General features: G+C 42.4%; 11 protein-coding genes, 5 non-coding genes and 14 pseudogenes across 32 annotated transcripts; 15 read left to right on the top strand and 15 right to left on the bottom strand.

Moving 5' to 3' along the window:
• Nucleotides 1-2,222: 2,222 nt before the first annotated feature.
• Nucleotides 2,223-2,341, top strand: LOC118610204 (annotated as a pseudogene).
• Nucleotides 2,342-3,981: 1,640 nt separating this feature from the next.
• On the top strand, nt 3,982-32,228 carry BPIFB1 (BPI fold containing family B member 1). Its single transcript, XM_016162207.2, has 16 exons — nt 3,982-4,079; nt 12,134-12,290; nt 14,821-14,962; nt 15,619-15,726; nt 16,663-16,812; nt 17,590-17,671; nt 21,098-21,161; nt 22,274-22,359; nt 23,382-23,561; nt 24,673-24,726; nt 25,225-25,383; nt 26,686-26,753; nt 27,608-27,653; nt 28,556-28,619; nt 29,543-29,619; nt 31,850-32,228. The coding sequence occupies exons 2-16, from the start codon at nt 12,176-12,178 to the stop codon at nt 31,880-31,882; spliced, it is 1,428 nt and encodes a 475-aa protein (XP_016017693.2). The 5' UTR covers nt 3,982-4,079; nt 12,134-12,175; the 3' UTR covers nt 31,883-32,228.
• Nucleotides 9,181-9,299, bottom strand: LOC118610281 (annotated as a pseudogene).
• A 37,956-nt stretch (nt 32,229-70,184) lies between the features above and the next one.
• Nucleotides 70,185-110,736, bottom strand: CDK5RAP1 (CDK5 regulatory subunit associated protein 1). Of its 2 annotated transcripts, none has more exons than XM_016162254.2 (14): nt 110,624-110,736; nt 97,632-97,962; nt 95,928-96,031; nt 95,413-95,447; nt 94,254-94,354; nt 92,161-92,371; nt 90,593-90,713; nt 86,564-86,797; nt 86,230-86,327; nt 85,474-85,529; nt 84,249-84,379; nt 81,774-81,923; nt 74,138-74,278; nt 70,185-70,466 (listed from the first exon to the last, which is right to left on the bottom strand). In XM_016162254.2, the coding sequence occupies exons 2-14, from the start codon at nt 97,939-97,941 to the stop codon at nt 70,386-70,388; spliced, it is 1,773 nt and encodes a 590-aa protein (XP_016017740.2). In that variant the 5' UTR covers nt 97,942-97,962; nt 110,624-110,736; the 3' UTR covers nt 70,185-70,385. The 2 variants fall into 2 exon arrangements, with proteins under 2 accessions (XP_016017740.2, XP_016017739.2); XM_016162253.2 differs by lacking the exon at nt 110,624-110,736 and adding an exon at nt 100,508-100,671.
• Nucleotides 106,601-130,601, bottom strand: SNTA1 (syntrophin alpha 1). Its single transcript, XM_016162255.2, has 8 exons — nt 130,156-130,601; nt 127,102-127,287; nt 114,068-114,272; nt 110,902-111,109; nt 110,624-110,754; nt 108,248-108,444; nt 107,333-107,520; nt 106,601-107,233 (listed from the first exon to the last, which is right to left on the bottom strand). Exons 1-8 carry the CDS (start codon nt 130,463-130,465, stop codon nt 107,141-107,143), a joined length of 1,518 nt encoding a protein of 505 aa, XP_016017741.2. The 5' UTR covers nt 130,466-130,601; the 3' UTR covers nt 106,601-107,140.
• LOC118610208 lies at nt 108,994-109,112 on the bottom strand. Its single transcript, XR_004953850.1, has one exon. It is a non-coding gene; the product is annotated as a 5S ribosomal RNA (ribosomal RNA).
• LOC118610309 lies at nt 125,904-126,022 on the bottom strand (annotated as a pseudogene).
• A 12,886-nt stretch (nt 130,602-143,487) lies between the features above and the next one.
• On the bottom strand, nt 143,488-143,612 carry LOC118610640 (annotated as a pseudogene).
• Nucleotides 143,613-146,655: 3,043 nt separating this feature from the next.
• LOC118610194 lies at nt 146,656-146,759 on the bottom strand. Its single transcript, XR_004953846.1, has one exon. It is a non-coding gene; the product is annotated as a small nucleolar RNA U13 (small nucleolar RNA).
• Nucleotides 146,760-160,380: 13,621 nt separating this feature from the next.
• LOC118609942 lies at nt 160,381-160,855 on the bottom strand (annotated as a pseudogene).
• A 5,203-nt stretch (nt 160,856-166,058) lies between these two features.
• On the top strand, nt 166,059-290,528 carry CBFA2T2 (CBFA2/RUNX1 partner transcriptional co-repressor 2). 6 transcript variants are annotated; one of them, XM_016162237.2, is made up of 11 exons: nt 166,059-166,230; nt 252,591-252,734; nt 255,409-255,650; nt 263,102-263,191; nt 266,735-266,916; nt 267,854-268,107; nt 268,361-268,446; nt 269,857-270,052; nt 278,441-278,509; nt 281,278-281,465; nt 285,769-290,528. In XM_016162237.2, exons 1-11 carry the CDS (start codon nt 166,197-166,199, stop codon nt 286,066-286,068), a joined length of 1,785 nt encoding a protein of 594 aa, XP_016017723.1. In that variant the 5' UTR covers nt 166,059-166,196; the 3' UTR covers nt 286,069-290,528. The 6 variants fall into 6 exon arrangements, with proteins under 6 accessions (XP_016017723.1, XP_016017722.1, XP_016017726.1 ...); XM_016162236.2 differs by having other exon boundaries at nt 281,275-281,465; XM_036229517.1 differs by lacking the exon at nt 166,059-166,230 and adding an exon at nt 176,256-184,999 and having other exon boundaries at nt 281,275-281,465.
• Nucleotides 176,153-176,272, bottom strand: LOC118610297. Its single transcript, XR_004953859.1, has one exon. It is a non-coding gene; the product is annotated as a 5S ribosomal RNA (ribosomal RNA).
• On the bottom strand, nt 194,809-194,927 carry LOC118610287 (annotated as a pseudogene).
• LOC107519468 lies at nt 199,350-204,221 on the top strand (annotated as a pseudogene).
• Nucleotides 251,802-251,920, bottom strand: LOC118610312 (annotated as a pseudogene).
• Nucleotides 256,082-256,199, top strand: LOC118610578 (annotated as a pseudogene).
• On the top strand, nt 277,580-277,698 carry LOC118610636 (annotated as a pseudogene).
• Nucleotides 290,529-295,677: 5,149 nt separating the features above from the next.
• NECAB3 (N-terminal EF-hand calcium binding protein 3) lies at nt 295,678-311,747 on the bottom strand. 4 transcript variants are annotated; one of them, XM_016162247.2, is made up of 13 exons: nt 311,503-311,745; nt 309,538-309,562; nt 308,182-308,290; nt 307,117-307,142; nt 306,804-306,901; nt 298,826-298,962; nt 298,417-298,535; nt 298,183-298,262; nt 298,025-298,078; nt 297,431-297,543; nt 297,180-297,257; nt 296,582-296,673; nt 295,678-296,486 (listed from the first exon to the last, which is right to left on the bottom strand). In XM_016162247.2, the coding sequence occupies exons 1-13, from the start codon at nt 311,602-311,604 to the stop codon at nt 296,458-296,460; spliced, it is 1,062 nt and encodes a 353-aa protein (XP_016017733.1). In that variant the 5' UTR covers nt 311,605-311,745; the 3' UTR covers nt 295,678-296,457. The 4 variants fall into 4 exon arrangements, with proteins under 4 accessions (XP_016017733.1, XP_036085413.1, XP_016017732.1 ...); XM_036229520.1 differs by lacking the exon at nt 307,117-307,142 and having other exon boundaries at nt 311,503-311,746; XM_016162246.2 differs by lacking the exon at nt 295,678-296,486 and having other exon boundaries at nt 296,508-296,673; nt 311,503-311,747.
• Nucleotides 300,223-301,631, top strand: CUNH20orf144 (chromosome unknown C20orf144 homolog). The gene is made up of 2 exons (XM_016162208.2): nt 300,223-300,499; nt 301,230-301,631. The coding sequence occupies exons 1-2, from the start codon at nt 300,374-300,376 to the stop codon at nt 301,629-301,631; spliced, it is 528 nt and encodes a 175-aa protein (XP_016017694.2). The 5' UTR covers nt 300,223-300,373.
• ACTL10 (actin like 10) lies at nt 304,349-305,539 on the top strand. Its single transcript, XM_036229519.1, has one exon. It carries the CDS (start codon nt 304,349-304,351, stop codon nt 305,537-305,539), a length of 1,191 nt encoding a protein of 396 aa, XP_036085412.1.
• A 1,212-nt stretch (nt 311,748-312,959) lies between the features above and the next one.
• Nucleotides 312,960-322,399, bottom strand: E2F1 (E2F transcription factor 1). The gene is made up of 7 exons (XM_016162244.2): nt 321,992-322,399; nt 317,393-317,483; nt 316,835-317,054; nt 315,599-315,751; nt 314,729-314,843; nt 314,412-314,634; nt 312,960-314,285 (listed from the first exon to the last, which is right to left on the bottom strand). Exons 1-7 carry the CDS (start codon nt 322,250-322,252, stop codon nt 314,038-314,040), a joined length of 1,311 nt encoding a protein of 436 aa, XP_016017730.2. The 5' UTR covers nt 322,253-322,399; the 3' UTR covers nt 312,960-314,037.
• Nucleotides 317,393-346,876, bottom strand: PXMP4 (peroxisomal membrane protein 4). 3 transcript variants are annotated; one of them, XR_004953626.1, is made up of 6 exons: nt 346,671-346,876; nt 342,640-342,702; nt 339,240-339,438; nt 337,487-337,762; nt 322,915-323,138; nt 317,393-317,483 (listed from the first exon to the last, which is right to left on the bottom strand). XR_004953626.1 is itself a non-coding variant. In XM_016162250.2 (5 exons), the coding sequence occupies exons 1-4, from the start codon at nt 346,781-346,783 to the stop codon at nt 337,499-337,501; spliced, it is 639 nt and encodes a 212-aa protein (XP_016017736.2). In that variant the 5' UTR covers nt 346,784-346,876; the 3' UTR covers nt 332,183-334,922; nt 337,487-337,498. The 3 variants fall into 3 exon arrangements, 2 of the variants coding, with proteins under 2 accessions (XP_016017736.2, XP_016017734.2); XM_016162250.2 differs by lacking the exons at nt 317,393-317,483; nt 322,915-323,138 and adding an exon at nt 332,183-334,922; XM_016162248.2 differs by lacking the exons at nt 317,393-317,483; nt 322,915-323,138 and having other exon boundaries at nt 332,183-337,762.
• A 6,715-nt stretch (nt 346,877-353,591) lies between these two features.
• ZNF341 (zinc finger protein 341) lies at nt 353,592-392,303 on the top strand. 6 transcript variants are annotated; one of them, XM_036229515.1, is made up of 15 exons: nt 353,592-353,696; nt 358,346-358,456; nt 360,330-360,526; nt 362,920-363,069; nt 365,474-365,725; nt 368,679-368,853; nt 370,160-370,250; nt 372,187-372,380; nt 373,843-374,033; nt 377,891-378,099; nt 382,754-382,850; nt 384,413-384,545; nt 387,275-387,386; nt 387,648-387,718; nt 389,522-392,303. In XM_036229515.1, exons 1-15 carry the CDS (start codon nt 353,666-353,668, stop codon nt 390,049-390,051), a joined length of 2,544 nt encoding a protein of 847 aa, XP_036085408.1. In that variant the 5' UTR covers nt 353,592-353,665; the 3' UTR covers nt 390,052-392,303. The 6 variants fall into 6 exon arrangements, with proteins under 6 accessions (XP_036085408.1, XP_016017743.1, XP_036085407.1 ...); XM_016162257.2 differs by having other exon boundaries at nt 353,609-353,696; nt 368,679-368,874; XM_036229514.1 differs by lacking the exon at nt 353,592-353,696 and adding an exon at nt 354,044-355,191.
• Nucleotides 358,854-358,972, top strand: LOC118610443 (annotated as a pseudogene).
• Nucleotides 391,060-391,166, top strand: LOC118610137. Its single transcript, XR_004953796.1, has one exon. It is a non-coding gene; the product is annotated as a U6 spliceosomal RNA (small nuclear RNA).
• Nucleotides 392,304-401,066: 8,763 nt separating the features above from the next.
• Nucleotides 401,067-442,063, top strand: CHMP4B (charged multivesicular body protein 4B). The gene is made up of 5 exons (XM_016162252.2): nt 401,067-401,365; nt 436,646-436,823; nt 438,489-438,603; nt 439,640-439,766; nt 441,191-442,063. Exons 1-5 carry the CDS (start codon nt 401,176-401,178, stop codon nt 441,253-441,255), a joined length of 675 nt encoding a protein of 224 aa, XP_016017738.1. The 5' UTR covers nt 401,067-401,175; the 3' UTR covers nt 441,256-442,063.
• Nucleotides 420,887-421,657, bottom strand: LOC107519471 (annotated as a pseudogene).
• Nucleotides 440,449-440,567, top strand: LOC118610544 (annotated as a pseudogene).
• Nucleotides 442,064-474,576: 32,513 nt separating the features above from the next.
• On the top strand, nt 474,577-474,649 carry TRNAI-UAU. Its single transcript has one exon. It is a non-coding gene; the product is annotated as a tRNA-Ile (tRNA).
• Nucleotides 474,650-486,037: 11,388 nt separating this feature from the next.
• Nucleotides 486,038-486,156, top strand: LOC118610274 (annotated as a pseudogene).
• Nucleotides 486,157-511,767: the final 25,611 nt, after the last annotated feature.

Here is a 511,767-nt window from a genome sequence, read left to right as displayed (position 1 = left end):
TTATGAGTACATCAGTTTGCTACGGCTGCCATAACAAAATACTATAGACTGGGTGCCTTAAACTACAGAACTCTATTTTCTCATGGTTCTGGAGTCTGGAACTCTAAAATCAAGGAACTGGCAGGATCGATTTCCTCTGATGCCTCTCCTGACGGCTTGTGGATGGCTACCCTCTTGAGGCCTCCTCAAGTGGTTGTTCCTCAGTGCATACATGCCCTGGAAGTCTCTCTGGGTATCCTAATCACCTCTCCTTATAAGAGTACTAGTCAGATTGGATTAAGGCCCACTCTAACAGCCCTCTTTGAATTTAATCACCTAAAAGCCCTATCTCCAAATATGGTTACATTCTGAAGTCCTATGGGTTAAGGCTTTAACATGAATTTATGGGGACACAATTCAGTGCATAGCAGTGACCAACCAGAATCCTTGAGCAGCTGTGCCTTGATAGAATGACCTTACCGTGAAAAACAAATTAGTTCCAACAGCACGCGGTGTAGACTGCAGACACTGGCATCGCACCCCCAGGACCCCTTACTGGGCACTAACCCCCAGAAGCTGTCAGCATTGGCCACTAACAAAGCACAGCCTCCTTCTGCCTTCTCTAGAGAATTGCTTTCAACTGATAGCAGCCTCTATTATTAGAGACAAGGGGAAAAGTCATGCTATTATATATCCTGTGAAATGAAATACTAATATAATACTATATAATACTATCATATACAGAATAAAATGCACAAACCTTTAAGTGTATCTATATTTCATTTTTATACCTGAATTTCTTAAACTTTTTAAAAAAGACTGTGTATACTGGCATCCATTGCTCCACTTTTGACCAGCACTTACTGAGCCCCTGATGCATGCCACGCAGTGTGGTGGCGTGCTAGAGTAACACCACCACGTAATGTGACAAAGTTACAGTTCTCATGAGCTCGCGGTTGGGGGTGGGGTGCAGATGATAAGCACATAAACAAATTATAAAAAAAGATCTGTTGCTGGCTGTGATGAGGGTTATAAAGGTCAAAAAGTGGGGGGATGTAATGACGACTATATGGCCGAAGGCAGGGAGTACAGGAAGAAAATGTAAGACGGCCTCTCCAAGGAGGGGACATTTGAGCAGAAGCTTGACTAGTAAGAAGATGCCTGCACACCTTCCAGCTTTGATAAGTGCTGGCTGTTTCCTGAAACAAGCCTCTTCACCTCTCTGAGCCTCAGTTTCCTTATTTGTGTTGCAGCGATGGTGACAGCTCTGCCTCATAGGGTTGTGGTGAGGATTAAATGAGGGAGTTGATGGGCTTCACACATGTGAGCATGCAGCAAACGTCAGCAGCTATTCTAATTGCCGTTGCTACCACTGGCGATGCTGTTAAATGCAGCCAGAGGTCCTACTATGTGCAGACCCCGTGCTGGGTGCCGAGGACACATGGGTGGAACAGATGGGTGTCTTCCCTCATGGAGTTCACAGTCTAGATAGAGGGTGAGACAGTTACAGAACAGGGTGATCACAGCTGCAGGAGAAATAGCTGGAAAGTACCCTCAGGACACTAAGAAGAGAATGACTTCCTATCAGATGTCCAGGAAGGCTTCCTGGAGGAGATGACACCTTTGATGGGCCTAAAAAGACAATTGGGATGTCATCAGATAAGTGAGAGCAGAAGCACATTCCATACTGAAAAACTATCCCAAGAAAAAGCAGAGAAAAATGAAATATTCTGTTGTATGCAGGAAAAAAAAAAACTTGCATTAATAGAGTAGAAAAACTAAATAGGAAATGGAGAAGGAAAAGCTTAGACAGAGAAGGGCTGGACCTTGGAGGGCTCAGAGCTAAGGCTGAGAGCTGGACTTTCTCCTGAGCTGTAGGGAGCCAGGGACTTGCATTATACAAAAGATGGCCCTGACACACCCACCAGAAGAGCTAAAATTAAAAAGAGTGACCATACCACGTGTTGGTGCGGGAGCGGAACAGACAGACGCTAGCACGCTGCTGGCGGGAATGTTAAATGGTACAACTGCTCTAGGGAAAGTTCTGGCAGGTTCCTATAAGATAGTCATACCCTACCCTGTGACCCAGCAACTGCACTCCAAGAAAAATGAAAGCATTTATTCCCAAAAAGATTCGTTTAAAAATGTTTGCTAGAAACTGTATTCATAATAACCCCTAATAGGAAATAGCTTGTGTGTCCATCAACAGGAGGAAGAATAAATAAATACATTGTGATTTAGTGGTCTATGGCCATACCACCCTGAACACGCCCAATCTCGTCTGATCTCAGAAGCTAAGCAGGGTCGGGCCTAGTTAGTACTTGAATGGAAGACCATCTAAGAAGACCTGGTGCTATAGGCTTAAAAAAAAAACTTGTGATTTACTCATAAATAGAATACTGTGCATCCATAAAAAGAAAGGACCTACCAATAGCAGCAACAACATGGATGAATACCAAAAACATTAGGCTGAGTGAAAAAAGCCAGGCACAATAGAGTATATACTGTATGTTCCATTCACATGAAGACCAAGAACAGACAAAACTAATTTATGGTGGGAATGAATGAATGAATGAATGAATGAATGAAATAAGAACTCACCCTCATGGAGATTAGAGGACCACTGGCTAGAAAGGGGCATAAGAGAACTTTTTGGGGTGATGTTGAAATTATATATCTTGATAGGGGTTTGGTTTACACTGGTATATGTATTTGTTAAATCTCAGCAAATGGGCACTTAAGATCTGTGCTTTCCAGAATATATTTTGAAATGTTTTCCTTTGCAGCCTAGAGTATGGACAGTCTCCAGGATCACTCTAAAGGTTCCAGGGAGTTGTCTGGTTAAGGATTGGTGCCACATCTGCCAGGCCATGTTGACGATCTTATAAAAAGTAATATTTTTACTATACTTAATGTTTTTCTGCTTCTTTCTGTTCTGCGTGGTTCCTTGAGGGCTCTTTTGGGCAAAAGCAAAAGGTACCCCTGCGTCCGGGCCTGTCTGTTCTGAATGGTCAGTTCCATAGTAATCCCCGGATGCCTCCAGTCCCCAGTTGCCTTGGTGATATCACCAACCTTTTCTGAAGACAGACCTTGGGGGCCAGGGCAGATGTGGCACCCACTGCCCCACAGCACACAAGTTTGATCTCATTGGGTTTAAACTTTTGGCATCATGGAGGAGACCACTGGCATTGGATGAACCCAGATGCTGGAGAACCAGAGAAAGGTACACCTTAGCTTCCTCCAAGCCAACAGACCAACTCCAAACAAATGTTGAACCCCAGGTAATGATATGCGTGCTTAAGTCCATAGTGGGAAGGGTACTGACATCTACAACTTAGTTTGAGATCAAATCAATAAGATGGATGTGCAGAATTTAGGTGGTGGATAGACAATGTTATCTGCAAAACTAACTTTGCTCAGCGTTTGAAAACTTTGCTAAGAAAGTATTAAGAGGAGATGCCTCTGGCTGCAGCGCACAGAGGGCATCTGAGGGGGCCCTCCGAGGGACCGCTGCAACCACCCAGTCAGTAAATGGCAAGGCCTGAAGTGAGGCCAGGCAGTGGGGGTTGAGATGGGGGAGGCTGGAGACTCCGTTTGTGGAGACACTCGGGAAGAAGTAAGGAGGAGGTGAGGAATGAGTGGGAACAGGCCAGGAGTCAAGTTCTCTGTGCAAGGACACCCTAGAATGGCCTCTCACAGGAGCAGCAGAGAAGCAGAGTGAGGTGGGGTGGGGGGTAGGGATGCATCCTGAATGTCTCTGTCCAATGCAAAGGAAGACATTTAAAAAAATTCCTGTGATGTCCCTACTTCAGATGGGTCTTCTGGTTTACCCACTAAATACCTTTCTCCTCTCCTGGAGGACTGTGTGACTAAGTGAGTAAATGTTAGCACAAGAATCTAATTCCGTGTGGGTGACTTTGAGGGAGGTGCCCAATGGGTCCCCCTCCTCCCCTCTCTGGCCCCCAGGAACCCTATTAAGCAAAGAGCAAGACATTTACAGTCCACAGAGGTGGCGAGTCCAGTAACAGTGCGAAGAGTTTCGAGAACTCACTTCGTTCAGTTTTTGGAGACTCCACTGGTGCTAGAGGGTACGCACGCAGGTAAGAGATTTGCTGTCTGGCTCACACACACGCAGAAAGAGCTCCACAACATTTCTTGGTAGATAACTTGGTGCCAAGTCTTCCAGAAGCAGGGCTGCCTCCCAGACATTAGCAGGAGTGAGAACGTGATTGGCCTTCCTAGTCTTCCTCAGCCCTTCCTGTATGAAGGGCTGGCGGAACGCAAGTGTCTTCAACACCTCTCCAACCACTGGCCACGCTCTCCAGGCACTTCGAGCAGGCAGCATGGCTAGCCAGAACAACGTGTTTCTGCTCGTTTTCACTGTGACTAGAAAAAGGATTTCACCTCTCTGAAGGGTGCTCATCCAAACCTCATCCCTGAAATGAGGGTGAAACAGTGTCCACCTCCAGGCATCAGTGTGGGGTTAAGTGGGGTTCAATGGATTAACACGAGGAAGAGTGTAGACGTTATTGTCATCACTGTCGTCATGTTGTCACCTCTTATTTATGGGAAGCAATGTTGTTTTTTCACTTTTGGTAGGGTTGTACAATTTCTTGTTAGAAATAGAAAATGAAGTTTATTTAAATTTTCAAACGTAGTTTCATTTACCAAAATGCATGTTGAGTAAGCAGTAATCCGGGGTTAGCAGATATTGCAGAACATGAAATTAAATGTCACCAGCAGGTGAAGGCACGGCGCAGGCAACAGGTGTTTGGAACACGATGGCTGAGAGATTGAGAACACAAGTTTCACAGTCAGAGGAACCAGAGTTCAAGTCCTGGTCTCTTGTCCCAGTAGCTGTGTGACCTTGAGCAGATCACCTGGCCTTCTGCACCTCCATTTTCTGATCTGTACAATGAGGGGTAATAGCTGTGAACTTGGATGCTGCAGGCTTAGCCTGACAGGTAGTGAGCACTCAGAAATGGTAAGGCTGTTCCTATTCTTCACTTCAGGCAGCCTTTCCTTTCATTCATAATTAGCCCCCAAAATTGTGTTCCCAAAGTCAAACACATAAAATGTGAGATGTTATGCAGGGTATGTGTGTGTGTGTGTGTGTGTGTGTGTGCGCGCGCGCGAGACATTGGGTGAAGGCATCCAGTTTCGAGAGGGCTAAAGCCACTTAAACCCTCGTGATGCTTTGATGGTAGCGCTCCATCCAGCTTTCCACATGTGCTATTTATTTTTGTTCTCCGTCCCCACAACTGAAACAATTGAGCTCTGTGTTTGCATATTCCTTTGTCCATTTCTGGCTCTCTCTCCATCTCCCTAAGAAAATGTGAGTCCCGGGAGGACAGGGGGGGTTTGTTTGCTCCCTGCTATGTCCAAGGCACCTTTACTAGGTCCATTAGCTGACCATCCAACTGACCTGCTGGCTGACTGTGTCTATCTGTCCCTCCAGTCCTGAGTTACTGAGGAGAATGAGGGAACACATACCACTCTGTCTGGGTTTCCCTTTCCTAGAGCACTTACCAATGCCCAGCTGACCTCCACCTGAACATGCTGCCTGGATGGGAATGACAGCACTTAGCCCTCTGCCTACACTGACCCTGATCATGACTCAATGCCTGTCCTTTCTGTCCCTGTATGACACCCACCCTTGACTGTGAACCCTACAGGGGCGGGGAAGAGCTAAGAGTCTGGTTTAACCAGGGTTTGTTTGCCTTGAATCTTATCTATTCCTGGGCCACAAAAGAGGGATTATGCCCACGAGTTTCCAATTCCCATTTCTGTCTTTCTTTCTCAGTGGTTCCGGGTACTAGTGTGACTGGGCTTTTGTTACAGCAATAAGCCATGTCATCACAGTGCTTCCCTGGAATCCCGACTCCGTGGGTAAGCTCTGGGAAAGAGCTCCACTCCTTTGTCCTCTGCCCAACCTTTATTTGCTTATTTTCAAGCTATTTCATGGGGTTATTTGCTGACAAAAAAAAAAAAAAATGCCTTCAATGTAAATTTTATTTTTAATTCTCCTGCAAGGTCTATGCCAGACCCATGGGAAAACACATGTATAAGCTTTGACCTTGTATAGAGGGAGCAAAGAGCAACAATTTTCCACCCACAGAAGCCACTCTTCCCACCATGACTTTACTCCATCGGCCAGTTTCTCTCAGGCAAGAGATAGAATCCAGTATATTCCATGTCCCAACTCCAGGGGGCATACCCCTCGAGTTCCTAAATGGTCCTAGGAAAGGCCCCTCCCTCTAGGCCTACACTTGGGGCAGATACCCATGCTCTCCTCACTGGAAGAGTGGGAGGAGAAATCACTACTGTTTCCTAAGAAATATCATCACAGATCTGCCTCCTTTGCCCTTTTTACCGTTTTGTCACCTCAATCTGAATCAGGAGCCTCCACATGAGGCACCCAAGACTATGCAGCCAGTCCTTGGCCATCTGCTTGTACTGTGGTCTGGCCCCTCTCCTTGGTATGCAGCATGCGTGAATTGTGGTGCCCTGGATGACACTTGAGTTTTCAGATGTGAGTGAGGGCTGGTGAAGACATACATCAGTGAGCAGTGAGAGAGAAGAGCCCTACTTCAGACAGAGTGGCCAGGAAAGGGCTTTCCAAGAAAGACACACTGAAGCTGAAATTTGGTGAATAAGAAGGAATCAGCCAAGGGAAAGGCTAGGAGAAGAGCAATCCTGGGAGAAGGCTCAACAGGTGCAAAGGTCCCGAGGCAGAAACGAGAGGAGATAGGGACAAAGTGATGACAGATGAAGGCTGAGAGGCGGACAGTAGCCAACCACGTGGGGCCTTGTAGAGCTCAGATTTTCAGGTAAGAGCTGCAGAGGCCTTTGGAGGGTTTTAATACGTAGGTGAGTAACAAGGTCTAAGTAATATTTTAAAAAATTAACTCAGGTTGTTGGGCAGAAATTGGACATTGAAAAAGAGACTGGAATAAGTAAATGAATGGAGGGATAGATGGATGGATGGATGGATGGATGGATGGATGGATGGATGGATGGATGGATGGATGGATGGATGGATGGATGGATGGATGGATGGATGAGTGGATGGATGGATGGATGGATGAGTGGATGGATGGATGGATGGAAGGAAGGATAAAATGGACATTTCTCAAGGCAGGGGCAGATCCAGTCCTCAAGAAAGTAAGTAGTTAGTACCTGGGGGGCTCCCAGGAAGGTAGGAAGACATCAGATCTAGGTGAGGATGAGGTTAGGCAGCTTTAAGTAGAATCTGCTTTCTGAGTTGAGCTTTGAAAGTCAGTGATGTTAACATTTTAATAATAATAACAATAATAATAGCACTTGCCATTTACCGAATTCTTTGACATTCCAAGCATGTCACATCGTTTTATGTGACCCTCAAAACAGTCCCATTTCAGAACTGAGGAAACAGGTTCAGTGAGAAGTAACTTTCCCTGCACAGCTGACCAGCCCAGGAGAATCCCAGTGAATGAACCATGTCTATTGGACTTCCCCTGTTCTGAGGTCCACGCAGGGCAAGACAGAGTTGTCAGAGGGTGGACAAGGAACTCCAGGAAGAGGACACAGCACAATCAAAGGCCTGGGAGCTGGGAAAGGGTGATGCCGAGACGAAGAGGCCCTCAGCGGTCTGAGGGGGACTGAGCAGTATTGAGGGCAAGGCCATGCCACCCGCAGGTTCCGAGGTGTGCCAGGCCGATAGGCACAGTTGTGCTTGCTGATCACAGTGAGGGTGTGAGGGCCAGGAGGAAGGAAGCAGGAGCCGATGTGGGCCTAGGCCCTGGCACTGGGCTCAGGCCTCCCACAGAGAGGCATTGTCCATGGGCGGCAGGCGTGGTGGGCTGGGGAGCCCAGAAGAGGGTGTTTGCCTCTGGAGATTTGCTCAATGGACAGGCAAGGTCCCTCCCAGGAGGCCTCACCTTTAGGAGTTCAGGGCCTTTGGTGCATCTCCAAATATGGCGGATGGCAAATATGGCAGGATGGCAAACACGCTTGCCTTATTCCTCTTGACAACTCCAGGAAGATGAGGCCAGCCAGGCCCCAGCCACATGCTGTATGGTACCAGGGCACTCTCTGCCCCTCTCTCATCCACCTGCACATGGACATAGGATTCAGCTCTGAACCACAGTCTGGCTTCTAGACTGAAATTGGGCATCAGGATGGTTTCCCAGATTATGCCAAAAGGCTGTCTGCCTCTCTCCCCACAACGTTAACCTGAAGTTGCTGGAGGACAACATGGTTGAGTTCAAGTTCCAGCTCTGGCACCCCTGGCGGTGACCTGAAGCAAGTCACTCATCGCTTAGCCTCAGATGCCCTTGGTAAACCCAGGGCTACTGAGCCCCACCTCTGAGTTGACTGAGCCCCTTAAGTGAGCCAATGCCTTCCCCTGAGCAATGGGAGAAGGGGGGTCCTGCAGGGCTGTTCATTTGTCCTCGTAGTTCATAGTCATGCTTCATTATTCATTCACTCCACAAATACTTGTTGAGATTCTGGAAGGCACAGACAAAGCAAAGAGGGTGTTAAACTGCTGCAGGAAAAAAAAAATGAGTAAAAGTACATGCTAAGTGCTGTGTGAGCATGCACCTCAGTTCAGTTCATTTTTCTCAGCATCCTTGAGGGAGGTGCCACTACTATCCCCATTTTACAGATGAAGACATTGAGGCTCAGAGAGGTTAAGTAACTTGCACAGGGTCACATGGCAAAAAAGTAGCAAAAAAGAAATTCAAACCTATTCTCTTGAGTGAATTAATTAATGGAGATGTATATTCCTAAATCCTTGGGTGCATTAGGAATAAGGGATGGGCAAGGCTATTACTTCCTTCCTCCAAGTTCGTTATCTAAACTAAACTATGATCATAGCCTCTCTACAAAGGCTTACCCCACTACAAGTAATTATAGCAACAGCAACATTTAGTGAGCATTAATTCTGTGCCAGGACCTATGCTCTAAGCCATATTCACCATGTTCCTCTTGGCACCCTATGAGGTAGGTGCTATCATTATTCCCATTTCATAGATTAAAAAAAAAAAAAAAACGAGACTCAGAGAGGTTAAAGAATGTGCTTCAAGTTACACAGCATGGAAATGATGGAGCCAGGACTCAAACCCAGTCTGTCCTCAGGACACTTCTGTATCCACCAAGCTGGGGAGACATCCCCTAGATGAGTTTTTTTGTGTTGTTTTGTTTTGTTTTGTTTTTTTATGCCTACAGCACCCAGTCTTCCTAGGTGGTCTCTCATCCAAGTACTAACCAGCCCTGACCCTGCTTAGCTTCCGAGATCAGATAGGATCGGGCGTGTTCAGGGTTGCATGGCTGTAGACAACATAGGTGGGTTTTGAAGTCAGAGTTCTAGTTCAAATCCTGACTCTGTCACTTGCTGACTATGTGAGGCTGTTTCTTCTGTGGTAAAGTTGGGCTAATGATGCTGGCTCTGGCGGGGATGACACTGCACTGACAACCAATATAAAGCCCGGGGTGGCATTTGCCATGTTGTAGGAATTTCATATATCATCACTGCTACTGTCCTCATCATTATCCCCACGGGAGTGACTGCCCAGGAGGCAGGAAACCCTGTGCACAGGCCAAAACGTGGCTGGTCCAGCTGCCTACCACGTGCCCCAGTGCCCCGCCCACCCTTCATGCCAACCTGAGATCTCCTTTCTTCAAACCTCAGGAAGCTGGGATTCTAAGGCTTCCTCCAGACAAGGAGATGGTTCAACAGAAGCAATAACTATTTTCCTTGAAGACATTGACCCAGTCTCAGGCCTTGGCCCAAATGCAAAGAGTGACAGCCTAGCCCAGGGTATACAGGATGTAAGGCTGGGTTTCCAGACCCACTGCACAGTTGAGAAGAGGAGTAGGCTGAGGTTATTATGAGTCCAGGTAAAAGTGTAGGGAAGGGGCTGAGAGCCTAGGGCACCAGGAAGGTTTTTAGCTGCAGTCAAGTCAGGAGCCAAGAGGGAGACTTAGCCTTGAGGTAAGGTCCCTCAGTCCACTAGGACCCTCTGAGGGTCAGGACCAGGGAGTAGAGAGCTCCCTAGCTCTTCATCGAGAAAACCAAAGAGGAGTGATGAGGAATCAGACTGGCCATGTCTTTCCCTGACCTCATCCCAATGACATAAACCCACTCTGCACACAGCAATTGCTCTGTGCCCAGCCCTGTGCTGGGATGATTATGGAGATGAGAAGCATCAGACAGTCCTGGTCCTTCAGGGAACTCCCAGTATGAGCCAGTGAGGTACATTCTGTGCTCAAGGAAAGCCAAGGCACATGGTAGTGGAGGGCAGTCGAGGAAGGCTTCTTGGAAGAGGTGATATGTCAGTTGAGAAACCAAGTAGAAGTTGGCTAGTCAAAGGAGGAAAGAAAGCCATTCTATGGGAGGAGAACAGCATAAGCAAAGGCCAGGAGGCAAGATACAGCATTGTGAATATGTGTACAGTACTGGGATTTGGGGAGGGGACGCTTTTCCACAGAAGTGGTTGCTACCAACCTCTTGGTTCCCTGAGCACCTCCGATCAGAGCAGGACAGAGTGACATGCAAAGAGAATGGAAAGAAAAAGGACCAAAGTGCTTTAAAGAAAAAATTTATAGTGGGCTGGGGGACTTCCTGGTCAAAAGAGCAGGATGCAGAGTGTCATCTCTGTCTTCTGGCTTTTGACTACAAGGTGATTCTTTCTGACCCCAGTATTAGTAATAATAATTGTCATAATCATAATAGCAGCTAAAATTCATTGAGCTCTTGTGGCATTCCAGACCACAAATAGATTGTCCTATTTAATCCTCCCAACGACTTGGGTCTGCCTGACTTCAAGGCGCATGATATTTCTCCTCTACCCTCAAGCCTCCCAACACACGGGGATGGGGGTTCTGTGATTTAAAAAGGGTCTCCATGGCCTAGACCTTTTCGGTTTAGCAGATTCAGATTCCCCATTCTTCCAGACCTCCCAGAGACCATTCATTCATTCAGCAACCATTTATTTATTAAGCACCCACTGTGTGCCAGGCACTATGCTGGATAGTAGGGACACAGGGGGAGCAAGTAGAATCAATGCTCCTGCCCAGAGCTCATGGCCTGGTCAGGGAGGCAGATATCGAATCACTATTGCAAGTGTCTCTAAGAGCTCACCCTGTTCTAGTTCATAGAAGACACACATCATCCAGATGCCACATTTGTCTTTGGCAACAAGGAAACCACATGCCGAGCCAAGCAAGAGCTCGGGTCTCTGGATCAGCATCCTTCCTCCCTCCAAGCGGAACAGTCCACAGGAGGCAGAAGCTTCCATGGGGGGTTGGAGGCTGAGCCAGAATGCAAGCTGGGGAACTCAGAACCAGGTTACAGGCAGTAATGTTCCACCTCATGGAGAAGACAGAGCAGCCAAGGGACCAGAATACCCCCAGCTCCTCTCCCAGGAAACACCTGCAGGCCTCTCCTTCTCTCTCTCTCTCTCTCTGCCTTTCTCCTTCTGGCTCCAAGCAGCCATCTATTCCTTCCTCAGGCCCCTTAGAATTGTGGATTAAGCAAACAGCTTTCTTGCCACTTTGAGTCCTACCTGCATTCTCATGTACCTCCTGCTTCCAAACTGCCTGTCCTGGGCACATAGGACAATATTTCTCCAAGTGTGGTCCAGGATCTCTTGATGTAGAAGAGGGAAAGCTTTACAGAGGAAAGGGACATGTGAGCGAAGTTTTAAAGGATGAATAGGAATCCATAGGAAGTGGAAAAGTATCACAGGAAGAAGGAAGAGCAAGGGAAAAGGCACAGACACAGGAGACAACAGGGTATGTTCCGGGACCTTCGAGCAGCTTCAGGTGACTGGAACTTTATAGAGCAAAAAGGGAATGAGCAGGAGGTGGAGTTGGCTGAGGTTGGACTATTGAGGGTTTTAAGTGCCAAACGCTATGAAGTAGGGCACTGCTTCATTTGCTAGATGAGAAAACTGAGGCACAGAGAGGTTAAGTTGACTATATAGACCACACAACTAGTACCTGGCGGCAGAGGCAGGACACAGACCCGAACGGTCAGGCTCCAGAGCCCTCTCTTTTAACCACTTCACAAAACGGCCTCTCCCGGACTTCATGCCCCAAGTCACCAGGTGTGGTGGGCCTGCCCTTGGCCCCTCCTCCTGGCTAACAGGGCCCTTTGTGCTCACCCCAGGTTCTGACGCCTGCCACCTGCTGCTCACCGACCCCCAAGAAGATGGCTGGCTCAAGGACCTTCACTCTCCTCTGCGGTTTGCTGGCAGCCACCTTGGTCAGAGCCACCCTCAGCCCCCCTGCGGTTCTGAGCCTCGGCCCAGAAGTCATCAGAGAAAGTAAGTCTCAGCCACCCAGGCCTCAGCACCATAAGGCAAGGTGGCATGTGGAGCAGCTCTCCAAAGGAGGGAAGGAATTCCCCATCACTGGGGATGTGCAAGGCACAACTGGGACCCCAGGTCTAAAGTGAGATGCAAGTGGGCAAGTTCTAATGGTTGGGAGTGTCTAAGATTCCCAAAAGCCCATGATTCCAAGATCGCCGCCTTCTTAAATTCCATAATTCCGAAGACCCACTACTCTTAGTCCCACAGCCTGCAGAAGGGGCATGTAGCGCGGCGTGTGATGATATACCTGCCTCTCCTATTTCTCATGCCTAAATCTCCATTGGAGTTAGAGTCAGTATGCAACCAGTCCCCAGAGCAAAGACCCTCGGCTGGGAGTATGGCGGCCTGGGCCCCAGGCACAGCTTTATCACCCTGTAGCTCTGAGGCCCTGGGAAACTACCTGAACCTCGGTTTCCACCTCTGGAAACAAATGAGAGAGACTGCCATGTGAGGTTGCTGGGACTATCCAATAGGACAGGAAGTGACAAGAGCTTGATGAACTCCATGGTCAGGCTTCTCAACCCCAGCACTTCTGACCTTGTGAACCAAATAACTGTTTGTTGTGGGGGGCTGTCCTGTGCATTCTAGGATGTTTAGCAGCATCCTCAGCTCAATTGTGATAGTGCCAAATGTCTCCTAGGGGACAGAATTTCCCTAGTTTAGAACCACTGCTCTCAAGTGTCCCCTAAGAGGATGAAAATCAGTCGGCTCTGGAGGTCCATCTAAAGACCAGCCCTCTGCATGCCCAGGGCTGGGTGGGCAGGTGTGGTCCTGAAGGGCTACACAGGCACTGTAGCCAGAGGAAGGATCCCCAAGTAGAGACAGGGAACAGAGAGTTCTAGGTGCTATGGGGAGAAGCAGAGGTGCCCTGGGCCCATACTGTGAATTGCAAGCATATGGAATTTCAGCCAGAAGGAGCTTGGAGATGAGCGACCATCTTTAGGTTCCCAACCAGGAGAATCTTGAGTTGAGTTGTGTGCAAGTGGTCGGTTTTAGAAGTGATCCCAGAAAACACCTTCAGGAGAGTGGGAAGCATGTCAGGCAAGGGCAGGCAGTTACCACTGCGAGTTGGATCTCAGTCCTACCAGACAACTATGTTAGTTAGGGCCAGTCAAGAGGCAGAAACCACACAGTAAGCCCAACAGGTGAGTTCGTATAAAGAATAATGAGCAGGGGTTTGGAGTCATGCAGAATTGGCTAAGAAGGAAAAAAAAAAAAAAAAAAGAACTCCAAAGAATACCCTGGGGATTGGGGAGAGAGGAAGGCTAATCCACAGAGAGAACAAACTTGGAGGGAAAGAATCCTCCCCAGGAGAAGTGTGGTTGAAGCCCACTGGATGGTAGAGAAATCGCCAAGTTGTCCATGTCAGAGCTGGTCCACAGCTGGCAAGCTGAGGCCAGAGAACTGCCTGCAGGGAGTCAATGGAATTTTCTGGAAAGCTGCTCCTGAGGAAGGGGGTAGCTGTTGACTCACCAGGAAGCTGTCTCCTGGAAACTGCCAGAAGGCAAGCTGAGGTACCCACAGTACTCACTAGCTGCCCTCAAGAGTGCTGCTGAACTCACAACCCTGGACAGTGATACCACAGGAGCCTGGCAGGAGAAGGCCAGGGCCAGAAGGGGGAGCCCCTTCCTCCGCCATGTCCCTCCAGAGCCTCTACTGACAGGACTTAATGTGGCACCAGCAGGCAAAGGAGGAATATTTACAGGGCGCATCTTTGTTATCGCAGGCAAAAAGGGTGGTTTTTCTGTTGAGAGGCAATAACACAGAGGGACTGAGGACATGGTGAGGCGCACCCACCTGAGTCATCCTGCCCGAGGGCTGAGGGACGTGGGGTGTTCATACACCAGTTCCCATAGGTCACTGGCCCAGGGCTGCCGCCCAAGCATCATTTCTCCAGAACTTCTGACCTGCTCTGCACACAAACCGAACAGGCTCTGGCTGCAGGTAGGGAACAGAACCCAGGGTTAGTTTCACAGAACCCAGGGTTAGTTTCACAGGCCCTTAATCTTGCCTCCTCCTTTCTCTGCTAATCACCTGAGGCTCTTTGGACAATAGGCCCATAGGATGTGGTTGCCACAGAATTGTTAGCAAGTATGTTTTGGCAGCAAAACAGTCCTAAGCAGGGCCTTGTGGGTTCTCTGTCTCTTGACTCCAGAAGTGTTTGCCACTGGCTGGTGGGAGGAATGTGGGTCCATGTGCCAAGAATCCTGGCCAATGCTCTCAGCAGAGACTGGCAATGCTCAGGGGTGTGAATGGTCCCAGTTATGCCCCAGCCTCAGTCTTCGTGTGAAAATGACCCATCTGCGTCTCTGTCCTCAAGGCTACATCTACATGGTGGAGATGGTTAGGAGGGGGCAATCCATAGCCTCACCTTGTGCCCAGATCCAAGTAGCCCTGAGTGATGTCTCATCCCAGCCTGGAGCCCCCAATAAGCCATCCTTCTTGACCCTCCTGCTACACTCTAATCCCTGGGATCTGCCTTCAGGGCTGACACAGGAGCTGAAGGACCATGATGTTATCAACATCCTCCGGCAGCTACCTCTGCTCAGCTCCATACGGCAGCAGCCGGCGGGGGGCATTCCCATACTGGGCAACCTGGTGAACTCTGTCCTGAACTATATTATCTGGTAAGTCAAGAAGACTAAATTGGGAGCTCCTTCCCTACACTCCTGCCCAGGACACACTACGCACACTCAATCAACCAGTTAACAGGCATCAATTGATGCCGACTCTGTGCCTGACTAGAAAGAATGTTAACAAATGAAGTTTCTTTTTCAGAAGCTCCTAGAGGAGTTAATAATAACTACAAGAGAGTCACACAGGAGCCCTAATAGGGCAACCCCAGAGGAAGGTCACCTGGGGTGAGAGGGTAAAGAGATAAGGCCTTCTCAGTAGAGGTGACAGGTGAGCCAATGATTTCATAAGAAAAATGGCAGTAGAGGTAGAGGGCCAGCCTGGGCAAAGGTAGAGAGGGATGAGAGTCAGTCAGAATGGCTAATGCTCAAACCCCAAGGTGACAACTGGGAGGTCAGAAGAGCCAGGTCAAAGAGAGTCTTACAAGTCAGCCCAAGGAGCTGGGATTCATCTCCTAAGTTAAGGGGAAGCTGTGGGAGCGCTGTGAGCAGGAGTGGGGGGAGGAATGAGGCAAGACCATGCTGGGGAGGAGTCAGTGGACAGGGCTTGGGTCCAGCTGCTGGCTGGGCATCAGGGGGGACAGGAAAGACGGAGATCAAGTTTGGAGATGATGCTCAGATGAATCTCACCTCTCCTTCCTCCCATTCAGGCTGAGAGTCACCTCAGCCAACATCCTCCAGCTGCAGGTGCACCCCTCAGCTGATGGTCAAGAGCTAGTGGTCCAAGTCCCACTGGACATGGTGGCCGGACTCAACACGTGAGTATCCCCTCAGTCAGGCACAGCAACCCTGACAGATTCGCCCACTCATTCCCCCTTTCCTCCATGCAGGTATCTGGAAAAGAGAGTTCCAAGTAGAAGGAAGAGCCAGGGCAAAGGGCCTGAGGCAAGAGTGCACTGGCTTTGTTCAATGAATGGCAAAGAGAGGGGGGAGAGAGAGTGAAAATGGTGGGAGGTGAGGCCAGCAGGAAGCTGAGACCAGATCGTAAGGGCCTTGTGGACCAAGGTGAGGACTTGGCTTTTACCAAGTGAGATGGGAGCCATGTAGCATTCTGAGCAGAGGAGGGACATGACATGGTTTAACGTTCTGAACAGTCCTTCTGGCTACTGTGTGTAGGGGCCAGAATGGAGGCAGTGAGGTTATCCAGAAACTACCGAAGCTTGGAGGAGGGTTTGGGGGCAGGAAGGTAGTGAGCGGTGGTCAGATGCTAGATATGTTTGGGAGGTAGGCAGAGACAACAAGACTCAATCTTGATGATTGAACGTGGGTAGAGAGAGGGAGATTGAGGAGTCAAGGCTGACTCCAAGGTTTTTGCTTGTGTAACTGGCAGGATTGAGTGGCCAGAAACCAAGACCAAGGGGAAGATCATGAAAGGAGCAGGTTTGGGAAGGATCCACAGTTTGTTTTGTACATGTTAAGTTTAAAGTGCCTGTAAGACACCTGGGTATGAAGTTGAGTATAAATTTGTTGTCACATGCAGGGGATTTAAACCAGGAGAGGAATCAAAAAACTGAGCCTGAGACATGCTGGGGTAAAAAAAAAAAAAAAAAAAAAAAAAATGGGGGAGATGAGGAGTACCCAGAAATGGGGTCTGAGAAGGGAGGTGAGAGAGCCAGAAGACAAAGAGGGACAAGAGGTTTGCTCCATCCTGGGGCTGGGGTGGTGCTCACAGCATCGGGCACCACCGATCCCAGGCCCCTGATAAAGAGCATCGTGGAGATACACATGGAGACAGAGGCCCAAGCCATCATCAGAGTGGAGACCAGGAGGACGGGTCGCCCCAAACTCGTCCTTGAAGACTGCTCCAACAACCACGGGAGCCTGCGAATCAGCATGTTGCGAAAGTAAGTGTGGCCACCTCGGGCTAGGCTACCGCCATGCCTGGGAGGGCAGCTGGGTGGTGGCCCTGCCCCATTTTACAGATGGGAAACACTGATGCTCAGATAAAGAGAGGGACTGTCCTTCCTGACTATTGATATGGGGCTTCTTTCAGGGAATATGTAATGCCAAAAAAGTTTAAGACATCAACGATGGAAGCCATAATGGTAGGATTTCAAGCATCATGCCAGAAAGTGGGCAAACATTTAAAGGTGCAGAGGAGCTACCTTCTTAGGGCCCCTTAAACCACCCCAAGGCAGGCTTTAGTGGAGCCATGGGTAAAAACATGCTTTGGAGTCAGGCAAATGCATCTCCTTGTTTACTGTCTGGGCGATGCTGGGCAAGTCACCTCCCTGCACTCCATCTTCCAAGCTACCGTGAGAGGATTAGCTCAGGCCACAGCCATAAGTAAACACTCAGCAGAGTGCATCACACACAGCAGGGACTCAAGAACGTGTTGCTTCCCTCCACTTCTCCTTATTAGGAGAATGGGGAGAAATGCCAATTGCCATCGTCCTAGTGTCCAGCACAGATTTCTGTGACAACCTCCAGCCCCTGCTCCCTGAGAACTCTCTGCCACCATCTACACGTGGCTCAGGGTCTACTCCCAGCCCTGTCTCTAACAGGCCATGTAACCTTAGGCAAGTTCCTTCCCCCCTTGGACTCAGTGTCCCCTTCTGCAAAACAGGGGAGGAGTGATCATCTCTGACCTTTCCTAATCTCTCTCCCCTTGTCTCTGGAAGACTCTCCATCCTGGTCAGCCCTTTCGCCAACAAAATCAGGAACCTCCTGGTGCCAACCCTTCCCAAACTAGTGAAAAGCCAGGTGAGTGGAATTAGGACCTTCTCGCTGGCCTGCAAAGACTGCTTCCCCTGTGGGGCTGGGGTGGAAATGCAAGCTGGTGCTAAGGGACCTGAGTGGGAAACCTTGGGCCCCACATAATTCTTTCAGCAATGGATCACTGAGGTCAAGGTAATAAAAATGCCAAAAGTCAGAGCTGTGCTGATAAACTGTTAACAACGGACTCTGGAGCAGCCGAGCGGAGGAAGCTCAGATTTACAGCATTTGCTTATTTCTAGTGTAAATACTCCCTCCAAGGCCAACTTCAAGCGACTAATGTGATGTCACTGAGCAAAACTGGGAAGAACTACAAAGCAGCACACTCTTGTATGGTATTTCCACCACACAGATATGGCAGACGTAAATAACCTCAAGAGCAAGAAATAACAGTAAGACATAGCAAACTAATTAGGAAGTAATGAGTTTTGAGATTTCATTAACTTTGTTTTAGTATAATTTATTTAATTGTAAGTTAATATCATTTAACTTTTAATAATGTCTAGTTTTAGTACCCAGCTCAGAAATTGCTGGAAATTTAACAACTGTCCCTCACAAACTGGTACAAGCTGCCTCTAGCACACCAGTGTCTCATACCAACTTGTGGTCTTCAGGGATCTGTCACCACCAGGTCCTGTTGGATTTATTTTTCTGAGTTAGTAAACACGAGTCTATCTCATTTTATATGCCCCTTATACACCACAGGTAAGTTAAAACTCTATAAGATGGATTCACCCACCTTGGCCATTGATTTCGACAGTAAGTTCCAAGATGTGTTCATAAAGGGCCTCCTACGGCTGAAAACAGCTTGTCATATAACCAATATATTTTTTATAATAAAACTTTTTCGAAATGAAATCATAATAGAACTAAACAACTTTGGGGAAAAAACACCCATAATCCTTCTACCTTAACTTGGTAGCTGTTTTCTCTGTTGCATATTGCCTTCCAATCTCCATCCACGTGCACTTGTAGTTTTTATGTGACTGCACTCAGTGTCGATCAGATGATATTCTTTAAGTTATATCTATTTTCTATGCCATTGTACAATATTCATAATTATTGTAAAAGCTGCATCATATCTAATACTTTACTAAACCATTCTAGAGAGCCTTCTTAAAGAAATCTGAAAGTGAATAATTTTGTAAAATTTAGCTTTTCTTACATGAGATATTTTTTCTTTTAAGGATTTTTTTTTCTATTTAAAAGTGGAAGTTTATTAAAGTAGGGCCCAGGTGGAAACTTATTCCAAGCCTCTAGCAAAACCACACTTTAGCTATCATCATACTTTAATAGCTAAAAATGTGGTTTTTTACATTTACTACACTTTAACTTACTAGAAAAGAAATTTTTTGCTAAAACTTGGAATTACAAAATGTTTTTTGTATAATATCTGTGTTTAAGAGTGAAAAGCCACGTATAGTGAAGCATATGAGAGAACCGGCCTTCTGTTAATCATCACAGTTTCCCATTGAGACTCACCGGGTTTGATATGATGGTCATATGAATATTTTACTAGATGTGAAGGGAAAAGGTGCAGCACATTGAAACCAATAGGAGCCCATCTAGAAAATGCTGAAGCCCCATCAGTATAAATACATGGGTCCCAACTTCAGTTGCACATCAGAACCCTCTGAGAAGATTTTTTTAAAACACAGTAGTCCCCCACTTATCTGCGGTTTCGCTTTCCAACGTTTCAGTTACCCGTGGTCAACTACAGTCCAAAATATTAAATGGACAATTAAAGAAATAAATATTCATGAGTTTTAAATTATGCGCTGTTCTGAGTAGCATGATGAAATCTTGAACCGTCCTGCTCCATCCCGCCTGGGATGTGAATCACCCCTTTGCCCAGCATCTCCACGCTGTATATGCTCCCCACCTGTTAGCCACTTAGTAGGCATCCTGGTTATCAGAGTGTCATGGTATCGCATTACTTGTATTCAAAAAACACCCTTATTTTAGTTAATAATTGCCCCAAAGCACAAGAGTAGGGATGCTGACAATTTGGATACACCAAAGAGAAGCCATAAAATGCTTCTTTTAAGTACAAGATATATACAGAGAGTGAAATAGCATAGTATATGTAGGGTTTAGTGCTATCCGTGGGGCATGCACTGGGGGTGTGGGAACATATCACCTGAGGATAATTGGGACTTCTATACTGATATCTGGGCTCTACCTCAGAGATTCAGATTTATTTAGTCCGGGCAGAGCTTTAGTATCCCAAAGGATTCTAGCTTGTCTGCTGGAGGATTCTAAAATGTAGTCAGGGTTGAGACCCACTGGTGAAATTAAAGAAAGTCACAATCTGGGAGAAGGTACAAAGGTTACCTGGGACACCTTTCCCATGAGGAACAGGCAGTCCCTTGGCAGTGAATGCTGCCAAATCCTTCATCCTCTCTGAGTCCTGGGTTGGCAAAGCAGCTAGGAGCAGGGAATGGGTTTTTCACAGAAAAAAGTTAACATTTCTCAAAGTACAATGTCCTTTCTTGAGAGTGGCAATGGGTAGTCAACCAGAAGGTTCTTCTACTGGAGAAGTTGTATCTAAGACAAAAATGACAAAAATCTGAGAGTACTGACCTGGAAAATGGACTGCCTAGAGCAGAGAACAAGGTTTTTGGGTCCCACAGGCAAGTCAATGTTTAACCTCCTCCTTAGCAGAACAGGCAAGGCCAGGATTAGGTTAGGCCAGGGTTTCTTGCCCTTGGCACTATTGACATTTGGACCAGATAATTCTTTGTAGTGGGGATGTCCTGTGCACTGCAGGCTATTAAGTAGCATCCCTGGCCTCTGTCCACTAAATGCTAGTAAATTACTGCCCACGTTATGACAACGAAAATGTCTCCAGAAATGTCCAACATTTCAGTTACCGTGATCAACTACAGTCCAAAACTGCTGATAAAAATTAATGGCAATTGGGAGTGAAGAGAGTTCAGTGGGCAAAAGGGATGTGCTGCGGCTAGACACCCACAAAGGAAAGAAAGAGATTGTTCGCAAGTCTGGTTGGGTCTGTCTTGCCAGCCTGTGTTCTAGAGTCTGACATGCTGAAGGAACTCAGTAATGACATGTCAAATGAATAACTGAATGAAGGAATGACTTCTCCATCTCCCTTTCATGGAAAACATGGGCTCTTGAGAGCAAGATGAGTAGTCTGATAGGGAGGGCACCTGGCTCACCAGGTGCACCCTGGGCATAGGACAAAGGACAAATCATTGAAAAAGACTCCAGGTGACACGAGGGGCTGGAGTGGGTTCTGAGCAGTAGAGATGGCTGGGAGAGTAGAGTTTTCAATGCCATGGATGAAAATCTGGCTGGCCGTGAGCACCATGCTGGGACTCAGGGGCATGGGTAACTGTAGGGCTTTGTCCAGGCTCCCTCACTGATGAAGCCCCTGCATTTGTGCTATTACAGCTGTGTCCTATAATGAAGGCGTCTTTTGAGGACATGTATGCAGACCTCCTGCATCTGGTGAGGGGTAAGTGCACTGCTCCTTTCCACTCTTTTCCTTTACTGCTGGGCCCTGGCTCTGCCCAGGGGATGCCTTACCAGTCAGGCCTGAGTAGCAACCTGGACCAGGAGCAGGTGGGAGGAGCATCAGTTGATCTTTGCCTGGGATGAACAGGCAGAAATTGAACACAACTTCCAGTGCTCACTATATGTAAGTTTCCATGTGAGCCAGTGGATACCCCACATAAATCCAAGTTCAAATCCCAGCTCCTCATCTGTAAAAGGGGCTCACACATCCCTACCTCACGGAATTGCTAGCAAGGATTAAAAATTTACAGAAAGTTTCCAGGCACATAGTAGGTGCTCTATCTGACACAGAAAAGTGTTTCAAACATATGCTAAATGGATAAATGAATGATACAGCAACCACTGAGGGCTATTAGGGAAGAGATAACAAAGGAAGAGATGAGATGCATGCTCAGGAGGAAGCCATTTCTCCCTCACTGAGAGCAGCAGAGATGGGCGGACACAGGCTTCTGCCCCACACCACTTCTGCTGTGCTCACACCCCTCAGAGTGGGAATTGCCAGGAAGAAGAAAATGCTACCATCTACCGTCCTGGGATCTGAAGCGCCACTGCCCCCTGGTGGCCAAGTGGGGAATCCCCAGGTGAACACACATGATCCAGCGGACAGATCCAGGGGACAGATCCAGACCCTGCCTGAGTGCAAACTGCAGTCTGATGGGGAGCTGAAAAGTTACAAGCAACGGGTCGGTTTTGTTCCAAACCAGAACGATGGCACAGGACCAACTGGGTTCAAATGAGCAATCATTTCACTTTTCTGAACCTTGGTTTCCCCATCTGCAAAATGGGTGTAAAAATCGGACCTACCTCGTGAGGTTATTTGTGAAGTTTAAATGAGCTAACACATGTAAAGTTTTAGCACAGCACCTGGCACTTGATATACGCTCAGTAAATGTCATTTTCGTCATTGTCATTACCAACATCATCATTACTACTGCTCCTCCATACTTAACCTCCCCACTGCAATAATGCAGTTCCAGCCAAAAGCAGCCCCCAAACCACCCCATCCAATACTTCCCTCCACCCTCACGGAACTTTCTTCTTGTCCCTGAGCAGTGCCCGTTTCCCTCAGCTCTGACCACCTGGAGTTTGATCTTCTGTCTCCCATCATCAGGAGTAATGCCATCCAGCTCAACCTTGCGGTGAGTGTCATGGGAACTTGAGAGTAAGTTGGGGACACCACTGCCCTTTTCTGACCGCCAAGGATCAGACACCATGGGTCTGTTTCAGGAGAGAAAACACTGGTCATGGTTAGGACACACAGGTGATGTAGAAAAATCTCAACAAGCTGAACATGTCCCATGTAAACCATTCTGAGGGAGAAAAAATAGCAGGTAGAGTCTAAGGGCCACACATAGAGCGCTGATCCTAGTGATCTGCCTTCCAATGCTGATTTCCCCAGTCAGGGGCCAGAGTGTGTGTACCGGGGCTCTCGGCCTGTCTCTCAGGCAAGCCCTTGCCAATCCCCAAATATCTGGTTACCTTGAAAGAAGAGACCAGGAACAAAACATGTCATTGAGGATCACACAGACCTACGTTTCTCTCCTAGCTCCACAACTCTTTGACTGTGTGACTTTGGGCAAGTTTCTCCATCTCTCTGAACCTCAGTGTCTTCATCTGTAAAATATAGATAATAATAGTCACCAAAAAGAGGACTTTAAATGAGACTGCACAAGGTCTGGCATGCAGGAGGAAGCCAATAACTGTCAGTTCTCTCTAAAATGTGGAGCTACACATTCACACTGGGGCTGGACTCCCTAAGGGACCAGGCCAACCTGGGCAGCTTGAATCCCAGATCAGTTTTCATGGATCCCTTAGAAAACTGCAGCATCAAACATTTCCATCCATTTTGTTGCAATTTTGGATTTTTCCTTCATCCAAAGGGTTTGCAAGGTAGCTGAGAAGTTGAAACCTAAATATCAAATAAGACATCTAAGGTTTTAAAAAATCAGAGAATATCTAAGGGGGTGCAGGTGGAATAGATGTTGCTAGGCCCCTGAGATAACGCATCGCCTATGGCAAGGCACTGAATTCCAGGCTAAGCTTCCTGGAAGCAAGTGCAAAAAGGGAAACAGGCTGAGTGGCGGTGTTTCCTTCTAGGTGGTTATTAGGTACACTGTGGAGTTAAAGTTCCCAGCCACCTCTCTGCTTTGTGTCTCTTTAGGCCAAGTTGTTGGACTCACAAGGAAATGTGACCAACTGGTTTAATAAGTCTGCAGTTTCCCTGACAATTCCCACCCTGGACGGAGCCCCTTTCAGCCTCACCGTGAGGCAGGATGTGGTGAATGCTGTAATAGTTGCCTTGCTCCCTCCGGAAGAATTCATGGTCCTGTTGGACTATGTGGTAAGCCTTGGCATGGGAGAGAGGATGGAGGCACCTCTACTGTATCATAAGAATTTCCTGAAACAAAGGAGGTGCAAGGACCCCCTATACCAGAGGTCTCCAACTTTTTTGGCACCAAGAACCGTACTCTATGAGAATCTAACGCCTAATGATCTGAAGTGGGGCTGGGGACTGGCTGCAAATACAAATGAAGATTCACTCACTCGCCCGCCATTCACCCCCTGCTGTGCAGCCCAGTTCCATGGCTGGGGGGTGGGGGTGGTTTGGAAGCCCCTGCCCTAAGCCCCTGATCATGAATCCTCTGTCAAGCTCAGTTTAAACCCCTCTAGTAATGCAGAGCCCCCTCCTTCCCCTAACAGTCTTCGCCTCTGATACATAGCTCTAAAGCTGTAACTTTCCTTGTAACATCCAGCTCCAGTCCTAGGTCTGCCCTCTGGAACCTGATACACCTGCTTCTTCTACCAAATAACAGTCCTATCTAGCCAAAAGGCATCTTAGATACTGAGTAGTCCAGGAATGGCAGTCGTGCTGCTGCTGTCCATTATGGGACCCATAGCATCACTAATCGATCAGGGCCCTTCCTATTGAGCCTAGAGGCCAACACAGCCTTGGCCTCTAGGCTCATTATCAGTGCCACCTCCTCCAGGTTGACTGATAGGGAAACTGAGGCCCACAGGAGGGAAAGTTTGGCCCAAAGTTATAGGAGAGTATCAAGACTTCAAGTCAGCTGACGGCCAGCAGACAATCAAGCTCTTGAGGATTAGAACTCGGAGTAAGGGGCTAAGATGTCAAGAAAAGAGGAGTGGTCACTAGCAACCACATTCATGACTATAGTAAGAACTGGATCATTTCTCTGTGTCCTCCAGGAGCAGGGACCTGCCCACAGGTCCACCACCACCACTGACCCACAGTAAAAATCCAGGCCAGCAGGGACCCCATACCCCACAGCAGCTGACATAGTGCTGTGTTCCACCAGTAATGAACATGCAGCCTGGACCACCAGGCCTACCCGGCTTTTCCAGGGTTCTGGAGATCCCAGTAGTGGGGCTGCTGGAGGTGCATCTCCCCGCTCCTGTACAGCTGACCTGCTCTGGCTTCCTCTCATCCTCAGCTTCCTGAACTGGCCCGGCGGCTGAAGTCCAACATTAAGATGATTAGTGAAAAGGTTAGTCCTTTGGCCATCTGCAGCTTGATGGGTGTTTGCTATGGTCTGCCCACTGGCCTCTGTGGAGGAAAACACCTATAGGACCACTCTCCCTCCTTCCAGCACTGGTGACTTTTATAGACTGGTTCCTGTCCTCATGGGGATTTCAGTCTAACAGGACAGGTTGACCTGAATTAAATAATTACACAGATAATATTTCGGTAACAAAGGACCAATTCTAGGGGTTATGAGAGCATTACTGGGGCACCTGATGGAGTCCGGGAAACTTGGGGGGGCTTCCCTGGAAGGAAGGGTATTCCAGACAGAGGGAAAAGCAAAACCAAAGGCTGTGAGGTGGGGAGAACAACAATCCATTCTAGGATCTGAGAGAGGGACAGTGTGGCTGGAGCACAGTCCAGAAAGTTGGGCAAGGGCCAGGACACGTGGAGTCACATGGGACCTATGGGCGGCCGTGGTGGGACACTTGGGAGGCCACATGCAGGTCTGACGTCCTTCCAGGCTGCAAATCAGCTGCAGCGCACACAGATTGTGAAGATCCTAACCCAGAAGACCCCAGAGCTCCTTCTGGACTATGGCAGTGCCAAGGTGGCCCAACAGATCGTGCTGGAAGTATTCGCCACCAGTGAAGTTCGCCGCCCCTTCTTCACCCTGGGCATTGTGAGTTCAATTGCCTGTGACATTGGCAGCATTCTCAGGGACCCTGCCATTCACCGTTCCTGTTCACCCCTCTTGCCTTGCTAAATGTTTCCACCACTCTTGTTACCCAGCAGGGTTGGAGTGGGGGCATCTCAAAACTAAGAATCAGGAGCTTTGGGGGCCCAACTCTAACCCTGGAACTTTTTTTGTCAGTCAGGCCTTTTACACCCCGTTGTTAGTCAGTTACCGGCCACTAACCATCCCCAGGAGTAGGAGGGACATAATCTCCCAGGAAGGCAATCTGTTCGAACAAGGGCATTTCTCCAGAGAAGGGGCAGCTGTGGACTCTTAGCTGCAGAGGGGTGGATGCCCTGCCCTGTGGAGAGGATCTGAGTGGGGCACCAACCACACCCACTAAAGAGGGTAAAGAGAAGAGAGACAACACAGGCTTCATGGTTGGGCACTAGAATCCTGCTTAACCAAGGAGCCTGGAGAGTACCTGAATGTCAGTAGGAGGCTAATGTTGACATTATCCTTACAGCAGAGTCGCTGCATACAGTTGTGGTTATCCACATGCAATTTCAGGGGTGCCATTCACAAAGCACAGTGTCCTGGCTTCCTGTATTCTGATCCTCTGATCAGCAGTGGAAAAGAACTGCCCAGGCCAGCCTCACTCCCTGATGATCTAGCCCCTCCATGGCCAATGGCAGGCACTTTTCAGAAGGCCACCAAGACCAGGCCTGCAGGACAAGTTTACTCTCTTGGTGCAGCTGAACTAGAGCTGGAGCCTAGCACTCTGCCCTCAGGCTCACTCCAGCCCACAGGTCAAATCGCTATATATATTTAGCACCTGTATATTTGACACCCGGCTTCGCTTCTGACCTTTTCATCCATAATAATGGTTAACATTACTGGGGGTTACTGATCTTTGTCCCTCAGTTTCCTCACCTCTACAATAGAAAAATAATAGGAGCCACTTTATAGGGTTGTGAGGCTCAAAGGAGGCAAAGGAGGCAATCATATAAACTTCTTTAAACACTGCCTGACACATAGTGAGGGCTCCATGCATATTGGCTGCTGTCCTCATCATTCCTCACAACAATCCTATGTGGTAATCTCTTCAGTGGGGAGTGGGTATAAGTACTATCCCATTTAATAGATGAGGAAAGTGAGGCCCAGAGAGGTCAAACTCTTTCCCAAGGTCACAGAGCCAGTAGCTGAGAATCAAGTTTCAGCTTGACCCCGAGCCTCCTTTCATAACCCCACACCCCACCGTTGACACATCCTCTAAAAGAAATGGGGCCTGGGCTTCTCTTGTTGCAGGAAGCCAACTCAGAAGCTCAGTTTTACACCAAAGATGACCAACTTATGCTCAACTTGAATGAAATCAGGTAACATGTAAATCATTGTGAAGATTCTGGTGATGAAAATGAGCCCTGCCTGGTGACCATTGGGTTTCTTTAAACACCTAGTGTTTTGAATCTTTGGGGTGTGAGTATACAGTGAAGGTTACTTCAGGACAGGCAGAAAGGCTACCTTACCTGGACTGTCCCACTGTCAAGGACTGAGTGAGAGAGACAGAGAAGGAAAAGGAAGTGGCTTTGCGGCAACCATGGGGCAGGCTGACCCTGGCCATGGGAACAGCCTGCCCAGCACCATTGGGCGGCTCATTCTGGACACCTCAAGATAGTAGCAGTGACGGTCATGCCCAGAAGCTAGGCCCTCATACAGCCCAGCCCAGAAGCACAGGGCTCCTGCTGCCTTCTGCGCCTGTTCCCTGCCCCCCATCCCACCACCCTCCTCTACCCCAGAGGGAGCTCAAAGGCTACAAATTAGAGCCTCTTAGGACAACTCGAGCCTGCCGATGTGTTTTGATTGGCTCACATAGGGTTTGGATTTTTAATATAAATGAGTCACCAACATATAAAACTCAGAATATCTCACTGCTGTGGGCCTGCGTGCCTACATGACAGCAAAGAGTTGAGCTGGGAATCAGGTACCCCCATTAGAAGAAGACCAAGCTCCCCAGTTTACCGCAGTCCTCACTTCTGAGGATGACTTTTCTATTCTTTGGGCAGCTATTTGTTTTCTGCATCCCCACCTCCAATTATAATGGAAGGATTTGATTTGGTTCACTACTATATTTCCAGAGCCTGTACTGTACATAGTAGGTGCGCAATAAATAGGTGTTGGTTGAAAGAATGAGATTCCAAGGGACCACTCTCACGGGCATCTTCTGTTGCAGTTCTCATCGGATCCACCTGATGAACTCTGGCATTGGCCTGTTCAACGTGAGTATTATTAGCAGATTGTCTCTGCAGACACGGGATAGCCCAGGATGATCCATTTCGAAAGGAGACACTGCCCAGACTGTGCTTCAGACAAGGCCCCAGAGGCAGCCCTATGGTGGACTGGCTGGTTTCCACATTATTAGCCACAAAGTTCAACCTCCTGGTTCAGGCATTTCGTATGTGCCTACTGTATACCGAACACAGCTGAGACCACATACATATACTCACAGACACACGGATACGCTCGCTTTCCTTCTGTGAAGTTTTGACACAAAATTAGAAAACAAATATCTTCTATTCACAATCTCATTTTGTGCATGTAGACTCATCTCAGTGATGAGTCATCACAGCCCCCTCTGGTCCTCAGTTCCCCCATCTGAGTCAGACTAAACAGAGATCTCAAGGTGACTGAATGCTGTCTTCTGCCAAGGAGTGGTTGTTTTTTGGTTTGTTTGTTTTGTTTGTTTGTTTTATTCTTATATTTTTGTCTTGTTTTGTCATATGTGTGTGTATACTTTTTTTTTTTACTAATATTTTTAAATAAGGAGGTTTAATGAAAATCAGGACTTCTGGCTTCCCTTGAAAAGTTAAAATCTCAGGAAACAGAGGGCAAAATTCCTTCAGGGCATGTGCTGATGGAACAGACCAGTAGAGTTGGGGTAGGGGACAGGAAATGTATTCTTCTAACACACCCCAATCTCCCCATCTGCTGGGCCCCAGGGCCAGCTGGGTTTGTGCCACTCTCAGGAGCCTTGCAGCTTTGACTGGCAGGGGACTTGGGACTCCAGCATCTCTACCAGCCCAGCTGTCCTCACCATGTGGGTGGGCTGTGCCTATCCTAGGAGTGGCTGGAAGGACTTCGGATTCTCAGCCAAAGTAACAATGTCCCTTCTTTCTCACAGCCTGGACTGCTGAAAGACATCACCAGTGAGATCCTCACCTCTGTCCTGATACCAAATGAGAATGGTGTGTCCCTTTGTCATCCATCTCCCCACTCCCCAGGACTATGAGGATGGGTACTTTACCCGAGTTTCCATTTTGGGCCCCCTTTCATTCATTTCCCACCCATCCTCAGAGCCTAGTTCAAATTCCACCTCCTCCAGGAAGACTTCCTGGTCACCCAGCTGGAAATGAGCTCCCCCATCTCCAACTGGTGCCAGAACCTAGGCACACAAAGATGAACCAGACAATGTCCAGCCTCACAGGGCTGACACCAGGAGAGAAACAGAGGTGTAAACAGACAAGAGCACCCTCGATGTACTTCAGATGGACCTGGGTTCAAGTCCTGATTCCCCTTCTTGCTGACTGCCTGGTCTTAGATAAGATGCCTTATCATCCCGAGCCTCAGTTTCTCCATCTATAAAATGGGGAAGTAAGAGCAACTTCCTCAGAAGCATAAAAGAGATGATGTTTGTAAAGGGCAGAAAGTGGGTTCCTGGCATGGTCGGTGCTCAACATTTCTTAGCCATTGCTGTTGTTGGTGTTGTTATTTGTATTAGTAGTGAAAAAGGCTGAGAGAAAAGGTGGAATTATTCTAATTAAGATCCAGGTCATGGGAGTGCCAGCCCCACCTTTTTCATTTCTTTATTTTATTAGAAGAGAAATCTCAAAGTACAGATGCTTCTGCTGTGGATGATGGTTCTTGAGCAGGAGTGTAAGAGGATGTGAGGGGTGCCCTTTGGAGCAGCCAGAAACCTGTGCTGGAGGCAAAGGTTGGGGAGATGAAGCTGGGTGGGTGCTCAGCCAGAGAACAGATAGCAGAGGCAAAATGGATAGTCTGAATTGGGTGTGCAAGGTCTTACGTTCTCCTCTGGGAACTAAGAGCCTGCCCACAGCTGCCCAGCCCCACCCCAGGCCCACCCAGTCTCTGACCACATTTGTTATTCCAGGCAAATTGAGATCCGGGATCCCAATGTCAATGATAAAGGCCTTGGGATTTGAAGCAGCTTCATGGTCTCTGACCAAGGTAAGTGGGGTTAAACATCCTGCCCCAGGGAGGGCACAGTCACGTGGAGAGCTCTGGGCTAGGAGGTGGGGATTGTGTTCCCATCCTGGCCCCTCTGGTCACTCATGGGGGACCTTGGGGCAAGTCCTTTCTTCTCTCAGGGTATTGGTTTCTCAGGTGTAAGTGAGAGAGTGCAACTGTCCTTGCCTGGTGTCATTACACCTCCAGTTTTTCCCCCTACCTGTCATTCATTCATTCATTCATTCATTCTTTTATTCTTTCCTTCGGTAAAGCTGAGCATATAGTAAATGCTCAATAAATGCTATTGAGCAAATGACTTTTCTTCATAACTTCTGGGGAGGGGAGCTATAGCAGAATCACCCCCATTTGCAAATATAATCATTAATAATATTTAACAACCTATAATCATTTAGGCACTGGGGTATAAGTAACATCTTTCTCATTCTTCGCACCCATCCTGTATGGTTAATTCTGTTGTAATCCCCATTTTACAGATGGGGAAACTAAAGTTCAAAGATTGCAAGTCCATTTCCAAGATCACACGACCAGTAGGTGGTACAGTCAGTCAAGATTTGGTCTCAGTACCTGCCCTGATAACCCCCTACTTTGGGCCCCAATCTCTACATGAGCCAATGACAGTGAGGTGGTTCCATCTCAGTCAGCTGGCCAGCAAGCACTTACTAAGCACCTGCTGTGTGCCAGACACTGGTCACAACAGTGAACAAAACAGAACCCTAGTGGAATTTCCAGTCCACTAGAAACTAGAGTCTCTAGAGTGGGAGAGACATTAAAAAAGCAGAATTATTAATAATTAGAAAATCCACAGGTAACTGCCCACTCTTCCATGGCCAGGGTGTCCAACTGAAGGCCAGAGAGACACTTTGGACCAAACCTGTAACTCTTATTAGTCCTGATTTGCCCAAAGCTATAGACTGATGTCACTGAATTCCCAAGCTGTTTAGTTCCAGAGAAATCCCCATAGGAAAAGAAGTCTCAAAAATGCCCCCCACCACCACCTATGGTCGAACCTGGGAGAAGGGTAAGAGGCTTTGTTAACTGGCTTCAAAGACAAGTTGACATGTGACTTATTATCAGCTGCCCCGCTCAAAAACTGTGTCTACCCTTCAGCTGCGTTCGATGGAGAAAAATGAGAACATACTATGGATGGTACCAAAAGAGGCTGAGAGTCTAGACTCAGGGAGCAGAGAACTGTTTCAAATCCCAGCTCTGGCTCTCTAGCCATGGGACCTCTGGCCTCTCTGAACCCAGAATCCTCATTCTTAAAATCCAGCAGATGTCTTAATACACAGGTCATGCACTAATGAACTACATTACAATGATCCAATTATAACATAAGCAGTTTAAGACACATACTGCACTTGATTCTTATTAGGTGGACAACTGGTGTCAATATGACTAGATGGCTGCAGCTTAGTTTATTTCCTGTATCTCTTATTAGAGGGTATTTAGCAACTGTCTTCTTCTACTTTTTTAAAAAATCAGTTTGTACCACATAATCCATCATTTACAGTTTGGGTTGGAAAGGTATCATTTCATTCTTTGGATCTGTTTCCAAACTTCCTGTTTTGCTTTATTCACTGGTTTGGGACTAGCAGGACATTAATTTCCTTCCCGTAGCTTTATAATATAATATGTTTTAAAATCTAGTTGAAGAAATGAATAAGTAGATAGATATGAGATAAAGCAAGTATGATTTAAAAAAATTAATGGTAGAATCTACGTCATACGTGTATAAGTGCTCGCTATAAAATTCTTTCAAATTTGCTGTATGTTTGAAAATAATCATAATAAAATGTTGGGACAAGTTTATTAGGTTAAGTTCCTCATATCACACTTAATTGAAAAAAAAAAAAAAAGGCCAGAACCTTGTTAAAAATTTAGCTGCCTTCAACCTAATTTATACAGCCAGGAACCTGCACTTGATAAAACCTTTTTTGGGGGGGGGGGGGTGATTAATTGGGATTGCGGACAACAATCCTACACAATCCAACACTCCATACGCAGATACTTCACTAGCGCCCCAGACCCCTGCATGGTGTCGCTATTCACACACAGACCCTGGTCCTCTGACCCTTTCAAGAATTCTGTATGAGTGAGTTCAGGGTCATGACCCCCAATGCCAGTGGTCACCTTAAAGAGGACAAACCAGCATAAAGAACAGCAAAGCAGGAGGTAATAATCCTGTTTGACTTTTCTTCTCCAATTCCAGGATGCTCTTGTGATCACCCCAGCCTCCTCGTAGAACTCCAGACCTCTCTCCTCTCCCAGTGAGGACTTGGACAGTGGCCATCCACGTCATGCTGGGTCCCAGTGAGAGTGTAGGAGCCAGCTCTGTAGGTGTCCCTCTCTGCAATAAATACTTGTCTGTGACTTCTGCAGTCTGGAGTGTATCTTTGTCCCAACTCAGGAGTCATTGCATCCCTGGCAGGCTTGGGGGCTGGACATCCAAGCCACATCTGGGTCATGTTCAGGCCCTTATGAGCCATTCTGGGCCAAGTCCAAACTATGTTTGGGCCACAGCAGACCACACATGGAGAATGTCCACGGTCTTGGCCGCCTCCTTGGGCTTCGGGAATAAAAAAGCCAATTGTGCCCCCCTGCTTTCTGTGTTGTTCTTAAGACTCCCACTTATGGTAGGACAACCTCTGTGGCTGGGGACTCACGTTTTGCTGATCTTGGCAGTGTGGTGGGTGAAGGGATCTCTGAACGGTGTGCACTGGAGGCAGCCTTTGATTTCTGGCCTGTCCCCACTCAATGGTTGTTAGACCCTGGGATGTGGCTTCCCCTCAGTGGGCCTCATTTTCCTTCTCTATAAAATGGGGAGAATCACAGTTCCCACCTTGGTGGGCTGTAGTGAAGATGAAATGAGAGAGAATGTTTCTTGACACAGTGTCACCTGTGGGTGAAGTCATCGTCATCATTATTACCTGGCCTCCAGGATGTTGGGCCTTATCACTGAAAGCCCTTCCTGCTTGGACAGCACCATGGCTGCCATTGTTTCCCTGGCCTCCCTGATGCCAGCAGGTTCAGAACAAACCATAAGGCCCATGTTCTCCAGACTCTAGATCTAGCCCAGCACATAGAACCCTTCAGTTACACAAGGGGTATTGCAGGAAGGGACAGCTGGGCATTTCGGTGAAAGGGCCTAAACAGGCATAAGAACAGCTCACAGCCTAGAAAGGCGGCCTGGAAGCAGCTTCTATCTACAAGACTTAGGCTAGGCCAAGAGGGACACAGAGGGGCCAGAACAAGACCCGGCACAAGGCCCTTACACCAGGGTCCGCTAACACTTACTGGGCAGTTGCTGAGGTCTAGGCCCTGTGCTGCGGCTCCCCTGACTCCCAGCTACATTTGGTGGTCTGCAACCCCACACATCACATTGCATTATTTTCCTAGATCATATTAAATCTGGGTGTGAACTCCTACTCACAAGAGAGACAAGAAAGCTTATCTCCATCTCATCTGGGGTAGGTGTCTTCTGGCTCCCTAGGGTGTTATAAGGATCTGTTGGAAGGTTTCTGAGGAGCTTGGAAGGTGAGGCAGAGCCTGTGGTTTGGGTCCCATCTGGTGCTGATCAAGGGATCTCTGTCCCAGCCCACATGATCCTGTCAGAAATGAGTGGCTCCTACACCCGGCCGAGTTGGAACACTTCTCCCAAATAGCCATGGCCATGGCCCCCAGATTTCAACTACCCACAACCGTTGGGGCTTCCTGGAGGTTAACAGATAAATAATCGCTCTTCCGTACACCATGGAGGCAGGGAAACAACTCCACAATGGCTCCCACAACACCCCTGTGAGACTGAGCCTCAGGTGCCCCCAAGGTCACTTGCTTGATAACACACCTGTACTGACTGTCACCTTCCCTCACTTTCCCCCTCCCTCACCCGTGTCTCCTGGGATCACCTCCCAAAACAGCTACCTGCACTCAAATCCTTCTGGGGAACCCAAATCAAGATAAGCACTCGCTCTGCAGGTACCGTGCTCCGGGTCTCATCTAGCCTTCCCCACAGCCTATGGCATCCCCACTTGACAAATGAGGAAACTGAGGCTCTGACAACACAATGACCAAGTAGCCCCTAACCATTACCCTACATTGCCTTCTACCACTCTCTGCAACTTCATCGTGCCCCCCTTGGGTCTCCACCTCCCATGACAGAGAGGGTGTCTTCTGTGCCAGCATCTTTCCATTTGAGCCCTGAAACACAACTTCCATTTATGCACCCCTGAACCAGGAGCCTCCCCCCAACCTAGAACTCCCAGACCCCACCACATTCCTGGGCTTCTCTCTGAGTCTCAGCAGTCGCAGCAAATAAAAAACACCAAATGATATCTCAGTAACCCACCTTGCCTGTCAGGAATTGCTATTGTCTTTATCTTACAGATGACAGATCAAGTGACACACAGCTGGTGAAATGATGGGAACACAAGCCTCACCCACTTGCCCCAGCTTCCCACCTGAATCCACAGCAGGACAATGACCCAGTTTTCCTATTCCTCAAAATAACAGTGAGAACGAACAGCTGCTCTTCCCTGAGGGCTACTCATTTCCCAGCACAGTGCTATGCACTGTGGGATTAATGTTCCCATTTCACAGAAAAACTAAACTGAGGCTCAGAGAGAGGCAGTACCAGGTCTTGTACTTATCTCTGTGTCCTTCCCAGGGCTTCTCTTTCATCGAAGAGACTCCCTGGGAAATCTCTCAGCAGGGATTATTAGTCAATGAGGCAAACAGATGAAATCCATTGGGCTCCAGCCAAATTCTTCCTTCCTGTCCCATTTAGAGAGACAAGAGTTGGGAAGGAAAGGGAGATCTCTGAGCTTCCATCAACATCCCCACCAGTCCCTAATGACTCATATGTGGAAATTAGTCCCAGAGCCTTTCTCTGCCCCTGACAGAAGGAGGATAACATTTGGCAGTAATATTGGGCCCAACCAACAGAAATGAGAGGGATCCGCCAACTTTTAAAGCATCTTCCAACCAAAAATGACTGAGATTCTATCTAGAATAAGTACATCCCATCCAAAATATGCTGCTGAATCATACTTACATCAGCCATTTGCTTTTGACATTAGCCCAAAACTTCAGAACCAGCTAACATTGACCTTACATTTCCCACCCACATGATCCTGTCAGAAGCGAGCTGAACGCACTCTTCCACTATCAGCCGCTTTGCCTAGTGTGCCCCGCTGAGGAATAGAATTTAAAACCTACCCTAACTACAACTCTGAGTTGTGAAAGGGAAAGGAATGAATTTTGGGGAGAATCCTGTGGAAAATCTAAAAGCCACCTAGAGACGAAGACGCTTGCCATCAGAATAACCACACTGGATTGTTAGCAAAGGAGCCCATGCTGATACAGCCAGCTGTGCTCACTCACAGTGGTGGTGCCAGGATTCTCACGCAACAGGACCTTTGCACAGCAGTTTGGACTGAGGACTCGGGATTTGTAGCTGTGTTGCACAGTAACACTGAACTTCCCTTTCACGCAGTAGCCAGTCAGTTCCCTCTCTGGGCACTGATTTCAAATCCAGTTTTGCTCCGGACATGCTGTGTGATCTTGAGCAAATCACTTGACCTCTCTGAGTCTCAGTTTCCACGTCTGTAACATGAAAATTAAAATAAGTAGCTTCTTTTGAATGCTTCCTATGTGTCAGGCCCTGTGCTGATATCAACGCAAGTTACCTCAATGATCTTCACAATGTCCAAAAGATATATGTAGATTTATTATTCTCATTTTGCAGACAGGAAAATTGAGGCTCAGAAGGGAAAGTAACTTGCCCACAGTTACACAGTTACTGAGTGATGGTGGAGATTTGAACCCAGGCCTGTCTGGCTACAGAGGCACGGCATGGATGATATATATGGAAAAGGCACAGGGAATGACCACAAGGTGGTCACCAGACTCCATCCAGCCCTGCCTCTATCTCTCACCTGCTCTCCCCATCACACACCCTTATTCCCTGGGTTTCTATGAGTGGCACATCCTGTTTTAGGAGCCTCCTCAGCCCCCTCCCAAGAGCTGGAGGCCCTGCCTCTGTAGCTCTGAAGTTGTTCCTAAAGGAAAAGGCCCACCGCTAAAACTGAAGTGGTCCCCCACTTCCTCCTTGGGGTATGTTGGCCTGGGCCCAGAGCCTGCCCCATGGAGCCTCAGCGACAGGTCCTATCAGTTTTGGCCAGAAGCCCCTGTGCCAAGAGGACCCTCCCTCCATTGACAAGATCCTCTGAGCATAGGCCCCGGCCAAGAAGGACTTCTTGCCATGTACCCTCCCACCTGGGCAACAGAGCTCAGGTTACGAAAGTTGTGTGATTCTTAGAAGCCCTATTCTAAGACAGGTAAAGACAAGGAGGCTAACAAGGGCATCTCCCAAATGTTTTTTGAGTGCCTACAATGATACAGTGAAGTGGTGCATAGATTCTTAGTGCCAGGCCAATCTGGGTTCAAATCCAGGCTCTGCTACCTACTACCTGTATGACTTTGGGCAATCCATTTCTCTTCTCTGAGCTTCATCTGTAAAATGGGCCTGCTATCAGTGATCTTAGACCACTATGGTGAGAACTTAACAATGTGGTAAAGCTTATAAAGCTCTTGGCATGGTGTCTGCCACATAGCAAGGACTCAAGTAGAAGTCAGAGCTGGTGTGGATGATTTGAGACAAGAGATGGAGAGGATGGGAAGACAGTGTGAAGGACTAAGGGCAGGAAGGAAGGAGAGACCTGACTTAGGTGAACTGATTGAGAAATGTGCCTGATACAGGGACTGACTCAACACTGGTTGGATGAATGGCGGATGAATTTTAAATCGGCCTGGAAATAAAATACAAATAGCTAATGCCATGAGTACAAATTTCCCAGTCCAAAATCTGCATATGTAAACACAACTTTTTTTTTTTTTTTACCAGTTTAATCACTGTTTTGAGTTCCAGTGCCACCAAGCAGCAAAACAACTGAATGTTGCTGATTCAGGCAATGCCAGGATTTTCTCTGGCACTCCAGAGTAGGCTGAGCCACTTTGGGGGTCTCCTGTCCTTGCTCAGAGGAAGCATTTACTATCTTGGCAGTGGCGGGCCCTCAGTGGGCCCTGCTCACACTAGCATCTACCTTGGAGATGTCTGTATCCCAGTTGGTCTCTGCCTTGCAGTTACAGAGGTTGTGAAAAGTTGGTGGTGCACTTTTCCCCACCCAAAGAGCTCCCCACCTATAGCTCTAGGATCCTGACTGCATTCTTTTGGTCACCTGGGCAAGGCTGGAGTTCAGTTGGTAGGAACCAATACATACGTACTAGTTGAAATATTGAAATATTTCCCTAATAATTGACAAAGAGCCATGGCTTCAAGTCCCCCAAGACCTAGCCTGGCCACTATGGTGCCTCCCCCAGGACCCTCCATCCTCAAGATCCCAGAAACCTCCATGGTTAAAGGGGAGCACTATATCTTTAAACATAGCCCGGCCACATTAACAGCTATTAGGGTCATTGCTTGCTAAGTGCTTTGTGCATATTGTTGAATGTATTCCTCACAACAACTATGACTATCCCCATTTTACAGATAAGACATCGGAAGCCAGAAAGGTCAAGTAACTTGCTCAGGGTCACACAGGAAGTGGCAGAGCCCAGATGTGAAGCCAGCCTATACGAGGAGGAAGGACACTCCAAAAGCATGAATGTGATGCAGTGGGAAGTGCAAGCTACATTCAAGGACTAGCGGATCTGGGGCTAGAGGGAGACGTGAGGGGAGGAAAGCTGGAAAGATGGTTCCAGGAGAGGCAGAAATGGAAGGCACTAGACGATGGGTCCCTCGCAAGGACATAGAGTTGGCCACTGGGATTCCAGCTTTGTGTCCACAGGTCCTGGCCAGAGGATGCTACTGTTCTGGGGGTCACTGCTATGCTGGGGACTGCTGCCCCAGGCCCAAGGAGAGGCCCAGCACCTGCTCTTTCTGCAGATAAGCAAGGAGCAGCTGAGAACAGGTAAAAGGGGTGGATCAGGGTGGGGAGGGACAGAAATTCAGGGAAAGGCAAGGGTGGAGGATGGCATCACCTCCCTGCTCAGAGTTTCTCTTCTGGCCTCCCCATCACCAGCAGCAGAATTTGCCTTCCTTCACCCGGACCTGGCCCCCACTACCCTAAGGAGAACCTCCAGGTTCTTCATCCTGGCATTCAAGGCCCTATATCTCAAGCCTCTTCTACCACCACCTGCCTTGACCACCCCCGTAGACTTTCCAGCCTCTTTCCTTTGCTTGTGCTCTTCCTTCTGCCTACCGCGCTCTCTCCCTTCTTCTCAACATGGTGAATTCTGACTCATTCTTTCAGGCAAAGCTCTAATGGTCCCTCTGATGGGAATCTCTCTCAATTTCCCCAGGGAAACGGAGTCCTTCCTCTGGACTCCCACAGCCCTTTGGTGAAGGCTTGTCTATGGCCTTATCCAAGTGTATTATACTTTTCCTGTCTATTTGTCTGTCTTTCTCCCTAATGTTTGGCTGTGAGTTCCTTTTTGTCTCCCATGCACCATTGATCTGTTTCATAAACTCACCAGGTTCATTAACCACCTCGGAGCCTTTGCACGTGCTGTTTCTTCTGCCTATACTGCTATCTCCTCAGATCCTGCAATAGTGGGTTTCTTCACTTGATTCAGGTCTCAACTCAAATCCCTCCTTCCTAGAGAGGCTCTCCCTGACCACCCCATCTAAACTAAACCTTCATCTAGTCATGCTCCAACTCAACTCCCATTTTATTCACTTTCAAAAAATGTCTGTGCTTCCTTATCTGAGTGCTTAATTGTTGTCTGTCTCCCCCATTAGAATGTACACATTTCTCCCATTTCCTGAGCTCAGAAGAAAGTAAACACTTAATAAGTACTTGTTGCTAAATGACCGTCCAACTCGCTGACTCAGAGCAGGTGCTAGTAGACATTTGTTGAATGATTGATTGAAGGGTGAGCCCCACACCAAGGAGGAGATCGTGTCCTCAGACATTACCGACTTGTTCTCTAAACAACACGTTCCGGACCACGTAGCCAGGACACCTGTGACAAGCACCGCAAGTGAGGGTGTCGCCATCCTGGACCACCTGCCCTTCGTAAGAAAAGGCCTCTCCAAGAAGAGCAGTGGGCTTCACCTGTTGCTTGTCAGGGACCTGCCCTCAGGGAGGAGCCTTCCACTGCAAAGGGAGCTGCGCCAGGCAGGCGGGTGAGTTGGAGGTAGAGGCTGCCTCTGGTCTTTAACCCTCAGGCACAATGTTCTCACCCATCAAGTGGGGCACTAGGTGGATGGGAATGCACTTAAGGTTCTCTATAGCCTGGAAAATACTTAGCAAGTGCATTTTTATTTTTTTTTTAAACCTCTCCAAGACACTTAAAATCTTCCAAGGAATGAAGAAAGGTCTAAATCTGGGATCTCAGCCTGGTAGCCCTCCAGCTCTCCACATTCAGCCTGCACCTGGGTATCGCAAACTTATGTAGTGTTTTTAAAAATATTTTAGTGAATTGCCAACTTTTAAAAATCAAGAGGGTTTTAATCCAAATCTAGGCTTTCTGATTGTATTAGTTTGCTAGGACTGCCGTAACAAAGTACCACAAACTGGGTGGCTTAAACAGAAATGTATTGTGTCACACTTCTGGAGACTAGAAGTCAGAGGTCAAGGTGTCCACAGGGTTGCTTCCTTCAAAGGACCATGAGCAAGAATCTTTTCCAGGCCTCTCCCCTAGCTTCTGCAGGTTTGCTGGCGATCTTTGGTGTTCCTCTGCCTGTAGAAACATCATCCCGACTTCTATCTTCATCTTTACTGTAGAAACATCATCCCGATTTCTACCTTCATCTTTACATGACCTCCTCCCTGGGTATGTGTCTGTCTCACTGTCCAATTTCCCTTTTTCATAAGAACACCAGAGATTTGGTTTAGGGGTCCACCTTACTCCAGTATGACCTCGACTGTATCTGCAATGACCATATTTCCATACAAGGTCACATTCTAAGGTATTGAGGGTTAGAAATTCAACAATTGGGGAGGAGGGAACCACAATTCAATTCATAACACCAATTCTCTCTAAAACAAAAATCTGGCCACACCTGGCCTGACCTCTTACCTGGCAATCATTGTTATAAGGTCTGTAGTCCCTAGGTCTGTCCCTAGCCACCCCCTCCATTCCCTTACATTGCCTGCTCAGCCTTGAAGGCAACTGAGTTGCAGACTCCTGGGAAAATAAGTACCAACATAAATGAATATTAAGATTGGGGCAGGGGCTCCTACAAAGACAAACTATGTAGCCACAGAATCTATCCTCCGGCAGGAACAGGGAAAGCCAGACGGGTCCTAACGTATAGGGGTAAAATAAAATGAAAACCTGGGACATTTGGGTGGGTGGGGGCACTGCCCAGAGAGGCTTGGGAGGAGGGTGCTGGGTCCACCCCACCCGAGCCCAGGCCAAGGCCTAGGACTGGCCACCACTCACCCTCATCTGTGAATTCACACCACCTCTGCTCACCCATCCTGGCACAGGGCATCAGTTTGCAGAGAGAAGGTGCCATAGGAAAACCCCACATGGTCCAAGTCACTCCTTTTTTTAATCCAATTAAATGTATTGGGGTGACATTGGTTAATACATTATATAAGCTTCAAGTGTACAATTCTATAATACATCATCTGTATATTGCATTGTGTGCTCACCACTCAAAGTCTAGTTTCCTTCCATCACCATATATTTGCCCCCCTTTACTATACGATAAACATATCATTGCCCTTGTAATGATGTACAATGAAAATGCAACTTGATCCTTGGCCTGGTGGGACTGTAGCAAACTGGAGAGCATGTGGCCCCTCTCAAGGTCACCCTCAGCCCCACCCTGTGAGGACACTGGCTTGATGTTGTCAGATCTTTCGGGTTTCCAAAGTATAAATTTCATACTTTTAATGAACGATTCCAGTTTTCCATTTGAGCCCTCCAGGCAACTGCAGGCCACTTCTGGCCTCAACCTTGGGCTGTGGCTTGGAAGCTGCCTAGACATGCTGCCCCGACAGAAACCTGAGGCTCCAAGTCATTCGCAAAAACAGAACTTCCTGCAAGCACAGCCTGAGGGTGAGAGAATTGGTAGAGAAGAGACTCACAAAAGCCTATGCTGCAGACAGGGTTATCTGCTCCCAACACAGAGAAAGAATTGAAATGAGGGGGGTACAGAGGCTGGAAGCCTGGAGGCTGGTAACGAGGCCTCTGCAAGATTAGAGGACAGTTCCTCAAAAATTCAAAACAGAACCACCATACAACCCAGAAATTTCACTTCTGGGTATTTATCCAAAGAAAACAAAAACACTAATCTGGAAATACATACGTACCCCCGCATTCACTGCAGCATTATTAGCCAAGATACAACCTAGGTGTCCATCAGTAGACAAATGGATAAAGAAGATACAGCGCGCGCGCACACACACACTCACACAGACACACACACGCGCGCGCGCGTGCGCACATGCGCGTGCGGAATATTACTCATTCATAAAAAAGAATGAAATATTGCCATTTGCATCAACATGGATGGACCCAAACGGCTATGCTAAGTGAAATAAGTCAGATACAGAAAGACAAATACCAGATGATTTCATTTGTACATGGAATATTACAAAAAAACAAAACAGAAACAGACTTATAGATACAGAGAACAAACTGGTGGATGCCAGAGGGGCTGGGGTAGAGGGATATGGGGAAAAGGCGAAGGGGGTTCAGAGGTACAAACTTCCAGTTATAAAATAAATAATTCACAGGTAGTAAGCTATAGCATAGGAAATATGGTCAATATTTTCATACAGTAACAGATGGTTACTGAACTTATCATGGTGATCACTTTATAAAGTATATAATGTCAAATCACTGCGTGTACTTTACTAATTATATAGCAACTATGTTTTGATTTTTAAAAAGGTCAGAGGTCAGGTGGAAGACCTGGGCCAAATACCACATTAGACCAACAAGGAGGTATCAGACCCTCCCCTGAGCCCAGAGTGATGATAGATGGATGGGGTGGGGTGAGGGCTGGTCAGTGTAGAGGACAGGCAGAAGACGCCCAGGTCAGGCCCTCAAGATCAAATCTCAGAAGCTCAGTTCGCCAAAAATCAACCATCCTAGTAGTTAATTCACTGAAACTCAGTTTGCAAAATGACCAACTCTTCAAGTTTACCACAGTTACAAATTTACCAAAAACATTTTAAGGACTATTTTTCATACACTTGATAACTGAGTACATTCATGAACATTTTCCTTCTTTGTTATACTCAATGAATAGTGTCTTATTAATATAACCAAATTTCTAGTGTTTTAAAGTTAATTTATTCAGACTGGTAGCCAGGGAAGTAAGCAACTTTCTAATCCCTTTCTGAGACATTTTCTGTTTCTGCCAAGATTTTAGCATTTCCAGGCATATACAGCATTTTTAGCCATTTTCCTCTAACGATAAAATTCAGTAATACATTCATAAGAAGACTTCGACACAGTGAACATTGCTTCAAATGGTTTCAAGAAGAGTATCTTTTAAGAAGGTGTTCATTGTTACTGAATGTATTTGAGAAGAAATCCCCTGAATATAGGTTTTTAATAAAAGAGTGGACATTTGTAGAGACGTGGCTTTCTGGAGTGGGAGTGCCTGATGGGGGATGGAGACATCGCTCCCTGAGGAAGGGAAGTGGAGGACCCACCCAGTCCCTTGCCTATTCTGGGCAGTGGAGCAGCCAGGGGTCAGGTGGCCTGGCCCCATACTGCCCCTGCCCTGCACCCACAGACACCTCTGCCCACCAGGACACTGAGCTCCCCTGTCCAACCCTCTCACAGAGCTGCTCAGAGAACAAGACCTCTGGCTGCCCAATGTCAAGGGCATCTCCTTCAACCAGGCCCCAATGGAGCCCTCTGAGGTAAATGCTAGGAAAAGACGTTTTGGAGACTCAGGTGGGAGGTCAGAGCTAAGACAGCCTTAGAACCCTAGAGATGCCTTATACCCATTCTGCTGAGGCAGAGGCTGAGGCCTGGGTGGAGAAGGCACTCCGTGTGGCAAGCCCTTCACCTCCCTTATCTCATCATCTCCTCACAGCCATCCTGGGTGTGATGCTCCATTTACAGATGAGATAACTGAGGCTCCAAGGAGGGGCTACCTAAATCTCTCAGGGAGCCAGACGCTAGGCTCACTGAGAGCTTCAATGCTTTACACAGCCAATTTTCACAATTAGTTCCATGAAGTTGAGGCTAGTATTTTTCCCATTTTACAGACAAGGGAACAAAGGCTAAGAGAGGCAGAGAAACTTGCCCAGGGCAGCAGAGTTGGGATTCCAACTGGGGTTCGTCTGATTGGGGTTGCCTCTAACACCTGCTATCTGTGAACAGCCAGAGGGTGGGAATCACAGCCAGTGCTGGGCTGTATAAATGCCAGGGAAGTAAGATGCAACCAGAGACAAGAGGGAAAAGGAAACCAGCAGAGGAAGCACGAAGTGCTGCAGGGGGTTGCCGGCTCTGAATCTGCCCCTGGAGCCGCCCTGCCCCCTTGGCCCTCTTCCCTACCTTCTGCTGGGCGACCCTGAGAAGAGGCTGATGGGGGATCGGTGGGAAGGGAAGAGCTTAGGGATGCCCTTCATTTCTTTGCTTCCCACCTTAAAAAGATTCCACTCTTAAAAAGCAGCTCAGGAAGAGACTTCAGGGCAAGGCAGAGAGACTCAGACAGAACCTCCTGGCTGTCTCACCTCCGGCAAGCCACTGCCCTTCCCACAGCCTGTTGTCTCTGTCTATAAAATGGTTATAAAGATAGTTTTCTCCCCAAGAGCTGGAAGCGAGCGTTCCCCTCATAAACACAAGAAACTGTTCAGACCACTGACTTCACCCAGCCCCACTCCTACAGATGACATAGGGGCTGGAGCTGCTGAAGAAATGATAACACTAGTCGTGGCAAGATGGGCCCAGGGAAGGCAGAGGGCCCTCAATAACTCTGAATGCCAAAAATAATCAAAGTCAGGGCACAGCCCCAGCAGCTGTCTCACAACCAGACCGGTAGAGGCGAAGGGAAAGAGAGTGGGTGGGCTCATGGGCTCACTCAGTGATTCACTCTAGGCTGGCTCGAACTGCTGTGCAGGTTTTATATCACACAGCTCCAGAGTATACCGCTCATACAGTCGTGGACATGAATGACACCACCTGAAGTTGGGCAGCGCACAATCTGCACATCCTTACATGGCTGCCTGATCACTCGCTCACTCACTCATGCGCTACCACTCATCCATTCAGTCAATATATGTCACTGACTGCTTTGCACCTGGCCCTGTGCTGGGCGATGCTGGGACAGAGATGACCAGGTCCCTGAACACTCTAGAAATTCCCATTCTGGTGGGAAAGAAGGTGCAGGAGCATATGGATTCCGGCAGAGGTTTGAGCATTGTGGATGGGAGCATATGGATGGCTCTAGCTAGGTGAGAGGCACACCTCAAGGTGACCCATGCAAGATGAACCCCAATGTATCAGAAATGTTGGAGGCCCGTTGATATGTAGGCTATCAGGAAGAACCCCAAAGACTGGTTTGTTCTTTCCCTCAGAAACACTTCTGCTCTATCCCCTCCACTCTATCCCCTTGTCCAGTCTATCCCTGACTGCTTTTCTGCCACCAGGGGATGGTGTGTCCTTAGGACTCACATGGCCCCTCTTGGCAGCAGCAAGAGCAGCCTCAAGGAGAGCCAGCTTTATAGGCCAAAAGGATGAATAGGAGGCGTCTCTCTGCTTCTATCTACAGGATTACATGCTGCTGCCCACGGCAGAGGAAAAGGTTCTTACCAAGTGTCCCTCCTCTCAGCCACAAGTGCCTCAGACCCTTGAAAGTCCAAGAATACCTACAGTCACAATGGGAAATCTCAGCTGCAATAAAGATGACTTTTGCTTGAGAAAATATGGTTTGGGTTTGCTAAAGGGTTGTGGGAGGTGGTAAGGCCATCTTAAAATGTTCAAAGGAGGGGTTTTTCTCCCCGACAGTTCCTGTTTTCTCCTGGCCCCTCAGAGAAGTATTCTGAATTCAGTGTTCAGTGTCTCAGAGAAGGGAGGTTTCTCAGAAAATGGAGAAACACCTGAGTTTCAAAAGTCCAGGCCCTGAGAGAATGGGGTATAGAAAGGACACATGGAAAATCTGCACACACAGGAAAGATTCCCTGATGAAGAGGAAGAAAAGAAGCAGAAAAGAGAAGTGTTAGAGTTCCTAAGAAAGGGGAGACCACAGAGTCCAGAGATATTTGGGAGGCCCTGAGCATAAAGGACAGTGGCCAAGGGAAGCAGCCAAGCCCCCAAGAGAAGAGCTGGGTCTAGGTAGGTGATGGTGATACAGACGCACCTCAGAGTTCTCCTGGCCTGAAAGGTGTGAAAGACAGCAGAGTGATTTTCATGTGCCCCTGAGCAGTAGTGCCTTCGAGGGAGAGAGCCAGGAGCATCCTAACCCACCAATGTCCCAGTCCCATGTGGCCTGGGCAGGGCAGAGAGCAGAGAAAGGCCAGGCACCAGAGGGCTTTGTTGTCAGAAATGGAAATAGTTCCATGGCTGCCAAACACGGAGAGATGTCAAAGCAGACAGATGCCCCCTCCCACACCAGGGCACCTGCCAAATCTCACAGCAAGTTAGGCCTGGCCCCAGAAAAAGCCAATGAAGAGAAACTTTGGATTGCCAAAGTTCCTGGATTGCCCACCACAAGCGGAATGGAGGCTTGTGAGGGTCTTTGTCTTGGGAGTAAACTCCGGTTGGTTCCCCGAGTAACCCCAGCTGGACTCTGGAAACCAGAGTTGTGCACAAGGCCTGTCTGGAGGCCAGTTCTCCACCGTGCAGCCCAAACCACGGAGGGACCCTCAGGCTCTGATGCATAGTCCCTGTTTGTAGTAGGAACTTGGAGCCCAGAGCAAACCACGCTGTGGGTTCTTTATTTGACTCCCAACCTGTTTTACAAATATGAACCACAAGCCCAGCCTTGAAAAAATGCTCCCAACAGGCAGCCCTGCAGAGGTCTCAGGCTGGAGGGCAGGACTGGCCTGCACTTTGGCCCTGCAAAGTCTCCTGACCCTTGGTGTGTATATGAGACACAACTAAGATAAGGTGGAAGGTGGGAGACACTTTCCCAGAGGTGAACTGAATCCTACCCCATGCCCAGATTTTTCCCACATGTGTGTGAGCACAGTACCTGGCGCAGGGGAGATACTGAGGAAAAAATGACTAAATACAGTCTTCCTCAGGACTTTGGCTTACTCCTCAGACCTGTCCAGATGTGAGAGAGCCTCTCTCTCCAGCCATGACAGCCCCTCATTCCTGTCCCATGGATTTTACAGGTGCAATTCACTTTACCCTCTGCAGGCACTCACATTTATTATCCCAGTAGATCCTTGCAGTAACATTGGGTGGTGACTGATAGGGTGTGTGATTACTCCCGTTTGCCAAATTGGGTAACCCACACCGTTTCTGATGCTGGGAATCAGGACCCTGGCTCTAAAGACCACCCTCCTCTTCCCTCTACCCCACAGGGCCTCTCTGGCACCCCACTCTCACCCATAGGCCTATAAGTTCAGCTGGGGAGCAAACAGCACAAAATACCTGTCCCACTTACCTGTTCTAGTGACCTAAAGTCTTCCCTACTGGCATCGCTCTTAAAAGATGTCTTAAGGAAATACACCTTTTAAGAAGTGGTTTTCAAATTTTTCAAGGCCAACTATCCACTTCTTCAAGTAAAAGCTTACAAACAAACCTGATACTTAAAACGGATGACAAGAAAGCTGCTCTGGTTAGAATGAGGCTGAGGCCTGGAGTTTGGCCGCTCCTGGCTCCACCTTCTAACCCCAAAGCAAGCACCTCTGAGGAAGCTCTGTGCTCCATGGAGTTAAAGCATCGAGACCCGCAGTGTGTGAGCCATCAAGAATCAAGGAGCAGAGTGCAGAGGGAAGTGAACACAGGACAGATGCGTTTTGACAGCTGGGATGATAACCTAAAGAAAGGGGAAGAATTCATTAGAAGAAAGAGAGAGGCCTACAAGAGAGAACATAAACAGCTCTCATTCTTCTGCATCCACAAAAAGGCACCACCACCCCCTAGTGGTCCAGGCCAAAAATATGGGAGGTCTCTGATTCCTCCACACCTAGTCCAATGCCTAGACTGCTCCTGTCATCCTACATTCTAAATCGCTCTCAGATTCATCAGCAAGTCTTTTTGTTTCCACTCTGCCTCTCCAATCTAAACTCTACACAGTAGCCAGAATGGCCTTTTCAAAACTTAAACCAAATCATCACTTACTGGTTAAAGCTTTCCAACCAACTTAGAAGAAAATCCACTGTCTTTACCATGGCCCACAAGGCTCTACCTAACCTGGCCCAGACTACTCTCCCTTCCACCCTCACCCCTGCTCTCTCCTCCCCCTCCCTGCTCAATCACAGTGGCCTGCTGAGTTGCTCACACCACAGTTCTTCCCTACTGCAGGCAGCAGGCATGAACAAGCCTTTCCCTCTCCCTCTTCCCCTGACCCCACATGGAGAGTTTCCTCTCATCCTTAAGTAAACTTAGAAATCACCTTGTCTAAGAGGTCCTCCACTACTCACATCTCAACCCTTCATTTCTCTCAACGCACCTAGCGCAGCTTATTATTTTATTGAATAGATGGTTTACTCACCTGACCTTCTCTCTGACTACAAGTTAAGAAGGAAGAGATCATGGCTTCCCAACGACATTCCTGGTGCCTAGTGGTATATAGATAGTACACTTAACAGGGTATTTATTATCTGAGGAATACATAAATAAATGGATGGGTGGAAGGAAGGAAGGAAGGAAGGAAGGAAGGAAGGAAGGAAGGAAGGAAGGAAAAGTAATGGATGATCAAACTCATTCATCACCACTATTCCAGGCCCAATTGACATCTGAGGACACAACATTGCTAGAAACAAGAAGAGAGGCAGGGGCCGAGGACTTCAGATTTTCCATCTGCATAAAGATATAGTCTAGGAGAAATAACCCTTATCTGTTTATTAGAGTAGAGCGTTCTTCTATGTAATGCCTTAAAACAAACAAAACCTACTTTGAGATGTTGCATGGAGTCAAACTGCTCTTCTTTCCAGAGTAAATTTATAATTCAGATATTTCTCTAATTGACACTCACTTTCCGCTACCAGAGCTCCAAATGCTTGAGGTTGGAAAGAACAAGCCAGATCTCACATGGATCATGAATCTTGAAATATTCATATTCTTTGAAAATGTATATAATGAATTACCATTTCTGAGAATTTCCTAAGAAGTAATCAGACATGAAGACAAAGATGTAAGGGCAAGACTGGTTACCACATTATTGGTTATATGGTAAAAATTTGGGAGCAACTGAAATGTCCAACAATAGAGGATTTTTTTTAACAACAAATTCTTAATGAGAAATATCACACAGCCATTAAAATCACATTTTAAAAGAGCATTTGGTGTTATAGGCAAATTCATATTATAAGATTATTTAGAATATGATCCCAGACTTGAATATTACATAAAATAAATTAACTCAAAATGCTGGCTATAATTGTCAAATCACAGATATAGGATTGCAGATGATATGATTTTTATTTTCTTAATATCTTTTCCAAACTTTTTATGGTGAACATGGTTGACTCTTATCATTAGGAGTAAATGTTCTCATTTATTCAATAAACATATATCTAGCACATACTCTGTACCATATGAGCAAACACAAAGCTGAACACAAAGAATGGATTCTGCCCTCAATGAAGCTTATGAGGGAGATGACATTAAACAAATCAACGAACAAAAGGACACACAACTACAATTCCAAGGAAGCCCCTGCCCAACCCCCCGCCCCTCTCCCACCGCCCCCCCCCCACCCTGCCAAAGAAACCTACCTGGAGGTCCCTAGATAATAGACTAACACCGCCTGAGTTAGATGAGGTGCCAGGGAAGGCTCTCAGGGGTGATATTGGAGCTGAGACCTGCAGGATGAGTGAGTTAGGCAAAATGTAGAGGAAAAGAACCCAGGCAGTAAGAACAGAATGTGCAAAGGTCCTGAGAGTGGAACAAGGTAAATATATCCAAGATACTGAAAGAAAGTCAGTGCAGCTAAAGAGATTAGCAAGAAGTATTGGGGAACGAGGATAGGGAGACAGGGAGGAATCTAATCAATCACAAAGGGGCCTCCAGAGCCAGGGCAAAAAATAAATGTTTTATTCTCAGTACAATGGTGAATCATTGGTGAATGTTAAGAGAGTGATGTGATGTGAATTATATCATACATTATTAAGAGAAAAGAGATTATGCCAGAGCTACAAAGCTACAGACCCCCATAGCTTGGGTAGGGGTGGAGGAAATCCAATGTCTGTTTATCTTGGGAAGTCAGGGGATTAATCCAAAGGTGTCCAAACCGACTGCCCCGAGGGAGCCCATGTCACTGCCCGATACCATTTTCAAAATGGTTGGAAATCAGAACTGAAGATGGAGAAAACTCCCTGCCTTACGTATGGCTGTCTGTTACTTCACACCCTCAGAGCCACTGTCTTATCTGATTCTCATAACCTCCATGTAGGAGAAGCAGGCAAAGAGCTGTTAGCTTATCTGACAAAGAGAGAAACAGATTCAGAGAAGCTGGCCCATTCATTCACGCATTCATTCACTTGTACAACATTTATGGCACACTGGGTGGAGACAAAGATGTACATGCCCGAGCCCTTGAGAATCTCAGGGGAAAAGAAGGTAAATGGCATGTCCAGTCAAGGCTCTAGTTTCAGGCACATCTGGGCTAGAATCCAAGCCCTGTCACGTTTATAGAGGAGCAACCTAACCACTCTGAGCCACAGTTTCTTCATCTCCAAATGGGGGTGCAGGTAATGCTGGTGAACTGCTGCTGATGACAATGATGATGGGTTGTTGTAAGGGTGAAAAGCATTTTCTGAGTGCTCATAAGCGGGGGCGGGGGGGCGGGGGGGCGGGGCTGGTAGTCATGGCCACAGCCTTATGACTCAACTTTCAATGTGAATTCGTTGACATGACCCTTCTCTCCATCTCAGGCAAAACAAGATCTCCTCCATGTGACTCTCAGTCTGGCTGAATCAAAATGCTACCATAGTCACACCTGCAGACAGATATGGAGCCAATCTGTTGCACTTGCAGAAGGGGATGCCCAATAGCAGTAGTGTATAATCGGTAGACGGCAAAGTAGCAGAAGGTGCTAAGAGGGAAAGCAGCAAAAACAAAATGCCCATCAGCTACTTTCCCTCTGGGAATGAATGAAAGCTCCTCTTGGTAAAGATGTACTCCACTTTGATGTATAGAGGCCATAAGCCTAACACTGGACATTGACATCTGTGGGGAAATTGGGTGGGAAAGGAACAGAGCCAAAACAGAGACATCTGCAAACATGTCTTAAAGTAAAACCTCTGTTGAAACCTCTTATGCATTTATGACAAGGTATAACACATGTATAGTTGTAGTAGAATGTGTCAACGAAACTCTATTCCAGTCTCTGGTCACACTACCCTGAACAAGCCTGATCCCATCTGATCTCGAAAGCTAAGAAGGGTCGGGCCTCATTAGTACTTGGATGAGAGACCACCTAGGGAGACCAGGTGTTGTAGGAATAAAAAATTAAAAAGTAAGGGATTGTAAGCTGATAAGATCCTTACAATCTGTGAGGTCAACCAAGGGTTGGCTCACCTAAAACAAAAACAAAAACAACTCTATTCCAGTGAAAATAAAAACTTCCCAGTGAGGTTAAAATGTCCCCATACTTGCCTTCGTTCTGCTAAAAGCATTAAAGAGGATCCATTTTCGGGGGTTTGGAGGTTTGTTTGTTTGTTTTTGGTAAAGAAACAACAGAAAATCTGTATTTTCTTGTTGTAAACAAGGTGTAAATAGTTGCCAAAATCTAGGTACACAATATTGATAGTGAAATGGTATAAAATCTGAGGAAGGTGGAAAACAGCTGAAAACACCTCATGCGAAAGTAATGATGATGATGACGATGATGATGATGATGATGATGATGATGATGATGATAGTAAATTATAGAATACTCACATATGTCAAGCACATATGCTAATTGCTTAACATATTTCATCTCGTTTAATTGTCATGGCAACCCTAGGATAGGCATCTTATGAATCAGGAAACTAAGCCATGAAAAAATTGGGTAATGTCCCAAGACCACACACTGAACCAGGATTCACAGCCAGGTCTGTTTGGCCCCAAAGCCTGTGCTCAGAAACTATTCCTCCTACTAAAATACTGATTCTTCACCTTCGATAAAACACAAGGCTCATTGAAAACCTTATGAAAGATATGGACCCTAAGAAATAAAAAACCCAAATTTTACATGTAACATCAGAGTATTTGGGGACACAAAGTCCCTGCAGGAGGACTCTCTGAACTGCCATTACTGACAAAGATTGATTACACAAGGAAAGGCAACTCAGGCAAGAGTGCTGGACATGACTACTGAGCTGCAAGAAACTAGACAGACACAGACAAGCATATACACAAGATAAAATTATAAATGTGTACTCACACATGTGTACATCACTCAAGAAACACCTATGAAAGGTCAAAATCCTGATGCCCCTATCACCAGGATAACCACGGTTCAGGTGCACCTATTGTGACACCTTCATACAGAGGCCATTAAAAACTGGTGTCTGCCTTATCACCTAAAACTGTGATCCTAGCCAAGCCTTGGCCAGCCTTCAAAGGGCCCTCTTTTTCAAGAGCCAGCAGGTCAAATCACTTAGGGCTTGAAAACAAATGAGCCCTAGTGCTCAGCCTGCTAAACCACCCTCTTCTCAACTACTTCAAGTGGATCCTGGATTAACAGAATTCAATGGCTGCCCCACCTCCTAAGGCTGAAGGAAAGACAGATACAAAGAACCCGGAAGGCCCAAAGGGCCATCAAAGGTTATATCCCGGATGCGCCCCTTCCCTACTTCTGGAGTTAGGTTCATTCTTTGGGTCCAGAGAAACCATTAGCGGCACTGAAGTCAAGGGCCACACCCACTAATGGGTGTCACAAATTTTGCCTAAATGGTGACTCAATTTTCCTCAAATGTCCAAGAAAAATAAGACCCAAGATAGTTGGGTTCTGTCTTCTACTTATCATCATGTGTAAAACTCTTGGTTCTTCCCTCTGAGAAAAGGTCACTGGTCATTTGTTCTATGCATCTGACATTTCAGCAAAGCCAAAAATGGGGCCTTTGGCAACAAGAACTATACTTGAGGTTCACAGTATGAGAATCACAGTGGGGTTGGAGAGGGCCAGACAGTAAACATGCTGAGCCTGCTTCAAGGCAGAAACCCAGCCCAATCCTCCCCACTTGAAGTGAACGGAAAGAGACATGAACCATATTCTCAGTCAAAATCATCTCCCCCTCCCAGACTCTTGGTTTGTAAAGCTATGATAACATCATACAGCAAGATCATAACAGGATGTACAAAATCATAAAACTTCAAGAGGTAAGAACTGAACAGATGACTTGGGGACAGCCCTCTTCTTAAGCAGGGCAAAGCCTGAGGCCCTGAGAATAGGCTCTAGAATTTGGGGAACCATTAAATAAGTAACAGGTGAGAGGAAGCCTGGCCTAGAGAATGAAATTTCTAAAATACAAATGAAAAGGACAGCAGACATCTGAAATGATTCAAGTCTCATTCCAGAGGCAATCCGGAAATGGAATGGGGTCTGAGCAAACTATGTAGCAACCAAGCTTAAAATTCCCCAGGCCTGCATTCATTCTCTCACCCGTTTTAAACATTTTGTACTTTCCAATCCACCTGCATCCATCACTTGACTCCCAAATCTTTCCATGTTTAGATACTTCATATCACACACATCTGATATAAAATGTCACTTGACATAGAGGCCATTCCTAAATACTCTGTCCAAAGGAAACACATGCCCTCTCCCTCAGATCCCCAAACTAGTGTTGGCCACTCGTTGCTAAGTGCCAACTGTGGCACAGCACTGGCACCTTACAGGGCTCTCAAAGGGTTGGCACCTGCAGACTTACAGACCCCTCTGCTCTGCCATTCACCCAGCACCCATACGGCTCAAAGATAACAGGGCCGTAAAGGTTTAAAATATGGAAGGGACAGATACCTGGCTTGTCTTCCCGCCTCTGGAAAAGTCCCAAGAACCCTGAATATCTCTCAGAAAGACACTGACAAATGTCATACCCATTAGCGGGTGCTGATCTTGGAAATCAGCCTATACCGAGCCACCCTTATCAGCACACTTGAATTACATCCCTTCATGTCTGATGACTTTCCCGGGAGACACTGGTCTATAAAAGTGGGATGCAGCTTTCCCTCTGACAGTTCCGAGGCAAGAGCAAGAGGAGAGGCAGTTTCTGAAAACCTTCACCCATCAACACCGACTGATCTACAAGGTGCAAGGTAAGAACTCTCTGAATCAAATTCACGAAAGACTAGGTCGAATTTCAGAGGTAGTAACGAGCATAGGACAGTTCATCAAAAGACAGATAACTAGGGTTTTGTATTTAGAATCTCTTTAGCCATGGCCCTTCCCTGCTGAAACACACAGCACTCTGCCTGTAACACAGTAGGCAATACAGATGCCTGTTATTCAAATGCTTTCAGAAAATGGGGATCTGTTACTGGGATTATCAAAGGGTCTCGCTCAAGACAATGTCCAACAATATTGCCATCAACTCCGTCATGGGCACAGAAGTTTATTATTTTTTCCTCACAGGACACTTAATGTCACCTGAGACACTAAATGCCAGTTTCTCACAAATGAGGGTAAAATGTGATTTTTTGTTTTTCATAACGTCTAATTCATACAATATGAAGGACTGTCATTGGCTTCTGATTATATCCTTCAAAACATTTCTGCAATAGTGGTTCTTCTGATGGTGTTGGTAAATGGCAGGCACCTTAATCTGGGCAATTCGCACCTACCCACAGTGAAAACAAAGGTAGACAAGCATGATTTTACAAAATCTGTCTGAATAAGCAATCCAGAGAGGAACTCCAGAGTCTACTTGCTTCACTGAGGGAAAATGCCCTAAGACGCAAGCCTCCATGTTACCCAAACCTAATATTAGAGACAGAAAGCCTTAAAGAATCATAGTAAGGGAGGAATCTGACAGCTGGAAAAAGGAAGTGATCTCCACTGAGTCACACAGCTGAGCTCAGAGTCAAATGGGGTTTTCCTGCCTGGGTGTGAACCCAGCTCTCTGCCCCCTTGCTGGGACTGAGGCTCCTCAGCTGGAAAGAGGGCTAATGATACTATCTAGTGCCTGGTTTTGCTCGCTGGAAAGATTATATAAGGTGGTGCAGATGTCAGCACACTAACTAGTACGAACATTGACCAGTACTCAATAAGTAGCTATGCATGGACATATCCCAACCCACAGAACTAGAGTTGAGACTTATACAATCTACACAATCACATCAGCTATAGTGTTGAGCACAACCCCAACCAAGAGGAAGAGTCCATATGACTTGTGGTCAGGAGGACCACCCAGTGCCTTGCACACAGAAGGGGCCACAGAAGGTGGATGACCTGGATAACTCAATCATTCACTCCACATACAGGAAGCTCGCTTTGTGCTGAATACTAATACAATAGTGTAAACTGACCATTGCCACCATCGGACCATGCCAGTGCTCTCCCAGAACCTGAGAACGGGCCTTAAAAGGACAAAGTAGCCCTGAGATGGTCATACTCACAGGGAGGCCTCTGCACACTGAGTTTACATGACAGGACAGCCCAATGATCAAAGAGATGGAGGATGCCAACCCTGAGACTGGCTGACTGGGTGGTTTAGTCCTGACCAGGCAAAACTACCAGCTGGGGGCTGATGAATGGGTACAGATGAGCATAACTGCCCGCTCTGTACCACAAGTTTCACCATCTGAACAATGAGGACACAGGTCTTTCCTCTCAGAGTTGTGCAGAGTTTAAAGCAACTGATATACATTTATACACCACAAAGGGACTGGCTCATGGTAAACTCACACCAACAAGGACATGAAAGCAGTGAGCCCTTGACCAATGTAGAAAAAACATTTATAGCTGGATCACTTCAAAATTCAAATTCCCCAGATGGTGACTCAGGCCACTCCAAGGATGTTTGGGTCAGAGAGATGGGCAGGAGGATGAGACCCTATAGGTAAGGCTTACGATAAGGGCTTGGCCTGTACTCAAAGAGTGCCACCAGCCCACAGACATTTTGATGCAAAGGTGAAAAAGAAGTGAAACAAGAGGCCCTTCCTCAAGACATTGACTGCCATGTGCTGCAATGTTGTTCCATGAATATACTATGCAGACCAGAATATGTACGATGTGAATGGCACCCTCCTACAAGAGCTACAACCTTGTTTGTACACTCAATATGAACATATTGGTCCATTCGGAATGTAGTGTCTGACGAAGCTTCCCTTTGCAGATATCGGCCACCAAGATGCTAAACCTCTGGGCCCTAGCCATCATATTGGCTGTTCAGGCAGAAGCACTTGACCTGCTGTCTCCTCCAACATCACTTGGAAGATGTCCTGTTGAACTACCCTCTTTACCATCCACAGGGGTTTTCAGACGTGCCCCAGTTCAAAAATACTCTCTACTTTCAAAACGTCTAGTGGTGACTCCTCCCATTGAGGAGAACCTCGCATCTAACAGCAAAGTCAATGACTGTAAGTAAGAATTGTTTTGCCTGCACATGCTTGACTTTCCACTCCCTCACACATGCTTCTCATTTCCCAGTCCAAAGGCTGGTTATGCCTTCTGAACTAGTGGCTCTCAAGGAGGAGGTGATATTAGAATCACTTCAAGAACTTGTTAACAAAACAGCTGCCTGGGCCCCACTCCCAGGTATTCTGGTACAGCAGCACTGCAGTGGGCTTGAGAACCTGGTTTCCTAATAAGAGCCAAGATGATGCTGAGCCTGCTTGTCCACAGTCCATACACTGGGTAGGACTAGTCAAAGCAACCCTGGAGAAGAGAGCTCTTGGATCCAACAATCTCTCTGGTTACATGCCTTTTATGTGATTCTTTTCACCTGGACACTATGCCAGAGGCTCTCACAGCTTCTCACTGCTAAATCCCTAAGCTAATCCCAGACACCCACGGGTGCTTAAAGCAACCTGGTGGACCAGAAATTTAAAAATCTGGGTCCACCTCCAAACCACTCCTTGACCAGATTCACGTTCCCCAAGCTCCTTTTTCATTGCCTCTGAGTCTCAGCTTCCTCCTCAAGGAGATATGGAATTCTGTACTCCACCAATTTCCCAGAGCCTGAGGGCAGAGGAGTCAGGAATTACAAGACCTGGCAAAGAATTGACTCCTTTTGGGGAGCAAAAGGGAATTGGACTCATCAGCAAACAAAGGCCAGCAGTAAAGTCCTCAGAGCCACAGCCTAGGTCGGCCTCCCAGGATGACCGGACAAGATGGTAGAGGGTGACAGAGGGGAATCCACTGCCTGCCTAGTGACTACAGTTCCTAGGCCCACAGCTCATCCACTGTTGCTTTACCTCTAAAGGAGCATGTGCTCCATTCTTCTAACCATCCTATCTCATTACAAAAATACTTCCAATATACAGAAAAGGTCAGACAGTGGTACAAAGAACAGCTATGTACCCATCAATCAGTGATTTGGTGATGGTTATGGTGGCGGTGAATTTCACTGTTAGACAAAAACTGAAACTGAAAAGATATATAGAACAAAAACCTTTGTACCCAACATGTAAATTAAAAAATAATACCAGCTACAGGGCTGGAGACCCCGTGCCTCCTACAGGGCTACGTATCCCTCCCTCTTCCTCCCTCTCTCCCCTCCAGAGGGCCTCAGGCCTGATTATTTTTCCCTTACCATTCTTTATATTTTATGATATGTGGTTCTCAATATAAAAATTTGTACTACACGCTATAAAATTCCCCGAAAGGTGGCCTGCTAATGTTGTTTCTCATCTCATACTTATGTTTCATCCATGTTGTATTGAGAAACTTTCGTCCATTCATTTTCACTGCAATATTCTACCTGATGAATCCGCCATGATTTGCACATCTATCCATTTTATTTTTGCCCAATTGCGTGCTATTCCGAGTAATGCTGACTAAACACTCTTGTGCAGGTCTCCAGCTTCACATGTGCAGGAGATTCTCTGGGGCATAAACTGGGGGTGAGGGTACATCCACATCACCCTACACAGGCAATGGCTCTCCAGAGTGCAGAGCCCTAGGCACAGGAAGCAGCAGCAAGGCTCAAAAAGCCATGGCCCAGCAGCTCGACAGGGGCTGCTGGTACTAGTGGGCTCCTTCCTCCCACTACTCTACTGGGCCAGGAATATTGTCCCTCAGTCCCAGTCGCTTCTTGCTGAGGCAGCCAAGGTTGACCACCATCCACATGTGATAGCTCTTCACCTGAGTTCCCTCCTCAGGCCATCAAGAGCAACATGATACAGAGAGGATCCTGTGACTTCATATCTCTGCTACTTGGCTCTTGACTCTCCTTTCCTTCCCTGCCATCTCCTGGGATTCTGCTTCTCCCTGACTTGCTTCTCTCCAGAGTGGAGGCAAAGCCATGGTTAGCACCTCCTCCACCCTGATAATAACAATGCTGCAGGAGCATGAGGGCTGATGCAATTCTAATAGAGGCAGTTTATCAAAGGTAGCAAGACCTACCAATGACCTGCAAGGGGGAAAATGAGGCCCAGAGAGAGGAAGGGACTTGCACAGAATCACACAGATGGAGAACAGGGAAGTCTAGATCTACCAGCTCCACCACTTCCCCCAGCTGCCTCCTTGCCCTACTCATCACTTAAAACGGCAATCATTCATTTTGTCCTCCATCCAATGTTCCATGCTGCAGGTTCTATCATGCATTCCCGGACGAGTGCTAAGACTAAGATTCAGCCTTCAAGGGGCAGAGACTAGACTATATTATATTCTGGGCTTTTGGGTTCAAAAGCTAAACAAGGTCCTTTTATTCCATGTCCAAGTCACACTAGAGTAACATATCAAAATCAGGCTGGCCTCAGGGAGGTGCTAATAAACATTAACTCTTAACAGGAAACAGGTATACTTCTGTAACACTAGGCTATTCTCGGAGTAGACAGAAGTAGGGATCGGCATTTCGGGGAAGCACAATATATACAGCTGGCTCTCCAGCTGGGAAAGTTCCTCTGCCTGGACCAGCTGGGCAGCTAACAGTAGGAATATGTCTCTTGTTCCTTTTCAGATCTGAACGCCAACCTGCCTCCGCAGATCAAGAAGATGCTGATGTGTGAGGAACTGGATCTGGCTGGTGTGCTTGGGACAGTATTGGATACAGTGTCCAACTTGGACGTGCTGTCTCTATTAAGCGACACTTCCCCACTCGGTATCCTCAGCGGTGTTGGCCTTGGTGAAGTCCTGGGCAAGGGGAGTAGCAGCAAGTCCTCAAACCTCCCGTTGCCATTGCTCTCAGGAGCCAGTGATGTTACTAACCTGCTACCCGTGGGCCAAGGGATCCTGGGCAGTATACTACCCATCTCTCCACAGGCCAATCCTGTCTCAAATCTCCTCCAGCCCTTGAGTGGTGTGGTCAACAAAGAATCCACCACAGGCTTACTAAAGAGTGCACTACCAACTGACACTGTGGATGCGCTCCTTGGTGGGCTGGGAAATATTAAGGTGAAAGATCTCTTGATAGGGTAAGTGATTCCTTGACCCTAACGCATGGAATAAGAGAAAGCTGCTGTTTGGGGATGCTGAAGTTCAACCTACCACAATTCCATGGATAGGAATGACCATGTTTTCACAAAGCAATATGCCAGCTCTGTGCTGAAATTCTACCCTTTGGGGGAAACAGGAACAAGATTTCTCGAGCTTAAAATACTGGGCGGGTAAAGGAACTGGGGAGTCCAAAGAATGGATGGTTTGGTAGGTTGTTAACTGGCTACTTCAAAGGCATTGCTCCTGCTGCACAACCTGATTCCTTGAGCCCAGGACTGACCCTAAATGTCACTTTACAGATTAGAGGTTCAAAATGCAACTGTGGAGAACCTGATGTTGACCATGGCAGATCCTCAGAAGATCCTCGTCAAAGCCTCAACTACTGCCTTAATAGGTGGAAAAGGGTGAGCCTGTCTCCATATCAGTTAACTGAGCTGGCCTGAACCAGGCCATTAATATCCAGTGTCCAAGAGCCAGGCAGTGACAACACAGAGTAAGGAAGAATGTCTGAAGATGGGGCAAATTAGGCACCAGGCACAGCTTCCCCTCTCCTCCAGCCCAGATGAGCAAGGCAGGACAATGACTCCATAGAGCTCTGTCCTCAAATAGTGTAAAGCCAGAAATCCAGATTTCCATATGAAATATGCACATTTATACAGATGGCCAATAGAGAGAGAAACTGTACAGAATGCATCTGGTACTGACAGCACCGGTATTACAGGAAATGTACTTTCCAAATAATCTGGACTCTCCAAAAAGAATCAGCTCACTCCTTATCTGCCCTAAGCAGTTGGGGGAGATTACTAACTGCCCTCAGGAAGCTACAAATTTAAGCATGCATGCATGCATTCATTCATTCATCCACCTAACAAGTAGTTAATAAACACTGCTCTGTACCAGACGCCGTGCTGGACACAGAGTGAGGACTAATGGTGGCCCCTGCCCTCAGTGAAAGTCAACACGTCAGGGAGGAACAGGTCAGCTGTAAAGACCCAGGGCACACAGGAAGACATGAGAGGGGCAGGAATCTGTACTGGGGAGAAGACTTCTTGAACTAACACACACAGTACTTATATCTCTCTCTCACCGACCAAGCTCCACCCAGTCACTTAACTGAGGCGATCTGAATTCCCTGAAGCCTCTTGACAACACCATCAGGAAAGCAGTCTTTTCTCAAGACTAGGAAACCAGTTGAGACTAGAGAAACAGTCATAAACGTTGCTCAGAGTTACACAGCTGAAATATGACAGTGATAGGATTTGAACCCAGGCATTCTGCCTCCATACTCCATGTTTGTGACCACTACAATTAGCAGCATCCAAAAGATCCAGTCTTCTCCAGACCATCCGATGTTAACAAGACCAGCCTCTAGTAAACAGTGGTTTTTCCTTATGCTGTCACCCACACAACAGACAGCTGGCAGTGCTGGATACAAAAGTGAACCTGTAATGGGCATCTAGTTACAAGTCGGCCTGGTGCCACCAACAAAAGACTTTCTGAGGCCTGGTCAGGAGAGTGATTTTTTAATGTTTATGGAATGCCTCCCATAAGCCAGACTCTGAATCTTGTGGACAGTGGACAGCCAACCTGCATACAGGGGCCAGCTCATTAGAAAGCACCAAACTTTCCCTGTCTCCAGTAACCTGGACAAACGTATGAGGCTGACTCTCAAAATGCCTTTGGCTTTGGTTGAGCAATATCTTACGGCCAGATCTGGTTTCACCTGTATTTTACTCTCAGCCTGGTAGGACCTGTAATCTCCCTACTGGGATTTCAAGTGAAGGCGGATGTGACTCTGGTCGTTGGAATTTCCACAAATGACACCCAATGCACCAACCTCCAAGTCCAGGACAAGGACATCAAGGTCAAGGAAGTGAAACTCCGCTTGGAAAAGATGTATGTGAGATCATTTTTCTCATTTTCTGGATCAACTGGCCGAGGTGTCAGAATGTCCCCAATGATACACAAAAGGGTACCCTCAGAGATAAGCTCAGTCAACCCAGTGGTTTGAAAGATCAGTAAACAGAGGACCGGAGACGCGTCTCTGCTTGGGAACTGCCAGCTATGTTTGAAAACAGCCTTCCCTCACTCTGCCTGCATTCTACCTGCTAAGCAAACTTTTGTACTTGGTTTTACTTATTTATGTATGTTTTTGCATAAGCAACACATTCACCTGGATCAAAATTTAAAAGATATGAAAAGCCATATAGTGAGTCTCTCTTCTGCCCATGTACACCAGCTGGCTAATTATTCTCCCTGGAAGTAACCAATGAATCCAGTCCCTTTTGTTGGCTTTCAGATATTATTTGCAAATACAACAAATTTGCATGTATATAAAGAAATCGAGTGGATATTATATACACCTGTCTCTACTCCAATTGTTTCACATAAAAAATAGTCAGGAATCTGTTGCATCTGCATATAGCTTCTTCTTAGTTTAAATCTGCCTAGTACTCCATTATGATGATGCACTATCACTTATTTAACCAATCCCTTGTCAAAGAATACTCATTTTTTCCAATTACCTTTTGTAATCAACTCCAATTAATAAGGTTCCAGACAAGTCTTATCACCAGAGTGCATGGTATCTGAAGGATAAATCCCTCCATATGGAATTGTTGGGTCAGGTGTCTGGCTTTGGTAATTTTCCCAGGTATCTTTGCATCTTTCTTAATGACTAAAACTTAAGGTGAAAGGGCTCAGGTTGTTGCACAATTTAAGCAGCAGGACATCATTGCAGCTATATCATCAACAGATGGGTTATCTCCAATGTTTGAGCAAAATCCAGAAATGCAAGAATAACATGGCTCTCCACACGTATCTTTCCCAGGCTCACAGGATCTTTGCCTCTCCCTGTCCCTCTGCCTTTGGATGCCGTCATTCCTAAACTGCTCACAGTTAACATGCAGAATAATGTAAGTCATAGGAAGGGGGAGGACACTACCCAGAAGTCTATGTCATTGGGGGTAAGATAGGAAGAAGCCTTTTCCTCAGATATGGCCTAATGCTGGAGGAGACCTGGGATAGAGACAACATTGGCCTTCAGAAGATATCAGTCTTCAGGAGTCCAGAAACTAGGGGAAGCAACAGCCCTTCTGGCCCCAAAAGCCCAGCAGCAGGATAGGACAATGACTCAGGCAGCAGGGAGGGAGAAGGATGAGTTCTGCCAAAAAGAAGTCCAGCAAATAGGACGGGAAGAAGGGAAAGAGGACAGGGGAGGAGAAGAGGAGGTAAGGAGACGGGTGGGCCTGCTACATCTCCTCTGCAAAGCTAACCGGTGTTTAATTCACAGATGAAAAAGTCCAAATCATGTGACGTTGATCTCAGCGATTTCACCGAATGCCAGAACTGTGAGTACAAATATTCAACCACCCTGGGGCTGCCCAGGTCAATGGAAGGAGATAGTCAAGACTCATTTGGGATCCAGTTGGGTGACAGACAGAAAAGGGCGGGGCTGTGAACTGTAACACCATACGAAATATGCACCCCCAGCACCCAACAAACTCTCCTCATCATACTCAGGGCAGAAAAGGTAGCAACTTATCCGCTTCTCCATATCACTATGACTCATCATGCAGGCCATCACAGGACAAAGAGCCCCTTAGGAGTCTCAGTGGTTTCTCCCCAGTCCCAACTGTTTTGCAAAGTCCTATCATTCCTCTCTTCTTCATGGGATTGGGAGCTGCCAAGGCAGCCAAAGCAGGAAATTAGTGACATTTCCCAATCCCAGAGTAGAGGAAACCCGGGGCCTGGCCAGCAAGACTTTTCCTACCCCTGGAGGTCTGGATTCCTGAAATATCATTAAAAGAATGGGATTTTTATTTAAATTTGTCACCATGGAAACACTAAATGATAAGGTTAGAACTAGGAAGAGTAAAGAAGCTTAAAATCTCTATCACCTGTAGCTGTTTCATTCTTGATAAACATGCTTAATGAGTACGATATCTGGCCAGGAGAATATCGGCTTCTTTCAAGTTGACTCAAACTTCAGTAGTTGTACATTCCCATCTTACTTAACCCCTAAATATCCCCGTATCGATTACCAGGGTGGAGAGCATGATAAAATCAGCATTTGATTCAGTGCTGGTTTTCTACCTCCTGCCCTTATGCTCCATAACTCTGAGTGGGCTTGGATACATCACTTAGCCTCCCCAAGTCAGCCTTGAATCAAGAAATTGGATCAGATGAATGCGAACTGTCTTTCAGCTACAAGTGAGAAAAAGCACAACAAACTGGTTTAAGCAACAACAATAAAATTGGAGGTATTCAACATCCAGAGATGGTGTTAGCTTCAGCAGTGGCTTGATTCAGGGCCCAAACGATGATACCAGAATCCATCTCTTAGCTCTACCACTTCTGGGTGGGCTCTACTTTGGCTCTACATGGAGGTCTCCTACCCACCAAGAGCTTCAATATCCATTTCTTTCTGGAATAGTTCAAATGACAATCACCCGAAACTAAACTCTGGGGCTCCCACTGGCCTGACCTGTTCCATATCCCCATCCTTGAAGCAAGCACTGTATTCAGGGAAACACGGCTTGTGCCTGGAGCCAGCTTGTGTATTTAAGAGTGTAATTAGTTGACTCTTCCTGTAAGCGCCTAAGGTAACCTCTAAAAATAGATTGCTATTCACTTGACCCAGAAAACCCCACAAAATCATGCAAATCAAAAGGTTCAAATTTTTGTGTTCACTTCAAGAACACCTGTGAAACTCCCTAGGCCATCAAGGGTATGCATATCTGAAAAGCCACCAAATATATGAAAGATGTCACTTTACAGAAGCAATGTATGCCATTCCATCATTACAATGATGGAGTTGGTAGGTGTTGGTGGTCCAAAGAGAGTGCAGAATATTTTTTGCACATGCTTAAAAATGCAGAGAGTAATGCTCAACTTAAAGGTTTAGCTGTAGACTCTCTGGTCACTGAGCACGTCCAAGTGAACAAAGCTCCCCAGATGCAGAGATGCAGTGCAGAGCTGACAGAGCTCATGAGCAGGTTGACCCATTCCTGAGCTCTCCCAGCCACACTAAGATGATCCTTACTGAAAAGAGCAGATTGTTCCTGAACCAGAAAGGGGGTTGCACATGTGAAAAAGAGGAAACTAAAGAAACAAAAACTTATGGTCCAGGAGTAAATTCAGCATAAAATAAATGCTAATAAATGTAAAAGCAGAAAGGACAAAAACAGATTTAATTAGTTGTGTTTTATCTTCCCACAGAATGACCTTCACGCTGCAACTTAAACCCAGCACACGTGATACCAGAGAATTTCCTAGAATGAAAGTACTCCGAAACTTCTCTTCAGAAATTTTGAGCCAAGGACATCCTTATGATCAAGGAGTCAAGTAGAATAGTGTTCTAAACTTGTCAACTATTCTTGGAATTTTCCCTTGAATTAACAGGGCAAGAAAAGCAAGAATAGGGATTTTGGCATTTTGTAATCATCTCTTTAATAATTAACCTGTTTTTATGCAGAATATGACTCACTTGTCTTCAATTTCTACAAACAAAAATTTGCACACTTATGACTAGTAAAAGCACTATATACTAAGAATATAAAAATTAATAATATGAATGATGAGGTGACAAAACCCAGGATTAATTTATCTAATGCGCTAAGGGACAGTCATGACGATGATTAAGACTTTATTTCCTATATCTCTGCCCTCCCCTCTCCAACTCCAAATGATTTCTTCTCCCATTAGTCCAACGTGAAAATCACACAGAAGCTAGAATCAACATCCCCTTCATCACATGTTAAACATCGAGAAGCAAAAACCAAACGCTGAAAGCTGAATGGAAGAGTAGGGAAGGGTCTGGTGATATCATGAACACTGTGCCCAGTATCTCGAGAAGATTATGCTCAGTGAATGAAGCAATACACAAAACATCACATATTGTACAATTCAATTTATATGCAATATTCAGAATAGGTAAATCCATAGAAAAAGAATACAAAGTTGTGGTTCCCAGAAGGGCAAGGAGGGGCAGGCAAGGAGGAATAACTAAATAGGCATGGAGTGTTATTTTGGAGTGATGGAAATGTTTTGGAACCAAATAGAGGTGGTGGTTGCACAACATTCTGAATGTAATATAAATGCCAGTAAGTTGTTCCCTTGACAATTATTAATTTTATGTTATGTGAATTTTACCTGTTTAAAAAAACAAAACACCTTCCAACCCACAATAGAGACAAGCATACCTAGCACCCAGATGTTGGGTTTTGATACTATTCTTCATAAAAGCAATCAGGACTCCTTGGAGAAATGACTAATTCTAAGACTGGAGAGGAAATATATAAGATGGCCCAAGAGCTTCTTATAGTTACTGAAAATGAGAAAGTGCTCACACACACACCAAAAAAAAAAAAAAAAAAAAAAAAACCCACAATGATGGAGGTATGTCAAAGGAATATAGGGCCAACTGAAAGAGTTGCCAAGCCTGAAATAATCTGATAAACTAAATAAGTAAAGTAGTATTAAATTATAACCGAAAGTGTAAATATCCAGCAGTCTTTATTGATAAAATAAATGACTCAATAAATAAATGAGAACAGGCAACTCTCCCTTACAGAAGAATCCTAAATGATTTGCACAGCTACTCCACCCTTATGGAGGTAGAGCTAACTTCTTACTCCTTAAGTTTTGGCTGCACATAGGGACTTTCCTCCAGAGAGCGTAGTACGGAAGGGGAGAAAAAAGGAGCAACTTTACAGGAAAGAAATCTGACAAACAATACCTCAAGCCAGGTGATCAAGGTCAACATTAATAGTGATAAAACACATAGAGTATATACCCTTACAATGTGATAAGAATGGCACTTTACCTCTGTGCTCTTCCTCCTAAAAACATATAACCCCAATCTAATAATGAGAAAAACATGTGACAAATCCCAACTAAGGGAACACTGTACAAAATACTGACCGGTTATCCTCAAAACTGTCAAGGTCATCAAAAACAAGGAAAGTGAGAAAGGGTCACAACCAAGAAGAGACTAAAGAGACACGATGACTAAAGGTACTGTGTTATCCTAGATGGGATTCTGGAACAATAAAAACAGATTAGGAGAAAACCGAGGATATCTGAATAAAGTATAGGCTTTAGTAAATAACATATTACCATTGATTTATTACTTGTAACAAGTAAACCACATTAAATTAAGATTTTATAATAGCGGAAAATGGGTGTGGGGTATAGAGGAACTCCCTGTACTGTCTTTGAAATAATTTTGTAAAACTAAATCCATTCTAAAATTAAAAGCTTATAAACAAACAAAACATTAATAAAAAGAAAGAAAAAGAAAAGGACACAAGAACCAACCTGAAAGAGTTTCCAATTCCAAAATTGGGATTGATTTGAGTGACAGAATAAACATCATAGTGTAAACCAAAATACGAAGTAAACATCCATGAGGTCATGCTGACATAAATAAATGATACAATAAACAGGAGAAAAGAGGCAAGTTTTCCTGATAGAAAAATTCCAAATAATGTGTGTAAACACTCCCCCTTTGGGAGGTGGAGCTTAATCCCCATCATCTTTCTGGGTAGATGGGACTTAGTGACTCACTTCCCAAGAATAAGAGTATAGAAAAGCAAAAGCAGCAACTTTACAGTGAAGAGACATGGCAAACAGCACCTTAAGCAGGGGACGAAGCAGGAATGTTTACATCATGTTCTCTCTGATATGATTTGATGAAGAGGGTACTAATCACAAGAAGACATCAAAAAGTCCAAATTGAAGAACACTCTACAGAATACCTCACCAGTACTCTTCAAAAGTATCAGAGCCATGTAAAACAAAGAAAGACTGAGGAACTTGCACAGATCAGAAGAGAATAAGGAGACATAACTGAATGTAATGTGGTATCTTGGACTGGATCCTAAAACAGAAAAGGTACAGTCATTAGTGAAAAACCTGGTGAAATCTAAATAAAGTTTGTATTTAGTTAATAGTAACATGACGGTATTAATTTCTTAGTTTTGACAAATGTATACTATAGCTATATAAAATGTTCACATCAGGGCAGCTGTGTGAAGGATTTAGGGGAACTCTTTAAACTAACTTTGCAACTTTTCTGGGTATCTAAAATATTCCAAAATTAAAAAAATAATAAATTAAATTAAAAAAAAAACAAAACTACCCAATGCCTGCCCACTGTATTTAAATAAAATCCATCAGGCCTCAAAAGTCATGGACGACATGCCCAAAGCCAACCTTTCCGATCCTATCTCACATCAGTCTCTTCCGCCCTCGCAATGTTCCATCTACAGTAACCTAAACCCTCAGTGTCTTCAACCTACCAACTCACCAAGCTTATTCTCCTACCATGAGATCTATGATACATTATATTTCCAGAGATGGCACCAATAATATCTATCATCCCACATGCTCTTGTAGAACCCAGCCACTTCCATCAAGAGAAAGAACCTAATTTCCCTTTTTTTTTTAATCTGATAGCAAAGGTGAGTTGCTTGTAATTCATAGTAGCTCCTCTTTTTTACCCTATATGATTTAAAAGAAAATTACATAAAACGAGAATTACAAATCTATGTTAAAAGGCACAAGATACATAAAGATGTATTTTAGAACAATAACAGCATAAAGGGGTGAGATGTAACTCTATAGGAGCAATGTTTTTGAATACTTTTGAAACTAAGCACCAGCTTAGGCACTTATAAATTAAGATTTTAATTATCATCCTCAAAGCAAATAAGAAAATAACTATATATGTATATATGTATACACATATATTGAAAAAAAATAAAAGAGAATCAACATAGTCAACTAGAAAATATCTAACACAAAAAAAGGTCATAATGGAGGAGTCAAGGAACAAAAAGGCTATAAGATATATAGCATACAAAGAGCAATTCAACTGAAGTCACTCCTTATCAATAATTACAACGGATGTAAAAAGATTAATGTCTCAACTTAAAAGGCACAGACTGGCTAAATGGATTAAAAACAACATATAATGCAAATATATGCTGTCTACAGGAAACTTACTTCAGAACCAAGGACATAAATAATTTGAAAAAGATATTTCATTCCAATGCTAACCAAAAGAGAACTGAAGAAGCTATACTAATATTATACAAAATAAACTTTAAACAAAATTGTTACAAGACACAAAGGATATTATATAAAAATAAAGGGCAATTCACACCAAAATGATATAACAATTATAAACATATATGTAGCTAACAAAAGAGCCCCAACATTTATGGAGCAAACTGACAGAATAAAGTAAGAAACAGTTCAATAATAATATTGGAGACTACAACATACTACTTTCAACAGTGGAAAGAACAACTAGACAAAAGATAAACAAGAAAATAGAAGATTTGGACAACACTATAAAACAACTAGATATAGCAACTAGATATAGTGCACTTGGAACATTCTCTAGGATAGACTATATGCCAGATGAAAAAGTGATTCTCCATCATTTAAAAGGATTGAAATCATACAAGATAACTTCACTGACCACAATGGAATGAAACTTAAAATCTACAACAGACAGAAATTTGGAAAATTCAAAAATATGTGGAAAATTAAACAAATAAACTCTTAAACCAGAAATGGGTCAAAGAAATCAAAAGGAAAAATTAGAAAACACTTCAATATGAATGAAAACAAAAACACAACATACCAACACATAAGGGATACAGTAAAAACAGTGCTCAGGGTAAATTTATAGCTGCAAACACCTACATTAAAAGAAAGAAAGAAAAAAAAAAGGAAGGGAGGGAGGGAGGGAGAAAGAAAGCGATTTCAAAGAAATCTCAAGAAAACTTTTTAAATATTTTAACTTAAAAATAAAAACAAAACAAAAGCACTGTTTAGAGGGAAGTTTATGGTATTAAATGCATATACTAAGCCAGATGAAAGACGTAGAATCAATAATCTAAGCTTCCTTTGGAAACTTTTAGAAAAAGAAGAGCAAATTAGCTCAAAGTAATCAATACTTCTTTTCTTTTCCAAAATGAAAAGAATAAGAATTAGAGCAGAAATCAATAAAATTGAAAACGGGAAATAAAGAAAAGTAATGAAACCAAAACCTTAAAAAGATGAATAAAATTTAAAAGGTCAATAGCACTGATAAGCTTGTAGGTAGGCTAATTAAAAAAAAAGAGAGAGAGAGAGAAGGCACAAGTTACTAAAATTGAAAATAAAACAGGGATACCACTACAGAACACTAAAAAAATAAAAAATATTATGAACAACTCTATGTCCACAAATGTGATAATCTAAATGAAAGGGACCAATTCCTTGAAAGACATCTGGTCAAAACTCACACAAGAAGAATACACAATTTGGATAGGCCTATATCTATTAAAGAAATTGGATCAATCAATAATTAATAACCTTCCAAAATAGAAAGCAGAAGATCCAATGACTTCACTAGTTAATTTTAATAAACATTTAAGGAAGAAATTATACTAATTCACTACAATCTCTTCCATAAGATAGAAGCAGAGGGACCTGCTTCCTAACTCACTCTGATGCAAACATTACACTAATACCAAAGCCAGACAAAGACAACACAAAGAACCTACAGACTAATATCTCTAGTAAACATAGATGCAAAAATCCTCAACACATTAACAGCAAATCAAATCCAACTATATAAAAAGAATTATAAATCACAACTATGTGGTAATACATTATTTACTAAAGTCCATATTTTTAAAAATAATTATGGATTGTCTGTTGTCCCTTTGCAGTTCTATCATGTTTTGCTTCATGTATTTTGAAGCTCTCTTAATAGGCGAATAAACATTTAGAATTTTTATGTTCCCTAGATTAACTGACCCCTTTATCATTACGAAATGACCTTCTTTAAACCTGGTAATATTTTTTGCTTTGAAATTGTCTACTACTACTATATTAGACATATACTATATTACTGATACCCTCCCTCTTTATTGAGATTAAAATTCATATAGCATTAATTTCATACATTATAGATACCTGTTATATTGTTCTAATTATTTATGTATTTTTTTTTCATAAAAAGTAAAATAAAATGTTGAAACTTGTTTTAAAATGCCTTTTGAATTAAGAACTGAGGTGAGGAGCCATAACAAATGTTTTCCTCAGTAGAAGATGGACCTTGAGAGCAGAAACCAATCTTCCTGGGCCAAACCGGCACCTAAGGAAGAGGTTCTCAGCCTGGAGTTCCCAAATGTGGTCTTGCAGGTGAGTGTAAAGGGTCTAAAGGAGATCAAGGGCAGACACACGATAAAGCCTCAGAACATCCTAATATGCACTGTCTGTTTTAGAAGCAAAATCAATGATTGCTCCCATTTGATAAGAACTTACCATTTTCCATAGATACGGCTAAACTCTTTAAAAGTATAATCTCATTGAACTCCATATGAGATAAGCATTTTATTATTATCCCCATGTCTCATGAGAAAACCCAGGCACAGAAGAATAAAGTTACTACTCAAGTTCACGAAAGTCCTCCTGACTCCAAGTATTCTATGGATTTTTTTTCATGATACCCGCAAAATGACATAATCTTGGTAGTGACAGCCTAAAAAAGAGGTGCAAAGCACCCCAAAAGGGACCTGATGGAGATAACAGACCAGCGGAGGGAAATCCTCAGGTAAAATATGAGGATAGCTGAGTCAATGTCATCAAACCAAAATGTAATCTAGAGCAGTTTTTCCCAAGCAAATGTTTCTCTCCGCCCTCCCTTCCCCTTCGTTAATTCCTGGGATCCAGGAGAGAATACCAGAGAGGTTAGCAGTGTCAATAGCAGAAACTGGGTTGGGAAACACTTAACACGGACACTCTAGGGAAAATTCCAGAAACACTAACAAAGGCAAAAATGAAGTAAAAGTAGAGAGACAGGGACCACTTTAGTTTAGGTAAATTTATTAATTATAAAGGCTGTTCATGTAGCAGCAAAGAGATGCATTTTCCATTTGACATAAAGTTATTTCACCACTTATGGCTTTGTCTTCAAAGCTTTATTACCTCTTTCATTAGTGACCAGTCATATCTCCCTTCCTGTTGGGAAGGACTGCCCACATCAACTCTGAGGCCATAACTCAGGTCAACAATATGTTGAAGAGTCCTTCAAAGTAGTCCTGCAGAGAACATGTCCTTTAAGTGTCTGAGAGCTGGCAGAGGTGATCTGAAAGAAAACCAGTCAGGAGAAGGCAAAGTAAATAAAACTGTTTTACAGGGACTTAATATGGAGCCTCCAGAGGAGAGGCCACCAGAAGGGACCTGATGGAGATGATAGCCCAGCAGAGACTGCATGGTTCCTGTATGCCCCCAATCTTGGAAGAGACGTCTAATGCAATGGTAATAAATACAATTTAAGAAGTCCAAGAATAGGTCCCAAACAGCTACTTCTTTTCTCTTAGGAGGTAGCTCCTCCCCAGCACCAACCATAAAGTTCAGGTGTGAGCTGGCCATCACAGACCCTGCCCTCCTAACCCTACGGGTAAGCTGTGATGCAGGCTGGACCAGTTAGATCCTTCCTTAGGCTACTTATGGTGAAAAGGTTCTCTTTCCTCTTTGGGAGCTAAAAGCCTGTGACCACAAAGTTACTAGTGGTCTCATTTCTTACCATAAGAACAAATCAGTCCATTAGTAAATATTTATTGAGTGCTTATTATGTTCTAGGAATAGTCCTAAGTGCTAAAGATACTGAGATGAACAAAACAGTTATTTACTCTAACTTCAAAGGAGCTTCCAGGAGAAAACAGACAATAAATATGTAAAGAAATAAACAAGGATGATTTCAGGCACTGAAAAGTGCTATAAATAAAAAATGGGCTGATGTGATAAATAGTGACAAGGACAAGGTGGAGGGAAGCTGCTTTAGCACTACAGTGACCAGAGAAAGACTCTCAAGGAGGTGACATTTGAGAGGAAACCTGAAGGTTTTGAAGAAGGCAGCCAGGAAAAGATGAAAAGCCTCCCAAGCAACACAGCACATGCAAAGTCTCTGACACTAGACTAGGTGTGAGGGACAAAAAGGGGGCCAACAAGGCTGGAGGAGAGAGAATAAGAAGAGTGAAGAGGACATGAAGTTGGAAAGGTAGCTAGGACAATTCATATAAGGCCTTGGACACCTTGCATTTCATGCTGGCTCCAATTAGAGGAAGGCTTAAGCAGAGGAGTGATGTGATTTAGAAAGATCACACTGCCTGCTGTGGGGTAGAAAGACTAGACGAAGGCAAGAATGGAAGGAGGAAATATGAAGCCTCTGGAATTCTCATGCATAGCTAGTGGGAGTGTAAAATGGTACAATTATTTTGACTATTTCTATTATACAAACCCTATTACCCAGCAATTCCAAGCCAATAGAAATACATACATAAGTGTACTAAAACACCTGTGCAGAAATATTCATAGCAAATCTACGTATAATAGCTCCAAACTGGAAACAACCAAAATGGCCAACAACAGTACAATGCATAAATAGTGGTATATATATTCATATAATATGTGAGTAAGCTGGTAGAAATAATGATGAGACAATGAGGTTTCATCTAACTTTATCAATGAAATATAAGGCAGACATCTGCTGAAACTAGAGTTTGAATAGGCAGATGAAGATTTAAGAAGAAAGAGAGGGAAAGTCGATTTATTAGAGAAATTTCCTAGGATCAGGATTTCAGAAGCATGCTCAGTGCTCATTTGGGATTTATGGTCATGAATTTGAACTGAGTGCAGTTGGTTTTTGTGGAAGAGACTGTTACTTATCTCCTAATATTTCTCCCCTTCTTCCTCAGTAATATAACTCCCAATTTTTAACTGGGCACATGGTCATTCAGAATGAAGACTACACTTCTCAGATTCTTTGCAGCCTGGTGTGGTGTGTTACTATAGTAGAAATAGTGCGTAGAACTTCTGCAAAGTGTCCTGAAATGAAGAAGGCATGCCCTTTCCTTCCCTTCTACCTGATACCTAGAATACAGACAAGGTAGCTGAAGCAGCCACCTTGGATCACAATGCAACCTTCAGAATGGTGGCCATACACAGAGAACAAAAACGGAAGGAGCCTGGACCCTTGATGATCATGGAGCCATCACAATCACCAGTCCTTGATCTTCCACATCTAGATATTTATGAGAAAGAGAACTCCTACTTTATTTAAACCACTGTATTTTGAGTTTTCAATCATCATCATCTGACCTAATCTACATAATACAGATTAACTGTGTGCTTTTTCCCAGCAATGTTCAGCCGATAGGGTGCAGATGCAGAGGAAGCAGATAACCATTTTTACCAGGGTTGGGGTTTAGCCAAATAAGCACCATAGAAAAAAGAGAAACAAGACAATGAAATTTATGAGAGTGGCCCTAGCACAGCCCAGAGACTCTTAAGTGGAGAGAAATGAAGTAGTACAGACAGGCAACAGAGAGAAAGAGCCAATAGATCCCTGGTTCCACAGCCCCTCCTTCATTCTGATGCTTGCACTAAATCTTACTTGGGGGGGTCTATGTTAGTTGGGAACAAAAGAGAGTAACCTCGTAATACAGTATGATGTTTCCAACTTTCTTAACAACTAGAATTTTTCCATTTTATAAAAGAATATCATACTAACCCTACAGCCTACCACCAACCTCATTCCTTTTTTCAAGTAACCCTTAGCTACAGTGGAAAGAGTAGGAGGAGGTATTAGAAAGCAACTAAAAATTAAAGAAACAAATATTCAGAAGAGAGAAATAAGGTAGTATCAAAAAAAAAATGGACAATCCTATGAGAGAGTGTTTCCAGATCAACCACATTACTGCCTGGTAGAAATTACTCTTTACTTAGGAAATTCCTAGGTAACATTTAAGTAAGAAAATTCCCAGTCAGGACAAGGACAGAAGTAAATGGGATCATAAAGTCTCCCACAAGCAAACTGATTGTGTTGTAAGTTTTTGTCAGATGACAGAAAAGAAAAATTCTAAGTGTGGGCAAATTTTCAGGCCAATCTAAAGAGGTTATGTGCAAGGAGAATGAGTCTCCCTCAGCTGCAAGCCATGGACCATGACTCCCATGACTCATGATGGAGATGACAGTAAAAGCAAGTAAAGAAGGCAGAGTAGAGGGCAAGGCACTAAGAAATAGGTAAGAAGACAAAACACTGATCATCATCAGCAGAAAAACAATTAGCCTCTCTACATCTCTCTCTATTGCAGATGCTCCAGAGCTCAGTGTTGGAGAAGCAGCTTTGTTCCTCCCCACCTCATTGGTATGTGTCCTGCCAGCCTCTAGCTCTGTGACAAGTGGACATGAGGACCAGGAGGAAAGAAAGATGGCAGTAGCAGGCCTACGGTAGCATAAGAAGAAAAAGAGGAAGGAAGAAAATAAAGGAAAAAGGGAAGAAAGGAAGACTATCTCCAGTGAAAGTGGGAAAAGAAGGGGAAATCTCACAGCCAATCACTTAGATCTGCTAATCCAGGGAAGGAGCCCAGGAAACTGAAACGTATGTAAGTTAGCAATGTCTAAAGCATCAGAGACCTTGAAGGGCATGGTGATCTGACAGAGAGAACTATCAACTCACTCAAAATCACGTATACTTCCTGGCCTTTCTAGTGCAGAAAACTACATGCTATGATGTACTCCGACCTCACCGAATTCCCCAAAACAACCCTTCTGGGGCAGGAGAAAAGAGAACCAAAAAGGCATTAGCTAGAAACAATCCAATATTCAATTCAAGGTGCCCTTCCACATTTCAGGTTGAGAAGAGATTTTTACTTTAATAAAGATTTTCCCCAGAAAAAAATTTCATTCCTCTAAATTATCATATCTAACAGCCATTTCACAGTGCAAACCAAAAGCCCAAAAAGGACACCTTACCTTAACCAGCACATAGTCCCCAGGCTGAGCTCTGACCCTGAGCCCAGAGTTAGTGACATCCTCCATCTCTACATCAGGGAATATCACCTTAAGATTTCCATCATTCCGGCCGCTCAGGTCAGTGGCAGAGCGTTTACTGAGCTGCAGAAAGAATAGAGACTTTATGAATCTGTCACAGTCATCAGTTCTTGGAAAGGAGAAATTATGCCTTCTCTGTCTCAGTTCCCCAAGGGTCTTGCTCACAGAGCATTCCTTAACCAAGGAATCACTGAAGAAGACTAAGTGTTTACCACTGCTCCATCAACAATAGCAGTGCATGGTACACAAAAGAAACTCAGTAAAGTTTTGCTGACTCTACATTAATGAATTACTCAATCAATGAGTCTTTGATTGCAGAATGACCTTAAGCAGGAATGGACCTCCAACAAGCCTAAAGCCAAAGATATAGGGGTAATACACTTGAAAAATCAACTTTCACTTTATCCAGTCTCAAAGTAATCACTCGGGAATGTCCTGGGGTTGTTTGGCTGAGTTACTTGCCCCTAATGAATAGGCAGACTCGAAGCCAGAGTCTCCATCGCAACATGCAGAAGAAAGGGCCAAGAGAATAATAAAACCAGAATGGAATTAACTTCTGGAATATACATAAGTATTTCTCTTCTAGTTGTGATGAAGTGACAAGAACTAAATTTATCCTCCAGCCTTAAAACACTAGGAAACTGGACAGAATGTGTGAAACAACTACTTTCAGATATTGGACAATAGAGATAAGATCAAGACTGTGATCTCCAAGAAAAGGAAAACAAATGAAGCCCTCCAATCCCTGTGCATTGTGCTAGAAGGCACACAGCAGACAACAAAGCAAAGTAAGGAGGGAGATCTCAAAGTAAGGAGGGTGATTCTCTCTGGAATAAGGAAAGAAGGATCGGAGTTCAGGGAGTCTGCAATAGCTAGAAATTGTGGAACAAGTTCTAGACAGGAGACCGCTAAGCAGGAAAAGAGCTATACAAATGTGCAAAAGGATCCACTGAGTCTCTGCTGAATACTACTGCATGCTTCCATAGAGTGAAACTCTGTGAAGTCAGGCAAAAAAAGTAAACTGGAAACTGTCAACTGATGAGCTCCCAGAGGTCACATGGGGCTGGGAATCATTTAATCAAATAATTAACCAAACAGTCCTCACTGACTCCCTGGGACATGTAGTAGTGACTCCAGAAGAGCCACACCTTAGTAATGAGACTAAACTATCCCTAGAATAAAGAAGTTTTACTAATGAAGCTTAAAAACAAGTCTTGAAAGAATCAAACTGAACTGTAATAACGTCACTATCTATGAGAACAAAGACCATCACAAAATCCATACTTAAAAATGTACATTGTAATACCCATCATCCAATCAAAAATCACTAGATATGCCCAAAACAGAAAAATGTGACCCATAATCAGGAAAAAAATCAGTCAATAGAAACAGACCAAAGCAGTCCCAGTCCAGATGGCAGAGTAGATAAATGCTATGCTTGCCTCCTCCAATGACCTGCTAAATTACAGAACAATGACCCTTAAGAACCATCTGAAGTCTAGCTGAAAAGAACTCCTATAACAAAAGATATAAAGAAGAAACCACATCAAAACCCGTAGGAGGGGTGGAGATGCAAAATGGGCTGGTCCCACACCCATGTATGGCGGTTAAGATTTAGGAGGGATATCTCAGCTTCAGAGGTTCCCCCGAGGAACAAAAGGTCCCAGCCTCATACCAAGCTCCCCATTCCAGAGCATCAGTGCCGAGAATAGTCCCCACAACATCTGTCTGTGATAATCAGCAGGGATTCCACCCACAGGAGACGAAGGGCTGCTATAGAACCAAACATCCTCTTAAAGGGCCCATGCACAGACTCACTTGCTCACAAACACTTGCCCTAAGCTCCAGCAAAGGGATAGCAGCTAAAAAGCACCAAGGACATATGGGAGAAATTGATTTGTGGACTTCAGTGCAAGGGCTGGAAAGACAGTTTTCTCCCAGACAGAAGCGCTTATAGACCATTGTTCCCTTATTAAGCCCTTCCCCACACAACCTGCAGGCAGAAGTAGGCACTAAGTCTGAGTCTTCATCAACCTGGCTAACACGACTCACTCCACCCTGATGACTCCCTGAGACCCTGACCCACTTAAGCTGCGCACCAGCCGAATCTCTTTCAGCAGCTGTTCCTCACAAGCAGCCAGCCTCAGGCCATGCTGCAGACTTTACTAAAATCTCTGAAAAGTCCACAAACCCCAAACAAGCAGTTGCTGGCCTTAATATGCCCTGTACCTCTTGCTGAGCAGATCCTAATGCAAAACTAATGACATCTGGTCTCAGTTCGCGGCATATCTTCTCCCAGGAGTCTTTAAACCCATCACAAGCAGCTACAAACCACAGAACACTTTGTAGCTCCTACAAGATGACCCCGGGGCCAGCCACAGGCAGCCACTGACCTTGGCCTGCACCAAAGCCCCTCCCAAAAGGCCCCAAAACCAACACACCCAGTGGTGAGCTTCAGACCACATCATAGCACCATCCAATTAGCTCTACAAATGATACACCCAAAGAGTAGACTCGGAAGGCACCAGAACCCTGCTAAAGCGAATCCTGCTCAATAAGGTCAGCCCCTGCACAACAATTCATCTGCTATAGTCACATTCAATCTTCACAGCCCATCAACCTGATGGTCAATCCCACCCACTGACATCCCTAACGCAATCAAGGTCAACTACAACAGGAGAGCACACACAGCCCACACAAGGGACACTTCTAGACCACCCAGCTCAGATGGCCAAGGAGACTGTAGCACTGGGCCCCATGGGACACCTACTACATAAGGCCACCCTGCCAAGACCAGGAGATGTAATGTAGCAGCCTGACCCGGGCTGACTATTTCTTGCTCGAATGAGTTAGTTCCTAATTGCACCACATCCCCATCCCAGGACTCTCCAGCTGACGCAGCAGTCCGAAATCCTGCTTAAATAATTAAGCCAGTTTCCTTATAGTTTGGCAGCCAATCAATGTTCTCCTTATGCTCTCCTTCCTTATATGGAATATCTATAGCTGTGTAGGAATGCAAAAGTACAAGATTGTATAAAACTGCCTGCCATGTTACAATCAGGGCTCAGCCTTTGGATAAGAATCTACTGAGCTGGTGCCAGCATTAATAAACACTGCTTCCTGCTTATAGCCTTGGTGTCCTGTTTCTCTGTTCGAGAATCCTGCAACAGTAGCAGATCTACCTAACAAATAAAAACAAACACAGAGAGGCAGCCAAATGAAGAGACAAGGAAACATATCTCAAATGAAAGAATAGGACCAAACTCCAGAAAAAGAACTAAATAAAATGAAGGCAAGCAAACTACTAGATACAGAGTTCAAATCACTGGTTATAAGGATGCTCAAAGAACTTACGGGAAAACTAGATTAACTCAGTGAAAATTTACATGGAGAGATAAAAACCATAAAAAAAGAACCAGTCAGAAATGAAGAATACAATAACTGAAATAAAGAATACATTAGATGGAATCAACAGCACATTAGATGAAGCAGAGGATCCAATTAGTGATTTGGAAGACAAGATGGTAGAAAACATCTAATTAGAACAGTAAAAAGAAAAAAGAATTTTTAAAAAATGAGGACAGTTGAAGGGACCTCTGGGACAACATAAAGTATAACAATAATCACATCATATGGGTATCAGAAGGAGAGAGAGAATAAGAGACTGAAAATCTATTTGAAGAAATAATGACTGAAAACTTCCCTAACCTAGCAAAGGAAATAGACATAGATTCCAAGAAGCACAAAGTACCAAATAGGATAAATCCAGAGGCCCAGGAAAAGACACATCATAATTAAAATGCCAAAGGTTAACAACAAAGATAGAATCTTAAAAGAAGCAAAAGGAAAGCAGTTAGTTACGTACAAGGGTACCCCATAAGGCTGTCGGCTGATTTCTCAACAGAAACTTTGCAGGCCAGAAGGGACTGGCACAAAATAGTTAAAGCAAGAACCTACAACAAAGATTACTCAACCCATCAAGGCTATCATTTAGAATTGAAGGAGAGATAAAGAGCTTCCCAGACAAGAAAAAGCTAAAGGAGTTCATCACCACCAAACCAATATTACAAGAAATGTTAAAAGGAATTCTTTAAGAAAAAAAAAGATCAAAAACATAAATAATAAAATAGCAATCACTAAATACCTCCCAATAATTACCTTAAATGTAAAATGATTAAATACTCCAATCAAAAGACACAGGGTGGCTGAATGAATAAAAAAATAAGACCCATACATGTGCTGCCTATAAGAGACCACTGGAGATTAAAAGACAAGCACAGACTGAAAGTAAAGGGATAGAAAAGATATTTCATGCAAATGGAAACAAAAATAAAAAAGCTGAGTAGCATTCTTAAATCGGACCAAACAGACTTTAAAACAAAGGCTATAGGAGAGACAAAGAAGGACATTTCATAACGATAAAGGGATCAACCTAACAATAGGCTATAACCCCTGTAAACATTTATGTGCCCAACACAGGATCACCGGAATATATAAAGCAAATATTGACAGGCATGAAGGGACAGGTTCAGCAATACAATAATAGTAGGGTCCTATAACGCCCCACTAATATCAACGAATAGACCTTCCAGACAAAAAAAATCAACAAGGAAAGAGAGACCTTAAGTGACACATTAGATTAGATGGGTTTAACTGATAGTTTTAGAGAATTTCCTCAAAAGCAACAGAATATACATTCTTTTCAAGTGCACATGAAACATTTTCCAAGACAGACTATATTAGGCCACAAAACAAATCTCAATAAATTTAAGATTGAAACCATATCAAGAGTCTTCTACTACAATGGTATAAAAATAGAAATCAATTACAAGAAAAAAACTAAAAAATACACAAACACATGAGGCTAAATAATGTTACTAAACATGAATGGGTTAGCAAAGAGATCAAGGCAGAAATTAAAAGATACCTAGTGACAAATGAAAATGAAAGCACAATGACCCAAAATCTATGGACACAGTGGAAGCAGTCCTAAGAGGGAAATTCACAGCAATACAGGTATACTTCATGAAACAGAAAAATCTCAAATAAACGACCAAACCTCACACCAAAAGGAACTAGAAAAATACAGCAAAGAAATCCCAAACTGAGTAGATGGAAGGAAATAATAAATATCAGAGCAGAAAAAAATTCTAAATAGTGTCTAAAAAAATAAATAAATAAAGGTCAGTAAAACCAAGAGCTGATTCTTTGAAAAGATAAATAAAATTGATAAACCTTTAATCGGACTCAGAGAAATAAAAGAGACGTGACAACTGACACCAAAGAAATACAAAGGATTATAAAAAAAATACTAAGAACAATTATATGCCAACAAACTGTGCGATCTGGAAGAAATGGATAAATTCCTAGTAACATACAATCTTCCAAGACTGAGTCAAGAGGAAACAGAAAATCTGAACAGACCGGTAACTATTAATGAAATCAAATCAGTAATCAAAAACTTCCCAACAAACAAAAGTCCTGGACCAGATGGCTTCACAAGTGAATTTTATCAAACACACAAAGAAGAATTAACACCCACCTTTCTCAAACTATTCCAAAAAACTGAAAAGAGGGCAGGTTCCCAAGTTCATTTTACGAGGCCAACATGACCCTGATTCCAAAACCAAAAACAGTACAAAAAAACTATAGGCCAATATCCCTGATGAACATAGATACAAACTCAACAAAATATTGGCAAACCGAATTCAGCAAAACATTAAAAAGGTCATACACCATGATCAGATGGGATGATGGGATTTATTCCTGGGATGCAAGGTTGGTTCAATATCCACAAATCAATTGACATGATATACCACATAAACAAAATGAAGGATAAAAATCATATAATCACATCAATAAATGCAAAAAAAAGCATTTGACAAAATCCAGTATCCATTTATGATAAAAACTAAGTGAAAATAGGGGGAAATAGAGGGAACATACCTCAACTAATAAAGGTTTTATATGACAAAGCCACAGCTAACCTCATACTTAACAGTGAAAAGCTAAAAGCAATTTCCTTACGATGAGGAACAAGACAAGGACGTCTACTTTCTCCACTTTTATTCAACAAAGTATTGAAGTCCTAGCCACAGCAGTCAGAGAAAAGACATATACAGATCTCCAGAATCACAGCTGATACCCTAAATTACAAAGCACTTAGTGAGGCAAACACCTTTTGGAGTATATTACCAGCTCAGCATCACCGTCCATTGGCCACTGCTAGACCAGATCACAGCAAGAATGCATACTGATCAGATTCCCTCTCCTAGAAATTTGAATTGGGTCTAAGAGACAAAACTTTGATCTATGAATAGCCGGAACTATAACATGTAAATTTAAGAATTATAGGATCGCTCTATTCTGTCACACAGATGAAGAAGCAGGAAAAGTTGGTCTGAGGAGGAAGAGACAAGAAAGTCTGAGCCTCAACAGCTTCTTCAACAGCTGAGCAGAGTCCCTTCCAAACACCTGGCAGTATTCCTGCCCTTGGGCTCCATAAGATACCACTTAAATTTTGTACAAAAAAACCCACAAAACTCGTTTTGACTTAGGTTGAATGGCTTGAACAAATTTCTCATTGTTACTCACTCACTACTAGGGAGACCTAACAAACACAAATACCAGCTAAATGGTGGCTTTGATGCTGCCATATCCTACCACATGGAAGGGGACTCTCCTTTCCTAAACCAGGACTAGGAAGGAGTTACAGAAAGGGCCCTGTCTCTCTCCTTCCCCTCCTCTCCACTGACTGCAGCATGCAGCTTCACGAAAGATTAGGTTCCCAAAATCACCCCTTATTCAATCTACTTAGTGCTCTCTCTAAATGATGGTTAAGTTCCCAGGCTTGACTACAGAAGCCTAGAGGAACCACAAACTTAATGAAACGCAGTATATTTCTAAGAAAGTGTGATTTTAAAAAAGGATTAAAGACAGATAGTGAAATTGATCCTAAAAATATACATGTGATACTGCTTCCAGAAAGATGGAGCAGACATGTTTTTCCCTAATCCTTTCACTAAATACAAAAATACCCTTCAGGAATAAACGGGAAAATCAAGACATTCTAAGATGACGGAAAACAAAGAGAATCTGCTGCCAGATTGTCTAGAGAAAGTTCTCTAAACAGAAAAGAAACAACAAAAGAAAGAACCCTGGAACATAAGAAAGGGAAAAAAACACACACACAATGATATGATTATCTATATAGAAAATTCCGAGGAAACTGTCAAAAAAAATAAAACTCCTAGAACTATTAAGTGAATTCAGCAGTGTCAAAGGATACAAGATGAACATAAAAAATTCAATTATTCCTACATAACAGCAATGAACATATGGACACGTGAAATTAAAATCACAATAGCAATTACATTAGAACAGCCAAAAAAAAAAAAAAATCATTCAGAATACTTAGGTGTAACTCTAACAAACATGTACTAAATCTGTATGCTGAAAACTACAAAAACAAAAACAAAGAGATCTAAATAAAGGGATAAATACTGTGTTCTAAAAAACAAAAAATGAACAAAATATATGTATATACATAAGATCTCACCCCCTCCACCAGCACTAGCTGGGTGCAACCCACAGATGTCTTGTTGGCTTTTGTTGCTTCTTCTCGGAAGACAGTGATAAGTTCCTCCAAACGCCTTAATTTTACCTCTTCTGGGACATCATCCTTCAGCCTGTGATATGCCCGTGTCTTCTATTAAAAAAAAAGAGTGGGAGATGGAAGTCACCAAGGCCCTGTAAAATCCATTCTTGAGACACAGAGGGGACCATGTTCATTCCACCTGCAAGTTACAGACATATGTACAGAAAACCCAAGCTATGCCATGAGGGTTCTTTAGCTCTGGGAGCCTTCTAAAAAAAAAAAAAGGTAACTATGCAGTAAAGTCACTGTTTTTGTAAGACTTAAATTTGAAATTTAGCACAAGAAAATCATAGACTCAAAATTATTCTTGATATTTTTATAGGATACAAATGCAACCTTTATCCTTATCCTTAAGCTATCCTAAGGATAAAAATTACGTTTATACATATACTAAATAACTCATGTAGTAGGTTACTCAGCCATACAGTTTATAAAGTCACAAGATGCAAAAGCAGCCTAAATGTTTTGTAACTAGGTAACTAGTAAACAAATTATGATTTATTTACTTAACAGAGTATTACACAGCTGTTAAAAGGAATGAGATAGCTTTATATATACTGATATGATAGCTCTCCAAAATATACTCTTAACAGAAATAAGCAAGGTACAGGTGAACATGTACAATAACTTTGGTGTAGAAAGAATATAAATATGTTTATAAATACATGAAATATCTCTGGAAGGTTGCAGAAGAAATTGCTAAGAGTGGTTGCCTTCAGGGAAAGAGGTAAAAAACTAGGCATCCTGGGAAGAAGGAAGAGCTACTTCTCACTGCATGATTTTGACCTTTTAAATTTTATACCATTAGCATGTATTACCTAGTCCCACCCCTCAAAAAGAAAACTTTATCCTTGAAAAGCCTTTACGTCATCCAAAACCACAGTGTACATATATGTTTATACATTAAATATATCTTTACCTTATATACATGAGCCCATAATACAGTTTGAGAACCACTGAGCCAGACAAAAGCATGGAATGAGAAATCAGTAGACCAAAGTCTAGACATTCAAATCAATCCATCTTTGAGGGAACTACCAAATCCACAGAGGAAAATAGAGAATGAGTAGAAAATCATAAAACAGAATTCTCTTAGTGGGTTTACGCTAGTGTTTTATTACTAACAACTTACCTCTATTGGACACTTTACAAAGCACTGTTCTATGTGCTTTATACATCTTATTTAATCCCCAAAACAACCTGAAGTTGATACTAATGTTATCCCCAATTCACATGAAGAAATAAAGGACCCTTCCCAAGGTCACACAGTTAATTAAGTGAGAGAGGAGCAATTTAAGTGCTTGCCCTCATCTACTAGGCTACTTGATTAAGTCTCTAAAACCTTAACTCTAACCTAGGAATTAAATTCCAATTATGAACACTCATATTCAATGCCCACAGGATATGCTTCCACAATACAATGAAAACCCATTTCCCAAATCTAACATTATAAAGAATTCCTCTTGCATGTTTATGATGTCCATGGAAAAGAAGGAAAATGGAACCCAACAGCTCCTCTGAAGCTTCATCCCTAAAATAATTCTGTAAGAGATATAAATATACAAATGGCCCACTCACACTGCCTATAGAACACTAGGCAGTGGGCTTTAAAAGGCATAAATTAGCTTGATTGATGGCAGCTGAGTTGACAGTAGATAAGGTCATAGACTCATTCATTCATCGGTTAGCTTTCCTGAATCCATGGCCACAGAGGATCCTCAGCCTCCAATCCAAACACAAGGCAAGCTGGCCCCAAGGTGACTGCAGAAATGAGATGTGACCCTGGCAACAGATCCCTACCACCAAAAAATGGCAGCAGACCAAGACTATCCCCTCTCTGCAAGAAAGATCCATTACTCTCCGTTTCCTTCCATGTCTCCTTTCATACTGTTTACCTGGAAATCTGTGTTATAGGGGACTCTCTAAAGTGAATATCAGTGAGTTCACTTGGCCTAGAAAAATGGAAACTAAAATAGCTGAAGATGGCTGGGAGGATGACAAAGAGCCTCTGTAAAACAAATCACATCTGTAGGCCAAAAGAGTTCTGAATGCTTAGAAATAATTTTAGGTTTGTTATAAAGTGAAAAATGTCCCTCCCTCCACATTCAAATTATAAACAACCTAATTTAAAACATTCTAATAAAAAGAAATATTGGTACAGGTAATTATATTTTATCTCAAATTGCTGAATTATGTAAAACAGTAGACAGGTTAATCAGAAAAAATAAAGAAATAAATGATAAGATCCTGTGGTTTCTCAAGGACTACCTTTCTGCCACTTTCTTTTCTTCCCAGTTATCTGTGGTCAGCCCCAAGCTGGTCAAGAATGATGTCATTCCAACATAGAAGTAGCTCCTCCCCCATACCAGAGCTCACCTGTCTCATGCTGTAGGCAAATAGGAAGCCCATGTTGTACTGAACTTCCTGAAGTAAAGATACTGTCTGGAGGTGATCTTCCTCTGTCTCACCACAGAAGCCAGCAATGAAATCACTGCTGAGGCTCACACCTGCAACACACAATGAAGGACAGCATACCTCTGCTGCTTATCTTCAAAAGAGGCCTTCGGCACTCATAGGCTACAGGGGGAGGAACAGCAACTGTAAGGTCTTTCCTGGAACTATTCAGCTCATGTATAGGTATAACATAACAGTCACTGTAAAACAAGGGGCAGGGGGTGGGGAGGGGGCAGACAGATTTTCTTATCTACAGTGTTCCCATGCCAGAGCCGGGCTTCTCAGTCTACATTCCCCTCAGCACTAAAAAAGGTATTTTTACTTCAACTGTAGGATTTAGAGATACAGTAGGAATCCACATTTTCAAAATGGTCCTGCTTTTACTGGTGAAAATATTGCAGTGCCCCATACAAATATACTTTTGAAGTTAGTTTTAAACAATGTTCATTTAAGATAGTAACAATGACTAGGTACTGTATATTTACTAAGTGCTACACTTTACTATTTAACTCAACTTATTTAATTATCCCAATAATCTAATGAGGTGAGTACTACTAACTGCATATCATAGATGAGGAAACTGAAGCCCAGAGAACCTCCACACTATCATGCCTCATCAAAAATGAAAGTATTTGTGCTTAATACAAGTTACAATAATTAGAAATTTGGGAAGGAAATGTAGACATTGTCAACAAAATCTAAAAAGCCTAGAGAGTAATTTTATTAGGAGGAAAGGACAAGGGAAAAAGGAGTATAAGTTAAGATAAATAGGAAAGGAATTACCTCTAAGTACACATTTTTAAAGGTATCAATTGCCCCCAAATCAGAACTATTTTAGACTATACATAACTTTGCCAACTAATGAAAAAATACAACATCTCTCCCATATGTTCAGAAACACAAAAACTATAGAAATCTCCTTAGCCTTGAGGCCTCAAGCAGATCTAAACCTCTGAGTATTTCTAGCAAGACCAAGACATTAAAAAATCAGAAAGAAGTAAAGAGAGAAAGAGATAGAAATGAAGAGAAGCAAAACAAGTGTAAAAGGTGTTATGAGGTATTGCCACAGGTGTTGCTTGTATCTGACCAAGAAGACTGTGGTCCCTGGTAGAGTAACATGCTTAGCAGAATACATTCTTAAACGTACCTGGAATAGATTCTCTGATATGATGAATTAACTCCACATAAGCTTCTCTAGAATAGCTGCAATAAAGAACAAAAAGAAAAGGCTTAGATGAACCAATCTTCTTTTAATAAATGCTATAAAAAGATAACACTATGAATTATGGCATGTAATCACTTCTCACCCACAGAGGACAGTACAAAACTAGGTTAAAGTTTCCAAAAGACCCATTATGACCCAAATCCTGAACTGTAACCTAATGTAGGGCCTATGAATTTTTAGTTCAAGAACATAAACTACTTTAAATAGCCTTTTGCATTTAACTAATACGTGAGGACAGATTAAACGCTCAAGAGGATCTCTAACTCTTTGCCAATGTCAAAAACAAGGCAAAACACTAGTTCCATACGGCTTCCTATCTGTCACATTCTCCTTTCAGTCTTATCTCTGCAATATTTGTTTCCAAAGTAAGTGAACACACAGAGCTACACTTAAATTCCAATACCTAAAAACTTTAATGTTAACAGCTAAAAGATCAAAATCTTATAGTGTGCCACACAGTAGGTGCTTAATTAAAATAGGCTAAACAAATGAATGATCCAGTCCTTAGTCTATACTTACAGAGTGAACGAGAGCTAATTACAATGTCCATGGGTTTACTCACATAATATTTATTTAGGAGGTACTACATGGCCACATACTACAATAGGTTCTTAGACACTGTCTACCTTAAGGAAACATGGAAAGGTACAGGATACCCCCTCCCAATGCAAGTCTAACCCCCTTCGCATGGCATCCAATACACGGCTGCTTCCACTCTGGGCTGGTAGGTGGATCTGTTTACAGATATTGTCTCTCTCATGAATCAGCTGCAGAACCTGATCAAATAAAACACATTAAAGGTCATCAAAGTCTCCTCAAAAAATCTTGCAGAAAGGAATACCACCTTTACTATTCTCCAAGGTTAATTTCCAAATAATTAAGAAGCTGATTAAACCAAAAACATGAATTACCCAAATCCTTTACTTTTGTTCAAACTATGTTCTGTCTGTACCAGACAGAGATGCTTAAGGATACTGATTCCAGTTTGACACAGTTAACTATAGACACTCACCTCATCAGGAAAGTCCTTGGGGTGGGGAGAGGTGAAACGGATCCTCATTTCAGGATCTATTCTGGAGACTTGATCCAGAAGGTGAGCAAAACGAAGGCCCCCTTGCTTGATTTTATAGTTGGCTGAGAAGCCACGGCTGAGGTTGGTGGACACTGCTGCGCTGTTGAACTGGACCTCTGAATTGTCCCGAAAACTATTAACATTCTGACCAAGTAGTGTCACCTCTTTCAGCCCCTGAAAAGAGGAAAAAGATGTATATTGGAAGCAATTTAAAAACTAGTGTGGTAGTTTTATGTCAAATCACTAATTAAAATTAGCTTAACCCAAAAAATTAAATTAGATTAAATCCTATAAAATAAAATAAAATAAAATATAAAATAAAATTAGCTGAACCTACCAAGAGCCATCCATAAACATGTTCTGTCTTTACCCAATAATTTCATACCTGGGCATCTTGTGTGAAAAACTGAACTTCGGTATAAAACCTTATGTAAACATTAATCTTCATAACACTTTTTAGAGTAGCAAGAAACTGGATACAAACTCAATGTTCACTAATGGTTAATTTATAACACCATAAATCAAATTAGGATACCATTTTGTCAGGTGACTATTATATAATTATCGTCTATTCTTACCAAAAATATTTAGCCTAATAGAATCAAGCCTTTACATCTAACTTCCAGTTTACCAGAATTCAAGGGAATAGTTTAAATGAGAAAGCAATCAAACAAATCCAGCAGTATCTGATCTCTTCAAAAAAATTAATGCATTATTTAAAGCAAACAACAGAAAAGGGAATGGGCTGTTTAATCTAACGTAGAAATTGAAGAAATATAACCAAATGAAACTACACAAATCTTGACTGGATCGCAGTTTGAAAATCAAACAGCAATAAGATAACTAAGGACAATTTATTAATTGTCCTTAGTTATCTTATTGCTGTTTGATTTTCAAACTGCGATAAGATAACTAAGGACAATTAATAAATTTTGAATATGGATTGCATATTAGATAATATTAGTTTATTATTAAATTTCCTACATGTGATTATGTACAGTGTATTATGGTTAAGGAGAGAAAATTTCTTCTGAGAAAATGCATACTAAAGTATCCAGGATGAAGTAGCCTGGTTTCTACAACTTATATTCAAAAGGTTCAGAAAAATTATATTTAAACATCTATAGATATAGGCATATAACGTAACCATGACAGAATATTAATAAACATATTTATTGTACTAGTCTTTCAATCTGTCTTGTGTTTGAAAATTTACAACACAAAATTTCAGAAAAATGATAACTGCTATAAGAAGTTATTTTTTGTAACTTATTTTGACATCAGAAAAATTATAGTAATGCAAAGAACTCCCATACACCCTTTGCTCAGAGTCACTGACCATTATTATGTCCCATTTATTTACCACTTACATTCACACACTTATATATGTACACTCTCTATACACGTGTAAACACACATTATGAGCCATCTAGGATAAGTTGCAAACATCATACACTTTTATCCCTAAATGTGTCAGTATATATTTCCTAAAAATAAGAACAATTTCCTACATAATCACAGGACAATTATCAAAATCAGAAATACTGATACAATGCTATTATCTAATCCAATATTCCATAAAATCAAATTTTTACCAATTGTCCAAGTAAAGTCTTTTATATCTTTTATCTTTTTCAGTAACAGGGAATGTCTAGGAATTTATCTTATAACCATCAACATGGACAAAAATTAATGAATAGAGATGTACATCTACACGGCATTGTTTTAACAGGAAGAATTGAAAGCAATTTGAAAGCTGTTGTCCTATAAGTAAATTACAGTCCATCCATAGCAAGGAAAGCTACAAAAATAAAGTTAAAAGCTGTTAATGACATGGGAAAATGCTCACACTATCCTATCAATGACAGGATATAAAATTGCTTAGACACTGAGATCAAAACTACATAAAAAACTTTTTTCTTTAACTTTTTTTTTTCTCCTGATCAGAATCCAACTCCACGACAATGCTATGCATTTAATTGTCATGACTCTAGTCTCAAAAAAGAGTATTTTTACAACTTGTAACATAATGTTAGTTTAAAAAAACAGGATATACTAAATGCAATGTAGATCCTGGATTGGATCTTAAAAAGACAAGACATTAGTGGTGAATCTGGCAAAATCAGAATAAAGTCTGAAGTTAGTTAATAGTAATGTACCAATGTTAATCTTTTAGTTTTGATAAATGTACCAAAGTTAAGCAAGATGTTAACATTTAGAGGTAACTATCTTTGCAACTTTTATGTAAATTTAAATATTAAAAAAAAGCAGGATACAAAAGTAAGTAAAATACACACATATAACAAGACATAACCAAATGCAAAAAGAGTTACTGGACAATTGGGAAAATCTAAACATGGGTGATCTGCGATTGAGATATTTAGCAATTTTTGTTAATTTTATTAGAAGAATTGATGGTATTGAAAATATCCTTATTTTTTAGAAATGCATAATTAGTTAAGGATAAAATATCATGCTACACTTTGAAATACTTTATCAACAAAAAAGTAAATAAAGCAAATATAGCAAAACATAACAATTATTAAATTTAAGTGATTATTACCTGGGGAAGAGGAGTCACAATACTATTCTCTCTTTTCCATGTATTTAAATTTTTTCATATAAAAAATAATGAGGCTTTTTAAAAGGCTGCTTTCTTAAAAAACTTCCCATCAATAACCATTGTTTGAATGAATAAACATTCTGTTAAAGGAACAATATTCTCTGCAACTGTAGTCTAAAAATCTAAATGAAAGAAATAACTTTTAAAAAGTTACTTGAAGGAAAAAAAAATTAAGTGACTAACAGATACTTTAAAACACAATGCAGAATCTTAACTTTTCACAAGTCGATGACTTTGAATTCACTAATGATTAGCTTTAATGTTATCAAGTTCCTTCTTTTATATGCAAATACCTTAGAAAGGTTAGGGAGTTTTTGTCATCACCTGAATCTACCTAATGTCTCTATAGAATGGCTCTATCCTAAAGGAATGAGTTTTGGTATTATAGGGGAGATGGAAGAGAAGAAGGAGACAACTTTAGACAGGGAAGCACTTGGAGAGGTAGGACATGGGGAACAGAATACCTCACAGTACCTGTGAACAGTCAGGGACCAAATCAGGAAACAAGAATCTGGGGTTGGGGGAAGAGAAGAAGCACTGTCAGAGTGTAGGAACAAAGGCAAATGGCTGACTTAGAACTAGATCAAGGGCTAGCTTCCCATGGTTCCTGAGCCAAAGCAAGATAACAGACAGACTCTACTGGGAGAAAAGCTCCATATTCCCACTTATTGTCCTATTCTGCATGGCTGGAAGATTTGGGAGAGGGTTGGGGAGAGACCTCCTCAAGAGTTGAGGGACCAGCTCCCAACAGGAAGAAGACAACAGATAGATATATCTCTTCTGGCCTCTGATCTGATTCACTACCCTCATATTCTCTGTCCCCCAACTAGTGAGCTGGCCCAGTGGTAAAATGAACAAGCGATGTAGGAGGTTTCCCTAGAATAGACATAGAGATTAATAAATCAATCTCTGAAAAATTACTATGTGCCAAATAGTTGAAAAACATTTAAACTACCATATCCTTCCAATAACAATCCTTCCAATAATCTAGCAAGGCAGTTAATATTTCATTCCTCTTTCATAAGTAAAGAAGCTATATTTCAAAGAAGGCAGTTAAATGACCAGTGCCAGGGAACCAAGCCAGAGAATGGTGGAGCCACAATTCATACTCTGTCATCTGATTCTAAACTCATGCTCCTCCATTCTACTGTGCTGCCTCCTAAGCAAATGTCACAGATCTGCCTATAATTCATAAGCAGCAAATCAAAGATGTACACCCAGGCATTTCTTTCTGGCCAGGTACGGTTCTAAACTTGTACAGTTAAAGACAGCACAGGCTGCAAAACTAGAAAGTTGTCTCCATCCTCTCAAAAACATTGTCTCAGTAAGAAAGTCGGAACTTTTACCTGCTCAGAAAGCTTCCTCACTTCCTCTAATATGGAGGCAACAGGCCGACTCCTCTCTCGGCCACGCGTGAAAGGGACAATGCAGTAGCTGCACATGTTGTCACAGCCTCGCATAATAGACCTGGGGAGAAAAGCACCAGAACTTAGTAATGGCAGCAGAATGTCTTGGTCTAAACCAAGGAGCAGGCCACAGCTCTGTTAGCATTATCCTTTGACTATGAATTCTCTTGACAGCCTGCTCACACTGGACCAATCTAAGATCTAAGAAATGCTAAGACAGACATTTTTTATCTTTAAAAACAGTATCTAATAACAGTATCTTTAAAAACTAGTATCTAATCCCAGGATATAAATCAAACATTAAATGGTGGATATAGTGGTTACCCTGAGGGACCACAGTGGTAAAGGAATGGGGTACAGACATACCACACCTGGCTTTCTACTATTTATATTTATATATTGTTTGAACTTTTTACATCCAGACTCCAAAAATATAAAGTGTACATAAGGAGCAGAGATCTTGGATTTAAAACACACTTACTTCTGGTCCAAATGCTAGGTATGTATGTTAAATCATTTTCTTTCATTTGCATCCTATATATGAAAGCCTCAATTTATCTTAAGGAGATAATTATTGATAGACACGTATCAAAGATGTTCACTGAAAAATTGTTAAATGTTAGCTATATTAAATAAATAATTAAGCATTCTAACAACAGAGTATTGGATAGCCATTAAAATGACAGAGATGGGCAACTTTTTCTGTAAAATACTACAATAAAGATTTTAGATTTTGTAGACCATATAATCTCTGTCACAACTACTCAATTCTGCTACTATAGTGGTGAAAGCAGCCACGAATGTAAATAAATGGGCATGGCTCTATTTCGATTAAACCTTATTTACTAAAACAGGCCAATTTGCCCATCTTTGTTACAAAACAAATTTAATAAAATAAGAAACATTCATTTTAAATGAGAAAAAGATTATAAAATTAAGTACACCAAAAGCCAATTTTTACAAACACACACAAAAAGCATACACACATAAGTATAAAGAAAAGGACAGCAATGATATACACCAAAATGATAATAGTCTGTCATTAGTTGGCAGGGGTATAGGTAATTCTTACTTCCTTCTTTATGTTTTCATATCTTTTCCACATATTCTTCAATAAATGTGAACTATTTTGTCACCAGATCTTTACTTCTTTTTTTAACTTAAAATATCGGAGGAGGGAAAAAAAGAATCCGTAAAGCCCAAAGTGTATTTTCTTAAGTGAAAAAATAAGAGTATAGAAGGGAGGGTAGGAAAGACTTCACTTTATGCATATGAATGCATATGCAAAAAAAAAAAAAAAAACTTCTCAAAAGATTATACAAGAAACTACTAACACGGCTGCCTCTGAGAGGTAGCCTAGGAGATGGGATGACAGGTGTGAGAGAGTCTTATATATCATTTTTTGTCTTTTGTACTATGTGCATGTATTATTTTTTTAATGTAACGGAATTAACATGTTATTTTAAAAGTGAGAAAGTTTACTCCCTGTCTCTTGGTCAGTGACTCACACAAAGGCAGATGTAGCACTGGGGCTAGTCTGGACTGGCATGACATCGGCATAGGTCTCATCCAAAGAGAGCAGCACGTTGGCAGCTTGCTGGCCTGACTCGGCAATAGCCAACAGCCGAGGAAGGTCCCGATAGGCATCTGGACCAGCCAAAATATCTACCATTTTTTCTTTTTTGAGGATCTCCTCCTTCAATCTCTCAGCCATACAACCTGAGAGGGAAACAAAATAAGCATCTGTTTTCAAATTCATCAGGTCTCATAGCTTCTCAGTACACAGTATCTCCAGCTGGATCAGAGACCAGGGCACATAAACCTCTCTAATAATTTAACATCATCCCTTAAATTAGCCCAATGCTTCCAAAGCACTGGAACCTGCATCTTCCTATACAAGAAAACCAATAGAAAAGGACTCAAGAGCAATTCAATTAAATGCCCAGAAAAAAATTAAACCACCATCCAAAACCCTTTTTAGGTATGAACCTCTTTTCTTAATTGAAAATTACTTGCCACAAAAATAATAATAATACACACACACACACACACACACACACACACGTGTGTGTATATATGTATATATTTTGCATCAGGAACTTATTTTTAAAAATAAAACTTACTTATACACAACTGTACTTATACTCTTTATCCCTCTTCTTGCCCAAAATACTTACTAAAACCTGTAAGAAATGAATTAACCATCCATATCTTAAAAAAATATTGTTATTAGTAAAGCTATCAAATTAACAAAAAGTCCATTTTATTACAAACACCCTTTGAAAACATGTGTTTAAGAACTATTATTGGTTATACATACACGTTCACAGCAGCATTATTCACAACAGCCAAAAAGTGAAGCAACCTAAGTGTCCATCAATGGATGTGGAATACACATACAATGGAATATTATTCAGCCTTAAAAGGGAAAGAAATTCTGACACATTCTACAATATAGATGAACCTTAAAGACACTATTCTAAGTAAAATAAGCCAGTCACAAAGGATAAATATTGTATGATTCCACTTATATGAAGTACCTAGAGTAGTCAAATTCATAGAGACAAAAAGTAGAATGGTGGTTGCCAAAGGCTAAGGTGAGGGGGGAAATGGGAAATTATGTTTAATAGATAGAGATTCAGCTTAGGAAGATGAAAAAGTTCTGAAAACGGATGGTGGCCATGGTTGCACAACAATGTGAATGTACTTAATGGCACTGAACTGTACATTTTAAAAGGGTTAAAATGAGAGGAAGGGGGTTAAAATGGTAAATTTTATGTTACATATTTTACCATTAAAAAAACTATTTTTGAGATTTCTCAAATTCCCAACCAACATACACCTAGGGAAGTCTACAACGAAAGAACTGAAATGTAACATTTCAGCTAATCTTTCCATCTTCCTGTATCACTTAGTACATTAATCTATGTAATAGGATATGCTCCAACTGTGTTTTCACCCATCACAAGAGGAATTAATTTAACTATTCTAAAATGGACACAGTCTGTTTTAAAGTTAAAAATATTAACTACATTCTGGAAACAAAAGGGTATGAAATTATTTTTGAAATATGCTTCCCAGCTATCTAGATCGGAGCTGTTCAATGAAACTTTCTAAGATGATGGAAATGTTCGTAATCTGTACTGTTCACACTGGAAGCCACTAATCGAGAGTGGCTACTGAGCAGTCGCTACATGGCAGTGAGATTGAAGAAGTAAATTTTTAATATTATCTAAGCTTAATTAAACAAATAACCACATGTGGCTACTAGCTACCATACTGGTCAGTGCAGATCTAAATCTTCACTTGGGCATGCTTCAGGAATCAGATTCCAAACTCATCCCTATCCATAACTCTGTGCCACCATGAGCCACATTAGACTCCTGGAAGGACAGACCACTTTTTGAGTATCTATTACTTCAAGGCACTATGAAAAGCCTTTTTATGAGTTTTATCTCATTTAATTCTATAGCTTCTGACATAAAGTACAAGATAAAGATTTCTTCACAGACTGGGAATCCAGCTTCTAAAGAATACCCTAGCACATATAGCTACATGGAGCCCAGGTTTCGAAACACAAAATCTGCAAATTACCGGATACCTAGAATCCCAATCCTCAGAGGGACTTGGGAGCGGAGCCGTTTTGTCTTCAGGACTTTAAGCTGATGTAAACGATTCCAGATGGTCTGTTCAGCCTTCTCCCTATAGAGAGCAAAAGAGATAGACCTGAACCTGCAAATAAACTACAGAGCAATCTAAAAGAGTAAGACAATGGAAAGAAAATAAAAATAACCTTCAACCCTTTAAATGACTATCTACCCTTCTGGCTTAGGGAAGGTAGGTAGGGAGGTAACAGAAGAAGCGCCACCTGTTATAATTCACCATTCCTAGAATGACGCCCTTCCTGTACATCTCCAAGTCCTGACAATCCTTTAAGCCAAACTCAAAAGCAAAGTCTTCCCAACTCTACTCTGTTGGAGAGTTTATGCTCTTTCCTTTGAACTACGTTATCGCTTCATATTTTTCCCTGTATTTAACAATTTATCCTTTTTATTGTTTGATCTTTTTTTTTTTTTACCTAGTGCTTTCCACCAAATGTTAGAGCTATTTGTCTGTCTTAGTTCCCATATCCACCTAAGCCCCTTAAAGCCAGGCTCTGTAAAAGGTTCATTTCTGAATCTCCTAAAGCATCTATTTCAGTATCTTGTAGCAGAGACCCTCAGAAGAAAATGTTGAATTAATTAATTGGTAGTATAGCCATCTGAGGAAACACTAACATTAGCATATCTTGTACACAGAAACTAAGTAAGAAACAGGGTATGTTCACCTGTGATAAATGCCACCAATTTCTGTTCAAAAGAACTTGTCCCTCGGCCACTGACTACACCCTAATCCCTATGATGTGAACTACAACATAAAACATGTGCCACTAACTGCAAGAAAAGCTATAGGAAAAGTTAAGTGAGTCAGCACACTCTCAATTTCCTCATCTATAAATTGAGTTTGATGACAGCACCTATCTCTTAGAATCGTTGTGAGAATTTAATTACTTAATGAATGTACAGTGCTCAGCACATGACCTGACAAACCGTATATGCTCAGCAAATGTCAACCAGTTCTATCATTACTGTCTCTACTACTGTAAAACTGCAAACCCATTGGTTCATCCTCATAGGTAGACCAACCTGGCAACGTTAGCTCTGGCAGTGCCAGATATTATTATATAGGATATATTCACTAAGTAAAAAACAAATTCTCACCTGATAGAACATGTGATGAGAAGGATAACATCAGCCTGAGTAGAAAGAAAGGGAAGAAAAGAAAATTATGATCTTTGAAATTAGCCTTGTAAAGTAACTCCCCATGGCCCTTTCTTTTTTAACTCTGGAAAAACATACATACTATTTGCCATTTTAACCAATTTTAAGTGTACAGTTCAGACTGTTGTGCAACCATCACCACCATCAACCTTCCAGAACTATTTCATCTTCCCCAACTAAAACTCTGTACCCATTAAACACTAAGTCTCGTTCTCTCCCTCCTCGCAGTCCATTTTTTACTTAGTTCCTTGCATGAAGGTGAGTACCGTTGTAAAAGTTTCAAAAATAAATGAAACAAATGTATACCTCGATCTCATCTGCACACTTTACTCAAAGGAACTCACTCTCACCAGGCTGTACCCTGTTCCTAAAACTGCATCTAAGAACTGGCACAAATGTAGAGAGTCTCACTCAAACCCAGGAAACATGGGGAAATACATAGGAAATATGTTTACCTCTTGGAGGTTATTTGTTCTTAGGTAGCCATTCTTCTGTAAGATGGACCAGGCTATCTCCGTGTCATTCACATTCATCTGGCAGCCATAGGTCTCAAGATAGACTGCAACGAGAGGGGGATTTCATGGTAGGCAGATAAATAGGGACCAATGTCTCAAAAAGTCTCCTCCTCAAATGCCCCAGAAACACCTGACACAACTATTATCCACTAAGCCCCCTCGTACCTCAATTCTAAGTTACCCTTAATCGTCAGATGTACTACCGAATTAATGAGAACGTTTAAAATAAAAGAAATACTACATTCTATATATACATCAATTGTAAGCCATGCATTTAAAACATGGGGAAAACATGCACCTTAGAATCAAGGAAATATGGTTATAAAAACAATTAGAAAAGGGAAGGCTAGCTAATGGCATTGATTATCAACATAGGAAAAAAAAATTTAAATCCACATGTTACACTTCTTCTCAAAATGAGGTTCTCCAGCCTCTGGAGGTAGCGGCAGTAGCCAGAGGGTACATAAAGCCACAAAATAAAAATGAGACAACTTCTTAGGGTAACTTTAAATGTCTTAAATGAAAGCAAGCAGGATTATAATGACATAAAACACACTTTGCGCCAAGTTTTAAGAACATCAATTTCGCACTCAGGCAATTTAGTTAGCCTCTTCAAACTAAATTCCTATATCAATTCCTGTCTCCATCAGCACACCCAAATAAATTCCAAATGGAGTTAAAAGTTGAATGACAAAGAATCATATAAAAACCAATAGAAAATAGCAGTAATTTTGAAAGAAAGAAAGGGAAGGAAGGGAGGGACGGGGAGGGGAAAATTGGGATTTTCAACAAACTATAAAGAACTGCAAAATACCTATAAGGAGCCACAAGTTGACAAGGTGTACATACTCCATAATTTACTAATTTAACTCCTAGTGATTCATTTTGGAAAAAAAAATAAGAGAAACAACATCTAACTATTAATATCTATATCCACATCTCTATGCATAGAAAGAGATAGAAATATATAGAGATAGAGATGAGATATTTATAGTATTATTTATAATATAAAAATTTTGAAACAACATAATGTCCAACTATAGGGGACAGGTTGGAAATCATGGTAAGGCACAATGTGATATTTTGTACCAATTTTTAAAAATGTAATTATGAAGACTGTAGTATTTGGAAAAATGTTAAACACAGCAACTTACAAATAATTTTCACCATATAATTGCAACCAAATCTTTAAGAATTATAAAAGAAATACTTTTTGAAAAAGGGCAAAGGGGGAGAGGTCTGATTGTCCCTAATGTCTCCTCAAACAAACATTTTTTGAGGCAGTTAACTGATTGCATAATGTTTCTAAGAAAACCTCAGCCTAAACATAAAGAGTGAATTTCTACAGCGCCAATTGAAAAAGCTGCCTTATAATTAAGACGAACTAAAAATCAGACCAGAAATTATAGGGTTTCCAAAGGTTAACCAGACTCCCCAGGACTCTATCCCGCAGTTGCGTGTACCAACACTATGTTTCTTTATATTAATGTTACTTGGTGGAGTTTAAAGTTCTGTAACTTAGCAGCCTTCTCACACTGTAACCCTCCAAAGCCAAGTCTGTAATAAAAGAACAGTTAAGAATCAGGCCATGGAAGCTGGAAAAGAGCAAAGCAGAAAGTCCAAAGAAAGAAAAATAAAACCAACCTTTTCTCTGCCTCCCTAAAAGTTCATCCACTGTGAGATATGGTGGTGGGTCCTCCACTTCTGGAGAAAGCAGCTTCTCTTGAGGCACTGAAGCACTCCTTAAAAAATGCTCAAAAGTCGGTCCAGTGGCCAGCCTTGAGCTGAAATCCTTCCGAGCTCCATCCTCCTGTTGCCCCTCTGGACTAGGACGTGCAGTGCTGGGAAAACTGCTGTGTGTTCTGCAGGTCCTGAGCAGCAGCCAGGACCCAGAGGCCAAGGACCCACACCTCAGACTCCTCTGCACTTGGAAGATACACTGTAAATGATGCATGGCAGTAAAACAGCCCCAAGTCTGCAAAAGAATAACAGACATTACCAACAGTTATTGAACACTATGTACAGGGCACTGCTCTAAGCACTTCAAGCATATTAATACATTTAATCCTCAAGAAAAAAAGATACTTTTAATATTATTATCCCTATTTCACAGATGAAAAAACTGAGACAACTTGCCCACTTCACACAATGGAGTTCCAGAGATGAGATACAAATCCAGAAAGTCTGTTTTCAAAACAAAGGTGTGGTAGAGATGAGATGAGAAGCCCTGACAAAATAAACTAGCACTTTGTGCCAGTTCCAAAGGCTTTAAGTATATTAACCCATAAAATCTTCACAGCAATCCTAAGAAAAAAATAGGCAACAGACACTATTATTATTCCATTCAGAGATGCGAAAATAGACACAGAGAAGCTGAGGAATTTACTAATCCCCAACAGCCAGTAAGCAGCAGAGCTGTCCACCTTGCTACGCTGACTCCCAATACTATGAAAACCATTTAACTGTCTGAGAGTATCTTCCTTTGAGTTCATTCAAAAGGAAAGTATCTAACATGGAGCACAATCTGTCTGGTCAGTGGCTCCTTCCACCCTCCAAGAGTCTCAAATTAGTGCCTTCGAACTTCCCACCCATGGCTAGAGGGCTGGAAAATGGCACAACCTTTGCAGAGGGAAATTTGCCACTTTCCACCAAAATTACAGACACAAAAACTCTTTGACCAAGCAGTTCATTCCTAGGTATTTACTCTACAGATATACCCTTACATGTGCAAAATGACCTATGTATAAGGATATCTGTTGCAGCAATGTTTCTAATAGCAAAGGAATGAAATAACTGTAAATATCATCGCTAAGTGACTAAATAAATAAGTCATGGTACATCCATACAATGGAATAAGATTCAACTGTTAGAAAATGGGACTAAACCTATACATAACAGAAGCGAGGAAGCAAAGATTCTACCTATAGTATGTTATACTTGAATCTGTAGAGGAAGGCAGAAATATTAAGGTATAAATATTAAGAAATATTTGTAAGTGCTCGCATCTCTAGAATGCATAGGAAACAGTGGTTGCTTCCCAGGAAGAAACCTAGGTGACTCAAAGCACAAGAGATAGAGACATAATTTCCATCACATATTCTTAAGGGACCTCACATCTCCGGCCAGACTGCCTCACTCTAGCCACACCAGACATCTTTGTACTGATCTTCACTAGCTTTCTAGGCTTTAATACATGTTGTTCTCTCTGGCTGGTATATCTTCTCTCTACTGACTTGGCCAACTACTATGCTACTTTTAGGTCTAAACTTCCTCCAGGAAGACTGTCTTAAACACCATTCCCAAGGTCTAGGTTGTGATCCTCTTCTGGATTCCCAAAGCCTCCTTCTAATTCTCTACCACAAGAGTCATTAAAGTTTGCTGTTACTTACTACTTACACTTTTGCCATTCCTCATAAGCTGGGAGGTCCCTGAAAGTAGGAAACAAATCTCATTCATATCTACATCCTGAGCATCTCCCATTCTAGTAACTGGCTCATGGCAGGTGCTGTACATGTAAAATGAGCAGATGTGGCCTGTTACCTCTCCACGCTGATCACCTGCCGTATATGCTACTAGCACTTCAGACAGGAGCAATGCTAACCTACCTTCAAGTGTCAGAGAACAGCAGACTTTTAGTATGAGCTTTAAAGTCACCCATTTCTGACCCCTGTGTGACCTTGAGTAAGTCAAATTCCTGCCTCTGAGCCATCAATTCCATATCTGTAAAATAAGGATAAAAGTAGTATCTACCCACCCCTATACCCCCACCCCGCCACACCCAGAGATGTGAGAATTAAAAACCAAATTGGCATTCAGTAAGTTTTCAGTAACTTCACATCCAGAGCCCACACCCCATCCCATGGTGGGTATAGAGCAGTGTGGTTAAGACCCTAGAGTTAGAATGTGATCCAACTGCTCCCTAGCCAAGTACCTTTGGACACCTGGGAGCTTCTTAAACTCTGTGAGTTTTCATTTCTTCATTTATAAAATAGGGATAATAGTACCTACCTCCTGTTGGGAGGATGAATATGATAGATAATACAAATAAAATGCGTTCATAGCACAATGTAGAGGCGTTTGTGGTAGAAGTCAACAATAACCATGAGACAACAGCCTCATCTCAATATAAATATAAACACTAATGCATCCCATTTTATTCGGTGGTTTACAACTTTGTCAGTCGTAGCGCTAAAGGCGTCCCATGGATTACCGTATTTGTCCCATGGATTACCGTATTTAACCCTCGCAGTAACTCTGTGTGACAGGTTCTACTAACATCCCCAATTCACAGGTGATGACGCTAAGGCTCTGGGTTAAGAACGGTGACTTGCCCAAGGTCACCGCGAGTAGGCGGAGGGGCTGGGGTGCAAACTCCGACAGTATGACTCCAGGGTCCGCACGGTGACCACCGCGCCATCCACCCATTGAACACTGCGCATTTCCGGGCCTCCGCCGCTCCTGCACCCCCGGAGCGGGAATGGACGGGTGCGCAGGCCACCTCTACCCCGCGCGCCGCTCACCTCCCGCAGCCTGAGCAGCCAGCGTGCCGCAGCCGAAGCTCCTCCCAGCTCGCGCGGTTACCCTCTCAGCTAGCGCGGTACCCCTCACAGTTGTCCGCAGCTGCGCGAGCGCACACGAGGGACTTTCGTGCAGCCGCGACTTCCGTCCGGGTCGTTCCAACGGAAGTGCCTTCTCTATACGGTCCGGGTGAGTCCCGGCTCCCGACTTTGAAGAACCTTCACTGCCCCATGAAGCATAGGGTACCCAGTAGTCGTCTTGTGGCAACTGAGCCCTTGAAATGTGATGAGTGCGAGTTAAATGTGCTCTAAATGTGAAATACTTACTGGATGTCGACAAAACGATGCAAAATGTCTCATCAATAATTTTTATATTGCTTATGTGTTAAAGTACTATTTGGGATATATTGGATTAAATAAATATTATTTAAATTAATTTCACCTGTTTCTTTTTACTTTTTTTCCCCCACACATCTACAGCACCAGGTCTTCCTAGGTGGTCTCCCATCCAAGTACTAACCAGGCCGGACCCTGCTTTCTTTTTACATTTTAATGTGGCTACTGGGAAATTTTTAATTACATACTTGGCTCACATTCTATTTTTAGTGGATAGTGCTGCACTTAGGTTAAAGACCCAGATTCATACCTTCAGCCTGGACCCTCCCCGCTCCTATAGTTACATATCCAAGGTTCAGATGCCTAAGGGACACCTCCCCTTGGGTGTCTAATGACTATCCCTTCTTAATACAGAATTCTTCATTTCCACAAACACACATCCTAATCAAAAACTTGTTCCTTCCCAGTGTGACCCATCTCAGTAAATGACCCAGGCATCCTCCCAGTTGCACTAGGAGAAACAGGAGTCATATTTGTTTCTTTTCCCTCAATCTCCATAGTCAATCTGTCAGCGAGTCCTGTGATCTGTAACTCCAAATGTCCCAAATCTGTCCACTTTCCATTTTCCTATTCTTCTCATGCTACAACTCTACTTCAGGCCACTGTCATCTTGAAAATGATTGCATTAGCCTGCTAACTGTTCTTTTTGCATCTGCCCTTACCCTTGTCTCCTACAGACTATTTCCCACATAGAGCCTAAGAAAGTTTGTTTTGTCAACTCAAATAACATCACTCCTTTGCTGAAAACACCCAGTGGCTTGCCATTACCTGTGCAACAAAATCTGGATTTCCTGCTGTGTCCTAGAACCTGCATAATCTGGCCTCTGCTTACTTGTACTTCTCCAACCACTTACTTACTTCTTACTAATTACTTCTAGCATTTTCTCTCTAGTTGACTACACTGCAATTACGCAATTTTATTCTACTCTTTCAATACCCCAAGCACATGTTTATCTCAGTCATTTCTATTCTCTTTCTGTAATGTTCCTCCAAATTGTTCCATGGCTGGTCCCTTCTCATCCTTCATATCTCAGCTTAAATATTGTATCTTCGGAGAGGCCCTTTGACCACCCCATATAAACTGTTCCCATCACTATTATATCATTTTCTTCACAATACTTGTCACTATGCAAAATGATAGCATTATTTTTTTAGTGGTCATTGCCTATTCCCAAACTTTTAGCTTTTTGAGAGCAGGGACACATTCTCTCTTGTCACTGCAATATCCCCAGGCTCACAGAATAACTTAATAATATTTTTTGAATGAATAAATGATTGCATTAAGTCTTTGTTAGGGTTTCCCAGAAGCAGATCCTGAGACATGGATTTGAGAGCACGTGGGTGATCTCAGGAAACACTGAAGGCATAGTCAGGAAGTTAAACAGGGAAAGGGAGATACCCAGCAAAAGATGTTATAAAGCCAGTTATCATGATGAGCATCTGGGTCTTAATTCTGTTGGGGAGCTCTGAGAAACAGTGTAAAACAACGTAAAACACAGACTTCAGTATTATTTCACCCAAGGAAGCTGTGATAGTTATATACTAGCAGTCATGGTGGAAATATGCTCATACATGTATTATTCGTCAGTGCTTCAGCTCTGCCTGTGAACGGAGGTCTGTCAATAAGATGCAGACACTGGCCCCAGAACTATGAATTCGTAAGGCTATGAGGACCCTGACACTCCCTGCTGCATCTCACCTCTTTGGCTCTTCCTAAGAACTCTATGAGGTTATTACTGGCCCATTTTACAGGCAAGAAAACTTAAAATACAAAAGACAGTCATGTGCCGAAGCTTACACAACTAGTGCATGGCAGAAGAATCTGATCCTAAAGCACTATTCTTACCACTTACTGACTAATTTAAGGCCGGACTAGTTGGCTTCCCATCAAGGCTCTGATGCTCACCATTATAGCCATGGCCAAATCAGTTACCCCTGCTGACTCCTAGTTTCTTTGCCTATAAAGTGGCTGCTGTCCGGAAAATACACTGTGTTGGGGGCAGGAAGGCATGGCTATAAATCAGGAGAGCATTTTGGAAACTGTGACAGTTGTCCAGACAGGAGTCCTGGACCTGTGTGATGTCTTGGGGCCAATGATGATGATGGAACAAACCCAGATTTCAGGAGTTCAAGCATACTGCAATAAAGTTCCTACTTAGATGACTGTTGCGTGCTAATTCAGTCAAATATAAAAAGGCAAACCCAGGCCAAGAGCTGTATTATGGTTCTTGTTTTTTACCGTGGTTCTCCAGTTAACTTTGGGGGAATTATTAGCACCATTAAAGTACAAAATTTCAGAATTCCTGGAAAACTCTTAGACTCTAGCAACAAGTTCCTGGACATTCTGAATTTTAAAGACTACAGTTGCAAAAATATTCAGGTTTACTGTCAAATTTTTTGCTGCACAGGGAAGATGTCCTGTCCTAATTTGGCCATGGGGAAGCCCCATCATGATGCAGCCCCTACATCCCAAGAGAAGTTATGTTGAGGGGGTAGCCTCCCAGCTATCACACTGAGAGAAGAAAATGCTCAGCACAGACCCTGTTTTTCAGGCACAGCAGTTCCCTGTTTCAGGTCCTACTTATTGTTTCATCATGGCCCTTCCTTCTTTATTCTCTGTCTTATTCTCCTAGAATCACAGGAGAGAGGAATTCTAGAGCTGAAAGGAAGCCACTTTTAGGGCTGCCAATATGGAAGTCAGGGAGGAGTCAGGATTTGAACCTGGGTCCCTCAGCCTCTTAGAACTGTGCTCTTTCACATCTAGACCTTTCTCTAGCAGCCTCACAGGGAGGTGTCACCTTCTCCCTTCTTGACCATACCAGGAGGCAGCAAGTCAGAGGATGTTAGACCTACCTTTGCCAGTTCTGATTGCCTATGGAGCAAAGCTGGCAGCATGAGGGGTGTTCTCTGGTACCTATTATGCTGCCCCCACATACCAGCCTATCTACACACATGCACGCGCGTGCGCACACACACTCACACATACACTCACTCACTCACTCAACAACCATCCCTAATATTACTAATACCCTGCCCCCTGGACATACCAGCCCACATGGGGGCCAGAGACCATTTCCAACCACCACCCCCACTACTCATCAGATATTTCAGCCACAAAGATCCACTTTCAGTTGTCGTGTTGTGGAGTCTTAGCAGTGTGTTTTGGTCAATCGAGGTGATGAAAACAAACCCCCAAGGTTCTAGAAGTTTGGGAGCCCCATATTACATCCCACCTTGGGATCTGTTACCTAGGATATTATTACCCTTTCACCTAAAACTCCTACTCATTGACAATTGTCATTGCTACCAAGCAAATTATTCCTTTCATCTTCCTTCCACACTGATGTCAGGCTCAACCATATGACTTGTTTTGGCCAACAGAATGAGAGCAGACATAATACAGACAGAGGATATAAATGTGCTTGTGCAGTTTGTTTGTCTTTGAACTCCAGTGACTTGCCATGAGAAGAGCCTGCCCTGGGAGCGAATGCCCTTCATCCTGGGCTCCAGACGAACAAACATAGAGTATACCTGAACCCAACCCACAAACTGGACCAAAGCCACCCAGCCAAGCCCAGCTTCTAACAGTCAAATGGCAGTCAACATGCAGCTCCAGGAGCATAAAAATAAATGCTGCTTTCTATGACCATTGAGATTAGAGTTTCCCCCCTCCTCCCCCCACAACATTCTTGCAGCAGTGGCTGATCTTTAGCATGCTCCTTCAGGTGGACATCAGCTTCAGGTCTCCTTCTGAAACCTCTAACTCCCCAGAGCAGGTAAGACCCACACTGGCCTCTCTATTTCCAAGTGTCTACCCAATCTGAGTCATACGTTTGATTGTGAGAGTTTCTGCTGTGTTTCTCCCCCCCCCCCATGCATGGGGACCCATCAGTCCTACTCCCAGCAAATAAGCTCCTGGCCCCAAGTACTAGCACAAAGTAGGTGTGCACTAGATATTTCTCAATCGAACAGTGGGTTAATGAATGGATAGACAGATGGATGAGTGGGCAAGGATGGGTTATCTCTGCCTACCTGCATTTCCCCAGGTTTCTAGAACCAGTTCTGGCTCTGGCTTATTGTGTGACTTCATGTGAGCCTTAGTTTCCTCACATGGAGGCATAATTAGAACTGCTTAGTCTAATATAATAGCCTCTAGCTGCATGTGACTACTGAGCACTCGATATGCAGCTAGTGTGCATCAGAAACTAAATTTAATTTAATTTAAATTAATTTTAATTTAAAAACTGTTACTCAGTTTAGTTATTGGAAAACTTGAATATATTTGGAATGATTTTAATATGTGAATTCAATTTTTTAAACTGTACATTTTATGAAATCTATTTTTTATGAAATCTAAATACAGATCAAGTATTTCCATGACATTTTGGCATCTAAATAGAGATGTGTTGCAGTTATAAAATACACATCAGATTTTGAAGACTTAATATGAGAAAGAATGTCAAACATTTCATTAATAAGTTTTATATTATGTGTTAAAGTGGTAACATTTTGGATCTATTGGGTTAAATATACTATTAAAATTATTTTCATCTTTTTTTTTAATGCGGCTACTAGAAAATTTATAATTGCATATGTGGTTCACATAGTATTTCTATTGGCTAGTGCAGGGCCAGAAAGTCTCTAAGGTGAACAAGGGCTTTGAAGTCAGAAAGGCTGAGTTTGAAAATTCAAGCTTAAACATTTTAGTTATGTGACTTTGGGCAAGTCACTCTTCCCCTATGAGTCCCAGTTTCCTTACTTGTGAAATGGAGATCATTGCGTCCACCACAACGATGTGTGGTGGGGATCCAATGAGGAAATGTATGCTCAGTGTCTGGTGAACAGCAAGCACTCTCAAATGTAAGCTATCATTACTGTTGTCACTGTGATTTTCTGGACAATACAAGCAAGTAGGGAGTTATAAACATGGCAAACTCACATCCAGCCAGCATGGTACAGTTTCCAAAGACATTCCACAAAGCAGCTCTGAATGTCCTCCGTCCTACAGGGAAGGGGACAGAGACTCTCCTACAATGGTTTTAAAATAGGTCCACACATTCTTTGACATTCTTTGACATTCTTTCTTCGAGAGATGGAGCCTAATTCCCCTCCCCTTGAATGTTGACTGGGCTTACTGACCCACTTCTAACGAACAGAATAAAGCAGAAGTCACAGTATGTGACATCCAAGACTGGGTCATAAGAGGCATCTGTGGATTCCTCTAGGCTCTCTCCTCTCTGGGGAAGCCAGCTGCCTTGTCATGAGCACACTCAAGCAACCCTATAGTTAGGCCCATGTGGGGAGGAATTAGGACTTCCTGCCAACAGCATGAGTGAGCCATATTGGAGACAGGTCCTCTAGCCCCAGTCAAACCCTCAGATGAGTGTAGCCCAGCTAACATCTGAACTGTAACTTCATGAAAGACCCGTAGACAGGAACAACCCATCTTAACCCCTCTCAAATTACTAATCCACAGAATGTGAAAGATAATAAATGTCCACTGTTTTAAACTGCTAAACTTGGGCGCAATTTGTTATGCAATAATAGATAACCAATACACTATCCCTTGGACCCTGTGGTTAACGGCCTGCTTTTATCCCAGGAAAGGGGCCCCAGTCCTGGGTCTGGTCCATCTTGGGACTTCAGGGGCTACCACAGGACCCAAAGGCCAAGGCACAAACCAAAGACACCAGACCAGGATGCCCATGTGCTCACAGGCTGTTTATTTATCCAAGAGTAAGGAGGAAAGAGAGAGGATGAAGGGAAAAATCAGAAGCCCCAAGGTGGTGGAGCTGAGAGAGAAATGAACAAAAAGGCTCCTCCTCTTTCTCTTGCCTCGGACCCCAGGGAACTCCAGTTTGAGGGCCTCTGGGGGTGGCTTAAGGGCTTCTAGGAGGCCTGGCAGTTAGTGGCTGGAGTCGGGATCCCCACAGGGGTAGGTCCCAAGCTTGGAATGGCTTCTGTGTATACAAAATATCTCTCTGAAAAAGGCACTGGTGGGGAGATGAGGGTGGGGGCAACAAGGAGCTACCCATCACTGGCAGGATCCACTGTGTCCTGAGTCTGGGTCCCAGTTCCCAAGACTATCTCAGCCTCCCTCAGGGGCTGGGTCTCTGAACCCCTTATTCATTTCCTCTCCCTTCCCTCAGCCCAGTGGTGAGCAGGAAGTCAGTCAGTGGAGGGCCAGGTCAGGCCATGTGGTAGACATCCCCTCCTCAGGGCTAATGCATCTGGTGACCTCTAGGCCAAGAGTCCCAGGCGGGTGACTTTGGCCGAAAGGAAGGAGTGGATGATGAAGACCATGGTTTTGGGGCACGAATGCAGGTCCAGCTGCTGCAAGTGGACAGAAAGAAGGATCAGAAGAAAGAAAAGTCAGGAGCTCCATCTATCCTGGCCTTTAGGATAGCATAGTCCCCCTCCCCCTCCACTCACAATCTCTCCTTCAGCACCACCGAAGTCCAGGAAAAGGAGACTGGCACCATCATCTGAGGACATCTGCAGCTTCTCGAAGGGCTGTCGGAGCAGCACAGCTTGGGCCGCACCTGGCTCAGCTGCCCATAGTGTGAAGCCCTTGTCAATGTGCACAGAGAGGTTGCAGGGACGGCCATTCCATGTGCAGGCTGCAGGGAGGGAGCGTGGGCAAGTGGAGGGTATGTGGGCATAGGAACAGCTGGCACTTCAGAGACCAAAAGCACTATCTCCAGCCCCCACTGGTGGTTCCAAAAATGGGGTTTGAATACTACCAAGGATGGGAGGCTCACTGTCTGTCATGCCATCTGTACACCCACCCTGCACAGTCACCCCCCACCCTAAAATAAGAAAGATGGCCTACAGAAAAATCACACCCCAGTTCTAGTCCCACTTCCAGCAGCACCAAAAGTGAAAATGGGGAGCTTAAACTCCGCATGGACAGGAGGCCCACTCCCTATAAAGGCAACAGCAGATCTACCAAACATGGAGAACTTAGAAGCCTATAGAATGCCCAGTTAAATGTGAATCTCAGATAAACAATGGATCATTTGGACATATTATACTAAAAAATACATATGTGTTGTTTATCTGAAATTCAGATTTAAGTGGGTCTCCTGTATTTTTTTTCTGGCAACCCTACTCCAAGTGGCATCTCTCACAGCCTCATCAGCAAAATCACAAACCAGGGCAAGGAAAACCCCAGGGAAGAGTCTCAGTACCTACCAGGGCACCTGCACATCCAAAACAGAGGGCCCTAAGAGACCCAAACCCCACTTTCTTTCCCCTTCCTGAAGCACCCTAAAGAAGAAAGCTTGAATGTCTCTGGGGATATTAGGCTCATTACCAGAGAGCTCACTCCCAGACCAACCAACCCACCTGTAGACACCTCCTGCACACCCTCAGCGGCCCGGTGACAGCCATCCACCAGCTGGCGAGTCCAGGTAGCTAGCTCCTGTGATGACTCCACGCTGAACAGGTGAGTGTCCACACCATGACGTGTGCCCGTGCGCAGGGCAAAGGAGAGCTCTGCATCATAGGGCACCAAGCCCTTGGAGGGGCCTGAATGTACCAGCCTGGGGGCAAGGGGTATGGGGCCACAAGCTAAGCATGAGGCCTCAGGAAGCAGAGAAATAGTTCTCAGCCAAGGTAGAAGTAACCTGGGAAGGGACCCTGTAACTCCTTCACCACCTAATGAGCAAATGGGACTTCCAGACCAGCACTGATTGAATTACAGGAGACCATCTCCTGCCACCCACCCCTTCACTCCCTTAGCTCCAGCTGTACTATGTCTTCAAATATACCAAGCACAATCCTGCCTCAGCGCCTTTGCACATGCTGTTCCATCTGCTAAGTACACTCTTCCCTGATCATCTGCATTGCTCACTTCCTCACTTACTCAGGTCTTTGCTCAAATGTCATCACCTTTGAGAAGCCTTCCCTGACCTCCCTATCTAAAACAGTACCCCTGCCACTCACTAGCCTTACTTTTCACAATGGTACCAGAAATTATACTTATTTCTTATTTGTTTCAGTTGATTATTTTTTAGGTGAGGCAAACCTTAGTTGACCTCACAGATTGCAAGAACCTTGTCAGCTTACAATCTCTTATTTTTCATTTTTTATGCCTACAGCACCTGGTCTTCCTAGGTGGTCTCCCATCCAAGTACTAACCAAGCCTGACCCTGCTTAGCTTCCAAGATCAGATGGGATCGAGCTCGTTCAGGGTAGCATGGCCGTAGACTCAGCTGACTTTTTAATTGTTTTTTTTTTTCCATTAGAATATCACTAGGGTATAAATTTTTATCTAATTTGTTCGCCATTATACTCCCAGCAACTAAAATAATGCCTGGCATATAATATAATAGGTGCTCAACAAACATTTGTAGCCTGAATTAATGAGTCACTTGATTAGGTCAGTAACCCATGACTAGCTTATCCCTAGTAGGGAGAAGGCTCCTAACACATGAGCCAGAGCCCAGCCCAGGGTGAGGAGACATGGGTGGCAAGCACCCAGACCCTGCAGCTAGATTCCCACTTGCTGTGTAACCTCTGCACAACAGACCTCAGAGTTCTGGCCTTTAGCCCTCTTTGCTCCTCACTCCATACCCTCTCTCTCTCTTATAGCCTCAGCTTCCCCTTAGAGCTGCTGGTGATACCCAGTCTCCCATTTTCCAGCCCTGAGCCACAGACCCACAAGTCTTTAAGCATCCTAGCCAAGGTCTTTACCCATCTCCCATACACTTTGGACTCAACATCTTGCTCCGACTTTCTCCCTTTGCACTCCCACCCCAGGTCCCACTGCCTGCTTAGACACAAGCTCCAAGCCTCCCCTTCATCCATTCATCCTGACAACTCTCTCACCCTCCCCATTTGGCAAGTACTAAGCCCAGTTAATTTTACCACCCATGTGTTTTTCAATGCAAATGCGGCCTTTCTTCTCCATCTGCTGCCTCCACCCACCTCCACCACCTCTCCTGCAAGACTGCAGCAGCCTCCCAGCTTCCATCCTGCCCTTCGGGAGCATTTTCCACCTGGCAACCACAGGGATTCTTTTAAAACACTACCCAGACTAAAACCCTTTAACTCTGCCACAACTCTTAAGATAAATCTAACATGCCTTAACCAAGTAATAGAGGCTCTGCAAAATCGGGCCCTGCCAACACCCTATCTCATTTCTCTCCATGTCCTGCGTAGATTCTACACACTGGTTATAGCACAGTCATGGCTCCATAAACACAATACAGCCCTTCATGCCTCTGTACCTTTGACTATGTTGTTCTCTCTGTGTGAGATGCTCTTTTACCCTTTCTTCAATAGCAAGCTTGACTCATCTGTCAAAGTTCAGTTCAAATGTCACATTCTTCCTAAAGCCTTCCCCCACCAGGCCAAGTAGAGTTAAGTGGTTCCTGAAACTCTGCATTGTAAAGGCTGTTCCTGAGTCAGTTTCCCCCACCCAGAGTGGGTGCTCTCTGAGGACACAGACTATTGGGGTCAGCTCCCAGTTCCCCAAACAAAGCAGCACAGACTAGGCAGAGTAGGTGTCAATGAATGAGTGACTGGTGGGAACTCATATCCTTCTGTTCCAAGCCCCCATGTTATAGATGAGGAAACCAAGGCCCAGTGAGGTTAGACTTGCTTCAGATCACCTGGAGAATAACTCAGGGCAAAATGGGGCTGGAGTCCCCCAGCTTCTGAGGCATATTGGGCATTATCCCCCAAGTGAGACACACACTCCTGCCTGCCAGTGGATACCTGGTGGTGATGAGTGGGGCAGTCCGGGCTGGTCGGCTCAGGGCCTCACGGGTCTGGGGGAGACAGCAGTAGAGAAGCAGCTCTTTTTCAGTCAGCAGGGCCAAGGTGGGTGCTGTGCCCCCATTGGGCAGCTGCAGGGAGCAAGGCAGTAGTGAGAAGGGGCAGGGAGGAGAGAGGTCACGGGGCCAGAGTTGGGAGACAGTGAGGAGAAATGGGAATGGGGTCAGCTCCAGAGGAGGGAAAGAGAAAAAAGAATAGGTCCCAGGCCCAGCAGGCACCTGCTCAGTCAGCCAGCCAATCTGCTTGATATCCTGGCTCCCAGCTGTGCTGGTGGCTGCCATTAGTGCCTGCAGCTCGTCCTTGACCCAGGGCATCAGGGTGTGAATCTGGGCTTGGATGGCAGCTGCCCACGACTTTGCACTAGCCTCATCCTTGGCCCTCAGGAAGAGGGTGTCTTGGCCATCTGCCGAAGAGATCTCCAGATACCTGCAGGTACAAGTGAGGTAGAGAGGAGGGCCTGTCCACTGGGTTGCAGATGTCCAACTCTGAAATCTGGCTCAAGAAACCCCATCTACTGCAAAACTAGAAGAAACCACAGGGGATGTCCATGAGAGAATCAAAAGTGACACTTGCTGCTGGGGCTCCAGGCACAGTTGTTGGGGCCTCATGGGGTCTAGGGGGTCTAGGGACAAGAGACTCTGACATATACACACATAGGCATCGACACACAAACACACACAAATACACACAAACTCAAACATGTATGATAGGGGCCAAAATTATCCCTGCATGAAAGATTCCTAATCCTGCCCTTTTCTCATGGTTTCTTTCCTTTTCTCAATTTTTTTTTTTCTCATGGTTTATAATGAAAGAACTGTCTTGCTGAGCTAGCTTCCAGGTTCTCTTTTGTGGTGTAGGACCAAAGCAATGCACTAATTAGAGAGAAAAAATACAGGAACTGAAGAAGCTTTATAGACCAAGATGATAAAAAGAACAAGAGAAATGGACTAGGGAAAAGGAAGGGAGAGAGATGAAAAGCCACGCAGGCAAGTGTAGCGGAAGGGTTTTAGGGAGGTACCCAGAGGAGTAGTAACAGGGAGAGGATTTATTTTTATTTTTATTTTTATTTTTATTTTTTTAGGGAAAGGATTTTAAAATGTGTTGTGCGGCATTAAAGATTCACGCTTCTTTGGCCTTTCTATAACAGATGAAGTGGGGCAGAAACTGGAGACAGCTCACACAACACCCACTCCAACCCCTTTCACCTTTGCCTTCCTCTACTGCAGAGCTAGAAAGCAAAATACTTGAATTTCCAGACTCTCTTGCAGCCAGGGCTGGCCATGTGACCCAGTTCTGACCAATGACATATAGATAGAAGTCCCTTCCTGAATGAAAGGTAAAGCTTTCCTAGAAGTGGTAGTTAGACTTCAAAGATGGCCTCCAACAAATCCATCCCTCCCTGTATACGCAGTTCATTTCTCTTAAGAAGTGAAGTTTATTTCTCTTCTCCTTGACCTTGTGATGTGTTTTGATGAATAAAATGTGACAGAAGTGACATTTTGGCATTCCCAAGCCACCATGAAATCCTAAGAGGAAGAACAAGCTAGGCACCTGGAAAGACCACATAAAAAGAGGAATGCTCGGCCAGCCCTTAACTGAGGCAGCAGACATGTGGATGAAGCAGCCACCTTAGACTTCCAGCCCCAGAAGATACTACGCAGAGCAGAAGAACTGGCCAGCTGAGACAACCCAGACTATAAAATTGAGAGAAATGATAAATTTATCTTCTAAAACACTAAATTTTTGATAATTTGTTATGCAGCTGTAGAACAAACTATCAGGGGGAAATTCCTTTCCTTTTGCCTTCATCCTGTCAGGAATATGGACGCATGCTTGGAGGTGCAGCCACCATTCTGCCTCCAAGAAGAAGAAAATCCACAATAAAGATGACAACAGAAAAAGTTGGAAGCCTGACTTCTTGAGTAGCGATAATAGCCAAAAAAAACAGCTGACCCCTGAACTTCTTTTTAAACATGTGGAAAAATAAACTCCTATTTATTTAAGTCATTTATTGGGATTTTTCTGATACTTGCAGCCCAATGTAACCCTAAGTAAAAGTGAAAATGAAATATTTTCCATTATATTTTAGTTACCAGATTATGTTTTCTTGAGTAAGATATTGTGCTGATATGGGACCCCAATTATATTCACGTTATACATGTAGTTACAAATGTGTGAACATGGTCAAGCATGTGTACATGCATATACATATGTGATTATGAACATAAACACACACAAACTCATAGGCACAAATCTATACCCATACTCTTGCAAATACACACATATACACACAAACATTTGCATTTGCATGCCATCTCCCCATGCAAACACATAGAAGTACATGTAGACACATGCCTCAGGTGATGCTCGGAATCAGGCTGGGAACTATGATTAACCTAAGGTTCTATGAGTTTCAGGAAGGGCTAATATCACCTCATCTTCACCCAACATAAAAGGCCCCTATTATGGAGCACCTGTTAATGACCTGTGAATTACCACTTCTTGCCTCATGGGGGCAGGCTGGGGCTGGGGCATGAAGTGGGGCCAGGAGCTTCAGATGCTGAACATTAATCCACCCTCCAGGCCAATATCGGGTATTTGCCTGGCATTGAACTCAGCTGCAACTAGGACCCACAGCACAGCCTTTTATGCCCATGCCAAATATACACCACATCCAAAATGGCATACCCCACTTGATCAACATATATTCCATTCAACCACCACCATCATTCAGGCACCTGCAGCTTCCAAAGCAGAGAGAGCTACCTGGAATGAAGCAAGTTCCATCCCTTCCTGGTTGTGTGATCTTGGTCAGCTTACCTCCTCTCTCTATCCTCATCTATAAAATGGGAGTGAAATAATAGGACTTTGCTCATAGGGTTGCTGTAAGTTAAATGAAATTTTATGCAGGGCAAACACTCAATAATGTTGGCTGGTATCAATCTTATCATCAATGAACTGTTAAGAGCTGCTCAGATATGAAGGATGGTAAGCTTCCATGGCCCTGACGCAAATGTTACCAGACATCTAAGAACCTCAGGAGAGTTGGAAGAGCCTTGAGGGGATCACTGAGTCCAACAACCTGATTTCGCAACAAGAAATCTAAAGATCAGTGAGGAAAAGGGAATCAGGACTGGAATCCAGGGCTCCTCCACAGACCAAATTCCTTCTCAGATGTGAACTGCCCAGAGGAAGAAGAGGGGAAGCAAAGCACACCATCATCCCCATAACTTCACTCTTGCATTCATTCAACAAACATTTCTTAAGCATCTACTATGTTCAGGCATTGTGCTTGTCCCTGGCAACACAAGGGGTACCTTTCCTTTGGCCCCACCACCTAATACCAGAGGATGTCCAACTGAGGTGCCCCAACCCCAGGCTTACCTGGGCTCCGGATCATTGGAGGTACACCTCCTTGACACATATGCCATCTTCAAAGACACATGTTTGGCACCGTTGAGGTCCCGAGGTGGAGGGCCAGGGGAGGAAGGCTGCCGCTGAAGGGGTGAGGCAGGAGGTGAGTCCCAGCCAACTGAAGTCCCGCTAGCAGAGTTCTTGAAATATGGTGAGACCTCCTTCATGTACTTGACTGGTCAGGGGACAGGTTAGCAGTTACCACTGTGACATGGGCTCATATGCAGCACACATCACAAGTGTCACTAATTCATTAAGAGTTTAATATATGTCCAATATCATTATCCTCCTCTAGGCTAAAGTCTCTGACAGGGCACTGTGATAGAAAATACTATACGCATTCCAACATCCATTCTTTCATCTTTCTCCTGGTTTATAGATACATTACCACCCGGAAGAAAAACTACATTTCCCAGGCTCCTTTGAAGCTAGGTGTAACCATGTAACTAAGTTGTAACTAAGTTTAGGTAAGTAGAAGTGTTTAGACCCTCAGGATGGCTGCTTAAAGGGAATGGACAGCAAGCGCAGCAAGGCAGTAAAAGAGCACTGAGACAGGAGTCAGATGTGACGGCTCTGCCACTGTCCTATTGTTTGTCCTATTCTCACCTGAAAAAAGGAGGGATCGAATGAGACAGTCCTATGGTAGAGGCACCTAACTGTCCTCCAATATAGTGATAACCTCCCAACTTATGGCTTCATTTTCCGGACTCCTTTGCAGCTATAAGTGCCCGTGTTACCAAATCTGGCCAATAGGATGAGAGCAGAAGGAATGCGCAACTACCAAGTTCTGTCTATTAGAGAAAGGGGCATACCCCCTTCCTTCCTCCTCTTTTCCTCTGACAGGTTGAGCTAGCTGGAACACAGACTATGAGGACATGAGCCACACTCTAAGGAAGGCTGACCAATAAAAGAGAAATAGATGCTAACACTTTAGAGATGCCATGTCAGACTTGGACTGTTACCTAAGAAAGCAAGGAGCTTCTATTATATTTAGGCCATGGTATATTATCGGTCTCTTGTTAATGCAGCATAGGTACCAATATAGATACCTAGGGGCCCTCTTAGCTCTGACCAATTGCTACTGAGTATAGTGGATACCTTCTAGAAGAGCACTGTCCAACAGAGCTTTCGGTGATTATGTAAATGTTTTATATGTACAGTGTCCATTACAGTAGCCACTCGCCATATGAGATGTAGCTAATTTGAGATGTAGCTAATACAAATGAGGAATTGAGTTTTTTATTTTATGAGTCAGACAAGGTTCGCTGCCCTCACGGTGCATCCCAGCCTAGTGGGGGTCACAAACCTCCACACAGACACAGGGGAGGAGGCTTTTTATTTAATTTTAATTAATTAAAAAAATTTTTTTAATTAATGCCAACGCCCCCCTAAACTTCCACCCCTGACCTACAGATGTTGCCGTATCCCCTTAAAAACTGGATCTCTGAAGGCAGGGCGTCTCCTCCCACACGTTTGAGGCACACACCCAGGGCCTGGCGTACCCAGGGTTATGGACCATGGCTCCACTGGAGCTCAAACCCAGGACCTTCTGCATGTAAAGTAGACATGCTAACCACTACTCTATGGAATCACCCCTAATTAATTTAAAAATAAATTTAAATAGTCATATGGAGCTAATGGTGACCATATTGGAAAGTATAGTTCTAGAATAGCAGCCCAGACCTATTTCTCTGCCCAACTGACTCATAAAGTCATGTTCTTATATATGATCCTGATTTCCTGGCTATGCTAGCTAGACCAGGGGTAAACACCTGACCCACACTAGGCTACCCAAATTGAGAATGGCAGATTTTCTAGACTGGTGTCTTGAACAAACTTGCCATGGCAAGCAACCACCTTCTGCTGTGGGAACAAAGAAGAGGAGAAAGTTGGTTTGTACAGAGGAAATTAGTGGAGATGTGTGTCGAGAGATAGTGAGAAAATCCCTGCCAGGCACTTGCTAATGTTCTAGTTTCTGATATTTGTCCTTTAGAAAGTTGGGCTGCCATCTCAATAGGAGTTATATTTTCAACCAAAAGGGTCTTGATTGGGGCCTGGATCCTATGCCTTTCTAGAAAAGAAGGATCTCACTAACAATGGCAAAGGCAACATGAAGACAAGGTCGATCTGAGAAGAGCTAGGTAGGAGTAGAGATTCAGAGACAAGTCAGTTTTCTTGAGCACTTGCTGACTGGCCCTAGGTAGGACTGGGATGCTAAATATATATAACACTTGTACTACCACTTATTTATCCCTTGTTCATGGAAGACATCATGAATTAATCATAGTGTTCTATAGTAGCCATTATCAATCAATTAAGGCTGATAGGTAATATAAAACATTTTGGTCATTCTTGCTACACCAGTTAGATAAATCTGGCTGCAAATAATAAAATATATGATAACAGTGTCTTAACCAGTAACGCTATTTATGATTTCATATAACAATAAGACTAGAGGAAAGCAATTTCAGGATTAGTTCGGTGGTTCACTGACACCAGATTTAAAATAAGTCTCTCTGTCGTTCTCTTGGCCTTCCGCTCATGACCATAAGATGGCTGCCACAGCTCAAGCTAGTCATTCCTTATATGACAAAACTCAAAGCAGGAAGGGAGGAGACAGGCAAAAATAGGGCTAGCTCCTAAAACGATATCAAAGAGGTAAATATTTCTATGAAACCTTATATCTCATTGGCCCACTTGGGCTGCATACCCACTTCCAGCACAATCATTAGTAAGAAGGGATAGTCAAGACTTAGACCAATCGCAATTTAGCCTCTGGAGTTGAGCATATTTCGACCCAATAAAATCAGGTTCCTGTTAGCAAGGAAAAAGAGGAAATAGTTAAGAAGCAGGCAACCAACAGTGTCTGCTACATATGCCCTGGCATCAAAACTATTCCCAGTTATCATGAGTAGTAGTCTCCTTACCTCTAAAACGAGCTATTAGGAATACAGTGTGTATATCGAGGTAGTTAAAAAGACTTGCTCAAGTACTAGTCTCTCTTCTCTTAGCCAGGTGTCCCCTGCTGCTGCCCTACTGAAGGGTGACTATGCCTGCTAGCCCTTGGGCAGCCTCCCTCCTCTTCCCTCAGCCTACCCTGCCCCCATGGCATCTGGCTTGCTAGTCATCTGATGTTTGCAGTCAAGGCCCAACCAGTATGCTCTGCCTGTGAACGAACAGGCCAGGATGGGGTGAGAAAGCAGTTCTTGGCCCAGGTCCCTGGAAGAACCAGATAAGAAGCTATTTCTGTCACAGGAGACTGCCTTTGGAGGCTCAGATAGAGTCCAAGGCAAACAGGGGTAAAAGTGAGAGAGCATCAGAAACCCTACTGGGGTTGGAAGAGCAGTTGTGTTGAAAACAAGAACAAGTTTTTGTGAGAGAACTAAGCGTAGATCCAAACTTTTGGAGACTAGTACTAAAAATGACTCATCCTCATCTTTATAGCAATGACTTACTCCAGGACTGACTGTTGGATTATGTCTCAAGGAACAATGGAAGTGAGACACATCACAGCCTATCTGACATTCAAACCATTCCCCCAGCCCTTTCCTCCTTGCTAACAGAACCCTGAGCCCTACAGGCTGGGCTTCTTCCCAACCCAAGGGGAGAATCTTGATTGGTCAAAGCTAATCATGATCATTCCATTCCTCTTGCTTATGATTGGTTTAGAAAGAAGCAACTGATACAATTCTGGCCAATGAGATATGAGGGAAAGTACACTTCCTTCCTTTCTTCTAGCCTTTAGAAGTTGCTGGGAGAGGAGCTGGTCCTAGAGCAATCATAATAACCTTTTGATCACAAGGGTTTGAGATATACACATTGAGGATGGTGAAGCCTTAAAATTAACCTACCCTGGAGTCGGGCTACCTTTAGGTATTCCAGAAGAAAAACACTTTTTCTTCAATGTTTAAACCCCTTCGAGTTGAGTTCCTGTGACTTGCCGATAAAAACATCCTGACTAACATAGCCCCCATCCTCACTCAGGGGTACAACTGATCTCCTTGCTATAACTAGCCATGTCCTTGCCCAGCTCAGAGGCCAGCTCTGGCTCCCCTTCACCCTTCATCCAACTTCGAGGCTCTACAAGACCTGGGCCCTGCCTACCTCTCTGGCCTCATTTCCTGCCACATCCCAAATCTCATCATCTAGTCCAATCATATTGACCTCCCCAGCGCTCTGAGAAGATGTATGAGCTTCTATACTTTTGAATATGCAGTTCCCTCTGCACAGAATGCCCTTAGTACATGGCTTGAGGACAGGTACTCTTGGATTTAAAGTCCAGCTTCAGTACTGTCTAGCTGTGTGACCAGAGACAAGGTAATTCATCTCTCTAGGCCTCAATCTGCTAGTCAATAAAAGAGGAATAACAATGTCTACCTCAGAGAGAAATTAGAATTAAATGAGATGATGGAACAGGTTAGAGACTCAAGAAATATAAGTTTTGTACCTATCAGACCACCCTTGCCCACACTTCTTAGAACTCTATTATGATTTCGTGTACTGGGATTGTCTCACTCACTTAAATGGGAGCTTCCAGAGGACAGAAATTGGGCTTAATTCAAACCCAGAATCAGTGTTCTATGACTGGAGAAATAAATGCCAGGACAGAACAGAAGAAAGGAGAAAGTGCCACAGTCCAGGAGGTCGCAGCTTAGCTCAGACATCACCCTCCTAGAAAGCCTTCCCAGATGCCCACACTGATCCAACACAGCCATCGCTTCTGCAGTCCTCTAGAGCCCATTCCCCTGTGTCTCCATGGAAATCTGTGTCCCTGACCAGGCCGGGAACACTGTGAGGGTGGAGACCTCATCTGACTCATCTGTGTCCCCGGAATACAGCAGGGATCTCCTATGCTACGTGTTTAGCAAATGAACATTTGTCAACTTGGAAGCCAGAAAAACTGTTAGAGCCCCTGCTCACTGGGCTGTCCCTGAACTGGGTCCTCCTCCTTTCCCACAAGAACATGCTATAAATGAACAGCAAAGCAGCTGGTGCCAGAAACGGGGCTTGGATTTCACAAATCAACTGGCCTGTCCCAAAGTGGGGGTGAGGTTCTAGAGGCCCCAGAGTATGGCCATAAATAGCCCAACTCGGGGGCCTCCTCCCTGCTCTGATTTCTGCCTGAGTCACCCTACCAGGCAGAGCAGGACTGCCTAAAGGCGGTAGCCTGGAGAGCTGAGGGCACAACCATGGCCCGGTGGTCAGCATTCTTGAGACTCCAAGGATAGACTCAGTTGGTGTCCACACCCTCCTGAGTCAAGGCCATGGCCAGGAGCCTAGTAAAGCGGTGATACATGGGCCCTTCCTCCACAGGGAAGATGAGACAGACACAAACACTGCCCTTTTCAGAGGCCCCGATTCCCAGCTCTGCCAAGGAGAGAAGCGAGAACCTAGCCCTGGAACCAAGAAGCCAGGAATAGATTTCACTAAAAACACAAGTAACAGACAAGGCAGAACCATTTGCCTGGCCCAGTACAATTGGAAAGGAACAAGTGTAACGGGGAGATGGAGATACATCTGTTTTGGCTCAACACAGTATCCCCAGTATTTATCCCAGTGCTCAATAAATGTTTGTGACTGAATGTCTTGGCTTTGAGTCTTGGCTGAAGCCTGTTCTCTAAGTTCAAGCTATTCCTCGTCTGTTCAGTGAGTGATCACTTACTAGCCCCCGCCTGAAATTACATGATCTATCCATTTGTTTACTAGTCTATGGCCTTTCTCCTCCAACCAAAATGTCAGTTCCATAAGGGTGGGGACTTGTTTTCTTGTTCACTTTGGTATTGCCAGCATCTAGAATTATACTTGACATATACCAGGTAATCAGTATACAAGAAAATTGTTATATGAATAAATATTGACAGGCCTAGGGCTTCTCGGCCTGGAGAGATGGCCTTGAATTAAGCTCTGGAATGATGCAGGTTTGGGTTTAACTTCCTTACTGTGACCTTGGACAAGTGACTTGGCTTCTGTGAGCCTCTATTTCCTCATCTTTATAATGGGAGCAAAATATATCTACTTTCCAGTATATTGAAATTTAAGATCTGTAAAGCACTTTGTCCCACCTAGAATATCATAGGTCTTCAATAAATAGTAGTGTGGTTATTATCTCTGCTGCTGTTCTTAATGTGACAGTATAAGGAGATGGGCACAGAATATGGTAACAGACAAAGATTTAAATCCAGGTCCTGTCACTTACTATCTGGCCTTGGCAAGTCCCAAGGTCTCTCTAAGCCTATTTCCTCACCTATGTGATGGACACTGATACACCAGCTCTCTGAGTAAAGCATTGTAAAGATTCAATTACAGGCTGCCCACCCACCCATAAAAGATGGTGTGGAGTGGACATGGGATTCCAATGGGCTCTAAGAGGGATGACCTTTAAAGTCCTGCTAGTCTAACAAGTTTGAGCTATAAATAGTTCCCAGCCCCTGGCAGGCCCTACAGAAGGGCTGACCAACAGAGCCTAGGTTGCCACACTCTGGAGCAAAAAAAAAATCTCACCTCATCATACCTTTGTACAGTATAGGGGGCACCATCTACCAAGATCCTAAAGGCACTTGAAATCTTTGACCTAACAATACCTATCTTGCAGGAACCCCACTTCAGATCAACGCTCATGGTACATAGAGGGGTCATGGCACAAATGTCTATAATGCAAGAGACTCAAAACGACTTGAATGTCCATAGGTAAGGGCTTCTAAACACAGGATGTGAGCTTTCTGACCAGCAGACCATTCAGTCTTGTCCATGGCTATATTCCCAGTGCCTATATCAAGTCCCAGCATTGAGCCAAGGCTCAGTAAATATTCATTAAATGAACATATGAATCCCAATAATAGGATGTTATACAATCATTTAAAAAATGAAACAGAGCTACATTTACCGAATAGAAAATATGTCCTCGACTTGTCAAATGACAAAAACAAAAATGGACACTTCCTGGAAGTATGTAAAAATATTGATGATGGTTATCTCTATGAAAAGATAATTGCTTATGGTCTTCTGGGGGGGTTCTTATAGGCATATATTACTTTTTACTTTTTTTTAAATCTAGTTTATCTTTTAAAAATATACCACCACATTCCACATCATCTAAGCTAGTATTCAGAGATGAGGCCCTCATCAACTCAGGAAGCAAAGGGTTCTTGGATCTTGGTAACGAAAGAATAAAATACTTTGAGTGCCTACTATATACCGAGCTCCAAGGTCAATTCTCACAAACACATCTTCATCTAATCACACCAATTTAATGAAAGGGAACCATGTCTTTATTTAACAGTTGAATAAATTGAATAAACTGAGTCTCACAGGAGAGACATGACTTGCAGTGCAGTATAAATATTTAAGAACATATTTGGCATCTGACAGATCTGAGCTCAAATTCCATCTCTGCTACTGTGTGACTTTGAGCATATAGCTTTACCTCTCTGAGTTTTAGTGTTCTCATCTTCACAATAGGATGAATAATGTACCTAATTCACAGAGGTGGTTTTCAGGATTCAGTGAGATAACATATGGAAGGCACTTAGCGTAGTACCTAGCACATTGTAGGTCCTCCATGATCGGCAGACACTACCATCACTATTATTATCATTATCATCATTATCATTATTATTTCTTCCACCACCATCAGCAACCTAGCTCACATAGCTAATCTAGGCCAGAACCTGTCCCCAGAGCCCCACAGGCATTTTAATCAAGATCCAGGGAACAGGCCAGGGCTGGAATGGATTTAGCCAAGTTTTGTCTGTGGAAGTCACATGGCCCAAAGCCGTGTGTGTGTGTGTGTGTGTGCGCGCGCGCGTGCACATAGCCAAACAAATGTTCCCTTTAGAACAACAGGTCTTTGCAGCTATGGGAGGACTGGACGGGGGCTCCATTCATGATTCTGTTCCCAGGACAAGTCCCACAGGCACGTCAGGAGCATGGCATCACGGCTAAGCCGAGTAGGGTAGCTTCAAATTAGCTGCAACCATTAATAACATCCCACTTTTGACAGTGGTGATGCACTGAGCCAAATTTGAGGCTGGACACCTGACAGTGTCCATCTCCCAGTGGAGAAGTCAGCAGGGTCCTGGCCTTGGTGTTCTGAGGACTCATAATGGAAATTCTCAGGAGTCAGGCCCAGGTTGAGCATTGAGCCCCGTCTTAAACGTTTAGGAAAGTTGACTTCAACTAACGAGGTTAAAGATAAAGTTGAAAGGATCAGAGACTATACCCTAGTGATATTTCCCACTTCACCAAGATATAATGTGTGTGTTGGGCTCAGTGCCACACCTGGGGCTCTGAGACAAACTACACATGACTCCTGTCCTCAAGGACCTCTGAGTTTACTGGAGAAAACAATAATGCTGATGCTGATATGATGATGGTAAAGTTGACTTTTGAATGTTTACCATGTGAAAGACATTGTATTATGTACTTCAAATGCATTGTCTCATCCTTATAAATAGTAAATTAAATAAATAACTAAGTACCTACTATGGGCACTGGCCTCTGCAAGTTACATGCATTACTTTTTAACCTTGAAAATAACCATGGGAGGTAGGTATTATTCAACACTGAAGCAATAATGGCCTCTGCAACCAGACAGACCTCAGTGTGAATTCTGAGTCTGCCAATTTATTGGTTGTATGACTTGAAGGAAGTTATTTATTCTCGACAAACCTTGGTGACTTTGTCTGTAAAATGGGGATTATAGCAATTCCTGTTACTGTACGTGCCTTTTATGTACATGTTATTCTGTTCCTGTATCTTTTAAAAGCCTAATCTTTATGTGGGATATACTTTTCTCTTTGTACATCTTCCCTTTGTAATATTTACTTTATTAATTTTATTAATTTTAACTGTCCTTTAGTATTATTTTTAATGCATCACAGGCTCACTATTGCCGCTGGCTTGACAGCCACACTGAGCATAGAGAAAGGGAAGACATTTGGCTGTGCCCCCTCTTCCCGCAGGCCTGGTCTCCAAGGGCCCCGGCTGGCCCCGGCTCCAGGTCTGCACACACAATGGGCCTCTCTAAGCAGCAGACAGAGGCGTGCTGGCTGCCAGCTTGGGCCCAGACTCTGGTCACAAACACACCCCTGTGACTGAGAATAGACTCAATGTATTTATGCAAACCCCTGACCTCACAGAGGAAAAGGTCCAGAAGGCAGGTGGGGGGTTGCTGAAGTCCAGCTGAGCCCCTGGCTTAGACTGGCACCCAGGGTTTAGCAGTGATATCTGTCCTAGGATGTTCTGAGGGGGCTCTGTACCCATCCAGCCCTCAGGAAAGATGTCCAGCTGCCCTGCTGAGTTCTCATCCAAAGGACAGACCACCCTTCTATGGCCCCTTGGAGATGGTCTTAGGAGTGGGATAGGGCAGGGAAGTTCTAGAATCCAGTGATTGGGTTCTAGAGACCTAGGCCGAGAGAGGCTCCCAAGAGCATTGGCTCCAGACTAGGCTACTACCCAGTCCTTACCTTTTCCACAAACTTTCCCAAATCTAAACTTCCAGCCACAATCCAGCATCCTAGCTCCCTCACATACTCCAGGCTTCTTAGATCAACACTGTGATCCAAAGATTCTTGACCCCAGTGCCCACACCCACCCCTCTGCTGCCCTGGGTGAAATCACTCCTCCCACAAGCCTGCTGAGTCAGGAGAGAAGTTCAAAAGCGACTTCAACTAAGAAAAAGCTCAAGAAAACTATCAAGAAAGCCACAACCTCTAGACTCTTCCTCTTATCCAAGCTTACTTAACACAAACTACCAGCCTCTCCCTCCCATTCATGGCCCACCCATTCTGCATCTATTTGTGCCTCTCTCCAAACCAGGTTGATACTGCTGAAGCCCCAAGCTGACCAAGTGGGCCCCTGCTGAAAATCTTCTCATGGCTCTTCCCCTCCAGAGAAAATCCAATTCCTTTAGCATGGCATTCAAGGTCCTGCAGGATCTATCAATTTGTTAGCCTCCTCTTTCTCCACTCCCTTCTTCACACCACGCTAGGCTCAGACAATGCCGAATTACTTCCCAGACAATTCCCCAGATAAGTCAGGTCACTTCACCCCTCTCTAGTTTTGCTCACACAGCTCCCCTGCCTGGAATGCCCTTCCTCTACCTCATACCCACCTCTGCTTATTGTTCATAAAGTGCCAGCATCCCCTCCTCCAGGAAGTCTTTCCTGACCACCCAGAGAGAAGTGACCACTGCTTCCTCTAATCCCTGGACAGAACTTATCTCAGCATCTATGACACATTGGTTGAGCTGGTGGGTGTGCTAAGCAATCTCTCCCACAAGACTGAGAGTGCCCTTGAAACCACTAAATAGAACAATATAAAGAGAAGAGAGAGAAAGAAAAAGCAGAAGAGGGCTCTCATCCAAAAGGAAGGAATACTACGAGAAGATTGCAAATGACTTAATGCTGATAAATACAACATCTTGGATGAAATGGACAAGTTCCTTAAAAGACATAAACTGCCAAACCTCATTCAAAAAAAAAAAAAACAGATAATCTAAATTGCCCTATTAAAGACATCACAGTTAAAACCCTTTCTATAAAGGTGGCTTCTTGGGGAATGCTACCAAATACTTAAGGAGGAAATAATACCAATTCTACATACATGCAATGGGAGAGAAGGAGCATTTATAGAGTGCCTACTATGTGCCAAATCCTATCCTAGGCAAGAGATAGGCCATGCTCCACCTGGAGACCAGTGGCAGAGTTTGCCCAGGAAAGATATTGTTCTATGAAAAAATCTCAGAGAACGTAAGCACTGGGGAACCTGCCCTGGGATGCTACAAATCTTCCCTGCTGTATCCATGGTAGACTTTGCTAAACAATTCCAGCTCCCTTTTGCTGAGTCCAGACAAGACCTCCCAACTGTTCCAAATATGGAACTCCTAGCAGCCACCAGGGAAGCTGACTCTCAAAATGAAAGCTATTGCTGATCTCTGATCTAGTCTAAACTCAATATGGAAACTAAGTAAGGGTCTTACTAAACTACAATATGGAAAACTAAGTAAGGGTCTTATCCAAGGCCAGAGATTCACCACAAAGCAGACAGGATTTTTAAGTAGTCTATGTAGAGACAGTGTTTATATTTTATCTCCCCACTGCCCCACCTCTAGATGGTGAGCTCCTTCAGGAGAGGGCCTGGGCCTAGTTTAGCTCCTGACTCAGTGCTCTGCACACCAGGTATATAGTAGTTATCTGCAAACATTTCTTGGCTCAGTGAGGAAGAAATGGAGTGAACGATTTAGGTGGAAGTCTTGGGAATTAGCTAATCCAGGAGATGCTCCAGGCATCTGACACTCAGAGATGCTACTTTCTCAGAATGATCCACACCAAGAACCCAGATAGAGACATTTTCAACCTAAGGGTGAGAGGCTGAGGGGGACCTCAGTGCAAATTATAAATGTGTCTACAATAGATATTTTGCCATCTATAGACGAAACTTTCAAACAGCAAAAACTAAAAGAGGTCTTCAAGTCAACCAAAATATGACATTTTGATGAATTTCAACTGTTTTGAACTGTATTACCGGCTATAAATATCAAAGTAAGGAGGTATCTAAGAGTTTCAAGAAATCTCTTATATCCATAACATATATGTGTGATCACATTATTTAATTTTGCTGTGCAAGTATGATTGACATACTTAAGCTTTTAGGAACCAATACTACAGAGTAAGCTTTTCTAAAGCATATACTGTATATATTTTTTTATTTGTTTGTTTCTTTGTTTGTTTTGGTGAGGAAACCTTTGGTTGACCTCACAGATTGCAAGGACCTTGTCAGCCTACAATCCCTTATTTTTTATTTTTTACACCTACAGCACCTGATCTTCCTAGGTGGTCTCCCACCCAAGCACTAACCAAGCCCGACCCTGCTTAGCTTCCAAGATCAGAAGGGATCAGGCTTGTTCAGGGTGGCATGGCCATAGACTATACAGTATATTTTTTAAATTGCCTAATAGCATTTAAACAGATACGCTCAAAATGTAAAAATAAAATAAAACAAAACTGAGAGAGAACTGCAGTTGGGGCCACAAGAATGTCAAAGATCACTCAGAGACCCTGAGCCTGTTTGTTTCTGCAGCCTCCTGATGATCCCTTTGGGGAAACAAAGGCAATGCGTCAGGATCTGGGCCTGGGGCTCAACTCAGCAGCTTCACTGGCCGTGACATTCTCCATCGGCCCCCGCCGCCTTCCTGTGCCTGTTCTGGGCCATGAGCCAGACACATTCCTCAGGCCCCCACAACTTCCGGAACTGACAGAGAGGAGTTTGAGGAAAGGGCTGAGCAAAGCAGAAACCTCCTGAGAGAGACGACAAAAAGCAGATATGGGATAACCACAGCAAGAGGCCTATAACAACCAATGGGGAAACTGAGGCCCAGAGAAGGCAAAGGTTTCATCCAAGACCACACAGTAAGGAGGAGATAATGAAATGGGACCACCAAGTTTCCTCCACCAGAAAAAAAAAAAAATCATCTCTCTTGTCCTTGCTGGAAGGATGTGATATTCTGCTATAAAGGCAGAGTCCTCTCCCAAAGGAGGATGGGTCTCAGAGTTTTGGGGCCTGTGGGTGCTAGAAAAACCTGGAGCTGAGAGTTCTCCTGGTTCCTCAAGAAAAAATAGTAGACAGCCCGTGCCTGGTCCCTTCCCTCCTCCTCTCCCTTCCCCTGAGTCACTCACTGAATGGCAGATCCTGCCATGGATCTTTTATCCTGTTCACACAACCCAGTAAGGCAGAAGTTACATCCCTGATTTACAGATGAGGAAACCACAGCTCAGGGAAATGAAGTACCTGTCTAAGGCCACAGAGCTAGGGAGTGGGAGAGAGGAAATGAAAACCAGGTCTGTCTGGCTCTGAGCCAGCTCACCCTCCCACTATTGCACACTGTCTCAAGGCAGATCTCCAAGTTCCGTTTCTGTTTTCAACCTTGCCCACCTCCCAGCCCCCATTGCTTGAGGCCTGGGGGAGGCAGAGAAAAACTAAACACCCTGAGGGTCCCCAGTTCTCACCTTCCAGCACAACCTCTTTGCCTGTCTTCTTCAGAACCTGCACCGCCTCATCATGGGTGGCAGAGGAAAGATCTTCCCCATTTACAGACAAGATGGCATCCCCCACAAAGAGTGCCTCCGTCTGGTCAGCTGCCAGTCCCTTGAAGATCTTGGAAATGAGAATAGGCATCTTGTTCTCCCGGCCACCTGCACAGGCACAGAAAGTAGAAGAAACTGAGGCAGACACTCCAACACTTGGGAGTCACATCAAAGCAAAATTATTTCTGAAGGCCTTCCTCAGTGCTCTATCCAGTGCTGGGAAAGAGGAAGTGAGAGGGTAAAGAGAATCTCAGCTGAGTCTTAGCAGTCTGAGACACTAATAATACTAAGTCATTTTCTAAATTCATAATGTTATAGTTTAGTTACTGGATCTTTTGTTTCAATGCTTTGAGTGTTCACCAGTATTTGAGTATTTACAAGATGCTTCAATAGCTTTTTCTTAAATATTGTAGATTTGAAGCAATTTTCCCACAATGGAGGAAACCTATTGATACTTACCTAATCTGACATTACAATAGAATTCATCTATTGCTATGGCTCCAAAGGATCTTTAGCGATCAAGAAGTTTATAATCCAGGATCCAGGCCTTAAAGTCTAGAGATTTCAAAAGCCTATCTGAATAGCATCTCTGATGGAAGAAAAAAAAAAAAAAAAGCTAATACATTTTACTGAATCTTTTATTGCTAAACTTTTGAATAACCTTTTAAAATAAGAAATAGTAATAATGGTTCATATTAGTTCCATGTACCAAGTGTCAAGCACTATGCAAAATGTTGTCAATGCTGTCTCTTGCATCTTCACAAGGCCCCAATCACACTGGCATTTTCAGTTTCCTGTCAGGAAAATTGAAGTGTGAAGAGAAGCCCCTTGCCCAAGTTCATTCAGCTAGAAAGTGGCAAAGCCAGTATGTATGTGAACTTAGGTCTCCTGGCTTCAGAACCAATACTCTTAATCCTATGCCAAATGCAAGTCGGACCCTCAGATATCACACTACTGGTCCATCCCCAAATTACTAAAGATAAGTAACTACTGGTCATTAAGAGGTCATTATTCCAAGGTCACACAACAAATGAGTGGCAGTGGTAAGACTGGAAGCCTCTCCTGACCCCCATACAGGACCAATAATTTGCTTATTGTACTGCACAAAGTTTGAGGTCTAGGAAAGGAAGGAATTTCTATTTGTATCTGCCCTGCTCCACTTGAAACTGGGGACTTCAGTTCAGTGTGAAACTATGATCATTCCTGGCTGCCTGGGCTGGGCTGGACCCTAGATGGGAGGTCATGATGGCAACTGGAGCCAGCTCTCCACACATGAAAAACTGAATGGAGCTAGTACTTCTCCTGATGCCTCCTAAAAGTACCTTCACCCTCACCTGGAAGTATAGAGGTAGGATATAACTTTATGTGACCTTGGAAAGTCCCTGCTCCCCTGCAAATCTCAGCTCGTCCATCTGAAAAATGGAACTGTATGAACTCTAAGTCCCTTCCTGCTTTGACATATTGTGTGTACAATTTCTGGATTGATCCGTTGCACTATCCAGGGTTGGAGTTTGGGGGCAAGACTGGTACCCAATCCCTGGCTTACCCATTTCCCTCTTTTGATCCCTTTGGTTGGCTGCATGGAAATTTGCCCTTCCATAGGAAAGAACCAACTCCCCTAGGCACTCTCTAGTGGCCTGATAATTGAGATTTCAAATCCCTGCTCTGCCATTCACTGACTATGATCCTGGGAAAACCGTTTCTTTTCTGAGTCAGTTTCTTCACCTGCAGAATAGGGATTATGTTCCCTACCTTTTACCACTTGTTGCCAGGATAAAGTGAATCACAAGCCTAGAGTACTGAGAGCAGCACTTGGCACACAGTTGTAGCCAAGTCACCACCATCCCTACCACCTCACCCAGGCCAAATGGTCTTGAAGCACCAGGAACAGAGCCAGCACCAGGAAGAGGGAACAGTGTATATCCAAGATGACACAAGGGCTGACACCCTTTCCTAAAGCAGACAGCACTCAGCTGGAGGCTGAGACCCTGAGAAGTAAATGGTTGAACCCAACAGGTGGGGCTGGGGGCAGGGAGGCGGCAGGGATTTTAAGCACTACAATTAGTTGCTTTGGGAGTCTCTCCTGGCCTTCATTTTCTCTCTCATCTAAGCAGTAACTAACAAGGCATCTACTATGTTCTGGCACGGTGAGTACTTTAGACTCTTGTTCTCATAGAAACATCACAACTCTATCATTAGCCTCTTCATATAGTCGAGGAAACTAAGGTCCAGAGATGTAAAATGACTCATCTACATTCACACAGTTGATCTTGGACTCACAGTCTGGTTGCACCCCCCAAAAAGCTGGCAGTATTAGAGACTGAGGGCTCTCAGAAAGGAGTAACAACTCTATGTCATTCCCTCTTAATCCCGTGCAAGGCAGAGATGATCAGATCAGTAAACCCAAACCCAACTCTCTGCCTAAGTACACAACCTTCCTGGGTCCTCAGGTTTCTAGATCCTTTTTGGGTCCCTGTATGTGAGCCGAGCGGATGCCTCATTCCCAATCACCCCTGTGTTTTGAACTCCAGGCCTTGCCCCCATCCCCCACTTTGGTTGTGTCTCAGGGACTTCCCCTCTCCCTGCCCTAGTAGTGCCCCAGGCCTCAATCCCGACTTTCTCTACCCTTTGCTCTCCTGGAGTCCCCTTGTCCTTGATGCCCATGCAACCCCTTGGAGGTAACCCCTCTAGGATCTCTATACCTCCACACAGAACTCCGCACCCACATGTCCTTGGTGCGCCCTCTAACCCCTTCCACATATGTGCCTTTCAGCTGAGACCTCCGACTCTCAAAACCATCTACGACCTTGATGCTCCCAGTGCCCTCGGTTCCCTCTGTCCCCTTAAGCCCCTTTACCTCCAGACAGAAGTCCTCCAATTCCATATCCTAGGTATGATCCCAGCCCCTGCAACCCTTGTGCCCTTAGCGGCTCCACGGACACCACGACCCTGCGCCCTCTGTGCCTCCACGCCCACCTTTGATGCTGATGCCTAGCCCGCCGGCGTCGGCCTTGCGCACTGTCACACGGCGCCGCTTGAGCAGTAGCGCCTCCGGCAGCTGCGGCGTCGCGGTGCCCGGCTCCGCGGAGCCGTTGAGCTGCGCGGGCTCCGGCTCCCGCGGGGCGCCGGGCTCCTGGCTAGGCTCGCAGTCAGCGGGGCTCACGGTCAGCGCGTCCTCCGCCAGACTGAGCAGCACCCTCTGCCACAGCTCCCCGCCGGCCCCCGAGCCAGCCCCGGTGCGCAGTTCCAGCAGCCCGGTGCGCGGGGCGCGCCGGCCTGACGCCATCTTCGCCTCCGAGCCCCTGGGTCGCTGCGTTCGCCCTGCCCCACTGTGCCCGGCCCGCTTCCACCGAGCGCCCAGGGCATAGGGCAGAGGGGGCCCGGCAGGGCCAGCTGCCACCCTACCCCGGGCCGCTGGGGGTGGAGCATAAAGGGGCGGGGCCTCTAGTAGGTGGGGCTCATGGCGAGGGGCGTGGCCGAAGGCAAGCCGGCCGGAGACAGGGGCGGGGGCCCAGGAGCCAAAGGATGTATATAGTGAGGGACTACTTGGAAGGTGGCTTATAAGGGCGTCGGGGACGAGGCCACCAAGTAAGGACTGGAACCGGCGATATGCGGGAGCTGAGCGGGGCTTCGTGTCGGGGGCGGAGCTTTAGAGTTCTGTGGAGGAGACTGCTGAGCAAGGCCATCGGGGCTGAGACATAAGAGTGCAAGAAAAAGACACATGGATCCTGGGGCAAGGCTTTGGGCGTCGAGGCGGGGCTACGTATGGCGGAGCGCTGGAGTCCAGGGACGAGGCTTAAGTTTAAGAGGTAGCCACCGAGCCGCGAGGGACTTGACAGGCGTGGTCGCCAGCAAAGGAGCTTTGGAAGGAGCTGGAGCCGGAGCTTTTGCCTGTGGGCGTGGCTTCTAAAGCTGACAGACCACGCCTACTGGGTTGAGAGCGCTGCTGACTCTGCTTAGGGTTTGGGGAGGAAGTGGACATGGTCCCCACTTGGAAAGAAGTTTGGGAAATTAACCCCCTGTTCTGTCCACAGTCGGATACAGAAAAGCCTGAAGTCTTACCTGAGAGACCTGGCTGGAGAAGGACCCGGAACTCCCACTGTGAGGAAAGAGGGCTGGAAGATGGAGCTTTGGGTCTGGGCGTCTGGAGACCTGTTTAGGATCCCTGCTCAGACTCCATTAGCTCCATGTCGACTTTGGTCCCAGCACTTCACTTATTTAAATCTCAATTGTCTCATCTGTGAAATGGAGGTCATAATTATCTCTACCTTACAGGGCTTGTGTCAGGATTAAATCGATGTGAAAACGCATTAAAAACTGTAAATCTCTGTGCAGTCAATATCATCAATTTCATATAATAAATGCTTACTATTGGCCAGGCCTAGCTCTGAACATTTTTCATGTGTTTCTCATCTTTACAGTAGCCTCATGTTGTAGCTATGAATAGCCCCATTATACAAAAGTGAAAACTTGGATTGAGGTCTAATTGGCTGAAGTCACACATTTATGAGTGGAACATCCACTATGTGCCAAACCCAGATCTGTTTGACACCGGTGCCTGGACACTGACCCATCCTGCTAGACAGATGCCAAATATAAAATTAAGGTGTAATGGTTAACAGAAAAATCTCACAAATCTACACACCTCAGCCAACCCTTTGAACTGCCCTTAGTCTCCATCCTTCACTCCCAGCCAGGATGTGTTGGGCAATAAATACTCAGGGACACATCAGTACGTAGACTCCCTGCACCTTCAGGTAGCACCCTCCAAAAAAAAAAAAAAAAAACCATCAAGAAAAAAACACTCACAAGAAAACAGGTACTTGTACAAATTGTCCACAGTAAACTATGCTTGCAAATAACCAGAGATGAACCCCAGTGTCCAACATAGGGGAATAGTTCTATACTACTTAAAACCCCCCGAGGCCACCTATGTAATACATCTATGTATTATGTGCACATGCACTAGAATACATGGATGCCATTTATTCAGTTTGCTATATGTTGGCACATGAGCTAGCTGATTTATATACATTGTCATTTAAACCTCACATAAATCCTGCACAGCCTGCATATTACCCTCATTTCATAAACAAGGAGATTGAGGCACACCACTGGTAAGAATAGATCACTAGTCTAACTTTGGTTTGTCAAACTTCCAAGCCCTTACCCCTCTTGCTCCTCCTTTCTATAGGCCATGTAGCAGCAAAGCCTGAGTTTACAATTCACTTATTCATTCAGCAATATTTATTGAACATCCACTATGTGCCAGACACAGTGCTAGATGTAGGGATTCAGTTGTCGACAAGATAGACAGGATCTTACCTCACAGAACATACAGTCTGTTAAGAGTGTGGGCTTTGGTTTCTGATTTTCTGTGTTCAAATTCTCACTGTGCCACTTTCTACCTATGTGGTCCTGAGTGACTTATTTAACTCCTAAGCTTCCATTTCATAATCTATAAAATAGGAATACTATAATTAATATCCCCAAGATTATTATGAGGAATAAACAAAACAATACTGGCTAATTGTTTAGCATAATTCCTGTACATAGTAAGCATTAAAAAATGAGTTGTAATTATCTTGGAAAATGGGCATCGATCAAATAGCTTTAGAGTTATAAGTGTCAAAATAGGGAGACACAAGTTAAAAAAAAGAACCCAGGGTCTGACATACATATAATACTTAATAAATATATATATAGAGAGAGGAGGAAGAGGAGGAAGAGGAGGAGGAGGAGAAGGAGGAAGACAGACAGGAAGGAAGGAAGGATAGGAGGAAGAAGGAAGGAAATATAGCACTACATATGCATTGATATTTTAAAAGTATGACTGCTTAAAGACTATAGAATATTTGTAATAAATGAGAGCTACAGTCTATTTGGTTTTTGGAAACTTCTCTCTCATGGTAATAAGGGAAAGGAGGAGGGATCAGGCAGGCGACAAGGGTCCAGGGGGCGGTGAGATTCCTCTCCAAGGACCAAAGCCTGGAACTAGATCTTTAAAAGTCCCCCCACGTACTGCCCTGCTTAAAAGAGACTTAATGAGCCCCAGACAAACTTGGTGAGAAAGAGCGCTGGTCCAGAGTTCCTCCCCTAGAGGACTGTTTTCTGTGGTTATAATGGGAAGGGAGGAAGGAGAGGGGTGATGTGTACAGAATAAGAGAAGACTAGCAGAGAAGTAAGAAGGATATAGAGCCAGAGAAAACAGTGATGTATGCATGTATGTATGTTGTGTGTGTATTTGTGAGTATGTGTATGAGCTGTGTGTGTGTGTGTGTGCGTGTGCATGTGATCACATAATTTGGACAGTACCAATCAGCTGTACTCCCATCAAGCCACCATCAGGAACCCTGTAGCTAGAGGAATGCTCTACTCCTTTCTCCACTGTGGTCAGCTAATGCCTCTCTGCTATGACTCAGAAATTGTCCTCCCAGACACACACACACAGGGCTGGCTCCACCCCACCAAACCCCAGGGCAGACCTTCCAGAGGAAACCAGTTCAATCCCAAGGGATAAGAGAGAGAGAAGGATAAAGGAGGGAAGGAAGGGAGCTGCCCAGTCTCAAATTCCCCACTGAAGATCCTACAAGCTCAAGCCCTTGGGCCAAGAGTCCAGGCCCCCAGTCTGGCAGAGGTTTCTTACAGGAAGCAGAGATTCTTACACTCTTGGCATCTCAGACCCAATGATGGCAGCAATAATGAGAGTTAACAGGACTAACTGCTTAACATAAATCCTTACCATGGATCATCTTATTTAACCTTCAAGACAGTCCTAGGAAGTAGGTCATGTTTCTGTCTCTGTTAGGCAGGTGAGGAAACAGGCTCAGAGACATGATGCAATAAGCTAAGGTAGTCTGGCACCAGAGCTCCTCGTGACACCATACTGCACCTCTGGAAAAGTTCGAATCTTAATAGAAGGTGGGAGGTTTCCAAAGTTTAAGACCCCATGGTATCGTATGGAATGGAAACCAAACCAGGTGCTTCCCTTATATGTTGCTTTTTAATCTTCATTGCAGCCTTGTGAGGCAGGCACTATAATCTCCATTTTGCAGAGAAGAAAACCAAGGCTCAGAGAGGGAAAGTGACTTGTCCTAAGTCATACAACTAGTAAATTACAGAGCCCGAATATTAAACAGTTATTTCTGATTCCTTAGCATTGGTCCTTCCTACTAGACTACTCAAGATTCTGATGAAAACTGACTCTCAGAATGTCAGAGAATACAAATCATAGGCCTGTAGAATTTAGAGTAAAGTGCTGTTAGCATCCTAAAATCTTGGTAAGAGGGGAACCACCGAATGTCACCAAATTCAATTTCCCCACCCTACCTCGAGCAGGAAGCCCCTTTATAACATCCCCAAAAGGTCTCCCTCTAACCTGAGCTTGGGAGCCTCCAGTATTAGGGATCTCACCTCTCCACAAGGCAGCCCATATCAAATAAGAAGCCACCCCCCACCATCCAAGCTAAGGCGGAGAGAGAGATTTCACACTTTTTAATTTTGCTGTCTAAGTGCTAGGGGCTCAAGGCTGCCTCCTTAAAATGTCTGTTCATATCAAGGCTGAGAGAAAATCTAATAATTCTCTTACAGCCATCTATTCATTTCCTTCACAGGACTCATTACAATTTGTACTTTATGGTTCATATGTTTGTTTACTTAATTATCAAACATCTCCCCACTATATCACAATAAAACTACGTGTGTGTGTGTGTGTGTGTGTGTGTGTGTGTGTGTGTATAGTTCCAGTTTTATGACAATTAAAGAAAAGTTTAAAATTTTCAGAACAAAAGATTCACTGTCATACTTGACTTATGTCCCCAAATATGAGAGAGAACATCTAGAATGGATGATACAATTACTTTTGTCTAGTCGTATTTGAGCTTTAAAAAATCGATAATCACTTTTATTTACATATTATAAAGTATAAGATTCAGATGTTGCAGAAATACATGTGTATCAAAATAAATTTTACCATATTCCTTTCATTCTTAGCAGCTCAGTAATGTATTTTTAAATTTTACCCAGCACTTTTAGATTTTTATTTATTTATTTATTTATTTATTTATTTATTTATTTATTTATTTTTTGAGCAGAAGAGTTGTTTAGGGTATCTAATACTCTAAACTTTGGCTAATTTATGTCTGTAAAAGCTCCCTCTGGACCACCTGACTAACCCCCAAGCTGGGCTGGGCAAATATCTCTTTGAAAGGTTCACCCTCAAGCATGACTAAAAGCCTTTGGAACCCAGAGGCTTTTGAGGGGCCCCTCTGCATTCCCCTGGTGTTGGCCTTGTGCCTTGCAACTGAAAGGCAGCCTTCTAACCATCCTGGAGCCCTGTCCCATGCCTTGGCCCAAATTGAAACAGCGAAGCTGAATGAATGAATAATGAATGAATGAATGAATGACTAAACAAGTGAATGAATGAATGAATGAATGAATGAATAAAAGGTCCCTCTGGCCACTAAACAGAATATGGACAATGAGGGGGGAGTGTGAATTGGAAGCAAGAAGATCATTTAGGTAAGTAATCAGTTATATATTACTATGTAAAAACAACCCCACTCAGAGGCTTAAAACAGTGAGGCAGGGTTCCGTGGGGACAGCTCATCTCTGTTCCATATAGTATCAGAGGGCATGACTTGACTGAGTATGGAAAATCCACTTTCAAGATGACTCACTTACATAACTAGTATGCTGATGAGAAATCTTGCCTGGGAGCTTGGGTGGGACTGAGGACTGGGGGCTTCTGTTCTCCATGATCTACTGGGCTTCGCTATGATCCCCACAGCATGGTGATTGGGTTGCAAGATCAAATGTCCCAAGAAAGCAACGTGAAAGGTTATGGTGGGCTTTTTTTATATGATCTAGGCTAAGGAGTCACATACATCATTGCTACCGAGCTCTATTGGTCAAAACGGTCACCAAGCTCTTCCCAAATTCAGGAGGAAGGGAAATGACTCTATCTCTTAATGGAAGAATGACAGGATTCTAAAAGAGCATATAGGATGGGAGCTATTGTTGAGCCCATCTTTGGAAAATACAATCTGAACAAAGGCTGTTGAAGTTTTCAATATGGCAGGTGGTGGTGACCTGGACTAAGGAAGTGGCTGCTGAGGCTGGGGATATGGAGAAGAGTAAATATAATTAAGAGGTATTGAGGAGGTTAAGATTTGCTGATGGCTTGGGTGAAGGAGATTACGAAGAGCCAACCACAGTTAAAAAACATTTAAAGCGTGTGACAGTTTAAGATAACCTAGGAAAATATAAATAAGATAACCTAGGAAGGGAGTATAAAGAAAGAAGAAAAACAGACCAAGACCTGAGTCCTGGAGTAGAAATCAGGTGAAAGAGGAGAGGGAAAAAGTAGACAATCATCTTAGGAAGCAGGACATTTGCTGTTGGGTGTGTGTTTTGTTGGTTGGGTGCGTGTGGTTAAGACAGCATTTTCCTAAACCAGACAATAATCCTGGGCCTCTAATTCTGGCCCCACGACAAGAAAATAAACCTTGTGGGGCGATGGTTCAATCCGGGCTTCATTGATGCTCAAGTGAGGAGCAAAAGACTTTCAGAGAATGGAGGTAGAGGGGACAGGAGCCAGGGCAACGGGTTTAACTTTTTCCCTAAAGATAATATGGAGGCAGGAAGATGTTAACCTAGGCAGAGACAGAGTTGTGGCCTAAGAGCTTTTAGTCCCAATCCAGTATTTCACTAGGAAGGAACCAGAGGTTCTAGAGAGCCTCACCAGCCCTGTTCCCCCAGCCAATATTGGTCCCTCGGAAAAGATACTATCAATGAGCTGCGGACAGGCTGGTGCTGGGGCCATAGGAGTCTGAGTCCCAGTGTCACATCTGACAGTTTCCAGCAGAGGGTAGCAGAGAGCCAGGGCTGCAAGGTCTGGGGCAGACTAGTCATCCAGCCCCAGCAGAAGAAAGATGAAAGTCTAGAATGGAGTGGGAAGTGGGGATCCTTGAAATTGCCACTTCTGAAGCACTTTCTTCCCTTTCTCATGTGAGGATCACACATTCATTGCACAGATGGGCTAATAACAACGGTTATTGTTACCATGATTTTACCAGCCACCATTTATTGAGTTTATCCCATCTCAGCACTCCCACCCCCACCCCAGTCACAGACCCAGCCAACAGAAAGAGAATCAGCTTGGGGGTCAGACAGACGTGGCCTCAAACCTGGCCTCTTCCACTGACTCACTGTGTGACCTCCAATAGGTTGCTTCCCCTCTGAAAGAATGGGGATAATAAAACAAAAGGCTAGAAGGCTCTGAGAAAAATTTTTAATTAAATTTATTGAGGTAACATTTGTCAATAACATTATATAAATTGCAGGTGTACAACTTATAATACGATCTGAGAGAATTAAATGGGCCCAAAATAAGGTGTCTGGCACATGGAAGAGCCTCCATAAATGTTAATTCTGTCCTCTGGCTTTTGTAGACTGTTTTAATTTGACAACTGTTATTAATGTCTCTTAATGGACATTCTCTATGGACATACTCTCTGCCTGGTCCTATCCTGGGTGCTTTGGGACATGGGGTAAGCATCCGAGACTGGCAGGAACCAGGGGACTTGTGTGAAGATGGGTCCCCTCCAAGTCTATGCTCTGCCTGTCTTGATTAAGAGCCAAGATTCCAAATTCCTGCTGCCTTGCTTTAAAGTTTTATTGTGCCACTCACTATGAGCAGGTGACACTATTTCTCTGAGCCTCAATTACATCATCTGTAAAATGGGGATAGTTGTAATACCTAGAGGATCAAAATGACATTTAAATTGGACAATGTACAGCAAATGCACATAGTTATTGTTCGGTAAATTTAAAAGCAAAACAGCCTCCCTGAAAGTTACTTCTCCCCTGAGCAGTCCTTACTGTTCACTCAAGTCACCAACCACCCTTCTTGGATTTACCAAAGCAGCCTGGTATCACAGAGAAAGCAAAAACCCAGGATTTGACCATTGGTTCTACCTGTGTGGTCTTTGGCATTCAGCCTCTCTGTTCTTCAGTTTCCTATCTAAAAAACTTGGGATCATAACAGCACCTACTTACTGGGGTTGTTTTTAGAATTAAATGAGATAGTACCTAGAAACTGTTTAGCACTGTTACTGAAAGATAAGTACACAATATGTCTTTGGTTATTGTTGTTGTTATTATTGTTATTATTATTATTATTATTATTATTATTATTATTACTACTACTACTACTACTACTACTGCCATGTGATCGTCCACATTCACCCTGGCATCAATTCCTATGGATTCAACCTCCTAAAAAGACTCTCAAAGCAATATCCATTCTCCACTTCCCAGGCCTGGCCCTGCCTGTCGTTTCACACCTCTGTTAGTCGTTAGTTAAAGCACAGATTGCTGGGCTCCATCCCAGAGTTTCCGATTCAGTGGGTCTGCTGGTAGCCTGAGAATTTGCATTTTTTAGCAACTTCCCAGGTGACGATGCAGCTATGGTCCAAGAATTACATTTTGACAACCTCTGCTTTTTAGCCTCTCTTTTCCGGCTGGTGTCCTCAGAATGAAGGTGGCTCAGGGGGTAGAGAGGCTGCAGATTGAGGTTTGAAAAGCAGATTGGCCTCTACTTCCAGGGTTTGTCCTTCATGCTGGAATCTACCAGGCTATTCCTAGGGACTGAAAATTCCACCCCCTGGTTCCTCTTACAACCCCCACCACACCCACACACCCAGAGCTGGGAGTTCTCCCCAACTCACTCACTCCTCTATTAGTTACTCACTCCAGGAGGAGTTCCAAGCTGCGGGGGGAGTGCCCCTGGGCCCAGAGCTCACCCATCCTCATGCCACATCTAGAACAACCCTTATTCCTTTCTTCACAGATATTTCATTCAACTTTATTTCTGCTCTGAAATTCCCACAAAGCATTCACTAATAATTTTCCAAATCATAGTAATTATCTCATTATTTTGATATTAATAGACCTCACTTAGCATCAGGAGCCAACTGAAAGGTTCCCAAGCTCTGTGTGCAGGAGAGGACTCCTAGAGGCAGCCCTGCATAAGATCTGGCCTGGCTACAGCCCCATGTCTCATCCCAGTCCTCCTCCGTCCCCGCCCACCTTCCCTCACTCATGTTTTTGCACATGTCAGAGAGAAACCTGACTCTTGAGAAATGGTCAAGACCAGTTTGTACACTCTCCAGAAGCCTAGAGTCATACAACAAAATAGACACAGCATCTAAAAGGGAACCCAGGGCTCCTGGCCGCCTAAGAGCAGCCTTTCCCCTTCCTTTCCTTAGCTACACCCCAAGACAGACCTTGGAAGTCTTGGAGATCTTCCCAAGCCTAACCTGAATGAGGGGAGTACCAGAGGACAGGAGTTAGAGACATCTGGGGCCCAACCCAGGACTCCTAGGCAAGAAACTTCCTCAAGTTCCTCCCTTCACCTCCCAATACTAACTAATACTTTTTAAAAAAATTTTTTCAGGTGAGACAACCCTTGGTTGACCTCACAGATTACAAGGAACTTGTCATCTTACAATCCTTTATTTTTTAGGCCTACAGCACCTGGTCTTCCTAGGTAGTCTCCCATCCATGTACTAAGCAGGCCTGATCCTGCTTAGCTCCTAAGATCAGACAAGGTCAGGCTTGTTCAGGGAGGTATGGCCATAGACAAACTAATACTTATTGAATATGGTCCATAGCTTTCCAGAGGATAATTTACTTAATCCTCAGAGCATCTTATGAGGTAACTAATGTTATTGAACCCATTTTACAGGTAAGGAAACTGAATCACAACCAAGAAGAAGGTTAGACAATTACAACTGGTTGAGTCCTTGGAAAGACTTCAGGCCTGAACCAATCAACTGCTGATGCCCTGGGATCCTACCCTCCTCACCATGAGACTTTCTTGTCTCTAGTAGTGCCTGCAACCTCTTTCAAGATTCCAAGATAATAAGATTAGCTCATAGGTACTGAGGGCTCACTCTGTACCAGATGCTTTCCTTGCATTATTTTACCTCTCCCTCAGGACTCTTTTCTATGATAAAGATTTACTTAGCCTCATTTCAGATGAGGAATGAGAGCTTAGGTGATCTGCCCAAGGACTCACTCAGTAGCAGATCTGGAATTAATTCAGGTGGGCCTGACTTCCAAGCCTATTTTCCTAACCATGGGACTCTTCTGCAAGTGCCCTCCTCTCTAGACCTCAGTTTCTCCATCCGTAGGGACCACCGATGAGGGCTCATAGAATGCCAGACGCCAGTTTGCCACAATCTCTCCCTGGCCCACTGCACTTGGTCTTATTAGTGTATTTGAATCTGTGACCCATCATAACCATGGAGCAACACTGCCTTGGTCATACCTGTCCACTCTTAAGTAGATAATAAGTGAGTTTTCAAATCCAAGGCTCTCCAGGAAAATTGCCTAGGATGGGGAGAAGAGACAGACAATTTCTGTAGAAACACTGCCCAGAGCAGGGCAAGCCAGGGCTGAGTGACTAGGCAGCCAGAAACTAGACTAGCCAAGCTGGTCAGGGTGGGGGGGCAGTATAGAAGATCTTTTGTCAAGGCAGAAGCTGCAAGGCTGCCCCATCCCCACCATCTGGCTCCAGATCTTGCCCAGTGATGCATGATGGGGGAAATAGGGGGGAGGGGTTACTACGCTGGAGGCTGCCCACCTGCTCTGCCTCCTGGGATAAGCCAACCCAAGACCTCCCAGGCCCATCTGGCCAACACATCCCCGAGCCCTGACCACCCCTGGGGACTTCTTTCAACAGGCTGAAATTGGCCAGGAGTGTGGCCAGACTGTCAGGGTCACAGGTCACTGTTAATCTGCCAGAACAGGGGAGTGGCATGCAGCCGGTGTGGGCAAAGCCCTGGCAGTTCCTGCTGTCTGATCTGGTGGCCATAGAGGGAGATTTTCCTCTTCTGGGAGTCAGGGAGGTAGGCTAGACATAATATAGAATTCTAGGAAAATTGCAGATGCTCACATCCTGCTACCTCACAATTCTACTTTTAAGTGGGAACCCTAGAGAAACACTCACCTATATGCTCAAGGTGTCATTTCAGTACTGTGTGTGATTGGCAATAACCTAAATACTGATCAATAGGGGACTGAATAAACATAAGAACCATCTTCCTCAATGCTATTCAACTGTTGGATCTGAAAACTGAGCTCCCCACCCCAACCCCCAACAAGTCAACATGACTTGTTTGTTCTGGGAAATTCTTGCCCTGGAAAATAAGACTGTAAACCAATAAATAACTTCACTATTTACCTCAGGAAATTCTTGCAAACCAATTTGTTTGAGCAAACAGTTTGCTCACCTTGGCAACAGTTCACTATCACTATATCAAGAACTTCTTCTCAGATGTCCACTAACTCTAAACTATTATGTCACAAACTGCCAGTGAGTTGTCTACCCTTAAAAGACTCAGCTGAAACCACTTGAGCCCAGAACCTACCCCGCCTCCACCAACTCTATAAATATTCTTCCCTGACCACCCCATTCTGAGACACTGCTAAGATTCCCCAAAGGGGCTGTTCTCCCTTGCTGCAACAAATTTCATAAACGCGGCTTTGCTTAATTAGCAGTTTTTTCTGGTGATCTTTCTGGAGACGCTGACAATAAATAAATAAAACATGATCTATTTATACAACAGAAAACTCTCCGGCAAATAAAAGAAGTGAACTAAAAATGGTTGGATCTTGAAAAACATAAGGTTAAGTTAAAAAAATCAAGTTGCAGAAAAAAAATCAAGATTTGGAACAAAAATATGACAACTATGTAACATTTTAGAAACACACAAATAATACTGTGTATGATTTTAGGATAGACATATATAAAAACAAGTACAAATATAAAAACATGCATGAGATTTATAGAACCCCAAATCCGAGGTGTTTATGAAAATAAAACTCCCCTGTGGAGAGGCAGGAAGGGCAGTGGGACAGAGGAGGAGTAAATGGAGGGTTCCAACTGACGCTATAATGTTTTATCACTTCTGTTGAAAAGGAAAACAAGAAATATTTGAAGTAACATTAGCAAAATAGCATTATTTGATTATTTGGGGAAATAGGTACCCAGGCAATTTTTTCATTTCCTAAAATCACTTTTTAAAAAATGCTTATTGGCCACAAGCTTTGTGCATTGGTGGGAGGGGGGCATAAAATATACATAACATGAAACGTACCATTTTAACTATTTTTGAGTGTACGGTTCTGTCATTAAGTACATTCGCGTTTTTGTGCAACCCTCGCCACCATCCATCTTCAGAACTTTTTCATCTTTCCAAACTGAGACTCTGTACTCATTAAATAATAACTCTTCATGCCTCACTCCCCCCAGTCCCTGGCAACTATCATTCTATTTTCTGCCTCTATGAATTTGACTTCTTGGTACCTCATACAAGTGATATACAACACAATAGTTGTCCTTTTATGACTCACTTATTTCACTTAGCATGATGCCCTCCAGGTTCATCCATGTTGTAGCATGTGTCAGAATTTCCTTCCTTGTTAAGGCTGAATAATATTCCATTGTGTGTATAGACCACTTTTGTTTATTCATTCATCCACTGAGGGACACATAGCTTGCTTCCACCTTTTCTCTATTGTGAATGATATTGCCATGACATGGGTGTACAAATATCTGCTTGAGTTCTTACTTTTACTTCTTTTGAATATATACCCAGAAATGAAATTGCTGTTTCATATGGTAATTCTATGTTTAATTTTTTCAGAAATTGTCATACTATTTTCCATAGCAGCTGCACCATTTTACATTCCTACCAGTGATGCACGAGGGTTTCAATTACACACACACACATATATATATATAATAGCCATCCTAATGGGTGTGTGAAGTGGGTTTTTTATAAATGCAAATACCTTAATGCAAATAATCTTGTATGCTTTTCTGTCTTAAATAAATAAACAAATAAATCATTTTCGAAGCTAAAGGAAGGAGGGCAGTTCAGACTCAAGTCCATGATCCAGGAATCTATGTGGTATTGAACAAGTTACTTCACCTTTCTTAGCCCCAATTTTGCCATCCAGGAAAAGGGAGCAGTAGTAATCTCATTCTCAGAATAAGGGAAGTAACAATTTGTTCAGACATTTGTTCAAAGAAAGGAATTTGGCCAGAAAGTCAGTAGTTCAGCCTGTAAAACTTAGGGAACAGAATCTGAGTGAAGGAAATGGAGGGACAGGCACTTCAAAATTGTAAAGCCCTCTTCATTGCACAGAAAATTAAGTAGAGGCCCAGAGGGTCCAGGGACCTGCCTACAGTAACAGGGGGCAGAGCTGGGATCTGATCCCAGAGCTGAAACTTTTTTATTCCTACAGCACCTAGTCTTTCTAGGTGGTCTCCCATCCAAGTACTAACCAGGCCCGACCCTGTTTAGCTTCCACTTCCAAGATCAGATGGGATCAGGCTTGTTCAGGGTAGCATGGCCATAGACTCAGAGCTGAAACTCTTGCCTCTACAATTCACTGCATTGCATAGGACCTTATCCTGATATCAAGAGATCAGCAAATAAGGGCCCTACAGATCAGAAAGTTTGAGTAACTCAATGATAACAATAATTAATATTTAATGAGCATTTGCCATATGTCAGGTACCACACTAAGTTCTGAAACCTCACAACTCCAGTAAGTATATTTCTTGCTCACTGATTTGGAGATGGAATCTCAGATAAGTCAGAGGCTTGCCCAAAGTCACGCAGCTAATAATGGTGTCTGGTCTGTGTGGCTAGAGTAGCAATGGCCCCATCTAAGTGTGGAAGACTCAGGATTTGAACCCAAAATGTTAAGGGTGGAAAATTTTCAAATGGCCAACTTCTGCTTCCATTATTTAATGTTAAACAGGGTGCAATTCTAGGAGATATTCTGTGCAAAAATATGCTAATGTTACGGGTGTAGTTATCCTGTGTAAAGATGTGTTAATGGCCAGCCTCTGCTTCTGTAAACCTGCTGGCTTGCTGGAGGGGGTTTTGGGGCTTTTTAAGCTATCCCTTCTGGAGGCTCAGGACTGACCTCTTCTAACCCTGCATGGTAGAGTCAGTCACCAGCAGCTAATAAAGGCTCACAATTCAGCTCAATTGGCTCCGTGGGTCCTAGATTTGATCGCACCACAACAAGAACACAGCAGGACTCTAAGCCAGTGCATATGCCCCTCTTGCTCCTCAAGGAACAAGAGAGCTCAGCAGACCATCTTTCCCAACTGTCCCCTCTTTGAGCCCTCTTACCTCCCAGCCTGGGGCAAGGCCCAGGGAAGAGCTTCCCATTTAACTTGGAAGCTGACTTGCACAGGTCCATAGGCACCATGTGGGGGAACCCTGAGGGTAGTGACTTCTAAGCCATCTCTGAGCTTCATCGGTGGCTTCTTCCCAGGTTACAGATGCTTCTGTGTGACCTACACTTTGGCCTTCTGGGCCACCCAAAGCCTCTTCACAGGTCCAGCCAACCCTGAGCCATGTAGGCCCTTGCCCAGGTACTAAGCACACAAGTTCCCAAAAGAGCCAAATCTGCAGATGGCCTTGGGGCATTCCATCTCCAGACTCCCAGTGTGGGCTCAGACAACTTCCTCCAGACTCCAGACCCTTGAAGAGGAATGGTGGCTAGTTTAGATCTTAGAATTATGCTTTAGGCCACAAACCATTCTTTAAAGGCAGAGGAAAGAGCCTCAGGTTGGAATAATTATGAATAATCATTATTATAGTTAAATAACCAGAGAACAATGAGAGTAATAGCTGACCTTGAGAACTTACCAGCATACTAAACACACCTTTTCGTTTAACCCATTTCCAGTTCCCGTTTGCCTGGTGCTTGTAGTTGCAGCGTTTACCCTGAGATAACTGACAGATTAGTACTAACCATATCCCCAAAGTTTGCCATGAAATATCTTGCTTTTATTATTATTTTTGCATCACTCTAGTATATCGATAGTCTTTGGAAACAAATGATATTCTATTTATAGCATTCTGTTTTTAGTAGTGGTGTTTCCATTTACAAAATATAGTAATCCTCTCAATTGCTGAAATGTCAAATCCTAGAAAACTACCATTCTTACGCATGATGTTAACATTGTTCTCAAACAGTTGTTAGCCGAAGATTCATTTGAAGAATCGGTTTATGTATTCATTTCTGTAACATTGAGATTAGGGACAAGTTCCGTTTAGAAAAAACTCCAAGAGCAGTTTTTATATTTTATTTTCACATTGAAGACCAGTCAGATTTGCTTCAGCCTCAAAGACAGTATTTACGTCAAATTAAATTAATGCTGGCAGCAAGCTGCACTTTTTTGTTCTAAACAGGAAATGGGTTAATCTCATAAGTCTCTCAAGAATGTAGTGAGGTAAGAGTGATTTCTTTCCATTTTGAAGAAGCGAAAACCAAGCTCAGAGATGTTGGGGAACTCATCCAAGGTCATACAGCTGCCAGGTGGCGGTACCTAAAGAATAACTCTTTACTCTTTAACCTTGTTACCCAACCTGATGCTTCCTGGGGAACTTTGGTAAAGTTAAAACCTCTGAGCCTCAGTTTGCCCAGACGCAGAGGGGAAAGAAAAAAGAGGTTCAGAACAGGAGCAAAAAAGGATGGAGCAACACAGTTCAGTACGGAGTGGAAGCAGATTACTAAGGACTATGAGAGGAATCTAATTAAGGCTATGAGGTAGAAAATCTTAGTCCCATTTCACAGATGTGGACTTGGCAGCATAGGCAGATTAAATAACTTGTCCAGTGCCACACAGCTGCTGGACAGATTTGTGTCTAGATCTGTCAGACTCCAAAGCCCTCACTCTGTGACTGTTACACCAGAAGTCCATCAGCAAGTTCCTGGTCCAAAACCAAAGGCCTTGAATGCTGTGCGAGGTTTGGGAATAGAGCAAAGAAATAAAACGAAATCACTGTAGGTGAGCTGCTGAATTACTAAAATCATGTATGTCGAGGCTTGAAGAAACAATTCTATTCTTGTAACTAACCTGAGAACTAGAATTTTCGAACATTCCAGTCCTGCATCAATGCCTGGCTATACATCAATTCATTAAGTGTCAATACCTGCGAAGTAAGACAGATAGTGCAAGGAAGTCCCGTCCCTCTCTAAGATGTGACTCCAGAAATTTCTTTCTTCAGACTTCCTTCTGTTTTAGCCCTGGCAAAAGGGGATAAGCCAAAATCAGTCTTTTCCAGCTTAGATGTCATCTTTGGCTAAGGCCTGACCTTTTATTAATTATAATATCATTATAATCTTATCTGCATTGCAAATACTGCAGCTCTCATCACAAGCCTGAAGCCATGACAGTTCAGGAAACACCATAATGAAGAAAGAGCAGAAAACCTAGCACCCTGCCTACTGGGAGGAGGCTAGGCCAGGCTCTATCACATTTTCCAGGCTCCACCTCCAAGAGGAACGAACAAAAGCCCCAAATTAAGACATCCTAGTGCTACTCTCTTTCTCTCTTAATTAAGCCTGCACTCTCTGCTTTTTTTTTTTTTTTTTTAATGTCAGCCGCGTAATGTGCCGATGTCATAACCCAGTTTGAGGGAAGCACATCTCACGCAACAGCATGAACTGTCAATTATCACGCTTATGAATTACAAAAGGATCTGTACTCTTCTCTTGAGTGTGTACTTTCTCTTTAATAAACCTTATCTTTCCTGCTTGCTGCCCATCTTGCCCTCGAATTCTTTCTCCCATCATAAGACAAGAACCTGATTGCTGGAGCTCCGAGCTTTCTGGTAACACCAGGACATACACCAGCCCTCCAGATAACTCTGATTACTCCCTGAAGGACTCACATAATGTATGCAGACTACCTAACATATACCTGATGTCCATTATCTCGACCACCAGACCTGATGCTCATCCTCTATATCAGGGGCCCCCAATTCCCGGGGAGTGGTTTGTGGCCTTTTAGGAACGGTGCTACACAATAGGAGGTGAGCAGCAGACAAGTGGACAAAGTTTCATCCGTATTTGCAGCCACCAGCGCTAGCATCACCATCTCAGCTCCACCTCAGATCATTGGCCATTATAGATTTTCATAAGAGCACCATTCCTTGGTTTCAAAAAGGTTGGGGACTGCTGCTCTAGACCACATGGCATCCATCATTCAGATTGCCTGACATCTAACTGATAACCATTCTGGACCAACTCTAGGGTTAAGAATGCATCGTGATTATTTTCAAGAATGTATTTTCTAGTGTAAGAACTCTGAACTTTTCTTTCTTCTTTGCAACATTTCTGGATTTTTTTCCAGCTCTGTTCTGAGTTTGCAAATGTAAGAGCCTTGAATAAATCTTTATCATTTATTTCTAGACAAAGCCTCCCCAGACTCCTTTTGAGTTCATTTGACAGACTTTTTCTCTCTAGATCTGCACTATCCAATATAGTAGCCATTAGCCGCAAGCAGTTATTTATAATTAAATAAAATTAACAATTCAGTTCCTTTGTCTCATTAGCCACATTACAGGCGCTCAATAGCCACACGTGGCTAATAACTACCACACAGGACAAGCGTAGATATGGAACGCCTCCATCATCTCAGAGACTTCAGTTGAAGAGTGCTGATCTAGATGTTGGGAAGGGAAAGCACTGAACGATAGAAGTGGCAGGAAGGTGACCATGGCAGTTCTTTGTGCTGGAACTATCACTCATTACAAGTCAAGATGGGAAAGAGGTGTGTACCCAACATGTTAAAGTGAACAGATTGTGATGAACAGACTGAACCCAAGTGGCAAGAGGAGGCAAGGAGGCGGAGGCAGCGAGGGAGCCAAGCAAGAGGTATTCCCAAGAGTTCAGCCTTCTTCTTCTGACAAACCTGGAATCCTCTCTCCCTGCAACTTGCTGTGTGCCTTTGGGCAATGTGTGCATGCAACTTCTCTGGGCCTTAGTTTTGTGGAGTCAAAAAGAGGTTCTATGGAAAGAGCTCACAGGATGATTTGATTATAAATTTCTAACTGGGCAAATTATAGTGGGTAGTAAAGGCATACAACTTCTTTACTAAAAAGGTTTATTTTAGCTTTAAGCAAGCCCTGTCCATTGTTTCTATTCATCTAGGTTAACACACCTTTGAAAGGCTCCCTTTCAGACCCCACAAGAGAGCAAGCACCTAATCTTAATTACCCTGTAATCCCATCCCAGCATTGCTTCCTCCCACCTTCACATAATCTTCCTTACATTCCCTCCTTAATCTCAAATGCATAAGAAGAAACTACAAACTGTTACTCTCTGAAGCATTTATCTCAGTCTGTTAAGATCTTGCCTCCAGGTACATCCTCTTTTGGGCTCAAATGAAATTTTACCAAAATTCTCTACAGGTTTAAACATTATTACATCGATAATTTCTTCAACTGTAAAATGAAAATAATAAAAGTACCAGCTGCACAAGAGAGGTCGTGAGCTTTAAAGGGATAATATGGGTACAAGCAGACCTTCTACTATCTGATAAAGGACCAATTTATTGTTTCCAATCCATTTTGGACTGATACTTTTGTAAAATAAAATTAAAATGAATTATTAAAAAAGATCACGTGCTTAGATATTATAGCAATGTAAAATTGCCATAAAACTTTCCAAACACTCTTCATTGCTTACTTATTTTGTGGTAAAAGTTTGGGGACTAACACTAAGAACCACACTGAGTGGTAATGAATGTAGATCATTTAGGTGGAAGAAAAGGGGGTCCTATGGACAGTAACCTCACAAGGTGATATGGTTATAAAGTCCTAAGTGAGGCAGGTCCTGGTAGGAAGGCATATAACTTTAGTAAAAGGCTTATCTTTGCCTTAAGTAAACACAGTCCACTGTTTCTGTTCATCTAGGTTTACAAACCTTTGAGATGCCCATTTTCAGACCCCTCCTTCTAAAGCGTGAGAGCACATAATCTTAACCAGTCTGTAATCCAATCTTGTCCTTGCTTTCACCCACCCTCCTGCAATCTTCCTTAACTTCCCTCCTTACTTTCAAATGCATAAAAGAAAATGCAAAACTGTTATCCTCTGGAGCATTAGTGATCTTGCTCCCAGGCATATGTCATCAGTTTGGCTCAAATAAACTCAAAAATTTTCTATGGGTTTGTGTGTTTCCTATGTCAACAATTGGTTTCATGGCTGACATGATCAATGGCAGCCATTGCTATTATTAACAATAATATTAGAAGGAGCCGTGAATAATAAATGTGGGAGTGAGGAGAAGTCTAAGACAGTATCATATTATAGCTAATAGTCATAAAGAAGAGGGGTAGGACTGAGCCCCAGACACAGTCACTCCAGAGTCTTCTGATTCAGTGCAGCAGGGAGAGGTCTACCGAGGCCACAGATCCAGCTGGAAGGAGATCTGGAATTGGGACTTGACTCAGCCCAGATGTGCCTCTGAGCATTATATTTTTGTCAGCCTCTCTGCTGAGCATTATATTTTTGTCAGCCTCTCTGCTGAAACTCTAGTGTTATCACGTGAAGGTAGAAAAATGGATCCTTTTGCAATAGGTTGTCTTACAGATTAAATGGCTGAGTGAGGCACAGGTTCAAGTTCCCAAACTCTACACTCACTGCCACAGGACCTTTGTACATGCTACTTATTCCCTCCTCTTGCGTGTTTTTCCTTCCTTCAACTGGTTAACTCCCACCGATCTCTGAGAATTTTGCTCCTTAGCTGCTTTTATAGGGAAGGTTCCTGATTGATTAGAATTCATGGTTTCAGAGTTATCTTAGTTGGAATTTCACAGCCAGAGAATTCTATTGATTAGAATTTTATGGCACTATTAAAGTATTGATTAGCATTCCATGGCCCCAGAATTCTATTACTTAGAATTTTATGACTTGAGAATGCTATTGATTTGGATTTTATGGCATCTTAGTGTTCCAGCTATGCATGCTTCCCTCAGATACCCACACAGGTCGCTCAGCTCTCTGCTCAAACTGTGACTTCAGGGAGACTTTCCCTCACTTCCCTATTTCAAATTGTCTGTCTGCCAACTATTCCTGCTTTATTTTTCTCCACGGTGGTTATTGTCACTTAACAGCATTTCAACTACATTACTTATTGCTTTCTGTACTAGAATTTAAGAAGCTCCACCAGGGCAGGAATTTTTATTTGTCTGGTTCACTGCAGGATCCCCAGAGCCTGGAACAGTGCTTGGCACACATGGATGCTCAATATTTATTGAAATATTTATAAATGAGTGAACTACAGAATGAGTAAGCCGTTGTAATTGTTATATAAAGGTACCATATAATCATTTTTAAAATAGTGACTGCCAATTTTTTACCCACCTTGTCTAGAACGCTCTGCCCCACTCAACACTTCAACTCATGATAGAGAGGGCAGTGCCTCTCCCTTTTCCCACTGTGCCTCTCTCCCTAAGACAGGGGTCTCATCTGAGTTGCTGGGCTCCTAGGAGAGAAAAGGAATTGAAATAAATATGGTGGGTTGGCGAATCTAAAAGAGGGTATCCTAGGACCTGGACCCTACTAATTTTTCAGACCTCAAATGTTGCCATCCCCTCCTACAAGCTGTCTCTCACAGCCAGATTAACTTGGCTCCTCTGTCAAATGTTCTTTAACTTTCAAGAACTCTGTTCACATCTCTGTATTGTTTGTATTTAGAAATGTGCTGGGTGATTGTTTAATTGCTATCTGTAGATAAGGACCACATCTGCTTTGTACTTTATGCCTAGACCAGGGCCTCGCACACAATAGGTGTTCCAGATCTATTTGTGGAATAAATGCATGAATACCATATCACACTCCTGCTGGGAAGATGGAAAAGGAAGGACCTGCTAGGGGCAAGAGTTGCCAAGGGTTAGGGGCTGCCAGAGGGAGGAGCATCCTCAGGGGTTTGTAAGTTTGGGTCCCCAGCCTCCCCCTCTGGAGCCATCTCCATGGTAAGAGGTAGGGTAAGGGTGAGCAAACGTTTTCTATAAATGGAAAGATAGTAAAAATAGGCTGCCTGCTGTTAGAGAAAACAATCATAGACGATATATAAATAATAAGCATAACTGTCCCCAGAAAAAACCCTTACCTAAGGATGCTAAAATCTGAATGTTTCACATGTCACAAAAGACATTCTTTGACCTTCTCAACAGTAAAAAAGTGTAAACACCTCATAAATGACAAGGGTTGTATTTGCAAAACCCCCAAAATAAAGGTTTAAGTAGAATTAAGAATTAAGAGTGGGAAAGTCAGGTGAAGAGGGTTATTTGCTCTCTTTGTCTGCAATGTTGGGCAAGTCACTTGACCACTCAGAGCCTGGGGAGATAATAAAAGCCCTTGGTTCCCGAGGATTAACTGAAATAATGCCTTCAGCTCCAGCCCAACCAGCTCAGCTCAGCATGAGCCACTGGGTTAATAAAAATCATTATCATTATTACCAGAGGGACTTTGGGAGGAGTAAACGGAAAGACCTTGCAAATCCCCCAGCTCAAAGTCTGCATCAAGAAGTCCTCTAGAGAAGCTGCTAACTTCCACTGTTCTCCCCTCTTCCACGCTCGGTCACCCGAAATAAACCTCCCCAGCATCTTCCATTAGCCCCGCCCCCAAGCCAGGCTCTTCTGCTCCCTACAGGCCTTAGCTGAGACCGGAGAAGGTGCCCATGGCAGCTGGCCAGGGTGCAGGGATAGTGCCAGGTGTGGAGGGAAGAGGGTTCTGACCAGGCCCCTGGCTCATTGTCTGAACCCGCCAGCCAGCTGATGTCCTGGGTTGCCCACACCAGCTGGCTGGCCCCACCCCCCACCCTAACAACTTCTACCAGGTCTCTCCCTGTCACTCAGCCGTGGCCCCCACCCACCTGCAGCCCAGAAAGGCTCAGGGTGTGACAGAGGGTGTGAGCTTTTGTCCCCCAAACTGTAGGCTGATTTGCATTCCTTTAGCAATTTGCACAGTGCATTCATTTGTAGAGAGCTAGACTGCTGCAAAGCCTGCAAGCTCCTTTGGGTTTTCCTTATTTGAGTGAGCTTTCAAAATGTGATTTTGGGTGTTCCCTTTCAGCCTTCAGCATTTCCTTATTCTCGGACTTTGGCCAAGTGACTTTGCCCAAGTGACTTTGCCATTCAGATCCTCAGTTTCCTCATCTGTAAATAGAGCAATAATACCTTTCCTCTAGAGTGGCTGTGGGGAATAAACAAGAGAACACATGCAATGTACCTGGCACAAAGTATGTGCTCAGCAGATGCATGTGTTACGTAAACATGTTATCAGCATCCTAATGTTCTCCAGTGCCAACTGTTGAAACCTGTGCTGTCCAACAAGGTAGCCACTAGGTGCATGAGACTATTTTAACTAAAATTAATTAAAATTAAGTTAGATTGGAACTTTAGTTACTGTCACACCAGCCACATTTTAAGTGCTCAATATTCACAAGTTCTGGTGGCTGTCATACTGAGCAGCGTAGATATAGAACAATGTCATTAATGAAGAAAGTTGTACCAGACTGTGCTGATTCAAACCTCCTCACTCCCTTGAGCTTTTTCTTCCTTTCTCTCCCCAAAATCGCTCTCTCTTCTGGAGTCTTCTCCCCGCCCCTATCAAGGTAATGATCTTGGTTGAGTGGGTGCTCTTTTGTTCTCTGCACCTGGGCAGGAAGGTGGAGAACAGGTGTGGAGCTGTGCCCTGGAGCACGGAGGGGGTGGGCGGCAATTGTGTTGTAAAGCAAACAGCTGCACCCAACTTTGTCCTGGCCACCAGCAGGAGCCTCCAAGGGCCCGGATGCGGATGAGGGCCCTGGCCCCACCACCTCCAGAGGCGGTTTAAGGTCACATGACATGTCTGGGCCTGGGATGAGCAGTTTCCATCACACCTGACACCTGCGGAAGGTGTGCCAGATGGGAAGCCCAACATGGAGGGGAGGGGAGGATTAGCAATGTCTCAATGCCAAGGCTCAGTTGCACCAGAGGCTGAAAGAAGTAAATAGGTCACATTCAGACTATTTCAAACAATATGCATCCACCTCACCTCTGGAGTTTTAATAATTGCAGCAATAAAAGTACATCTCCATATTATGGCCTATTGGCATCTCTAAACCTAAACTCTTGCTTTTGTCCCCAGGATGTGCCCATTCATCCCAAGGCTATTTCCATCTAAGGGGATGGCCACCCCAACCTTCCAGTTGTCCACACCAAAACTTGAGAATCATCCTTGACCTTTCCCGTTCCCAAACCCTGCAAAAGTGGCCATCATTATATCCTATTGGTTCCATCTTCAAAATATATCTCAAATCCAAGTCCTTCTCACCATCTCCACAGCCTGCCACCACTCTGGTCTGAGCCATCATTGTCTTCCTCCAGGATTAGTGGCAGCTTCCCAACTTTGCCTCCTCAGGTATACTCTTACCCCAAAGAAATGAAGATCATGTCACTCCTCTGCTCAAAACTGCCCAGTTTCTCCAAAGTTCACTTAGAACAAACTCAAATTCTTTACTGTGGACTACTGGGCCCATTTATCTGGCCTTGGTCTCCTTGCTCAGCTTCATATTGATGTTCTTTCTGTGCCGCGCACCCTCCTGCTACCCTCTGCCAGGAGCCATTCTTCCCTCACACAGCTTCTGGCAGCTCCCTTATCATCTTCAGGTCTCAGAAACGTAAATGCCCTCTTTAGAGACTTTCTTTGTCACCTTACATAAAATAACACCCATACTACCTGCTGCCTTTGTCTCATCTTGTTTTCTCTCAGAGCACCTATCATTTATTTACTTGCTCGTTGTCAGTCAATCATCTTCCTCATGATCAGGAGACTCCATGAGGCAGAGATTTTGTCAGTCCTATTCTCTGCTATATCCCCAGTGCTCAGGACATACCTGGCACATAGTGGGTTAAGGAAAGAAAGAAGCACAGTAGGTGCTAGGAACCAATGCTAAACACCTAATGGTTATCTAATACTCATAGCGCCTAAGGCAGGTACTGTCATTATCTGACTTTGCAGATGGGGAAATGAGGCTCAGATGCAATGATTTGCCCCAAATTAGAAACAGGCTTATTCCTAGTGTGTCTCTTGTACCACGCCCCCACAGACAATTGAAACTGACAGTCTGGGAGCAGTAGGAGACTGGATTCTGAATGCCCCAGGGGATTTAATTGCATAGGAATGACAGGAGACCCTTTGCTCTCGGACAAGTCTCCTACACATTCTCAGAGGAGGCTCTAAATCTTTGGATTTATCTCCTCTTTTAGTATGATTGTAGCCAATTGTTTAAAGAAAAAGAAAAAAAAAAAAAAGCAAACCGGATCCCTCTAGGGTGTACTTGAAACCTTTTGTATGCATTCCCTTGCCTCAGGCTGCGACCTACCTTCCAGGATTTCCAAGTGGCAGGCCAGCTGTCCCACCCAAGTCACTCTCTTACCCTGCAGCCTGAACTTGCTAAGAGGGTATAGTTAAGGGTCTGAAAAGCTCTGTGAGTGGGGCTGGTAAAGAAGAGGTAGGAGGGAGAAGGAAGTCTGAGAGATAGACAGAGGCCATATGGGACTTTGCAGATCCTGGTGGGCAATTTAGATTTTATTTTAAGCTCAACGAGAAGTCTCAGAGGTATTTATTATTTTTGTTTGTCTGCTTTTTTAACTTTGTATTGAGGAAAAACATAGAGAACAAATCATAAATGTGAATTTTCTCAAGCTGAATACACATCATGATGGCCCAGCATCCAGATCAAGAATCGGAAGTTCGCTAGCCCTCAGAAGCCCTATAGGAGTGCCAGCCTGGTCACTAGCCCTCCCCCAACCCAAGGGTCACCACTATCCTGACCTCTAACAGTGTAGCTTAATTTTACTTATTCTTGAGACTTTACATGTAAGTGCAGTTCACATATATTTTTTTTTTTTGTATATACTCTTGTGTGTCTAGCTTCTTTAATGTGAGATTCATCTCTGTTGTCAGTATAGTTTATTCATTGTCATTGCTATGTAGTACTCCATTGTGTGAATATATCACAATTTATCCTTCTCCTGTTGACAGACACTTGGGAACTTTCTGGTTTGAGGTTTTGTAAATAATGCTCTGTCGAATAAACTCAAAAAGAGTCTGGAGGCTTTGGCTAGAAATAAATGATAAAGATTTATTCAAGTATCTTAGAGTTTGCAAATTGGGGAAACAGCTAGGCAAAAACCCAGAGGTGTTCCTAAGAAGAAAGAAAAGTTAAGAGTTCTTATAGTAAGAAGTACATTCTAAAGAAATATCAGTCCTGCATTCTTAGCCCTAGGGTTGGTCCAAGATGGTTATCAGTCAGATGTCAGGCAGTCTGGATGATGGATGCCAGATGGTCTGGAAGATGGACACCAGCAGGTCTGGTCAGGCCTAGTGGTCTGGATAATAGATGCCAGGTGGATGTCAGGTGGCTTGGGTACCTGAGTCCTTCAGGTGGTAATCAGAGGGTTATGGGGAGGTCTGGCATACGTCCAGATGCATATCCAGGCATTGGAAAGTTCAAAAGTTTAAGTTCCCAGGTTAGTTAGAACAAGAATTGAGTCTTTCCTTGTGCCTCAACCTTCATATGTTAATAATTTTAGCAGCTTGATTAAGTGACTCCATTTTATTTTATTTTATTTTTGACTCCATTTTATATATTCCCTATCTTCACTTTGTCCTTAGCTCCTATAAACAATTGCATACATGTCTTTTCATGCATACATGTAAACATTCCTCTCTACTAGCTACCTAGAGTGGAAATGCTGGGTCATAGAACAGGTATGTGTTTGGCTTTAGTAGGTACTGTTTTTCTAAGTGGTCGTACCACTTATACTACCACCACCAGAGTAGGAAAGTTCATGAGGATTTTAGGCAGAGAGTGAAACAATCTGAGTCCCAGTCTACCACCAATGCTATCAAATGTTCATTGAGTGACTATGCAAGCACAAATTGAAAGGGAGACAGCTTCTGACTGAAGCTGGCTGAACTCTCCTGAGTGGTAGTTTCTCATCAGACACTGTCCCGGGCCCAGAGACCAGACATAAACAAGGAAAGGTCCCTGCCACTAAAGAATGCACAGCCTATATGGAGAGTTTAAAGCTGTGTTCCAGCGGAGTTTCTGCTTTCAATACAATGGAATTTGTATTTTCTGGAAGGACCAAGATACCTGAAGAAACAGAAGTGGAGGAACGTGATAACAGGTGGACAGAACTTTAAGACTTATTCATCTCTAGGCCTAAAGAAGGCCTAGGGACCAGTTTGGGCAAAGGCCTAGAAGATAGAATGTTGTCTGGAGATCAAGTATGGTGACCTGGGTAAAAACAGGTTCTGGACTCAATCACTTACAATCTGTGTGTACAAGGAGAAATCACTCAACCCTCATGAGCCTTAGTCTTCTAGCCTGTTAAAAGAGCATGTTAAAAATGCACTCAACCTAGCATGACTGTTAGTTATGTTTTGAGCTTCATGTACAATACCTGGCACATTGGGAACAATCAATGTAGCTCTTGAGAAGTATTTCTGTATGACTGAAGAAGTTAAAGTGTGTACAGTGCTGAATACCCTGATGAATTTAAATAGTTTCCATTGGGCAATAAGAAGCCAGTTAGGATTTTTAAAGGAGGCTGGAGAGTGGACAGGGAAACAAATCAGAGCTGAGTTGTAGTTAGATCCTCTAACTCCAGAGGACAGTTAGTGAGAACCTTAGAGGCAGGGAAGCCAATTAGGAGACTTGCAACAGTGCAGTACACATTCCTGCAGGTACGACAGATTTCATAATAAAATGTCTAAAGGGAAATCAAATAAATAAACAAATAAGTAAAGAAGTAATGAAAATTTCACCCTGGACAGTAGAAGTCATGGAGCGAGTCAAGGAGGAAGACATGGATTCTAGAAGTCAACGAGATAATGATGGGTCATGGGAGCTGAGAGTAGCAAGCCTCTGTATCAATTATCTGCAGGGCGAGAGGTACACTGCTGGGCACTTCTGAGTCTCATGAGTTTACTTACCTATCAGAGAGCAATACTGGCTATTAGAAATGTATCATATTTTTATCTACAAATTTGGAAATGATATAAAATAATTTGAATACCCATTGTTAGAGTGTTGTGAGATGAGCATGCTCAGCCACTACTGATGGAACTATGACTTGGTAAAACTGAAAATGTTGCTATTATTTGACCCAATAATACCATTTAAAAAAAGGCTGATGCACAGTGATGTTCAACAAGGCATAATTTATATCAGAAAAAAATTACAAAGAAGTTACCCTAATGACTATGCATATTGGATTCTACCAAAAGTAGAATATCATATCCATTAAAGTGATGTTTATGAATAATTTTTAATGACATAGAAAAATGCTGATGTATATAATAGTGAAAAAAAAAAAGTTAGGACATAGAAATATATTGCCAGTATCATTTTAATAATATAAAGACCCATAAATTAAAAAAAGTTGAGAAAGATATACAGTAAAATGGTGAAAGTAATTTATTTTTCAGTGTCAAGAATTAAGAGTGGTTTTCATTTTCTTCCTAATCATGCTGTGTGGTACACAAATCCCTCACCATGGTTATGCTCACATTCCTCTCATAATCATAAACAATAATGAATTTTCATAATACAGCTTGTAGCCAAAAAACTCTACTCATTCATCTCTCCCTCTAAGCTCTTGGGCTTTTTAGCCTCCTGTGTAGAAAAAGCTTTGCTTATTAGAAAAGTTCCAACCATGCCTTTTCTCAGGCACACAGACAAGCTCTTTAAAGTGCCATTGGTATTTCAGACTCCTGTTTACCCAACAAGACCATACACTTTTAAATCAGCTTCCCTCAATGACTGTCATCTGGCTGGGCGGTGTGTTTATCATTCATTAACGGAAGGGGCACGGCTAGGGCAGAAGGCAGACTGCATGCACTTCTCCCTGCCACCCCTCTTTATCCTCCTTGTCACTAAAGAAAAACAATGACTTGGTTTGGACAGGAAACAGCCAGGGTTCTGAGCAATTTCCTTGGGTCTTCGTAGACTGTAATTCCTTTACAAAGTTGTGAAAAGAAAGTCAAAATTCAGCTGAGACTAAGCTTCTGACTCAGGCAAACTTCACTGTATAAGTCTTTTAACCTTTCTGAATCTGTTTCTTTGGCTGGACTATGGAGCGGTTGCAAAACTGAAGTCAAATTGAGTTTACAAGGTACCCAGCCTTGTCTCTCTGACTCTTAAATGTTAGTGTCCCTGACCCTGTAGGCCGTAAGTAATCAAGAGATACTGGCAGATGCTTTGTGGCTCTGATCTGTTCCCAGAAGGCCTCTCTCCTCCACCCCCAACACACATACACACTCCACCAGGAACTAAGCCAGAACAAGAAAGAAATAGAAAAGGTGGTGAGCCTGTGGATACTAATTTGCTATCTCTATATCTGAAATCCAACAGAACTTGAGAAATCTATGTGTTCAAAGCCAGACTTGCCTAAGTTTTCAGCAAGAAAGTTTTATTCTTAAACACAGTAGAATGTGGTATATCCAAACAATGTAGCAATACCTGGCAATAAAAAGGAAGGCAAATTATTGATGGAAACATAGACATATCTCAAAATCATTATGTGGAGTGAAAGAAGCCAGACAGGAGAGTTCATACTGTATGAGTCCGTTTACATGAAATTTTAGAAAATGCAAACTAATGTATAGTGACAGAAGGTAGATTTGTGCTCCCTTTGGCCCGGGTACAGATGGAAGGAGCAAGAGGAATCTTATAGGGTGATGAAAATGTTCTGTATCTTGATAGTGCTGGAGATTTCACAGATAAATAAAATCATCAAAACTCATCAAATCGCGTCCTTTAAATTTATGTGATTCATTGTAAATAAAATACATCTTATTAAAGATGATTTTTTAAAAAGCAATAAGATTTGGGGGAGGGCTGGGTGCAGACTGACTGCTAATAAAGAGTATGTAGTTTCTTTTTGGGATGATGAAATGTTATAAAGTTAGATTCTGGTGATGGTTACACAGCTCTGTGAATATACTAAAAACCACTGAATTATACATTTTAAATGGGCAAATGTATGGTATATGAATAATATCTCAATAAAGCTGTTAAACGAAAAACAACTATATAGCTATAGTTATAGAAGTCAAAATAGTGGTGACCTCAGGGTGGAATACTGACTAGAAAGAAACACTATAGAGTCTAGAGTGGTGGAAAATTAATTTTGTATTGATATGAGTGGTGGTTACAAGGTATTAAGCCTGAAACAATTTATTGAGCTCTATGCTTGAGATTTGCTCATTTTGTTATATGTATTACATATTATATTTAAATTTTTCACTTTTAAATTTATTATAAAATTTATATAAAGTCACTCTTTTTAAAATGCACAGTCCTATGAGTTTTGACAATGCGTATAATCATGTAACCATCATAACAAACAAGGTGTAGAACAGTTCCATCAACCCCAAAATTTCCTCATGCCCTACCATGAGTGTCTGGCAAACACAGACCTGTTTTCTGTTTCTATAATTTTGTCTTTTAAAAAATATCCTATAGTTGGAATCATAGAATATGTAGCCTATAGAGTCTGACCCCTTTGAAATGTATCTATGTTATTGCAGGTATCAGAAATCTGTTCCTTTTTATTGCTGAATAATGTATATTTGTATGATGAGTGTATGTACCATAGTCTATCTACCAACCAGTTGAGGAATATTTACATTGTTTTCAGTTTCTGATAATTGTGAATTAAACTGCTATGAAAAATCATGTATAGGTTTCCGTGTAAACAGTTCTTAGACCAGCCTTGCAGTCTCAGAATAATACCAATTTGACCCCAATGTAGTATCACTTTTACATATAATGTTTTGTTGAGGATTTTTGTCTGTGTCTTCATGAAAAACATTGGTCTATAGTTTCCTTGTCACATTTTTGTATGGTTTTGGTATGAGGGTCATGCTGGCCTCATAAAATGAGTTGGAAATGTTTCTTATTATTCTCTGGTAGAGATTATGTAAAATTCATGTTAGTTCTTCTTAAATATTTGGTAGAAGTAGCCCGTGAAGTCTGGAGGTTTCTTTGTTGGAAGATTTTTAACCACAAAATTCATCTCTTTAATAAATAGAGGACTATTCAGATTATCAATTTTTAAAAAAAAATTTAAATGCGTTTTACTTCTCATATAACTTAAATGGCATGTTTTTCTTAAAAACAATGCTTCCACTTCAAACAAATCAAGGTCAAAAGAATTGAAGAGCTCAAGATAACATCAGTCCAGTTGGTCCTAGTCCTGGCGTGTGGATGAAAAGCAGCAGCCAGTTATAATGACATTTGATCAAAATGCTAAATTTGTTAACATTTTTCCATTTCTGAACTGTCTTTAAAGAAAAGCATATATGGGGTCACACCATCCTCATGGTAGTCCAGCAGAGCAACCATGCTATCTGGATTTACATTTTCACCATTAAAGAACTTGTAGTTTTTTGTTTTTGTTTTTTTGAAATTAGCAAGGATATACTTGATTTGTTCTGCAGCCTCTGTCATAAAAAGATTTTACTCTTTCTTGTCTTTTGTGAAGCTGGTTTCCTACAAATGATGGTTCGTAATAATATCAACACTAGTGACCACTGTGCTTCTGGCACCTTAGCACTGGGGGAACTCCAGCAGAGGCATTTCTATCAATGAGTGAGTCATCAACGTTACCCTCAGTCCTACTGACATCTTCCCCTCCACCTCCAGGCGTAGCCCAACCTCAGTCTCCTTGATGGATCTTGTAGATGTCCGAGAACATGACATCATGGCTAATGAGATCAGGGTAGATGATCATGATGGCACCTGGAAGGAGATTACTACAGGTCTGGCTTAGCAGAACCCCGGAACTTATAGTGAGTGGATGCAGCCCCAGTAGCACTAGGGTGATGGTGGGGGTGGTGGGGAAGGGATAGAAAAGCCAGATTATCAACCTTTTTTTTTTTTTAAATGCCTACAGCTCTTGGTCTTCCTAGGTGATCTCCCATCCAAGTACTAACCAGACCCTATCCTGTTTAGCTTCCAAGAACAGATGAGATGGGGCAGGATCAGGACAACATGGCTGTAGACCAGATTATCAACTTCTTGAGTGTACTTTAGTTGTTGGTATATTTGAAGGAATCGGTCTATCTCATGTCAGCTGTCAAATTTATGGCCTATAATTGTTCAGAATAGTCTTTATTATCCTTTCACAATCTGTAGGGTCTGTAGTAATGTTCTCATTTTTTATATTGCTACATTTTGTCTTTCTTTTTCCATTGCTAGTTTTGCTAGAGACTATTCATCTTTTCAAGGAATCAGAAACTTTTGGTTTCATTGATTTCTCATTTTTTTCTTCCTTGAATTCTGCTTTTATCTTTATTATTTCTTTCTACCAGCTTGTCTTGAGTGTAATTTGCTTTTCTTCTGCTAGTTTTTTTTAAGGGTAGATCATTGACTTGAGAACTTTTCTCTTTTGTAATATAAGCATTTAGTGCTTTAAATATCCCTCTAAACACTGGTTTAGCTGTACCATACAAGTTTCAATATGCTGTACTTTCAATTTTATTCTGCTCAAAAAACTTAACTCATTTCCCTGTGACCCCCTCTTCGACCCATTGGTTAGTTAGAGGTATATTATTTAGTCTCCAAGTAATTGGAGATTTTTCCAGAAATCTTTCTGTTATTGATTTCTAGTTTGATTCCATTATATCAGAAAACATATTTTGTATGATTCTAGTTCTTTTAAATTTGTTAAAGTTTGGTTTTTAACAACAGAATACAGTCTACCTTGGTGAATGTTTTCTGTGCATTTGAAAAGAATATGTAATCTACTGTTGTGTGGATAGAGTGTTCTATAAATGTAAATTAGGTGAAGTTGGTTGATAGTTGCATTAGTTTCCTTAGGCTGCTATAAAAAATTACCTTATTGATCATTGTGTAGTATCCTATCTATAAACTTAGCGGTTTAGAAAAACATACACTTACTATCTTACTGTTTTGGAGGTCGGTAGTACAAAATTCTTCTTACTGGACTAAAATCAAAGTGTTGATAGGGCTGTGTTAGTTTGGAGGCTCTAGGGGAAAATCTATTTCTTTTCATTTTCTAGAATCCATTTACATTCTTTGGTCCCAGGTCCTTTATTCCATCTTCAAGACCAGAAGCATAACATCTTCAAATCTCTCTCTTTCTCTTTCTCTCTGACCTGTGCTTCCATTGTCATATCGCCCCTGACTCTTTTAAAGGCTCTCGTGATTATACTGGGCATACCTGGGTGATCGGCCCATCCCAAGGTCTTTAACGCAATCACCTCTGCCAAGTCCCTTTTACTATGTAAGGTAGCATATTCACAGCTTCCAGGGATGAGAATGTATGCATTATTCTGCTTATAGATTGGAAGCGTTTTATACAGAAGATTAGAATTGCTGATACTCTGTCTACTTGTTGTATTAATTACTGAGAGAGTAGTGTTGAAATCTTCAAGTATAATTGCGAATTTGTCTTTTTTATTTTATTTTTCAGTTTTATCAGTTTTTCTTCATATATTTTTGAAGACCTGTGTTAGGTGCATAAACATTGAAGTTTGTTAAGTCTTGGTGAACTGACCCTTTCATTTTCACGTTATGTCCTGTTTGTTCCCAGTAATATTCCTTGTTCTTACTTCAATCTTAAATATTTGAAAAAAGCATTTTTTGTAACAAAATTGAAAAATAAGCAATACCTATGAAGAGGCACCTTGAAATGTCTTATGTATACGCTATGAAGTGCTGTGTATTTTTGAGAGATTGTTATTTCAAAAAAAGGAAGGCTGCAGGGCAGGCTGACTGAGGAGACTTTTGAAGCCATTATGATAATTGGCTGTCTCCTTTCTCTCATTCACCATATCCAATCCTCTGGCAAAACCCATGGGCTCTTGAGTCAAAATATATCCTGAATCTGACCTCTTCTTACTTTTCCACTGGATATCTCAGTCTATCATCTCTTATCAGTAACAGCCTCCTAAACCTCTAATCTATTCTCCCCAAAGTAGGTAGAGGCATATTTTCAAAATGTAATCATTATCAGACCACTCCCCTGCTCCAAACCCTGCAAAATCTCCTGCTAGTCTAACAGTAAAATTCACATCTTTTTCCTTAGACACAAAAGCCCTGCAATATCTGGTTTCACCTCCCCTCTTGGCATTACTTCCTACCATTCTTTTTATCTACACAGCTTCAGTCATACTGAACTCCTTGTGCCTTATGCCCAGAAAGTTTATTTCCTTCTCAGGGCCTTTGCACTTCCTGTTCCTTCTGCCTAGAACACAATCCCTCCAGATATTCCCATGGCCTGATCCTTCATTTCATTATGGTCTCAGCTCACATATTATCTCTTTGGAGAGGTCTTCCTGCCCACCCAGTGTAAAATGAGAATCCGTACACCTCTTGTACCACTTTTCTGTCCCTTACTTTTTGTTGTTGTTGTTTGTTTGTTTGTTTGTTTTAAGGGCTCAGTCCTACAAGGTTATCCCCAACACTCCCATTTCAGATGCCAGTCTTCAGTTGCACACCCAGGTTATTTATTACCTTTCTGATGAACTAACTATAGAGAGGTTCCCATAACCCCCTCCTTGGGTTTGATGAATTTGATAAAATAGCTCACAGAACTCAGGAAGCCCATTTACTCGCTGGATTACCAGTTTATTAAAAAAGATATTAAAGGACAGAAATCAATAGCCAGATGAAGAGATACATAGGGTGAGGCATAGGGGAGGGGCATAGAGCTTCCATGCTCTCTGAACACCCCACTCACTCTATAAGTGTTCACTAACCTGAAACTCTCTGAACCGCCCCCACCCTTTTGGGTTTTTATGGAGGCTTCATTACACAGGCATGGTTGATAAAATCATTGACCATTGGTAATAGATCTCAAATCACCAGCTTCTCTCTCCCCTCCCAGGAGGGTGGAAGGAGAAGGTATTTGTTTGTTTGTTTTGCACATTAAATTATACTTCTGCTTATTTGTCACGCAGGTAGCAACATTATCTTATTGACCACTGTATCCTACCTAGCACAAGGCTTGGCACAAGATAGGTTCTTGATAAATATTTGTTCAATGAACGAATCAATTCTCTCCTTTCCTGAAGATTCTCCTATGTACTAACAGTTTCTAGGCATGAAGGGTAAAAGCTAGAGGGATATTGAGGGGAGATAGAGGTTAAAGAGTGTATATAATAATAATTTTAGCCTTTAAAAAATGTATCTGGCACTGTGCTTTTCATGCACCCATCTGGTGACCTATGTTGTATCATGAACTACTTGCTGAGGATTGGAAAGTTGAAATGACTTGTCCAAGGCTATGTAGCTGGTAAGTATGGAACCATCATTTACACCTGGCCTATTTGGCTCTGGCTTGTGGGCTCTTAGATTGAGCACAATTTTAGAGTGTACATAGTATGTAGGTATTAAGAAAAATTATCCAATTATCTAAAACTTGAAGGTAAAACAAAAGAATAACTGTATGGAACACCAATTCGCTTTTTCAGTTAATAATGTCTTGGCATATTAGAATAATAATGTGGACAATAGAATAATAATGTGGACATTCTTATTTCACTAGTTCTCCGTGAAGGATATTCAAGACAATTCTCATTTTTCTTCTTATAAATAATTCTTTTTAAAATTTTTATTTATTTATTTTATTTTTTAGGCAAGGCAACCCTTGGTTGACCTCACAGATTGTAAGGGCCTCATCAATTTACAATCCTTTATTTTTTTATTTTTTACACCCATGGCACCTGGTCTTTCCTAGGTGGTCTCCTATTCAAGTACTAAACAAGCTAGACCATGCTTAGCTTCTGAGATCAGACAGGATCAGGCTTGTTCAGGGTGGCATGGCCATAGACTTAAATAATTCTGACATATACTTTTCTTCCAATGTATCCTTTTATGCACATGAGCAAGTATTTCTTTGGGATGGAGACCCACAAGTGGAATTGCCAATTTAATGAATGAAATATGGGAATTCATTGTTTGATGCTTTCCTGATTATTAGAGAAGTTGAGCATCATTTTTTTAATGTTTATCAGCCATTCAGATTTTTCTTTTGTTTATTGTCTCTTAATTTTCTTAGTCTATTTTTAATTAAATTATCTTTTTTTGGGGGGGTAGGTTGTAGTTCTTTATTCTGAATATTGGTTGTTGAGCCTGTGGCAAATATTTTACCCAGTCTTCTGCATATAAAAGATAGCAAAGTTAAAAGAACTTTGTTTATGGTGTCTTTGTACATAGAGGAGTTTGGAGTTTTTAATCTCTATTTCAATTTTAATTTTTTAAATCTTTAGGAGGCAGAATAGTTCATAGTAGCTCAAAGTACTGGATCTGAAGTCAGAGCATGCTAGGTTCCAATGCCATCTCTGCTTTTTGCTAACAGTAACAAATGGGCAAGCTGGTTGGTGGGAAAGCCCTTTCCGTTTGTGCAGAAAAGGGAAAATAATACTTTTCTCCTTCATTGTGAGGATTAATTAGATGGAGTGCATAAAAACAGCATCTAAACGAGCTCAATGATAATAATGATAGCTAACCGTTATTAATATTATAACGATGACACTTTAGACATCTGGAACATAGTAGGCCAAAAAAAGAGAAGTGACTTAGCCAAGGAGACCAGGCTTTTAACCTGTATAACTCAGGTGAGGCTTTGTCTCCTCCCCCCTAAGATCCGCCCCCAAGGACTCCGCCTCCATCCCCGTCCTCCGGCCTGAGCTGTAGCTCTCACCTCAGCAGCAAGCCCAGTGCCTGAAAAGTGGGCCTTGCGCGTGACAGGCGCGCGTGACCCAGGAGGGCGGGTCTGAGAAGCGGGATGCTCCGGGAGAGAGTGGTCGGTTCGCGCGGAAGGGGTGGGGCAGGGCAGGGGGCGGGGTTTAACAGGATCTAGTCTTTGGGCTGGGCTTCCGCGTGCGTTGGTCTGGCGGGCGGGAGCGCGCGGCGGGGGCGTGCCCGTGGGGAGGGGCGGGGCCAACAGGGGGCGGGGCAGTGAGCGGCCTAACGGCGGCGGTAGCGGCGGCTGCGGCGGCGGTGCTGGGTTGGGCGAGCTTGGTGACTACAGGTCCTGCGGCAGTGCCTGCGAGGGACCCTGGAGACTGGTAGAGGCGGGAGGCTGGCGACGGAGACACTTGGCGATGGTGGGCGTCCCTGGAGCGGCCGCCTTCCAGCGTAAGCAGGGCGAGAAGGCGGGCGGCTGAGGGGGGCGTGTGAGAGGCCTGCGGCTCCACGGGCGCGAGCTCGGAGAGGTCCCCCGCGGGACGTTGGGATGGGGAAACTGAGGCCCGAAGCAGGGCGGCTCATCCAAGGTCATGCGGCAGGCCAGGCCTTCGCGGGCTCTCGAAGACGCCCGGGCGCTTCCTGCGCGGTCGGGAGCGCTTGAGGCTCGCAGTGTGAGCGAAACTGTGGGGACTGCGGCCTCGGAACCCAGGCCAGGCCACTGTCCATCGGACTTGCTTGTGGACAAGGATTGTTTTGTTCTCTCTGCGCTGGGTCCCTTAAGTCCGGTTCTTGGAGATATATTACACTCGTAATTTCGAGGAGTATGTTCGCAGCCGATGGTGGAGGAGGAGAGAGAGGCCTGTTGGGTGCAGGCTCAGGGGTCGGACTGCCTGGGTTCAGGCCTCCCCAACTTACAGGCTGTGACCTTGACTCTCTCCGAATCTCACTTACCGCATCTACAAAATGGGGATATGAATATCATCTCCACTCGGGCCCTCCTCCCCCGCGCCCCGAGTTCTTGGGTTTTGTGAGGCCAGGAGAACGCTTGACACAGACTGGCACATACACAGGCGTGAAAACTGTCATTGTAATCGCTAATAAACCTCATCCAAGGTGAACCTCACTCTGAAAAGCCCGAAATTGGGCTCTGGTTGTGTATTTAAGATTTTATTTTGTCTTCATTGTGTCCTGCTTTATGATCTAATTGGTTTTCTTTCCTCCATTCCAGCATTGATCTAGTGTTCCTCCTAGAATTCTGAGCTCCTTGGGGGAGGGGTGAGGTCTCTTAATAACAATAAAATTTTAATTGTTTCTTGTTGCAATAGCCAACATTTTTTGAGCAGCAGGCATTTTGCATTCTATTCATTTAATATTTATTAAATAATCTATTAAGTAAGTAAAAGGTACCATTCTTGGCTCTGGGAATACAGCAACAAACTAGATGGACCAAACTAGGCCTTGCGTTTACCCGGGAGGAGGGAGGAAAGACATGGTAAATGAGGGAATCATTAATTTATTTTTGCAGGCTGTCTCCCAATTAATCGTGGTGACAACTTAAATAAGAATTTTGAGTACTTGAATATGCCCATTTTGTAGCGAATAAAACTGAGGAACAGAAGAAACCCTGCAATCTAATAAAATAGCTTCAGCATCTAAAAGGGAGGCTTTATACAGCCTCTCTCCTTTGTTTGATAACCATTTACTGTTGCATTGAAGAAATGTAAAGTAGATGTCCCCAGCTGATTCCTCTTTATAGTTAAGTCTGCAGTTGCCGCATTTGATAGTTTGATTCCCTTCCTCTTGGACTCATAGGTGACCTTTAGGTCTGACAAAGGTGCACCATCTCTGTATAATGAAAGAACTTTTTAGTGGAACTTAAAATTTTTATGTCCAAATCTGTTTTTTGTAGTTTTCAGTTTAAAATATGCCTCAAGGTACAATTTTCGGTTCTATTATGTAACTTTTAATTATTTATTTAAAAAAATTTTTTATATTCTTCAGACAATTTTGTATTCCTAGGCAGTGCTTAGTATACCTTTTCTTTTAACCTGGAAGCATTTAGTAAGTTGTATTAAAATACTGAGAGGATTTTTTTTCAGTGAAGTTCTAATGATACAGTAAGATTCACCATTGACCATCTGCTAAGCACCAGGCCTTATGCTGATGTAGAGCTTACAAAGATGAATGAATAAGAGCAGGCTCTTGCCTCTAGAAGCTAACCTATAGTCTAAACATTTGGCTAATGTTTTTAACTGAAGTGCTAGGCAGAGGGAAAGTAGGAGCTCAGAGTCCCTGGGGGAAGTCTAGAGTAGTGGCCTCAAATGTTTTTAGTGTTCTCTTTATCAGTAAATAGGATTGAGTGTGCAGACATATTATGTGAATGTTTGTTTTAAATTACAATTACATAGTTGACATGTACTGTGTTTTATGTGCATCTTATAACATGCAAAAATAGACATATAACAAAAGGATGGGCTAAAAGAAATAGAAGTTCCACGGTTGTCTTTCCATACCCAGGTGTGTGGATAATTAACTGCCCTCTGGGGTGGAGACCTTCATCTTGTAGTGAGACCTCTTTAACCCATTATTAGGTCTGTTGAAATTCAATTCTGGAGTTGTGCCTAGGTTGAAACTTTGGGGTCCAGTCCTTACTAGCTTTGAGACTTTGGACACATTACTTAACTGTTCTATGTACTTTATTTCCCACATCTGTAAAATTGAGATAATTCCTACATCATTTGCAGTTTTATTGTGATGATTGATAATATATATAAATGTATGCTAATACACGGAAAGTACTACTGTGCTTGACACACCCTATTGGGTCCTGTTAGTGGCTGAGGATACAAAGCCGACATAAGGTCTTCCAGTCTAGTAGGGGCTTTACACAGGTACATGGATAATGATAAAGTTCTTTAAGTCTTTGAAGCAAAGGCCTTTGGGAGTGCACAAGAGGTATAACTAACTGTTCTTTGAAGATCCAGTAAGATTCAGGTAAGGAGGCGACCTTTGAACCAACCCTCAGAAAGGGGGCTCTTCTAGGAGGAGGAACATACCTTATTGGCTGAGGGTACAGTGGAAATTGAGAGGCTGTTAAGATTTTGGTGAGTAGATCTCCATATCTGTACCTGCCAGGAAAGTGATTGAAGCTTGTATACCTTGTTAATAGGATAGCAGTGAGTTCTGGTTGGAGTTGAGCTTGGCAGGGGCCAGATGGCAAGGAAGCCTGTTCTAGAACTTTTCACAGCACCACAGCTCTTTCCTTTCTGGTGGCACTTACCTCATTCTGCTTTCTTAGATACCTCATTCTGCTTTCTTAGATATCTAAGAATATCAACCCCTAAATATAAGTTCATTGAGGGTTAAGATAGTATCTGCTTTTTTGTGATTATATTTGCCTAGCAAGATAAGTGGAAAGTTCGTAAGCATGGGGAAAGGCATAAAAGTCATTGGAACCTCAAAGAATTCTCAACAATTACAAGTGGAATGGCAGATGACCATACTTACTAGTGAAAAGCTTGCCTATAAATAACTTTATGGTAGGTAGGCCCTGTGCATTACTATTCAAAAGGAGTGAGAATTAGAATTGTAACATTCAGTAACACTTAGCTATTAGAATAGTCATATGAAAGTGCATCAGACTTCTGAGATCGAATTAGATGCCTTCCATTTTCTCCTCTAGATCCACTCTCCTTCTGTTCCCACCTTGTTCTCTGCCCTGGGAGGCTGACCTACCTATGCAGACTACATCAATGGGTTTCCTTCCCCTCTGAGGTTATGGAATGTAATCACCCTGCTTCCTTCTTATGGGTGTTTCCTCTGGCTGGCTATGTCCCTTGGTTGAAGATTGCTATTTCTCTAAAGATGGTTCTTTCTTCATGACTCACTCCTTCTAGGTATGGAAAGTTTTGTTTTCCTTTGTTCCTCTGGCTTAGAGGTGCTCTTGGTAGTCCCAGGGTACTAGAACTACCCTTTGTGATGATCTTAAACCCTGCCTACACTTTTCTTTATAGTTAGTTCCCTTATTACATCCTCTGTGAATTATTCTTACTGGAGTGGAGTATGCTATCTTTCCTGCTGGGACCACGACTGATGTGAAACTTATATACCTTCTTAGTAGGATAACTTTTCAAACTTTCAGAGTTTGCTTATACTTCAAAGGTACTTGCAAGAGCCCAGCTTATAGCAGATTTAAAAGCAACAAATCAGATGGAGAGGAGAGGGGCTACCCCAGGTAGGCATACTAACAATGAGAGACAGGGTCCATCTTCTGTAGGTCCTTACCTACTATGCTGCATTAATTGATGGATTTAGTCATTTTCTCCCTGTACTATTGGGTAAGAAAAACAATGGAGTAAGATTAAAAGCATCATAATCGGTGACTAAACAATCAAGACAGGTTAAAGTGCAGTTAGCCTGTTTGAAAAGACAGAGATATACATGAGGGAAATTGTTTGACATAATGGAAAAAGCAGAATTTGGAGGCCAACTTTGGTTTCGAGGCCCAGCTCTACTGGGAAGTTGTTCAACTTTTGAGACTCAGTTGTTTGTTTAATCTCTAAAATGTAGGTTATTCTTAACCTAGTAATAACAATGACTAATATTAAATGTTTATTTTGGGCCAGACACCATGCCAAGCATTATACTCACCTTATGCCTTTTGATCCTGCACTCTTTTAGGTATACTTATTTTACAAATTAAGAAATTTACTCAGATGTCATAGAGCTAATAAATAACCACGGCTAGATTAATATCTAGATCTGACTACAGAGCCTGAGCTCTTACCATTAAGGTAACTTATTTAAAATGTGTTTCTCCATCAGTGAATGGGAAAATCGAACCCTTGTTCCTATACTCTGTCACTGTGAAGTTTCCTGCATTTTGAAAAGTTATTTAAGTTATCAAAATACAGCATTTATAAGATGGGAGAAAACAATGTTTATAGATATCTAAACATCACTGCACTGCCAAAGTTTTCCTGGCTGATTTTTTTGGGGGGAAGGATGTTCAGAACCTTTGTTGTCTCATATTTTATACACTCCACCTCTACCCTGTGGCAGAGTTGAGTGAAATGAGCTGAATGCTATGAGAGTAATATTGTTATAAAACCTTAATTATTAAATCAACTGTTATCTGCATATTAATTTCAAATTGACATTTCAGTGAGTCTTTGTGTAGAATTGAGCATTAATTTTCCTATTAGGAACAAGTTATTTGAGGTTGTCGAAGGTTTGTAACTTTGCTTATTTTGAGGGTTGAGATGTACTAAAATTGAGTTATATTTTGGACACTAATGATTTTTGTTTTCATCTTTGACTTTTGTATACATTTATGTTGGTTTGGAACCTGATGGCTTGCCTCCATACTGATGGAGTCTAGAAATAAGCAGAGACTGACTTTAAGCTTGTTCTTTAGTATTAAGCCTGTTGTGTGGGGTATGCAGATCTAGGCTTTATGATCAGTTATTGGAATTTAATAACTATTTTTAGGTGGGAAGGATCATTTAATGATAGTGTACGATGGGTGAATGCAGCAGTAATATCAAGATGAGTTAATTCACTAAGCTCATACCTCTTCCAGGCTTAAGAAAAAAATAAGAAAAAGATGGAGAAGAAAGATTTCTCACTTGTCAGGTTCATCTTCATTCCTTAGTATTAGCGTATTGTTTTGAACCTTATATTATAGAAAGTGATTACTCATTGTAAAGATTTACTTCAAATCCCTGAAAGTTTGAGGGCTAATGAGGGAGACTCTTCCCCCTGGTTATTGTTGTAACTTTGGTAAGGATATCCAGAAAGGGAGGAGGGGTGTGTGTCTTACTAAAGCTGTACTGACCAGCCCCATGTGCAATATGAACTAGTGTATGTACATGTGACAGACCCTGTCTCTGGGTTTTATTATGGCTGGTTAAATAGCCTTTTGCCTCTGTCTCTGGTTTCTGTCTCTGGCCCATTGAAGGCCTTGAGGCTATCTGAAATTATAGGGGCTGGGGCATCATAAATTAAACTTGTGAAATGAATCCATTGTGGATATATCAACTGAATCTGACTTTTAAGTTCAGTCGAACTCTTTTTAAAAAAGAGTCTTTACTAGATTTTTTGCTGGGTGCTTTTTACGTATGTCATCTAGTAATTTTTAGAACCTTGGGAGGGAGTTAGTATCTCTTTTACAGATGAGGAAATAAGGCTCAGAGAAGTTAAATAAATTGCCCAAGGTCACACAGTTAATCAGTAGCAGATGCACTATTCAAACTTAGTTCAGTCTTGGTGTTGAGTTCATTCATTATACATTAAGATCTGAGTCCAAAACCCACTGTTTTTTACTCTATCACGTAGCTCCTTTTTACTAACTGGACTAGAGGTTTTTAGACATGTGTTTCATAGGATCCCAGGTACTTGATTTCCTATCTTTCTTCAACCACTTTCTTTCCCTGACATTTATTTTAAAATGTTGTAGGAATTGGAATATGATTTAAAGACCACTTTACTAGGTCTTGGACTTGTTCAAGAGTATCCTGCATTGGCCTTAGAGATGAATTAGAAAAATAAAAAGGCAGAAAATCTCAGAGCCTTTACCAATGCATCCTATGTGTTTACTGATCTTAGCAGTGAAACAGATGGTTGTAATGAATACCCCAAAAGCCCAAGAAATGTCCATGCTAATTTTGCTTGGTCTTGTGAGATGTCAAATATGGATCATCAAATATAGTATATGGACTATGCAATGAATCTTTAATTTGTGGCTCTTTAAGATTTGATTCTACTCTTCTTTTTTGCATTAATTAAATGCAGAAATCAAAATAGAATAACCCAGAGCTAGGTATCCTTCTGTCTGAATTTATAGCTTTGGAGTTGGCTAGACCTTTCAATTAAATTAGCTGATGGCGACAAATATGTAATCTGACCTCTCCAGCAGTTCAAGTGAAATGTTAATACCAGGCATAGCACAGTTCCCTTGACACTCTGCTCTGACCTTTTCCTCTCTTACAAATGTTTCCCTTATTTCTTTGTTAACTTAGCTATCTCCATACAGAGGTCCTGCTTGCTTTTTAATTTTTCAAAGCCACATGAAACAGACATTCAAACAGCACAGATTTATTCATTTTTACCTTATATTCCTAGAGTTACACTAATCATACAGTTTCCTCTAATTCACATAGTTTTTAGCTAGTTTACTATCCCTTTACCCTTAATAAAAGCTAAAATACTGACATTTTCCTCCACCAAAAATATAGCGAAGTTTTTTTGTCCTTAATATTGAGAAAGGGATTATGTCTTTCTTTTTGTTTCCCTCTAGAGAAGTGGAGCCAACCTTGTGGGGAGGAGGGAGGTGGGCAGAAAGCCCAGAGATTAAAGGTAGAAATGATTTAGGAGAGCAAAATTTTGAGTTGGTGAGAGAGAAAGAAGTATAAGAGCTGATGATGGTCTTAGTTCCTTTGGCATTCATTCTCTAGCCTCCTAGAGCTCCTTAGAACCTAGCAGTCTGTTTCCATAAACTCCTCCTTAATTTTCTCTTGGTGAGTTTGTCTGGCTAAGTGGTTTAAACAATACGTTTACCTTTTCTTAAATAAATATATTACAAGATACTATAAATTGCTTTAGAAAAACAAACATTTTCAAGAATGGTGAGCTGCTTATAAATAACACTTTGTATTCATTTTTTTTAACTTTGTATTTTGACATAATTTCAAACTTACAAAAAAGTTGAAAGAGTAGTGTTAAGATTCCTGTATGCCATTCCCTTGATTCCCCAAATGTCAACATTTTTACTGTTTTATATAAATATTCCTTTTCTCTTTATATAGGCATATTATTTTTCTGAACTATTTTAGAGTAAGTTACAGATGTGCTACCTCTTTAAATAACTTAATGCATATTTCCACTAAATTAGGACATTCTCTTATGTACCTATAATATACTTATCAAAATCAAGAGATATGGCCATGATACAATATTGTTATCTAATATACAGACCTTATTCAAATTTAGCTATTTGTTCCAATAATATTTTTTATAGGAAAAACAGTTTCTTTTCTAGTCTAGGAGCCAGTCCAGGGTCATGTATATTTACTTATCTGGTTTCCAGTCTCCTTCAGTTTGGAAGAATCCTTTTAGTTTGTCTTTCATTACCTTGTCTTTTTTGAATGGTGTAGGCCATTCATTTTGTAGAATGTCCCTCAGTTTGAATTTGTCTTTTTTATGAATGGATTCACATGCATTTTGGCAGAAAATCACAAAGTAATTTGTGTTTCTTGGTGCCTCATATCAGGTACATGATGTCCATTTGTTCAGCACTGTGATGTTAATTTTCATCATTTGTTTAAGGGATGTCTGCCAAGTTTCTTCCCTATAGTGTTTCTCCCCCTCTCCCCTGCTCCCGCCACTCCTTCTGAATTAGTAAGACTCTTGTGGGGAGAGACCAAGACCATGTAAATATGTTGTTTTCTTCCTAGTTTTAGCATATATTAATGATGTTTGCCTGAGTCAATTATTATTATTATAATTGTACCATGATTTTCTATATTTCTGTCAGTTCTTCACTTACTAGATAACATTCTACTGCAGAATTTTTCTTACCTTTAATTATTTTAATTCTTTTATATGTATTAATATGGATTCTTATTCAATAGGTTATAATCTGTTACTATCATTATTTATAGTGGTGTTCACATTGTCTCAGATTTAGCCAGTGGAACCCCTTCAAGCTAGTTCTTGTGTCTTTTTGTCAAGTTCTCAACATTCTTGAACCACTTCCGTAACTTTCTGGCATATACACAAAAAAATCAATTGAGGAATTCTAAAGCATGTTTTGAACACTCTTTGTTATTATATGAGTGATTTTGTAATAATCTCCATTTTCAGTTGTTTCCATGGTTTATTGGAACAAGTCTGCAGGAAAAAAAGATTGTGTAGAAATAGGGAGTAGCAATTTAATTTTAATATGAGAACTGAACAACAAAATGGTCTATTACTATAGTACACACAGACACAGTGACCCCCTTTTTATATATTTACTTTGACACAAGTAATACATGAATATATTTAAAAATTTTAAACATTACAGATAAAGGAAAAATCCCCTTTTATTCATTTAACAACTACTGTGGTGCTATTAGTTGCTGGGACTGTGTTAAGTGCCCTGGGGCTCCGAAGTTGAATAAGATTCAGTCTCTTTGCTCAGAGATCTTCCAGCTTGTTTTTCTTTCTGTGTCCTAACACTTCGTCAATTGCTCTTGTAATGAAAACTTTGACAACTGTGTTTTAAGTTTGGACAGTGATGATCCATCTTTTTTCCCTTGTGACTGATGCTGTTGGGGTGAGTTGTACTGAGAAATAGTAAAGCAAAGATTCTGGTTCAATCAATGGAGGAAGAGAATTTCTCAGAAAGGACATGGGATGCCAAACATGCCTCAGAGCCACTGAGCACCAAGCCACAGCTGTGGACATCAACATTTGGCTTGCTGAGAGCTTTCTTTGGGGCTGTAATACATGCTGATTTGGTGGCTGTTGGACTCTGAGGCATGATGTGGTAAATGAGAGTTTCCCCCCAAAATCCATAGATATATAATAGTGATTCAAAATCCTAAAAGCAATTCTTGATTTTTATGTGAATATCTCCCCATTTTGTGCATTATTTTATTTTTATTCACTTGCCGCTTTAGTCCTTTGGTTCTCTTTACTCTGGTAGTTGAATTCAATAAATTATTTATTTGAGGGGCCTAATATTTGTATTCTACTGGAAAAACAAACAGCTAGTTATACTAGGAGGTGGACTATAAGGAATGACTGTTACGGTGAGTAAAAATCATTGATTTTTAAAGATATTCTTGATTTTAAATAACTCATTTGCTTTCACAAACTTTTTTTTTGAACACCCAGTATCAGATGCTGGGGGAAATATAGTTCTAAGGCCCTGAAGAAGTTTAGATGCAGTCCAGTAGTGGGGAGAGACAGATTGAGTTTCTGTGCAAAATGGATGGTAAGCAGTGATCATAGCACAGTAAGAAGCACTAAGGATAGGCATCTGATCTAATGTGTGTGTGCACGCATGTGTGGCTGAGTTTCAAAAAAGGATTCTTAGAGAAAATGACGCCTGTCTTGAAACGAATCTGTTTTACATTCCAACAATTTTTTTTAAATTAATTTTTGGGCTGGCATTGTATTCAACAATTAAAGATAAAAGTGTTATTTAGTGAACAGGCTCCCTCATTTCTGTGCTCTAGTTACTCTTCCTTCCTTGAAGGCAACTGGTGTTACCAGTTTCTTGTGTGTCCTTTCATTCAGATTTCATTTATCTATCTATCATCTATCTATCTATCTATCTATCTATCTATCTATCTATCTATCTATCTATCATCTATCATCTATCTATCACCTACAGCACCTGGTCTTCCTAGGTGGTCTCCCATCCAAGTACTAACCAGGCCCGACCCTGCTTAGCTTCCAAGATCAGACGAGGATTGGGCACATTCAGGGTGGCATGGCTGTAGACCTTGTGTGTCTTTTTAGATACGTTCCTGTAGGTCATATAATATACATAAAAGAACTTACTCATTTTTGTATTGTATTTCATTGTTTGATTGCATAATTTGTTTACAGTCCACTACTGATGGACATTTTCACGCCATTTTTTTTTTCTGTTTCAAACAATGTTGCATAACTTTGTAAAGAATGTCACTTCATAAATCTGTAGAATACCTTGAAATAAAATTGCCGGGGCAAGAAGTTTATGATTTGTGTAGTTTTGATAGATTTTACCAAATAACTTTCTGGAGATGGTATATCAATTTTTGTTCTGCTAGCAAAGTAAGTATGTGACTCAAGTAGAAGATGAGTAGACCAGGGTTGCAGGGGACTAAAAGTAGTGATGTTATTAGAGTATAAAGGACAAGGTAAAGAATGGCAGCAGCTGAGACTAGAGAAGCAGGCAGGGCCAGCCAGGTTTTTATGCTGGATTTTTTTCTTTAGCTAATGGAGAGCAAAAGAAAGGATGAGGGAATGAAAGTTGAGATTGTATTCTAGAAAGAGCAAGCACTTGGTGGCCCCTTGAAGATGCATTGGAAGGGGCAAGACAGGAGGAAGTAAAATAAATTAATACAGTAGTCATGTTATCAGACCATGCATCTCAATTTTGGGTTTGGAAACTATCCCTTGTGAAGGGATACAGTGTGCTAAGGGACATAGAGAAGATAAATTTAAAGGAGAAAGTGCATATCTCATTGAGGGTAACAAGAAAGGTTTGAAGGAATAGTCAGTTGCACTTTCATGGAGGATCAATTTTGTATTGATAGATATGGAGAAATGGGATAAAGGAAATCATTCCATTCCTGAGAATGGAATAGCCAGGAGTAGGCACACTTTTTCTATGAAGAGTAAATATATATTTTAGGCTTTGTGGAACACATATAGTCTCTGTCCTGTATCCTTTTTTTTTTGCGGCCCTTTAAAAATGTAAAAATTGTTAGCCCACAAGGCTTATTGAAACAGACCATGGGCTGGGTTTGCACTCGAGGGAGTGTGGGGTGGGAGATGGCCTTACTTCCTGACTCTTTGAATAAGCAAAGGCATCCAGGCTGAAAGTTGTAGGATATACTTCTTGAGCAGGAAACAGTCCCCTTTTATCCATGGTTTTGTTTTTCGTGGTTTCCATTACCTGCAGTCAGCTGTTGTCCAAATACATTAAATGGAAAATTCCAGAAATAAACAGTTCTTAAGGTTTAAATTGTGTGCTATTCTGTTCCACTGGGACATGAATTATCTTTTGTCCAGCATATCCATGCCGTATACACGCCCTGCCCTTAGTTCCCTTAGCAGCCCTTTCAGTTGTCTGATCAACTGTTGAGGTGTCACAGTACTTGTGTTCAGGTAACCCTTATAGTAGCCTAGCTTACACCACAATGTCTATGTCATTCACCTCAGTTCATCTCATTTGTGTTGTATCATCTCAGGAAGGATGAATACAGTGCAATAAGATACTTTAAAAGAGACCATATTTACATAACTTATAGTTACAATTATTCTATTTTATTATTGTTGTTGTTAATCTCTTACTATGCCTTATTTATAAGTTAAACTTTTATCATAGGTATGTAGGTATAGGAAAAAGTGTAGTATATATAGGGTTTGGTACTATCTTTCATTCTTGGAAGGTATTCCTCTTGGTTAAGGGGCCACTACCGTAAAGGCAAGTTGAGGCAGAGCTGTGGGAAACTGACTTGTTAGGCTAAAGAATTTGTCCTTAAGTTAGATGCATTGAGAAGTCACGTATTGTATTGACACCAGTGGTGACATTTTGCCTGGTACTGTAAACTTTATTTTCAGCTATACAAAACCTGGTTGGGAGAATTGCCTTATGTAGAAGTTGGTATTGAATATAGTACCATTAGCATGAAGTACTGAAGTTTAATCAGTACTCCTAGTGTTTTAGTGAGAGGGTTAACTCAAAGAATCAAGGAAGTAAAATGTACAGTAATTTAGCTGATTGTTGCATTAAACAGCTCCCATAACTATATGGTCTCTGAGTAAGTTTTGTATTGTTTTAAGCCTCTGGTTCTAGACAACTGGAAAACTGGTTTTCCTCTGGTTGAGAATCAGGGTGGTGGATTGGGAGTGTGATCAGAATTACCTCAGGGATTCATTAGAATATCAATGTGACACACATTGTATTCTGAGGGAGGATGTCTGGTATGTTTTTTGAAATAGCCTCTTAGGTGATTTTTTGTCCTGCCTTCCTGGTTAGAAGCCACTATTTGGACCAATTTCTGTTCTTTCCCCTCAGCTCTCACCTTACACCCAGTGATGCTGGTAGGATTACATTCCTTTATCTATTTTCTAGCATGAAAGAAGTGTTGAGATGGAATTTTGCTTTCCCGGAAAGACTATAGATTTATGGTTGTGTCTTTTGGCAGTGAACATAGCTAACTCATATTGTCAACTTGCTGATCATCTTTTCCTGATGAATTCTGGTCTTATTTTCAGTTATTGTGGATTATATTTTTGTTTCAGCCTCTTGTGTTATAAGCTTTGTGCCTGTGTTAATAGGAAGTGAGCTTCCTTCTCATTTTCATGAAACTGCTTTTTATCAACACAAAAACATAGGCAGTGATTAGATACTCTGTTCTTGCTTCCCCTATGACCTTGAACTCACTTCGAGCACCTATTATGTGCACATTGTGGCATGCAGAATTTTGTTGAGGTGAAGGAATGCTCTTGATATAGGAAAATCCAAAGACGAAGGATCTCTGAGATCCTTCTCATTCCACAGTCTGGTTCCATAATTAAAAGGCAATAAATCCTGAGGGAAACCTAATAAAATCCTCAAAGCAGATTGTACTGTAGTACACGTAGTATCTGATAACCTTTAACAATTTTTTGTTTGTTCATTTTTGTGGCTGCAGGAAAATAAGATAACTGCTGATTATTAAGATGCGTAAAGTTGGAGACAATGATTGGATCAAATTTAGTTTATCAGTCATCTTTTTCTAATGAAGGCTATCATTTTAATTTTAATTTAATTTTTTAAAATTTTCATTTTAAAGCAATTGTAATTCCCCAGTTTTTAAAAGCACATGTTGGTTATGACATTGAAAGCTGTAATGTGCAGTAATCAAAGCTTTTTTGATTGTAGCACATATTTATAAATGCAGATTTGGAACTATGTGTGACAGAATCATCTGGATGGTTGATAAGGATTTATAAGCCAAGAAGGGTTTATTTAAACTTCTGCTATCAGAAACAGGAAATTGGGATCCCATTAAGGCTTAATTGGTTTGACTCTAGCTTTTTAGCTTGGAGGCTGCCGAAGAGTTAATTTATTGTGTGATGGTTTAGCCATGTGTGGAGCACAAAATTGTTTTAAGGAAAGGGTCTCTTTGTATGTTTATTCATTTGTCAAATCAATTCTGTTTGCATGTGAACCCTCTTCTTGATTATAGGGAAAACAGGCAGACAGTCCATGACAATTAAATATTAGAACATGACAGTCTCATATCAATCCCACAGTTTAAAGGGGAAAACAGGGCTTCTGGTTTTATTAAATTTACCCGGAATGATGACATTTAAAGCAAGAAACCTTTGAGGAAAGATCTGTCAGTAACAGATGAGAAAATTTTTCTTTTTGAAAATGGATTCTTGTATCTAGGTAGAGATGTATGGCATAGTGAGAAAGGATCTTTGGATTGGTTTTCTTAACATTTGGATTTCATTTTATTAGGTGGCTAAAAGATATGGCTTTAACCAGTCATTTAATCTTGAAAAGTGTGTGTGTGTGTGTGTGTGTGTGTCTGTGTGTGTGTCTGTGTGTGTGTCTTTGTGTGTGTGTGTGTGTGTGTGTGTGTGTGTGTTAGAAGCTCGTCAAATTTTGAATTGTATTTTAACCGAAATAACTTTTGCTTGTGGCTAATAATAGAAGGATGTTTAAAAGATAAATGAAAATATTATCTGTAATAGCTGTTTGGGAGATAGCTTGACAATTTTTCTTTTTCCCTGTAATTTTTTCCTCTTTGTAAACTTTTTATTAAACAGAAATGCATAAATCATAAATGTACAGCTCAATGAGTTTTCACAAAGTGATTGTACTTTTGTGTAACTGCTTTCCAAATCAAGAAATAGAACATTAACAGCAACTACTTCAGAAGCCTACCTCTCATCTGCCAGTTAATATCACTCTCTCTCTTCCAGAGTAACCAATATCATGACCTCTATAACCATGCATTAGTTTTGCCTTTAAGAAAAAAAAAAAAGGACATTATATAAATAGAGTCATATAGTGTCTATTCTGTATCTGGCTTTGCCGGACAATGACACTTGTGCTTGTGTATATATAGCATTCTGATGCTATATATAGAATTCTGCTATAAAAATATACTGCAGTTTATCTTTTCTATTATGGATGTTTTGATTGTTTCCAGTTTTTGGCTATTAGGAGTAATACTGCAAAGAACATTCTTCTATGTCTTTGGGTATATACTTAGGAGTGGAATTGGAGGGTCATCGCCAGCGAGTGTGTACATGTTCAGCTTTAACAGATACTGCCAAAAAGTTTTTCAGAGTTGTACCAGTTTATACTTCAATCACAAGTCTATGAGAATTCCAGTTATCTACACTCTCACCAGTCTTTTAATATTTCGCTGAGCCTTTACTCTGTGTAAGATAGGAGAGATACGGTAGTTAAACAAAACAATAGATCTTGAAATTTTATTTTTTACATATATTTAATATGTTCGGAGGGTGATAAGGTATTAAGGTATGTTGGATAGAGAGTGGAGGGTGAGGGGGGTATTATTAGATAGCAGTAGTTAAGAAGGACTTATGATCAAGTGACATCTGAGCAAAGATTTGAAGGAAGTAAGCTAGTCATGGATATCTGGGAGAGGAGCAAGCAGTCCAGGCAAAGGGAATAGCAGAGGTCAAAGCCCTGAGGATGGAAGCATGCTTGATATTTTCACAAAATAGTAAGGTGGCTAGTATGACTGGAGCACATTGAGTAAAGGTGATATAGTAGTAGAAGTGTATCTCCAGGAGGTAAACAGGCCAGAACATGTAGGACCTTGAGAGTCAAGGAAAGGATTTTGGATTTTTAAATGAGATGGGAAACCATTGGAAGGTTTCAGGAGAGGAGTGATAGTATCTCCTTTACCTTTTAAGAGATCACTCTGCCCTCGCAGAATACTCTAATGGGACAAAAGTGGAAGCAGGAATGTAAATTAAGAAATTATTGTTGTAGGCCAGGAGAGGGAGTTTGGTGGTTTGGATCAGAATGTTAATGGTTGAAATAAGGAGAAATAGATGGATTCAGTATATTTTGAAGGTAGAGAAGATAGCACTTGCCCAAGTGGATTGGATATGGGGAATTGGGAGTGGTTTATGTGTCAAGGATGACTCCAAGATTATTGGCTTAAGTTGTTAATTTACTAATTTGAGATAGGCTGGGGAGAGGGTAGGAGCCCTATCTAGATTTGGGCTGGGTTAGGGAAAAAGAATTTGATATGGGACATGTTGCATATGAGATACCTATTAAATGTCCAACTAGAGATACTTGACAAGGCAATAGGATGTATAAATTACAATAGAGGTTGGACCTCACATGGCCTTCGGTGTGTGATATAGAGAAAACAGAAAATTCTCTTCATTTGAACACTTGTAAAGCTTATTATTTAGAATTTACATAGTGCAGACTTTTTCTGTTTTTATAGGAGCTATTTGACAAGGAAGTAAAATATCAGGAATTTATTTATCAAGAAACCTCCTAGGTACTTCTTTGAAAGATTTATTGGACTCTGTATAGATTTAATCTAGTCTACTGTAGTTTGTTATTCTGTGTAAAATGATCATTGCTGTAATGACCTTAGGAAGCTCTATATGACTATAAAGTACGTTGTAAATTATCCAAAGAAAGCGTTAACCATATAGTGTTATGCATTATATTTTAAAGCATATTTATAATATGTAATTTGAAAAATAATAGTTTACATAGGAGTTTCACAAAAGTTATTTTATTCACTGCTCACAACAACCTGTGAATTGAGTACTATTACCATTTCCACTTTATAATTGAGGAAACGGCTGCATGGGTGGTAGAATTAACTCAAACTCAGGGCATGTCTCTCTGGTTAGGTAATAGAGACAAGACCTGAACCCAAGCCCTAACTCAATAGCATTATATAGATTAACTCTCTTAACTACTGTGTTTCATTTCTTAGCTATGCTGAATGAATACTAATTTATTATAGAGTATTCTGACACTATAATTTTTGAAAAATATTTTTTACAAAAGCAGTACAAGACATTTTATAAAAAGTCGCAGCAAATAGAGTAAAAATTCCCTTTTACCTCCTCACTGGAAGTTTTGAATTTATATCCAGACTTTTGGATACCTTTACACATCTGTAATATACAGATATGTAGTGTTTTCTATAAACTGAATCATACTGTAAATAATTTATTGCAGTTTTTATAATTTTCAGTCAAATGGGAAGTCTACAAAACTGTTGTCAGATCTTTGCTTTAAACAAGAGCAAAGATATTTTATCTCTTCTGTTTTAAGTACCTTGAAACAGATTTTATGAACGACAGCAACATTCAGTATTGATTTGCTCAATATTAGTGGTTAGATGCCTTAAAATGATCACACCTTTCATTTCAGAGAACTTTCCAAATGCTCTGTAAAAGTGGCAGATATATGATTAACTGCTTTGTGAAGCTGCCAAACACCATTCAAGTCCCTATTCCTTTCTTAGAGAGTGCATGGTTGTCCATTTTGGAGCGATTGGCTCTTGCAGATGTACCTAGGGTTGTAGGAGATGATGTTTCTCCATTTGTCTTATAGTAGTGAAAGGTATTAATGAACCTGTAACTAGATAGAGCTGTCCTGGAGATGAAAATAGGTCCTTTCTGCTATTGATGACATAGGAGAAAAGCTTCTGGTAGATCAAACTCTCCAGATATTTAGGTAATTATTTCCACCATTGTAAACTAATGCATACACCAAATAATGCCTTTCGCTTTTTTGTTTGTTTCAAAGATCTAATTGGCTTTATTAAGTGATTCATGAATTGGGCAGCATCTCATCTAGGAACTAGAAGAGCTCTCATTTTGCTTTTAATGCCTCACTTTTAACGATGCAGTCATCAAATTGACTTGCTGTTAATATTTTCAGAAGGAAAAAAAAATTGAACTGCTGTGTTGCATAAGTTCAACCTTTGCACCAGATCTGCTCTGGGCCAGTCAGTGGACTAGGTAGTCATATTAGGGAGATAATAAAGGTAGGCTTTTGCTGGAGACAGGACAGACCAAACAGGAAGTGGATTTGTATGGGTCTCAGAATTCCAGAGTAATGAAGGTGAGTTAATGTCAAGTAATGGGTATATGTAGGCTGATGTTAAAATAATGATTAAGGAGGGAGAAATAACTATACAATGTACGGTTTGGTGGTGTGCACCCCAGCTATCTGGGAAGCTTGTTAAATGCAGCTTCTGGGACTTTACTTCCCAGGGATTTAAATTCTGGGGGGTGGGGTGGGGCAGGGCCCAGGATTCTGCATTTCACTAAGCTTTCTAAGTGATTATAGTTGGTCTAAAGACTACTTTGAGAAACACTGAACCTGACAAAGACCATCCAAGTCTAGTTGGAGGAAGAATTACAGGGAGGAGAAACTATTTTGATATGGGACACCATGATGAATGGAGGTATCTGAGAAAGTATTAGAGAGAGAGATTGAGGGACAGAGGAGGAGGGACTGATGTTCGATTTTATTTTTCTCTCAAGGAATGTATCTTTAATTTGTTTGTTTTGTATTATATTTACCAGATATGCTATGTTATCTTGGTAAGCACGCTCTCATATCTGTAGAGTACTATATTCCTGGGACATCCTTAATTTCCAACATTTATAACATTTTCTCCATAAGTCATTAAAATATCCTCAGAAGTATAACTTTTAAGCATTCAAACTAACTTATGGGCTATGGCATAAAATAATTTATCACCTTATGAATGTTTTTGTTTCTTGGCTCAAGAAATAACCATTTTTAGTTTACTGATATTAATGAGGCTTCCTTAATGGGGAGGAAAATCCCTCTGAGGATTTAAGTAAAGGTTAAGTTGGATAATTTAAGGTTCCATGCAGAGAAAGAAAAATTTCTCAATTGTAAAGTATAAAAAGTAGGAAGAGATTCTAATTTCTCATATGCTGTTTATTTAGCATTATTTATTCATTCAGCACATTTACTGGCATTGACATTACCATTCTTAATATGAAGCACTGACTGCTGGAGAATAATAAGCTTGTTTTACTGTATCTTCCTATAAATGTTCTGAACACTGCGTATCTAAACCTGACAAAGACCATTTAAGTCTAATTGGAGGAAGTAGTTTTGGGAGTGGTTAAGGACAATCATATTTGTAACCTAGGATTGTTAGATTTTATAACAATTCTTTGACATCATTATTGTAACTAATATTGTTGTATTTGTGTTTTGGAGATGAAAGTCATGTTTTAGCATCCTATAGTTTAAAATGACATTGGTCTTAATCTGGGCAAGAAAGGTGAAAAATGCTGACCTGGGCTTACCTTATCTGCAGCTCGCATCGTTCTTACAAACTTCAACTGGCTATACACCAACCAGGTGTTTCACTTTAATTGCAGCTGTACCATCTGTGGGAGCAGGTGGACAGATTCTTTGTCTTCAGGAAAACACAGCTGATGAGACTTAGGAGAAAAGGTAATCGATTGCTTTTTCTTAGCCATAGCTCTCTCTGGTCACGTATACCTAAGCACAAGTTTTACTTGTGCCTAGGTGTTGACTCTGGTCAGGACAATAACGACAGTAAACAAAAAAAGGTGTATGTTTTGCTGCTTGTGTTTTTATTGGATTGGCACTGAGAAAGATAATTTAAGGGTTTTTTTTTTTAAATTTTTGTTTTTAGTTACTTGAGGATATTTCTAGCTCATAATATTATCTGAGAGTTCTTTGTATGTATAGTTTATTGCTGGCTCTTTGCGGAGAACGGAGACATAAGTGAAAAGGCAAAATAGCATAATGAAGGTCATAGGTCAATCACATGTATCAAAAAATAGAAGGGAAATATGGACTATAGAATTCATAGATTATTGGAAGGATAGACTAGGAGAGTAATCATGACCCTTATCCCTATTTTACAGATAAGAAAACTAAGACCTTGAGAAAATACTTCCTTAGTATTTTCCTCGGATAATTGAGTGAAAATTCAAAAGTAACTTTAATTCTGGAAAAGTGGTTGAAATCTAGTGATATTTTCTAAAGAAATAGCAAAGTGAGTGAGCCAATTTAATGTAGTGAACAACCAGCTATACAAGATTTTAGCTCATTTGGGACTACAAACTAAAAATGAGCCTGTGTTGCAATGTCGCCTCAGCAACAATCATTCTATTACCAGGCTTTGTGAAGGAGGTAGGAGTTTGCCCTATCTTACTTCAAGTTTAACTTCATATATTTATATACCTCAGCTTAAGAGATACATGTAGACAGCATTTGAGAGGGTTCAAAGAAGAACTCCAAATATGGTTAAGAAACAAGCTCCAGTTGAAAGGTTCAAGAAGCTGTGCCTGATGAAGAGAAAGCATAGAGGACTGATAAGCCTTTAAGGATGGTTTTGCAAAAAGTTGTATACTTAACTTCCTTTAGAACTAGACAGGAAGGGGGGCAAGCGGCATCAAATTTACCTTTGGCCATGAGGAAAGTAGATAGATACACATTGTATTTTCTGGGGACCAGCCATGATAGTGTCACCTGGGAGCTTATTTGAAATGCAGAATCTCAGGGTCTGGCCCAGACCTACTTAATTTGCATTTTAATAAGGTTTTCTCAGGTGATTCATATGTACATTAAAATTTGAAATGTATTGAATTAAACTATAGACTTTATAATGAATTAAGATGATTAATTCTCATTTCCCAAGACCATTTTAAAAAATGAAATTTTTACCTGGCTGAGGGAAATTTTTAAGATTTTTGAATATTTACACCCTTCTTAAAAGAATCAAGTAGTAGAGTGATGATAAAGGGAAATCGTGTTAGCCTGAGCAAAAGCACAAGAACTAAATATGAAGCTAATGAAGTTCTAAGCAAGGAAGGCAGATTATAGGAACCACTTTGAAAATTATGGATTATATATATAGCTTTCTTTTTCTCAGCAAGGACACTATACATGTTGGATCCATTTCACTGGCCTTTAGGAGACTTTGAACCAAAATGGATTGTTAAAGATTTTAAAGGAATTGAAGGAAGCATAGTGTATGGTTCTTTTTTCTGCCTCTTATGTGCAAGGTTAAAGTGAAGTTCTGCAAAGATTGTTCTACAGGGATGCCAGAGAAAAACATCTGAATATTTTGCTTCTTTCATGAATATAATTTATTCATTCAACAAATATTTACTGAGTATCTCCTATGCGCCAGGTAGTTTTTTGGTACTAGAGATAGAGCAATGATCAAAACCAATTCCTTGTTCCCATGGAGCTCGCAATCTAGTGAGGAGACAGCAAACAAATGTCTACTAAAACCCCAGGTGGAGATAAATGCTTTGAAGAAAAATAAAGTAAGCCAAGGAAGGGATTGGAAAATGGTGGGAGAGAGAAGAGAGAGGCTTGCTGCTTTTACGTGGAGTTGCTCATTTTCTGAATCTTTTGGTTTAAAAGCTAATTTATTTTTTTTACCTCTTTTTTTTTTTTTTTTTTTTTACAGTTATCACTTGTTTCAGGTTGAGCAGACTTCAGTTTTAAGGCCACCAAAATATGTACAGATATTTCTGTTTTATTATTCAGAGGATTATGTGTAACTCAGTGCCGGGCACATAGTTGGCATTTAATAAAAATTGGAATGTTTCCCAATAAACCTCAAGTAAGATCTTTTATTAAGAAAATAAAAACTGTCCTGCCATGAGTCATTTGGGCTGAATTCTTGATTAGGTAGGAAAGAAGGATGTGGAACTTAGGTTGACTAGGTAGGCGACTTTTGGGTGACTTTTTGAAGTTCCTTCTTTTGTTCCCCTTTTCATGTTATTGTGACTTTTGGATCCTTGAAAAGGTTGCAGGAATCCAGAATCTGGGAGTTTGAACACAGAAGTGATTTCCTCACTCTGTTGCTTATGTAACCATCTAGATGGGTGTGGCTTTGGAATAACTAAGGCGTTTTCATTTTTCAGACTGTGAGTTCTTGGGTGACGGGTAACATTTTTCCCCCTTTTTTGTTGTCATCATCATGGTTTTCTTTTGGAGCTTGCCTAGATGGGCATGCTATAACCCTGCAAATGTTTCCATTTTTAAATAAAAGAATTTTGTTGCAAATTTATTTTAAGATTATTTTTTTCTTTTCAAAGGTCTAATTCCATACTTTAAAAAATAAACAGGATCTATATGGTGACAGAAGGAGACAACTTTGGGTGGTGAACACAGTGCAACATACAGATAATATAGAACTGTACACTTGAAATCTATATAATCTTATTAACTGATATCACCCCAATAAATTAATAAAATTAATTTAAAAATAGAATTGATCTTAATAGAAGGGAAGTGTGTGCTTGGAGGAGGATTACCTTTATTCTTACTATGTTAGAAATGAACTGATTAAGTTACACCGAGGTAATAGGCACAATATTTTTAGGGGGCGTATTAATTTGAAAAGAAAGTTATGCGTGACTGCTGTGCAAAAATCAGAAAATGTGGATAATTATTTTTTGTCAACAGCTTTATTGAGATATAATTCATACATTGCCTTCTTTTAAAGTGTACATTTATGTTTGCGGCCATGCCACTCTGAACATGCCCGATCTTGTCTGATCTCAGAAGCTAAGCATGGTTGAGTCGGTTAGTACTTAGATGGGAGACCATCTAGGAATACCAGGTGCTGTAAGTGTAAAAAAATTAAAAAAATAAAATAAAATAAGGGATTGTAAACTGACAAGGTCCTTGCAATCTGTGAGGTCAACCAAGGGTTGTCGTGCCTAAAAAAAATAAGTAAATAAATAAAAGTAAAGTATACATTCAATGGATTTTAGTATATATACAAGGTTGTGCAACCATCAACACTGTAAACCAGAACATTTTCATCCTTCTCAAAATAAATCCCATACCCATTAACAGTCAATCCACATCTTCCTCTTTCCCAGCCCATAATCTCCTTACTGGATTTGTGTGTTCTGGACATTTCATGTAAAGTGTTAGTGTTAGAAACATTGCTTGAATTGTAGTATATTTAAACTCTTTTGCATTAATTGTCAATTTTTTTTAAATTGGGGAAAAATACAATATGTGGCCTTTTTTGACCAACTTCTGTCACTTAGCATGTTCTTGAGGTATAGTCATATTGTAGCATGTATTATCAGTTCTTTATACCTTTTTATTATGGCTGATAGTATCCACTATATGAAACACAATCTGTGTTCCTTATTTACAGATTCTCTAATTGCAGATTTGCCTGCTTGCTAAAATTTATTTGTAATCCCCAAATCAATATGTGGTGGTCATATGTGCACGTGAGCAGAGCAGTGAGAATTCTAGTCTCCTAACACTCAAATTCCCAGCTAAAATTGAACAAGGTGATGCTTTGCCTTCTCGTTTAACTCTCATGCCTTAAACAAGTCCTTTTTATGGCTTATTATACCATGTTTTTAAATTTTTTGTGCTTTTTGGTTGTTGATTTTGCTATTTAGAATGGTCTTTAAGTATGGTGCTGAAGTGCCTTCTGTTCTTCCTAAGCGTGAGAAGGCTGTGATGTGCCTGCCTTAAGGCTATGTGTTAAATAAACTTTGTTCAGATTTGAGTTTTATTGCTATTGGCAATAAGTTCATTATTAATAAGTCAACAATATACATTAAATAAGGTGTCTTTAAAATGGAAACACAGAAAACAAGACTAGGTATTGATCCATTAATAAAAATGTGTCTAGGGGCTCGAAGGAACCTAATCCTATATTTTCCCTAGGAGCAATGGTTTGGTATTTGCTAATTCAGTGTTTGCGGCAAGTTTATGGAACTTAACTACTGTGAATAATGAGATTCTGCCGTACACATTTTATCAGTTGATGCATATTTGACTTCTTTAAACTCCCTGGCTATTAATGAATACTGCTATAAGGATTTCTCTACAAGTTTTTATATGGACATATGTCTTCAGTTCTCTTGGGTGTATACTTGGAAGTAGAATTGGTGGGTTATATAGTAATTCTATGTTTAACCTTTTGAAGAACTGCTAGATCACTTTGCAAGAGTGGCTGACCATTTTATATCCCCAACAGCAGTTTATGAGGGTTCCAGTTTTTCCACATCCTCCACAGTGTTTGTTATTATCTGTCTTCTTGGTTATAGCCGTCTAGGGGGTGGGAAATGATATCACATCTTGGTTTTGATTTGCATTTCCCCAATAGCTACTAATGTTGAGCATCTTTCCATGTGCTTATCCTCATTTGTATATCTTCTTTGGAGAAATCTCTTTTCTTTGCCCAGAAGATAGCTTTTTAATGAAACCAAAACATCTGTTTGATGAGTAAATTTATAGAAAAGCTAAAGTTTCAAATTGTCAAAAACCCAAATTCAGAATTACAAATTAGCTTCTTACAGGATATTGATAGATTATGTGGGTACTTCTCCCTTTTTTCAGAAAGGTTGAATAAAAATTTCAGATTGTAATAAAGGAAGTAAATATCTTAAATTATGTCTCCATGTGAGGACTGCTCTCTGAATATCACTTTGAGAGGAAAATTTATCCCAGTCTGCTTCTTTGTGGTTGGAAGGCCTGGAAAGTTCTAGTGTCATATCTTACTCATGTGGCTTGTATTGCAATATGCTGGTAGGAGTTGGGTCATAAAGCCATATATTCAAGCGAGTGCAGGTGTGCATTTGAATGATGTCTAAGCAGATGTCTATATCTGCCATTATCATCTGAGTGTGTGATCATTCTGGTATTTCCTAATTTTATAGGATCAATTGGCAGTAGACTGCTTTTACAAGACTTGTGGAGCCATGTTGAGGTAGTTCTCGGCGTATTTGATATGGTTTGCTAAATCCATGAACCTTATTAAAAAGTGTTGTTCTCCTTTGTCTCCTAGATACAAATACTGAGTTTTGGATGTTGTGATTTGTCCAAATTTCAAAAACCGAAGGAAAAAACATGTATATTCGGCATATTTTTCATGAAAGGTGGAGATAGGAGTTCTACATAAGACAAGTTTTCCAGATCTTAAGAAACTCAATACCTCGTCAGAGGTGAATGGCCTGTGCACTCAAGTAACAGACAAGTTAAGATGAGGACATATGAATGGAATAAAGGAGATGATCAGTAAAGTATACATGAGGAAAATGTCATCTGAACCAGACCTTGAAGGACAGCTTTCAAAATAATGTAAAGAAGAGCAGATCATGACTCAAATCCAGATTTTTTGATTGGCTTGATTTATTTGGTTGTCTGCTTTTCTCCTTTGAATCAGAGGATACAGATTAGGCCTTTATTATCAACCTTTGACTCAAGTATCAGTTATATTTCTGCCCCTTTTTATGTGTGGAATCAGGGCTATGCAGATGTCTGTACCTGCCATTATCTAAGTGTGTGATCAATGCTCTACACCGTTTTGCCAGAGCTAGGTATATAACGATATGTGCAACTTGCCTTAACATGTTCATTCTTTCGGGTGAGAATCAGGCTATCTGCCCAAGAACAAGTTTATTAATCTGTTGCATCCAATACCAAGTTCTGGGGCCAATGGTGCCACCCATTGGCTGGTTCAAGGAAGTGTATAAACCTTATTCTTTCCCCACTGAGGGTTTATGCTGCCCACAGCTCAGTTATTTTCACATTATGACATTTCTCTCACATGTTTTTTTAAAAATAACCTTCTGTTCTTATTTCAATTCTAGTTTAATTACTGCATGAGGTTTTCCCATCTCTTTCTCTCTCCTTTACTTTGTCCTCTTTGTAAATTAAAAAAATTTTTAAAAAACTGGACATAAGATTACTCCTAGTATCTTTGTATCAAGAAAGAGGAAATAAGTAATACTTAAAATTAAAAAATTTTATCGAAAATAGAAATTCAGATATGAACTAGGCCACAGTTCCAGGGATAGGGGAAAATGTTTGCCAAGGCTCAGAGGTGGGAAAGCACAAGATATACTTACAAGATGGTGAATGCTCTTTCTCATTTAGGCCAGAATACATCTCACACACTGTTATTGTATATCCTCATCTTGTGTCTGGGGATTTTGAAAATGCATTTTTGTTGGATTTTTGCCCTGCTAAAAATTTTTGATCTGTTGCAATTCCACATTTGAAACTGCTTCATTCTGGATTCCTTATCCTTGGACCTTTCTAATAATTTCTGTGGTTACACTGAGTCTGATCTGTTCCTGTGCTAAACGAAAGCACACAGTCACAAAACTGTGGAGGCATAAATGAGAGGCATATGGGAGTGGTGTAAAAGGAAGGAGTCTTCATATGCCTGGGTGGGCGAGCTAAACTAATAGCTCCCAGCAGTTCTTCTGAATCAGACATTGTGGAGCCAAGAGTCTAGCATTTGGAATTCCACTGACTGTGCAAAGGGTCTGTCTTTTATCCTTCAAACCACCATTTGTTAAATGGCTAATGACCCGGTGGACCTGTTGACAACAAAGCGGGGAGGCTGGCAAAGATCAAGTTTAAAGGAAAAAGAAAAGAAAAGTTCAAAGGTAGGAAAGTAAGAACAAAAAGGGTTTGATCATATCTTTAACCTACCCTTTACTATTATTTTTTAACAATTTATTGTGGAGAATTTTGAACATACACAAAGTTGACAGAATGATGTGGTGAACCCCCATGTATCTATCCCCTCAGACCCAGTAGGCTGCAGTTACCACACTTAATGAACTCTGGTGAGCCTTGGTTTTGGTTTTTAGGCCTCTTTAGATCTTATCACCTTTGGCCTAATGCTTTCAAACTCTTTTTCCCTGTTTTAGCACCTAGTGTGTACAGAACACTGTGTTTAGGCTTTGTGATGAGTAGGACAGTACTTAACCTTTAAATACTGGAAGGAACTAAGTGCTGTTCAAGTATAGTTATGAGTGCAGAAAAGTAATTCTATCAAGGGAGCACAGTAATGAGGGGACTTAGGAAGGCTTTTTTGAGGAGGTGGCATTGTGTTTACTATAGGGGGTTTGGCAAGGCGATGGGGACTGGGTTCCTCAATCCAGATAGCAATGTAAGCAATCTGTTAGTTCTTTTTGCTGAGCTACTTATTTAGAATGTGACATTTATTTTTGTTAGATTTATAGCAAGATATATTTTGGATGAGCTTTCCTCCTTTAAGCAATTTAGAAATATAAGTCCATTTCATATATTTTCTGCTAAACTGTTTCTCCTTGAATGCTTATTATCAAGATGAAAACTGCAAGGTGTGTTAGATTTTTTGAGAATTACTATTTCAAAACAAACTGAGCCAAGTTTGATTGTCTGGAGGGGACGGCTAGAGGATGTGTGCTTCGTCTGTCTGCATCACTTGTTTCAGTTGTATTTATCAGTGAAATAAGCCAGGAGAGCAGTCTTTTGCACTTTAAAAAGCTGACAGGCCAAGGGGAAGTACACCATAAATAGTGTGTTGTAGATTAATGAGGTATTGAGCTAACCTAGCACCTTCCTCTGCCTTGTGCTTTGTTTTCTGCTGTTTCTCAAGGAATGATTCCTTTTGTGTTTCAGACCCATGTTTCTCACTGCCTACAGATGATGTTTGGCTTGGTTTACTGTCTTCTCATATCCAGCTGTTTCAAACTGCCTGGGATCCTTAGGGATCTATCTACCCACCCCCTCCTGAACAAGCAGTGCTTCTTCCTGAAGCACTGCGACTCTTTCTTCTTAAACCTTTATCACTTTTTCCCCTTGCATATAATTTGTTTTGTTCTTTCACTTTTTAAGAGGTTGAGGTATCATGGACATAGAATAAACTGTATATTTAAAGTGTACAGTTTGATAAGTTTGGACATGGATATACCATCACCACAATCAAGACAGTGAGCATAGCATTCCCTCTCATAAGTTCCTTGTGGAACTTTGTAATCCCTTCCTCTTACTCTTCCCCCGCCCCATCTCCAAGCCAACACCGATCTGCTTTTAGTCACTGTGAGTTAGTTTTCATTTTCTAGAATTTAACACGTATCATGTATTTATATTTTATATAAATCAAATCATACTGAGTATGTTCCTTTCCTCCCTCCCTCCCTCCCTTTGCTTTGGCTTCTTTCAGTATAATTATTTTAAGATGTTATATGCATCAATAGTTCATTCCTTTGTATTGTAGTATTCCATTGTATGACTATATCTCATTTGTTTATTCATCTGTTAATAGATGCTTGAGTTGTTTAGAGTTTTTGGCTATTACAAATAAAAGCTATCTTTGTAAATACATAGGAGTGGCCTGGCTGGATCATATGGTAGTACAACTATCTAAGAAATTGCCAGACTATTTTTCCAAAATATTTTCAAGTGCTTATTTGCCATCCATATATCTTCTTTGATGAAATTTCTGATTAAATATTTTACCCATTTAAACAAATTGGGTTATTTTCTTATCATTGATTTTGAGAATTCTTTATATATTCTGGATATAAGTCCTTTATAAAATATTTTCCCCCAATCTGTAGCTTGTCTTTTTATTCTCTTAGTAGTGTTTTCTGAAGAGTAGAAGCTTAAACATTTATTTGAAATACAGTTTATCAATTTTTTTCTTTTATGGCTGGGCTGTGCTTTTATTGTTGTATCTAAGAAATATTTGCCCAACCCACGGTTGCAAAGATTTTCTTTTATGCTTTCTTTTAACATTGTATGGTTTTGGTTTTATATTTAGGTCTAAAACATTTTTAGCTCGTTTTGCATATAGTATGAGATATGCATTAAAGGTATTTTTTTTTTTTTTTACAATGAATATGCAGTTGTTCTAGCAGCAGTTTTTGAAAAGACTATCTTTTTTCCACTGATCGCCTGTATACTTATGTCAGAAGTCGGTTGTCCATATATGTGTGGGTCTATTTCTAGACTCTTCCATTTATATGTTTGTCTTATCTTTATGCCTGTACCACACAGTTTGATTTACCATGACTTAAAATCAGGTTGTGTTAGTCCTCCGGCTGTACTCTTCTTTTTCAAAGTTGTTTAGGCTACTCTAGATCCTTTGCATTTCCAAATACAGTTTTAGAATCAGCCTTTCAGTTTCTACAAAAAATGCATGCTAGGATTTTGGTTGGGACTACATTGAATCTTTTTGGGAGGAGAACTGACATTATAACAATATCGAACCTGCCCATCTGTGAACATAATATATGTCCATTTATTTAGGTCTTTATTAATTTTTGAAGTTTTGAAATATAAGTCTTATACATCTTTGTCAAACTTCTCTTAAATATTTTACAGTTTGATATGATTGTAATTGCTTTTGTTTTTAATCTTAATTTTTTTTTTTTTTTAGGCGAGACAACCCTTGGTTGACATTACAGATTGTAAGGACCTTGTCAGCTTACAACTGCTTATTTTTTTATTTTTTACACCTACAATACCAGGTCTTCCTAGGTGGTCTCCCATCCAAGTACTAACCAGGCCCGACCCTGCTTAGCTTCGGAGATCAGACAGGATCAGGCTTGTTCAGGGTAGCATGGCCATAGACTAATCTCAACTTTTGATTGCTCATTGCAACTATGCAAAAATACAGTTGATTTTTGTGTATTGATCTTAAATCCTGCAACTTTGCTAAATTCACTTATTTCAGTAGCTTTTTTTGTAGATTCCTTTGGATTGTCTGCATCATCTGCAGATTGGCAGTTTTACTTTCAAATTATCAATTTTTTTGTTTATTTACTTAATGCCAATATTTTCTATGTTGTAACGACCTCAGAGATTCTGCCCTCTTCCATTCCCTCCTGTTATCACCTTGGTCATAGCCATTATTATATCATATCATATCTTTTTTTGTTTTTTAAGTAACTTAATGACAGGTGTCTCTATTACCAGACATTCTTCTCTCACATCTGTCTTGCTTGTGGCTATAAAAATTTGTCTTTAGAAAAAACACTGGCTTCATTCTGTTCAAGGCCATATCATTCATGGTTCCCAAGTATCACCACTTACATGAAGCTCTAACTTATTTATCCACATTGGGATCTCTCCCTTCCTGCTAATAACTGACATCTCGTCACCAGTCTGACTTATTCTAGTCTAGTCTTCACCTAAAATAATAGATCAGGGTGAGCATTAGAGTTGAGATTGAGAATTTGGTTTGAATTCCTGCTTTGCCATTTACAATGTATATAATCTTTGGTAAGGTCCTTAACCTGTGGGTACTGTGTTCTTATTTGTAAGAATACACTAACATGAGAAGGTCCTCACAATATGTTTTAAGGATTAAAAGAAAGAATACCTAGCTGTGTGCGAGGAACATAATGTGGGTAGTTAGTAAATATTTAGTTTGGCACTAATTTGAACACTTGAGTGAATGAATGAATGCTTGCTCATTTACCCTATTCCTGTATTGTTGTTTACGGTGTAATCTCATCTCAGGTCCTCTGAATCCTTTTTCATGTTTCAGGGTCGATGAAGTCACTTTAGTTACTCATATTCCTTCATTCTTTATATCTCTGTTTAGTTGCCCTCTTACTAAACTTAAAGACTTGAGACTTTTGAACGTCTTTGTATTCCTCTAACTGCCTAGCAATCATGTGTCATAGGTGCTAAAACAATTTGTTGGTTCTATAGTTAATTTAGAAGCAACAAAATGCTTTCTAAAGTTCGTTTTGAGGGGGAGGTAAGATTAAAGTTTTAGGGAAAAATAAATAGAATATTATGATATAATGGAAATGTTAGGAATATTTTAAAAATCTGATTAAAGATTAATTTTAATGATAGTTAACTTTTTTCTCTTTTGATTTTGATTTTGGCCATCACACAGGGTCATTCATGCAGCAAGATGGGAGTTTAAGGTAACTAAACCATTTCTTTTCTGTGCTACTTCATGAACATTTAAAAAATCACATTATTTCGGCAGAAATAGGTCAGTACTTCTTTAAGGGTTATATATATATATTTACTGTTTAGAAATGGTAATCAGATTAGTATGCATGGAGAAACTGCCCTTATAGCATACTGTTTGAAAAATGACTTAAGACTTCTCAGGTTCCAGTAGAAAGTTCTGTGGTAAGACTGCTTTGCTTATCAGAAAAAGATTTATTGGGCCATTTAACATTTTAAAATAAGGAGCTTTATGTGATACTGGTTACTTTTGTCATTTTAAATATTCACAGTAATCATTCTAAGCTGTTAAGCCTTCTTTAGTACTTTACAAATAAAGTATGTTAATAAAATCTTGATATCTAGGATACTTGTTGAAACACCTGACTGGTATACAACTGGCCAGTAATTCCTGACCACCATTCACATGGTATTGTGGAATTGTGCTCTAAGGGGTGCTATTCACATAGAGTATAATGTGGAAAGTAACCCCTGAGAGTTGTGTAAGTAGGAGTAGGAGGTATTAGCTCAATATCTTTGGCTCTAATAAGTCAATAAAGCAATTTGAACATTGCTGAAAGCTAGAGTTTAAGATGCACTGTGGGACCCTGGAAAGGGTAATTTGCTGGCAGCCAGGAGTCTGGGTTCTGGAACTAGTCACCAACTGACACTTAGCCTTCCCTATAGTACCATGAAGAATTTTTGTCTTTTTAATGGCTAATAATTTGAATTTAGCTGATGGGTTGAGGTCAGGAATGAAGTCCATTACTGAGGACACTAAAGGTGCCAGTCAGGTGATTGTTGAGAGGTCAAGTGATTAGAAGCAGTTTAGCCCAAAGTTAGACTCATGATTTTGGTGTGGAATGTGGATGGAAATCCACACACCTGCTTCATCTCCATTGGCTGGAGGTTGACTGATCATTTTTAGGTTATACTTTGAGTACATGGAAGGAACTTCAAGTTTATGAATCACAAAGCTGAGCAAGGCAAGAAAAGAAGCAAGGCTTGGTTCTCTTAGGTCTAGGTCTTCCTAGGACTGAAGATGAGTTCCAACTTCTGCCCATTGTTCAAGCAGTGGATTGGTCGTGGTAGACATTATGGCCTATACATTCTAGCCTAGGCTGATGCCCTTCTATTTTGATATATGCCCTGTATGAAATCATTTTTTCCTTTGTCTTAGTTCTTAACTTTTCCCTCAGCTCTAGGTGCATTTCCCCCAACTCATCTGAGCTTAAAACCTACCTATCTTCTCAACAAAGCATACCTTGTTTTTTTCCCCGGCTAGAAGAGATGTTCCTGTCATTTTGGATACTTTTTATTTTATATCTCAAATTATATTTGGTGCCATGTACATATTTATTCCTTGCTATATTACAGTCTTATTGAAGGCAGGGACTTTTGTATTTGTATCTCTTAGTGCCATGATTTTCTTAAATTTTCTTAAATTTTAGTGTATTGAAGAATCATCTGAGGAACTTAAAAGTTTGGATTCCTGGATTCCCCTCCCACCACCCCCACCCTCACCCCCACCCCCCATCCATTCTGATTCACTGGGTCTGATATGGGCCTGTGAATGTGCATTTAATAAGCTCCTCAATAGAATTTAGCCAGATAGGCTAGGGGCATGTGTGATTTATAGCGTCTAGCCCAGTACCTTGTCTTGCTGTTCAGAGAGCATATGGTATGATATGTTGATTAACTCAATCTGTAGTCAGTTTCAACCAGTAATCATTGGTATGTCTGCTAGGAGAAATGATCTTAAAACTATCAAGAATTAGATTTATTTTGTTCCTGGCTATCTAGTATTCTATAGATTTTTGTAAGTTGTATGAACTCTTTGCACCCTTAGTTTAAGGTGCCTTTTGACTTCATTTTTTAACATAGAAATTATCCTAAGCAAAAAGCTAAATATGAACATGCATGCATTTAAGTTTTCTTTAATCCTATATATCTTTAAAAATAAACTATAGTATGACTGACTGTCTTACAGAAAGCTATACTTTGGTCTTTGAGGAAACAGCAGAGATCTTTCTTACTAATTCTTAATTTACCTCCAATAAATCATTACTTTCTAGTGATACATTGTTATATTAGATATTGTAGGGGAAAATAACAAGTATATACTTATACGATTTTCTGGTGTAATAGGGGTGCTTAAGATGAACACATTAAATAGCTTAGAGAACACTCAACTCATTATGTGATGTCCACTGTATATAGGAAAAGTAAACCATTATTAGAGTTCAGAGAAGGGCAGATGAATAGGGACTAGAGAACCTGGGAAATCTCCAAGAAGATAATACAAGCTGAACCTGAATGTGTTTTGGAATTTGATCGGAAGAACAGAGCATTCTTAGAAGAAAGAACATAATGAAAATTAATTTTACAAGTGATAAAAATGGAGGCTCGGGAAGGAAAAAGTGAGTGACAAATGAGGCTTTGACACCGCTCTATCAACTTTGTGCAGCATTCAGAGGTTTCCATTGTTACCAGTAGAAGACAGCTAGTGTTAATGTTGGTTATATGTCAAAGCATCGACAGTTTCTAGTTTTAACTGTGATAATCTGAAAGTTCAGAACCAGATTTTTTTTGCAAAAGAATTATGAATTTGACAAAGTTGATCTTTGATTAGTACATTTAGCTTGATGTGTTTTTGACAGTGTATTTTTAGAAGGATTAAAATTTGAAATGGTTAATTATGATATCTTGCTTTGTATATTCATTGAACACGTATTTTTATTAGGAGTACATGTTTGGTGAGGATATCCAGTAGAAATTGTAAGTTTTCTTCTTCTTAGAGCAGTTGATAACTCCTCTTGAAATGCTTTCTTCATTTGATTTCTAGGGCAGCATCGCACTCTGCTGTTTTTCGTCTTACCTCACTGGCTGGCTCTATCGAATCTGTTTCCTTTGATGGTTTCTCGTTTTCTTTATGATCTCTTCTGCATCATGCTACCCAATGTCAATGTTTAGTACTTGACTCTCTTGTCTATCTATACCCATTTTCTTGGTAAGCTCATGGAATCACATATCGCCAGCCCATATCTCTTTCCTAAACTCTCTATTGGTTTGTCCAGTTGCCTACATGGCAGCTCCACTTGAGTATCTAATAGATAACCTCAAACTGAAAAAGTGTCCAAAGCTGAATGTATGATCTTCCCCCTCAAACAATGTCTTCCTTCAGTCGTCCCCAACTCTAGTCCCGAAGCAAAACCTTGGACTTAACCTTGACTTTTTTTTTTTTATTATTTTGATAAAGCACACATAAAGTAAAATTAACTATCTTAGCCATTTTAAAGTGTGCAGTTCGGTGGTATTAAATACATTCTCATTGTTGTGCAGTCATCACCATCATCTATCCATATAACTCTTCTCATCTTGTAAACAGAAACTCTATACCATTTAAACAATGTTCCCATTCTCCCTTTCCTCCACCCCCTGACAACTACCATTATACTTTCTGTATGATTTCGACTTCTCTAAGTATTTCTTATAAGTGGAAATTATACAGTATTTGTCTTTTTATAACTCACATATTTCATTTAGCATAATGTTCTCAAGCTTCATCCATATTGTAGCATAATACAGAATTTTCTTTTTAAGGCTGAATAATATTCGATTGTATATATACCACAATTTGCTTATCCATTCATTCCTGGACACTGGTTGTTTCCATGTTTTAGCTGTTATGAATAATGCTGCTATGAACACGGATATACACATGTCTCTTCAAGACCCTGCTTTCAGTTCCTTTGAGTACATATCCAGAAGTGGAATTAATTGCTGGGCCATATGGTAATTCTATTTAAAATTTTTTTTCAGGACTCTTCATACTGTTCACAGTAGCTATACTCTTTTACATTTCTACCAACAGTGCACAAGAGTTCATATGTTTTCTTTGGAGAAATGTCTATCCAAGTTTTTTGCCCATTTTTGAATAGAGTTGTTTTGTTCAGTTTTAGGATTTCTTTATATATTGGGTATTAATCCCTTATTAGATACATGATTTTCAAGTATTTTTTTCTATTCTGTGAGTTACCTTTTTACTCTGTGGATGGTGTCCTTTGATGTACAAAATTTAAAATTTTTCTTGAAGCCCAAGTCTGTTTTGTCCAGTTTTCCATACAAGTCTACTTGTCTATTTTTTCTTTTGTTACCCAGCCTTTAACAAAAACCTTGGAATTATCCTTGACTTTCCCCCCCTCCATTACCCATATCTAATGAGTTAGGAGATCCTGTTTGCTCTTCCTTGAGAATAGATACAGAATCTGAACAGCATCTTAATTTCATCCCTTCCATTCTGGTCCAAACCACCACCACCTCTGACCTGGCATATTGGAGTTGGATGCTGGTTGTTTTCCCTGCTTCCATTATTGCCTCACCATCTGTTTTGAACATAGTAGCCAGAATGACCAATTTAGTCAGGTCTTACAGATTCTCTGCTTAGAACCCTGTTAATAACTCCCACTTCACTCAAAACCAAAGTTTTTTTCAATGACTTTCAAGTTTTCTGAGATCGAAGACCTTTATCTTTTTGAAGTCATATACCTACTACTTTCCCAAATCCACCCATACAGATCTTCAGTTCCTTTAATAGTCTGTCTAGTCCCCATCTTGTATCAGGACCTTTTATCTAGACTTCTCTTTTTCCACTCAACCAATGGCTCATTTCTTCACTTCCCTTCTCAAAGAGGCCAGCAAACCACACTGCCCCATTTAAAATTGCATCCTGCCCTCTTCATTGCCTTTTACCAGTTTATTGCCTTCTAACATAGTGTATATGTATGTATGTATGTATGTGTATATATATATATAATATATTAGTTACTTATTTTGTTTATTGTCTATTTCCCCTTGCTACAATATAATTTCTAAAGGGGACAAGGATTTTTATTATTTTGCTTATTGGTGTATCTCCATTGCCTAGAACATTGTCTGGTACAAGGTAGACACTCAAATATTGGTTGAATAAATGAATAAATAGAATAGGAAGCAAAGGAGACATGTGGTTTCTGCTCTCATGAAGTTTACAGTTTGTAGTTTACTCTTTCCAAATGAAGTTATCCATATTTTCCATATTTTTTGTTTGGTTTAAATATGTGTAATTCATGATCTTTGTGAAATAGTAGGCATTTTAACCTCTGGAAAGCATTATTTCTTTAAAAGAATGCTGTCTTGAGTTGTGCCTTGAATTAAATGAAAATTATAAAATATTAAAATAGGAAAGCTATGTGCCAGAAAAGGTGATGACATGACAAATTTTTGAAAAATATTGTTAGGTTACTTTGGATCTTGATTCATCGCTGTGGAACACTTAATTACAAAATGTTCTATTTCCTTGCAATAGAAAGCAACATTTTTTTTTGGCTTATAAATAGGATTTGCACACCAAATGATGTTAGCTCTCGTTGGGGTTCTTTATTTCTTTATTCTTTTGCAGTCCATCATGTAGAAAAATTCTAAATTTCATTTAAACCTCAACTTCTGTGGTAGAAATCAAACATGGAAGTTTGAACAAATATCCAGTGTTGAAGCAAACGTAAATAGATATTATATTGATGCCAACCGAGGAAATATGATTAGACTTAGTCAATAAATAAATCTGTTAACATAATCTGCCACGTGCCAATTTAAATAATGAAAGCATTTCTGTAGGAGGATGTTTTGTTAAATGTCCTACAAGGCCTCTGTCTTCTGTGCAAGCCTGCCATGTGGCTGTGCAAGCCTGCCACTTAATAATAATTGGGCAATAGTAATAATAAGACTGAATTTTCTGCCTCTTAATTTTTTTTTTTGTCCATGGAAGGAGATAGTTACTTGTACATGAAACTTTAATGGGACTGCTAATATAGTCTATTTGTGACTGACACACTTTTTCCTGAATATTTGCAATGATTTCATAATAAATACTTCTGTGATGGTTCTTATAGTTTAAAAAAATTAAGATACATAGTGAAGGTTATAAAACCTGGCTTTAGTGGCCATACCTAAAAACTAAAGGAAAGAAATTTTCAGTTAATGTATATTTTGAATTTTTATTTACTCTGAAAAATTAGCTCACCATGGCCTGTTTAGATATATTTCTTTGTAATTAAAAGTTTACCACTTATAGCCCTTTGATGTGCCACTGAAGATCCTGGTGTCACCATGGGCTGCTAACCTGCCTGATGATGCCAAGATCCGAATCTTTGACCTGGGGCGGAAGAAGGCAAAAGTGGATGGCCGCGTGGTGTCAGATGAACATGAGCAGCTCTGTTCTGAAGTCCTGTGGCTGCTGGTATTTGTGTTAACAAGTACATGGTGAAATGCTGTGGGAAAGATGGTTTTCACATCTGCATGTGGCTCTATCCCTTTCATATCATCTACGTCAACATCCTGTGCTGGTGCTGACCATCTCCAGACAGGTATGTGAAGGGCACGGTGGCCAGGGTCCACATTGATCAAGTAATCATGTCCATTCGCGCCAAGCTACAGAACAAGGAGCATGTGATTCAGGGCCAAGTTCAAATTCCCTGGCTGCCAGAATGATCTACATCTCCAAGAAGTGGGGCTTTACTTAATTCAGATGTGGATAACTTTGAACACACGTTGGCTGAAAAGCACAACTCATCCTTAAATGGATGCCTGTGTGGTCAAAACACATCCCTAATCATGGCCCCCTGGACAAATAGTGGGCCCTGCATTCCTGAGAGTCTTGGTACTGCGCCCTCCTTACATCCACCAATAAATCCTATTTCCTGTCCAAAAATAAAAGTTTACCACTTAGAATAGCAAAGAAAATTAAGGTTTCATTGCCCTTTTTTAGTTTCATTTCAGAGCCAGAATTTGTTAAAAGTGTGAAATATCAGGTCTTATGAAGAGAGTTTTCAAGGAATATTGTAAAAATAAAATTTTCTATTGGAATGCAGAGGGATAATTAGAACAAACTGAAGAATTTGTAGGGTTTTCCAGCAGGATATATGAATATATACCTGTAGGTTCTATAGTTATTTTATAAAAGTAGAAACTATTACTAACCTTAATATTTTGTGTCTCCAACGGAGATGTTGATTGTATACTTGAAATGCTGAATGGTTTAATTTTTATTGAGTCTCATGTTTCTTACTCTGCCAAAAGACAGGAAATAAAAAGGCTGTTTCGCAGAAAGTTAACTTAGGTGTATATAAAAACTATAAACAGTCCTTTTTGAATGGAGGAGTTCCAACAAAACTAGTTGTAAAAATCTCTCTGAAGTGGGTATTTTCCCACTAATTTTTGTTATAAAAAGAGAAACAAAGTGGAAAATTTATAAAGAAATAATATCTCTGTATTAATTCTGGTTGTTGTATAAGTGCTAGGCCTCTTGTGAATTTTAATCTTCACCTATGGTTTTGCTTTTACATTGAGAGCCGGAATATTTGGTCTTTTAATTAGTACTGTTATCTTTGGACTTTAGTTTCCTCTGGGTAATAGACAGGCTTCAGCAATAGTTATACTTATCTTAATAAAACTCATATCTTAGGCTTTTCAACCTCAAATTTTCTATATATATATATATCAAAATAAAATCTATTTGGACTTAAAAATGAAATACAAAAAAACAAAACCATGATAGTACTAGAAGAACATATAGGTGTATGTTTTTTTATAATCTTTCTAAACGTGACATCAGAATCAGGAAAACTACTGATAAGAGTGTAATCTCAAAATAATCAAGAGAAATTACCACTTGAAAAACTTGGCTAGGGTGAAACTTCTAGAATGATGGAGTAAGGAGCTTGACAAATTGAAAAACAGATAAAACTGGACAAAATTGTTAAACAACCATTTTAATCCATTTCCCGTTTGCCGTGAGAATACTTGCCGGCACTTTGCAGCCGCAGCGTTTACTCCGAGATAACTCACAGATTACAGTCCTAACCTCACCCCCAAAGTCTGTCATGAAATATCTTGCTTTTATTTTTCTGTTCTCTTTGGTCTAGTATATCAATAGTCTTTGGAAACAAATGACATCATTCCATTCATAGCATTCTGTTTTTAGTTGCGGTATTAACATTTACAAAATACAGTAATTCTCTCGATCATTGAAAATGTCAAATCCTAGAAAACATGGCATTCCTACGCATGATGTTAACATCGTTCTCTTAACAGCTGTTAGCCATTCATTTGAAGAATCCAGTTTTATATATGCATTTCTGTTATATTGGGATTAGAGACAAGTCCTGTTTAGAAATAACTCCAAGAGCAGTTTTTACATTTTATTTTCATATTGAACACCAGTCAGATTTGCTTCAGCCTAAAAGATCATGTTTGTGTATTCAGCGAGCTGCACTTTTTTTCTAAATGGAAATGTGTTAAACTTGTATTGAATTGTTCCCATCTTTTTTACTCAAAACTCCAGAATTGGAAACAATACGAATATTCATCAACTGGTGAATAAATGCAGTGTGGTATGTCCATCTATAGAGTACTACTCAGTGATAAAAAGGAATGAAAACTGACATGCTACAACATGGATGAACCTCGGAAATCTACTAAGTTAAAGAAGTCAGACGCCAAGAACTCCATATTATATGATTCCCTTTCTATAAAATGTCCAGGAATGGCTAATTTTTAGGGATGGAGTGAGCAGATTTAGTGGTTGCCTGGGACTGTGGATGTAAATGGGATTTCCTTTTAAGAGATAAAAAGGTTTTTTGGAGGTGTTGGAAATGTTCTAAAATGGAATTGTGATGGTACAATGCTATAAGTTTACTAAAAATCATTGAATTATGCATTTAAAACAGGTAAATCTTATGGAACGTATAATGTACCTCAGTAAAACTCTTTAAAATGTTTTTTTTCCCACCCCAAAGAGTGGCCTAAGTGTAGCACATTTCTGCAGGTGGCATTTACTTGGATGGCTTCTGCTTTCAATTTATTTAGTTCAGGTGTTCTGAGAACTTGGCACCAGCAGGAAATAGAACAACGGCTTTGTTAGTTAGGGTTCGTGTTAAGATTTTAGGCACATTAAGGACACCAACCTTATTTGTTTTTAAATTTATAAACTAGGGTTCAATACATACCTGACTTAAAACCTTATAAGAATTTGAACATCCAGGTTTGTTATTTACACAAAGTCTTGTGAAAGATAGAGCTGTAATTTGACAAATAATAATTCTCTACATTGTCCTTGCAAATAGGTGCGTACCTCTAAGATGAACGATATCTTATTTGGGACAGGGCAGGGGTTGCAAAAATGGTCACAGTGTTTGGGAAAACCAGCTTTGGGCTAGTAATTTTTAATAGTTATTTACAAAGTAGTCTTGAATATATTAAGTTTTTGCCATTTCAAAAACCAGTAGCTCATCCATAAAAATCCTTAAAGAGAACATAATTCGACTTGAATAAATAATATTCATAGAAATTTAATTCAACTTTTCAGACCATATCCTCCCCTGTGCTATTTTAATTAAATGAAGGGGTCAGAGTAGATTCTAAAGCTAATGTTCCGTGGTTTGATCCTGTTAAATTTATTTTTTAAAACAAATAGGATAATTTATCCAATGAATAAGCAGTGACTGTGTTGATCAAGACATCCCCCCACACTCCAGAATGGTAATGGAGACTTGGGTCAACAAATAGCTGACAATCTTAAGTACAGCGTGGTATAATGTATGTACTATCAAGCTACTTGGATAGCACTAGGAGGGGCCATTATGAACTCTGCATGCTTCAGAAATCATCTTTCCCAAAGGCAAGACTCTTGAGATAAATCTAGAAAGATGAATAGATTTTCAGGTGTGTAGAGAAGAGCCTATTTGACTCAAGTGTTCTTAGTGAAGGAAATTGGTACACTGATTTGAGTAGAATAACTAGATTTCATCCCTCATGGTTTGGGATTCCAGCAAATGAAAACTTGCTTTATTTATTTTCTAACATTCTGGTCCCTCATTTTTAAAGATCTGCTATCGCAATTAAATTAAAATCCTGATTTTTAAATGATGATTGCTGGAGTTTGACTTGTGTCCCATAGGGCTGATGACTCAAACATCAAGAGAATGGTTTTTCAGTTTGGTTTTCAAGATCACTTGTGAATTTGATTGCTTCTCTATATTTTTTTTAAGTTGACTCAACTCATCCAAGTTTTATAATGTTAAGTGTATAAAAAATCAAATTATAAAGTCTTTAATAACTGATAAAAGTAATCTACATGTTGTCATGTAAATTGGAAAGTTAGAATGTCTTGTTTCCGAAGTGCCCCAAACCCCTGTTTTGTTTTAAGGTTATTTAACATAATGATCTCGTTATTAGACTACATACATGGAGGACCAGTTTAAACTAGACAAACTAAGAGTTTTAAACAAGGAAGAAGACTGTAGGGGTACCTCACATGTCACTAGTCCTGTCCTCTGATTGGGCAGATGAGAGGATCATCGATTTAAATAATTCACTTAGTAGCTGAATTGGAACAGTTACCAAAGGCTCTTTCTACTGAATTTTAAGAGAAAATCGGTGTCTTTTAAAACGTGTGTTATCTGAACAAGCCTGATCTCGGAAGCTAAGTAGGGTCGGGCCTGGTTAGTACTTAGATGGCAGACCACCTAGGATGACCAGGTGCTGTGGGTGTAAAAAATAAAAATATAAGGGATTGTAAGTTGACAAGGTCTTTGCAATCTGTGAGGTCAACCAAAGGTTGCCTCGCTTAAATAAAAAAAATATAAAAATAAAAATAAAATGTGTGTTGTAAATTACCTAGAAAGAAAGATACTCCATTTTCTGGTTAGCTGTATGTTTCAAACTTTAAACATTTGTTGTCAAGCCTTGTCGATCCAAGAAAGTTAAGTGAGACAGACTTCTGATGTGTAGAAGCTGAGACCAGTTGGCCTATGTTGTCTGCCTTCTACCCCCAACAAAGCTCTTTGTATAGTCTTTCCCCTTGTTTGTCACTCTACTTAATCTTTCTTCTACAGGTTTAATACTGTCTCCTCATGGTGACCTCCTTCCAGTTCTTCACACTTTCTTCACACTAGTCATGCTTCTTTTCCCATGTATTCTGTTCCCTCTGCCTGAAATACTTAAAATACTTTTTTTTTTTTTTTTAACAAACCTAGTTCACTTCTTATCTTTTAAGTTTCACTTCATCAGAGAATATCCCATATAACACACCCCTCATTAACCCTCCATCTCCCGATGTGAGGCCTGTAGTTCTCTTAATCTTTTCCTTGTGTTTTTTTCCTTTATAGCGCTTATTGTTTTATAGCAGTTCCTCAAATAACAGTGAGACCTGTATGAATTTAACTCTTGTTTAGATCAATTAGCTTCTGATAAAATTGCTTTTGTTTTATGTAGTTTAGCCATAGTTCCAAAACCTATTGATGTTGTTAAATGAGAATTTACTGTACATCTATTTGTATAATCATTCAATTATTTTTTTTTTTTCTAATAGACTGCAAGCTCTCTGTGGGCAGAGACTGTTTTTTGTTCACTATTATATCTTCAGCACTTAGCGTAATGCCTGGTCCACAGTGGTGTTTAACATAGTTGTTTGTAAAGGGCCAGATAGTAAACATTTTTGGTGTGGTGGGCTACACATTTCTTCTGTTGTCACGGGAAAGCAGCTACAAATAGACAATACGTAAAGGAATGGGCATGGTCCTGTTCTAATAAAACTTTATTTACCAAAACAATATGCAGGCTGTTGATCGCTGATCCCTGCTGTAAGTAATCATCTAATGCTATATAAATAATCATTTTCTTGGACTCTCTCATCATGCAGTCTTGCAAACTCTCCCTAGGGCCTTTATTTTAGATGATTTCATTTTTGTATGGTAGATGTTGAGGTAATTTTTAAGAAGACTTATCAGAAAATAATTTTCCCTTTAAGATATCTTTAACATTGTTATTATTTTATTGTTTAATATATTTTTACTTAATCCAATTGAAAAGTACGCCTGTACTTTTGTTAACTTTACATTTCTGTTTGAATAAATATGATTATATTAATTTAAAAAGAAAAAGATTATTTTGGTTTTTGGGTAAAGTATAGATTAAAATTTTATAATGTGTTAAGTTTTCAAAATAACACAATCTTTTTATAACCTCATGCTTGAAATTAAATATAACATTGTTTTGTTTTTAAATGACAAATTAAGATTCCAAGTATGCAAGTAAAGACTATCTATAATAGAAGGCGAATTGACTATAAGCATCCATGTTTTTTAAATTCTTTTTTGACATCATTCTTTGAAGGTCTATAGAGTCATCTTTATGTACTAGATGAGAGATTTGCTCTAATGAATATAATTCAAATGTCTAGATCTCAAGCATACTTGTAGCATCATTTTTATGCTTCCCATTAATTTATATTTAGTTATACATTTGCTTAAATTTTTAGTTAAAGTTATTGAAGGGACACTAGCTAATAAAATCATATAGGTTTCAAGTGTACAGTAGTTCAGTAATACGTCATCTGTGTATTGCATTGTGTATTCACCACCCAAAGTCAAATCTTCTGCCACCATATATTTAAATATTTAAATTTTAAGTGTTCTTACACTTCTTCTTTTAGCAATGGCCCATTATAGGTATAAAATAAACATTATATGACTAAAAACAGTTTAAAATAACTCATTGTTTTGAACCATCATGGTAGGAATCGAGATCATCAAAGTAAGAAACCAAGGAGAGACTCATGAGCAGTATCTTTAGAACTCCATGAACTGTTGCATATGTTCACTTAGTAGCTACAAGGGAGTTTTCAAACTGTTTGTTGTGAATTGGGACCTTTTCTTTTGATAAGTGTATTTGATAAAAAATAAAACTTATATAAAGAGTTGCAAGAATTATAAAAGGAACTCTCATTCACTAATTGTTAACATTTTGCCCATTTGCTTTATCATTGTGTATGTTATATATATATTTTTTCTGAACCACTCTAAGAGTAAGTGAAAGTATGCCCTTTTTGTTCCTAAATATCTAAATGTATATTTTCTAATAACAGTTTGGTAATATCTAATATCAAAATCAGGAAATTTAATACTGATGTAATACTATACCTAATGCACAGACTATATTAGAATTTTATCAGTTATCCCAATAATGCTTTTTATAAGCTCCTATACCTCCGCCCAATCCAGTCCAATCCAGGATCCCACACTGCATTTAATTGTCATCTCTTCAATATTTCTTATTCTGAAACAGTTCTTCAGGCCTGCCTGCCTGCAGTATTTTCCTTCCTTCCTCCTCTCTTTTTTTTGTCTTTCATCTTTTCGGTCTTTCTTGGCCTTGGCAGTTTTGAAGAGTACAGAATGTAAAGAATGCGTCTCAATGTTTGATGATTTCTTATCATTATATTTGGATTATGGATTTTTGGCCAGAATGCTATAGAAGTAATGTTGCATTCTCCTCCCCCTCTTCCTTCTTCTTTATGTATTCTTCTTAATGATTCATTAATAGTTATTAATGAAGGGAGGCACATGAAATTAGTTTGTCTCAGTATTGGTGATGTTAAATGTTAACCTTGATCATTTTGTTAAAGTTGGTTTGCTAGGTTACTCCACTGTAAAATTACTATTTTCCTCTTTGTGATCAAAAAGTAACTTGTAGGATATATTTTGAGACAATGTATTTTTCATCAACTTTCTATTCACTAACAGCAGTGATTTTTTACTTCCATCATTTTTTCTGTATTTACATGTTGACATCTACTAGAAGGAATAGCGTTCCCTTCTTCCATATATATGAATTCATTTCTAAAATTCAAAATTTATTTAACATATTATTATAATGCTCAGCCCGTTACTATCATTTATTTTGATGCTCAAATTGTCCCACGGTTGACCATGGCAGCTCCTTCTAACTGGCTTCAGTGTCATTTTGACATGTCCCTTTTATTTCTGAATAGTCTTTTACTTTCTTGTATAAGATGTTGCATGCTTATCTTGTAATTTCCCTACCTCACCCTGGATCTGTCATTTCTCCAAGGAGCCTTCCTGGTTTTAGTTCAAAATGTAGTTTAGAAATCAGGATCTGGATGTAAGATGTGTTCATTGCTATCAGGGGTCATTGCTTCTAGACCTTCTCAGCAAACAGGAAGTGTATGTATGAATGTGTATTTATATCTATTAATTTTAATATAAAATTAATATAAAAATCATGAGTTCGTATCAATACCGCCAATTCAAATCTAATATACTGGAGTATGTACATTCTAGTTTTCTTATAGGCGGGCATTAAAATTTTGTTAAAAAAATTGACTCCTTGATAATTTTTATTGTAAAACAACCAGGTTATCTTCAATATTCCTGATATATTGTATGATTAATTTCTCATCCTTTATTTTTAAGAGTTGATGGTATATCAACTCATGATGTGGTCGGTGAGGTAAATGAATATGTTGGTAACACATTAAACCCATAGCACACTTTAATTCTTTTTGTCTGAGTGACTTGAAAAAAAATTGGTCCCTCTTTATCAGCCAACTTTACTCAAATTTGGCTCACTGTTTAAAGAATCATTGCTTGTATTTTTCTTTGTATTATGGAAAATATCAGATCTAAAAAATGGATACTGGTGTATTTAAACACCCAACTATACAATAATCATCAGCTTGACTCTTCTGGAAGGAAATCCTAGACGCTACGTAAACTTATCAGTAAGCATTTCTGTATGTATCTCTTAAAGAAGAACTTAAAAAAATATCACAAATTTATTATGCCTTAAAAGCTTAAGGTATAATCCTTACTGTAACTAAATTGTAGTGAGTCTTAAAATTAACCCAGTTATTTCAGCGTTTATTCTTCAATTGATTTTTTACGGTTGGTTTGCTCAAATGAGAATCCAAATAAGGTTCACCCACTACATTTTTTTAAAAGTCTTATATTTCTCTCTTAATGTGTAGGTTCTCTTCCAACTCCCTTTTTCCACACTCCTGTCCCTTTTTCCTACAAATATGAGTTTTTTGTATCATAGATGTTCTCATACTTTGGACTTTACTAATTTTATTCCTGTGCTGTCATTAACATGGTTCTATGTCTCCTCAATGTTCTATATACTGGTGATTAGATCTAGAGGTTCCACCGGATTCAGATTTACGTTTTTTTTATTGTTAAGAATGCTTAACAACATTAAGGGGAAGGGGGAGGCAGTGGAGTAAAAGGGGTCAAATATGTGGTGACAGAAAGAAATCTAACTATGGATGGTGAACACACAGTGCAGTGTATATATATGCCTTGCTGTTGAATTATACATCTGAAACTTACTGGATTTCATTGACCAATGTCACCATAATAAAAAAGGTAATTAAAAAAAATTCTTTATAGGTGGTGGTATACTTTCAGTAGGAGGCACATGAATGTCCACATATGTCTCATCTCATTTTAGTGGCAGTTGATCATTACCTAGATTAATTTTTTACTAGGGATTTGCAAAATGATGTTGCAGGTATATAATTTTTGCATTTTAGTTGGATTATTTCAATAGGGATCAGTTTCATCTACTATATAGAGTTAGAATTTATATAAGAAGGCAGGTAAAATGGTTAATTCACTAGTTTGAAAACAATAAATCAATTCTCTAGTATCCTCCAAAAAATAATTAACTTGTTTTTTATAAATACATTATAAATTTTTGAATTTAAACACTTTGTTATACTTAAATCTATTGCAGTTATTATGTTATTGTTGCTCAAATTATCCCAGTTTATTTAGTACAAGCCTCTTCAGAGTCTTTGATAGCTTTATTGCTTTTTATTTATTAAAAATTATTATTATTATTATTATTTATACCTATAGCACATGGTCTTCCTAGGTGGTCTCCCATCCAAGTACTAACCAGGCCTGACCCTGCTTAGCTTCCGAAATCAGACATCGGGCTTGTTCAGGATGGAATGGCCATAGACCATGGACTGGGGCAGCCCTGGGATGCAAACCCAGGACCTTCTGCATGTAAAGCAGATGTGCTAACCACTGCATTATGGAACCACGTCCACTTTATTGCTTTTTGATATGACAGGTTTTGTACTATACCTGGAGTCAACTATTTTTCTAAAGAGTCCTGCTTTCTTTTAGTAGGAAATGGTATTTAGGTTACATAATTGGGATATGAGGCATGAAAAAATAACAGCCCCTGCCCCCTTTAAACGACAAATATTTTCTCATATAGTTCCTATTGGTCAGAATTTTGAGGCAGTTTAGCTGGGTGGTAGTGGCTAGGTTGATGCTGGCATTGGCAAGAGATTTAAGTTCCTCGCCATGTGGACCTCTTCTTAGGACTTCCTGGGTGTCTGTGACATGGTGGCTGGCTTCTCTTAGAGCAGGTTATCCAGGACAGCCAGTAGTATCTTTCGATTCATTTTCTAGACAAGAGAAAGAATTCGTTGTATGTTTGTGTAACTCTAGTGTTCTGGATGAGGATCCAGACTACCTGGTCCTGACATTAGCTATGTGGTTTAAGTTACTTAACTCTTGTGCCTTACTTTCCTGAGCTTATAGCATTGACATATAACGATATGAACTACCTTAGAGGCCCTGTGTAAGATAGGGTCTTTGTGAAGTTCAGACAATTAGAACCGTTTCTGAAATTTAGTACCCATGGTAAGCACTGGGCCTGCTGCCATTGCTATTATTACCACATCCCTGGGATGAACTAAAGACTTGAAACCTAGTCAGTAAGCTTCCCTTGACAGAAATAGTCTTCCTATTTGCAAAAATAATGCCATGACAGAAAAATCGTTTATAGATTTCCGATATTCCAAGTATGTGAGAAGATTGAGGGTTAGAGATTTATAGCCTCTAACCTGTTTGATTATATGTGTGGAGAATCTTTCATTTCTAATCTATATTTGTGGAGATTTTAGTGCAGGATATGTGTCCATGTAACATGACCCAGGAAGCAGCCAAACCTACCTCCCTTTTAACTTATTTTAAAGTATAAATTCATAGGAAGTTACCCAAAAAAAAGAAAAAGATACAGGGAGGTTCAGTGGACCCTTCACTCAGTTTACCCCAATGTAATATTTTGTATAACTAGTACAGAATCAGTTTTCAGTGATCAGTTTTTATTTAGCAGAAATTGACTGAGCAGCTATTATATGATAGGTATTTGGGGTATAAATGATTAAACTCTGACCTTGAGCAGTTCAGTCCTTCTCTCTGGGTTGCCCAATATTATATCTCTAAAAATGTGTTTTATTTTGGCCCTTCGTTGTTGGAACTTGTATTAGCAGTTTCCCTAATGATAAACATTGTTATTACTTTCATATTTGCCTGGTTCTAAAACAATTCTTATATTTCGTCTCCATCTTTCATGTTATAATCTTTACAGCATCAGAACCATGTCGCCTGCATTGTCTTATTTTAATCACGTGCCAGTTTTGCAGTGCTACCAAGTCTGGATCTGAGAGGCAGCTTGTGTGAATCATTTACATACATTTCTGTTTATATTCCCCAAATTAATTTGCAACTTTATATTTTTCATCCAATTACATGTTCAAAGATTTTAATAATTCATTTTAAGAAGGAATTTGTCATATGTATGATTTTAAAACTGGCTCAAGGAGCAGAAGCCATTAAACAATAGCAGAAACCAGACAATATGTAGGACTTTAAATGGTAATTGTTAAACATTTGAATGTTCCCAAAAATATGAGTCTGTGTGTCTGTGTATGTCTCTACGTGTTATTCCACTAGGGACTTGCATTGATAGGTTTTACACAATATCCTTGCTGTTATTGTCAGCCATAAACAAATTACACGTATTTAACAAGTTAATGTCAGATTGGCCAGGAGCCACTGGGAGGTGTGTACTTAGTGACATCAGCTGGCAAAGAGCCCTGGTAACAGGGAGGGTTGGAAGAGTAGGAGGGAGGGAGAAGGAGAGACAGAGAGACTGACTGTATCTGGGGATTCTGGCAAGGTGAAGAGCTGGTCTGTTTGGCAGGACCTTCCCATCTGGGATCCATCTGTGTTTCCCTGGAATGGGACAGGCAGCTCTAGTCAGTGAGAAATCGCAGATGTGAGAGAGCTGACACATGTCCAGCTAATGAAAGAAGGAGGAAGGCTGGTTTCGGATTGGGCTTTGAAGATTAGGAGGAGAAAAAGAGGAGCTTTTTTATATCTATTTCAAATAAATTCGGTATATTAAGAATCTGGATTGTTATAATTGGGCATTTGGGGTAAGTACATTTTAATTTAGTTTCGGGGCTAAAGTGAGCAATTCTCTGCCTTTCAAAGCTTTTTACTTATTTCAGATGATGACGATACGAATGTTTTTTGATATTTGATATATGAGTTCAGCCTTTAGTTCCTCACTGTTGTTTAGCTTCTTTATTTTGTGCACATTTCTGTATCATTTTTCATTTGCCACCTTTATATTTGAATGTTATGCTTTTTTTAAATGGAAATTTTAATCATATAATGTATGAATTCTATGGCTAGGAAAGTAGTTACACAAATATTTGTGTAAGGTATTCCACATTGGGTCTTTCTGTGATGTTTTGATGGAAATTTTTTGTTAATACGCATAATACAAAAAGGCAGTGTTAGAAAAGATGGCTCACAAAACACTCCTATTGTTATTTTATTTTAATGTATTCCGGTGAATTACAACTAAAAGATATTACAGTAAAACTAACAGTATGTTTTAAATTTAATCTATTTAGCTTTTTTTCTTCATTACATTGTACCCCATGCTGTTTTCTGTTTACTCCATACATACAAAATAAACAAGTAACATCAACAAATCTGACTTGAATTGTGAGTTTGGAGTAGTTTTGTCACGCAGTAAATTCACATGCACATAGCTATTGTGTTATATAGTCTTTGTTGGTTTGCGATGCATGATTTAGCCTTTTGCTATTTCTGTACATTGTATTCATGTTTTCCAGGTCTCCAAATCCAGACAGCTATGGGAAGAGTTACACATACTGTATAGCCATTATTTACTAGTTCTCTGATCTCAAGCAAGCTACTTATTCACTTTTAGTTGCTGTTTTGTGCAATTCCTCCCTTATGTTATTATGGGGAAATTTTGTCTGGCACATAGAAGGCATACAAGTTAGTTTCAGAAGTTTCTAAATGTTCATTATTCTGCTGTGATTGGTTCCTAAGCCATTTGCATTTTTAATTTCAAACTCAGGCTAAGGATGGTCTTGTCTGTATAACTCTAGTTTTTAGGGTACGATCTTTTCACTATACCTACCTCCCAGATCATCTGTATGTTATAAATGTGATATGCTATCTTTGTTAAGCCTAACTAAGATGATAAATGATTTAGAAAGCATTCTAAGTATTGTAATGCAAATTAGCCTTATACAGAACTTGAAAAAAGTCAGCAAACATGAATGAGTGAGATACCGAATTACAGTTTTGTGACAGCACCATTTAAATTGTATTTTTTTTTACCTTGAAAATTCTACTAGCTTTCAAATAGGAACTTTAAAAAGTACTTTTATTCCTTAAAGTTCTTCAACCTTCACTTATGTCAGCTGAAGTTATTTTAAGAGAACAGTACAGTACTATTGAATTTCTTCAGTTTTGTAGTCAATTTCTTGAGGTAGGGGAGAGGCAGGGGAGACTTTTTTAATGAACCTTTTAAAATAAGTATTCCCTTATGCCAAATTGACTAAATGATTTCATAAGAATTTCGAGTTTCTGTTTTGATAGGTGCAATGTTTAGCATCTTTGGGGACTTGTCTGAATATTTGAGAGTATGTAGTGTTTATACTGAATTTACATGATAATCCTTCAGTGAGCAAGTACTTTTTATTGCACTCTAGGAGACATACGCCTAGATTGGAAAAAAAAGGACTTAATGCTGAAGTGTAGTGTAGGCTGGGGTCTGCATGCTGTGAAGGTGCTAAAAAATTTGCATACTGCTGTATGTGTATACTAGGAATACTTTTGGTGCTACAGTTTAAGAAGCTTAAAAAATGATAAATAATATGCATTTTAAGATGTGAAGATCCACTGAATGCAAATATATGTGGTTGATTAAAAATCCTACAAGGACTACACAGTTCAGGAGAGTACTGCTTGCTACTGAGGTAATAGCCAAGGTATCTTTGAGTTGAACACTGGAGGAAATTATAGCCCTTTCTGAAGACTATTTAAAGTATTCCTAGAAAGTATCCCTAGAGCTTTGCCACTATGAAGAGAGGAACTCTTTGAAATTGCCTTCTAGGAATGATCCAATCAAAGTATTTTTTTTCATATCAAGGGGCCATGTTGGACTAAAGGTATGTGATGCAATAATATCAATAAACTAGGAGATGAGGATAATGACATTTAAATTGCATCTTTGGAACATCAAGAGAGAATGCTTTGGAGTTTTAATGAACATTTTTTTTTTTGTATGCCTAATTGGAAGAATCCAGGTGAATCTGAAAGATTGGTCGGAAGAATCCAGGTGAATCTGGAAGATTGGTTGGATCAGGTATTTTAAGGACACTCAGTGCTAGAAGTGCAAGAAAAATCAAGGAAGAATAATGGAGCAGTAAAATGTCTGCATGCCCCAGAATTGAATTCTTCAGTAGGTGGCTAGGCTTGGATTTGAATTGTCTTCCGACTTTCCAGGACGTTTACTTCATAAACATTTTTCGATTGCCTGTTGTGTGTGATAATATGGTAAAGGATTTTTTAAAAGTCTCACAGAGAAGATAAAATATACACGAATGCACGAAAATGGATAAGTCTTGGAAATTACTGCTGACTTAGGATTCAGAACTGTCTTGGAAGAGGTAGCATTTGATAAGAACTTAGTAGGACAGGAAGGATTTGGACTCATGTTTGGAAGAAGAAGCATAGTGGGTGGATGAAATGGTTCACTTCCCATTAGACGCCAGTGCCTTAAACCAGACTTTGTCAAATGCGTAGCTACACAGTGTTAATTTCTACTGTTTTTTCAGTTACATCTAGCTTGTCTCTGTCTTTCCAAATCCAAGAGAAATTGTTTGCTACTGAGATGCATACTTATATCCATATACATATCCTCCTACCCTCTTTTTATAGTATAAAACTTGTGATTTATACCAGGTAGCTCTAATGTAAAAGGTTTCTACTATGATGGACTGTATGTATGGGTTGTTTAATTTTCCCTCCAAGTTCAGGTCAGTAAATATAGGAGTGAGTGGTGGCTGTATCTTGCAGAAAAACAACCCACTCTAACTGGTTTTTATATTCTCACTAGTTGATGGGCTTTCCAAACAACATTTAGATTTTAAGTCCCATGTGGCATCACATTTATTCTGGGAAACTTAAAATGCATATGGATTTACTTTTCTAAAGCATCCCAAAACCTGCAAAAACAACTTTTTGTGCTTTGTTTAAAGCAGCAGCTAGTGGAAATCCTGTTATTTATTCTTGGGCAGTTTGTTAAAGATGCCTGGCAAGATGGGGTACAATTCTGCATAGAATGTATATGTACATATATCTGCAGTTCTCATAACTGGACTTCTGATGGGAATAGAATATGCATTTTCATTTGGTTATGGTCATTAGGACAGGTGAAAGGTGGTGAGCAGATGATGTGTAGGCTTTGGCATTAGGCTGTGTGACCATGAGCTAATTGAACGAACCTTCACCTCTAAGCCTCAATTTTCTCACCTGTAAAATGAGAGTAAAAATAGCTGTTATTGTAGGTTCTAAGGATTAAATTAGAAAGTAACAAGCATGATACTTGACTGCATGAATACTCAGTAAAATTTATCTTTCCCTGTGATTTATTTTTTAGTTCTCCTTAAACATCGAAGTTAATAACTAAGTTAAAATGTGTTTCTTATTTTCAGTAAGTCTCTTTTCAGACTGACAGGGAACCAACCTTGCTTTCTTAACTAATTCTTAGTCACGAGAGAATGCACCATCCTTAAAAACTCAAACCTGTTGCTGTGTGGCAAGCTGTTAATGTTTAGGGACCTTACATTACATACCCTGCTGGAAGAGCTGGGGGGATGGGTTGCCTTGTGGATGACAGATGTGCCCTCTGCTGCAGGCGGCGCGTGCCGGCTCTGTCCCTCTGCTCCCAGCACCAGGTGCAGCCATTGTTCTGGCTGGTCTCTCTTCATCCGGCCTCGTCTGTTACTCTGCTCTTTCTAGCTCATTGTTTCTGTAGGAAATTAGCATTAAAAACCCATCTGAAACCCCCATGTCCCTCAACTGCAGGTGACTGCCATTGGCCCCAGCTGCCACCCTTGCGCTTGATTACTTCCATATGGGTCTGTGCAAAGAAGTAGTAGCCATTTATTGATTTCCACCACAACCCCCACCTCTATTACTCAAACTATAATACCCTGAAATCTATTAGACCCCCAATAGGCTGTATAGCTCAGTTGGCATTACAACTGTGATGAACGTTTTACAAGCAAAACTAATTACACCCTCTTTCTTCCCCTTTACCACCTCCTACCTAAATATTAAATGTAAAAAAAAAAAGCCAGAGTGTCATAAGTAGAATAGTAAATCTTTTAGATGGAGATGGATCTGTTTCTGAGTAGTAAAGCTTTTAGACTTTGGATGGGCTTTTATGGAAAATTTTAGTCACTGCTTTGAATATTTCATACCACACCCATAACATTCAAGCAAACCATGGCCCAGTGGGCCCCTAGGGTGGGGGTGGGAGACATACAATTTTTGGTCACTTGCCGTTTGGTTTATTAAATTCAATCGGGATGGGCAGTATGTTAGGTAAGTGGCCTCGTCTAAAATGATAATATGTTTTGTGGGAAAACCACATGCAATCAGAATTAGTTAAATTCTTTAATTTCGCATTAGTTGTTTGTTTGCACAAATTGCTCTTTTAGTTTTTTAGGATAAATACCACAGCAAGGAGGTTGGTGTCCTAGACTTCTTTCTTCATCAGTAAACAAATTAAGTATTCTGTTGTGGTTATTGGTCTAAGTCAAGATTGTCATCTCAAAGAGGTTACCAGGCTTAAAACCCTAAATCGAAATTGTTATTGGCTCCTGATGAAATGTATTGTGACCTTGACAAAATCTCTACCCTTATCGATGAAGAATTACCTGGTCTTATTAGCCTTTACAAGTAAACAGCCCAGAAAATCGAGAGGTAATTAACCTAAGATCTTTTGACTGCTTGTGTTTAGCAATGAAACCAGTCTTAAGTCTTAAGTTTACAACATTTTAAATTAAGTTATTTAATAATTTTGATATGTAAAGTAACAATTTCAGTATTTTGAGCTTAGCTGTATGATGTTTATATCATAAGTAATTATGGAACTAAAGGCCATTCTATTGGGGAAATATCCTTTTGCCTTTCTTCTTTTCTTTTTCTTTCTTTTCTGGAATTTGGAGTTTAAAAGGTCTTAGAATTTGAAGAGCCCATGGCAGCCAACATTTTACCTGATTTCTCTGAAGGCCAGCCTCTAGGTAAAGCTGTGATTACATTTAGAACAGGTTAGGATTTGTAGTTTTTGAAGAGTCTTGAGAGATTTTAATTTGCCCCCTCATTTCACTAGGGGAGAAATGGAAAGGCAAGGCAGGAAGGGTGAGAGTTGAGATTTGACACTGAGTCTTCGGACTCCAAATTAAGTGTGCTTTCATTTGAAGTTTGGAGCTAGTAAAATTGGGACTGTAATGTAAACATGATGTGGCTATAGATATTATTTTGAGGTGTGTACATTATCTTTAGTTTTTCTTTTTGGTGCTCATGAAGAATGGGATTTTCCTTTAGTGGCCTATCTGAAAAGTAATATGATTCTTCTTTATCATACTAGGCACTGCAGATACAAAGTTGAATAGGAAAAGGAGTTTGCAGTCTAGTGTGAAACTAATTTTCTCTTCAGCTCCAGGTATGGTATAAGTTGTCCCTTACCATTCCTGGGGCTTAATATGCCACGATGAAGCTAACAGTACCTTTTCTTTATTTTGACTAGAAAATGCATTTTCACAAATGAGCATTCTTCTGTTGCCCTAAGTAGAGAATCACAGCAAATAGCCAGGTGTGCTTTGCCCAAATAACATTTACAGTAGAGATTCTTCAACAGGGCTGGGACTGGGGTGAGGAAAATGGGTACCTAGGTGAAAAACTTGAGAGACTCATTCCTAGGTCAGCCCTGCACTTAAATTTTGGGTCTTAGGCACATCACTGTCTCGTGTCTTCCCTGCCCTACTCTTCAGCATGTGTAAAGTAGGAGGAGGATTGTTTCCATCTTTATTATGGAGCATGAATAATATTAAAGTGTTTCATTGCCTTTCCAAGCCAAGGGAACCATCTCTTAACACCTGATTTTTAAAAAGTATTTAGAGGAGGGTCTTGGAGAATCAATCAGTGGTTTGTCTTGGTAATTCTGTTTTCTGGAGTCAGTTTCAAACACTGTAACACAGATTTTTGGGGATCCTTCAACCTTTTGGTTTCTTTTTAATGTACCATTTTAATTTCTCACATTTTATATACCCAAATCAATATATACACTGAGCTGGACAAATGAAAATAATGGGTGGGTTCGAAGATAGACTTCCATACTTTACATTTTCTGCTTTTTGGGGAATGATTACTTAACGCCTTGCAACTGCAATCTTCCTGTGGCTTTAACCACATCTATATACTGATGACTCAAAAATTTCTATCTTTGAATCATATTTGTCTTTTTAGCTTCAGTATTGTCGCACTGCCTAATAATGAACATTTTCACATATGTCAAACTTGTTGGTTATGTTATTCAAATATGCTATAGCTTCAGTCTTACCAATATTTAAGAAAGATGTGTTAAAACCTTCCACTGTGATTGTGTGTTTTTTCATTTCTCTTGCAGAATTTCAATTTTTAATTTGTGTTGTTGGGTACATACTTTCAGGGTTATTATATTTTCCCAATGAATCACTCTTTTATCATTTAGATAATGACCTTTTTTTTTTTTTTTAGCCCTAGTGCTTTTTGAATTAAAACCTGTTTTCTCTAATATTAATATTGCTAATCCATTTGTCTTTTTTCATAACCTCTCAGTATCATTATGGTTTAGACATGAGTCTAAGAATATCAAATACTAGGATTTTTTAATTTAATTTAAAAATATTATTTTACTTAGTAACTTTGATCTATTGATATTCAGTGGGTTACTGCTATATTTAGACGTACTAGAATCATTTTAAGTTTTTTATTTTTCCATTTAGTTCCTTCTTTTCCTTAGAGATTGAAAATGATTTTCTATATTTCTTTTTGAATGTTAGATTTCTATTGATGTTTATTCTTAAAATTTTTTGTTAAAATTTTAACATGTACATTTATGGTCTAAAATGTTAATTCACATACTCATTTTTTTTTTATAGAGATCTTTAAATACTTCAAATTCAGCAGCTTATCAATATATTACTGTATAGGATTTAATATCCATTTGTGTTTTACTCAGCTGCTAGTCAAAAGAATAATTACTGTTTTTACAGCTAATATTAATTTAGGTTTACTAATATATATCAAATTATCTGCTCATATTTCATCTTTATTATAATTTTTTCTTTTAGGTCAATTTTTCTTCCTGCCAAAAGTACCTCAGTTAATAGTTCTTAGAGAAACAGTCTGTGAGTGGTAAACTCTTTATTGGTCTGAAAATATCTTCATTCTACTTTTACTTGAATGTTGATTAACTGAGGTTAGAAGTTAAAGCCTGACAGTTATTTTCCATCAGCAGCACTTGGGAGTGGTGATTTCTGTTGTTCTGGGAAGTGCGAAGTCAAGTTGGTTTTTGTCCCTTTGTCAGTTATATTTTCTCTCTTTAGTTGTTTCTAAGATTTTCTCTTTGACTTTGGTGGTTTTAGTTATACTGTGATGAGGTAAGTTGTGGATTTATTTGTGGTCCTCAGGACTTTGTATCTTACTTTAGCCTGAGGGTTCAAGCATTCAGATCTGGAAAATTCTCATCTGTGATCTCTTGAGTAGTGGTTTTTTTTCCTCACTCTCATTTGTCTCGTAGAATTTGTGCTAGGTTTATGTTGGACCCTCTTATGCTGTTCTTCATGTTTCCTGTCCTTTCTTTTGCATTTTTACCATCTGTCTTTGTACCACATTCTAGGTGACATCTTCAGCACTATCTTCTAATACTCCATTTTTTAACTACATCTGATATGCTCTTCAAAATGTTCATTGGGCATTTTCTTCCTAGAATTTTATTTTTGGTGGTTATTGCATGATGATTATTTATTTATTATAATTACTTATAAAAGTTGATTCTTAAAATGTCCAACAGTCTCCAAGGCAACATTTCATTCTATCTATAGGTGGCAACAGATGTTATGGCAGGAGAAATCCAGATGTTAAAACAGGAATGGAGTTAAGGAACACCATTGCCCCTGGCACAAGGAACAGCCCCCTTTTGCTTTTTTAATTTCACTTCTGGCCAGGGGGCCCTTCCCTGTGGCCTTTGCTTTTGGTTCCTGAAGTTTCCGCTCCTTTTTTTTTTTTGCTTCTGCTTGAATGCTTATCTCCCTTGCCTGCTTCTTGGGCTGTTCCAGGTGCTTTTTGCCACCTTCGTGACCAGACATGGTGCCTACCACCCTTTATTTAAGTCGCTTAAAAATACGCTTTAAAAAACCCAGGTTCTTTTCTCATTTTTTAATCTCCTTAATCACTTTTAAAGTTAACACAAGATTCATTGAAGTATGATCTATACACAGTAAAATTCAGTTAGATGAACAGGTTTATGAATTTTGAGAAACACGTAGTCACCATCGAAGTCAAGGTATAGAACACTTCCATCGCCCCCCAAAAGTTCACTTGTTCCCCTTTGTAGTCAATCCCCCTTCCCCCTCATCTCAGCCCCTGCCAAATGTTAATGTTATCTGTTCCTATAGTTTTGCCTTTTCCAAAATGTCATAAAAATTGAATCATATGGTATGTGGCTTCTTTCACTTAGTATAACACATTTGAAATTCATCCATGTTGTTACATATATTAAACTTTTGTTTTTACTGCTGAATAGTATTCTATTATGTAATAATGTGACCAGCCTTTACAGTCTTTCCTGCTCCTAGGAGACCCCTCAGTTTTGCTTTTCTGCATAAGTTTTAGAATAAGGTATGTAGATTATGTAGTAGTATGGCATTAATGCTAATTACTTTGGTAATTAAACTGGCAATATACATGAATATCCTATCATAGCAATTACACACTTAAATATGTAATGCTAAGAGGGAATGATATCTTTAGCTTACTCAAGTGGTTTAGACAATAGGTAGAAAGCTGTGTAGGTAGGTAAATAATGAGAAAAAGATAGAGAATTAATGAATTTAGATGGATGGTATCAAGGGAGTGAGATTTTTATTTTCTTGCAAATTAAGTTGGGATGTGAGTACCAACAATAGATTTCCTTAATAAAAGAGAATTAGATAGTGAGTGGTCAGTTTAGAGCTATCTTAAGCAGTAAGTTGAGCTGTTCTCAGATAGAGAAAAGCTCGAATGGTGGAAGTGAATTTGATATGTTCAATGAATAGAAATAGACAGTGTAGTTATAATGTAGTAGAGAAAAAGGGATAGAGAAAAGTTAAATAAAGACCACTCTTCCTGTGGTATAGAGAAAGGATTATATGGGGGCATGGCTGAAAGGAGCAAGACCAGAGTAAAAAATGATGTTTGGATCAGGTTTGTGGCAGTGAAAGAGAGATAATCTGCTTTGGGTTTTTTTGGAGATAAGTTGAGTTTTCTGAATTTGTTGATGGGTTAAATATTGAGAAAAGAATACTGATTTCAAATAATTATCACATCTGCTCTCCTTGTTATTAGTTCTTTAAGTATTAAGTCCCACTGTGTGTCACGCACTGTTGTAGGTATTGAAGGTATATCAGTGAATAAAGCAAAGGTTTTATCTTGATGGAGATCTACCAGGAGAGACAGTAAAGATGATTAGTAAGTAATATATATATATAATTTAAAATATGTTATATATATATTTAAAATGTTTGATATATATATATGTTACAAAAATGAAAAATACTAAGGAGAAAGGGAAAGGATTTAAGAAAATCCATGTCAAGATGAGGAAAGTTTATAAAGGGTTGTTAAGGAGGGTCCCTCCTGAAAAGGTGATGATTTGGGGAATGCAAGGAGATGATGGATTAGCACTTTTTTTTGTGGCACACTGCACTGCTTCTCTTTTGAGTACATATTACAATGAAGATTGTGAGTATAATCTTGACTCTACATGTGGGGCATAATCTTGACTCTACATGTGATGTTGCATTTATCTTTTTGCGCATAGGCAGGAAATCACCACAAGAGGCTAAAGAATTTGTAGTAAAGTTTGAAGAAGTAAGGGTTTTGTTGAGGCATGGAAAGGTTCATGTGAAATAGTCATATATAATAGGGACATATTTGATAACAAAAATACACTTTTTTTCCTTAAAATAATTTGCAGAGTCTTTTTGCTTTAATATTTATTTGTATCCAAATGGAGTTGAGGTGACATACAATAAAGGCAGATTAAAAAACAGCCTTTAAAAATAGCAGAGGATCAAGACTCAAGGAATTTGGAGAAGGATCCTAAGTGGAGTGAAGCTGTTGCCACTGAGCCCCGCCCTAACCTTTTAGCTAAAACAAAAAGAAAAAACCCTGGATTGGTACCTTGTTCTCAAGTGATTAGAGAAACACATACCTAGGAGAATCTTTTATCTTACCATAGTGTATCAGGAAAGGTGTGCTGTGAAGAGATGATAACCTAGGTCAGTTCTTCATGTATGAATAAAAGTTAGTCTGGAGAAGGTGGAGAGAAGAGTCCCAGTAAAGTATGAGGTCAAAGGGAGGGATAATGAGACTGGAGAGATGGTCAATGTCTTGGTTAGACAGGTATTCTGTGCTATATTCAGGATCCCAGACTTTATCCTGTATAACATAGAATTAGGACTCCTGCAGTTTTTTGTTTTACGCCTTTTTTTTTTTTTTTTTTTTTAAAGCAGAGAAATGTGATTTGGTTGGCATTTTCAATAATGGAGGCTTTGGGGCAAAAAGTGGATTTCAAGGGAACAGTCTTAGACCATTTTGAGATGATTACTGTAGTCAAGGCAAGAGGTGGTAAAGATCTGAATTGACTGTTTTCAGTGGAATGGAGAGGGCCAGAGGATTTGAACTTTTATGGGGAGCTGAGTTGGGAGAGTGGGAGGTAATGCAAGGTAATGATTGGATTTAAAATACAAATGAAAATGAAAAGACTGATTAGTTGTATTTAATGTAGCCTATAAAGGGTGTTGGTACAGTCAAAGGAAGATTTAAAAGGGGTGAATAAACTTGGGTACTGTATGTGTTTTATTAGACATTTGGCGGTGGCAAAATAATTTCTAAAATATTTCTAGCAACTTTATTTTCATTTCTATCTGCAGGATGAAAAAGTAAATTCTGGGGTTCTTTTTGATTAAATTAGCAGACCATATGGTGTTTACACAGACTGACTGCTATGCGAGGTGTCTGTGTTATTTTTCTCTTTCAGGATATGATGCTTTACCTGATGCTAATGTTCCGAAACATTTATTTTCTAGTTAACAGTATGTGAAGCAGTTATACTAGTCATTGTATTTTTTCTTAATGCCTCAGTTGATGTTACTATTTGTACACTTTTCTGTTTGCTTAATATTTAAAAACTTTAAGTTCACTACAGGTTTATATAGTGCTTTCCAACCTTTTACATTGTAGCACACAGAAAACGTAATTTCTGATTGGCCATCCCAGGCTGATGTTATCAGTATCTCCTTACATATAATCATTCACATATCTCCACCGTTCCTTGGTACTCAGCCTGGGAAGTTATGCTTCAATAGAAAAGGCATAGAAACCTTTCTGTACTTATTGCATTTTAGTTAACTGGAATTAGGAAAGAGTTATAGCCTCCACTGTGTATTGGTTATACTGGTTAGATTCTATGATTATAAAAGTTATGTGCTCAGGGAACTCACATGGGCTAGTGGAGGGAGACCAGCACAGAAACAAATTACTGGTGATGCAGTATGACAGATGACATCATGCAGGTGTTCATAAGGGGATGTGAGTGCAGATATGGAAGAGTTTATTCTGTCAAGGTACAGTTACCTGGGAGGGCTAATGAAGAGGTGAGTTTTCTGTTGGACGTTAAGTATACGTTTCCAAAGTGTCAGAGATAGGGTAGGCAGGACAATTTAGGGAGAGGGCATAGGCTTTATATGCCTGTTTAATTGCTATTGGAGAACCCTTCTTAATTTATAAATAGATACTGGAACTTAGAAGTTTGCTCTGATGGCAGACATGGTTATTTGCCCTGCCAAAATGCCCATCTACCTTCCATTTATGTTATTTGGATCAGTCCCCACTATGATATAGCCTTATATTTGCATTGTGCTTTTAATTTTCAAAGCTTTTTATCCTCATAACAGTCCCCCAGGGATAGGAAATAAAAACCAGGTGGTAGGATTTCTATTTTTATGGAGGATAAAATTGAGACTTCATCATCATGAGCATTTTTTTATGAACGTTTTTCCCCCCACGGTTGGTCATTAAGAGGCAAGAATATAGAATCTTGAAGAGAATTTTCTGTGACCACTCTTGAATCCCAGATAAGGTATTTTTCCTGTGCTTGATTACAAAAGGTGCTGTCCAACAGGAAGAACCTGTCTGCGTCCTCTGGGCACAGCCATAGTGGTGACTGATGAGGCTGTGACCAGGAGAGAAGCCAGCAAGGCAGACAGCATGGTAGCTGATCACAGAGCTAACAGCCCGACATCTGCAAGCTGCAGCTGTAGCCTTTTGCTACAGCATATTCATATTTCTGCTCACACTCGTGAAGAATCCCAGGGTTTGGAAGAAAGAATGGAGATTAAACCACTCCCAATTTATAGTTTGCTCCCTCTCTAAGACTTATATTGTGTACTGGGTGGAGCTGTCCATGAGATCCCATAGTTGGTACTTTTCCCAGTTCATTTATTGCCATGTTTATTCCATCTTCCCTATACCAATTTTAATTTAATGCCAAAATAAGATTGAGCTATCTTAACAGATGAATTGAGTAGGTGCTAATTGCGTCACTGAGATGTTTGCCAGAGATTTTATTTTCTAGCTGGTTTTGATCTGTCTCTATCCTTCATCCTCTCTTGGAAAACACAGTAGAGTACCTGGTTATGTTTTAGGGTGTCCTTGTTAAAATAGTTATTTCAATGAGCAGTGACAGTTGTTGATCCTTCATATCTGTATCTATGTATAGTATTTATCCATTAGTGAAGAAAATAAAATTTGAATTAAGTTTGAGAAGCTATACTGGGGGAAAAAAGGATGATCTTGATGTGGAGCCAACATTTTCAGAATCATGGTTTATTTTTTCTTACTCCTTAAGTCTATTCATTTGAGAGAGTGGGGCTGCTTTGTCAGGAGCCTTTGTCAGTTGAGGACATAAATGGGTTCCCACATAATAGCTTCTACTTTTTAGCCTTCTAACTTCCCCAGAGCGTACTTCAGCTATGGAATTTCTACATACACCTTCATATATTTATGAAGAAAGATAGGACCTATAGAAGAATATGAAGTCTCTTTGCACTACGATCAATGTTTGTATCTTTTATTAAATTCTTAGTCACAATGCACAAACTTCATTGAGTCCTGTAATTCACTCTTTCAGCATCAGTCAATTTAGATTTCTTTTGCTATAATTATGGAAACTGGAGTCCAGTGGAGCTGTCACCTCATTTTAGCTATATGACCTTGGGCATAATTTAACTTCTCCGGTTGAGTAAAGTGGTAATGATGATGTCATCTCCCATTGTCTTGGTGTTGTTTATAGAGTGCTCAGCACCATTTTTTTGCACATAATGGTTAAATGGTATAATTTACAAGTGAATAACTGAAAATGAAGAGTAATGCTAGCTATTATTATAGACGCTTCCTGCCTTATACTATCTTTTCCAGCAAGAAAATGCCCTGCCCAACCCAAATCTTGGGTAAATTGGAAACCTGCTGCATTATCAGTATTACGAAAAAGTCTATAAAGTTAATGGGCATCTGAAGAAAGCCTCTTAAATCAGTTTTCCTTTGTTATTAATTGGTCACTTTTTAGTCACCTTTTAGAATAAATAGCTGCATAACACAAATAACATCAAAATATCACAAATTAGTGTAAGAATAATACAGTTACAGAAACAAAATCAGACCAAAAACTAAATGGCCTCTCTCACTTACCCCTACTTTTTTCCTTTACGGCTGATTACTTTGGTGTTTGTATACCTAATCAAATTTTCCCACATCTCTAAAATTTTATAATGTTTTCAAAGGCAGTTTATATGATTATATTTATTTATAATGAGTGTTTGTTTTCTTGGGAGTATTAATTTTTTAAAAAATTGATCCCAGAAAAGTGGTGAAGAATTGAGAAGTCAAGGCTATGAACACATAGAGAATTGGGGCTTAAGTTGAATATAGAAATAAATAAGAACATTAAAAAAAAGCATGGTGGGAATTTTATTAAATGAATTCAGTTTGTACTCATTTACTCCTACTTTTTCTTTTGAGCTTTTAGCACTTTTTCCACATTGCAGGGTTGTGAGTTGCTATACTCTGCAGTGTCACATGAGGCTGGCACAGCAACCCTCTCCTTTCAGTGCCTACAGCTATCATCCAAAGAGGCCAAACACATGGCATTACAGTGAATTTCCAGATGTCATTCTCTCTGTTTGGATGACTTGGAGCTTAAGAAGGGTATTGCTCTTGAATAGGAGAAAAATTGTTACTTTGGCATAAGGCCCACTCTGGCATCATTCCCACATCTGTTATTGATTAGAAGTGAATGCTGGTCAGTCAGGATGCAAGATTGCTGGTCTGATTATCAAGCTGACCCTTTAGGAAATCTGAAGGATGGCATAAACTGGCTGTACAGAAAGTCTGAAAGAAGGCCCTTTCATAGCTATTGTACAGAGACTTGATATGATTTCCATATGCCAACAAGATATAACATCTACATGCAGAAAGTGCCCTTAGAAGGGGGGGCAGTAGAATAAGTATTAGAAGCCTTTTGTGCTAACTTTTAAAATATATAATTAACATAAAATGCACAGATATTTTATTTAATCTGATATGTTTTTATAGTCGTCTACTCTTACATTACCAAAGGTCATGAAGATATTTGCCTAAGATATTTGCCTGTTCTTTTTACAGAAACTTATTGATTTTAGGTTTTAGTCTACTATCCATCCTGAATTAGTTTCTGTGGAAGGAGTGATGACATAGGATTGAGATTGATTTTTTTTCACTTGGGTATTTAATTCCAGCAATATTTGTTAAAAGGACTTTTTTCCCCCATTGAATTGATTTGGCACTTTTACTAAAAGTCACTCGCCATTAAGTGCTTTGTCCTTTAACCTTACTCTTTTTTGAAATTGTTTTCACTATTCCGTATCTTACCCTTATATAAATAACTTTTTAGTGTCTATCCCACTTATCTTGCTTTTAATGCAGAGATATTCTTGTATTTATAAAACTTCTACAAAATTGGGAATATACGTTTTATGTAGTTTCAATGAAAAGTTGCAGAGTAATATTACCACACAGTATAATTTCTCTTGTGTTTAAAATAAAATGTATATATATAAAAGTATGGAACAATCGCTTTAAAAAGAAGAACCATTCGAGTTATCTCCCCTCAGAAGCAAAGCAAATATTTACCTTGTTTTTATTTGAATTTAAATCATAGTTGAAGTTCTGGTCAGAATTTCCCATCTTGATCATTTTTTAATTTAATGGTTCTAGTTCTAGGAAAACATGACCATTCTGTATAACCCACTAAGAAATACCTAAGAGTTGACTTAAACAAATTTTTTAAAATTAAGTAATAAGTGTGTATTATGTTCTGGCCACTAGACTTGGCCCTGGGAATACAGCAGTGATCAAGACAGACACGGCCCCAAGTCCCAAGTGGCTTACAACACAAGAGGTAGGCTCTGGCCTCTTCTGAAACAAAAATGAACAAATTATACATTTAGGGCCTTATGATCTGAACAGAAGCTTTTTGATGTTTTTCATTATGCAGCAGCTGATAGAGCGTTAAAAATATCACCCAAGAAGGTGATATTTCTTACCATTTGGTTAGGACTCATCTGCAGCATACAGATAGTTATGTTGCCTTTTTTTGGGGGGGGGGGTTATGTTTTCTAATGAAAACATGTCCTGAAGCCATGGTATACAGCATGAACATTAGAATTAGTGAGTGTGTATGTTTATGGTTTTCTTTACTGGTTATATAGTTTCTAAGTATTGCTCACCTTATAAAAATTTCTCTTCAGACTCTTTTTATACCTGTTATCAGTATTGTAACTTAGATTCTTTGTTTTTTTGTTTTGTTTTAACCTGCAGGAACCAGAGGTGTTAGCCCATGTTTTAAAACTCACATTTGGTAGTGGTACAAACAGCTGTCACACTGAATAATTGTCAAGTCATTATGAGGGTTTCTGTTGCTCACTAATCTGTAGGTATAAATCTGGATTTTAAACACATGTGATTGGTAAAAATTAGTTCTTGGGAGAGTTTATACTGTGTAGGCCATCTGTTCCCTGTTCTCAAATACAAAATGAAAAGTTAGCCTTAAAATTTGCAAACCAGCGAACTAAGATGTATGTTAGGAAGGTAGCCTGAGTAAAGTTTCTAGAGGAGATATTTGTAACTTGGGATCTGCATGTGGACACCTGGATTTGGTTACAGAAGCATTAATGTATGTAACCAAATATACTCCTCATTTGATGGGCAGGAGTCTTCATTAGCTATGTCAGTGTGGCCATGAAACAACATAGCATCTTAGATGATAATACAGTATGATTTGATTGTCTTTATAAGATTCGACAAGGTCTTCCCTTTTTGGGTGTCTCCACTCTCAGTCTACTCGGGGTCCCCTCCTGAGATCACCCAGCTACACCATGAATTCTTAAGGTTTGGAATTGCAGCTTTGTCTTGTATTCTGAGGACCCTCATGTTAACATTTCAATGATGATTGATGAAATGAATCATCATGGCAACTTCTTGCTTTAGAAATGATGGCATTACCTTTTATTAAAACCAACTTCTTGTTTTTTCCATATTTCCTTCCAGTTTTTTCCTATGAATATTCTTTTTTATGTTATTTCCTTGAATATATTATAGCCTACTCTTAACCTTTATATTAATTACACCAAGGCCATTTCTGTGTTATATATTTGTCATTATTTCAGTGGAAAAGTAGACCCAGAATGTGCATTGTCTTTGTCATATATCATTATTTACATTAGATTTTACTATGATATACCAATCCTTATATGTGAACAGTATTGTAATAATTTGAGTATTAGTGGTTTCGGTTTTGTCATTATTGTAAAGTTGTTCTATCCCCATGATAATGAGCCTTTTCCCAGGGCCACAGCGTAAGCCCCATGACCTCGTCTGGATCTTATTTCCTTTATCTGGACAGACTGACTGACTATATGACTTTCTAGTTTAATGTTCTTCAGCTAATTATAAGCCTTATTTGAGGAGATAACCATTTTTTTTTAAATGAATCAATTTGAATGTTTGAGGTTTTGGGTGTTTTCTTAGTTAAGAGTATGTATATAATTGATAGTATTTTATATCAAATCATATTTAGTTAATATTTTTTAATCACCTGTTTCTTTTTTATCACCTAAGAAGGATAAATTACATACAATTGGGAATGGATTATTTGTTGAATTTAAATTGTAAATCATAGAGTGGCGTTGATGGGTATATTTAAGTCCTATCTTAAGTTACCAGGTTTGGATTTAGGTGGTGACCAAATCCCTACCAGCAATGAATTTAGAAACCATTCCATCAGATGTATTTTTTCTGTGGGAATTCTACTGTATAGTATACATTCATTTTCAGCACTTTCACTCTCAAAAGACAACTGTCTCAATGTTGAATCACTTTTCTATACCCCCTCTTATACCAACCAAACCTTGCGTTTAATTGCAGATTTGCTTTCTATTTCCCCTTCTTGATTGCATACTCTCATCTTTGTCATTAGGTTTAAATGACACTCTTGGATTAGAAGATTTCTTCCTTAGCCCATTAGGTGAACTCTAGCCAGCTTTTTCAGTTGACTTCTCGGTTAACAGTAATGGTAGTAACCATAATCATGGATGATGAACTCCAGACTGAGAGAGAGCTCCAGTGTGGTACCTATTGGAACAAAGTCATGAGAATCAGGGTGCCGTTCAGTCTGAGAGCCCTCAGGAAGGTGGAAGATGCCAAGGTGGGCACCCACTGACACACATCAAAAGACAGAGTCAGGCCCAGCTCATGAGAAGCCAGCTGATGATGACCCCTCCCTCAACATGTTCTTGGCAACAGCAGAGAGAGAAACTATTGGAGTTGAGTAAACCCTGCCAACCAGCTGCAAATCCAGAGGCTTGGATCTAGAAAATTCCCTCCAACATGTCAGAGGCACATGTGTTTTGATTGAGAGATGCTGGCACAAGACCTAACAATCTTGGGTCAGAGACAAAAGACTTTGTTACTTATGGCACAGCAAGCACGAGTATATGTGTTGGTTCTCCCTTCCCCCAAGTCCCACTAGAGTATGACACAGAAGGGTGCAGGTGTTTGCTATGAGTGTACGTAGTGGATCGTGTCACACCAAGGAATACAGCACTTGAGGACTCCACTGCTTCTATAATGATAGCTGGGTGCTAATATCTCCTCATTCTGAAACCATCTTGGGGGAGAAGATCTTTCCAGCTCTCTCGTTATCTCTAATGTGAAGGATCCATCACTTTTGGAAAATTTGTCTGAAGGACATCTAATTTCCTCCGACTGGGTTTCTTCCCATTTTCTTTATTTTTTATTTTATTTTTTATACCCTCCAAGGTGTCATACGTTTTCTAGATCTTCTCCTGTGTCATAGCTCCCATAACTCTTTCTGTCCTTTAGGAGAACAGCGCCCCACCACACCCCAGCCTTCTCAGAGAGAGAGCTCTGGGCTGTTTCGCCTGCTCTTTAAAACACTAGGCAAATTCATCTAATGATCTTAAGTAAAGATGAACATGTAAAGTATTATGACAAAATATCCCAGCCAGGTTTGAAAAACAGAGCATGCTCTGAATTTGATTGAAAGAAAAAAATGATTCAAAAATCATTTGAATATATGACTTACTGTTCCCATTTCTTTAAATGAGTCTTCAGTGATGGCCACATAAAATTTCTCCTAACCAACCACTTTAGAAAAACAGGATTGAAGGAGGTGTGGGTATCAAGCTCCTAGAACAGAGTCTCCAAGTACGGTAGCTGCCATAATAATTATCATGATTATCACTATAGTGGAAGACAGCAGGGTCTTTGATGATAAAGAAATGTCAAGTAATTTTAGGATAAGCAGCTCTGCCTGGTGGTGGTAGATTTGGGTATCGAGTCCTGAGGCTGCTTCCAGGTGCATTGGAGGAATGTGTGATTAATGGTTGATATGAGTAAGGGCAGAAGCACAGAAGGATGGCCATACTTGTGTCAGCTGTTTGCCATCCCCACGGTGATGGCTGCAAGTTCTTTGGGCAAAGGGACCCCGCCTCATTAGTCTTGGGTCCCTAGTACTTATCACAGTAACCAACACAGAGAGACACACCATGTATTGAATACTGAATGTTGGCTATTATAAAAATCACTCCACAAAACAAACAAAAAATAGTGGATGATGGTGACAGTGATGGTGATGGGTGGTGGTGGTATGTTTTGTAAAATGTTTTGCCATTTAGAATGGGATCGGTAACTGGTAACTTCATTTCCTGATGACAAAGCAGGATGGAGAGAGAGGCAGACTTAGTTGCCTATTTTATAGATAGTGAACCACCGTTTTAGGTGTGCTTATTTGTGTAAGTATTTACTGTATACCAAAAAATTATATTCTTTAACTCATAATGAGATTTTGACAGGTTCACTGACATGCCTTTGGTCATATAATCAAGTTATTGATATTGTAACCAAGGACAGTTGGTTTAAGTTAAGAGTATGTTTTTACCCATGTATGTTTCTGACTTTCAAATCTTGATTTTTCTGTCATGCTTCCTATTTCAAATAATCCACCCCTTTGTTCCCTGACCCTAATCCTCTTGTCAAAATTTTGGTTTCAAAAATGAAGTCACTGTAACTAGATCATATTGCTTGTATGCGAAAGAAGACAACATGTTAGGAATGCTAGGCAGCCCAGTGGGTGTCTTCTGTAGAAAAGAAAATGTAGTGAGAGAGCAAATTAAAATATTACATAATCAAGGCTCCAAAATAATTCAAGGAAATTGGTATTTACCTGTTGTCCCTATCATGTTCTCAATTCATTTTCAGATTCCTTTCCGTACATGCATTCAAATATGTATTTTCTTTATATATATATATATGTATATACATATATATAATGGTAATTATACTACATTAGGAGGCTTTCCCCCCACACAGTTTGGTATTATGTGCATTTCCCTAAGTGCTGAATGGTCTTCAGAATTATAATTTTTAATGCCTTCACAGTTCAAATTGACATGCAGTTCCACCATTTAATTAACCATTCCTCTGTGGTATAAATTGCTTTTTCCCTTGAGTTTTATTCTTAAGGACAAATTCCCAGGAGCAAGATCTCACAGTCAGATGGTATAAACGTTTTTCTGGTAGAAAAATTGTGTTTTAACTCCTTAATTGAATGTTGCTACTTCAAAATACATTTATTTCTGCACTTTTTCTTTCCAGTACATTAGTAATCGGATACTGTAACTAATGGAAGTTAACAAGCATATAGATGATCTATAAAGCTTTACAGTTTGAACTGGAAATACATCATTATTTTTTCTCAAAATTTACCATCCCATTTTGTTATGCTTTGGCAGAGTCATGGAAGACTGACTGACTGAGGAAATATTGGAGAAATTCATATTAAAACCTTGGCTATGGTAAATTGAAAGTTAGAACAGCATGATTACCCTACCTGGTTAGCTATTGAAATATAGGTTTAATTATTTTGTCATTCTTTGCATATCAGTCTCTATTTAATCATTTGCCCATTTACCTAAAATAAGTAGCTAATTAATGGGTTTAGTACTTTATATAAGTATGTAGAAGTGCTGCCTGGATATACTCATGCAATCCTACCAACATTACAATTAGCTATTATCATTGTTATCCCTTATTTCAGAGATGAGTAAACTGAGGGTTCCTATTGATTTTGGTTCTTTACCCAAAACAATGGAAGCTGCTCATCTTGTCTTTCTCTGAAAGTTTTAGCAGAGGCTGGATTCATGAAAGCCATTCATATTCTATAACAGATTCTCCTATGGGGTATGAGTTTAAAGTAGAGAAAATCTTAAGATCCTTCATAGTCAAGAGCTTCTAAATAATCAAAAGTACTTTGTGCTTAGAGAGCATGAATGGACAAGGGGATTCATAATAGGGAAGTAAAGATAGAAAGGCCACTCTGATTCAGGAAAAAGTCCCATGATTTGACTTTTACTTTTTCTTTTTTATAGAAGGTTCATAATTAGGGCATAGATGCTCAGGATTGTTCTAATCATTTAGAAGCTATGAACTTGATTGTTAGCTTTCTAAAAGTATAAAGGAGAATCTCCTAGAATTGTCTATATCTAAATCTAAACTTCAGCACTTACATGTAATACTCTTTGCCTTTGTTGATTAAAATTTTAATTACATTCCCTTAAGTGGACTTGTATGGAAAACATAACATCTTGGATGTTTTCAAGACCTAAAGTTGAATTATTTATATATATTTCATTTTAACTTGTTATGTCTGGACTGTTTGGGATTTAAAGCCATTAATCTTAACTCAAGATTTCTGTCCCAAGGCAAATGAGAATCAGATGCTCTTATCTGGACCATTTGTTGCAAACATTGTTTCATTCACATTATTTAAATTGAGTTAAAAATTTTTGATAGTGATGAAGTCAGGAATCATTGGGTCTTCTCTTTGACAGAGGATAAGTGAAACTTCCAACTCAATGTAGACATACAGACTCAACTAGTATTTTTTGTTGATATTTTAATTTAAAATATGTCTTATTAGTCTTTGTTTTAGTTCTGCTCAAGTGTTAATTAAAATGATTAACTTATAGAAGAAAAAGTAAACATTTTAGAATATTTTTTGTAATTAGGATAGAAATCTAAGCACAAATAAACACACATTCACATTAACCAAAATAATACCATTGTCAATAAGCTCATAATTTTTCTTTTGGCTCCTTCACTTGTGGTCTTTTCTAAAGACTTATGCTGCATTATGTTTTCTTTATTTTTGGTTTATTGTAAAGAACAACACTATATTTAACAGTGATCACAGCCTAATCAAGCAACGTGATCCTATAATGCAGGATGGTTCAACATTAAGGAGATGAAAGCAGGGATGGGGGACCCATTTGTATAAATAGCCCTCTTTCCCCTCATAAAAACTTTTGATTAAACTGAAGACCTATTTCTAATAAAAACAAGTAAAAAGCAATTTTATGGTAGATGGAAACTTCAAGGGTGTAAATGCAAGACACATGGCTTAAACTGGAGCTAAAACTTAAAAATGGTGATGAACAACAGAGGATAGTTTGGACTGTGGAAGATGCACAAGTGAATGAATCTGACCTAGGGAATTGGAAGTCAAACTCAAGAAGTTCAACCCGGCACAGAGAGCTCAAGGAGGCTGAGGAGACACACTCCCTTCCCTAGTCTTTATCTGCTGTGAGGATATTATTTAATTATTCATTTTTTAAGTTCATTGAAGGTAACATTAGTTAATACAATTATATAATTTTCAGGTGTACATTATAATTTGACATCTATGTATTCTGTCGAGTGATTACCACCAGAGTCCAGCTTCCTTCAGCTACCATATATTTGATCCCCTTTGTTGTTAGGATATTTATCTGTCACTGCTTCCCCCAGATTCATTGTAATAAAGCACCTCATTTACATATACATCATACATTCTTCCAAGATTTAAGCCCATAAAAGATCAGTTAAAAAAACTATCTTTATTTTGACCTTACATTCTAAAAAAGAGAAATAAACTGAAACTATTTTATCTTTAATTGCTCAGCTCGAACAACATGAGTTTATCATTGTCCAGATTTTCCTCAAACAGAAGAGAAGATGAATTTGTTTCTGTGGTGCGGAGTCTCTGCTAGGTTGTACTATTTTAAAATCATTTGATCGTCAATAGCAGCCCTGGCAGCTGGACAGTGTTGACTGCATGTTATAAACAGGGAAACTGAGACTTTGAGGAGGAACTATTTTCACTGTCAAAGAACTAGAAAAGTAGCAGATCTTCAATTTGAATTATTTGTCCAAATCTAGAGACCTTGTTTTCTTTGTCACTGTATCATATGTCTACATTGTAGCTATCCATTTGAAAGATTATGCAAGCCACAAATAAGGCCCACATATGTAAAATTTTCTAGTAGTTTTATTTTTTAAAAAAGTGAAAATGCTTTAAGTTAATATGTCTAAAATATTTCAACATAGTAAAAAAAAAAAAACCCCGATATTTTATATTCCCTTTTTTAGTAGTAAAGCTTTGAAACTTGGTATTATTTTATTAATAGCACATCTCAATCTACACTAGCCACCTTTCAAATGCTCAACAAGCTACATGTGGTGAATGGTTACCATATTGGGCAACTCATCTGTATATTACGAAATCCTGTGCGAAAATCTACACTTAAAAGACATGTGAATTTGTACTAAGTTGTATAGAGTTATAGAAAGAATTTTTGCCTTACACATAGACTTATCAGAAGCTTTCTCTTAATATTCAAAATTCAGTGCATAATTATTGATATGACTCCAAAACACATCTGCTCATAAACTCTATAAAGTGTTTGTAATCCCATTGTGCTACCCACAGAGTGCTTCCAGAAAGTAGTTCAAACCCTCAACTCGTTTGTTTTTGTTAAATTTTTAAAGTCCTTGTTTCCCCCAGAAAGAGCATTTAATAAGTAAACTGTTAGAAACCAGATTGAATCAAAACATGGAGCTTCATTTTTTTTTCCTTGGCTTGCCTATGGGTATGTGCAGCAGGCCTATGGGATTTGGTGGGTTTATATGACTGCTTGTCTTTTGATTGGTCTAAAGATAGCTTTCATCAAATATTTGACCAAGGAAAGACCCCAGAAGATCTATTACCAATTAGGGACCATTGTCAAGAACCATTTTTAGTTGTGTGACAATGGCATGTACTCACTATCTTTGCAGTAAGGCAAACTCTCAAGTGCTCATAGTTCCCTAACAGAAACTGGATGTCAGACCATCAAGTAGATTGTCCGAAGGCTTCCTATCTTGGAAGAGAGCTTTATATTTGGTCCCCACTATTCCTCTGAGTAAAATTCTGTTTTTGTGGTATCCACCAAAAAGCAGAAACTGATGGACTGGCTGGCCATTCTTCACACTGGGGTCATATGAATCACTTTTTCAAGTATTAAGAGATGAGGAATCAAGTGGAGCTTTAGTACTGACAAGCTCTTTTTAAAGTTTGAAGAATAAAATTATATTTTTGCACATACAAGTTAACTTAGCATAGTAATACAATTCAGAAAAAGTTTTAATCGCTGTTAACTTGGTTGTTACTTTACTAGTACTTAAACATGGGACCGAGCACATAATAATACCTTTGCATTGGACAAACATTTTTACTTAATAGAATATCATTAAAATAGCAAAAGTTAACAGCCTCTTAAAATTTAATATTTTTCCAGTCTGAAGGAGTAACAGCTGTGTGTATATGGGGGAGGATAGATCTAGATAAATATAGCATCTTTGGGATGGAAAGGCCTTATGGGGAGAGTTATATGAACAAAAGATTTGATGTCTGTATTCTTCTGTGATCTTCCCCAGCAATTTAAAAACAGATATTCAGCTTTTTGTATAGTTAGCACGATTAATGGATTCATGATTTATATAACATTATATACTGTCTTCATTATATGTATAATGATACATTAATAGTACTTGAATTTTTGAGCAGTATCTTTCTTTTTAAAGATGGATTCATATAGTTCTAAACATATTTACTTTTTCTCCAGAATGTCAAGTAAAGTTATATGAAGTTTTAAGATTAATGGGACAGTCTGTGGCCTAGAATTAGAGTAAGCATAACTTCCTTATACTTGTGCTATTAATATTAACATCATACTTCAGCAGAATTAAATAGTATACCTTTTATGTCTTCTTTTTCCTGTTGATCAAGTAACAGTTGTTATTAAACCACTCTTATTGCTTACAGTGTCCTAGGTGTGGTGACAGATGATGAAAACAGGACGAACAAATTGGAACAAAAGTGTTGGGGAAGATTTAAATGTATCTAGAGAAAGGGGAAGGAGGTCTAGGAAATGGAGTTGATATGACCATGGGATGATTATGAATTATAGGAGACCCTGCTAATGGTATATACGTACAATTGTTCATGAAAATGTGAGAATGGACAGTAGCACATTTAGCAACTGAGAGTCATGAAAGCCAGTCTGGAGAACAAAAGACAACAGAGAATGGGGGTTCTTGATGAAATGGTTACCTGGTAGGAGAACGCAGAATAGGTTATATCTTAGAATCCACTTTGAAAATTGACGGGTTAATCTAAGATAGTGGCTCTGAGAGTAGACAGAGGGTTGAGGGTGGGTATGGGGTAGAAGTGACAAAATTGTGCTGACTCATTGAAAATGGGGAGATGTGAACAATAGGATAGTTCAAGTTCAGCCAAGCTTTGAGGTATGCCAATTTTGATCATTGTGATTTGATATTTCTTGTTCTAGGTATTGAGGATATGGTAAATAGGCCTTTATTTCCCCAAAGATGGCCATCAGTCAAACAGACACTTGTCTAATTGATGCACTGATATTAAGTGCAATGAAAAAAATCAAGGTCATGGAATGGCCTGGTAGGAAGAGTGGAGAGCAATTTTAGTTGACGATGCTCCCTTTGAGGGAATGACATTTGTGCTGACATTTGAATGGAAGAGAGTCAGCCAGCCATGTAACAACTTGGGGGAAGCCAATTTTAGGCCAAAGGAATAGGCACTGAAATGGGAGTTCTGTTATATTTGAGAAGTAGAAAGAAAGTCAGCCTAGCTAAATCGTCTTTAGGGCAGAACAGATAGGATATGAGATCGGAGAGACAGGCATGGACTAGGTCAGCAGTTCTCAAACTCCGTGGTTTCAGAATTTCTTTGCATTGTTTTATTATGGACCCCAACCATCATTTTTTGTGTTAATAAACACATGCACACATTCCCATCAGAAATTAAATTTTTATAATATTAATGCCTTTAAAATAATAAACTTACTACATGTTAAAGTCATTTTAATAAAATGTTATTTATATTCAAAGCAAACATTAATAAGAGTAGCACTATTATAGTTTTGTAAATCTCCAATGACTGGCTTAATAACATAATTGAATTCTCATGTTTGCTTCTGTATTAAGTCTCTTATCATTCATTATATAGTTACTGGACAAAAACCATTATACACTATGAAAGAGGTAAGAATGAAGAAAGCATATAATATTATTATGAAAATTGTTTTGAGCCTCCACGCACCAGGTGCATACTCCTTCTCCAACCCTCCCCAATGGGTCTCTAGAATCCACAAGGGTTCTCAGACCACACTTTGAGAACTGCTGGGTAGCATTTTGCATTTAAGCCAAGGTAAAGGTTTAGTGTTTTATTGCAAGAGTGATGGGAAGCCATTTGAGGAGGTGTTTAAATAGATCTGTGAAAAGGTCTGTTTGAAGTTTTTAACGTGGAAAGAATGGATTGGAAGGAACAAAGCAGAAGAAGAAAGAGTAGCTAGGAGGCAGTTGAAGTAATACAGGTGAGAGATGACAGTGGCTTGAGCCAAAGTAAGAACTGTGGAGATGGGATAAATAATGTTATTGAAATATATTTTAGTGTTTTGACCTGTGGGGATTTACTGAAATACCGTTCTAGAAAGTTCTATGTTCCAGAGAACTTTTAGCACAGATGCGTCTGTAAATGGAACCAGAGAGACCTGGGTTTTAATCTTAGGAAAGTTGTCTCCAGAAAAACATGTAAGAAGGATTTTATTTGACCAAGACTGGAATTAGTTTATTCTCTGACAGCCTTAATTCTCTGAATTATCTGACTTTTTCTGCATGTGTTTGGCCAGAATAGTAACGCTACACAATGTTAAGAGGTTGAGATTCAGTAGATTGAGACTGTGGTAGGAATAGCCTCCATGGGAAGGCAAGATGCTAATCAACTGTAATTTTAAGTCATTTTTGTTCATGTGAGAAATATTAACTTGATGGAGACTTGAAACAGATGGTGTGCATTTGGAGTAGATAACTATATTATTCCAAATAAACATTTGCTGGAGCTGGGAAGCAACAATCCATATTTCACTTTTCCCTATTTACATTATCAAGTCAGCTGTGTTGCTGCTGCTTTTAACTTGCACTAAGGTTATCAACAGGGTTTTGATGTTGGCAGGCAATTACAACATATCTTTAAATATTAAAATCGTCAGCATTGGAAGAGAACCTTTAGTTACTTTCAGTGTATTAGTGGCATAATGATTGTTAATACATTTCTGATGGATAGTTGTCTAATAATATCTTATACTTTAATAGCATAACAGAGTTCTTTATTTTATTGGCCTTGCAACACCTCTTTTCCCTCCATGTTACAGATGAGAAAAGCAAGGCTCTGGAGTGACTTGTTCAAGGGTCCATAGCTGATAAGTTGACAGAACAGTCAGGTTTCAGTCACATCTTCTAGTTTCTTGCTCATTCTTCTTTTTTCTATAATAGCCTACCTTTGACGCTTTAAGGACATAAAGAATTGGTTTAGAATTTAGTCCATTTGTCAAACTGCCTTTTCATCTAATTTTTTTGCTGCAAGTAAGCTTTTTCATATTATGTGTATATATATATATGTGTGTGTGTGTGTATATATATATATATTCTGCTTCAGTTAAGCGATAGTCTTAAATTGGGGGAGGAAGGAAAATTTGATTTTAACTGTTTTATCTGATCTAAGAGACTTCAGCCATTGTTCTTGTCCCAATTAAATTTTGGAGAGAGATTTCTGTGCAGTCTCTTAAATGCTTTTGTATTCTTTGCTATAAATAATGTATTCGTTCTGACCTCCTTTGTAATTATATTCTTGATTGCTGATACTTTTGACAGTAGCAAAGGTTTTAAAATAATTGGTTTTAAAAAAAATTTTCTTAATCATAAGGTCCAGTCCCTATAATAACAACCTAAACAACTAGAATGCATTTCTATGTGAATATTTGTATATTTCACCTTGAAATTCACAATTCATTTCCCTGGCTGCTCATTTTTTCTTTTAAAAATTTCATTTCAGTTTTACTGAGATATAATTGACATACAGCTCTGAATGAGTTTAAAGTATACTGCATGACTTGATACAGGACTGCTCATTTTCAATCTTTTTTTCTCAATTCCATGATCCCCCAAAATTGGAGTGCCTACAGATCAGTCCTCGAACCTTTACTCTATACTCACTTCCTCTAAGATTCCCAGTTTCAGGCTTTAAGTAGCATCAATATTTCATCAGTTGACAACATTTAATCATGAGCTCAGACTTTTCCACTCCAGGCCCTATCTCCAGACTTTTATATCCAGCCATATGTCCAACATCCCCATTTGAATATCTAGTAGGCATTTTAAACTTAGTCCTTGGTCTCTAACTACCCCTCTACCCATCTTCCTTTCACATTTTCTCCATCCTTCCAGTTGCTCAGGCTAAAAACCTCAGAATTATTCTTTGAGCTATTTTATTTACCCTTATTTAATTAACTGCTTTGTTCGCAGCCTTAAGATACCTTGTAGGTACTCCCTTGTTTTTGAATGAATGAAGAGAATACTAAAATTCAATTCGGGAAAAACTGTTCAACACCTTTACTCTGACTGCATTTTTTTTTTTTTCAAAAGAATCTCTCCCCACCTCCACTATTGGACTGAATTGTGTTCCCTAAAAATTTATACTTTAAAGTCCTAACCACAAGTACCTAAGAATATGACTGAATTTGGAGATAGGATCTTTAATGCACTAATTATATTAAAATGAAGTCATTAGGGTGGACCCTAATTCACTGTGACTGGTGTCTAGTATCCTTATAAGAAGAGGAAAGTTGGACAAAAATATGTCAGAGAGAAGACCTTGTGAAGACACAGGGAGAAGGAGCCAAGGAGAGAGGCCTGAGAAGAAACCAACGCTGCCAACACCTCTCAGACTTCTAGTTTCTAAAATTGTGAGAGAATAGACTTTCGTTCTTTAAGGTACCTGGTCTGATACTTTGTTATTGTAGCCCTAACAAATATATCAAAAAGAAAAATTCCACAAAGATCAACGATACTCTTTTTTATATTCCAGTCTATAAAAGTAACACCTTTTTCTGTCCTTTCCTAGCTTTCTCTTATTTTCTCTATGAATGGAATTGTCCTAAGAGGGTTTTGGTTTAGATAGAAGATGGACATGGGTAGCCAAACCAGGCTTTCCAGAATTGGAAACTGAAAACATAAGCAGTGAAATGCAAAGCAGAATTTTCTGTGGAACAGTATGGACAAATTGCAGAAAACAGGAAATCGTGAGGGTTAGGGGCTTGTAAACATGTTATAAATCTTTGACTCTTCAAACAATCCAAAGAAACCAATTACTAGCTTGAAGAAGAGGATCTGAATAAACTATTAAAGTATGAATAAATATTTAGTGTATAATAGTTACTAGCTATTCTTAATCCACACTGAATATGGAGTAAAAGTCAAAGATAAAAATCAGCTGTAGTTTATTTTAGATGTATTTTCAAACATATCTTTTTCTTTCAATCTCATAGCTGGTATTTTCTTATTTTTATATTGATAACTCTTCATTCTAGATCAGACTATTCTTTTCAACTCCAAACTTGTGATTCTATCAACTGCAATCCTCCTTTTGGCCAAGGAGTATATTCACTATATACTGAACTTATCTCTCCTCTCCATCATACTCTCCCCTCTAGTTGCCTCTGTCTGTCAATAATTCCAAATGTTAACCCTGACTTTTTCTCTACATCTAATCAGTCAGCAAGTCCTGCCTAGTCTAACTCGGAATATCTTTGAAATCCACCCCCTTTTACCCATTCCTATTGCTATTCCCATGCCAGGACACAATCATCTCTCACTATAACAACTTTTTAAGAAGTCTCTTCCTACATTATGATCTCAACATTTTTCCCACTGTAGCCAGTGATCATTTTCTTCTGAAATATTTCAAGCATTTTACAAAATAAGAAGAAAGCACAGTATAACAAATACTCATGTATCCACTTTTAGCTTTGTCAAATTTTAATGTTTTGTTTTACATTTTGCCTCAGATCTTTTAGAGGCAAAACATTTGAACTACAATTTGTGACCATGTCTGTCTGATTTCATCCTTTTCCTTCCCTTTGCTCAGTAGTCACTATCCTGAATTTGATGTTTACTTCCTTGCATTTAAATGTTTTACTACATATACCTATAGAAATTGAGTCCTTATATGTAAGTTTTGTTGTTCTTTTTAGAGTTTATAAAAGTATTTCACTATATTTTTCCTGTACCAATTCTTTTTCTCTACAATTTTAGTGTCACTAATTCTTTTGGAATTTATTCATTTGTTAACTATAGTTCATTTATTTTAATAGTGACTATTTTATTTATGAACATGCCACAGTTTAGTTGTCTATTGTCTTGCTGCTAGATATTTAACATGTTATATTGAAATTATACATTAAAATGAAGAGACAATATTGGTAATAGTGAATCTTCCTATCCATAGTCAAAATAGATCTTTCCAATTATTTGTCTTCTTTTATGTCTTTCAGTCTATTTACATCATGTCCTTCTCTGGTCATCTATAGCTTGTGTTAGATTTATTCCCAGGTCAATTATATTTCTTTGTTGTATATTCATACCTTTTTGAAATTACTGCATGTTGCTGGTATATAGGAATGCAGTTTTTAAAAGCTTGGTCTTCTGTCTGTTTAGCAAACTTGCTGAACCTGCATATTGTAACTGTTAGATTCTTTGGGGTTTTTTATATAGTAAGTCACCTGATGTGTACAAAGGACAATTTTCTTTTTTTTCATATCCTTTTTAACAGTCTTGCTGTTCTAGTTTGATTCTTGAGTAAACGTTAATCAAAGCATTGATACTAGACATTTATCTTCTTTCTGAGTTGAAAGACAACACTTATAATATTTCACCAATAATTATGAAGTTTTATATGGGTTTTTGAAGAGACCCTTTATCAAGTTAAGGAATTGATTTTCTATTTCTGTAATTATTGAGGTAATTTAAAGGTCTTTTAATCTTAATATGGTAAATTATATTGGATTTTTCTAATATTAAATTATCTTTGCTTTTTTGGGTAAACTCGATTGTGATTTTAAAAAACATTGCTGATTTAGTTTGCTAATTTTTTCTCAACTTTATTATGGTATAATTTGTATATAATAAAATTCATTTTATCTACATAGTTTGACTTTTAGCTGTTGTGTATAGTTGTGTTAGTGCTATTACAATCAAGATATAGAATATTTTATACCATAAAAATATTTATCATGCCTCCAACATGCCGTTTTGTAATCAGTTTCTTCCCATCCATCTTAAGCAGCTACTGATCTGCTTTATATCACTATTTTGTCTTGTCTAAAGTTTTACATAAATAGTATAATACAGTATGTCATTTTATCATGTGTCTGGCATCTTTCACTTAGCCTAATGCTTTGGATATGCATCCGTGTTGTTGGTATGTATCAGTAGTGTGTTCCTTGTAATCGATATGTTATAATTTGTGTTTCTTTGATGACTAGTATGTTGAACATCTTTTTATGTCCTTATTAGCAATTTCTATTCCTTCTTTTGGGAACTACTAAAAAAATTTTTTGCTTGTTTTTAAAATTTGGTGGTTGTTATTACCGAGTTGTTAGAATTATTTACATATTTTGGGCATCTCTATGTATGGGGTCAGATGGCACTCGTAGAAGATAGAGAAAAGAGAAATGACCAAGGAGGAAATTAGCATAATGAAGCAAGTGATTCTTCACAGGTATGCTAGTCATCTTTGCAGTTCTCTTAGGTCTGTGTGATTTTTAAAAGAACATCCGATAAGGAGCCTAATCTTTGCTACTCCTCTGCTTTGACTTCATGTTGTTAGTATTCTTTCTTTAGATAATGCTGTCTAAATATTTTTTGTTTTGTATATTATTTTTCTTGGAGGTCAGTAAGTAAAGGTCTCTTTATATCCCATCTTAATAAAATGAAAATGCTATTCAGATGAACCACTTAAGTGGACCTTTAAAAATTGATTTTATAGATAGAAATAAAGAGTTACACATTTGAATTTTTCCAGTTTTTTAATCAGCCATAGTAGGGGCTGGTACACTATGGCTCACTGTTTAGCTTTGTAAATAAATTTTTATTGGAACACAGCCAAGCTCATTCATTTGTGTATTGTCTAGACTGTGCTACAACAGCAGTTACATAGTTGTGACAAAGACCATGTAGCCCACAGTGCCAAAAATATTTCCTTTCTTGCCCTTTGCCAAAAAAGTTTGGTGATCCCTAGAATGTATTAGAATAATTAAAAGTTTGCTGAGCCATAGGAATATATTAGAATAATTAATTTTCCAATGTATTTATAAATTTGGAATGGAAAAGTTTGTTTTTCAATCCCTATTATTAATGCATACCAAAATATTAATTTGTTTTAATTGATCTCTGTCTTCAGGGTTCCTTACAGAATATTTTCTGGTAATTTTGTTACTTGAGTCCTTATGCCTCAGTTTTTGTTGAATGATAAATTTTCTGTCATTGTAAACATATTTCCGGCTGTCTGTGTATATGAAGCATGACTGTTGTTAGAAAGTTGGATATGTTCTCAGGTGTGTGGCAGAGCTGTAAGGATAAGAAATGTGTGTTTTCCCCATAATCAGTTTATCCAGCCTTATATGCCTTATATAAGGGCAACAGTAATTTGATATTCTTTCCTCTATCTTTAGCAAATTAAAATTGCCAGTGTTGGAAATGTTTCTCATCCGATAGTTACTGGTTCAAAACATTTACCGAACTTGGCAATGGTTAAAGAGGGAGACTGTGTTCCCTTGGTTCTGATTTCAACTTTAGGGGCACTATTCAAAATATGCCCTTTGTGATTTTCTCCTTAGGTGCTGCCTGGAAAGCCCTTGTTAGCCTTCCCAGTAAATTACTTAATGGTCTGTAAAAACTTCTATGGCCTTCATGCAGAGTTACATTTCTACTTATTTATTTTCTTAGTACTTTGTACACATTTGAATAGATCTGGCTTTCCCGTAACTCAGGGCCCTGTTTTACTTTATCTCTTCCCCAAACCTGGAAAATATAGGGTAGTCAGCATGGGATCTGGAGAGCCTCAAAATTGAGCTCTAAATTATTGGAAATAATCCAGTTATCCATCAGTAGGAGATTGTTTAAATAAACCATGGCACATCAACACAATGGAATATCATACATCTGTTATTTAAAAACAAGGTCGCGGAATTAAGAATTAGGACATAGTATAAATTATTTAAAAAAAAAAAAGGAGCAGTACAGTTTCTATATGGTATAGATGAGTTTCCTATTGGTCTGTTGCCATATAACAAACAGTGCTAAAATATAGGGGCCTAAAACAAAAAACGTTTATTTTTTACTTATGAGTCAGGCACTTCTGCACATGGTTGTATTCACTCATTCATATGTCTGCAGTCAGCTGGTTGCAGATCAGACCCAGGCTCTCAAATGTTTGAGGATTAGCTCTCTTAGGACTCATCTCTGCTCCATGTGGTATTATCATCCAACAGACTAGTTTGCGTTTGCTTTAATGGCAGGATCAGAGACTTCTAAGAGATGCCTAGAACTGGCACTATGTCACTTCCATCCCATTACATTGGCCAAAGCAAGTCGGCTTGGCCAGATTTAGGGGGTAGGGAAATAGACCCCATTTCCTGAGGCACTGCAAAAGGCATTGCTACAGAGAGGCCATTATTGGGACCATTTGAGTACCATGTATTTTTTCTCCATTAACTGCTGAACTCAATGTTAAATACAAGAAATGAAAACCAAAGGTTTAATGAGAATGTTAAAGATTTTTTGTGAGATCACAGTTGTAAACACAGTACATACAAGAGCATTCATGACACTGGCAACAGACACATCTTGCACCTTCAGCTACATTCATAATGTAATTATGCTACCCTTGTATAAATGAGGGGTGAGATAAAAATTTGTATTTGTGTTTGCTCATTTGTAGAGTGAAAGAATGGAAAAATATATAAGAAACTAATTAAAATGGTTACCTATGGGGCGGGGTGTGTAGGAACGGGAGCAAGGAATATCTCTTATTGATTTTTGAACCATATAAATATATACTTTTACATATAAAAAAGCACATCATCTACCTTTGCCTCTGCCTTCAAAGATAATTCTCTTTAAAACTTCACAGTTGTTTCTTAGTTAGGAGTCTGATTTGTTTTAAAGTAACAGATGTGACTTCCTTGGTCAAACTGTTTGGAATGATCAGGATTCCTGTACTGTGCATTTGAAAGCTTCATATTCAGTTCATTTTTCTCAGTGATGATAATAAGGATCACTTGACTATATCTTCTTTTACCCTAAATTCAGCGTAGATAAACATCTCTATGGCCAAATGAAATGATTAATTCTAATAGAGTTTTAACCTGATTCCCCTCAGATAATTGCATTTCCTAATCTCTTATTTATACCTCTACTAATTATTGTTTGTCAGCCTCACAGCAATTTTTATGAACGCCCTCATTTGTGAGCAATTTATCACATAGGATTCTTGTCAAATAGCATTCATCTGGAATGTTTTTGTTTATGTCCATCATTACTTTTACAGCTATGGAATACTTCTACTCTAGTTTCATGTTCAAGTGTTCTAATTCTTATGTGGGGAAAAAATAACACTGCTTTCACATAGAGAACTGTTTTGTTCTGTCTTTCATCAGTTTTCTGTTTGCATGATATCCTCAGCATATTGTTTAGTGAAGGAGTAAAATCATTATTTATACATACCTTTCCATGTCACTCTTCTTTAGCTCAAGTTGTTTGGCTCAAGTTCCATGGTTAGGTAGGTGTTTGAAGCATCAGTGATTTCGGAAGTGTATGTAGTCATATATTCGAATTTTAGTTTTTAATTCATGTATTCCAAATATTTAAAATAACCAAAGCAGAAACTCACAGATTAACTAAATTATCAGTTACTTTGAATCTTAAAACAGTTTTTAGAATCAACTTCAACCTTTTTGACAAAACTAAGGGTTAAATATGATTTTCTAGGACTGAATACTTTAAGCAATAGTATTCATGGGCTCAAGTCACAATTAAGAAAGGAATTTCTTCTCCTGGAACTCTTAAGGTTCTCTGCAATTTAAAAGGGCTCAACACACATGGCTGTTACTTTGAAGGGATCCAGCTAGAACATTAAATAAAACATGAATGTCAGTTTTATAAGTATTCCGAAATGAAGTTACTCTAACCGTCATGACATAAAGGTATGTCACAGCCACCAAGCAGATCATTAAAATGCCTACTTTGAAGTGTACCCCTTATCCACTCTCTTAATAATACTGATAAACCAACCACCTAGATAAGTCTCTTACACCATGATGTGCATTTGTGCCACCCAGCCATCAACAAAAATACCATTTTACATTGTTCTCGGTGCTTTTGCAATTCTTGGATCATTCTGTGTAATTTCTCTTAGGTCAGATGACTTAATCGTTGCTAGTATACCCATTTTTCTGTTGTAAACAAATGTTAATATTAACTTGGACCTGATCCCACAGCTAGACATGATAACATCAGAACTTGACAATGGTTTTTTGACATTTGTAATCATCATCACTGTGTGTTGAGTACCTTCTTTATACCTAGTACAAGTCTAGGCATTATCTCTAATCCTTACCATCTTTCTCATCACATAACTCTTATTTCTCATTTTACATACATTGAAAATGAGACCCAGAAAACTTAAATAATTTGATAAAACTAATATAGGTCATTCATAACAAAATAAGAGTTCACACCAACTCTCTCAGTCTTCATACACAGCTTTGTCTACTAGATGATGTTATTGCTTGAAGTATGAGGAATAACAGTACTGTTACAGATTGATGAGTAGTTTTAATCTGTAAACAGTACTCTGGGAGCTGGGTTTTGCCCACTGTCTATATATACCATTTAATTGGTGTATAATTCAGTGTTCTTCGTTGGGTTGCCAAGTGCTGAATGTTAAAACACATCTCGCTGCTAAGTCCTCCTCAGGCCTTTGGCGCCTGTGCTGTAAAAGCAGGTGGTCTGAAGAAAGGCTCCCTCTAGGTTGCTGCACACTGTACACAACACAGAACAGTGCGAGACAACTGTCAGTTCCTTCCTTTCCTTCTCACCGCACCAACCCCCATCCTTCAGAAAGCTGGGCCCCAGATGGAAGAGCTGGAAATGTGTCAACTGTTCTCTGAAGGGCATTGAGAAAATACTGTCAAGAAGAAAAAAGGCAAACCAGCATCTCATTAGTCCACTAATCAGACAGGACGACCATCAATTTTACAAAGAAAATGTCCTGGACAGAGAGATGGGGAAGCTGGCAGAGTGTTGCCCACATGGCTCTCAAAGAGTAGCACATTTTTGTCATGGGATTTGCAATTTGGGGGCATCGCTTCCTTGATTGACTTTCTATATTCATTATATCTCTTCCCATAATGTGACAAACTGAAGTATTAAAAATAATATTGGGGCATATTTTCCTCATTAGATGGGACCCGTGAATGTGCGAAGATGTGCCTGTTGCCAGTGTCATGAATGTTCTTGTAATGTATTGTGTTTACAACTGTGATCTCACAAAAAAAGAAATCTTTAATTTAACATTCTCATTGAACCTTTGGTTTTCATTTCTTGTACTTAACATTGAGTTCAGCAATTAATGGAGAAAAAATACATGGTACTTAAGTGAAAAGCTTGGAATTGCTAAGAGGAAAATAGCTCAGTTTAAAGATGATTATGATAACCCTGGCCCTATTATTAACCAAGTGTATAACAGGTTTCTTTTAATAAGGAAAATTAACTTTAAAGATAATAAAATCTTATTCTTCGGTATCAAGTCTTATTCATATTAGTTCAGACCTAATTCTGACATCATTAGGTTTAATCTGTCAAATCTTTCTGGAATTTGGTGCTGTCTAATGTTATCAAACAGCTGCTTATATATTATCCCATGGGTGAAGTAGCCTGTGTTTAGTTTAGAATCATCTCTACTTTTCATCTTTTCGAACAAATGTCACAAGCAACATTTATATGCCTAGCGTCAAAGATGTTGAACCTGCCTCTTTTTTCCTATTTAGAGTAGTTAATATGTATAAAAATTAAGTACTTAATCCTTCATAGTAATTTATAGATACGACTGATTATGATTCTATTTCCATTCCATACAGTTGACACCTGCAGGTCTAGATAGTCTTATCACCTCCCTCCGACACACACTAATTTGATTCATTTATAAACAGAAGTTAAGAAAGGATGCAGTTGAGATAAGCTGAATTAATAACCCATTTTTTTTTCTTCTTTCTTTTTTTTCTTCCTTTTTTTCTAAACTTCTACAGCACCTGGTATTCTTAGGTGGTCTCCAATCCAAGTACTAACCAGGCCCGAGCTTGCTTAGCTTCTGAGATCGGACGAGATCGGGCACATTCAGGGTGGCATGGCTGTAGACCCCATTTTTTTTCTTTCTCAGCCACTATCCTCACTGCTAACCTTCAGGTCCTATAAACCCGTGCCCTTGCTGCCTTATTTTAGTTTCCTTGGATTGTCGTAACAAAGTTTCATAAACTGGGTGGCTTAAAGCAAAAAACTCTGAAAGTTGGGATGGCGAGACAGTAGCATAGCAGGGTTGATTCCTTCTTGGGGCCTTAGAAGAATCTGTTCCATACCTCTCTCTTAACTTCTGGTGGCTGCTCAAGATCCTTGGTATTCTTGCACTTCTAGATACATCACTCCAATCTCTTCATCTGTTGTCACACTGCAAGTTGCTATGTGGCTGTCTGTCTTCCAGGTATTCTTTTCTTTGTGTGTGTGTGTCTTTTCAATTCTTCTAATGAGGGTTTCATTTATATTCGATTTAGAGCTCACTCAGATAACCCAGCATGATCACTACTTCTCAAGACCCTTAACTACATTTTCAAAGACCCTTTTTCCATATAAGGAAACATTCACAGTTCAAAAGATTGAGAGGTTGATATCTTTCTGGGGACCACTCCATTCAGCTGATTAAATTGTTTTCATAACTTCTCAATCCTCTAGGATAACATGTTATTTTAAATTATTGTCACCATTCTGGTTATTTTATAGACAACTCTGACCTCCATTTTTTTAATTCTCCATAGTTGGTCCTGAGAAAAGGGTGCCAGCAATGCCTGGATCGCCTGTGGAAGTGAAGATACAATCAAGATCCTCACCTCCCACCATGCCACCCCTCCCACCAATAAATCCCGGAGGACCCAGGCCAGTGTCATTTACTCCTACAGCATGTGAGACCTCTTAATTACTTGGGTTTGTGGTTGAGAGTGCCACTTGGATCTAAGTGACTTCCATAAAGCCTTCTGCATTTACCATTCTCATCATTTTTTAAATGGCTACTAAAAGATATATTTACATATATATATGTATATAGGTTTGTCAGATATATATATATATCTGATTATTTCTTACTTTCGCAAATTGCTCTTACCCTCTGAGAATAGTACTTAGCTAATTTAGACATTTGCAAATTTAATGATCTTAATATTTTATCACACTCTTTGGCTGATAAGTAGCTATCTTAATTTCTTTGGCTCTAAAATAATGAATTAAAATTATATTGATTTATTGGAATTAAAATTAAGTTTCATAAAATTATCAAACTACTTCCGAAAGTGTTCAAGACTGTCATGTAATTCTTTTTACAAAAGGGAATAATTACTGTATTAGTTTTCTAGGGCTGCCATACTAAAATACTACAGACTGAGTGACTTAAACATTAGAAGTTTAATTTTTCATAGTTCTGGAGGATAGAGGTCCAAGATCAAGGTTTATTCATTTTTTTTCTGAGGTGTCTCTCCCAGGCTTGCCAAAGCCACCTCCCTCTATACCTTCCCACAACGTTGCCTCTGTCCATGTGCATTCTTGTTGTCCTTTTCTCATGAATACAATAGTTAATATTGGATTATGAATCAGCCGTGCCTTCACTTAATTTTTAAAGGCCCTATTTCCAAATATAATCACATTCTTAGTTACCGAGGGATTCAAACTTCAACAGAGGAATTTGTGGGGAACACGGTTCAGTCCATAAGAATTATATTAGCCAGTAAATCCAAGTTGTTCAAATTTACTAGTTACCAAGGAAATTCAAATTAAAACCCAATGTAGTATCATATACACCCACAAGAATGTTTATTATTTTTAAATGCAGGAGAAGAGAATCTAAGATACACAGCTCTAATAGATGTTTTGATTATTTTCCTAAAACATTTGAAATTGAGTGGGAACTGTACCAATCTGAGCCAGTGTGAATAAAATAAAATTTGATATCTTTTTTCCTAAATTCTATTTTTTTCAAAACTATTCATACTTGGATATAAGTACTACCTAGAAGTGAAACAGACTTAAACCCAGGCTATCATTCAGATTTCGAGACACAGATGATGCGAATATGTATACTTAAATCTAGCCCATTTTACCTCCGTATTTGACTACTTGAGGGGGTATTATTTCAGAAAATGTGATCATATGCCTTCACTAAGGAGGCTGTGAAGAAGTTTGAGCATCAGGGTGACTAAAAACACAGCAGTATATTATTTTTATGGGCTGCTTCAAAAGAGGGCAGCTCTCCAATGGCAATTGACCTTTCTGTGAACACACAGAAATGGCAGACCATTGCAACTAATTTTCTGGATTGCTGAGGTTGAGTATTGAGCTTTCTTTCCAGTTAACTCTAGTAATCTTTTTAAATGGAAGACACAGAAATCACCATTTTTTCCTCAGCCTTAACAGTCTTCTAAGCAGTGAGTCATATTCAGCATCATTTTTCTGAACACTTAACGTTGCTAGCTAATGAACAAAGCCAATGTGCATACAGTTTACAAAAATTAGCTAATTACAGTATACACAGATGTGTAATGTGTTCAAGAAGTATACAATTAATTAAGGCAATGCAAATTATCAAGGCCAGTCAAGAAGTAGGAATAATGATGGTCAGCCAACTGTGACTGTCTTCGAGAAAGAAGAAGGGAAGTGGAAGATTTTTCATGATTAATGAGTTGACATTAGGCAAAGTATATGTAAATGTCAGTTTTCTCATGTAAAGATTAAATGAATGGGTTCTTTAAATTTGGCTTAAGTCTAGGCTTAAATTTTTTTCTTCTATTTTTAGACAGTTTTACCTTCTTAGTAAATGAATATCTATTGACTTTCAGGCACTAGGTAATTTTATTTCACTGTTTAGTGAACAAGATTTTTACTTAATGCTGCTAAGAACTTAGCTCAAGGATTGTGTTCCAGAAATATAGAATGAGAATACCCTGTATATTGTCTAGAAAATGTTTTATTTAATGGCCAAGAATTTGGCAATATTATTCCAGCACTGTCAAGGCAGAGATCAGCTCACTGAAGGTTAAAATATTATGAATGGTCAAAGAGATGTATACCTTATTGCAGGAATAGGTCATTACACCTACAGCCTAGAAAAACATTTCTAATATTAATGTAGCTCTCTGTTTTCTGAGTGTCTTTTTCACATGCTACATCCTAAATGACTGGTCAGCTTTTTTTGGATGCTAATATTGGGAAGGAGATGTGACATAAAAGATGAGCATGAGTCATTGGAAATATATATTCTCCCAGGCACATCTTAGCCAGTACGTGTGGCAGAAAGCCTTAAAACTACCTATCTCTTTCTGCCCAAGGCACCTATAGAGTCCCATTTCTGTGCTCTAGTAGCACTCTATGCACTTCTGTTTCAACACATCTATGTTATTCTATTATTTTGTACCTAACAGTCGGAATATATAGCAATTTCGTTGAGGGCAGAAACAAAACCTTGCATACTCTTTTATCAGGTGCTTTTCAAAATTCAAATGAATAAATGAGGAGAATATAAACAAGAATTCAACAAAGACCCTTGTGTCTGGCATTTAAACCGAGTCTTTCCTTTTGGCTTTCTTTTAGTAAGCAATGGCACCAACCATTCTCCTCCTACCCTGAATGGTGCCCCGTCACCACCACAGAGATTCAGCAATGGTCCTGCCTCTTCCACATCATCGGCACTGACAAATCAACAGTTGCCAGCCACTTGTGGTGCTCGGCAGCTCAGCAAGTTGAAACGCTTCCTCACCACTCTGCAGCAGTTTGGCAATGACATCTCACCTGAGATTGGGGAGAAGGTTCGGACTCTTGTGCTAGCACTGGTGGTAAGTACAGTATCAATGTCAACATCTGCCCGAGTATGTCTCAGAACCAAAGCCAGCAGAGAGGTTGTAACACTTCTGTTCACTCCCAAACCTGAAGCAATGTGGCAAAATCTACAGATTAGATTAGTTATTATATAACTTGTATAAAACTGTTGATCTTGTATTTTATTTGTGTATAAAAATGTTCGTTAAAGAAACAAATCTATAATTTTTACCTTATTGTTTCTTTTTTTTTGTTAATTCCATTCCAGTAGCAGCTTTGAATTTGTCTTAAAACAATTTCAACAGGCCACTGGGGTTCTACCAAATTAATATGAAGTTTTGTTAATAGAGTCAGTGCTTGATGCGTTGTTTCTAAACTAGAGAGAAAGGAAGAGTAGTGAGTTTAATTTTGAAAATAAAAATTTGTACAATTTAAGTTTCATGGGCTAGTCTTCGGCCATGCCACTCTGAACAATCCCAATCCCGTCTGATCTTGGAAGCGAAGCAGGGTCGGGCCTGGTTAGTACTGGATGGGAGATGGCCTAAGAAGACCACGTGCTGTAGGCATAAAAAAGAAAAAATAAGGGATTATAAGATGACAAGGTCCTTCCAATCTGTGAGGTCAACCAAGGGCAGCCTCTCCTAAAAAAAATTAAAAAATAAATAAAAGTTTCATGGTCTAAATAAATATATCAGAGATTTCATACTTCATCTTCTCATGCAGATTTGACCCTTAGTGTATATAAGGGACATTCCACTAGTTCCAATGTTTGTGAATAGAATCCTTCAAGATTTATCTCCTATATCTATAAAAGAACCCATATTCCTGCATGTTAGCCTCCATATGTGATAAAGGTGAATCACAGTATTAAACTTTAACATTGCAGTTCTCAAAGATGTTTCTTGCCTTTTCACTCTTATTCTCTTGTGAGTGTGATAGAATTTTCTAGAAGTTGCCTGACACAGGATGTCACTATAGAGTAAATGCAAAAGCATATAGGACAACCTCGCTGTTCTTTATTAACCTAGATATGAAAGAGATTTACAGAACTGTAACAAGTGTCATTCTTCTTACTCCATTTTTTTTGAGAAAATACAGTTATTTTGAAATGGATTAATAATAAATATTTTTCTAACTCTCAGTTTAGTTTCTGATAAATGTAACTCATACAAATTAGAGGGATTTCTAAGACTGAAAAGTTTGAGTAAACTGCTAACTTAAACGATTCTCACTCTGGTGTAGAAGAAAACTCATACAAAGCAAAACGCAATAAATAATCTTTTGAGATTCGGTCTTTGTTTTTTTGTATAGCTATAGGTTGTTGGTTTTCATTGCTAATACTATGTTTTATTGAAGAACTATACTACAATTTATACTTTTTATACTCCCATGCTCACATTTGCTAGAAGCATTCCCAGGACCTGGCACATAGTTGTGTTCAAAAACTATGATTTATTACAGAGGCATTTTAAGGATCCACAGCTGGATCATAAAGGAGACACAGTTGGAATCTGCAGGAATCCATGTGCTTTCTTATACTCTTTATCTCTTATGATTGGTCATACAGAGCTGACTACTATCCCAGCAATGAAAATGTAGCAACATGTGTTTGATGTTTCTCCCCAGGGAAGCCTATTAGAGACTCATTGCCCAAGGTTTTTATTGGGGTCTGGGCACATAGGCACTCTTTGCCTAACACCTACTGAAATTCCAGACTCCAGAAGGAAAACTACTGTTCAGCATAAATCATATTGTTTGCAAAAACAGTCTAGGTACAGTGAACCACCCCTACCAGTGTGGGGCAGTTTGTTTTTGTTCTGGAAAAGAAAAAAGTATTTATTGGTCAAATTTTACACTACTATTGAAAAGTCTTACTGGATCTAGACTAATAAAATTGGCCTTAAATGTCAAAATGAGTTTGAATTGTAATTGGAAACAAAGCAGACATCAGAATGTTATGCCAATTTCAGCAACAAATTACTTTGCGTAGAATCTATGCTTAAAGATAATTTCAAGAATAAAAAAAATAACAGGCTTCATTTGTCAAAAAAAAAAAGTAAATCATTTTTTAGCTATGAAATTACATGTAGATGTAGCCAATTGTCAAATGGCCATGCTTACATTAACTTTTATATATATATATATATATCATTAAGAGGTTGTATGATGATATATATGAAATTTGCCATCTCAACCATTTTAAAGTGTACGACTTAATGGTGTTAAGTATTTTCATTGTGCAATTATCACCACTATCTACCTCCAGAAATCTTTTAATCTTGCAAAACTAAAACTCTTTGCCATTAAACAAAAAATTCCTCATTCTCTCCTCCCCTCAGTTCCTGTCAACCACCATTCTACTTGACTACTCTAGGTACCTCATATAATTAGAATCATATACGGTATTTGTCTTTTTGTGATTGGCTTATTTTACTTAGCATAATGTCCTTAAGGTCCATCCTTGTTGTATCATGTGTCAGAATTTTCTACCTTTTTATGGCTGAATAATATTCCATTGTATATGTATGCCATGTTTTGCTTATCCATTTATCCATTGCTGGACACTCGAGGTATTTCCACTTTTTCCGTTAGGGAAAGTTTTATATCAGTGTGGGAAACAGTCTATCAGTCAGGTTTATAGATGCCAGCCATTTGCCCAACCTTGCGAGCAGACTTTTCTAAGGTTACCAGTTTTAGATTTGCTATGTTAACTGTTTTCTGTGTAGGGGCTATTACAAATAATGTTGCTGGGAGCATTCTTATACATAGTACATAAGCTCAAGCATCACACCAAACAGTTGAAAACAAATTTAATAGGGCATGCATGTAAATTTAGTTTTTAAGGCCAAATGGTTTTCTCAAGTGTTATATCAATTCTCACTTACTGGGATTTTCATTACGATAAGTGTCTTACTTTGTTCAGGCTGTTAGAATACCATAGACTAGGTGACTTAGAAATATTTCTTCCATTTCTGGAAGCTATTAAGTCCAAGAGACCACTTCCTAGTTAATAGATGATGGTCTTCTCACTATGTCCTTACAAGGTGGAAGGGGCAAGGGAGCTCTCTGAGATCTCCTTTATGAAAACACTAATGTCATTCATAAGGGCTCTGCCTTAGTGATTTAATCAACTCCCAAAAGCCCCACCTCCAAATACCAACATATTGAGTATTAGTTTTCAACATATAGACAACACAAGCATCAGTCTATGGAAACTTCCTTAATCTGGTAATATATAAACCAAAAGGTATTCCTTATGTTTAATGGTGAAATATTGATAGCTTTCTCTCTGATACTAGTAACCAGAAAAAGATGTCTCCTCTATTCAGTGTGATCCTGAACATTCTAGCCTAGCACATAAGATATAAGGATTGGAAAAAGATCAATAAAACTGCCATTATTCATAGATAATTGATGGATTATCTTATGTGTGTTGCATGTGAATTTACCAATTTCAGTTCTTTTTTCTTTTTCTTTTGGTTTTGCTACCATCTTGTTGAAAACTTTGTCTAATTTAGAAGTAAATGAACATCTTTAGATTGTTGTATTTCCCTATTCAAGACAGCCTTATTTAGTCTTGGTGGATCCATGTAAGTGGAACCATCATTCCCTGTGGAGGAAACTTCGTTAGCCAAGGCAGAAAAGGCCACACAATTAGGTAGCTGCGGTTTGCACACAAAGTGCCGATAATCCCTAACTATCCCAGGGAGTAAGCATGGCCAACTTCCACTATAAGGTAAAAGAAATGTTTTGTATTCCACTGACTTATTTGGAGAATATACATTCTGGAAGGTAGTTTGGCAGTGTTCCAAGTACCTTAAGCTAGGCGGTTCCTTTTTGACTCACTAGTTTCTCTGCTTGAAATTCATCCTAAAAAAATAATAATCTGCACCTAGATAATCAGTTTGTTATTAATAATGCTAAAAAAAAAATTGAAAGCAGCCAAATTATCTTACATCAGTTTAATGGAAATGATATGGTCATGAAATATCAAGTCTAGTTCAGAAGCACAACAGAAAGGTATACTTTCTATTCCTCCTAACAAATAGGGCAAAAAACATTGAATTTTATATATAAAACAAATGTAAGACTCTGAAAGATGGGGAGAAGACAGATTGACTACGTGACCTTAGAACCCAAGGAGGTACATTGCAAATATCCAGAATACAGTAGAGAATCACTTTTCCAGGAACCAGGACCATCTCAACCGAAATGAGAAAGATAACCAATAGACATCAACTAGGCTGACTCAAATGCTGGAATTATCTGGCAATGATTTTAAAGCAGCTATCATAAAAAATGCTTCAATGAACAATTATAACACAAAAATTTTTTTAAGGCCCCAAAAATAAATAGAAGATATAAATAAGAATTAAATGGAAAATTTAGAACTGGAAAATGTAATGAAATTAAAAACTCGGTAGTGGACTCAGCAGTAGAATGGAGAGGACAGAGGAAAGAATCAGTGACTTAAAGTTTGAGCAAAAGAAAAAAAACTGCCTAATCTGAACAACAGAGGGAAAATGACTTGAAGAAATGAACAGAACCTCAGGGACTTGAAGGCAGTATAACAAAAGATCTGAAACACAGTATGAGAGGAGAAAAAGTGGAAGACTGAAGTAATGGCTGGAATTTCCCCAAATTTGACAAAAGACATAAACCTACAGATACAAAAAAAAAAAAAAAAAACTGAGCAGACCTCACGAATCATATTCTGCAAAAAAAAAAAAAAAAAGAAGAAGAAATAAAAAAAGGAAAAGATCCTGAAAAAAGCGAGAGAGAAACATCTTACTTATAAGGGAAAAATGCCAATGACAGTGGATTTCTCATCAGTAACCACAGAAGCCAGAAGGAAATGGCACATTTTTCAAGTGCTGAACGGAAAGAACTTGTCTAACCCACAATCTTCTACATATCAAAAATATCCTTCTGAAATGAATAGTGGGGGGTTCAAAATATTCTCAATGAAGTAAAATGAAGCAAATTTGTCTCTAGCAGATCTCCCCTAGAATAGCTAAAGGAAGTTCCTGAAACAGAAAGAAAATGATAAAAAATGATAAAAGAATGAATCTTGAGATATCAGGATAGGATAGATGAAAGAAAAATGGAAAGAATAAAAATATAAGTAAATATATTAGACATTCTCCTTGAGTTTTCTAATTATGTGATGTAGTTGAAGCAAAAGTTACAGCATTGTCTGATATGGTCCTCAGTATATATTAAGGAGATATTTAAGACAATTATAAACCACAGAGAATAAAGATAAAAGTTTCTACACTTTTATATCATGACTGCAGCGGTGATTACACAGATATACACACATGCAATAAAATAGTATTATACACAAATTTTACCAATGTTAATTCCCTAGTTTTGATATTACACTATAGTTACATAAAATATGACCATTGGAGCAGCCTATCTGTATTTTTTTTTTTGTGACTTCTTTTGATTATAATTATCTCAAATTTTTTAAATAAAAATATTTGGAGTGGTCACCTATCTATACCCATTGTTTTCTAACACCACTATAGGCATTGCCTTTGCAATCCAGAGACCAGATCTCCTAACATTTTACCTTTTCACATTGTTCTCTCTTTGTCAGAGGCATCTTTCCCAAGGCTGTGCCTTTACTTCTTCAGATGACACTTCTTTAAACCTTCCTTGTCCTCCTAAGTCTGGTTTATACATGTCTTCTCTATGTATCAGTAGTGTCCTGCAGACATGTGCCTCATTCATGCTGTAGTGAATAGCTTATACATCTGTTTTCCACTAGACAGTGAGTTTTTAGGGGCAAAAAAACAACTATACTTTTATTTATTAAATAATTGAGGGAAAGATAACAGAAGAGTAGCTAGCTTATCTTCATCCCTCTCAGATAGAGGATTGTCTTGCATTTACTATATACATAGATTCCTGAGTCAGTTTTAATGGCCTAAGTCACTACTTCTTTGTGCCACACAGTTCACTATTTCCTACTTTGTCCATCCACAAGAAAAACTTTTTCATAGTCGTTCTATAGTTTTCTTCTACTTGTGTTTACTTTCTGGGACCTGGTTGCATTCACTGTAGTGGGGAAAGAATCATTCTCTTACACTTAATTTTTATTCCTGATTACTAGTACCTTTGGTTGCATTTAACAAATGTCATACACTTTAAAAAAAGTACTCAGTTAAAGTTTAATTTTTATAGTATGAAATGAGGTAAACTGTTCAAATATTTTTATTTAACTTGGTTAAATTTGATATACCTTTTTTTCTTTTCAACTTTCACCAAATATTAATATGATACATTTGGAAAATCCAACATAATTTAACATCCAGAAATAACTGCTGTTATAATTGTCCTTCGAGACAGTTAAAAATACTGTGTGTTATTTTCATAAATGGGTTATTGGAAAGCATACTGTACTGTTTCTGAGTTTTCACTTAACAGTATATTATAGAACCCTTTCCTCATTAATTCATTCAAATCTGCCTCCCCACAATATGTTTTGAGGTATGATTATTATAATTTTCAATGCAGTTTCTTATTGGTGGACCTGTATGTTTTCTATTTCTTAATGTTAAGAAGCAATATTGTGCTGATGAATAATTTGCATGGTGTATGTTATACTTTTGAACACTTGATTTTATGGAAATAAATTCTGAGGAGTAATTCATTCAGGGGAGTAAGAATTTAGATTAATGTCCAGTTTTAATTTTTTTAAACTTGTTTTTTTGCTATAGTGTGTTTTAGGGAGTCGAAATAAAAATACTTTGTGAATTTTGAAGAAAATATTTTTATTTGTACATTCATTCCCCGTAGCAGAGGGGCTGGGAATCCTAGTTTTAAGCCAGACTTTTGAAAAAATATAGAGGAAGTGCTAACAACTTTTCTGGGAATACTAAAATCTTACCAATTGGGAGTCTGTGTATTTTGAGGCAATCTGATCTTGCAAACAGACTTCTTGAACGTAGAAGTGCTTATTATTCTTTTCTCTGTTCAATTTAGAAGATTTGGGGAACTGATTCTATGAGGTAGGCAGAATCTATGAAGAAATGAACTTTTGAAGAAACGAGGTTACAGTTTGTTGAGTCTTTAAGTTGAAATTCTGATCAGGATCTGTTCAGCCGGAAACATTGTTAGCTTGGTTTCTTGTACCTGAGGTGACTTATGATGAACGCTTCAATACAAGGGACCCAAGTGCTCTCCTCTCTTCTCAAGCAGCAAAGGCACTGCACTATTTTGCAGCCCAGACTACTGAGCATATAGAATATAGATTGAGGTAGTAGAGCAAAGAAAATGAGGAAGCCAAATTTTTTTTTATAAAGGAAACAATTTGGTTAACCTTTTAGCGGGATCTGAGTTCATAATAGTGCCCTTGGAATTACCTTTTCCTTATGATTTAAAAGGGTTCGGCATTATCAGATTTATATTAGAAGGATAATGTCTAGTTTTAGAAGTTGAAGGTTATGTATCTTTTCAGAACTCAACAGTAACAATAGAAGAATTCCATTGCAAGCTCCAAGAGGCTACAAACTTTCCTCTTCGTCCTTTTGTGATTCCATTCCTCAAGGTAATTTTTATGATGTAATTATTTATTCAACATTTTCTCAGGATTTGCTACTGATCCCTGTTCCATACTATAAATTGAGGTGGCTTATATATTATCATATCTTTATTTTATTTCGGGCTATTAGGGAAATGTGAGTGCAGCCTGAAGATCAGTCTTATATTTGATGAGATGAGAATTGCAAAAGCCTTGAATTGGTCTGTATGATGGTGACATACAGATACAAGTAGAGGGTGGAGCAAGAGATGAGATGTCTGGTTGACATGGAGGCCGGGCTCTTAGCAGAAAAAGTAACTGAGACACTAAATCTTTTGGTTGTGGCCAGACGGTGAAGATGAGTGTTATCTGAGGAGGAGGCTATCAGACGAAAAAGAAGCTTTTACAGTTCAAACTCTCACCCTAAGGACAGAAGAACATGTGGAAGGCAGTATTTGCATCCTCCCAACCCCTAGTTGAATGGAACTGTAATTATGGCCTCTGAAATTATGTTCCCTGAAGTATAATTTTTGGGGACTCTATTAAAGTGTATTTACCTGATAAGTAAGATAGTATTCGGTTTATAAGTAATATGTTCTTTTAAAAAGACTTTTTATTTTGAAATCGTTTCATGCTCACAGAAAGTTGCAAAATGGTATAGTAAAATTCCTGTACCCTTCACTCATATTTTTTATATTTTATCACTTCTGCATTATTCTCTTTGTCTTTCTACTTATTTTCCTCAGAAGTGTTTGAAAGTAAGATACAGACATTATACATACTTCGAATTACTTTGGTAGACTTATCAAATTGAGAAATTAATATTGATAAAACACTATTATTAAAAGACGCTAATGTCCTTTACAAGAGCAAAATGTAATGTGTTTTTTTGGTGATCGTGTCTCTAATTCAGGATCACATCTTGCATTTCATTGTCATGTCTCTTCAGTGTATTTTAATCTGGAATAACCTCAATCTTTTATGATCTTGGCATTTTAAAGAGTATGAGATGATTATTTTATAGAATGAACTTCAGTTTGGATTTTTATGATATTTCCTCGTGGTTAGAATCAGATTATGCATTTTAAGCAGTAAATAGCAGGTAAGATATCACTCTATACTTCAGGAGACATAGATATTAATTTGTCTCATAATTGGTGATAATGGCTTTGATCATTTGGTAAAGGCCGTGTATTTCATGCTTCTCCACTGTAAAGTTACTGGGGTTTTTTTGTATATTAAACTATAATTTTTAAAACCAGGAATCATCATGACTCATACAGATAAAAAAAGTGATCCTATGTCAAAGATTTTATTTATCTCATTTTTAACGAGAGAATCAAGGTATTGAAACCAGTTCAGGGGAGAACCCAAAGAACAGTCTCATTTATTGATTATGATTATTGATACATATGGGCAAAAAGTAAAATTAGCTTCTACAGTGGACAAGGGAAGTCAGTTGAACCTCTACTGGACATAATTTTATGCCTACCCCCATATGCATACAACAAAATTATTTTTCATTGATATCAGTTATCTGTTACTTGAAGAGTCTTACAACAGCTTAAAGGCAATGAAAAACTATAGTCAGATACCAATGTGCTCTAGACCAGGCGTAGTTTGGAAACCTGTGACCCTAATCCAGCTCACCATATGGTTTTGTACAGCCCTGTAGAGAATGTTTTTTTTACCAAAAAAAAAAAAAAAAATCGTAATTGATTTCATAATAGGGAGCAAGCACTAACTTTGAACCTCACTTAAGTTAAATGTTATCCTTAATCCGCACCCCTGCCAAATGAATTATATTCTTTTCATTAGTAGTAGACTAATAGTACCAAAAAGCTATACTCAATTGTTTTTGTATTTTGACTTTTGTCAATAAATATTTGGAAATTTGTTTCCTCTTATATGGGAGTACCACATAATATCTTCAATTTTGCCTCCTGACTCACAAAGCCTAAATATCTGGCCAATAAACATGCCTTTCTTTTTTTTGTTTTACCTGCATTTCATAAGAAAATATATTAGTATCAAGAATATGTTTGTTATCTTACTGAAGTACTGATACCACTTTTTAAAAACTTTTTAAACTGGAGCATAGCAGACATACAGGAAAATGCATGGGTCTCAGGTACGCGGCCTGCATTGTCACTCTGACAGCATCGAAGCCTTGGACTCTCAGAGCAGTCTGTGGCACCTTGTTCAGCCCTGAAACAGCTGTGCTCGTTTTATCTTGATCTGGTTTTTGTATGTCAGAGCCAGTAGACAATTATTCCCCTCAAGACACCAGAATCAAGAAGGATTTGTGTTATAGGAGAGAATTAGCTTTTTTTAAATTCATCAAACGTTATACACATGTTTCAGATGTAAAGATCTGACATGGTATTTTTTCAATTAAGATTTTATAGTTGCTATGAGATTGAGGTTATAGAACAGGCTTAAAAAGTGTTTTATATCATCAAATTCCCTATTCTTAACTGTTATTTTGGAAAATAGCATGAGGTAGGTTGTTATGGCAGCTTTTTGGCTAGCATTTAGGTTTTCGTAAATTTATTTCTGTTTTAAGACTGTCACTAATTATGGTGCCTGCTAAGTTAACCCTTGGTAAAGGGATGACTATTTGCATGTATTAAAACTCTCCTTTCACTTGCTCATCTGTTTACCTTGGAGTAAAGACTACTGTTACAGGCTCAGTCTGAATTGTTTTTAAATTTGGGGAGAAAAGTATAATCCTCCATATTTTTAAATAAAAGAAATGTGGGAAATATACATTTAAATGTGAAGGAATTAGAGTTCAGTTTTAAGAGTATAGGTGTTTTTATATGATATGTCCACATTAAAGGTATTCTCAGTTTGAAGTGAAGGAAAAATAATCGATATATAATGAATTATCCTTTTACAAGATAAGAAAAGATGCCTAGTGAGGATACCACATAAAGAAATAGATTTTGCCAGTGGGTTACCTGTGTATCCTCAGAGCCTTATTTAATGCTCATTCCAATTACTCCCAGTAGTTTTTTTTTAAATCCACGTTTCAAACAAGATATTTCACATAATCACTGTTTCCAAAATTCCATGGCAGTTCTCTTAGAAAACATGAAGGAAAGGTTGAGTAGTGCTATCAGAGACAGGTTGGAGTTCAGAAGAGAAAAACCAGGCTCTGTAGTGATATAGGAGGAAGAGTGAATTTCCTCTACTCCCATATAGAAAATACTAATTCTCTTACAATAAATAGTCTTCAAAATGTATACATTTTTAAATTCTGTTCAACAAAGTTTTATTGATCTTTGTTTGACACTGACTAGGCCTCAAAAGTAATAATAAAGCACAGTTTCTTCCTTAAGGAGATTTATTTACATCTTGTGGCAAGGAGGGGGCAAGAAACAGTCAACCAGTCATTCAAGTTTGTCACTTAACTCACAGAGGCATGTGAAAATCAGACTGACAAGGATAGAAGAGCTTTTGTCTTGTGTTGTCTTACTTCTGAAATCCTTTTGAGGTGCTAAGCCCTGTTATGTGGGGCCCAACACCTAGAAAACTACCTTCCAGACCCTGCCTCTTCTTTTCAAGGCCAACCTGCCCCTGCTGCAGCGAGAACTGCTACACTGTGCTCGGGCTGCCAAGCAGACCCCATCTCAGTACCTGGCTCAGCATGAACACCTTCTGCTCAACACAAGTATCGCATCCCCTGCTGACTCTTCTGAGCTTCTCATGGAAGTGCATGGAAATGGAAAGAGACCTAGTCCGGAGAGGTGAGCAGAGAAAAGCTTGGTCGTCCTTGCTTTTCTGGAACTACTCTGAGCTTCCCTTTGTGAAAGAAAAGAGAATTTGATAACTATGGTAATTTAGAGGTATGGGCTCAATTTCTAAAGTTAGTTTTCCTTTGTGCCAACATCAAGCAACAGGATGTTTTTCAAATCTATAGGTGTAGTTCTCAGATATGAGTATTTTTCAAAAACTCTTCAGATGACTCTATATACCCCTGGTGAGAAACTCTGCTCTAAAGCATTTTATGGGTTCACTGCTCCAGAACCATAAGGAACATTCAAGGCATTTTTTCTAATGTGTGAAGTCGTGTGAAAATTCCGCTATTAATTATTGATATTTGCTAATGAATCATTACTTTGAAGATGGAAATTATATTAACTTATTTTGGAAATTTAAGTGTGTCAATCACAACATTCTATGCTTTTGTCAAGGAAACGATATTTTAACAATATTGGAAAATGTGTTACAATTGAAGCTAAATGACTTAAAACCCTACTGATTCACCAGTATATTAATTATTGAGCCTTCTTTCTCCTACATGAAGATTGTTTGTTTCTTATAACTAGCCTCTGCAATAGCAAATTTGTCCTTGAAACATTCCCAAACATAGTTGAACCCATAATCCTCTATTCCTATCACATAAGAAAATGCCATCACCTCTTTGGTCTCTCCTTTGCTTCATGAGGTTTAGATGTTTCTGCCTGATTATGGATGAATTTGACCTTTCTTTTCATGCTGGAATAAATTGGCAATTTATATAATGTCCCTCAGGACATTTTACTTCACGCCTCATTCAAATCTTTCCTATCGTCTTCCTTTTTGTGACAGTGTATAGCACAATACATAGCACAAAGTAGGTGTTCAAGGACATGTTTGCATGAATACCTTGTCAGGCTCAGGTATGTACTTCCCTTTCTACAGGAGGGAAGAAAGCAGTTTTGAAAGAGATGCAATTCCTCCTGAGCCTCCTGCCAAGAGAGTGTGTACAATTAGTCCCGCTCCCCGGCACAGTCCTGCCCTTACTGTGCCCCTTATGAATCCGGGGGGCCAGTTCCATCCTACACCTCCGCCTCTTCAGCACTACACCTTAGAAGATATTGCAACTTCCCACCTGTATCGTGAACCCAACAAGATGATAGAACATCGAGAAGTACGTGATAGACACCACAATCTTAGTAAGTGACTTAAGCCTGTTTTCCTTTGGGGCTATTTGTCTTTCATAATTGATTTATAGGAGTTTTTATATATATTCTCAATAGTGATTTTTTTTTTTTTTGGTTTTATATCATTTTGTGGATCCCACACTCTTATGAGTCACTGCCTTATTAGTGTGCACATAGCTGGTATGAAAGTGTGTTTGTTCTTGATAGACTTCTGCTTACTGTATTCTTCCCTGTATCTTCAAATTTAATCTTTAATTTCTCATAGGTCTAAATGGAGGCTATCAGGATGAGTTGGTAGATCACCGCTTGACAGAAAGGGAATGGGCTGATGAATGGAAACATCTTGATCATGTAAGAATCTTGTAGCGTATAGTTTTTTTTAACTATTTATTACTTTTAATTCTTAATATTATTAACCTGTGCTAATAGAGTGTGTACACTTGGAGTGAACTTAACCAGAGCAACAATGTCTTTGCAATAATGTACTATTCCCCCAGCCAGAGAGCTAAGAGTAACTCCCAAATCTTGGTGGTGAGATGTTCACTTCAGGTCATAACCAAGTAAAGTCATGATGTATAATGGCTAAAAACACAGGTTTGTGAGTTCCGTTACCAGCTTTGCCACTTCCTCTCTTGTGCAATGGGTAAATTGCTTTACCATTTTTCATCTTAATTTTTACATCTCAAAAAAATTTCCCTTTTTTTTCAAATCAGCCATGGTAAAGAATGCAATCTTGCTATTTGAAACAACATAGATAGACCTAGAGGGTATGTATCATGATATGTGAAATAAGTCAGAAAGACGAATACCATATGATTTTACTCGTGAAATCTAAAAATCAAAACAAATGCACAAACAATACAGAACAGGAACAGACTCATACTGAGAATAAACTGATGTTTGCCTTGGGGTGTGGGGGAGGGCGTCTGTGAAAAGGTGAAGGGAATTAAGAGGTACAAACTTCCAATTATAAAATGTGGGGATGTAACGTGCAGCACAAGGAATACAGTCGGTAATGTTGTAATAACCTTGTACAGTGTCAGATGGTTACTAAGCATGGTTTGATCTCTTCGTAAAATATATAAATGTCGAGTCATTATATTTTACGCTTAAAACTAATATAATATTGTGTGTCAACTGTAATTTATAAAAATAAGAATGCTGTATTATTCGAATTCACAGGAGGGCTGTAATGTATAAACTGCTTATCACATGGCCTGGTTTAGAGGAAGTGTTAAATAAATGTGTAGTTTCTCCAAATGCAAATGAGAATTAGTATACTAGTACACAGTGTAAGCCCAAGTTCCCCGTCTCTTTGTAAGAAGATGTTTCCTCTTACACTAAAAAAGTAAGAGAAAAATGTAGTACTTGCTTGAAATATATATACCGTTGCTTTTCCATCTTAAATGACGTTGTCTCTGAATGGTATTTCTCTGATTACATTTTTAATAAATCTCCAACTTCATCAGATGTCTTGGTGTGTTTAGTCAGGTATGCAGTGTGGTTTCATCATAGTTTTTAAAGGACTGTATTATAATGTGATTTTGGCTATTTCAGCCCTGAAGAATCCAAAGTGTTATTTTGAAATCCAAACAAAAAAATAAATTAATTATATGTGTATATATATTTAAAAAGATGCAGTAGGAAAGGCTTTAAAATGTAAACTTGATATTGCTAAATCTGAAATTCGATACTTAAACTTTCATTCTTTCTATTTTGTTTTCCTGTCCTTGATTTGCAATCTCTACCTGTCTGGGTCAGGCCCTGAACTGCATTATGGAAATGGTGGAAAAAACAAGGCGCTCGATGGCAGTTCTGCGGCGCTGTCAGGAATCCGATCGTGAAGAACTCAACTACTGGAAAAGACGGTATAACGAAAACACAGAGATGAGGAAAACAGGGAGCGAATTGGTCTCTAGGCAGCACAGTCCTGGGAGCGCAGATTCTCTCAGCAATGGTGAGATGGCAAAGCAAGCTTTTTATATTTTACATTAAAGAAAGATGGTGATAGATTGTGGAATTAGAAATACCCAGCTGATTATGAAGAGTAAATGATACAATATGTCAAGGACTCAGTACCCGGCATGTTCGAGAAATATTGTCTTTCTGACTGAGAATGAGAATATTTGTGATTTTGTTCCATTTTTAATTCTCTTTCTATATATGTGCTAGGTAATGATCAAAAAGTGACCTTAAATTCAGCTTGCCTGAATGTACTAGGTACTCTCATGTACATCACATTTATTCTTCACAGTAGCCCTGAAAGTGTTTGCCTCAACTTCCCACCTCTTTTTCCCAGTCCCATCTGGGAAAATACTCTTTATTGACCTCTGCCTAGAAGCCTTCTACAAAAAGTCTTACTATACCAACCCGAGTTGTCTCATCTTGCCTATTCCCAGTCTCAAGCAGCAGAGAAATGAACAACTGTTCTCTCAATCCAGGGTGCATCCAGGACGCCACATCTATTCACCCAAATGTTTCGTCATATTCACCTAGTAACTGAAAAAGTGCCCTGTCCAAAGACACAGATAAAGGAGGGGTCATCTGTGACTGGGTTTTTTTCCTACCTTCTCACTTCAAGCTCCCTATTCTCAGTAGGGAGAATGAATCTCTCCTTGGGACAAACCTAACATGTTCCACAAAAGATAGCTGTTAGTCTAGCCAACCATAGAGTAGCAACGTTGTGTGGGATATTTAGTGCAGCAAGACATCAAATACCCATAACAAGTTGCAGGAACAGCCGTTTCACCTTCCATCCATGAGGCTGCAGGTAAGATGGCATAGAATGCGGTGAGCTATAGACATGAGTTGGCTCTTCTCAAGCCAGGATTGTAGGCCTTGCTGGTGTCATTTAATTAAACATTACTTTGTATTAACCTCTACTCATCTTTTTCACCCTTTGTTTTAGGGTGTAGCTAGGCGAATATGTGTTTCAATCTGCCTGGGAAAGTCCTGGTTATCCTGTCATAATCACAGCTAACACCTCCCTCACTTTGCTACTCTAGGATTAGCTCTTCACAGATCCTAGTGTTTCCTTCTCTCAGGATTCTCAGGAATATCAGTCTGTCTGATATGAAGAGTATCCTTTAGTATCTATGCATATTATATGTATTTAATATTTTTATTTCACGAATTCTCTTATGTATGTGTGGTGATATAGAAGGAATGCATAATTCATATCCTAAACAAGCGTGCTATTTAAAATGTGAACCAAAACCACCCCAAAAACTACTTGTTACTGGTCTCTGATGATATAAGAACCCCATCTCAGGACATATTGGGCACCGTTAGCTTCTCTATGAGAAGAATCCATTAAACCCAGCAGTGTGCTTAGTGACATAGTTGTTTTACATTCTGGTATAAGTATCTCTTCATGGACCAAAACCAATTTGTAGGCCAGTAGTTTGAGTAGCACTGCCCTACACTGGACAGTATTTTGGGGCATAGCACACAAACATAATCATCAATGACTTAAATAACTATAGATAATTTGTGTGTTAAATGTTTGGGGTTATGCAGGCACCCCTGGTGGATTGTTATTTCAAGTATTTAGTATTTAAATGTTTTTGGTGTTTTGGAGAGAAATTGACTAGAGACTGGATGGCATTATTACTTTTCCCTTTTAAAATAATGAAATACAGATTCCCTTTATCTAAAAATTTGTGATTTACTGTTTTCAGGAACAAATTTTGTTCAGATAATAAGGGATGTATTTTGGTATTTAAGGATGAGTAAATAAGTATGAATAGCATAAAGAAAAATAAAAAAATGATTATCATGGAATTCAGGAGAATGGTTTCCTCTGGGGGTTGTAGGGTGGAGGGTGCAGATGATTTAGAGTGAGGTCTCATCGTCTTTTATCAGCTGTTCTCAAGACAGGATTACATGTCTAGCTACCACCATCTAAATAACACTGTGGCTTACCACTTCCCACCTCTTGGGGATTTGGGGTTGCTTAGAAGTGTTCTTTTTCTGGATCCGTAGGTTTATGGGTGTTCACTTTGTAATTTTTCATTAAGTTGTACATTAATATTTTTATGAACTCATTAGCCATCTAATGTTTTAGCATTTAAGTTTTAACAAAGGGAAAAAACTGACTAAGGTATCAGTTTTTTCAGGGAATGGGAATAATGGGAGTGTTTATTATAAATACACATTCTAGGTCTTTGCCTGGAGATTATGATTCAGGGACCATGAAATCTGAATATATGCATTTATTGAGTCCAATAATCAGGCCATTTAGAGAGAAAAAGGATGAAAAAAAAATAGAGAATCCATCAGTCTTATCCAAATTATATGAGTTTCAGAAATGATGAACAGAACAGAAAGAGAAGATAGAATAGTTACTGAAGTAATTAAGAAAAAATTACCAAGAAGTGAAAGGCAGTATTCTAGGTTAGACCAGTCTACAAAGTAAACAACATAGTGGAAGAAACAGACTTACCAATGAGCATCATTGGAAGTTAGAAGACAAACCAAAGGAAAGTTACTTTAACTTAGAATTCTATATGCAAACAAAACAATTGTTAGATTAACAACCCACAATTTTTCTAAAAACGCACCTCTCATCTACCCTTCATTGTGGTGTCTACACTCACGTTACTCTCATTCTCCAGAAAATCTGAGAGCTTAGTCAGTTTATTTTTTTTAAACTTAATTGCCAAAACATTAGATGGCTAACAAGTTCATAAAAATATTCATGTACAACTTAATAAAAAATTATAAAGTGAACACACATAAACAAACCACGATTGGGTAGAACATACTCCAATACAGGGAAATAAATCAAAACAGGGGGGACATAGAATTGATGAAACAGAGACCACTTGAGGAAAGAGCAGAAGGGAATCCTTAGGCTAGGGAAGGAGGGCCCCAAGCAACAGTGGTACTACTACCCTGGAGAGCAGCCAGTTCAGACTGGAATAGCCCAGAAGCTTGCTTGAGATTTCTTTAGGAAAATGAAATTTATAAAATATTTACACAATAAGAGAAGAATTTGAGACTTAGACATAATCACATAAGAAGTTTAGCACATAAATATAATAATTATTAACTCTAAGATACAACTTTTGGGGGGAGATAAAAAGATTCATAGAATCTGAACTACATGACTCAGCTGTACTGTAATTATTGACTATTGATGAAACAGAATTTGAGTGTATCTCTGTTTGGGAGAATGGAAGGGGAAGGAATTATGAATGTATCTGTAGTGGAGTCAGAGTGGGAGTTAAAAGATAATGAAATTATTTCCTACTGAAATGGCTGGTCAGTTGATAATGTCTACAACTGAAAAATCAAGCTGTAGCAATACCGGAAGAATCAGCTTAAAAAAAGACACTTTATCATTGTTGCAATAGAAAATATATATGACCCACGAAAAGGTGTTGCTCTTAGTGTGGTTTGGAAGATCTTGGAAGATGCCCATTAGAGAACCCACCTGAGGACTTCAGGAAAAATCCTGATGTCCTGGACCCACCTCAAGTTTCTGATTTAATTAGTCTGAGATGGAACCTGGGCTCTCAGAGTCTAAAGCCAGTCCTTTATGTACATCATCATTTAATTCTCAGAGCAACCTCATGAGGTAAGTATCATTTTTAGTGAAATTGCATGGCTCATTATAAAAAACACAGAAATATGTAAAGAATTTTTACTAGCTCATCATCCCACACTGAAGTCTTTTATCTCCATTATGATACTCATCCTTAAATGCATCCTTCTATGTTTCCTAAGAACTAGAGCATTCTCTTACATAACCACAACACCATTAGTCCGCTATTTCTGACCCATTTATTTGCATTATCTTTCTGATCTTTGATTACAATGCCTCAGAAATCCAGCTGAAATCCTGACTTCAATCTCCTTCAGGGTTAGAGATATAAAAACAGTTATTTTGGCTTCTGAAAATATGAAAATGTCTTTAGCTTTCAGATATTTCCTGAGTAAGCTGAGAAGTTCCTTCAGGGTCAGGCGTATCTCACCTTTTACATCTGTCAGAAACATAAAATAGTGAGGACTAGGCATGTCCTCAAGGATATAACTAGAGGCTTATTGATGACTGAAGTGGAGTGATTTTTCCAGAGTTAGTGAAGACTTCCCCATGTCCCCACAAGTAAACAGGAGTTTATTCTGTCATTTGACATCATTGACAGCTTATCTACGTACTCAAACCCTTTTTCTCACTGGTTTTCCTTATTTAAAATTCAGTCGAAATTGATCTACTTACTTTTCCTTAGGTTGTTTTACTTTGCCTATTCTGGTCCATATCTCATGCTTGAGTTTCTAGGTGTTTCACAAATGGCCACATGAATCAGAAACTTCACCTGTGTTGAAGAGAGCCCTTCAATTTTTTAGTTCTTGGCAGTGATGATAGCATTTCTTAGAAAACCCATTGTCAAAGAAAAGCATTAACACTGTCAAAATGTTAAACTTTTGGAGTTCCCTTTTAGAGTGATGATAATCTGTAACCTTGATAGTGATGGACGTTGAACCAACATTGTGAATGTACTAAATATTGCTGAATTATACATTTTTTAATGGTAAATTTTATGTGTATTTTATAGGATTAAAAATAATAAAACTTCATTATCCCTTCATAGCTTCAGGAGCATACAGAAGTAGGTTCTTTGTGCAAACAGCTCTTGGAATAGGGGAGACTCCCTCCCCATCCACACCAGTTTGCTGCTAGTTCTCAGGCATTCTCAGGAGGACTAGCCATTTTATAAAGCTCCTCTGGCAAATGTTTCATGCCAGGCCAGTCTTCCTTTCCACGCTGGCTGTTTCCCTGATTCCTTTTTGCACCATGGGTTGGTGAGTGTTCAGAGCATAAAATATACTTTTCAAATTAGCCTCAACAAAGCATCAGGAAATGAGGGAGTCTGCTGGCTGACTCATTTAAAAAAAAGTTAAATTACCTTAATTAATTTTCACACTTTTCTAAGGAATGGAACCATTTCGATTAAAATATTTTATCTTATAACCACAATAAATATATATGAAAAGGCACCCTCTACCCTGTGCCCTTTCCAGCAAAGGGTTGTCTCTTTGGGGTACATTTGAAATACACTGTTCCAGGTCAGGGTATATTCTTTACTACTTGCTTTTTTTGATCATTAGTTTATAAGCATTTTAAGAAGTTTAAAGGAAACCTCCTTAAATCACATATAAGGATTCAGAGTTGCCAAGAAACAAAAGGTCCCATGCACTGAATTAGTTGCTGACAGACTCACTTACTCTGAGCTCCAGCTCTGGGGCAGCAGCAAGAAAGGTGCCAGGGACATAAAGGGAGGAACTGAATTGTCTGTCTCAGTGCAAGGGCTGGAGGGGCAGCTTTCTCGCAGAAGGAAGTGCTAGCAGAAGCCAGTTATCTTTTGTTGAGGCCATTCCTATCCCCGCATGCAGACATAGGTGGCTGCCATATCTGAGTCTCCGTCAACCTAACACTGTTCGTCTGACCCTGGTGATTGCCTGAGACCCTGCCCCATCCAATTTCAGGCCCACCCAAGCCTGGCATTAGCGGTAGCTAGCCTTGGTTCACAGCTTAGCCTCTCACAGGCATCTCCAAGCCCAGCACAGATGGCAGCCATCTGCAGATCACTTTGTAGTTCGTATTAAGTGGCCCCGGGTGGGGCACAGTCAGCTTCTGACCTTGGCCTGCAACAGAGCCCATCTCAAGAGGCCCCAGGACCAATATATCTGGTAGCCAGCTTTACACCACACCAGAATATCAGTCAACAACCTCCACAAAGGACAGACCCAACGAGTAGACTGGTCAGGCACCAGAGCCCTGCTAAAGCAAATCCTGCTCTGTGGAGTCAGCCCTTGCACAGCATCCACTCCAGTGCAGTTACAGCCTTTCCTCACAACCAATCAGTCTGAGGGTCAGTCCCTGCTATTGACGTGCCGCCAGCAATCAAGGCTCTACTACAACAGGGCACATATAACCCACACACGGGACACCCCTGCAGCACCTGGCTCAGGTGACCAAGGAGTCTATGCCACAGGACACCTACTTTATAAGGTGGTTACCTTAAGACTGGGAGATGCAGCAGATTTATCTAATACATGAAAATAAGCACAGGGAGGTTGCCAAATAACGAGAATAAGAAACATGTCCCAAATGCAAGAACAGGACAAAGCTCCAGAGAAAAGAATCAAATGGAAGCAAGCAAACTATCAGATGTGGAGTTCAAAACACTGGCTATCAGGATGCACAGTGTTCTCAGAACTTCAACAAAGAGATAGGAAACCTAAAAATGGAGATAGGAAAAATAAAAAAGAATCAGTCAGAAATGAAGAATGCAATAACTGAAAAGAAGAATACATTAGATAGAATCGACAGTAGATTAGATGAAGCAGAGAACTGAATCAGTGATAAGGCAGATAGGTGGAAGATAAGGTAGCAGAAAACACCCAATCAGAACAGCAACAAGAAAAAAAGAATCCAAAAAAATGAAGATAGTTTAAGGGGCCTCTGGGTCAACATCAAGCATACCAAATATTTGCATCATAGAGATACCAGCAGTAGAAAGGATAGAGCAAATAACTAAAAACCAATTTGAAGAAATAATGATGGAAAACGTCCCTAACCTGGCAGAGAAAATAGACATACCACTCCAGGAAGTACAAAGAGTTCCAAACAAAGTGAACTCAAACAGGCCCACACCAATACACATCATAGTTAAAATGCCAGGGGTTAAAGACAAAGAATCTTAAAAGCAACATAGGAAACACAATTATTTACCTACAAGGGAGTTCCCATAAGACTGTCAGCTGATTTCTCAATAGAAATTTTGCAGGCCAGAGGGATTGGCATGAAATATTCAAAGTGATGAAAAGCAATGACCTAAAACCAAGACTACTACTATACCTAGCAAAGCTATCATTTAGAATTGAAGAATAGATAAACATTTTCGCAGATGAGAAAAAGCTAAAAGAGTTCATCACCACCAAGAAATGTTAAAGGGATGTCTTTAAGAAGACTTAAAATATATAAATAATAAAATGTCAATAACTACATAGCTATCAACAATTTAAATGTAAATGGATTAAAATGTTCCAATCAAAAGACACAGAGTAGCTGAAGGATAAGAAAACAAAACCCTCACAACATGCTGCCTAAAAGAGTCTCGCTTCCGATCAAAAGATACAAAGACCGAAATTAAAGGAATGGAAAAAAGATATTTCATAAAAATGGAAACAAACAAACAAAAAAAAACTGGGGTAGCAATACCGATACCAGGCAAAATAGACTTTAAAACAAAAGCTATAACAAGAGACAAAGAAGGACCCAGTAATTCTACTTCTATGTATTTATCCAAAAAACCCAAAACAGTACTTTAAACGGACCTATACATCTATACCTTCATTGCAGCATTATTTACAATATCCAAGATATAGAAGCAACCTGGGTATCCATAAATGAATAAAGAAGAGATGGTACATGTATACAGTAGAATATTAGCCATAAAAAATAATATTTAAATCTGTCTACAACCATGCCACCCTGAACAAGCCCAGTCCTGTCTGATCTTGAAAGCTAAGCAGGTTCGGGTCTGGTTAGTACTTGGATAGGAGACCACCTAGGAAGACCAGGAGCTGTAGTTCTAAAAAATAAGGAATTATAATCTGAGAATGTCCTTGAAGTCTGTGAGGTCAACCGAGGACTGCCTCACAAAAAAAAAAAAAAAAAAAAAAGGAATTTTTGCCTTCTGCAACAACATGGATGGACCTAGAAGGTATTTTACAGAGTGGAGTAAATCAGACAGAGAAAGACATGTCATATGTTGAATCTAGAGAACACAATAGATGAACAAACAGAACAAAAACAAGCTCATAAAAAAGAGCATTTTGCCGGTCGCAGGATGGGGGTGGTTGGGCAAAGGGGGAAGAGGATTAGGAGGCACAGATTAGTAGTTACAAAGAAGTCTTGGGGATGTAGAGTATGCCATGGGGAATATAGTCAGTGGTATTGTAACAACTATGCTGTCAGATGGATACTGGATTTATTGGAGTGATCACCTCAGTAGTTATAAATGTCTAATCACTGTTGTACACCTGAAACCAATATATTATTGTATGTCAACTAATTGAAAATAAAGAAATATTATAAAGAAAAATAGTTATTATTTGAGGTGCGATTATGTTTCTAAAGTAAACATTAAGTGTACTATTTTCTAATTTGATTTTATCCCTTAGAATTTTTTTTTTTTTTTTTTTTTTTACACTAAATGAACATATATGTTTGCGTCTAAGTGGTGAATGAGATGTCTGGTAAATTTTTCATAAAAATAAAAAATACTGATTATAGGTAGCTTCTGATCCTTTGCTACTTATCTCTCTTTTGTAGATTCTCAGCGGGAATTCAACAGTAGGCCAGCAACAGGATATGTGCCTGTGGAATTTTGGAAAAAAACTGGTATGTGTCTTTCTGCTTATAAGTTGCATGTGCTCACTAATTTGTTGCCAGCATGGAACATATGTTTAAGGAAAGGTAGTTTTCTCATAACATCCTCGTCATAGAGCTCTAGGCTCCTATCTCTCCCCCTCCAGCTTTCCCACACATCTGGACTGCCTCTCATGTTACTTTGCAGGTCAAGAATTTGGAATGACTCCCTGGAGTTCATCCAGGACCTTTTTATACTCTTTTTATGGGTCACACTGAGGCATTAAGTAACCAATGCTTCCATTTCTGCTCATGTAGCTTTATTCATTTCTGCCTTTTCACTGGAATCCATACTAACAGTTTTCATACACCTACCACATTGTGCTCATTCTGCTCTTGAGACAGGCCTCCGCTCTTCCATTCACTGTTGGTTGCTGTCCCTAGCTTGGTCAATACCATTCTTGGTAGGCCTCAATTTGTGTAAGAATAAAGGAGGGTGGGACCACCTTCCTTAAGATAGAGGGTTAAACTAATCTCACATCCCTAATATTTCCCTTATTCAAATACTAGCTACCTTTTCCTCTTGTCTCCCTTCTCCCCACCCTCTTTTTTTGGTGGGGGGTTCAGTACAGTTTTTGGTTTTCTTATTTATTTCTACAAAAAATTAGAACCTGTTACTCATAAAAGACTTGCAAGTGCATCAAGATAATAAACAAGTGGACAAAAGATATGAACAGACAGATTATGAGCAATACAAATAAACATACTATAAAATTTTTATTCATACTGGCTATCAGGAAAGTACAAGATAAATATACCCTGATCAGTTAGCCCCCAGAATCTTTAAAATCAAATTTTAGTGGACCCTGTCAATGACACTAAGTAATTCACCAGAAGATGATATATGACATTATTAAGTTTTACCAACCATGCATACATGCAAATTCTTGAAATCATTCCTCACTCTTTCATGCTTTCCAATCCTTTCAAAAGCAGATGATCCAGGCTTATGCACACAAATTTCTAAGAAGTAACAGTGTGTATAAAGATACTGTTTTTAATATATTCTAGGCAAGGGAGAGGAATCCTGGGACATGCCCAGATATCTGTGAAGTTATGTGAATTTACAGTGCGACACCACAACAAAATATTATTTTACCTTTAAAAATAATTTAGAAAACAATATTACAACTTGGAAAAATCTTTGTACTTGGAAATAGGAAATGTATATAATACTACCAAAGAGTAGAATAGAATTGTGGGAAATAAAGATAGCAATTGTTCAGTGAGAAAGAAAGATTATCATTCATAAGATCTTGATAACCAATAATTTTCTACTTGGGAAGTGTCTTTGGTTAATTACAGTTAAGAGCCAGACTTTGGTGTTGGGCCAGCTAAATTTGAGTCTTTGTTCTACTATAGTGCCATCTGTGACCTTAGATGACCCTCAGCAAGGCAGTTATCCAAACTATGATTCTTACTTATTGAGTCTTAAACGGAGAAAATAAACGTTCTTCAGGATGTTATTTTGTTGGCTCAATAAGAGACAACACTTACCTGGTACTAGTAAGAGGATATGAAGAGTAGCTGTGGTGGGCCACAGTGGACCTGTGTGGACACTCGAGGAGCAAAGGAAGCATGGAGTTCAGTGTCAGGTCAAATCAGCATCATTCTTGCTTGGCCTTTGAGATGAAATCTTTCTTTTCTTAAGCCTAGAGCAATAAAATGGAAAGTTCGAGGATTGCAGCCATATGTCAGAGCCAAGCAGTAAGGGAGTTTCTTTAGGCTTCTGGGTTGTCCAGTCTTGTGGTCTTGGAGGGTCATTCACATTGGGACTTAGGGCTAACACTCAAATGCATAGAGTGTGTCATTTGTAGTGTCCATTCTATGGAAACCAAGCCATAGATAAAAGGAAGTAATCGGGAACTGAGTGGGTGATGGTGACTAGGCAGGGCTTTGGAATCCCAGAGCTCCTGGCAGCCTGCTAGCATGTGTCGCCTTCAGCCCATCTTTCTCTACCTGGGTCTTATATACCAAACTGCAAGCTGTTCATTTGTGCCGGGATGCCCCAGAGGCACCTCAGCCTTCTCACTTGCCTCCACGCCAGCATTTTGCTTATTATCCATTTCATTTGCGTGACCTGACCATTCTTTGCCTTTACCTCCACCTGCCGATCCTGATATGCTGCCAGTCTCATTTTTGCCTCATCCTCTTCTCTTGTGCCACTTCCTCCTGCCTAAATTCAGTCTTCATCACCTGGACTATTATTCCAGCCTCTCAGTTGGTATCTATCTGTCTTTGGTCTTTTCTCCTTGCATAGAACCCTCTAGGGTTCACATTTTCTTTAGAAAGGGGGCCAGATTCCTCTGCATGGGATGTACAACTTCTAAAAATTAATTTCCACCTACTATCTCAACCAAGACACATTTTCTTGATCCTCTCCTGCCAGTTGTAGAGCTGACTACTTTTCTCCCTTTGAACTACCTCTTATACTGACTGACATATATCATGGCACCTAAGCCACCTTTAATACTTGGTCTCAGTTACAAAATCTTGGACTATGCCTTAGCCACCTAGATGTCCACAATCCCTAGCACAGTTCGCACATCTGTCTATATACCCAGCATATGATTGCATGAATGGACAAGTGCATATAAGAATAAAAGTGAATGTCTGTGTCATATGTTCATCTCTGTATTTTAAGAGTCATCTTGTTAGAGCTCTGTCACTTAGAATTCATGTGGGGTGGGAGGGAAAAGATTTCTTGGCCAGTTGATTTTACTGTCACTTTCTTCTAGAAGAAGCTGTGAATAAGGTGAAAATTCAGGCCATGTCAGAAGTACAGAAAGCTGTTGCTGAGGCAGAGCAAAAAGCTTTTGAAGTAATTGCAACAGAGAGAGCCCGGATGGAGCAAACCATAGCAGACGTCAAACGGCAGGCCGCAGAGGATGCCTTCCTCGTCATAAATGAGCAGGAAGAGTCAACGGAGGTCAGAGCGCTGTTAGCCCTGGGGCTGGGGCTGGGGCTGGGGCAGGGGCTGGGGCTGGAGCTGGGGCTGGGGCTGGGGCAGGGGCTGGGGCAGGGGCAGGGGCAGGGGCAGGGGCAGGGGCAGCTGGAGTGACCCAGCCTACCACTTATTTCTCAGGTGCTGGGCAGTAAGACACAGCTGTCCACTCTTAGACTAGACGATTATAATTTTTATCCAGTACCAGAAGAGTTTTGTTTCTTGATTATGTTATATTCTTAAATCATTAGCTCACTATATTGATTTCAATTTTGAAAACTCACCCTAAAGAGTTTGTGGAATTGCATGATAATGATGACCACCTTTGACTAAGTGGGCTTATTTACTGTTTGCCAGCCATGGAGCTAAGTGTGTATATTGTTTTTTTGATCTTCACAATGACCCTGTGAGGTACATGTTGTTGGATTCTGATTTTACAAATAGGGAAACTGTGACTTAGGAATTTAACTGATATAATCCCACAGTGCTAAAGCCAGGTTGCAGGGTAAGGAAATGCAGGCCCCTATAGCATCTGGCCTCCTTTCTGGATTGAAATCACAGATCAGGCAGACCTGTCCAGCCCTCCAAGACCTAGGGCCCACGACTTGGTGATGCTTCTTAGAGAAACTGGATGCTGTCGTATTATGATAACAATGAACAGCTGAAAAGAAAAACACATGACAAAATCATAGCAGTCCTTTTGAATATAATGAAAATTTTCTGGAACTTTCACTTTAATCATTTCTCAGCTTTAAGATAAACTTAAGTCCTAAACAAGCCTGTTTATGTAAGTACGTAGATTCCATCTACCAGTTGAGAGATTAGCTGTTGTTGAGACGTTCTCTTAAAATAATAAAGACCTGGGGTTTTTTTAGCTGGTTTGTTTTTTTAAACAACAGGAAGTTTATTTTCTCAGTCTATTTAAATGATCCCTTTCAATATAGCATTGCCAAGCATGGCAGTATGAAGATAAAAATGTCTAAGTATCATGTGACTGTCACAGAGGATATGGAAAAATTCCTTATTGTAGCACTCCAACAAAAACATTGAATTGTGAGAAATTAGTTCTTTTACCCCTCCCCTCTTCTCCTCTCCTAGTTTTTCTTTAGAATTGTTTTTGAGCAGTGATATCTCTATTTCTGTTGTGTGTATTTAATTTTATATCTATAGCTATCCATATCAATATTTATATTCATCCGTATTTATCAACTTTTATATCTATGTTTATATTTAACTGTCTGTCTTTCTCCTAAGAAGGGTTGTAACATTTTGACTAAGAGCATGAGTTCTGGATCTGGACTGCATGGTTTAAATCCCAGCCCTCCATTTCTAGGAGTTTGCTTTCAAGGAGCTGTAATTTTACACAATGTACAAAGTGGCCTGCAGGTGAGGTACACACCGGCATCCATGTCAGCAAACTTTCTTTCCCAAATTAGAGGAATAACAGGCCTAAGCTTTGGGTGAGTTTGTGTTGGACCAGAAGAGCTTTTTTACCTGTTTCACCCAGAAAATTCTACTTAGCTTCTAGTCAGGCATACCTGGAGTTTCTTGTTCATCCTGTGAGAGGTGGCTTGGTATAATGAAAGGAGCCCAGGACTGGAGGTTAGGATCCCTGAGTTCCAGTCCTCATTGCCCCCCCCACTGGCAGTATACCCTTAAAGGGAAGTTTCCTTCCCTGCCTGTATAGTGGGTGTGTAGCAGCCCATGTCCTGCCTTTCTCATAGTTTCTAGGAAGATAATAATTTGATTGTGGTTGTGGAAATGTTTTTAAACTTCAGTGCACTAAATGCACTGTGCAGATGGAAAAGATTTTGTTACATGGTTAACAACATACATATGTAAGCTGTGGCACCTCCTGCTTTTGGGGAACAGCTGCCTCCTCTGAGGGCCAGACCCTCAGGCACTACATTTTCTTGTAGTGCCTCGGGTAGAGGGGTGAAATGAGAGGTTCCCTCATCATCACAAGGCACCTTCTGTCCTGAACCTGACTTTCCTATTCAACATAATGGGCTAGCAGGTGACTGTAAAATGAGTCGTTTCTCCTTTGGGCCAAGTTTGCAGTAAGGTTGGGATTGTCTGGGATTTTGACAAGCCCAGGTAATTCCGATACAAGTGGTCCCTGGGCCACACTTGGAATAATATTGGCATATACTGATGGCCCATGCTTTATAAAGGAAATCCTGGAATTTCATTTGCGTTCCCTTTGCAGTAACTCATAAGGTTTATAACCTTCTTTCATTAACTACAAAGGACTATTTAGCCAAGTGTGTTGCTCCAGCTTTGAAGAATGCTAATTTGAAGGGCAACTACAAGAAGAAACCTTTTTTGTTTTATATCTTGGCAGAAAGACTCATGGTCAAATCAGGGAAAGGAATCATGACAGTATTCTTTTCACACTGTCTGCTCTGACATCACATTGTTCCTGCATGTCTGAGTCCTGCCCTATGGGAGGCTATTTATCTTATCTCATAAATCATGAAATAAGCTATTTTAAATGTAATGGCAGCCGAGGTGAAAGTACCAGTAGTTTAGTGCTCTGCCTCGGTTTGAGATGTTCTTCTGACTTGGACAGAGAGGGCTTACAGGCTTTCCATTCAGCTGGGGCTGACCAGTTGACCTGTGTGTCCACAGCAGTCCTATGTAGGCAACCACTGAGTTCTTCCCCACAAGTGATAATGTTCTGTGTAAGCATTGTTTGGAATCAGCCTCTCAGACTCTGAAGTATTAAATTCTCTGGAATGCAGTTTGCTTGGTCATCTGTAAATAGACCCTGAGAATTACTTCTGTTCCCTATTTTGATCCTCTGGTGCTGGTAAGTTTGGGCGATCCCTAGACTGGTCTCCTGAGAAGGATGTTATGTTAGAAACCCTTTCTAATGCTTTTTGAAATTAAACTTGTACATTGAGTATGGTGGAGTCAGGAGGTCTGGAGTTTAAGCTTTGCCTAGCCAAGTAATCTTTTTCTTTTTCTTTTTTTTTTAATTTATTAGGGTGACTTTAGTAAATAAAATTATATAGGTTGCAAGTATACAATTCTATAATACATCTATATATTACATTGCATTCACCGCCCAAAGTCATATCTCCTTTTGTCGCCATATATTTGATCCCTGTTACTTTTCTACATCCCCAAGTAATCACTTTATAACCTTAGGCAAATCCTGCTTGCTGGCCTTCTGTGTCTCATTTGTACAATGCAAAAGGTGGGCAAGGTGACCCCAGGCCCACTTTGTGTCTGCCGTTTTTCACTTGAGCAAGGGTCCTGATTTCATGGGCAGGGGTGGACATCTTTCTTCCTTAGTGGGTGGTCAGACCAGGCCTCTGATCAACTTCAGCCATTCTGAGGAACTTGGGGAGGCGAAAGCTGCTCAAGTCCTTCCTCACACCTGAGAAAGCCTTGCCCCTTCCTGATTGCTTCACCTGGCCAGTGTCATAAAGCTTTCTCTTACAAGCAGGTCCTGGAGACCTCAGGTGCAGAAAAAAGCACTCCTGGAGTCATGGGAGCCTAGAGGAAGGAGAGGACCATGGGGCAGGTGCTGGGAGCTGCGCTTGGTGGCTGCATTCTTCATGATACTGCTCCTCCCCCTCGGTTGATGGGGAGAAGTGCAGTGTTGTCCAACGACCATTTCTACTGCTTCTTTTCATGGCTGCTGCGTCTAGCTCTAACTATGCCTCATTTGGCTCGTGTCATCTATAATAGAATTAGTGTGTTCTCAACTGGTGCGCTACTTCCTCCCGTCCTCAATAGTTTCTGCTAAACCAAGCAATACCTACCCTCCTTCTAGGAAAGTGCAGAGTAGTAAGAAAACTCCCTTACCTAGACCTCAGGGGCAAAAGACCAGGTGTTGTCAGTGAAAATAATCAAGATTATTCCTACATTGGGAAAGGCAAGAGAGAAAATGTCTAAGCCCATGTGTGTATGTGTGGTCTTAGAATAGAATGCTCTGGTTGGGGGACCCCAGTACAGAATTTAGTTGAGTTGCTGAGGAATAAAATATGAATTGGGGCCATCAGTGGGAGGCGGGCGTTCATCCTGCCCTACGATATGCCTTGTCTGTGTTTTCACATCCCCCTCATCTTGTTGTCCCATCAGCTAGGGTTGGTAATTTTCCTGCTTTACTCATGACGCTCAGAAAGCAGACAGTAGAGGCAGGACAAGCACAGGTATGTGTAGGATCAAGCCCACGCTTTCCTCATACAGCAGATTCCTCTTCTACAGTGCAGGTGACAAGTGATGACAAGCCCATCCCATAAGATCCAAGCAATTAACCGATGCCTGTGTCTTGCAGAATTGCTGGAACTGTGGCCGCAAAGCCAGCGAGACCTGCAGCGGCTGCAATATCGCACGATACTGCGGTTCTTTCTGCCAGCACAAGGACTGGGAGCGGCACCACCGCCTCTGTGGCCAGAACCTGCATGGCCAGAGTCCCCACAGCCAGAGCCGGCCACTGATTCCTGGAGGGAGGGGCTCCTCAGCCAGGTCCGCCGACTGCAGTGTGCCAAGTCCAGCCCTGGACAAGACCTCGGCAACCACCTCACGCTCCTCAACACCTGCCTCTGTGACAGCCATCGACACCAATGGACTCTGAGCCCCAGACTCACTTGCCCCCGAAGACCTCACAGCATGACAAAACACAGCACTGGGGGCTCACTGTTTGAACCAGTGCGAGTAGCTGTTGGGTCATCAGCAGGAAGTAAAGTAGAGGCAGGAAGAATGCAAGCCCAGCAAACACTGCTCCATGGCCTCTGGACATCTGCCCCAGTTTCCCGTCTGTCCCCAGAAGAACGAGTGTGCCATCCCCTCTGCACACAGGCAGCTAGCTAACGCTGCCTCCTCTATGGCTTCCTGGTTGGTTCCTCTCCCTGCTGGAGGTGGCATGGCTGGCCCCTTTTCAGTGTAGACCACCAGCTCCCCTCCCTGCCTCTTGAGGCAGCAGACTGTCAAATGTGCCCAGCCAGGCTGGAGGCAGCTCGCCCCATGCACTGTCTTCTTCTGCACTGTCCTCCCGTGGCAGAGGCCTAGGGGCTGACAACAGGCTGTGGAGGAGGTCCCCCTGACAGGGAGTGGCCCCTCTCCCCTCCAACAGCTCCTTGATTTCCATTGCTACCCTCAGCAGATGTCTCTGATTGGCCCCACGGGGACTCAGACAAGCAAAAAGCGGCACTGGGGACTCCCTTTTTGACCCTGCTGTTCAGACGTGTTACAATTTTCAGAAACCACGGGAAAGAAGTCACCATTTCAGTAAAAGCACCCATAATAATAAAAAAATAAAACTTCCACCAAACATCACAGATCATTTTGGACAAGATTTTCCAACCTGGTTGGCTTCTTTACTTTAGTTTGGGACCCATTTTTCTCTATATTTGATTTGCTTGTGCAGAAAATAGTTTCCAGCGCATGGATTGGTCTGAGGGAGAATGAGACTCAATTGTGGATACTCTGTTCTCTCTGAGCATGTTGGCCAAACTAGTATCGTCAAGTTATTGAATGGATCATCTATTGGAAATGCAGAACCCTTTGTCACCGCTTGGCTGTTTGTACAGTCTTGTTCTGTGTCCTTTTAGCTCAGGCCGCGCGTGTCCAGATCACTGTGTGGATCTTCTTCCCGTGGTCTCTGTTTGGCGCCTCTTAAGCCACAGTTGTCCCTTATGACATGACGTGGTGTGACCAGGACTTGCCCCGCCAGTCAGGGCCTGGTCACATCTGAGCAGCCCTCCTGGACCTGAAAGAATTCTTCAGACCTCGTGGTTTCATGTCATTATACATACTACATCAATTTACTGTTAGGCATACAATCTCAGATTCCCCTCTCTCGTGTTGGTTGATACCCGCCCTCAGCTTAGAAAAGCTTTGTGAAATGAGAGCCTGTCCAGCTTTTCTTCCTGTCTTCTGGGAGTTGTTCAACTGTTTACCTGGCTTTGCAAACATGACATCACCTAAACCCCTTTTAAAATGTTAAGAACTGGCACGCACATTTTCCCCCGCCACTCAGGTTTTGTTGGGAACTCGAGGACCCTGAGCCTCCAGCACCCTCTCGCCCTAAGGAATCAATTGGGGTGAGCTGGTTGGCCCTGCTCTTGTGGGTATTTGAAAGCCTGGCTTTAGATGGCCACATCTGTTCACTGACCAGAGTGAAGTAAAAGCTCTCAGTCCCATAAAGGAAACACAATCAGCATAGGTAGCATTGTTCTTGCATTTAGTGTATCTTTCTTTAAGAACTTATAGTCCCTAATTTACCTTGCCCAAGGGTTTTTTATCTTACAAAGAAACTCAGTACAAGGCACCTTTAAAATACTTGTATTTCCATTGCATAAAGCATCCCTAGAGGATAAATAACAGAATAATGTTACTTTATTGTGGAACTCCTTTAAGCTGCAGCAGTTTGTGGGATGTCCTGACTTTAACAGAGAGAAAATGAGCACCTCAGACAGGTCTTGCCTACGTTTCCATAATATGTGGGATGTTCCGTAGGGAGGTCATGGAGCCTCTAAATCAGTTCTAGCAAGAGGGTGCTTTGTGGTGTCCACTGGGTCTGTGAGCTCACCATCTTCACTGGCAAGCCAATAAACACTTAGGCAGTTCTTTAATATATATTTTTTTGTATCCTAATCATTTTTTCCTTAAAAATATTTTTATTAAAACATAGTTAACCTATATGGCCACAAGACTAGCCAGGGTAGCTCAGATTTTTCCTGGTTGGAATAAAGACCCAAAACCAACAAAATACTATTCATCAGGGCTTGATGTCAATTTCTTAAGCAAAGGTTTTGGTGTACAGTCTTCATGGACTTGGTGGGCTTTGGTTGCAATGACAGCTTAGAGGCCATGCTCAAGTCCTGGGCAGTATTCCACACTGGACTTCAGTTCTCAAACCTTTTGCTATATTACTTTCACATAGGTTATAAGGACATCTAAGACTTCCTCTGTAGACAGAAAGAATCCTTTTCTTTTAGCTCCCTCCTTCCTGAAATTCTCCAGCTCTCTGGTTGAGAGGAGGAGCACCAACTTGGGCTGGAGAGACAGGGTTGAGTCCAGGTTCCCCACTTGGTTTCCAGTTTCTGCTAATAACACCCCAGCTACCAGGTTTGGGGTACAAGTTCAGGCTTCCTACTTCTAGTTGGATTTTAGGTATCAATATAATCAGGCTGCTTAGAGAACCAACATTTACAGTTAATGTTTGGGTGGGCGGGGGGGAAGGCAAAGCGGTTCAGCTTTGGTACTGAAGGTGTCAGGTTAGTCACAGGCCCTTCTGTCACCCTGGAAACCAAAAGCAAATGTGATTACGTTCCTGTCCAACCGTCAGCACTCATCTAGAGGATAAGGCCAGTGCTCTCAGCATTGCCTACTGAGGAACACTGACAAGTGACAGGACGTCATTGTCCTCTGCCCAGTGAGGAATGATTGCAAGAACCAGAGAAGACCAAAAGTGGCCAGTGTGGGAGCTGTCTTTAAATGTTCCGAGGGATGCTTGAGGGCTGGATCTTCAGTTCTCTGGGTTCCCACCACCTGCAGCATGCCTGCCTCCATCCAGTGGTGAAAACTGACTCTTGAAGAACTTGGTTCCATCCACCTACCTGCACAGGAATAGCCAGCCCAACTTGAGATGCACTTCACTTTGGAGGGTCCCTGCAGCTCCAGGGGTCATGTGGCCCTTAGATCACTGTGACCTCATGGATCATTTCTCAGACACTGCTGGGTCATGCATGTCTCAGTGGATCTAAATTTGGAAACAGGACATATCTCCCCAGCCTGGATTCCTGTTTGGCCAGAGCTGAAGTGTGCCTTGTGCACACTGGTGTCCTGTGCCCGTCCAGGCCAGGTGGTCTCCCAGGAGCTCATCACTTCTCAGTGTCAGTGTGAGCATCTGCAGCTTCTAGACAGAAAGTCTACGGTTCATACCGCCTTCTTCCAATGTCAGATTGACCTTAAGTGCTGTCATCAGCTTGCAAAGAGTGTAGACCTTGTTCTGGGTAGTTGGCAGCAAATAGTGGATTTTGAGGGTTCAACAGCACAATTGGAATTGTAGCGGGTTCTTCAGCATGAAAGCATTAATAATGACCAGGTGGCTGTTGGTCCTGGAAATTGTAGGAGGGGTTATGGATTGAATAAATCATTTAAAATAGAACATATCTTGGAGGCATTCTTCAGAACTGGTTTCTAGACTCTCCCAGGTCAGTAGACCAAGCCAACTTTCTTATATGTATGCGTTTGTTTTTTTTTTTTTTTTTAAAGCTATTTACAGAGAATTGGGTGGTGGCATGTTTGAACCAAATGTAAGAAAAACCAGAGGGACCTGGGCTGTTCCAGCATGGGCCAGACAGCTAGCTGTCGGGAGGAGTCCTGCCTGGGGTGGGGCGGGGTGGGGTGCTGGGCCAGCTGCCAACTCTGGGTGTCCGATTCTTAGGAAACCAAAATGTTGACTCCCTGCCTCTGCCCACGTGCATTGACTTGCTCATTTCCAAAGATGATGGTGCAGGTGACCTTTTCCATCAGCCTGGAGGTTAGGAGGCTGAGGTCGGACCTTGCCTCCCTTTACCTCCACAGCCCTAGAGATGGCGCTCTCCCTGCAGATCCCATCTGGTCAGAACCACAACTGCCCAGCAGACACTCATTGATGCTTATACCAAATAGGGCATGTGCAGCTGGCAGGGACGCCTGTCTCTGCGGTGGAGTTGGCAGAGAGAAGCAGCAATAAGCATCAGGCGAATGGTCGAAAGTGCTGTTTGGCTAAGAGGCCTTCAGTCCACTTTCGCAGCTTTTCAAGTTCCTGATGAGGCTACAAAAGCTCCATTTATAAAAGCCAATAATGTAAATAAATCCAAAACTAAGCCTCCAAGCGTGGTTTTTAAAGGAGGATGATGAATTTGAAACCACCCACAGGATGCAGTAGTCTGGTTTTTCTGTGCTTTGTCATTTCTCTGATAGGAACTTTTGTTACTTAACTCTGTGCATAACTTATTTAATGTACTGTATAAATGAACCAAAACTGTTAAATATGTATTTAGTTTGTTCTACTTAAAAGTAGTCAATAAAAAGGCTATATTCCTTTTTCGCCTCCAGCTGGAATGTGCCTGGGAGGGAAGGCGGTGCTACACCGAGGCGTCCTGCCGCGGGCGCCTGCGTTCTCGCCTCATCTTCCCCAGTCTTCGGGAGGTGGGGGACCTCCGTGGTCCCTGCTATGGCCTGAAGAGCACCCAGGTGGGTGAAAGCGGAAAGTGTTGCTCAGGGGGTGATTCCAGCTGCCGTGCCCCTGGGAAGCCAGCTGAGGCGCAGGTCCGATTAGGCTGCCTGCCTCCGCCCACGATTTGGCTGCCCACCCCATGGGCCTGCAGTCAAGTGCCAATGACAGCTTACCGACCCTCCCAGTTCCTCAGTGGCCCTTCACCATTAAGTGATTTTGATTTAATAAGGCAAATACATCCACAGAAAGTTCGAAAAATAAGGTAATGAATTTGTAAGTCCTTTCTAATAACGTGTATTTCCTTAAAATGTTTTAATGTAACCTCGGCTTATGAATATTCACTCGTGTCCTTTTCACAATGATGTTAAATCTTAAATAAGTTCACTATTGCCTGCACGTTTATGTGCTTAATTAATGGTGGTGTGATGTAACTGAGGCCATAGTTTCCTTAAATCTTCAGCTCCTGTTGGGCAGTCGGATTGCTTTCATGTTTTCCTGTCCAGCATACTGAACTGGACATCTCTCTTCACTTGATTTATTTCTTTACGATAGTTTTCCAAAGCAGGATTTCCAGAACTGACCATTTCTTGATTCCTTGAAGCATATGTTCAAACTGCTTTCTCCGAAAGCCCACCGACCAGCTTGCCATGCCTCCAGCAGGCCCTGGGTCGTACTTCCCACCACTCTGAGGTGGCCTAACATGACATGACAGACCGGTGCAGGCCTGTGTGTGGAGTCTTGGGCTATCTGTCCAGTTTCCTAGCCAGTGACCAGAGGCAAGGTGCTGGTCTCTGCCCTAGACCTACTTCTGAGTAAACTCTCCTGAGAGGCTTGTTGACACCACCAGCTTCACAGGCCCACAAAGAGCAAAGGGGGCAGGTGTGTGTGTGTGTGGGGGGGGGGGGGTTGGTTACTAGATCTCAGGGAGGAGAGCTGGGCTGTGGCCTTGGTCCCAGAAGGTAAGGTGGAGGCTTAGCTGTATGCTTATTGATGCACATGGTGCCAACTGCCCAGCCCTGCAATCTACCATCTAGAACAACTACAAGATCTTAACCTTGTGACAGCCTAGCACAGAAAGCACATTTGGTAAACAAATCAACAATCCACAGACTGCCTTAGTTCTGGAAAACCAGACCCCAAGAACTCAAGTGATAATATAATAAAATATTAGGTTAAATTTGCTGTAGAAGTGGCAGACTGAAAAATTTGCCATTTCCATAAAACACCCAAATGCTGGATAAATTCTGATGAAGGTACTTGTGACTGCACTACTGAGGTCACAGATGAGAAACAGTAAACAAACCACAGAGGTAGTTGAATTCAAAAGAGTAAACCTGTGCGCCATAGGAGCAAAAGAAATTCCAGGAAGTCAGTTTGAGCCATTAGCTGCCTATAGGGGGAACAGGAGACTAGACTTTGAGCCTCTACTAAATGTAGAGACAAAACTGGGACTTCTCCATAAAGCCAGGTCACTCTCACTTTGGCCTCAATGAAAAGGAAAGCAGGAAAAATCTGCCTGTCTGCAAAGGGGATGAAGCAGAAAACCTCTGCCCCTGCTGAAGAATGAAAAAGAATCTGACCCGAGACTACTTGTGTCTGCTCTCTCCTGGGGCTGTGATTCAGATTTTCATTAGTTCAGAGGTCAAAGAACCCATGGGTTGAGAAATTAAGATGATTTCAGGCTTTGTAGTATCTCCTGGTATCTGGCAGAAGCATAAATGTCAATCATCTAGAGAAAAAAATCAAACTAATCATAATATTGCATGTCAACCAATTAAAAAGTATCCAAAAAAGTTACTAAACATCCAAGGAAATGAGCCACTATGAGCAAAAAGCAGAAGCAATAATCAACTCAGACTCCTGGGACTTCAGTCATCATTATAAGATACAGAATATAAAATAACTGAAACCTCTAGAAAAAAATTAGCAAAAAATACAAGACTAAAAATAACTAAGCAGAAAGCCCTCCCAAGGCCTCTATTCTGGGAGAGACAAAGCAATAATCTGGTAAAAAATAAACATAACTAGGCAGATTTGAAAATAGAATTCTGGAAATGACAATCATTGAAATAGTGCACTACTGAATAGCATATTTCAATGAATTTGAAAATGAGTGAAGCCTTAACTATATGATTCTTTGTCGCAAAGAGATGGAAAATGAGTTCTTTCTGAAAGGGTTGTGAGGGGAGAGCCCTTTCAAATTTTACCAAGCATGGAGTCAAGGAGCCTATTGACTCGTGTTTTATCAGTATAAAGGGAAAGAAAATTGACTTGAGATGATGATACAATCTCAAAGTGAGCAAATATGCGTCCACCTAAACCCATCTTGGCCCTCTGCTTGTTTCCAACTGCTGGATTTTGAGGGTGGTGGTTTGGATGTATCTTGTCCTCAGCCATCCTCCGTCTCCAGGGTTGGGGAAACCAAAACCCCACCCTCACCCCTGCCTTATTGCCCAGGACGGCTTCATTACCTAGTGTCGGGCGCCCTCTTGTGGACAGATCTAGACCTGCTACCTCTGCCGCTTCCATCCACAAGCGAGATTCCTATTCAGGGCTCACGCTCCGGTAACTTTTGCCTTCTCCTTTGCACCTTTTCCGAGGCTGCCTTTCTGCCCCATAAGTTCATCTAACGTTTTCTGGGTCCCTCCTAGGAAGTTCCAGAAATGATCATGCCCTGGCCCCACTACCACCTACCTTCCCAGAGCTGGGCCCTGGGGTGTCCACATCAGAACCATCCTCCATCTCGCGCTGTGTCCCATGGCTCTTCTTTGCTGCCCCATCTGCCGTCCTGCAGCCCCAGGGCTTATAGCTGCCACTGTCCTCCACCCCAGGCTGATTTTCATTACTAGAGGATGCCCGAGATCTCCCTTAGCACTGTTCACGCTTGAGAGCAAATAGCTATTGGGGCCAGGAACTAGATCCATCTTTGTGACCCAGAGAAAGGTACTTGCTCAGTGAGCTTCTGTTTCTTAATCTGTAAATTGGGGGTGCTAATGATGCCTACACCGTTGGGTTGTTGTGATCATATGAGAGTCACCCTAGCATAGGCCCTAGCACCCAGGAAACCCCTATAAACAGGCTGCTATCACAACCTGCTGCTCTCTCTGCCAGTAAGTGACTTCCTTGAGGATTCATCTTTGTCTCAGTATCCTGCCTGGAACCTAGTATCTTAAGTAGTATTTGGAGAATAACTTTGTGAAGGCCCACCTACTTCTCGGGCCCTTTGTTATGCCCCACAAGCATCTGTGTTAAGGGCACTTGGTGTACATGTTTCTCATTGGAAGCTGGAGGCTAATGGCAGCCACCTAGACTGGCGCTGTCTCTCTAGCACCTGGCCTGGCACTGGGCCAGTCCCGAGCACAGGTTTGAACGTGTGCAGGTGAGTCACTGGCACAGGTGGAAGGAAGGTGAGGGAGCAGGTGCAGGGAGTGGGTGAAAGGGTGGGGAACAGCAGCTGGCAGAAGCAGCCAGGACGTCTCCCAGCTTCGGTAGTCTGCCTACCCTTGACCTAGGTACTCTCACCAGCCAGGGACATTTCACCATCCCCAGCACCCGCCACAGAGTAGGTGCCCAGTGGATGTTAAAGAGACACCAAGAACGGGGCATTGAAGGCATGGATTAGGAAAGGCAACCCAGACTGATGGCCTTGACCAGCTAGCTACTTAAAGGCTACGGAGACATTTCTGTAGTGAGTGGGGATGGCAATGGGAAAAAGTTTTTTAGTTTTGTTTGCTTTGGCTATTTTTGTGGAGGAAACAGAAGAAATTAGAACACAGAACAGAAAGCACAATGATTTCCTCCTGCTTGGGCTTCTTCTCTATTAAGGACAGACACCGAAACCTGGACAGACGCCTATGACTCAGGTGCTGGCAGCACTTTTTAGGAACTGCCAGGGGTCTGGGAAGTGGGGTGGCAAGAATACAGCCTGGCATGGTGCTGGCCAAGGAGCCATCAGGGAGCCCTACGCGTGTTGTTTTGGGGGGGCCTGGGAAGCCAGGCCCGTAGGAACAGCTCTGTGTGACCCTACAAGTCTGAATTCCTGCAGGGGTCACTGGGGGCAAACCTCAGAGAAGACCCTACCTGGAGTCTCAGACTACAGACACCCTGAGCTGCTACCACCTGGGCTGCCTTCCTGGCCATGCCCCAGTGCTCAGCAAGGACCTGGCACCACTGGGGCATTCAGGAACATTGGTGAAATGTCACTCAGCTCACTAAAAACCTACCACAGCTCCCTCAGGATGAAGTGCCTCCGAGGCCCTGCTCTTCCCCACCTTGGCCCCAGCCCACTCCCCCCTCCCCCAGCCTCAGCCACCTGCTGGGCTTCCTTGATTTCAACAAGGCAAGCTCTTCTCCTCAGAGCCTGAACAACTCCTGACCCTGACATACCCAAACCAGGTCAGAGGCCATCCTGTGCTCTTGTGGAACCATGTGCCTCCCCTTTAGAGCCCTTGTCCATGTTAGTCACCTCCCTCTGTGCCCCTAGACCCTTTTCCCCAGATGGCTCGAATGAGGGTCCGGCAGTGGCTGAACAAACCAACTCAGCCATTACTTTCCTGGAACTGCTCTATGTCAGGTGACAGGGTGGTCTGGGAGGGGGTGAGGAGGGATGGAGGGGGAGGTTCTCTCTGGGGACAGGTCTTCTCACAGAACCACCCACGTTCTCTGGGACTCTGAGAAGGCTCTGTGCTCAGCCCCCAATTCCACAGCACACCCTACTGGCATGGTGGGGGGTGAAGCTAGAACCCCCAGCCAACTTTGAGAGCACTGAAAGCAGAGACCATATCCACTCCCCTTTCCCGGGTGAGATGCCAGAACCAGGGTTTGTGTGGGGTGAGAGGGCCCGAAATTGAGGAAACCTGGGTCAGCAGTGAAGTTCTCACCGTCCGCAGGTAGGGGCGCTCGAGATGGGAAATGGTTGATTTCTGAAGAAAGGCTTCCTGCCCTGAGTCTGTGGTCTGAGATCCAAACCAGCCCCACAACCTGGCCTTCTTGCTGAGGGAGAGAGAGGACACAATACCAGGGATGACCACTGCCTTTATTGTCTCTGTGCTGGGGTCCTGGGCTGGGGTTCAGAGGTGTCTGGGGCAGCAGGTGACAGTAGACCCAAATTATTGATACTTGGCAAGATCACCTTGGGCTTCCCATAGTGTCCTGAGTATGGGTGGGCATGAACATGCAAATGATATGCAAATGACATGCAAACCAACCCAGGATCTTCTAGATGTCTCCAGTGCAGCCGAGAGTGCAGGAAGAGTCTGGAGCCTGCCAGTTCAGGAGGGTGAAGGGGATACCCAAGTCCTTATCCCACACCGCAGATGGATCCAGCCCAGCCTCAGGGGTTGAGGTTGGGGAAGGGGGTCCCTGAGCATCAGCCTTGGTTCTGCTGCTGGTTAAGAAAGAGCAGAAGCCTGGCCCCAAGACAGCAGGAAGAAAGCAAGGCACCCACTAGACAGCCAGACAGCCCAAGGCCCACCCAGAGAAGCAAGGAATCTGCCCTGGGTCACAGCAAGGCAAGGGCAGAAGGGACCAAAATCCAGGCCTCCTGAGCCAGGCAGAGGCCTCAGAAACCAAAGCTACAAACAATAAAATATACTGATAAAGAAATGGAAAGCAAGCAGCCCAGTCCTTGATTCCTGGGCTGAGAGTCTCTCCACCAGCTGGTCTGGGAGGCCTCTGACAGCCAGGCGCCAGGTGTAAGAGCAGCAGGTCCTGTGTCTTGGTGCTGAATTGACTAGTCCAGAAGCTCCAAAAGGAAGCAGGCAGGGCCCCAGGGTCCTTGGCTAATGCAGGTCAGGCTCAGTTATTATTTATAATCCACCAGGAGGCTAGGAGTCAGAGGTTGGGGGTCAGAGGCCATCAGGGGCCCACTGCCCCTCCCCAGGTCCCAGGGCTATAGAGAGGGTCAGGAGCTGCAGCACACCTGGGAAGAACACAGTGGTGAGGGTGTCCGGAGCCCGCAGGTGGTCAATGAGGATGCGCTGGAAGGCCTTACTGCAGGCAGACTGCTGGTGCCTGGGGAAGGCCGTGGAATGGACTGAGGCTCAAGCTAGTCCTCCGAAGATCAAGATCATTTGGTTAAGAGCTCCCCACTGCCACCCAAGTCCTGCTGCCTGGATTCAGATACCAGTCCTTCCTCATACTGGCCCTGAGCCTCAGTTTTCTCCTCTGTGAAATGGGACAACAGTGTCTACTGTACTAGGCTACTGTGAGGATCACATGAAGTGAGGCACACAGGTGCCTGGCACAGGCTGTGGTGCAATGGTGACAGTGGATATTCATTGAGTATCTACTGTGTACTTGTCACCATGTTCAGTTCTTCACACATCATCTCTTTTATCTCATAGGAGACTGGAACTGTTATCACTCCCATTTTGGAAAGGCCACTGGGGCTCACAGGGGTTAGGTAACTCTCCAGAGGTCACACAACCAATAAACAGGAGAGGACGATTTAAACCCAGGCTTGGCTCACTCCAGAGCTTATAGTCAATAAACATCAGCTGTTAGACCACCATTCATACCTTCTCCAGGAGGCCTCATCCTGCCAGAACTCATACAAGGTGAAGGAGGCATTATCCAGCATCTTCTGGGCAGACACACTGTGGAGCCAAAGTGATGGGTCAGGTCAGGACAGGCCTGAGATGCCACTACTGCTGCCCACCCAGCCAGGGGTGTCTAATAGGAGCCTTGGCCCAGGATGCGCAGCCCCCGTGCTCCTCCCAGCTCATTCCCCCACCTTCCTTGGCTAGCCGCCAGGCAGCTAGGCACTCACTGCAGGCAGTGGGTCTGGGCCCCTGTGAAATCCACGTAGCAGCGCAGGGCACGATGGAAGTCCTGCAAGGCTTCTTCTGCCACCTGCACCTGCCTCTGGGCCACAAGGATGTGCTGGCAAGAGAGGCAGCCCAGTTAGCTAGGGTAGGGCATGATTTGCACCAGACCCAGCCTACCCGAGGTCAGGGTCCTGCCCCAGTATGGCCCCCAACGTCCCTGGTTCCATCTGACTCTTTCCATCACCAAGGTCGCTGCCTTGATCCAGTCACTAGCCCACTCTCCTGTAGTATGCCATTCCTTCTAACTCTCCCCTCCAGGTTCCGTCCGCACTGCCCCAGAGCCAGCTTTCAGAAATGCAGAGGAGGGAAGCAAATCCCAGAGAGGAGCGGTGATTTCTGCGGGGCCACAGAGCAAGGACCAGAACCTAGCACCTGCCTGCCAGGCCTGGGGGATGAGGACTGGGCAAAAGCTGGGAAGGGTGGGTGGGTATGCAAGGCAAAGGCCAGGTGGGTAGCTGACCCTGTGAACTCCTTCACTTCATGAGCGAGCACCTCCTAGCCCAATACCCAGCCCCCTGTCCCTCTCCCAGACTCACCGAGTCAGGCCCCTTGGTAAGTACCTCTTCATGTAGGGGTTCCAGCCGGGGGGCCTGTGAGGGACACAGAGTGTGGGCCGGGCCCCCAGCATGTGCCTGGTTTGGGCAGACTCCAGAAAGGTCCACTCCTGTGGGGCACTGGCCACATGGCCACTCACCTTGCACTCAAGCTGGTCGATTAGCTCCTGGAGACGGTTGACCTGGAGCCGCCACTGCATCTCTGCCTCTGAGCTCCGCCCTGAGGGTAAGGGTCCATGGGGGCATGTCTAGGTAGGAAGTCTCTCAGGTTGAACTGAGGGGCAGCGAAGGAGCAGGCACCGGGGGGCACTGGGGAATGCCGTATTTGCTTTGGACCCTCCTTAGCCAGCCCTCCCACCATACCCCAGGTGCACCTATGTCAGAGGAACCAGGAGACCAGGTGGGTGACCGACTGATGCTCCGCAAAGCCCTGCGCCCTGCCCGCCGGCTGCTACGGGGCCTGTTCTGCACCTCCGTTCTCTCTTCATATGACCTAGGGAAAATAGAGGGTCAGTCCACTGCTGGCAGACCCGCAGCGCCAAGGACAGGGACCCCAGAACAGGGCCAGGCTTGAGCAAGGCAAGACAGGCTTCCCAGGACATTGAGGCCCCAGCCTCAAAGCCAGCATTCCTCTCACCCCTTCTTGGCCTCCCTGCCTAGAACAACAATTTGGGCTCCAACATGCTGAAACTGTGAAATGTGGTCAAAGCTGAGAGACTTGGAACATAAAGATAATGGGCATTCGTGAACTGAACCCACAGGTTGTCAGGACTCCTCATATACCTTGGGCCACGGGCCTGGATCTCCAGGGTATCTGATGCCCCCTCCAGTGAGCTCTGCAGGGCTTGTAGCTGGCTCACTGTCTCCCGCAATAGGAAGCGTGTCACAAACTGGTCCACCTTGGAGGCCCGTTCATACTCCTGGGAGCAGAAGAGGCAATAATCAGCATCTCTTGGCCCTAAGCATATATTTATGAATGGGGAGCCACTCCCCTGCTCCCCTAATCCCTGTCCATCAGAGCAATAGTGGTTATGTAAAGAGCAGAGGGCCTGCAGAGCTGGCATCAGCAGAATGGTATGGGACCTGGGAGCAGGGCCTGGCCCCTTTCTGGGAACTATGAGGCCAACTTAGAGGAAGGCATCTACATTCTCTGGGCCCCAAGGCTCCTTCCATATTGAGGCCACCACCTTCATCCAGGAGGCCTCTGCACAGTTAGGCTGTTGAGGGCTGGGAGTGGAGCAGGTCACAGGGCATCTAAAGACCAATTTTGACACATAAGGCAAAATGATGGTATAATGTGGTCCTATATTCACCAGCTGGCTGCAAACTCACAGTCTATATATGCGTGTATAATTCACTCCTTCGACAAACATTTACTGAGCACCTCTTACTAGGAGCTGCAGACACGAGAAAGCCAAGTCACTGCCATCAAACACACACACCCCAGTACTGAGCCAACCTACATCACTAGCTTCTTCCAGCTCCTTCTCCAAATGGAGAGACTGAATGGCTGACCAAGTACCAGGCTCTGGGGGCCAGCGCGGGGAGTTCCAGGTATCTGCCCTCCCTCTACAACGAGCCCCCAAAGCACCATCCATCAGGGACTTTGTCATCTGCCCATGACCTGCCTTGGCACAGCCATTAGATGGGCCCTGTTGGACCAGGCTTATGAGCTGAGAGGCAAGGACAGAGGGGAGGCTAGGCCCTCTCATTCTCACACAGGACAATAGTTTCTGTCCTCTCTCTAGACTTCTGCCTTACTCCAGACTTCCTTGCTATGCTCTGAGCTCTCTAAAATCCTTCCAAAAAATTCCCTTTTGAGTGTTTAAGATGATAAATCAGTTTCTATTGTTTGCAACCAAAGAACCCAGCTGACACAAGCACCCACTTTGTGCCAGGCCCTGTTCCAAAAAGAACTTCATTTAATACTAACAACTTATGGTAACCATAATTAACCCCATTTTGCAGATAAGAAGACCGGCGCCTAGAGTAGATGATTACCTTGGTGAGTCACACAACTAGTTAGTGGCGGGGCCAGAATTCAAACCCAGGCCACAAAATTCCTCTGTACTCATCACTAAGCACTTTACGAGCATCACCTCATTTATGACCACTAGCCCTTTTACGGCTGAGAAACCAAGGCCAGAAGTCACAGAGTGAATGGAGCCAACATTCGCCTTTAGGTTCTAGAGGAGCTCAGAGCCTAGAGCTGGTGAGGTCAACCCATGAGGTCACAATGTGGGACAATGCTGGGGCAGAGGATCCCCAGCCAGAGGGCAGGGCAGGGCAGAGCAGCATGGGCCGTGGACCACAGTGTTGACCAGTCCCACCATGGGAAACAACAATTCCCACAGGAGGACCAAAGTGCCTAAGCAGGCTGGCAAGGAGAGGCCACCTGATATGGACAAGGCCCGGGGGAAACAGCAGTTCTCCAGCCACCTCAAGCAGAAACCAAGGGTGAGTGCTAGGGGATGAGAGGCAGGTGGGGGTCAGGGAAACCTTAACCAGTGGGAAGGAGGGGATGATGGGAGTCTAGGCCTTGTGGGAAGAAGGCCTAGCGGCATGGATGAAGCAGTTAGAGAACCTCTCCTGAGGATGAGGGTCCTAGGAACTCATGTGGATGTGGATGGGGTTCTAAAAGCCCGGATGGGAGGGTAGAGTCCAGAAACCAGGATGTGGATGACACTTGGGAGTCAGAAGGGTGGGCAGGAGAAGAGTCTCACAACCCAGATGGATGGGCGGAGGTCCCCATGTAGGGAATCAGCCTCGGTTGGTTTCGCTAGGGCTATGGGCACCAGGAGTTCCCTTATGCCTCCTTTAGAACCCCAGCCTCAAAACATGCTACTTTCCCCCCTCTTCGAGTGTCCAGAGGCCCTGGATCAGGGCCGTGGTGGGTGAAGGTCCCAGCATCAAAGCTGTGAGGGCAGGCAGGGATCCCATAAACGTGGACAGGGAGAGGTTTCATGGGGTCAGCCTGGGTGGGTAAAGGGTTTTCAGAGGAGGCAGGGGAGGGGGGTGAGGGCTGGCAATAGATCAGGGTAGGAACCCCCTCCTGGGCATGGGAGGATGGTGGGAGTCCCAGAAACGCGGATAGGTTAGAATTTGGGAGGTAGAACCAGGATGGGTGAGGGTCCCCAGGAGGAAGGCGGGGTGCGCTCTTTCCCTCACGTTTCTGCCCTACACCCAGACCAAGATCGTGCTGCTACTCCCTTTGGACAAGCGGCAGCAGCTAGCTGAGGTAGCGGCGGGATCTGGCGCGCAGCCTGCGGCCGCTGGAGTGGGCTCCCCGGCAACGCCACCCATGATGCGAGGTGCAGGCGATGGCGCTGAGCGGCAAGAGGGCGCACGCGAGAGAGAGATGAAGAAGATCTTGGTCCTGCTGCTGCTGTTGGACGCACGGCTGCAGGAGGGGCGCCGCGCAGCCGGCGGGGCCAACGGCGGGGCAGGTTCAGGGGGCGGGGCCAAGGCCACGCAGAGTTGGCTGCGGCTCTACGCGCGCCTGGTGACCAAGAACCAGGCGAGTAGCGAGACTGACCCCGCCGTGGAGCAGCCAGTCAAGCGGTGCCGCTGCCCTCGCCCACGGTCCTGAGTACCCGGCCCTGAGTACCCGGCCCGGCCCCCTCTCCGCCCCCCGCCCCCCGCCCCGCGCCCGGCCTTGGGACCCGGCCCAATAAAGAGCACATAGCAACCCTGGTGCCTGTTAACTATCCGAGGTGTCGGGATGTGAGACACAGAGATGAACAGGCGAGTTGAGTGAGAACTGACCGACGGCCATGGATCAGAGCCAAGGCTGTTTTTACCCTCTCCTTCCTTGTGACTCAAGGGTCTGTACACCTGCCGTAAGCTGGGGAAGGGCTCCCCTGCTACAGTGCAGGACGGAGGCTGTTCCTCTTCCCCTCCAACTCCAGGCCTGAGTCAGACCCTGACAGGTCTACAGCCCCAAGGGTTTGGGCAAACCCATGTTTAACCACGCCAGGAGGGAAGGCCTGCATCCAGCAGAAGATTGACATCTCCAAAAGTCCCCAGCATTCACAAGTCCTTCTTAGGCAGAAGGATGGTCCAGGCAGACACCACCTTGGAAAACAGTGAAGGTCCTACAGTCAGCGGGGGTGGGGCCTGAGGCTCACATTATGCCTGTAAATGCAACCAGAAGAGAAAGGCTGGGGTCACTGGGCCTCTGACCCCTTGCTCCTACTCCTTTCCGTCTGGTAATCTCCAAGGCACCGCAGTCATTTGTCACCCAAACTACCCCTTCCCATCCCTTTCCCCATACTTTAGCCAAAGGCTTCTTCCAAACCACTTACGGGTAGTTCACTCTGCTTATAAACTCATACTGGTTCTCCATTGCCCACAGGGAAACACTCAAACCTATTTGGGAGATATGCAGGCCCAGGCCCAAGACTCAGTCTTACCCTTTAGGGCTCCTCAGTGGTTTTCACGCTCAGCCCTGCTCTGGCCATATTGTCACTTGTGGTGTCTCATTTGAGGCTCACCAACCTAATGCACCCATGAGAGGCCTGGCACGGTTTCTGTGGGCAGCAGCTTCTCTTCACTCTTCTGGGTCCCAAAGCCAGCTTCAGACCCTAAAACCTCCTCAGCCCTTCAAAACCTGCAGCCTGCTTTCCATTGGAAACCAATCTGAAAATGCTCCCTTTGGGGGCAGATGCAGCAGGTGAAGGTCCCAGCTCAAAAAAGCCACAGGTCTGGCTTCTGCTGAATATGCACTTTCATCACTGTCAACCTGATCAATGTCCTCTCCACATTGCCTGCATCAGGCTAGAGCTTGTACAACCCATAGCATCTCCCCTGCTACTTGTAAGAACCAACCCTTCCCTACCATACACATGGTTACAATCAGGGTAATCATGTTCCTCAATGTGGCCACACCTCCTGGCCATAAGCCATTGGCCCAAGTTGGTCCTATCAGCCTCTTCCCTGGGTCTATAATTCAGGAGTTAAAAAGAAACCGTTTTATGCACAGGTTGAAGTCATTCTTCAGAAGAATAAAAACATTGTAGAGCCAGGGTACATCCTGGGTTCCCCATAGTCAGACCCTGCCTCTAGTCTGTTCCTGAAACCTGATTTCACCTTTACTCTTGGTATCCATAAGATATACAAGATCCTTGCAATAAAATCCCTTTTTGTTAAGCTCACCCAAGTGGGTCTTCGCCTTGCAACCAAAATGATCCTAAAGAGAATAATGAGACTGCAGAGGCCAGAAGTGGCCTCTTCTTTGTGTGTGAGGATTACTACCTTTTGGAGAAAGAAATTGAGCTCAGGAAGAGATTAAGACTTGTTTAGGGGTGCACAGTGAGTCAACTTCAGAACTGAGTCACCAACTCAGGCCCACTTAAGTCCATAGGTGGAAGTCCCTGAAGGTAGTGTCCCTCTGTGGGCTGCCTGAGCCCTTCAAGGCTAAACACACAGATCCTCGGAGTGACTCTACCTTTGTGATTAAGAGCTCTCTCTTCAGCATGGAGAGGGGAAGAGCCCCACATTTGGCTAGAGTATATATCAGATTGGTTGTGCTGGGCAGTTGAGGCCAGACCCCTTGATGTCCAAATCACTGCCCTTAATCCTGTCCAAGGAGAGAGGATGGGTCCAGGGAGTTTTCGCTGGGAGAGAGGACTGCAGAAGCACCGCAGGTGTCGAGGACTGAGGTCACAATGAGTCCAATCCAAGTTCTTTTCTGTCCTCCTCTGACCACTCCCTCCCACCTCCACAACCAGGAACTACTTTGGTCAAGCCCAAGTGAGAGGTCTAAGACACTGCCTGGGACTCAAGGACTGGGCTGGTCCCCAGAGGGGAGATATATATGTCTGGATGACATTGCCACAAGGCCCACTCATTCTCAGAGCTGCTCCTTGTGGCTTCTCCAAATCTAAAAGGATTTGGTCTGGCCCTCTCATCATCCACCTCTGCCAAGGCTGAGGGGGGAAGCTGCACAACAGAGCTAAGTCCTGAGAGTGAATGTGGGGCCTACCTCAAGATGGAGCGTGGAGCCTTGAGCTGTGAGCCAGAGGTAGGCAAGTAACCACTGGAGTCCTGTGACAGCAGAGACAGACACTTGAACCAGAGGCGAGGCCCCGGGCCTAGGGGCGGAGCCAAGAGCTGAAAAGAGATATCAACTCTGGCCAGAAGAATCCAACCTCAGGACCAGAAAGCAGAGCCAAGAATTGAGAATGATAGTTATCCAGTCCATCGAAGCAGGGATTTAGGCCCAAGGAGCCAAGAACTGAAAGGTGGTCCTCCATCTAGGCCAGCTGGGGCAGAGCCTCAGGCCAGGAGTAGGGGTGGGGGTAGGAGATGCAACCGAGTCTCTGCGGGGAGAGACGAGCCGGGAAGGTGGCGTCAGCATCGGAGAGCCGAAGGGTTCGCCGGCCGCCCTCACTGGGCCGCATCGCCGTTGTGGTGGACCAGGGCTCAGGCTTCACCAAGGCGGGCTTCGCAGGCGAGCATCAGCCGCGCCTGGTGCTGAAGAGCTCCAGCCTGGTGCCCAGCTGGGACCGGCCAGTGCTGCCTGGGGTGCCAGGCTGTGAGCTGGCGGGCGGTGTGGCACGGGCTCACCCCATCAAGCACGGTGTGGTGGTGGACTGGGAGGCGCTGGAGGGTCTGTGGGAGCGCCTGCTAGTGGGCGGCCTGCGGGTATACCCAGAGCAGTGGCCTGTGCTGGTGAGCGACTCACCGTCGGCACCACCCTCTAACCGCGAGAGGGTGGCCGAGCTACTGTTCGAGGCCCTGGCAGTGCCTGCGTGCCACATGGCCAGCACTGCATTGTTGGCGCTCTGCTCCACTGGCACGTTCAGCGGGCTAGCCGTGGAGGCGGGCGCGGGTGTGTGCCACGCCACACCCATCTACGCGGGCCACTCATGGCACAAGGCCACCTTCCGGCTGGATGTGGCAGGCACCACCCTGTCGCGCTACCTGCGGGACTTACTGGTGGCTGCGTGCCCCAATCTATTACAGCAGAACCTGCCCCGAAAGGCCATCACACAGCTCAAGAAGCACTGCTGCTATGTGTCGCTGGACTTTGAGGGTGACCTCCATAACCCTGCCCGCCACCACCCGGCTAATTTCTGTTTACGCAATGGGTGTTCCGTCTGCCTCAGCAGCGAGCGCTTCCGCTGCCCGGAACCTATCTTCCAGCCTGGTCTTCTAGGCCAGGCTGAGCCAGGACTGCCCACACTGGCCTTCCAGGCACTGCAGAGGGTGCCGGCAACACTGCGGAGGCGGCTGGCTGACACCGTAGTGCTGGCCGGTGGCTCCACACTTTTCCCTGGCTTCACCGAGCGCTTGGAGATGGAACTGGAAGCCCAGTGCCTGCGACATGGCTACGGGGCACTGAAGCCACGCCTGGTAGCCAAGCCTGGGCGTGGCACAGCTGTGTGGACAGGTGGCTCCATGGTAGCTTCATTGCGCTCCTTCCAATGCCACTGGATGACCCGGACCATGTACCAGGAGTGTGGCTCCAGGCTGGTACACGAAGTGTTCAACTGAGTCATACTGGACTGAAGGGGGTAGTGCCATTGGCTGCAAGCACTATTTATGCTTGTGCACACACATGTCCAGTGGCAGAGGCTTGCTGGGCAGAGCTGAAGCTCTATCAGAAGCACCAAGTGCCAGATAAAGTCTCAAGTGATTGGAGCTGGCAAAGTCATGGTGTGGTTATGGGTCACTCCCTACCCCAGGAGAACCTGCCCCGGGGGCCAGGAGAAGGTAGTCCAGACACCTAGGGACCTTACTTGGACCTGCAGTTTGAATTCCCCCTAACCAGTGCCAGCTCAAAGAATGCCAGTCCAGCTGTCCATGCCTAGGCCCTGTTTCCATGGCAATAAGGAAGATGATGCTCACTCTTGCATATAGGCAGCAGATAGAGAAGTCACCATAACATGCCAACCCCTCATCATGTGCCATTTGGATTCCCATTCCACGTCAGGCCCCAATGGGTAATCCTTTCAAAAGCTACTAAAATCCACGTGAAAGAAAACAGAGGGAAAGCACTGTCATCAGCTGATCATGGACTCGCTGAGGCCCTCAGTTTCCCTTTCTGTTAAAAGGGAGGTCAGGGACTCCCAGGCTTGCACACTGCTCCCTCCCAGCCCCCTCATTAAAGACTATGGGACAAAGAGAGGTGGAGACCGTTCTTAAAAGAAACACACAAAGAGATGGGTGTGGCTTATGGGTTTTTTGAAGTCATCACACAAGGACCTGGAGCCCTGGCTGTGAGCATTGTTTATGCTTGTGCACACATGTCCACATATGCACACGAACGCGTGGGTGCAACGTGCCTGTCTATTCCCGCACATCCTCAGGACAGGCTCCGCTCTACCAGGCTCTGCACACCAGCATGCCCCACCCCCAGCTCATCCTTGCTGGGTCCTGGGCTTGATACCCCATAATAGTTAGGTCTGACCAATAATAAAAACAGTAGCAGCATCAGTTCTAGGTACTAAGAGCCCACTGCGTGCCAGGCATAGTGCTGGGTGCTAAAGATGGAGAATAAGACAGACAAAAATCACTGCCTTCATTCTTATTTAATTATCACAATGTACGGAGGCAGGATCTATTTTTATGCCCAGTTTACAGATGAAGAAGCTGAGATCCAGAGAAGTAAAGGTGCATAGACAGAAAGTGGGAAAGACAGGATTTGAACCCAGGCCTCTAGCTCCACAGCCCCAAGCCATGATAGTGGAGGCTCTGCCAGACGGCGAACACCCCCTGCCCTCATTCTGGGCCCCCCACCATCAGCTGCTCCACTCACCAGCTTAGTGGTATCCATGGCAGTGAGCACTGCACGGTTCAGCGACTCCAGGGCAGCCAGCACAGGCCGGTAGACACCTAGATGTTCTGAGAAGTAGTCTGCAGGAAGAGGAGGTCCTCGAATGTTCCAGCTGTGCCTTGTCCCCACCCACCCACCCCTGCCATCTACCTGACCTGAAATTCCTCAGCAACAAACCACACCTCACATCCTGAATCCAGCCCGCCCTACTCCATCAGGAGACCAGCGACAGCCCCTCATCCCATCCACCTGCCCAGAAGTCCCAGGAGACAGAAGCGCTCATGGGCCTACTTACCACATAGCTTCTCCGTTTCCAGGTTGCTGCAGGGTAAAGAGGAAGTGCCCTTAAGACCCTCAGACTTGAGCCTGGTGAATGGAACTTTGAAGCCAACATTTCTCCCTCCTCCCCACCTAACTCAGCCTACCAAGCAGGGGACTCTTACTTGCACCTCGGGTTAAGTTGTTCAATGGGTAGAGGCCAAGAGGGTTGTGGGGGAGCAAGAGAACTACTGTCCCATCAAACACTCTCTGAGGACAAAACTTCAGACCCACTCTTGGCATCCAAGGGGATTTTGGGCCAGGGAAGACAGATGTGGACACAGGCCAGAGAGGAGTGGTCAGAGCTGGGAAGGGGAAGCCAGGGCTGGGGAAGTCCAGAGAAAGCATGGGTATTACTTGGGAGGAGGGCTTCCTGGAGGAGGGACTGTCTGTGTTAGGCTTCAAAGGGCAAGGAATTTTACTGGAGTGTCTGGTGGGGGGAGGGGAGATAGATGAACAGTCCAGCTCAAGATTCAGAATGGGGAGGAGAAGGGAGCATGAGAGCCTGAGCCTAGGCACAGGAGTCAACCCAGAGTCTAGAATTTATTCTAAGGAAATGAGAGAAGAGGAGAGGGAAGGACATGTGTGTGTACACCCATGTGAGGAAGCATGGGGAGGAGTGCACGCAAACTTGTGCTAAGGCCTGCAGATGTGCAAGCACATGTGGGAGGTGTGTGGGAGTTCATGCACCTGCATCCACAGGTGGAAGCGGGCATGGCCCAGCTGTCCCCTGGTATCCTCTGGTCCCTGTATGAAGCAGGAATGAGTGGGGAGGGGAACCTGTAGGCTGAACCACGGGTGGTACCATGGGTGGTGACTCAGGCCTGGCTATTTTGGGGTCTCAGCTGAAAGGAGTGCAATGGGCAGAGCTAGAGACAGGGAGGCGGTGAGTGGGTGAGTAAAAGTTGGCACCAAGCCCTGGCGCCCCTCTCCCTACCACCACCACCCCCTCGTTCTTCATAAGCAGCAGGGGATACAGTGGGGTTGAGACAACCTGGCCTCACATCCACCCATGGCTCTTCCATTCCCCTCTCATACTCACTCAGTAGAATGCCCATCAATGCCACTGAACAGCTCCTGCAGCTCCCTGGGGCTGAGGACCCCATCGGCAAAGTAATTCTGGAATTCCTCAAATGAGAGCTTACCATCATCTGGGGGGAACATGGAGCAGAGTTGGCATACCTGACCTCTCTCTGGCTGCACCCCTGCCTCCAGGTCCAGGGCCCCTGAAAGCCTCACAGCATCTTACAACCACCTAGCCAGATGGAATGAAATTCTGATCTTGGTGGGAGGCCTGGCTGTTGGGAAAAAAAGGACTAGGGCCCCCAGAGGTGCCCACTTAAGGGCTCACTTTGCAGGCAGCCAAGGGATAGGGCAGTGCACATATGGTATTGGGTAGGACTCAATAAATGTTTGCTAAATAAAGAAATAAATGAACAACAGCCTGGGATACATCCAAATCATGGCAAAGCGTAGACGTCACTTGGACTTGAGGGCCAAGTCTCTGCTTCACATACTGACCAGCCTGGCCTCAGGGTGTCAGGAACCTTGGTGCTATAAACCCAGGCCCTTCATAGAGAAGCCATAGGGAGGCAGATGAGACCTTCTTAAGGGTTGGGGCCTCTATAAGCAGCAAGCTGGCTCCAGAGGGAACGCCCTTCTTGTCACGGGGAGGGGGCGGGGTGGGGGCCCGGTCATGCAGCAGAGACTGAGAGCACTGAGAGGGATGGCCAAAGATACTGGGTATCTGGCCTGTAAGGCCTCTAAGTAGATAGGGCAAGAAAAGCAGACAGAATGCTCTGATCCAAATGAGACCATGTGTCCTGATCAATGTGTTGGGACACATAGTCTCCACCAATTTGAAAAGACCCAGGGAGAAGGGCCAAGGGGTGGAGAACACAATCCTGTCTCAAGTAGGCCAAAACACAAAAGAGTCCAAAGGCCCCAGATGAAAATGGGTCAAGGCTGACTGGCTGCCTCAGCTCAGACCCTCAACTGGCCAATCATGGTAGAGGGGCCTGCCCTGGGTCATCTATGGGCAGCAACTTGCTCTCGGGGTTCCCTAGCAGCTCCTGCTTTAGCTTTCGAGGCTTTCCCAGACCAGGGTCTGAGACTGCCCAGCACCCAGGGCAGAAAAGCTGATTCCCTGAAGCCAGCTTTATCCTGCCCTAGCCCTCCCTGGGTTCAGATGGTTAATAAGTGGAAAGTTACTGAGCCCTCTAAAAATCTAAGAGTAAAAACCCCCCACAGGGCCTCATCTCCATTAGCCTACCCTTCCCAGCCCCTCACGCAGCTAACCTGGGGTCAACCATCACACAGACCTGGATTCAAGGCCCACCACTTAAAGGCTATGTGACCTCAGGCAACCTGTTTCACCTCTCAGGGAAGCCAAACTCACCATTCTTGTCTGCTCTGCGGAAAACCTAGAAAACAAAGGGTCATGGATAGGAGCTGAGTGGGACCTGGGAAGGCAAGTGGCCCCCACCCAATTCAACAGAGCCCCAGCTGGCCAACCTGCTCCTACCCTTGCCTTTCTTGCTGGCCAGCCTGCCCCCAACCTTGCCTTTCTTCCTGCCCAGCCTGGTCCCAACCCCCTACCCAGCTCAGCCCTGCAGGAACTTTTCCAACAAGGGGGGGCACAGGAAGAGCACACAGCAGGTCCCACTGCTTGCTCACTTCTCCTGCAGGGCCTGGCCTCATGGGGGGTATTCCAGGCCAGCTCCCTGTACCCCCACACCTAGAGTCTATCACAAGTTCTATCTGATGCATAGTCCTTGGCATCGTCCTAGCTTGCGGAAGGCAGGGAAATGAGCCAAGATGCGGCCTGAGGATCCCGGGCAGCCGTCCCAGACCTGAGCCCTCAACTCTGCTGTGTGGCCATGGTCCATCTCAGATTCTGCCCACTCTGGTCTGTTTCTCTGTGTGCTTGGTGAAGACCTTGACATGCAGGCAGTGACTACTTATTCCTTTGTTAGTGCCTTAGTTTTCTCACTAGCACATGGGGGAGCAGGCTGGGGTTAGCCCTTCCAGGGCTGGGGCTTCCTATGACACCAACATAATGTGTGTGCGTGTGTGTGTGTGTGAATACGCATGTGTGCTTGCAATGAGTGAGGGTGGCAGAAAGCAAGGGTGAACCAATTGTATTGATGGGGAAGCAGAGGTGAAGAGCAACAGAGGCAGATAAACAGAGGAACAAAGTCAAGATATGATCTTGTTTCTCCCAGGGAACAGAGACCCCTAGATTGCCCAAAGCAGCCCAGCAAACATGAGACCAGTAGGCCTGGCAAGGAGCAGGCCAAAGCCTGGACAGAGCCCCTATCAGCTCCAGGTTCTGAATGCCACTCTTCTAGCTGTTGTCTCAGGGTTGGTGAGGTTCAGGGATGAATCCAACTACTAGCCAGAAGCCTGATTCAGAGGTCTACCAGTGGCTGGCTTGAGGTCACCTAGCAGCCCTGTGTGGCCTCATTAGGGCAGATGGAGATACCGAGGTGGGGGTACCTAAGCTGGGAATGAGGACACCTGGGGCCACATTGTGTGCCCCTGCCTCCACGTGTGATCTCAGATAGACCCCTAACACATTACGCCTTGTTTTCTCCATCTGGGAAACAGGAGGGTCGGGTCCCTTCCAGCCAGGACTGTGGTCAAGGCGCTGAGTCACTGGGGGCAGTGGGGAGGGGGTAGGAGTATAGCCTTTCCCACTGGCAGGGACCTCTGAGAGTGGGGGCATGAGAGGGCCAGGTAAGGACTGAGCATTGGGGTGAAAGGTGGGGAAGGGGCTCAGGACAGTGACTGAGGCCTAGCCAGACTGGTCCACACTGGTGCCCACAGGGGCTGCAGGGCCACGTGCCACCTACAGGAGGGGTATACAGAGAATGACTGTGGGCAGCCCTGATCAACTATGGGGCCCCACAGCCCCTGGGTCAGGTCTAAGGCCTCTTGCTTGGATCGGCCCAGCCTGGGGCTGCCACAGAGGGGTACCACGACTGTTCCTGTGATCAAGTGTTGACAGCCCCCACCCACCAGACACACAAATGGATTGGGTTCGAGGGTGCCACTGAACCAGAGACAAGGAAAGAGAAGGAAAGAGTGAAAGACAGAGAACGGGTCACAAAAGCAGTGAGATAAAGGGAGACACGGAAACAGACAGCAGGGTCAGAGTGAGACACAGACTGGGCCCCAAACAGACCCAGAGGGAGAGACTGATGGACATGGGGAAAAACAGTTGAGAGACTCAGAGACTGGGTGGGGGGCGGGGGTGAGGGACAAGAAGAGACAGGGAGAGATAAGACCTGGAAAGACGCTGCGAGAGACTGACAATCCCCAGGGCCGGAGGGCTGACGCCCCCTGACCACTCCCCACTCACATCCTGGAAGAGCGCGTGTCCAGAGGGCCCAGCGACCAGTGCAGGGGGTCGGGGCGAGGGCGGCCGGATCAAGCACACAGTGAGCAGCCCCGTGCATGCCATGGTGTCGCCACACTGGGCCGAAGCTCCGGACTCTGGTCGCCGCCGCCAGGGACTTGGGGGGACTGAGGGGTTCGCCCGCCCATCAGCGCCGTGCGTACGCTCAGGGCCCCGCCCCCGAGGCTCCACCCCCTGTTCAGACTGGCCTCCGACGCACCTCCCAGCCTAGCTTTTGGCGGCAGCTTGTAGAAGCCTGCGCATTCTGCAAGACCCCTGCGAGACCCCCTTGAGGGCCTGTTTTCCTGTCTGGAAAAGGGGAGCGAGCTCCAGCCTGTAGGTGGATGACCTGCACAATGGAAACTACCCGACACCAATGATCTCCACGGTTTCGCTACCAGAGCCTCCTAGAATCACCACACATGTCATTTCCAAGGACTGAGTAAATGGCCTGTCAGCTTGGGAGCATTACACAGTCAGAAACAGAATGTGAGGAATACGCTATGCATGTCCACCAAGAACAGGCCCCATACCACCACAGGGTTTCCAAAGCAAACTGGAGCATCGGAGGCCAGTCTTTACCTTGCGGGCAAAATCTGCATGTGACCACACCTGAAGGTCTGTATCCTTTTTGTAAAAATAATGTGCCATAGGATTACTGAGGGGATTCAGACTAAAAAGGGATTGTTAAAACATACACAGATCACTGTGGTCTGCTTCCCAGTCCACCCTCCCCTTTGCCATTCTGGCCCCCTTTTCAACCCATCCTTTATACAGAAGCCAGAGGGAGCTTTTAAAATACATAACATCCCCAGATTCACCAGTGAGTCCTTGCTTCCTGAATAAAAGTCGAAGACTGAACTCTCCCCTCTGGCCCTCACCTCAGGACTCCAGCTGTACTGGTTTCTCGCTGGTACTGCGCCTCGCTCCCTCCTGTCCCAGGGCCTTTGCCTATACTGCCCTCTGCTTGACACATTCCCATTTTCTTACTGTTAATTCCTATCTTACAGCTTTCAGCTCAACAGCCCTTTCCCCCTGATTTTGAGTCTCCTCCAACAGACCCTGAGAGCCCCATGAAGGAACACACATCTCCAGAAACTGAAAGATCCTGACAGACTTGGACAGTTGTAATTATTTGTTGTATGTTTACAAATGCCCAGAGACATCTGGAAGGAACACAGCAACCTGATCAGAGTGGCTTCTCCTGGGTTGGGGAAAGGAGGGGAATTCACATATTACTTTATTGGATCAGTTTTTAAGTTGGGACAAAAATAGTGATGAAGTCTTCCTTGGGGGTGTGAGACTCAAATTAAATGAAACCAAACAGGAAGGGGGAGAAGGGAAGCAGAGATCAGGCATTTTCCCAGCAATCTTGACCTCTCCCACCCCTAGATTTGTTCCCAGTACATAGTCCCAAAACCTGGCCCAGACACCATCCAAATATTTATTAAAACCAAAGCAAGAGGGAACAGAGCTGTAAGGAAGGCAAATCAAAGTGCAGATTTGAGGGTGGGCAGAGCAAGAAGTAGGGTGGAGGGGGGGCACTTCAAATGCCAGAGGAGGGACCCCCTGTGATTTGGGCTGGGGGGAGGCCCTTCACCCACCCCACCCACCATCAGTGAAGGTTCCCCACTCACCTCTCCCATCTCACATCCATCCTGGGGGGCTGCCGGAGCCCTGCAGTAACCCCCTGGGGAGGGACCACCCCCTTCATCCACCCATGGCTGTCAGTCAGTCAGTCAGTCTGTCTCCCTCCCTCACTTTCCCAATAAATAAACCACTCAGGCCTCAGCTCCTCCAGCGTAGGGCAAAGAACAGCTCAGGGACACCTGCCCTTGCTCAGTGGTATAGGGAGTTGGGACATCAGCCCTATGTCCTTCCTACCCTTTGCTGGTGCCCCAGGCTTGCCAAAGAGGCCTTGATAAATAAATAACGCTCCATTAAAGCTTCGATCAGAAAAACCTTTTAAGACGACAGAAGTGCTCTCGCTGTCCTGCAAACAAGCAGGCCAAGGCTGCACCACCTGGCCTGGTCAGCACACAGCAATTCTGGGGGCAGATGGCCACCCTGGGCCTCATGGGGCCCCTGGAGCAAGGAGACCAAAAGTGCAGTTAGAGCCCCCACCATGCACACACATGGACTCACGCATACACACGTGGACACACTGGGGCGTTTTCAGTGCACGCACAGATGTGTTCACCTTCATTCCCCGGTACATGCACGCACACACAGACTCACACACACTCACACCACTCACCCTGTGTAAACACGTTGGGTGCTAGGTGCATGCACATACATACCACAAACAATCCTTTCCTTCCTGGCTTGCTCAGCTCTTGGCAGTAGCCAGACTCCAGAGCTAGAAGCTTCTGGAGGTAGGGGAGAGGGGTATAAATTAAACATTTCTAATCAGGCTGGGAGGATGGCCAGGGGAAGGGGGCTCCAGGGCTGCAGAGAGTGGGTGGGCATCTCAGGAGGCCCTGGTCCCCCTAAGCCCTGTCAGAAATCCAGAGGGGTGAGGTCCCCAAAGTCACAGTCAAAGAGGTCTCTGATGCCCTCGCCCTCCTCAAGGCCAAAGTGGTAGTCAAGGGCCCCGTGGGGGGGAGATAGGCTGATGAACTCCTCAGGGAGAAGGCCAGAGAAGTCCTCCCGCACTTGCTCCAGCAGTGAGTCGGCTGCCACCAGCGGGGAAAGGCGGTCCTCGTCCACAGGGGCCCGCAGGCTACCCATCCGGGAAAGCAGAGGTTCTGGAGAGATGGGGAGCATCACAGGCCACGGACACCCCCGGCAGGGATGGCAGATGGGGCTGTCATGCCTGCCCACCCAGCTAGGGGAGGGACCCTGTCCCACCCCAACCACCCACCTTCACCCACCTTGCTCCAGGCTGAGCAGGGACTGGCTGGGATCCGTGGCAGGGGATGATGGGGGAGATGATGGTGGTGGCACTGTGGTGGCAAAGTCAGCTGCCCTGTCCTCCTCCCCAGAAGCTGCCCCCTGGGACGGGGTCTTTCCAGGGCTGGCCCCGCCCGCACTCTCCTCGGGGCACAGGAAAACATCGATGGGGCCTTGTTTGCTCTTAAGGGAGATCTGAAAGGTCTGGGTGGAGGCAGCAGGCAGGGTAAACTGAGGATCAGCTGACCACCATCCCAGCCCAACCTATCCTGGTCAGGGCTGGGGACCAATGTCTCACCTCTGAGGAGTCCACGGCTTGAAGCTGGGTCTCGGGAGGGGCCTTGATCACCATGACCATCTGCTCGGCAGGGTCTGCAATGCTACGAAGATCCTGGCAGGTCACGTAGGCCAGGGTTGGTAGAGTCAAGGATCATATGAACTTTGACCTCTGGGGCCACCCACCCAGACAGCTAAGGAAGAGCTTCCCGTTTGCTACTCTCTCCTGTCCTCTCCATCCCCTAACTAGGGTCTGGTACATAGTTGGGGCTTGTGCCCATCTTGTGCTCCTGAGCCTCAACTTCCACATCTATACGATGAGGCCATTCTACCCATCTAATCCCAAGGTAATGATGGCTGCTTGCAATAATTTCATGTAAATTACTTAACATAACTCTAGCCCTGGTGCTGAGAATTTATTCTGACCCACAATCTTGGTGTCAATTAGTGGCTGTCTTCAAAATTTATAAACATAATTTGGGTATTGTGTAAAAAAACCCAAAGCTTATTTTAAAATAAATAGAAGCTTATTTAAAATAAATTTTTGTGAATGAAAGACAAATAAAAACGTATATATCTAACCCTGAAGCTACAACTATGTACCATGTACTGAATCATTGTACAAAATGTTTATTATTGCTGGTACAAGTTTTCCTTGTTTTAATCTGTGCAATTCTGGAATTGGATTTTTTCCCCTTTTTTACAAATGAAACTGAGGCTCAGAGAGGTTAAATAACTTGTCCAGCATCACACAGTGAGTGAAAGCTGAGCTAGGGACTTACATTCAAAGCAAGCCCTCTCCTGAATTCAGGGGCTGGGGCAGCCTCTCTAGTCCCACCTGGTGGGGGGAGCCCAGCCCACCAGGCTTGCCCTCCATGAAGTCCAAGGATATCGCTGGCTGTCAGTGTCCTCAGAGAGCAGCCGCAGTTGCGTGGTACAGATGTGGATCAGGTGGTCCAGGTGTCGTTCATCCTCCTGAAGTTGCTGGAGGTCCTGGGTCAGTCCTTCAAGCCGCCCACTGATCCCCACTGCTGCATGGCTCCCTCTGAGGGGAGGCGCAGGGAGGGTTAGCAGCTCCTGGTCCCTCTGCCCAGTCTGCTGTTGCCTCTGTTCTGAGGCCCAGGTAAGCCTTGCCCCTCTCTGGGTCCAGCTCCTCAGCTAGGAAACGGCTGCAGCTAAAGTCCAACTTAGACTGGCATGGGTTTAAAGTCAGGACTGAATGTCTGTAAACACCCACCTGTCCCTCAGAGGGAGGTGGGTAAGTCAACAATGACAGACGTGCCATGAAATACCACCCAGTTGTATAAAAGGGTGTGAATACATTAGGCGTACAGACATAGAAGCACTTCTAAGACACATTGTCAAGTGAAAAGATACAGAATAAAATGATCTGTCAAAAACTTAAAAAGATATGCAAGGAGAGAGAAGTAGAATGGCCAAAGAAAGAGAAGGAAAGAATAAAGGCAGAATTAACAAGAACATCAAAAACAGACTCACAAATATAGAGGACAATCTGGTGGCAGCCAGAGGGGGTTGGAGGGCTGGGAGAATGGGGTGAAGAGTTAAAGGAGTACAAATTAGTAGTTGATAGATAATTACAGGATGGGGAGCACAACATAGGGAATGCAGTTAGTATTAATGTAATGGCTAGGTGGAGAGCCCGAGGAGAGAAAGATCAATTGGGGAGATCATTTTATAAACTATATAAAGGTCTAACCAATGTACTGTATACCTGAAACTAAAACAAACAAACAAAAAAGATACTATAAAAAATTAACAAGAATAAAATAGCTATGTTAGACCATCTCATTTACGGCAACAGAAGCCAGAACAATTGTAACCTGGTGGTATAAGGGGTTGGCAACAACTGGGAAGTCCACGAGAGAATTTTCTGGGGTTGGAAACGTTCTTTATCATGATCTAGATGGTGATTACCTAGGTGAAGAAATATGTAAAGCTGCACTGAGCTGGATATGCAAGATTTATGTACTTTCCTGCATCTATCACCTCAGCAAAGATAACTCTCCTCCCTAAGTCTTGGTTTCACGAGTTATAAGGTGGAGACGTGGCTCCTTCAGGCTGGCCTGGCCTGCACCTCTGCCCACCCTCCTGTTTGGCGGGTACCTACAGCCACTGAATGTGATTCTTGGACTTTTTGGCGATGAGCTGGATGCCCTCGAGGACGTTGGTGATGTCATAGATGCGCCGTTTCTGCACCTTCAGTACCTCAGCTGCCCAGTTCAGGTCAACAACGCCATCAGCCGAGCGGCTCAGCAGCTCCAGGAAGCGTTTGGTGGTCAGATTCAGCGATGTCTCATAGCGTGACTTCTCCCCTGGGGATTTCACACCTGGGGGTGCCAGGCAGAGCAGAACCACTAAGCACTACCCGCAATCTCAGCTAGGCTGGCCTCCCTGGCAATGCAGGGTAGGATGAGGATGCGGTGGGCAGACAGATCCTTCTCCTTGCGAGGCCAAGCAGGGAGGCCCTGTGGCTGCCTGCCTGCCACAGCACTCCTTTTCTAGCAGGGGAACTCCCCACCCCATGTCAGACAGCCACTCCAGCTGCCCTTCAGCGCCCCCAGAGGTCTGGCTCAGACCTAGGCCTGACAGACCACAGCTTGGTTGCGAACATGTTTATCTGTCCATCTCGACGTAGGCCCAAGCTAGGGGCCTGCTACATGGGTACCTTTTCCTGGGTGGCGGCCTCTGCCCCGAGCTGGCCCACTGCTCTCAGCCAGGTATTGATGGTCAGTTTCCAGGTCCAGTCTCCTCTTCACCTATGGCAACAATGGGAGGATACTCAGAAACAGGAGGATGCAAGAGACCTGAGACTCCTGGGCCACCCCATGTTTTTCTCCTGGGACACCTATGTGTGTGATGAAAAGATCCTAGGGGACACAATCCTACCACACAGGGCGAAACACTCAGCTAGAAGGCAGAAGACCCTAGTTCAAGTCTCAGCTCCACCACTACATACCTGGGGCTTGCTTATACGCTCTCAAAATGTCTAACATTTTTGATATGTCTCCTTTCAAAACATGAAGCCTAACTCTCCTCCCCTTAAATATGGGCCAGATCTGGTAACATGTTTCTAATGTACTCAGTGTGATCAAAGTGACAGTGTGTTTGTTCCTTCTGAGACTGGGTCAGAGAGCCAGTGGAGCTTCCTCTTTGCTATTTGGATCACTCACTCTGGGGAGAGCCAGCTGCCGTGTTATGCAGGACCTCAAGTAGCAAGGACAAGCCCAAGTGGCAAGGAACTGAGGCCTCCTCACAACAGCAACATGTGTGAGCTTAGAAACGAATTCTCGAATCCTAATCCTGCCTTCTGATGACTATAGCCCAGACCAACAGTTTGGCCTCAGTCTCAGAACAGACCCTGAACCAGAAGCACCCAGCTAAGTCACCCCTAAATTCCTGACCCACAGAAACTGTGTGATAATAAATGTTTGTTTTAAACCATTTGAATACAGATCCCTTTGGCAAGTCACCACCTCTCTCTGGTTTATGACTATCTGTGAACATGGCAGCAGCTGATGCTCACCATGTGCTTTGTATAGTTTATTTCATCCTATGGACTAGCAGCACAATAATGGCCCCATTTTGCAGATTTTTAAAGCAACTGAAACCCAGACACACTCAAGGTCATAAAGCTAGGAAATGGAAGAGCCAAGATTCCTGCCCAAGATGCCCTGAAAGTCTCACAGGCATCTCAAATGCATCTAAAACCAGATTTGCCCTCCTCTATTCCCCACCCACAGGAACCTCATTCAGCCCTGCCGCTGACCTCATCATATCTACTTGCCAAGAAATCCCATCACCAGACCCACTACCACGTCCCATCTGGACCATTTAGCCATCTCCCCACTGGTCTCCCTGCCTCCACCTGTCCCCTCCACTTTGGTATCATCTGTCACTGCTTCTCCACATGTGCCTCCAAGCCTTTGCCCATGCCTCCCGACCTTCTACCCTCATACCTACTTCTTCCACCTCTATGAGCAGGCACTTTATCCATCATTTAAATCTGTCTGATCCTGCAATAGAGACTGCACCTCTCCTCCCTCTGAACTGCCTCAAACACAACCTTTTCCCACACTGTCTCTCATGGCAAATTTCTGCAGATGTGTTTGTCTCATCAAGAAGCCAGGGAGCCCCTCAGAGGCAGGCACTGGGTTTGGGCTTAAATGTTTGCAGAATGAACTTCCCCACATGCTGAAGAACTGATACTCCCTCACAAACACACATCCATGGATTCCCTTGGGAGTCCCAGGGATAGAAAAGCTAACACGTGCTGGGTGTTTCCTGTGTACTGAGCACTAAGTAACTGCTTCAGCTGCATTCACTCATGAAACCCTCTAACCAGACCTTGCAGCAGATGCTGTCATAAACTCCACCTCAGAGCTCACACAATGAGAGCGGAAGCATGATCTGAACCCTAATAGGCTGGCACAGAGCCCATGTTAATATCCACCACAGGTCCTGCCTCCTGAGAGCCTAGCCCAGAAGTCAGGCCCCTGCTAACCCTGGAGACATTAAAACAAGGGCTCAAGTAGATGGATGTCCATTCTGCCAACACTCTGGAGAAATCCTGGCACAGGGGCCCCCAAAAGGCGGGGGTGAAGACACACAGAACACTGTTGAAAAAATCTGCATGACTCAAATCCTCATCCACGGGAGGGGGCTACAGAAACTATGGTTCATCCAGACCCTGGAATACCACCCAACTGTCAAGGACACAGGTTGACACAGAATCCTCTCAAAGACTCTGACAAGACAAAAACTGTTTTAGGACAATGTATTTATATAATCCATTTTGGGACTAAAAAAAACTCATAAAGTTTCTTCTCTGGTTCAGTTACTGTTATTATAAGATCCATTTCAGGGGAAAGCCATGGATGAAAGGGAGGACCATGAGGGATTGTTGCCTTATCTGTAAAGTGTGGACAGTGCACTGTTTGAAGATGGAAATAAAGGGAAAACTTCAATTTTCAAAGCTTTAGAAAAAGGAACTTGTCATTACCACCTAAAAAAAAAAAGGCTTAGGAAAAGAAAACAGAAAGATAAATGGATGGGACTGGGATCCTGCCCTCTTCAACTTTTCAGTCTCATAACTTTTTCTATGTATATTTTATTGTTTACAGCCATGACAACAGAGTAAAGGTAGACAGAAGGGCTGGGAGGAATGGCTGAATTGCAGAGCCTTATATGCAGAAGGTGTTCAATGACTACTCACTGGTGTAGAAGCTGAGCCTGTAGCTTGTTTCAATGAATGTCCCAAATGCCAGAGCAGATCCATGGAAGCCACAGATCATTTGACCAGTGGCTACCCACAGGTACAAGAATTGGGGAGTAGAGTGTTAGAGAGCAGAAGCTGGGTGCATGTTTCTGGACTTCAGCTCCAGGATGGTGCCAGCTCCCAACCCTGTCCACCAGCAGAAAATGCCTACTAACCCTTAAATACTGTGAGGACAGAGGCCCCTTTCTTGCCTGTGCCTAGTACCTCATGGTGCTAACTCAACAACTGTTGAATGAGCTGAATGAGTGAAGCTCAGGCCCACTGAGGCTGCCCGAAACAACTACGGGTGGAGCAGAGGACATGCTTCCTTGGCTCAGTCCTTTTGAGCCTGGAGTTCAGCTCCCTAAGGGCAGGACCCATAGCCCAGGGCTTGCTAAGTACTTGTCAAGTCAGCTAAATGGAGGACACTTGTTCAGGCCCCAGGCTGGTACCCACAGGGGCGGCCACTGAGGTATAGGAGACAAGACAGGGGAGTTCCCCCGCTAACATCACTGATGGGGAAGGGGCCCTGAGTTTCCTTCAACCTCTTAACATCTCCAGCAGACAAGGCATCCCAGTGGTTAACCAATCACGGAATTTGGACGGGTCCCACCACTCACTAGATGAATGACAGGAAAGGTTCTAACATTTCTAGGCCTCAGTTTCCCTATCTGTAAAAGGGGAAGGTTGTTGAGAGGGTTAACAGAGTTAATTGGGTAAAGTGCTTGGCTTAGAGCTTGACAAACAAGTCTCAAAACAATGGTGCTGCTATTGTTATTATTATTAGCATCTCCCATGATTCCGGAAGGAAGGCAGCACTGGGCAAGGGGCCAAGAGGGTTAGGGGATGCCTCAGGGACCAGCTGCCACCTAGGCCATCAATACTTGGGCAGTTTCCACACCCTTGCCCTGGGCCCTGCCTGCCTCACCCTCCTACTTGCTCCAAGATCCCTACTGAGACCCCAGTCCCGTTTAAGGAGTTCCTGCTTGCTTGCCTCTGCCCCACCTACATCCACAGGCTGCACCAGTCAAACTGGTCTCTCCGCCCTGTCCTGCAGCCCATAGGTCCAAGCTCCAGGCCTCCATTCCTTTTTCCCCATTTAATTCAGCCACCTCTTCTGGGTCCCCCAATCTGAATCAACCTTGAGCCTCTTGCTGCTCAGGGAGCACTTTACCAAGACCTCCTCCTGACACTGGGGGTTTCCTCTCCAGCTCCCAGAGGCCTTAGCATACTCAGTCCTTGCACAGGGCCCCAGGGGTCTGCCTGCCTGATTAATGAGGTTCCATGGCAACCAGGGCCTGGGAGGGTGGAAGGTGGCAGATGGAAGGACAGGCAGAGGGAGGGGATCAGCAGCTGGCCCAGCCACTCCGCCCCTGCAGAGAAGGCCTCCCAGCCAGGAGCCCTGTCTCCAGAGGCCCAGAGGCCCAGGCCTGCACCTGGCAGAAGAGCATCGAGGCAGGAAGGAGAGCCTCCTCAGTAGCTCATCAACGGTCTGGCCTCAGGATGCCCCACTTCTCCAAGCAACGATACCCACTATCCAGCCAAAAAGTTCTGGTCTGAAGCCAGAAGGCCTCAGTTCAAACTCCAATCCCACCATTTGCAGCCATGTGACCAAGGGCAAGTTACTTCCCCTCTCTGGGCCTCAGTTCAGATGGACACACTGACAACACTGTGCTCACAGCATAGTTTTAAGTTTTAGCTGGCCTGAAGTCCGCCAGAGTCCTGGCATGCAGGTAGCTCCAGTTGAATACACGTGGGCCATTATTATTACTGAGTTTGACCGGCTCCAGTATGGAAGCTGAGCAAACAGGGTCTGGCCCGAGGTCACCCGGCACCCTGGGGCGGGGCTCGGAGGCCCACTCAGGCTTGGCACCGCCCAGCCCCGGCACCTCAGCCCACCCCTCCCCCGTCCCAAAAGCCTCCCGACCGAAAAGCGCACCCCCGCCCCCAACCCGGGTCTGAGTGGGGGTCTAGGCAGCGCACTCGGTCAAGTGTCCCTGATGTCTGTACCGGCGGGCGGCCGAGCGCCGGGCGCGGAGCGCTGGGTGTGGGCCGGGGCGCCTGCGGCGTGGCGAAGAGCAGCAAGTCGGGGTCGGAGGGGCCCGAGGCAGGCGCTGCAGGACCGGCAGGGGCCGGCAGAGCGCTGGCGTCCTGCGCCGTGGAGATGATGACGATCTGCGAGGAGTCAAGCAGCCGCAGCGCGCCGGCCCCAAGCAGGGCCTCCAGCGCTGGCGCGCATGGACCGCCCGCGGGGGCCCCGGCCACGGCCATTGCTCTCACGGCCCGCGGGGCCCGGGTGGCAGGCGGCGGCGGCGGCGCGGGCCCATTGCGGCAGGCCGCAGCGAGGGCTTGATCCCGCTCCGGTTCCCGCTCCGCCCCCGGCCGCCGCTGCCTGCAAAGTCCCGGCCACTTTTGCGCGCCAAATCCTTTTTGCCGCGAAAGAGCCACGAGCTGCCGAGCGCTGCTACTATTGGCTGTCTGGGATGTGACGGAAAAGACATTAACGGCCCCCATTGGCCGCAGCGCGCCGAACCGGCGGCGGAGGGCGGGACGGGTCAGCGGTGCGAGAAGGCGCGGCCAATCGCGGGGCGGGGCGCGCGCAGCTTTGTCAGGGCGGTGCTAGGCAAGTCTGCACTCCCCACCCCCAGGTGGGGCGGCTCCTGCGCTAAGCGTGGTGGCCGGGTCCCGCCCTGACACACCCCAACCTGCTGATCTTTCTATGGAGATCTTTGAGACTGAGCGTCCTCTGTGCACATCTCACCGTCAGCAGATCTCATATGACACCCAGACACCCGACACACATACCTGTAGCCCCAAGGCTCTCAGCCCAGATCTCTAGAAACTGCCCCTCTTTTCTGGGTTCTCATGTTCATCTCCAAAGACCCAGACACATTGCCCCAGGTGTGCCATTAACTTCCAAATCCTGCACTCACCCTATCCCTCTCAGCCAGAGCTCAAGTAGAAGGCGGATCCCAGGAAATGCGGAGGGATGTCTAATACAACCGGGGGTTTTCCTCCAAGTGTCCTTTTATCTTCAATAGCTTATGCATAGCTTCTGCTTGAACTCATTCATTCGTTCTTTCTTCCGTTCAACAAATGGTTGAGAGCCTGCTCTGTGCCCCATTCTTAGTTCAGACCTCGAGGAGCTCACAGTCCACTGAAAAAGAGAGGAGGGAGAACAGAGATAACAAATGTTTACAATACTTTGAGGAATGTCCACAATTAAACTAACTCCATGTTGGATCTCACAAAGGGAGGAAGTAAAGATGCTGAACATGAAAATGCATTTATTTAATCTGGAGGCCCGGCGACCTTTCCATAACCATTTTCATTGCTCAGGTTAGCTGATTTGACCAATATTGTCCTCTCTTCTGTGCCAGGCCTTGGGCCAACACTGACAGCTGAGATGTGAAAGACTTGATAATTTCTATGAACTTGTTTGCCATCTGGTGGGGATCACACACACACTAGCTAAGACACAAGAATCAAAGCCATAGGCCCAGTATAAACATCACTTCCTCCAGAGAGCCCTCCAGAACTCTCACTCCCTCCACTGCTGGATGTTGCCTGTTTTCCAGCATTGACCACACTCGGTTTCTCCATCTGCCTCCCCTACCAGACTGGGAGCTCCAGTAGGGCCTCTTCCCAACAATGGTGTGAGCATACCTCAGAGCAGGCGCTGAGAGGGGTTATGAAAGAAAACAGGGTGGTCCCAGAGGCTATACAACAGGAGGCCTTGCTTCTCGAAGGGTAGTCCTTAGGCCCTTGGTTTCAGAATCACCTAGGTACTTGTTGACTTTGGGCCTACCCCCTAACTCCTGCCAATTTAGACTCTAAATGCCCAGGAATCAACATGTTCACAAGCAATCCCCACTCCTCCTCCATGTGATTTTTATGCACGTTCACTCTTGAGAACAAACTGATATACCTGTATAACCAAAATGTGTGGTACAGCCTCAAATTATAGCAACTTGAGGATACTTCTCAGCTTCAGGTCCTCATATGCAAGATGGGGACATTGCCCTGGCCTCTTCCAGAGTTGCCATGAGGATGAAAAGCATACAGGATCTGCAAGTGTTTTATAAACTATAAGATGGTTTAGGAAAGCAGTAGAAGTTTGTGAAATTACTCATTGCAACTCCTGCACTGTGTCAGCACTAGAAAGGACCATAGAAAGTATATAGCCTCTTGCTGTATAGATGGGAAAATTGAGGCCCATAAGGAAGCTGTGAAGCCAGCCAGTGTCAGAATCTGGCCTACACTGGATTGTCAGCCCTGGGGTCAGCTTGTCCCCTTCTTCCCCAGATAGAGAAGCTACCATTAGAATGGTAGGTCTCATTCAAAAAACCAAGCCAGACCCTGACAGAGGGTGAGATAAGCCAGCAACACATCCATTCCAGATGGAGTTTCCTTTCTTTACGTCTCCCCAAAGGGTCTCCATAACAGTAATATTTGCTTGGTAAAGCCCTCCAATTCCCAATTGTCATTCAATGAACATTTATTAAGTACCTGGCATGTGCCAAGCATTGTATTGGTTGCTGGAAAAAGAAAACAGTTATTATTGACCTATTTTATGATGAGAAAACTGAGGCCCAAAGGGCATGAGCTTACCTACCAGGTGAAAAGGCTATTATTCAGACTTGATGAGGCCGAAGCCAAGGGTTTTCCAAAACTCTGCCCTCCCCAAAGTATTCAAGTATACAGCTTCACAGGTAGAAGCACGTGCTCTCAGTCCCACAATCCCACTTGACCTGCTCAGCAGAAAGGAGTGAAAACCAGAACTCCCAATGTGAAATCAAGGAAGAGATAAAGGCTTTCTGTATCTATTAATACCCACTTGAAAGCATCAAAGGCCTGTCCAATCCCAATAAGGCTGTTTTCAATGTCAACAGTTCTCATCAGTCTAGTAGGCTTCCAAAAAATCCACACTTACTGGACAGCCACTTCAACTGATGATCCCCTTTCAACCCAGTAATCCCATAAGTAAATCTTGTTTATGGACATGGTTAGAGGAAGGAAGCTCAGAGAGGGATACTCAAAGTTCAAGATCACACAGCAGAAATGAAATAGGAACTTAGCTTGCCCCATTGCAAAACCCACATGGCCTTCTCTTCACATCCTCTGGAAAGATCCCAAGAGCTAGGCTCAGAGCTGTCAAAAGTATAATGTATAGTTCCCAAAAGGTATTATGGTAGATAGTGCTTAATTAATAGGTGCTTACCCCCAGCACCACCTCCACTAACTTCTTATTCGAGTCCAAAGCAGTGGAAGCTCCTGAGCCCATGATCCTTGGGCTGGAGATATCTTTCCCTTGATTTTCCAAGAGGCAGGATGGTGTTAAAGTGATAGCATGTGCTACTAAATCAGGTGGATGTAAACAGGAACCTTCATCTGTGTAACCTGGGCAAGTCAATTCACTTCCTCTGAACCTCCTTATTCCAGATATTTGTTGAACACCTACTATTATGTGTGAGATATTGTGCTAGGTGCCCGGGAAACAGCTGGAAGCAAAACAGACCTATCTGCAATATCTGGAGCTCATAGTCCAGTGGGAGAGTAAGAATTATTTCTACAGACTTGCACAATATGTTCATTAAGAAGTACGACAACGCAGATAATTCAAAGTTATTTATTCCACATACACCACTTCCCCAAAACATACATTCTTAGCTTTAAAAAACAAAAAAAAATTCTGAATACGAACACCCCGTCGTTATAACTGCATAACTGACAGAAATTCTGCAGTGACTTAATTTTATTAAGGGGCACAGAGACATCCATTGTTGAGTTCTGGCAGAGGGAGGTGGGGAGTTTTATGTCTGCAACATCACATTTGTCTCAAATGATCCCTCCTTGCTACACTGAATTGTTTGACTGATGGTTTACAGTCCTTGGAGATGTTCTGTCACTGTGCCAGTTCTGGCTGTGTATGAACAGACTTCTTACCCATCCAAGAGGCCACCTATCATAGGAGCAAGGCTTAGCAGTCAGGCAGACCCCAACTGTGTGGCTTGGCTAGATGACCTTGAGTAAGTGACTGACTCCCTTGAAGAGCTTTGCTTGCCCCACCCATTGAACAAGGGAGCAAAGGCTACTTTATAGGATGGGTGTCAGGGTTAAAAGAGAAAACAAGAGAAGCAGAGTTTGCAAACTGGCCAACAGGTGTGATTTAATTTACCCACAGTATTTTTTTTTCTGAATTATGAATTAAAATTTTTAAAATTTGGAAATCTTATATAAAAATTCAAGTATCTGTCTTTTAAAATGGTAATATCCAGGAATACTAGCCAGGCCACCAACGTGCTAAGCAGTTGCTGTCTCCCATTTTGCAAGAGCCTTGACCCTCTAGGCCACTACAGTTCCTCCTGGCTTGCCTCATCCAGTGACCTAACTTGCCTTGCCATTCCAGGTATGAGTTTACAATCCCTGATGACTGTGCCCGGCACACAGTAAGCACTCAATAAATGTTAACGACTATTAGTGATATTATTGCTGCCAAGGAACCAACCAGCACTAGCACAGCTCCTCTGCTTTGCAAGTAACTGAAAATGTGGATATGGAAGACGTGGGGCTGAGTGCCAGCCAATAAGCTGCCTAGCTGTGTGGCATTGGCCAAGTCGATGAATATGTTCAGTGAGGTGTGGGCTAGAGGGTCCAAGGTCCAATGCAAACAGATAGGTTAGGTTGATAAGTGAGCCTCTCTTTCCCCAACCCGTTACACCTTGAGTTCATGCTCTGGGGACCTCCTCTCCTTATTATCACCCCAACCTCTGAAGAGGGAGTCTACTTTTCCAAGAACAGGAGGTACACCAGACATTGTAGATACACCTGCCCTGACCAGGGCCACAGAGTTGGTAGGTGACCCTTAGAGCAGACGGGCTCCGCTTTTTCATATATAAAATGGGGATGATAATAATGACAATAAAGGTTTTCTTGAGAGTACTGTTGAGACATTAAATGAGATATTAAAGTGCTTAGGACAGTACCTAGCACATAGAGAGTGATCAATAAATGTCAGCTGTTATCAAGAATGAAAGACAGATCCCCGAAGTAGTTTGTCTAGATCTCTCCATTTTTTCCAAAGAAGACAAGAAAACTGTTCTTGTTAGGCTGAATAGGAGAGTTTTCCTGAAGCAGTCCCTGCTCTGCCTCCCAAACTCTATTAGGCACAAGGTTAAAAATACATGTGTAGGGCAATCAATGTATAGATGAGACAATCTCAAATTCCACTAATTCTAAGGCTTTTTTTTTCATATTTTAACATCTCTGAAATTGAGATGCATCATTCAATCAATCACATGTCCATTTTATTTATTATTATTATTATTATTATTATTATTATTATTATTATTATTATTTTGTCAATAGCTCTTTTCTTTCTTAGGGGCTCAAAATAATATAAAATAAATAATCTGTGATGGCATCATACAAGTAATGAGATAGTGTCCAGAAAGCGCCAGGTATGGTGCCTGCTATGTCATAAGCTTTCAGATTATTCTCAGGATCTTTAGCATCACCAGTACATTTGAGGTTGGCCTTGGAACGAGCAGCTTTTCTTTTTCTCATTTTCTTCCTGACACCTGCTGACCTGCATTTTGGTCCCTGGGTTGACAGGCACATAGCTAATGCAGTCAGGGAGGGGAGAAGGGAGGGCTCAGGATGGGAAGAGAAAGGTTTTTTTATACTATATTAAGATATTCAGAGAGGAGGAGGCAGAGATCTTTTTTTTCAAACAACAAAAAAAATCCCTGCTGGAGCCAGAGTCATATATATGCCAAACAGGCCAGGAAACCCAGCAGGCCTCCTGGAGCTGGCAATGAACCAAAACAGGGGCATTGTGTCCAGGCCACTGGCTGGCTGAGGGGGCATTGTTAGGGCCTGGCCCTGTCTGGGAAGAGGAGGGTGGAGGGGCCAGGGGGAGTGTGTTCCCATGACTCCCTGGGGAGTGACAACAATTGGGGGCCAGCTGGGAAGCCCACATGCCAGGGGCCTGGTAGGCGGGTGGCAGGCCCTGGAGGGGCTATGGAGGGCCTAGGGGGCTGAGGAAGGGGTTGCGGGGTAAGGTCAGGGCTTGTTTCTCGGGTAAGGCCTAAAGAGGGGGAACATTGGGGTCATTTGCTATGCTACACCCCTCTCACTCATGCCCACAGCCCTGGGCTGCTGAGTCTCTCCAAATTACACCCTAGCTCTACCCACTTCTCTCGACCTCATGACCCCACCCTGGTCCAGACTTCCATGGTCCCTAACCTGGACCACCAAGCGCCTGTCATTGGATCCTTGCTGCCAGCCTGGCCCCCGACACTCTTCTCCATACATATCTGGGAGGATCTTTCCTAACCGTAGATCACATCACATAACTCCCCTGCTTATGCCTGCCACGAGCTGCCCAGCAGACTCAGAAGAAAACCCAAATCCCTTACTCTAGCTCACAAAGCCTGACTGATGGGCCTAGCAGGACTCTCAGACTCCAACACTCCAAAGAGCTCCAACCTGCATTCTATTGCAATCACTCAGACCTCCTGCCAGGCCCTGGAGTGATTTCAGCTCCTTCCCTCCTGTGAGCCTATGCACTTTGCAGATCTTACACTGTGAACAGTTCTAGGTACTTTCGCTATAGCATCTTTGCTGTGGATATCTTTGCTATAAACATTGCTGCTGCAAACATTTTCACTGCATAATTAATTGGCCATAGGCAATTTTGCCATAAAAAAAGATAAAATCGTGACAAATAAGAGGAACATTTAAAAAGACAATGAAACATGAAAAAAACATTAAAAAGACTATTTAAAATATGTGTAGATTCATGGCAAGTTACCAGACTCAAGGGGTTCACCGCTTGGGGTATTCCATTCAAGAACTAGACGTGGCTATCGTTAGGCAGTTTCATTTACTTGCAGCAAGTAAAGGAAACGGGATTCATATCCAAAGCTCTATCTCCCATAGTCACTGCTTATAAACACTGTTTGGTTAAGTTGATTCCTTCTTTGCAGTTGAGTTCCTGGCAAGTTCATCCTGTTTACAGCTGCATCTACAAAATACTGTGTTACATCTTAACTTTATCCAAAACAGCATTTAGTAAGAACTGCCGGAACCTTGAGACCCTTGCCCTATCTAACAATTCCCCTGAGATTGTTCACTCCTCATTCTTGAGAAAATGGGGACGAGGGTCATACTTCTGTTAACTGCTCCCTGATGAGCATAGATAGAATACATCTTTTGAGGTGGAAGAATGAAATTCTCTGGCTGCCTGAGTAATGAGAGTCTTGGGGGTTCCATAAGTTCTGGAATTCCTGAGAACAGGGGTGCATCAAGACATCACTACTCTAACAGGAGACATGCGCCATAAGAGGTGAGGCAGAAGCAGGGGAAAAATAAAGGAGCCTCAGACCCCGCCACTCCTAAACTCATACTCTGGTGAGGATCAAATGAGCAAGATAGACTAGGGTGACAGCCTCCTTCAGGACAAAGAGTTCTAAGCCTCTTAGAATTAATTCCAGTAAGGGATAGAAGGGCAGAAGGTGCTGTCTTTTCTTCCTGTATGATCAAGAATAGCAAGCCATGATTTTTATTCAGGAATCGCTTATTGAACTGCTAGGTCTATCCAGGACTTTGAAGGACAGGTAAGATCTGGTCAGGAAGTGACTATGCAGAAAGGGCGAGCTTAGTGGATGAAGCACAGAAATCCCAGAGGGGAAAGGGATACTAGACATGACAGTTCTACACAATATTCAGTCAGCGTCCCATGGTTTCTCAAGCACAGTGATGCGTGCCAGGTGGCCAAGTGAAAAGCTGTACCTCAGCCTGGGGAGGGAGGACGGCTAGGGAGGAAGTCCTGGCACTGCCCTTTGCATCTACTTTCTTGGGACATTGCATCATAGAAAAGGTTTCCTATGATGGCAGATCAAATTTGATTTTTCCTATAACCAGCACATTTAAATATAAGACAAGTAATGACACACAAAGAACAAATCAAATTCCTGTAGGACAGAAACTAAAGGGTGGTGGATACTATGATCATGTAACTTTTAGCCCACTGAAAACACTACCAGTGACCCAGGATTCCCTGACAACCAGGCACCCGGACCGGATATTGTCATTTGAGGATGCCTTGGATTGCCCCCACAAGCGATCCTCAACCATCCAGAGTTAGACCTAACTCAGGCCCTAAATCTGGAGCCTCAGAGGCAGCTCCTGTCCAACCAACCTGAAACCAAGCACACACCAGAAATGAAACTATCCTTCCAACAACTCTATACCCTATACAAGAATGGAAACACTAATTAAAGTGACCACTGAGGCTACTCTACCCACCTCCCTTCTGAGGCACGGAACAAAACGGATTCAGGTGTCCACCCCACTCCACTGATGAGGCAGGCCAGGTAACCATTCTGGTGGTCAGTACCACGGAGAGTTTTCTATAGAACAGATCCTCTGTCCAGTGGAGATGCAGGTGAGTAAGCCCCAGGGGAGCTGCCTCTGCTGCCGGCTTCGCCAAGCATCTACACAAAGCTAAGAGGAAGTCCTTTTAGGAGAGTCCTATCTGAGTTGCTAAATTTGCTACTGAACTCAAGGGGTTCATTCCTTCAGAAATGGTTGGTTGTCATTAGGTAGTTTTATTTACTTGTAGCAAGGAGATACTTCACAAAGCTGTCTCCCTGAAGGAAGGCTTAGTCATTGCTTATATACCCTATTTGGCTAATTACATGTTGATTTCTTCTTTGCAGTTGGCAGGTTGGGTTCCTGTCAAGCTCATCCTGTTTACAGCCCGTCTGCAAAATACTGTGTCACATGTTAACATTCAGCAAGAATAGCATTTAGTAAGAACCACCCAGACCTGAATACCCTTGCCCTATCTAACAGCAATACTGCACAAATAACTGATTTTAGTTTATGGATTGTACCTAAGTACTTGTCTTTATTCTACAGTAAATGTGGGTTCAACTCTGTACCCTTAAAGAGGGCCCTTGGCCTGTCTTTCTTCCTCCAATATAGTATGTTTCAAAATAAGAAACCATCTCTCGGGGCAAATCATCATCATCTGGAAGAAACGCTCACTATATTAAGTCCACCACCACCACATCTACTTGTCACTGAATTATGAGATCTAGCCAGGATTTACATATACAGTATTCCCCTCCCATCTACAGTTTCACTCTCCGTGGTTTCAGGTACTCATGGTCGACTGTGCTCCAAAATCATTAAATGGAAAAGTTTAGAAATAAACAATTCATAAGTTTTAAATTTCATGCCATTTTGAGTAGAGGATGAAATCTCCTGTTGCCCTGCTCTGTCCTGAGATGTGAATCATCCCTTTGTCCAGCGTCTTCACGCCAGACATGCTCCTCGCCCGTTAGTCACTTAGTAGCTACCTCATTAATCAGATCCTCTGTCATGGTATCGCAGTGTTTGTGTTCAAGTAATCTTTATTTTACTTAATAATGGCCCCAAAGTACAAGAGTATTGTACTTTGGAAATGCCAAAGAGAAGCCATAAAGTGCTTCCTTTAGGTGAAAAGGTGAAAGGTCTAGACTTTTAATAAAGGAAGAAAAAATGTTGTATACTGAGGCTGCCAAGATCCACAGTAAGGACAAGTCTTCTATCTGTGAAATTGTGAGGAAGGAAAAATAAATTTGTGCTAGTTTAGCTGTTGCACCTCAAACTGCAAAAGTTATGGCCACAATGTGTGATAAGTGCTTGGTAAAGATGGAAAAGGCATTAAATTTGTGGGTGGAAGACATGAACAGAAGAAAACATGTTTTAACTGATGACAATATGTTGTGCCAGAAAGTACTGAGCCTATACAAGGAGTTCAGCAAGGGATCGCCTAAAACAAATGACACCAAGCCATTTACTGCAAGTAAGGGATGGTTACACAGATTCAGGAATAGACTCAGACTGAAAAATAGAAAAGTTGCCGGAGACAGAAAACCACATTCAGGTAACTTCTATTGCAGTGTATTGTTATAACTGTTCTATTTTATTATTAGTTATTATTAATTCGTATGTCTAATTTATAAATTAAACTTTATCATAGGTATGTATGTAAAGGAAAAAACAGTAAATTCAGGGTTCAGTACGACCCATGGCTTCAGGCAGGCACTGGGGGTCCTAGCACATATCTCCCACAACAAGACGGGACTACTGTCATATAAAACTGGGAATAACTGTGAGAAATTTGTCAATAGAGAAATAAAAACAAACTGACAACTGGCTTAAATATATTAAGTCTGAAAACAATGAAGAGATGAAGAAATGAAACCAACCAAACAAAAAACCAAATTGTCACCCAATTATTTTCTTTTACAAGGCAAAAATTCACCGTATGGCCAATTAGTCGTGCAGTAAAAATGTTTGCGGCACAGACGCTTACGGGGAAAATCCTCGACGCGCCAGGAACACACTTCACACGGCTCTCTCACCATTTGGTTCTCAGAGCAAACATCACCTCCTCAGAGAAGCCTCCCCTGGAAAACAGACCCTGTTGTTTTCCCTTCCAAGTCTATTACACTGCTCTGTACTGTTGCCTTCATAGCACCTACCACTCTATGAAACCATCCAATTTATGTATTCATTTGTCAGTCTTCCCTCTCTAGACTGTAAGCGCCAATTGGGCAGGTACTACTTCTTTCACTGCTGAATCCTAGCCTTGAATATCACCAGTTATTTAGTACTTAGTAAGGACTCTGCCAACATTAGCATTATTTTCATTATTCCTATGCTCAGGGCTTGGTAAACAATGACAGCTATCATGAAATCAGGCTGGGAAGGTCACTCTCAAGCAGGAGTTCTGAATCTGTGATCTATGAACCCAAGTGCCATGAACTTAGACAGAAATGAAAGTTAAATTTATATTTTCACTAGCTTCTGACTAAAATGTAACATTTCCCTCAATTCTAAATGTAGGCAACAAACCAGAAGCCTATTAGCTGTAGCTGAGACTTTATCACCAGTAGAAATCACAGCTTTTTTCATTTCCTGTCACAGTTGCTGCAGGTATTTTGAGATAGTATTTGAGCTTATTACTCCTGTGAAATCGTGGTAGTTCTGGGCCTGCCACTAGAGCTTATTAATGTGTTAAAAAAGAACAAATATTACTAAATCTAAATCGCAAATTTTAAAAATATTTTATTAATTATTTCGATGTTCAATATAATTATCTTTTTAAATACTATGTATTTTATTTATGGATTTTAAAAACAGCATTCTGAGAATGGTCGATAGCAAGTCATGAAGCCCTTGGCATCTTGGGGATGGCTATGGACCCTTCTCGGAATGCTGTTTTTAAAATCCATAAAATAAAATACATGCTAAAAAGGAATGTCTTAAAAGAGCTGATATGACCTGACCTTGACCATTTTCTCAGCTGATGTCTATCTAGCCCACGAAGAAGGCTGAATGGAGAAGCATGGAAGAGCAGTGAAAACAAGGTTTCTAACAGAGACGCCTCAACCTGCATATCCTGTCTTACATGAGAAATCATGACGTCTACAGGCATTTATGGATGTCTACTGCACGCCAAGATTTGAGCACAGAGGCCTGGTACAGAAAACGGGGAGCCCGCTGTTAGGAAGCTCTCTCTAAAAATAATACTCAGAAGAGTACCCAGCTTTCCCTCTGTCCTCTATCTACCTGGGCCCATGTGACCTCCGGCTCACAAGAGTGAGTCCTGCAGGAGACCCTCTAGTTAAAAAGACTTCTTACCCAAAATGCTCTTCAAGGCTGAAGTAAGACACATACATCCTCTCCCTATGTATCTGGTACTAGACAAGGGAAGGAAAAAAATGATGTTTCTTTTTATAAATACTCTCTAATTTGTCAAAGAAAATAACCTATCTGGAGTGACAGAATGTGGATACATGGGTTCACCCCAGGAGGTGGAGCATACATAGCACAGTGTTCTGGTTTAGGATGGCGTCAGGTTTAAAGCCTGATTCTCATAAACCCAAAATGCACTCATGAGAGTGGGAGAAGTGAACAATACAGAAAGAAAACACCACCTCCAACATCCTTTCTGGAGCCTTTGAAAGGTGGGAACAGTAAGCATCATAGGAGGCAGTTTCTTGGCATCCTCAGCCTGTGAAACATCACACTCACATGGTTCACTGAACAATCTCTAATTTGGGAGCAAAGCTGCAGAAGGGACCCAAATTAACTTTGGTTTTGTCCTTCCCCTTTCACTTGGGAGTTCCATGGGCCTGAATGTTGGGCGTCATATATGGTAAGGCTCAGGATATCTAGGTGGTTCATTTTCATGCTGATCACAGTAAGAATCTGCCAAAGATATCTGAGGGGGAACCAGCTCAAAGAAAGGACTCATTTGCATATCGGATTATGGATCAAAGAAAAATCAAACATGTAGAGGACAGGGAGGAAATGCCAAGGAGTTCTTGACAGGGCAATGTAAAAGTTCCTTCTAAAACAAAGATAGAATCTGTGCATAAAATCTCTCAGGAAGACTGTACTGGAAAATGCTAATAGTGAGTGTCCCTGGCAAGGGAGGAAGGTTAGGGGTAGAGCTTGGATGTAGGAGGAAACCTGACTTTTCCCAGTTACACACTTTTTATACTATTTAAGTTTTGTACTATGTATATGTATTATTGATTTTAAAAATATTGTTTACAGTCTTGCATGTCAGAAGACTTCATAAGAATGTAGCAGGTGCTTAATAAACAAACACATGTTAAACCACTGTGCTGTTTCAGGAACTAGCACTTATGGATGCCTACTGTGTGCCAAGCACCCTTTGGCAATGTCTATTTTACAGCTCTTAGAAAATGGAGGCTCAGCTAGGAGGGAGCCAAGTGGGCACTCCTCCCAGGTCTGCTGGAAGCCAGCACTCTGCTCCTCGACAAGGACCACTCTGCCTTCCTCCCTGGAGTGAGCAGTTGGAGGCACCAGATGCTCTGGCAGGATCCAGAAAGATGCCATCTGTGAGGGAAACCTATTATTAGAAAGCAGAGACAGTCAGTGGTGGAGCTGGCCAACCCCCAGAGGCTGTGGGGGGACATGGGGAGGGCAGGCAGCCAAGGGTGTAGGACAGGCTAAAAGCAGGGTGTATTCAGTTCTTAAGACCACATTTCCTTCTACACTTGGAAGCTATTAGAAATAACAGCAAACATTTATTGTTTGCTTTATGTGTATCATATCATTTAATCCTCCAGGCCACCCAAAGAGGTGTATGCTATTAGAATGCCTACTTTACAGATGATGAAACATAGGCACAGAATGGTTAAGTCACTTGCCCAAGGAAACAAAGGGGCCAAGGCTGAGCCCATGCACTTGCTCCAGAGCCTACATTCCCAACCACCATGTCACACTGTCTCTCCACTGGCTACACCAGAGGCCAATTTTAGTTTGGGTTCCCTCTGTAGCAAACCCCAAGACAAGAATTTGAGTGAACGTGGTTATTATAGGAAGTGGTTGCAAGAAGCACTGGTAAGGGCATGAAGGGAGACAGGAAAGGGGGCATCACCAAGCATGTGACCACTGTGGGCAACTGAAGCTCAGTCCTGCTGGAGCACCCTGGGAGCCAGAGTGGAGCACACGCTTAGAATTATTCCACCCAGTCATAATTGAGCAAGGGGTACAGGAGTGAGGCTATTCATCAGTCATTGGCTGAGAGCTGCTCCTGGGATATGTTAATCCTCCAGCACTGCAGGTATGCTGCAGGGTGGCAAAGCAGGTGCCAGTGGCAAGTGAGAGCCCTCAGGCAGAAAGACACACAGAGGTGGCTGTTAGAAAAGTGGGCTGGTGTATACTGAAATGGTAAGCTAGATGGGATATGGGAGGGGCACCCCCAACATCTGCTATAGAATAGATGTTGTATAGCATCTTGCTGATGGCCACCGTCTCCCCTCCCTGTAACCCCGGGGTCTCATACAGCTTCTAGAGAGTGAACCAAGGGACCTTCAAGATCACCTTCTCCAAGCTTGCAGTACAACAGTGTGGCTGAGAACACAGCTGTTAGAATCAGACTTAATGCCATCTCCATTACCTAACGGCTTTGTTTAACTCGTCTGTCACATAGTTAATGGGTGGCCCCATATCATCCCCTACAACCTCGTTACTCAAGGTATGGCTCAGACCAGCAGCAACATCACCTGGGAGCCTGTGAGAAATGCAGAATGTTAAGGCCACATCCCAAACCCACTGAATCAGAATCTGCATTTTAATAAGATCTCCAGTGATTCACGCACATTTCTACTAGTAACTTCTAAAATATAAAGAGAGACTAAAGCATTCTTATTAGGCCAAGAGTCACCAATTGGTGGGCCATGGACCAAATCTTCCTGGAGATGTTTGATTTGTCCAGCTTGGTGGTTTTAAAAAATCAGACCAGCACACAAGTCTCCAGTTCACCATGTACCCATCACTCCCTACTGCATAGAACCCAGAATGTTATGCCACTTGCCAGGCCCCTGTAGGCATTTGAGTTTGTACTCCTCTCTGGAACAGACCCTATAACTAGTTAACATTTGCATAGCTTAGCTTAGGTTTCTAAATTTAAAGTAAGGCACTGAAAAACAGATGTGGTTTCAAACCCTGATAGGGCTATCATACTAGCTGTATTACCTTGAGCAACTTACTTCTTGTCTCTGATTCTCAGTTTCCACATCTGTAAAATGAGGATCAAAATAAAGACCTGCAAGGTCACTGTATAAATTACGTGCAAAGTACCAAGGAAGAAGTATGACCTCACTAAATGGAAGTGATTAGTAGCAGCAGCAGTAGCTGTAGTTATATAAGTCCAACATGGACACCAGGTATTATTGCGATTATCCTATTTTACAAGAAACTGAGGCTCTGAGAAGTCAAGAATCTTCCTCAAAGTTCCACAGTGGAGGAATGGGTACTCAAATCCATGTCCTCTAGTTCTATATTTGCACTGTCCACTAGAATTTTCTGTGATGACAGAAGTGTTCTTTATCTGCATAGTCCAATACAGTTGCCACTAAGCATTACTTTAGCACCTGAAATGTGGCTGGTTCATATTGAGATGTGCTATAAGTGTAAAATGAACATCTGGTTTTGACAATTTAATACAAGAATAAAGAACATAAAATATCTAATTAATTTTTATATTAATTACATGTTGAAATGATAATATTTTAAAAATTTGGGCTAAAATAATTAAAGTTAATCTCATCTGGTTCTTTCCACTTTTTTTTTACAATGTGGCTACCAGAAAAAATTTCAATTACGTACATGACTCTCGTTGTGTTTCTACTGGACAGTGGAACTCTAGAGCCTTTCTAATAGAACACCTGAGACAAGGAACTTAATATTTTATAAAAACGTATTTTCAAACTCACTGCCCACCAGCTGGAAGCCCTGTTACATAAGAAAGGTTGAAGAACACACCCACCAGAAAGAGATTTCGGGGCCCTCCTCTGAGCTCAATGACCCTTGAGGCCCAAAGATGGGGCGACTTTCCCTCATTTCACAGAAGTTAGCGGCACAGCTGGAACCATGCCCAAGACTCCTTAGAAAATCCCCCATAAGCACCTCAGGGTCACGTTACTTCGAGGGGCGGCACTTGTTGTAGATGAGGAAATCCGAGATGTCATGCCACACGTTGCTGTCCTCGTACAGGTAGGTCATGGAGGACTGCAGCGAGGGCTGCAGTGTGGTCCGGTGGTACTCAAAGAGCCACAGCACCAGCCCCCACACTGTCGCAGAGAGCAATGGGTTCGGGTTCCACTTGGGTTCAGGAAGGTAGCCCTTCTTCACGCCCAGGCGGCACAAGCCAAACAGGACACGTGACAACAGGTACATGCAGATCTGCAGAGAGGAAGTGACAGGAGATTATGGGTGGGCACAGCCACTAGAACCTTCTTCCTGCCCCCATGCATGGAGGCACCTGCTTGCACGAAAAGGTGTTTTTCAAAGTTGGTGTGCAAGATGATTCCAAGTGATATATAGCAGGTATTTTAATATCACTATTTTACATCTTTAATTTATTGTTTTTCATTTAAAAATATTTTTAAATAAGGATATTTACATGGTTCAAAACTAAAATGTAACTTAACACCAAAAAATACATCCATAAAAGAAAAATATTGATAAATTGGGTCTCATCAAAATTAAAATTTTTTTCGGTTGTGAAAGTCCATGTGAAGAGGCTGGGAAAAAAAGCTATAGAATGGGAGAAAATACTTACAAATATACATCTGACAAAGACAAGTACCTGAAATATATTGTTAAAAATCTCAAAACTCAACAGTAAAAAAAAATCCAATTAGAAAATAGGTAAAAGACATGAACAGATATTTGACTGAAGAGGTTCTACAAATGAAAAGTAAGCACATGAAAAGATGTTCATTATTAGCCATCAAGGAAATGCAAATTAAAACCATAATGAGATGTTACTACATACCTATCAAAATGGCTAAAATTAAAAAAACTTAAAAATCAAATACTGGCTAGAATGTGGATAAACTGGATCATTCACATATTCCGGATAGGACTATATAACAATGTAGTATGTTCTCATTGGTGGGAAACTCCTAATATGTCTACTGATATAAACACAAATTTTGAAGGTCTACACAAAACACAGTTAAAGTGACTGACTGTCCCTAGATAGTGGCTTGACAACTGTCAGGGGACAGGAACTTTCTTTTCAATTTATTTTCTACTTTTATCATGATGTATCCCAAGCACCTGGAAGTGTGCCAGGCAAACAGAGGTACTTAGCCTGCATTTTTTTAAATGTGAAAATAAAACTATTTCTATAATTTAAAAATATTTAATAAATTTGAAGGAGGCAAACTGTGGGTCTAACTTTTCGTGTTGAATAAGGACTTTAAAACATCAACAACTAGCATTTAATTTTATGTAAAAAAAACCCAAAAAACAGTATTTTAACCCAGAAAAAGGACCAGTTACAGAATAAGAGACAATTCTTCGAGTATAATAAATTTTGTTTTATGAAAATCATACTCCCAGGTCATTTTTCTTTTTTCTCATTTCATTGTAGAGTGGTTTAAAAAAAAAAAAATCTTTGCCCCAGAGAGCAGAACATACATTGATTTTAGGAACCATAGAAGTCCGACAAGCTGCTTGGTTTACAGATGAGGAAACTGAGGGGGAATTGATCTTCCCAAGGTCACAAAGAAACTAGTGAAACACAGACCCTCAACTTAGAAGGGAAACGAGAGCTCATCTTCTTCAACTCCCATCCCCAACTCAAACATGAACCACATTCCACCCCTCCCCCAGCCAGTCCCCAGCTCCCATCCCTGGAGAGGATCTTTACCTGGTTGTTTATGTTATTGTCCTTTCTAAATACCAAAAAGGATCCGATGAAGGCAGCCAAGAATGAGTGCACCTGGTAGGTCTTGCCCTGCACATGGGACTGCAGGGTGCAAAGCCCCTTGTAGATGAACACGAAGCAGGCCAGGCAGGAAGAGTGGGTGTACGTAGCCTGCAGGATGGCCCGAAGCTTCTCCTGGAGGCTGCGCAAACACAAGGAGTCACCATAAGTGCAGGCCTAGCCATTCCAAGAGCATTTGCCCACTAGGCTTGCAAATCTGATCCAGGCAAAAAGCTCACATTCTCATTTAACTCCAGGGCTCTAGCCTCCATGTCTTGGGATTCAGGTTTTAACTCTCTCTCTCCAGGCCACTTCCTCAGAGAAGTCTTCCCTGACTACCCTACATAAAAGAATGTCCATCACATCTGTCCCCTTACTCTACTTTTCTTTCATAGCTCTTATCACCATCTAACATTTATATGCTTGTTTCTTATCTCCCCACCCCTGCCCTATACCAGTGGAAGCTAACAAAGAATAGTGTCTACACTTGGCTTGTTCATCCTCGGGGCCCAGAACAGGGCCTGACACATAGTAGGTGCTCAATAAACATTTTTTTTGGGGGGGAGTGAACATGTGAAGAAATGAGTAAGGGAGTGAGTGCCTACTATATGCTGAACCTGGGAATACACTTCTGGGAAAAACAGATCTGCTTTCTGTCCTCATGAGCCTTATGATCTAATGGGAGAGGGAAATATAAATAATCATAAGGCAAGGGTCCAACTTTGACCTTGACAAGAGATATTCTTGGGATCTGAAGGATGAGAAGTCAATGAGGTAAAGAAGGGAGAAGAGTTGTATCACAGGCAGAAAAATTAGCACATGCAAAGGTCCTGAAGGACAGAGAGTGGGAGTAAAGAAACGGTAACGATCAAGGCCTGAGCCTAGAATGTGTGGGCGAAGGATGTAGGGGGTGTAGGCGGGGAGGTGGGACTATGCTAAGTTTTGTCTTTATCTTGAGAGAAGTAAACATTTAAGTAGGGGAGGTAGTTGATTTATCCTTTAAATTAAATCACTTGGAGGCAGTGACAAGAACACAGGGAGAAGGACAGAGTGTACTCTGGGTGATCAATTCAGGAATAGTAAACCCAAAAGCCCTCAAGGCTAGATGAGGACCTTGAAGTGGGTCCACTGGGACCTGTGGAAATCTGCCAGGTGAGAGGGCATAGCCAGGAGTCAGCTGGGTCTTGCTGGTCTTCCTGGAAGACCAGCAACATGGGCCCAGCATTGCTGGTTCTAAGAAACTTAGATTTCCCAGTTTTTAAGTGTTGGTACTAATCCCGCCTTCAGATTATTTCTAGACTCTGACCACTTCTCATCTCTACTGCCGCCGCCAAGATCTGAGCCACTAGTGTTGCTCATCTGGATTATTGCCACAGCCTCCTACTTTATATCTACTTTAGCCTTTGGCCCTCCACCTTCATCTGTTCTTAATCTGGCAGAAAACTCTTCAGTCTCACTCTCTTAAAAGATAAATCAAGGACCTGATTCCATAATGTAGCGGTTCACACGTCGGCTTTACATGCAGAAGGTCCTAGGTCCATACCCTAGTGGAGCCATGGTCCATGGTCTACAGCCATGCCACCCTGGACAAGCCCAATCTCGTCTGATCTCGGAAGCTAAGCTGGGTTGGGCCTAGTTAGTACTTGGATAGGTGTCGGGAGCCATTTTGAGACATGATGGAAGCCATTATGAGGCACCGAAGAAGTCACGTAGCTAGAAGCCATAACATGGCTACTGAGTTTGCTTAAACAATGGTTCTAGGAAACAAGAAGTTGAGTTGCCTTGGTGAGCCTTGTAAACTCACCTTTTAAGGTAACAGAATGTTTTACAACCATGGAGACAGGGATATGTATGATCATATGTAATTGACAAGCATTGTCATAGATATGTATGGTGTGCTTTGCTATGGTAATGTGATTGATTATGGTACTCGATAATCACATAAATAGGCTATGCTAAATAAACTCAGGGCTGCAGCTCTGACTGTATGCCCTCCTGGTAAGATCTTCTCTGTCTTCTCTTTTTTCCCTTAGGCTTCACCCCCCTCTTTCAGGTGCTGTTCGATCTCAGCCGGCTGGCTCTGGCAGACAGGAGACCACCTAGGAAGACCAGGTGCTACAGGCATAACTAATTTAAAAAATGTGTGTGTGTGTGTGTGTGTGTGTGTGTGTGTGTGTGTTAAATAGTGGCATGTCCCTGCACAAAACCTTATAATTTTATAATTTCCTGTTTCACTTAAAGGAAAAGTCGAACTCCTCTCTACGGCCTGAAGTTGGACAGGATGGGCCAAGGTTACCCCTGTGACCTTCCTCTTTGTTCTCTTCCCTCCAATCCCTCCACTCCACACTCCACTCTCCCCAAACTCACCAGGCATGATCCCACCTCAGGGCCTTTGCACTTACTATTCCTTGGCCTGAAACACTCCCTTGGGCCAACTCATTCATCTCCCCAAAGTCTTTATTCGAATGTCCCTTTCTCACTGAGGCCTTCCCTAATTAATTTTGCAAGCTGCCCCCGCTCCAGTACTCCTGATCCCCTTTCCCTGCTAATTTTCCTTTCCCACAGCCTGTATCACTTTCTAACAAACCATATATTTATTATCTTTATTTTCTGCCACCTCCTGCTAGAATGCAAGTTCTATGAGGGCAGTGATCATTGTTTGCATCCTCACCACCTGAAATAGTATCTGGTTCATAGTAGATGCTCAATAAATATTTATTGAATGAATGAATGAGCTCAATTTAAAAAAAAAAAAATTGATTCAAAGAACAAAAACCAAATCAAACTAAAATAAGTTTAAAGAGCAAAAATGCAAAAAGAGAAAATCTTATATGCTGGATTTGGCCAGAAGGCTGTCTATGCGTAATTCTTATAAGCTCCACAAGGTAGTCATGGACAATTTTCTGAGAAAGTGACCCTCAGAGAACCGGTATGAGTTGCCAGGAAGGAAAAAAAGGTGGGGTAGAAGAGGAAAGGGCATTCCTGGCAGGGGGTACTGCACAGGCAAATGTATGGAGGTGGAACCACATGTGGCATGTGCATGGAATGGCAGCAAGTCCAGTGTGCCAAGGGCGCCCCAGGGTGGATGAGGGGGAATAGCGTGGGGATACAGCTGAGGCCAGACTGCAAAAGGCCTTGAAAGACATACCTAGAAATTGGACTTCTTGGAAGACAGTGCGAGCCAGGGGAGTTTTCCAGCAGGGATAACAGAATCAAAGTTGTACTTTAGGAGATGGTGTTGGGGACAGACTAGCCCCTGCCAGGAAGCTGATGTAGCAGTCCGGGCACTGAGGGCTGACCACATTCTCTCACGGTATAAGGGGTATTCAGAAGGGATGGGTACCTGCCACTGTGGAAGAGAAAGGTCATGACCAGTGCATGCGGGGCCCGGATTTTGGCTCCATACCTGTAAAAACAAGAGAAAAAAATTACAACAGTATCACTGCATCAGTTTCTTTCCAGGCTGTCTCTTTGACTCCTTGTCCCCTTTCCCTCTCCTTAATCCTAACATCATTTTGGGAAGGGAAATAATGCTGGCTTTCAAGTTTACTGTAGATTCAAAGTGGATCATAGAAAGGAAACAGTATTTGGTGCTAAAGTCCTGCCACATTTTGCTGAATAAACTTGGATAAATCACTTAACCTCTCTAAGCTGCTCTTCTCCCTTTAGTAAAATGTATTTTTCTATTTCAGAGTTCCTTCTGGCAGTTAATGGAGCACATGTGAGAGTTCTAATTCAACCAATGTTAGTGTCTCTTTCTTTCTTGTTCTTTATTGGATTCCCTTTTCCCCTACCAAGTTCTTCAGCTGCCAGGGCCTGATCTAATCAGGTTGTATGGTCTAAAAGTCACAGACAGCCTCCTTGAGATAATGATCACAAACCATATATTGTTGTCATATGAGTACCTGTGAATTTTCACTGTAGATTTGTTTGAGATAGCAAATAAGTGGGAACAAAGTGGTGTCAATCCACAGTGGGTATTAGGTAATTTTAAATAATGATCCCACCATTCAGTGGAATACTACACAGTGGTAAAAAAAAAAATTAGGCAGCTTTATGTGCACTGCAGAATTTCTTTGAGCAAGCTGTATAAAGTATAAAATTGTGTAAAATGAGGGAATTCTTCTATAAATCTAAAATTTTTTTCTAAATAAAACTTATTTAAAAGTTATGGGAAGAACACATATGTATTTGTCTGTGCAAATACACATATTTTTGGAGGGAGACATGAGATCGGACATAGGGGTTACTGCCGGGAAGGGGGACTAGATGATGGAGGGATAAGGTAGGCAGGACTTTGTAGCATCTAAGTTTCTATGCTTTTTGTGAATGTGTTAAAGAAAGAAAGAAAGAAAGAGAGAGAGAGAGAGAGAGAGAGAGAGAGAGAGAGAGAGAGAGAGAGAGAGAAAGAAAGAAAGAAAGAAAGAAAGAAAGAAAGAAAGAAAGAAAGAAAGAAAGAAAGAAAGAAAGAAAGAAAGAAAGAAAAATGTTAACAAGTGAAAGCCGGTTTTATTGTTGCAGTGGCCATGCTGAATCACTTATCTTCTCCCCTGGCCTTGTCGTGGGCAGGACCCCCATCCTGACCCCAGCCATATTTCTGTCCCACCTCCTCCAAAGTCATCTCGTTTTCTCTTCAAAAAAAAAGAGAAGACCTCAGCCTCCTCCAGCTGACCAGGGCTAAAAGGGACCTTCCTTATGCCCTAGACACAAGCAGAACAGCGTCCCCAACTCCCTACACCTGACAGGCCCCCTTCCCAAAGTCCTCAAATTTAGGTGGGAGCCAATTACTACGATTCACAGGATTACTCTGTACCCTGAAAAAAGAGATGCCCTGGATTTAAAAGGACATAATGACAGGTGCAATGTAGTGTCCTAGAGGATCCTGGTCTAGACATACTAGCTGTAGAGGGCATTTTGAGGGCAACTGGGACAATTTAATTATTGACTGGACAGTAGTCAGCATTATAGTTTTAATATTAATTTATTAAATGCAATCATGATAAATTTAGCTGTATCAGAAAATGTTATTTTTAGAGATGCACATTGATATATTTAGGAATGGAGTATCAAAATGAGTTAAATTTTACAAAGTTTGTATGTCTCAGTCATCCAGGTCTGCCTCCCTAAATGGATGACCTTTCTTCAAAATCAGTATAGTCTTTTCCACCTCCAGGCCTCTGTTCAAACCATTCCCTCTACCTAGGATGCCCTTTTCCCCCTGGCAAATTCTAAGTCAGCTTTCAAAATATCACCATCTTCTCTGTACAGTGTTCCCAATCTCCTGGTACTGCCCTGGCAGTTTAATGACCAGTCTTCTTCTTGGATGCCAGGTCCTCATAGATGGGCATGGTGTCTAAACACTAACCAGTAATGGAATCACTGTATTGAGCACCCTTATATGGGTGAGTTTGTTTCCATTTTACAGAGGAGGAAATTGAGGCCAGAAGAGATGAAAGGCACCCAGCTTTGATTCGAACTGAGGCAGTCCACATCCTTATCACCTAGTGCTGCCACTAGCATGTCAACTCCAGGAGGACACAGATCTTTGCTTGCTTTGTTTTCTGCTGTGTCCTCAATTCTGACACAGTAGGCTCTCAATAAATATTAGCTGTTAGGCATGAGATTTAAAGGGAGCTGAGCTCCCCTCTAGGTACCAAGAACTGGGATTCGAGTTCAAGGGCCTGACCTTAGCAGGTGCTTGCCCTGGCTAGGAGGGTTTCTGAGATCACAGGTAGAGTTAGGTAAGAGCAGGTACACCCATTGGCAATGCCCTCCAGCACCAGGGCTTGTGTGACTCCTATTCATCCCTGCTTTGTCCTGAGAGTATCTTGGCAAAAAGCCACTGATGTTATTTCAGGGTCCATTCCATCCTGGTCACACTAATGCATGGCTGATATGATCTGGCCAGATTCAGCAGGCATCAACTTCTATCTGAAACTCTGGGTGCCCATGGAAGCCGAGAGCCTGGTGTTGGTGTCAGGCACCCTTGGGTTTGAATCCTGGCTTGGACACTGACCAAGTAATGAAATCATGAGCAATAAGTTTAACTTTCTGAGCCACAGTGTTCTCATATAGAAAATAGGGACAATGGCAATTCCAACCTCACACACTTATTCATTCATTCAATTAATATTTGAGATCTACTATGTACTAGATACCTGGAGTACACCAAGGAACAAAGTAGATAAAAATTTCTGTCCTGATGAAGCTCATCTTCTAGTGAGAGAGACAGAGTATAAAAACAGGATACATGCATGAGTGATCTACTTAAGCGTCAGATGATAACAAGTACTGGAGAAAATTAAGTAGAGAAGGAGGTGGGGAGCTCAGGGATGGCCTCATTGAGGAGGCAACACTTAAATAGAAGCCTGAAAAAGGTGAGGAACACGAGCCAGGCAGATGTCCATGTGAATATAACAATAACAGCAGCCAACAGTTATATATATAATGTACCAGACATTGTGCTAAGTATTTCACACATACTAACTTAATCCTCTGACAGTATGTTATAAATACTATTATCATCCCCATTATATGGAAATTGAGGCATAGAGAGGCTAAATGACTTGCTCAAGATCACACAGGTAGGTGGCACCAGGATTCAAACTGAGACAGTCCACACCCTTTACCACCATGACGGGCTGCCACTAGGATGTCAACTCCATAAGGATACAGATCTTTGTTTACTGTGTTCTCTGCTGTAGCCTCAATTCTGGTACAGTAGGCTCTGAATATTTATATTTATATTAGCTGTTCTGCACAGGTTTAAAGGACTCCGAGTTCCCATCCATGCACCAGGAGAAATGACCCCAAGACCTCTTCTCCTGCAACTCTGATGGCCAGGATGGAATCGATTTTCCCAGCAAATACTGTATTTGCAAATAGTGTATTTGCAACTTTTGAAAACATTTAGCCATCACTCCTGAGGCCCCTGTGATGCATGGCGACTTAGGGCTGGAAGGATACGGCTGGGGAGTGAGAAACAGGATGTGAACCTGGAGGCCTGCTAGAGTCCTGAACCCAGTTTCCCATTATAGGGCCACTGAAGCAAGAGAGGCCCAAGGGCACACAGTGGGATAAGGGAAGGGAGAGGGGGAAACTAGACCCAAAGGAGGAGATACACAGACTGGGCAAGACTGCCAGGTTGCAAAGCACGAAGGTCCCCGAGAAAGCATAGTGGGGAGCCCTGGCTCAGAAGGCGCTCGGGACAGAAAATCCAGCGCCCACTGCGCAGAGATGGACACAGAGACCTACAGACACACTAGGGCTTCTCAAGGGCACACAGCGCAGCTGCGCCCGGCCGGGAACCCGCGTCGCCGACCCCAGCCAGGCCCATCTCTCAGGCCCCGCCGGACTCTACGGCCCCCAACTCACACTGCCCCGTTCCGGAAGCCTTTAAGCAGGGCCAACGTAGTGTGGTAGCGGCGCTTGCGCAGCAGTTCGTTGACAGCCAGAAGTAGAGCCCGTATCGGGGGAGGGGCAGCCATAGCGCCAGCGACAAGCGGAGTCAGAAGCACGAACCGGACCCGAACTGACGCTCTGGATTTCGGCTGTACAACTCCCACCACCACCCAGCACCGAGTCACGGCACTGTATCTTTATAACCATTGGCTGGGTCTGTTGTCACTCATACGGAGAGAGCCAATCACACGGTGCATTCTTGTCACAAATGCAATGCTCGCACTCCCTGGAATAGAGGTCTGATTGGAAGAGAAGAGCTTGTAACCAATCACAGTGGGCTCCGCCAAACTCGACTTACGGAAAGTAACACAGTCGTATTTGTCCAATTAGAAAGCATGTTTCCTTCAGGTTTAGAACAAGATTTGTCACCTGTGAATTTACAAGGTTTCCTGAAAGAGGAGCCACCCTTTCTACAGTTGGGATGGTGACACAGGTAGGAGCTAGGCCTCATCTTTAGGCGTGATAGTTCTGATTGGGTAACAGTGATCATAGCGATCTTTTCAGAGCATAAGCACTTGGCACCATCAATGTTTTCTATTTATTCTTAAAAACCAAACTTTTTCGCATAGCTCACAAGACAAGACTCTAAACTCATCCCCATCACTCATTCATTCTTCTCCAACCCAACCAGCCTCCTCGTTGTTCCTTGAGCATGCCAAGAACACTCCTGCCTCAGTGCCTTTGCACTTGCTGTTTCCCCCTGCCTGGTGCGTATCGCTCCCAGTTCCTTCCGCGGCTGACTCCTCAACTTTCAGGTTTCAGCTCAAATGCCACCTCCTCAGAAAGACCTTCCTAGATATTCCATCTAAAGTAACACTGACTACTCTCTGACTCATTCTTTTATTTATTCATAGGACTTCTCACTCTTTGAAATTATTTTTTTGCTACATGTCCATTGTCTATGGCCCCTATAAGACTGTAAATTCCATGAGGACAGAAACCTAGTCTGTCTTGTTTTCTGCTGTGATCCCAGCACGTGGCACATGGTGGATGCCAACATATGCTTGTTGAAACAATACAGTTTAGTCGTATCTCACAGAGCACTGATGAGTGGCATTTATGTATGCTGTCACTGTGTGGGTTGTCATTGGTAACAGCTACATGTTGAGTGGTGGCTGTAACTTGTGAGAGTCTCCCCTAGTAATTGGGCATTGATCTCTGATATTATTGCCTGGATCAGGGTCAGGGGATGATGTCAGAGGTTAGTGAGGAAGAAATTATGCTGGGCCTATTTTATTGCTAAAACTGTATTTTCTTTCTCTTTTTTTCAGTGATGGTGAACTGGTTTATTCAGGTAACCTTCCTCTGACAATAGTGGTAATGTTAAAAGAAAAGTAAAAATATTTGCTGAAAAACACTGAAATGCTTAAAAGCCTGGGGAATTCTCAGGCCAATTATTGGATGAAAACTGATGACCAGTTAACAGGAAGATTGGAATATTAGAGGACCAAAGCTACTCATGACATAAGGACATTTGTCAGTATTGAACCTGTGGGTTTCAGTTCATCAACCACATAGGGCAAAGGGGAAATAAGTGAAAGTCCAGGGCCTGCCCAAGGGTGGCAGTCTTATAGAAGAAACTTCATATTAAGTCGAAATTTCAAAGAATTTTACCCTCAAGTTTCCTGTGATATGAACCAACTCTACACCCCACACAATTACCCCCGAGTTCAGAAAAGGTTTTCTTGGTGCTTAGCAGAACAGTTGAAGGAAAAGGAAAGGGAATTTTTTTTAAGCCCTTCTTTGGGGAGTTGTAACCATTGATAGGTCCTTTTGCACCCTAGGGAGTAGAGCCTGGTAGCCCAAGAAATCTCAAGCCATGAACTGAGAACCTGGTTTGAGGTGATGATTGACTGGCAGTGCCCCCAAACCTTTGGCAAAAGCAAATGCAAAGCCTCTATGAAGACAAGCAGATCTATCTTTGGCTCCAGATAACCACCACGAATAATTTTTCAAGGCGATTACCAGCACGTAGTCAGAAAAACAGGGACCCAAGACTTCATTAAGAAGAAAAACCATGTAGCAGATGAGAGGAACAGATCAGTACAGACTTCAGGTATTGTAATTCACAGACACAGGTTTTCAAAAATTGTGCACACAAGATTTAAAGCTAGAAAATAGCTACGGGGAATAGAAACTATTAAAAACTATTATAACTATTTTAAAAACATGGAAAATTTGAACAGGAACCAAACTATTTCTAGAAATATCACCTGACACTCCCATGAAGAATTAGTCACCACACCCTGCACTGGAAACTATTTGAATTGACAAATTCTTCCAGGCACTATCATTTGCTAAGCCCTTTCTCACAGAGATGAGTAAATATCTGCCCTCTAGGACCCTGGAACAGAACTGCCACAAGACTCACTTAGTGCTTGATGAACCTTTTTAATTTATATAACTGCAAATCAGGGCAGGGCCTGTTTACTTACCTTACTCAGTAAAAACAAATTTTTAACAATATCTACAGAGTACTTGCCGTATTCCAGAAATTGTTTCCTAAGTGCTTTATTGACTATTTCATTCTAATAGTAACTCTATGAGGTAGGTACTAGAATCATACTAACTTAATGATGGAAAACTTGTTCAAGATGATATAGTTAATAAGTCATTGAGGCAGGATTGGAATCTAGACCCACTGGCTCTGAACAACCAAAGTGACTCCATCTTAGGTATAAGACTCCATTTTAAGCACAGGCCAGTTTCCGGAAAAGCCACAGATAGCGAGACGATCACCCCACCCTAGACTCAGCCAATCAGAGCAGCTATGGAAAGTAACTCTCCAAATTCCCTGTCTTGTTCCTTGGCACCATCACCCAGCCAATCCTGCTAAGCGACAAGCTCGTTGTACCAATCCTGTAACGCCAAGACATCGCTCCCCATGCTTACGCTTTTTCCCTTCAAATACCCCTGAAGCCCATGTTCAGGACCGCCTCCTACTCACTGCTGCATCAGTGTGCGGACTGCGGTCCAAACTCGAGTGTGAAATAAACTCCCTCTTGCTCTTGCATCGGTGTCGGCTTCTTGGTGGTTCATGGAGATATGAGTCGGGGCATAACAGCTCCAGAGTCTTTGAACTTAACTACTATATTAGTTTGCTAGGGTTTCCATAACAAACTAATATGGACTGGGTGGTGTAAACAATAGAAAATTATTTTCTCACAATTCTGGCAGCTAAAAATCCAAGATCAGGGTGTCTGCAGGTTTGATTTCTTTTGGGGCCTCTCTCCTTCACTTTCAGATGGCTAGCTTCTCACCATGTCCTTACATGGTCACCCCTCAGTCTATGTGTATCTAAATCTCTTATAAGGACACCAGTCATGTTGGATTAGAGCCCACCTATATGGCCTCATTTAATCTTAATTACCTCTTTAAAGGCCCTATCTCCAAATACAGTCACATTCTAAGGTACTAAGGTATCAATATATAGGATGTCAACAGATGAATTCTGGGTGACACAGTTCAGCCCATAACGACCATCATGCTTTGCTGCCTACTACCAATACCAACAAATTTTACAAGATGTCAGAGGCCAGCATTTCTTTGTGTGTCCTTCTTTCTTACCCTTGCAGCTGGGTGCCTGGTTTAAGCTCCTCATGATTTCTCCTTTGCCCGCAGGGAAGTTAACTTTGCTGGGGTGACTGGAGCGCTCATTGTAAAGGGGACAATGAAAGTTTCCCAAATGTTTCCTCCTTCCGGCTTGGCTCCATGCCTAGAATTACTACATTACTTACTCCAGGAATCTCTAAGCTGTAATTGGATTTGGTTCTGTGCCAACTAGTTGCCCCTGAGGTTGTGGTGGCTGAAAAATTGACTCTTACTAGAAATTACTGTTTGACTATCACTATGGGCACCTAGGCCTTTGATTATAGGAACATGACATTCTAAACAAGCTTTCTGCTTCTGTACCCCCGCTTACACACTTGACCTGTGAGTGGACAGGTAGTGAATAGAAAAAAGATAGACCTTTGTGTTTAGACAGAATAAAGAATGGGATTTGGGGCTTAAAAACCCTGTACCTCTACATTTCAGGGCTGCTTAATTTGGGTTCTGCATACCCCTGGCTGAATAAAGAGTGTTTCCTATAATTCACTGAGTTCCGGTGGTCCGTGTGTCTTTCGGGGGCTGGCAGCTACAAGGTAACATGACATAGGACTGGTAGATTTTGGTGGAGGAAGAGATGGAGGTAAGAAGTAAAAGTTTGAAGTGTGGGCAGCCTGACTGGGGAACCTACTAGAGAACCTCCCTGAAAGCTTATTTGATTGTTCCATCAGTCAGGTTGTCAGTCAACAAGCATTTCCCAGGTTATCTTTGTGCTAGGATCTGAGTTACAACCAGAATGGATGAAGTACCTCCCATGCTCAGAAGGCTCCTTATTGAGGGAGTAGAGAAAAGGAACTTCCAAGGGCTGAAGATTATCACATGACAGGGTTAGTAAGTGCCAAGTACTGTGAGAAACTAGAATAGCGAGGGAGGGAGCAGGATCTCATCCAAGGAAACTAGGGAAAGCATCACAGAGGAAGCAAGAAGGCAAGCTTCTATGTTCCAATGAGGGTGGAAGATTGGCATCCTGATAAAAGAGAACAGTATGTACCCAGGCTTGAAAAGAAGATAAAAATCAACTTTGTGTATATGTACCTGGATGTACAGAAATACATGGAAAGGTGCTAAGGTCTATGTTGGTAGATTCTTTTACTGTCCAGTGCCTTCTATCATCCTTAGAACTAAACCCGAACCTTCACTGTGGCCCCTTCCAGCTCTCCATCCTCATCCCCCTGTACCTGTACCTCACTTATTACCCTATTACCCCTTTTACAGTCTTTGGACTCCTTTCATTTTGGCCTCAGGGCCTTTGTACTTGCCCAGGATAATATAACTAATAAGCTCTGCCTTTCTGTTTCCTTTCCTCCATCTGACTTCTCATTTCTCAAGTCTACCTCCTCAGAGAGGCCATCCCTAACCATTCTTTCTAAAGAGGCTTCCCCTCCTCCTAGAAAAAATAAATAAATTGAAGTTTCTCTTGTTTTCCTGTTTATAAAGAAATCTCACCTGCTGAACTATGACTCCACGGAGGGAAAGATTTTTATCTTTTTGTTCATGGCTGTGTCTCCACTATCTAAAATAGTGTCTAGCACATAGTAGGTACCCAATAAATATTTTTAAATTAAATGAATATGAATGTACTAATTTATTCCATGAATAATTAAAAAAAAAAGACAGATATATTAAGACACTCTTGCAGGGAAGTTGATGAAACTCTGAGGCCCCTGGATCAACGGGGATGTTAAAGGAAAGACAGGAAACAAGGAACCCTGGCTTTACTCCCACCAGAGAGGCAATGGCAAGGGGGGTTTAGGGCTTGAGGTGGGGCCTGGGTCTCCAAGGTTCTGAGGAAAGAGGGTGGGGCATGGAATCGTGCAAGGGGAACAGGAAGGGGAGTTAGCAATTTGGGGCACTGGGGTAAAGTTCAGGGCAGGATGGAGAATTTACTGGTAGGAATAAGCCTTGAGGGGTGTGTAGGCAGAATGTCTGTGAGGCATCTTATCAGGAACAGTGACTGGTAGTGTTCCAGAAAGATACAGGAGCTTTGAAAGAATATTTTTTACTTTTAGGAGTTACATATTTATTTTGTAAATATAATAAAAATTGTGATTTTTATAATTATTGCTTTGGACGAGGCTAAAATATGAGAACATTTAGAATCAAATCCATGGTAGTACAGTTGTAGGAGGATTTGGCCATGCTCACGGGAAAAATGATTGATAGCAGGCATCTTCCTAGTTCACTCTCTACACACTCCCACACCCCAACTTTTCCTTGTTACCCAACTGTACTACTTTGAAACCACTATCACACTTCGTAATTCAATAATTTTTAAGATTTAATGTTTGTTTGCTCTCCCTAACCCTAACTCCATGGGAAAGGATCACTGCATTCCTGGAGCTATTATAGGACTCGATGTGTAGTAAGCACTCGCAAGTGGCTGAAGGAGCACGGATAAAGATGAGAGATTGGTCTGTGTGATAGGGGTCTGAATGAGGAGTGAAAGGATCCCTGGAAGATCTGAATGAGCTTACTATGAGGCTGGACTGGAGCTTACAGGAGGCAGGTATTGGGAGCTTATGTGACTGAAATGGGGTCCGCAAGAGGTAGGGGTGCAGGTCTTTGTGAAGAAAAAGTGGAGGTCCCCAAAAGGTGGAAATGAGGGGGTAAGCAACAGCCATTGGTGAATCTCCAAAATGATGGCGGGCGAGATAGGGCTCATTGTGGGAGAGGGAATAGGCCTATTAAAAGAGATGGGGCTCTGTTGCACAGTTTGCGAAGGGGACCTGTGTTAGTTAGAGGTCCTTGTGACAGAGTTGAGTAGTCTGGGTTAAGAAGTGTGGTTGCAAAAGAGGGGGATACTGCGTGCAGTAGGAATAAGGTCCGTGATGCAGAGTTGGGAGTCTCACGTGCAGTGGAGACGTGTGTGTGTGTGTGTGTGTGTGTGTGTGTGTGTGTGTGTCACATACACACACACACACAGTTGGGGAGACAGGTCCGGTGTGGTGGAGATGGGAGTCCCAATAACGCAGTTGAGAGGTCCCCTGTGTGCGGTGGCGATGGGTTGGTGTGCAAAGTTGGGGGTTGGAGTGAGGTGGGGTTAGGGATCCACATGCGCTGGTGACAGGAATATGGAAGCGGAACTCCGAAAGCTTGGGGATACTGAGGGTCCCGCGGGCTACTGTTGGCCATTGCCGGGTTTCCAGGACCAGGGGCTCGGCGGCGGCTCACGGGCGCCCCCTGGTGGCCACGACCCTGCCGCCGCCGCCGCCGCTGTCACCCCCGCCGCCGCCGCCGCCGCCGCGGCTCCCACAATGCTCGCGTAGCGTCGTTTCGGCTCCTGTGGAGGCGGTGGCTACAAGATGGCGCAGACGATCTTCGAGGCCCTGGAGGGTGAGCGGCGGCGCGGCCGAGGGAAGCGGCTGTTCCGCGTTGCTCCCCCTCCCGCCGCGCCCTCGCGGCGCCGGGCCCAGGGCGCGTGGCGGCTGTGGGGCGGAGGGCGCCGGGGCCGGAACAGCCGCAGGGCGGGAGGGGCGCGAGCGGGAACAGCCGCGGGAGCCCAGGCCGGACCGTGGGGTGGGGGCAACGAGACCGAACAGCCTCGGAGAGGAAGCTTGGTGGCGGGGCGGGCCTGTTGACCGGAACAGCCGCGGGAACCGATGCCCGGGGAGCAGGGGGGGAGGGCAACGGGACAGGAACAGCGGGGGAGAGAAGGCCCCGGGAGGAAGCACCGGGACCAGAACAGCCGGGGAGGATTGGCCCAGCGGGAAGGGGGCGTTTCGGACCCGACAGCTCCAGCCGCAGGCGGGCGCGGGAGGGTTTTCCCTGGAGGGAACAGCGGCGTGGGTGGGGCCGCCTAAGCTTGGAAAAGCGCGGCGCAGGAGGCCACAGTGAAGGGCCGCAAATTAACCGCGGTGGGAACGGCTGCGGGCCGGGAGGGGCTTGGAGCCTCCAAACCAGGCGTCCTGATCACGAAGAACTTGTATTGAGCACGACTGCGTGCCTCGTGTTGTAACATAGTCTCAAATTCAGAACAGGAAAGATAGTCGCTACCACCATGCAAGACTAGGATTTGGTGCTCACATACTATGCCAGCAAACATTGGGCACCTACCTTGTGCGGGGGCAGAGTTTAATAAAAGACTAAGAAAGGATGGGTGCCAAAGGTGTGCTTGGCTGCGACTTATAGATGCTCCCAGACCCAGACCAGCAAACACTGGGCACCGATCGACTGATTGTCCTGTGCTCTGCAAGATACTAAAATGAGAGTGGGCTTCAAGCGTAGGGAGTTGTAGGCTCTGGAGACAGTAAACACTGAGGGCGTGCTAGGAGTCGTGGGGAAGCCTAGGGACTTCAGGGCCATGACTAATGTTGGGAGGATAGAGACCTACGAGTGTTCTTGGAGGAGTGTGATAAACTGAGCATACACATAATTAGAATGCAGACTGAAAGTAGGCAGGACTAATGTTTGTGCCTGAGGTTTTGAGTGCTGCAACTCCCCAGGAGATCTCAGCCATATTCCTTCACTTCTTGGAGGATCAGAGTTATTACCGTGAAATGCCGGTAACTCTCCCATCTGGAGAGATTTAGCTTCAGGTATATATTCATTGAGCTGGACACAGTGCCTGTCCCACAGTCTGGTGGGAAACAAATTATAGAACAAGCAATTACAGAATTACACAAAAGGTAAACTACAGTAAAAGAAGATAACCTCAGCTGGCTTTCAGCTCCTTGGTGGTGATGAATGTGGAGAGCTAGGGTCAGTGGTGGTTCTCTCTGGGAGGTCAATGGGTTGAGGCCGACTTTCTTTTTAGGTTCCAGGACTTCCTCAGTGTTTGAATTTTTACTGCAAGAATGTGTTCATGTATTGGACAATGAAGAAATTAAAGGCAAGATCAGTTCTTAGGACAATCCTGTGTTTTGGGCTGGGGGAAGGGCCGCAGAACTGGGGATCAAGGGGTGACCCAGGCAGTGGGAACTATATGTACAAAACTCCCGGGGCGGGTGTTTTAGGATTCACAGAAATTCATGCGGGTGAACAGCTAGAGATGAGGCTTCTGAATTTATCTTGGATTCAGGCTAGAGCTAAGAAAGGGTTTTCCACAGGGGAGTGATGCAATTTGATGTATGTGTTATAAAGTTCACACTGGCTGCCCTGAGAACAGACTGGAGGGGGCTAGAGTGGCAGCCAAAAGGTGAGTGAGATGGCTTCAGTTGTCCTGCTGAGACTTGATGGCGTGGGCCAGCGGGAGAGCTGTGGGGGTGGAGAAGAAATGGATCTCACTGATATTTGGAAGGCGGAACAGGCTAGACTTGCTGAAGGACTAGAAAGGGTGGGAGGGAGGGAAGATAGGTTGAGGGAAGATTTAAGGAGTGCCCCAGGGGCTCTAGCTGGGTGGTGCCTTGTTCTCATAAGGATTACTGGAAGAGGAACAAACTGAAGGGTCTCGGTGACACATTTAGTTTGAGTTCAGTTTAGATAAGCAGCATTTTATAAAAGGCTTTTTAAGAGTAGTTTTAGGTTCACAAAGAAGTGGAGAAGAAAGTACAGAGATTTCCTATGTATGCCCTGCTTCACAAATGCATAGCCTCCACCATTATCAACCTCACTTACCAGAATGGTGCATTCATTACCAAGGACGGAACTACATTGATAATCACCCGAAGTCCATAGTTTATCTCAGGTTCACTCTTGATGTTGTTCGTTCTGTCTGACCAATGTACGCATTATAATGTTGCAGAGTATTTTCTGCCTTAAAAATTCTCTGTGCTCTACCTATTCATTCCTCCCCTGTAACTCCTGGCAACCACCGATCTTTCTATTGTCTCCATAGTTTTCTTTTTTCTCTTGTTTTCTTTTCTTTTTCCTCCATAGCTTTAACAGGCAGTATTTTTTAAATTAAAATATTAATTTTGAAATAATATTTTTCTAAGGATTCACATGCAACTGTGAGAAATAATACAGAGATCCCATGTACCCTTTACCTAATTTCCCCAATGTATTATCTTGCAGAACTATCCTGTCATATCATAGTCAACACACAGAATGATTTCAAAGATATTGCCTTTCTATAGCCACACCCACCTCCTTCCCCGCCCCCCCATCCCTCATGCCTACTACTAATCTGTCTTCCATTTCTAAAATGTCATTTTAAGAATTTCATGTAAATAGAATCATACAGTATGTAACCTTCATGATTGACTTTTTTTACTCATAATTCCCTGGAGGTTCATATACTGGTGTGTATATCAGTAGTTTCTTTATATTGCTGAGTGGTATTCTCTTGTATAGATATCTGAGGATATCTATGGAAGGACATCTGAGTCGCTTTCAGGTTTTTACTCTTATAAATAAAACTACTATGAATGTTCTTATACAGGTTTGCACACAAATGTTAACATACTCACAATTTTGCATAAAACAGAAGATTTACTGAAGCTCATTCAAGAAAACATGAACCCCAGTTTTAGAACTCCAATATTAGGGAAAACCAGACTGGGGTAAGTGAGGCTACCCAGAGATAGTATAAGAGGGAAAGGAGAGAGGGTCCAGGGAGAAGGAACCCTTCGAAAAAGAAACATTCAGAAGATGGACAGGAGAAGAAAAACAAAGGAGGCTGGGAAGAAATGAACAGAAAAGAGGGAGAAGACCCAGGAAGTGTGGCATCCTGGAGCCAGAGAAAGGAGTGTTTCAGGAAGGAATGTCCTATGTTGTTGAATGGTCTTCAGTGATTTTGGTGGAATGGTGGGCTTAGGCCCCAATCAAGTGGGTGAAAGAGAATTGGAAGGTGGGTAGAGGAAATGGAAGGTGTAGACAGTGTTCATTGGATGCTTAGTGTTGAAGGGAGGAGAGATGGGAACATGGATTGGAGGGAAGGCATTCTGGAGAGACCTGAGCATGTGTTGCTGTTTGGGGAAGGAAAGGTTGCAGGCACAGTGTGGAGAGAGGGACCAGTTGGTGGCAGGTGGTTTCTGCGGGAGCAGGTGGGCATGGAGGAAAGGGCTGGCTTCAGGAGGGACAGCCTGCGTTATGACAGGGAAGTATCAATTCACTTTGGCTGCATGAGGGAATGGTTTTAATTTATATTGCAGTTAGAAGCTGGGGCAGGCATCCAGGAAAGGGCTGAGAGGTTAGAAGCCAAGTGTTGGTTGAGGGATCAGAGAGAAGGAGGCATCCTCTGGGTTATTTGGGAGGAAGGTAGTGTGCCTTGGTGGCCACTTAAATGTGAGGAAGCTTATCCAGCTAGTGACATGGCTGCACAAGTGTACTGCTGTGAACCTCAACAGTGACAACTGATAGGAAAACATGGAAGTAGTTAGCTTTTCAAGAGTCTGCTGGCCACAAATTCATATTATACTGTTTATTGAAGAATAGAAAAGACAAGCATGCATTGGAAAATAAGGGCAGCAAACAGATTTGTGGGATGTAGATGGGGAAGACTTAGTAACTTGCTTTCCAGATTAGATTCAGCCGTGAGTAAGAGAGCAGCACAACTTGTCAGTGGTTTAAATAGGCTAGAAATTCATTTCTCTCACTTGGAAGTCAGGAGGAAGATCATCCAAAGCTATGAGGGTGACTGTGTTCTACAAAGTTCTCAGAGGCCCAGGATCTTTCCAGTTTTTTGCCCTGCAATTCCTAGGATATGGGCCTTGTCTTCATGATCTGGTATGGGGGCCGGAGTTCTCACCATCATATTCTTCTGGGAAGCAGGATGGAGGATGGGACAAAGAAGGGGTTCACTTACCAGACAACTTTTAAGAAAACGTCCCAGAAGCTGCCGTGTAATACTTTTACTTACATTCCGTTGGCCATAACTTAGACATTCCTTGGCTGCAGGAGTGGCTGGGAAGTGTAATTTTTATTCTGGAGTCATGTTTTCAGCCAAAGTCTTGGGTTCTATTGCAGTGGAAAGAGAACATGTATATCAGGGCACAGCCAGCACTCTTTGCCACAGGGGCCTTGCAGTGGGTCTGGCTTGTAAGGGTGAAGTCAGAGTAGGATGCTGGGCCCACCTTCCAAAGAGGCTGCATTTCTGTCTTCAGGAATGGATAATCAGACCGTCCTGGCCGTCCAGTCATTGTTGGATGGCCAAGGAGCAGTCCCTGATCCAACAGGCCAGAGTGTCAGCGCACCCCCTGATATCCAGCCACTGGGTGAGTATCTGCTCAGGTTCACCAGTGGAAAGTGTGCGTGGCTCCCCATGATAAATAAGTGGTGTTCATGAGGGGATGTGGGAGTGAACTGCCCACTATGGTCCCCAGGATGTCCTCTGACGTCTGAACCTTCTTCCCTTCCTCCCAGCCTGAATCTTCAGGCTCATGCCTTTCTCTGCTAAGCTCTGAGGACACCCTCAATCAATTAGCAAATGTGGGGATCATGACACATGGAATGACTAGGAGTCCTGATGCTTAGCAATGCCTGTACCTTTGACTGGAAGTCATTTCTCAGCCTCCCCTCTATGAAAAGAACAGGCTGAGCATGAATTTCTCTGATTTACAGGCCATACCCCTGAGACACAGGGCAAGGAACTTCTTTAAGAATTCTGTGTGAGTCTACGGCCATGCAACCCTGAACGTATCCGATCTTGTCAGATCTCAGAAGCTAAGCAGGGTCGGGACTGGTTAGTACTTGAATGGGAGACCACCTAGGAATACCAGGTGCTGTAGGTGGAAAAAAAATAAAATAAAATCTTGGGGAAAAAAAAGTATTCCGTGTGAGTCTGAGTATTCATTTATTCATTCCACAAACATATTTAAGTATTTGAGAACCATGCTGGGAACAGAGAAATACACATCTGGACTTGAATCCTTCTTTCTGTAATTCCTGGCTCTGTGGCTTTTGGCAAGTGAGTTAACTATCTCTGTGCCTGAGTTTTCACATCTGTAAAATGGAGATAATAGTTCTATGTTCATAGGAATCTGTGACAATATCTGGGATACGATTTTAGCTGTTCTCAATAAGAAATGCAAGTTTCTTTTGATTTGTACAAGATTAAAGTTTATTTCTCTGTTACATGAAGTACTGATGGACATTTGAAGTGGATATGGTGAGACTCAGACTCCTTCATTCTTGTGGCCCTCAACATACGGTCTAGGATGGCTGCTTCAGCCTCCCTCTTTCATTTCCCCACTCCAGCTAACATGAAGGGAAGAAGGAAGTAGAAGTCATACCCCTTCCTTTAAGAGGAAGTTGCATAAACAGTATATTTCTTCTCTTGTCCTATTGGTCAGAATTTAGTCACATGACATGTCTAGCTGTAAAAATGGCTAGGAAATATAGCCTTTAACTAGACAGCCATGTTTCTCACTAAAATTTATATTACTGTCTAAGAAGGGAGAGTAAGTATTGGGAGATGATTAGACATTTCTACCACAGCATGTCAAGTGTTGAGCGCATTGTATGGCCTGTTGTAGACCCTCAAAAATGGGTTGTGTTAACTGTAGCTAATCATTCATTTAGTTTTTCATTCATTCAACAAACATCCACTGAGGACCTCCAATGTGCCCAGGAGATATCACAGTTATGGTGAATATAAATAAGACATATTTTCTTTCCTTAGGGGACTCACAGTCTGGTAATGATGGGAAAAGTGTGTTAGAAAAGGTATGCCTAGAAGAAGGAACTGTGGCCACTGCTTTAGGAAGGCTTCCTAGAGGAGGTGACAACTGAACTGATCCTTATAGAATGAGTAGTTCTTAGGCATCTTGACAGGGAAATGGGCTGTAAAGGCACAGAAGAGTGTGATTATGTGGCCCATTTGGTAACTGATGAATAAATTCAGGATAAAGAGTCTGAAGTTCACAACTCTGAAATGAAGCACTTTGCTATTTCCTGATTCTAATTTTTGGATACCTTTACGCACATGACTGGATACTCGTGCAGGTGCCTGTATGGTTCTGGAAGTTCCTAAGAAGAAGGAAGGTCAAAATTGACACATGTATGTGGAATCACAGAATACTGTTAAAGTTGCTGTTGCTTTTTTTTTGTTATTCTCCTATCTATGCCATTCTGCCATGTGACCCCTAGATGATGAGGATGTCTTTCTCTGCGGGAAGTGTAAAAAGCAGTTCAACTCACTACCAGCGTTTATGACCCACAAGCGGGAACAGTGTCAGGGGAATGCCCCACCCCTGGCCACAGTCTCACTAGCCACCAACAGCATCTACACACCTTCGGCAGCACCCACAGCAGTCCAGCAGGCCCCACCTCCTGCAAATCGACAGGTATTTTAATTGTTTTTTTTTAATTCATTCAGCAAGTGTTTTTTTGAGCACCCACTGTAGGTCAGGCACTGGGGTTCAGTGATGGAAAAACAGACCAAGTCACGGTCCTCATGGAGTTGGGTTAGAGAGCACCCAAATAAGTGTAGAGAGATACTTTTTATAGACTGTTAAATGCAGAGAAAGAAAGAGAGAATGCCAGGACAGGGGTGGGAGGTTTTTCCATTTTGTATACAGTGCTTGGGGAGAGACTCTGTGAAGAGGTGACATTTGAGCAAAGACCTAAGGAGGTAAGAGAATGAGTCATGCAACTAGTAGGTATCTGGAGAATCTTGCAGAGTCCTTGGTCAGGAACATAGTTTTGGAGCAAAGGCCCTGGGTAGCAGCTCTTAGTGAGATTAAAGAATCCTCCTAAAGGAAGCTGGGCATGTCTCAGGATGCCAGATCAAGGAGTCAAATTTCCCTCCAATTTCTTCTTTCCTCCTTATTCCTTTAAAACATTATCTTCCTCCATTCTACAGACATAATTCCTGCCATTAAAATAAAGTCTTCATCCCAGACCCACAGGACGTGTAGATTAAAACTTTTCAAGTGGTCTTAGACATCTAACACAGAACATAGTCTTTTTTCTCACTCCTTGATTTTAACTTTTCTTAGAAGAAAATTTTCCTGTTCTCCCCTCTTTTTTTTTCAATAGGAAGAAAGAAGGAAATTCCTCCATTTCTGGGCAAGAAAATAACTTTAGCACCCAAATGGTCAGTTATCAAACATGAATCCCCCTGCCTAAATGACTTGGATGGACATGGATACAATTTCCCATTTTCATCTCAGCCGGACACATGTGACATTGTAAAAATATATATGAGCCAGAATCTACACTACCTTTTCTGGCTATAATGTAGGGTGTTTCCATAACTTGCCTGGGCTGTCCTTGCTTGATCGAGGGCAAGGACATCCTGTTTGAACAGGGACCGTGGGTTTAGGGGCTGAGTTGCTGCTGTTTTCAGAGGTCCTACAGAGACAAATTGTGGCAGAAATGTTGCAAAATCAGACCAGTGAGAAACCAAGCATCATTTGGAGAGTTGGAGAACTCAGGTTTATTACACCAGCAGTCCCAGAGGAGCTAGCCTCTCAAGATCTGGGGCATGAGCTCAATTGCAACTTTGCTTATGTAGAGCTTATTTGGCATAGGCTGATTGGTTAATTTGTCCTCAGATGGTTACAAAGCATGGGAGTTGCTATGGGTTGCAGGCAGTTACAAAGAATTACAAAGCATGCCAGTTGCTAGAGGGTACAGGCACTTAGATTTGTTGCTTAGAACAAGCAAAAGGGAGGATGAGTCTTTAGTTAATTTCGAGTACAGCTTGTGCAGCAAACATATCTACAGAATCAAAACAAAGAGCTGGTTAGCCTTTTGAGTGAAAATTCCTCTTCAGGGTGACCTAGGAAGATACCAAGGGTCTGCTACTAAAATAAAGCAACAGTAAACAAATAAAACACCCTTTCTATCTACTGAGAGGAGCAGTCAGTGTAGTTTGACCCTCTTGTAAGATCTGCCTTTCATCCTGTTAACCTGAGAGCAGTAATATTATTTTTATTAATCATTTGTATGTTTACAAGGAATACATGGTTCCCTTTTTAAAAGTTAGAATGTTGCAAATCAAGGCCCCTCTGGCACTATTCCTCTCCTTTGCATCCAGGTAACTGCTGATGGGTATTCTTTTCAAGTTTTTCAGATATTTTCTTATACTTATTTAAGTATCCACAGGAATTACATAGTAGTAGTATTTTAGATTTTTAAGAATAAGAGTACATAATGTACATGTTATTATGTAATTTGATTATTATGTAGTACCTTTTACCTGCTGTATAGTGTTCTATCCATGACTATGTTGTCTTTTTAAATCTATTCCCCTGTCGATGAGCCTCAAGTTTATTTTCCATTTTCACTGTGAGAAGCAATGCTTTGCAAAGTACTCTTGTTCCTGGACTCCCTGTGACATGTGTGAATGTTCCTCTAGGATAGATGCCAGAAAGTATTATTGCTAGGTCATAGGATATGTGCTTTACAGGGAGGTGTAACTTATTCTTCTCATTTGTTAGATGAGGAAATGGAGGTTCAGAGAGGTGGAGTGACTTTCCCAGGGTCACAGCAGCAGGGAGCAGCAGAGGTAGAAATGGAATCCAGGTCTGTGGGACTCCAGAACCCAGAGCTTTTGCATCATGCCTTCTGCTTCCTTCCAGAGCCTTACACATGTTCGTTCTCTCTCTCTCTCTCTCTCTCTCTCTCTCTCTCTCTCTCTCTCTCTCTCGTTCCCTCACTCCCTGCCTCTCTCATTCTCTGCCCCCCGCCCTGCCCTTCTTCCCTCGCCCCCAACGCTTCTCTCTCCTTCTAGATCTCCACATACATCACAGTACCCCCGTCCCCGCTGATCCAGACCCTGGTACAGGGGAACATCTTGGTGAGTGATGATGTGCTCATGTCTGCCATGTCGGCCTTCACATCCCTGGACCAACCCATCCCCCAAGGCCCTCCACCCGTACAGGTAAGGAGGGGGCTGGCTTCTCTTAGGGTCTTTATTCCAGGCCTGCGTATTGATTCCTGCAGATTCAGAATCTTGTAGAAAAAAAGGGGGCTGGGCCCCACCTCTCCCCACACTGAGGAGGACAGTTTGCCTTCCCTGCTCAGCCATGTTGTGGGTGGGGAAGCTGCCACTGCAGTGGGGACCCAGAACATGACTTTGGGAGGAGGTGGTTTATAGCCATAGTCCAGCTATTTGACTCCCGTTTTTATTTTTAACAAAAATGTTCCATATCCACTAGGAAAATATTAGAAAATACACAAAAGGAAAGTAAAAAAAAAAAAAAAAAGTTAATTGTTTATAATCTGGGAAGGGAAGCGGCATGGTAACCAACTGCAATGTGCAATTCTTGGTTGGATCCTGGATTGGGGGGAAAAAGCTATAAAGGCATTAATGGGAAAAATCAGACTAGGGAGGAATTTGAATATTTTTTATAATAGTACATCAATAATCAGTTCTTGAGTGTGATCATCGAATTGTGGTTATACAGGAGAATATCCTTCTTAGGAGATACATCTGAGTACACAGTATTGAGGAGTAAAGTGTTATGATGTCTCTAACTAATTCTCAAGTGGCTTGATGAAATACAATTCTCAAGTGGCTTTGCCATACATATGGCAGATGTGGCAAAATGGTAACAACTGAGAATTAGATGAAATGTCAAGAATGTGCGATGTGTTCTTTCTCAGCCTTTCTGTAGGTTTGACATTTTTCAGAATGAAAGCTGAGAAATCAATTAATCACCCATACTCCACTTAAAGAATACACTATCAAAATTTTGGTGTCTGGCTTTCCTGACCTTTGAATACAAATAGAGAAATAAACAGCTTTTTTTTTTTTTGTACTATAAATATATTTATAATATACACATCTATATAAACGAGTCATGTTATATGCACTGTTCTAGAACTTGTTTTTCTTGCTTTGCTCTATATCAGTATTTCCCAAAATATTCCTCAGAATAGTGGCTCCTTGGGATTTTCCAATACAGAAATGATCTCTGGTCAAACCAATGTAGGGTAGAGGCATTCTTTCTCTTCCCTTGTTCCCTTCCTGGCTTTTTCTGTAGGAAAGAGACACTTTTGATTTTTGTTATTCAAGATTTTTCCCCAAATATATGGAAGCCAAGAAAGAACAATTAAGAGGAGCACCCTTTATGACATACTTTGTGGGTGGCAGCATCATTTTAACAGCCGTAAAGGGTCCCATCGTGTGGATGGGCCATCCTCTGTTTAACCAGGCCTTGATGAGTGGACATGCAGATCATTGCCACTTTTTGCTGTTATAAAAATGACTGAAGTAACATCCATGTACAGATATCTTTGCCCACCTGCTTGATTATTTTTTAAAGGTTTTTATTAAAATATAGCTAATGTGTAATACTGTATTAGCCTCAGTGTACTCTCAAGGTGCTAAGAGTTTCAACATTTATATGCCAAAAGAAATGACTACCATAAGTCCAACAACCATTTGACACCATACGACACTATCAATATTATTGACTACATTCCCTATGCTGTACACCACATACTTCCCCATGACTATTTCATAACTACCAATTGTACTTCTTAATGTCTTCACCTTTCCTGCTTGATTGGTTTTGTAGAATAATTTTCTAGAAGTCAATTTCAGGCATCTACAGCCACCCATCCATTTAGTGACACTCTAGGAAGATTCCCAGGATTCAGGATGGTTGTACTCATGATTGTGGTTTATTATAGCAAAAGGACACATGGCAGGGTCACCAAGGGAAGAAGACACATCAACTAGAGTCTGGACGAATCTAGGCACAGGCTTCTACAGTTCTCTTTGGGGAAGTGGTACGAGGCTGCACAAAACACACCTTTTCCTCCAGCAGTGAAGAGCAGCAATGCACGTGCAGTATTTCTGCCCAGGGAAACACATCCAAGACTCCTACGGCCAGGGCCTTTATTGGAGATGGGTCACTTAGTCTCCCAACCATTATGACCAAAATTCCAGACTTCTCAATGAGAAGATGTTCACCATCCTTATCAACATAAGGAACCTTCTACAAGGCAGGTTCTCAGATGCCAGTCAAGAGCCGGTCCTAAAAGCAAGCCCTTACAAAGACAGCAACATTAGGCCTGCTGTATGAACTCATTTCTGCACAAGCTGGGCCATTTTTACCAACTTTCACAGAGAAAAGGGATAGCAGCACCTGGCTGATGGTTCCTGTGAATTCCCCCATGACTCTGTTTCCATGCTCCCTCTCAGTCCCATCCTCTGAGCTGCTTTGTGGGTGGCAGTTCCTTCCACGTGGCTAGCTAAGGCAAATTCCTTCCTCACTGATAAACAAGACAGCTGGTATCAAGAGGTATCACACTTTACTTTTCTCTTCTGATTTCAGAGCAGCCTGAATATGCATTCTGCACCCAGCTACCTCACCCAGGCTCCACCACCTCCTCCACCCCCTCCTCCATTGCCCCCACCCCCACCCCCTCAGCCCCCTCCACCTCCACCCCAGAGCCTGGGCCCCCCTGGACGTCCTAACCCTGGTGCAAATAGCGTGGTGGAGGTGTACAGTGCCACGGCACCCCTGGCTGGAAGTGGAACAGTGGAGATCCAGGCACTGGGAATGCAGCCCTACCCACCCCTGGAGGTGAGTAGAGGATGGCGGTTGGGGTGGAGGGGGAGAAAGTGTCATGCTCATCATGGATAGCCTGGACCTTCCTTCCCCTGAGCACCAGCTGTGTGTCAGACACTGAGCTGGAGGTATCATTGGTGGAGGGGGCAAAACCAGATCATGGAGTGTACTACAAGAGGGATTTTAATCAAGCCATCATAGCTATAAATGTAAATGCAAACCATGAGAAGGTGGTATGAAGTACAGGTTGTAGCAGAAATACAAGCCACCTTCAGGGAGTGCTCAGAACAATCAGAATACCTGTCTTTTGGAGAGAGGATTCCAAAAGTTACCTGTGTATCTCTTAGATTTTTAACAAGCTTGGTTTATCCGTTAGCTATGGCAGTGTAAAAATATCCACAAAACCTCAGTGGTATATAGCAAGAGTCCCCAACCCCGGGCTGCAGACTAGTACTGGTCTGTGGCCATAGGAACCAGCATACACAGCAGGAGGTGAGTGACTGGCAAGCGAATGAAGCTTCATCTGTATTTGCAGCCATTCCCCAGCGGTAGCATTATCACCTCAGCTCCACCTCAGATCTTTAGGCATTAGAATCACATAAGAGCCCTGGTCTCTGGTACCAAAAAGGTTGGGGACCGCCGGTATGTAGCAAAAAGTGTTTATTGTTCTCACATCTATGGTGGTCAGTTTGACAACATCACTTATCTTGGCTGGGCTCTTCCACGTGTCTGGAGGTTGGCTGGCTGTTGACTGCTCTAGAATGGCCTGGGGTAGGATAAGTGGGGTGCTCCCTGCATCTTTCTTCCAGTTAGCCAGGCATGTTCTCATCACAGTGGTAGAGGTGCAGTAATGCAAGGAGAAATGCTCAAGACTTCTTGAGGTTTAGACTTATGACACAGTGTCACTTCTTTTGGTTGAAGCAGGTCACAAGGCCAGCTTAGATTTAAGGAGTAGGGAAATAGACACCATCTCTTGATGGGAAAAACTGCAAAGTCACACCACAAAAAGCATGGGTACAGAGAGAGGTAAAGATTTGAGATCATTATGCAATCAGTACACCATGTATACCATACTAACTCTGTGCTGAAGAGCTCTGAGTATAAACAGTGTACTCTCAAGGTGCTAAGAGTTTAGAATCTTCCCAGACACCAATGTTAGGGGCCTGGTTATGACAGCAAGAGCTTGCCTGCACTTGAGGTCACATTATCGCAGAGTAACCCTAGAATCAGCCATACAGACATTCCACGTCAGGTAGCATTTATTGGTAGGGAAAACCAGACCAGTGGGAAAATCCCACTACCAGTTACGTGGTGTTACAAGAGCCTGCAAGGGGATTTGTCTTAGCCTGGGAGAATAAAGCAAGCTTACCTAAGGGCTTTGTTGAATTCAAAAAGAAAAATTAAGTCAGTGAGATGCTGAGAGTATGATGGTGACCTATTAGGCAGAGGGGCCAGCACAGGGGGAGCTGCTGCTATTTATTTTCCATCTAGATGAGGGTACACTTTGTGGTTGGAGCCTGAGTCTTTCATTGTGCATCCTTAGCCTCTAGCAGAATACCTGGCCTATAAGTACACCTGTAGGAGGTATCTGAAATAGAGCCCTCTGACCTCAGTTTTCCGTCCTCTAAAATTGGAATTCCCCTTGCAGAGCTATTGAGGATAATCAGAGCTAACGTAGTGGCAGTTATATAGTTGCTCAGTAATGACTGGAATGATGGGTGAATTCATTCATGTAACAACTGTGTATTGAGTACTGTATTGGTGAGGAAAATAGAAACCACCTGCTCCTACCACGGCTGCTAGAGAGTGGTTTCTACCTCCCCTCTGCCTTCCACATCTCCTTCAGATGCTTCTTGCGGGTAGACCTAATCTGTGTTCAGAACCATGCTGGCAAAGGAGTCTGGGAATGTTACTCTTAAGTTTTCCACCCTGCATTTCAGGGGAGAGCATGGAAGGATGTGGGAATGATGCCAAGGGCCAATAGACAAGATCTGGCAGAACCACCTACTGATGCCATGTCAGATGCCCAATACACGTGTAAATGAATTCATTCATTCAACAAATATTTATTGAGTTTCCACTCTGTGCCAAGCATTGCTCTAGCTCCGGAGACAGACCAGTAAACAAAAGCAGAACAAAAATCTCTGCCTTCATGGAAGTAGATGATAGACAAGATTAGTAAGTAAAATATATCTTATTACATAATGATAAGTTTAAGGAGAAAAAGCAGAGAAGGATAGGAAGTGACATTTGGATAGGCTCTCCTAGAAAGACCAACGAATGATATGTAGGTGAATGAAAAAATGAAATTTTCACAATGCCCAGTGTTGTGATAGAAGCTTAGTGTTAACTTTCATTTAGTGGCTCAGAATTTATTTGGTGATTTCTTGCGGCTTTAGTGTCAATTCTCAGTTGAGGGATGCCTGCTGGTGAGGTGTCAGGCAGGATCAATTAAGAAGTGGAATTTCCGATGAGGGCACAGACCCTTCTGACTTGCCGGTTCTCCTGTGGAAGCAAGCTACTAATAACAATAATAATGGCAATAATAACAGATAATGTTTATTGAGTACTTACTATATACTAGGCACTGTCCTAAGCGCTTTACTTGTTAGCTCCAGTAATCCTCATAACAATCCAATGAGAGAGGTACTGTGATTAGTTCCATTTTACAGATGTTGAAACAGACAGAAGTTAAAAGACTTGCCCAAATCTTTTAGGTGATAAGTGTCAGAGTCAGGATTTGAACCCAGGCAGCCTGGCTTCAAAGCTGCTTCTAGCCTGTTGGCTTCGTGAAGTTCTAAAGGGTCTTGGGAATGACCGGGGTGACTGAGCTAGATGGAGGATTTAGGATGGCACTATAGACGGGGGGTGGCTGAGGTCACCAGGGCTGCAGTGAGCATACCACTGGCTGGGGCAGCTCTTCCTTTCCCTTCCCAGAGCTCTATCCCTGACTTTGCTGTCCTTTCAGGTGCCAAACCAGTGTGTGGAGGCTCCAGTATACCCCACCCCCCCGGTGTACAGCCCTGGCAAACAGGGATTCAAACCAAAAGGACCAAACCCTGCTGACCCCATGACCAGTGCTACTGGGGGCACAGTGGCTACCTTTGACTCCCCACCAACGCTGAAGACCCGACGGGCCAAAGGTGCCAGTGGACTCCCAGAAGGTCGGCCCACAGCCTGTCATGAGCGTCTTTCCTGAGCATTGGCCTATCCACAGGCTGCTTATTTCTAGTCTTTCCTTTTAAGAAAATGGTTAAGGTTAAGTTTGGTTGATGTAGTAGAAAATCTAAAATAAGTGACTTCGGAATGATCGAATTTTGTTTTTCTCCTGTGCAAAACAAGGCCAGAGGCAGGCGATCTGGAGATCATGTGTATCAGGCACCCACATTTCTTCTGTCTTTCTGCTCTACTGTCCCTGGTTCATGGCTTTTCTTATCAGGCTGCCTCCTTGTATAATATGGCTACTGGAGCTCCAGTCATCAATTTTACATTCCAGGTAGTAAGAAAGATAAAAGGGGTGTCTCCCAGCTTCTAGCAGTTCTGCATGATGCTTTTACTTAATCTCATTGGTCAAACTTAGTCACATGACCACATCTAGCGGCAAAGGAAGCTAGGAAATGTCTCTTTTAGCCAGGAACATTAATGTTCCCCTTATGTAGGGCACTCATGAAGAAAGAAGGGGAGAAATTGGTATTAGGTAGGTAAGCAGCAATGTCTACCACTGCTTTGGAGATGCTAAGTATGGGTTTGAGGACAGTGCGAGGAAGTGATTATGAGTGGGGAAATCAAGAGCAGAGAACCTTAGGGGCTTTTCAATAAACTACTTCCATGCTGCCTTTCTTCCACAAATATGTGTTGAGCAACTGTGTGCCAGGCTTGGTGTCAGGCCCTGGGGATCCAACATCTTGGTCCAGGATTTCCCTACCCTCAATTGTCATAGTTTAATAGGAGAGACAGATAAGTAAATATTTATGGGTTACTCTTGGAAGGAGATTAACAGGGTACTGTGATTGGGAATACTAAGATGAGGCTGGAAAATGATGCTACCTATGAGAAGGAAACAGCCCTGTGGATATCTGAGGGGCAAGCATATCAGACAAGGGAGAACAGCAGGTGCAAAGGTCCTGAGGTGGGACTTTTGCAGTCTTTCAAAGTTAACAAGGAGTCCACCATAGCTAGATGAAGAGAATGATGAGGTTGGTAGGAAACAGGGGATGCAGAGCCCTGTAGATCACAGCAGAGAGGTTGGATTTTATCCTAGGCTTTCTTCCCCCAAGCTCTGTGAGGGGGCTCACTTGCACCTCTTCTCCTGCCTGTCCATGGGTGTAGACCTCTCACAGTCTGGAATTGCTGGCCTCACGTCCAGGAAGTTGAGTGGGTGGAGGCTGCCTTGGCAACACAGTTATGCCCTCAGCCTCACCATTTTCCTCCTCTTAATTTGTCTTTCAGCTGCAGGGAAGCCAAAGGCTCAGAAACTCAAGTGCTCATACTGTGATAAGTCATTCACCAAAAACTTTGACCTGCAGCAGCACATCCGAAGGTACACAGGCATGATTGGGCAGGTGGCTCCTGGGCAGTCCTGGCTGGGGGCCATCCACAGTGGAAGTTAGGCTCCCTTCTTAGTCCCTCAACCTGGTGGTAACCAAGGCCCCATCCATCTTGTCATGGTTCTCAGATCATCAGTTCAGGTCAGGATTGTTGTCCTTTTTTTCTTTCAGAAGCAGTGGGGAGTATCTGGCGAAATCTATGGGGTCTACCTGCTATGATGGGGGAATGTCTGAGTTGGGCAAGGTGGGAGGAGAAATGTACCTGAACTGATAGGGGCTTTGCAGAAACGGCTGACCTCAAGGGCTGCCATGCTCTGCAAATATGACTCTGAGCCCTCTGCTCTCTCAGGACTGACTACAATACCTTTTCTGCCAAGAACATGCACGGAGCCCCTCTGGACCTCAGGATTTCCTTCTGTGAAGTGGAGGGGTAGACTTGTTAAGTGATTCTCAAAGAATGGGGTACATTGGTACATGAGATGATTTTAGGTGGTTTGTGGATGTGGCGTTGAGACGTTCTGAAAGATACAGTGAGAAAATTATTCTCTTTTCAATTTCTTTCAGTCCTCGGAGAGTCAAAGGAGAGAGCCTCAATTTGGTGTTAATTTATCTTAAAGCCTTACACATTGCCACGTGCTTGGTTATCTTTTATGGTTGGGGAGAGAGAGAGAGAGAGAGCAAGAACAAGAGAGAATAAGAGAGAACAAGAACCTAAGATTCCAACCTTGGCAGGAAGTGGCTTTTCTCTAGACCAGGGTTCTCACCTTGGCACTGTTGATATTTTCGATGACATCGTTCTTTTCTGTGGGGGTTTGACCTATGCCTGGTAGAATATTTAGCAGCATTCCTCATTCCACTAACCATCAAATGTCAATAGCATCCCTCCTCCCTCAGCTGCGACAACCAAATATGCCTCCAAACATTGCCATATGTCCCATGGAGGGCAAAATCAATCTCAGTTGAGAACCACTCATCTACACTGATGTTGTCCAATAAGACTTTCTTCAGAGATTGGCACTGTCCAATAGGGTAGCCACTAAACATATATGGCTATTGAATATTCGATTGAGAAACTGAATTTTTAATTTTATTTTAATTAATTTAAATTTAAATAGGCAATGTGGCTTGTGTCTATTGGTCAGTGCATATTTAGATCTTAATAATATGGTTTAATAAATTACTGAGTTTTTTGCTTACTTTTTGTAATTTGTATTTACATTGAATGGTTTTTCACATGCAATAACACTGGGAATCTTTATTTTAAAATATTTTTAGTTTCATTTATTATTTATTTATTTATTTTTATTTATTATTATTATTTATGCCTACAGCACCTGGTCTTCCTGGGTGGACTCCCATCCAAGTATTAACCAGGCCCAACCCTACTTACCTTCCAAGATCAGACATCGGGCTTGTTCAAGGTGGCATGGCCATAGACCATGGACCATGGCTCCACTGGGGCGTGAAGCCATGACCTTCTGCATGTAAAGCAGATGTGCTAACCGCTACATTATGGAACCATGTCCTAAAATATTTTTAGTTTTAAAACAGGAAATTAATTTGGAGGAAAATACTAAGTGAAGGCACAAATCTGTGTTGTGACAGCTGGGATATTTTCTTCAAATTACAGAAAGCCCCATTTAAATGGCCTTCAACAGGAAATGTTTCATCTCACAGTATGAGATGGCCACAGACAACGTCAGCTCTGGGGCTGGTTGATTCAGCAGCTCAGTAGTGTTACCAAGAGCATGGGGTCTTTCTAGCTACGCTCTGCCTGCTTCAGCAAGAGGGCTTGTTCTCATGGTGTCAGAATGGTGGCTGACAGCATCTGGATGCTCTGTCTGGATCTTCCTGGTGACTGTGAGCTCCTGGGCTGAGGCCACATCTTCATTCCTACAGAAGGGAGCTGACACTCCTTGTTTCCCACAGCCACACTGGTGAGAAGCCCTTCCAGTGCATTGCATGTGGCCGTGCCTTTGCCCAGAAGTCTAATGTCAAAAAGCACATGCAGACCCACAAGGTGTGGCCTCCGGGGCGCAGTGGTGGCACTGTCTCTCGCAACTCTGTGACTGTACAGGTCATGGCCCTGAACCCCAGCAGGCAGGAGGACGAGGAAAGCACAGGTGAGTGGAAGTGGGGAACACCACTTTTCCCACACCTTTCTTCTGCAGCTTCAAGGGTTTTGTCGTTAATTGTGTGAACTTAGGCAACGTCCTTGACCTCTTTGAGTTTCAGTCTACTTTATCTATAAATTGGGGTAAAGGATGAAAGGAGGGATGACAGATATACCATAGGTATGGCATTACTGTAATACTGTACCTATGGCAGGCATCACTAATTGATCACCTTTTTTTTTTTTTTTTTTGTCTGAGCCTGGATTCTGCCTCAGAATCTATTTTCAATATATCGCCCTTGGCAGTCACTCTCAGTTGGTCAGAAATTGAAATCTATTTGACCTTTGTGGGCAGATGGTCTCCAGAGTCCTTTTTTGTTTTTAGGATTGTTATCCCTTGTCCTTGAGCTAATGACCCTGTCCCTGATCTTGGTTTAATTCCTCTCTTGCACTGGGGTTGGGGACTTCAAGGCCTAAAGCAGTGCTGTCCAACAAAAATATAATATGAGCAACGTATGCAATTTAAATTTTCTAGTAGCTGCATAAAAACATAAAAAAGTGAAATTAATGTTAATCACATGTTTTATTAACCCAATATATCATCACTAAACATGTAATATAAAAAATTATTAATGAGCTCTTTTACATTCTTTTTTTTATGCTAAATTTCTGAAATCCAGGGTATATTTACATTTATAGCACATCAGATTTTGAGCAGCCACATTTCAAGTTCTCAGTTGCTGCATGTGGCTTGTAGCTTTTGTATTGGACAATGTAAGGCCTGAACCTTCTTGTGTAGCCCCACGAGTGAGCAATGTCTGTCCTGTGCCAGCTAAGGAAGGGAGTGTTTTTCTATGCAAAAAAACATATGTTGCAACTAGCCCTTACTGTGTGTTTAGTCATTCTGTGTGTACCTTCTGAGGTCTTGTGAATTCCTTGAAGAATAAACTATTTCTTACATTTCTTTGATGCAGTGCCTAACGTCAGAGGTTTAACTTTAACAAACACTTAAAGAGGCCTGCTACAAGCCAGGCCCCTGACCTCAGGGAGTGTGAGGGAAGGGCAACTAAACAAATGATTGTAATTAGAACAAGGAGTTGGGGAGGCAAGTTGCTGGGGAGGCAAGGAGCAAGGAGTAGTGTTTAGGATTTTTAACAACAATGGAGAAATCTAGAGTGTCTGAGGGGAAGGCCAGGGAGGGAAAACTTGAGGCAGTAGCTACTTATCAATCATAATGTATTTCAGTATTTTTAGCACCCGGAATGGTGATACCAGTGCATACCAGCTGACTCTGAGTGCAGTGCCTTGAATACATTGTCCAACACCAAGCATGTGATAGGTGGTGGGGTAAATACAGCAGAGCACTTAGGAGGTGCTCTGTGAATCCTTCCTGAATGGTGTGGCTCTCTGTCCTGACTCTTCTTCTGCCCTTATCAATGATTTTCCCCTTCCCCATCTGACTTTCTCACCAGGGTTGGGCCAGACGCTGTCGAGTGCCCCGCAGCCCCAGGCCTTGCCCACAACAGGTGAGAATGAGGGGGGCAAGCTGGAAGCCAAGCAGGTGGTCCTCATCGATAGCTCCTACCTGTGCCAGTTCTGCCCTAGCAAGTTTAGCACTTACTTCCAGCTCAAGTCTCACATGACCCAGCATAAGAACGAACAGGTAGGTGGCTGGTGGGCAGTGGGGGGGGGGGGCACATCCACCCTCGTTATGAGTCATGGCTGGTGCTGGGGTCCTGAACATGGCCTAGAAAGTGACAGGAATGGGCCTCAGTTGCTCTGAGCTACCATCTAACCACTCATGATAGGCTAAGCTTCCCCCTGTATTCTGTCTGGGTGGGGCCACCTTACTGGGCCATTATGATACTAGCCTCAGGGAGGAAGCCCACCTCTCCAAGGTCATATAATGAAGGAATCAGTTGCAGGAAAAATTATTGATATCCTAAGAAGATATAATATCTAAAAACGTACTTACCAAGAGGATATAGGACTGCATTTTTTTAAATTGAGATATAATTCACATATCATAAAATTCACCCTTTTTAAAATGTCTACTTCAGTGATTTTTAGTATATGCATAAGCTCATGAGCCATTACCACTGTATAATTCCAGAACATTTTCATCCCTGCAACAGAAACCCTATACCTATTAGCAGCTACTCTATCCTCCCCTCAGCCCTTGGTCACCACTAATCTGTTTTTGTCTCTATGGATTTTCCTATATGGGACATTTAATATAAATGAAATCATATAGTATGTTGCCTTTTGAGGTAATGTTTTTAAGGTTCATCCATGTTGCAGCATGTATCAGTATATTACACCTTTTTATTACAAGATAATATTCCATTATATGGACATAGAACGTCTTGTTCCTCTTTTCATTAGTTAAAAAACATTTGCCTTATTTCTATTTTTGGTTATTGTGAATAATGCTGTTATGGACATTCATGTACAAGTTTTTGTATGAACGTATGTTTTCAGTTTTCTTGTGTATAAACTTAGAAGTGGAATTGCTGCATTATGGTAACTTTATTTCAATCTTTATTTTTACAATACCCTTTATTGTTATTTTTTCTCCTTATAAAAGTATCATGTGCCCAATATAGAATTATAAAATTCAGAAAATTCTGAAGAATATATAAGTTAACATCTACTATTTATTATATGCTGGGCACTCTGCTAAATGCTTTACAACCAATATTTTATTTAATCTTTGTAACAACCTTAGAAATAGTTATTTTTGGTATATCCAGATAAAGAGACCAAAGCTCAGAGGAGTGACTCAGTGATCCATCCAGAGTCACACCACCACTAAGTGACTGAGTCAGGGTTCAGAGCCAGGTTCATTTGTCCCCAAACCCCAGGTCATTAATTACCTTGCAATATGTTCTCCCAAGAATACAGCCCAAAATCCAGTATTTGTGGAGTTTCTGTGCTATTTATTTATTGATTTTATTTTATTTTTAATTTTTTAATTTCTTAATTTTTTTAACACCTACAGCATCTGATATTCCTAGGTGGTCTCCCATCCAAGTATAACCAGCCCGACCCTGCTCAGAGATCAAGCATGTTCAGGGTGGCATGGCCGAAGACTTTAAAAAAAAATTTTAATTAGGATGTGTATACACATAAAATTTTGAATTGTGCTTTTTTGGAGATAGCTTTTAGAAAACTTTTTTATTTTGAAATAAATGTAGATTCATAGGAAGTTGCAAAGACAGTACAGACAGGTCCTTTATACCCTTTAATCAGTTTCCCTCAGTGGTTACATTTTAAATAACTACAGCATAAAACTAGGAAACCGACATTGGTATCCAGTGTATGTGTAGTTCTATGTCTTTTTACCACCTGTGTAGATTTGTGTGGCCACCACTGCAATCACAGCGCAGAACTACTCTGTCGCCACAGAGATGTTCCTTGTGCTGCCCCTTATCAGACACACCCATCCTTCTCCCAATATGCTTAGTCTCTAGAAACCACTGATTGGTTCTCCATCTTTATAAGTTATCATTTTGAGAATGTTGTATAAATGGAGTCATCCAGTATGTGCCCTTTTGAGACTGGCTTTTTTCACTCACTCAGCATAAATTCTCTTGAGATTTGTATTATTTTTAAACCTAATTTTATATTCTGAGTATTTTCTCTGGTCACTATTTTTATTTTTAATGACTACGTTTTTAAAAATCCCCTATTGTTGAACATTGAGGTTATTTCCTAAGTTTTGCTATTGTAAACAAAACCATAGTGAGAATCATCATAATCAGATCTTTATCCACGTCTCTGATTTTTTCCTTATGATAGATTCCTAGCAGGGGGGTTGATAGAGTTAAGTGAGGATATCCTTAAGCAAATCACAGAAAACTTTGATTCAAACTGGCTTAAACAATTAGGAAATTTGTCAACTCACATAACAAGAGAATGCAAGATAGGGTAGCTCTAGGCCTGAAATAGCCAGTTGACTCAACCTAGCATCAAGGACCCTGTATCTTTTTAGCTTATCGCCACCATGTGGCCTTTTCTTCTACTGATGGCTCACCTGTGGTCCTGGGATGTTGTCACTCTTTCTAAGCAGCAGTCCTGACATACTATTATCCATGAACAAAAAGGTTTTCTTTTCTGTGTCTTTTTTCAGGAGCAAGGAAACCTTTCCTGGAAGATCACTTACTGGTCAGAGCCAGTGCATGTGCTCTATCATTTAGGAATGCATTATTCTGCTGCAAATAATAGGAAATTGGCTTACATCACAAGAAGTCCATAAATAGGCAGTGTTGGGCTTGTAAAACAGGTCAGATATGTCATCATGGACTGAGGCTTTTTCTGGCTTTCTGTTCTGACATCCTTAGCATGTGGCTTTCAGTCTCAATGTTGCAAAATGGCTGCTGTATCTCCAGCCATCACATCTATATTCAGTCAGGACAAATGCAAAAAGCAGAGGGAATTTCTCCTAGGAACCTTTTGCCTTTTTGTTCTGGGGTTGATGCCTTCCCTAAAGACTACTGCCTACATATCATTGGCAAGAAAGGAGTCACATGGCTGACAAGGGAGCCAGGGAGATTGTATTAAATGTTTTAACTGGGAATGTTGCCACCCTAAGCAAGTCATGATTCACTTTGGTAGAAAAAGGAACGTGTGGAATTGTGTAGGCAACCGGGAGTGTGTACCACTTGTTGAAGTATAATTTTTAAAATGTTAAAGACATAATTATCATATAAATGAAATAGTGAACATGAGTCAGCATTTTACATAACTCAGTGAAGGAACTGGAAGGATGACAAAGTCAGTTAAAAAGAGAATATGAGATACTGATATTTATACCTATATAATTATGTCAGTGAAAAAAAGGAATAAGATTGCTAAGTTAGATACAAATCTGGTTAATGTCCTACAGAGCAACAAACCCATGACCTTCGGGATTATCTCTTCTACCTGACAAAAATCATTTACATTGAGTCAGTTTTCTGCAATTTAATATTTAACTTTAGAATCTGGATTCTTATCAATAGTAAATAGTCAAAACAATTCACATTCTCCCAGAGTGGATGACCCTGGGCAGGCTTGTTAGACAGTAGTTCTCAAAGTGAGGTCCCTGGACCAGCATTACCTGGGTACTTGTTAGGGTGCACATATTCAGGCTACCCAGACCTGCTGTATCAGATGCTCTGGGGCTGGCACCCAGCCATCTGTTACATCATGTATGCTCAAGCTGGAGTGCCACTACTCTAATATGACATGGGAAGGACACAATGTCATATTTTTACTGTATTTCTAGATTTTGGGGTAGTTTTTCTAAACATACCCAGGGCACACAGATTCTGAGGGAAGGGTAATAGGGCCATTATGACCGGCTGAGAGGATAGGTCCCTCCAATAAAAATAAAACCAGGTCTCCAACAGCAGGGGGGCACAGGAATAGCAATAGGGTCATCTACCAACGGGATGTGAGGCGGATGCCACAGGGCAGTGGGCAGCAGTGGAGGCAGCTCTCCTGGTTTCCCTCACCTGCCCCATGACTTTCCTCAAGGTGTACAAGTGTGTGGTGAAAAGCTGCGCGCAGACATTCCCGAAGCTCGACACATTTCTGGAGCACATCAAGAGCCACCAGGAAGAGCTGAGCTACCGCTGCCACCTCTGTGGCAAGGACTTTCCCTCACTGTATGACCTGGGTGTGCACCAGTATTCCCACAGCCTCCTGCCACAGCACAGCCCCAAGAAGGATGGCGCCGTCTATAAGTATGTGCACCTCTACTTCCTTCTCCTGCAGGGAGCCCAGGGGTCTGCAGCCTTGGTGGTTCTGATGGCTCAAAACCAGTGAGACACCTCAGAGGGGAAACTGAATCTCGGGCTGGGGTCCAGCCTACCATAGTGGGTTCTGGGCCTTGGCACTGGTGGGCATGAAGATGGTAGGCCTCCTTATAGTATTCTTCCACTTGGCAGATTTTTATTCTAAAAAAATCCTAATAAAGGGAAACCAATATTTTCTCATTCATAGTGGGGAAAAAGCTTTGATTTTTTTCTCACCTGAAAATATGAAAATATTTTATCTGATAATGTACAAAATTTAGGTTACAGTTGGAATGGTACATGGACTCTTAGAATGAAAAAAATGAACAAGCACATATTTGAAAGCAAAAATCATAAAAATAAGATTCTTTTTTTAAAACTATAAAATTTAGATTAAAGTTGAAGCTTTATGCTGATCGTTAGCATGAACAAGGAATGCATTAAGTGGAGATTTGATTTGGGGTAATTTTTTTTGACAGTTCCTTATGTCACCTTAGTCTTCTGTTAGAGTCCTAAAGAAGGTCCCTTTGGCAGAAATGATGGAGAGCGCCTTTAGTTTTGCCACATGCTTTTAGTCCTTAGACCTTCAACTCATTCTCTTTGGAGCTATTGTTCCTACAATCAGCCTTGTTGAGTTTCTCTTCCTCAATTATTTTCCAGTCCCTTCTTCAGACTCTCCTTTGTCCATGGTATTATCTGCAGATATCCAACATCCCTTTTGTGACTTTGTGAAATCCCACATTTTGGCTCTGTAGTTGTTTTGCTGTTCATTTGGCTTATGTCATCTGGGAACAGCTGCCTCACAAAGCCTAGCACGTAGTGCAGGGGATAAACATTAGTGAAAAATAAGGAGCGGTGTTTATCTGAGGACTTCTTCCAGTTTACTGGTGAATATTTTCATGTTAAAAATGGCTTTTGCTATTCTGTACAAATTTGTATGTGCAGGGACTTGGCTGATGACCTCTGTTAAGGAGGCCCCACTCTAATTCCTGGGTGAAGCTTCTGGGGTTTAGAGATAAGTCAATATAGACCTTTAGTTTAGAATACATGAGCTGCTTATGGAGACAAGTATGTAAATGTTCTTACTATATACTGTGCTAAAATGCATATATGTATATGTGCATTTTGTGCATTTTATGTATATATGCATACTGTGGTAGTACTATACATAAAATGTATAGTACTACCACAGTAGGGCAGGGAAGGTGTCCCAGGAGCAAAGATATCTGAATCAGGTTTTAAAGGATGAGTAGGAGTTTGCCAGATATAGGGTAGAGTGCATTCCTAATAAGAGGACCATCAAGTATAGGATATAAAATAAAATAACAAGTGCTTTAGAATGACTATTGTGTAGAGCAGTAGTGGGTGGGGATATTTAGGTGGGGCCTAGGGGAGAAAGTCGGGTCAGAGCACAAGGGACTTGTAGAAATCACAACAGCTTTGAGAAGTTGGCAGGGGGACTGGGATTCTTGAAATGAGGTATAGGGCAACTGGCCCTGGGGAAGATTGAGAAATGGGGCCAGAGAGGCAGGAAAGCCAGGCAGGGCTTTGACTAGGCAAGGGGTGGAGATTCCGTGTAAAAATGAATAATATCCATTTGTTCTCAGGGGCATTTAGTTTTGCTTTTGCCTTTACAATCTGTGGATTACCTGTGAGTTCCTGTGACTGTGTGGCTCTCTGCAGCGAGATGCCAAATTAAAGGAAAGTTCTGACTTAGGGACATTGATCCCTGCAATCCTGGGAGGTAGGTTATATTAGTTCAGGCTGCTTTAACAAAATACCATAGATAAGAAGGAGAGGGCACTAATCTCATCATCGTGAGTTCTCTACCCTCATGATGTCATCTATCCCTAATCACCTCCAAATACCATCACATCGAGGGTCAGGGCTCCAAATATGAATTTTGGAAGGATGTAGTTCATTCTATAGGAATGATAGTCTCTCCATTTCGAAGATGACTCACCTAGGAGAAGTGACCCGCCTACCAAAGTAACAACGTCAGCACAGAGCTGAGATTCAAACTGTAGTCCAAGACCTTGGAAGCTTCAGAGCTCTGGTCTTGGAGTTCGCAGGCTGAGGGTTGAGCCCAATGCTGATGGCCTCATGCCTGCAGTCAGTTACTTCTCTTGCCATGTTCTCTTGCCAAAGTTAGAGTGCCAATGACCCTAAACCTGTTGGAGCTCCTGGCTCAAAAGTAAGGTGCAGAGAGGTGGGCCACTATCTGATGGCCCGAGGGTGGAATGCTGTTGTGAGTAACAATAAGGGCTCTGGAATCACGTACCTGTGCTCAAATAGCAGCTGGATGACAAACCTAGTGGATGACCTTGGCAAGATATTCAACCACTCTGGGCTTCAGTCTTCTCATCTGTGAAATGAGAATACGATAGTGCCTACCCTGTTGGATTATTTATTAGGATAAAGTTAGACGAGTATGAGTCACTTAGACATGATGGCTGGAACATCATGGTGCTCAATAAATACCGTTGCTGCAATTTTTATTGTTCGTATAATTTAGACATAGGTTTGACTGCTTGAAATAGAGATACCCGAAATAACAATGGCTTAAACAAGACGAAAGTTTATTTCTCTCTCACGATAACATTTGAGCAGGTGTTATGGCTTCATGCCATTTTCAGGGTTCCAGGCCTCATCAGTCCAGCTTCTCTGTTCCTTTTGGGCCACATTTTCTTGGCCTGCCTATGGGGCCTGCCCAAACAATTCTGCCACTGTATATATAGTTTTTCCTTAAAAAAAAAAAAAAAAGATTAATTTTTTTTTTTTTTCTAATTACGAAATTCATGTTTAATACCAAGAAAAGGATCTTTTGAAAACCCACACTGGGGTGGCTCCACAGTGTAGTAGTTAGCATGTCTGCTTTACACGCAGAAGGTCCTGGGTTCATGCCCCAGTTGGAGCCACGGACCATACCCCGGGTGCGCCAGACCCTGGGTACACGCCATAAGCATGTGGGAGGAGATGCCCCCCCTTCGGAGATCCAGTTCTTAAGGGGAAATGGCAACATTCATAGTATGTGGGGGGAATTAAAGAGGGGGGAAAAACCCACAAAAACAAAAAACCAAAACCACAAAAACAAAAAACAAAACCGTGACACCCAAGATAACCCCTATTAACTTCTTGGTTCTTGGTACATGCCCTTTGGTATATATCTGTAATTAGTATGTTTATAGATATAGATATAAATATCACAGGTTATATTTGAGTCAGATCACCCCAAACATAATCATCGAATTTGGTGGAAATTTAACATACCATCAGCCTGTTGTACAATTTCTCCCAGACTGAGACTTAATAGAATCTCTCTGTACACTTGGTGTTATCACTTCAAACTTTTTCACGTAAAACTGTAGTATGAATATCTTTGCATTACAGCACAAACAAGCCTGCCTCATCCTTTTAAACAGTTACTTAGTATTCATTGAAATTTATTTAACCCATCTTATTGTGGGATAGTCAGGTTATTTCCAGTTTGTCATTATTATAAATAATGCTGCAGGGAAAAACTTTAGACATTTATCTTCGCTTATTTGTAAATAAGTTCCTGGTAGCTGTTTTGCAGGTCAAAGAGCAAAAAGGAGTTTAAAAAAGATTAATAACCTACTTCAAAAAATGTTATATGCCTACAATGCAATATTTAAAAACTGCAAAAATGCATAGAGTGAAAAGGAATTTCCGGTCCACCCTGACCTACTTCCCCATCTCACAGGCAGTCGCTTTCAGGAAGTTTCTTTTAAAACTTATTTTGACATAATTTCAGACTTTCAGAGAAGTTATTAAGAATAGTACAAAGGATACATCATTCAATCAAGATAGCAGAATAGAATCATTTAAAAAAATTCAAGATAAAATTCACCATACTTCTAGGACATATTTTTTCCTTTAATTATTTAGGATGCTCTTTTCTGAATCCCTTCCAGGTTTTTCAGTGTCTGTCTTAAAATATAAACTGTGAAAACTAGAAAAGTCTTTCTTAAAATGCTCAAGAGATATTAAACATATCTTAACTCAAGCTAATATGTCATCATCTTACAATGTAGAATTTTTATTTATGGATTATTTTTGCTATAAGGAATAAGTTTCACCTGGTTTGACTATAACAGTCAATATTTTACTTAAAATATCTGTACAGTTTAATTATACATCTCATAATTGTAATTCTAAGATAAATATTATTCACCACAGTGAATCTTTTCTGAAGGATATAAAGTTATATAATAATTTTTATATAAACTTTAATAAAACATTCAATTACAAAAAGAATAGAATAGTACAAAGAATTCTCACAGATATCCTTCACCCATATTTCTCAAATGTTAACTTTTAAAAAATGATGTTTCTTTATTTGTTCTCGTTTGTGTGTATTTTCTAAAAACAAGGATAACCTCTTACATAAGCAGGGAGAGAGGACAGCAGCTTGGACTAGGATAGAGGCAGTAGCAAGTGAGAAGCGTAGACCGATTTGCAAATGAATTAAACATAGGATTTTGCCTCCTAACGTTAGTCCTGGCGGCTGGTCCCTGGGCCTGCTGGGAGAGTCCCGCCCGTACACACTGTTCTCTCATCACTTCTGCTTCTTCCCATTTAGATGTGTCAAATGTGTCAACAAATACTCTACCCCTGAGGCCTTGGAGCACCACTTACAGACTGCCACTCACAACTTCCCCTGCCCACACTGTCAAAAGGTGGGTACTCCTGCAACAGTAAGAGGCAAGAGGTAGTAGAATGAAGACCTCACTGCCTCTTCCCCTCCTGCCTCTGTATGTGCAGACAAAGCTTGGGATTGTTTTCACAGACGACACCATCTTTGAAGAGTAAGAGCTTTGCTTGGCCTCTCTTACCCATCAGGTGGCCATCCTGTGCCACTGCTGGGCCAGGCCAGGCTGGGCTAACGTGGGGTGAGACCGCTCGTAGGCCCAGGCCCAGCATCGCAACAGCAGCCTCCATCTTCCAGCTTGTTACTGTTGGTTCTTTTCAGAAAATCTGGAAACCCTCATTAAAGCCTGTCCCTTAATATGATCAAATATGTAGACCATGTTCCAATTACCAATTGTCTCAAAAACAACCTAATTTTCATAAAGTTTGTTTTTTAGATCAGGTCTATATATTATGATTGGTTGATATGACCAAAGTTTCATTTAATCTATAGGTTTCCCCCACTATTGTTCCATTGTTCCTTTTTTTTTTCTTTCAATTTATTGGTTGAAGAAACTGGGCCATTGGTCCTATGGAGTTGCCTGAAGTTTGGATTTTGCTGATTGCATACCCCTGGTGTGTTTAACTTGTTTCTTTGTTCTACTCACTTTCATACAGCCTTACATGGCAGATTTTCTAAGACAGCTCTGGTATCACTTCGGCCTCATTGTAGATGTTTCTAATTATATAGTCTAATTTTGAGCTTTGGAACTTGTAGTCCGCGTGAAAGGTATCATGAATTGAGGAAGAACCATGTGCCCCTTGCTGTTCCGAGTGTTTTACCTCAATTGACTCATTTAACTCTAAGAAGTAGGCGTATTGTTACTATCCCATTTTAAAAATGGGGAAACTAAGACACGAAATGGTCACCCAGCTAGGAAATGGTGGAGCTAATAAGTAGTAGGGCCGTCAGGTCTGTCCCTTGATCACTTCTCTATACTAAATGAATGAAAAAATGAATGAATTCCCATCCTATAACAGGAAGAAGGCGATTTGGCTTCTGTGTTTTTGACTTTTTATTATATTTTCATTCATTTCTTTAGTTATTTGTTCATTTTTTTCCTTTCATTCTTTTACTTGTTAGTCATTCGACTCAGGGCCTGTGCTGAGGAATGAAAGCTGTCCTCTTGGAGATCCCCTGTAAGCAAAGAGCTGTAACTTAGAGGGTTCAGTGCTGACTTTAAAAGTGTGGGTGGGTAGTCAAGGGCAGAATTTGCTTTGCCTGGTGTGGCATTATGGAGTTAGGGAGGGCTTCACAGAAGCAATAACACCTGAGTTGGGTCTCGAAGGATGAGTAAGAGTTTGTCAGGCTAAAAGAGAAAGGCCCTCTGGGTAGGAAAAAGAACCTGGGCAGAAGCTCAAAGCAGGCATGGGTGAGTCGTGGGAGCCATGATGTTCTAAGGGCTGTCTCTGACATTATGGGCCTTGAATCCTTGTGAACAGAAAAGAAGGTGTTTCCATAAGGAAGGGCTGAAAATGAGAGGTTCTTTGAGATCTAAAGGCGGTGAAGGCTGATGAGTCAGACTTGAAGCTGACTCCTTTCTTCTACCAGGTGTTTCCTTGCGAACGCTACCTGCGGCGTCACCTGCCCACACATGGCAGCGGGGGCAGGTTCAGGTGCCAGGTGTGCAAGAAATTCTTCCGGCGGGAGCACTACCTCAAACTGCATGCTCACATCCACTCAGGTGGGTACCCTACTCCCTATCAGCTCCTGCCTACCTCACCTCCCCCATCCTCAACCCCCTCTTTGTTCTTCTCATCCCTCTCTGGCTTTCCTCTCCAACCTCTTCCTCCCCCCTTTCCCTCCCCATTTCCTTCTTGGCCCCCTACCCACCTGCCCTCTCAAGTGAACAAGGGATTCCCACCAACACTAAAGCAGAGATGAGCCCCTAGAGGCTGGTGGGAGTTCTCTTGGCTCTGCCCGCTAAGAGTCAGCCCCTTCGAACCATTCTGAGTCCCTGGGGGTGTAGGAGCTGTTCTCACCTCAAAAGTACCACCCAAAGAAAACCCCTTCTACTTGGTTCCCCAGTTGAAACATGGTTTTGTTTTTTTTTTTTTTTTTCCATCTTTAAAATGTTTTTTACTAGTTAAAACATTCTGGTTTTCTTTTTCATTGAAAAGGATCAAAAGATTGACAGTACCCGAGGAGAAAATCTTTGACAATATAAAAGCATATATAATGAAAATAAACCTCATCTCACCTGAAATGGACGATCCAAATGTTTCTCAATTTTTTTAACCATGATCTATGGTAAAAAATACATTTTATATTGCAACTCAGGAAACACCTGTATACACGTAGAATATATTGAAACGGAAGCTTAACAAAGCCATATTTTCTATCCTATCTGTTCAATTTTAGTTGTTAAAATAACCACTAACAGGTTGTGACTTGTGGTTTGCAGTTTGGAAAATACTCCTACTCCCCTCCCCAAACGCAACAGCTGTAAATCTGCATAATCCTGGTTTTATTTTACATCTATACAAAATCCTTGCTTACTTTTGTACAAATGAACACCTACTATAAATTCTACTATGTAACCTTTTTTTCAGTATATCTTGAAGGTGTTCCTTAAAAGCATCTTCTTTTTCTCAGCTGCGCAGTATTCCTCTGCATGAACAACCTTTTATTTAGCCAGTTTCCTATGGATGGACACTTAAATTATTTTTCAGCTGTTAGTTTGTACACACAACACTGTGGGTCCCTTGGCAAGCTTTTGGTAGTATATCTGTAGTGTATATTCCTAGCAATGGAAGTGCTGAGTTAAAACATGTATGTGGTACTGAGTTTCAGTTTGGGATGCCGAGAAAATTCTGGAGATGGGTGGTGGTGGTGGTTGCACAATAATGTGAATATACTTAAGGCCACTGAACTATACACTTAAAGATGGTTAAAATGGTAAACTTCTTTATGTATATTTTACCGAAAAGAAGGAAAAAAGTATATGCATTAGTAATTTTGATAAATATTACAATCTATTTGTCTTTTAAAATGATTATTGTCATTCAAAAATAATACGCGCTTATTGTAAAAATGAAAGCAGTATAGAAGTACATAAGGTCAAATGTTAAATTCCTCCTTCAAATCCTAATTGCTTCTCAGCAATTAGGTATGTTCCCTCCCCCATCGTTCTCCCTGTGTATTCTGTGTATATATGAAAACATACGGCTTGAGCTTTTTTTGGAGAGTGGGAATTGTATTTTTTTCTAACAAAAATGGGACTGTATTAAGCTGTTCTACAGCTTTCTTTTTCCCTTAGCAATATGTCCAGGAGATCTTTCCAGATCAAGAAACACAAATTAACCTTAATCTTTTTAATGACCGCAGAGCATTCTATTGTAAGGACCAGAATTTCCTTAATCACTGGGTAAGGGGTGTTGGTATGTTTCAAAGATACTTTATTTATTCAAGAAGGAGAATAGAGAGGAAATAATAGCAGGAAATCAAAATAGCCCAGTAACATCCCTTTTCTAAAGGGCAGGTTGTGACCTCCAGCCCCTGTCAGGTGAGAGCCGACCCCTCAATGGTTCTGCCACTGGATAAACTAGGGCAACTCAGGTGGACTCTGGATTGTACATCTGGGCTAGAATCTTAGCTCCTTCAACCATCAGTTGTAGATCACGAACCTCAGTTTTCTCATCTATAAAATGGTATAATGATAGTACTTACCTCATAGTTTGTTGTAAGGATCCAACTCAGTAAGGTGTAATTCCTCCCTCTCCTGTGGTGGACCCCATTTCAGTGAATGACATGATCACCCACCCTTGTCACTTGGCTCACCATAGTTTCATCCTTGACTTTTTGCTTTCTCTCATACCCTAGCCCTTATTGACTCCTTTCCCATTTCTGTACCAGCCTCCTTCTTACCTCTTCCCTCACCCCCACTTAGCCTATTCTCTACACGCAACCAGAGGGAGCCTGTGACACTTTCCAGTTAGACCCTGACCCTCCTCTGCTCAGCACCTCTGGTAGCTTCTCATCTGGCTCAGAATAAAAGCCGAACTCCTTCCTTGGCCTTCCAGGCCCTCCCTTTTTGGCTGGGCAGCCTCGCTGACCTCATTTTCTGTCTCATTCTTCATCCCCCCACTCCATTTCAGCCACACTGGCCTCGCCGTTGTTCCTTAGACACACCACGTGCCCCTACCTATCCTTCTGTTGGGGACCCTCACTCCTAGATTTCCACATGGCTTGCTCCCTCAGGTCTCACCTCATATGTTGCCCATCAGAGAGGACTTGCCTGACCATCTTATCAAAAATGGCCCCCTCTTCTTGGCAAAACAAAGCTATGAGGAATGGGAGAGGCTTTCTCCCAGGCCACCTCCCTAGAAGAGCTGCTTCCCTCTAGTGGGGATCCCTAGTGCCTCATGTTCAGATTTTCTCTCTTGGGATTCTCATCCCTGTCTCCTTCTGCAGGTGAGAAGCCCTACAAATGCTCAGTGTGTGAGTCTGCATTCAACCGCAAGGACAAACTGAAGAGACACATGTTGATCCATGAGCCATTCAAGAAATACAAATGTCCCTTCTTGTGAGTAGAGACTGGCATGGAGGGGGTGCAGGTTTACCCAGTGGCAGGATAGAAAGATGTCAGGTCTGAGGTCTGAAGGCCCTCTCGACTTTTATCCTGTCCTGGGCCCTGCCTGCTGGCTTCACTCTCCACCCTGCTTCTTCGCTGAGCCATTAGGGTGGGCAAGGTGGGTTGTCATGCCCAGGACTAGCAGAGGGGCCAGCAAGAGGGGTCCTGAACTTGGTGAGCGCCCCCTGACCAGTGGCTGGCTTTGGGTTTTAGGACACACACAGGCTGCAGTAAGGAGTTCAACCGGCCGGATAAGCTGAAGGCTCATATTCTCTCCCACTCTGGTAAGTGGTTTGTGGATCTGTCAGGAGGGTCTGGTTCAGCTTAAGCCTCCTGGGGCAGGCTCTCCAGACATATCCCATGAGGTGTATTGTCCCTGTCTGGTACATTCCAGCCAACAGACTTTTGCTCATGTGAGCCGTGAGCCAGGCCTGTGTTAGGGTCTGCAGGGTACATAGAGGTGAGTCAGACACAGCCTGCCACTGAGGGGGAAACCGACCTGGGAGGAGATGACTATAAATCATAGAGGTGCTTGGTGTAATAGAGGTGTGGATCAGGGGAAGCAGGAGATCAGATTTTGACAGGGTCCAGGATAAGGCCAGGAAGGTTCCTGGGTACCCTCAGCACAGCAGGGCAGCTGGGATGTGGAGCAGTGGTCTCCACACCATTCCTCAGTTCCCGGGGGCTCCATGGAGCTTCCCCAAAGCAGCTTGGCTGGCTTTCCACAAACCATTTATTTGGTCTAGAACAGAGTTTCTCTACCTTGGCACGATTGATCTTTTGGGCCAGATAATTCATTGTCTTTGGGGCTGCCATGTGTACTGTAGGATGTTGAGTAGCATCCCTGACCTCTACCCATTAGATGTCAGTGGCATCTTCCTAACATTTATGACAACCAGAAATGTCTTCAGGGGACAAGCCAAAAGTCGCCTTGGGGGCTAAAATCTCCCCTGGTTAAGAATCACTGGCTTACAGAAAGGATTTAGTGGCTAAAGGAAGTTTGAAAACTGGAAGAGTAGATCAAGGACTTGGAGACAGAGGGCCTAGGTTTGGGTCTTGGCACTGCTACTTTCTTGCTGGGTGGCCTCAAGCAAGTCACTGCCCTTCTCTGAGCCAGGGAGGCTGAGGGGAGCTGTGGCCCAGGCTGAATGTGGGCTCGAGTTGACTTCATGTATGTGTGGAGGCACCAGTGATTCATTCACTGAGTGACTACTGAGGGCCTACCACGTGTCGGTCACTGGGAGTGCCAACAGGGAATCAGACTGGCAGAACCCCACCCTGCCTTCCTGAAGAAGCTTACCGTTTAATGGAAACTGAAAATGAACAGCGAACAAGTAAGTATGCAGTGGCAAAGTATGCTGAGTGCAAAGACAGAAATAAACAGGGCGATGGGGCAGCGAATGAAGGGGGACAGGTATCAGAGAGGGCCTCCCAGAGTAGATGACATGAAACTGTACCCTGAAAAGAGCTAGGAAATGACTTCCAGGGTGTGGGAGCAGCAGGTGCAAAGCCTTGAGGCAGGGCAGAGACCTGGCTGGTGTGGGTGGGGAGATGTTTGAGACAAGGAAAGGCAGGAGGGAGGCCTGGAGCTCGGCGAACAATGCAGAGGGAGGGAGGAGATGAGGCTGAGAGGTGAAGGGGGTGGTCAGACTACAAGGGGCTTTGTGGAAAACTTGGGGAATTGTTGGAGAATTTGGAGCTGGGAATATCATGATCCTTTGTGTGTCTTACAAAGACATCACTAGCTTCCCTATGGGGAATGGTCTGAGGAGGCAGGCAGACCACAGAGGAGAGGGATGATAGTGACCTGGCAAAGTTAGCCAAGGTTTAGGGGCCGAGCACATCATTCCAGGCAGAGGGAAACAGCATGTAGAAAGACCCAGAGGCAGGAACCAGTTTGTACATTTGAGGAGAGTGAGTATGGCTGGCTCAGAATAGCTGGGAGAAGATAAGACTGGAAGTAGCAGGGCCCCGATCACGTGGATGCTTGTAGGCAAGCCAAGAGACTGGGTTTCATCTCAAGGGCAGGGGCACTGTTGCAGGGTAAAGGGTCTGGGTGCCTCTCACTGACTTTTTCTCCCCACCAGGCATGAAGCTCCACAAGTGTGCCCTGTGCAGCAAGTCCTTCAGCCGCCGCGCCCACCTCGCTGAGCACCAGCGCGCCCACACAGGCAACTACAAGTTCCGCTGTGCTGGCTGCGCCAAGGGCTTTTCCCGCCACAAATACCTCAAGGATCACCGCTGCCGCCTCGGCCCCCCAAAAGACAAGGACCTGCAAGCCCGGCGGCCCCCCCGCAGGCGGGCAGCCCCCCGCAGTGGCAGCAGTGGTGGTCGCAAAGTGGTGACCCCCCTGCCTGACCCGCTGGGGCTGGAGGAACTTAAGGATGCAGGAGATGGGCCAGTGCCCGAGGCTGCCCCGAGCAAGCCACCCTTCTCGGAGCCAGATGCTGTGCTGTCTATCGTAGTGGGTGGCACGGTGGGTGGTGAACCTGAGCTGGTAGTGCCTGGGCATGCCGAGGGTCTGGGCTCCAACCTGACGCTGGCAGAGCTTCAGGCAGGGGCTGATGGTCCATGTGCCATGCTTGCTGTGCCTGTCTACATCCAGGCCTCGGAGTGATAGACCCATGGTGTTTGCTCTCACGGCCCAGCTCGATGGTCACATTTGGGTCCAGGGCCTCAGGGGGCAGACTAGAGCTTCTTCCCAATGGAAGCGAGCTGTCAGCAGAAATCCTTTTGGAATATCGTTTATAAACCCTGACCTATGACTACCCCGCTGTGTCCCCTATCCTTCTGGAAAGCCCTGTAGCATTCTGGGACCTGGGGCAGGGCTGCCTATGGCTTCCAGGCAGGGGTAATGGCAAGAGAGATGGCTACACCTGAGCAACCTAGGGTCTGGCCAGTCCAGGCTGGTGTTTGGGCTGCCTAAGAGAGAAGACAAATGGTCCTGCCCATCCCTTCTGGGCTGCCTTAGGGGTGGCCTACAGTCAAACCGCTGTTTGGGCAGCCTGACATGGTCAGAGCCCATATCTGCTGGACGTTTTCGCGTAAGGTTCCTCACAACATCCCCAGACAACTCTGTGATATAGGCATTTAGGAGACATTTGAGTGTCCTGGTTAGAGTGCAGCTGTCAGCCAGATCTGGCTTTAAATCCAAGTATTGCCACTCACTTGCTGTGTGACCTTGGGTAAGTCACTTCACCTCTCTGAGCCCTGTGTTCCTTATCTGTACAATGAGGCTTATGACAGTACTAACTCATAGGGCTGTCATGGGGATCCGGTATGATGAAATATACAAAAGGTTCAGCATAGTGCACTGCAGTTATAAAGTGCTCAATAAATGTTTTAATCAAAACTAGTGTCCACATGGCTCAGGTCCTAGCTTTGGCAGTTTCTTAGTTTCTAGATGGCAGCATTCCCCTTCCAAAGTGTGTGGGGGCCAAGAAGTTCATGGCCCCTCACACAAGGCAGGGTTGCCCCATTAACCTTGGAGAAGTTTGTTGCCCCCAGAATGGTTATTTCAGAATACAGATCCTGGAAACACCTAGAGGAAGGGGTTTATACTCACTTTTGAAAATGAAGGATCTGGACCTTGCCCCAGACCTCTTGGAATCAGAAATTCTGACCAGTGCTCGCTTCGGCAGCACATATACTAAAATTGGAACAATACAGAGAAGATTAGCATGGCCCTTGCGTAAGGATGACACAGAAATTCATGAAATGGTCCATATTTTTAATTAAAACATTATAGTTGAACATTATAATATTATTCAACTATAAATTATTAAAAGACTGATTTATCAGACTGAAAAAAAAAAATTCTGACAAGAGCCAGAGGTGCATCTCAAGCAGGCTTCCAGATGGCCGTAGATGCCCCCATGCCCAGCATTCCTTTCCCTGTCCAGAGCTATTCCAGGGGGAAGCAAACCGAGCTCATCTGGAGACAGGGAGAGAGTAAAGGGGCCTTGACTATTGTTTCTTCATTCATCTTTACAACCATACTACTGGGCCATGAGCCTGTTACAGGAGAGAGAACTGAGGCTCAAGAGGAGACAAAGCAGGATATAGCAGAACTATTGGAGTCAGTTTGATAACTGAGTTTCCTTGAAGGCTGGCACGTCCCTCAGACATCTATGCTGGGACCCGGGGCTGGATCTCCAACTCCCCCACATCCTCAGGAGAATTAGGATGTAGTGAGAGGCACAAATGAGGCAGTAGTGCACAGACAAGAGGGTCAGGGCTGTAAGTGTACCCAATCCTCAAAAAGGCCAGGAGAGGGACTGGTGGGGATAGAAATTCTCTTCAGAGGAAATGACATTTGAGCTGGCCCTTGACACAACGTTTTGTTGGATGAGTGGTTAGGGGAAATTACGTTAAGGAGAGCAAGGCATGAGCAAAGGCTGTGAGGTATGACAATGCAAGGCCTATTGTATTCCAGGGCTGGCGAGTGGTCCAGGGTGACCAGAGATGCGAGGAGGTCATGATAATCACTAACATGTTTAAGCTTCCACTTGGACATGTTATGGACACTGTACCAAGCCTTTTAAGTTCCATTAATTACCTTAGCCCATCAGGTGAGAATTGTTACTTTCCTTATTTTACAGATGCGGAAACAGAGGCACAGAGAGGCAAAATGCTCATACAGCTAGTAAGTCACAGAGCTGGGATTCAGGCTGGGGTGGCCTGCCTCCATGTGCTGTTAATCACTTTGCTCTATTGAAATATGGGTTGATGTCAAATCAGAGAGATCCTTGGATGTTGGGATAAGGAATTTGGACTTTATTCTCTGCATAATGAGTCATAGGAGGCATTAAACATTTATAAAAGTTGTGACGTTAAAGGAAATAATAAAAAACCACATTTTCATCTTAATAGAACTAAGTTATATTTCTGCCTCTTGTCAATGTACGCGTGCATGCACATTTCCCAGTAATCATGAGGACTAACATTTTCTAGGCACTTTTGCCTTGCCTGACATGTCCTAAGCACTTTGAAGTAGGTGCTACTTTGAATCCTATTTTACAGCTGAAATGAGGCAACAGGCACAGTGAGGTTAAGCAGCTCCAGGTCATGCAGCAGTAAGTGACAGAGCTAGGCCACAGAACAAGGGACATATCAAGATAAGGTCTAATATTTAATAGATTTAGTATTTGACTACAGGGGAGGAGGCTGGGACCATATTGGGGTTCCATAGCTAAATCCCTCCCAGCTCGGCAGATGGGGTGACTGAGGGTCAGAGAGGGGAAGGCCCTTGGTCAAGGGTCACTCAGAGTTGATGACAGAACTGCTCCAGGTCGCCAGGGCTCCTTATAGAGCACTGAGATGGCGGACAGGGTATAGTGTAAAGAGAGGCTGTCCTGGGCATCCTACCGATTTGGGCGTCGGAAAGAGCTGGGTTTGAATCCTGGCTCCAACTCTTCCCAGCTGTCTGTGGCAAATCGCTTCACCTCTCTGAACCTCAGTGTCCTTATGTGTCAGATGGGGAGAATAATAGTACCTACCTGATGAGATGTCACAATTCAGAGAGAGAATTCAGGTAAAATAGATCACAAATTGGCAGCTTATGGGCTGAACCCTGACTACAAACAGACTTTGTTTAGTTTTCACAATGTTTGGAAAAAATGAGCCAACATTTAAAAATAATGAAGTTAAAAACCTACTACAACAGTGGAAAATGAGATATATTTCCTCCGTGTCAGGAGCAAGGCAAGGATGCCTACTTTCATGACTCCAACATTATGTTGGAGGCCTCGCCATGGCAATAAGACAAGAAAAAAAAAAAATAAATGATAGAAGGATCAGAAAGGGTAAAGTAATAGCAAAGATGTTGAAATAATGTATAAAATTTGCTATTTTTCCACACCCAGAAGCATTTAGAAATTTAAATTAAAATTGGGAGATTTCACCTAAAAATCTGGATTTCTGACTTTTAAAATTAAATTGGGATACCTGGCACGGTTGGGTGGCAGTCAGGTGGAGCTGGCGCCAGCCCCTTTTGATGGGCACATGCATTCCATATAGCTATAGTTATGTGGTCTTCGCTGACATTGCAACTGAACATCAGTTGCTACCTACTGTACTTGTTTTGATTTATCATAGAGTAGAAAAATATTTCTAATTTTCTACGTGTCTCAAAAGTGGGAAAACAAGATGGCCAGAGAGGATCGCGTGATATTTCGTGTACCTGGTCCACTTTACTCATCTATGTCTGGACTCTGTGGGTATATGGCTTGAGGAACCCTGTAAATTCTCCTTCCTTTTCTCCCTTCCCCTTCCAGTCTTCTGTCTGACTCTAAGCTAGCTGGCCTCAGTTTCTCATTGATAAATGTGGAGAGTTGAGTTGTAACTGACTTTACTGTCTAGTAAGCTCCAAGCCTTGTGCTCTGTGCCTTACGTACATGTCACTGAGTCCTCAAGACTCCCCTTAGAAGCAAGCTCTCTTATCATGCCTGGTGTACAGATGTGCAAACCAAGTCTCAAAGAGGTGTAGCAACCTGCCTAAGGACTCACAGCCAGAATGCGTGGAGCTGGGCTTCAAACCCAGGACTCCAATTTCCTGCCTTGTCTTAGGATCTCTAAAGTTCTCACCAGCTCTAATGAGCTGGAGTTTTACCTGGAACCACTTTTTCAAAGCTCCAACTAGTGTTCATCTCCTTAGACGTTAATATCCTATCTAGGCTCCCAGCTTCTCTCGCTTGCATGGATGATTGCTTCAGCCTTTTCTTCGGTCTTCCTGCTTTTTCTCTTCCCCCACCATGATCCATTCTCCAGATAGCAGCCCAGGGGATCTTTCTAGAGCCTGAATCATATTATGCCACTTTCCTGTTTAAAACCCTCTGGTGGCTTTTGATCTCTCCCAGAATGAAAAGTAAAGTTATCCCTGTAGATTTCAAGGTTCTATATGATACAGCCCTTGTCTCCTAACACTCTTTTCTTCTCTCACTCCATGCCAGCCGCACCTGCCCTCTTGCTACTCCTCCATTATATAAGCTAGTTCCTGCCTTAGGGCCTTTGCACTTGCTGTTTCCTCTGTTCAATGGTTTTCTTTTTTTCTCCGATATTTTCATATGGCTGGCTCTTGCCCTCTATTCGCTTTTGTCCAAAAGCCATTCTCTCTGAGAGGCCGTCCCTGGCCAATCTTTCTAAAATAGTTTCCACCTAACCCCCATCACACTCTAGTTCCTTACCCTGCTTCATTTTTATTCATCACCCTCGACATTAGATTAGACACTTCTTTATCGTTTGTTCCCCTCATTAGAAGCAAAAGGTCCACAAGGTCAAGAACTTTTGTCTTTTGGTCACTGTTATTTTTACAGTGCTTAGAACTACCCAGGAACCACTCAATCAATATTTGTTGAATGAATGAACAGCAACAACACTTTGAGAGAACAAAGCCCATTTTACCCTTCCCCTCCTCTCATTCCATGGAGGTCAAAGGTGAGTTTCCCCTAGTAAGAATCTGCCATGTAGTCTGAGAAGTGGCGGACCCAAAGTCCTAGAAGTTAATATCTGATATAAAAGACACTTTACGTTTTTAAGAGGGAGCTGAGAATATCTGGGACAAGTGACAAAGGCGGTAGCTTGGAAGTCTCAGTTGATAGAGCAGGTATCCAGGTGGCCCAGGAGAACCAGTTGGACCAGTTTTGTCTCTCCTGGGGAAGAAAGAGCAGAGGTGACAACTGCAGGTGCTCCCAACCCCCAACGCTGCCAGCAAGTAACCCCCATGGATTCTCAAGGGCCTGAAGGGTAATACAAGTGTTGGGGGTGACCTCCTTCTCACCAAGGGTGACTGGTGTATGGTCAGGCACAGAATGTGGCAGAGGTCCAATTTTAAGGCTTTGGGCCCTTTGTAAAATCAGAATAAACTGAAGCCCAGAAAAGGAAAGGGTATTGTCCAAAGTCTCATCATGGCAAGGATTAGTCCAGACCCAGTTTTCCTGCCCCGCCCCCCGTCTCTGCTACCTCAGTCCATTCATTTATTCATTTGACAAATATTTATTGAGCACCTACTACAAGCTAGGTATAGTTCCTGCATTGAGAATTCATCAGGAACAAAATGACCTGTGGAGATCCCTTGTGGGAGAAGCAGAAGATAAATAACAAAGTAACTAAGCAAATTATATAATGTGTTAGAAGGTGATGACTATTGTAGAAAGAAGAAGAAATAGAAGAGAATAGAGGTTTGGGAGTGTAGGGTAGGAGGCAGATTGTAGAATTATATGGGGTGACCTAGAAAGTCTTACTGAGGATGACACATTTGGCGCTTCTTTAACTTCTTTCAACAGCACCTTTTATGTGGCCTGCACATGCTCAGATGAATGAGTATGGAGTAGACCCTGTAACCCACCATTAGCTCAAGTACAGGGACCCCGAGTGCACAATGTCCCGTCACTTCCCACTTGCCTCTCTCATATTCTACCAGGTTTGTCCTACCCTTATTGCTAACTACCCTATTCCTCAAGGAGGTCTTACCTTCTCCCAAACCCATTACACTTCATTTTTATGGGTTTGTTTGTATCTGTCCACCCATTCATTTGGACATAGGCAGTATAGTGTATGGCTAAGCTGGTCATCTTTACAGTAAGAATTCCAGCTCTGCCTTTACAAGCTGTGTGACCTTGGGCAAGCCGTTCAACTTTTCTGTTTCCCTAGTACCTACTGTATAAAATGGGGACAATAATAATGCCCACTTCGTGCGGTTGTTTTGCGCACTAAATAAGGTAATGTATTTAATGCTTAGCTCAGTGTATTGCTTAGCATAAAATGCTCAATAAAGATTTTCTATTATTTGTTGGGAGTCTTAAATGCCAGCCACACCACTTAATAATGGGGGTGACCTTGGGCAAGTCATTCAACCTCTCTAAGCTTCTATTTCTTCAACTGTAATCTGTATCTACCACATAGGGCAGTAGTTGGATCATCAAGTGATATAGTCTATGTAAGCCATCTGACTCGGTCTCAATAGGTGTTAGTGGTGATTATTCCTGTTATTATTTTAGTTTATTTATTTTGTAAATATTTATTAGATGCATATTCCATACCAGGCCCTTTGCTTATGTTCTCAGTGAATCTTCAGAATGGCCTGGTGAGAAAGTTAGTGTCTCTTTCATACTTTGCTACATGCACCGTGCTACATTGTTGAGTGGCAGAGCCTCAGTTCTAATCTAGATTTGTGTGGTTGGGACTAAAACATGTTTTCTTTTCATTACTTCAATATACTTATTTTTGAGAAAAAATTCATATAACATAAAATTCACCATTTTAACTAACGTGTACAATTCAGTACTTTTTAATTGGGTTGTCTTTTTGTTTTTGAGTTGTAAGAGTTATTTTTAAAAAATATATTTTGAATATTAATCCCTTATCAGATATAGGATTTGTCATTATTTCTCTCATTTCCTGGGTTGTCTTTCACTTTCTTTTTAGCATACTTGGGTGCACAAAAATTTTTAATCTCAATGAAGTCCGATATGTCTTTTTTTTATTCTTTTGTTTGTGCTTTTGGCATCATAGTTAAGAAACTATTGCCTAACTGAAGGTCACAAAGATTTACACTTATGTAAACTATAAAACTTCTAAGTGTTTTATAGTTTTATGTCTTACAGTTAGATCTTTGATCCATTTGAGTATTTGATGTGAGGTAGGGGTACAAATTCATTCTTTTGCATTTGAATATCTAGTTATCCTGGCACCATTTGTTGAAAAGAATAATCTTTCTCCATTGAATGGTGTTGTCCCTCTTGTTGAAAATCAGCTGATCATAGATGTATGGATTTCTTTCTTGACTCTCAATTCTATTCTTTATTGATCTATATGTCCTTATGCCAGTACCACACTGTTTTGATTACTGTAGCTATATAGTAGGTTATAAAATTGGGAAATTTGAGTCCTTCAGCTTTGTTTTGGCTATTTAGAGCTCCTTGCAATTCCATATGAATTTTAGAATCAGCTTGGTCATTTTCTGCAAAAAAGGTAGCTTGGATTTTGATAGGTGTTGTAGATCAATTTAGGGAGTGTCACCACCTTAATAATAAGTCTAATCCATGAATGTAGGATGTTTTTCCATTTATTTAAGTCTTCTTTAACTTCTTTCAACAAAATATTTTACTTTTTCGTTTACAAGAATTCCTTTGTTAAATTTGTTCATAAATATTTTATTCTTTTCGATGTTATTGTGAATAGAATGGTTTTCTTAATATTTTTAGATTGTCCTTTGCTAATGTATAGAAATGCAATAGATTTTTGTGCGTTGATCTTGTATCTTGTAACTTTGCTGAATGCGTTTTTAGCTCTAATAGTTTTTTTGTGGATTCTTTTGGGTTTTCTATATAGAAGATCATGTCATCTGCAAATAGAAATAGGTTTACTTCTTCTTTTGAATTCTAGATGCCTTTTATTTTTCTTGTCTAACTGTTCAGGTTAGAATATCCAGTACAATGTTGAATAGAAGTAATGGGAGTAGACATCTAGTCTTGTTTCTGTTCTTAGAGGGAAAACTGTCATTCTTTCACCATTAAGTATAATATCAGCTGTGAGTTTTTGATAGGTGCTCTTTATCAGATTGAGCAGTTCTCTTCTATTCCTAGTTTGTTGAGTGTTTTTACCAGGAAAGAGTGTTGGATGTATTCTACTTAGTTTTTACAACTAGAAATCAGCAAAATCCTCTGTATGTGGCATGGTATAATTATGTGAGATTAAGTTTTATAATAATTTTTATTCAGAATTTAAAACCCATTATTTTATAATAGGTTTTAATAATTCACCTTTTCTTGACATTTTTTAAAGGAGATTACAAATATATAGCTGGGTATCTTTAATCATGTGATCTTGGGCAAATCCTACTTCTGTGGTCCTCAGTTTCCTTACCTGTAAAATGGAGATGGTATAGTAATGCTTATTTCATGGAGCTTTTGTGGATGAAGACAAGATGGGATTTTTTTATGCAAATGTACTTTGCAAACAAAAACTGTATACTTCTGTTGCTGCTCTTACCAGAGAAATTTTTTAAATTGTGATATAACATGTATTTAATAAAGCACACAGGTATGTGAAAGGAAGTGATCTTAAGAATAAAGGTAGATAAATTTGTATACACCCATGTGAACACCACTGGATCTTGATATAGAACCTGTCCGGCACTCCACAGAAGCCATTCTGCCTGGGCTATACCACCCTTGGAGGTAACCACTATTCTGACTCCTATCACCATAGATTTGTTTTGCTTGGTTTTAAATTTTGTATAAATGGAATCTTACAAGTTTTTGTGACTGATTTCTTTCATTCAGCATAATGTCTGTGTTTCATTCAAGTTGTTGCATGAAATGATAGGTCATTCTTTTCACGTGGTTTTTAATGAGCTAATACCAGTCAGTCACAGTTTGAAGAGGCTGTGCATTTGCCCAAGAGACTAGGAAAATGAAGGCCAGGGAAACGCAAAGATTTCCAGCATGGAGCTGACGCACCCAGTGAATCTCTACCAAGGCAGGTGAATCCTCAGCCAGTATGACAACTACATTGTCCAAATGTCACGACCTCCAATTTAGCACTGTAGACATACATCACCAATTGATCTCAGCACATTTTTACAAGGCATCCTGATGTAGCCTCAAAATTCTTCTCAACCCAGCAATCTGAGTAACCCACACCAATTGATTGGGGTTAGTGCTCAAGATTGAATCTGATGTGTTCTACTGTCATATCCCCAGAAGGAGCTTTTCCAGGCTCCTAAAGTTATGATATGAGAGACTCTACTAACATCAAAGTTTATCCCACAGCAATAGAAGATAAGTAGTGAGGCCTACAGTGTCTGCTTATTCATATAGTCTTTTGGTCATGGCTCAAGCCCAGCAAGTGTTTTGCTACCTGTATGCCTGATTGCAGCATGACTTAGATAAGAGGGGAGGGGGCAGATTGCTTAGATGTGGAGAGGCTGTTTTATCCATAAGGTGACTTGATTGGAGACTCCCTGTTTTTATTTTTTATTTTGATAAAAGCATTTCAATGTTTCAATTACTAAACAAACACAAGTGTGCCTTATAGTTTTACAATTTATGCAGCTGTAAATTCTTGATACTTCCGGGATGTCTCTCACATTTGAAAAATTTCTTCCAACCTGGAAAGTTGGGTAAAATAAACTCTCCCATCCTCTGAGAATGGTCACCTGTATATATACAGGATTGTGGCACATTACAACAAGAACAACAATCTGAGGCATGTTTTTATTCACATGTAGATCAAAGCCTGGGAAGGAGACAACACTCATGTGTGAAATAATAGAGAAAAAAGCCAAGTTGTCATTTATTTGAAACTCTGTTCCCAAGCAACTTTACATACTTGAAAGGTCCAAGAAGGAATAAAAAAGGCCTTTGAGAAGTCACTTGATCCCCTACCCCACCACTTCTACCCCTAACCTATGGATGTTGTCATCTCCCCTTAAGAACTGGATTTCTGAGAGTAGGGTGTCTCCTCCCATGTACTCGCAGCCCCTCAGGGCCTGGCATCCCTGGTACACTTGGGGCCTGGCGCATAGCCCATGGACCCACCTGGGGTGTGAACCCAGGACCTTCTGCGTGTAAAGTAGACGTGCTAACCACTACACTATGGAGCTACTCCCTCACTTTTTTATTGGTGATTGGAAGCGGCAAGTTAAAATAGTAGGCTTGGGAAAGGTTTAGCTACTAGATGCAGCCAATGTGCTAATGAGTGGAAAAATTATTCTTAATAAGGAGAAGGGAAAACAATGAAATATGGCCCCACAACCAGCTGGGCCTGTGTAATGCAGGAGGAAAAAAAATCTTCAATACTTCCACTTTTGAAAGTTCTGGGTTTTCTCCTGGTTTAATAATTATTGTGCATAACGATGATGCCGCAGAACACACAGGAATGAATACACATTTTTGAGCACCTACTGTGCTAAGCCTATGCTAAGTAAGCACTTTACATTCCCTATTTTACATAAGCTTGAAGGTGGTCCTGTGATTATCTGCAGTTTACAGGTTTGGAAAGAAAGGCAAATAGGGTAAGTAACTTGCCCAAGTAGGTCTTCAAGGTGGGTTCTGAACCTTTGCGGTCATAACTTCAGTCCCAAGGCTATTAGCCTTTACTAGGCTTCAAAGAACCTGTTAGGTTAATAAAATGTAGAAAGGTTCTCTAAGTAGAAGGAACAGCATATGTAGAGACAGGACTAGTTAACCTAGTCACTTAATTTTTGTCTTGTTGATTATTCACCTACTAAATAGAAACGGTATTAGCAGTCATAGGCTTATGAAAATTAAATGTGATAATACATATAATGCACTTTGAATGATGCCTGGATCAGCGAATGTGCATAATATTACTGTTTTTTTAATATTGCTATTTGTTTTTTGTCCTTGCTAGAGCAGATTCCCAAGGAGACTACATTTCCCAGCATGCCAACTCGCCCTTTGACCTTATGTAGACCAAAAATACGCGCCACGGAGCGCCTCAAGCCGGAAGACTATAGCTTCCCGGCATGCCGCGTGCCTCTCTCCATTAGATTTGAGGCACAGCCAGCGCGTTGCCCACCGGGAATTGTAGTCAGCGGCGCGTTGCCCTGACGCCGGCCCGGCCAGGCGTGGGGACCTGTGGGAGGTGGACCGGCCTGGCCCAGCTGCGGGGCGGAGGCGGCGGAGAGGCCTGCGGCTGCACGGAGCGGCTGGGCCGGGAGCGGGCGCCGGAGCCGAGCCGGAGCGGGCGGCGCAGGCCGGCGCGGCGAGCAGCAACCATGTCGATGTTCGGGAAGCTGTTTGGGGCGGGAGGGGGTAAGGCTGGCAAGGGCGGCCCGACCCCCCAGGAGGCCATCCAGCGGCTGCGGGACACTGAGGAAATGCTAAGTAAGAAGCAAGAATTCCTGGAGAAGAAGATCGAGCAGGAGCTGACAGCTGCCAAGAAGCACGGCACCAAAAACAAGCGCGGTGAGTAACCCCGGCCCCCTGAGTCCCCTCAGCTTCCTTGGCCTGGATTCCACCTTCGTCGGATGCATCCCAGGGCCTGCTCGGATCCCGTAAATCTCCCACGTCAGACTCCCTGCCGTGACTTTCCGAGTTCTGGACTCTCCCTGTCTGACTCCCTTCAGCATCTCATCGAACCTTGGGCTTCTCCACCATCAGACTCTCATTACAAACCCTCTCTCCTCAGGCTCTGCCCACTCTTGTCAGGGCCCTCTAGACCCTTTTTTTCACAACATTTCCCCCACCCTCCCTCTGTTCTTTTCTCTTCCGTCTTTTCCTCCTCCCTTTGGCCTGCCCTCACTCACCTTCCCAGATGCTGCCACCTCCTCCTCCTTGGCTCATTTCTGCCCCCATTCTAACACTTTTGCCTTCCTGGTCCCACACCTATCCTCTGTGTACCCCTCTGTGGAGTCCATGAGCTGTCCCTGGCCTCTCTCCACCCCTACCCCGCCTCACAATTCTCCTTGAGAAGCCTTGAGAGCAAAGGGGACTGGGAGAGAGGAGAGCCCCCTTTCTAGCTCTGTTCGCTTGTTGGATGAACTTGAGCAAGTTACTTTTCCTCTCGATGTCTCATTTCCCTCCCTCCATCAGCCAGGGATTGGCCTCCATGAGGCCTGAAGTGCCTTCCAGCTCTATGATTCACTTCTTGTTGCTTCATAGCGAGGTGTTATTGGAGTTTCAGCAAGTCCAAGCCTTCACCCCTGTGACTTACAGCTTCCTCATTCCTCTATAACAAAAATAAGAGTTTCATTCCTCCATTTTCCCAGACTCCTCTCTAGTCCCCAGGGCAGGAATATTGAACCTTATGGCAGTCTACTTCTTTTTGTTGTATGTGGCTCTCTGTGTCAGTGCTTTATATTCTTCTTAAGTGAGATAAATGTGGAAATGCTTTAATAACGAAAGCAGTTTAGACATATGTAATTTTTCTAGTTATCAGCAATATGAGAGTGAACCACAGAGTGACAACCCTCCCCCTGAAAGGGGTTTAGAAGCTGTACAAACAAGTATTGAACTCAGAAGTCTGGTAATCGCTAGCCATGTGACTTTGAGCTAGTTAATTTAGCTCTCTGAAAGGAAGATCATGGATGTAAAGTGCCCAGCACATAGCAGGGGCTAAATAGATGTTTTCTTAGTTCTAACAGAAGAACAAAATAGCTCATCCTTAGGATGCTCCACTGTTGATAGTCAGCAAATCCTCCAGAAAGTCTTTTTGTGTGTTTGCCCTGTGCACTGTCTTCACAAGGTGAACAAAACACAGCGTCCACCACCCTAATGAGGGAGAAGACAAGAGCCAGGAAAATGAAGAAAATATTGTCTAGTCATGATGAGCTAAAAAAAAAAAAAAAAAAAAAAAAAAAAAAACGGGGAGTGATGGGGTGCCACTTTAGATAGAATGGTGCCACATTAGGTAGAACTGAGCCTTGAAAAGGAACCAGCTCTGTAAAAATCAGGGGAGAGGTCTTTCAGGTCGGGAGAACAGCATAGGAAAAGGCCCAGAGGTTTTCCTATTTTAAGAAACAGAAGACCTTTGTTTCTGGCGTGTAGTGATTCAAGGGGAGAGTGGTATAAAATAAGGGAATGGGGAGTGGACCTTGAACTTCCTGGTAAAGAGTTTGGATTATATTCCAAGTGGATGGAAAACTGTTGGAGAGTGTTATGCAGAAATGTGTCCTAATCATTCATACAGTTTTTAAAAACACCATCCAACTGCTCTTTAGAAAGTAGACCAGTGGGGCAGTGGGTGACGGCTGGAGCTGGGAGACCAGTGAAGAGGCAGTTACAGTCATCTGTTTGTGGCCTGGACTGCAGTCGTAGCTCTGGGGATAGAGAGCAGGGTTAGATTTTGCTGTCTCTAGCTTTTTTCTCTGATGACTCTCTCTCAGTCAGGATCCTCTGTTCATGGTCATTAGAATCTTTGTTTTTACCAGTCTGCATTTAGGGATGCTTTTCCCATTGTAGGGTGGTGAAGGAGGGCGTCAGTTTACCTCATCTCCTATCTGAGGGCAATTCTGCTGTCTGGAGCTAGTTTAGTTTCTGCAGTTTTAGAAGTTACTGAATTGGCTTTCAAGAGGCTTGGAGAGAGACTGCTAGCAGACTTTGGAGGACCAACCTCAATAGTTGTGGGACCTAGAGAATCAGAGATTAAAATGCACTGTGTCTGCCCTCCAGGAACTCAGGATTGGAAGTGTGTAGTTTTGTTTTGTTAAGTGTGTGAGTGGGCAGGGTGGGGGTGGGTGAGGGTGGAGTGGAGGGGAGAGGGAGAGAAAGGAGCTGGGGAGGGAGGGAAGACATGAAGGAGGAGAGGGAAAGAGAGGGACTGGGAAGGATAGGGAGGGAAGGGAGGGATAGAGACAGGGAGGAGGGAGGAAGGAAAGGAAACATACTAGTCAGTGATAAAACATGAGTGTGTATTTGGGGGTGAGGCTAAAGAGGAGGAGGTTTCTCTGGAGGTGAAAGGGCATAGAAGGCTTTGCAGAGGAGGGAGATGTGAGGTGGGTCAGCAAGGAGTTTGGGAAGCTGTGAGAGTGTGGCAGAACAGCAGATAGATAACACAGGGGTGGCCTGTACGTTTAGACCTTGACCTGGAGATGGTGAGGAGCCATTGACTGTCCATGCAGAAGAGACAGATCAGCTTGGATTTTTAAAAGAACACTCAGCAGCAGCATAAGGAAGGAGTTTAGACTGACCAGGAAGGAACTGGGGGCAGGGACCCAGTAAGCAATAAGGATAGAATTTCATAGATACAAGTTTGAGCTGTAGCTTTGTCACTAGCTCTGTGTGTGCGTTAGGCAGGTTACTCTGCATCTCAGATTCTTCCTCTGTAAATAAGGGTACTAATATTTACACTGTTAGATTAAATTATGTTATACATGCAAAGCCTTTAGTACAATGCCTGCCATATGGTTGTGTTATCAATAAATACTTGCTGTTAACATTATTACAAAGAGACTTGTAATTATTCAGGTAAGAGCAAAGGGCCTAGAGTAGAAGGATGAAAAACTAGATGAGAAGTAATACATGTCAGAGACTTCTCTGAAGGAGGATCAGAAGAGGCTTGGTGATTGATTAGAACCGTGAGCAGGATGAAGGAATTGAGGAAGATTCCCAAGTTTACAGCAGGTGGAGGACGATGCCATTAACCAAGTTGGGGAATAGAGGAGGAACAATAATACTTCATAATGGTATAGTTCTTTGAAGTTTGTAAAACTCCTCTTTTTATATGAGTCTTATGGCATCCACTGAGAGAGACTGTGAGCTCCATGAGGCAGGTTGTGATGATCATGTTTATCACTGTGTTCCCAACACCTAGCACAGTGCCCGGCATGTGGTTAATGCTCAGTAAGTATTTATTAAAGGAATGAAAACAATCTAGTGAGTATCTTCTGTTATTTCCATCATACAAGGAGGAAAATGAGGCTGGAAAGAGGATGTAATTTGACTCGGAGACCAGTTCTTCTGGTGGTTGTGGCTCTTGTGTTCTATTTACTACCATGATGGCTGAAAGTGTCTTCATAACCTTCGTCATCGCTCAGGTCATTAAACGCCCACCTGTGCAAGGTGTGGTGCTGAGTGGGAGAAAAAAGAGTGAGACAGGACCAAGCCCTGCCCTGTGGAGCATATAGCCAAATATGGATGCTGTCTTTGTGGCATACACATTGAAAAGATGATAAATTGTCCTTTGAAACAAACCTCTGAAGCTTAGGTAGATTATTTACAGTGTGCGGGTGTGTTCCAGGCAGTGGTTTCAGTTAATGGCCTAAAGCAAAACTTAGATCACACATTTTTTCCAAATTTCTTTTCCTTTCCTTTAGTCTAGCATTCATTCTTAAGCATGTGGCAGGCTCTTAAATTGTTCTAGGCCACGTACTCAGTGCTGGGAGCTCAGTGCTAAGAACATAGACATACCAGACACAATCCTTGCCATCCAAGGGAATTAAATATCACTTTCCTTTTTTATAAAGTGGAAATAATATTAATCTCAAATGATTATAGCGAAGATTAGCTAAGATGATATATGAAAGAGTGTGGCATGTTGTGGATATTGAGTATACTCTCCTTTTCTGATGAAGTTATTGATCAGACATCTTTGGTTTGATTGTTGAAAAGAAAAAGTTGAGAACTGGATAGAAACTAGGATTACAGTCTAGGTGAAATGACAAAAGTCACCCAAACTTAGGTCTTTTTTGGTACTTTTCCAAACAACTGGTTTTCTTCCTAAGAAAGATAATCAGATTTCAGATATTCTTTTCTTCTGAAGGCATTATAACTAGTTATGAAATATCTACCCGAGGTGGTTCAGATTTCTTTTTTTTTTTTCCTGTTTTAATAAAGATGAAAACAGTTTGTAGAAAGAGTCATATTTTAGTCTAACAAGAGAATTGTATGAGATTGGGAAATGGAGACTGGGTATCTCAAACACCCTACACTGGTACATTTCTTTTGGATTTATGGATGCAAATCAGTTCATTTATAGGTTAATTTAGGTTCAGCTGAAAATGTCTGATGGGTGCAGAGAGGCCAGGTGCTCACAGGAGATATGTCTTCATTAAGTCCTACTCATTGCTGGAGCCATTGTAGCTCTTATGTTTAATAAAGTTGCTCTAACACAGTAGCATGTGGGGAAACATCTTAAGTTAAATTTATAGTGAATGTGGCCTTTTGATTCTCTGGAATAAAGGTATCAGGTTGAAAATCATAGCATGTTAATGGTGTATGTGCCAGCAGGATCTCCTCTCCCAGAGGCCCTGGGATGGAAAACCTTAATTCCACCCAGGGAACTGAGCAGTGAGAATCTCCCTTGATGACACTGAAGTTTCTTCTTTGAAGAAATGGTTGGCTAGATTGGATTGGTTTATTTCTCAAGACAGATGGAGTGTCAAAGGGGCCATATGTGTTGGCTATCCAAACATGCTGGCACCTTTGATTCAAATGACAAAATTTGAATTTGCCCCATTTGGCAGGGAGACTAAATATTTTTAAGTGCCTGCCAGTAGGTTTATAATGTGATTCGAAATTCAAGATAGAGTTTGTTTGGAGATTTAGCTTAATGTGAAGACTTTTGCGCCAAGCTGTTTTGCTCAGGGAAAGTCTGAATTGTCCTGAGTTGGGTTTTAGTGTGCGTGTACATTTCTGAGGCAGAAAGCCAGGAGCTGGTTTGTTTACGTGGTCACAGCCCTGAGATGGAGCCAGGGCTGAGCGGAAAGAAGGGCAGAGCTCTTGAGGCCTTGAGAAATTCCTTTGGAAAGGAAAGTTTATGAAAACTTGGTCCTCTTGCCCAGAATTATTTTGTGCTCTGCCACTCACTGCCTTGTAAAAAGCGAGAGAGAGAATATTCAAAACAACTTTAGATTGGTCATTCTGAGTATGAATGGTTATACTTAGAAAGGAAATTTAAGTGTAGCAGTAGGAAACAACAACAGACCTAGCTGGATATAGTACTAGCCTGTTTTTAAGGTATTTGTCTCAAATCAACAGATGTTTATTGAGTTCCTTCTAGGAGGAAGGCAACATGGTATATAGGCAAAAAGTTTCTCAGTTTGAATGCCTGCTTCACTACTCACCAGTGGTACCTTGGCATTTACTTACCGACTCTGAGTCTCAATTTTCCTATCTCTAAAAAAGGAATAACAACACTTCTTAGGTTTCTTATGAAGCTACGAAATAAGTTGATGTATGTAAAGTGCTCAGCAGAGTGCCTAGTACATAGCGGGTATGTGAATGTTTCCTTCGTTTCCCAGGTATTATCTCAGGTACAGTAAGGGAAATAAAGATGGTTAAGACACTACTTTCTGCCTACAAGTGCTCACAGTTCAGTGACAAAGAGATACTTATACAAGTAACTGATAAAAAGCAACTATGGTAAGTGTACAAATGATGTGTTAGAGGAAAATGCAGCAGGAAGAGATTAATTCGTCTTTGAGAGTCGGCAGGTTCATCGCACCCAGCCACCCATCCAATGCCCAAATTCCCTTTGCATTATTCCTGCCAAGCAGTTAGCCTCTGATTGAACCTCTCTGCTAACAGGATTTGTATTGGGTACTCTATCCTCCCACACTATAGCATAGTCTGTCTTTGGACAGCTCTGGCTATAAAATCACTTTCTTATTTGGAACTGAGATCTGTCTTCTTGTAGTACTTACCTTCTGTACAGATTGGGGTAGTTGCTCCAAAGGAAGCAGCTTGGGGTGGTGGAGAGATGGTGGGATCTGGAGTTAGAAAGGTGGCAGATCCCACCTCTGATACTAGACAGTTGTGAACTGTGTTTCTTTCATTGAGAAAATAGGTTGCTTATTCTGTTTCTTGGGGCCTTGGAGAACAGATTGAAACCACTTGGACAAGACGTATAAAGGAAGATGGTGTATATATCTTAAGCCTGCATTTCTCTAGGACACATCTTCTCGGTTCCATTGACTGTTGTTCTGTTGCCTGGTCGGTCTTTCTGTTCTTGTTACCTTCCTCTGAATGTTCTCCTGCTCACCAGTGTTGCTCTTAAGGTGTGGAATGGGTAGAGCTGAATACTCGAATATTCCAGCAAGGTCTGAGCAGTGCAGCCCACAACATGCAGGACTAGACATTTGTTTAGGAATTAATTTGGTTCTACGTACTGTATGGCCCAGATCATTCCCATATCACTGAGACAGGTTTGTTTGTTTGTTTGTTTGTTTTTTTTTGAAATGCAATTATACTTTGCTAGGCCTTTCATTAGTAAAAGAATGACTATCTAGCAACCCCTTGTTTGTTTGGTTCTTCGGGAGTTTTAGCTGAAGGATTGAAGGATTTAAGTGCTTAACGAGAGCATCTGGCTGGCTTGATTCTCCCGTAGCTGGTATTTCTAGCTCTACCTCCTCTCTCTTCCTTACAAGCTGATTGTAAGGCTTATTTGAGGGATGCAGGAAAGCCATACGTCTCTGTGGTTGTGGCTGTTTAGCTCAAAAGGTTAGCAGTATGGTATGGTGAAAAGGCGCTGGATTTGGGATCGGAAGACCTGAATTCACATTCCGCTTCTGCCACTTACTAGTTTTGTGGTCTGGGGCAAGTCTCCTCATATTCCTGAGCATCAGCTTCTTCAGCTGCAAAAACAGGATACAATATTTACTATACAACTTTGCTACTTAAAATCTCCTCTGTGGGAACATTTGGGAAATTGTTAGAAATGTGGACTGTCAGACCCCATCCAGACCTTCTGAAGCAGAAACTACTTTTTTATGAGGTTCCCAGGGCATTTATATCCACATCAAAGTTTGAGAGACACCTCTCTATAATTATTGTGGGGATTAAATTAGCATATTGGGCATTTTTCATCTGTCCAGGTCAGTATTCATTCCTGTAGACTCAGAGGTGCTGTCTCCCTGGTGAATTTGCTTACTCCCTTTGCTGCTCAAAGATTGAACTCTTATCTAGCTCACCGTATTCCCAGATACCTTCAGTTACCTCCATATCTGATGAGGCCTCAGAACACAGATGGTTCAGTAGAAGTCTACTTTCCCCTTCTTGAAAAAGAACTTGAAGCACATGTCCTGCTAATAGGATAACAGCCTTCTTCATTAAAGAAGCCACTCGTTTGGATAACTGACAAGCTTTCAGTCAGGGTTTCAGTCATGAGGACCCACTGGTTGTTGGGTACTGACAGACAACCCCCTGTGATAAGCTAGAGGCAGTTTCCATCCTTAGGGAGCACCACTGCCTGGTGTGGGGGGCCACTTGGTAAGGAAAGAATTTCCACCTAGTGGGACTTGTGTAGAGTGCCATAAGGACCCCAGGTGAAGAGAAATGAACTCTACCTGGGGAAGCTAGGAAATTATTTTTTTAAGTCATGTCTTTTTTCACCAGAAATGATTTTTCAGTGAGTTCTGATTTCTTGGTTCAGGGCTTTGCAGTGGTTTCCTGTTCTGTTCAGATCAGTATCAATGTCATATGACATTGATACTGATCTGATCTACCAGTTTTCTGCATCATGAGGGATAGGTGTTTTCTGAGTGCCTGTTCTGTGTTAGGAGCCATATGAGATGCCACAGGGATTCCCAGGCAGTGAAAAAGACACAGCCTGGCCCAATGGATCCTACAGTTGAACAGATCTGTGGCTGTCTCAGAGATAAAAGATATTACAACTAAGTAGCCCATGTGTTTTTTCACTGGAGTCTTACAACCATCCTAAGTAAAGTGTTCCTTTCAGGAGCTTATGGATAAAGTAAAACTAGAAAATGCAAGCAGCTTCTCAGCTAGGAGAGTAGGAATTAGGTGGGATGATGAAGCAGGACGTTTCACCATCGAATCTGCCCTGTTCGATTCTATAAGATGACATTTTTCTGGAATTTGGGGGGTGATAATGAATTTTTGAACTAGCATTTCTAAAGGGGTTAAAACCCACCAAAGAACATTATCTTTTCTTTTCATCTGAGAGAGAGAGAGAGCGTGCGCGAGCAGGCATCAAAGCATCCAACAGTAGGTTGCTCAGGTACTGGACCTGGAGCTTGGCACAGCCCACTGAGGAAATTTTCTCCCATCGAACACTCAGGGCAGTTGAGTTTGCTCAGGTTGGGAGGCTCTGTGAGTCTCAAAGTTGGAGTTCACACATTTACCCAATCAGGGTTTCTTGCCCTGGTATAAAGCCCTGCCTTATGATCTTGCTCTTAAAAGGCCCATATTCTTATTGGGGGGATAAACCTAGGACAGGAGTAATTAAAGTCTAAATTGGTTCTAAGTGCCATCTACAGGGACACCCTAAATGGAGCTCGGTGGAGATTTGAAGAGAGCAGTTGCCACAGTTTAGAGTTGGGGGTGACAGTGTGGTCTTTGTGTTAGTCCTGAAAGGAGTAGGCAGCTATGGGGTGGGGGTTTGGTATAAACACTCATGTTTGGTATTTGACCTCACCTCAGATCTAGTTACAACTGGAAGTTGCAGAATGTTTGCTTTCACCTAGATGTGTTGCATAAGAGTAGTGTGTTTAAGAAAAGGAAACTAGGAGCTTTGAAATGGATTTGGCTACCGTGCATTGTTTAGGGACTCTGATGTTGAGATCCCAAATCTTTTTGGTCTTAGTGCTGCACAGGTAGACATTTGGATTTAATTTCAGATGGTCCATTTTAAAAGAAGGTAGTTAGAAGCTTTTGCTTCATTCATGAGTCCATTTGATAAGCATATATTAACGAGTTGTGGGCCAGATACTGTCCTGGTTTACTGGATAAATGCAGATGAAGACGGGTCATTATGGCCTCTAACATGCTCACAATCTGCTAAAGGGGCAGATAAGTCAACAAATATAATCAAGATACAGTGTGATCTGTTCTAGAAGCATAGTCAGAATTCAGAGTTTAGGATATGCAGTGGAGTGTGTGTGTGTGTGTTTCTTGAATCTATGTTTTATTAGTTAATTTGGTAAGTACTAGAATGTTAGAGCAGAAAGGAACTCAAAATATATGAGTGCTTGAAACTTTGAATTAATAAGAGTTTTTAAGAGAAAAACCAGGAACATGCAAATACATGCAGTACTTTTAAAAAGCACTTATTTTGAATCAAAAGCTTCTTTGAGGTGACATAAGAACGGATAAATGTTTAATATAGGTTAGCTATGAAATAATTAGCTTTAGAATACTAAGTTTACAGTACAGCTTATTCCGATAATTATTACAAATTTGCTTTACAGTTGTCTTCCCACAAGTGGAAGCAGATGCTAATATATCTGAGGAGTGGATCATTTACCATTTGCATACGGAGGAACTATAAGTTCTTCCTTGTTTTTACTTGTATATGACCTGATAGTTGTAAAAGCTAAAGTAAGTAAGACTTGTACATGGGTGTACTGGCTGCAGTTCTCTGCAGAGGTTTGAAGAAGAGTTCCTACTTAGACGAGGCCACCTGAAAGACTTAGTTTAGGGTGAGGAGTTTGATCAACTCAGTGTCCCCGGAATTCATTAGATTTAGAAACATTGACAACGGTGACATTTAAATCTCAGATGATTGCTAGTTTCTTAATTCTCCATCAGGTAGATCATTTGCTTTCACTTCTTTGGGGCATTTTCTCCCTTTAGAATCTTGCACAAAGGTAGGATGTAGTTGCAGATTGTTTACCAAGTGTGAAGTAAATTTGGGTGCTGAATTGTAATGGGCTCTGATAGCCTTCTGTGGCCATGTCCAAGTAGAGAACTCATATCAGCCTGGCATTCAACTTTTGCTCTTAGCAGACAGTGTTGCAGGGGTTGTAGCTGCAGATAAGCCTTCTCATGCTTAAATTTTAGTGGTAATTTTGGAGGGGGACAGATAGTAATATAGGAGCGCGATTCCTTATGTTATTTTCATCATTCTAAAAAAGTTTGTTATATTTCAAAGCAAAAAAATATTTTTTTCAGGAGAAAAATCTTCAGAAAGTAAAAATATTCCCCAATCTTTGGGAAATGCCATGCACTTTACAAATTATCACATTTGATTTTTTCAACAACCCCATGCATTAGATGGTATTACACCCCACCCCCACCCCCAACCCCTTTCAGAGATGAAAAGGCTGAGGTTCAGATTACGTGAGTCACAGGGCTGACTGAGGAGCCTTGGGCATCCTGAGGTGGGCCACATCACAGTGGGCTCTGGTATCTTTGGTGCTCTCGTAGGGCCAAGACATCATAGCTATTAGTGTTCATAACTTATCAGTGTACAAAATCCTGTCATTGGAAATCAATTTTTATAATATTCCCTCCACAGTGCAAGTACCTGTTATTTTGCAGGGGAATACACATTTGTACAGGGTTTTTTGGCTTCCAAAGCACTTTCACATCTGGGATCTTATTTTGAAACTCAGAGAAACTTAAGGTGGGTAGAGCAGGGTGTGATTTTAACTCCATTTGGCAGAGGAGGAAACTAAGGCTCAAAGCAATTAAGTGGTTTTCCTAGGGACTGTGTCAAGGCTAGAACCCTTCAGTAGGCTCCAAGTCTAGTGCTTTCCTGCACTGTCCTGCCTCCCTCTTAATAATGTTCATTCTTAGATTCCCTTGTCAGCTTCAGCAAGGCCGTGTGTCAATAATGAGTGTCGGTCAGGTTAAAGAGGATAAACATGGTGGTCCATCGAGTGACTGGATCATCTTATACACAGTGGGACTAATGCCAGAGAGAAAATGAAGATTATTTTTGTTTGGAATGGTGTGAGAACCTTTATTCGTTGTATTCATTTATTCACAGTCTGCTACAACATTAGCATTGTGTATTTCTCAGTCTCCTTTCCATTTCTTTCATCACAATAAGCTAGTTTTCTCAGTGGCCTCTAGAGCAGTGTTTGTCAGCCTTAGCACTATCGACATTTTCGACTGGATAATTCTTTGTTGTGGGGGGCTGTCCTGTGCATTGCAGGATGTTTAGCATCATCCTTGGCCTCTGCTCATTAGGTGTCCATAGCATCCCTCTCCAGTTGTGACAACCAGAAATGTCTCCAAACATTGTTAATTGTCTCCTGGTGGACAGGAGCTCCTAAGGTTGAGAACTACTGCTAGGGCTGGTGAAGACCCGCAGGTGCAATGCTGGAGCTTAGAGACTGGCCTGAGAGCGAAAGGTCTTAAAGAGCAGAGTACTTTTAATCATAGCTTTTGTTGTTCTGAGTTGTCTAGGGACAGCTCAGGGCTTCCTGGCTTTACTTTCTGGGAGTCTAGCTAGGACTGGCACCCAGATCTGAATCCCTCCCACCTAGGACTCTTTCAGCAACCCAGAGGTCCTCAGTTGTTTCAGGTTGAAGGAGCCTTTTTTAATTGCAAAAAAAAATCAGAGATGGCCATGTGATAATAATTGTACTTTTAGTACCTATCGATTGAGAAGATAAATAATTCCTTTCAATCAGTATTTATTGAATACCTACTATTTGTGTCTCTGTCCTAGAACTGTGTCTGACATGAATGATCGTAGGTGTTCAAGTGGTAGTTCTTTTTATCCTTGTGTGATATATGTATTCATCATGTAGTGCACAGGCAGTGCTGGGTGGCCACATTCACAGAGCAGTGGAGTGATAACTATGAACCCAGTGGGCTCATAGCCCATAGGTTGGGAGCCAATTGATGCATTATACCATGACATTTGAGAGAACAGCAGGCCTAAAATTCTGGGCCTTTCTTGAAACCATGAACTAACTAGTTCTACACTTGAGATGGGAATCTCCACACTCTGGAAATAAAAAACCAGTAGGCTACCCAGAGTCCTCAGTGTAGCTCTCTCAATAGCTATACACTAGGGCATCTGTGATAAAAGAGGAGGTATTTGGCTGGAAACAAGCTTTAAGTTCCTAGCATTAGTTGGTAAATGGTGCATGGGTCTAAGGGGAGTTTAAAATAATGGCCTCGAATTTGGGAATCTGTGTTTCTGGAGCCTCTAAACTTGAAGCACTCAGCTTCTCTGACAAGAACCGTTACTCTTATTTCAGAGGTAAGAGGCAGAGAGGCTAGGCCACACAAATGGTCCCTGAAAAAGAGGCAGCTACTCTCAGGTTTAGGAGCTGGGACTCTGGTTGGCACCCCAGGATGGTCAGATGATGGAGAGAAAACATTAGATTAAGTTCTGCCCAATCCAGCCAACATTTTGAACGCCCACTGTGAAAGACTCCCTGAGAAGGGACTGTATAGGACATAGATAAGCAGAATTTGGGACAGAGGGAAGGGGTAGGGCCATTCTAGGCAGGGGGATTATGCAAAACAAGGTACCGAGATTAGCATATGCTGTGTTGGGGGGGGGGAGGGAATAATGGGGATTATGGAATAAGGAACAGTGGTGGCTCAGGTAGAGTGAGAGTTGGAAAGGTAGGCTGCGGCTTCTCAGGAGGCCAAGCTGAGGAATCTGTGTTAGGTAGAATTTAGTGAGGCACATACTGAACAGACACTTTTTCTAGAGAGCAGTTTGCTAGGCACCAGCAACCATTTTCCTGCAGCACCCTGGGAAGTTTCTCATTAGTAGGCATTCTACCCATTACTGCCTGAGGGTATGAGGTGGGTAGAGGGGACCTGTTCCCTTATCAGGGAGGATACATGGGTTACCACCTTTTCTTTCATTACCTCTTCCTGGTTTCTCTTCTGCTTTATCTGAAGCCTGAAGCCTAGCACATCCTGGGCAGCTGCGTGGGGACAGAATAGTAACTTTTCTGCATTTGAGAATATCCCGGGTTACATGCCAGACTTAAACAGGCAAATCTTTCCTACTTAAATTAGCTTGACCCAGCCTCATTTATTAATCAGGTCCTTGGCTGCCCCATGTTGTACAGTTTCACTCCCAGCTGCCTGGCTGGCTCACTCAGTTAGTTGTGATCTTTGAGATTATTTAATCTTCCCTTCCTGTTTATCTTTGATCAGAGGCGGGGTGGGGGGGGGAGAGGGAAAGAGGGAAGAAGGGAGGCAGGGAGAGGGAGAGGGCACTATAGTTAACTTGGCAGATGACAAGGATCTCTGTTTCTCAGGACATACTTTTGAGCTCATCCCAGAGTCTATTGGCTATAGTCACAAATATCTGAAAATGAACCCCCCAGAACTCTTTCCTGAGCTCCCAGCTTCCTGTTAGCTTTCCTGTCCTCCAGGTGCTTTCTCCATCACCCAGGATGGTCAGGCCGAGCCCTAGGACTTATAGACACTGCACCCTGTCAACTGGTATCTTTAGGCCAGTGTCTTCCCATCTCCAGGCCTTTGTTTTCTCAATAATAAAATAAGAAAGATGGATTAAATAAATGCTAACATTTCTTTCTGTTCTTACATTCTCTGAGTCAACAAGTACCACTGTACAGTAAACCTCCAGAGAAACAGGTGTTGCTCCAAGCAGTTTTGCTGCATAAAAAGATAGAGCAGCTCAGCATTCATTTTTGTCTGTTAATAGCTTGGGTACATTCCTGCTCATTGCAAAAGCTGAGGGCAGCCACAGACTGTTTTGTAGAAGGTGCTTGACAGTTTTCCATTTTGATTACCTGGTTCAGAGGCCAAAGCTGAATAATGATTTTTAGCTGCTCCCCTGAGTCTCTGTCCAGGCAAGCAACAACGATACTGGAGGGCATCTGTCCTGGCTTCTCAGCCTTGTTTGGGTCAGCAGCCTGCTTGTGACCTGACTGCCAGACTTGTGGCAAATCAGTGCTATAGAACCTGGGGCTGAGCAGACTCAAGCTCTGCTGGACAAAAGCCCAGTGGTGACCAGTTAAACAGACTGGGTGTGCTTCCTGTGGCAGTACTTGACTTCCTCACTGATGCACCGCTGGGCCACAGGATGCAAGCAGTTTATTTCCTGTGTGAGGGGAATGGAGAAAGGAACCAGCTGCTGAGGGCTGGTCTGTCTTGAGTCATTTTAATTAAATCTGCTCTTTAGTATAGCGATTGAAGATGATGCTGGGAGTCTTGGGGACTGTAGCTGGTTTCCCTGGAAAGGCCTCATTGCTTAATGTAAAAACCCTGGCACCACCATAAATAGCTAAATCTCTTAGGAATACAGAAGACATTTACCTACCTGGTTCTAAATTCAGGTCTTTGAAACCTCAAGTCCCTACTAGTGCCCATTAAACCAGTTCTCTCCCATTCATTAACTTTCACAGTACATTTATGTCTTCTAAGCAGCTCTGGAAAGTCATACTTTATGGGCTCATCTTGCCCATGCAGAGGGAAGTCCAAGGCCCAGAGAGATTAGGTGACCTGTTAAAAATGACAGCTCATGAAGGCAAATCTAGGAGTAGGACCCATGGCTTCTGCCTCCTCATTCCAGTGAGTTCTGCCTCATTGTTTCTCAACAGACACTGTGGTGGCATATCCCCAGCCCTGCCAGAATGGTTTTGAAAATAAAATTAAAGTTGCCATGCTGCCAGCTGACAGGAGAGATGGAGCAAACAGTTGCTATTTTAGGAGGTTGTTTTCTTTTGAGCTATAACTGACTGTTGGTGGTTTGGTGGGCTGGTACAGTCTGGGTGAAGGATCATAAGCCCCAGGGTTTCGTAGCTACATTCCTGACTGTGTAACTAGGCTGTCTTTTCCTGAGTCCCAGGGCCTCCTGTGCAAGGGATCAGAATAATTCCTACTTTTAACCCTTTTTATAGGACTCAGGAGGATTAAGAAGTCTATAAAGAGATCTAGGAAAGAGTTGGTATATTAATAGCAATTTTTGGTGCTTCTTGATTTTTTTTTTTTTTGAGGTGTTACTTACAGTAAAGCAGACAAGTCTTAAGTGTACAGCTCAGTGAATTTTTACAAATATTTATGCCCACGTTACCACGACCCAGATTCAGAATCAAAGTATTTCCAGTACTCTCGCAGTTTTGATGATTTTTACAGTAGCTCAGAACTTAAGAAGAGAACAGTTTTGTTTACTCTGGCCCCTTTAAGAATCTTAGAGGCCATTATATTATCTTTCCGTTACTCATTCACTGTTTCCCACACACCTAGCAGTGCAGGGCTCTGTGCTGGGAGTATAGAAACTGGTCATTGTTGGCCCCATGCTCACAACCCATCAGGGATTATGACTAGGATCCAAAGCAGAAAGTGAGAAGGGCTGAGAGAGGTAGCTTAGAGGAGGAAGGCTGCCTCTTGCAGTAGGAGAGGGTATGTATGTTTTTCTAGACACAAAATTTTTCCCAGTCTTTTCACTGTCTGTAAATATAGGAAAGGGGCCATATTATGGATTTTCAGTCCCTCCTCGGTCAGTTCTTTTCATTCTCAGACCATGTTGAGTACTTGGAAAGATGCAAGCCCAGCTAAAAACCAGCATCTATATTATTTACTCAGTTTTGCCTTCTATTCTGGGAAGCAGGAGAAAACATAGGCGGTATGGAAGAAAGCAAAAACAAGAGGTACTCCCCTTCCGTTCTTTGGCTTCCAAGTCTCTTAGGAGCTGACTTCCCTTCTATCTCAGGTTTTAAAGCTCATAAGACCCATAAGACCACAAGTGTGCTCTTTTCATTTTGGCCAGAATTTCTCTGCCTGCTTTGATCCAGTAATTTAAAACATAGAATTTTCTATATCTTATGTGAAAACAGACCCAAGAAGGACTTCCCCACCCTTTTTTCATGTGTGAGCAACAAATTTGTGTTTTGTTTTAATTGCTAATAAAGGCATATGGCTCTGTGGTTGGTAGGAGGAAAATGGCCATGTCTAAAGTAGATGCACAGTGATCCCCTTCTTTAAAGAGATAGTCTCCCAAAGTAGTGAAGACCAGTGCCTGAGACAGAGTCAGCATGAAGAGATAACATGTTAGGACATTTGAACGTTACAGAGCTGTATCTTGGTACATGTGTAGATAGTAGATAAGAAAGAAAGAAGGGTGGGTGCCTCAGCCTGGCTGACCTTGTTCAGGTTCTGATGAGTTACTGCTGTGTCTTGGAAACATAAGAGACTTTGATCATCTGGGTCCATTCTCCACCCCTCTTTTATAGGTAAGAACACTAAGACTTTGATTTGACCAGAGACCTGGAACCAGAACCAGATGTCATATCTGGTGGGTACAGAGATGGTCTGAAGGGAGTGCTCAGCAGGAAGTTTGGCTGGGAGAGGGTGGTGGTCAGGTGAAGAAAGGTGGAGGGTGAATGGAATGGCAGGAGCATTGGATGTTTCTCCTCAGCATTTGGAGCCAAGAAGACCAAAGTGCCAAAAGAGGAGGGGAGGGGAGAGTGGGGAGGCAGAGAAGACTGTGAGGTTGTCAGTCATCTGTGGGGAGAGTTCTGGGAGCCCCACAGTAAGGGGGTATGGGAACTACTTAGGCCAGAATTAAGGATTTTAATTGGCTGGAGAATTTTCAGCATTTATCCTCCTTATCTTTTTGTTTTTTAATCGACTACATGGGGAACTCCTGAGGCCATTCCTTTCTTTACATTCTTTTCTAAACAATCAGATTATAATCTAGCACTGTTGTGTATTGTTCAAGGGAGCAGAAATTATTACACCCTCCTCCCCTCTTCCCCCGCGTTGGTTTCTGGTTATTCTGTGCAGTTCGGAGTTAGTCCTCCAGTTTTATTATTCTTACATATATGGTTATAAACTATAGTGTTCAGAAGAGAAGACTAGATAGCAAACTCATGAACCAATCTATTTTTTTTTTTTTTGTCTGCGTGGTAAAATATATACAACATAAAATTTATCGTTTTAATTTAAGTACATTCACATTGTTCTGCCCAATCTGTTTTCATTCTTTGGATTTTTTTCTACCAATTAAGTCATTGAGCAGAAGGGTGCTTAAATTTGACGTCTGCCATTGAGATTGGCTGTTTGGTCTCTCCGAGTCTGTGTCCTCATCTGTAAAATGGGAGTAGTAATAATAATAAGAGCTCTGGAGTCAGACAAACTGTGTTCGAATTTAGGCATCATCACTTACTAACTGCAATCTTGGGGAAGTTAACTTTTAAGCCTCGGTTTTCACTCTCGCCATATTGAAGGGGAAGGGAGTGAAGATTTATTGAGTGTCTATCAGGTATTGTGCTATACCAGTGCCTTTCATATGCTGCCTTGTAATATCATATGGTCCAGTAAGATTACAGATGTCGTTATCCTTATTTCATGCTTATGGACAGTGAGCCTTGGAGAGGTTAAGTGACTTGCCCAAGGTCACCCAACTAATAAGTCTTGGAAAGAGACATTTAGGAGTGATTATTACGATTTATTTATTTTTTTATTTTTATTTTTTACATAGAATCTCATTCATTTAATGTTTGCTGATCCTTTCCTAGATGATAGGCATTGTAGTTCTGGCCAGTATTATTTTACTGTCTTAATACCATTTTATAAATAAGGAAGTTAAAGCCCAGTAGTCACCCAAGATCGCCAGATTGTAAAGGATAAAGCCAGGATATGGACCCAGGTCTGCCTGACTTCCACCTCATGATACCTGAGGATTATCTGACTGTGACCCAGTCATTTCAAGCAGTTGTCGATAAAAATGAATTTCATTCCAGCATTAGAATTTGGCCAGTCCCAGGAAATTAATTGCAATGAGATTTGACCTGAATCAGAAAATAATAAAAGGTGTGGTGGGGAGAGAGATAAGGAAGGGGTCTTCTCAGCTATTATTAGCATGATTTCTCAAAAGCTTTGCAAAGAACAGAAATAGAGAACTGCCATCACTTTCTTCATTATATTCCCAGAGATTAAGGCCAGGAACAGATTCTTTATTCTCGCATCGACCCTGGGAAGTAGACCAGTGAGTGGGGTCTTGTGATTTCACAGAGGACTGGCAGGGATAAAAATCTCATTAGAGCTCTCTCCCAAAGTTATAAGGGTCTTAGGCTGGTGCTGAGGTTTTTAGTCTATGGAGATAGTTTTAATGGTCAGACATGATTCAAATAAACTCCTATGTGGAAAAGCAATGACGGCTGGTCCTTGGGTGGTTTAAATCCTCTGGCTTGGGAGAAAATGCTTGGTTGTTTAAAGAACTTGTAAAACATTTTCCCAAAGCCCAGGTGTTCTTGAAAACCATTGGCTGAGGCAGAGCGATTGACCAAGACTGTAGGCATTGCTCCTCATTCATTCAAATTGTGGGCTTGAGCACCTCGTCAGAATCAGGGACTGTCCCCAGGAGGTTCACTACTCTAAGGGGGTGTCAGTAACAGTATCACATTAGGACATTACAGCCTTTAGCAAGGGTGGTGCAGAAGCATGCAGGAGAAGGGTCCTAGACCAGTCTGGGAGAGAAGGGTGATGGAGAAGCTGCTGCCTGGACAGCCCTGCAAGACCAGTGGGATCTAGACAGGTGAAGAGTGAGAAGGGCATTTGAGGAGAACTGGAAGCCCAAGGAGGCTACAGAGGATGAAAGCAAGTGCAGGGTTTTCAAACAGGGGTGTGGAATGTTAAGGTCTGTGTTTAGAAAAACCACTGGTGACAAGCAGAGAAGGAACCAGAGAAGGGACCACCACTCAAAGCCACATCCTCTTTCCTCCTCCTCCCTTCCCCAGCCCACACAGTCCAACCCACAACCTTGTGAGCAAGCACCCATCACAGTTCCCTTACAGCCAAGAATACATACACAGCTGACCACACAGGGCCCTACACTGGACACAGTCCTCGTGTTCTTGGGTCCTGGTTGCTCTAGCTGCTGGAGGGGCCTTCCTTCTGTATGCTGAAGAGCTGGGAGCTGTGGCTTAGGCTGATGAACTATGGGAAGGGAGGCTTTTCCAGCCCCTAAGAAAGGAGAGGCTGATGTTGCTTTCCATGTTTCAGCCTTGATCCAGGTCTGTCAGAATTGGGAAGGGCAGCAAAGGCTATGAGAAAGGAGGTGGGAATTGTTAACCACCTGACTCCTCAGCCAGGGAGGGTAAGTGTAGAAATAAGGCAAGTTCTCCCAAAGATGAGAGAGAGAGAGAGAGAGAGAGAGAGGGAGGGGGAGAGAGAGAGAGAGAGAGAGAGTGTGTGTGTATGTGTGTGTGTGTGTAAGTAAATAGGACTTTAGCCAAACTCCACCTTATCCCTCTTACCTTGGCCAGGGTGCATGTAGGAGAAGAAATGGCCCTGTCCGCTCTCTTTTTTTGTTTAAACATTACAAATAGGTGTTATTTGTCACCATTAAAAATCTGAATTTTAAACAGATTTTGGGACTGGGGGCTCATCCCCATCAGTGCATTCGATTTTAGCACCTGTCTCATCCCAGTAGGTTTTCTAGAACTACTACCTTCACTATGAATTCTATGAGTGTTCCCAGGTCAGAAATGGGCTTCTTCAGCACTTGGACTTTTCTGAGACTTTTGGAGCAGATAAATAGATTGGCAAGCCTTTTCTATGACTTTTCCAATGCTATCTGGAATCAGTTTATTGACCATTTCTTTCCAGTCATTTGTCTGCACCTCTCGGGTCATAATTTCCATCATCATCTGTATTTGGTGGACCTGTTGATGCTGAGCATATGAGGTCTTCCAAATCTGATTGTTGTGTTTTTTAGTAAAACTAACACAGAATATACGAAGCAAATAACCATCAGTAGTCCTGACATCAACATGAGCTTCAATCATGGTCTGTCATTTTTTGATCATGGAGCACATTTTGTCATGGATAGGATCCATGCCATGGAAATTAGGCAGTTTTTGCCTTAATTAGCTTGAATTTTCTAAATGCAACTTCATCATTCCAAAGAACAGCTAGGCTCACTTCAAAAACATGACCTTTGAGAACATCAGATGTAATTTTGGTCCCTTAAGTTCTTGTGACTTGTGTTTTTCTAATTTTTTTTTTTATATTGAATATAGCTGATGCTTTCACATCATACCAATCTTTCTTAGAAAATAGGTCAACCACTTTCTTCTTGGCTCCCTTTTTGCCACCTTTCATAAGGTGCTTGTTCTTGCTGACTGCCATGGTGCTGCTCAGCCAGAAGTCAGCCCTGTCCTCTTAAGATGCCCTTTTGCCCTGAAGCCCCCAAACTTTTGTTGTATATATCTCCCTACCATGTGACACAGGATCTGTGGCTGGGGAATAAAGGGGAGAGAGAGATTCTTATGATTCCTGGGAGGCAGGGTGACCTTGTGTTATCCAAGTCAATATACTTATGAGAGTCAAGGGGGTGCCATTAATAATTACTTTGGTATAGCAGCTATCAACTGGGACTGTCCTAGGAAAACGAGGATGTTTTCCTAGGTCACCTGAGTATGGTCACCCTACTCAGAACTTGGAGTAAGTAAATAACCAGGCATCAAAGTTGCTGAGGGCAGAGAGTAGCTAGAAGACAATATCAGGTTTGTTGTGCAGAGGCAGTTGAAGTGGGAAAGGCATGAAGGAAGTTGGGGCAACAGGATTGAGGGATGAAATTTGTAAGGAAGTAGACTTATGGAACTTGGTGGACTAATCAAGAAATTCTGAGAGATCTTCATCAGGAAGCTCTGGCTTTGGGAATATCTGCCTGCTTTTTCTCCAGCTCCCTCATTTTTAGCTCTTTAGGGGATCATCCCTTTTGTAAATACAGTAAGTACTGTTTCCTCAGAAAACTACATGTTATAGGACATGTGAAATTTTATGTGTTGTATTAGGGATCCACAGACCCCAAGTTGAAGATCCCTGCTCTGACTTCTCTCCTCTGCTTTTTTTCTGTTCTACCTCAGTCCTTGAATTGGCCAGTCTGTTTTTAGTTGCCAGTGGTTAGTTGCTGGTGACTAATGCCAGCTCCCACAGGCTTACGTTGCAGAAGGGGGACTTATTGACTCACATGACTGTTGGAAAGAGTAGGGTGGAGCTGATCTCTCTGCATGCTGACTCATTCTCTCTGATTTCCCCTTGAGTCTGGGCCATGATTACAGGCTGCTTTGACTTACAACTTTGGATCCTGGGGTGGGAGGTAAAGTCTCTATTTCCTTCTACTCCATTTCTCTCCTGGCATTAGAAAAATCCCACAGAAGGAGTCTGATTGGCTGCTTGCGTCATGTGCTTATGACTAAACCAGTTACCATAATCAAAGAGGAGGCTGTTTAGCCTAGCTTGGATCACAAGCCTGCTCCACCCTATGGCCAGGGAGGCATGGTCTGTTTGCAAAGGCTTGGAGTCTGAGCAGGTTGTTCCTTTGGAAAATAGTTTCTCCTGTACTTTTTTCTTCCTCCCTGGTAGAATTCACTGCTCCTGCTCATCCATTCTTTCCCACTTCCAGCAGGGCTTGTGGAGTAGGCCTGGAGACCTGGGTTCTGGTCCTAGGCTCGCCCCTCTACCAGGCTTTCGTTCAACAGTTTACTGAGCACCTACTCTGCGCCTGTACTTCCCTGGGTCTTAGTTTTCTCCTCTGTACAAACAAGGTCAGATTTATTCTCCAAGAATGTGTTTGTGTAACCAGTCATCCCTCTGAGCACCTACTATGTACTAAGGATACTGAGATAGGGAGACATAGTTCTTCCTCCAGGAGCTCACATTCTAGTTAAATTAACAGGCAGTGTGAAAATAGAGATATACATTATGGTTCCAGGACTCTGAGGGTCTGTGCCCCCATTTTGGGGGGAGGCAAGGCAAGACCACTTTTTTTTCTTGAAAGACACAAGTTTCCTATGGCTCCTCTTGCCCTTCTTCCCTTGCTGCCATTTGGGTAGGGGAGGGTGATTTGTCTCTACAACCCCCTTATGTCTCTGATTCTAAAAGGAGAAAAGGGTTTGTTTTTCTCTTTTGCTTTGGAAAAATGCCAGAAAGTATTTTTCTGCTGGCATTTTCCCCCTTCCCACTTCCCTACAAACAACCCTAGCTCCCAGACCTCTGTTCTCATCTCAGTTGCCAGGGTGCTCTCATGCTTGCTTGGGCAGAGGGGGCTCTTGTTGGCACGGATTCAGTTGGAAGTAGAGTAAGAAAAGCCAATCAGAAAAGAAACATTTCATCCTAGCCTGGGAACGGAAGCCAAGGGCGGGCTGTGCTCCACTCTGTCTCAGCCAAGAACCTGGTCACCCTGAGTAAGCCCAGCTAAGAGCATCCATTCTGAGACCTGGCAGGTTGCGGGGCTGGGGAGATGAGAACAGTTAATGCCTTTACTCTACTGCTGAACTAGACCACAGCTCCACTGACAGACATAGCTGTTTTTAGCAAATACTTGATGTTTTAAGTAAATGTTTGTTTGTTTTGATTACATATAGTATAAATGGCACGTAATTTACAAAATGTCTTCCCTGCCCCAGCCCCTCAGTGTACCTTCCAGAAGTTACCTATTTCAAGGCCTAGAAATAGTCTTTGTAAATTATAACCATATGCCTATATATTCTCCTGACACACACATGCCTAAATGTTAGTAATTAGGTTACCTTTGGATCCTGTGTTCTTTACAGTATTATAAGAAATTCTTAAGATTTGACCTACTCAGACATCCCTGAAATCCTTTTTCTCATCTTACGGATTTAGAGGATGTTGATTCAAATTTCAGGTCCTCATTTGAATTTTGAAGTCCACAGTCCCACAGAAAGACCTGGTGAGAATGGTTTCTCCCTTCATGACCCAATTTTCTCTTCCCTAAGTCACTGGTCTCTCTGAGAAATGGCATATCAGCCATCCAGTTGCCTTGGCCAGGAACCTGGAAGTTGTTCCTGACTCTTCATTTCCTTACCCTGCACATTCAAATAGGATTACAAGCCCATGGAGTCATCTCTCCTAGTGTCTCTCAAGCTCATCCTCTCCTGGTCAGACCCTCTACTGTGGTCTTAGTTCAGGCCCTTAAAATCCAAATCCTCTGGGGTATTACAGTGGTTGCCAGTTCTTTCTCCCCATAGCAGCCAGAGGGATCTTTCTGAAATGCAAATCTGATCACGTTCATTGTCCTGCTTAGAATCTTTTAATGGCTTCCCTCTCTAACCCTGGGATAAAGTCCAGCAACTCCTTATAAGACATACAAGCCTGTTCTTGATTTTTCTTTCTAGGGCTTTTAAAAATCTTTCCTTGCTTCATGCCCCATTCTCTCATGCCTCTGTGTTCCTCCTGCCTGGGATATATCCCTCTTGGCTATATGTGATATATCCCTTTGAAATATGTGATAGCTCCAAAGATTAGGTTCCCCTCCTCTGGGCTCCCACAGTGCCCTGTGCTTACCTATGTTATATCACATTGTCCATTTCTCTGTTGGTTAGTGAACTCCTTCACCCTTGAGACCATATCATTTTTTACTCCTGGTTCCATAGCAAAGTGTCATGAACAAGGCCTAATTCTTGATGTAGTAGGAGCATGGATTTGGGTCATTCAGGGAGTTTGTCAGTTTCATCTACGTGGTCATATTTATTGGCATGAAGTTATTCAAAATATTCCCTTTTCTTTTTACTATCTGTGGAATTTGTAGTGATGTCATATCTGTCATTCCTGATATTGGTAATTTTTTTCCTGATTAGTCTGGCTAGAAGTTCAGTTGTATTTACCTCTCAAAGAGCCAGATTTTTATTTCTTTGATCTTCTGTATTGTTTCTGTTTTCTAGTTCATTGATTTTCACGTTGATCCTCACTCCCTTTCTTCTGCTTGCTTTGGATTTCATTTGCTCTTTGTCTCATTTCTTTTTTAAAATTTATTTATTTTAATTAGTTTCAAGTATACAAGATGTAGTTTATGAACTACATCTATATAGTTCATAAAACCATCCCCCCAATTGTTCCCTCCTTCCCCTGGCCCTCCACCTAGCCAATGTATTAATGCTAACTGCATCCCCTATGCCATGTTCCCCATCCCTATAACCATCCATCAGCTACTAATTTGTACTTATTTAACCCTTCACTCCATTCTCCCAGGCCCCCAAGCTCCCCTTCCCTCTCTCCATCACCAAATTGTCCACTATATTTGTGAGTCTGTTTTTGATTAGTTTGTTCCTTTTATTCCTTAGATTCTGCATGCATATAAGTGAAATTATATAGTGTTTATCTTTTTCCGTCTGACTGAAATACCTTCTAGGTCCATCAAGGCAATATATTCCGTTTAGTCTGTGTGTCTTTTAATCCGAAGTGAGTCTTTTGTATTTTTTCTTCTTAAAGAAGTCCCTCCAACATTTCCTGTAATACTGGCTTGGTGGCGATAAATTCCTTTAGCTTATTTTTGTCTGGGAAGCTCATTATCCATCCTTCAACTATAAATGATATCTTTGCTGGATAAAGTATCCTTGGTTGTAGATTCTAGGTCTTCATCCTGTTGAATATTTTGTGCCAAGCCCTTCTGTCCTGCATAGTTTCTTTTGAGAAATCAGCTGCCATTCTTATGGGTGTTCCCTTATAAGTAATTATCTGTTTTTCTCTTGCTGCTTTTAGTATTCTTTCTTTGTATTTAATCTTTGACATTTTAATTATGATGTGTCTTGGTGTGGGCCTCTTTGAATCCCTGACTTTTGGAATTCTCTGAGCTTCCGTCACTAGGTTAGGGAAGTTTCCATCATTATTTCTTCAAACAGCTGTTCAACATCTTGATTTTCTTCAGCTACACTGATCAGACAGATATTTTGACCCTTAATAGTGTCCCATATGCTCCTTAAATTATTTTTATAGTCTTGGCTTCTTATCTCTTGCCATTCTGCTTGCATATCCTTGGCTTTTTCATCCTTTAGATAGGGCATTTGATCCTTTTCTTTATTCACTTTGTTTATTCTTTTGTTTATTCCATTTAATATGCTGCTCATCTCAGATAATGTGTTCTTCATTTCAGACCAGTTTCCTTTTATAATTTCCATTTCCATTTTTATGTTTTTTATCTCTTTGTTGAAGTTCTCACTGAACTTATCTACACTTCCCAAAAGTTCATTGAGCATCTTTATAACCAGTGTTTTGAACTCTACATCTGTTAGATTACTTGACTCCATTATATCTGGATATGTGTTCTGTTCTCTCATATGCTTCTTTGTCTTCCCATTTTGGCTGCCTTTCCGTGTCTGTTTCTATGTATTAAGCAAAGCTCCTAAGTCTCCTGGTCTTATTAAAATGTGGATTTGTGAAGTAGGTCTCTGTGCAGTGGCACAGTCCTGAGAGGGGTTCAGCTGCAGGCCAAATTTAGCCCAAGCCTCTACCCCTCCAGGGCCACCTGTTAAGATTCAGCAAGCAATCCGCAGATGCTGTGCTCATAGTGCCTCAAAAGGCTACAGCAGAAACTGAAGCCACTTGGCTCCAGTGTGAGTGTAGGAGCTGCTCAACAAGGAGCACCTGACTCGCTAAGGATATACCTGGATGTGGCTTGAGTGAGGCCATGAGTTAGAGAGGCGAGTTTCAGGTAATCCTCTGGGTGGAGTGACCTCTATTATCCAGTTTGATGACTTCATGGGTATGGCGGCCTCCGTGTTTGGCACGCTGGTTGCGAGGAGGGCTCAACAGGGAACAATGGATACTGCCAGTACTTCTGTACAGAGCAAGTCTCGCCTTAGCCCTCACTCTGACAATGTCTCCCTGTAAGTCCCTGGTGCCCCCTACACGCAGCTGAATTAGCATTGGTGCTCAGAGTGAGCAGGTCCATCACTGAAAATCTGCTCGTGGACTGGCCCTTTTAAGAGGCTTCTGCTGCTGCAGCAGCCTCCGCCTCACTCAGCCACTCAGGACTGAAGAACCCTGCATCCTCGTCCTATCCTACCTTCTGCTGATGCAGAGTGATTTCTTGTATTTCTCCCTGTTTGTATGGCTTGTTCATCTAGATCCCAGGTGATTTTTCCTTGCCGCTGCTCCTTGTTTCTGTCATCACTTTGATTTGGTCGCCAGAGAGATGAATAGAGCCTCTATCATCTATGCATTTTTTTGGGTCTCCTGTCTAAGTTCTTAAGGTAGAAGCTGAGGTGGTTGATTCAAGGTCTGTCTTCTTTTCTAATACAGGGATTTAGTGCTATAAATTTCCCCCTACATACTGTTTTAGTGACATTCTACAAATCTTGATATGTTGTGTTTTCATTTTCATTCAGTTCAAAATACTTCGTAATCTCTCATTTTATTTTATTTATTTTTTTGATCCGTGGGTTATTTAGCAGTATGTTGTTTAGTTTTCAGATATTTGGGGATTTTCCAGAAATTTTCTGTTTATGATTTCTTATTTAATTTCATTGTGGTCAGAGAGAACATTGTATGACTTGAATTCTTTTGCATTTATTGAGACTTATATTATGGCCCAGAATATGGTCTATCATGGTAAATGTTCCGTATACAGGAGGACAGAATGAGTATTCTGCTGGGAGCAGTAAAGTGTTCTACAAATGTCAATTAGGTCACGTTTATTGATTGTGCTGTTCTGTATCCTTACTTATTTTCTGTCTACCATTCCATCAGTTATTGAAAATGGGTATTGAAATTTGACTGTACTGCCATTTGTGACAACATGGATGGATCTTGAGATTATCATGCTAAGTGAAATAAATGAGACAAAGTTGAGAACCATATCTTTTACTTATGTGGGATATAAAACTGAAAGCAACAAATGAACAAGACAAAGAAAAGCTCAGACACAGACAACAGTTTAGTGGTTACCAGAGAGAAAGTGGGGAGGAGGGAGGTAGATGAGTGTAAAGGGGGTCAAATACATGGTAACGGAAGGAAATTTAACTTTGGGTGGTGAACACACAATGTAGTATACATATGATATGTTATTGAATCATATACATGAAACTTGTATAATATTATTAACCAATGTCATCTCTATAAATTTTTAAAAAATCTGACTACTTGTAGATTTGTCTATTTCTCATTGCAGTTCTACACATTTTAGTTTCAGATATTTTAAAACTGTTATTAGATGTATAAATGTTTATAATATGTCCTCTTGAGAAATTGACCTCTGTATCATTATGAAATGACCTTTTTTATTCCTGGTAATATTTTTTGCTCTGAAGTCTACTTTTGTCTGATAAGTTAATTAATATAGCCACTCCAGCTGTCTTGATTAGTGTAACCATGGTATATCTTTTTCCATCCTTTGACTTTTAACCTGTTTATATTTGAAATGAGTCTCTTGTAGGCAGCATGTAGTTGGATCTTTAAAAAAAAAATTCAGTTGAACAAGCTCTGCCTTTTAATTGGGGTGTTTAGAAAGTTACATTTAATTTAACTATTGATGTGGTTAGATTAAATGTTATCTTGTTCTTTTTTTCTGTTTGTGTCATCTGTTCTATGTTCACATTATTTTCTCTTTTTCTGCCTTCTTTTGGATTGAGTATGTTTATGATTTCATTTATCTTGTTTGTTGGCTTATTAGCTGTAACTGTTTAGTGTTTCCTTTAGATTTTATAATATACATCTTTAACTTAATTGTAGTCTACTTTCAAGTGATATTGTTACCACCTTACAAATAGTATATGAGCCTTACAATATAGTACACTGCCATTTTTCATCTGGTTTATGTGCTCTTATTGTCATGTGTTTTACATGTTCTAAACCCCACACTATATATATATATTTTTTTGTTGTTGTTAAAAGAGAGATTTAAATGTTTACCGCTATTTTTCTCCCTTCTGGTGCTTCTCATATTTCTGTGTAGAGCTATATTTTCATCTGGTATCATTTTCCTTCTGCCTAAAGGACTTCCTTTAAAGTATTTTGTAGTCTAGGTTTGCTGGTTATGAACTTTCAGCTTTTCTTTGTCTGACAAGGTCTTTATTTTGCCTTTGTTTTTAAAAGATTTCATTGGGTTTAGAATTCTAGGTTGACAATTTTTTTTGGTTTTTGTTTTGTTTTTGTTTTCCTTTCAGTACTTTTAAAATAGTGTTACATTATCTTGCTAGCGTTGTTTCCTCTGAGAAATCTGTCATTCTTCTCTTTGTTGCTCTGTATGTAATGTGTACTTTTTTCTTTGGCTACTTTTAAGGTTTTCTTTTCATCATTGACTTTGAGCAATTTTATTATGATATGGTTTTCATGTTCCTATGTTCGGTTTATTGAGCTTCTTCAATCTGTGGGTTTATACTTTTTTGTCAAATTGAAAAAGTATCAGCCATTATTTCTTGCAAAAAAATTTTTTTTTTAAATCTATTTCTTTCTTTTGAGAACTCCATTTACACTTACATAGTTATCTCATAGCTCACTGATGCTTTGTTCATTTTTTAAATTCTTTTTTTCTCTCTTTTATTTTGGGTAGTTTCTATTGCTATGAGTTATAGGTTTTCCAGTATAACCGAGAAGTAGGCATTATAACTAACTGACCCCATGTGGTCACCTGGTACTATTCTCTCTAATCCTGGTGAGTAAGTCCCTGGCCTCAGCAATTTCTTCATGCACATGTGCTGATCAGTATTCTGTATACTTGAAAGGCAACCCTGTGTGGATCTCCAGAGTCTGTCTGCCTAACCCCCTGCTGCAGCTCTCTCCTCTATGTACTCTGTCCTATAAACTGTAGCTGTTTTGGTCTCCCCAGCTATAGCTCCTTAACTCAGGGAGTCTGCCAGAGATACTGCTAATTTCATTGGACAGGAAAAACTTGATAATGTGAAATACTCGAAATATCGTGGAGGGTCGGTCTAAAAAAAGCTTTTGGTATTTGTTTCAATCAGTTACTGAAAATCTCAGAACTATATAGGTTCACGTATTGTTAGAACTGGAAGAAGACCTTAGAAGGAGCATCTCATTCACCCTTCTCATCTTTGTCCCCGTTAAACAGATGAGGGGCCGCTTTCTTTCTAGAATTTCCCTTTGCAGTGAGTACTGTACTTCCTGTGTGTTTGCTGAAGTCAGCTGGGTTTCAGACTCTGATTTTCTGGTTATACACAAGTACTTATTTTACCATCTCTAAATGGAGTGCCTTAGCTCCAGGCCACAGAAAGGAAATTAGGGAAACAGGGAAAAATGCCGTCTGCACCTCTAGCTCGAATTCCCCAGACGTATGGGAATAAATACAACAGTGTGAGGGACAGTGTTCCTTCTACAGGAGGAGGCCCTCTTTTCCACAGGTGAGCCTGGAACACAGCAGTGATGGACATAAAAACACCCTCTGTCTGGGCTTAAAGTTGCACTTTGGTTTCAGAGAACTTTCTGTAGGTCCTAAAGATCAGCGGTCTCCAACCTTTTTGGCACCAGAATCTAATGCCTGATGATCTGAGGTGCAGCTGAGGTGGTGATACTCGCACTGGGCAGCACCTGCAAAATATAGAGAAAGCTCCCTCACTCTTTGAACCTCTGCTCACGTCCTGCTGTGCAGCCCGGTTCCTAACAGGCCACCGACTGGTACCTGCTTGCAGCCTGGGGTTGGGGACACCTGCTGTAGATCTCATCTCAGAGAAAAGAGAGTCCAGCCATGCCCCTGTCTTCTGAAACCACAGGCAGGAACAGCTACCAGTTGGGGGAAAGTACTCTGGAACCAGGCTAACTAGCGCCTCTTTTTCATTCTTTTTTCCTCTTTGTTTGAACTGGGGACTTCGGAGAGCATTTCAGATAGCTTTCCAGTCCTTTCATGCGTCAACGTGAACTTTTAAGTGGGGTTTGCAAAGGACAGGGTTTGGAAATTGGTTGGAACATCATTAGGCAGACTATTTTTCTTATGTCAGGGGCACTGCTGGTTTATTTATGGTAACTTTATTTGGAGATGACAAGAGTTGAGGTGGTGAAAAGAGTCCTGGGTTCTAGGCCTTGTCCTTAACCTTTAACTCGCTGTAGTGTCCTTGTAAGCTGTGTTGCCTTCTCTGGGCATTATTTTTTCTGTTATCTAATGTGACTGGTTGGACTTCCAAGAGTCCTGCAAGCCCCCTTTGCTTTTAGTGCCAAGATTGGAGCTCTTATTTGGTCAAGGATTGGTGGGCTATCTGATGCCGTGTAGTGCAGGGATGGTTACTAAGAACTGCATCGTTGAGTCTTTGATATTGATGGGTAACTTTGTTGTTTTAACTTTGGATCTTTTTTTGCCCACATAGAGCAGATGACAGGTGACTCGAACAAAGTGACTAGTGGCTTGAGAGCCAGCTTTGGTTCTCTTGGCTGAGGGTACCCTGAACATCTGAGGTTTATTCATGGACATAATGAGCCAAGAGCATCTGAATAATTGTTCCCTCAGCTTCACTCAGCTCCCTGTCTGCCAGTAGCCCTGCCTTGACCAGGCTGCTGAGAGTTCTTCAGTATTCTCGCTTTGTGTTGCATTTGTGTGTAAGTGTCCTCTAGAGTATGTTTGTATTTTGCCATTTAGTTCATGCTAAGAGTGGGAAAGAAGCAGCCCTCTCCCCCTTCTCTCAGCCTTTGAAACTTCTACTAAATGAATTCAGATGGGGAATTTTGGGTCCTTGAAAGAACTCTAGACACCATCATTCATTTAGTGAGAGGGTATTACTAGACCTTCCTTTCCCCCAATGCGTGAATCTCTTTGTATGAGTAATGAGTGTACAGTTAAGACTTTTTAGCATCTGTTGAGATGCCCTGGGCTAATGGCCCTTACAGTGAATACTGCCAGATTGGAGCAGGCAAACTTACCCTTCTCAGCAACTCTTCAAAGACGTGAAGTGTGCCTTTGCCTAGGAGAAAGAAATGACCGATCTAATTATATTGAACTGATGTGTTCTCTGAAAATGGTTTCTGTACAGTCACTAACAGATGCCTTGCAGAAGGAGTTTCCGGTCCTGGCTGAACATCTTTTCCCTCTGGTTTCTCTGCTTCTTAAGGTATCTCTTCTGTATTTGTCCTCCAAATAGCTGTTTAGAGTGTCTAATGAAGCAACTGTCTAGAGACCAATGTTTATTTCAACATGGTTGGAGTTGTTTTTGCTTCAGCTTTCAGAGCCAATAAAGCTGGTTATTAGATTCTGTAATTGCTGCTGTAATTACTCTCTTGGAACTAGCAAAGGCATAATTAAATATGGAGATTCCAAGGACTATTTTTTCCCTTCTAAAAGCAACCTCTTAAACTTCTATTGGCCTGGGTTAGATTTCACTTGTTAAAGCCGTTGTGCTTATGAATGACAGTGAGATTCTTTGGCAGAAAAGGGATTTCTTTATACAATCCTCTGAATATTTGGTTTAGATAAACTCCTTGTAAACCCAGTACTTGTTTTTATCCCCAATTTTATTTGAGATATAATTGACACATAATATTATATTAGTTTTAGGTGCTTAACAAATGAGATATATATATATATCTCATAAATATGGATTACCACATTAAGTTCAGTTAACATCCATCATGTCACATAGTTATGAATTGTTTTTTCTTGTGATGAGAATCTAGTACTTATTTTTTTTAATCAACCATCAAGAATTTGAAGTATAGGGAAGACATTATATATGTTTGTATTTTGCCATTTAGTTCATGCCAAGAGTGGGAAAGCCAGCATATATTTATGTAAAACATTGAACCTGGCTCTTAACTTTAGCTACATACAGAAGCAGCCTTGTGGTCAGAAGTAAGGTTGGGATTGGAGGCTGTTTTTCTTTCCGTGTAGCTATGCAAGAAGAGTGGCATTTTACTCATTGTGTTTGCTCTAAGCTAAACTCCACCGTGGTGCCACACGTTTGTGAGCTATAGAGTGGTTAAAGTGCCGCAGACATGTTTACACGCATTCTTGCGGCTCAAATGCGGACCCTGTGCCACATTTAAAGGTTACTTTACTCATGAACCACGAATGGAGAGGGAAAATAATTGTGTACCCTTTCTCTTTAAGAGTTCTCAGTTGGGAAATACACACAGGAGTTGATTGGGGTAAACAAATAAATTGTCCCTGCTGGACACCATCCTGGAGTGTTCACTGCATGGAGGGGAGAAGGCTGTGAACTCTGCTGGTAGAAGAGGTAGCCCTGGAGGGCTGGGCTGTTGCTTAGGACCTTTATGGTGAGGATAAAGGGAAGGTAAAGGGAAGGGCAGGTGCTTGCAGAAGTTCTTATTTTATGAGCCAGAAAGAATTCAGGTAAAGAATCCTGTCAAATGATTGTTTTAGCTTGTGTTTCAATGAGACATTATTATTTCTCCTAAATCAGAGATGCATAGGAGATAAAATACGGGTGCACCCCAAATGAGGAATCTTGCATAGAATATATGAAAAATGTGAAAAAACAGATAAAATTGAAGATTCAACTTTATATATATTAAGCACTTACTGTCTACTAGTCATTATGCTGAATGTTGGTCTGTAAAGGTGAATAATATAAACATTATTTCATTCATGGAAAGACTCTCATTTACCTCCCTAGTATGTTGGGATATTTGCTTCCAGGTCATTTATTGCTTGGGGGATTTTAGAAGTAGGGTGGAGATCAGAGAAATGTAAGATTGGCATACAGGGAGTCACTGCCAGTTGGAAACATGTTAGAGAGAAAGTTAAAGCAGTTCTAAATCTGTGGTAATAGAGAAAATACATTTGGTTCCTGCTACACTCAGGACACTGAAAAGCAAGGCCGATGTGTCATCTTAATTATTCTCGAGAACTGTCACTTGCCATCATTCTGAGCCTGTGTGGGACGAGCAGAAGCCTGGGGATTTACACAGACCAGTGGTTGAGCCCTCCTCTGCCCACTTAACAGGGTCACTTGGATGAGCTGCTTCACCTTTCTGATCTCCAGTCTCCCTGTTTGTATGGATCTGGGATCTCTACCCCATGACTGGGTTGCAGGAAGATTAAATGAGGAGGTAGATGGGACTGCCACTGCCCCTTGCTTGCTTTCCATGTGGGAAGCTCTCAGACTACCTTCTTGAATCTTGACTGGTGGACAAGTTATAAGCTGGGCCATGCCATGGGTGGTGGGGATGGCTGGAGAGGACCTGGTAAAAGGGCATCTATGGGACATTGGCCTGAGAAACCTTGAGAATCACTTGCTGATTGGGATGTGTTTGGGTTGGTTTCTGTGGAAAAGCAACTCAGCACCAAGGAAGTCACGAGGAAGGAGCCCCGGGCCTGGAGCATTTATGTGCCAGGACTCTCCCAGAATATCTTCCGTCTTCCATTAATGGTCAGTAGCAAAGGGATTTACATCCGTCGCTGGGGCTCCCAGAACCTGGCTTGTAGCAAGAATCTCAGTCCCTTGCCTCCTGCGGGACCTTGGGGGCCACATTAAACCACATGGAGGCTTTGTCCTGTGGGTCAAGGGAGCTGTTGAGGGTTTTAAAGCAAGAAATGACATAGTTGGATTTGCACTCCCTTCTCTTATGTTTTCACAGTCCTCTTGACACTCCCTCCAGGGCAGAATCCTGCCTTTTTCATTAAGTGAAAGGCATAAAAATTAGAATGGCATGGTGTGGATTTAGAGTTCCACACCAGGCTTAGTCCCCTTTCTGCTGCTTAATCACCTGGTGACCTGAGCTACGTGACCTCTGTGAAGTTTGTTTCCTCATCTACTAAAAAGGGCGGTCATTTCTACCTTGAGGGGTTGCTGTTGTGAGGTACTTATAATACATGCATGACTTAGTACTAGCAGAAGGTAAAGATATTGAGTAAGGGGTCTTGGGTGTGATTTCAAGTTGGATTTCTTGAAGTCATATGCCATTCTGGCCATTCACACCAGAATCAAGGCAGATAACAGGTTGAATGACTTTTCAGCTTTTAATGAATCACATTTGATCATTCTTCAGGGTTTTCTTTTTTCTTTTTTTTCCTTTTTCTTCCTTTTTTTTTTTAAAAAAAATTTCTGTTTAGCCTACCTTAGTTTTTGGCTGGAGGAATTTTCCTGATGATTTTATCTGCTGCTTTTGGAGGAACTATGGACTGCTTACATGCAAGCTAAGCCTGTTTGCCCTTTGCAAATGGTTCTCGTGATTTAATCCTAGGCTAATAGGGAATATGACTAGAAGGAGCATGGAACCTATTTATGTGACGTGTAGAGAAACCACAGCCCTGTGGGGGAGGTAATTGATTGTCGCCCACAGCCTGGCCTGCAGGAGATGACCCTGGGCAGGAGCCTGGGGATATGGGGAGCATGTGTGCTTGGGTACATATGTGTGACCATATGTATGTAAGGCTAGTGCTGTCCAGATCAAGATAGGGGCTGGGCAGCTTCTCTGACTAAGTTCATTCCTTCTGCTTGAGTCTGTGCTGAGCCTCCTTCCTGGCTTCGATAGCTGTCTAAGATTTGTGCTAAAGATTGTTTTTAGCGTAAAGAGAGTAACTGAAACAGTAAGGGGCGGGAAGCCTGGGTTTTGAGTAAGGAGATGAGGTTTTGGCCTCTGCTTCATCACAAATTCACCTTGGTCAAATTGCTTGTCCTGACTGGATCTTAAAACAAGATGATCTCTTAACATGCCTTAACACGCCAGAAGATGAGATAGATAATGTTTTGTTGTGTTTTCTATGATAGAGATTGCTATAGTAACCATCTTTAGGCATGGGGCTTTCTGCTTTGTTGAATACATTACCAGAAGGAAATTTCTGGGTCATAGGGCAGGAACATCATTATGACTGTTGCTGTGTGTTGCCATATTTTTTTTAAAAGCATTATAACAATTTACATTTTTGTCAGCGATGTGTGAGATAGCATTTTAATCCCAACTGATCCATTATTAGGTATAGTCATTATTATTTTTGTAATTTAGTTGGCATAAAATGATACCTTAAAATTACTTTATCATAATTAGAGCTGATGTTTTCTTGAGGTCCACTGCTTATTGTTATGCTAGGTACTTACACATATTATCTCATTTACCCCTCATAATGAACTTATCATGGACGCTAAGTAGCTCATCTAAATCTGTGAGCTGGGTTTTGACTCAGAGCACATTCTTCCTCTGGGTGCCTCTCCTTGCTTTGATCTGTGTGTATATGGTTACCAGATAATGTGAACTTTTGCTTAAATGCTTGGTTGCATTTTGAAGTATGTGAATTCTGTATAGTTTTCTCAGAAAGTCGAATGTGCACTTTGTATAGAGGAGATTGTTAATCCTTTGTAATAGTGGAAGCAACAACTGAGGTTCATCTCTTACAATTAAGGAGAAGACCCAAGTGAACTCTAGGGTTTTACTTTGTGTCTGGACTCTCTGAAATCCTGTGTTCTCCCTGTGCAGCGGCCCTCCAGGCACTGAAGCGCAAGAAGAGGTATGAAAAGCAGCTGGCGCAGATCGATGGTACACTGTCCACCATTGAGTTCCAGCGAGAGGCCTTGGAGAACGCCAACACCAACACCGAGGTGCTCAAGAACATGGGCTATGCCGCCAAGGCCATGAAAGCTGCTCACGACAACATGTACGTAGCTACTTGCTGGTGGAGGGGGGCACTCGCGCTGCAGGGCAGCGCCGGCCCTGGAATGCCTGGAGCCCAAGCCTTGGGCAGACTTCTTGACTTATTCATTCAAGCACCTGAATTTAATTTGCATTCTTTTTAGAACTTTTTCTAAAATGAGTCATGTACCTTGCCTTCAGAGACAGATCTCATAGAATGAAACTGTTTTCTAAGTAATTCAGAGTTATTATGATGAGCTTAGTTTCAAGCTGGAAAGGTCCCTAGAAGGTCCTCTCACCCAAGCCTCTGATTATCAAGGTTGGGAAGCTATGTCACAGAGGGGAAGTGACTTGCCCTGAGTTTTTTATGAGCTCAGATATTTATGAACTAATGTCCATGACTTTTTCTTGATGCTGTCAGGGGCCCTGAAACATGGTTCATCAAAGGCTTTGGATCTGTCTATTCTTTCATATGCTTTTGGTGGAAGTTTCTGCCTCTGACCTTGCTCTACTGTGGCTTTCATGTTGACAGTGTTCTTGACTTCAGCAGCTTCTCCTTAATATGGCTCCTACTCATATACAGTGGCCTAAGAAACTAGACAACCAAGCTTGTTACAGTTGTAATTAAAGGCCAGGGTAACACTAGGCTCCAAATGCAGGTGTCTCCTATGAACAGAATTCTACATTTTTTTTTTTTTTTTGGTGCTTAGACTTGGCAGCATATATTCGATGGTGCTTGGAGCCCCTTTTTCCTTCTTTTTGGGTACTCAACCCTGCTTTAAAACAGAGGTTGGCAAAATGCAGCCTATAGGCCTGCCACCTATTTTTATAAATAAAGTTTTCTTGAAATATAGTTATGCCCATTAATTTACCTACTGTCTCTGGCTGTTTCTGTACTACACAGCAGGATTGAGTATTTGCAAAAGTGATCGTGTGGCCCACAAATTCTAAAACATTTACTATTTGGTCCTTTACAGGAAAAGTTTTTTGATCCTTGCTCTAGAAACATGGGGATGTAGGAAAAGTATCCTTCAAATAGTGGATGTTCATTGGACTGAATTTCCTTAGTGCGATTCATGTCCGTTTCATTTCTATGTTCTCCAGGATGCTTGTGCAAAGTACATCTCAGTAAATACTATGCACGCTTTGAAGTATATGTGTACTATTATATCGATTAATAATATGTTTATATGATTGAGATTGACAATGTATAGAAAATAATTCTGCATGTTTACTTTTCCTTTGAGATCTAGTAGAGGAGCCATAGTTGGTTTGAGTAGATGGGAAGGGCCTGTCAAGTGGCATGGCTTTATTTTATGATTTGTGATTTTACCTCCTCCTGTAGAGTTGCCTTGCCTTTGAGCTTAAAGAATAGCTATTGGCCCAGGAGTTGAAGTCTTGTGGTCTCATGAGAGACTATGATTATGGCACCTAACTTTGCTAAACCATATTTCCTTAGGATGTTGGACTAGGTGATGTCTAAGGATACTTCCATCCTCTTGATTCTGTGATTCTCTATTTTAAAGGGAGAGGAGGAAGACAATAAAGATTAAGTAATTTTTCACAGGGAGTGATTGTTGGGGGTAGAGCTAGGAAGAAGGTTGCGTGGAGCAGAGTTTTTGCTCCTGCCTCACAGACTCTTTTCACATAGACTGATCATCGATATGACATCTCTTCATTTCATTTAAAGGGACATCGATAAAGTTGATGAGTTAATGCAGGACATTGCTGACCAGCAAGAACTTGCAGAGGAGATTTCAACAGCTATTTCTAAACCTGTAGGGTTTGGTGAAGAATTTGATGAGGTGAGTATTTTCATGCAGATCACATAAGCTTCATGAATGACACCAGCTGCCCTTTGATGTGCTGTCGAAGGTTTTCTGGCAGGAAGCATGTGATGTGGAAATCACCACCAGTTCTTATCCTTCCAGAGACTTGGATGTACAGGGCATGGTATTAACCCTCCCTAGTTCTTGAATTTGAGGGACGATTTCACCGTTTGGGGTAGAAGCTTAGGTAGAGTAAAGAAACCTTCGTTGGGCCCCTTCAGGTTTTAGGTCAATAATTGGTTTCAACAAGTAGTTAGTTACCCTTCACTGCTCTGTGAAAGGCTCTGGGCTCATAGGTGGGGCAACTAATGTGACCATCCCTTGGAGAAGCTTACAGGATCTGTACTCAGACAACTCTTAGGTAAGGTAAAGGTGAAGTCAAAGAAGGAACATTTATACATGACACCTCAGGCAGGGGTCTGTCTGGAACTTGGCCACTTACCAGTTTCTGCTATAGTAGGTAGGACTCTGAGTCACTCGGGTTTTTAAAATGTTGAATGTACTTCATTCTGTCTTAGGTTTGAGTCCACTGAAGGTCCAGGCCCTCTCCACTGATCCTGATTCTTTGTGCTGATTCCCATAGTGCAGCTGATAAACAGCCTGCGGCTCTTACCCTCAGCTGCCAACACCAGGGTTTTCATGTTTTCAGACTAGAGTTCGATGGACTAGTCAAGTTAATTTCAATTCAGCAAATATTCCTGTATTCACTCAATGCACCCAGTTCTGAAATAAAAAACAGGAATGAAAAAGATAGAGTCTTTTCTCACAAGATGCCCACAGCCTAGTGGAGGATGTAGACAGAGACGTCAGTTATTGCTCGATTGTGTGTTATGTTCACCAGTAGAAAAGCTTGTTTAGGGTGTTTGAGTCACAGAGTGTGGACCAGGAGTTCATCTCTCCTTGACCCTCTCAGAATGGGTATATGTCCCCTCAGTCATCAGGCAAGAGGTACAACTGTGAGGGCTGGGATTCCCAGGGGTGTCTCTCACATTCTTATGTTTCTTTTTACCAGGATGAGCTCATGGCAGAATTAGAAGAACTAGAACAGGAAGAACTAGACAAGAATTTACTGGAAATCAGTGGACCTGAAACAGTTCCTCTACCAAATGTTCCCTCGATAGCCCTGCCATCAAAACCTGGTGAGTACTTCTTTTCAGAGTCATGACACACCCATGATGCCATGTGGTAGGTAATCGGGTGTGGTCAGTTGGCCTCAGTTTGGGTCCTGAGTTGCCTAAGGTTGAGAACCAGGTGGGATCTGTCGTAATGGCCCCGGAGACAATGTTACCTGCCTATTCCTAGTTTCTCTGTAGAACAGGGTTTCTTAACTGCTGTACTACTGACAGAGCCAGGTCATTCTTTGGGCTGGGGCCAGGAGGGGGGCCTGTCCTGTGCACTGTGGATGGTTAGCAGCACTCCTGGCCTCTATGTACTAGATGCCAGTAGCACCCTCCTTTCCAAGTCGTGACAACCAAAAATATTTCTAGATATTGCCAGTTGTCCCTTTGGCAATATGGGGGAAATCACCCCCAGTTGAGAACAAGTATCCCTTTATCACCAAACAAGAGAACATTCTAGGCACTGGGAAAAGGTAAGAGTTTAATTCCAGGACAGCTCTTGCTCCCTGTCTAAATCTGCTGTGTACACCTGTAAAAGTCCTGGGCCTCAGAGGCAATCACTGTGGGATGGAAACAGCCAAGCTTTTTTAGGGACCTCGTTCTTTAAAATCTTAATTTCTTTCTGCCTGTTCCTTCTTCTCTTTCCTTCATCCATTATTTCACCTTTGGGTGGAAGTATTCCACATAAAACTAGAAAAGGATAGTCTACGGCCATGCCGCTCAGAACACGCCTGATCTCATCTGATCTCAGAAGCTAACCAGGGTCCAGCCTGGTTAGTACTTGGTTGGGAGACCACCTACGAAGACTGGGTGCTATAGGCATAAAAAAATAAAATAAAACATCACATTAAAAAAAAAACAACTAGAAAAGGGGAAGCAGTTTGCTTTGGCATGGAGAGAGAGCTCAGGGAGTGGAGTGTGACCAGGTGTAGTCACTTCACTCTCCCCACTCTCCCATATTTCAAGGGGGAAGCGGCTTCTCAAGTTGAGTCAGCTGCTTGGGGTGGGGTATGGACAAAGGGGGTCTAAGTGCTGTCCAGCAAGCCACCTGCAGGTTTGGAGAGGTGGGTCACCTCTTCAGGATAGAGGTGGGGTTGGCAAAGATTAGCTCTCTTCTGGGGAGCTTCCCAGTTTCTCCCACACTTGGATGCTCTGGGACTGAGGCCTTCCCTGAATCCTGACTCTCAGTGTTGACTCCTTTTTTTGTCTGGCCCCGTTGTGGGTGGAGGGGAGGTGCTGGGGAAAGTGCCTGGTTAGCTACAGTTTAGTGCTGAAGCTTTTAAGCACAGAGAGAAGCAGTCTTCTGATAGCTTGGAGATGAGGTGGCTCCAAGAACAAGGCTGTTTTCAGACACCCAGCAGCATAGCTTGGGCACCCAGTCACAATGTGTTAGGAGGACTACAACCAGTCCTCCTAAATTGTGTTTGTTTTCTTTCGTCACATAGCCAAGAAGAAGGAAGAGGAAGATGAAGACATGAAGGAATTGGAGACCTGGGCTGAAACCATGTAACTGGTCCAGCATACACTGGGCCCAGACAGACTCTGGCGGCCTGCACAGCGGGCAGGCATGTGTGTGTGCAGGGCAGGCAGGTCATGGTGCAGGCAGGTTCCATCGCTCTCAAATCTCCCTCCAAAGAAGTAGGGCCGCATCACTGCTCACTCTGCATAGCATGGTCTGCACCCAGCAGGGCGGGCGGGGGGAGGGAGGGGTTGGGTAGGGGTGGGGTGGGAGTTGCCTGCTGTTTATAATGTTGAATTTCTGTAAAATAAACTGTATTTGCAAATCCAACATTGAGCTTCTGGACTACGCTAACTCCACTGCTGAACCTCAATGGAAAGGGTCGACTGTTTGCAGTTGAAATGATCTGAAATGTAGTCTCTGTCCTTTTAAGTCAGTTGACTTGTCGCATATATCTTCGTAAGACTTGTATGGTACTGACAGAAAAGTCGTTTTTTAAAAGCCATAGGCTTTTCCTTGTCCTTAGCTGTAATAATGCATCTGATTTTGGTTTCCTCGAGAGCTGTATTTCTGTCCATTACCTGTGTACTGGCCCCTGTGTTCCCTACTCTAGCCCACACTCCTCACTCCCACTCCCCTGGTCTTTTGGAGTTTGTGATACTGATTTGAAATGGATGGTGTTCTCTTGAGAGCAAGTGAGATTGTTAAATTCTGGCTATACATTTTTCTAACATAGCTCTAAGGTCCTTGTTGCTGTTTGTGATAACTGATAGATAACTCATTGGAAACATGTGCATACATTTATATTCAGATGAAATTATGGTTTGCACTGTCTATTAAATATCTCGATTAATTTTCATACTTTGCCATTGTGTTTAATCAATCTGTCATTTACTTCGGGAGTTGATCCTTTCCAGGCCAGCATGATCCAGGGGAGTCTCTGGAAACATATGGGAGATTTGAGCATGATGCATGTCAACAATTTGAACTAGAGCAGAGTGTGTCTTACTAGAAATATGTTTAGGCTCTAAAAGCCATGGGTCTGTGGCCATAATCTTGCATGGGGACCCTCTGGAAACTGTTCAGGAGTGAGTTGATTCTCTCTAGACCCAGGGTCTTCCCTAGTTCTTTATCATTGTCCACGGGCAATATCAGCAAGACAACAGAGCATCTACCTGTTGGAAAACATAGTGTTCCCACTGACTAGGCCCATCGGATGCATCGGTACATTGAAAAAAATGGCCTTTCCCATGAGAAGGAAGTGTAGGGTAGTAACTGAGCATCTAAGACACAAGGGGTATTCTCAGGTCTGCTGTGCCTTGCCATGTGACTTCGGTTTCTTACACTCTCTTCTTTAGTCTTATACCCCTTTGAGAATCCGATGAATGCTATGGACCCTCTCCATTAAAAATGGATCGATCTATGCATGTTTATCCTTAATTATGCACACAAATTGTCAGAATCGAGAGGATCGCTCCCCAATGCCTATCCTCAAACCCCTTAAGTTCTTAAGATTAAATCTCAGTTCACAATTAAACATTACCAGCACTCCCTGGGTGCCCCAGGGCAAGTCCATCCCTCCTCGAATCTCATTTTCCCATCTGTGAAACAAGGGGGGCAGGTCCTGCCTGTGAAACTGCTCATGCCCTATTCCTTGCCCCTCATTGCTCTTCTTCCCAGGGCTGCCACACTTAGAATTGGGACTTGACCACAGTGGCTTGAAATTTCATAACTTGTGTGGAGGTTGGCTCTAGTTATTCTGTTTTCTTTCCACCTCAAGAAGAATCTAGTGGCAATGCTTGCTGCCAGTTTCCACTTTCTTAGCCTGCAGCTGGTGGTCCCTGGGCATCATTTGGTGTGGGTGGTCCATAGTGGACATTAAGCTCTTTTCATCACATGCCTCAGGGGCTTCTCACCCCAGGTCTGGATGACCACAGACCCAGCCATCCAGCTCTGGCAGGCCCGAAACCAGGTCTAAGACAGTGTCTGGGGCTCCTCTGAGAAGAAGCTGCCTATTCCTACTAGAAGGGGGCTTTGTGTCAAGCCTGTGGGATGCAGTGTTCAGTATTGCCCAGTCCCTTTCCTGTCTGGAGGTTCTCAGTCAGGCTGGAGAGAGAAGTTATCATGTCAGGATTCCTTGGTACAAGCTACATAAGACTCAACTGATCTGTATAAGCAGTAAAGACATCTACTTAGAAATTCAAAACTTATTTGACAAGTATTTATTGAGCACCTATTGTATGCCAGGCATCATTCAAGGCACTGGGAATGCATGTAACAGACTGAGTCCTTGCCCTCAAGGTGCTTGCATTCTAATAATCTCAGGACAAGAAGTCTTGGGTTGGCAGAGGGCTGGATGGGGGCCTTGGGGTTCTGCGGGTGTCTGGATTTGTAGCAGCAGCTCAACCATGTCCTTTAGAACCAGGTTCTTTGCATCCTGCTCAGCTATCCTCCACACATTAGCTTTCCCTTATTGGGCCTGTCACCTCTTGGTCATGAGATGGCCTCTCATCACATCCTCAGGGTCTAGAAGCAGGAGGATCAGCACTAGCCGGATTTTCTTTTCACCTCTGCCTGTGTTAACAGGAGGCAAACCTTTCCCAGAAGACTACACGAATTTTGTGTCATGGGCCATAACTGTCACATGGATACTTCTTGCTGCAAAGGAGTCTGGGAAAGTGAGGGCCAAACAAATGGGTCCAATCAAGATTCTCTCCTAGGGCTGGTGGTGGGGCCTCCCTTCCCAGGGCCTGTTATTGCCTACTTGATACCAGGACTAAATTGGGTTTCTGTGTGGAAGAAGGGGGTAGTTGCTGAGGAGATGATACCAAATTAACACCATGGAGGCAGACACCGAAAACCAGACATGAAATTAGTGCTACCAGTTTCTTCTAAAAAGCAGATCCTATGATGTGTTCCTTTCAGACCCCTCACTCTGCCTCTATCCTCTCATCTGTGGTTGGAAGACTAAAGGTATATTGGAATTATCCAGGGAGCTTGGTAAAACTCTGGTCTCCTGGGCCCCATTCCCAGAGCTGGGTGGGAATCCAGATATTTGCATTTTAGCAAACTCCGCAGGTAATCCAGGTGGGCTGGGGTTGTTACACTTTGGAACACTCAGGTGAACAGGATCAAAACCTCAGAATGGCTATATATGGTCCCTCTGCAACCTGGCTCCCATTTTCACCTCCTCCCATGTCTCCCACTCTACCACTCACATCACCCTACCCCCGACTATTATGCAGACTTCCCCACCTCTTGGAACATGTACTCTTGGCTTCCTAGCACTTAATCAGCTAAGCCCAGACCCTTTGGCACTTTCTCTCCCAGACACAATCTGCCTTGTCCTGCAGAGAGTTGCCGCTCCCTCTTCTGCTCCCCACCTCCCCATACTTGTCATGATTTTCCACTCCCTTACCAGACAGTGAGGGCATTGCATTTCCTGGCTCCTTGATCTACTTGGCCCAGAACAAGTACTCAAGGATGTTTGTGAATGCGTGTGTGTGTCAGAGGGAAGTGTTGACCGAATGTGCCAGGAGTGGAATTTGAGTTTAGGCTTGAGTTTAGGCTTGCCTATGAGGGATGGGGCATTCTAGACCAAGGGAACCTTGTGAGGGGAGACAAAGCAGGGAGGTAGGTGAGGGGCTGCCTCAGGAAGATTTGATTGGAGGAAGGGCTTGCTTGGGAAGAAGTGGGAGGTAAAACTGGAGAGACAGGTTGGGGGCTCACTGTGACCTTGAGTTTGAGACTAAGGAGTTTACAGGGTCATTAAAAATAGGGAAGGAAGGGGGAAAAGAAGAAGGGGAGTGAGAGGAGAAAAGGAAAGAAAATCAATTGCTCAGGCAATAATTTGGGACTGGGGAGGGTACAGATGAAGCTTTTTAGGCTGCCTCCCATTTTAGCATTTTTAGAAGCAGCAGAAATGTGGAATATAATCCTGCTTGTTCAAGTGGAGACTGGACAGTGGGTGGGTATGTGGACAGACCACCACAGCAGCAGGCCAAGATGTAATGCTAAGAGCACGGGGCTGTGGGGTCTGGTACACAAGGTTCAGATCCTCCCTCTGCAGCCCAGGGACTGTGAGCCTGGGGAGGTAACCTCAAGCCTCAACCTCAGTTTTCTCATCTATAAAATGCAGGTAATAACACCTACGGCTGTCGTAGCAAATTACCACAAACTAGGTGCCTTAAAATAATAAAAATTTATTTTCTCACAATTCAAGAGGTCAGAAGTCCAAAATTGAGGTGGCAGCAGGGCCATACTCTCCAGAGATCCAAAGTCCTTCCTCGCCTCTTCTAGCTTCTGGTAGCTCCTGATATTCCTTGGCTTATCAGCTGCATCACTCCAATCTCCGCCTGTCTCCACACGGCCTTCTTCCCTATGTCTCTGTGTGTCCTTTTCTGTCTCTTATACGGACGCTTTATTGTTAGGGCTCCCCCTAATTCAGTATGATCTCATCTCTATCCTCACCTTAATTACATCTGCAAGGACCCTATTTCCAAATAAAGTCATATTGTGAGTTTCCGGGTACACATGAATTTTGGTGGACACAATTTAACCCATTATGCTGCCTCATAGTTGTGAGGTCACGGTCTGTAAAGCTCCCAGCAGGGTTTAGAAAGCTCTGAGGGAGAGGTGGGAAGCACAGCTATCATGGCCCCATTTGCTAGATGTGAAAACCAAAGCTATAAAATGCAGGTAATAACACACTTTGGGTACCACTACTAATAAGTGACAAAAGCAGCAGATGGATTTCCAGTCCTTCGAAGGCCATTTATTCAGTAACTGTATTTTGGGCAACTTTATGCCAGCTCTCACATAGCTCATGGTTTGGTGGGAAAATTAGGCCATTCTTACCCTCCCCTTTGTCATCATTGCCACCACACACTGGATAATCAATGTAGTACAACCCACTGAGAAGGGGACACCTGACAAGGAAAGGCTTATGGAAGGAAGTACTGTCTCAACTAAGATTGAGAGGTGCTAAAGACCCATCAAGGGAAAAGATGTAAAAGAGATAGGAGAATCATTTTCAATAGCATGTACAAAGGCTAGGAGACCACCCTGGGCATCTTTGTGGGCCTGAGCTGGACGGCGCCAGTATACCTGTGGTAAGTATTTATGAAATAAATTATAGATAGGGAAACTGAGGCACCAAGGTGCTTTAAATCCTACAGCAAGTCCTGGCAGAGCTAAGACTTAAACTCAACTCCCCTGTCTCCCCATCTAGTTCTCTGCCTATCTGCACTGGGTACCCGCCCTGTGGAAGCAGCTTCCTTCTTTCCTGCTAAGCTGTGTCCTAGCTTTACTTAGAAGAGTCAGGTGGAGCTGGGATAGAAACACAGACCTTTGGAAACTGCAGCCCAGACTCTGCTCCAACCCCAGGCTACATTTCCATGAGATTCTGGCTAAACTGGGCCCAAATTCTCACAGGGTACCTTGGGCGTAAAGCAGAGGGAAAGGTTCTCCTTTAAAGCAGAAAGGTGTTCTTCCACTCACAGCGATGTTACTTGCCTGGACTTTTTGGTTTTCAATGTGAACAACAGTCCCAAAGAAGAGCAAACGTTAAGGGAGCAAGCATTTAATCTGCTTCATCTTATTTAATCCACTCAAAAACCGAGGGTAGGACCACTCATTGCCCTATTTCACAGCTGATAAAACCCAGACTCAGAGGGATAAAATAACTTGCCCAAGCTCACAGAGCTTGGCGAGCAGTGGAGCCACAACAGTTCAGCCCCTGAAGCTCTTCTCAGCCACAGTGTGGGGAGGGTCAGGTTCACAGAAACTCTTCCCTGGCCCCCTTAGAAGGTACCATCTCTGAATGTGACCAGATACTGGGGTCCAAAGAAGAGGCCAACTGTCTTGCAACTCTTTCACTGAGAATAAAAGGGTCATAGGCGACAGGATCTAGAATCATCCGGGGCGACCTGGAATGGAGTGGTGAGGTCAGAACCAGACAGTGGGTTAGGCTTCTAGTTTCTTCCGCAAGAGGCTTTGAAGGTGGAATCCATTAGTGGCTGGTGTGTGCTCCCCACCCTGAGGTCCCACCTCTTCTACCTCTCACTATACTATTTCTGTTCCTTCTCTCCCCTTGGCTTCGCAGCTATGTTGGGGACACTGGTTCCCTTACAGAAAGCATGGACAAGACACCATGGTACATAATGATGATAGTTCTGGTTATCCATTGGTTCATAATAAGCCACCCTGAAACTTAGTTGTGAAAAGTAACTATTTCATTATGTTCATAGATTTTATGGTCCAAAATTTTGAAAGGGCCCAGTGGGGACAACTATCTCTGTTCTGTGATAACTGGGGCCTCACCTGCAAAGATATGAAGGCTGGTGATAACTTCAACAGCTGGATTCATCTGGAGACCTCTTCAGTCGTGTGGTATATGAGGCTGTTGACTGTTGGTAGGCTGTCAGCAGGAGCATGTGGCCTGTCCATGTGGCTTGGGCTTCCTTGCAGTGTGGGGGCCTCAATGTACTCCTAGCTTAGGGCTCTAAAAGTGATTGCCCAGGCAAAAAAAATAAAAAATAAAAATAAAAATAATAATAATAATAATATGTGCGTGTGTGTGTGTGTGGTGTGTTCATGTGTGTATATATATGTATATATATGTGTGTGTACATATATATGGCATGTACTTGATATAAATAGTACAACTGTACATAATACATATGCAACCCCTCTGGGTTAAGAAAGAAATATAATCAAATTCCGGTGTATTCTTCCTGTACTCCAAAGGAATTCAAGAATTTATCACTAAAATTTGTCCCCTCCCCTCCCCACAACCTGGTCCAGGGCGCCACTGAACCTCATTGGAAAAAAAGCTTCAGCAGTTACCTGATGTCTCTGTCACCCACCTTGCCCAACCCCCACCAACCGTTTCTTCATAGTAGCCAAAGCGAGAGCGATCTTTCTAAAGAGCTGTCACTTCCTATCTAAAAGCTCCTGTGGCTTCTACTGCCTTCTGGATAGTGTCACAACTTCCACATTAGATGCATGATCTGGCAGGCCCCTTCCTGTTTCCAGCCTCCATGAGGCCTGTTCCTCCAGTGTTTCTCATGCTGGGATTGGTAGAACATTTGCATCAGAATCTCTCTGAAACTGATTCGACATGTAGATTGCCGTATGGATCAGGATTTCTTGGGAGGTGGGGCCCCAGAACTTGCTTTTTAAACGTGCTTCCAGGTGATTCTCTTTCTGATTAAAGTCTGAGAATCCCATCTGGCCTCTGAGATAGTCTCTTCTAGTGCAGTACCCTCACTCCCAATTCTGCAGATAAGGAAACTGAGGCCTAGACAGAAAAACTTTCCCATGGCCTGTGTTCATGTTGGGAAACTGACAGATGAACTCGTCATCTCCAAAGGGCATTCTCCAAACTTCGTAATCAGGGTGTGAATTATACCGAACATTTTCTGGGTCCCGGCGCAGCGAGTGTTAGTGGGATGCTGTGGTCCAGTGCAGGAGTCTGACTCAGGCCTCTAACCAGAGTGGAGGTCCTCCCTGCCCCCTCCATCCCGATTTGAGGGGCCGATGCTGCGGCGCGCCTAGGGGTCTGCAGGTGGCGCCATTTCCCAGAGAGTGAGACCCTGCTCCCCGCTGCAGCCGCCAGGAGAGGATGGGCTCTTCCCGGGTGGTCTGCGCCCATGAAGAGAGAGAATAGCGAGAGAAGGCGGGAGATGAGGTGGGGTGAGATGCAGAGAGTGTCTGCTTAGAATCGCCCACCCCCTACCATCCCCGCCTGCCCTTCGTGCTGAGATCCTCTGATGAGAGTCTGCAGGGGTCCCCCTGATGGGACCCGGTGGGGGTGGCAGGAAACAGATGTGTGGTGGTCCTAACTGCTTTCAGAGACTCCAGTGGTGGGGTGGGGGGGTGGTGAAAGGATAGGATGTAGGAAAGGGGGCAAACCAGCCAAGAGGTAGGGCCATTATAACAACAACGATTGTAAAAATAATAGTCTTTATTTATGGAGCACCCACTCTGCCAGGAGCCATTGTGGGTTGGAAGTGCCGCTGATCTGAGGGTTCCCTGGTCTTCTGGGAGGTCTCTGACCCCACCCCAGGAGTCCGGCAAAGGAGGACAGCCTCGCCTTTGCTCTTTGCCTCTACTTGGGAGGGTGGGGGCAGGTCCTAGGCCGGGAACTTAAGTTCTTGACCTGAAGCAGGGCCCTCTAGGGCACAGACCCTGAACTGCTGTCCCCTCTGCAGTGTGAACTGTCGCCCTCACACCTCAGGCAGATTTTCTTTGCCAACTCCCAAAACCGGTTTCCTCTGCCCCTATCTCCTGTGAAGCTGGTGGGCCCACTGTGTAGAGCCTCAGTCTTACTGCTCTGGCACTCCAACCTCAGGGGTCTCTAAAATCACCCAGAATCCTACTCTACACCCTGCAGGGGGACCCAGCAGGCCTGGGGAGGGGGTGCCCAGAAACTATTATTTTTAGCCCACTGCCAAGGTGGGCCTTGGACACACTCTGGGAAATGCTGATAAAGAAATGCCTTTGAAAAAAGAAGACCCTGACTTATAATATTTGCTGATTTCGATGATGTGAATACTTCCACCATGGACAATTTCAATCTACCACCATTTCAACAAAATTCCTCAAAACTGAACAACTGTCTCTCCAAGCTGGTACAAGCCAACTCCTGAACACCAGTGGGAAAAGGTCTGTTTCTGACTTTGAATGTTTAAGAGAGATGCCTTTTCTGCTTTGATCAGGACCCTCTATGTGATTTGCTGGGCCCAGTGCAAAATGAAAATACTGGACCTCTTGTTCAAAAAGTATTAAGAATCTCAAGACAGCGACTGTAACAGAGTATTAAACCAAGTGTGGAGCCCTTCTGAGTGAGGGTCCTGTGTAGCTAGCTGCACAGGTCACACACCCATGAAGCTTGCCCCAGCTCTGGTCCAGACCACCAGCATCATTCACTTGTCATAATCTCATCACTGGCCTCCTGGTTGTCTTCCTGACCCTCTACAAATCATTCTCCACCCAGCTGCCAAGGTACCTTTTAATATTGAAATCAGATGGTGTCACTCTCTGCTGCCTTTTATCTTTAAGAGTGAGGGCAATGCCCTTCTGCCTGGCCTGCTTCTCCCACCCATAGCTTCTCAGTTATATATCCTCATAGCTCTCCATTACTATAGGGACTTTGCATTCACTTGTTCAATGTTCATCTCTTCCTCCACACCATAAGTTCCATGAGGGTAGGGGCCATTGTATTCCTGTGCTCAGCACCGCAATGTGCCTGCACTTAGTAGGTGCTCATCACTTGCTATTCGAATAAATGAATTAATTAATAAAAAGGCCAGTTAGACCAGGACAGGGGTTTTCAAACTTTTGGGGGAACAGAATCATTTAATCAAATGAGATCTTACAGGGAAGACCATTACATGATAAAAGTGTAGCTGCTTGGCCTGCAGTGGGGGTGGGGAACAAAAGCTCTGCCCTTGGACCCCATGTTGTTTGTGTCTCTGCAAAACAGGGTTCAGTGGACCTGATTCGATGACAATAATATGGCCACTTTCCTTTTCTTCCTACATTTAACCTAAGCCAACCCCCTTAGCTAAGTTAATGATCTGGTTTCTGTTCATATTAGCCAATCTCTGAACTCTTAGGTGTCACACTGGTTATAAATCCAGTGATGTTTCCATGAAGAGGGAAGAGGAGGTCACCGAGGATGCCTATTCTGAGCACCTATTACAGGCCACCAGGAATGGGTGTCAGTGGGTGAGGCTGCTTCCCCGTCCCTGCTTTCTCCACGTCCCTGGCCATCAGATCACTCTTGGCCACCTCTCGGCTCTCACAGCAGTGGCTGGGCTGTCACCAGGAGAGGATCTGGTGTCCTTTGGGGAAGAATTCTAATGGCGAGCACAGGGACAGGGGCACAGCCTGCCTCAGCCCACTCTGCTGTAGTCCTGGTTTCACTTTGGTCATAAATTGACATTCCACAGACGGAGCAATGTGCTCCCTCTCACTGACTTTAAGCTTGCTTTAACATTCGCCAGCATTTATTAAGCACTTACTGATTACTCAGTGTGTTGCTCAGGGCGTTCTGGGTTTTTAGTTCCATCACTCCTCACAATAACCCTTAGATGTGGCCATAAATATGTCCCCCATTTTACAAATGAGGAAATGGAGGGTCAAAGAGGGAGAGTGACTTGGCCAAGGTCATATAGTGGATGATTCAAACTGTCTACCCACTCTAACCTGGGCACATTGTAGCCTGTGAGTCCTATACCAACTCTTTATGGGTGAGAGAGGAAAGAGTGAAACCAAGGCCTCACCCTGCTTCTGGTGGTCTGACTGCATGCATCTCTTGACCCTAGGAAGTAGCCCAGCTCTTATGTGGGAGGCAGCATGGCCAAGTGTCATTTGAAGCAGACAGACTTAAATTCAAACCCCAGATCTGCAGATAACCAGCTAACTATGTAGTGTGGCCCAGTGTATGGCTTTGTCTGTGATGTCAACGAAAGTTTGCTGGCACTAAAAGTTTACTGCCACCAATCTAACTGTGGTGCCATAAAAGGAGAAACTTTAGTCAAGTAAAGTTTGAAAACAGGAAATGTAGCCATGGAAACTAAAAGTAGACTCCTCCAAAACACAAAGGAGGCCCCTTTTTGTAGGGAAAGTCTCCGCCCTGGTCCAAGATTGGTCTGTTTTATGAAAATGAGGAATCAAAATTTAAAGTCTGGTTGGTCCAAATAATACTAATGGGTGGGAATCACGAATTCCGATTGGTCATTATAGAGTTGCTCTGATTGGTCAGTTAAAATGCAAATGGATTATAGCTATGCAGTTCTGATTGGACAAAGCAGGTCTCAGCCATTGGTTGAAAGATGATGCCAGTAGTTCCCTTATAAGGATAGGCTCAGCCTGCCAGTGGGGAGCACAACACAGGAGGCTCACAGTTCAGTCTGTGGCTTTTTCCTAAAATGCAGTGTGTGTGTGTGTGTGTGTGTGTGTGTGTGTGTGTGTGTGTGTGAGAGAGAGAGAGAGAGAGAGAGAGAGAGAGAGAGAGAGAGAGAGAGAGAGAGAGAGAGAGAGAGAGAGAGAGTCCTCTGTTAGCAACGGCTGCTGATTCTGATTCTGAATTTGGACCTAGTTAACTACAAGGAGTCTTTCTTGGTAGGTATATTCTTTCTAGGGGTCAACACTGGTCTCTCTCTCCCACCTGAGCAGGGGAGAATATATGTACCCCACCTTGGGTGGGACATGTGGAAGGAGAGGTGGCCTTGCTGGTTGGCACGTCCTGAGCGCCTAGTAGTTAGCAGCTATGAGGGAGTATCATGACTTACCCATCTTGGGTCCATCTTAGAGTAGAGGAAAATGGAACCCCTGGGGGGAACTCTTTCCTGTCCTTTCCCATGGGATCCCACAGTGGGATCCTGAGGAAAAACTCACCTCAGGGCTGTCCTGTGCTGCGCATCCTGCCCAGTCTGCTTCTGATGAGGAAGCTGCTGGGTGTGCTGCATGAGGAGGGTCTGCGTCCTGGGTTCTGGTCCCTTCTTTGTCACCAGGCAGCTCTGTGAACATACATGTACTTGTGTGCCCCTTTCTGGACTTCAATTTCCCCATCTCTACTGTGGGCCTCCTTCAGAACCTGTGAGGTGTCTGAATAAAGAGTAAACGTGAGTTTGAGTCCCAGCTCTGTGCAGTCACTCTCCACATAAAAGAGGGTAGGGGTGCTAGGTTCCTGAGGCTGCTGCAACAAGTTACCACAAATTGAGTGACTTCAAACAATAGAAATTTATTCTCTCACAGTTCAGGCCAGAAGTCCAAACTCCAGATGTTAGCAGGACCTCTGGGGGAGAATCCTTCCTTGTCTTCTTTGCCAGTAAGCCTCATCCGTCCTTGGTTTGTAGCCTCCAATCTCTGCTCTGCCTTCACGTCATCTTCTCCTCTCATCTTAAAATCCTTAATATAATTTTATTCTCAAGGTACCTTTTTCCTAATAAGGTCACATTTACAGGTCCCAGGGATTTGGATGTGGACATATCTTTCGTAGGGGCCACCGTTAGCCCACTACGAGGGTTATAGTCATCACACCTTGCAAGAGTGCTGCTAGGGGAATGAAAGTGAGGAGCAGAGGCTTTCTCTAAGGAACTTAGTCTGTGCTGCATGCAGTAGGCTCAATTAATGTGAACCCAAAGAAAGAAACTGAGGCACAGGGAGGAAAAAGCTGCGGAGTAGCCTGCTCTGGTACTACTGAGACTGTCCTCCTTTAGGTCTTGTCTCTGTGATCGGGTCAAGCTGGACCTCCCTGGCACGGCAGCTCTGGGTCCTATCTCTGGGCTGAACCCCAGGTGGACAGGCATCTCAGCATCCCATTCTGGCAGAGCAATACCCAGAAACATATTTTACCCGTAAACGGGCTAATTAAGAAGGCAAATGTTTTCAAACAGGAGGATTTATTGGCATAGAATGTGCCATCCCTCCAAGCAGGAGGAGTGGGTGTGTGTGCGGAGCCATCTGGAGGGGAGTTGTTTATTATATTTATTTAGTTACGAGTTACTGGTTTGGAACTTACAGGGCTTCATTAGGTGAGAGCATGGATCCCTCCTTGGGAGGGTGCATAGATTCAGGCGACTCTGTGAACATACACGTACTCGTGTGCTTTTGTCTGTGCAGACACATATATCTTTGTGCCTAAGTGCATGTGACCACGTGTCCGCATATGTGGGTTAACGTGCACATTCACATACGCACACCCCTCCACATTCTTCTCTTCATGCGTGTACACGTGTGTCTGTGCAGAGGCATGCACACACACAAGCATAGGTGGACATGCACACATGTGTACTTGCTTGAAACACAACTCTGACTCTTAGAGACACCCTTTATTTGATAGAGGTGTGGAACGTAGAAATTATTGCAAGTGCAATGACAACTGACAACAGAACTACTTAGCTTTAGGTTCTGAGAAACAATAGGGATGCGTGGAGACTATGGTGAATGGACAAGCATATGCCCCATCTAAAGGGGCATCAACTTTTTAGCTACTTCTTAGCAATGGCTGCTGTCAGGGGTTTCTAGCTCATGTTGCCAGATCTTCTGATTCACCAAGAGAAGCCAGAGATTTGTATTTTTGAGTGAGTGTGCTTGATTTTTAAATGTTGGCTTAAAGATTTATAAAACACTGTGCAGGCCTAACTAAACTTGTGTGTGGGACAGACGAAGGCCTAGGGCTGCTCATTTACAGCCTCCCACTTGCACTCTCCTGGGTGAGCACCTTTGCTCTGTGATTTTAGGCATTATTGCCAAGCTGACAACTGACAACTATGCCTTTATGTTGGGCCCAGACCCGCTCCTGAGCCAGACCTTCTCATCCAGAGCTTACGTGAGCACCACGAGCCCAGCATGTCCACAGCGCAATGCAGCATCTTTGCCCTGACCTGTGCCTCCCACGAGTCCTCGAGTCAGAGGCAGCCCCACCATCAGTGTTGGAGACTAGAATCTGGGTGTTATCCTTGGGCCTCCTCCTCTCCTCAGCCTCCGCGGGCATTTGTTCAGTTACCCAGTCCTGTTGACTTTGTCTCATCTTTTCAGGTGCTGTCATCTCTCACCCAGGTGACTGTGACAGCCCACTTCGGCATCTCCCAGCTTCTGGCTTGTGCTTCCTCGTCCCTTCCCCACGCGGCAAGGTCCACAAGGCTCTGTATGACTTGACCCCTGTCCACTCCCCCACCCTTGTCCTTCCCCTCTTCTTGCTGGCACTTTAAGCTTCAGAAATATCAAATTGCTTTTATTCTATTTATTGCTTCTTGCCTTTGCACATGCTGTTCCCTCTTCGTGTAATTCTTTTTCACGGACCTCCTTTCCCCCTAGCTAACTCTTCAGCCTTTTAGACAGGAAGGATCCTCTGTTAATGGGTGAGAAGAAGTTTCACCTCTCAGGAGTCCATGGACTCGTGCCTAGCATAGTGCCAGGCAAGCAGGAGGTGCTTAATTGACATGAGTGCCTCCCCCTGTCTGCCTCCCTGGCTGCCACTTCCTGCGCAGGAGGACCGCGGGAGCCTGTGGAGACGTGAGGGACTGGATGGTTTGGCCTCTCAACAGGTGAGCTTCCAGCCTTTTCCAGGCTTGGGCCTCCTATGACATCCGCCATGGAAATTTGCCTGTACTTGTTTATTTCGATTCAGCCTTCTTCCATTAACTAGGCATTTTATATTTTCATTGGACAGACATTAGTCATGGAGAATTCTGATTTTTACAGCTCATGTTTTTAGAGTGTGGCGTCCTGGGCTGTAAAAATATAATCGGCTCTCATAAGAGATGGTTTCTCTGGTGCTAAAGCGGGGACTGGCGTGGCGGCTGCGTGATCGGAACTCTTAAGTGTCTAACGTGACTGTTGCAAGTCCCCAGAGCCACAATTCAATCAACCGCTCCAAACGGGAAATTCAACAGTGAGTGTTAAAAAGATGGGGATGATGAAAATGAAAAAAGAGACAACATTTCAAGAGGGAATTGAATTTTAGAGTTATTTGTTGGAAACTTTAGTACTGAACGAAACAGCCCCCCAGAAATATATCTTCTCCAGCTCAGCTGAAGGGGAAAACAGTTTGCTTTCTGGAATTCTGGAAGATCCTTTCAAAGTTTCCTCCTTCTTTTTACCCCTTGCCCTCCTTCCTTCCACAAATGTTTCCTGAGCACCTACTATGTGCCAGGAACCACATTAGACACTGGGGATATAACAATGAACAAGGCAGATGTCCCTGCCCTTGTGGAGTTTATAACTCTCCCCTACTGTTAAGCACTGGGGTCATTTTCCAGTTTTTAACAATCGCTGATAATGGGGCAGGGAATATTTTCATACACATACCAGTAGGAGGTATGGAACAGTTTCTATTGCCCCAGCAATGGCAACTGAGGCCAAAGCTATATAGGCAAAGGCATTGGGTACTCCCTATTTTAAAGAGTGCAGTCAAAACTGGGGCCAGCCATACCCTTCAAGGCTTATAAATGAGAATCCAGCAAATTCTGTGATCCCAAATGCTCCCTCATCCCCCTCCCCAGCTCCTAACCCCTTGTTATGTTTCTATAAGCAGAAAAGCGATGAGACACAGAGAGGGGAATTATTGGATATTAATTGTTGGCCCCGGGGGGTAGGTGTGGGAGAGGAGAGGACATCTCCAAGAGGAGCACTGGCCGAAATGGGGTCCAGAAGAAAGGCAGATGGGCATCTTATGCCATGTTGGCGGGGGCCTCCTCAGGCGGTTGCCCCGCATCTCCGCCCTGGACAAGACATAGATGGGCAGGGAGGGGCTACACAGAAGACCCCAGAGGTGGACCTCAGAGGAGGGGGCTGGCTGGAGGTGTCTGCTGGGACAGGAACTCAGAGGGCAGCATGAGGTCAGGGGTGGGCTGCCAGGGGTTGGAGCTGAGGGCTAGAAGGGGCAGAGCCACAGAGGTTGTCTCATGTCAGGAACCCCAAAGACTGCCGACTAGCTCTCACCCAGGGCATAGGGCATGGCTGGGGAGCATCTTCACCCACACTCTCTTTCCTTCTCCTCACCCTCTTCCCCTGGAAGCTGTCTTTGCCTTTCCTTTCTCGCTCACCCCGACACCTGCCAGGCTGGGTCAGGGGCTTCCTGACACCTCAGCACCAGCTCCTCTGGCCTGTCTCTGCCTAGGACATATCTGTCTCTGACTGACAGCAAGGCCTTGTCGTCTCATTCACCGCTATATCCCAGCACCTGGAGCAGGGCTGGTAAATGTCAGGCGTCACCGTGTATCTGCGGGAGGCACCTTTGTTGGAGAAATATGCTGGCTCGAGGTCCCTGAGGCTGGACTGTCCTCTGCCTGTGTCTTTATTATCCCTTCTCTCCTCTTTATGCCCAACCCCGGCCTGACTTTTGCTTTACAACCAACTAAATAAATCTTCATCTTCATAGAGAGCTTTCCTCTGGGCAGTCCTCTGAGGAATTGGAAATGCTCCAGCCTACGTTTACAGCAAAGAAGCCACTGGCAGGCGACTTCTCGAGGCTGAGTTAGACCGCTGTGGGAACGTGCATCCCCAGCCTTTGCAGATGCTGTGTTGTTCTCTGCCTGTCATGCTGTCCTTTCCTTATCTGCTGGCTGAATACCTCCTCCTCTTCTAGGCCTGACTCAAAGCTTGCCTCCTTCAGTAAGCCTTCCTTGGTCTCTCTGGCTGTGTTAGGGTTTCTTCTGGAATCCAGTTCCGTAAGAGTTTTTCATGCCAGCATCATCAAAACAGGATTTTAATCGTCTGTGTTTATGTTTGTCTTTTTTTCACTAGTATGGGCACTCTCTGAGGGTGGAGGCACAGTCTGACACAGTGCCGTGTGCCCTGCACACAATAGATGTTCATTCCATGTTTTTGAGCAGAGTTGCTGATTGGTTGAACCAATCAGCTAGAAGGATTGACAGAGGTAATGTGCAAAGGGCCTAAAGATGTGGTAGGTGTGAATGTTACGGATGAGGACACAAGGTAAGGAAATGGAGAGAGGGATGGGTGTGCCAGGGAAAAAGAAAAAAAGCACAGCATGGGCAAAGGCATGATGGTAAGAAATAGCTGGGACATGGAGGGCTCCTGTGTAGTTTGGTTGGAACAGAACCTAAAGCTCCAAGCTTGGACTGGTGAACGATGAGACTGTAGACACCCATAGGGGCCGGGTCCTGGGGGCATCGATGCCAGATGAGGAGTGTAGACATTGTCCTGAAGCCCTGGGAGCTGGGAAGGGTAGGGGCAGTGGAAGGAACAGGATTGGATGCTGTGCATAGAAAGTTCACTGCAGCTGCACAATGAACAGGGAGCAGTGACAAGGGCCTGAGCTGGGTGCAGGTAGCAGACCTGGAGCGCAGGAGACAGAGTTGGGTGATGTTCCAAAGGTAAGATCATTGGTGTTGGATGTCGGATTAGGATGGCACCCAGGACCCTCGCTCACACAGCTGAGATTGAGGCATGAGGGTGGGGAGCAGCTCTTGTCCATGTTGGGTTCCCTGACTGGGAGGGGAGACACTGGGGAAATGTCCAGGAGGCCACCGCATCTGTAGACTGGGGCAAGGTCTGGGCTTGAGAAAGAGTGAGAATGTGCCAGCAAGGGGGGAAACTGTGAAGTGAACAGGAATCCCAGGAGGAGTGTGGTTTACTCCAGGTTTACTTCTTCTCTGACACATTGTCAGTAGTATTGAAAATATAAATATTTATTTTTAAAATAAATATATTTAAACTTAAAATTCAGATTCAGAAATAATTCAAATAAAGAACAAGAACGGACATGATATAGTAATCAATTATGTGCTTATTTTTTCAAATGTACTTAAATTATTTTTAAATTTATTTATTTTAATTAGTTTCAAGTATACAGTACATTGGTTAGACATCTATATAGCTCATAAAATTATCCCCCCAATTGCTCCCTCCTTCCCCTGGCCCTCCACCTAGCCAATGTATTAATGCTAACTGCATCCCCTATGCCATGCTCCCCATCCCTGTGAACATCCATCAGCTACTAATTTGTACTTCTTTAACCCTTCACCCCATTCTCCCAGTCCCCCAAAACCTGCTCCTCTCTGTCTGTCACCAAATTGTCCACTATATTTGTGAGTCTGTTTTTGATTAGTTTATTATTTTTATTCCTTAGATTCCACATGCATATAAGTGAAATCATATAGTGTTTGTCTTTTTTGTGTCTGACTTAAATACCTTCTAGGTTCATCGAGGCAATATCTTTTTCCATCCCCTTCCTTTTAGTCTGTGTGTGTCTTTTAATCTGAAGTGAGTCTCTTGTAGCACGTAGTGGTCTTCTTTTCCTATTCATTCATCTACTCTATCTTCTAGTTTGAACACTTAATTTTTTTTCCATTTGAGATACTTATTAATAAGAATGTAGTTCTTACCATTCTTTATTCCTGTTTTTGATACATATTTTTTCTTCTTAAAGAAGCCTCTCCAAGATTGCCTGTAATACTGGCTTGGTGGAGGTAAATTCCTTTAGCTTATTTTTGTCTGGGAGGTAAATTCCTTTAGCTTATTTTTGTCTGGGCCCCTCCCAGGCCACCTGTTAAAATTCAGCAAGCAATCCACAGAAACTGTGTTTATAGTTGCCTCAAAAGGCCACACCAGAAACTGAGGCCAGCTGCCTCCAGTGTGAGTCTAGGTGCTGCTCAGCAAGGAGCACCTGAATCTCTGAGGATATATACCTGGATGTGGCTTGCGGCGGTGGGGGTGGAGGGGACCGCGAGTTGGGAGAGGTGGGGTTTCAGGGAATCCTCTGGATGGAGTGACCTCTGTTACCCAGTTTGATGATGTCTCAGCTATCACGGTGCTGTGTCTGTGCACTGGGTGGGGGTAGGGCTCAACAGGGAACAATGGATACCACTGGCACTTCTGTACAGTGTTAGTCTCACTTGGGCCCCTTGCTCTGACAATGTCTCTCTATAAGTTCCTGGTGCCCCCTGCACGTAGCTGAATCAGCACTGGTGCTCAGAGCAAGCAGGTCCATCACTGTGAAAATCTGCTTGCAGACGCGGCCCCTTTAAGAGGCATCTGCCGCTACTGCTGGCACGGCCTCCGTCCCACTCAGCCATTCAAGACCAGGCAGCCTCACGTCCTCGCCCAGTCCTACCTTCTGCTGTTGCAGGATGATTTCTTGGATTTCTCTCTAGTTGTATGGCTTGTTCATCTAGATCTCAGGCAACTTTTCCTTGCTGTTTACTCCTTGTTTTTGTCACAGTTTGATTTGGTTGCCAGAGGGATGAACAAAGCCTCTATCATCTATACCATTTTTCCCCCTCCTACTTAAATTATTTTTTAAAAACCATTGCCACCTCCATCCCACTCCCTAGAGAGTAACTAGTATTTGCTCCAAAGGGAATTTTCAGTTGTTGCTGCTGAGTGAGTAATATAAACCCGCCCTGCCCCACCCCGCACAGAGGTTTAGGTAGTATTCACTGATCACTGGTATGTTTTATAGAGTGAGCTCTTTCATGGAAAGAAGAGAAACTTGGGACTGCATCACTGGGAGTTCACCTGGGAGGTCCACAGAGCCAGAGGCGATGGGACAAGCTGACATCTAGATTCATAATCACCCTGAGAGGTGTACTGTTGTTCCCATTTTATGAAAATGGAAACTGAGGCTCGGAGGGTGACTTGCCTAAGGCCATCAGCTAGCTGATAAGTGGCTGAGCTAGGATTTGAAGCCAGCTATACCTGGCTCTAAAGCCCAGGTTCTTGCCCGTATTTATAGGTGGAAACAAAGTTCAAGTTTATTTTATATCAGGATCTAGAGGGATCCCAGAGCTCTTGAGTCTATTTTACAAAGAGACCGAGGTCCTAAGAGGAACCACCCATCAAGTCCATGGTTGTATAGTGTGGAGTAGAACCTAGGCCTACTACTTCTGAGTCTGATGTTCTCACCATCAGCAATCACTCAGGGGCAAGGGAGGGTTGAGTGATGTAGAGGAAGTGGCTGGAAGGCAAGAGAGAGCCCAGCTTGATGGGAACAGGGTTTGAATGTGTGTGCAACTGGGTTTCAGAACATTCCCACTGAAACTGCACCCAATTCCCCCCACATCTGCCCCTCCAGATCCCCATAACCCTCTTTGTCTCTTATGAGCCTACAGCTCCAACTCAGAGCAGGTGGACAAATCAGTGTCTTTGGTGCAAAGGAGCGAGTTCTTCAATGAAGAATCCTGCCCTTCATTTTGTCCCCTACATTTTATGCCAGTGTGTAAAAATTTCCATTAATTCCTCAGAATAAAATGTAGTGGCTATTAATTTTTGATGCCTGGGAAGTAGCCAGCTGAATGCTTTCTTATGCCTGAAACTATTTTCTACCATTTGGAAAGAAAAAGCTTTCTTTCTTTCTTTGATTTTATTTATCAGTTAGGCCAGAGGTTTTTGGCAGCTCTGCTGTTGGAGCTGCGGCCAGCAGCTGGGAGTCCAGAAAGTAGCAGAGAAAGGACACAAACGCTCTCACTCTTCAAATGCCATTCCTACAGCCAGGTTTCATCTCTCAGAAAACAGGGAGGGCTGAGGTCCGACCCAAATTATAATAAAACCCCAAATCTTCATTGCTTTTCTAGAAAAGCCTTTCGTGAGAGGTAACGTGGGGCTGTGAGAAGTTTCTGTTCTCTTTTTCTTAATTTTTCTTATTTAAAGTCCTTTGGTTTAAGTTTGTTTGGAAGTTATAAATATTTTTATTGTTTCTGGTGCCTTTTGCAACTTAACAAACCATCCCACCCGAGTGGCTTAACACAACAATTTATTATTAATTCTTCTGCGTCATGTGACTGGGACAATGAGATAACTAAAGGGTCTAAAAAAGCTGCACTAACATGACTGGCAATTTGTGCTGGCTATTAGCTGGAAACTTAGGGATGTTGATCGGGGCCCTTGGTTCTTCTCTGCCGAGCCTTTCCACATTGCTGCTTGAACTTCCTCACAGCATGGCAGCTGGAAGAAGGAATGTTCTAGTAGCCATGGGTATATTTTAAGGTCCAGCCTTGAAAGTTACAAAACTTCACTTCTACATTCTTTTGGACAAAATGGATCATCAGGTACATCCAGATGCAAAAGAAGGGAAAATAGACTCCATCTTGCAATGAGAGGAATGACAATGAATTTGTGGCCATCTTTAATTTTTAATTAATTTAAACATGTTATTTTAGAGGCTGCACTTGAATTTTATACCTGTTTATAAATTTCTAACAAATTCTAAAGTTGATTTTAAAAAACCTCAGAATGCATTGCCTTCCTTCTGAGTATCCTCTTCTCGGATCCTTTGTTATTATTGTTTAGTATTTTACTTACATCTTATTTATAAAACCTGACTTTTCTAGTATTATTTTTTATAATAAAAACATTTAGATTGCCATAATGTTTAGCAAAGCTTTGTTGACCACTGTATCTTACATTCCATTTCTCCCTTGTGAGTTCATATTCCTTTTGTTGAAGTGTACCCTTTAATAATACTTTCAGTGAGAGTCTAAGAGTAGTAAACTCTCTTAATCTTGCACATCTAGAAATATCTTTACTTTTGTGTCACTCTCTAATGACAGTTTAAGTAGGTATAAAAATTCTAGGTTAACAACAATTTTTTCACTGTGTGTGGAAATATTATCCCACTCTTTTCTGGCTCTTATTGTTGCTAATTAGAACTCTACTTATTTAATTGTCTAATTGTTGATTCTTTGAAAAGAATCTGCTCCTCCCCCGCCCCCACATTGTTAAAGATTTTCTTTTATTCTTAATGTTGTCCACTGAAATAAAGTGTGGATTTGTTTATTTATTCCACTTTGAACTCTATGAGAACACATATTTCTTCAGTTCTGGAAAATTCTTAATATATTATATTTTCATACATTGCTTTCCTCATTTTTTTTGTTATTATTCCTTATTGGAATTCCTATTAGATGGATAATGGATTGTCTCATTTCATCCTTCATGTTAACTTATTTTTTATATTTCTCATCTCTTTATCTCTCTGTGTGTTATATCTGGACAATGGCCTCAGATCTTCTAGGTAACAGCTATGTCCAGACTACTATAAAACCCACTTGCTGAGTTTATTTTAACTTCAATTTATCTTAGATGAATTTTTACCTTCTATGGCCCAAGGCAGGAAACTTAATTCTAGGCTGCAGTCCAGTCCAGGGTTATTGGCAGTTTTTATCCAGTTTCCATTCAAGGAACAAACAGCTCATTTCTCATGTCTGCTTTATCTAGGAGCTGGTACCAGCTCCTAGCCTCTCACAAAGTCTTCCATCCTCACAGAGTCATGAAAACCTCAACTCTTTCCAATTGGAAGTCCAGGTATGGCCACCCCAGGCTGGCGTGGTGGCTCCATGAAGCTGCCAAGGACTTGGACACCTTTAATTTTCTTTCTCCATCATCGTCAGGGAATGGCATTTACCCTCTCATTGCACTTTTAGGCATTCCATCTTTGAAATCCCCCCACAGCTCTTATCTTATCTCAGGTCATATGGTGACCCCTAGCTGCAAGGGAAACTGGAGGAATGAAGATTTTGGTGGTCCCTTTTATTCCCATCATGAAACAATTGTGGTTCTCTTAGTAAGGAAGTAGAACAAGTGGGTATGGAGTTGTTAACTTGTAGCATCTGCCACACAGAATGTTATTCTCATGTAGGTGAGGAAATTGTGGCTCAGAGAAGTATGGTGATTTATAGGCCAGATTTAACTGCACTGAGTCCTCGTTCTTTCTGATGAGCCATCATCACTCTCACCCTGCTCTGACTCAGGGATCCTAGCCTGGATCTCAGCTGTAGGGTTTTCCCTTGTCACAGTGCAATGGCCTTGCATGATGAATGACTGGGTGGCCTTGGGGTTTTGTTTGTTCCCAATGCCCTCAGGAGCAGCAGGCCCAGGGGATCTGGGAGCAGAGAAGCTGAACAGGACCCCATCTGCCCTGTTGCCTCCATCCCCTGATTTTCACTTAGACGGGCATTTGTCAGCCATGGCAAGAGGACAGCCCCAGTCACTTCATCTCTCAGCAGTTAGGGAGTTGCACCCGGGAAGAAAAATGACTGGTCATTGGAGGTGGAGTTAGGGGTTACCAGGGGCCAGCAATGGCTGGGAGGGGCTCAGGGTTTGATATCCACATCTCTTCTGAGGGAGAAAGAGCTGGCTGACACCATCCTCAGCCCCACCGTGGAGGCCTCCTTAGCTCTGCCTTCTGCTTTTCCCACCACTGTTCCTCCCTCGACCCACCCCTCTCTGATTGTTTTTCCTCCTGTCTAACTTTGCCCTACCTGCCCTAGATCAGTGGCTATGAACTTTTGTGGATGATCATAACTGACTCCCCCATGCTGTTCCCTTAGCCCCTTGTAAATCACCCTCGGTATTGGCCACTGACAAGTCTAGTCATTCACACACGCTTCCTTCCCCCTTTTAGATCCTTTCATGGCTTTCTACTGCATAATAAACAGCAAACTCATCCTTGTCGATCTTAGCTCATTCTTCATCCTCTGTACTCTCGCTGTGCTTGCTATTCAATATTTTTAGAATGAGTTATTGTGGTATTGTGATTTATAGTAAGAAATATACATATTTGGTCTTCATCTCATATCCAATACAGAGCTTCTAAAACTCTTGGAATTTCCTAAGTTTAAGAGCTCTGAAGGTGTCTTCTGTCATTTATAAAAAGCCCCTTTCAACCACACCTGAATTTATTATGTGAATGAGTTGACGTTTTGGAAAGCCTGACGGGACTTGGCTGATCACCAGAAAGACCAAGTGATTAGAGGGTTGAAACTTTCAGCTTCATCCCCCACCTCTAGGAAGTTGGGGTGGGGCTGGAAATGAAGCGCTATGAAAACTCTTGAACAAAGCGATTTGATAGACTGGATTAGTGAACACATCCACATGCTGGAGCGTGGCACTCCCGAGTTCCATGGGGAGAGAAGTTCCTGTGCTCAGGGCCCTTCCAGACCTTGCTCTGTGTACTTCCTGATCTGGCTCTTCATCTGTATCCTTTATAATATCCTTCATAATATACTGATAAATGTAAGCAAATGTTTCTCTGAGCTGTTCTAGCAAATTAATCAAACCTGAGGAAGGAGTCATGGGAACCTTTGATTTATAGTTGTTTGTTCAGAGCAACAACCTGGATTTGAGATTGGTGTTTGAAATGGGGCCAGTTTGGGGGGGCTGAGCCCTTTACTAGTGGGATCTGATGCTGTCTCCAAGTAGATAGCATTAGAGTGAAATTTAAACTGTAGGATACCCAGTCAGCGTCCCCTGACATTTGAAGAATTGCTTGATGTTGCTGGAAAAAGACACCCTGTAGTCACACAATTATAGGTTTCAAAAATCAAATTCAAAAGACAGTGAAAAAAGCCTCACTTCCACAACTCTCTTGGCTACTCAATTCTCATCATCCACCACATTTCTTAGTTTCTTATATCTTCTTCCAGAGTTTCTTTATGTAAATGTGAGCAATATCAGGTATATAGTCTTATTTGTCTCTCCACCCTCCACCTTTTTACACAAATGGTAGCTTTGCCCATGCATCCTTGAGTCACAAATCTAGTGGTCCTGTGGGAAGCTGGAAACACCTGACTGCACTGAAGACACCTGACGACCTCGAGCAGAGCTAGCACTTTGGGCTCCCAGGGACACAATCATACTGGATTAGGAGCCCGCTCTACTCCACTATGATGTGTTCTTAGCGAATTACATCTGCAGGGGCCGTGTGTCCAAATAAGTTCACATTTTGAAGTGCGCGGGGTTCAGACCTTAACATATCTTTTTTGCAGGGGACACAATTAAACTCATAATTGCAACTCTCTCTTGTCCTGGGAGAAGCTATGTCTTTAAACAAATCCATAATGAGTCCTGGGTCCTATTGCCAATTCTGGGGCAAAAGGAAAGTCACACTTAACCTGTGACATCTGTCCTTTTGCCATCCTCTATAACCCGAAGGCTCCAGACAAGGTGAAGGACTAAGAGCGTGAAAAAAACTATTGAGAAATCCGCATTCACTGATGCCTCCTCTGTGCACCTGTGTCAGGTGCATGTTGCCATGGACCCACTGGATCCTTTAGCTGTGAGCTCCATGAGGGTCCTGTGTCCACAGGACTTGGCCAGGAATCTGACACATAGTAGATGTTGAATAAATATCTGTTTAGAGGGTGACTATGGTGGCTTTAGTGGTCTTTCTAGGGTTAAAAACATGAACCTTTGTCAGAGCCTACCTTCAAATAATGTTATATTTCTTTACGTGTGTAAGAACCTTATAACAATATACTCAATTCTTCCCTACCACCCCTGTGTTACTCTTGTCATGCATTTTACTTTTACAAATACTACAATCACATAATATATTTCTACTGTTTTATTTTATACAGTCAAATATCTCCTAGAATAATTAAAATATGAAACAATAAACTTTATATTTGCTTTTGTTTATGCCATTTCTAGCACTTCTCATTTCTTTGCATAGATACATTTCTCTCTCTGGTATCATATCCTTCTGCCTGAAGAAGTTCCTTTTAATATACACTATGGTACAGGTCCACTGATAATGAATCCTCTGATTTTGTGTCACTTTTGAAAAATATTTTCCTTAGGCATAGAATTTTGAGGTTTTGGTTTTTTTCCCCCAGCATTTTAAAGATGTCACTCTGCTCCAAACTTTAAAGATGACAGTTTCAGCACTTTAAAGATATTTTCTGCTCTATATAGTTTCTGATGAGAAGTCTGCTGTAATTCTTATCTTTATTCCTCTGAATGTAATGTGCCTTTTTTTCTTTGGCTGCCTTCAAGATTTCAGGATTTTCTTTTGTTCTGGTTTTCAGTAGTTTGAATATGATATGTTTAGGGCTGTGTGTTTTTCATTTGTCTCTATATTTTTTATTTTTGTCTTACTTAGTGTTCTCTGAGCTTCTTGGACCTGTGGTTAGGTGTCCAGCATTAATTTTGCAAAATTCTCAGTCATATCTCTTCAAATATTTCTACTGCCTTATTCTCTTCCCTCTTCCTGGGATTCTGATTACATGAAGTTATATTGTCCCATATTTCATAATATCCCATTATATTGTCCCACAGCTTTTGGATGCTCTGTTTTGGCTTTTTTCTCCACTCTTTTTTATTTTTGTGTCTTAATTTGGATAATTTCTAGTGATCATCTTCAAGTCCACTGATTCTCTCCTTGGCTGTGTTAAATCTACTTGTGGGCCCATCTAAGATAATATTCATCTCTGTTCCTCTGTTACTGTGCTTTTTATTTCTAGCATTTCCATTAGATTTTTTTTATAGTTTCCGCCTCTCTGCTGAAATTCTCCATCTGTTCATGCATGTTGTCTACTTTTTTCACTAGAGACTTTAATGTAGTAATCATAATTATTTAAATCATAGTTATTTATCCTTGTGCGATAGTTCCTTCATCTGGGCCAAATCTGAGTCTGATTGTTGATTGTGTTGTTTCTTAAAAGTGTGTTATTTTCTCTTGCTTCTTGTGTGTCTTCTGATTTTTTTGTTGTTGAAAGCTGGACATTTTGTGTAGGATAGTAGAGACTGAAGTAAATAGTATTTATGCCTGGAAATTGTTGTGTCTTTTCTTTTGCTAAGTCTTTGGCATAGGGAGTTGAATCAATATGGACAGGAGTTGAGCTGGGTTCAGGTTTTGCTGTTGCTGTTGTCCCCTTCAGTATACGGCAGGCTTCAAATTCCTCTAGCATTGTTTTGTGTTTAGGGTTGGAGTTGGTTTGCTTGAGGGTTTTTGTCTCTAGTCATTCTGGTCTACTCTTAGCTTTAGACTTTACTTATAATCCTGCACCTCAAAGAGGTTTTATCTGTGTGCCCTTCCCCTCCTCCAGCAGTAGACCACTGTTATCTGTCACTTGGTACTTACTAGCCTAGGAGTAGAAGGTGTATGAGGGAGGCACTGTGTCCCTGAGTCTTGGGATGGAGGCTTCTCACTGATCCGACCCCTCCCTCATTGATATAGGGATTTTTCTCTCCTCCGTCCCCAGCTGCAACCGGCACTGAGCGTAATAGGATTTGCTGTTCTTTCCTAAGTGTCTTATGGCTTTTCTTCCTGCTGCTCCCCTCCTCTAGCCTGCACCATAAGGCAGGCTTTCCCTGATCTCTCACTCTACTCCCACTCTTCCTTATAGCCCCCAGTGCGATCTATAGAGAAGAGCCTGTGAGTGGGTGCAAATTTCCCATGTGTCTGCTGCTCCCAGGGGACCCATACCCTCATGCCAGCCTACACTCAGCCTTAGCATCTTGTTAAAAATTTTACTTGAATTTTTACTTACTTTTACTTGAATTCTTAGTTTGTATGGCACCTGGTATCTGCCCTAGGTAAGCAAAGGCTCATGTCCCATCTTCCTTGGAGGTGCTTGTGTTTCTTTAGATTTCAGGCTAGTTCTTTGCCCTGTGATCTCAGCTCTTCAATAGGTTCAAGAAAAGGTATACGATTGCAGATTATCTGGCCTTTTCTTGTTGTAAAGGTGGAAATGGTACTCTTTCCAGTTTTCTACATCCAAAGTGGAAGCTGGAAGAAATACTAGGACAGTTTTAAAACATGTTTATACATTCCTTGAAAGCAATGGGAGTAACTCTGCATGGTTTCTGAGGATGTCTTAAAAGGCAACACAGCTCCCACTTTGCTTACTGGAACGCTTGCACTGAAGTTCTGAACTGCCATGTTGGAAATTCAGTTATCCTGAGATTGCTGTGAGGAAGCTTAGATCATAGGAATGGGCCACTTGTAAGTGGACTAGTTGAAAGTCCCAGTTAAGGGTTTGGCCAGCAGCCAACATTAATCTACATAGGTGTGAGTGGTGGCATCTCTAATTCCCAGCTTCACATCTTCCTAGTCCAGGCCACAGATACCATGGAGCACAGAAAAGTCATGCCCACAATGCCTTGTCTGAATTCCTGACCCACGGAATCTGTAAGCCTAATAAATTAGTTGTATGCCAGTAAGTTTGGGGGTAATTTGTTATATAGCAACAGTAACTAGAGCAGTAACTTGTCATCATAGGCTTGTTTACTCATTCCCTGAGTGCCTGATCTGGGCCTGATACTGAAGATATGGAGACAGAGGAGACCCCAAGCCTCTGTTTTCCTAAGGCTCACAGTCTAATGGGGAGGCAGATAATTGCAAGACAAAGAGATGAGGGTTGTGATGGGAGCACAGGGGACTGTGGGGTCCAGAGCCAGGGTCCTTGACACAGCCTGGGTGAGGAGGGAGGGGAAAAGAGAGCTTCCTGGAAGAGGTGACTCCTAAGCTGAGACCTAAAAGGTGAAGAATACAAAGCAGGAAAAAGAGTTGAGCCATTGTTGTAGCCTCCAGCCCCCGAAAGACACACAGACCACCAGAACTCAGTGAGTTATAGGGAACACTCTTTATTCAGCCAGCTGGGTCTTCCAGGGGTACGCAGACCCCAAATTAAGCAGCCCTGAAATATAGAGGTACAGGCTTTGTAAGCCCAAAATCCCCTTCTTCATTCTGTCTAAACACAAAGGTCTATCTTTCTTCTATTCACTACCTGTCAACTCACCAGGTCAAGTGTGTAAGTGGGGGTACAGAAGCAGAAAGCTTATTGCTATAATGTTATGTTCCTATGGGTGACAGCCTATGTTCCCGTGGACATAGCCATGTTCCCATGGGCGTAGCCAAGCAGTAATTTTCCTGCAAGTATTAAATTTCTAGCTGTCATTTTTCAGCCATTACACCATGAGAATAGTTTGGGCTAGAAGGCCAATGGGCAAAGATGTAGCACTTTGGAGGGACCTGTAAGAGGCTTGATAAGGCTGAATGAGAGGGTGATGGTTTGAGAGGCAAAAGATGAAGCACAGTTTCTGCCATTGTATACTAAAGGGGTGCCAATTTAATGTCCTTATTTTACAGATGAGGGAACTGAGTCTCAGAGCAATGACTTGCTCCAGGCCTCACAGTATATTGTAGAGGTAGGATTTGAACCCAAGTTGGTGTGACTCCAAATAGGAGTCAGCTCTTCCCACTTCTGAGAGAGGTTGGATGAATGAAAGCTCAGATATGGAGATGTGGAATGTCCAGGCCTTGGCAGTGCCTTCTGTTAGTTACTTTATGACCCCCCATCTGAGTTGGGGGTCAGCAGAGAAGAGATGGGGGCAGCTGACAGCTGGAAGGGGCACCTGAAGGGTGAGGCTGGATCTTGCTACCACTTTGAATGTGCTTGATCAACTCTAAGCAAATTGGCGACTGCACGATTCTCAGCTGTTGTATTGATGTGTCTCTCCTTGGAGGCCAAATCAGCCCCTAATCAAATTGGATTCCTTATTTCTGGCCATAAAGAAACCCGGGGAGATCAATAATAATAACAGAGACATTCAGAGAAGTGCACTACCTCTTCAGAAAAATGAAGGGAGTTTCTTCCAATTCCTCCAGGGCCCAGCCAAGGACCTGGGTGTGAGCAAATGGACATGATGGCTTTGTTTGTTTAACTGTCTTGGCACATTGAACAGCCATTCAGATTCTCCAATGCTAGTTTTAGGAACAGGAGAAAACGGAAATGCACTCAGACTACTCTGAGTGAGGCCTGACTGTAATCTTTAGGACTGGCAGCCATCTAGTGTGTTAAGTAAATTAACTAGTTATTGACAGAGGATGTCTGATGGGTACCAGCTATTTTGGGGGTGTGGTAGGAAAACCTTTGGGACTTGGTGAAATCCCAGAATCTTTGTCACAAATCATTTGGTCATCTATCTACAAGGTCTCTGTAAAGTTTCAGTTATTTTGGTGTATTAACAAGTAGATTGGAGCTTGAAGATCCCTCCCTATGATCTATTGATTTAGGGCCTAAAGTTTAATTAATGGTTTTATCTCATGTGATAAATCTGATCCAGTGGCAGTGGCAATCTGGAGCTCTGCATTAAGATGGATTTTGAGGTTTTATTCCAGGCTTAGCAGGAAAAACATTACCACTGACAGATGTAGCTAGGCTGGGAGTAGGAGGAATGTGAGCCCAGGGCCCTCAGCTTGTAACCAGCGGGAATCTTGGGCCCAGGGAGTTCTAATTCAAAGATCTTTTAGACCAGAAATGCCTGGCACTCAATTTTAAGTGGCTTTCTGATTTGGATTTTAGTATATTCTCCATTATCACAAAACTCCTCAGTAAAAGCTGGTTACACATGACTATCTATGTTCAAGGTGTTTTCGGGGGAACGAGAGGGGTTGTGTTTGGTTGTGGGGTGATAAGAGGAAAGTCTGCAAGGGGAGGGAAAGGGGCTTGGCCCCCTTGGACCTCCTTGTAGGGCCCAGGCCATGTTTTCAAGACTCCTGCAAAGCCCCACGTGATTTTGATTCAGACTTCTAGGTCCAAAGAGGGTCCTTGAACAAGGTGCATTTCCCTTGCCTTAGCTCAAGCAGAGATTTGCCCTTCCTCATCCTTTTTGTTCACTTGGGTCCTCAGCAGATTGGATGATACCCACCATACTAGGGAGGACCATCTGCTTTACTCAGTTCACCAATTCAAATGCTAATGCATCCCACAAACACCTTCACAGACACACCCAGATAGTGTTTTACCTGCTCTCTGGGCATCCCTTTGCCCAGTCAAGTTAACACATCAAATTAACCATCACAGCTAGTGTGGACTGGGTTTCTGTTGCTTGTTCTAGATGACAGACTCACTGGCTATGGCTAGGGGGAATGCGAGGTCCCAGGGAGGGAAGTGATGCCGAAACTACCTCCTTGCTGGGACCTTCTCAGTTCTTGTGGAACCCAGAGATGTAACCACACCCACCCTGTCCTTGAGGTCTGGGCTTCAGATGAACAGACCCTCTGCACAATGTGGGAGTTTAGGTAGGGCAGAGTTAGACTACTCATCCTCAAAAATATCGCCTGTTTAAATTTTCCTAGCAGGCAGCCTCTAACATGGAGATTTTGTAATGATGGAGAGTGGTTAGAGAGATCAGAAATAAATTCTATCAGCTTCCTTCTCAAATCCTGTGGATGTCTGGGATATGCTTGATGTGTCAGGCAGAATGTCATTCCTAGGGACCATCTTAAAACTCCAAGCTCCAAACATTCTAAGGTCATGTATTTGGCAAGTGTCCATGTTCTTATATCTGATAAAACTTACCTAATGGCTCGAGAAAGATAAAATGAAGAAAAACACCGTGATGGATCTTGGCAGAATATCAACGGCTCAGCTGCAAACCCAAATAAGCAGTGAGTGAGCTGGATGTTTGATCTCTGCTAGACTGCAGGACAATTCCCTAGAAGTGGGTGCAGCAGTGGATAGGGTCTTAGATTTTTAGAGTAGGGTAAGCCATGAGAAGCTGTAATTGACTATCCTACACTTACTTCCCTGAGCCTAGCTGTGATGGTGGTGGGCTTAGAATGATGAAGAACATTCCAGGAAAGCTGGGGATATACCACAAGCCAAAGCACTAGGGTGGGAATAAGAATGAAGCATGGGGCTGGATATCAGCCTGAGTATGGCAGAAGATATACACTGGGAACCCTGGAGAGAGATGAACCAACAGATGAGATGGTCTTGAATAATGAGCCACCTGGGAAATGTTCTCAGCCTTTCTCCACATCCTCCAGGATCCAGTTACCTGGCCCAGATGACAAAGCAGGCTCCTCACCCGGTGCTCAATCTTTGCAGCAACACTCAGCCGATTATTCTGCATGATGTTCAGAGCCAGGGTCTGGGTTTGAACCCAGATGGACCCAGGTTTGAATCCTGGTTCTGCTTCTTTATAGCTATGCAACTTTGGGCAAAATATTAACTCTTGTGTCCTTGGTGTTTTTATTTGAAAAACTGGGGATGTATCATATTTTATTGATCCTGAGATATAGTGTTTTACATTTCACATCTCTGAAATTGGGCTGTATCTCACAATTGATGGTATGCCATATTTTGAATTAGCAGCATTTTTTTCTTTCTTGGTGGTAACAAAATAATGGTGAATATTATGATTGATGCCATTGTAGACTCGTTGAAATATGGAAACAGTGTCTACCTCACAGGAGGAGGGATGATTTAACAGGATGATTTAACGTGTGAAGCACAGGGTCCAGTTTGGATCTGTGCCTTGCCCATATCCCCTCAGCCCACCCTGAAATTTTAGCAAACAGTCCTTGTACACCGTGTCAGTGGGGCAAGTCATTTCTCCTCTTTTCTCTGTTTCCTTGTTTGTAAAATGGGTAAATTATAGCACTCTCTCATAGAGGTTCCCCCCTCCCCCCCACTCAGAGATTTTTATAAGGACGAAATAAGCCAGGACATGTGCAGCAAGTCAGGCTATGTGCCGCCCTCTGTGCTGCCAGGCACAGGTCTTACAGCCTAGTCTGACAACAGGAACACCATGCAGTCAGTCTTTCTGTCTGCTTGGCTTTGAGCTGTCCCTGGCTGCCAGAAGAGCCGAGGTAAGGTCATGTCATGCCAGATAAGTAGGCAGACTTCGGTTGGAGTGTTGGCTCTGCCACTTTCCATCTGATGAACTCAGGCAAGTCTCGTCACCTCTCTAAGCCCCAGCTTCCTCATTTATAATATTGGTCTCTTGGGCTTTCTGTGGGACTGAAATGAGATAATGTAGATAAAATGCCCAGCACATGATAGATGTTTAATTTTAAAAGAGAACTAACTTTTAATTGGCTGAAGGGGAGGACTGGTGGGGAACTGACCTAGAGGATAATTACCCCAGGGCCCCAGCAGGGCTTCCATTCTTGAAGATTGTGAAGGTAGCATAAGTTTAAGAGCCCACACTCAGAGACCCTCCCTAGCCAGCTGAGACTCCAGATTTGAAAGCCTAAAAGCACCAGGGACATCCCAGGTCATTCCCTCGCCCGGGCTGGAAGAACTCCAGTTCTCCAACCAGGTTTTCCTCTCTGAGCGAAAACCTCTCTCTGCCACCTTGTTGCATGCACGAAGGTTCCACCATTGTCACTCACACTTCCTTAGCTTCTCAGGTTGGAACGTTCCCCAGCTATTCTAATCTCAGACGGCTGAATCTCTTCTATGACACCATTGACAAGGAATCATCTGGTCTCTGCTTAAATACTCCTAGTCATGGGGGAAACTCCCTCTCTCCCAAATCAGCCCACTCCATCAGAGAACAGCTCTGTCTGCAATGAAGTTCTTCCAACATGCAGCTGTCAATTGCCTCTCCAAGTCTCTCTACCCTCAGTCCTGGGTCTGCCTCCCCACCGCGACCCACCGTCATCCAGAAGCTATCTGCTTCCCCTACATTTCCACCCACCATAAGGGTAAATTGTTCTTTACAGGACAAGGTATCTCTGTCATTTCTTTTTTTAAAAATGTGTCTTTAAAAAAAAAAAGTAGGAAAAGAATCCATGTGTGCTGTGGAAAATTTGGGAAATTTATAGCAAGGTAGAGAGGAGATAAAAAAAAATTACCCATAATCCTACCTTCTAGAAATAATCACTATTAACTTTTACTTCTGCCTTTCCTATTCATTTTTTTCCATAATTGAGTGCACAGTGAATATACAATTTGGTGCCCTGCTTTTTTTTTTTCACTTAACATTATTGCAGGAAAATTACCCCATGCCATTAAAACCTCTTTGCAAATGTAATTTTTACTTTTACTCATTATGTGATACACCATTGTTTGAGCAATTTGAAAAATCGATCAATTAAAAAATTGATCATTTTTTGGTGGCTCCATAGTGCAGTGGTTAGCACGTCTGCTTTACACACAGAAGGCCCTGGATTTGTGACCAGGTGGAGCCACGGACCATACCCTGGGTGAGCCAGGCACCTGGATGCACCAGGCCCCAGGCGCTCGCCGGGACTGCGTGGGAGGAGATGCCCTGCCTTCAGAGATCTAGTTCTTAAGAGGAAACAGCAACATCCACAGATCAGGGGTAAAAGTGGGGCGGGGGGGATTAAAGAGGAAGAAAAACATACTTCGTGGATGTGGTTCCATAGTGTAATGGTTAGCACATCTGCTTTATAAGCAGAAGGTCTTGGGTTCATGTCCCAGTGGAGCCATGGTTCCTGTCCAAATGCCACCTTGAACAATCCCAATGTTTGATCTCGGAAGCTAAGCGGGTTAGGGTCTGGTTAGTACTTGGATGGGAGACCACCTAAAAAGACCAGGTTGCTGTAGGCATAAAAAACAAAACAAAAACTTTGTATATAAAAAAAGCCTTTTTACTGTATTTCAAATTATTTTTTTAGAATCATATCCTAGAAGTGAAACTACTGGATTCAAGTGTTGTAAACATTTTAGAGATGATAGCCCCCATTTTTTGGACATTAATATTTTTGATGAAATGATAAATGCAGACCAAGAAACATTGACCTCAATATATCAAACTGATGAGAGATTATTAAAATGCATATGACATCTCTTTTTAAAGTTTTATTATTTGTTTTCAATTTTTTACAAAGAGCTATTAATAAAATGGTTGCTTATATCCTATTCATGTAATAGCAGTAGATATCCTGGGGTAGCATTCTGGACTCAGGTGCCCCAAGGAAGACAGAGACAAAGACAGAAAAATCGGATGAGAAAAGACTTGTAAGAGCAATCCATTTTTTTAAAAAACCAACTTTTACTTATGCTAACATTTATGAGACTATCCATTATATGTATCCTTTCCAACATTAAAAGTTTTTTAAATATTTGCTAGCTTGATGGATAAAAATGTACATTTTTCATTTTCTTCAAATTTCTTAAGTTTTAGTAATATTGAACATTTTAATCTAATATTTATTGGACTGTTGTATTTCTTCTTGTGTAAACTGACAGTGCTCTTTGTCTAAGATCCATTGGGGTCTTGTGTCTTACTTGTTGACCTCAAAGAACTCTATATATTAGGGATGTTTCTGCTGGCAACTATTATCCCATTTTATTTGCCTTCGTATTTCATTTGTGAGTTTTTTCTGTAGAGGTGGTTTAACTTTTGTGAGTCAAATCTTTCAGTCTTTTTCTTGGTGATTTTTGTCCCCTTCACTGCTTTTGAATTTAGAAAGCCTTTCCCCACTTAATGAATATTGGTTTCTATTTTCTTCTAAGTTTTAAATGTTTGATTGTTGATTAACTGTATTTCACCTGGAGTTTATTTTTGTGTACATTTTGAGTGGAGGATCTAGTGGATCTTTTCTTAAATTTTCCAAATAGTAAACCAGTTACATATGAAATGGTGTGGAGGTACTCCCACCAGCTTCATTACCCATGAAACAAGTTCCGGTTATTTCCTGTCTCTCTGAAAGTGTGAGGACTGGCAAAGGAACAAATAAATTTTGAAAAATAGAATGAAAGCCTGAGCTAGATTTGTTTCACACTTTCTTATAATAACCCTGAAATGGAGATTTATCGCCATCCTCCATTTACGAATGAGAAAACTGAGCCTCAGAGGGGTAAAGTCACTTGCTTAAGGTGACACAGCTAGTCTGATCCAGGATTAGAACTCGGATTATTTCGCTAGTCTATCTCAGGGCCACCCTCTCAGGTTTGACCCTCTCTAGCCTTGGGAGCGAACATCTGGTGGATGCTGCACAGTTTGTGTGGAGGTGTCCCACTCAGATCTCCTCAGATCCTTTTCTGCATGCCCAGTCCCAGCTTCTGGATACTTTTTTTCTGATGGCATACATGTGAGACTTTTTTTTCAGAGGATTGCTCTTGGACTACTGGAGCCATTCACTTGAACATGCAGGGACCTAGAAACATCCTGGAGTTTTTTCCCCAGGATGGCTGGCCCTTGGCCTTAGACCAACTGGTATAGGACTATGAAAACCAGTTCTTAAGCCTCGAGGCACAATTTCTGAGGTATAACTTAGATTCTTCAGCTCCCAGTGAACAAGCTGAGGCCAAGACTCTGCCTGAAATCACACCCTTGCTTGCCCTTTTAACTTTCCCTGTCTTCCTTCCACATCCCTGTCCAGTTTCTTGAAGGAGCACTTCCTAACAAACCACTTGCACAGGAATCCTTATCTTTGGTTCTGCTTCAAAGGCAGCCTATCATCCCCTCCAAATTCCTCATCCCTTGTAGTCAAACCCTTTCCAAACCCCTGGCGACACCTGATCTTTCTTCATCATCATAGTTATGCCTTTTCCACAATGTCTTGTACATGGAATCACAATAGGGAACCTCTGCGTCTGGCTTCTTTCACTTAACACAGTGCATTTGAGATTTATTCAAGTTGTCGTGGGTATCAATTGCTTCTTCTTTTTTAATGCTGAGTAGTACAGAAATCTCCCCTTATCCACAGGAAATATGCTCCAAGACCCCCAGTAGATGCCTGAAATTGCAGATAGTACTGAACCCTACATACACTATGTTTCTTCCTATACATACCTATGATAAAGTTTGATTAATAAATTAGGCACATTTAGAGATTAACAACAATAACAACAAAATAGAATAATTATAACAGTATACGGGGACGAAAGCTATGTAAATGTAGTCTCTCCCTCTCTCCCTCTCCTTCTCTCAAAATATCTTATTGAACTGTACTCCCCTTTTCACTTAAAGGAAGCACTTTACCATTTCTCTTTGGAATATCCAAATTGCCAGCATCACAACTCTTGTGCTTTGGGGCCATTATCAAGTAAAATAAGCACTGTGATACCATGACAGTTGATCTGATATCGAGATGGCTATAAAGGGACAAACAGGAAGGAGTGTATACGGTGTGGATACACTGGACAAAGGGACGATTCACGTCTCGGGTGGGATAGAGGGGGATGGTGGGAGAGTTCCTCATACTACTCACAACAGCGCACAACTTATGAATTGTTTATTTCTGGAGTTTTTCATTTAATAATTTTGACTGTGGTTGACCGTGGGTAACTGAAACCATGGAAAGTGAAACCGTGAATAAAGGGGGGACCACTGTAGTCCACTGTTAACAGTTTGTTTATCCATTCCTTAACTGAGGGACGTTTGGATTATTTCCAGTTTTTCATGAATATAAGTAAAGCTGATATAAACATTTGCATGTGGGTTTTGGGTTTACCATAAGCTTTCACTTGGGTAAATACCGAGGAGTGGGTGCCTGGGTAGTGTGACAAGTATGTTTTCAAGAGCGGCTGTACCATTTTGCATTCCCACCAGCAATGTTCGATACCCTTTCTAATACTTGGTTTTGTCAGGTTTTTTTTATTCATTCTAATAGATGTGGACTTCAGTTAAAAAAAAATCATATCATCCCTGTACTTATACTATTCAATGGCTCATATCACACCTAGAATAAAATTCAAATTCTTACGTGGCACCAGGGCCCTTCTTGACCAGCTCCTGATGCTCCTCTAGCCCCTTCTTCCAGTGCTGGCCCTCTGTAGCCATCTAGTCTCTGTGGTGCTCCTGAGACATGCCAAGACGCCCCACCCCAGGCCCTTTGCCCTTGCTGGGTCTGGAATACCCCTTCTTCAGATTTTCACATGGGCAGCCTCCCTCCTGACTTTCTGGTATCAGATCTAAGCCACCTCTACAGGAGGGCCCTTTCTGGCCTCTCCATCTAATACTGCCCATACTTCTAGCCCACTTTCAAGTAAATCTCCTTGTTACCTGGTTTTATCTTTTTCATATTTCTCATCACTATGTGAAATTATTTTAACTATTGTTTAATTTTTTTCTCTCATTCTCTTTCAAAAGTTTTATTTTATTATTAGTTTCAAGTATACAGTACATTGGTTAGTCATTTATGTAGTTTATGAAATGATCTCTCTGATTGCTCTTTCTCTCCTCTGGCTTTACACACAGCTATCACATTACTGCTGACTGCATTCCCTATGCTGTGCTCCCCATCCCCATGACCATCTATCAACTGCTACTTTGTACTTCTTTAACACGTCACCCCTTTCTCCAAGACCCCCAACCTCCCTCCCCTCTCACCATCACCAGATTGTCCTCTAAATTTGTGAGTCTGTTTATTGATTAGTTTGTTCTTTTTTTTGTTCTTTTTGTTCCTTAGGTTCTGCATATAAGTGAAATCATATGGTATTTATCTTTGTCTAACTTATTTCACTCAGCATAATAACTTTTAGGTCCATTTATGTTGTTGCAAATGGTAGGATTTCATTTCTTTAATGGCTGAGTAATATTTCATTGTAGATATGAACCATTATCCAACTGTCTTTTGATGGGCATTTAGGTTGCTTCCATATCTTGGCTATTGTAAATTGTGCTGCCATGAACAAAGGAATACATAGATCTTTACGAGTTACTGTTTTGATTTTCTTTGAGTAAATACCCAGAAGTGCAATTGCTGGGTCAAAGGGTATATCCATTTTTAATTTTCAAGTTTAATAGAGGTGTAATATGCATACAGTAAAGTGCACTCATCTTAAGTGTATAGCTCCATGAATTTTTACGTATGTATATGTATGTATAATCACTTCCCATTCAAGATGTAGGATAGATATTTCTAGCACTTCAGAAAGATCCCTCTGCTCTTTCCCCTAAAAGTAATCACTATTCTGATTTCTATCATAGATTAATTTTGCCTGCTTTTGAACTTTATATAAATGGAATCATATGGCTTACACTGTTGTACAAATTCTTTCATTCATCACTGTCTATGAGATTCATCCACGTTTTTGCATGTGGACGCACCCAATAGCAGTTTGGGTTTTTTTCTTTTTTATTTCTATGTTGTATTCCATTATTTAAATATACTACAATTTGTTGATCCATTCTTTTGATGATGGATCTGATGGCTGTTCCTGATTTGGAGCTATTAAATAATGCTGCTACGAACATTTTTATGCATGTCCCTTGGCAGATATGCACTCATTTCTCTTGTGTATGTGCCTGGAGAGTGAGTATAAGCCTGAGAGTTGGCATATGTTTATCAACTACTTACTCTTTTGTTCATGTTATTTTTCTCTTATGAGATTCTGAGTTCCATGAAAATAGGACTTGTTCACTACTGTATTCTCAGCGTGTACCATAGTTCCTAGCACATTACTAGTTCTCAATAAATATTTGTTGAATAAATGAAAGAACAAATTTAAGCTACTATCAGCTCAAAGTAAGTTGTGTTGGAGCCAGGACTAGATCCAAATCCTCCTGACTTCCATCCTCTGCAAGCTGAGAGTCAGGAGCCCAGCTGACTCGAAGGAGACAGAGCTGCAGGTGTTGGGTTGGTTTCAGCATCCTGTAATTCTTTTAAGAAAAAATGGCTTCTTCTCCTTCTCTTGGCCTGCATTGTCACAGCTTGAAATATTCTTTTGATTATGAGAACATTTCCCATTAAGTGTGCATCTCCACCTTCCCCCCCAGTATTTATGAGCTAATAACTCCAGGATCTGTCACAATCAGTGTTGCAAAAGTGTATCTGTGTGTAATGAAATAATTTGATGAAAAACGTGGCAAGGAGACAGTCGGAATTTTCTCTTGCTTTACAAACCATCCCCAGGGGACGAGTGCATATAAATCAGCTCCTCCCTTAATTAAGTAAAACATTTTAAGGGAAAAAACAAATTAATTACCACTTCATGGCACCACCCCAGCCGATTACCCAAATGCTTCACGTTCCATAAACCTTGCCTGAATTTAGAACTAATTATCGCTTTTTTGGTTTGTTTATACTCCTGATGTGGCAAAGATCTGTATTGAAAGTGGGTGGTGTGGGATGATTATTCCTCCACTTTCAAGATATGTAAGTTGTCATAAGAATCGAGAAGTCTTTTTTTTTTTTTTCTTTTTAAGGTGAAAACATAGGGTCTATAGAATGTGGAGCACCCAGAGGAGGAAATAGAAATGATCTTGGGGTATTGCTGGGGTGGTGGGTAGAAACCCACTGGGTACAGAATGTGTAGGGTCTTGGCATGGACAGTCCCTGACTTGCTGTAACCTTGGGCAGGAACTGAATGTCTCTGTTCTCCATTTGGGCTAGTTAAACATCTTTTATTAAGCCACCCGCCCCCACCATGAGCCCTCGTCTCCTAGCATGAGGTACCAATAGAAAATGAGGATCCTATTATCTCTGATCTATTGTCCAGCCTGACCTGATGTCCTTTTTAACTCTCTTTCCTGCTGGCTCTGGTCTCACTCTTGCCCTGTGGCCCTGGCCCATTCTTATCTTTGATCCAGATAGGTCTTTGTGGCCAGGGCATGTGTTGACTAACGCTTCACCTGTTCCCATCCTCAAGTGACACTGCCCCATCCTGGCTGCCTTCTAATTTGTTCAGTTGCCTGATGGAGCAGATTGCCCAGGTCTGACCTTGGCTCTTTTGTGGTTCATGTGACAGCAGGGGTCTCAATGACATCAAGTACAATTGGTCCTGGGTAGCCCCCTCCGGCTGTGAGCTTTGTTCTAAGTTTAGAGCCATGTGGCAGCTCCTTGTGGGTAGAAAGCCAGGCCTAACCTTCCTTTGCTTCTGCCACTTGCCTCACATGAGTAGTTGTGTACACTGTAGGCACTCATTCAGTGCTGAGACACCATCTGAATTTTAGTGAAAGACATGGATAACTAGAAAGAATACAATTTAACTCTTCCAAACATTTTTATTAAGATATGAATTGTACACAGTAAAATGCATACATTATAAATATACAAGTCGATGAATCTTTACTGTGTATATACCCACCTATTAAGACACTGGATCTTTCCAGGCCCCCAGAAGGTTCCCTCCCAGTCAGTATCCCTCAAAGATAATCATCCTGATTTTTATCACCATAGGTTAGTTTTGTCTCTTCAATTCCATATAAATGTATTGACCTGGTATCTAGTTTTCTGTGTCTGCCTACTTTTGCCCTATAAGATTCATCCTTGGTGCATATAGCAGTGCTCTTGAACTCTTTTTTAGATTAAAATATTAAAAAATGACTGCCTCTAGTGATTACTGGTTATTGATATCTACTTTGACAGTATGTTGTTCTTTCTAAAAATAACCAAATGCCAAGATGTTTGTGGATCTAATACTGTCATGATAGTATGTATGCCCTGCCCCCAATTAAAAAAAAAAAAGAATAAGTTAGCTCTTGAGAGTACTCAAGTACATTTAGGTTCCAAATAAAACAGGGGTGAGTTTGATTAGGAAGATGTTTGGCCAGATTCCTTTCCTCTTGAGAGTCTTCCAGGGAATCTTCCTGTTGCTATTTCCTGGGTTATTCCTGTTTCCTGGGCTACTAGAAAGTTTGAATATCTTTTTTAGGATCATTTGTTGCCTATGTTTCCTTATATCCTTTAGGGGCCCTTTCTGGAGGCCTAGGGGAGTTAGGAAGTTGGAGGTTGAACTATCTCTAGCTCATGTGCGAGGGGGTGGGAATGACTCAGACACCACTTTGGTTATCCCAGAAGGTTCACTCACCCTCAGACCCATGGGAAATCATTGTTCAGGGAAGGTAGGGAGAGTTAGGCTCTATTCTGAGGCCAGTTTTTGGCACTGTCTGTCCCGATGGAACCCTCTGTGTCAACTCCCACTTTAGCCCCAAGAGAGTCTTAGCAGTTGATGCCTAGGGCCACACTGGAGGCTCTGATCCAGCAGATCTTGGGTGGATCTAGGAACTTGATATTTTAAAGCTCCCCAGGGGATTACGGGGAATGGTGTAGAGTCACTGTCTGAATTTGAATTCTAGCTCTGCCTGTTATATTGACCTCAGGCAAGTGGCTTGCTTTAATTTCTTCATATGTACAACAGGGAGAATAAAATGCATGAACACACTAATACTCGCAAAGCACTTGGAAGATTGCCTGCAGAAAACAAGCACTCAAAAAGAGGTGGCCGCCGCCGCCGCCACCACCACCACCACCACCACCACCATTATCATTTGCAGCAGCACTAAACTGAGGACCAGATAGAGGTATGGACTCATCCAAGGTCATACATCGAGTCACAGATAGTGCAGGGATGAGAAAGCCAGTGCTTTCTCTCCTCGAGTCTATGTTCCCTAAATGCCATGTAGCTGGCTAACCATCCTGCCCAATCTCCCAGCCACGCACTGGGGAATAGGCAGTGTGGCTATAGTCTGCAAGGGTGGGAAATTCCTGAAGGAATTTCAGAACTTACAGAACAGGCTTACAGAACTGGGACCCTTCCACCCACCATAGCATCTCTTTCCTCCTCTTTTTGAGGGTTGGGGGTACTGGAAAGACCTGAGCCACCTCTGGATTTCTAAAGTTAGGAAAAATTATCTTGTCAACATTATCAAATCTTGCCAGTTTCTACCTCTAGAGTATCTTTAGAACCCAAGCCTTCTGCCGCTCCTGAGGCCAGGCCACCATCATTTTGCCAGCCCCTCCCTGGTTTCCCTGTTGCCACTTTGTCCCCTCCACTTCATTTTAAAACCACACTTCCCTCTCCCCAGAGCAATTGTTCTGAATCACAGACCAAATGAGGTTATATCCTTGCTCAAAACCTTCCAAGATATGAATGGATAAACAAAATGTGGTACATATAATGGAATTATTCAGCCTTAAAAAAGAAAGAAATCCTGTCACATGTTACAATATAATGAAGCTTGAGGACATTATGAAAGTGAAGCCAGTCACAGAAAGATAAATACTGGATGATTCCACTTACATGAGGCACCTAGAGTAGTCAAATTCAGGGAAACAGAGTAGAATGGCAGTTGGCTTGGGCTGAGGGTGGGGTGGGGAATGGGAGCAGTTGTTCAACCGGTTATAGAGTTTCAGTTTTGCAAGATGAAAAAGTTTTAGAGAGCTTTTGCCTAACATTGTGAACATATCAACACTACTGAACTGTACACTTAAAACCGTTAATGGTAAATTTTGCTACATATGTTCTGTTTTGCCACAATTTAAAAAAATCCTTCAATGTCCCCCATAGCCTTTTGGGTGAAACTGGACCCCTTTGCCTGGCCTCCAAGGCCCACTGCACCATCAGAACCCTTCTTCAGGGCCAAGAGTCCTCCCATCAGTCCCTTCTGGCTTTGCATTTTCCAGCCCTATCAGCTCTTCGGTTTCCCCAAACAGCTCACACTTGCTCACCAACAGGATTTTCCCTGGCTGTTTTCTCTGCCTGAAGCGTTCTTCCCCAAGCTTGTCAGCCTTTTGAAATTCTATCTATCCTTCAAGAATTAGCTCAAATGTGTCCTCCTCTGTGAAAGCTTCTCTTAACTCCTCTTCTCCAGGAAGAATTAATGCCCAGAGGGTGTGTCCCCCGACAATTTTAATATCACTACCGTTACTGCCTTAGCTACTACTTAACGAGGGCTTATTATGTGCTGAGCACCATGCCAAGCGAGCCATATGTATTAGCCGTATATCATCCCCATTTTACAGATGGGGAATCTGAGGCTCAGGGAGGGAAAGTATCAGGCCCAAGATCACACAGCTAGAAAGTTATGGCACTGAGACTTAAACCTACCTTTTAACCACTCGACTCTATTCTCCATACGCACCCAAATTATTGCGTTGTCCATATATTGTTTATTTTTCTGCCTCCGCAGTTAGGGGAGGGTTGTTGTGCCTTTGTTATTCTGCCTCTTATGCACCATGTCTGGCCCAGGGCCTGGCAAAGAGAGGGTGCTCGTTTTGGGGGAGTTTTGTTGCACACCCTTTAGTAAGTCAGTGTCAATGCCAGATCCCCTGATTCCTCCACTTCAGTTTCCCCTCCAGGAATTGGCAGATTGGTGATCGCAAAAAAAGGAAAAAAAAAAAAAATTCCCAGCCAATCAATAAATAATAATGTTGGAGAATTTAAAATAAAAATTTGAGTTATTAAAGTTACTAATCTTTGGTTTTTATACTTTTAATAAAACACGTATGTATTAATAATGGACATTCGTTATGGCCTGCTCATGCTGCAAAGGGGAAAAAATGACCAGTTGAAAGTTGCTAATATTTTTTCTCCTTACCTGGCTTGGATGCCAACTGAGTCACTGACAAATAATTGCTCATCATTTAAAAAGGTTTAAAAATTTTAGCGGCATGAAAGGGAAATTGAAGACGGGATGTACGGCCTTATAGGCCTTTAGCGAGAGAGCTCTATCCGGAGACAACTTTCTCCCAGCATTTGGTGGTCCCACATTTGCTGGCTCATCTAGTCTTCTGACTGTACCTTCTCAGGCTCACTTTTTTTCCCCAAACTCTTTCCTGGACCCCTTTCCCTCTCCTCCCCTCTTCTTCTTACTTAACTCCCTTCCCCTGAGTGACCTTACAACTCCCATGACTACCAGTCATTTTTTACAAGGTGAATTCACTCAGTAGTAGAGAAGGGCAGAGAGGTAACAAGGGGACAGATCATATGGAGCCTTGTAGGCCACGTAAGGACCTTGGCTTTTATTCCAAGCATGATGACCCCACTAAAGGAGCAGAGGAAGGCACAATATGATTTATGGCTTGAAAGACATATCTTTGGAGGCTGTGATTAAAATAGACTGGAGGATGATAGGGCAGAAGCAGGAAAACTATCTAGGAGAATATTGTCATAATCCAGGTAAGAGATGATGATAGCTTGCAGTAGAGTAGAAGCAGTGACAGAGTGAGAAGTAGCTGGGTACAGGATATATTTTAAAGATAGAGGCAATAAGATTTGCTGATGGATTGGAGGTGGATGTGAAAATAAGAGAAAGAAGTCAGGAATGTTCCCAAGGTTTTTGGCCCGAGCGACTAAAAGGTAGGAGTTTTAATTTTCTGAGATGAGGAAGGCTGTGGGTGGAGCAGGCTTGAGGATCAAGAATTTAATCTTGGATATATTTAGTTTGAGATGCCTGTTAGATATAATGTTATGGACTGAATTATGTCCCCTTAAAATTCATATGGTTAAGCCCTAACCCCAATTATATTTGAGTTAGGGTCTTTAAGGAGGTAACTAAGGTCAGATGAGATCAAAAGGATGGGGCCCTGATCCAATAGACTGTTGTCCTTTGGAAGAAACACTCAGATCTCAGTCTTTCTCTCTCTCTCTCCTCACACAGAAGAAGGGTCATGTGAGGAAACAGCAAGAAGGCAATTGTCTATAAGCAAGGTGCCAACCCTGCTGGCACCTTGATCTTGGACTTCCAGCCTCCGGAACTGTAAGAAAAGTGTCTGTTGTTTAAGGCACTTAGTCTGTGGCATCTTGTTATGGCAGCCCGAGCCGACTAATACAGATGTCTAAGAAGAGATGTCAAATGGGCAGTTGGACATATGAGTCCAAAGTTCAGGAGAAAGGTCCAATCTGAAGATATAAATTTGGGCATCATCATCGTAGAGATGCTATTTAAAGTCATGAGTCTAGATGAGATTGCCAATTGACGTAGTGTGACGGAGATGAGAACATAACAAAGGACCAGACCTTTTGTATTTTGAGAGGTTGGGAAGGTGAGGAGGAATCAACAAATGAGACTGAGAATTTTCCAGTGAGATGGGAGGAAGACCAAGAGAGTCAAGCGTCCTGGAATCCACATGGCAAAGGATTTTAAGAAAGAGAGAGTGGTCCTCGATGTTCGTGCTGCTGATGGGATTAATAATGTGAGAACTGCCTATGGCCATGCCACCCTGAACAAGCCTGATCCTGTCTGATCTCGGAAGCTAAGCAGGGTGGGATCTGGTTAGTACTTGGATGAGAGACCACCTAGGAAGACCAGGTGCTATAGGTATAAAAAATAAAAAATAAAAATAAAGGATTGTAAACTGACAAAGTTCTTGCAATCTGTGAGGTCAACCAAGGGTTGCCTTGCCTAAAATAATAATAATAAGAAGAAGAAAAAGAACTGGGGACTGACCATGGATTTAACAACATCGAGGTCACTGGTGACCTTAACAGGAACATTTCATTTAGCTTTAGGTCCCCTAGTGAAAGCAAAAAGGAAACCAAATAGATACCATAACTATCATTATTTTCCGCTAAAAAATCTACCAATATTTAAGACATCTCAATTTTTTTTTTTTGAATTTATCACGTAAGTTCTTACAAAGGGGCCATTGAGTAATATGCTGAATCTTGTCAATAGCAGTGGGAGGGTTTTTCCTCTCTCCCTTCTGACAATTTGACTCAGGGAGCAGTGACTGCCCTGTGAATCTATCCCAGTCTAATTATAGATAGTCTCAGGGTTAAAAGTGTGTAGAGAAACTTTACATGTCAACCTACCACAGGGGCATGGGGAGAGAAGTGACCAACTCTGTTTTGGGAGCTGGGAAAGAGGAGATGTCATTAAGATGGGTTTCAAGAAGGTAGGTAGGAATTTTCAAAGGGAAAAAGAGGGCAATTGACATTTTATGCACAAGAAATGGCATGTGCAGATTCTAGCATGTACTTTCACCAAAAATTTATTTCTATTTTTCTTTGTTCTTATTACTTTCTCTTCCTCTTTGTCTCTCATGTTCCTATATTCACAAACAGACCATGTATTGTTAGAACTCTTGTTTGCAAGATCATAAAACTCAACTCAGAATGGCTTATTTACTTTTTGGTTCATGTAATTGAAAAATCCAAAGGTAAATTTCAGAAGTAGCTAAACTTATGGGCCAAACAATGCTACTATAAACTGGTTTCTCTCCCTTACCTAATGCAGCCTTGCTCCATTCTGGATTCACCTCGCAGTTCACACAGTCCTAAGATGGCTGCTAACAATACTCTAGGCTAAAATTATCCCAGTAGAATTGAGCAGAGAAGCCTCTCTCTCCATTGTGCCTCATTAGCTCTGACTGGGTCAAGTGACCATCCCTGAACAAATCACTGAATTATCAGAGAATTGAGATGCTCTGACTGCTACAGCATAGACACAGGTTCTCCCGATAGCACTGAAAGTGGAACCAACTCTGTCTAAAACACAGGGACTGAGAAGTAGGAGGCAGAGGTCCCCCAAAGGAGACCAAAGGTAACCTTCTTGTTGGTAAAAAGTTTAAATGGGCCTTTGGCCACAGAAGCTTTATGTGGGATGCTGAGGATCGCCCTGAGATATTAGAATCCTACCTATAGTGAAGACTCTTAGGCCTTGACGATTAAATAACCTTCAGAGCAGTGGAACCTGCAGGAGGATTGAGCTCTGAGGCACAAGAAAGGGAGAGGCAGAGAAATGTGCCTGGTCCTAGGCTTAGAGCTCATCCAGCCTTCTTCTTGGGTAGGTGAAGATATAAGATGAGGGAGGGTGAGGAACTTGTTTGAGGCCACAAGTTTAAGCAGAGCTGGGATTTGAACCCAGAACTGGGTTCCTCTGTCTGTGTGTCTGGCAGTTGTCACATTCAATAGTTCCTCAACATCTCCTTGTTTCTTTGTATATTTTTACAAGGTTGTTAATTACCAGACTTAAATCTTGGCAAACATTTTGATAGACTTTAAAAGTTCATGAAAACATTACATTTTAAGGCAAGGTTTCCTAATTAATCTAATTAACTGTCAGGCTCACAAACTGCTGGTTTCCAGACAAAGAGAGCTGTGCCTCTCAGCTTCTGAGTCAGTCCTAGTGGACAGAGTTTGGGGCCTTCATGGTCACAACCCCAAGCTAGGAAACTAGCCAACTTGTGGCCTGAGGTGTGTGTTGTGTGAAGCAGTGTCTAGATGCTTAACATTTTGCTGACTTATTTCCCTGGAGCATCTCTCTCTATAGGACAAATACCCAGTGGTTTAGAGACATCCCAGATTAAAGCAAACACACAGAGGACTGGCCACCTCACTTAGGACCATCCAAGAAGGCCAACATACAGACAAATTTGGGGCGCCTTTCCCAATGATGCTCCTTTTCTAGAGATCTGTCTTCACTCACAATCCTGGCCATTGGCTCAGTTTTCCACCAGCAGCTGGTTGGACTGAGATGGACGCTTGACGCAAAGATGGCTCAGTCACTTCTGACTTGTAGCCTGGCTTGAAAAAATAAGCTGGGCCAACCAGGGGCAACTCTGGGGATGGAGAAACAGAAGCTAGAGCTACCAGAACAAAGTAACACAGACGAGGTGGCTTAAACAACAGGACTTTCTCTCAGTTCTGGGGGCTGTAAGGCCCAGATCACGGTAGTGGCAGTGTTCTGCTGAGGCCCTGTCTCTCTTGGCTTGCAGGTGGCTGCCTCCTCTCTGTGTCCTCATATGTTCTTTTCTCTGTGTGCATGCAACCCTGGGGGCTCTGTGTGTCCAAATTTCCTCCTGTAAGGACAACAGTTGGATGGGATTAAGGCCCACCCTAAGAGCCTCATTTTAACTTCATCACCTCTTTACAGACCCTTTCTCCAAATACAGTCACTTTCCAGGGTACTAGGGGTTAGGACTTCAAACTATAAATTTTGGGAGGACACAATTCAGCCCATAACTAAGGGCAAGCACTAGTGATGAAAATTCACATAGCACTTGGGCTGGGGCAAGGAGGCAGCCATGGCTGGTGCACCATCCATAACTGCGAGGCCTCCTGCTCTTAACGCTATTTACTACAAACACCTGGGACCTGCCACTTTCTTCCTGAGGGCTTTTATCTGGCTGCTTTCTGCTGACGGTACTTAACCTGCATGCAGGGAAAGCTAGAATGCCAGAGGGTTAATGCCCAGCGAGCAGCCCTGCAACAATGACTGATGACAGTCAGTGGTAAACACCCTAGTTCTCTAGCCCCTTGGGTAGTGTAACTCTGACTCATGTTCTACACTATTTCCAGAGTTCTCTGGGAGCATCAAGCTTCCATCGCATAGTGATAATCATGTACCCTTCCTTTCCCTGTCTCATTTTTCCACTCCCTGACCAGAATTTCCTAGGAGTGTCTCTCAAATAAACTACTTTGCACTTGAGTCCCTGTCTCAAGGACTGCTTCTGGGGGAACCCAAACAAAGTTAAGCGGCATGTGGACATGATGTGGCAATAGGAGCAGAGGAAGCTAGACAGAGGGAAGAGGAAAGAAAAAGATTGGACCCTAAGAGAGAGAAAGGGCTCCTGTGTTCCTCAGGCTGTAGTTCTGGTCCTTGGGAGTATGGCCCTGCATTTCTACCCCTTCGCTCTCAATGTGTTCATAAATTAGATGTTAGGTGCTTTGGAACATAAAATAATTTGGCCACTTTGCTATCTGGGTGCAGCAGATTCTCTTGGGCTCTTCCAGAAACTTCTCTCTGAAATATGCAATTATAAGGCGAGTTGGTATCTTGCTCTTCAGCTTCATAAATATATCTCTTAAAGTAAACCCTTGGTTTGCAGAGCTGAACCTGGGGAGGAATTAGGTAAATTTGCACATGGACCTGTGAGGTCAGGAATCAAGGCTCTGTGCTCTTTTCTTTTGAGATACAATATAATCACCACCTTTCTGGTTGATTGGAATGAGTTAACCAAGGCTCCTCAAAGAAAGAGAATAAAGAGCCCCAGGGAAAATAACCATAACTGAAGAGGGAGTCTGCGCTAATCAATATTCAACATCAACGGTTACATTTTATAAGCTTCATTCAACAGTTTTTGTAACTGATGTTAGGAAGGATGGTTGGGATGGTTGTAGGAATAGTGGTGGTTTCCTGTCAATTAGAACTTTCCATGCCTTTTTGCCTTTTTGCCCATGACCTTGAGCATTTTATTATGCCATCATCAGCAGAGCTGAATGTCAAGCTAAAGAATAAAGATCAGAGCCTAATAATAAGGCCTCGGAGTCTGAAGTGTTGAGGGAAAATGAGAGTATGATTATGTACTACATTTCTAAAATCCAAACACACAACTCTAACATTTCTATGGAAATTCCTTAGGCTTTTTAGTCCCCAAGCAGCATTTGGTGGGCATGGGTGTGTGGGGTATAGACCATATTCCTTGTAGGGAAGAGAAGGAAGAACAGAGCCCACAGGGGGTAGGGTCTGTGGTCAGAGAGGTGTGAGTGGGAAGTTGGCTGCTGAGCTAGAGGGGTTCTCAATACAGGGTGCTACAGTTGCAGATGAGGTGTGTGACTGTGGTAGGGGAAATCTCAAAAGCAGGGTCTATCCCTTGGGTCAGTGATACCATGATATTTAAAATGATAATGATGGTGAACAGGAAAATCATCATAACACCTGTTTACAGATGAGAAAACTTTACCACTCTCAGCAGGGATGATGTCAGGTCCAAAGAGTAAAATTGGACCCTAAAAAATATGATTTGATAGTCAGAAAGTAGGATGATGGGGAACAGACTGGGAAAGGGAGTCCTATTTAGGTTAGGATGAGCTGTTAGGGACCAAGGCCATGAATACTTTGGGGATGTCAGAAGCTAGCTTAGGGGTGGGACTGGTTCTGGGAAAGGGCTACTTCTGATAGCCTGAAGCCCAACAGAACTGGACAGGATTGTCCTTCCAGTGGCTTCCATCCTTCATCATCTAGCACTCCTCGGCCCCCACCCTGCTTGACACTCCCCTGATGGATTTAAATTGCTGCTTTCAAAACTGCAAAACTAGGGCTGTCCACTCACCTTCAAGAATTTAATGAGCTTGTCTAGGTTAAAATGTTTTATTCAAGCCCAATGGCATTGGTATCATTGAGGAAGTAAATCCTTAACTAATAGAAGTTGAGTGTAATGTAAAAGAGTAATTAATCTCTGTTGCAGAGGGTAAGAAAAATTAACAAACTACTGTTCAAATATTTATTAGTAGGAAGGACTAGACATATTCTTATTCAATGACTGGGAACAATCGAAATGCAAGGAACTGTCTTGTTCTAAATGGGAGAGTAATTCCAGGGGATGAGAGGACCCCCTGGGGGTTGGGAGCCCTGTGGTCTCTTAGGCAGGTCAGAAAGGGGAGCAATGTCTTAAGATGCTTCTTCTCCTCTTTCTTTGCTGAAATCAGAGTATGAGTGTTTATCCTGGCATTACTGTCACCGGCTCACCTCTGTCACACATGTAGGGAGGTTCTGGCTCTTTCCCCATCCAGGGACTCATCTTCACCCTGATCTTACTACTACTCCCTTGCGTCTATGTTCCCTTCAGCAACCCCCCTCTTTTTGAAAGTCTTGACAGTTCTTGACTATTCTTGACTTCTCCCTGCAAGTGCTGGAACACTCCAACAGATATCAGCAACCACCTTTCCTGTCCCATCAGTCTTCCACCTAAGAGCTGGATAGAGGTGACGCTAAAGGCTGGCATGTGGAAGAAGAGTCCAGACTCTTTTTCTTGTGGGAGATCGCCTCCAAATATGGCCACCAGCAACACTTTCCAACCCTGGACATGCATGCTTGGAATCTTCTCTTTTGCCTGGCCTTGTGACTTGGTTTTGACCTAACCCTTAAAAAACCTGGCAGCTTCCACTCTTTTGGAGCTCTGAGCTACTGAAAAAATAATCCAAACAACCTGCTGGAGGGTGAGCCCCAACTAGCCCCTAGCCATTCCAGCCATGCCGGCTGCCATCTTGAATGTTTCAGCCCCAGATGAACCCCCAGCTGAATGCCTCAGTGAACCCAGCAAACATCTCGTGGAAGAATTGCCCAGCTACATCTGACCATCCTTTGGAATCATAAGAAATAATAAACTGTTATTTTAAGCCACTGAGATTTAGTGTGGCTTGTGAAATAGCAATAGATAATTGAGACACCAACCCTTCTAGGACTGGAGTCTGACTTGCCCCTGCCACTTTTGGTGTTGCAAACTATACTTTGCCATCTTCAGGACCCCTGATTGATACATGTTTCAGACCGCCTAATGCTGGCCGCCTACCAGAGCCCATTAAACTCCAAGCCCAAGCGTATGGGTTTTTTAACAAACACTGATTCAGTGCTCATTCCACTGCTGAGCACAGGAAGAGTAATTCTGAAGACAAAAAATACACAGGAGTATGTGGGGTAGGTACAAATATGATCTTGGCAGCTTTGCAATATTAAGAAGTTGGAAAGAATTTAAATTTCTACCAATAAGAAAATAATGACATAAATTATGGTATATAACTTATCCTTACAATGGAATGTTATAGAGGAGCTAAAAGGAATTAACTCAGCAATATGTAATAACATGGATAAGCCTTGCAAATATGTTGTTGTTGTAGCATATGAAAGTTCCGTACCCAGTATAAAACCACTTATTTACTAAAAACACATAAAATGATATTACATATTTTTATGGGTTTCTATAAAATACATGTGTATTTTTTAAAAGGTGTGGGAGGCACCTGCCAGATTCAATACTGGGAAAGGTGACATGGACCAGTATTGTGAGAGATATGCCAAGATTTGTGCTCTTTTATAATGTCTTATTTTTTAAAAAACAATGGTTCATTTATAACTGATATAATTAAATATTAATGTAAAAATAGAAAATAATAAATTAAAGATTTGATTCATGGGCATTGTTACTCCCCCAAAATAATCAGTTCAAACCTGTACTCTCTGAGCCCTCACGCGGGCTGAGGTTTTGCTACTGGCTGCCCTTTTCTTCTGTGTCAGACTCTGAGTGATGGGAGTGAGTGTCACTGGAGAAAGGAGGGCATGAGGATGTACTGAACCCTCACTGTCTGGCATGCCCTGTGTGGGCACATGGCCAATATTGTATTATTGAATTATCACAGCAACTTTATGGGGTGAGTATGACTCCTCCTATGTACAGATGAGTCATGAGAGTCTCATAAAGGTCAAATAAACAGCTCAGGTTCACAGAGCATGCAAGTGGAAGGATTTGAACCCAAGTCTGTCTTATTCCACACTCTCTCCTCTGGACTCAGCAGCAAGATGGTGGACAAGCATAGAGGAAGCTTTCAAAGCACACAGGTGCCCAGATCCCAGCCTCAGAGATCCCCATGTTATTGGTCTGGGGCAGAGTCTAGGCTTTTTTTTTTTTTTTTTTTTTTTTTTAGGAGGTGATTCTGTGCTCTTCCAGACTTGATACTGCCTTAAATGGAGGCCAGCTTATTCTCCCTAGACCAGCTGTCATGGGGTGACCCTTCACCTGTGCCTTATGTTACTGAAGTGCTATCCTTTTAGACAAGACTGTGAGAAATTAATGTTTATTAAACCCTGGAATGCACTTTTTGAAGGGCGTCTCATAAACCCAGTGTCAAATTTTGGTTCCCGTTTTCTCTTTGTCTTGTATTAGGGAATGTGAGATCTGCCCATCAAGAAAAAACCCGTGTCCTCACCCTGCTTCCTTTTTTTCAGGGGAACAAAAGTGCCGATAGTTATCTGGTCGCGATGATCTCTCAGCCTCCTCACAGGAGCACTCGAGAGTCTTATTTTTTGAATATTTTTTTTCCTTCTTCTAACCAGCGGAGTCTTTAATAAAGTGTAAGGTATGAAAGGAACCTGAGTGGAAAGACGATAGAAAGAGATTTGTTTTAACTGACAACACCAGTCCTGGTTTGGGCCTTATGATGCACCTCGCTATCTCCACATCCCCACCCTCCACCCAATAGCATTGTCTAGAAACTAATGAGGTATAAACAAATGCCTGGAATACATAGACTAACCCCCGGCATTTTCTGATTTTTAATATTTATTGGAATGGAATGATATAGTGGGTGCAGTGAGGTGTAAACAGGTCCCTGGATGCATGGGGTTGCTCTCCATTTCAGGCAATTTGGAATATATTGGAAAGGAGTGGAGCAATGCCATGTAACCAGCGGGTAATTGCTTTGGCAGCACCTCGGTATGCAGTGCACTTGTGGCCTCACGGATTTCTAATTTGTCCCTACCCAGTGCTTGGCACTTAGCAGGTGTTCAGTAAATGTGTCAAGCTGAACTGTGAATCTGGCCTCCACACATGGCTAGCTCCGGCTCAGTACAAGTGGGGACCACTTCCACCCAGGCAGGTGGGGCCCCCAGGCTCACACCTCGGGTCCACCCCCTTTGGAGTGCCTTCCTCAAAATAAGTCCCCTTTTGGTGTCTGGGACCAAATGGGGCTGGTAGTGCTATTCAGGTCTGGTGCCCTAAGTCCAGAACTGGGCCTGTGTTGAGTCCTGGTTGCCAAGAAATACCTACTTCGAATTTTTTCTAAGAGCCCCTCTAGGAGCTAAGACTGGCTAGGGCTAGCAGTGCTACCTGGGTGGGGGCCCATGAGCCTGAATTAGGCTCCACACGAGTTCCAGTTCCTATTTCTTCCCTTCAGAGTGGCCTCTACCTTACTTTGTGGGGTCAACCAGATAACCTGAGGAGCTTCAGGACTCATGCCTGTGGGGTTGTCCTGGGGCGTCATGGCTGGTGTGGTATTTCTTTCGTGGTATCACATAAGATTGCATCTCCGGAATGATGCCGACACACAGATTTTGGGTGATTCACATCAGATACAAGAGGGGTTCAGAGCCCTGGGCTATTGACAGCTTACCACTGACCCTTGGGCCAGACCCACCTGTATGGACCTGAGCATTGGCTCTCTCACCCACCCATGTTCAGACTATAGTGCCACCTCTGATCTGCAGCACCCACAGGTTGCAGGGTGGCAGCCCGTGTCCCTACCTTGTTCACTCTGTGCTACTAGACCCCAACCCCAACCTCTGCAGGCTCAGAGTAATGCATCAGATAGTCCTCCAGGTGTGGCTGTGCTTACTCATTGTTCTGCAATGCCCACGGGTCCTTCCTATCAATGTCCTTTATTGACTCTGATATGACAGATCCTGCTCTTCTGGGTTGGCTTTAGCTGTGCTGGATAAAGAGGAACTTTTACACTACCTAGTTCTTGCTCCACCCATGGGCCCCTAATCTATGCTGATGTGTGGAAGGTGAGAGTGAAGTAGACTTTGAAATAGACCACATTTTAGGAACACAGTATTTGTGGCCCCAAAAAGTTCAAGAGAAGACATGATTGGAAGATGTGTTCTATTTTTACACAATAAAATTCCATATGGTAAATTTAACACAACCGGCAAATGAATTATTATTCGTAGAGTCTCCATACTTGGGGTAAGATTTCTATAAGAAGTGGTCATTATCAATAAAGCACTGTGTTCACTGACAGCAAAATGGATGTTGCAACCTCATAAGTGATGGTGTAACTAGGATTAAAGGAATGGTATTAAAGAAGTCCAGAAGCAAGAAGATCTATATTGTTTCAATATAAACAAGGCCAAAAGAGCCACAGCATTGTAGGCAGTAACAGTGTTGCTGCCTTTTTCTCATAGCAGGAGATATGACATTAGCCCAGAACAGCACCTTTGACAGTAAAGAACAGAAAGGTGGATATCACAAAGGAGCTTCGTGTGTGGGGTTGAACCATAAAATAATGTGTAAGTACCTCTTCTGTATCCATTATTCCAAATCTCAGTGAATCACTATACTTTACATGCACCCAGGAATTTTATAGTACATTTCTAATCAAATTGTTTAAATAGGCAGGGCTCTCCAAAACATAGTTGTCCAGGGCCCCATGCACCCTAGGGACAGTCCTTTTCCTACCTCCAAATGTAGTATAGATGTGGGCCCCACATCTATTCATCCTTCTTCTATTATTCATCCTCAAATTTTCCTCAGAGAGAAATATTTCTGTCTCATAGTCAGTCCACCTGGAATCTGATGAAACTGCATTCACCTCCACTCTGGGGATGAAACTCCCAACTTAGCATATCTCATTCCTCTGGCCCCAACAGTTGGTTCATAGATGGACATGTGACCCAATCAAAGCCAATGAGATCCAATGAAATTTTTACTTGAGATCCTGGGAAAGAGATTCTTTTTTCCTGCTGCACTTGAAAACTAAAAGCACATAAGAGCTGGATCTGCTACTGCCATCTTGCTACCGCATAGAAACTGGAACTCGAGCTCGCAACTGAAGAGACACAAAGAGCTAGGACCAGGTGAGCTCCTCTGACCTCTTAATCAAGCTGCACCTGAAGCCAGCACACTCTTGGACCATGAGCCAAATAATGCCCCCTTTTGCAAAAGTAGTTTTAATTAGATTCCCCATCATTTACAGCCAGGTTAAACCCAACTGATTATCATGTTTGAGAGCAATTGCCTTTGTTGCCCATATGCAAATGCCTTTTCAATTGTGATTTTTTTGGGTTGCCTGACAAAGAATGATATCGTAAAATATCCATCAACCTCTGTCTGGTTTCTATTCCTGCTTCCTCCCAGCCTTACACCAAAGCCTCTTGACATCTACTGCAGCCTTAGACCTTCTCCAGCTACCAAGGAAAATCCTGCCTTAAGTTAGAGGGGTCAATAACTCCAGCCCTAGTACAGACTCGGTAGAGCCATTCTCTCCCATCTCATAGCCTGTCCAACCTTTCCAGTTTATAACTGGATTCCCAACTTGCTAAGCCCTAGGGTCTCAGTACAAGTCATGTGCCTGATATTTTTAAACTGGAGTAACCAGAATGACCCATTTTGCTAGCTCAAGGGCATAAAAGGCCTTCGCCACCCCCTCAATTTTCCACTCAGGTCTTCACTTGCCCTTATTTGTACAAGGGCTAAAATCTCCCTTGTTAGGTCTCCACCGATCCCTGGATTTTCAAAGCCTATGGGATAATTTGGGTTTACGGCATCAGTAAAGTTCCAGTGCCAACTATAGAAAGAACTACAAAGTCTGATCGGTCCACTGTAGCCATTGCTTTTCACTATCACACAGTGTTACTGTTGAAAACTGGTTCTGTATAGTCCCATGGGTGCTTGTCCATTGCTAATGGATGTCCTTGCTGTGCTCCTGCACAGGTAACAGTAGTATCCCTTTGGGCTCCTTCATAGCATTTGTCACAATTTCATTGCATAATCGTTTGTTTACCTACTTACTGTCTGACTCCCCCACAGTATGTAAGTTCTATGGGTACAGTTTCCATATCTGCTTTATTCGTCACTACTGTATTTGGAGCAGAATAGGTGCTTAAAATATTGCTTTGTGAACGTAGGAATGAAGAAATGTATGCATGAACGAATGAACAAATGAAATGAAGTTTCTGAAGCAATAGGGAAACAAGACAGAGAAAGTGGTTTCCAGAGGCACAATCTGGACCCACCCCTTGAGAACTAGATGGCAAATGCTTGGCACATGTGTTTCCACTCCCTGTTTCTCAGTCCACAGGGTCACTAATCAATCATGTCTTTCTTTCCTACTAAAGCTGAAGACTGTTTCTGAATCTTCCATACAATGGTCCAGCCATCTCCTATAATGAATTGGAGGAGGTATACAAAAATGAACTTTTTTACCATGCTTTCCCTGTGGTAATAAGATGCAAGAAAATGTTCTCACTGTGGTAGTTTTAGAATACAGCTCCAAAATTCTTAGATACTCCTTCTAGTGAATGGTGGGATTTACGTTTCCTTCCCCTGAGTCTGGGCTCTGTGAATGTTTGACCAATGAATACGGTACAAACGATTTTGTACCAGTTTCCAAGTACAGGCCTTAAGAAACTGACAGCCTCCACTTCCTGTTTCTTGGAATTCTTATTCTTAAAACCCAGCCACCATGCTGTGAGGAAGCCCAAGCAACTTTGAGAAGAGGCCCACGTGGAGAGGAAACTGTAGCCAGCACTAACTTGCCAGCCATGTGGGTGAGCCATCTTGAAAATGGATCCATCAGCCTTAGCGGAGCTGTCACAGCTAATATTGCATAAGCAAAGATGAGCTCTCCCTCCTGAACCCTGCCCAAATTATAGGCTCATGAGAAAAATAAAGGATTTCTGTCTAAAGCCACTAAGTTTGGTGGTTTTACTATGCAGTTATTGTAACTGGAACATTCATGAAACTTCAACCTCAGTTCTTCCCCCATGCCTCAGCGCCCATAATCAAATTTGACTCAGTTTCCCTGCTCTACATGCCAGATCTCCCTCTGTGCCTGTATCTTTGAGAGGCCGCTTATATCCTATCCCATCTATGGCATGGGTTTGGGGGTGAGGTGGGCTATTCTGCTCTTCCTGTCTCCAGTCTTATAGGAAGATGGCTTAGCTTGTGGGACCACCGTCCACTTGGGCTCTCTGGCAGCCCAGGCCAAGACCTTGAATGTTTCATGACAGACTGTGGCTTCTGAGCTTAGGAATGAAATGTGGGAGTCATTTCAAGCCAATTCCAAGACCTTTTGTTCCCATGGCTGTATTTGTCAACCCTTAGCAGAGAACTTGGCAGAGACTGTTTGTCAGTTGGAGAAGCTGTATCCAATTCACGGCTTCTCTGTCGTGCCCTGTCACTCTTCGTGGACATAGACTCCAGACTTGGGGAACCATCTCTGAAGACTGCTAAGTGGTTCTGAAACATCTTTTGATACCATTTAGTCACTTGGATGAGCCAGTGGCTGCCTCAATGATCTGACAAACTTGGAAACAACTTGTTTGCTTCTCCCTCCCGGCTTTAGGCACCAGCACCTCCTCACCTTGAGCATACTTTGAATTTTAGGAAGCCAAGGGAGCCTGGCTTTGGAGCTAGACAGATATGAATTCAAATCTCAGCTTCATGATGTGAATCTTTCCCATTCCTGTGATCTTGGGCAGGGAATGTCATCTCCTTGATCCTAGGTTTTCATAACTGTTCATGGGGACAGTGTCAGCCTCAGAAAGTAGGTATGAGGAGTCAAGGAGATAATGAGGCCCATTTTAGCTGGGCCTACCAGCCCCTTGAGATGGGTTCAAATCTTCCACTTGACCTTCTGTGCAAGTTAATGCTTGTTAAGGGTTTAGAATAGTGCCTGTTAGAAAATTCTAGAGAAAGTCTTATAAATTTTATTAATTACTTTGTATAACTGACTCTAGGCTTCTGGTGTTAAGGATGCAGACTCTAGCACAAAGTAATTGAGTTTGAATCTCAACTCCAATGCTTACTGTAGGTATGATCGTGAACAAGTTCATCTTGGTGGGCCTCAGTTTCCTCATCTGTAAAATGGATATAATAATAACACCTACCTCTTGAGTCTGTTATGATAGAATTAGTCCTTGCACCCAGAACAGACAGCACTATATCAGGGTTACCTATTATGATTCTGCACTATGTTAATCCAGATGTGAAATCTCATCCCCTTAATTTCCACACACAAACTCCCAATCAAAAAAAAATTTTTGTGAGTATAGCACAACTTACTAAAAACATTTGGGTGCAGTAGGTCTAGGAGTGGTTTACCGCTTCTTACATGAATGGCTTCAAGTTTATCTTTTAGACAAGGTGCTTTCTAACCTCAGCCCCTCACCGTGTCACCCCATGTGGTCTTCATCCTCATCTTCTCTATGGCTCCTTGCTTCTCTCCTCTTCCCTCCATCTCTTCTTCTCAGCCTTCCACTCTGATGGGTGCCTCTCTCTAGTATGCAGAATAAGTCTGCTCTCCTGAGCCCTTACTCCCTGCACAAGTATATCCAACACCCCTACCCTCAAGGCGATCAGCAGAACACAAAGGCTCCCTCCTTGGAAGGCAGTTTGAGTCATTAAAAGAAATGCTATGTCTTATTGTAGGCATGTAAAGACTATGAGAGGTACAGTAGAAATTATATAGATTCATTTATTAGATAAAATGTGTATGTATTATTTTACATTTACCCTATTACCCTTCTAAATTCATTTCTTACAAGACCTGGGCTCTCACTGCACCAAGGAAAGAGAGCCACAGCTGAATGAGAACAGAAAACAAGTAAGTTAATTCCCAAAGATCCAGGTCCTGGTGATTAAAAGGTAATTTATGCAGAGTTTTCAAAGGTAATTTTGACAATAAGTAATTTTTGCCTTATAGCGTTGAAGTTAGGACATAATTCCCACATGGGATGGAAATCTACAGCTGAATAAGTGTTGATGGCCTTTCCTTAGAAGAAAGAATCAGGCTTTCATTGGAGCAGGAGAATAAAAGTGAACATGAAATCTTTATACAATTATTTGAAAGAGAGAAGTCTGATTTTGGCAATGTGGTCTATATGGATAGAGAAATGTTATATAAAAGTCTGAAAACATACATTTTAAATATATAGCTGAGTTTAGAAGAAGAAAATGAAATCCCCAAGTGCCCAAAAACCAGTGATCCTAAAACAAGAACAGTAAACTCTCAGGTCATGTTGCAGCAGTCCTTGGGGTACGTCCATGGACTTCAGGGACTAGGGACAGAAGTTTTAATATGCATGCACATCAGGAGATGTGGACTTGGGGTCCTGTGAAAGAATGATCTGGAATTAAGACCCATTCAAATCAAAGCTGGAGCCTGGAAGGACCATTCTGCCCATGGAAAGAGGATAGGAAGTCCTCCAGCCCAGAGCCAGGCTCAACAGGCTTGGGTACAGAGCAGATGTCTAGGACAGGAATCCAAACACATGGAGCAGGGTATAACCTCATTTGTCAGTGTTTGAATTTGGATCAGGGCAAAACTGATGCTTTGTCTTAGAGTCCAGATTGAATAACAGCAATGAGAATGGTCACTTACTGTGCATCTACTATGTTCCACATCCTGTGCTAAGAACCTCACATTAAATTCTCTCAACAACTTGATTGAGGTAGGTACGACCGATGTTGCCATCAGGAGGCTGAGTTTATAGATTTGGACAATATTGGTGAGAGGTAGTTGCCTACTGGCTCCACTTTGGCCAGGGAAGGGTTTGTGGGATAGTCAAGAAGGGCATTCTGGAGATAATTTCTCAACCCAGTGGTTTTTAAACTGTGCTTGGTGAAAGTTCAGGGGCTGCATTAGGTAGCAAGAGGAAGGCTCATTCTGTGAGGCTTTGTCTCAACCATCCTCCCTTCAACCAGAGCAGTTCCACTATCTCTTTTACGTGTCGTGCTTCTATTCTTCCCCGTGAAATTTGTTTCACTGAAAGGGTTCTGTAGCAAAATATAATAATTAAAAAGAAAAAAAACAAACTAAAAGTAAAGGAAAAAAATAAAATAAGATTCAAAAAAAGTGACAATCAGATGAGGTGTCTAATTGCTATAATACAGCTGTCCCTTTCCCTCACAGCATCCTATGATGCTAATTATGCTATTAGCCCTTGTCTTGTCGCCGTTGGACCATCCATAAGCTTGCTGGGAGTTTGTTCTCTGTGATTTCCCCAGCATCTGGCCCAGAGGAGATCCTCCAAAAATGTGGAAGGAGGACTTATGCTAAGATTTCCAGTCTCCTGCTGCTGCCTGATAGAGACTTGGAAGAGGAGCTCTTTCTGCAGGGTGTGGCCTGCTTCTCACCACTGGTTACCCCTCATCCTTACAGCAAAAAAAAAAAAAAAAAAAAAAAAAGGTCTGTTTCCTGTTCGTTATATTTAACTAAAAGTGAAAACAGGCTCTGCCTCTGGAAACCCTTAATCGCAGCTTTATAAAAAGGCTCCATATGCAGAAAAGGGGGGAAATTAATTGGTCTTCCAGGGAGCAGCTGAACAAGGGCTGGTAATTGAATTTCACAATGGATGCCTCCCTCTGGCTGGCCTGTGTGTGATCTGGAATGGATATTTGAAGTTTTTCTTGTGTAAATGGTTTGGGCTCCTCAAGGTTTACATTTTTTGGTGGTACTCATTTATACTTTGATCTTGAACAAGATGAAGGAAAATTTACATCATCTTACAAATTCTAAAATGATAGAAGGGAAAGAAAAAGGAATGGGGGGGCCTGTCTTCATTTTTAGATGCATTTGGCAAATCCTTTGCAAAGGTTAGAAGAGCTAATTCAGAGAATAAATTATTACTCAAATGCAGGCTGCCTCAGAGTGAAACCGCAGACCCAGCTGGTAGGTTCCAGAGCTTGGGGGCTTTGTTTCAAAATAAATGATGAAGGCAAAATCAAGGGAGGCAAAGAACACACCAAGTCATGATGATAATCGACATCTTGAACTTGTTGATACATACTGAAACATGTATTGAGATGTCCATTGGTGATTTCACAAGGACAATGACCTGGTGAAGACTTAATTTGTGTGTTTTCTGTCCCAACAAGACAGTTACCAGCTAATTACTGTGCCTTTGGGAAGGGCATGCAGGGTAACCCCTGGCCACTGCCACCACCAAAGTGGGTATCAGATCTTTTGGATGTCAAAAGTCTAGGTCAGCACTAGAAATAGAGAATATATTTCCAGAAATATGTAGATGAATAGAAATATGATATGAACCACAAATGTGAGCCACATATGTAAAATACAAAGAAAAAGGTGATATTAATTTCATAATATATTTTATTTAACCCAATGTATCAAAAATATTTCAATATGTTATCAATAAACATTATTAATGAGAAATAACTGCTAATGGGTATAGGGTTTATTTTGGGTGTGATGAAAAAGTTCTAGAATTCGATAGTTGTGATGGTTGCAAAATTGTATGAATATACTAAAACCTACTAAATTGTACACTTTCAAATGGTAAATTTTATAGTACGTGGATTATAGCTCAATAAAAAAAATACAGTCACGGAAAGAAATCCATGAGACTCAGAACACACTAAATTCATAAAAATTTGTTAATTGTAAAATAACTTCGTAAAAAATGTTAAAATAAGTTGTAAAAAATATAAAAATGATAATATAAATAAAATTGGGGGTAAAAGAGAAGAGGTATGAGTGCTAGTGTCATCATTTTTCAAAGCGGGGTGGTAGAAAAAACTGAAACATAATTTAAAATAAAAACATAACTTTAATGTTTTTGTAAACTCCCCTTTAGAAATATAGAGGGATACTTTAAGAAATTCTCTTTGAAGTAAAAAGCTTCATTCTACTTTCAACAGTTCCTTTAGTTTCTCTTCCTTCTCGTAAATTAAAATAAGTGTATTTTTAATTAAAAATTGAACCTATAATATAATCCCATTTTAATAAAATATTTTCATCTCATCCTCCTAATTTTACATTGGCATAGAAAGATGTTTCAAATAATGTTCATCTCTTGTAATTCCTAGACCAGAATTTGGTGTGATTTTTTTCTTTTCTACTTTCACCTTCACCCTTTTCTGTTTGTTCAAATTATTCAAATATGATTATATCATTTTCTCAAAACAATAAAGATAATGTTCTAAATGACTGGAAGAAAATATGCTAAGACAGATCATGGTGAAATACGAGTTATTGTTATTTTTTTTCCTCACATTTTTCTATATCTCTAAGGCTCCTGCTTCCAGCCCCACCAGAGGAAATGGACCCGAGGCTGGAAAGAATTAAAGATAATGGTGGTTTTTATAAGGGAAAGATGTCTAAATAGCTTTGGCACAAAACTTCCTGGGCCTCTGTACTCCTAGGGGAAAATGACTGCTTGGAGACAAGAGATACCACTTGGTACCTGGTGTAAAACATGGTCCCACAGCAGTGGAAGAACTTCCTTCCAAGCCACACAACAATGTATATTAGGTGCTGGGACTAGAGAGATGTGACTGCAGCCTGGGTTGGTAGCTCTCAAGGACATAGCAGGGACACAATACGATAGCTCCTTCTTCTGGAGGGAAGAGCAGCAACAATAGTCATCCCGGACTTCCTGCCAGTATTGTATGGGGGGTGGCACTGGTCACACTTGGATTTAATTTAAAGAAATGAAAGAGACTCTACAGCAGTTGCTATCCAGAGTTGAGGAATCTTTTACAACTGTTTCAAATAAAGCCTTACAGGTTGCAAGTTCACTGTCGCATCTATTATTCGATCTTGTAAAATAGTCCTGTAGGGAAGACAAGGATTACAATCCATATTTTATGGGTGAGAAAAAACTGAGGTTCAGCAGAGTTCAATGACTTCTTCAAGATTACATAGCTAGTATGTTGGCTAGTAGCCAACTCTATTTATGAAACTGTTGTGCCCAGGACAGTAATCAAGGTGAGGCGTGTAGAGTTTTTAGAGAGAAAACTTAGCCAGAGCGATAGTTGGTGAGCATGAATTAGGCACCCAAGGTGGGCATGAGTCCAGAGCCTAGTACAAGGGAGGTCGGTAAGCTCCCAGGAGCTCTCTTTTTATGAGTCTTCTCTTACTTTTTAACCACTGCTCCCCTGGTCAGTTCTGGTTTTTAGATCTGTATGTTTCATCAACCAATGCCCACAATTCAGTCATTTCCAGAAATTTGCCTTTAAAGGTGAGTGAGATTATACATAGAATCAGGGTAACCATCCATATCTACTCTGATCATAGATACTGGAAAATTAGCAAAGCGAGAAGTTTTTTCACTGCTCATTTAATTTATGAGACCAGCTTGCCATTGGTGTCAATGCCTGTAACAATTATACATGTAATCCAGATGTACCCCTGAGTCTCTCACCGTGGGTAATCCTGACTGACTCGGATTCCAAGTCCATGGTTAATAGGTCCATAGAGCTCTCTCCAAGAGTCTAGAGACTCCCAGGAGGCTCACATACTCAGTAATATTCACCTCCAGGGGTCTGGTTCTGGCATGAATCTCTGTGACCCAGATGTGAAACTCAGCCACTCACACAGACAAATAACCATCCATCACAAAAAGCATTCATGGGTATAATTAGATTTTTTTCTCAGTTGGTAAAAATTTTAAATACAGAAAAGAACAGAATGTAATCTAACAAACATCCACACCTTCCAACTCTTAGAATTTAATCTTATCATTTTTTAGTACTTAGCTCTGATTTTTTAAATCTAATGTTAAAAGCAAAATCTGCTATGTACACCTCCCTCCCCAAAGGAATCCATCAAGAATTTAGTGTTCGTCCTTTCAAATATTGTCTTTATACTTTCATTGCATATAATGTATCAATAAATGCTTATAATACTGTTTTGTGTGGTTTTAAAATGCACAAAATGGTATTACATTTCATTTTCCACAACTTGCTTTTTTATGTAATAATGTGTTTTTGAGGTCTGTCATATATATATTATATATATATCTTTGATAGCTATATATATATATATCTGTGATAGCTATATATATATATCTTTGATAGCTATACAGCTAGGTCATTTATATTAACTGTTATATAGTATTTCATCATATGAATATTTATAAATTAATCTATCTAAAGCTCTACTTATAGCCAATTAAGGTTTTCCCAAATTTCCTCTATTACAGACAATGCTGCAAAGAGCAAACATTCTAGTGCATGTTTCCTGGTGCATTTATGCAAGAGTTTCTGTAAAAACTTAGACATAGAGTTGTGGGGTCAAAGGGCATGCACATCTTGTACTTCACTAGGTAAATACTACCAAATTGCTCTCCAAAGTAGATGTGCCAGTTTACACTTCCACCAGTAAAGTGGGAGGGTTCCTATTTTGTAAGGAGATTTTAGAAGACTGAATAAACAGAGAAGTGGTTACATCAAAAAAATACAAAAAAGTTCAAAATAACTATTAGGCTCATCTATGCTTCCATGTCCTTCTGCTACTCCATCTCTATGCATACAGACCCACACTCTTTGAGGGGTTCCTCCTGAGACTTCAACTCACATTGTTCCCAGTCACATACCATCTTGCTGACAACTTTCTCCTGATTTGCTTTTCACACCACCATCAGAATCATCTCTCTCCTTCACAGGAGCAAAACATAAAGTCCTTCCATTTTCTCTTGGAAAGCTGCTTAATTAATCATCCCTTGTATTGTTTGGGGTCTGTTGCTCCAGCCTCCACGGTTTTACTTTCTATCGATATGGTTCCCTCTTGTCATTTAGGAATTGCTATGTAACAAACCCATCCAAAACTTAACTGGCTTAACACAACACTATTTATTAGTTTGTGATTCTCTGGCTCAACAATTTGGGCTGGGCTCAGCTAGGTAGTACATACATCTGGTCTTGGCTAAATTAATTCATTTATTGTGGTCAGCTAGGTGGCTCTGCTTTTGGGGGTTGGTTGGCTATCAGCTGGAGAACAGTGAGGACTTAGCCACATGTCTTTAATTCTCCAGCAGGCTAGTTCGAGCTTGTTCTCATGGCGGGAGTAGGGCTCCAAAGAGTGGGAGCAGAAGCATAAAAGAATTTTGGAGGCTTAAGCTCAGAATTGGTACAATATCTGCCTCATTCTATTAACCAAAGAAGTCATAGAGTCCAGCCTAGATTCAAGGTGTGGAGAAAAAAAAAATCTCTTGATTGGAGAAGCTGCAAAGTCACATTCCAATGGGCATGGATATAGAGGGGATGGGTGGAGGATAGCAGGTTGGATTCTTTGGAAAATGGAGTCTGAGGTAGAGATTAGCATGCAGGAAGTTATTTAGGGGGTACTCTTGGGGATCTACGTCCATGGAAGAGAGAAGAAGGAACAGGAGGGAGCAGAAGGAGAAGTCTGGACTACAATGTCAGAACAAATGCTTCTGCTGACTCTGTGGGGAACTCTGAAGCTTGTCTTCACAGTTTTCCCAAGCTGGAGCAAGAGGACAAGGTCTCTATGCTCCCAAGTTGATCAGTCATTGTACATAGGCTGTCTCAAGAAGGTAGCAGTCAAAGAAATTCCCAAAGAAGACTTGCATCTAGGGGTCATCTGCCAACAGTACTCCCAGCAACTGGTGAAGTGAGTCTTTCATTCCTCAAGGGTGGTGGTGGTGGTAGTGGCATGTCTGTGTGAAATGTCAGAGTTCACAAACTGTTACATCTCCTCAAAAATTGTAATCTGATTTTTTTTTGGTAACACGATTGTCACTTGTTATATATGTATACATTAATCATTTGTGATCACTTACTAAATGTATTGCCTAAACTATGCACAGATTTTATATGATTATAATGCTAAATGTCACTCCTTTGAACTCAGTTTTCATAGTTTTGTTGCTCATTTATTTACATCATCCACTCAAAACTAAGGAATGAGGAGAAACTTAGCTTTTCCCATCAGAAATTTAGGCAAGAACAATTTCTGCCTAAAGAACCATGCTGGCAATGGAGTCACTAATATGCAGTTAAAGTAGAGATGTGATGCTGTTCTTTACAGTAGGAGAGAGAGGCTGAGATCTGGGTCATGGAGAGATGATCACTCAAAAGGGAATTGGGAAGCCAGGATGGAAATTTGGCTGGAGGATCAGGTTGTGAAAAGATGAAGAAATAGCTCCATCAAGGCAGCTCTTGAGATCTGGGCAGACATTTTATGCCTCAAAAAGGCAAGTTACTGCTGATATGGCAGACTTCCAGAGGAGGCACCAAATCAGAATTTAGGGAGCTAGATGGAGAATTGTTTCTACCTACAGCAAAGGAGAATCCCTGTGACCACACAGAAAAGACCATTTTTTGGAAACCAAAAACTTTGACCTTTATATAAAGGCTGACATAGGGATGAACTTATGGGGCAGCCAGAAAGGAGGAGATACAGTTGAAGTGGTTAAGAGGAAGGCCTGAGAGAACCATAAAATGTCTGGGCCCCTCGATTTAAAGTGGAGAGACCAGTTCAGAGTGATTAAGTCACAGAACTGAGATCAAATCATGATTGTAAGCTATTCCGTTGATCTACTCTTCACCCTCCTCCACTTTGGGATGCTGTTTCCCAGAGGTTTACCAACAGGACCCTTTACTCTCCGGTTCCAGTTGGGTTTGCCCAATGGGAGGCTCCTGAAAGATACTGGAAGACAGAAGGAAAGAGAAATGAGAGTATTTATTCCTCCAGCTCCTTCCACACTATAGCCATAGACTAGAGCCATTCTAAAAGATCCTCTTTTATAACTCCAGCTCTTTCCACATTCCCATAAGTACCTCCCCTCCTCGTCCCTTCAGACCTAGGGTCATAATGTCCCTCCAACTGTTATAATCTCTGGGGGGGGGGGGCGGTGCTTCCTCATCCCATATTGATTTCTCTTAACCCTTCTTGCACCTTTATAAATTCTTTATTAAACTCTCCTTGATGACCTCATTTGAGTGGGCCATCCCTTTCCTAATATAACCCTGAATGATACATCACTTGAACTAGCTAGCTTAAGAGTTTTCATGAATAGTTGCTCCTTTTGGCTACTTAGACTCAGAAACCCATACTTATGTCTAGAAAATTAACCACTATATGAGTCTTCATAGGAAGTAGAGCTCACTTCCCAAAGTAGGATGTAGACAGGCTAGCTACTTGCTTTCCTAGCCTCTCCTGCAGCTAGGATTTGGGCATGTGACCTATGCTCAATCTGTTAGAGGTACACGCTAGACTCTAAATGAGCATCCACTGACAGGAACACACAGGGACTATGGAGAGGCCCAATTTGATAGCAGTGGCCATAAAAACAGCAATATCCTGTCTCTGGTGTGCTCCAGGTGGTCCCTAGCATCCAGATGTGACATGTTAGCAGGATCAGAGAGGTGAACTGAAGAGTCTGGTACTCTGTGGTGGGGGCATCAAGGTCCTTACCAAGACAAGCCCTGTGCTTCTGCCACTGAGGCAGCCAGGTCTGGTTTTCCAGCCTTCCCAGCAATGCTGAAATCTCCCTAGTATCTTTTTCACTGATTCCTCTGCTGCTTAAATCTACCAGAGTCAGTTTCTGTTGCTTGCATTTATAAATCCCAGCTGGTGAAGGTTTCCTTGGAACCCAAGTGTGAAGTGCAGCCGGGCCTCGCAAGGAAACAGAAAACAATAACCAAGGCAGCACTCTCTGCCTCCTACTCTGGCGCCTCAGTTTCTTTTACTCTCTCACTGTGCTTCTGCCATGTCCTTCTCTACCTGTGGCTTTGTCTTATTTCACAGGAAAGCAGTATAGCCTGCTAGTTGAAAACCCCCCACTTGGACATCAGAATGCTTGGAACTGAATCCCAGAGGTAAAGCTTACAGAGTGTGAGGCTTTGGTCAGGTTACTACGCCTCTTTCCTCACCTGTACACTGGTCATAGTATAGTCTTCTTGTTTCAAAGTATAATATAATGCATGTAAAGCCATCATTATGATACTTGGATCATAGTAACCATCAGTAATTATTGCTATTGTAATCTTCATCAGCAGCATTATTTTCATCATTACAATTCAAGGGCCTATGGAAACTCAGATGTCTACAGGAGTCAAGCAGGCAACAGGAATAAGTGAAGTGAAGCCATGTGTAAGAATACATCGGGGCATGGTGGAGACTATAGAATATGGAAGAGTGTGCCTGTTGAGAGGGAACAGCCACTTCCCAGCAGCAGTCATTTATTATGAGTCTGGTGATGCCAGACTTTCCACTACTTCAAGAACAGCCAGAAATCCAGATTTTTATGGGAAGCCCGATGTTTTCTAATATCAATAATCTAAAAAACACCATACAGGACAAACACAACCTTCCCAGGGCCATGACAGGCTACAGATGTCAGTTTATATGATCTGAACACAAACCTCTAGGTCCAGTTGAAATCTCAGAGAGGGAATCTAGTTGAGTTAGGTATATTCCACTGACTCAGCTATGGCTGTGTCCCACTGCCCACCCAGTGGGGAATGTGCTGAAAACTCTCTGAGAAGCAGGTGTGGGCAAAATGGGGTGATGGGGCATAATTCAGAGAAGAGAGGCAAAGACCCTGGAGGTTTACCAAGAGTTGCTTCTCTGTGGATGCCAGTGGCACTGAAAGCAAATGTATCATGATTGTATAAGCCCCAATAACTACAAATTTAAGATGGGGACTTATTTTTCTCATGTAACAATGTGTCTGGAGGTAGGTAGAATAGGAATGGTACCAAAGCTCAGATATATCCACGTGATTCCAGATTCCTTCCATCTTTTCATCCTTCTTTCTTAACATGCCAGCTTGTTTTTATGCTTGTCACCTCATGGTTGCAGGATGGTTGCAGCTATGATCACCATGACTATATTCCAGGCAGGGAGAAAAGGAATCGAGAAGTTAAAAGACAGTCCCAGAAATCTCCAGCATATTTCTTCTTCCATTGTCTGGAGCTGGTTCATATACTTATACCTAGCCACAAGGAAATTGGGAAGGTGAGTATTTTTAGCTTGGTACATTGTAGCTCCAAACAATATCAGAGTTACGTTCAATGGAAACAAGGAGAAAATAGACATAGCATAGGCAATCGACAGCCTCTACCACCTATGGTACTGTGTCAGACCCTGGCAAAGCCCTAGGAACACCAGGCTGAAGGCTACAGCTTGCACAGCGGAAAGATACAGAAGCGGTTGTGAAAACCCAGTGCAGCTGGGCCTGGTTCCAAGGTGATAAAATCAGCTTCTGGTTCCTTACAGCTCCTCTAGGCCTCCCATTTTTTCCTGATCCAATGGCCCAAGAATGATGGGAAATGTGTGATTAACATCAGTAGCAGTTTCAGGAGGCACCAAAGAGATGTTCCACAGAGAAATATGTAACTGGCATATCTGTTTTATAATGTATATTAATCCCTGACATGTAATTTGAGTAATATATGTAAAGCAAAAGTCCAAGTGCTGATTTAGGAGTCTTATTATTACCCTGTCAGCAGAATTCATGTTCTATTTGCACAATGCTCCGGGCCCAGCATCTCATCTAGGGCAGCAGGAAGGAGAAAGCTTTCTGATGGATGCCAGTAGATGGTGGAGGCCTGCGTTGATGTGGATGAGGCATCAATCAAGTCCTTGGAGCCCCTGGTAGAGTTGGCAGGAACTCATCTTGGCAAAGAAAACTGTGAAACTAGACCAAGTTCTAGTTGGGACTGGGACAGATCCACCTCCACCCCTTTAAGGAAGAAAACTGTGGGCTTTGGTATTCAAGACCAGCTCTGACACTTTTTCACCATGTGACTTTGGACAAGTTGCTTCAGGTCTCTGAGCCTCAATCTCCCCATTTATAAATGGGAATCATAATAGCACCTACCTAATAGAACTGATGTGAGGTTTAAATAAAAACAAATAACAACAACTAACCAGGTACTGAGCACTTACTATGGGTCAGTAGTATTCTAAGTGTTTTACATGTATGATCTCATTGAATCCTCACTCAACCTCGTGAAGTAGATATTATTATGACCCCCAATTTATAGTTGAAGAAAATGAGGCACAGAGAGGTGAAGTAACTCACAGAGGTAGTAACTGGCAGAGCTGGGGTCCGAACCCAGTATAGCCCCCAGAGCACATCCTCTGAAATGCTTCAACAGACTGCTATATTTTACAGGAAGCCCTCAGTAAGGAGTATTTCTCTAGGTGCTCAATATCCAGTAGAAATTCCAGTGATGATGGAAATGTTTTATAATTCTGTGCTAATACAGTAGACAACTAGCCACAGAATGGCTATTGAGCAATTGAAATGTGGATAGTTTGACTAAGGATCTGAATTTTAAATTAAATTAAATTTATTTTAAATATAAATAGTCATGTGACAAGTGGCTACTGTAGTGGATATGTAGTTCTAGGCCCCCCATGCTAGAAGGGTTTAACCCCTTTACATCTGCTGGACTAGACCCATGGGGACATTGGTGGCCTGCCAGATAGGGCTTCAGTAACAGGGTTGTATGGGCTGAACAGGAAGGTTCAACCCTTCCTGGTGCCAGTTAGAACATGTTCTAGCATTCAGGATGCCACTCCCTTAAGATGAGTCAGGGCTCACGATCCCAAGCCTTTGGCTCTAGGATCCTAGACACCGTCCCGGGCAAGGTGATTATATAGCAGACATGATCCCTACCCTCCTGGAAGTCTAGTGGGGGAGAAGGATATTAAACGAATA

The sequence above is a fragment of the Rousettus aegyptiacus genome, unplaced genomic scaffold (assembly GCF_014176215.1).
Source record: "Rousettus aegyptiacus isolate mRouAeg1 unplaced genomic scaffold, mRouAeg1.p scaffold_m13_p_12, whole genome shotgun sequence".
Lineage (NCBI taxonomy): Eukaryota > Metazoa > Chordata > Mammalia > Chiroptera > Pteropodidae > Rousettus > Rousettus aegyptiacus.
Note: the sequence above shows the minus strand (reverse complement) of the source record. Positions and strands in the feature narration are given on the sequence as shown.

Coding starts and splice junctions, on each gene's coding strand:
- CUNH20orf144 (XM_016162208.2), top strand. CDS start 300,374: ATGGGAAACAACAATTCCCACAGGAGGACCAAAGTGCCTAAGCAGGCT. Junction 300,500..301,229: donor ACCTCAAGCAGAAACCAAGG/GTGAGTGCTAGG, acceptor CCCTACACCCAG/ACCAAGATCGTGCTGCTACT.
- CBFA2T2 (XM_036229518.1), top strand. CDS start 246,177: ATGACCAAGGAGGAAATTAGCATAATGAAGCAAGTGATTCTTCACAGG. Junction 263,192..266,734: donor TTGTGATTCCATTCCTCAAG/GTAATTTTTATG, acceptor CTTCTTTTCAAG/GCCAACCTGCCCCTGCTGCA. Junction 268,447..269,856: donor AATGGAAACATCTTGATCAT/GTAAGAATCTTG, acceptor TGTCTGGGTCAG/GCCCTGAACTGCATTATGGA.
- ZNF341 (XM_036229513.1), top strand. CDS start 355,047: ATGTGGAGAGCTAGGGTCAGTGGTGGTTCTCTCTGGGAGGTCAATGGG. Junction 358,457..360,329: donor CCCTGATATCCAGCCACTGG/GTGAGTATCTGC, acceptor TGTGACCCCTAG/ATGATGAGGATGTCTTTCTC. Junction 360,527..362,919: donor CACCTCCTGCAAATCGACAG/GTATTTTAATTG, acceptor CTCTCCTTCTAG/ATCTCCACATACATCACAGT.
- CHMP4B (XM_016162252.2), top strand. CDS start 401,176: ATGTCGATGTTCGGGAAGCTGTTTGGGGCGGGAGGGGGTAAGGCTGGC. Junction 436,824..438,488: donor AAAGCTGCTCACGACAACAT/GTACGTAGCTAC, acceptor TTTCATTTAAAG/GGACATCGATAAAGTTGATG. Junction 439,767..441,190: donor AGCCCTGCCATCAAAACCTG/GTGAGTACTTCT, acceptor TTCGTCACATAG/CCAAGAAGAAGGAAGAGGAA.
- NECAB3 (XM_016162246.2), bottom strand. CDS start 311,604: ATGGCATGCACGGGGCTGCTCACTGTGTGCTTGATCCGGCCGCCCTCG. Junction 309,563..311,502: donor GACACGCGCTCTTCCAGGAT/GTGAGTGGGGAG, acceptor TTTGTTTTCTAG/GTTTTCCGCAGAGCAGACAA. Junction 306,902..307,116: donor GGAAACGGAGAAGCTATGTG/GTAAGTAGGCCC, acceptor CTCTTCCTGCAG/ACTACTTCTCAGAACATCTA.
- PXMP4 (XM_016162248.2), bottom strand. CDS start 346,783: ATGGCTGCCCCTCCCCCGATACGGGCTCTACTTCTGGCTGTCAACGAA. Junction 342,703..346,670: donor GGCTTCCGGAACGGGGCAGT/GTGAGTTGGGGG, acceptor TTGTTTTTACAG/GTATGGAGCCAAAATCCGGG. Junction 337,763..339,239: donor ACAATAACATAAACAACCAG/GTAAAGATCCTC, acceptor TCCTCTCTGCAG/ATCTGCATGTACCTGTTGTC.
- BPIFB1 (XM_016162207.2), top strand. CDS start 12,176: ATGGCTGGCTCAAGGACCTTCACTCTCCTCTGCGGTTTGCTGGCAGCC. Junction 23,562..24,672: donor TGGTCCTGTTGGACTATGTG/GTAAGCCTTGGC, acceptor TCTCATCCTCAG/CTTCCTGAACTGGCCCGGCG. Junction 29,620..31,849: donor CTTCATGGTCTCTGACCAAG/GTAAGTGGGGTT, acceptor CTCCAATTCCAG/GATGCTCTTGTGATCACCCC.
- CDK5RAP1 (XM_016162254.2), bottom strand. CDS start 97,941: ATGCATCATTTACAGTGTATCTTCCAAGTGCAGAGGAGTCTGAGGTGT. Junction 96,032..97,631: donor TTTAGGGAGGCAGAGAAAAG/GTTGGTTTTATT, acceptor CTCTCGTTGCAG/TCTATCTTGAGACCTATGGC. Junction 70,467..74,137: donor GGGACTATGTGCTGGTTAAG/GTAAGGTGTCCT, acceptor GTTTTCTTTCAG/ATCACCTCTGCCAGCTCTCA.
- SNTA1 (XM_016162255.2), bottom strand. CDS start 130,465: ATGGCGTCAGGCCGGCGCGCCCCGCGCACCGGGCTGCTGGAACTGCGC. Junction 107,521..108,247: donor TGTGCAGGAGGTGTCTACAG/GTGGGTTGGTTG, acceptor CCCTCCCTGCAG/CCTGCACATGGAATGGCCGT. Junction 107,234..107,332: donor GTGGTGCTGAAGGAGAGATT/GTGAGTGGAGGG, acceptor GTCCACTTGCAG/CAGCTGGACCTGCATTCGTG.
- E2F1 (XM_016162244.2), bottom strand. CDS start 322,252: ATGGCCGTGGCCGGGGCCCCCGCGGGCGGTCCATGCGCGCCAGCGCTG. Junction 315,752..316,834: donor AAGAATCACATTCAGTGGCT/GTAGGTACCCGC, acceptor GCCTCCCCTCAG/AGGGAGCCATGCAGCAGTGG. Junction 314,635..314,728: donor AAGCCGTGGACTCCTCAGAG/GTGAGACATTGG, acceptor GCCTCCACCCAG/ACCTTTCAGATCTCCCTTAA.
- ACTL10 (XM_036229519.1), top strand. CDS start 304,349: ATGCAACCGAGTCTCTGCGGGGAGAGACGAGCCGGGAAGGTGGCGTCA.